General features: G+C 41.8%; 1 protein-coding gene across 2 annotated transcripts; it reads right to left on the reverse strand.

Annotated features, from left to right (window-relative positions):
• Positions 1–11,392: 11,392 nt before the first annotated feature.
• On the reverse strand, positions 11,393–465,681 carry PTPRT (protein tyrosine phosphatase receptor type T). 2 transcript variants are annotated; one of them, XM_037402825.1, is made up of 33 exons: positions 465,446–465,681; positions 338,368–338,493; positions 287,229–287,500; positions 281,183–281,264; positions 277,878–277,993; positions 276,136–276,310; positions 236,033–236,326; positions 166,159–166,455; positions 164,717–164,826; positions 129,740–129,941; positions 125,809–125,911; positions 107,139–107,412; positions 98,380–98,416; positions 83,673–83,808; positions 76,097–76,126; positions 68,394–68,441; positions 66,013–66,161; positions 59,948–59,983; positions 49,862–50,049; positions 43,759–43,846; positions 35,910–35,986; positions 34,987–35,023; positions 33,550–33,647; positions 31,680–31,796; positions 30,191–30,345; positions 27,593–27,728; positions 26,402–26,551; positions 23,242–23,415; positions 19,557–19,688; positions 16,131–16,256; positions 14,479–14,642; positions 13,806–13,941; positions 11,393–12,944 (listed from the first exon to the last, which is right to left on the reverse strand). In XM_037402825.1, the coding sequence occupies exons 1-33, from the start codon at positions 465,513–465,515 to the stop codon at positions 12,891–12,893; spliced, it is 4,389 nt and encodes a 1,462-aa protein (XP_037258722.1). In that variant the 5' UTR covers positions 465,516–465,681; the 3' UTR covers positions 11,393–12,890. The 2 variants fall into 2 exon arrangements, with proteins under 2 accessions (XP_037258722.1, XP_037258723.1); XM_037402826.1 differs by lacking the exon at positions 68,394–68,441.
• Between the last annotated feature and the right edge of the window lie 111,035 nt (positions 465,682–576,716).

The raw sequence follows: 576,716 nt of genomic DNA on the forward strand, positions 1-576,716 counted from the left end.
AAAGAAGGGGAGTGTTTTCCACAGACCAATGAATATAAAAATTTGACATTCTTCAACATGCTTTCAGACCAAAACCGGTTAGAACATCTGATACTGATGGGCATCCACTCTCTTTCAGCAAGCTGCTTTACATTTCCACAGTTTTAGTGTGTCTTTTTAGCCTGGTCCTATCATTTCCAAGCTGCAATTTGCAAAAATTAGTCTCCAGACTTGCAAAGCTGAATCACATAAGCAACAGCAGCAGCAGGAGTTTGTCAAAGAGAGTTATTTGCATGTTTAGAGACCAAACTAAGTTTTGACTTAATACTTGTTCATGGCATGATGAATGTTTTTGCAGCTATTCTGTTTAAAAAGGGATGTGAGGCTGGGGGAAGGGGCTATTTGCCTCGGACCCTGCACACTGTTTGAGGGTGGGAGGACAGCAAGAGGCTGCAGCTTGTCTGAGAGGTGGGGAAGGAGCTGGAGCAGGGGCAAAGCCCTCCCCACACTCACTTGTTTCTCATTTTCCAACCCTGAGCTCGGACCAAGTCACAGATTCACACTTCAGTCCTGACCCGACTGCAGGGCGGGCACATCTGCACTAAGAGGCATTTCGGTTCCTAGAGGTAAGGGGGGTAATTTTAACATCTGCTAGAACAAAAACATTTTTACACGGCGAAACCTGGAGTGAGCCAGATTAAAATAAAAGGGTCATATACCAGTAACGCAGCAAGTGGTGAACATATGTAACAGATCCCATTCATTATAAAACGCTTGCTGGCTCTAGACTTTACTGTAAAAATGCTACCAAAAAAAGAATAGCGGTACTTATTTCTTTCTTCATCTGGATAGAAACCAGCTCTGAACAACATTTCAGAGTTTTGTGCAAAGGTTGGGTTAAGGGATGCATGAAGGACCTCCATGACTGGAAGCAATAAAACCCTCCCCAAACACCAAAGAAACCTTTCTCCTACACCACCCGTATTTCTTAGTTTCTGTCTGTGGCAATGGAGAGTGCTACCTCTCCATAGAGTATGCAAAAACCTGGTCAGTGAAGACTGACGTAATTTCTACACACAACCCCTGAAAAACAAGCAATTTCATTAGGATCCAGAGTAGAAACAAAAGAAACTAAGTGCTTATTTTGGATTTTGGTATTAATTTTGACTCGAGCCACAGCTAATCCTTCATATCCCAACTGACGCAGGAACCAGCATCACATGTTGCGATGCCTCTTATTGTACAAATGAGCTGGAAACTGGCCGCTCACAAGTGGTGTATTCATACACTCCGCCGTGTGGTGTAATTATAATTCCACTGCATGTACACACAAGCACAGAGAACGGGGGTTGCTCGTTACTTCCTTTGTCAAAGCCTATTTTTCTTTGCAAGATAGTTCCTATGGCACCAGAATAAACAATAATTTTGGTTTTTCGCACATCACCAGTTCTTTCCCAGACAACTCATTCTTTCATTGTCAGCACTATGGACTGTAAAAATACTGCCAATAAAGCCTTCTAGTCGCTCTGGGTTTAGAGGTATATTTGTGCTCAGCTTTTAGGAGGAAGAGGAGGAGGTGACAGAAGACAAAGGCAAACATGCACACTCACACACACTTGTACACACACTTGCTTCCCTGCTTTGCGGATCAAACAGACACATTTGCAAAAGTGATGCACAAACCCAGACCACCTCTATCCTGAGTGGAGATTCTTGCTGTAGGTGCTCTTGGCATGCTCTGCCATTGGGTTAGAAGCCCTACACGGACCCTGTGGATGGATGAAGCCTGAGTCAGTTCAAGCACATCTCAGCACATTACTTGGAAGAAAGATCCATCTAGGTATCACCTAGATTCGTCAATCCCACACTCAGGCATTGGAATAGAGAAGGCCATTACAAACTTACCTTTTAAATATCAGCAACATAACTTTGCTGGTAACATGGTCAATCCACGGTGCAGCCGAGAGCTGGGCTGAGCGTTTCCTACACGACTGGCTCAGATGATAACTGGTGGCCTCTCCTTCCTTCTCAGCAGTCAGTCATGAAACAGAAGTGAAAGAATACTCCAGGAACACTTCTGGAAATGTCAAATAAAAGGATATTTAGTACAAGCTCTTCAGACTCTTGATCCTACATGGTCCAAGGCTCACATTCATCCTGTATGTGAGCCTACACCGCTCACATATTATTGCCAGAAACTTGAGGGTTTATCCATCTCAGGAATAAAGTTCTGCATGTTTCACTGACTTTTCTATGCAAACCAGGCTTTCACTCACTGTTGGTTTAGAGGGAATCATTTATATATGCAATAAAAAAAGCTATTTCACCACGTTGCTGAAAATTCCATCAGGTTACAGTTTATCTTAACAGTGTATCATTTACAATGTGTTAATAAAGGAGTACTAAATATTATATTGTTTTTGGCATAAAGTTTATACATTATAGGTGTTTATAAACACATCAGTAAACATTACAGACTTTTAAGTAACCCTACTGACATGTAGCATAAATGCTCTCTAGCTACTGATTCACAAAATATAAACACTTTATGAATTATGAACTTTACAAGCCATTTATAAATACAGTCTTTGTAAGAAATAAGACATACTACCAAAAAGACAAAGAAATAACTCACAAAAAACTAGATCATTTCAAGCAAGAGTACAAGTCTTTTTATTTGGTTTAGTTCCTGTAAATTAAAGCTATACCTCAGAGTGCAGAAGTAAAATTAACACAGAACAGCATTAAAAAATATATATAAATCTGCCATTGTTTTTCAAATGTGGAACTTGACAGAAGAGAGGACTTAAGACAGCCAAGCTAGATGGCTCAGAAGGAGAATTTCCAAGCGTAAGATGCAGCATTAAATCTGTTCCTTCTGTTTTCATGCCATTTCACTTATGACACAGGTCATTTTCTTGCAGGTATCTACTAGCAGGGGAATACATCTAACTGCAGCCATCTCAAAACCAGTTGCCCGAGTCAGTATTGGTCACCCAGCTAACTCAGTGGAGCAAAACGGGCACAGCCAGAGGACAACCCAACCCGTCTGCCTTAGACTGCTTTGTCCAAGGCACTCACCCTCTGGAGACACGCTGTTCTCACCACCAAGAGGCATCCACGTTCCCTCACCAGAGCCAGGCACATAGACAGCCATGCCTGAACTAGCCCCAGCTTTGAAGTCGGCTGCTAAACAACAGCTGTATAGTCAACTCAGTGTGAGATACAATATTTAAAGGTTTAACTTGTGAAATGGAGAGCTTCAGCTCAGGCAAAGCGTGTCTGTCAGACTTGACAGAGCTTGCAGCACTATTGGCATGATGATACTGGTTATCCTGGGTACAGCTGGGGAAGTAGCGGCTGATACTTAGAGGCAGCGACTGACCTGGATAACACATCGGCTGGATTCACACCTCGGCACGTGTCAGTCACAGCAGCAGGAACAGGGTGTGAAGCACTTTGAACCCCAGTGGTCTCAGACTTCTGCATCTGACCTCCCTCAGCAGCTTTAGCCCACTGCTATTCCCATGCTGGGCGGACAGGAGGACAGAAAGGTGAATTTGTGCCTGTTTCTCAGCGCTGGCACTTCAACGTGTGTCTTTATAAGACCATCTGGAATATAGCAGAGCTGTCTCTGCTGTTTGCCTTCCATAAATGCAACCAGTTGTTAATATCAAGTGTCAGCAAAAATATTTTGGATAAATCTGGATAAAGTGCCAAGATGAACTGTAATTAATCACTATGAATATACAACTGTGTCTGTTGAACAGCTAGGACTGTACAGGTAAAATTTCCTCTCTGTGTGATACGGTGGTGAGGAGCTTTCTTTGGCATCACCTTCTAACCATCTCCCTTGCATAACAGTAGCCGTGTAATTGAAGGGTGTTTTACACAGTCTAACCTCGTTATAATGAACGCTTTGAATAGAGAGTTGTTATAGCTGAGTGTTCGCCACAATTTACATGGGGAATTTGCTTCATCAGGCCAATGAAAAGCCACCCGTATTTGAGCCAAACACCGATATCCAGTGCAGTAAAAGAGCTGTTCATAGCAATGAAGAATTTAAACAAAGTCTTTTCAAAAGAAAATAGTGAATACATACAGAAAGGAATAGTAAAGTATGCTTCCAAGGTAGATTTACTATGCTTTAAGAAAAACAGGAGCTACATCATCCTTGTTAAGATGCCTTGTATTTTAATATTATTTTTTTTTAGTAAATCTAATTAACAATGTCAGCACGAGTAATTCTTACCATTTGGGCTGTATGAGCACAGCATGACTGAGCTCTCCTACTCTAACATTCTAAGCTGTGAATCTTGATGCACTCCTGCTCGTATTCTTGGAACGAAGTGGTCCTCAGAGCAAGGCAGCCTTCCCTGCCCCCGTGCCTGCAGCCTGCCCGGTGTACTCACCGAATCGGCTGGCACACGCTGCCTCACGTGTCCCTTCATGACCCAGCACCACAGACCAGAAGATGGCAGCCTGCTGGTACAGGTGTGACAACACTCGCTATTGGGATGCAACATCTGCACAGCAAAACCCTCGTGTGTCTGCCTCTAAAAAATACCAGAAAAATCTCAGTGACATACTACTAGCAATTGCTGTTCAGCACTGAATACCAAGGAAACAACACATTAATACCTGTTACAAAGAAAATGTCACAAACATGTGCTTTGCTCTAACCCATGCTGCTAAGACTGTAATTTTTTTCAAAAATACTTAGCTCACATACACAGGCGGAGAGGACTGACTCAAAATTTGCAGCTAGACTGAAGTGCCCAGTCAATTCTCTTTGCTGCTCTTGAGCTCCTCCTGAATGACAACCACGATGCAAAGCCAGCTGCCTTTCTCTGTGACAAGAACCTGGTCTCGTTTTTTTCCCATGCAATCACCCCACCATTTCTAGCAGGACTGGCTGCAATGCATTGTCCCCTCTAAGTGCAAAGAAAAGGCACAAGTACAAGAGTCTCTTAGTAAAACATTAATCTCAGATCACAGATTTATTTTATGGATTTGCAACACAGCCCATATTACAAACATTGTCTGGGAACATTTACAAGAATAAATAAGATGGACTCGCAGTTGTAAAAAAAAGATTACACTTCACTGTAATGTACAGTCAAAAAATATATCTGATATTCATTGACTTGACATTATTTACCTTCCTTCTTTTAAGCTAGAAAGAAAAGACACTGAATGCACAGTGTTGAGATTTTGTATTTATATTTTTTCCTTTTTTTTCATACGTGCTTTATCTATCAAACATCCAAACTGTACAAGTGAGTTTCACCAGTAATCGATAAAGGCCGAAGGGTGGGGGTGGGGAGATGGGGGCGGCATCGCAACAGCAGAGACTAGCTTTCATGCAGCACTCCTCCCTGCGGCAAAATGTATCCAGGGAGCTGGAATAGGACACTGCCGATCCAGCTGCAGCCACAGCATTGCTGTGTGAAGGAGTGACAAGTCTGGCAACAAGTGATGATAGTACATTTTAATTCCAACAGGATTGGTGGGGGGAGGGAGGAGATGACGGGGATTAAATCAATATGGAAATGAATTTTTTCAATGTGGTTAGTTAAAAGAGATGTTAAGGATACAGCTCAAACTTTTGGCATAGAAGTACAGCGTTTAAATGCTGGATATAAGAAAGGGCTACAGGGGTGATGTGGTAATGCCAGTCCGTTCCAGGTACATGAAAGTCTAGCACATGAAGTCTGGTTAGACTTTCAGTAATTCAAACAACTGACCATCATTTGTCCTGGGGAGTCTTGTTAAAGTATATAATTCATGAAAGCTTATGAAGTGCTAGCCACACTTCCCTTCCATCCCCCAAAATGCACTCCTTTCCATAATTTCACGCAAGTAAGATTTCCTGGAAGTCACTGCTGAAAGGTGATGTACTCACACAAGGAAATACATCTCCATAGTGCAACACATTTGAAGTATCTCACAGTGTCTCCCAAAGAGTAGCATTTCAGGGTATCGCATCTCCCAGTGAAAAATATTTCCACTGAAACGCTGTTCTGCGTCAGGCGCCTCCACTAAAGTAACCACTACGCTGTTGGAAACCTACATATAAAATATCAGGACTGGTCCCAAAGGGTGCACCTGGGGTGGACCTTCACCTTGCAGCAAGCAAGCCTTGCTCCAAACAAAGTGTTTGCGTGGGCTGACTTTATGTTTACGCTGCTTAGAAACAGCTCATGCTGCACTGAGTTGTGAGAAAAACAGTTTAGTTTGTTCTTTTCCCATTTCTTGCTTCTTTTATCTTTTTTTTTCTTTTTTTTTTTTTTTTCTTTTTTTTTTTCTTTTTTCCACTCACCAGGAAACACTATGGGAACACCAACATCTGTCATTCAGTCTGCTGCATTATTTTGTTTTTTTAAGGCTCAGGTTGAAAACAGAATAGTGGTGAAAAATCTGCTGCATGCACTGGGACAAGGATGGAAAGGCTAATTTAGATCTCATGTTTTTACCAACTGAAAAAGCTGCAAGGTTTTCACAATTAAGCTAGTCCAATGTGAAACTGTAGGATATTCTGAGTATAGTTTATTTTTTACAAGGGAGGCTTTTAAAATATTTTACCACAGCAAATAAAGATTGTAGACTAGAGGTCACTGGAAGTCAGTAATTTTTTTTCCTCTTTTCTTTCCATCACACTCAGTACCACCAGGATTTGATCTTGAGACATGAAAATGTGTGATTTTCTTGACAGTTACAGCAAATTGTACATTCTTCAAGTATGTATATGAGGGAGATGATTGATACCTTTTCCAAGTCAATGAACAGATAATACATGATAGATTTTCCTAGCAGTCCTTGCCAAAACTGCAGAAAGTGGGCTTGGCTTGCTATGCTGTTGGCTCACCCTCGATGAAAGAAGAGCTGTAGGTATTTTTGGGAACAGTGAAAGAAAGAGCACTTGCATTTAAATTGTATATTATGTATGTATGGCTATAGGAGACTGCAATCTAAATAAATAGGAATGCAGGAGGGTTAACAGAATCCTTATTACTCACTTCTGTCTCTCTGACTTTAATTAGCTGGCTCCCCTTGTTTCTACTCCTGTAAACGTTTATGCAGGGAAGATGCAGTAGTTTGCCCTACCATTTCACAGCCTCCTGGGAGGTAGAGGGAATTTTTGACCCAAAGGCAGTGGTTACACTGACGAACTTTTGCCACGTGGCCCCCTTTAGTTTTCTGTCAAACTGGGGTGGACTGAAGCTGGTACACTGAAGGCAAATGAAATTATCTCAAAGGAAAATACAGCAGGCTCGCACCACGTTCTTGAGACACACCTTGCACTGGCTGGAGATACCATAAAAGTTAACTGTGCTACCAGTGTCATGGAGCTGATTTTTTAAATTTATTACAGGACAATGAAGTTTTCCGAGTGGAACGTTCCCGCTGCATTACGTGTCCAGGACCGCGCCAGGACTGTGCGAGCTCTGCGAGGACTTGTTAAGAATTCTGTAAGTGTGACAGATGGAGGCACCTCGTATCTGAAGATTTCTCTCTCAAGCAAACCTCCTTTTATCTTTGTCCCTCCGGATTTATTCCCTCTGTTACACTCTGACGGCTCCGTCTCCACGGAGCTTCACAGCAGGAAGGTGGCACTACCTGTTTTTTATGATCTTGGCATGAACTCAGAAAAGTAAGAAAGATATAAGAGCAGTCGCGCAAGGAGGAGAGAAAGAAGAAGGTGCAAGCTTCCTACCTGTTTCAGGACTCCATTTAATCTGCCTTCTCTCCAATGTTTGGTTTCTCCCAAAGGAGATTTCTTCTCCTTTCCTTCTCTTCCAGATGGCAACTGGGTTAACTGCCTTCTGGATCACCTGCTGTGGGAGCCTCTCTCCTCTCTCTGACTCTACAGCGCACCAAGAGCAGCAACCAGCAATCCCTGGCTTGAGATTCCCAAAGGAAACCCCTCAAGCTACTTCTAAAGGGCCTGTGAAAAGTAAACGGAAAAACAAGCCTACCACCTGCAGGCTTAAATCTACTACTGAGGGGTCTACATTGCCACTGGGTTGGGTTTTTTTTTGTTTTTTGGTTTTTTTTTTTTTTACAGGGAGTCTACAAATCCAAAAAAAAAAAAGTTAGAAATTGCTGACACGCAAGTACATGCTGCTCTAGGCAAAAGTTCTTCTTTGGGATTCCCTCCTGTGCCCTACGGTTACGTGGACCTAACTGATTAGGGATGACAGCCATGTCCCAAAATCTCTTGCCTGCCTTTTAGGAGTTTCTTCAAATGTGTGTGCACATGGGCAGGGGCTGAACGGAGCAGAGGGGTACAGAAACCGCAGTTCGACTTGGCATCAAAGGCCACCAAATTCATATCTTTTCTGTGCATGTAGAAACTTTTCAATGCTGACTGCTTGTTACTGGTGGGCCAAAATGACAACTCTAGCTCACATAAATGGCTAAAATGTGAATAAATTAAGAGCGACCACCAGAGCATGTCAAAGGCAGACAATTCTGCGCAACCTAACAGAAGAATTTTAATCGCAAATTGAAAGGTCTCCTACTAAGCATAGCCCAGAGACTTCCCTGATCAGAGAATACCAATTATTTCAAACCGCAGACATAAATAAACCCACCAAATTCCCACTTGCTTGCTTGCTACCAGAGGTCCCGACTCAGTTACCTTCACATGTACACTGTACTCCTTTGCATGGTCTCTTTTCTTTATGTTAATTTGCAAGTACTTTAAGTCTATTTACAGATAGAGGTAAAACACCTTTTTCCTTACAGGTAGCTTGAAGAAGTTAAAAAAAAAAAAAAAAAAAAAGAGCCAGCATAAGACAGAGCTCTTTAAAAAAAAACAACAAACCCTCAAACCACCATCAACCCCCCCCCCGAAAACTAAAAAATAAAATAAAATAAAATAAAATAAAATAAAATAAAATAAAATAAAATTTGTTAAGACTTACTGTACCTTTTAGGGGTTTTGGTCTATCTCTTCCCTGCAGACAACTCAAGGTCTTCCTTCTCCAGCAGCCAGCCTAGATAGCTCTGGAACTCATTGCTTCAGTTACATTCCTTAACAATTTCAGATGTTCGTTGCTCCCTGTATGAGATAGTCACCCCTGAACCACCCTTCTTTATCTATTTCTAGTGCCCTGTATTTCAGATTAAACTTTAGACCAATACTACGCTATCAATAAAGAGTGCTCCCTCACCCTTGAGGGATTTCTGAATGGGAATAAATTAATCTTCGTTATGATCATTCAAATATTGTCAATATCATATTTTTTCAGCCTGAAATTCAGGAATTCACCTTTTCTACTGTAAATTTTTGCTTTCCATCCATGGCAGGGCATGCTTAAGTTGGAAAGCGCACCCTGACTATTAATCCTTTCAGGAGTGAGAAAGCCGCCTTTATCGCATCTCATAATTTCTCTCTTTCCCAGCGAAAACAAACCCATCACCCATAATCTTGCTTCAAACACATTACTTATTTTTGCTATAGGCTGTTCTGTAGCGTTTAAGTAACCTCAAGGTAATAAGGTTATTTAAAGTGAGCTTCTCTTCTTTTCCCATGCATTTCCCTTCTTCATTGATTCACATTCAGCATTATCTGAATTGCGCAGTAAGGAACAGCATAAAGATCCCTGAGCCAACACAGACCGGAGCTGGGTCAGTCCCCTGGAAGCAATGTAACTGCATGACACGGTAACAGTTTGGCAACGTAGCCTGTAGTGTTTGCTGAGCATCTTTCCACAAGGATTGTAGGCTGGACATTAGAAGGAGGTTGAGACACATGGCTGAGTTACCACATAATAAGCTGTGACTAACAGCTGGGCTGTGGTAACCTGCATTTGCATTAAACTCGTTCCTTGCAAAGAAAAGATAAAATTTAGCTTAAATATCTTTCCCTGTAGTTTACGCTAATGCCACTTGTCATTTGCAGAGGGCTAAAAGCACATGGTGAGTCACCACGGGTCAGCTGATACATGCACCTAAATGCACCTTCAGTACCATTTTGCATCCCATAAACACATTCAAACCTACCTCAACACCTTCACCACCACCACTGCGAGTGCTGTTCTGCCCTGCTCATCCAACACCACCTTCTCTCCATGCAAACATCCCTCCTATGGGCTTACGTCTGGCTTTTTAATCTAATTTCCTTCATGCTACTGTCAAGCCTTGAATTACCTCCCACACTTCACATCTCAGTCTTATTGCCATTTCTTTTACCTCTCTATTCCTTTTATCCTGGCCGTCACCCTCAGTGCTTGCACTAGTCTTTCAGTAAGTCATGAGGGGGACCTATCACTATGCTAGTTTCCATGTAAAATTAACAGAATGCTAAATACTAATTAATATTTCCTTAGTATCCACAGGGAGTGATTCCCTCTGGCTTTCTGCAGTTAGCAGAGTCACGAACACAGTTGTTGAAAAATGCCATTCTGGGATCAGGATTCCCTCTTCCCTATTCTTTGCTAATGGCTCCCAGTTCCTGACCTACACTGTTACAGCAAGCCACGTGTAATCAAAACACTAATATTACGCTTTTCTTCTCATTTTTATCTCATTGTTTTGCTTTATCTTCTATTTTTTTTCTGCAGAATTGTTTGTGTTGCTTAGTGACAAAAGGGAAAAAAAACCCCACAATTAAACCCAGTAGTTTCATGCGACACCAGACATCCACCTACAGCTCCGCTAGAAAGTAAAGGCAATTTCAGGTTTTCTTGCAGAGAGCAGAAAGGACCAACTAGAAACAGAGCAGAGGCACCTGTGAGGGGGTTCTCACCGATGCTTTATGGCATACCAACTACATCAGGGAGAACGTGGTTCAAGCTCATTTAAGACCTTTGTGACACTGAAACCAAGAATCCAAAGCCCCTTAGAATATGAGCTAGTGCTTCAGCGTTCTATGAAGCCCCTCCTCTGCTTAGCAGGAAGAGGATTATTGCTGTTCCGAGCATCCTTCCCTAGATTGTTGCAGGTCCTGGTAGAGATGATAACTACTTGCTTAGATACTGGTATGTTTGAGTCGAGAGCTGCTTTTATCGGATTTCATTTCCATCCTTCATTGTCAAGGCAAAGGTATGACTTATGACAAAAGAATGACCATGAAGCAGAGGTGCCTTCAGAATTTACACACAGAATTAGCAAAATGTTCTGACCTTCTGTCATGCTGTACGCCAGGCATTGACATGACAGAGTTCCCAGCACAGTCTTGAAGTATTTACCTGAGGGTGGAAAACTACAGGGTGGTAGAAAAGTGGAGTTTCCTTAAACTCTTTCCTTCAGTCTATCTTTTAGCAAGTCTGTATTTGAAGAAACCTACATCTCTCAGAATCTAGTTTATACACAGAGCAACCTCATATCCCTGCACCCCCAAGATAAATAAATGGCTAAATTGAAATACTGAAATATTGTAAGGCCTAGTTCATTTAGTTGTTTCTTTTTCCTCCAAGATTACCCTGCAGACCTCAATGATTAACTACTTAAACATACTCATTTAGAAAAGCAATTTCTTGGCTGCTAAGGAGTCAGAATGAGATCTAGAACCATGGCAAAACACAGCTGGTGTTTGTTTCAGCGAAGGAGAGTTGCACAGGCATTTCTGCAGAACAAAACAAAAGCTGTTTTGCTTAACAAGGGAAGTTGCTGTGCTGGTCTAACACTTATCTTAACACATGTCAGAATAGGTTTCTGTGTATGTACATCACCTTTACTACAGCTTGGATGGGTTACCATTTTGAAGCTTGCAGGGTCTGTAAACCTGAATAAATCACTCAACTACATCTGACTGTACAACGGTTTGGAAATAGGGAGGAAATCTTGACCAAACCCAATTTTAAGATTACCTTCAGATTTTAAGCTCTTGAACAGGAACCTTCTTTGTTTTCTGTTTGCACAGTGCCTAGTTCAGCAGGGTCCTGTCATGACTAGGGGTCCTAAGTTCTACAGCAATACAAATAATAAATAAAAAATAGCAATACATAGTATATGATCGATAATACCTACTTTATACCCTGTTTTTCAAAGAGACACTGCACCCCAGCAAATACTTGAAAAATGTGGTAACAAAGTTACCAAAGTTGCAAGACAAATGCAATTTGTTTGATGCAAATAGTTAACCTTAAGGTTCAAGTGGCTGGGAAACTCCTTAGTAGTATTGTTTCACCAGCACCAAAACGAACACAGACCAGAGAGATGTCACCGGTTCATGCACAGCCTTGAGAGTCCAGAGAAACTGGGAGGAAACATTTGCGTAGAAGCTGAGGCGGTGAAACCATAAACAGCTTCTCATCTTTACTACCTATTTTCATGCTAAAAGGGACTGGGTATAGGAAGAGAATTCCAGTAGGGTTTTTTGTTGGTTTTTTTTTTGGTGGTGGCTGTCTGTTGTTGGCCTTTTCATTTGGAAAAACAAGTAAAATGAAACAGATAAGGTAGACAAATCGTAATGAAACATTTCATATATCCCCTATGGCTATCTCATTTTTTCCCAAATGACTGCTGCATGAAATTAAAAAATTAAAGACTGGGATTTGAGAACAAAATTATAAATTAAAAAGAGACATTTAAAAGAGCATTTCCTAAGGGTTTCATTCCTTCCCCATTCTGCAGCAAGATGAGCAAAAATACAATCCAAAAGAGGAGAGAAGAAGTCAGAGGGGATTAGAAAGTCCAGTCTTTCAGCCTGTCTCCCATTTTGCTAATTTTTACAGTAGGTTATTTAAGAAGCGGTAGATGTTCTGATAGAAAGCAGGCAGCAGCAAACACAGGCATTGTCTCCTCCTTCCAGTGAGGTCTGTGCAATCTGAGTCTCTTGCTCCGGGAAGGAGAGGTTTATTCTTCCCACACTTGTTACTGCCTTCCAGTATGGGAGAGGGGAGAAGCATCTGCCAGAGATTGGGGTCTGGCATTTCAGAGGCTCCCCTTCCTCTGCTGGGCTAGAAGGAACTCAAGTATTCCAGTGCAACCTCGTATACAAATTTATACTGTTCCTGAAAGAGAGAACAGAAGTCAGTGGCATTAGGATATGGGTAAATTCTGCCGAGCTTCATTCTATAGGCTGCCAAAAATGCCTCCTCTCTCTTCCTTACACCATTTGGCAGGACCAGACAAACATTAATTGCCTTTCTACTTGATCCTGAACTAGCATTACTAAGAGATGGTATCGTCAATGCAAGAGAAAAACACTCAAAGAGACAGCCACAGTATGGACTACTCATTATTTGCTCCCAGCCCTCGTTGCACACATTGGTTGCAAGGAACAAATTCAGTGTGATCGATTGATGAGATTGGATTCAGGACAATTTAATCTCTTCAGCTGCAGGGAGCAAGGCCTGGGGTACAGTCCATTCTCCCTTCCTGGTTTCCAGGTGTAGGACAGCATTAAAACACCGGGCTGGGCTGTATGCATGCACAGGGGGGCAAATCCTACCCCCTCCCCACGGCCGTGGTGATGGGTATTTGGGTTTAACCTCCCGGAGGCAGCTCGGTGTGGGAGATAGTGTTCGTCACACGGCCAGGGCGGCTGTCCCCTCCGCTCAAGGACAGAAGCAGTGGAACCAGAAGATGCATTACACGTGCTAAAAGAGGTTTGATTTCAGTTCTGATGGCTTCATGTTATAATTTGTTTTGATTCATACTGGGCTAAGCCGTGACATTTTTTACCTACCCTAAATATAGACATATATTTTGCATAATAATATATATATTTATAACATATATTATTACAATTACAATTATATATTATTTAATTTAAATTATTTAAATGTATATTTTTGCATAAATATAGATAAATATAAATATATTTCTGCATACCCTGGGTGGGGTAAGGCAGAGGGAAAAAAAAAGCTTACCAGTGACTCCACCATGTTGGATTTGTTATTCCGTAATGTTTTCACTATGTGGAACACATCAATGATATTTTGCTGTTGAATCATTTCACACACGCTGCAGATGGCACAGAAGGTGCCGCTGCGTCCTCCGCCGTTCCTGGGTACAGAAGGAAAGAAGCGAAGGTGAAGCCAGGTGAGGCTGGGGCGGGGGGGAGAGCACATCGTCACCCCACTCACATACCACGGCCACTCAGGACTGGCTAAGGGCACTCAAGGGTCTGTGAAAGTGACGACCTGCAGGGCAGGGGACAGGGCTGGGAGGGCTACGCTGAGCCCTGCCGCGGTGGCCAGGGAAGCCCCAGGGACCGCAGCGCTGCTCTGCACGCCGGGGCTCACAGGAGCTCTGCGGTCAGAGCCGGGCACGTGGCAGCGCTGCTTCGGTTGTGCCTGGGCTCCAGCCATGAGACCCACCTACACAGCAGAAAGCAGATTTTTCAGCTGCTCCTCACCGCAATCAGTAAAATCTCTAGGCCAGGATACTATAATGTAGCACAATATTCAACCTGAAGTGTGTTATAAATGTAATTTAACTTCATTTCCCCCCCGAAGCCTGGCAAACCACCAAATCTCCAGATCCATAATAAGCGCTCTTCAGACAGCAGTTTGCGAGGTTACGTTTTTCAGCACTACTTACAGGCAGTGGACCACAGTCCGTCCGTCTCTCCCATCGTACTGTTCCTGCCACTTCTCCAACCTTCTGACCACCTTCAGGAGGGAACGTTTGGAGGGAGGGGTGTCCCTGTATGCTGGCCAGCCAATGTACTGAAGGTGCTGAACTATGCGATATCCGTCCTGAGGCTAAAACAAAGAGTATTTTCAAGATGTTAAATAGAAGGGGGTGGGGTGGGGCAGGAAACAGAGAGAGAGGGTAAAGCAAGGGGCACTGGCTGGATGGCATCTGCCCCTCTGGATTTGATATCATCGACGTTAACACCCTCCACTCTGAACACTGGATACAGTGGAGAAACAAGGACTTTCCAGTAATCTGGATAAAAATTATGACTTCAGATATTAAAGAACTAGACAGAAACTAGGTGCAAGGATCCATTGGTTTTTTTGTTTTTTTGGTTTTGTTTTGTTTTTTGGTTGTTTTTTTCTTTTTTTCCCAGTAGAGAATAAACTCTCATCAAACTGTGCGAAGAGATCAAACAGATCAATTATGTCTTTCCAGGTTGCCTGGGATCAAACAGATCAATTATGTCTTTCCTGGCTGCCTGGGCTGGAGATTAGTTGTGCTATAAGAACTAAAGGCAAGGAAGTTTCTCCAAAAAAAACCCCAGTTAAGGATTCCCATTAAGATTTTAGCAGAGGCCGTTGGTGTTGAACATAGATGGCTGCAGGGAGCTGCGTGTTCACAGCATCCACCCTGTCAGCTGCGGGCCAGTTTCATCCTGAGAGTCACAAAGCCTTAGTCTTAGCAGCAACACGGCCTCAAGGCTGTCCCTGCTTCAGAGGCAGCTGGCCTGGGATAGAGGAAGGTGAATACCTAACTGATTTATCAGTTTGTGCAGTTGGACCACAAGGTTCACTTTGCAATGCCACGACCGACTTGCTGCACAAGCTCTGACCACACAGAGAGTAGTGTGTTAAACAGCCTGGAAATGTGACTTGTGGCATCTGCTCCCATTTCTGATTAGAAAAAATGCAAAAGGAACAAAAAAGGAGACACAATCAACCTGGGAAACAACTAACAAGAGAAGAATCCTTTGCTGAAACCCTTTCCCGCAGCCATGAAATTGCATTGCCAGGGTCCAGTGTGCAGATAAACTTTGTTTATATAATTTTAGATATCCTTGGGCTGAGGGGTATAGACCAAGAGCTGCTTATAGAAATGGCAGTTGCTTATTTATAGGAAAAACAGTGGCAATTGGGAATCCCAGTCTAGCCAGTAAACGTTGCATCTGTCTTCAGAGAGACTGCATAGTAGCTGACAGATGGACAGCTGCTGACACTATCCCAGTATATTTCCTATGATACTGATGATTTTATATTGGCTAGTAAGTGATTAATTGTTCTTAAATATACATAGAAAAATGCTTTCCATTAAAATACAGATTTCCAGCTCCTATCATCCACTTTCTAATTTCAGCCATGAGTCTTTTACCAATACAGACTGATGCAATTAAATGTTAGTTAAAGGAAGTAGCTACTAAATTCTGCCATGGAATTTTGTCCCTAGGTGAGAGATACAGCATCTCAAAACTGTAAGTCTTGGTTCTGCCTCTTCCTCGTGCCACAGTATATTTTTAAGAATGAACAGGGAATCGGGTATTTCACTGATCTTACCCGGGCCATGTTGCAGATCCGGAATATCCGGTTGATGATATCTTCATCAATGTCCGCTGAAACAAACTCTACTTGAATGGGGCCATAACAACAGGACGTCTTCTCCGGCCAATACTGCATGCAGAGCTGGAGAAAATACCAAAAGAAACAGAAAGCACCTTAACTATTAACAGGGAAATACATGTTCGGTTTTCTTTCCTTTTGAATTTATAACTAGCCCCAAACCCATCACCAATCTTGCATTACATTTATTTGCTCAGACAAGACCCCCTTCTAGCTCAGTAGATTTTTTTTTATATCGCTTGGGTTTGTGTTTGTGTGTGTGTGTGTGTTTTTGTGTGTGTGTGTGCGTGCGTGTGCGTGTGAGAGAGAGAACACAGTTTGTAACTGATTCATTCCGGGGTCTGAAGGTACAGAAAAGGTGGTTGACAAATGAAGCTTCTGTAGGGGTACAGATTGAAAATGGGCATTAAAAGATTAGTGTCTGTAGGTAAATTTCATAGGAACCACCGAGGTTTGATGTTAATGAGGGAACAGTACATGCAGCAAGAAAATTAATCTTAATTCAAGCAAAATGGAACTTCTTTTTTTCTGTAAGATGAACTTTTTTAGCTTTCCAATTCCACCAGCGAGCAGAGGAGGGAGAATGAGTTTGCTCTGAGAGCAACAAGAACAACTCCAGTTTCAGGGTGAACCACCCCTGAATCTGTGAAGTTTGTGAAGCAGGTTGGAAGTCTTTTTTCTTATGCTGATATTACTGAATTGAAAGTGCAAAAAAAAAAATCCCATCCACACAAATTACAATCTTAAGTATTTCAATTCCATCTGGAAATAGATCATGGCGAGAAAATATTTTGCATGAGATCTCATTAGCAGTTTCTGCTGAGATTGTATTTCTTTCTGGGTTTTTTCTTCCTATTTTCAAGTGTAATTTTTTAAGTTTTGAAACACCCAGATGCTTATTTGAACTTGATCTCAAGGTTTTCAAGTTCAATCATTGCCAGTAATAACGTCAAGTGTGTGCATGCTACTGCATTAATTCTGCATTCCTGTTATTCCTTTGATCATATGGGATTGAAATTGGGTGGGATATTCGTGCAATCTTATGCATCTTTGCCCTTGTTAGTTTTTCAAGATTAAGCAAGCCAGCCAAGACCACATAAGCAACTCCTCCTTTGAAGGTTGTCTTTACTCTTCATTCAGACTTTCAAGCAGCCTACAGATCTCCTCTCAAAGCATCTGCCCAATAGGCAAGGAGATTTGAGCTGAGCAAGTACTTTAGGAAACAGGTGTACTGGAAAGAAGAAAAAGATTAAACCTTTCCTTAATATTGAAAATCTGCTTTTCATAAAGCAGGTCTGTGAATGGCCACCTATCCAGATATATATGTATATACCATGCTTAAAACAGTCTGTCATGTTCTCTGACCTCCAAATGGTTTTATTTGTACCTTTTCCCTGCATAGTGGATTAAAGGTTCACTTACCTATCCATTTTAGCTCTTTTCCTCTCTACAGATCAGGCACAGCTTTTATATAAGCAATTTTTGTGTTTGCGTTCTGCTCGTGGAGATGAGTAACGCACCCTGCTCATGCACTCAAATACAGTATCTGCAGGCAACTGTACACCAACAGTTTCATAGTGCTCAGGGTAACAGCGCTTGGATTAGGCAATGATGAACAGCTAGATAATTACAACATTGCCACAGAATGGCAGTGCAAGTGCAACATCATTAAGTTTCCTTTTCAGAAATCTCACTTTCACAACTGATCTGCTTAAGGGTGGGAAGGCTCTGAAGAGGGATCTGGACAGGCTGCCCATGGTAGTGGTTGAGTCACCACCCCCAGAGGTATCTAAAAGACATGTAGATGTGGCACTTAGGGACATGGTTTAGTGGGATTTGGCAGTGTTAGGTTTACAGTTGGACTTGATGACCTTAAGGGTCTTTTCCAACCTAAATGATTCTACAATATCAAACTGTCACACCTTGCCTTGAAAGCTCATAAGGTACGATCTTTAAAATCATCCTTAACTTCCAGTGCTAGCTGGATGTTTTTGGCATTGGCTGCAGACTTGAGCTGGTGACATCATGCTAAAGTAACTGTCAAAGTGACTTTATGCGTTGCCAAATCTCCCTTTCCATGCCTACAGACTCATAAAAACAAAATTTTGCTAGGAAAAAACCCAAAGCAGGGAAAGTCTAGTGCAGAAAGATAGTCACAAGAATAGCACTGGCTGAGGCTGATAGGTTTGTGTTTTCCAAGAACGAAGTGTAAGGAAGTGTGTCACTACCAGAAAAAGCAGTGCTTTTCTTTAAAGCATCAGAAAAAAAGGAAAAGATTATCTTTGCCTCTGGAGTCAATGCCAAGCTGCAGAATCAGGGAGGGAGAGCTGGACAGAAGGCAGCAAATGCACAGCACCTTGCACGGCGGTGGGACTCTGCAGGGTACCAAGAGTGCCCACTGCTAAGCCCAGCTCTTACTGGGGCTGGAAACTAAATCCCATGGAGTTCACCCTGCAAAGAGATCTTCTCAAGGAACAAGGTGATTGGTTTCTGCATTACTATCAAAGAAAGAGACCAATAATCTCGCCGCCTTCAAGTGTGGTAAGATTTTGAAGACAGAGAAGAGGCAAATGAAAAATTAATCCATGAAGTGCCAACTACTTGAGGGTTCCTCTCCTCTTGTTTAACAAGTGCTGTAATGGGTGAATTAGCCATGCCAAATGTACTCTTCACGTAAATTGCATGATTATGCCTTTTTGAAAGCTGTTATCTTCTGCCACTCATCAGCAAGGTGGCTGGAAATGCTAGTACAGGAGGAACTGAACGGCTGCTCCCCTGGAAAGCTCAACTCCTGAAAATAATGGTGCGTTCAGTAGCCAAGAAACCAACTTACATATGATACTAGAATGAAAAAAAACCAAACCAAACCAAAACACAGCACAACATGTTTCCCCAGAACCTGTGCAAACCACACTTCTCGGTGTTACAGAATTGCATCGGAGAGCTCAAGAAGATCCTTTGAATGATTTCAGCACCTCTTGTGGTTTTATTCTGGAAATCCCAAGTGAACAGACAAGCATGAAGCATGCTGGGGCTGTGGTACAAAACATTCTTCCAAACGAAAGACAGACAAATATACAAGAGGAAAGAAATTGGGTTTGGGAGGAAAATTCAGGCCCACAAACACAACATATTTAGATATCCCTGTTAAATGCATTAAGAATTAGCTGCCTTAGAAGGAGCCAAGCATGTAGACTTACTCTTTATTGTACGTCAAAACGTTACCTATTACTTTCCAGTTCCCCTTCATTTATTTATTGGGGTGGGGATGAGGCCCACAAGAAAATGGCAGCAGAAACACTCTTAAAACCATCTGGATTTGAGAAGAAAGTTACATGACAGAAACGATGAAAAATCACTGACCTGTGCTGCATCCATCTCATTCAGCATCACGACAGAGGAGCAGTTATAATCAAACACCAGCCTCCAGAAGTCTGCTATGGTGTTGGGCAAAGGGTGTTGGGTTACAATAAAGGCAGCAGGTTGCTTGTGGCTCTAACAAAAGAATAAGATTAGTTAAAAAAAAAATCAATCAACTTTTATTCAAACGAATATTATACCCAGGAGGCTATGGCTAGGCAATCTGAGCCATTTAACCAGATTATACAAATCACATATCCTTCTCCTTGTTATCGCTCTGCAATGAATGAATGTCTCATAATGGGATTCTTTTGCTCCCAATGAAGACATTTCATTAAAGAAGTGTCACAAGAGCAGAGATTACCCAAATCAATTATTTATATTTTGAGACTCAGCAAATAATACTAATTCTACTATTACTACTACTACTACTATCAGTAATATTAATAATTGGAAAGAAAACAGCTGGAAGCAAATGCTATCCTTTTTGTTGCAATGGACTCTAGGAAGTACAGAAGGATTACCCCTCCCGTCTCCTGTTGCTCCCTGGTGATGTAGTGCTGCAGAGGTGGCACATTTGGATCCCAGCCATCCTTTAAGAGCTTGTGGGGCAATATCCAGAGCCTGTGACACTGTGACATTTAATTTCTGATGCTATTCTTTCACCCCAAAAAAGCCCTCTGACCTCAATCTCCCTAACCACGAAGGGGAGGAACTGTGCTCCTAGCCTCTGCGGGGCTGTGTTAATGAATGTTTGCGAGGGACTTTGAGATGAAAGGGTACAAACTCAAAACTTTATCGCTTTCCAACCATGGCAGGCAGTGCCTAGATGAGCCTGCAAACTGCATGGTCCTTTGTGCTGTGCATCTGTGAAGCAGGCTTGAATCAAAAGGCACAACATTTCTGAGTAAAAAAAGCCAAACAAAAAAAACAACCAAAAAACCCCCAAACAGATGAAGATTTTAGACTTAAAGAAATAAATAAAACCCGACAGCATTAAGACAGTCATTGTGGGGGTTTGACTTTTCTCCTCCATATGAGTCAGAGGTGGGTGGCAGTGCTGAGCAAACCGTGCTGGGAGTGGGAGAAGGTGCTGTGCACGCTTTGCACCAGCCTGCAGGGCAGCTCTGCTGTGCTTCTGTGTGTGCAAGTATGAGAAGAGTGATGGGACATGAAGTAGAGAGAAGGAAAAGGAAACGATTTATTGGAAAATGTTCAGTCTGGAATGGATTTTCTTCTTTCTCCCTACTCTGTATTTCAAACCTAGGAGCACCAGCACGGGTCAAAAGCTATGTTGTACCAGGCCAATGGTGGCAAGAGAGTGGCAAATACAACGATGACTCTTATCTCTTAATTAGAGTTAAGAACATCATAATGTTTCTCTGCTTTTTCATTGTGCACCAATATAGCACATTGCATAATTTGGCTAAACTGTTGGCTGAAGGTAAGACATGTTTGTGGGTCTTGCCGTTAAGAGAAAAAAGAAAAATTCCCCAAGTGTTTTCTTTGCTACAGGTGAGGAACCAGGTTCACTGTCCTACTTCAAAGGGATGGTGACATGGAGTTAATTACTCATGTAAGAGAACATGTGTAGGAACTTGGGAGAATGACGACAAGAGGGACATGACATGGACTCATGCCTTTCTCCAAGCCCCATGCCTTAACTACAAACCTATTGCCACTTCTGTACGGATTGACTCAGAGAAGTGGCTAAAGTCTCTTTGCTTAAGGACCATGTTCAACTGATTTAGGGGAAGGTGAGGGATGGTATTTCTCCTTTCTTCTCAACAAACCATTTTGCAGATGCAAACATGGCTTTCCAGTGATTCTCATAGAAAAGCTCTACTTGAAGGAGACAGAGGTCACAGAGAGGAAACAACAGAGGTCTTGAAATCTCCTGAGGAGAGTTCCTCCCCTCCAGGGGCAACAGTAGCCCTTTTGCTGTATTCCCAAAAACTAACTCAAGGCAGAAGAGGCTGGGTTTTAATGTTTTGCAGTCATCAGACTGGGACAGTCTCCAGGACAGTTTTAGCTAGCAGCCCAGACCGAGGGCTTCACCCCCTGAGGGAAGGTTCAAATGGCATTCTGGATCTAAGGTTGATTTTGGTGGACACAGTCCAGAGCAGCCTGCCAGATTGCCCTTCTGCAATCCATGCTTCCAAACCCAGCTGTAACCCATGCCAGGCATGCCACCACCCCTGCCTGCTCTAGTGCTTCTGCCATCATAGCTTTCATGTAACACAGAGAGCCAACTGCAAGTCAAAAAAGGTTTGGGGAGAAGTTTTTTAGAAAAGAGGTGAACATGAGAAATCTGTAAATAAAACGATCAGCACTGGGACTGCATTGTCAAGTGTTCCCCAACACATGAAAGAACTAATGGTAGTTCAAGTCAACATGGGATGGATGAGTCCGTGCTTAGTACAAGAATGCAGACATGAAGCTACTAGAAAAGACAAAGAATTTGCAAGGACTGTCTTCAAGAGGGATGCCGATGAAAACGTGGGGTTTTGGCTCTTCCCCTCTGATTTTATTTTATTTTTTTACCTTCCCCAAAAGATACCTCCATGGAAGGATAAAGGAGAGCCAGGAACATCATAGTGACTGAATTACAATGATGGGTGAAAAAACCCTTTGCACAAAAAATTTTGATTAGCAGGAATTTTGGGGGGAAACACCATTATATTAGCAAAGTGATTTGAGGTAATGAGGGCTGAAATGTGCAAACACATTCCCAGTCCCTAAGAAACCAGATAAGACTAGATTGTGCTTCTGCAGATTTGCCAAAGCACAAAACACACTTTGAAGAAAAATAAAGTTTCCTTAGGCATATTTGCAGGAAAACATCACAATCTTTCTGAAAAAAAAAAAAAAAAGTAGTAAAATTAATTCTATGACCATTTGACTTAACCTCTTAAATGCAGTAGTAACACTCTTTACCAAAGATTGAAAGAAGCCAAAATTAAAAAAGACCAACCCCAACACAAAAAATAGTGACATTTCACCCTGGATCATATTTACCCATACTCCAACTGCAGTAATTAGTGGCTTTAAAGACGTCTCTGTCCAAAGGCAGTAAGGCACCACAGCAAAAAGAAACCATCAACATAATTCACCCTACACAAATGACCTGTGCTGTGAGATCCTAGCCTATAAACACAGCAAGGGAAAATGCCTTCAGACAGGCTTACATCAGCTTAACTCATGTCCTTCAGCCTTAAAGTATTTTGCACATCTGATCCCTGTACTCCTTAACCACAGAAGCTCAAATCAATCACTCGCTCCACACTTAAGTTATTCTTTTCAGAAAGCTGACCTGGCAAACATTTCTACATTTCTCTTCCAATATATATGGCAACCAATGTACAGGAGGAGTTGTCACAGCACTTCTTTGTCTGTCTGCCTTTCTACGATAAAACCTCAGGCTGCATGCTCATGAACTTCTTTGCCAAAAATGTTGCACCGCTGTGAGGCAGAACCACAACAGCAGTGTGCTAATCACAGCCTAGGTGCTGCATTCCTGTGAGGGAAAGAAAATTCATGTGCCTTTGTCCAGGTTGGAAATGTCAGACACAGAAACTACAGGTAAAACACTTTTTTGCTTTGGGTCCCTTTTTCCCAGAAAAGTATCCTGAGAATGAACGAACTCCATGCAGACTAGGAGCAGTGAGGACGGGACAGTGCTGCTTACGTCCATGAGTGCAGCATTGATGTAGTTACTCGATTCACCATCCACAGAGATGAGGAAAGGCAGGCACCGGTCCAAGGGCAACACATCCATGCAGCGGTTCTTGTCGTGGTTCCTTGGCAGAAGACCAATGCTGCAATCTTCTGGCCGAACACGTGGTGTCACAATATTGAGAGTCTGTGAAGCAGGGAGGGAAAAAGGGAAAGAAAGACAGAAGCAGGTTGAGTATCTTTGAATGTACTTCCACATGAAGGATGCCGTCTGCACACTACCTTTATTTTAAAGCTACTTAAACTAGTAGATCTCTGGGATCCCAGAGAAAGAAAAAAGAAGGAGCACTGAGGAGCTTGTTGCCGTTATAATACCTTGTGTTTTGCACATCGTCCCAAGGTGCTCTTCTGAAAACAGTGAGCTCCAGCAAAAATTGAGGGCACTATGCACCTTGCAACAATTTCCAGCTCTTAAAAGACTATGGCAGTTAGGTAACATTTCTGTTCTTTCCTAGAGGTTAGAAATAGCTGTCACAGGTACAAGTTGCAGCTTTGACCTGGTCATGGAGTGAAACCTCCTTGTGCTTCTACCATCCCTAGGGTGAAAGCACGTATCCTTCTTGCTCTTCAAATGGATCCTGTGCAGAAGTACCCTGAGTATCGACCTGGCTCGCCCAGAAGGTCAGGCTGAGTTCAAATCCTCCGGTGATTCCTCAGTCAAACTATTGATTTATCTTAACAGTAAAACCCTAAGATAACATGTTTGGTTTTGGTTTTGGTTTTTTTTTTTTGTTTGGTTGGTTTTATTTATTTATTTTTTTAACAGGAAAGACTATTTGTTTCATATGTTATTTAGATTGCTATTTTCCTTTGGAGTGACACATAGGATGCTTCATTTACATAGTCATACCTTATCTCTGAGGTCTTTCTGTCAGGTTTTACCATTATCTGCCTTTCCCACAGCTTGACAAACTGTATGTCTTTAAACCTAATTTTCTTTCGTATTATCTATTGCGGAGGTCTTCTTACAAACCAGTCCAGGTTGGTCAGCAGGGATTAAAAATAGCAAATCAAAGGGGACACATCTTAACACTGTCCTTAAGTTGTGGTAGATCAGTGGCTCTGATGTCATCCTTCTTTCCCTCGTTAAGTGTCTTCCTGAGCAAAGCCTGTGCAGCCAAACAGTGACCTCCTCTGCAGCCATCGGAGCAACACTAAATATTTATGGGTCAAGAATTCTTACCAAGCGCTTGACTTCTGCCACAGAAAGGTTATGAATGGGAAAAAGAGGAGGATCAAACAATTCAAGATAAAGGAATGAGTCAAAGTATAAAATCTGACATAATATAGTTGCTCTAAATTATGCAGGTTCTATATAACAGTCCCTTTGTCTAGAGATGGAAAGCAGCTGGTTCGGCTGGGGAAGCAACACAAAATCTCAGATCTCTGAGATAATTAAGCAGGTGACTTGTTAGTCATTTACTCCTGTCTATTCTATGCCATCCCCCTCTCTCCCTTGTCTCTGTACTTACTCAGTGGAAAAAAACTCTCTAGAATGAACTTTTGCATGTTCACACAACATGTAGTGCATGAGAAATACACCCAACCTTACATGAGGGCCAGTGGGATCTAAATAACACAAATTGCACCAGCAGATTTATAGTTAGATCAACCGGTTCATAAAAGATTGTAGCAAAAGATATCATCTTTTGCATTACATCCAGACAATTAGGACTGAAGAATGCTCTGAGCCAAAATCCTGTAAAAATAGATTCTACAGCTAGACAGAGAATGAACCTCTTATGCAAAGTACAGCGGAGCATTTCCGTCCCACAGGAGTTGCCAGCCCCTGGCAGCTCAAAAGAACAAGCACACAGGCGACAAATCTCATCTCATCTCATGACAAAATAAGCCCAGCAAGCAGTGACTTGGTTTTTTTAATAGCATTACAGCATTTGATGAAGTTAGGCTTTGGCTCTTTCATGCCAAGCATCCAGAACCAGAAACACTTTTACAGATCTGATATCACTTGATAAAACCAGATCTTTTTTTAATTGAACTGTCATCAGTTGGGATCCACATTCTTTATCTCACTATACCAACCCTGATGATTCCCTGTAAGGTTTCAGAAAAAAAACACACGTTCTCCCTTTGCACAGAGAGGGAGGAAAAGAGGCATCCGACTCCAACCGGCTCCAGAAAGACATTATCTTACTGCAAAAGATGCTTTGCTGGGAAAGGAGGTGGGCATTTCCTACAATTAAAGGAATCACCACCTTTTTATTGCTGACAAAGAAGAATGGAGTCTTAACAAACAGCAGAGGTTGGTCTCTCTTTCCCGTCAAACTCACCTTGCCCCATATTTCCCCACAATATTATGTTTTTTTCTGTACATAGGTGTTGGCTGAAAATCCTAAAGGGATTTACACATAAATGGGAAATAAGACTGGAAACTTTAGTTCAGCGTTCTGCAGGGTGAGTCCTCTGCAGTGCACAAGATACAACATCACGGGACTCATGGCTTTGTACCCCAAGCCCATTTATTAGGCAGGGATAAGCAACGACGATAGCAAAAGGTGGAGAGGTTCCCATTTCATTACTTGTTCCAGGCAAACTGCACTGCAGCAGTATTTTGCTTGTGTATTTGCTGTATGTCATTTCAGTTCTCATCACCATGTAGCTGGCAAAACATCTGTAGTGAACCGAGGGATTCAGTTCATTGAAAATTAGTAGTAGTGAAAGTAATGCTCGCCGAGCTCACATCCTCCTTTGTATGGAAGGACATCAGCAAGTTGATTGTCAAGACTCAGAAGCAGCATATGAACCACAAGAACGGATAATAAGGGACCTTAAGGCATAAATGTTTCTGCATAAATTACAGAAGAAAATAAACAACAAGATATTTGTTGAAATGAGAAGTACGACACTATGTATGAAAATTAGTACCCTCGCTCTACTGAAGGGGAATGTTTTTCCTTGCTGAGGGCTGAAAAATCCATCCTCAAAACCAAATCTCTGCTCTATCCAGTAGCAAAACAATAAAAATCAGCTGAAATCAGACCTTGGCTCAGTGTCCTCCTTCTCTGCTCTGTTGGATATTGTAAAATGACACACAGAAATTATTTAAACACTTTTAATACGGCAACTGCAATGATTGAGACATATGAAATTACCTGAAACTCATCTTTTATCTGGCTGGAATTCGTCTGTGGATCTAGTCTGCTGATATTGTAATATATGGATCTAAACTCACAAACTGGAATGGCCGTGTTGCCACAGAGACATGCCTCCAAAATGGCATCATGGACAAATACATACTGCTCCTGCACAGGGGAGGAGATAAAGATATTAAAACCATATTTTCAATACAGATCATGAATACAGATCATGAAATATCACAGGATTTTTTTGGTTTTTGGGTTTGGTTTTTTTATTTTTTTTTTCTTAAAGCATGCTCAATATGCATATTTGGCTCTGTTTCATGTGGAGACAAATTACAGTGTGCTATGTGACAGCTTTGTGAGCATATTTCATCCATCACTGAATGTGAGGTCTCATGTATTCATGTCAAATTTACAAGTAAAATGGGAAGTCACCACTCTCAGGAACACTGAGACAAGATGGGGGTGGACCAAGGAGGAAATCAGGGTGTGAAGTTTTTCTGTTCACAATCACGAGGCGGCGGTCAGGAACGGATTGCGCTTTGGACCTGTGATAACGCCAGAGAAACAACTGCGCTAACGTGTCTGCTCCATCTGTCTTTTCAAAACCTCTGGACTCTTGGTATCCCGGGTAAAGCTCGTTCCCTGAACTGAATAGGAGAAGTCCAACAAAGTTAAAAACGCTTCTCTGTTGCAGCCTATTGTCCTGTCCCTCAGGAGGGGAAGGCGTTGAAGCACACGCATACAACCTGTGCAGCAGAGTAACGTTCCACAGCAGTTTGCGCAGCTGCTAGACGCTACGTGATGGAGCAGCTTGCTTAATCAGCACCCAGAGCTTGATTCAAGGATGTTTCATTTGTTTAGCTTGCAATTGATATAAAGTAGGTGCTATTGAAGTCTGCAGTATACCTATGAATGAGTCATGAGAGGATTCAGGACCTAGCTTTTTTCTACTGTGAGAACGAAATTAATCAACAATGCTAAGAGAAAAACTTCAAGGCTTGCTCTTCTGTCTTGCAGGCCCTGAGTAGCTGCCAGTGAATGTGATTTGGTGCACATCTGGACATGTTTAGCTACAAAAAGTTCTGTATAATCACATCACAGAGCAAGCAAGTTTTGACTTAATGAATTGCTGGGCTCCTGTTGAGCAGAGAAGCTGACAGAAAAGCAGCACCTTGTCAGAGGAGACCTGCTGGCACCTACCTCCGTCTGTACCAAATTGACCCTTTGGGATCGCAGCTCTCGCACGCAGTTAAATATATCCACCACACCTTCATTCTCTGCCATGTCAAGCATGATGTCGATGGCAATAAAGCACCCTGTTCTCCCAGCCCCAGCGCTAAGAAAAAAAAAAAAAAAAAAGAAAAAAGAAAAAAACATGAGGGTCTGCATGATCAAGGGACCGTAGAGAGGCAGGGCTCTATGGCGGAGAAAAGAACTCTTATCACAGACACATCTGTCTTCTCTTGGAAGCTGCTTCCCTCTTCCTATTGGGATGATTCTTGTGTGTAGCTAAATTAGCTTAGGATTTCAGAGAATGAGGTGAAACAATCTTTCCTGAAAGGGGAATGGACCCAGGGAGCAGGAAAAAAAAAAATTGTGTTCTTATCAACAAAAAAAAATCCTCCATGAAAATAACCTTCATGATTGTACAGGTTGTTTCACCTGCACACTTCTCATCACACGGGATGTGGGAGAGCAGCCTCCAGGCTGCAAATAGACACAATTCCAGAAATTTTCTGCCATGGGACTCTTTAAAAGGCATGCACATGTTTACTCAAGTGGCCATGATGAAAGGGGCTCAGTCTTCCACTTCAAACGTTTCTTTTCCCTTTTTAATCCAGAGGATATTGGGTCCCAAGGAGGGTGATTTCTTGTTGTGGATTGTAAAATTACAGAGGAAGGAGCTCGAGGCTACTCAAAACTTTCAGTTTAGAGCCCCCCGCTGCTTGTGAGAATTGGACCATCTCCTGCAAAACTGTGTTGTCACTGTGCCCTCCTTCCCTCCTGGGAAATCATCCAAGTTGTTTAGGTGTGAAGGATAGAGAGAGGAGAACGTCTCTTCACATTACTCCAAAGGAAGAAGGAAAACTCAGCTCAGATCAGGGAAACTTCAGTTGCATGAAAACTCCAGCAGAGCCGAAAGCAAGGAGATATGAATGACCATAAATTAATGGACCAGATTAATCAACTGCTGAATAGAGGGAAGATATTTTTCATTTGTAGAATTTTAATGAATAAGTGGCATTTCCTCTCCCTTTATCTCACAGCTTTTCAGAATTTTAACAAATAGTTATAACATTTCTATATTTAGAGAATCCTGGCACTTCATAAATATCGAACAGCGATATTATCCAGCCAGGCATCGGTAGGGAGAATTTGGTAATTACCACTTAAAGCAAGTCATTAAAATTCAAAAGCAGATAAATAACGGAGAGGAAATGGCATTTATTCATTAAAATGTGAAGGATGAAAAATTTCTCCTTGCTTTCTTGGTGACAATGTATCAGGTTCGGACTCCTTCCAGGGCCAGACCCATGTCACTGCACCAAGGTAGCAAATTCAGGCCCTGAGCTCTAAATGAATTCCCTCCTGCCAGCTCCTCAGGCTTAGCTGCATTTTATTGTAAAACTGATTTACTACTTGCTAAAAAACAAAACAAAAAACACCCACCCACCCCAAAATCTGTTTGAAAAAGGTAAGACCTAATTGATTTTCCTTTCTAAAGTCTGTGTGGGATGTATTCTGTCCGTCTTCCTGATCACACAGCACGGCACTCAGCGGTGAGTGTCTGTGGATGTATTGGGGGTGAGTCTTTGGGACAGCTCGCTCTGCTCTCACAGCCCTGCTCCAGCCACGTCTCCGCCATAAGACACGTGCCCTGAGCACTGCAGAAGCAGCTGCAACAAACCCAAATTTGGGTTTTGTAGCAAAACCTTTCCTTGCAATTTTGCATCATTGCAAAACCTAACTGTGATGCCAGGCTGTGTGCGTGCCTGGTCTCCCACCCTCCACAGCGTGCCCGATCACACTTCACGCGATGAGTTCTTTGCCTCAAGGACACTTCTGCGTATCCATATAGCATCTTGCACAGTTGGGCTTTAAGCTCAGTGGAAAGAAAAGGGTGCAGAAGAGCCCTCACCAGTGACAGCAGCAGCCAGGGAGTTAGCACGCATGGGATTCAATATCTGAATTTTCACAACTGTAAACCAAGCAGCAAGGATTCCTCTGACATTCCCCTTTTATTTACTAGCTGGAAGGCACTGGGCAAATTTTTAAGTCTGACATTCCCCTTCCAGCTCCTGGGCTTTGAGGAGGCCAGGATGCACAACGGTTGGCATCCAGACCCAAGGCAGGCTAATGGCTCAGGTAAGGCTGCTGGTGCCGGGACAAAGCAGTGCATGTGGCTATGAAAAGCAAAGTTGCTTTAAAATTCCTTTTCTTTTTGTAGGCATTGTCCCTTCTGCCCCGTGAGGTCTGCTGTAGATAACAACTGGAATGACTGTCCCAGATATTTACTACTTTCCTGCTATGAACATCTAAGAGACTACAGGCCACCAGAGAGTCTTCTCCATTTGAATGACCCTCTCTGACCTCTTTATTTCATCTCCAATTCAGTTAGGCTCCAGAGCTGCCACTTTAGAAAAGAAAATCAAATTCCACTTTGTTTCCTGGTGAAGCCCACAAATTATACTCTTTAACAAACAAAACATAGTTGATTATTGCCAGATGAGAATAAAAAAATGAAAAAAAAGCTGAAAAAGCCGCTGCAGGAAAGGCTCAGACAAAGAGCTGGCATACCTGCAGTGTACCACAATGGGTCCTGCTTCTGGCGGGTTGAGAAACTTCACTTGGCGAACAAAGCCCAGGAGGCCTGTGGCATAGCAAGGAACCCCGTGGTCCGGCCAGCTGGTGAAGTGGAACTGCCGAATCTCTCGGATCTCATGGTAGCCTTTCTGAGGAGACAACACAGCCTCTTATTTTTCTTCTATCAGATGGCAATCAGTGTATTCTGCTCACTGCTCCTCTACCTCATGCAGAGGCTGAGCAAGCATCGAGCTCTCTCTCGTTCCACGTGGGATGTGCGCTATGCCGCTTCTCACGCCGAGAGATTTCAAGCTGAACTCCAATTACAAACGAAGTGGGTAACACACAGCTGAGGATTACAAAGCTGAATGCCAGCTCCCAATTCAAACCAGCAGTCTTACAATTCACACCCAGGAAATTAAACAACTTTAAAGGATGACTTCAGCCCTATCACACCACGGCTGCATTTATCCAGCCTCTTTTAGCGTTATGGCCATAAACCACCAAACTTAAACCCTTTCTGAGGCAATGAAGTAACAGCCTGGGGAATGAACACCTAGAGAGTGGGCACACCCCAGGCAATTGCAGACTTTCTGCCATCTCCTGCCAAAAAAAAAAAGCACTTTAAGAATACAGCTGGTGATGAAGAGGGCAGAAACTGGTACCCAGACCCAGCACTTTGCTTTTCTGGTGAGGCTGTTACTGGTACATGACAACTGACGCCACCTGTACATGCCCTGCAAAGGGCGACACAGAAGCATCAGCTGGCTGTGACATTTTATCATATGAGAAAGGTAGGTGGAATCCAGCAGCAGGTCCTCTAACTGTCAGATTCTGGCATTGGCATCTCTTACCAAGTTTTTCAGTGATTTAATGAAATATGGAGCTAATGTATTAGAAAACTGGAACAATATTCCCAGTGTGGCTGAAGTTCATTTAGCAGGAATTTTTGAAAAGCTTTAAAACCACTTACTGAGTGTTTGGAGAGTAATTTGGACAGACCTGGAATACTCTGACACTTAGAGTTCCAATTTCTAATTACAAGTAACAAAAGTCTTACAAATCCTGCCAATTTGGGGATAATTTTTACACTCCTCTCTTTATTATATTTTTATTTCTGTTGAAAGGGGACCCTACCTGGCATCAAGTTTAACTGACACCTTTTTTCATCTGTAATTTGCCACTGTGAAACATGACAGTTATTATTCCTGGCACACCGTCAACTGTCTGCCAGCTTTTGGATGCATTTAAACTTCATGCACTGTGGATTCTACTTTTGTGGCTACATCAAGATGTTCATGTAAAATCATTTGTCCAAAATTGGAACCTCTGTCAAAAATTTAGGTTTCTGAAGTGAAACCTGTCCAAATAGTAGCAGCTCTCATCTCCAAGAGCATTCTGCATATCTTTCCCAGAGCTCACATTTCTGAACATGGATTTTAAGTTTTGTATCAAAATTTCAGCTGACTGAAGATTTCCTTACCTTTTGTACAGTAAATGTGCGTATGACATACTCTGCCAATGGTTCTGTCTCAATTAATGTGACTTTAATATCTCCATAGACCTCTGTGTCATCTGGCCAGTACCGAACACACTTTACCTGAGGGGAAAAAAGGAAATATTGAGAGGAACTGGCTCCAGCTCAGTCAGAGCTGACCTACATTTTACACCGCTTACAAGCTGAAGCCAACACAAATTGGGCTTTCTTCTGATGTACAGACCTTATCAAAATTACCTGCATAAATTAGATCACAATTCTTTTACCACACATAGAAACCACAGGGAGGATTTTTTTCCCCCGTTTCCTCTGTTGTCAATACAAATGGAAGAGGATGCCTTTTGCACTTCTTCTTTAAAATAGCCTTCCTTAAATTTACATACATGCCCTGACCATCCATCAGGTTTACAGAATAGCTGGCCATCACTACCACCATCCCCTTTAAAAAAACTCCAGGGTCTTGCTATTGCTACTGTAACTCTCTCTGTTTAGCCAAAGAATTTCACTTCACAGGGACTGTGAGATACCTGTTGATACATTAAAATTGTTTGACTGTAAGCTTTCCTTATCAGATGAGGACACAAATTTGACATTTGACCAGCTGTCACAGATCTCAGCTAAGGCTTGAGAAAGAAATCTCCTGATCAAGTAAACATAACCCAAGCTTAGCCGCTTTTAGAAGCCATGTGCAAAACTAATAGTAGACATTACAGCCAAGGCTGTGAAGGTCTACAAGGGATATTTAGGCTAACAAACACTACCAAATTATTAAATGCTGTAGCATGAAAGAGTAGAACTGTACCTGTAAAAGCTGAAGCAATTAGCTACTGTGAACCAGGTTTCATGATCCAGTTCCAGTCATAACCAGAAGAGGGTTTATAAATATTAAAAAAAGATTAATGTAGGTTTGTTGGGCTTTTTACACAGAGGTGTTTATTTCAAACAGTGTCAGTAGAAGGTAAAATAGAATAACAATAAATGAACAGAACCAGCTGGCATCCAACCACGAGATCTAAAGGAAATGAAACCCAAAGCAGCTGAATTACTAATGGCTGTGAGTAAACTATAATTGAAATTTTTCTTAGTACCAAAGCAATGGAAGGTGATAAACATCAGGACAAAACTTTTAAGGGCTCCAGCTTCTGGCTGAGGACGCCTCTAAACCAAAGACCACCAGGAGTGGGAACAATATGCTGGGGAAAGTCACCCAGACATGCCTTTTTTTATAAAGTCTAGCCTACGTCATTTGAGTTATTCACATTTGCTCCCGTCATGGGCTTTAGCAACTGCCTTGTGCTGCAACAGGGACTTCTGGCTCATCTGAACCCAAGAGAGTGAGGCAGTGGGTGTTGAGGAGGCCAGTGCTGCTGGGTGGCCCCAGGATCCAGCTGTGCACAACCTCATACCACCACGGAACATCATCTTCTGAAGTGACTGGAAACACCGGGCTTTGAACTGTCATTTAAAGAGCTCTTTTGATAGTTTGAACACCAGTCACACATTCTGGCCCCTCCAGATTTTTGTGGGTAGAGATGTATTCAAATTACACAGATAAAGAATAATTATTACAAAGTACATTTTTCCTTCTGTGCTGAAAAAGGAGACAGCTTCTCAGCTAGAATAAATTTGTATAACTCTGCTAAAGCCAAGACTTACACCAGGAACACGATCCTTATTAGCCTAGAAGGGAAGCAGCTAAGTATTACAAAATCTAACATTTCAGAGGAAAACCCAGAGTGGCTTAATTCATTCCTTTACTACAGTAAGCAAAAGGCTTTTCACTGGCTGAGCTGCCCTGAACATCTTATACTCAGTGGTGGTTTGGTTTTATAGGTTGGGAAAGTGGTACCCTTACCCTGCCCACTTCCACCAAGTTGGTGACCATGACAACACTGGCAGAGTTTTCTTGCCAAATCATTCTCCAGAAATCCTTCACTGTCTCTTGCATCGGCCCTGGGGCAGGAGAAAAGACAAAAGGACATCTTAAGAGAGTGTATCGAATGCCAACAACTCTTTTTCAGCTGTTCCACAACCATTGCCCTGTACCCCCAGGATCCTACTCTCCCTTTCACAGCATTGCTCTGCGATTCGGGGTTACAGACACAAACAGCTTGGAGCTCTTTAAGAGATCAGTTACTTCCTTGCAGGGGTTGTTAAAGGTTCTAGCACACTGGGAACAAAGGTGATGGCTTCGCTGTAAGTATTCGAGATGGCTCCAGTAGATTATCATGTATAAGTGATGGGACATGGATGTACCCTGCAGTGACTCTGTAATTGAGGCTGTATCAAAATTTGTACCTCATGCACCACTAAAATTCCTCCACACACTTTATTTATTAATTACAAAGGAAGAAGGAAACATTGAGTCTGAAGTTCCCCTATAGAGAAATATTTCAGGTTCCAGCAGCCAAACAGCCAGTACTCACAAGAGGTTTGCTAGCCTACAGCCTCTCTCTGACCTTGTTTCCTTCCTCTCTTCTACAGTGTCAATGAGATCCTCCCATGGGTTCCTTCCACCCACTCTGCCCAGCCTCCACGTTCTCTGCCTTGCTGCATTCCCTTTACCTACACATCCTCAAATGCCAGTTCTACTCTAACATATTTCTTTACTCTTCTAAACAGGGACAAGCCAGCCACAAAGCAGAATTTAAGAATAGAGTCATGTGTGTGAACATCCCATGTGCAGGTAAGGTAGGCACAAAAAATGAGGACAAGTAATGGTAGAGGAAGCTGTCATGGCATAAGAGTTTGGCCAGTGATGCAGGAAAACAGCACCCTGTTGTAAAGAACAGGACTAAGGTGGTGTTTCATCTAACTCTCAGCATTGAATTGTGTTTTTTCTTTTTTTTTTCTTCTCCTCCCTGGCTTAAGAAACTCATCAACTACCTTACAGAAGGTGGTGTTCAAATGCATTTCCTACCAGTTCATAGTAACCGAAAGTTCATCAGTCACAGGTTTATTCATACCGCCCTCCTCAAGCAATTTCACTCCAGAAGGTAAATCCAAGATCCATAAAGTCCATTTTAGTCCTAATCTCATACTTGATGCACAAAGGACACATTCTAGATTGTACTGCCACCTCTAAGTCTGTAGCATTTTTTATTCCTGTAGCTGAGGTTTTGCATTTGAGTGCCTTAAAGATCTTGGAACATCCTGTACCCTTCCCTTCTTACCTCTTACCAAGTTTTCAGATGTTCCCCAAAATAGAAGACGTCACTTTATAAACAGCTCTTACCACAGTTTAAAACGGCAGTGGTTTTACAACTATAGAGACATACAAGAATGAACTTGCCTTGAGTTGCAATGTAATGGCGAGGCCGGTGGTAACCCTGGAAGAAAAGAAAATATGTGACACTGCGAGATCACAGTTGAGACAAAGCACACCATGTATTTTATACCCTCCGGGTACCAACAACTGCTGCACTCTTAACAGTGTACTAACACTGGTTATTGAATGAATGAAGACAGGCAACTATGTTGCCCGATGAGGTCTGAAGTGATGGTATCTCACTCAGGCTGAATGATAAGATCTCATTATGCCAAAGAGAAAACAGGATTAGGATAGTTATGATTTCTTCAGGAAAACACAATCCTATAACTAAGCTGTGGGCAACTCTGAAAGCTGCACTTTCTTGTCTGAAAAAAAAGGTATGCATGTGCATCTGTATGAAAATGCTGTGGATCAGTCTCATGTAACTTTATTAGGTGCATTTTTCATCATTTAACAAAACTCTTGTGAACATTGTCATGCCCGTAATGTTTCAAAGATGCATACAAGAAACACATGCTCATTTGATCATTCCCTGTGTAGAAGGGAGGCTGCTTTTAGAATGTTATTTTACAACACTAAAAAAAATAAATTTCAATCTATTTACACGCCTTCTGCACTACAACTTTGTAAGAAGTAGATAAGTCTCAGATATCTACTAATGCTATTGCAAAGGGCTGATATTGATTTCTGCATACATCGTTTAGCACACATTCCAGTTCTGTTGGTGGATCTGTCAAATACAGGAAATCTCCATCTGTCCAGATTGGTCAGACAGAATAAACTGAGACCGAGAACCTTCTCCCTGTCACAACACGGTGTTTATATAATGTTCAGCTGTCACTCATATCAGATCACCAGTCTGTCCATATGTCAGATGCACCAAATTCATAAGCAGACTTGTCAGCAGGAGTGTTTGTCATAGGGGGAATGTCCAGGAGCCTTACGTCTATGTAATTGGCGTTTATGTAGTCAGAGTGAGGGTCCCCATCCAGCAGTTGCAATCTCACTCTTGAATGATCATCTGAAAGAAGGAAAGAAAAAAAAGTGACAGTAACGATAAAGAGGAGTTTCCAAGTGTTTTATTTTATCTGGTGATTCCTGCAAGAGGGTAATTGAATACTTACAATAACAAAACAAAACAAAACAAACAAAAACACACAAAAAACTCCCAAAACAACAAAAAAAGGGATATCACAGGTATTCCTGTTCCTACAAGCCTTTTCTCTTGTGTTTAAGATATAACATTTAGATCCTTAGCTCAGTGTTCATTCATACTCTGTGTTCATTAAATTCTCAGCTGTCACCATAATCCTTATAGAGCTTTTAGACAGACCACAATTGTTGCTTGGTTTGGGGGTCTTGGGACAGATCTTTTCAGGATGTATATCCATGACAAAAGCCATCTTCATGCTTGGAAGTAACAGCCTCCCTGGCTTAATCTGGTCTATGGAAACTGAGGCAAGAGCTAAAACTGTCAAGATCAGGATAAAAATATGACAGAGGTATAGGAAATTAAAGGAGGGTAAACCAGCAAATTAAATCCTGCAAGTCAGAAATGGGGTGACCCAGAAATCTAAAAGGAAACACTGAAGGCAATCAAAGCACTGTTCCTTTACCCAGCCCACGGAACTCGGCAGCAAAACGGCATCGAGGCAGTGCTAAAAAAAAAAACAAACCCCAAAAAACCACAACACAAAAAAACCCTGAAACACCTTCCCCCCCAAATTAGAAACATTCATGTTTTTGAGGATGTTCAAAGTTACTTTAAATAAGGCAATAATATACTAGATATCAATCTTTTCATCTCCCAGCATGCTCTACAGCTCAATGCATAAAGGAACTACCCCAGCAGGCAGATTATGTCATGATGTTCCACCAAGGGAATATTTTGATCTTTCCCTGGAACAGCTGGTGCTGGGCTCTGTCACAGGAGATACGGCGCGAGCTGGGCTGTTGGTCTGATCTGGTCTGGCAATCCCAGCACTGGCGTGCAATTCATTGCAGAACTGCTACTTAAGGGCCAGTTGCTTGGCAAAGGCTACTGGGTTACAGAGGTCACTGCTGGCCATGCCGGGCTCATTTTTAAAGGATTTTTTAAAAGTAGTATAATATCGAGTCCATTAAATTTATTTCCCCTCTACCAGCTGTATAGACCATAGGCCTTGGTCAGTTAAACATTGATGTTTAGAAGCACTTAGTAAAATACGAGCCTAAGTATGTTTTACATTCAATTAAAAAGAATCGTAGCAATGAAACATAAAAATATGAGGTGTGATTCTGCAGTCAAAAAGGGGTTTAGTCATGACAATTAAATGCAGGAACAGATAATTGTAATGACAGATGTGCACACAGTTCTGAAATCCAAGATTTGGATATATATTAAACACTCATTGGGTTATGTAAAGGAATGATTCTCATATTCTTTGCATTCTTTGGGTGAGATTTTCACACACAAAAAATACAACCACATTGCTGCATTTATCAAATACTGTATTTGCATTCAGAAAAGGTTATGCAGGTGAATCAATCAAAAGCTCTGTTATATTTGTATTAATAAATATAACCTTTGTAGACGCAGTGGAAGTAGGTATATTTCTCAGAGCGCTGATGTCGTTCCCAGCTCTAGACAATTACCTGCGCTCAAGGCAACTGCACTAGGAGTTGCAGTAAATCATGTGGGTAGACAGACAACAAAAGAATTTATACTTAAAGCAATTCACAAAGACAGACAAAGAGCTGATTAAACCGGACACGTAGATGAAATACACAAAAACTCCTGCAGACAATTTCACACTTGAAATTCAAGGCAGCAAACTAAGCTAGTTAAGAATCACACAGACCAAAAGCAAAGAACCCCCCTCCCTAGAGCGAATGGTTGGGAAGGGAACATTTACTAACTCCTCTTGTGATGCCATGATATAATAACGTTATGAAGTCTTAACTTATTGCAACAATAGAACTAAAAAGCAGAAAGACCAAAAATGACCCTCATGACAAGTGAAAAGAATCTCAGGTTGATTTTTTAAGTGGGACAAAGACACTGTCTGTGCACAGAGTGTCGCTGAAGTGCTGTGACTAGCCCTCAAGGAAGAATCTGCCTCTCTTCATTTCATAGAACCAAACCCCCAAATTAAGTTTCAGCTCTTTGAGCCACGCTTTAGTTAAAAACTTAAAACAGACAGGCTGAACACCTCCTGAGGAAGCTAGATGGGAAAGACCTGAGAAGGAGATGGCAGGAGAGGTCTACAGATTTAAGACAATTACGGATAAAGAAAAGATGCTCTCTAGTTGTAAAAAGTGGTTTTGGTTGTTGGGGTTTTTTTTTGCTTTAAGTCAAATATGGTTATTCTATCTGTGAAAAACAATAAAGGATGAAGAAATGATCATTGGAAATGAAATATTTTTTTTAAAAAAGGAGACATTCAGGTTTAGGTCCAATTATATTTTGGGACTGAATAAAAAGTACTTTTAGCTGAACTTTGCTTCAGGAGGACAGAATTCAAAATATTTCATTGCATATTTTACAAAAATGAGATTAATTCCTGTGAAAGATGTATTTCTCTTATAAATGTGAACAGTGGAGCAGAAAAAAAAACCCCCACACATCTGTGTATATGGTAAACACACAAAATATTAACGATGCCTTAAAGGTGTCTTTAATTTTGTTCATAAGTTCACGAGCACAGTCTGGATAAAAGTTCATGAAGTAACTTACCTTATAAATCCCCCTTTTCCCTCCAAAAATTGGGATTTGGCTTTTTTTTTTTTTAATTGAGAGGGGGCAAAACCCAGTGCAATTTATTATGTTATTAGCAGTAACAATCTTGCACTTAAGTTTTTTTCATCTACAAATTTTAAATAACTTTTTAAAGAACAGCATGATATCTTCTCTCAATGGTTAACATTTATTTCCAATTCTGCACCCTATCCCCTGGACTACACTAGCCAAGGCAGCTACATATTCGGCACACTGAAATGAACGTGTTCCCCAACTCTTCTGTAGACCTATCAGACATCGTATCACCATGTGTTAGGAATGGATTATAAGAAACTAAAAATGGAGGGAGAAACAGAATGAAACTGTATGTCAGTAACATTCAGAACTGCAAAACATAGAAATATATTTTAATAAATGTATAAATGATTTTATTTCTCCTTGTTTACTATAGTCTGTATGTAAGTTAGCAGAACTCTGAATTGGTAATGAAGAGTACTTTGAATGAAAATTGGTCTTAAGACAGATTTCAAAAATGACAAGAATTTCACCAAAAAGTACTGTGCTTCCATTTTAGTGCAAAAATGTTATCATTTCAAACTTCTGTCAAAATTCCCATTAGTGATCATTTGAAATATCATTGCAATTTTTCCACATCTTATTTTGTCACCAGCACTGGATTAATCTCACAGAACTTTCGCCATCTAAATATTATGTAGCTAGTCTAAACTGGCTGTCAATGTTCCCCGCATAGTCAATGAAAAATCACAGACAACTTTTTAAAAGATTCAACCCAGTTCTGGTACAAAAGGATGATTTGCCTTTTCAAGGACCCACTGTCGTCCTCTTTCTATCCCCACTGATCATGGACTGTGCCTTGAAAACTGCTTAACAGCAAGGTGTGATATGTCCCATCACCTCAGGATCACATACTGTGGACTTTTCATAGACAAGCAAGAATTCTGGCACCACAGAAGAAACCATGGAACAAAACCACTTGGAAGATGAAAAGTCTTCTTTGCTAAATCCAATACTGACATGTGGGTTTTTTTAATTCTATGCGTTATCGCTGTCTGTGGCCAAGAAGTGCTCTCCACCTGTGCTTCAGCTGAAAGCTCCGTTAATCTCTCTCTGTTGTTCACCTTTTCCACCACAAAATTCTCTGATTAATTCGCAGCCTTCCAGCCCAAAGCATATGGTATTCAGAGCACAAAGGAAATGCAGCAGATTTCTTTACTGTCTTTTGTCATTAACTCAACAGTTTTTAATGGACCATTACAAGACTTTACAACCGTGGTGCATAAGTGGGAAGATGCTTCACTGCAGGTGGGGGATGTGTCCAAAGTAGTACCAGGATGAGCACTCCTGTCAGTGCTGACCTCCTCCTCTAATAATACACTCAGGAGGAGAAAAGAAAGGAAAAGAAAGTGCCCCTCTGCAAGGCAAAGCAAAACAACCCTTGTGTCTTTATGTCTCAGCTCTCATCTGGGAGTTTTTAGTCTTACAATGTAATGGGTCTAAATCCGGACAAGACGGGGAGAAATAGAATAGACACAAAGGTCCCATATAGCTTCTGGATGTTTTCTCTTCTCAGTAATGGGTTCAGCTCAACATTCCTCCCCTAACAACCACTTGCTGATGCACTTTGAAGACCTCAATATCTAGGCCCTAAAGCACATTAAATAATTTTGCTTCAGCACACAAATGGATTCACTACCTACCCTTTCCCCACAAAGAAAACCCTTGCATCTCCACAACTGTCCTTGTGTTTACAGCTTTTATACCCAAAGTGCAGGAGCAAAGCTCATGGACTCTGCCAATATAATAAAAAGTTTGAGTAGGGCAGCTTCCTCCAGCACAGCAAATCTGTGCAGTTGCAGGGCATCTTCCCACGCTCACCAGCGGATTTCTGTGCTCATACAGACCCTAAGCCCACTACTCAGTTTTGCCTTTTCTCCAAAAAATATACCTGTGTTGCAGATTGAAGGGAACCCTGAAAAGCTGGGATTTAAAGCATAGGAGAGGTTAGAGCTCTCCTTGCATCTCCTCTCTATGAACAGATCAGCTTCGTCTGCAGTTTTGGTTTGCAAATATAAGAACAACAGATGTTGGGGCTGGCAGTAAGATCTCGGTTTTCATACAGGCACGATGTTAATACAGCCCTGGGAAAGCAGTGAGCCGAGTAAAACAGTCCTGTAAGTGTACTATTACCCAGAAGGCCATAAAGACAAGATCTAATCTGCTGTGATTCACTGAGCAATGCTACTTATTGCAAGAGCTTACAAACCCATGTTTTAACAAAAGTCTCTGAAGCAGTTACAAAAGTTAGATCAAAACCTGACTTTTCAATTCACTCCCCAAAAGGCATGGGGTATCTTGTTCCAGGAGTGATGAAATGGCAACTGTGGTTAAATAAATCGGGTTAATTGCCATCTGCAGCCTTTTACAAAATAAACTGGTAGGAGCAATCAGTACATGCTCTGGATTTTACCAGCAATTACAATTCTAGCACAACAAAGCAGCTAAGGGTGTGATCGTTTTCCACCCCCCAACTCTGCTCAGGCTTTCGCACAGTTTGTGCCCACGGAGCACAATTCCTTTTCATGATCTGCCTAGAGGGAACTACTGCTATTCTCAGCTCTGCTATCAGTTCTTTACTCTGGATCCTGTTGTTGCCTTTACTCAGGAAAGTTGCCTGACGTTGCCCATCAGCAGGGTCTGGCTCAAGGCTTAGCCAGCGACACTACCGGTAATTTCCCAGTGGTTTTAGAAAATGTCTGATGAATGACATGCTCCTTCCTTAGGAATCCTCCCTTCCTTCTCCCTAGCCTCTTCAAAATGAAGCAAGGATTTAACTGCATTTTATCAGTCTTTATTGCTCATTACTAAATTCTCCTTGCTATCTCTTAGAAGAGCTGTTGTCTCCTCCTCAGAATCTTTGTTCTGATATATATCTGAAGTGAAGAAAACCCACTCAACTTTGTTATTTCTCTTCAACTCTTCTGCAACCTTCCTCTTTCACTACCTTTCTTTCTTAATCCATCCCTTCCCACTCTCTCAACTTCATTCTGAAATCTTTCCCAACAGTCCTCAAACTTGAGCTTCTTTTCTGATGTCTCATACCGTGCAGATAGCTCTTCCTTAGCTCTGATTACAATTTGCATTCCCCTTTTCAAGTGCATCTCCTCCTATCTGTTCTGCTACTGTATTTATATTTATAGCTAAAAGGCTAACATCACTCTTCGTTAGATAACAATTCATCTTTGTGAACACCTTCCCTTCACATAACTCCCCATTTATCTTCCTTGATTTTGCTTCCTTGATTTCTTCTCACATTTCACTTGGAATTCAATGTTTTCTTTGTGACCACCTTCAACAGAAATTACATGGTGTCCATTGCATAGTCTCGTCTCTTTTCATCTCCACTTTTACATTACACAAACTGCTTCCTCAAAATCACACAGAGGAACAAAGAGTCTTTCACATTTCCTTCTTTATATCATTCTATGGCACTTCCATCATTAATGTAGCGTGCATTTCTTATCCGGATGATTCATCTGACTTAGAGCAATTAATCAATTTAATCTAAGCTAATCGTATAAACAGGTAAATTGAACCCCAGTCTTGAGGTGTATCTCCGGCACTAGAATTCAGGAAAGCTACAGAAGTGGAGCTCATAGGCAGCTGAAGTTCAGGGAGACTATGTTCTCTCCAACTGTAAAACTCCAGTACTATCCTTTCCATTTTCTACATGGAGAAACAAAGACAGATAGAACTAGTGACCTGCTCACAACCAACACAGAAAGCCAGCAGTAGAAGTGGGATCAGATCAGGGCTCACAAAGTTCTGATCTTCATTTCCACATTTCTTCATCTTTACCGTATGGTCCCTGAACTGAGCTGTTCTATGCCGTTCCCCTCAAACTGGTACATGAATCATTTCTTTCAAGAATTAAAAGAAAGAGAGGAGTAGTTATGTGTGAGATGATCTTTCTTTGTGGCCAAGGTTTTTTTGTTTAATTCTTTAGTAACGTCTGTTCTCCAGGAAATACATATTTAACCTGAGAAAAAATGCAGTACTAAATGTATCACTCGGCGTGACTTAATTTTGCTCTTACAGAGTTCTATAGATTTACCCAGTCATGAAAATCTGTGGCACATTCATGTATATTCTTATTTCTTGTTCAGATGGTCTCAGGCCTGGCTTCTCCAACTTGACGCTGCTCAGCAGCCCTTAAAAAGAATTCCTTCTCACACCTCCTCTCCCCAGTCATCATAAGGAATAACGAAACAGTGGGGTAAGCTGCCTTGGAGAGCTTGCGGAAAGCTCAGCTTTGGAGATCGTTAGGAAAGGCTTCACAAATATCTGATAAAAGTGACAGAGGTGAATCTAGTCCTGACTTGGAGAATAAAGCTGACCTAAATGGTTTTATAAGAGTCCTTCACTGCCCTGCAGTTCTCTGATGCATCAATATTCCTATAACATCAACAGTAACTGGTTACTGAAAGAAGTAGAACTAAGAAGCTTTAGTCCAATTTCAGCTGCCTTATTGTGATTCTGAGGCAGAAGCTAAGCTTGTCCCTCACATCAAACCAGCTCTCTGGGGACAAGCAGCAACTGCTCCACTGGTTACTGACCACAAGGAAGGAGAAAATCTGATCTCTGATCCACGTCTAAAAATCGGATATAGCTGCACCTCCTTTTGTGCTCCCATTCGTGGCACTGAAAGCTCTGGATTATGTAGTAAAAATAGACAGAAAATGGGCATCATCACCCACTGCGAAAATCTGACAAAAGGATTTAGCCCTCAAATTACAAACACTAAGCACAAAGCTAGGCAGGTAGAAAATGTGTAAAAAAGAGTGAAGTCATGCAATGACTTTACGTAAAACAGTGAAAAAACCCATAAAATAATAATAAAAAAAAATCATAGAAACATAGCCTGTAACCAACAGATTGAACTACTGAATGATCAGCACTTTAAACCAACGTTTAGTGAGATTCTCAAACACACCCTTTTCCACAGGATACATATAAAATCTTACAGAAAGCTCAGTTTAATGTGAATTTACACCTACAGGAGATTATGTTTCCGTATCTGTTCTTATTGCGGTTTTCATCTTCCTTGGCCGTATCCCAGGATGCTGTCTGCCCCTCAGGTAGCGCCTGCAAAATAAACAATAGTGGAGTGTTTATAAAAACGTGGCCAATGCCTTCAGGTGGATTAAGAAGACTGAACAGGGCAAAAATAAAGATGCTGCATAATTCAGCAGTCAACCAAGCAAACAGCTGTTCTTGAGGAAAGGGCAACATCCACTAATGCAAAAAGCAGAGCTCGGTGCAGACCATTTGCATCTCTTGGCTTCTGCTAGTGAAGAATCATTTTCCTCCTGCCACTTCAGATCTAAAAGGATCAGGGGAATTTGGTCCTGGCTGCACAGTCACAGGTTAACCTCGTTTTCCCTGTAGAACAGGGTTTGTGGAGTTCCAGGTATATACACTCCTAAAAAACCCCAGATGGCTGAAACATACTGCTCAGTCTTGCATATTTAAGCTGAAAACAGATACAGTGTTTTCACCTATTTCTATATTAATAATGGGGTGATGCAATACAAATCACTAAGTGGTTTCCTTTGGGGAAAAGTAAAGCTCAGGGGTTTAGCTCATGTGTATGGAAAAGAGGCAAAAGGAGGCAAAACATGCTCCTGAAGCATGAAAATAAACAGTCATTTTCCTAAAATCTGCTCTTTTAGTTGAGAAAGGCTGGGATAAGGAAGCCGGCAGCACACGGTGGTACCCTGCCCCGCAGCCTGGCCCTCCTGCTGGGCTAAGCACACTCAGATGAGCCGCTTTCCCCTTGAGACACATCCAGGGAGGACCCTCAATGGCAGAGCCAGGAAAATGGCAGCTGGCAGGGGGTCCGGCTGGAGGAACCCCATGCCTTCCTCGGAAGGTGGCTTGGGTGCCTGTAAGCAGGACGATCCCCCTCCCTGTCTCAGGGGGGTCAGGGATGTCAGTGCAGGCAGCCCAAAGCAGCAGGCACAGCAGTGCTTTCTGCCAGCACAACAGCGGCACCAGCTTTCTGGGTACGGCCAGCACCACAGCGGGGCAGAAAGCCACCAGCGGCAAATGGGTGCCACCAGCTGCAGCCAGCCCAGCCTCGACCTGTGCTGAGAACCCAGCCAAGGAGAGCAGCAGCTCCCACCAGATTGCCTCTGTCCATCTGCCTCCCCCAAGATCTACTCCCTAACGTGATCCTACATTACGAAAAAACAATGGCAAAGTTGTAAATTGTATTATTTATAGTCCCTAGGGAATTATGGGGGTTTTATACTGCAATCATTGTAGAATCATATCTGCCTTAGCAAGCAGCAGGTACTTTGACACAGCTGTGCTAGAAAATGAATTTATATTCATCTTCACAAGCCATCCAGGTCTATTACAGTGCCTGAATGCAATAGCAGAGACACACAATTATGAGGATCTACAACACTGACATTACAATTAAACTTAATATGAGCAAACCCTCGGCAGACCCGATCGTTGTGCATTTCCCCCAAAGGGGTTCCAGGACAGAAAATGTCAGGCACTGCAGTACTGCCACGAGCATCGCCGACAAAAGACAGGGACAGCGAGTTCTGATTCAAAAGCCCAGGAGAAAGAGTAATAACTCTGTAATTGGTGAAGGCTTTGATCACACATATACTTCCTTTACAGACAGCTGTTTCCAAATAGCAGCTCATCTCCTGAGAAAAAAAACAAAACAAAACAAAACAAAAAACCAAACACAAACCCAACCAACAAACCCACACACAAAAAAAAAAAATCCCCAAGTAAAAGAAAAGAGGTAAGGAAGGTTCATTTTCATCTTCAAAGACTGAGGAAAAAGATGCCTTATTTTTCCACTAATGTAAGATTACATCAGATTGACCAGAGAATAGCAACAGTCATTAGACATCTAATCATAGCTATTTGAAAAGAAAAAAATAAAAATATGACTTCCATGTGGGAGACACTCTCTTGGCCAAAGAAAATACATTCAGGTCCAATAAATCCCTTTTCAACAAACCCTATCCTTTCATGTGATTTGAACATAAAATTCACTATTGAAATTGACGTTTTTATATTTGCCTGATATAGCCTCCAAAGATTTAGGAGTCCAGGGTTTTTTATCTCGTTCAATACCAAAGAAATCTCTGCTTTGCACAGAGCTATCCACCTCTGAATCAAGGAAGAACAGCTCGAGCTGGTGAGGAACACAAACTGCCTTTGCAGAGGTGTGCCTCATACCCCTACTTTTACATTACACCAGGTGAACAAATCAGAGTAACTGCATGTACATGGGTGGTACAGCATGAGTAGTTTTTCTGTGAGACCACTGAAAACGCGGCACCAAGAATAGAAACAGCATAAAAAATACAAAGGCAAAAATACCAATTATAATTTGGTTGCATAAGAGGAGCATAGCTAACATTTTGTTCCTTCAGGTTTTGTTTGTACAAGAAGTACCTCTATAGTAGTAAAAAGTGTTAATATTTCTGTTTCTCTCTGTATTATCAGCAATGGTAAATCAGGACAGATCATTGGTATTTGACCTGCATTCCACAGGAAACACTTGCCCGTCCGTCTTTGGTTTGTTAGCAGTAGTCAGTAGGTAGAAATTTTCAAAAATCTGGACATGATCTTTAGGCGTTCCTTACTTTTCTTCTTTTAGAGAAGTTTTGTACAATTTATGCTGAAATATCTTCCCAGTAGTGGAATTTATGTTACAATGACGCTTTTTAAACTAAATTGATCTACTGTTTATCTGAAATTACAAAGATAGATCTCTAAAAGGCAGCTTTGTCTCAATCAAGCTTTCTAAGCACCACGGCCCAAACATAACTAAATTGTTCACATTACACTGAGGCTTATTGCAAGCCAATTTAAATTTCCAATGGATGCATTTAGTTAGTTCAGTGTTTGTTTTTAATTTAAATACAAAAACTTGAATCATTCATCTGCACTGATCCACCCTGATGCTGCAGTACTGCTGCCAAAGGCAACAACATCAATTAAAAGCCTCGCCGCTCATCTCAAAGTGTATCGCAGAGCCCTGGCCCCCTCCCTGCAGTCACTGTCTTCTCAGCTGTGGTGGCAAAACTGTTTCCACAACTCTGCTGTGACCTAGGATTAAAAATTGCTTTGGCTAAAAAAACCTCAAAACACCTGAAAAGAAATACTCCATTCCATTCCGGTTCACAGCAAAGCCTTAAGCCAACACTGCCCAAGGACAGCATCCACAGCAACACCCTGCTTTCAACTGTTTTTCAATGTCACATCATAGCCTGAACCTATTTGTTCTGTTCTTTTGACCAGATAGATGTGTAGCCAGCCAGAAATGAAAGGGTTAAATCCAGGGGCAACTTCAATAAACTCAAGACCCTCACTACTGAGATACTTGAGGAAGGAGCCACAAAATCCAAAATAACTGACTGGTCTCAGTAATGCAGCAGGAGAACATACTTTAGCAACATCCTAAATCATAATGGAAATGAGTTTGGATACTTAAGCTTATGATCTCCGTAGCCAGTAATTGGTGCTCGCAGTAAGTCGACGGGACTAGACCCGCATCTCACAACAAATCAGGGCTGATATGTGCTGAAAAAGGAACAGGTGACATCTAAACGTGCCCCCTTAAATGTTTATGGCTACGCCTAATCCCCAGCACTGCCATCTACACCCAGTGCCAGTGACACACTTCTCCTTTGTGATCTACACGTTTTATTGCTAAACAGAAGCAGCAGCCCAAAAGTCCCGAGCCCCGCTCTGGCCTCAGGTGCAGCAGGCAGACCCAAAATAACACACACACAGCAAGTGCTGACAGGTTCCCACGTTCACACACGCACACTGTTATCATCCATTTCACACCAGCAGCGACACCACTTACTCAATCACATCCTGCTTTTCCTCTCAGGTGGGGTTACATGCGAGGTGCAAGCAGCAGAAACATTTTTTCTAGATGCCCTCAGTAAAATGTGCTGCCTGGGCTCTAACGGTCTAGGTGAAGCTCTACTTTAAACAAATATTGAACGTAATTTCCAGGTTACTCAGTGGAGATGAGAACGTACAGAGATAAAAGATTGTCACGTGTGACTGATACACTCTGTTCAAAGTGATTTTTCATGAGAGTAAAATTATTTGGTAACATGTCACTAAATAGACTGTAATTTATGCTATCAATTTGCAAAGTAGAAAATCAGCTCCTCAGAAGAAAAAACATATTTGGAGGTGACACTGATATTAGTGTATGAAAACACATTTTGAAAGAGACACCTAATTCTTTTTCAAGATTTTATCAACAATTCTGCAAAATGTTTTGCAAAGCCAGTTTTGCAGCTTTGTGAATTACCACCCAGCTTTGTGTTCCTCCAGATTCCAGTCTGAGACGCCACTCTCAGCCAGCTGAAACCTCCCACCTTCCAGGAGTTACAGCGCTCCTTGACATCCTTCCTGCCTTTGGTGGCTGAAAGCTATTTGGACCTGAAATGCTGCCTGCATCCCATGCTCTGGAAACCAAATTCCACCATGGAAAATGACTGCTACTTCAGGCAATTACCCCTGATTGAAGGGTAGAACAGCGCATGTGATTTGAGAGCTTGTGGCATTCTCTAGGCTATTTCTTGTAAAGAAAGGAATTATGCAAATCTATATAATGTCATCGTCATTATAGACGTATGTAGATAGCACTTTCTGGGAAAGGCAGAACTTGCGGAGCTGAAAGTTGCACTGACATTTTTCATGCTAATGTGCTATTTTGATAATTACCAATGCCAGTGCCAGAAAATTACATATATGCCAGCACCTGTTTTCTTCTTGAACATCAAGAACTAGATCTTAGGGCATCTGTAATTGAGCTGAATGTAGTTTTGGGTACTATTCTTGGAAAATTGAAGCCGGGGGTGGGGGGGGCTTAAGTACATCTCCTAAGAGAATTATTACTTTCTAAATATTAAACAGAGCTCTTTATATTGATAGTTTAATTAGTGTGCTCAATCATGGGGCATGACTGAGTAGACCTGGTTAACATACAGTTACCAAAAACATTTTTTATGACAATCTTTGATGCCATCTGAATAAAAAAATACTCCCTGGTGACAACCAGGAAAAGATTGCCTCTCAATTACAGCAAAACTCAGCATCAATGATATAAACCCCATGGACTCTTGCAGGGTGGAAAAGTGAGCTGTTTTCATTAAGTAACTTATTTTTCACAGCTGTTATGTTATTTTTAAGTAGTTTTAAGGCCACTATGCATATTAATTGCTTATTGCCTTCCCGCAAGCTTACTACATTCATTATAATTATCACTTGCTAGAGCAAAGTCTCACATATGTTTGATGCTATTTCCCTCTTCTGTTCTCTCTGCTGTAAATGCATATTCCTCTTCCAACTCCTCCCCAGTGTTGTGTTTCTTCTTATCATCTGGATTTCATTCCTGGTCATTCCAGCTTGGGGTGAAGAGGTGTTAAGGAAGAGGGCTGCTTTCATTTTTGCAGCTTACTCTTCACTTCTCATGGAGTTGAAAGCGTACATCAGCCTACCATATTCCGAGCCAGAGCTCTGAGCATACTAGAAAACCCTACCGTCACTTTAGCTACACAAGGTTCTTGCCTTTGCCTTTACAATTCTGCATTCAAGTCATTATGCTGCGATTTAATTTGATCAATTGTTACCTGGTATTTGGAGGTCCCAAAAAGCTCAAGCAAACCCCCTTCCTTCTCTTCAAGCCTGGCTTGCGCTAGTGTCAATGACAGCTTATCAATAAGTAAGGGACTGTGGCACTTCAAGTCCTGCATGGAGTCCAGCACCTGTTAAATATTTACTGTCTGCTCTCTATGGGAAAGAGGGCACATGCTAACGGATGAGCACAATGTCATTATCTTACTGATGTAGTAAACACCTTTTCTTTGGACTAGAGGGCCACCAAAGATTGCTAGCACTGTAAAACCTAGAGGGCCACCAAAGATTGCTAGCACTGTAAAATCCTACCCTCATAAACAGAAATGAGATGGAGAAAGGAAAGGATTAAGAGGGCAAGTGCATTAGGGAAAAGCTCTTAAAACCAGATATCCTCCCCTCCCAAGCATCTGTCCTTCGTGAGTGCAACTTCTCATTCATGTGAGCAAAGGTTCCTCTCACCTCATACTCCTCTTTAAATCCATAGCCCTGTCCTCGCTTCATCTGGGTGATGTGCTGCAGCAGGTCGGCCACTCGGATGGCTGGCTGGAACTGCCCCCGGGGGTAGGACATTTCCACCGGCTCGCAGCTCCGGTACGGATGGGTCTGGATAGTCAGGGTTGGCTGGGTCATCTCTCCATGGCTACTGTCTGTTTTAAAGACAGGGAGGCAAAACAAGCTTTCACCTATCTGGTATTTCCATTCTCATTCTTGCTCCGTTTGTTTCTTTGCTTCTCCACCACCCCATAGGTTGGTGCAGGCAAAAGGAAGTAAAGAAATAAGTAGGAATCACACACTTGTCTACGGCTGCCTAAAAGACTAAACGACACTCCAGTATTTTTTCGTGTCAAGGAGACAACCCCAATGAGATAGGAACAGAGCAAATAGCCAACCAGGCTAATGAGGATCCAGCACGTAGAGCTCAGTAGCACATTTAGTAAGGGTGAGCTCCGCATAACGACTCCAATCAATTTACATACCTTTCTTCATAAACCTGCAAAGAACATGACTGAAAGATACATACAGATGAGCAAGATAGTCAAGTGGGATTTGGGGTGTACAACATGAGATAACTGGAAGGGGCCCAAGTTAATAGCAAACAAATAATTAGCATTTCAAATCAGTCAGCCGGGATGTTGGAGGCAAATTAAACTGCTCTGCTAGTTCAGGCCTAAAATTTACAGGTCAATTACAATGATGTAATATTATCAGAAATAATAAACCAGCATATAGTTACCTTGCATGCGGAAATTTAAATTTCAGATACATAAACTTAACAGAAAAAGTTTCTTTTTGAAAGAAATTCATTTCAAAAAAATCTGTATTGCTATGCAGATAGAATTGTAACCTCTTCTATCCCCAGCAAAACTCTATATAGAAAACAAAATATTTCTGCTGAGCTCAATAACCAAACAGTTCACCATCATAATATTTAACAACAGAAATTCAGATTAAATGAATAGTTCAGTTTCTTACCTACCAGAGTTGACCAAATATAAATAGTTGGCCAGATAAACCATTGGTTTTTCCTATGATTACAGGCATCTGAGATCCTTGGGTTCTTTTGCACATACAAGCCTTTAACAGTCTGCATCAATTCTTTCTGCTCTTACCTCAAACCAATCTATTAGCCAACAGAAAACATATCTCCCTCACATTGTTCATAAAAAACCCTTAAGATTGCATACACAAGGCTTGTTTCTTATGGTAAGCTTACTGACAAAGAGCCTAAATACCATCCCTTGTCAGCAATACTACAGTCCTGGTTTTGAAGGGATAAAGAATAAATAAATCAAATTGCAATTTCAGGGTGAATTTTGTGAGGCAGAAATATGGCCAAAATGCTATTGTAAACATTGCTATCCTTGAGAAATCGCCGTGGAGTTTTGATCAGGAGCAGCCAGTCTCTCTGCTGTGTCCCTCATTGCGAAGGTGGGTAGGAGCAGACAGATGAGGGCATTAGACTGCCTTCTCAGCAGCTGGCAAAACAACAGCATGACAAAACACGACAAATAATGCTTTATCTGCTTTACTGTTACATTAGGGGAAAGATATCAAGACAGGCAAATGCTCTGTTTTGAAGCTCCACGACTAGGAGAAAGGACTGCCAGCAGCGGACACTGCTGCAGGGGAAAGTTGATCTCCAGTGTGAGATAAATAAGTCTGGTGGAAGAAATACCAGAGATGCTGAATGCGTCCTGCTTCCTCTGAAACAAATTAGTACAAAGCCATCATCTGCTCTGAAGATTAGGCTACAGAGTTTAAGGATTTCTGAATCCCAGGTGCTCATAAACACAGTCACATTCTCAGGACGCTCAGAGCTTTACAGAGCTATGGCCCTAGTGAAGCAATGTTCACATACAGAATGTGAATAAATTTGGGATTTAAGGAAGAGTAACATCCAAAGCATTTGTATAATCATCCCTAATGCTCCGACTAATGACAGTGTGAGAACTCTGAACAGAGGGAATTTCAAGGCTTATTAATTCCCCTAGCTGGATTCGCTTTCCCAGTGCATCTTTCCTCCCCTATTCCCTATTAACCTCCTGTAATGGAGAGGAGAAGATTTTTATCGCGGACCATTTCCGACAGACGTACTATGCTTAATTTTCCATCATTAGGTTTAATACAAACCCAATTTCACAATTGGCTTCTCTGAGGAACCTGCAAGTAATGTCACATTTTTATCAGCCCCAATTAAAAAACATTACGATATCCCTATTCGAGAGGGAGTCTTAAAACTAATGTGCGGTTCTAGTGCTAATAGGGTAAGGGCACATGCAGAGCACAGGCTACTTGTAAAACGTAGCTCAGATCAGTCAGCCCCTTAGTGGCAATTAGGAATTTCTCTCTTCATCAGATCTTTTAATTCTAATATACTTGGCTCTCTTCTCAGAGAGAAGTATCAGAGGGAGGGGTGAAAGGCAGGAAAGTGGTGTCCCCTCCTTTTCCAGAGTAACTTCCCTCAAGGTAGGCATCCATGTTATTAATCTGGAACTAGAAGAAGCTGCTCAGGAGCAAAGAGGGATCTGACTCTGGCCCTTGAGTTTATAGTGACAACTGTGCTTCTCGTCTCCTTGATCACACAGATAAAAAACAGTACAAAACCCACTGACTGGAGTAACAGCTCTTGCAGCATGGTCCATGGCAACACACCATTTGGGTGCCCCTTACCCAGCCAAGCATTTCTGCTTTAAAAAAAAAAAAAAAAAAAAAAGTATCACACAATCTGGGTCATCCTACTCTGAAGCTTATGACACACAGAGTTGGAACTAGGCAGACGATCTCCTCTGGACATCCATGACAAATGCATCCTGAATGGCCTTTGCGCTACCTGAAAGAAAACCCAATCCCGACACTTGCACCAGCTCAGGACGGCTGTCAGTTATACCCGTCAGCGTTTTATCTGTGCCAGGAAAACAGTAGAGAAAACAGTCTACGTAGGAAAACGTAGACAAATTGCTACACATGAGGCAAGCCTAGCGTTCATATGTCTGCTAGTAAAGCCTGACACAAAAAACATATTGTTCCTTCTCTGTCTAATCACACCATGAGTCTGAACCTGAGCATAGTTAATGAGGTGCTCACACAAGGCATGACGCCTTCTCTCAAGATGTGCTGTTTACAGCAATTTTGGGAACAATTCAAAATGCAGGTAGGAGGGGAGGTAGCAGCAAACTTATCTCTCACTAGGACAATCAACCAAAAGGGTCTTTGGAGGGCTTGCAAACAGGCTTTGCTTTTCCCCCAGGTTGCAGCTATAAACCCCATCTCATTCCTTTTGGCACCGTTGTTACTGGAAAGGAACAAAAATACCATCCCCTCAAGCAAAGTCAGACTTCTGCTTTAATTGTAGCACTAAAGGCAAGTCACAGCAATTTTCTGTAGTCCCTTCTCTCCATCCCCTTCTTGCAAACGTGCCTCCATTCCCTTGCAAATGAGGATGAATCTGTAAGACAAATTGGCCGAGACTTTCACTGAGGTTTCAGCACTGCTTCTAAAGCATGTGTGCCTTTTATGAGTTTTCAGTGAGAACAGCAAATGAAAAAAGGGATTATTTTTTTAAAGATGCTTGAAATAATTCACACTAATACTCAGAAACTTCTAAACATACAGAATCGTGCATCAGGGGTTTTTTGATTCTATTTCATATGCACATCTTATTTCTAGTCATATGTCCACATTTTTTTGATTGGAACACATACCACCATATTTCCCTGCATACCAAAGATGGGATACAGTTCCAAGAAATAATCCAAATTAAAACATTCCAAGAGATGGTGATTCCATTCTGACCCCAAAAGTTGTGGCAACGGTTAATTACCCTTGCTGTCTAAACATTTCTTAATTGCAATTTGATTTTTTGTAGCTTTCACTTGCAGGCACAGAATCTTATTATACCTTCTGTTAGATTAAAGAGCCCTCTGAGCATTTGAAAACTTGACCCATGCAGGCACTGATCAAATCACTTCTTCAGTTTCTCTTTGATAAAGTAAATCAATTGAGATCTTCTGAAGTCTCATTAGGGCAAGGTGTTCAGGGCTCTGGTTCCTTCCTAGAACTATTTCCAGTTTTCCACAGTTCTTTTTGTGCAGCTGTAAATAAAAAATGTGTTCTGCACATTGCTGGAGACTGGATCATTTCTAATATTAGCACCTTGCAATAGCAAAATATGTTGTCATCTTGTTAACCCTTTTTAGTGCAAGACTCTTACTCCGTATAATACAACATGCTTTGCCAGCACAGATATTTTGATTTCGGGAAGCTAGCACTTTCATTACTAGCCTAAGAGTACACAGAGTACCCTGAAATTTTGTATAAGACATTAAATCAATGATTCACTGTCTCCCACATAACTAGCCCGATCGGGAAATTCTTTAGGCATCTCAGCTTCTCTGTTTAATGTGTAACTGCAGATAATCACATTCAACAATGTTGACACCACTTTTAGTATCCACAAATTCACTGTGCTTATGAAATGGTGTGACACACCTGTGACACACTTCTTTGCTGGAGAAATAATCATGAACTCGCTGAAGTAAACGCTGAAGTCTTACTCTGCCCAGAGGAACGTAACAGAGTGCAGCGTGCAGGGAACACCTGAAGCAGGTGGTCACCTCCAGCTAGGAGATATCCTTCTCCATTTGAAGAGTAACCGCAAGGCTGAGATATTATTGCTTGCCTGGTGTTACAACACCTTGTATTATATACTTCTGTTGCTACCCAGATGAGTAAAATAAATATGTCTCCCTCCACAGAAAAACTGAGGAACTCCTCCATAGATGTCACAGATAAGATGAAGAGCAGCCAAGAAATTAGGTTCCCAGCCTGGAAGTGGCTCTGTATGATCAGACCCCCGTGCAACATCCCAGTAAGGCTGCTGGGAGCGGACCTGCTCATCCAGACCACCTTTGGGGATTAAAACTTTAGATCCTTTTACAGATGTAATCTTGTTTCATGAACAGTTTTGTTAGCCTGAGAGAGATATATCTGGACGCAGAGTATCCTGTTGCCTTCTGACCAGAAAACTAACCTGTGCCTCAAACAGCTAAAAGCAATGCTGCACTGGCACGTCATCTTTACATGCAGAGAAGTTTCTTTCAAAACTTTTGCTGTAATATCCACAAATTCCTTCTGTGTCTGAAATGACAAGCCTATCATCTCTGTTTATATTTTTATTCTCTTAGCCTTGACAAGTGTGTAACATAGTAAGACATCCTTTGCACAAAATAAATTCTATTTTTAGCAGTATTTGTGATAGATTTAATTACACACACATCCAGTCTCTCTACACTACAGTAAGGGCTGTCAATTATCTGACATCTTCCCAGGATGACTACAGCATGGCTAATGTCTCTTCCCCTTATACCAGGGATGTGGTGTAAGCTAGTAAAATTAATTTGCTTTTTTTTTTTTTGCAAGCATCAAGGCTTTATTGTATGATAAATATACAGCTATAATATGCTATATACAATACAAACAGCGGTATGGCAAACCAAAGGCAAAACATAATTTGTCTAATGATATCAACCGAGCTATAAAAAGGCTCATTCCTTAAGAAAAACCTTCTGACACCAGGTTTGACAGACTGGAGGATGCATCTTTCATTTCAAAGGCTATGAAGCAGCCTCATGTGCATAATTAAAAAAGCTGGAAAAAGTAACTTTCTCTAGATTCTAAAGAGATTTTTAAGAACTGCTTGGTAAACACCTTACGTAAGAGTATTCTAATCTTATATAAACTGTTGCATATGGGTTTTTCATCCGTTAGCATTGAAATAAAATCCTCTTAAAGATGTAAGGAAGATGCTTTGGTGAGGTCGGCCAAGACCTGGGACCGTTGGGTTCGTGTAACAGTGTGGCTCTTCAAACGCATGGACCTCACCAGGTGAAATCTCTCTTTGCCTGCTTGGTGAAAAGTGGCTGCCAGATCTGCCGACCTCACAGAGCACTTCAGTACTTACAGCTGAAAAGCTACTGGCAGCTTCAACATAGCACACAAAACTGGGAGCCACTAAAGACTGAAGGAGAGTTTTCCAAGCCACCTGATCATCTGCAGACAGAAAGAAATGTGAGACAAATTCAGCTCAAGTAGCAGCCTACAAGGGCACACACCTCCGCTGCCCATTCTGCTGCAGGCCAACATCAGCACAGCGAGCTGGTGTGAAAGCCTCTCCCACAGCTCCTTAGAGGCTGACGTGGCCTCGGAGGCTACAGATACAGCTGAACAGATCAAGCCATTAACGTTTAAGCTTCCATTGCATAAAAGTAACTCGTCCTGCGATTTAAAAAGCCAGTAATGGTGATACTCGCTAAAGCAGCACCATCAGCTGCCTAATACCTTTTTAGTTCTTCCAACTTAGGTTGTAGATATACCCACAGCAGATTGATTAGGCACAGGCAAAAGCCCACATGAGCTACAGAAGACTGAAATTCAGGGCAAAATTCTACGTCTTTCTTAAGCACAAGTCAGTTTTTGTGTGAGACTCCATGACAGTGAGCTTTCTCATTCTGCCCATCTGAAGAAACTACAAGGTGCTGTGGTCCTCACCCTCTCTGGAGGGCAGTGACTCTTGTTCTTAGGATCCTCTCGAGCAGTTGAAATGAGAAAAAGGGTAAATGTCCTTACATACTGCTGAGAGATGTTAATGGATGCAAGGGAAGGACATGCTGGTTCCCCTGAAAAGATTGCCCTGATGACATCTGCCAAACATCTTCGAGAGATACTGGCCGTGCATGATTTCTCCAAACCCAGCCTCCTCTTCATGCCTTACAGTACTGGTACCACATGGGCCTTACTGAAACATTAAAAATAGGGAAATCTCCCTTCTTTATTTCTTAGTATTATCTATTCACTTTCTTAATGAAGATGTGCAAAACATTTGATTCCAGAGCTGTCTACAACTGGAAGTGAAAATTATGGAACCAAAAACATCTGTTACAGAAAAAAGTATTAATCAAGCATGGGGTAGGGTACAGGCAAAACTAAAATCCCTTATATCTTACTACCAACAAATCATGTCACAGCCAAGCCTGGGGAGTCATCCACTCCTGCAGATACAGAGCATTTATTAGCAGAAGGCATAACAGATGGGAACAAATAGCACTGGACTGCAGGTGGTGTCCAGAGATGGATATTGGTAATGCGATAACTGATGCCCTTTTTAAGATCTCTTTATCTTTCCCAGGAATTAATATTAATAAATATCAAAAATTAAACTTATTTTGCTCATACAGCAACATCCAACGTCTGGTGAATCTATCTAAGACGCCAGAATGCCAAGGTTTTAATTTGTCTTCAAGTCACAAGACAAAAATTTCTTCAATGCCAAGGACTGTTTCACAGCACCTGTGGCTGTTAAAATCAGAGGGAACTGGGGGGTGTTGGGGTGTGTTTGTGTGACCAGTCTGTGTAAATCACGCCTCAAAAGTGCTCTGTATTTAACTTTCCAGGTGTAAACCAGGGATATTAATCTTTGCTCAGATATAACAGTAGAAGTTTAAAAGAGGTTTGAATACATAAGCACAAGGTAATTTGAATTCCTATTTCCTCTTTTTCCTCTTCAAAATTGAGGATTTCAAAAGTTTTGGGGGCTTTTTTGGCTTTTACTTCCCCATGAGAAGTCCAGATACAATCTGTCTATTGCTCCTTGAGCTTCAGATTATGAAGTTCACACCGTAATTCTCACTATCAGGACAGGGAGGGCAAAACAGCGCTCTCAAATGAGGGTCCAGCTTTCACAGGTGCCAAGTACCAGCCTCAAGAGTAGTTTGACATCTTCCAGCAAACTGCAACTCTGGGCCCTGTTCCTAAGGCAGAGCCAAGAGGTAAGTCTACCTTAAGACTTTTCTATTGACAACACTGACTTTCTGGGAAACAAGAACAAACTTCCTGGAAAAAGGACTCCCTTACTTCCCCACCTCATTAAAAGGGGGCTCAGTCATTGCCATCAGCATTTTGATAGATAGCAGGATGAATGTGTCTGTTGTGGTAGTCCCTCCAAGCCTCTATGTCCTGGTGGTTAGTCTGTAAGTCAAGGCACTTAAACAATCAATTGTAATTTCTCCCTATTCTAACTGTGCACCTTCAACAGGCTCAGAGTAATGTTTAAAGCAGCCATGGTAGATCAGTGTGTCTGGAAGCGATCATTTACTGTAGATAATCCTAAATGACAGGGCCGATAAATAGCACTGGTTAGATTCTGATCAAGAACACATCATCTTTCTAATTCATAGCAGAGGAATTATAGAATTAACAGAATCATAGACTGGCGTGGGTTGGAAGGGACCTTAGAGATCACCTAGTTCCAACCCCCGCCGTGGGCAGGGACACCTGCCACCAGCCCAGGCTGCTCCAAGCCCCGTCCAGCCTGGCCTTGGACACTGCCAGGGACGGGGCACCGCAGCTGCTCTGGGCAAACTGGTCCAGTGCCTCGCTACGCTCACAGTGAGGAATTTCTTCCGGACACGTAACCTAATCTCCCCTCTTTCAGCTTAAAGCCACCCCCTTGTCCTGGCACTACAGGCCCTTGTAAAAAGCCCCTCTCCAGCTTCCTTGCCAGCCCCGCTAGGCACTGGGAGCCGCTCTAAGGTCTCCCCAGAGCCTTCCCTTCTCCGGGCTGAGCCACCCCAACTCTCTCACCCTGTCTCCACAGCAGAGGTGCCCCAGCCCTCTGAGCATCTTCGTGGCCTCCTCTGGACTCACTCCAACAGGTCCGTGTCCTTCTGATGTCAGGGGCTCCAGAGCTGGATACAGCACGGCAGGGGGGAGCCAACTGCAGGGGGGGGGTCTCACCAGAGTGGAGCAGAGGGGGAGAACCACCTCCCTTGACCTGGTGGTCACGCTGTTTGTGCTGCAGCCCACAACTGCCTTCTTCAAATTCTACCGACAGGCAGCACCCTCCAGGGAGAGCCTGAAGTTGTAAGCTGTTATTACTCACTTTCAAGGGTACATACACCTCCAGTAAGTTTCTGTATAACTTCTTTTATCAGCTAACAGTTTCTGCCAATTTTGCTGTCCCTGTTAACTTACTGTAAAAATGTATTATTTGTAAAAATCCAAAAGCTAAGAGCCACACATTGGATTCTTTATTTATCATCTTAACAAGAAAAGCCAGTTTTCAGAGGTACTGAACACTAAAGTTACGTCTTTAGTTACCAGCAGCTGCAGAACAGCCTCTGCCTCTCAGAACCTGCCTTTTTCTTACTCTCTCAAATCTATACCAGGCTGCTTGAATATTTAGCATTTAACTCTTAGCAGGTGGGGCCACTTGCCAAAACCCAGCCTCTAATTTCTCTAAATAACCTTTATACTTGCACTGAGTCTAAACCTGTAATGTCCTACCTGCTTTGGACATGCAAACCCCCACTTATATCTGCAAGCCTGGAGGCACAGGTGGCTGAGCCTCACTCACAGGACAAGGGGTAATGGTTTTAAGCTGGAAGAGTGTAGATTCAGACTAGGTGGAAGGAAGATTTTATTTATTTTTTTTTTTTTTTTTTTTTTTTATGGGTGAAACACAGGAACAGGTTTCCCAGAGAGGTGGTAGATGCCCCATCCCCGGAAACATTCAAGGTCAGGTTGGATGTGGCTGAGTGACCTGATGTAGTTGAAGATGTCCCTGCTCACTGCAGGGGGGTGGGACTAGATGGCCTTTACAGATCCCTTCCAACCCAAACGGTCTATGATTCCACGCCAGCTGCATAGGCACAACCACATATGTGAATCAACACTAAGCCAAAGGCAAGGCAGCCTGTGGGAATTTGGCCCAGAATGTCAAATCCCATTCACAAAACGAAACAACAAGTACTTGATAGAACTCCTAAACCTTAATTTTTGAACCCTTATTTCCTTTTTAAAAATGAAAATAGCAATTAATAGCAATAATAAAGCATGAGTAAAACAAAAAGCTTTCCAAGTAACACATGACCACAGGATTACGATGCTGGAGCCCAGCCAATTAACGGTGCTCTCTCCGAGTTATTTTCAAGATACAATAAGTGTGTTTGCTCTCCAGTGAAGCGCAATACACCATACCTGTCTTCTTACCTAACAGCGTGGTCGATGGAACAGTGTCTGATGATACTTTGAGATGGAATTCCGTTCACCCACACGACACGGATCAATGGAAATCAACAGAAGATCAATAGGAAAAAAAAGTTACAGAAAATGAAAACAAGGTTAGCTGTGTCTCACACTCAGAAGATTCAGTCTACAGGTCATATTGGGAAAAGCACAAAAGCAAAGAAAACTTAGAAATGAAAGAAAAGTCTGGCACTAGTACCTGAGTAGTAGGAATTCAACAAAGATTTGCTCTGAAGGGTTTTGCTTTGGACAGAAAATGAACAAGGAGAGGGTGATGCTAGGTAGGAAAGACATAAGGAAAAGACTTTAGACATATATTAAGAGAGAGAAAGAGAACAGGGAGAATGTTCCTCAAAGAACACAGTAATATGGGATATATATAAGGCTTATCAAAATGAATTATATTTTTCATCTCAACATGCATATTACATTTATTACGTTGTCATCTTGATGGATTTTCTTTAATATAAGCACTCCAGACCCCAAATATAGTATTATAGTTATTGTAAATCAATGTGTTCCTACACAGGATACACATATAGGACTATACTCTAGATAACCTTTTTTTAACCAAAGTAACAAAGCTACGTTTTTGTCTCTAGGAGAAAGGTCCTTAAAAACGACCTCCAAAATACAAACTACAGAGAATCAAATGCAGTATTAACAGTAAAATAAGCCTGCTGAAACACAGTGTACGCTATTAGCACACAAACACACAGGTAGGGTAGCAATTTTTTTGTTAAAACAATACAAAATAACAAGGGACTTTTTATTCAACCCAGGACTGTTCATAGCAAATCCTATAATCCTTTCCCCTGTGAGTTGGGTTCTTTCAGCAGGACAAGCATCCCTGCCTTCTCCCATTAAAGCATTAGCTTTCTGTGGACAAGAATCCACAAATTATTTTCATATTAATCAAATAGTTATGGAAAGGAGGCAGGGCTCAGAATCTTCACAGTAGATTCTTTTCTTGATAGTAAATTTATGAGGCTGGTTTATATCTACAATAGCATACACATACGTTCTTACAGCAATCCATCATTTCTGAAGGCATATACTTTTGTTATCATTCCACATTCACTCTCAGAGTTACAGGCATTTATTTATATCTTCCTCAGAATATTGGGAAACAAGCTAATAGAAATCTCAGCACATCGGCAAGATGACAATAGATAATACAGGAAAAACTATTCCATAATCCAATAGAACTAGATAAAACTCAGTATACATCAAAGTAATTTCAGGAACAATTTTTGTGTCTCTAGAGCAAACACCACTTAAAATTTCCAAGTTATTCTATGGGGTGAACCAAAGAAGTCACTAGCCTAGGGAGTTTCATAAAGTCAGCAGAATTACCTCCTAAGCACTTTATAATCATCTAGTAAAGGAACATGCTCTCGTTCTGTATTCTCCTGCTATATTTTCAGAGTTACACCACTTGGAAACACATTGAAATAATCAAATTTCTCATAGCTTAGTCTGCTGGAGTTCTGCCCCAGCTGCCTTCAAGCCATAAAGCATCTCTCCTTCGGGACCTCTTACACTTTCTCCCCTGTGTTTTTCAGCCTAAACCAGACCCTCCTTTTACTGTACTTGGAACACGGCCACTTTTGCAGATATATAAAGCAAGGTCTAAAAAGAGTAATTTGTTTGCCCAGGGTCACAGAGCAAGTCAACAGTCAGAGTGTGGAGCAGGACTCAGATTTTCTGAAATTTGGAAGTATACAGGAACTCATTTGGCCATTCCTTTCCAGGAACTGCTAACAGTAAATTACTTGGGCTGCTGAAGATACACACCTTACATCAGTGAGTCTGATTAAAACTGTTACCAACCAAGGTTTATGTAATGAACTGTATTTGTGAAATAGGTGATTTCTAGATTCAAAGGAAAAAAGGCGAAAAAACCCCAACCTCACACCAAAAGACAAGTTTCCCAAAACTTTGGAGCATTCATTCCCAAAATGAGTCCGGTAGCGTCTGGTATAATGAGACATGTATGCAGTGCTGTTTCCTATCCAGAGGTTCTTACAAGCACATTCCAGAGATGATTTCATGTCAGGGTAGAGATTACGACTTCATTAAAAATTCTCTTTGTACTCCCTAGAGTGGCATGTCAGGCCACACAGATCCCTCTAGTCATGCAGAATGGTGAGGGCTCCTTTCTGTCTTCAAACTGTGCTCATGCCTGTAACACTAAAGTTGCCTGTGTAACATGTACCAGCCTCAGTCCGGAAGATTGTCTGGAAAGCAGACTCCTCCCAAACTGCAACATCACAAAAATTAAGCACACCCTAATAAATCAGTCTCTAGCATTTAGCTAGCAGCACTGGCTGCATTTTAAGAAATTAAATCCTCAGAATCAAACTGTTCCTTCCAGAAACCCCATAAGGATGTCAAGATGGCTATGCTGGTGATATGGCATTCCCCTGGGCAAGCCCAGCCCACGGCATTTTAGCATTGTGAAGCCAAAAGACCAGTTCCTTTGTGCAGGACATATCATATCATCGCTGAGATCATGCACTGCTGCTTCTCCAAACTGCGCACCATTTATGTGCAGTAACAACCCCTTGCACACCCTTCTGTCAGTGCAGATACTGGTGGATAACTGTAGCCCCACCTTGTCTCCAGTTTGCCATCCTCTTTCACAACAACCCTGCACCGAGTCAGTGCCTACCCGTGACGGTGCTGTGCCACTCGAAGGAAAGTGCCACTGCTTTCCAAACGCTCCTGCAAAAAGAGCAGCACGCTCAGACACTGCAAGTACCATTATCTGCCTTTAATGGATTTAGGATATATTTGTACTTTTTAAAAAGCAAGATATTTGAGAAAATGAACAACTACGATGAGCCTGCTTCACCTTCATATAATCCCTGGGTAAAACCAGACAAGCTTGACTAGCTATGGACTAATCTGTCTTTCAGCTAACACCTGTTCTGACTCCATATGGTGTTAGAGACAGCAGCTGAGTCCAAGAAATCTCTTCAGTTTAAACTCCCATATGTACCAGTAAGAATAGTGCCCGAGTAATGACTAACAGTGTAGAAAGGGAAGAGGGATGAGGGGCTTTGCTCCGGGCCAGGAAAGATAAACGTCCATTTCTCTTCCACTTTTCAGCAAGACCTGAGGCTTCCCTGTGCCAGCACGGAGACTGTAGTTCCTCCAGAATGTAATTTCATTTGACAACTAACACCTCTGTCAAATGACAGAATTCAAAACTACAAAGGCCCAAGAGGACCGTGTGCTCCTGAGCACTGTGCTGGCCTCGGCAAAGGGTTTCCGTGGCACCCAAAAAGCACGACTTTATGGGTGACGCCGTTCACATGGGTTTATACTGAAAATACAAGCATTTTCTCCTTAAACGTTGAGATAGAGTAGGTGAGGACCTCTGCGTTTTTACCAGCAGCAGAGGCAGGAGGACGGTAACTCTCCGTGGTGAAAGAATCGCCAACGCCTGTCTGCCTACACGTTGCAGTTGCCCGTAGGACGGTCAGGTCCATATGTCCTCAGAAAAGGAGAGGCTGATGAGCAGGAAGGCAACGTCTCATTTTTGCTGTTCTTCACGGCCCCTGGCAGCAGCCCTTCCAGTCGCTGGCACTGCCAGGTGGGAGCTCCCTGCAGGGTGACAGGGCGCTAAGGCACTGGGACAGGCAGCAGATGGGGGTCACCCAAGAACAGCAAAAGTCCTCCTGCAGCAGAAGCAGACCAGTGACCAAGCTGGAGAGACTATGGGGAGAAAAAATCTTCTATAGGGACTCCTTTAATTTGTTCTGTCTGAAAAGTCATTAAAATTATCAGGACAGCAAGGAAAAACTGGAGGCAAGGACACATGCCCTGCAAGGACACTGTCATCTGGAGATAAACTTGTTCACAAGTCATTCAATAAATGTGAGCTATCCTACTTAACAACTTGTCTTGTTTTATTTTATTGCTTTTCTGAGCTAGCAAGGTGATCTGGGGACTGAAAACACTTAGCTTCTCTTAGTGAACGTACTTCCAGGAGCAGGGTATTTCCACATCTCTGGTACAGCCAACTCAGGCTCCCATAACTGAGGGTGGGGGTGGGGAGGACGGCCGCCTCTCATGAGGTGGCTGTAAATGCTATTTGCTGTCAAGAGGCAAAAGGACAATTTAAGAAGGAATTTGACTGCTGCTTGAGACAGGCAGCTGATTTCAAAAGCTAAGATGGATAACCTCCTGTAAAACTCCATTATTTAGCAGGAGGGTTAAGAAGTAATCCTATTATGTTATTCAAAAGTTAGAGTAGGCCTATATAGAAACTCTCAAATATTAAACTCTATTATTAAGGCATTTTTTCTAAAAAGAAAGTCTTCTACCCAAAAAATTCCTAGATCAGCATGTGCACACTACTGCACGTAAGAGAACTTACCTCCAACACCTCAGCATCCCAGACTTGGCAGTAAAAAAATTGGAGAAATCATGAACACTTACTTGTAATTGTTTCTTACAGATATAAAAAGGAAAAAAAGATGAGAATAGGTCCATGGCTTGACTCAGGCTGTGTTACAGAGGGAAGTAGTGATCAAGTCTGCAGTGATGTCAGACAAGCAAAGGATTAACTGATTTAAAAATAAAAAACATAAAAAAATAAAACCTGGAGGGATGCTTTTTTACAAAATTAGATACAATGTATTTTCTATAGATGCCATTTCAAGTAAATGACTCAGCTGTTTTAATTAGTCTCTCAAAATACCAAAGGAAAAAAACAAATGAGGTTACATTTGAAGCTCGCCTCCTCTCTTATTTCTGCTTGGAAAAAAAAAAACCAACCCCAAACTTTTAAAAATTCAGATTCTAAAGAAAGCGTTAAAACCTTCATTTTCCCCATAAATTTTGAAGAAGCTACCTTTGCTGTTTCTAGGATGCCTGTCACAATGCTGTCCTTGGCTATCCTGTCTTTCAAAGTTACGAGCCACTGACAACTCGTGCTGTCTCTTTAGGAGGTATAGCTACTCAGCAGCTGAGTAAATCAGATCTCGACTCAAGTCAATTTAATATCAGAAAGAAATGTTTACTGCTAGCCTTGATGGTCCCAAACACCTATTTATCCATCTCACAGGTATGTTACACAGAGTGACAGCAGCAACATATGCAGATGGAATTTGTCATGACCTACAGATAGAGGGAAAAGAAGAATTCACTCAGCCTGTCCCACTCAATCTGAGATTACAAAGAAAGGTTTCAATGATAAAACACATTTTGTGCCATAAGCATTTCCATGTTAGTAATTAGGGGAAAACCCACTTCACTAAAGGTGTTTAAGAAAGACAAAAGTTTTAGTACATACTTGTGTTTCAGAACCGTTACCTGTTCAAACTAGCAGGCTAAAGTGTCAAAAGAAGGAGTGACATTCCCATAGTGTCTAAGTTAAAATTTATTTAATATGAAAAAGTTTACAGATCCACCATGCAATCCACCATGCACTCAATCTGGATCTAGGGAGTCTAAAGTACGACTTTGTGCCGTTTTACCCACAAAACTGTTCCAGCTACAGGTCTGAGTCTTTTACAAGTATTAACTAACATTAGTTTTACTGAACGCGTGTGAAGAATAAACCGAGGACACAGACAAAAGAAATCCTGTCTTTTCATTCCAGTTCTCTAACCAGAAGACCATGTTTGCTTTCACAACAGTTTCATAGAGAAAAATGTTATTTCATCCTACAAGCAGCTAAGTGATTTGATTCGACTTTTCTACTCACAAAGGAAAAAAATATTTCCAAAGAACAAATAAACGTGCCTTTTTGACTGTCTCATGTAGTTATTAGAACAGGCTTTATAAACTATTCTCAGCAGATTTAAGAGTCAGAAGGAATGCTCCCCACCTATCTGACAGTTCAAATTGGGGCAGTGTCAGAGACGTTTCAGACAACTGATTTCTATCAAGCTTTTGCAATGATCTCGGTCACTCTCACTCCTAGCCCCTCGATATTGTGCCCATAGGAATAGGTTCTTTCAAGAACCTAGAGCTCTCCAAGGGGGACATATCCATTGCAAGCAAGTTAAACTTACTGAATCCATTAACATCTTGGCAGCTGGAAGAAAAAGCTTCTTCATTGTGAACAGCACTCAGTTTGGTAGAGGTCTTGTCAGAAGTAGCCACGGGACCCATCTCCCTCTGCGTGCTGGTCTGAGTCTCCTTCTGCTTCTTGGCTAGCTTCCTTTAGGGTGTTTTGAAGAGGGGAGAAATCAAGGTCAGTTTTCTCTCATGAAAAACAAATCAATGACAAAATACTTTGAAAACCATGATTATCCCACTTGGTCAGACATGCAAGGCATGTGACAAACCGCATGAAAAGAAATGCCACAACTTTTTAATGTAACTGTTGTGGAGCACAATAAATCTAGTGATACCAGTCTTTGAGCTTAGCTGTCCCTCCCAGTAACTTATCTTGCACCAACCTGCATCACCCCAGCAGTAGGAGTGCTACGTCATCCTTGAAGAGGGTGGCATAGGGAAAGCCCCTGAAGTGGGTGTCAGCCACTACCTGGAGCCGCTCCAGAAAGAGTAGAGGATGAGGCCAACAATCTGAACCGCTCACTAGGAGGTAAACGGGACATCTGCATCCATCCCACGGGGCCACCTTGCACCGGTGATTTTCTTTGAGTGCTCCAGTGGAGAGTGCAACCTGAGTCTATGCGACCTGAGGGCTGGGGCAGGAGTCCTGCCCTGTCCCCAAGCAGAGCAAATGAGGACAGCAGCCTCTGCTGAATTTTGACACACACCCAAACTGCACTGAGGATCGACAATCAGTGAAGGGTGGTGCAAATTAAAGCCTTGACTTCTTTTAGAAGTGTCCAAATATGCCTCTGTTCTTATTCTTTTCTTATTTTGAGACATGAAAAATATTGGCAAAAGCAGAAATACCTCCTGCTTTGAAAACACTAACAAAGCCAAGAACATAAGAGGCTCCTTTTTTTGCAAGCACAGCTAATAATAAGAAAATGGAGAAAAGCAGGGAAAGTGAGCTGCTAAGCTTCCATTGACATTTGACTGCCCTGTGCTTCATTCGTATCAGAGAGCAAAACTGTTTAAAAATGAATGTGTGACATTCTACAATCCGTACCTTGAAAAAATATCACACAAATCCCTAGCACCGGCAAAGACCTTTGCTTACATGATTTCCGTAGGTAAGAAAACAAAACAAAATAAAATGGAGAAAAACAGATTACTGTAAGAAGGAGCTTTAGTTTTCTTTTTTCCTCCAACTCAAAGAAAAAAAAATCCTAACAAGCAAATAATTTTGCAAAGAGGTTTTTCTTCACTTAAATGACATGCTTATAGTAAGTACTACCCTTCTTTTAAATTTCATTAGATTCTTAAAAAGGTGTTCCTTGCAACATATTCCAACAGGCTTCATTTATTCACAGAACATGTCAGAGTGGCATTTACAAGCAAGTTCAAGCGCACAGCTGAGCCCCAGCCCTTCACAAGATGAGTAGTTAGGCCAGTTACACTCATTTGCAAAGAAGGGTCAAAGACAATTTAAACCTTTGCCTTGTCTGTGGGAAATGACTATTTTAAAGCAAGCTGATAATCCAGACCAGGAGAGCACAGATTTATGAAGAAACAGCCAGTGTTTGCTGCAAACTTTTGAGCAAACACATCTGTTTCATCGGCTCAACCAGTTGAGGTTCAGCCTTTTACAGTTAGTGGTTTCAATCCAAACCCATCACTAGTCAAACTGGGTACATAATTAGAGTGCATATTTAGATCTCACAAAATCTCCATGGTATATCCACTTCTGCAGATGAAGATGCAAACAGGGGAACCATCCTTGAGTGATGAAGCAAAAAGCTGGTGTTTAATGATGTTAAAAGCTTTACTTCCAGTGTTCAGCAATGTTAGCACAGTCAGATTTATTAACTATGAGCTGCAGACATGGGAGCCCCCTTTTTTTGTGCTGTGGTACCTGAGGTAACAACAACAGTCTTGAAGTGTATTAATTCTGCCGTGTGGTTATTTTAATCCTTTAGATGCGCTAATCATGCATGCCTATATGAATTCTTTGGCAACAGGAATTAAAATTTCTCAGTGGGAAACAGTAATCCCAAATGCAGAAGTCCTTAATAACAAGCACTCTGGACTGCTGGGGTGAGCCATTACAGATGACCACTACTGATGTTTAAAAATGGTGAGGCAAAAAGGTGACTTCCTTATTAAATCCAGATTAAATTATTTGTGGCAATAATTATCTGGAAGCCCCATTGCCTGGTATCTGTTTAGAAATGCTGACAAGCTACAAAGAGCTGGAATTGGCAAATTCTTTTCCTCTTTCAGTGAATGAGCAATAACATTTCTGCATGTGCTAGGCAGGAAAAAATCACCCCAAACCCAAGCCCATCAGTCCCCAAAGGCCTGCTGACAAAAGCCCTATGCAAAGCAGTTCTACCTGGTCCTGTAGAAGACAGAGAGGCCCCTAAAACATTGGCTTGAATGCCTAAAAAGAAAAGGTGACATGAGTTTAAAGTTCTCAATCTAACTCGCACACACAAACCGGCCGCCTCTGTGCAGGCTGCTTGCAGGCGGACCAGCTAACGCTTACGCATGTTCAGAGAGAAGCCACACGGAAAATTGTTCGGCATCTGAAAATGCTACAATTTTCTTTCAACAGTATGTTATCAGTTTCCACCTTTCTCCCTCTCTATTCCAAGAATGTAAAAATTCTTCATCTAAATTTAGAGGGAAAAGGAAGACGGATCTCTTTTGAGGATTTCAGAGCTAAGCTTGCCAGACACATCAAGGGGCTCTCAGTTTCTAAATGTTCCTTCTCTGCCTCTGTTACGTGTCTGGATAGAGTGGCAGCACAGGACTAAGCCTATTTGGTCCTTGCTATCATTATAATTCATAGAAAGGATTATAAAATCAAATGACTAGCACTTTCTAGACTGTTAGGGATGTGACTTAAACCCACAGCTAGGTAGAGTTTTATTTCCCAGCACGTCAAAATGCCTTTGGAATTGGAAAAGCATTTATCTAGAAATGCTGCTTCCAAAAATAGGGCACTTTGAGAGATCTCTGTGAATCACTGACAAGCCACATCAGTGACACGGCTCCTGCTCTCCTCACTGACCAGCCTCCCCTAAACACAACAACTGCAACACAGAGATGAAACTGCTATCAGTGCATTAGTGTCAATCACAGGCCGGCTGCAGGCTGCCGTCAGCATGTGCCCAGCACAGCCTGACACCAGCACTGAGCAGGCACTTCCATCTCATGCATTATGCAGCTGAAAAGGGGAAGAAATAAAGGACCGGGCAGATATCTGGAAGAAGAGTTTGATATAGTCAACACAGGGTGAAGAGACCAAAATGTCAAAATGTGTAAGGTGATATTAATGGCTGGTTTACATTTAAGTGTAAGGAAAATGTGCCAAGAAGAAAACAAGAGTCCATGGATGGGTTTTACTGGGTTGCCCTTTTCAGTTCAAGAGTTTGTAAATGAAGAAATGATGTTTACAAGCACTATACACACACAGGAGGGATGAGACAGATGCTTAAAGCAGAATAAAAAAAAATGAAACTAGCTGTATAATTAGGCAGTTGAAGCTGACTCAACTAAAGCAAGGGTAAAAACTATTGGCAGTGAACCTCAACTAAGTGGGAATTTTGAAAAAGAAAAAAAAAACACACCAAAAAACAAAATCCCCAAAAGATGGAGATTTGGTCCAGCTATTTTTTAAACTTTTACTGGAGAATAGATATAAAATGCTGAAGCACTATACAAAAATTGAGGGAGTTCCAGTTTAACAGTCAAGGAATGGAAACTTAGTATCAAGTACCAAGGCTTTACTGCCATGGACATTACTCAGAATGCTCAAGCACTATTGTCAGTTAGTAGTACTTGCAGGATCACCTTCCTAATTTGCAGAGGTTTTGATAAACGTCAGGGATTTTTTTTTAAAAGCAGCTTCAAACTCTGCTCTAACTTTTTATACCAATTTTACATGCATGAATTTTAAATTTCTAACTGCCGCTCCTAAAGAACTCTTGTACACGTACGTTGACAGATTTAATTTTAGATGTTTCACAAGGATGGATTATATACACTATAATGTAGATTTGCATGCACAGGTAATTTAGACATTAGGTATAGATCATGTAAGTTAAACATGAAATTTCCTCCTACAGACAAGGATTGCATATTGCCCTCATTTTCAATAAGCAATTTAAGAAAGCTACAAAATACAACTACTTTTAGATACTTGGGCACAGCAGCCTGCTAGGAGCACACATATTATTTATGGTTAAATCTGCACAAATTTAAGGCAGGCGGCGATCAGCCATGCAAATACCCAACAGGGAGCACTGGTTAAACACAGCAATTCTATTCAAAATGATCTCTGTCCCCTGAACCTGTAGCAGATCACAAACTCAATTGAAAGAACAGTTTCATGCTGGTGTAAAAATAAGGGAGGGATTATACATGGCACAGGTAATCCTTTTGCTCTGACTGAGGATGGGTAAGGCCTCTGCTGAATACTGCACTTCAAATAAGATGTGTGCCAAAGGGACACATACAAAGGCAGAACAAGAAAGGTAAATCTAGAAAACATGACCTACAAGCAAAGGCCAAAGGAAATATCGATCTTTAATTTAGAGAAAAGAAAATCAAATAGGGTTGATAGGACTTCAAACATATGAAAAGGCACCACAGGGAAGCTGTTCTTCCTCTCTATAGGGGCTGGGAAAAAAAGTAATAGGGTAAGCTATGGGAAAGGCAGCTCATTCTAAACTGGGAAAACTCCATGCGGTACAGCCTGCCCACCTCAAGCCGGCTGGGCACGTGGGCTGTGAAATCTCCTTCGCTAGAGGTTTTTAAACAGAGAGTCAGAGGAATGAGCAGTGAAAGCAGCACAGCCTCCTGGCAGCCTGATGTGTTGGGTATCTCCTCCCCATGCTCCGACAGCCCTGCTTGACACTGCCGTTGATCACACACTCCCCTTGTTCAGCCTGTAACCTCAGCAGAGCTGGGATTAAGTCCCTGGCCTAAGCACACAGGCAGCTTACTGCTCCTTATAGCTGCTATAAGGGCAAATATGCCACTTACAGGCAAGTGTGAAGGCAGCTTTATTTGCACCCTTTTAGAGCCTGTCATGGTGAAGCCAAACTCCACACAGGCTATCGCAGGAGCAGAGGGAATCCACCAGGGCAGAGGCAATGTGAAGACTGAGGACAAGCCGCACCACTTCTACTTAAAAAGCAAACATTACTTAACACGAGAAAGTGATGTAATGTAGACACAAGAAAAAAAGATGCTCTGAATATTTTGCACTGTGTGTAAACAAACACAGGATCTTGAAAAACATAGAGCTAGGGCTGTGCTCTCTAAGCTTTACTGGATCAAAGGAATGACTGCTTGTGGAGGACACTTGCTTACAAGCATATAAACTTTAGACAAGACAGGTGCTTACAAGAGCCTTACAGTATAAGTACGTGCTGGTATAGACAGCAAACACTGCCCTCTGCAAAGTTTAGGCTTGCAATCACCACACAGACATGTTCTAAATAAAATCTCAATTACTTACTTTCTGCATTTTAATGTGGGTGGTTCTGGTTTGTTGTTGTCGTCCCCCCCCCCTCCCCCCAATTGTTTTCATTATGCTGGCATAACCACTGATTCATGATTCTGTTTTTCCAGCATCTGATGAGAAAAACAGTTTTTTTCTTAAAATTCTGATTTAGCAAGCTGACCTGTGCAGGCAGATCCCACCATCCATTGAAATATATGGAGATATTTATGTATGTATGTGGTTATACAGTGCCTATAAATAAAATTGTTTTATTTCTTTTCAAATGTCCCACAGATGGTGGAAGTAAATTCAGCACAAACTCTACTATTTCAGAAAACGCAAGTACAAATTTAGCTGAATACCTTTGACAGAATCTCTCCCATGGAAAGAAACACCTGGCTGAAACCACTGCAATAATTAAAATTGGTATGAAATTACGATGGGAGTTGAAGGGGGTTCCTACATTGCAATCATGTCCTCACTCTGGTCAGTTCAGGAGAAAAGGAAAACAACATATTGGCCATTGAGTGCCCTTTTCTTATAAATAACATTAAACTGAGTGCTTGTAACACATACATGGATCTATGTATTTCCAGACATACCTCTCTTGTCTGATATCATTCTTGATTAAATTTCATTCTGCAACCATCACCCAGCCCAGGCAAAAGAAATAAAACAACACAAAACCAACCAAACCCCACACAGAAAATATTTCCATTCCTTTTCCTGGTGAGGGAATAATAAAGCCTTGATATGGGTTGTTGCAGCTGAAAGTACTGTTGCAAAGAGGTGTCTATCATTAAATGCAAACCCTCCTTTAAACCAGATGAATAGCTGTCTTTGTTTTACAGCTTCAGCTAGGAAAAAAAAATATCAAAAACTTTCAGATATGGATGGGTTGCTATCTTACATTGCACATCGTTATCTTACAATGCATTAAACCTCAGCACAATGTAACAGAGCTAACAATTCTGTACGAACCTGAGACAACGTCTGTATTGGTGTAAATACAGAGTAACTCCTCTGAAAAGGTTCATTCATCACCCTGGCGACAGTGATGCAAAAAGTGCACCAGCATGGGAACTTGTTATTCCTCGTCCCTCTCTTCCCATCACAAAACCAAACTCAGTCCAAGGATCTCAAATTGTAAGCAACTACCTTTTAATAATGAGTAAACTAATGTACACAAAATTATGTCAATCCTGCATGACGACTTAGCAAGTTAGGAACAGAAGCCTCCTGGGTTTCTGTTTCCACTTAAAGTGTAGTAAAGATTTCTACAGCCTTCTGTTTCAGCCACAATAACGTCCTTATATGTTGTAGGAAGTTTTTAATGAAGTGATGCTATACAAAATCCCACAACTATTTATCCATAACTATGTATTCACAGAATAGCTAAAAGAGCTGTTCCTGTAAATGAATATTTTTGACTGGTTTCACCAAAGCTGCAGGTTCTCAACCATCTTACAGAATCAGATTCTACAGTTCTGGGTTGCAGCAGAACACAAGACAGGCTGAAGGCAGAACTCCAGTCCAGAGTTTATCACCACTTATAGCTCATCTCCGTAAAACACTCATGAAACAAGCCTCCCTGACTTCAATAGACTTAGCAGTAAGAATTGTTTAGAAGGGTTCGGGATGGAGATTTTGGTCTCTAACAAGAAGAAACGCCAGTATAGCAGATGACAAAGGGTTGAGAGGAATTATCTGAAAGCAGACAAGAATTGCTTTAAGCAGCACAACTTTGAAGTCCAGAAACTGAAACTAAAAATAAAACGATGTAGTCCATATGGTCGTATTTAAAGGTCTGCCAGCAGATCTACTTGAGAAACTGCTTTTCAGTACTGGTAACTAATTAAACTGAATTTTGCTTCAGGACTAAAACACTCATACAAGGTCATAGCATGGAAACCAATTCTATTTTTGAAAAATCTATATATATACCTATTGATGCGCTTATATTCACAACATTTCAAATAAACTTAAATCAAATCTTTCTGCTTGTAAAAGGCTGTAGCAATTTCTATCAGCTATGGCTAAGAATTACAGAGTCCTTAGCAATTTAAGATTTTCATCTGCAGTCATAATGAAACATCCTATTTCATGCAAAAGTCAAAATGTGAATCTCAATAAAACTTCATCATATGTTCCTTGATGGATTGTTCTGCTTTCTTCCCTCACTACTGGAACATCCCTCAGATCTTGACTATTCAAGGGAAAAAAATCCCGAACAACCAACACAGCTTGCTTTTGCCAGATCAGGGATTAGGCCAAATGTCAATCTGAAACCAAAGTATTTATTGTGTGACAACTATTTATGGGTTACCTCTGCCATAGTGATGCTCCAGCCAGCAGAGCTAGCTTCATGAGGTACCTGGGACACCATAAGGACAGAGCTAAGAATGAGCGCTCTGCAAAAAAATCTTGTGTGCTGTACAAGGGAGATACATGATTTCTGCATCCTGAGCTCAGATCTCCACTGAATGCTTCAGTGGGCAGCTATGAAGGCAGAAGCTTGCCTGGTGATACCTCTGGCTTCTCTCTATTGTGATATGCTGCATGGTGTACATCTGCCTTATTAAATCTTATTAAAGCACTTGCTCCTGCTACTGCAGAAGCTCATTATGACCTCAGGGTTGGGTGACCTCAAGAGGTTTCTCTCTTCGCTTTTCCTGAGTCACTCTCCTGTTCCCTGAGAAAAAAGAGTTATAGTATATTGATCCACAGAAGCCATTACAAGACAGAGAAGGCTGCTTAATGATACCCTTGCTTTTCTCTAGCAGAGTAATCTTCAGCTGACTGCTTAAAGCAATGCTGCTGAGGAGCTGTAAGGAGTCACATAGGGCTCAGAAGATGATTCATCTTTTTAAATACGCAAATCTCAAACTAAAATAAAGCAAGGAACATTCTGACCACAACCTGCCTACTGGAAGAAGACAAAATTATAATGGAAAAGTGGGGACGGACCATGTTGCTGACCATGGTGCTGACCCGGCGCTGACCGTGGTGCTGACCGCTTGTAAGGAAACTGCAACAGCAGAGCAGTGCAGAGGGCACTTTCCTGACATTCCCGAGAAAGGGGCAGAAGACCAAAGGCTGTAGCCAGAAATGTAAAAAGCTAGGAGCACCTAGGTGTTAAAACTGCCCCCTAATTTAACACCTGGTGAAAATTCTCTTGAAATCTGATTGCTTAAGGTCAAATTCCATTCTTGGTGAACCAGTGTGAAGTCCAGAGGAACTGGAGTTACTCTGTATTTACCATTACAGAACCAGCCAAAGCCAAGGCTCATTATGGTGTCTCTAGGCTCCTCAGACACCTAGCAAGTGGGGAAAGCTCCTCTTTCCATCATTTTCAGATAGGTCATCAAGAAGCAGAATCATTCCAACAGGTGGTATGTAGGGATCCTCCTACTTAACTCCTTTGCCCTGTTCTTTGCATGTAAATCAGCTCGCATGGAAAACATGCCAGCCTCCACTGAGATGGTAGAACATTAACACGCTCATTTCGCTGACCTGCTAAACGCCTGCCAGGTGTGTCTGCAGGACAAAGTTGCAAGATTAAGGCAAAGATGAACTGTAGGAAGAGGCGAGAGAGGAGGTTGTCGGGGTGGCAGACTAGTAGGGGCGAGCAGAGCAGACGTGGCCCTTTTGACAGTTTTGTAGATGTCGGATATCGGGCAACTGGCAAGTTGCTGCTGTTGGGGGAAATGTTTAGGTCAGAAGTACAGCTGCTGTTTCTGAGAAATGGGGAGGGGAGATCTCTTTCTCTCAGCAGTAACAGATGCCTTCTCCATCCCTCCCAACCCTCTAATGGCAGCAAAGGCATCCAACTCAAATTTTCCAGAACTCGTTCCTCAGATCATTGATCCACTCCTCCTCCTCTTCCTGGATCCTCAGACAACTATTATCATGGCAGAAACAGCTTGGCCCTGATTATTTTCCAGCCCCTCAATCTTTAGACAACAGATGGCTCTGGAATTACCGATGTGTGAAGCATTTTCATGCGCCTTAACAACTGCCTTAATTATGCAGCATTGTCATTAGGACTGGACAGGTGATTTAGATCCGAGTATCTGAACCACTTCATCATGCAATGGTCTAAACTGACACTCAGAACCTGGCAACTCCAGGTATGGGAATATTTGCTGAGATAATGTCAAGTTCTAGTTGACAGAAACTTTACATTTTTAAAAAGCTTATATCTATGGCCGAGAAATTCCCAACAACTTTCAGGTGTGAATTTCCATGCTGCCTGGCTAAATACGACAGACAATTAAAAAAGGTGCAGTTGGGACCCTCTGTGTTTGTCCATTAGTATTTGAAGAACTGTAAACCATAACCAACATATTGATGGACATTTATGTCTTTATGTGTTTGCAGGCACAGTTATAGGTGCAATGGTAAAACAGGGAAAACAGTGTGAAACTGAGAAAATAAAACACACTCTGTTGGAAAGGCAAGAAGAATAAATGGAATGGTAGGGGGGGAAAAAAAAAAGTGGTAAAAGAAAAGAATGCAACAAAGCACAAAATTACCACAGGGCGAACACGCTCAAGAAACACCATCCCCAGCCAAGTACTTACAAGTAATAGGAGTAGGAATATGCATTTCTTCTAAATATGGACAGCCAGTCAGATGAAGAAAATATCCAAAAGGAGAAAAAAGAAAAACACATAATTAGATTTATATGAACTCTGCAATTTTTTTCAAGATGCAAAATATTTGTGCTGCCTCTTGTACTCAGCGACTATTCTCCTACGCTTTTTTTCAGGAACCATACATTGGTGAGGAATGGATACTGAACTGGAGACAGCAAACACAGGTTGTTTCCTCTTCTGCTGCTAACTTGTGTTGCCATTAGCAAATGCCCTCACCTCTTTCTTCCTTAACTTTGCCATGTCACTGACACAGGTAATGAAACTTACCTTTGCTTGTAAAGTGCTTTGGGATTTTTGTAACAGTAAGAAATATGTAAGAGCTATTAATATAAATAACAATAAATAGGAAAGTGACAATGTAAGAACACCACAATTTTGGAATATTTAGACAATGAGCAAATTGTGTAAAGATAAATCAAGCTTCATCAAACTCTAAAATGCAAATAGCTCATTACCATTTCAAGCATCAATACATATTTATAGATGATCACTGGGGATATGCATTAGCTTTCTGCGTCACAGTGATTAAGCATTTTCTATTAGAGTTTTTCAATAATACACTTCAGAACATTTTGATTTGTTTTTGAGCAGTGCTGGAAAACAAGCCTTGACAATCAGTTATAACTAAGGAGGTGATGCTGTTCCCTTTTATAATTGGAAAAGGGCTTCTCTGAAAAGGCTGTTTAACAACAAACGTAGCACGTGTTATTACAGATTTACAGCAAGGCACGAGGGTGCCTCGAAAGCAGCAGCTATGGTCAAAACAGGGAAAACCAACTAAACACAAACTTCTGCCTACTGCACAACTTTAACATCCCATCCTTGAAGGCACTGCAAATATTAGGAAGCACTTATATATTATAAATGCAGGGTTCAAGCATTCACTTTTCTGGTTGCTTTGAACACACCTTTCCCAAGCACACATGGAAACCAGATTGAGCGCAGTCACTGTCCATGCACACATTAGGCCAAGGACAGTGACTTACAGACTTACAGAGAAAAGAGTTCAAGAGGATCACTCTGAAATGGCATGCTTTGCCTGGTGGTGGCCCTTGCTATTCTGGACCTGAAATTGTGGTCAGATTCCTAATATACACCAAATTATTTGAAGGACACTGATTCCAAGGTACATCTGAAGGTATTTTTAATATAATGCTATTATGTCCCAAACCCCAGAAATTCTATGTGCCGTAGCAATGCACCAATTGAAGTGCAGTGATTGCCACTGAGCTTCACTGCAAAATTCAAAGTTCTCCTGAACCTCTAAACAAAGGGAAAATCACCAGGATGTGGAAAATGAAAGCCCACACAGCTGACCCCTCTACATCCCCAAAATTATTCCATTAAACCAACCCCTCCAATAGGCCAGTGCCAGGTTTCTCACAGCACTATCAACTGTAATTATTCTGCTGAACATCTTTGCTGTACTTTCATTTTTCTCATGTCTCAGCCAGCAGACATATGTGATCACATGAGACTCTTATTTCCCATTAAGAAGCTGTGTATCCCTCAAGGCTGCAGAGGAAACCTCAGAGATTTATTCCATAATGATAGAAAATAAAGGAAGACAAACCAAAGGAGGATTATATATGGAATTGGTCAGGCCATTTTGGCTCAAATTCTCCTGAAATACGCAACCTAAAATCAGGACTTCCTAAGGAATATTTCAAAACTGGTAAAATTCACCAGAGTTACAGTTACTAAAAACGTGACCATATCCTAGAATGTATCACACACCCTGAAACCCCTGCCTGCCACCCACCTTAAATATGGACACAGAAGGGACATGGGACACGGGTCACTAAATGTGCAAATATCCCTTTGTTAATTCTATTCTATATCTCAGGTATGTGCTTCTCAAGAGGCTTTTGGGGTTTGTTTAATTAAAGGTAACAACCTAAATCCTAATCCAGAACAAGGAGCTGAATCTTCATAGAAGGAACTAAACCTAGACCCTACATGGCCCCAAATCTCCTTTTTTGCTACCAACCACAGTTTAAAAAACATATTTACAGTGCACCCATGATAGGCTGTCTGATCCTATTTATTCAGTCTTATACTTAACAGGGTCAGTAGAGGCTTTGTCCGCTCAAATGCACAAGCCTGAGAAGTGTCACATTCTTCATTCCAGGGAAATGTAAGTCATGATTACACCGGAGTTAAAACTGTCCAAATGAAATCAGAACTGACCAAAATCTAATCCTTTTGGAGGAGGGCAAAGTCAGAGGCTATTTTCTTCCAGAAAAGCAGTTTACAAGTACCTTCTTTCTTGTTTCAACTAATTTTTACTAACTGATCCTATTTTCTCTATTACACAAAAATATTTAAATATTTAAGGGACAAACAAACAAGCTCCTTACAGAATTATCATTGTTTTGATACAATAAATATGAGATATTTCAAGGTATGTATCTATTAATGAAAGAGAGCGGTACTGCCTTATGCAGGCACTGATCATCACCTGTAAATTAACAGGCTGAATTATGTTGCAGCAATTTGTGTGTCCACATACATATGATGACACAAGAGCTGCAAACGTACCCAAAACCAAGAAAACAAGTTTTGTTAATAGTTTTCATTTTAGATACTGTAAGACAGTCATATTTTAAACAAATATATATATACACACAATTTTTACATAGATATACATATACTCTAGCAGTCTTTAGGCAAACCCAGGGCTCAACTAAAACTTTTAGATAAGAGATGTAAAGTCAAACCCTAATTTTCCACTGCATAAACATTCTGGCTGGCATGGCTGAGCTTCATACATCTGACTAAACCCTATAAAACACTGGTAGTCCCCAGAAATTTGCAAGTCACGAGAGTTTTTGCAATACCATGTATTGAAACCGTGAGCGACTTAGCAACGCTTGCTCACGCCTCATGTATGAAAGGTTCCAAAAATTATGCTGATTTGGTGCATCTCACAGAAACAAAAAGCAGCTTCTGATGATCTGCTTAATCCTAATCCTAAACCAGTGTCTGCCTTCTCTTAGTGTTTCTGTCTCTTCTAATCTCTCTCCTTCCTTTGCTCTTTGCACTGGTTAATAAAAATGCTTCATTCAGGAAATCCTTAACTGTGCCTATTACCAATGAACTATGATGCCCTGGACCATAAACAAATGTCACTGTGATATTTTCCAGCTCCATTTGAAGAAAATGCCTCTAAATTTGTCTAATTAAATTATCTTTCTGCTTTGTTGCCTTGCAAGACTACACTGCCTTGTACACTGAAGTATTAGCCTTAGCAGACTGGGAAGAGGAACTCTTTTTAAAGTAAGATTAATGCAAAAATCGAATGCAAGAGCTTAAGCTCCTAACATTTCTGTTTGTAAAATAAAAAAGAGAACTTTATTGTTAAACTGTTCTCTCAGACAAGTGCAAGCTTTCAGCTGTGCTCCTCCAGAAGTTTAAATCAACCTGCGGTCCAAAGCGGCCTTTCCTCTTATAAAAGCTGGTCCCAATCCACACTAGTTTACAAATGAAATTAGTCTGACAGGCTTAAGTTCATCTTCAGGGAACACTTGTCCATATGTAGCTCCAAGCCTCAATTGGACGTGACTGGTGGTGCCCGTTCAAGGGAGACCCAGAACCGATGCAATCAGCAGGTTTCTCAGCGATGCTGGAGGTGTGCTACACAGACCCAGGGAGAGCAAGCCTCCAAAACCTCTTTCTGCACTGTTATAGCTTCTAAATGGGAAAAGATTTTAAAGTCGATGAGCCAGTTTATTTCTTATAATAGTGTGTATTCCGGTGGGTAACCTTGCAAATGACAGCAAACAGGCAAAGAGAGATAGGACTGCAGTGAGTTTGCCTGTTTGCACAGGGGTGGGAACAACACAGAGGAAAATGTAATTTTCCAGCTCTAGAAATAAAAAAGGGGAGAATTTATATTTCTAATACTCCTGCTCGCCTCCTTTCTAATTTTAATTTTGAAGAAAGATGCCCATGTTAACAGAGCCTATGGCAAAGCCAGACATAGCAAAGTTCTGTCCATGGGACATCACATCCAAATTCAGTAAACGTTGCTGCTTTGGGGACCAGGCTAGTTCCACAGAAGAGCATGTGCACTGCGACAGGGGGGCAGCTCAGGTCAGCACGAGCTTGGGAATTTTTACGTCAAGCAAACAGGTCCTCGGTCTCTAGCCTTTGGAACTTGCTCTGCATTACAAGTATTTTTGATTCTGATTTTGTCTGTGTTCCTCTATGAGATATCAACTTATATGGCACCGGTCATGACAGCCAAAACACCAGAAGAATCAAATATTGGAAAAAGCTGGAACTTGATAGATCTCCCCATCATTTACTTACCTGAGTTAAATCAGAAAAAAAAAATCAAGCTAAAATCCATTGATTTTATATATCTTCTAACTAAACAATAATACAGTCTCTAAGTTTTCTCCTGCTCTTTGCACTGGTTAATAAAAACGCTTCATTCACTCTAATAGGAGTTTGACATATTATGCAGAAAATATGTAGAGTTCATTTAAAAACAAATAAAAGCAAAAAATCTGATAATCTGATAATCTAAATAAATTGTGAATTTTTACTTTTGCTTTGAAAGATTCCTACATATTGATAACTTAGCCTTTTGCTGGTTTTCCAGTGGGAGATGGAAGATCAAGCAAAGATGTTGCATCATTGATATGTATCATCATCTCTATATGAATGCATTCATCAGAATGAGAACAATGAAAATTTTCTCTGTAGTGTTTGGAGAAAAAAATTACTAGCCTGTAATTCTACCTCTGAGAAATTTCCTAACTGTTTTCAAATTTATACAAAAAATAGATTGGCAGCAATCACAGTGTTTAACAGCAAGAGTCCCACATTTACATTTCAAAAGATGTGGTAGACTGTTTGGGAATATGAGTTTGATGTGAAATCTGAAAATAGGGAAAAAAGGCCTTTAGTGAACAAAGCAGTGAGATATTCTACCAGACATACAACTGACTGAAAACACTAATTATGGAGCTTTATGGAAAATTCTAACCTACGGCATGTGATAGAGGGTGAGCATTGTGAAAATCCTGAAAATGGACCTACGACGTATGAGAAGGACATTTGACTTTTGGATTTCCATTTTGATCAGAATCTGTGGAAGACATCTCTCACATAGGAGCAACCATCATGTGTTTTACTGTCTTCCTTCATTGCCACTGAAGCGTTTGTAAGAGTGCATACATTGACAAACTGTCTAATTATCCAAGTTCCTCCCATTCTGTACTTTTAACTCATTATTTCAGTAAATACAGAGATTACGAATACTATCTCCTTAATATTAAAGTATATTGGTTCATAAGATTATACTTACCTCTCTGACTTAGCTGTTGGCAGGCTACACAGAAAAACTACCCTGAAATAAGGAATTTCTGGTCATCACAAATCATTGTTTTCTGCCCAGCAACATACATGGCTAATAATAATAATACATAATGGGACAGAAATGCTATCAAGTTTTTATAGCTTATGAAATACACCACAGATGTGGCACTGCTCTGATAGCTTTCCTTATAAGTTTTATCTCTCAAGCTTAGAATAAAAGTATTTCTTTGAGAGCTTTTAGGAAGTTAACAGGAATGTATGAGGGCCGTGCATTCACCAGACCAGAAATCCAGCTCAATTTTTGCTGAAACCCTTTCCCTGTTTTTCATTGGAGGCATCTGATTTTTTTTTCTGCTTATGAACTGAAAAGCTCCCAGGGGAGCGGAACCAGAGGCATCTGTGCTGTTTGGACTTAACATTGAACAAAAGTGCAGCAGATGTGATGCAAAACACATACACATTTGTTCACAAAATTTGATTTTTCTTACTTACAACAAAAATTGGATTAAAAATCTAGATTGCCCACCCCTTCAGTTAATTCAACAGGAATTCACAGTAGTACTACCTATGTGATCCTTTTTGTGGAATTACATTTGGAAAGGCTACTCAAAAAGGACTCCTAGTGCAAACTCCCATTTTACTTGCAGCAAGTCCCTCAGGGCATTGTCCAAGTCAAGTTTTTAATTTCTCCAGGGATGGAGATTCTCCACCTCCAAACCATCTTGGTAACCCTCCTCTGGATTTTCTCTAATATATCAATCAGTGCCTTTCTTGTACTGAGGATCCCCAAACTGCACAGAACAGGCCCAGAGCAACCTCACTGATGGCAAACAGAAGGGAATAATCACTTGCCTCAACCTGCTGGCTACACTCCTGCTAACACCGCCCTGGACACAGTAGACCTTCTTTGCTGCAAGGGCACATTGCTGAGTTATGTTTGCCACGGCCACCAAGACCTCCAGGGTCCTTCTCTGCAAACCTGCCAGTGCTGTAACATAGGTTACTCCATCCCAGATGCGGGACCTGGCCTTTGCTAAACGTCAGGAGGCTGCCATCAGCCCGCTCCTCCAGCCGCCCAACGTCCTTCTGAACAGCAGCCCTGCGCTCCAGCGCCTGCAGCACAGAGCTATGCCATTTGCATATGTGCTCTGGATTAACATAGAGATTATATCAAGATTTAACTGCTGCTTTTATTTTTGGGAAATGTGTGGCTGTTTGTCACAGAGATAACAGATCTCAAAGGAATGGAGCTTTGTTTTGAAAAGCTGCACTCCCGACAACAGACCGAGTAAAATCATCAAGGCTCTGACATGAAATGCTACCCACACCCTAGACAAGCGGTGCCAGGCTACCTAAGTCCTGTTTCATTTAGGATCAAATGACTCTTGCAAAGTAGGGTTCACCTCAGAAATGTGACTAATAAAAAAAAAAAAAATTACAAATTTTCTCAAGAAAACCTCTTGCTATAAAGGGTTTTCTGGATCAGTATATTACACTGCAAATGTGGATATCTTCAAATAGTAGCAACTACAATAGCCTACTTCAAAGTGTAAGTGCAAATGGTCCAAAGAAAATCACACAAAATGAACTGTTTGAACAAATTTCATTACATAAATGATTTTTCCAAGTTTCATTCCCTTGTAAACAAAAGCTAATTCGTGGAAAGATTCTAACCCTCAGCAAAATGTAATATTCCAGTTGAACAGTGGTTGCAAAGAAATTGCTGTGTGAAAATATGTCGCATCAAGACTCACTTGGGAACAAGACCCCTGATCGCATTATTGTAAGATATTATTTTTCTTGGCTGTTAGAGAAAGAATTCTTGTCTTCTATTAGACCACTGTTGTGCTTCCTGCCCATGCCCACTTCCACTGCCTCCTTATCACTTCGTACTTTTCCATGCTTTTTCATGAGCTACTCCTTCTCATTAATTATCAGATACTTATCCTTAACTCTTTACTTTGACAACAATTATTTTGTTGTTCATATACTATCTGCCAGAACACCCATCTTTTCTGGGGCTAGAACTACTGTAAAGAGTTGCGTATATTGGCATTGACTGCTGTCCTCTGTAACACAAATGGAATGTTTTCTCTCTACTAAATTTATTCTTCTTTTTGAAGTAGAAACCACTAGCCAGAAGGTTCAAGATGGAAGCAAAGCAGAAACTTACCTTCTCTTGATGGTAAGCATTGCTCCCAAGAGGATAATAACAAACATCAGGAGACCAGCTATAACTCCGGCCATTTTCACTGTGCTGTCAACTTGTTTTTCTGGTTCCACTGCATTGGAATTCTGGGTGGAAGCTCCTTAAAAGATGGAGGGAGAGGGAGAAGGATATAAAAAAGAGAATTTGTAGAAAAATCACTGAAGAATGTAGAAAAATATTCATTTGAAAGCCTAACAACATATTTGCAATTAAATTACAATAGACAATTGTCCATCTAACCAAATCTGCCTTTAATAAGGGCTGATAACAGGTAATTCAGAGCAGTAATAGGGCATAATACCCCAGTGTAATATAACCGACTCTAATATTTTACCACATTAAACTGCAATGGTGAATTTACTCTTCTGAAGCACTAGCATACACCCAGAAGCAGGAGAATTAATAGCAGTTATAATTTTCATCTCAAACAGTCGTTAATGAAATAATGCATATAAAAGTTTGCAGTAACATATCCAATAATACTACTGGCAGAAAGTTTTTTTTCTTCTAAAATCAGACCACATTTGTATTTCTCAACATACCGGAGGCCTGGCTTTTGTAAGCACATGGTTACAATTATGCATGTACCAAGCAGTAATCTAACACACTAAGCAACCTCCACATCTTCTAATGTATTCCATACACGAGTTCTTCTGCAGCCCAGGCAAAACAACATAATTTCTATTTGAAATTTTGGGGTTTTTATGAGTAAAGCCTACATGCTTAAAAATGAAGTATTTAGGAACATTATTTCCACACATTTATTCTTTTACTTCCTTGTCATGATCTGATTTTAAGGGTCTTCTGCCCTTTGCGTAACTGAGCAGAATGCAGAATGGTACTCTTTCCCCTGTTGCTGGGGCTACTTATATAGTGCTTATTCTATACCTTAGCTCTGCTGACTTCGCTACTTGCTGCACAGAATTTTCCCAGATGTAGCTTAAACCACTGACCTTGATTTAGAAAGCCCCACAAGATTTGAGTTGTGGCTACTCTAAAGACTAAATAAGCCTATCTTTATTACATTCCTGATATACTTAACTACTACTAAAAATATCATAATTGCATTTGATGAAGTTAAATGAATTCACATTACATGAGATCACAATCTTATTTGGGTTGGAGTCAGCCAAGTCTTCCTTTACAGCTTAAACACAGTAGGAAAAGGGAATCAAAGGTGAAAGTGTAGTGCTGTCATCAGAAGACCATAATGTTTTGCTCTTTTAACAACTCTGTTGCTGACCTTTAGGGAAACCTGAATCACTTCTGCTCATGAAGTCAGTTGCTTGGGGACATAATAATCAAGTCCGTACATGGCTGAGACAGCAGAAAGCCTCACTGGGTTATTCTTTCGCCTACTTGCCACACATAAAACTGTGTATGCTTTAAAAGATCTCTCTCTGCAAGGATGAGTCCAAACGCTCACCAAGATCAAATTGTATAACTGACCATAGGGTTTTCTGGTATGTTCTGAATAGGGCCTTAGCTGACAGTCTTCCAGCGATAAGGACCTGATCTTGAATAAAGTGTTATATTCTGCTCTCATCATATCTTGAAGAGTACACACAGAACAACGCAATAAATGTAAAACAAGAAAAATCACCACATGCAGCAATAAAAGTATGATTTCACTTTTCCTACAGCTAAACTGTTAATCTAGTTTGCCACAGCAAAATACAATATTTACCAAGCAAAAATGCTGGCCATTTGAAACATGTATGTAATTTTCAGCTTTTTGTCCCTTGACAACTCTATTGCTCTGCTGCATCCACCAATTTTCCCATTCAGTTAAGAGTTCACTGGTAACTTCTGCGCTTACATGTCTCAAATGCATTAATGGGACTCCTGAGCATGAAAGTAAAATAACATATTAGTTGCATATTACCTTCTTTATCTGACAACATCTCTTACAGTCTTGAAGCAAGTCTGTCCAAGAGGTGAGCTATATACCATCATACAGGCAATCCTGACACTCTTACACTACAAAGTGAATGATAAAGGTACAATTTTTTCCCTGAAAATTGCTAAATCTCTGTTTGTTTGAAGTGAAACTCAGAAGTACTCCAAATTATCCCTCACTTGAGTTGCAGTTACTCTTATGACCCTGAATAACAGGTGCTGGAGAACAGTTTTCTACCACAAACAGCACAGTCAGATGCCCCACGTCTTTGTATGATCTGAACATGCTCATGAATTGTAAGCCACAGAAAAAAAAAAGAAAAAAAAGAAAAAAAAAAAAAAAAGTGCTGTCAACTCCATCTTCTAATCCACTAGGTCGGTTTGCTTTTGCCAGGCTGTTGCTTGTTACTACAGGCAATGTGTGGTCAGTGTATTTTTATTTGATATTTCTCATCCCATTGTAGACTACTGCAGTTCTAGAAAGAGAATAATAAAGGCTTATTATCTGTCCTGACACCTACACACTGTGGTGACTGATTCACTTGAATCTTCTGTGTAACTCTTTCTATCTATCTTGGCAAAGGCCAACAATTCCTTTAGGCTACTAGTCCAACCATTTGTAAGTTGTCTCAGCTAATAGCTCCTAGGAATTGATAATATGACAGTGTCAGTAAATTCCTGGGTCTCAGATTCTTAAAGATTTGCAGTGAAACATTACTGCAAAAGTCCACTGTTTTCCTGCCATTCTGGTGTATCTTCCTTGTAGATGCCTACATCTGCTAAGGTTGTTTGTACCCCCACCTGCACACCACCACCTGTAGGTAAGCCAAGCCTATTTTATTCTGGCAGGAGGAGGTCTGTGAGCTGTTACTGTACTTGCAGAAGATGACTTCTGCTGCTCCTGACACTAATGCCTTTTTAGAATTCAGTTTTGTTTCTCTCATTTAAGGACATTCAGGAAGATCTGAAATCCTCTGAGCACACAAGCCCATAAAAACTGCTCAGATGGCCATCTCATACAAATGTCTTTAAATACACTTTGAAAGCTCTGCACCATTGTACTTGAGGGGCCACGCTTTTCTTTCTGAAAAACAATGTTTATATACTGTTGGCATTAAAAAAGGTGGTGGGGGGGGGGGGGGCGGGGAACTATAACCGTATTTTCTAGTGGTTACTTCCACCACATTTCCGGGAATAAATTGTTCCTTGCAGCTGAAACTCAATACTGGAATAATAGGATACAGAACAGGTCACCACTGTTATTACTGTTTGTATTTCAGTGGAATCCAGAGCTCCCACTCAGGTCAGGACCCCTTCACACTGTACTAACATGAAGTAAGACAATTTTGTGCCATGAGCTTACTTTCTTAATAAGGAAGGCAAATGATAGAAGACAGTGCCAGAAGAGTGAAGCCCGTAGGTCCCTGGACTCCAGGTCTGTGCATTACCTACTAGACCAGGCTACTACTTTCAGAGATACACATTTATGGACCGTGCAAAAACCGCACTGTCCCAGAACCTTGATCAGTGGCATGAAGCTGACTTTCACAGGCATTGGTATTCACCCAGCACTACATTTTACATTCGTAGCTGTTTCAAGGTTTCAGCCCTTTCCTACCAACCTAATTTTCTTTTTTCTTCCACCTCTTTCAAAATTCCCAGAGATGCAGCATCTTGCAGTGAGATGGAACATGTTACAAGCAGCACAGTCACAGCGGATACCATTCTGGTGATGCTTCAGAGATGCAAAGAGAGCAGAGCAGGGGCAAATGGGCTCTTTCCCAGAGTCAATCCACCTCATCAGCCCATGAGAGGTCAGGTTTATGGTTCATCAGTCATCAATTGTTTAATTAAGGTTTTGATTAAGGCCTAAACTGGTTATCCTGCCATGGATTCACAGATAATGAAAAAATCTCAGACTAGTTCAGACAGGTGCAACTACTGGCAGGATGGTTTCACATCTTGCCAGCTCCTTGTGGCTTTCAACTTTTTAAATTCCCCTTTGCTTCAGATCATGATTAAAGCTGGCTCTGCAGGGCTGACTGCTTAAGGACATAAATTTTGAAATTCAAAATTAATATCCGAACAGAGGGCTGCCATTTGTATTCCAGAGTAAAATGTTTCAGTACGTTTCTTAAGCTGAAAGTGTTTCTGTCCACAAAGAAAGAGAGATGACATGTTTAGCTACTTTAAGCTGGAAAATGGTTTGCAAGTGATTACAAAAACCTAAACTTAATTGTTGCAAGTCATAACCACAAAGGAGGAGGAGAACCTTCCCAAAATGCTAAGAAAGTGAAAAATCATCCACTTACCGGCAAGCGTTCATATGTAGCACTACGCACTCCTAGAGTGATATTCATATGTATTCTAAATCCTCCTAATGCTCGCGCAAGGTAAGTAATAAACTGTTATTTTCTTTATAGATCTGAAAGGATTAAGGATATGCCTTTGGCATCACAGGCACCCAGCAGCAGAGCCAAGGACTGACATTTCTGGACTGATACCCTGTGACGATTCCATCAGACAATACAAAGTCTCACAGATGGGGATGGGGGGACAGGAGACCCAGATGGAGAAACAGCAATGGCAGCAAGCGGAAGATATGCACAGATATGTTGTTTTATAACAATAAGCCACCAGATATAAAGCGACCTTCTCTGTGGCGCTGGCACACTGAAGAACTGATAATAGAAGTTTCTTCTCTAAAGCCTATTTCACAAACATTCTTTATTTTAAGCAGCAATTACAATATTGCATTAAAAAATGTAACTGACAGGAAAAAAAGAATCCGAAAGAGCCGTAGGCAGAAGGAAAAGGCAGGTATTTGTGTGAGATTTCCAACTGGCGAGGCGTAAAGAACAAAGTCCTGCGATGGCAGTGGTAGCGTCAGTAGCCGCGCTGCCGCACAGGAGAGAGAAGCATCCCATACTACAACAGGAGGAGAAGAGAAAGCAAACAAAATGGCTCTAGGGACAGCTGGGTAAATAGCCAGGGGCAAGAAAAAGGCAGTGCAAGTGTAAATGAGAGAGGGACAACATGAGAGAAGCAACGCAAGCAATGGGAGGTTTGGCCACAGCCAGATGACAGCAAAGACCCTGGAAGGCGACAGGTCAGTCTGGCAAAGGTTAGGTCTGGTTTCCAATTTGTAACACCTAAAAATACAATTCTTCAGATAGAAAGTCACTCTTGAAACAAAAAACATTTAGAAAAATTACTTTAAAGCATTATTTAAGCCAGAAAAATTAATGAAAAATAATGGGTTCAAAGTCATTATGAGTTAAAATGAGCTGCTCAATCGGTGTAATTTCTTTGTAGCACATAGTGGCCAGGCAGCATGCTGAATGCAAAATTCCCTAACAGACCTAGAGGCTTATTTTCAAAAGACAGTTATTCTCAAATCACTTGTAAACATGATTTCCTTTTCTTTTTTTTTTTCTTTTTTAATGGTGCTTTTTATGCGAATAGCCTACAAATGATTAAAGCCTCTCTGCATGTAGAAATGTTTTCCCTTATGCTTTCAGATCCTGATTATATCTGTATCTCTGAAACGTAGTCTCCAATATGGAAACGCAAGGGCAAACAAGTACCTGTAAGAATGATAATGATGAGGTAAAGGTGGCAGGGCACCGATTTACACCTTGATGCAGAATACCTGTTAGCCAGCACTACCCAGCGATGCCCTCAGCGTCAGCTGGCTGCACACACAGGTTGTAGAAGACAGACTAGTTTGCAACCTTCAGCAGCATATACCAGAGCACTGGGACTATAAAAAGCTGTGCACGATGCCAGCGCTTCTCTGTGTTGTAAGCCAAAGCGGAATAGCTCATGAAATCTGAAAGACAGATTCCACTTTGGCTATTTCTTTGTTGTAATTTATTAAAAAATTGAATACCACCAACAGTATCCCTACAGATAACATCACTACACCAATCTTCCGCCTCCAGTTATTGAGGACTGCAAATAGCGCAGGCTTAAGACAACAATGAGACATTCTCGTCTTGTGAAAAAAGCTCACAAGAAATGGAAAGAGTGATGAGAGCCACAAGCTTTCAGCCATATTCTAAGCAGAGAGCACAGCAAAACAAAGCAGTCCTGGAGAGAAAGACAGACCAGAATTTATATGAGGGATTATCAGGCATACAGGTTGAATCTGTAGGAGGATGAGCATAAACACACAGCGAGGAATCAAGATTAGCATTACTAAACTGAATGAGAATTAAAAAATAGCACTAAGAGAATAATTGATTTTGGAGATTCCAGGCAAATCCACCACAAAGGCTTTGCTTTTCTCCTCCTGCTTTTCTTTCTCTCTCTCCAGAACAGAAGCACTTAATTTGTGCTAAAGGCAGATATATGGCTCCCAAGAATGAGAAAGGTTATTACATTTACTTGAAAGAAGAGCTCAGATAAAGAGCAGCTGTTGTGATGCCTACAACTGATGCGGTGGCTCAGAGGGTGATAGGATGTATCCATTTTAACTCTCCACTTTTGCAAAGCTATTTAGAAACTAACTCGAAATTATAAAAATGGAAAACAAGTAAAATTGCCATTATGACAAGTTCAAATTTACAGAGGTGACAATTTGTGTATGGTCTTAAACATAGACAGGGAGATCCACCTTTTGACTGATACAGGCAAAAATTTTACTGTGCCTGACAATGCTATGGTTGTATAATAGACTTGTTGCACCCTGCAAACAAAAACTAATTAACCTTTGCACCAGCCGGTCCCCTCTGAGCAGTTGCTCTGCTCACATCATGGCTATCATTAAAAATCCACAGCCACACCAGCTGCAGAAACTACAAAACCAGTGAGCAAAGTGCAGAGGTGGGGATTACAATGAATACTAAAGGCCACCTTTTGAGCCCAGCTGTTCAAAGGTGCTTGAGGTACCACAGTGGCCTACAAATGCTGTGCCCAGTAAGATTTCACTCCCACGTTGACTGAGCAGTGTGCCGAGGATGCTCACCATTTTACAGGAAAAAGGGAGTCATACAGCCAATGCATTAGAGACTCTGTATACACGCTGTACGTGTGCTGTATAAAATACTGGGAAACTTTCTGTACTTTGCCAAGTTGAAGCAGCACTTTCAGACATGTCTTAAATTATTCTTCTTTTCCTCTGCAGTGGTATTATGAAATAGTTTCTTTCACACCTACCTCTCTTGTGACATTGTCACATATACTAACGCTATCATATAGTTTTTTAAATGTCCAGTTCCTGGAAGAAACTGAGAAGCTAATGCATTAATAACAACCCTGTTTCTGGACACTGGCTCATTGAAAAATCTGTTTAAGGAAACAGAGGCATAAGGTATTTGTAACAGCCTCAGGTTTGTCATGCCTTTGGAAGTGCTGTTTAAGGACATTGACAATGATAATCTGTTTATGAAAAACTTTTTAAGTGATCCACAGCACCTGGCCAGCGGCTGCTACGCTGCAGAAAGCATCTCCAGATGTCAAGAAACAGAGGAGAAATACTGACTACCCAAGGAAGTGGTTGTAAGCGTAAGGACATTAGGAACACGGAGCACTGCTCTCCTCTCAAACCTAACAGCCCTTCTGCTTCTGCGCCCACAGCTGCCCCCTCCTCTGCCCCAGCTCTCACCCCTGTGCAGAAGGCTTCAGGGGACATTCAGGCAGTTCTTCCTGCAAACCTTCAAGCAGAAGAGAGGAAAAAAAGCCTTTGTAAACGACTAATCATCCATTGGGCTCTGCATTAACACTGAAAAAATCAAACCCAAAACAAATCCTTTCTGATTTGACCTTCACTTGTGGCTGTAATGTCTGATTAGTGCTTTTTTCGGTTGTTTTTACCTCCTTTGCCTGGCTACCGGTTTATCTGCAAACAAACGTGTGATTGCACAACCCCCCAGCCAGGCCAAGAGCATCCTTTCACACCACGCGGGTGCTGAAAGGGCACGGCAGCCTCTGCAGCACTCCAGGTAAACCCTTCCTGCTATGATTCCAGGAGGACTTGGTTCACGCAGCAATAATCAACTTTATTCTGATTTTTTTGAAGACTCTGCTTTTCCAAAGCTACCCAGAGTATCCTAGCAGTGGATGCTTTGAATTATAGAGCTGATATTTTTACGGTCTACTGTTGCTAGCCCATCCCAAAATTTACCTTAAACACTGAACTTCTCCTACCCCTGCCCTCCCACTGCTTATTTTAACTGGGAGCCAAGGTCAGGGTCTGGCAGCGCAGCAGAGCTCTAGAGCAGACGATGTTCTCTAGAAACTGGGCTCAAGTTAGCAAACTCAGTTCACTTGTGGTCCCATCCAGGTCTGCACCAAGTTCTTCACTAATTCAAAGGTGGTTCATTAGCTCCCTGGGATAAGGAAGCCCCTAAAGCTGACATTTGAAATCCCTCTAAGTCTTGATACCAAATTTAGTGAAAATAAAGATGCTCACTGGGTTAAATGGGCATCCACATGTGAGGAAGTTTGATTTGTCTTCCCGGTGAGGAATATTTTTTTGTAAGAGTATAATGTTAAATGTGTCTGTTATTAACAACTAATTATGGTGATACAAAAAATTCTGTTAAAAAACTTTTAGAAGGCAGATGTTTGTTCAAGTGAAAAGAAAAAAATATTTTCATGCATTCAACTTAAAATGTGTGATAAACCCTTCTGAAATAAATAGCACAAAACAGAGCAAACCTGTCAAAGGAATAACATTCCAGTGTATCAGAAGACAAAATGCAATAACAAACAGATTTGAAGTGGGATTAGATCTGTTTAAAAAAGATGTTGTCTCTCTACAAAACCAGAATATATCTCAGAAAACAAAAGAGCCCTCTTAAACAAATTTGAGTGAGCAAGAGCTATCAAGCGAATAGTTCTCATGTGCAGCAAAACTGTGTGTGAACAGTAGGAATTTTTTTCCTCTTCATGTTCCATTGGTTTCTTGCAGTCTCCCCCGCCACGATTTCACCGGTCACCTTTCAGAGCCAGGTTCATTACTGAGGTCTCAAGATCATTAAGCACTCCTCTCCCAGGAAGTTCCCTTCTTCCAGTGCTGATGCACTACAAGAAAGTAGGGCCATTTCTCTCAATCTTAAAAGCATTTGAACTTCACAGTAATCCCAGCACCTTTTTGCCCCTGTATCATCACAGCTGCCCTGATGTGTAGTTGAAATAATTGTTGGGTGAGGAAGTCATAGCTAGACAGTAATAACCATGCAGCAATGGGAGAGGAATATTCCTATAAAATTTTAATCCATTTTAAACCCGAAAAAACCCAGCCCTCCTTTGCCCTCCCTTTCATATTAATCACAAGTTACTCTGTCACATCCCAGTAAGTCATTCTATGCACATCAGGCTAAAGCAGAAGAAACTATTTCCACAAGCTGATGGGATTTCCTCTGTATATTTAAATTTTCTGGAGTTAAATAATGGTGCTGCTCTCAGTGTTATGTATGATAAGGCACATTTATGAGACACAAACCTCCAAGTTCATTCTGATGGAAACTGCAAAACTCTTGAGAAATCCTGAACCTTCCTACTAGTGATCTGTGAATGACTCTACACGGTGCTGCTGAGGCTCAGTTCCGCAGCATCTCCAACTCCAGCAGAAGCTTCTGTACAGGGGGCTTACAGAATTAAGTTTTCACTCTCCTGTCATCATTTCTTCAACAGCAGGACTCAGCTGTCTAAGAATGTGCATAATAACCAGACCCAGAAAATGCTGTAGTTACTTTAATTTTAAAATTGCAAGATTATCTCCATGCATACTAAGGGAGGTATTCAGCCTCTGCAGAGGGCCAGCCAGGGATCCATGGGGCTCCTCAGTCATGCTCAAGTGCTGCTGTGAAGATGTGAGTGGTGCCGAGTCCTTCAGGTGGCCCTCTGCACAGGTATACACTCACCTTCAGCGCAACATGGGTGCTGTTAAGGAGCGCCCCTGTGCCCTGGGGTTAGCAGAACCGTAAAGGTCTTTTCCTGTGCAAACCAAATACAAAACAAGAAGTCATGAAGCTGCTCAGACTTCTGCAAGTTTGAACAGTTTTCCTTCTCCTGAACTGATAATCACCTGTGCTCAAGAGGCTGGGCGGGTTTCTTGTGGTCACCTGTTGCCTACCTATTAATGCTAAGAACAAGGAAAATTGTTCCCAGGCAGCATGCACAAGAAGAAAAAAACGGGGGGGGGGGGGGGGGGGGGGGGGCGGGGAGGGAAATGTACCTCGTAATGATTATAAAGTTCCATTCCTTCATTTGCAAGAACTTACATTTTAAAGAAAGAAGAAATGAGTATAGAGAGATAAGGAACCATTAATGATCCCTCTGCCTTGGTTTCAATTACACTGTGAAATTAATTTAATGCACTTTAAGAATACAAGAGGTAATCGCTCTTTCTTGGTAAGAGGTTACAATTTTCTCTAATAAAGTGTCAATATAAATATGTTGCTTTAAGACAGGGAGAACAAGTCAGTTAATTCAAAAAGAATGGGACATATTAAAATAAATGCTATCAAGGCAACCAAATGGTAAAACTAATAAATAAATGTCTGAATAGAAACTGTATGGCAGAGAGCTGGTAAATTGGGGTTTAATTAGGAACTTATTTTTTAAGGAGTGTTTTATGCTAATGATATGCACCTGAGTGACTAATGCTGTGAAAGACGACATTACTCCGGTAATGTAAAAAAAGAGGAGTAGCCCACGCGGGGAGATATGTTTATGGCTGGAAGTGGTAAGAAATCTGAGAGCAATGAATCTGAAAATAAATACATATGTACATACAAAAGGTTAATAACGCTTGTGGATGTAAAACATGCTGGCAAAATGTGAAATGGCTACACAGACTGGGCAGATGTAGCGAGCTTTCTGATGGACTGTCAAATGTCACCACAGCAAAGGCTGACAATGAGTCCCCGCCACCGGCATCAGCCAGCTCCTACCCTGGAGCCACTGGATGGGAGGCAACGAGCTCAGCAGGGCTGACCCAGCTGGGCATCTGTCAGCTCTGCTCTGGAGGGTGCACCACTGGTGTCATGACCCAGTGCTCTGGAATGCCAAACCCCACCCTGACAGTTAGTAACCCAATATACAAGATCTGAGAGGTCTTTCTTGCTGCCACAGCAATCAAGTTCATCAAAACAGGAGCAGCACGCAGCAAACCACACCAAGGAGCATACTGGCGGGAGAGGTGGGAAGCAGCTCTTGCACAAAGCTGAGCTGAACTGAAAAAGGGTCGAGCTGAACAGTCTATTTCTTGCTAAAAGGGGAGGAGAGAAAACTGGGAAAACTCCCAAACTCTCTTTAATGGACTGAAACACTTTTCAAAGAGTTGTCTACTTCCATTGCCTTGGTTTTGAGGCAACGGGACATACAGAGTGAATTGCCTCCCAGCCTGCTGAAGTAGCAGCAGTGGAACAGCCTCATGCATCTCTCAAGTAATTAAAGCTACTCAGCGCCTGAACAGGTGCCCTGCAGCAACACCCAAGATGTGTTATAATCCCCCAGTAACACACTGCCTAATACATTTTACTGCTAATTACTCCCACACTCACATTTAGTGCCCTTGTTAATGCAGTACTTCAAGACAATACTCATCTTGCTTTAACATGCCTGGATCCTAATCTTCCTGTCACTGGTGTAGATCAGAACTCATTTCACTGATGTTAACGGAGCTACTGCAGTGTCAGATGTCTAGGGATGGAAAACTTAGGCCTATATCCTAAAAGGAATGTTTAGTCTGGCACCAGTAGTATGTATTTATTTTCTTGCATCAAAACAAAATTTACTTCTTCTCTGGTACCAACTCAAAGCAGAACTTTTAAGTTGTCAATGCTGAGATTAGGCTTGATTCCAAAAAAGTGGTTCTTTTCCCCCCTTAGTCTTACCAAAGACACCACAGTGGTATCTCTACTAGCAGCTCTGATGATTTTTTTTCTACAGGTTTGCTCATTCTATCCTCAGAAAGAGAACAATGCAAACAAAGGCGAATACAGGGCAATGCCATTAAAGATAATCAATATAATGAGTAGACAGAAGACAGCACAGACACAGTAGGTCATCTAGAACATCCCAGCCATCAGCCTTTGATCAGTTCACAGTGTAATTATAGATCCGTGAGCATCTCTGTCCACCGCCACACAGCAGAGTGCAGCTGCGACACCTCCCTTCAGGGGCTGGGATGTGGAGTGTCTGAGTCCTTCTACTCATACGGAGCTATCGTACGGTGGGAATTCATCCTCATGACATGTGGAAACCTGAAACTATGGGAAAGCTGCAAACCACAGAAGCACATTGTTCAGCTATTGCTCAGCTGCTCATACTTCACAGATGCCAGCAATGGAAGATACTGTTATGTTATCAAGACTACAAATCCACTTGTGATGCTACCTTGCTGGTGAGCTGCAAGGCAATACTGTACCTTTGAAGAGCTAAAACTGCATAAAATTAGCCACAGTTGTGCATATTCCCGTGTCCTTGCTAATGGTCAGGCACTGACAAATACAACATGGCAATTCACAGAGCAAGGACAAGAGAAAAATAAGAAAGGAAAAAAAAACCAAAAACCAAACACCAAAGGAATTTCCACATCGCATGCACAGAAATCAGATATCTGCCTATAAATCAAAAGTCGTATCCATTGAGACAGTGAGAATAAACACGAGAACTACCATCATTTCTTGTCCTTCTCCATTTGTGTCAATCAAGAATAATCCTAAAAACTAAGATCACCAAAAAGCAGTGGCTCTAGGCACCCTCAAGCTCTACCCCTCTCTTTTATATCTCTTATGAAATTAATACTAGTAAGAGATCCTTTTTCAAAAAGAGACCACATTCAGAAACAACAGAATGAGGGGAGCTTATGGACTCTGCCTGGTGACCTAACTGGTAAATGAAGATTAAATCAGTTTGCAGAAGTCAATTCAAGGTCAAACACTTATGTGACACTCTTCTGAAGGACCCACATCAGACAAAGCAAATCAAAAGCTCATGCAAGAATGGGACTTTTCAAGCTGTATAGTTGGTGGGTTTTTATTTGAATAGTTACAGAGCAAATACCTTTCCTGCTAGCATGACAACATTCTTCCACCAACTCCAGAAAATGGAACAACTGAAATGGGAGAAACTACAGGTCTCCAAAAATGAATTAATACAGTTTCTATGATCTCTTGAAGAGACCTCTAGTCATATTCTGGGAAAATCCTGGGGATGCTCATTCCACCCAGACTCGCCAGTCCAGCTCTTTCCACCCCCAGAAAGCCAAAATAAAGAATTTGAAATGGTCACATCACTAGCAGCTGGAAAAACTCAGGGGGAAGGAGGGGAGACTAAGACACACAGATGTTTGTAAACCCAGAGGAATGAATTAAATAAAGATTTTATGAGGAACTTTTTAAAAGAAAAGCAACAAGAGAATATGGGGAGCAGCAGCATCTGTGGCTCTCACAGATGAAAAGGAGAAAGGGGAGAAATGGCTCATCCTCCTTGGCTTTCAGTGGTGACACAACTGCTTACAGACCCACCAGCTCGTGTATCAGGTCTCAGCGGTGAAACAGCTGCACAGGTGGGAACTTCATGCAGCACCTGCCACCCCAGCACGTGGCGCTCTGTAACAGACTGGGGATGTCTCCGTAAGAAGATGGAAAAAGTCATCTTCTGCCATCCAGCAACTGTTAGCTGGGGCAGCTTTGAGCCCTCTCAACTCCTCTGTAAGTGCAAATGCAGAGGTGATCAGGAGAAAGTACCTGGAAGTAACCGGCTTCTGGTACTGCACATGACAGAAAGGAGTGATAAGAATGGAAAAAATGGGATGGTGCCTCAAAGGAAACAGGAAAGTCATGGGTTCCTGCCAATTTAGTTTAACTCTTGGAAGACTCCACAGGCAGTAATGCAGTTATTTCACATTACAGCAGAGCAGTGAGAGCACAAGACAGCAACCCTAAGTTTTGGAAACTGAGAACTACCTGTAGCACAGCCACGGCAATTACCCGATCCTTCCCTTACAGCTCAGTTTGAGACTACAGCACGTATTGAGCAAGTCTTTTTACAGCTACTCCTCTGTGTTACAAGTAAATTGGTTTCTGACACCTCTGCTGGCAAAGGAGCCCCTGGGATAATTTTGAAGTCCTTAGAAGAGTTGTTAAAAGCAACTCTGAACTCCAAGGAACCCAGGCATTGTCACCATTGGTCCCTCAAGAGTTACACCTCGTGAAGCAACCTGGTCATCGGAGCACTGCATCTTAACAGGACTTGTCTCGGGTTTGCTCATTCTGGTCTATTTGACCTATCAGTTCGGTCTATTCTGAACTAACTGCAATGAAAATAAGGAACGTACAGTACTAGTTTGTTGAATTATACCATGAAAGTGGTGTGATACAAGAACTGTGTCCCACTGTCCTCAATGTTAGGCTTATGAGAGATCTCTTCTTTTCTGCTTTATACAGTTATGGAAAAAACAAATTTCGTAGGAAGTTAACGTTGCTTTTTCAGTGATGTTCTGCTGATAGCAAGAACAGTCCTCAGGACTGGAAAGCTGTCAACAGAACAAGGGAAAGGAGAAACCTCAGGGACAGATACCTTGTCTTTCAAAAAAATAACAGTCCACACATCTAGTAGAGTGGTTCTGGAAATTGTCATTTTGCCTTTGTAATCTTCCTTTAAAAAAATAAACCAAACAAAAAAACAAACAACAAGAGGAGGTGGGCAGAGAGTGGTGTTTGTTCTTTGACTACTAACTGTAATCAAATTGTGTCACCACTGCAGCTTTTACGTTACTGGCATTGTGCTTTGCAGGAGAGAGACACGCACATACCTTTTGTTGCCAGCCGGACGCAGTTGATTTTTGTTTCCTGAAAAATAAAATAAAAAAGAAAAGGAAAACATCAAGGTGTGTAATTTGCCCATCTACAATAAACATACATCCCTTTAAAAAGGTACTAAAACAAATAAGCATTTTTCTTACACTTCATCTCTGTAAATACCACCAACAGTTTTACTTGCATAAACCACTCCATACCAACGGACTTGCCTACAGCTGCTTCTCTAACTGCTGAGAAGTTGAGTGACAACATGTTTTTCCACACTCAATGTCTGAGTGATGGGTCCCACGTAACTGCCTGATTAACTAATAGCATTTACCAGTTAAATGACCTGTTCTATAACAGGCAGACAAGCCTTGGGTCAAAAGTACATGCAACTGTACATCTAATTTTCATGCACCATTACTGCAAATTTTGCAAATTGGGTATTTATTTAACACATGGCAAACAGATACTGAGGTAGTTATTCGAATATTTCATCTCTCTGATATGTATGTGAAGCAAAACAGCATGCTGTATGGCTAGCTCTGCCAAATGAGCTATTCAAATCCAACCCACACTACTGCAGCTTTTCATTGCAGAGCTGGGATGAAACCCAACACTTTTGTTCAATCCACCTCAGAGCCTGCAGATCTGCATAAACAGGAGTTTGGATCGGAACAGCAATGTTGTATTTGGCTTAACTAACAGCTCAAACTCAGCAGCCCTCTCAGGCCACCTCCGCTGAAAACACATCCTTTCTGGTATCCCCAGCTCCTCATTCTACAGCCCTTATTGGCATGGGCTGCTTCTGTCCAACGAATGACTGCCATCCAAATCTTAATGTGCTGCTTTGGTTAAAAAGCCCACTTTGTCAGACAGTAATCTGCTGCAGGGTTTTTGTAGTACTTTATGTCTTTACATGCTCCTGTACATGTCTCAAGTGTAATGAATACTGCATAAATTACCGTGTGTAACAATGCCACATTAATATGGATGCTGGCTGGGCTCTGGAAACAACAGCCTAGCAAACGCACTGCTGAGCATCTCATTCCATCCTCAAGCAGTAAGATGAACTCTGAAAGTCTGAATTTGCTCCTGCAGAAAAAACTGTTCCATCTGTGACAGAACTTCCCTGGTCTGAGCAGAAACACGCAGTCCCATCGTCGTGCCTTTCTCCTAACACTTACGCTGCACTTAGGAAGGGGGCAACGGCAGGATCCCCCCTGGGAAACACGAGAGCGATTCTCTCTGATCTCTATGCGTTCCCCAAGACACCAGTCAGCCACACCATCTGGATATAAGCAACCCTGTGTGTAGCCTAGAAATGATGAGATATTCAGAAGGACAAACTGTCCTTTTGATTTTTCCTTCAAACTCTCTTAAGGAACTTCTGGACCACCAAGTACATATCGTGTCTATTAAGGGCTTCCTTTCCGAGCCATACAGCCCTAGAGTGGAACTGGAGCGCTGTTTACCCCAGTAAACCAGAAGCACCTCTCTTTGGTGCATCAACCCTTCTCCCCCTCAATATTCAACTTGCTACACAACCTGTTCAGCTGTCGGCTCTGCAAAGTCAACATAGCCGTGCAACACAGCTCCCCATTCATCTCTGCCTTGTGTATAATCAGTGCCAATCGCCAGCTATTCTGGAAATCCAAAATCTTTATTGCTAGTGATGATATATGAAGCTGGGAAAACATAGCTTTACTTTCAGAGCACAGCCTCAGCACATAATGCTGGGAATTATAAGACAGACAGATCCTGTTGTAGTTTACAATCTATGAGAAGGTGACCTGGAAAATCAGCGATGAAAAATAAAAATAAAAAATCAGGCTAGTATTTTTTCAGTCTAAAAGTAGGTGGATACTTGCTCACATTTTGTTGAGGAAAATTTTTGTGTGTATGGATTGCTTTCTGCTAGCTTCAAAGTCTAACAAAAAGCTAGAGAAATCAGTCAATGCTGAGAAACGGTGAGAAAACAAAACCCAAAATCTTGTTAATGATGCTGTAACTGATCTTATTTAAGCATGTGCATATTCCTGCTCCCTGCCCTCCCACAGGGTAATTTGAGAAGACAGGATGCAGTGTGTTCTGTTTGCATCTACATCTACTAATTACTGCATTTAGCACAGACAATCATAGTTATTAGAAGACCATGATCTGGCACTGCCAAAAGCAAGGGCAATCAATCACTAGAAGAACAAGACATCTGGACTTGAGAACTTCATTTCAAATTACATCTTCTGAAAAGGAAAAGATAAAAGAAAGCTGTACAGACACAAGGTGTCTGGCTACTAGGGATGGTAAAGTTTAAAGACTTGAACTTAGTCCATATTCCTGATTAGGGCTGATTATTCCATGGATCACCTTGTTGATCACCAACTGCTCATCTCTTTGGTGTCTCATAAAAATGAGATATCTTGAAATTTACTCTATTGCTCTTTGATCGATGTTGAGAATTGTTTGTATGAACTTTTCTACCAAAACCCAAAAGAAATGCACATTTTTTCCAAAAATCAGCAAAACCATTTTGCCACAATCACACTTATTTTCTGAAAAATACTGCTTTCGATTCAGACAAGGTGCTTTCCTGTACATAGTAAAGCAAGATGCTTCTCGTTAGCCAAGAGAAAAGCAAGAACAAACAACACAGATAATTCTAAATTATCCATCCAGATGGCTTAAAGCAATTACAAGAAAAATAATGAAATAAAGGACACTAAAAACCATTTTAGAAAAACAAAAATAATTTCCCCATATTTCAGTCTCCGTGTTGTTTCTGAACGTTCTTTCAAAGGCTGCGATACCAACTTCTGATCTTATGACAGCACAGAAGTTTTACAAGGTCTTATACATCTGCAACATTCCTGACAATGACCCAAGATCCTCCATATTTGGCGTAAAGAGATCTGGTTTGTATTATGGCTGAAGTCACAGGAATAACTTATTTTTTAAGATCCCAGTAGCACTACTTCTACAGCTCTGTATCACCGCCAATATCTTATACCCAAATCATAACAGAAAAACATAGGCATATTTTAAGCAAGATTGTGGAGTGAGAAAACACTGCATGAAGACATCCTACAGCTCTTGATCCAACCTTCATTTTCCAACATGCTTTCTATCCAGAAAGCTTACCGCATATTAAGCCCATCTACGTGTTTATTAGAACATATTTACATAAGTTTGTCTTCCAGAACTTACTTCTATATGAATAAAACCTGATTACTGCGTACCTGCACTCAGGGTTGAACCCTGGCTAAATTTTTAAAGTCCCGTGAGGACTGGGTTTTGGAGTGCTGGCAGACTGTTCCTGGAGGGCAGACACGGAGCTGCAGGTAGGATGAGCTGGAAACCCTCTGGAGAGAGCCCAGATTGTGCCGAGGAGCGGGTCAAGCCCCCTCTGCCAACACAGCCCATGCACGCAGACTTGAAACCACACACCGTGAGCCTGTTATAGCATCCTTCTGAATTTTCAGATTTTTTGTTTTTTTAAACATTCTTTTAATATACTTTGTTCCTTTCTTTTTCAAAGCAAGAGAGCTGATGCTGTCTACTAATTACTTAGGTTCCGAAACATGCATCTCACTGAAGTACAGTGGATGATAAGAAGACAAGTTCTGTCTCTGTCTCTTCAGTGTTTGGATGGGAACAATTTTCTGCAGAAAAGGGCTAGGAGGGCAGCAGGACATATGTTTATGTGACAGCTGCGTCTTCACAACCTAAAAGGGCAAATGATTTTTTTTTCCCCTTTTCTTTTAAAATGACAGCTTGCTGTTTACAGACTACGAGCAACAACAAAAGAAGCAGAGCTTTTTCATCCATCTGTTTTCACACCCACCATTTTTTCTTTCCTTTACTATTATTATGACTCTGCCTTAGTTAAGCAATGCTTGCCTTGCCTGAAGAACCACCTGCCAGCAGCAGTGAGACCTGCTGTCCCCAGGCGCACCGTGCAGGGACCCCTGCACCAGGCACAGCTCCATCAGGCAGCTCAGATCAGGGACAGACAATTTGAACTTTTGCTGGTGCAGACAAGTAATTACCAACCTCCCACTTGGCCTCAGTTTCAGCTTTAGTTCCCCATGTCCCAGCTTTACACCCAGCATGTTTGCTGGCAACCTGCTCCGCACAGGATAGAAACGGTGGTTCTGTCCACTGAACATCTTAAGGAGTTATTTTTTTCCGTCCTTAACAGATTTTGCCCAAGTTCAGGGGAGCTCTACATCATGTGTCTCTTTTTTATCACACTGAAGCCTACTGTTTGCTGTCTTTAAAACTGATCATGTGCATATGTCTGTGCAAGATCAATGGACTCCCCTATAATTTCTATTGCCAGCTCAAGGAAACTGCTAGATGTCTGAGAGACTAAGCAAAAGTTAAGACTGCCTTTCCAATTACAAGCTGGTTTTAGTATCTGTGTCATTTGGAGAAGGGAGGTTTAACAAAGCAGTTAGGGCTTTTATTATTTACAATAGAAAGTTATTTCAATGTTTTACAGTCAATCATCGAATACCCGCAGCACAAACCTCTCAGACGTGAGGGAAACTGGGGGAAGATTATATTTGCTATCCAGAAAACTCTCAGGTCCACACACGCGCTGGCCCAAGATGGCCAACCAGGTGTGGGAACGGGGGCTTGCAAAGAGCAAAGTACTTCCACAGCTGCTTTATTTCTGCCCCAGCAACTCCAACGTGAGATTAAGAGGTTAATCTAAGTGAACAAAACTGTACACCCCAAACCCCACTGAACAGAGAGGTCTTCAGAGCTGTTTAATGGTTCACAGAAGCAATGCAGGTGGCCTTGGTGCCACTTCATTTTTCAGAGCATAGTTCATGCTGAACTGAAGCACCTCACTATATTTTTCCACAGGCACGAATGCCACCTCTCTGCTGGCAGCTCTATCCATACCTCCAAAACGTCCCAGAAGAAGAATGTTGTGTACTGTGAGTAGACTTGTCAGCATCTAGAAATCCAGCCTGAAGTCCCCCTGATAATAATGAACTGCCTGATTGTGCATGTAGTACAAGTCATTAGAGAGGGGAAAAAAATCAATAAGAATCTCTGTAGAGTCTATCATTCCCTCAAAAATAATATTCTCATTGATTCCTGTGGTGCTACTTTTCACAATTCTGGCCTGAAAACATCATTCACCTGTTGGAGCACCAAGCTGCAGGAGCAGCTGGCAGTGTCCCCACATCACCTCCAGCTGTGTCACGGAGCCTCCTGCCTCATCTCCCACTTAGAGGAAAAGTGGCCAAGAGTTATTGATTGCAACTGTGCCATTACAGATTTCATTTCAGCTCAATGAGGTAAAATGCAACTCCAGGAAGGATTTTTGGGAAGCTCTGGTTTCTGAGCTGCTCAAAAAATCCAGGCAGGTTTCACAGTGCAGCCGGAGAGTTCGCCCCATTTGAGCGTGTTGCTGGATCACTAACCAGAGACTGTCACCTACAATGACCCAGATAAAGAACCTGGGGACAATAAAACCTCCAACATTTAACTTTGATTATCATGTCAGTATAAGGATAAGAGAGGATAAGGAGTAACACAGTATTGCCACCCTGGCCTCAGCTTTCAGCGGGATAAGCACTGGAAGGGCTGGTGTTTTAAAGGAGCTGAGCTCAGGGAGGTTTTTCCGACAAGGAAAACTTCACGCTCTGTCAGGCAGCCATCTGTAGCAGGTGGCAGCAGGACAACTAGCAAATATCAGTTAACTACCTGGATGGCTGCGACAGCATGTGTGGAGACCCTGCCAGAGGAGAAAGAAGCCAGTTGTCCTTTATTCTCCCTGTGTCACCCCTTGGGCTAACTCCTTCTAACAATTAAGCAGTAACTAACAGCGCTTGTCACCCCCACAGTTACAAAGCCTGGAGCTCCTGTTTCCTCCCCCCCAACTTACTTCAAACTGACACATTTTGGCTCAGCATCTGGTTTTCAACAGTCCCTAGGAGAGAAACTCACACAATTTGGAAGCATTTTCTATAACAAAGCTGAAAACTATTCTGTTTCACACATGGTCTATTTAGACCCCTGTCTAGAAGCTGCACCACATTGACGAAACTTCATGCAACTGTCCACAGAAAAGAATTCAGCCAGCAACAGCGATCTCATTCAAACTCCCGAACAAGTACAACATTGCACAAGAGAAGGCAGAAAAGCTTGTGATCTGATTTTGTAGCAATTTGCCGTACTTGTTTTGCATCCAGCTGTTAATTATGTTCCTTTCACTGTAACAATCACGGCTAATGGTTGCAGAGCAGACAAGAACACCAAATGAGCACAACTCTCAATGAACAGAGGAGCTGAAACAATGCAGAACTCCTGTAACACTACTAACCTCCTCCTAATCAAGCTTTTTGACCAAATACAGAATGTTTCTTCAAATTAAGCTCTCCCTGGAGTCCTACATTTCCAAAGGAAGACGTTCTGGTTCACTGCATAAAGGTTTCTCTTTGCAGGTTCCAGGTGTGGAAAGAAGTTTCATCATTCCACAACTGTCAGTGATTAATTAAACTATAGAATACCCTAATTAAAAAATGAGCAGCAACACTCTGTTAAGTTTCTCGTGCAAGAAAACATAACGCTGTATTTTAATTGTGCAAAACTGTTACTGTTTCAGATATTTTTCAGGTGCCCGTTATAAAAAATGCCGCGTTGCAGCCACAGTTATTAATAGGCTTTAGGAAGACTGGTAAAAGCAGCTCAGGTTATAGTCGTAAGTAAAACCCCAGAACTCTCAAATCCAAATGATACCTGTAAACAATTCTGGGAAACAAACAAACCTTCTTATTTAAAGCTGCAAAAGACTGGATGCAAATCAGACCTGATTTTTGAGGTGTGGGGCTTAAGGATTTTAGCAAGAAACAAAAAGTATCACAGCTACTCCTCTGAAGATCCATATTCTATTCCCAGACATTCCCTCTATGTTTTTTTCCCATAGCACTGCACTTCAAGAATATATAAACATATACTGCACCAACATAAAGTATTCACACAAGAGGCAATTGCTTGCTCAAATAGGAATGTGCTGTGTCTGGCAAGGACGCTTCTCATGCTCTCATAGACTGTGTATTCTTGCATACAGACTCTTTTGATTAACTTATGCTTAAAAAGTCCTTTACAGTCTTGTGTTCTTATCAGAACAGCCCAAGCAAGTCATTCTTTTTTGAGCCTTTATCATCTTGTGTGTAGAGTGTGATGCAGCCTGCCAGCTACAGAGATCCAGAAAAGGCAGGAGGCTCACGTTAGCGCTGCTTTAATCCAGAATGCCAGGGGAAGCCTACGTTCCCATTCATATAACCCATTTACGGCAAATCGTATCGTATTTAAGCAAACAATTTTTTTTCTTCCCTGGGGATCCATTCTCTAGCAATTAACTGTCTTACAAGGGGGAACTAACTAGACACAGAGACACGCATATATCACAATTTCCTTTATAAAGGCAAATCCAAAATTGAATTAATTGAGTAGTGCTGGAAGGGAACTATATCAACTAGAAAGGAAACCAAGGTGAAAAACAGCACAGTATTGGAGAGATTTGTGCTTGTCAGCCATACAGGAGAAACTGCAGGAGAAAGGTGATAAATGAAGGCTGTAAAACACCAAGATATGTTGCGAACACTCATTGGCATTTCCAGCCTGTTAAACAGCGCACAGTCCTCTATGATGCGCAGCTGTGTTTTGGGTATAAAAGATACTACCCCAAGCGTAGACCAAAGCCTACATCATCCATCTTTGATTGATTTTTCTAATTTTGCTCTTTTGGAGGTGATGTCTTAAAGAATTTATTTATATTGAAGTTAGATTCACGAAAGCACTGCCAAATGTGCAATAACAGACTCTGCTATCCCACTTCTTGATGCCATGTTAATGCTGTCAGACTCTTCATCAGGCCAGAGCGTCAAACTGTATCACGTTATGTGATAATCAAGAGCAATTAGAGGAGTCAAAGGGGAGGAAGGTGAAGGAGGGCTTAGACTGGATCTAGCCTATACGCTTTAGCTGAACTGACCTGAAACGGCAGAGGTAAAGAGGAGATCAGAACTACCCTAGGCTGGAATAGGAGGATGGAAGATGGAAAAGGGGCCTTCCCTTTTCCTGTGACGGGATCTGCTGGGGTGTTTGAGCCTGAGAATAGGGCAGACTATGTTTTCTGTGCAGTCTCCATTTTAAACCTAATATCGCAGAGTAAGCATATGTAAAAATATAGTCCAGAGTATTCAAAAGGAGGAATGCAGATGTGCACACAGTCTCCCCTGCAGTACGACTTACTGAAGCTGAAACTCCCAACAGTAAGTGCTACATGACGATGTGATCAAATGCAAGCTACAAGGTCATCCAACGTCATAGCCTTTGGGCAGTTCTCATCTCACAATGTCCCCTCTAAATTCACAAGCACTGTGAACTGGAGACTATTGGTACATTGCAGTTACGTCTTTTAAAAGCACAATAGCCCCTACTCTGACGTGCATGCATATGCAAGGGGAAAGAAAATATCCACATTCTAAGCAATTTGTTTTCTAAATCACATGCCAGCATGTCCCTTTACAGAGACTGGCTCCCTAACAGGTTTTTCATCGGATCTAGGCATCAGAAAGAGACTGGAGTGAATGACAAGTAATGGCATGCTTAATTTTCATAAAATTTCTGTAAGAGGGTAATAAGGAGGTGTTAAACTGGCATCCAATAAAGAAGGAAGGAGGAAGATGAGGAGGATAGATAGAGATGGTCATATGTACAGATCCAGTTCATTTTTCTCTGCACTTACTCCATTTGCCTTGCTAAGAGCCTGGAAGTATATGCTGTAGCTTTTCAGAGGAGAAAGCGGAGCATTCCAGTAGCCATTGTAGGTTTTGTTGTCGCCCACCGTGAAAGGCTGTGTGACGGGCAGGTTGATGGGTTTCAGCTCGGCTGCAAAGTAGTGCGGTGAGTCAAGACTGGAGGCGTTCTTGTAGCTCACTGGGACAGAGAAGCATTCAACGATGTCTGCAGCTCTCCGTGCTTTCTGCAGCTTCTCCTCCTTGACAACAAGTTGATAGACACTAGGAGGGAGAGAGCAAGGTAAGATTAGAGCCTTAAAGAATACTTCCAACCATAAAAAGAAAAGAGTAAAGCAAAATAAGAAATACACAGCTAAGGCATCACAGCCAACACAGTTCCGTACAATGTTTTGTACTGGCACACCAGTAATAGTGGCAGCGGCCACTGAAAGTTACTATGTGGGTAAGATGCTGGTCACTTGCTCTGTTGATTTAGTTGAACATTATCAAGATAAACCTTGGTGAAATAGATTTCAATCCTGTCACTCTGAGGAAAGGAGTAACTAATAAAATACCCTGTTTATAATGGATTTTTTCATGTGCTGAATAGCAGAAAGCAGATGCTTTCTTCTGCAGCCACCAAGACGAAACAAGAACTGTTTGCTTGGATCAAACGGCGCTTGCGGAGCAGGTGAAAATGGTGACAGATCCCTTTTGAAACAGTTTCAGGGTGCAAGAACCAGTTTAAATCAAAAAGATTCTCACATCTTCTAAGAATGTAACTTTTTTTGGCCCTCCCTGACACCTCTTTTCGGGATATATTCTGGGCTATAGAGTTCCCTAATATTAATTCCTGATGGCAAGTGTTCTCCTACCTTCCATCACTAAAAGGCTAGCTTACATACTGAGCAGGTGGCTTTACAGGTCTCCCAATTCACTTTTGTTTCAGGAAACAACAACCCTTCATATTCTTTCCAACTCTGAAATGTTAATTATTTCCAATTTCTGCTGAGCTTTTGGCCTCTATGATATGTAATAGCAATCTTGGTATTTCTAGCTTACTATTTAAGGCTCAAAGAGGTTGCAAGGCATTCAAATATACTCTGCTGGGTTCCCCCCACCCCCCCAGGCAGTTAACAAAGCCCTTAAGTTCAATGCTGCTACAGCTGAAGCAGGTTTACTGTCTGCTTAACACCACTCACCCATTTGACAAAGAAAGATACGGCTGCAGTCATTTTACTTTTTGTCAGGATATTCACATACGCTGCCCTCACCTGTCTGTGAGACTGGTCCTTTGTTTAGTTAGACAGGGGAGATCGATTAAAAGATTGGAAATAGCCAGCAGTGTATCACTCCCCCGGCTTCCACAGGCTCATTGTTGCAGAAAGGCTGGTCTGAAAAATTTCTAGCAGAGCAATAGCTCATCAGCGCTTCTGTGGGAAGCGAAGTTCTGGCACCTCCAACAAGCAGGAGTGAAACAAAACCTAGCTCAGTCTTTTGAATTAACTGTTACTTCAGGTCTGTGGGTATCTGGCACACTCACTGTTAACAACAAGGCGGTCAGTGAATCACTTGGAAATCATTTGGCTCCCAGTGCTAGGCACAAAACCAACTAATCTTTACAAGTACGACCAATTCGTTAATTACTCGGTACTGTAGTTTTCCTTGCACAGGCTGCTACCAGCGTTTGCTAACGCAGCAGGAGCACCTACCAGACGTATGGACTGCAGTCTTTAATGATGTCCCACCAGCATTTTGGAAAACTTTCCTCAATTCCAGTTTGTTGGAGGCTTTAATATTTCAGACCTTCTCTGAGATTGATTTTATGATTTTTAAAAAGATAAACCGGTTTCCCAGCAACACTTCAAATATCGTTGAGGATCTAGTAGGAACTGTTAAGCAAAAACCTCTTTAACCTAAATCTTCTCATCAGCTTAGCAACAGAAACTTTTAGCTTGCCATTTTGGACACTGTTTACTAACAGACTATCTGCAGATTCTTACTCTGCTCCTTCTCTCTGACAATAATAAGCTATACTACTGGTAAAGTTTGCAATTTTGTTTGTCAGCAGTGTGCAAAACTGTAGCTGACATTTTTATGGGCATTTGACACATGCCTTCTGACATAAAAATGCTTGGTTTCTATTTTACCCCATTCCACATACTTGTATTTTCTGGTTATAGACAAAGTTTCCTTTATGTACATACATAAATATATATATGTATAAATATGTATTAGCCTCCTCTCAGCCTACACAGAGGCCAAGGGTTCCCTGTTCCTACCTCCCTGATACCTCCCCTAGCCCTACGCATTCTCTTGGTTGTCCCACTTGCTAGCAACAAAGTCTTGTAAATACACCGGTCTGTCTGCGGAGGAGGAGCTCCCAGCAACATCAATTGCCAGATAATGGAACTCTTTTCTCAAATGATTAGAGAACTTATTTTCCTTTGAAGACTTTCTCAGTTCCTCTCGCAGCAATTTTAATATATGCTCCACCAGTTCAGGCACTCTTTTTGTCACGAGCAAGACTTTTGATACATAGAACATAACAGATACTTTTGTCCGTATTCTTTCATATTTTCACTTTCCTACTTAGCCATTAATGTCGTCTTCCTTTCACAGGGATAACTCACTTTTTTAATGACCTGAAATTTTACCTTTAATGTTTATTCTTTGGAATAAATTGAGTTGCTCTGGAAGCACAACACTATGTTCATGAGCATTCAACTGAAATGTAATAGATGTCCCATTTGTGTTCAAGTCAAAACCCCGTTAATCTCCTGCTCAAACACTATCTCCTTTTCTATGAAACAATTACCTGAGCCAGCACTGCTGTCACTGTTCCCTCCACCTAAAAAACCGATGCTGGTGAAACTCAGCAGGGATGACTGACTGCTTGCTTGGCATGTTTCCCCTTCGTGCCCCAGCTCACAATGACGGACACTGCCTGCTCGTCTCTGTGTGCTCCTGCCCGGCTCATCACCGCCACCCTCCAGCCCCCTCTTCCCCCGAGTCTCCACGATTTTGCAGTGGTCAAGAGGCCACTCTCAAAGGAAGTGGTCAAGCAGCCAAGCACATGACTGATTTCAAAGATTACTCTGAACTGAAGATTATTACTCTGAGAAGATGTTTTCTTATCAAATGATTCTTCTGGGTCTCCCTTTCTGATATTTTGATCCCAGTAATTTGGCCTGTCTAGACCCTCCACAAGTGTAGGATTCACAGCTCACCCCTAGCTCGTACACAGACTAGCAAAGTCTCGTTTTCTTTTTTCTTCTTTTCTGCCATGTCTTTGTTTTTCAGGCTATGCTCTTTTCCTCCTGTTCTGTATTCACCTTGGAGTAGAATTTTGCTGACTGTCTTTAGGGCATTTTCAGAGACCAACTTCTCCATGTTAACCAGTGAACTGCTGAAAGGCACACCAAGTGCTCCCACACCCGCTACCATTAGCATTATGATGCTCTCATAACTGTTCGCCTTTTCATTGGGGCAAAAATCCAATGATCCTACGTCCGAATGACATTCCTGTGGGAATTCTGAGTCACAAGCATCCAATTACTCACCCTAAAGTTTGGCCAAACCATCTGCATTGCCACAACAATTCTCAAAAGAGAAAAGTAATTCAGCTTTGCTCAGAAGATGAAAACTTTCCGTGACACATTTATGACCCCTAAGATTGCAGCTGGGCACTAACTCACAACAAACCCCGTGAGCAGGAGCTGCCCTTTTGGCCCACAAAAGCACTTCAGTTGCAGTCACATCTCTGTTTCGGCGCTGAGCACGATCAACTATTTGCCACTTGTTACGACTGACAATTTTGTGATGCACAGCAGTGTGTTTACAACTAAGGGAAAGGAGGAGTAGTTTTCCAAAAAGAAGTGCTAGAGGGAAGGAAAAAGAAGCAGGCAAGGGAAATAAGGAGGAGATATCCAAACTAATATAATAGCTCTTATTCTGGCTATCAGGTAGGTAGTAACATGGATCTCCTGGGGCTCTCCCCATCTCAAGCTTCAAAGATACTGCTCCCAGCCAGCATCAGCTAACACTGCTTTCATAGCAGGAATCAATACATCCATTGCAAATGCTCAGCTGGATAAAAGAAAGTTTCAGTGTCGCACATTGAAATTATGTTAAAAAAGACAACAAAAGTGGAGCATTAAAACTCCCAATACTATATAACAACTTCAGTACCAATAAACTGAAAGATGACACAGTAAAACTAACTACTACATTTCAATTTTTAATATTCAGCCACGTTTGCAAACGCTGAAACCAAATCCACACATGTGCATGCTGCAGGGCAATAGAAGCAGAGGTCTTGCTTTCCAAGCACTAAGCTACTCCACGTCACCTCACTGCAGTCAAGTAACGCTGCTGTCCCTATAAACCACTGGAAAGGATGGGTTTCCAAATATCCATAAGCTCTGCTTTCCAGAGATTCTCAAATCTGGGCCACTAACCAAATGCCTGTCTTGCTAGAGGGCTGGGCAGCTGACTGCCCTGTGGTGCAGCTGCACGCTGCTATTAGAAAAGGAGGCCAAGGCTAGGCTCTTTGATAAATGTCACAGGTCCTAGATAGATAAATCCCCATTACTTTTAATAGAAGTTTTTAAAAAGCTTTTGACAGCTCCAGTCTAATTGACTGATAAAGGCACCAGCCATAATGGTTGCCACAGCACAAATGTTGTCTGCAGAAGAAGAAAATGTGCTCTTATCATCATCTGCAAGGTAATCTTTTAAATGATGAGTTGTCTATTCAGTGTGGAAGTACAAGTGTGAATAATCAACATTCCAAATCACAGCCTGTTTCTGTGCGACCGAGATCTCTCAGTGCTGTTCAGACTTCTCCTTCCCCTGCTCTTGGTTTCTCTTTGTGCAGCTTGCAGCACAGCGTGATGATGGACCGAGGAAGTGCCTGTCCGCAAATCTAACCAGCTATTTAGACCAGACCCAAGTCTGGGATGTAGGATGTGCTTGAAGGTGAAGAGGCAGAGCTGAGGCAGAGCTTTCCATAAAGCATTCAGCATCGGCTCAGTGCGCTTTGGTATCCTGGCATGGTACTTTATCAACGATGTGAAATCTTCACTATACCCCTGATAACAGTAGGGTATGAAAACAAATATAATTTCTTTGTAACCTTACAGTGACCCCCTCCCCTGACTTATTAAACCTTAAAAGAAACAATGCTTCTGCAGCTTAGTACTCCCTCTGGACCAATTTTGGTACTAAATTTTCTTCATCATATCATATAAAGATTTAATATATTTTCATTTAATTTTAATATTTAACACATAAATGTATTATCAGTCACATATTATTTTCAATAATATTTTCTCCTGGGGAACAGAAGTAAGTGACAATTAGTACAGCTTGATCTCGCAGTGCATTTTTTAGCAGACTATTGTGAACAGGTTTTGTAGTTCACCTTACAGAGCAGGGGAACTCCTCATTTGTAGCTCAGTTACTTCCAGCATACTGTTTGACAGGCTACAGGAAATAAGACGGTACCAAACCGCAGTGGTTTCCTTATTAATGGTTACCTTAATACAAAGAACGAAGGACAAAGAGGAGCAAATGAAGTAAGGATAGAAAAGATACCATCTTCCAACAGCTGTGCCATCCCAGACTGATGGCATGTGGGGTGTCGCAGCTGGCATGGAGCTGGACACTGAACTGCCGTTGTTGCACCTATTCTATGGAATTAACAGATTCAGCACTTCTGAAAAGGCCATCCAAACCCCATAAAAATAAAACCCAAATGCTATCTGACAATCCACAAGACTTAATGCTGCACAGAGGTGAATAGAAGGCATCGGGTCCATACAAACAGGGTCAAAGGTACAATAATTTGGGAGGCCAACAACCAACTCAGCTTCTTTTCTCTTATTTACAGCACAATTGTTTTTAAGAGGCAAGCTCTTAAGACCACTGGAGCGTTGTCAGCATACTAGTTCATACCCTCAGCAAGCATCGCACAGAAGCCCCAGACACTGAGTGCTGATTTCCTACTGCAGAGCTCTGCAACAAACTTCAGAAAATAAATATAACTTCAGTCATCAAACACCAGGCCTGCCTGCTGGAAATGTTCACTGGAAATACACCCTCAGACCAGTTTCTCTGGATGTTATTTAAATACAGCAGTCCTGACACAAGCCAGTTTTCTCTCTTCTTTAAGTTAACATTCAAGTCACAAAATCTAGGTTACAGATATGTAACACTGGCTTTTTTATCATCTGGTTTTCCATTTAACTTCTGATCCCATCAAATTTGGTTAAGCCAATGTGAATATATTTGTATATATCCATAAAGGTTCATTGCTTTTATTCTGACAGCATGGAGCCATCTCCCAGGATACTGGATTGGGAAAGGGTTTGATGTGTTGCCTGACACCCACATTTAGAATTCAGATTAGCTATTGCTTGTTTTACGGCCAAGTTGATTTCAGTGATGCAAACTGAGACAGAAGAGTAGCGTCAACATCTTTATTTTTTCTTTCATAAAGGTATTGAAATAAAAGCCTAAATTCTGCCACATAAACAATAAGAAATAAAATAATGGGAAATCTGAGGAAATATAATGGGGATGGAAGCTGGAAATATCCTATAAAAATCGATCAGTACTCTATAAAGCTTACTCTAAAAACCCTGTGAAATTAGACAGTAAATGAGATCCTTCTTACAGTGCGCCTGCAGCCCTCCCGTGAACGTGCATAGAAGGGGTTTTGTAAAAAATGCAACGAAAACCCACTAAACTCTAAAAAAGATTTATAGAACATAAATCCCATGAAAATTTACAGGAACTAAATGGGTAATTGCCATGAAGCTTGATGCTGAGACTTGCTGTTTGGAGCACACACTGAGTCTCACAGTACTGCTTCCCTTTGGCCATAATGGCCAGTATTCCCTCACCAGGCTCCTCCTGAACCCTGGAATCCAACATTCAGGCACTCGGAATAGACTCCACAGACAGTTTCCAAGTCCAGAAAGTTTTCTGGGTTCAAACAGCTGGCCATATATTCCTGAGAATTGAGTTACCTGCTTCACATGTTACAAAATGTCACCCTTAATATCTTCAATAGCACCTTTAATCAGAAGCTCTGAAACTAATCTACAAAACATAATGAACTGAGTTTCACAGCCACCTAGGACGTACATGCAGGACCCAGTGCACTGTTCTGCAATTTTCTGTCTATTTAAGAACTGATTCGAAACCCATTAAAATCAATTAAAGATTGCTACTATTCCCATTACACTTTGGAGCAGCTCCATGCAGAATACGATACGCTGAAGTTAAGATTAGCTTTCAATAAACACTTTTATGCAGAAAACAGGGGGGAAAAAAAAAAAAAAGAGATTGTTCTGCGATGTCATCTTCTAGAACATGCTTGGCTATGTCACAGATTCAAAAGCTAGCCTGATATGAACACTGGGCTGCACTGTCATCAATCAGCTTGTTCGCATCTGCAAAGCATTCACAAAAATAAAGCTTATAATAGTGATGCTACTCAAGGAAATAGTCTCTCATATTGCGAAGTTATTCACACCAGATCCTTCATTTCAAAGTTATTTTTGTGTGTTCTTTTAACGTTCATATAAATTAACTCTTCTACTCAGTCACTGAAGTTGAAGAATACCAACAAAATACCCAAATTCAGCCAAATTTGTAAAAATGGCATAGAAAGAAGAGATGGCAATTACTGCCATTGCTATGAAATAAACCTGCTGAGATAGAGCCAATAATAATGTCATCCATTTAATCAAGAAGGTTGGTAAGAGTCTCTTCACATTTTCTTCTAATCTCATGTTCCGTTCGGTAGTCTGGATTTACTACCAAGGCATGCTATACCCTGAAATTAATGAAACAAAGGGTAGCGATTTCACACGGCAATTCTTTTATCGGTAAAATTTCAAGCTTTGTTAAATTTCTATAGTGATTGAAATGGGCTCTAGAAAACGAAAGTTGAAAGGCTGCATCCTCCCTGTATGGAAAAGAGGTATGGTCTCATATTCCCCCAATCAGTATCAGTAACTGTGATGAGCTACCCGTGGGACAGGCGGTGGCATCTATTTAAGGAATTGTGCACTGTGTCAAGCTTAAGAAAAAAGAAAAGCAAACTCAAAATATTAGTATTTGTAGAAAAGCATCCTACCAGCATCACTATATGAAATGCAATCTCTGGTCGGAATACTTTGCCTGAAATTTCTTTGCAGTCATACTGCAGCAACACATAAAATTCCTAGAACTGACTAAAAATTGAAAAAGCTATTAGAAAGCAACAGAGTTTTTGGTTTTGTTATTGTTGTTTGGGGTTGTTTTTGGTTTTTTGTTCTTTTTTTTTTTTTTTTTTTTCTGGGGGGTGGAAAAAAAGTGATAATGTAATGTCAAATGTAATGTTACACAGCCTCAGACCCTAGGTGTGTAGACTTTCATCCCAACAGATGTATAAACAGTGGCATGCAGAAAGCGCGATGAGTGATTTGCCTGGCATCAGGCAGTATCAGTTGTATGTAAACAAATCCCCACATTCTTGCACAATATACCTAATTCCACCCACCAGCCAAGTATGTTCTGCCTAATGGAGTCTGGAGTTTCCAGCCTGAACATATGCTAATCCTACAGAGTCTTTCAAAAAGGCAAAATAACATAGAAAACGTCTTTGGGCATCACTAGAGATGTGACCTGCAGAGATGCAGGAGGAGCTGGGAAAAAGAGGTGTTCTGGAGACTGCCTCGTTCTTAAAACTGCACAACACAAAAGACTCAACAGGTTGTCAAACTTCCACAAACACCAGTAGTGACGCTGTGCTAATAAGCAGGTACAATGACGAGTTAAATAAACAGCTGTGTGCATGTGTGTGCATCTAAATACCCATGTGTGTGCATATGTGTGTGCATTGATACATAAATACATATATTAAAATCGGTGCTTCAAACCTCACAATGTTCCACTCACCATTACCCTTCTATGAGCGACTAATGACCACGTCTTTCCAAGGAAGGACAACTACTGAAAGAAATCTAAAAATGCAAATATTCCCTTCTGGTTCTGAGCAAGTCTAATCATGGCTGCAGTGTCTGCGCACAACAAAAAGAAACATGGCCACATGCACAAAATCTAAGTAGTTGTCAAAAAGACAACTGTATTGACAGTCAGCATTTACTGACCAAAAAGAAGGATTTGTGTGCTTAAAAGCCCATTTTTTCCCAGCTGTGTCAGTTGGTCTAATAAAAGGTGCTATCCATGCTCAAAAAATTACCTTCTTTCTAGCTCAAAAAATTACCTTCTTTCTATACCCAGACCACCAGAACACTGGTACTGCATCTATTTACTTGTATTATTTATGCATCATTATTTTAAATGCTTTAAATTCTCTCAGTTTAATCTTCTTGGAAATAAACATTTTAAAAAAGAAAGAAAGAGGGAAAAAAAAAATAACCAGAGGGCATTTCAAAGCTCTGTGCTCCACTATCTCAACCATCTCCCCATAAGCCCGACCTGGCTTGCAACACAGATTAGACATAATAGCTGCTGCTCCCCAGCAGAACAGTCCCAGCCCCTATCTCTCCAGTTCAATGTTATTTTGTGCTGGCAGATTAAAGATAATGAGTGCAGACAGATACGGCTTTCGCTGCAACAGGAGCTAATGTTAGTGGCTTTGGAGGTGTTTTTTCCCTCCTGAGCCACCTGCCATCTGTTTGATCTACTAAAAAAACCCACCCCCAAACCCTCTTTTTGTTAATGTCGCTTGGCATTAAACAGGCATTGCTGACTGCGGTCTTATCGCCATCCTCGGTGATCGCTAGTTTAAGACCAGAAGGAAAATTCAAGGACATGGAAGAGCCAAAGTGGTTCTTGAACGACCTGCGGGGCAAGGAGAGACTATGGCACGTGCTTACTGCGACTGGCCGATACCTTCTGCCATGTCCTTCATAAAAGTGGTGGTTTGGACGAGGGGATGGGTGTATTTGCATAGATTCTCAGTCAGAATTAATTTGGGTATTTCCAATGGCTTCCATGAAACTAGGTCCATTTGGACACAGAAATAACCTAGTTTGGATTTCAAAGCTTTCTCTCCCTTTTCCACAACCCTAGCTACCAGACCACAGAGGGAAAACCCACACATAAGAATCTGATGTCTTTTTTTAAGAGAGAATACTAGAAAAAATATTTTTGTTGGTTTCTTCCTATTTTTTTTTTTTTTTACTCCCAACTAGAAGGCTTAGAAAAGCACAAGACAAAAAGAGGGAATGTGCTCTGTTTCTAAGCTCAGGACACACTTCATTACCAGTCAAGGCTCTGATGGTCGGGTAACAGTCTGCTTGCCGTTACACCATCCCTGTACAATAGAAAAGATGAGATCTCCTGGGTAAGGGCAATATAGATTTTCAGCACCTGAAGCTGCAGGCGTATCAGCCACATTCTTTCTACCTTTTCTGGACACTATGCTTTCCAAAAAGTGCAACATCATCATGCTTCTGACGCCAGGGAGAGGTCTTAAATGGAACTTTCACTACCACCTCTCCCACCCGGAATGAAGGAAAATTGAGGATGGAGAAAAGCCAGATGGAAAATCCTAAGGGTAAGGGCTTCCCTACAGCAATTTGCAGCTACTCTGTCATAATCTGTAAACATCTCTTACCCTCCACCACCACAGCGGCAATGGGGCAGATTTAAACATTAGGAAGTTGCATCTAATAATCCTGTAGTTCGCCAGCTCCCTTCAAAACTAAGCATTTTTTTTTTTAAAAACAAGAGAAACCATTACATATAAGGTGTATCCTTTGGCAGAAAACTCCCTCAAGCTGCATCAACATCAGCTCCTACAGTTACTTGGGGAACTGTCAAGCTGGGCAGCGAGGGATGTTGGCATTGCCTCCTCTTCTGTTTTGCTGTTTGACCTTTCCACGGGAAATACCGTATGTACTGCCTCTCTCCTCACCTGCCTCTTTTGCACCATGACTACTTTTAATTAAACCAGTCCTATTTCCCCCCTCCTTTTGCACACTAAGCAAATCCCTCACTAACTCCTAGCTCTGCCTTTTGCTTTGGAAAAGCGCTGTGCAAGGAGAACTGAAATTATAGAGAGGCAGAATAGCATCATGGCTGCAGAGGTTTATTCTTCTGAATAGTCTGGCTGCATTTATGATAATCCCTTCATTCCATCTGCAGCCCACGCACCGGTGCAGCAACCCCCTTTTCTAGTTCCAAGAAATTATGCATTCATTATGGAGGAAATTAACACCTCAAAGCAAACTATAATTAGGAATTCTTCAATTCGGTTTATGCTTTTTCAATTAGGCCCTCTATAATTTTAATCACGGGAGCATTAACATGTTTCCGGAATTTATATACCTGTAGTATAATTAAATCCTGAAATGCCTTAGTCTGCAACAGCAAAGCAGAGCTTACTCATCTGCCCTTTTATCGTGTTTTTGTGCTATTAGAGGTGCATTGAGGGGGACTTGCTAGCATAAACGCTGCAAGCCACATGCAACAGAAAAGAGCCCACTTGCCCTCCGAACTCATCATCCTTTCTCCTGGTAGAGGGGACTGTTGTTTGGATAACACTTGTGTGCTGCTTCTGAGGGGCGGACGTTTGCCAGGGACTTGTGCCCAGACTCATCCCATCTCATTTTCAGTATCTTAAGGAGCTGCTTCAATTAGGTAAATCATTCTCTGTGGTCCACAAAAAGAGCCAAGCTCCTTCCCGTGGGCTGCTCTGACCCTGAGTAGCTGTGGTCAAGCTCCGTCCAGCCCATCGAAGGGTCCGATCCAAGGGCTTTCACAGGCAAAAGGAGGCTTGGCAGTATGCCTCAAGATTCAGAGTTTCTAATTTAAATATTTTTATTTTTTTTTACAGTTTGCTATTACCCTTTTATCCTGTGATAACAAGGAAGGGGCGTATTGGCCCTGGGAGCTATGAAGCAAAGAAATGTCTTGGAAAAAGAAACCTTCACACTGGTAACCATGGGTTTGTCCTCCTGGTCCCTCATCTTACCACCCAACAGCTTGATGTGACACAACAGCCATCCATTTGTGATTCTCATCTTAAAGTTCAGACTTCATTAACCTTTTGATTGCTGGAATTTAATCTGACAGTTTATGCGGTCAGCATAAAATATTTATGCAAAAACATTCACTCCCCACTCAGTATCCTCAGGCCTTCATAAAACTAAAAAGTGTTAGCAAAAGCTTCATTGTAGAGCTAATAAAATGCTGCTTGACACAAAAGAATTGGCTTTATGTGTAATTTGATTGTTAAAATATTATCATTAAAATATAAGCAGATTTTATGGATTTCCTCTCCCATTTCTGCCTACTGCCAAAGCTCCCTGTGAAACAGTTAGTAAGACACGGCAGGTCACCCAGGCTGACAGAAGGGCTGTGTTTCTGAGGGCTGGTAAACGGGCAAATGCAGTTTTAGGGCCTTTTAAGGGACAGTATTCTCAGACTAACATACGCTGATCCAGTAAAAAAACCCGCATTGTCCTGTACCAGATGAGACAATAGACCCCAAATGGCCTCGCTCCTCACTTTTTAGGGCCAACACCTGACTCTTCAGGGGGAACTAAAAAAGCCTAGAAACATCCATTCAGCTAATTACGCTGTACTACATAAAAGGCTAAATATTCTTTCCTGATAATTATGGTTGTCACCTTGCATCCTGCTGCATCGCTGTATCTCCATTCTGCTTCTCTCCTGATAACAGAAGGCAAAGCACTTCTAAGATTCAGAATAACATCAAGAACTGCTGAAGTTGTCATGCATGATGTAAAGCCACCCTGCAACAACTCCAGCTGAAACGGAAGCATGTGCTCAGGCTCTGGCGAGGCTCTGGGCAGCTCACCAGGGTTTGGACATGCTGAGGAGGACAAGCCTGGCAATGCTTACCATGCAACTCCGCTCCAGTCCTTCTCGGTATCAAAATCATCACGCTAATCTATGCAGCTGCCATGATTCCATGCCTCTCACCCAAGTTCTCATTCTCTCTCATTCACACATTGTTAAAGAAAAAGCAGATCTGGTTAATAGCTAAGAGGAAAGAAACTCACTCATTTACCTTCAAACTCTGGCCTAAATTAAAGGCAGAGTGCCATGCGGGAGAAACCCAGCTTGAGTGATTTCAGAACAATATCCCTGAGGTATATTATAGGAGATGTTAATTAATACAGATAATTAGGCTTATAATATCAGAGGCCTAGATTGATAATCTCATTCCTCATTAGATACTACAAAATGAAAAGATCTAATGTGATGACTGTTTGCCCTGTATTCAATCAACCAAGTCATGTGATGCATACATTTGAATGCATTTAGAAAAAGCAAGCCAGGAGTTTTATTTTCCAGGTATTTATAACATGCCTATCAAGGCAGCTGAACTTTCAGAATTACCAAGGGCACATTAATTTGTTATGCTTCCCATAGCTTTCAACATTAGAACCTTTTTTATCGTTTCGCTGATCCTTGACTCCAGTCTTTATTTTCAAACACAAGGTACACTGCGTGGGAGTTTTAAGAACAAGAAATTGCCACCCTTTCTTGGCATTAATGAATTAATTATCAACATAAATGCCCGAGGCAAGCTTACATGATGCCACTAAGAAGCTGCAAAGCAGCGAGCTGAACAGCATCGCTCCCTATATAGCTATGGAGATCTATACACCGAAGCCATCACCTGTAAAATAAAACAAAACCCCCAGCAGATATTGCAGGTTTATAGCTTCTTGTCTCATTCCTCCTCCACCACAGAACCAAGGTCACTAGGCTTGTAGACCACTCCTTCACAAGGATGGAAAGAACTATTGTACATTAAAAACAAAATCTAAAGAAGGATGCTAGCAAGAGGGATATAGGAAATGTAAGCTCAGGATGAACAGAGGATGCCTGAAAACATAAAACACAAACACACACAAAGAAGAATTATCTGGAGATTAAAGTTATAGCCTATGGCTCCAGAGATTTTCAATTTCTACTTCGTTGCAGACAAAATGGAAGGCAAGTTTTATCTAGTCAAAGTCTCAGTTCTCCAATATAAAATGGAAGCAATACCAGTCCAGAAAATTTTCATTTGTTACTATGTGTAGGAATTTATAAGTACACAGATACATCAAGTGGGATTGTTTGCTTGGAGAATAGCTTGGGCACAAAACCAGAAAAAACCATCGTTCTTAGGTGTTCTGTTAAATAACACTACAGCTGTTTTCTCTGCATTTGTTTAGCATCACGTAGACCAAAAATATTTCCTTTATTTCATGCTTGGAAGACAAAGAATCGGATGATAATACTCGAGTAACATGGGGCTTGGTTCATATAAATTAATTTCTCCTACTGGCTGGCTGTTGATGGCAAAATATTTGTTTCACCTTTACTCAGTACTTCTAAATATATTTAAAATACTTAAACTCCCATTCTCCTATTTAGATTTACCTATTTCCTTTAAGATGTACATTTAATAAACTAACCCTTCCTTCCTCACCACCAAAGTGATTACAGGCATCTGACCGTTGCATGCACAATAGATGACTCTTACCTGAATATATTTCTTCAGGATCACTTACACATGCTACTTACACTGCAAGCATATATATATATATTTTTTCCCCAACAACTTCTGTATGCATTAAGGAAGGTGCAAAGATTAAATACCTCTGTCCTAATAATACTGATATTTAGCACAGTACAGGGGTCAGGTGGCTAAACCTCAGAGAACGGCAGGAAGATAGGGAGATTAAATTCATCTTTTTTCCAACAAAAAAGTTCTCCACTGTCTGACAGCCCCCAAAACAATTGCAAACTCTTCTCTGAAGTCCTTCTACAGTGTCCTACAGCTCCCCTACACAGAGCAGCATATCGACAGGGCAATCACACCTAAGGTGAGCTTTTCTTTAAACTCTGAAATCCTCAAAACTAATACACGCTCTGGAAATTTGATGCTCTCCATAACAGTAATATAGGTAGATTGATAGAACCAACCACATGTTAATAAACCAGATGGACTTTCAAACAGCCAACACAGAAAAACCAGCCCAGTGGACATGTCACCGGGATAAAATCCCTCACAGTGGTATTTCCAAGCAGTGAATGGGATATAAATTCTCAAATAGAGGTCTAAAGATGTCATATGTGAATAATCTATGAAGGGCTGACTCAGCCCTCCCGACAATAACAGATTCAAAGGCAGAACTATCCTCAAAATCACATTGGAGATTTTCAGGGAAGAGTTGAAGAGTAAAGATTGAGAACACTTGCATTCTTCTTTCCTCTTCTGAATCTATTATAGATGAATGTCAGTCTCCAGCAAATCAATCATAGCACCATTCACAGGTTTTAGATTGATATGAGAACACCTAAAAGTTATTTTTAAAGGGCAACATGAAGTCAAGCTCTGCAGGTTATACCATGGAAAATAAAGGCAAGAATGAAATGCCTTCGCCACAAGGGAGAATATTTATGCCGGCAGAGGCTTCATCTTTATTTTGGCAATAGGCAAAATAGATCAAAGAAGATCTAAGTTTATATTATTCCTATTAGATCATATGAAAGTGTCTTCATTGTTATCTATAGATTGTTAATAATGCCGAGTTTGTGATCGTTAGTTTTATAAACAACTTAATTAAAGTTATTTATCATGAACACTGGGGAACATCAGAAATGTCTTAATGTTGAAAGTGACTTTGGCTTTGGTGTACATGCATTTCAGATGAATGGAAATCCAACGCCTCTTATTTTAAATATTCTACAATATTCCTCTAAAAATGCTCTTGCAGACCATACTCCATCTGTATGCTGCTCAGACTACAGCAGAACGAAAAGACACGAGACAAAGTCACATAACTATCTTACGTATAGATTCTAGTTTACAGTCACACCCCTACATGTACTCCAACTCACCATCCCTAGCATACAAGAGGAAATATTAAGAATAATTATTGTATAGTACTTTTTTTTCCATCTTCATTTTGGGAGGACTATAGTAAAAACACAGAGGCCCTGCACAGCAGGAACTGTCAGGTTGATGAGATGAGGGGTCAACCTATTCCTGCACAGTGAATATCAGAGGTTTTATAAAACGTTGTGAGGAAAAAAAAAAAAAACCCAACCTATTCCAGACTACTTTCAAGTATCTTTTCAAACCCATCTCAGGCAGGCTGGGATAGGAAAGGTCAGCATGAAAAGGGAAGGGATCTAGGAAAGCGTGGCCACATCTGGAAGGGAGGGCAGGAGATCAGCACACTGCACTGTGCGGGATCCCCCCGTCACCTCCACGCCACCTCGCTGCTCCCACCGAGCTTTCCCAGTCACTTGTCTCAAATCTGCATTTGCATTAATGCCTTCAGTAACTGAACAGAGCCCAGCATCACACTAAGAGGGGCTCTAAGTCACTTAAGTTTGTATCAGAATTTTAATGCGTTTTGAAAATCAATTGTATTATATTTAATTGAGAAGAATGGAAAATACTATACTTGTAAAGGAGAAATAAAACACATGCACCAAAAGTTAGAACAGCTAACCAGACAACAAGAAAGAGGATTCATTGGATCCCAACTAGAACACAAAAAAAACCACCGAGGAGGAAAAAACACCTAATTCTTGTGTGTTAAGAGTGTCACAAGCAGTTCACAGTATGTTTTCTCCTAATCTGATGAGTGCTGTTGAGGCCTCCAAGGGAATGCTACCTGCTTTTGGATATGGCATTTCCAGAGAATTTACGCAAATTGGAGAGTATGCAGAGCAGACTGAAAGGAAAGGGAAGAGGCTGGGAAAATCCAGAGCTGAAGTAACTGGATTTGTTGAGGCTAGACTTAAAACAATCTATATGGTTACACAGGGAAAGGTATTCACACATTCATAGTTAATAAAAAGCTAAAATTCTCACCAAGATGCCCTCCCCCTTGCCCTCCTCATCCATTCTGGTTTTCCTACCCACGTCTGTACATCAATGAAACAGCCGTCTAAAAAGAAGTAATCTTATCACTTAGATGTGGCATATAAATATTGCACACTCTGCAAATGTGTGTGTAACAGCCTACAATGCAATTAAAAGAAACCAGAGTGAAAATTTATAAAAATCTCTACCAAATCATCTACCAGATGCATTTGCTGGAAAAGACATTGTTCACTGAATGCAGTTAAAGTATAGTAAATGGACTTCGAGAAAAATCACAAGAGTTTTCAATAAAAAGACAAAATAGCAACACTTTTAAGACAGCAGGTGGTAAAACGAGATACAGGAATGTTCCCCCATATAAAGAAATAAAACAAAACAGAGCTGTGTGATTTTACTGCTCTTTTCCAGCAGAAAAACATCCCTAAAGGACTCAGCAAACAGGCTTCTAAATTTGCTCATATGGAGTAGCAGAGATTGAAAAGGAAACTTTAAAATACGTTACTCAGAAAAAAACAGAAAAGGATGGTGCTATGTCTTAAAGAGCAGATTTTTTTCCTTCAGAGTATCAATGCTTGTTGGGGGAACCCTGTGACACAGGGTGGGCCACCAACAAGATAGTCTGTTAGATCAGGCAGTTTACTGCCCCTGAATACCTAGTGGGGCATCCTTCAGAAGCACTAAGAACCTGTCAGTGGGGTGTAGAAACCCAGGTCCTTCTGAAGGAAGGGGCTACGGGTTTTTAAAATACCACCCACAGGAAAAACTTGAGGAGTCTCTTGTCAAAACTGGAGGTAGAAGCCTGAAGAGCCTACCAGGAGGCCACAGCTCCTGGATACCCCCGCAAAGCAGCAGCCACAATTTTTATCGTAAGCAATTCCAGTTCATGCTGTCAGCTGAGGAGGCTGCGGGATGAATGACCAGCTGGCACTCCTGCCACCGGCTGATAAGGCACCGCCAGCTCGGAAGGGAGGTCTGTTCGAGTGTGCTGCTGCTTTCGCCGTGTACAAACTCACCCGGACAGAAGACAGCAATGAAGTACAGACCTTACAGACCTCCGAGAGTCGTGTTTCCACAGTCAGGGAGAGATCTGCAGCTGTGTCCCATTCCAGCACCTCATCACTAAGAATGGGAGGCATCTCAGAGGCAGTCAGCAATGCTTTCTGCAAGGTCCCCACTCTATTCCACAGCTCCCTGCCCCTTAAACCTCTCCTCTGCCAGTGGAAACTGCTTACCTAAAGCTTGCGAAGCCTCGCTGAACCAGGGTGCATCTTTTCTGGACTAGATCACTGCTTCATTCCACACCCAGCCAGATTACAACGTGAAGATGTGGTGAGTGCGGTTAGATCCAGAATCTGAGCGAACGCATCCCGCAAGCATTAAAGATCATTGGGGCATTCGTACGATAGTTACAAAAAGACCTTGTACATCATGGAAGAGAGGGCAGGAGATGGAGACCTGAAGCCTCCACCTTTGGATGGCAATGCTCGGTGCACAGAGCAGCACGCACTGCTGTGCTGCCGCGCTGCAAAGGCTTCTGAAGTGATGCTGAAAGGGTAATAACCCCGTGCAATGCTATCAGCAATCCTTCCCGGAGGTCAACAGCAGGAGGCAAGTAGGTTGAGGCGTTTATAAAAGGGAACTGTGAAAGGCAGAATCAACAGCAGAGTTGGCCTTTTAGTCAGCGTTCACTTTCAGCAGCTGCATTATCAGATGAGAATGAGAGAGGCGTGAGTGAAGCCTGGGGAGGAAGGAGAGAGGAGAACTGTGAAAAGAGAAGACAAAACACCTACCTGACAGGTGCTCCCCGGGACTGAGCAGGCTTCAGCATAACCGTGATGGTAGTATCAGTCTCGTTCAGGGGGGAGTCCGTGTCGTATTCTGGCATCGATGGTGCTACAGCAGAACGAAGAGCAACATATTATTATACACCAGTTACTGCCTTTGGTAGTGATGGCAACGCAATAGGAACATTTCTTGGAGACCGTTTAACATCTCTCAAATGAAACATCAAAATACTTCCCAATGTTACGGCCAAAATTGTAAAAACCACTTAACTATTTGTACACTATTTTCCTATTAAAATTAAACAGGAATTGGATGCCCAAATCTTCAGACAGGCTTTGAAAATCCTGTCTTAAATTTTTAAGACCTAGTAATCCTTTGAGATGGGATCATTCCTTTAGTTTTAAAGGTGAAGAAAGAAAACTGCATGGACATTATAAAAAGACCACTCAGGATGAGTGAAATCAGTGGCAGAGCTAAGAACAGCACCCAGGAAACCTGGCTCTTGCTCACTGTTCTGGACATTGAATTAGACCTCTCACATCTCAGGGTTTTTAATACATAGACTTCAGCTGTCTCCCTGATAGGCTGGAGGGTGTGTTATAAAGCACGAAAGATGAAAAGAGAGAAGCACCAACTAGGCAGGTTATCTTAGCACTCGAATCCATGACATTTTACCCCAGTGCTTTAGTGATGCTGAATCAACATGCAGCGGGCTGGTACGGCTTCCAACAGTGTACTCGGGCATTACCCAGCCATGGTACCACCATCGCTTCGCTGAAGTGTTCCCCAAAGCAAAACAGAAAACACTGTATATTCACACTTAACCAAAGTCTACTTTCTGCTTCTGCTTTGTTATCTTCTGTTAGGATCATTTCATGAAAATAGGATAGCTTTCCTAAGCAAAAATATTTCACTTATTACTTCTTCTTTCCCCAATAGCAAACATCCGTTTGGGACAATTTTTACTGTAGAAAAACTGAAGAGATCATGAGATCAGAGCAGCATCAAATTTATTCCAAAGATGCAAGTTTTGTTGAAATATCTTTAAAGGATAAAGCAAACAGAAGAATTCACACAAATAGTTCATCTGTAACTCACAAGGACAAGCTGCATCACGGGGGACCCCATATTTAATCCTCTCACAGTGATTTCCACTGTAATCCTGTTTACAATCAGAATTTTTATCTAAATGCCTGAAAACCGCCAAGAATGGTGGTTGCTATTATCAGCTCAGCTACTGACTTCCCTGTCAATAAGCTGGCAATGAGTTCAGAATGAATGCCAATTCCTTAACGAGGATTTCTCTGAAAAAGGTGCTCTGCTTCAAGGGGAAGCAGTGTGAGTCATTTAAAGAAGATGCATGTCACCAGTGGTCTTCTATACCAGAGATCACCATATCTGCTGGAGATGCCACAGCAAGATAAGTGCCAGCCCTGACCAGAGCTACAGCACATGGCAGCACTACAAAAAGGTCGCAGGGCCAGTTCGGACACCAGGAACAGGCTGGGCTCTGCCTTTGTAGGCTCCATCATCCTTCTTAAAGCAGCTTCTTCTTGCCCAGTGGTGCTGCACTGGTGCCAATAAATTGTTTCTGATATGCTAGCTCGGGTGTCTAGAGGACTGGGGCACCTGTGCTGTGGAGACAGGGTGAGAGAGTTGGGGTGGCCCAGCCCGGAGAAGGGAAGGCTCTGGGGAGACCTTAGAGCGGCTCCCAGTGCCTAGCGGGGCTGGCAAGGAAGCTGGAGAGGGGCTTTTTACAAGGGCCTGTAGTGCCAGGACAAGGGGGTGGCTTTAAGCTGAAAGAGGGGAGATTAGGTTACATGTCCGGAAGAAATTCCTCACTGTGAGCGTAGCGAGGCACTGGACCAGTTTGCCCAGAGCAGCTGCGGTGCCCCGTCCCTGGCAGTGCCCAAGGCCAGGCTGGACGGGGCTTGGAGCAGCCTGGGCTGGTGGCAGGTGTCCCTGCCCACGGCGGGGGTTGGAACTAGGTGATCTCTAAGGTCCCTTCCAACCCACGCCAGTCTATGATTCTCTGTCTCCTGGCTGTGCATGAGACCTGTTTAGCTATCTCCTCTGTAAAACACTGCACCTGCCCCAGAGAATTTGCAATCTTACTTACAGACACCATATAGTCAAGAACTAAACGCAAGAAACATACATCTTGGCAGGACTAGCTAATGGTACTGCGTGTAATTTAGCAATCAGAGACTGTATTAGACACAAGACACTGAAATAAGATATAGTAGTTTTCTTGTGTTCTCAACATGGGACAGTTGTGTAGTACCTCAATAAAATGACAATTGGCAGCGATGTCTCTAAAACAGCAAGCATTGCTCATCAATTTAATGCCTGTTCTGCAAGATCCCGCTCCTGCCCAAAGAGAAATCCCTAGGAATTGTGCCATTTAATTATGACTAAGAGAAAAACAAGTGTGTCCATATAAACATATACACACACATTGCTACAGCACAGATGACTTTTCATATTAAAATCTTTATAGTCTTACAAGGACATTCCAGTCAATGCAAAAATCCTTCTTCTCTCTACTAACCTTGGGATTGCCTCTCAGAGCAAGTTTAACAGTAATTTCCAAATTACATGTGTAGGACTGACGGACTGACCATGCAATGAGATAATCGAATGTCAGAGACTACCCAAATGCCTGCATGGAGTCTGTGCCTACCTACTGTGAATCAGGTGTTTGGAAGGTGGAAAAAGAAAAAAGAAAAAAAAAGAAAAAAGGAAAAATGTACAATAAGCCAAGATTGGTGTGCATACAGCTAATAATCACACAGGCTTTAACACAATTTAAGCACTCACTGAATAATAAAATGCAAAGAAACTGAATCAGAGAGAAAAAGCACTGCCATTTACTGTGCTATTTTATTTCTCTGGTAACAAGTGAATACAGTGCACGCTGTGCCTTCCCTTAGCAGTAGGGCTGCATAAACCCTAACAGTCCACAGAGCTGTTAGGGCAGTTAATGGCTTTGCTTCAAGTGGCTGAGACACCAGCTTCTGCACTAAATGTTAATGGTCCAATCCCCGCTGATGCCTAGTGGAGGGAACGGATACCTTTTGCTTCCTTAAAATTCACACTGTCACTTACTACTAACAACTTATTTTATTAAACCGATTTTGAAATAGGGCAATGGAAAATATGCACTGTAGTGCACTCTTTTCCACGGCACCCAGCCATAATTTCAAGCATTACAAGTGTCCTGGATGTGCCAAACTTTTATTTTGGCTTTACTGAAAACACAGTTAAGGTATTCCAAAAACTGACAGTTTTAAACTGTTAGAGAACCTACTTTAGTGCTATCAATTAAATGTTGAAATTAAAATCTATATTTGTCTGCCCAATATCATCTCTACCATCCCTTTATCCATCTTTTTATTTTGATAGCTAGCCTAAGTTTCCTTTTTTTCCCTAGAGAAACTTGCACCTTCTCTTTGCCGTGCCTCCTGATTTTAGTGCCTTTCATACACTTGTCTACCTCAAGCCCTCACTCTGCCCTTAGAAAGAAAACATAAACCCAGCTTTTCTCCTTTAGTCTCCTTGCACTATTAATTCAATTACTTTGTTACATCCATTTTTGTGCATTGTGAAAATAAAAGTCACACTACTGAAGGAGCTTCCCCAGCCATGCAGAAAATACCAGCAATTATTATAGGGATAGTTCATTTGTAGAATTAACAAAGGCTCTCATTTTTAATGTTCCACAAAGGTGCTTGTGGATATTTTAAGACGCCCACAGATTAACCACTGCGTTTGTAACCCACACACGCAGCGATACAGGATTGTGGTCGTTTGAAAAAATTGCCCTATGAAACTATGAGACACTAAGCTAAAGACCTTTTTATCGTTTTATGCATCAGCTGCAGGGTCTAAAGAATGAATCCTTCTAAATTTATTTTCTCTTCTCCAAAGCAGTACCTGAAATCTTAGTTGCAATCCGTGTTGTGATGGGTGGCCCAAAGCCCTTGACTGTGCTGGCTTTGATGGTGAATGAATACGTAGTCCCTGGGTATAATCCTACAAAGAGGTGATGTGTTTCATTCCTTAGTTTGAAGACTTTCCCTCTTTGGCTGGACAGGTCAGCACTGGGATCCAGAGACCCAACGGCCTTGTATGTAATCTGCAAATGAAGAACAAGGACAAGGTGATAAGGGGCCTTCTGCACCTGGCCTTTCCCCGCTCCCCGATTTTGTCATCTCTTGAGGCTAGACACTGAAAATACCATGACAGATAGTATTTCAGTATCTCTGGTGACTGGTTCTGTATTTGGATGCTGTCAAACAAACATGACAATATTTTCCAAGGCTCTACTTAGGGAAAATACTAATTTCTTCTCGCCACTAAAACCTCAGCATGTGTCGGTTTAAAACAAAAGCTGCAAATAATTGCTTTTTGTTCCAAAACTCAGAACTTTTGCAGCCAAACCAGAGCACACACAGCACAACCAGCAGAATTTTCATGAGAATTTCCCATACAATCCCCCAGAGCATACAAAAACTTTTGGTGCAAACAGGCATACATTTTCTATCAAGTATTATATTTTTTTTCTTCTGGCAAATGGTCTTCTCATAAGGCTGCTGAAAACAATGGGAGCCTTTTACTGACAACAGAAATTTTGGAAGTCTTTTTCTGTGCTAAAGAGACCAGACCAAAATGAAATTGGATGTTTAAATGAAATAAGTATCACCAAGTCTTTAGACAAAAGCCCTTCTCTTCTTCTCCCCTGTGCCTGTAAGCCAGCTTTGGGTACCATTTCCCTCCCCCTGTTCCGCGCTTATGGCAGGTTCACACGTGGTCCCATGCCTGGGGAGGGGGGGGGGGGGGGGTTGGTTGGGACTGTGAGTCAGCAGGGTTACAGACCTGGAGAGCCGCTCGCGAATACACATGCAGCTGGTGCTAACACACCTCTAGAGGAATCTGAGCTGAAAGCACACCTTCGAAATGCTGCTCGAGCTGCATTACGCTTACCCATGGCATCCCTGCTCATATACAGATACCTGCGAGTAAAACTCATGACTTATTTACCAGCCAATTCCTTGCCTGCGTTCCAAATTCAATCCAAAAGGCAGCTCAATTTCAATGGAGCTGTCAATAAAATATAACGTGCTCCACTGCTCTCCTAACCTTTCCTGATATTATGGGATCCTCGCTTATTTGTAATGAAACACTATGAATAAATCAATGTATGTTAATACACGATGTCTTTAATTTTTTATGAGGGACTCCACAAGAATCTAATTCCCAGCTTTGCTGAAAGAGCCTTTGAAAACTTGTAAGTCACTTGCTTTATGACAGGAGGGAAAGGTTACATTCTGAGGAAAAATAAATATACAATGTTTAAAAAGGTGCAGTTTGATAATAACAGGATAAATAAGAGACAGAGACTGATGCTCTTGACATGAAAGAAGGGTGTGACTGTGTCAATCCTATTATTTGGACAGAGAAGAACAATTTAGAGCTGACACCCAAGACAAGGCAGTGTAATGGAGAAGGGCCATGAATTTAACTAGTCCTACAGGGCAGTAAGAAATTACAAAAGCAGAACTCTTAAAGGAATTATAACTAAGAAAGCTTGCATATGATTTTATTGAAAACCCACTAATTTCTCCAGGAATTACAACCAGTTTTTAAATTTTTATTACTTGCTAGAAACCTGAGAGAGATCCCACAATGGTCATCAAAACAAACAAAAAAAATTAAATACAGGGAGGAGAAATCTTTACACTCAGTCCTTTTCCTAAGGTGAGGTGAGGACCATCCAATGTGGCATGTTATAGGACAATATTTTAACAGTTTAAGAACTGTTTCTTAAACTGATGGTTGCATCAAGGTGCTTCAAGGCAAAGGAATCTGTAAAAGCACCATTTAGAGTTAGAGCAAGCAACAAACACATTAAATTAAGAGTCACGACCCAGTGATTGTCATACAAAAATCCAGAAAGAAAAATGCATTTAATCCAGTTGGTAGGAATGAACAGATGTAATCTGTGTGCTCTATTTGCAAATCAAGTGCTAAAGAAATAGCAATTCTATAAAATTCTGAGGGGGAACCAGCAAAAATAGGAGTTTGGGAAAAAGAAAGAGAATTTCCTACTGCTGGGCCACTGAAAACTGCACTCGCAGGATGTCCAGGTAGCAGTCTATGCAAATTCAGTGGTATTTCTTTTCAAGCACATTAAAGAGGAGGCTATAAATGTAAGTGGAAGACGCACTTCTCCTTGATCTCTGTATAAATAAAAGTATTCATCTACCTTCACCACTTCTAAAATCACTACAAAAACTTATTTTTCTTCATTAAAAGAACTATCGCCTGAAGGCAAATAGAGCCAGAAAAGCTTTCAAGAGGGGAAAAAAAAAAGTCACTGATTTAAAAAAGAAAAACAAAACAGTCTATTTCTTGTTGGCTATAGCAGAGAATATGAGTACACGGGACCGTAACACAACCTGGGTCAACCATGAGAAGTGGAGAAGGAGAAAACTGTTCTTGAGAGAGTGTGTCCATGATTTGAGATTGTAGAGTGGGTCAATTTTCAGAAAGACTGCTTTCTCAGAGCAGACTTCAGTATTTCCCAAATTTTTTTTTTTTCTTTTTTTTTTTTTTTTAGGATATATAAGCTACAGTAAAGAGAGACTCGTGGCATAGCCAAACTGTGAGATTACTGTTTCTGCAGTGGAGACTCTGTTCCAATAGATATGAACCCTGTTACACCAAGTAATGTGCAGACATTCAGAGAAAGCAATCCTTGTCCCCAAAACACAGCATTGTAATACGTGAACAGTACCTGGATGCAACACAAGAGAACAGAAAAACAACAGAACAAAATTGTGCGCATGGTCCCGTTTCATTCAGTCCATAAGCAGAAACATTCATGGGACTGTTGAGCATAACGGTGCCCTCAGATACAGCCAGTTACCAGCTTACGGCTCTCATCAGTCAGCATCGAGCTCTTCTCTGCTTTCTGCAAGAGCTCAGAATGATTGAAGTGGTGAGGAAGATATATACGGGCACTGCCAGGAGAGCCTACGGGCTGTGCGCCCACCTCTGCTGCCTTTTGTCATGGCCATGATAAGCTGACATTCTCTGCGTCTCCATTTTGCCATTTATAAAAAGAGGGCTATTACATTCCTCTATATATATATATTATTTTTTTTTTGTGTGGTTGAGGAATTAAACATTTGTGTGTGTGTGTGTGTGATTGAGGAATTCTATGGATTTCTGCAATTGCTGAGTGCTAATGGTTAAGCACCAAACCCACAGGTGAAACAGGTGAAGTAACCCTGAAAACAGAGCCCTCTGTTTGGAAAAGGAGGCAAACTCTCTTCCAGCTCAGGAAAAACAACTTATGTTTCTCTTCCAAGTGAGATATCTGTTGTCCCTTAGATATTAGTGCTACCCCAAAGTGTGGATTAACACCTGAGAGCTCTGTCTCTGTTCCTCTATGCCCCCCAGCACAGCCACAGCAGCTGTGACCAGCTGCAGTCCCCCTGCCCCCCCCCCCCCCCCCCCCCAGGCTCCCATCCAGCTCTGCAACGGTTCTTACAGCCAGCATCACCTCCATTGACTGAAGGTGTTCGTATTTCTTCACTGGAATAACTGGGAAGTGCTACGCCCTATGCATTCATGTGTATGCATGTCTCTGTGTCAGATTTCTCCTACAGAAAGAAAAAAGTGCTGTAATATATCACTTATAAGTTGGTTCTCAGCTATAAATGTATCAAATTATATCCAGGTGAAATGAAGACATGAAGTTGCCACTCTTCTTGATTGACTTTAACAAAAATCTCTGAAGCAAGAGAAATTTCAGGGAATCAAACACTGAAAAATTTTCAAGAAAAAACTATGGAAATTTCCAACTCTGGAGTAATTAATAAAGGCACAGAAATATGTCTGGAGAAGAACTATAGCACTTTCCCGGAATAAGAATGATGCTGAAAAAACCCACCTGGTCTCCTAGTTGGTATGCTATTTATCTTAATTACTTGTTCCAAGTATCAAACCATTTCATTACAAAACAAACAAGACATTCTAATCTAGAAAATGAGATGACTCAATCACTAGAAAGCAGCTGTTCTAAATTATTTTAAAATAATCTATTTTAAAGACAAGCCGTATCATATAATAATTCTGCATTCTGAAAAAAGAAAAACCAATAATATTAATTTAAATGTTTAAAAAACCTAGACAGAAAACAAAAAGGAAAATACTCAAAAATGTATTTAAGAATGTCACTCTGATTGAAAATATTGAAAATATTTGTTTTTATTCTGATGCAGAACAAATGCAAATAGAAAGATGAGGAAATTTCTCACAAGAGTGAAACTCTATGTTTTTTAACCAGCTTCCTGGTTATCTCCTACTCGGCAGGCAGCTGCTGTAAGCTGAAAGTTGTCTTTCCTCTGCAAACTGGAACGGCTATCTGGAGTTTGCATATGTAATGTAGAGTTTACATATTGGCTCCAGGGCAACTTGATGGTCCCAAGGAAAAGTTTAGTAGCCTGCTATGGTTCTAATCACAGCAAAAAACAGTGCAGGCTATAATACAGCAAAACCAAGAAGTACACGATAATAAAATCCTAAATCTTCCTTGGAACCTCCTTCACCGAGCTAACGAAATGTTTCTCAACCAGAAGCAACAACTGCAATACATTTGAAGTACTGAGAAAGTCAGATGGCAAAGGAACACAGAAGGATAAGGACTGGACACATTGCCACCAGAACAGGAGGGACAAAACACTGAGCCCAGCATCCACCCAGCTGGACAGGGATGACCTGCTCAGCAGGTGCACAAATGATTCAAGTCCCTGGTCAACTGTGAAAAAATTCAGCTATGTGAGTCCAAATTCTTTGTAAAATGTAAAACAGGTCAACAGTACAAGTTCATGTCTACTGGAAACTACCAGAAAAGGCTTTATATACTTCCTTTCCAAGTGTTCTGTGATATATAATTGCTGTGATAGACTATGGAGAATAAAGTAAGAACAGAGCAGGATAAGAAATGGGATGGTTCATGATTTCACTCGTTATTTAAGCAGACATCCAATCTCCACCAGTATACGCTCAGTCCCCAATAACCAGAAGCACCCCCTCATCTTCCACCCTCCCCTCTGTTTTTTACCCATTTGAAAAGTTTGGAATATTAACTCCTTGAAATCCCCAAACAAATTACTATGTTAACAACCATAAAGATGAAGATATAACATTGAGAGCATAAGCACAGCTCTTCTCTCCTTCACAGACTCCATTTTAACACAATTTTCTAGGGAAATGTGAATGCTTTGCTAACTGTCATCATTTGCGACTGTAAAACTTCTATTACAATATGAGGACTTATAAAACTTTCATTGTGAAGGGAAAGACCGTAGCAGAGGCATTAACTAAGGTAAGATGCACAAGGTTATTTTCCACTGCAAATCATTCTTCAGAAGAAAGCACAAAATTTTTTTAAAAAATCAACACACACACCTCCTTCACCCACTTGGATTTTCCCGTATTTGTATGGACAACTGTGTCCTCACAAGCAAAAGGAGACTGTGATACCATACATATTATGTACAATAATACATATTGTACATAAAATATGTACAATAATATATTATACATACACGCAGCTATGCTTCATCAGTTGTATCTGGAATATGTCTGTTCAGCCTGAGTTTCAGCCATGGACCAGAGCACCAAACTCTGCAAGGACTCCACAATTTTCTCATTAAGTTAAACGAACATCCAGCATTTGGCCCTTGACTTTAGCAGCTGCCCTGTGCCCAGGTGCCTGCTGACTCCCTACACTGTGCTTAGCAATACTGAGAATAACAGAAGTCTGGTGCGTTTTATTCCTTCTTTGCATGGTGAAGGCAGAGGGGGCTTTGTCCTATGCCTTCAGAAATAAAAATATCAGTAAGTGTAGTTGAAAACCGAAGGTTAAAAAAAGTATATTAAAATCCCTGTAGAAAAAAAGGGTACGTATTGTTAAAACTGTGGTAATTAAACAGTGAAACAAAGCGTCAAGCGATGTGATAAATTACCCTTCGGGATTAGACATTCCTTTGGAAGAATGTATTATGGCACAATCATGAGGCCCTAAGCTTAATACAAGAACAAATTGTGATAAAGATCTCATCACTTCGTTGTAATGGTCCTTCTTGCCCTCTGCTACTAAATCCTTCGGGAACCCTGGATAGCTGTTCAGATTCCCTTTAATCCTCTCAAATAAATAAATTAACAAGACAGAATATTCTGTTGAAATCACGGCTGATGTATCCATTTAGCCTTCCCATACGTTTGATACATTCGAGTAAGCTTTCACACTGATGAATAACTGAGTTGTCAGGATTTCATGTGTTCATAACCTTAAAACTGAGGGCAGCAAGCTCTAACGTCTCAGGATTGAGAGCTTGCCAGTCAAGGCAAAAAAAATACGCTCATACATTTCTTCCCACAGCAATTGATCCCAGTATACATGCCACTTTATCTTATATCTTTTGTCATATAGAATTAATCAACCACGGCCAGCAGAATTTTGCTCTCTACAGCCATATTCACCATCAAACATTAGGACTTTAAGCTTCCCCTCTGATTTTAGCAATTGCAGCCTGTTTCAATGCAAATGGTAAGTACTGCTGTTAAATCAAACACTACTTTGTAGATATATTATGCAACCTTACATCTATTTTCCATTTTAATGACAGCCTGCATAGCAGTTTAGGGAAGGCATTTGAAACTTATAAATCCATTACATTATCCCCTGCATTCCCATTGATGTTTTATGTCCTTGTCTTTATGAGGCAGCCCGTTCTGCCTCTCCATACCACACGCAGCCCCTAGCTTCTGGGGGTGCTTTGGAGCTGACAGGTAGCTGCAATGTATATACATATATATTATATTTTTGTCCCCATTTCAGTTAGCAATGCCTCAAGACTGAAACCATCTCTTGCTCTGGACAAGAGAGGAGCCAGAAGAAGGAACATTACATAGCCACTACCTGCATGACTGTCCCAAGGTCAGAAGCTGGGTCTCCAAGGACACCCTGGCCAGTGTCTCTCACTTCACTGAGCCAGAAGAAAAGGAGGCTTTTCCTGACTTATTGCTGTTTTTTGAACTCACTCCTGTCTTGTAAAGCAAGACCTGGAATCAAGATTTTTTTTTATCCATTGGTTGCTATCATACCACGCTGCATGCAGGGGCCCAGGGGGTGGGCTACCTGCAGAAGGGGCACTGGGAATAAGGATCCCTGGCAACTCTCACGGGTGGCATCTCCTCAGCAAGCAGGAGATGAGGGGGGCAGGCGGCTGTCGGACCAGAACAGCCCCACAGCTGCAGGGCACCCCGCGCCAGGGCTGGGCTCTCCCCTACCCCGCGGGACCTGCGTGCTGTCCCCATGTCGCAGCCAGCCCTGTCCAGCATCAGCACGTAGGAGAGGCAGGTATCAAACCCACTTAAGTAAGAAAATAAAGCTGCTGGCATCTCAGAAAAATGAAAACCACACAGCAGTCACAGCTTAATTCCTTCCTGTTTTAAAGGGGCCCCTCGTTTTGAAAACCACTTGACTAAAGAGACGTTGCTACTTCTTGGCTACATAATCCTCTCTCGAGCTGGAATAATTTCTATTTAACCAGAAGACAACAAGGCAGACTCAGTAGTGTACAAACCTGACTTACGAGGTGTTTAAGACCTACTTAGTGAAGCTTTAGAAAAGCTCAGTACTCTGCTGTCCGGAGCCCAGCACAAGTGCACCCCCCCCACACTCCATCACAAAGAACATCTGGCCCGCCAGGCTGTGGTCCTGCCTGCCCAGCACCCCCAGGCTACAGAAACCAGGAACTCCCCCCACGCTTTCCTATGCCCCTTGCTTCAATTCCATAACAGGGTCGGCACAAAACTTCACAAATAGATGAGAAAGAAGTTTGTCACAGGCAAAGCATTGTTTTCCAGGGCTAGAAATCATTATGGAATTCACAGGAGTGCAGAGATAAGGGAGCTGGGTGTCAGTGAGAGCGCTGGATGGTGTCACAGGCTTCAGCACCGCAGATGGAGGTGAGGGGGAACCATCCGAAAGGCTTCACCATTGGAAATACCTTGGAAAACAATAGCTATTTTGTTTAAAATCTTGCTTTGCACATTCCACTCCATGCTCTAATAAAGCTTACAAGAAAACTTCATTTCCTCCTCTCCCCCCCCCTCCCCCAACTTCCCAAAAATAAACATGAATAAACTGATGCATTAAAGTCTGACAGAAATATCCTTGAACTCAAAGTTATCCAAACATTTCCTTCGTTTCCCCAGTCGCTGCCTCAGGGAAGCAGTGTCTCCCAAACCAAGCGTTAAGAAGCCATGTACAATGTGAGTTAGCCATGCAAACGACTTTTTATGGCGGAAGGAAAACAGCTCTCGCTCATGGTGTCTCCTGGAAATGTTTGCTTTGAATTCAGAGGGTGTACAAGGTGATGGTGTTTTACTGACCATCTCACTTGCTACCATTTCAGGCACCACTGACCTTCTAGAAGTTTTGCAAGGCTTCTCCTCAGTTCATACTACATCTGGATTACTCTCACACAATCAATACTGAGTTTCCAAAACATATAGTTTTGAACCTGAGCATGTACCACTCAGAAGATAACCAACATGAAAAGCAGCTTCAGATTTCAGTGCAAACAGCAAGGAACCGCCATTCCCAACCACAGCCTTCCCTTCCTACCTTCTGGATCCGACAACAAAACCACCAGTAGGATGTTCTTAAAATTATGTACATATTCCTTACGCAGGTCAGCCCAGCACCACCAGTGAATGTGATCTGGTTTCTCCCTAGTCACTGCACACCAGGCTAAGCAATGAAGATTTCATTGCCCCCTCCTCTTCAGTGACATCTCTTAGGATCAAGTCTTAAGCTAAATAACGACAATTAGCACTGCTGAATTCAAACCTGACAATCCAACACCTTCTCCTAGCCTAAAACGTACTTAAGAATGAAAATCAGCTCTTTTCTTCCCCACAGCCTCTTGCTCAGGGTCATTCTCAGAACCACACTTCCACAGTAAAACACCGCTGCACAGACAACTACCAAAGGTTTTAAGAAGCTGATGCAATACAGGGAGTAAATTACAAAGTTATCACCACTGCCAGCTAAAACCCAAGAGCAAAGAGAAGTTACAGATTCACGAGACAGAGCCCAAACTTCTGTTATACTGCTTTTTCTGCAGAAATCTTTACCTTCTGGTATTAATTCTACATTTAATCTTCACAAAACTGCAGTTTCAGCAGACAATTAAAGCTCTTTTCATTTACTTTCCAAAGGTGAAACCTAATTGTTGTTTTGTGTAATTTTAAGTAGCTTATCTCCTCCTGGAGTAGGGATTCCGCTCCAGGTTCCCAGCCACATGAGAACTGGCACAGTCCCCACTCCTGTTTACAACATCAACGTCTGGTAACACCACTTACATTTCCAAGGCTGATACCAAGCTGAGTGCAAATCGTAAACAGCCAGGGCCCTGGCTGCGGGCTACACATATGATTTCAAGTTCAAAGCTGCGAGTGTTGGAGGTTGAGGACTCAGCTCTGCGCTGCTACATCAGAGCACGCAAATATTTTGGCTAGCTCACCTCCGCCCTCATATTCCAGTGCAAGTCTCGCTTGGGTATGAAAGATAAGACATGAAGAACATAAGGAACACCTTCCTTTCCACATATATTATCAACTAGATAAAACCTGTTTGTTTTCTTGAAGGGAATAGGAGAGAGGCACAATCCCTCTTTAACACCCCTCTGGTCATTGCTCATGTGCTTTTTAAAAGAGTACAATTATTAGAGGCTGTATTTCCCCAATTGCTTGAGGTGACGTCTGCTAATATGGTCAAATCAACCTGATAGCTATAGGCATTACAAGAAAGTAGATCTTTCCAGATGTAGGCTAAGGAAAGCAGGAGTGCAGGTTTTGGATGCATCCCACCTGCCCTGACTGCATGCTGCGATGGAAACAGAGGTGCATTTGTGGGCAGCAACCCCTGTACCACCCAGGGATGCTGGGGAACACGCTTGCTTCACCAGGTAGAAAAAATAACAAATGGTAAAAGCTTCGATTTATCTCATAAAACAGACTAAAGCATGAGCTTTTTTCATTGAATTACTGAAACAAGTTATCACATAGGAGGGGCAGAGGGGGAAAAGGTGCCAGATCAGCAAATTCAAATAAGGTACAGAGCACAGCTTCCACCAAACGGCCAGCCCTGCAGCAGACAGGAGATGACTAGCAGAAGCAAAAGCAGCTTGGACTGGTCAGATCACAGCTTAAACCCCAAACCAGGCCACATGAAAAGTCTTACAAAGGTTTTGATATTCATAAGGAATGAAAATCCTAAGCCTGGCTACAACCTGAATACACACCAGCAAGGTATGACCGTCACTAAGAATACGTTACACAGTACGCCAACTGGAAGAGCCCAAGCAAATGTTCTGAGCCCAGCAAACCACTCAAACACACATTTAGCTTCCTTTACTGCCAAAGGAATTTTAAGTGCATTTCTACATGCTCATCTCAAAGGCAGGTGATCACCGAATCAAGCCCAGAGCTGCATTCCTCTCCTAAGACCACCCTGGGAAAACTCACACAAAGAATTAAAACCTGATCTTTAACGAAGGAATCACAGAGCGCTAAGGATGAGAACTTAATTGTAAATCAGTTCTGACACAATCCAGAACCCAAATGTTTGGCCTATCCTTCAACTTTCTCGCAAGCATCCCTAAATCAAACTTTACTTTTATATGTTCATTTTATAGTCTTTCCTTTTTTTTTTTTTTTTTTTTTTTCCAGCTGAATCTTTCAATTTTCAGGCTTAGAGCAGAACTGAAAACACTGGCATCTCAGACACCAAATACCCACGAACGGTGTGTGAGAGTGGTCACGCATTGCTAACTGTCAAATAATCCAATTGCCTGCACCTCACCATGCTCTTCATGTGCTACTGTTCTTCTTGCTGCTGTAACGTGCCAGGAAGGCAGGACACGTTCCAATGGAAGGTACGACCATTTTTTGGCAGTATGTGTTAAAACAATGACTCTGGCTGCAGTTTTTACAGCTGTCTCTCAAGTTATGCGATCAAGTTGTCCCAGCTTTGGATTTTTCTCACCAGAAGGACTAAAAAGCAGCTGTATGGAATAAATGAAGGGTGGAAATAGGCTGTGCAATTTACATACTCATTTTTGTATTTTTAAATTAATACCTCCACCCTTCCTGTTAGCATAATTTCCCAAAAATACAGGCGGGCTAGTTTTAAAGACTTTGAAAACTGCTGCAAGTCTAATTCATTCATGCAAAACAGAAGGGAAGACAACCCAGCTACCCCACTAATGCACCTTTCATAAATAAGAGGGAAAGAAACTCTTCATGAAGCCAATGTAAAAATCCTTGGTTTAATGTTCTAAGTAATAGCAAATAAATCCACTTGAACTGCCACAGACAGCAAAAAAAGCCTACTTGCTTCTGCAATATTCTAGCAGAAAAATGGTCAGCTCTGCAGCTGGGTAACAGTGAAGAAAATAAATTTTGATATGCAAAATATTTGCTTGGAATTTAGTGGATAAGACACTGTCTTGCATATTAGTATTTATTGCAAGATGGAACATATTTTCCTGAGTAGCTTTGCAACGGTAGACAAGGTTGAAGTTCTCGTTAATATTACTTAGCTGTTCATGTAGCTGCAATTTGGAGCGTATACCTGCTGACCTGATATTGCTGTAACAGCACAATAAAACATTAAGGACCCAGGCCCATGGATTTGGGGAAGGGGAGGAGGGGAGGACAGGCCCTGGCAGAGCTGGTACCACACAGGGCTGCCCTGGGAACGCACCCCACTCTCTATGCAGGACCTTCACCCCCTGAAATGGAGGGAGCACCCCAAACAGAGGACACCTACAAGTTCAGCAGCTCATGATAGCGGCATTAGGAAGTCCTGCATGAAAAGATATATAGCCATGGCTGAGGCACCAATCCTCACCTGGGTGTGATGTGCCCCCACGTCTGCAAACGAGAGCTGCAACGCGGTGGGATGACCAGGCTGTGCCCACCACTGGCTTTGTGGAGGAGATGGGTACACACCACCCCGCTGCCACAGCGGCGAAAACCCTATCTTAGAGCTGTGCTGAAGCCGAGCTTCACAATCTTTCTACATCTCATCTGCACACATTTCATATCACCTAAACCTTAAAGGATTTGTCCTATGTTGTCATTCAAAAAACCCATTCAGTTACCCCAAACCCACAAATTCCTAATCATCACATAACATCCCCGCCCAGCCTTGCTGGAGAGTCCCTGCTCCTTTTCTCACTCAGGGGCATGTGACTTTATACTGTGATTTTGCTTTCCACCTTAATCAAAATATTTCATCAGAGGAATGAATCTTCTGCCTGATATACCAGAGCCTTTAAAGAGGCTTCACAGCCTTTATACCCAGAGGGCTTTCATTTGCACACAGACTGTTTATGGCTTTTGCTGAATAAAGTCACTGTTTCTGATTCCTCCTGAATAAATCCTGGACCTGATTTTCTAATGTCCTGGGGAGAGTCCAAAGTCAGAAGCGAGACGGAAATCCTCCATCACCTTGGAAAAACAACAGCCCTTGTTCCTCAGAACACAACTCCTTTAGAGCAAATACCTGAGACACAGTTTTTGCAGGCACGTTGGGTACCACTTGAATAAAGTCCTATTACTATTGCAGAAGAGGTCACCTCCAATCAGGTTTGCTGCAGTAAGTTTTCTGGTTTATTCACCTGAACTGTATTTTCACAAAAGCCAGAGGCTGTAAAATGCACAGTGTATAAAGCAAGTCAAAAATTCCTACCAAAAAAATGTTTCATTTTTTCTTAAGTGGCTTCCCACACAAAGGTGTCTCTGAGCTATCCATTAGCTGAAAGTGAGTTACATCTCATTGAACAACTACATACTCTTTGTAGAGAGAAAAAACATGTGGCAGCCTAAGTGCAGCAAATGTGTTCAGAAGTCTGAAGCTGAAGTGATGCTCCTCCCCAGCTCTTCAAAGTGCTGCCGTATCAGCGGGGGGACGTCACTCACCCTGTGCCCAGGATGCTGGGAAGAACTGGCCAGACAGGGCTGTTCAGAGGGTAACACCAAAACAGCAAGTGCCCACTAGCAAAATGACTGTGGGAAAAAAATTGTACCACGACACATCTCTCTATCTGATGTTCTATCGTAGCTGCTTTCTCTGAGCAGAAATGCCTCTGTTCCTTGTGCATCTCCATTCCCACCAGACAGTCAACAGAAAACCCATCATACGATGCCCAAATACTTCCCTCCCCATCCCAGATACCAGCCTGGCTCTCCTGAGGGCTGTTGCCTCACTCACCCACTCCGAGTTACTGACCGAGGAGCCTGGATGTATTCTGAAGCTTGATGCAGCCTCTGCTCATCATTGCACAAGGTGGGGGGCTCCAGTGAGAAACTTGAGCAGGGCAAACACAGAAGCAATTTATTTTCACAAACACTGAAGTCCTGTGTTCTTCAAATATAACTGCTGATCAAAAGAGAGCCATACGTGTCCGAATGAGCAAGTCTGGGAACCACATCAGCAGAGACCTAACAGGGAGTGCTCAGGTGGGGGCTGACCCGTTTTGTTCACACAAGGACAAACAAAAGCCAGCTTTAGACCTTTCTCCCCATGGTACGTTGATTTTTGTTCTTTATTCAGTTTGCGAAAATGTGGGCATTCAGTCAAACACTGACTAGCACAGAAATAACTCTATTATGTGCGTTATGGTATATTTTATGTTGTAAGGGTTTTTTTCAGCTATATTGTTTTGTTTCCTGAGCACACGTTGTGGACACCATATGAATGAAAAGTGAACTGTTAAGATCTCTAGATACCTCTTAACTCCAATTCTGGTTTTATGGTCCTGTAATCAACTTCCAATCCAAATGAAAACACTTTATTGCACTTTTAAAACGTTTTGCAAAACTCTTGGCATAATACACTTGCTGTACTCCATTACATTTGCCTGCTCTTGAGTTTAAAACAAGAGGGAGAAAAGACACATTTCTGTTCCTTTTTTCAATAATCTGTGGGATTTCCTTTTACTTCACCTGTAGGAATATGGTCAAACATAAATTGTGTCCATTGGATAATCATTAGTTTGGCTCTGTCTCCTTTTCTTTGCTCTCCATACTAGCAGTGATATATTCTGAGCAGTCTTCACTCCACCTCTCTTCTTTTATCATCAAATTCCTTGTGATGCTCCAAAGATTCTATGGATTGGTTTAGGTCACATTAAAAGGCATCACAGTTAAAAGCATCTTAAAAGATGAAGTCTAAAATAGTCCAATTTATTGTTCCAACTCCCCCTTTAGGATAATCTAGCTCTTTCCCTTTCACTAATGAACTGTAAAATCAAGCACCAAGCTGTCAGATGAGTCTGACTAGCTCCATCTCTGCTTTATAAATAAGAAGAAAAATCTCTAAAAACTGTACCTCAGCTCTTTGCACCTGTTAGAGCCCTCCACCTTGGCAAGGATCTCTCCTGGCCTCCACGGGCACTAGCGGGCACTTGCACTAGGTCTGTCCTATTTGGTGCGATTCTCTCCCTCCCCTCCCTACCCCTAGCTCTTGAAGTGTTTTGAGGGGGCAGAAGTAGAAGAAACCAGTTTGGCCGCTCAGGGACACTGTCACACAGTGCCAAGCAAAGCCATGCTGCCACCACCACTGCTGTGTCAACGTCTGGACACGGCGCTGGGGTGGGTGGTGGGCAGAGCAGTGGCATCTTGATGAGCAACCAGGGGAAGACAAGAATTTTTAACTTGTTGCGGTGAGGAGGTGAACAAGGTTAACTGTTGCAGACGTAGGCTCAAGTTTTGTGTGCTGGGAATCACAGAGTACAACTAAACTTGAAGGCTTCGGCACTTTTCAAAACATACTTCATCAGGTTTCAATTATAAAGCAAAATTAGAGGACCACAGAACAAGAAACAGTGGATATTTTCTCTGATGAAGAAGAAAATATTTTCTCCCTCTTCAAATGATTTCTTGTTGTACTTTCTCCCACACCGTCCCCTATTTCCGAACTGCAGCCCTGAGCCATGCCTCCTGCACTGCAAGGTGACTGCAGCGGGGCAATGCGAGCAACAGGCAGGAAAAACCCCTCAGGCACTGAATCCAGCAACCTCAGGCAAGGATGTAAAGGACACTTGGTCACAGTGATCCATGCAGCAGCTTGTTCTAATGTCACCCTCCCCTCTATCCATCCAGAGTACGCTTCCCAAATCCTAACATCATTTCCCCCTGATGCAGGCTATTGTAATGGTGACAAAGAAAAACAAGCCAGCCAGGATAGTTAAATTTGCTGTACAGCGGTCTGCACCCACATAAAAAAAAAAAAATAAAAAAATAAAAAAAAATGGTGAAGTAATACAGGGATTTCCACAAATCAAAAATGGGTAGAGTACGTACACATTCCTGTAGGACTCACAAAACAGGTTTCAAAAAACTAAATGACAACATATTTGCGGTAAAGCTTGAGTTATAACTTCCACCAAAAAGCCCTTGATTAGTGCAGGGCTATATTTTGTGATTGTCTTAAGTGATTCATGGTTTCAGCCTCCAAGCCTATAGTGGTTCAGCCCCAAAGATTGTATAAATAACTGCTTGCTATTGGACATATCAAAGCTGTGACTACAGTATTTTGTGCCAGGTTTCTCTAGCCCAGTTTCAAGATTTTACAAACCCCTTAGATGAGTTCTCCAAATCTAGTACGTCAGTTGAAGGATGGCAATAGGTTTCAAAGGAGAAGAGTAGAAACATCACATTTAGCCATACCTAAAAGGTAAATAAAATACCATCAGGTGGCTGCTGCCTAAAATTACCCTGAAAAAATATCAGGGTATTTTATTGAAGGAAAAAGATCCCATATTGACATTCTGAGTTTGCTACAAAGGATAATTCAAACAGACTTATCAGCTGGTCCTGGACTTACTGCAATTTTAGTGCCTTTTACCAACAAGCATTCAGAATCTGAATAGTAATAATGAGAATGCAAATTTGTATGAGGCTCAGCTTAGGCTCCTAAGTCTGAAACATGAGTACTGTAGCATCAAAATGTGCCAAATTAGAGTGCAGACACCTGGTCCTGGAAAGTCATGCGGAAAACTTAGTTTATACTGCTTCTTCTTGTTTCTTATTGAAATAATTTAGAGGCTTGAAAGTGAAACAGACTTATGAATTCACTAGGGAACTGGAGAGAGTCATCACACAGTAATGGAAAGGCAGATTTTTTTATTGATTCAAATTAAGGGTAATTTATTGAAAAAAAAAGCCATGATTTGCATGAAAGACGTTGCCTAAAGACGCAGCAGTCTAAGTGTGTTTTGATATATTTTACGCATACACACACACACAGACACTGCTCAGTGCAACTCGCCCCGCTGGCAGCTGCATTGGCGAGCGGTGCGGCGCTGCACTCAGCTCTGCAGCCTGTGATCGTCCAGCGAGATCAAACCGATTAATTGGTGCTAAGACTTCGCTCTGAGATAACTCCATCCTTAGGCACTTCAGGAGAAGCCCCTCCCCTTTTTAATCTATCAGAAGCAATTTGGTCATTCTTATCCACTCTGTGCCTCCCAGTCAATGAAACCTAATTGCCATCCAGCTTCAGAGGGTCCCTGGACGCCCCTGTCAGCTGTCTTTGACAGCTCTAGCCCTGGGAAACTTGGAGCAAAGCTGAACTACCCCTGGGAAATCAGGTTACCACAGAGGACATTTACATGTAGGTCTTAGTCCCCAGATTATTGGTGTTTTCTATATCAAAACCCTTTGCCAAGGGAAATCTACTGCTTCATGGGGAAACTTAAGCCTTCCAGGTTAGATTTGAACCTTCAGTGATAAACCCAGACAAACTGATGCTAGAGAAATTACAGCAGTCTTACAGAATCTCTGGGGCACTCGTGTGCCCCTCAACACATGAACAAGCCAAGGTTTCCTAACCTAGATGTTCCATCTCTTTTTCAGTGCCTGGTTCCCTATAGCCAGAGTTACAGGGCCACAAACTCCAGGATCCAACTAGAATACCACTAGGGCCAGATGGGCATAGAACTAGTGATGAAGACCAATATTTCTCCCCTCAGCTGTGGCAAGGAACAAGATTCCCAGGTGCTCCTACAACCAACTCCCCCTGCAATAGCGACTGGAACACCCAATTCCCTTCCCGGGCTCTTGAGACGACAAGAGCATCTTTTCCGGAGCTCCTCGCTACAAAGTATTCACGTTTATGGGAAAATTTGCTGTGAATAACTGAATGTAGAACACCAGAAGTACACCACATTTACCTGCCTTCACCACGTTACCTTGCTGTCATTACTGCTGTCAGACCAAAAGCAATTTAATCAGAAAATTAGTCTCCATGAACAGGCTATTTGTGCAGCATACAGGGCGTGCGTGCAAGTTATTGATCTCAGTAAGTTAAATTTTCACAAGGGACTTGAGCCAGTTTCCATTTGCGTGTACATGCTCTGAGCACTCGAGGATTTGATTGAAGCAATTACTCTGCCCCAGCCACGGAGCGGCTCATTTGAACAGGCTCCGAAGCCTGCATTTTTCCATTTGCATACACACAGTTTAATAGCAGAGGGGCACGTACGCAGAAGTGTTAGCGTTATGAAAATGTGACTTCTGGGGGCATTGCTCAGTGGAAAACAATAGTGAAAAGCAGGATCCAATGTAAATCTTACTGTGAAGGGGAAAAGTCCACTTACTACATGACTAGGAAAATGGCACGAAATGCTGAGGAGCCTCCTACAAAGGCAAACTGTCCCACGGCAGAGATGGCAAAGGGATCATTTACATTCTCAGTCCGTAAAAAGCAGTGATTAATACATCTAGGCAAAATGTAAAATTTAATGAGTAACTAAAGTGTTCAAAAAAACCGCCAGTTTAACAAAACTGAATGACAGGGCCAAAGTGTTGGGAATAAAATCCCAAGGTTCTGTTAGCAGAGAAAAAATTCACGGATCGAATGAAAAGAAGTAGTAGTGATTTAGCATCAAAGGAAATAATTACTCTTGAAATAAATACAAATTAGAATTAACATTTATATTGTCTTTTCTTCCCCTCTGAATGTCTCCAAAATTCAAATTTATTTTAGTTTACATACTTAGCTAATTAAACCTCTAAAAATAATATAATATTTTATGGGCCATTTCTGGAGAAAACTAGCATAACTTAAAACAGACCCAGGCACATTGATTATTTCATCAAGTTTATATTAGTTTTCACGGTGCAATAAATTTTTAAAAAATTGCCTCCTGCTGATCTAATTATGATCTTATTTTTAAGCAATTCTTAAAAATTAGAAATGTATTGCAGACTTTCATTCTTAATGACTTGAATTTAACAACAACAACAACAAAAAAATGCATTGAAGTTGGCAAAGAAAATACTTAACCAAATTCTCAGCTGATGTAAAGAGGAAAATCTTCCTGAAGCTGGAGCTGATGGAGTCGGGCTGTTTGCACGAGCTGGTTATTCTGGCTTCTGCAACCCAGAGCCCTCCATTTCTCCAGCTGCCAGCCTTACAAATCCACTTGTTCCTCTGAGTGCCAAACTGGGTCCAACTCTTCTCGTGCTAATGTTGGCTCTGCAGGGCAAATCTGGCACAGGAGTCTTGTTTCAAACCCAGTTTCTTTGAACTGAGTCACACAAACCCAACGTGACCAGTATATGATGAAGAGCCATGGGTAAGCACTGGTTGTGTAAGGCTAGCAAAAGTTTTAACTCATCAGAACATGAAGCTAAAATGCCCGTGAACAAGACGGGCCTACTCCCTCCAGAAATATTAGTTTACACAGACATTTCTCACAACTGTATCTACCTTCCCAGGCAACATCCACCTGCTATGTGCAGGCTACGTACTGCCATTAGTAGATCCATGGAGAGCTACTACTCATAACTTACATTCTACAGGTTCAAATATTCAGGTGACTATTACAAGGAGCCTGGTGAGACAGATGTAACCACAGCATGCCTAGGACCAGCATCATACACATCAAGATGCAACAGGAAAATGTTGCATCAAGGAAGCAGACTGACCCCAAAATGCCAACAATGTTAAAAGAAGCAAGACAAGCCAGAATTACTCTTTAGAAACTCTTTTGAAAGGTACCACTTTGCATTCATTCAGCATGTTATAACCTCAGGATACCTCCTATAATTAGGAGCTCCTATAATTAGGATACAGCTAAGCATTCTCATTCCAGATAGAGTACTCACTGTACCATACTTCTAACGTGATAAACCTAAGTGAGAGAAGTAACGCAAGCACAGGAGCATAAGCTACACTGACACAAAGTCATTATTTTATAGTCTCTGATGTCAGCATGACCTGCTGCTCACACAACTCATCTGCAGAGAGGGCACTCTTTCCCCTCCTGCAGCAGTGAGGACCTGCTTCATTTCAGACACTGGCAGGTGCGTGGGCTTTTTGGTCACCCTTTTTAAACTCTCAAGAACAGTACTTTTATTTTTACTATCGTATTGACAAAAATCAATGAACTGAGAACACAGCTGCTAGAAACACTTGTGTTAGAGGCATTTAGCTATACGATAAGGAACCCTCCATGCAGGTTCTCCCTTTGCAGTGTCTGTAACACCCAAAGGAGGCTAAAGAAACAGTAACATTCCCAAGGAATGGTGCTGGCCAGGGGCCACAGCTATAACCCAGGAAACAAGGTAAGAAAAGACAGGCTTGGTTAAGAGCCAAGCAAAAACCAATAATCAAACTCCAACTCTGCTGTTATTAGGTAAGACTATCTTCACCATAATTATTTAGAATTCTGATGCAGATGCACCCAGAAGCTCGATAGCCGAGGCTGTTCTTACAGTGTAGCTGTTCTGAATGAGAGTGATGACCCCAGAAATCTCTCTAGAAGTCAGACTCAAGTCAGATTTAAATAGACTTTTACAGAGACGCTTGCAAAGAGATTCCAGTTCTTGAGCTACAAAACTGTATCTAGCCATCAGCTGAGTTTCCAAATTTTTAAAAGGCAGCAGTAACCCACCAGCACTTGGGTGGTCACCTCTTGTCCTTTCCTCAAATGTAAAATTGGCTCCTTCATGCAGCATGTTATCAGCAGTAACATTAAACTTCATTTAAGAGCAGAAGACTGCAATGATACCTAACAATAGTCCCATCCACTGAAGCACATTTCTCTCTAGAGACTCTAGTGTGAAAAGGAAAAGCTGTTGAACAGAAGGCAACATGTCTTCCTCTTCATTTAAATCCAGGGACGTATCTGCTTGCAATGGCAAGAAGTAGAGAAAACAACTGCCACCCCAGAGAAGAGCTCTGTAACCTCATCTGTTACCTCCTTCAACAAAATAACGGCTCTCTGAGGGGCGGAGAAGGCTGAATGGGTTGTACCAGATTGCAGTGCGTTTAGCTGCTGGCAATATTTATGATCAGTAGTTTATATGCAGAAATATTTATAAACAGGGAATTTAGAGATTGACACGTTGCTGAAAGCTATACTATCCATGTCACAGAGTGCACTGCCCAAATCCTGCATCCCTTTAGGTGAGAAGAGGATGCAGAGAAAAGCATTCTTCCCATAAATTAATGCTTGTCCTTTTTCAGTATGAAGTCCCAGAAGCAGTTGCTCCTACATTCTCTGATGGTAACTAAATGAAAAATAAAATGCATCTCCATCTTCTGAAATGCCACCTTTCTCTTCCAACAGTTAATATAAAGCATGAAAATTAATTCAAAGCTGTCAACTTTTTTTACAATTATTTTATTTCACTCTGCTTATTTAAGGATAGAGGTAAGAGGTGCTCATTGCACGTGATGCAAACGCTTGAGCGCTCTGGGACAACATGTCTGCATTTTGCTGTAAAGACGTGCAGCAATCGGGTCGAATGAGATCAATATAGTACAACAATAACACTTTATCGGTTAAGAGTTTCTGTCGATTTTCTCACCTACGCTGACATAGCAAATTCAGAAAAGCCCTGTAACAGGCTGGTGAAAACTCTGAGAACCTCCTGACCAGATGGCAATTCAGCCAATCTAATCCAGGACTCTACCTGCAAACAGCCCTACACCACAGATAGATCAGCAAACAGAAAACACATTCCCCTAACCACCTACATAGAGACTGACACACAGCCTGTTTGGCAAGAGTGTAAAAACATTGCTGTCCTGGTCTGTACCATCAAAATATTATTATTCATGCAAGGAGGAGGCTTCCCCCCTGACTCACCCCAACCCCCGCAAAAAACCAAAAACCAAACAAAACAAAAAAAACACAACACACAAACCACCAAAAAAAAGAAAAAAAAAAAACCAAAAAAACCACACCAACCCAAAAACCAACAGATGCTGTCATTCTTAAAGGACCTGCTGTGCACAGCAACAATTGGCAGAGGATTTTATTTCCATTATTATCTGATTTGAGACAACACTGAAAATCCTATGTGGAACTGCAAACAAGTACAGATGCCTGCTCAGCTTCAGCATGTTTCAAATCACCTACCAAAACAGAGGAGCCACTGTTGGATTTATCTTTTTCTTAATTCATTAATCACAGGCAAGACTTCCACAAGCAGTGTGTGCCCCCAGCATATCATTAAGGATTATGTTCACAGATACTCTGTTTAGACAGCACGGTGTTAAATCCCAGCAAATAAGTTGGTCACTGAGATGTGCGTGGAGCCCTTTAGGAGTAAAGCTGCTAAAACAATTACGTAATGACATGAAAAAACAGTGGGTAAACTGCACATCTTGGTTCTTCCCAGGCATGAAAGCTTCACTAGGGCTTCCTCTTTATCTCAGATTTGTTTGGGAAAAAAAGAGCCATTGCTACCATGCTTCCCCTACTAGAAACGTCAAACACCCTGACATAATTTTCTTCTCATGCCACTGTGGAGCTCAGAGTAGCAAAGGAAAACACTGAGATCTCCATGCAGCAGACTGAGCTGCAGCTCATCAATACCATTTCTTCACATTACAGCTATTAACAAGCCACTGCAGCTGCAGGGAATTTCTCATGGTCCAGCCAGGCTGTTCCAAAGGTCCTTGGTGTCCACCATATTTCTTTAAACCTGTCAGTAAAGCAGCTAGAAAATAGATGTCCATCTGCTGCTGCTGAGATTACACAAGTTAAACTAGTAGCAGGTAACAAGGGATTTCCTCAAAACTCTTTCATAAGCAGCTTTCTTGGTGCTTATTACCATGACAGAGGAAACTGCGAGTCTAAGAAACTCAGCTGACAGCACAGCAGACCTTTGCCTCAGGCAAAGCAGAATGAATTCCCCTCCTTCCCAAGTCAATGTAATTTATAGCCCAGGGCTGTGTCTCATTACTCCTGCCCAAGCCAAGGTTGTTCGAACCTCAGTGGCAGCTGAGCAACAGCCTTGTCTTTTGCTGGCACTCCTCTGAAAGCAGGAGCCTGGGTTTTATTTAGCTGGAAATCTGGTCTACTGTACAGAGAAGTTTGGAAAGAGGAGAGAATGTTTCTGGAATAGTACAAGACAGATTTTATAAAACATAAGGAGAGAAAAAGATTACAGTACCCAGGAAAAGGATTGAGTTACATCTACAAAGCAGCGCTGTTTGCTCAGCGGCAGCATGGAAGAGTTCGCAAAGTTCAGCCTTAGTATAAGCGTCATCGGTAGGTGAGGAGGTAACTTTTGTCTGGATAACCTGAAGAATTTTTAATTTGTCTGTGTCCTAAATAAGAGAACACCAAGTCAATAATGCTGTGTACACATTATTTTGTTTTCCTCTAAAGTTAATACAAGTTCAACACTGTCACAGAGAAAGTCAAACAGCTCAGGAAAACCTTTTGGTTCACTGGCAAAAGGAACTTTATCAAGCACTAAAAGGAAAAATGTCCTAGACAGTAATAACGCAGGAGTTCTGTGCATGACTTGTGCTCATATATCTCTTTTCCAATAAACAAACTAATAATTATTCTGCAGCCACAAGCCCCGTTGTGGTCTGTGCAAAAGAAAAAAACAAAACAAAACAAAAAAACCAACCAAAACCAAAAGAACAAAAAAAAAACCCTGCATCACATTGCTCCGCTGCTGTGGGAAGCGCTGTGGGGTGCAGGCTGGAACATGACACACAGCTGGGAGTGGTCCTGCACCGGAGCTCAGGGAAGGGAGGAAAAGCCTGAACTTGCCCTGCAGTTTGGCAGACCACATTTCTGACTCTGGAAAAGTCACCAAAGTGAGCCTTAGAGAAAGATTGTTTATCCTAAAAGACAAAATAAATCTGGATAGAAGCATCTTTTGCTCTTTCTGCAGGATTTTTTGTTTCGGTTTCGGTTTTTGTTACATATTTTCTAGTTTATGTCCTCCTTAGAAGTTTCCATCCAAGATACGGGCCTTGTATGAACATTTTAAGGATGACAGAACAGCCTTGCTTTTCTTGATTCCTTCTTGTGAACTTTAGAGTCAGCCCATGAAAGCTCAAGGACTAATGAAGCACTTTCAGCAGAAGTGTTTCAGACTGCGGAGTGACCCTGAACTGGGAACATTTCAACACAAAATACAAAGATGTTGGAGATATTAGATCTGCCAGAGACAAGACCTGGGTTAAGAAGGAGCTCCCAGGATGTTCACTGGTGGGTTGATTCTGGATTTATTTTGAACGGTGTTCACTTATGTTGAAAGACCAAAATATTCCTGAAATGAGGGAGTTTAAAACGGGAATTGAATTCTATGAAGACAGGGCCAGACCTTCTGTGCAGATATATGATGAGGAATATTCTTCATTGCCTCAAGACTGTGTCCTCACAGCATCTACTTTTTTTGAGCTCCTGAAGAAGAAAGAAGCTGACTCCAATATCGAAGAGGACACTACATTAATGAGACGCTCGCTCAGCTCTCCGTTCTGTCAGACTTTTACAAGTCCGATAGCTCTTTGATTACCTGGTCAGCACCACCACTGGGTTTGTCATTCATCCAAGCTCCCTTGTATGCAGCCAACAGCCTGGGCATCTTTCTCCTAAATCACCACGCTTTTCACTGGATGATTAGGAAAACAGAACAGGGCTGGCTGATGCTGCTACGCTCTCAAATTCTGATTTCAAGGTGATTTGTGCTCCCTTCCTCCTTGGTTTGGGAGAATGGGAGGGGAAGCAAGAAAGCTGTCCTCTTTTGTGTGCTTGGAGCCAAATAAGGATTTAACTTGCCTGGCACAGTATCTGCTCTGAAGTGTACGGTACGTCAGGGGGACAATCAATTTCATGGCTGTATAAAGCTGATTGAAACATGATTACACAGCAAGCCATGGGCTCTTTTTTCTAAGACTCGCCAGCCGCCTGTGCTTCTTAGGAACAATTACTACTGCAGGTGACTTCGGATTGCGGCTGGGATGGACATTAGTTTCAATCTTATCAGGTAGTTTCAGACATTTGGGGTACAAGAATAAAGTTAATTGCACCAAGAGTTACACAAAAGGAATAATTTGAAGAAAGTTATCTTCTAATGAACAGGAACGAGTTAGTGAACAGGTTAGTGAACAATCCTCCAGTGTTGGACTTCAGAACTAAAGAATATATTTTATGACCAGATGACTGGGCACATTTTCCATCTTGAAACTCAGTTTAAGCCAGTCAGTTATTGCCACTTGCATCCCTCCACAGCCCACTAAATTTTACCTAGGAAATGGGAGGAAGCAAAGGCCTTTCATTTTTCCGTGCTTCTCTTCTTTCGGGAGAAGGTTAGGGGGGAGTTAAACAGCTTTTTTGCAAGTTATATTTAAGGCTGGCAACATGCAAAAGACTAAAAGCCCTGAAGAATAAAGTCCTTTAATTTAGTCACAGCACAAGCACAGCATGGCTGGTTCCAGTATAAAAAGCCATAGCACAGCTCTAGGAATGAATATGAATATTAACCTCGGGAGACTCCATGAATAAAAGTGGCCCGTTTGCTCCCTAGCCTGTTTACTGACAGTCACAGAAACATGGAGCCAATTAAACCCGAATGCAAACACAGACAACACATAGACAAGATGGGATATAACATGAGCCTACACCCAGCTTTTCTCTTGGCCAGGAACAGGCATAGCAGGGCTGGGAAGCCTCATCTGCTCTCCTTCCCCAGATGACTCCTTCCCATTCATTTTTCCTTGGGACTTTATTGCTTTTTGTTTTCTATAAATAAAACCAAGTTTAATGTCTATGAGAAAGGGAGGAAGAATGGAGTAGGTAACAAAGCAATTGGGAGCGCCTCAGTAATGTATTCAAGCCATTAAGGATTTCATTAGGTTTACTAAAAGGTCATTAATGATAAAATATCTTCTTTTATTTTACCTACTTTCTAAACATTATAGTCTATTCTGCCATTCAAGCTTGCACCCCACTGACATTAATTAGCATGCTATATATTAAGGAGAGTTTTTAATGAGCTGTTATTTCATATGATTTTATTGGAGAGCCTCATTGTTCAGTTTAATAGCAGAAAATGACAACTATAGAAATTGCTTTGATAGGACCACAGCACTGAGGCGGTTATTCAATCTCCATACTTGTTCCTCAGTTAGTTCTTGATGCTGAAAGCGCTGCTTAATATACCTCATAGCTGGCTTGCCATGCTACACTGGGGGTAGCGAGAGCTGTGAGCAGTGAACAAAACCCCGGGCCAACGCAACGGAGCACTAACAATATCGCGTACGGCTCCTGTTCCCTACACAGCATAAAGTCACAGAAGCAAGACCCATCTACGTATAAAATGGTTTTGCCACATTTAAGGATAAAGTACCATCCTGGTTATTATTGTAGCTGTTAATTGTAAGACCATATATTTTTAGTCACTTAACGCTGAAACTGTCCATTTGTTCTTCTTTTCCAAGTGTCTGCCTCACCCTCAGTCGATTCTCACAATTTCAGACAAAAGCAGTTGAATTAGAAGCAAAAGGCAGAGGACGTGCTCTCCTGGGCTGGAGCCTGGCAGCTGCCAGCAGCCTTCCGAAAGCTGTCCCACCCCTGCTGTCAGCAGCGCTACCTGGACAGCGGGGAGAACAGAAATCAGAAAAAAATAAATAACAAGCAGGGAGGGCAGAAGGAGAAGCAACAAGGGAGGCAAGGCGGCAGAGGCCGGTGGTGAGAGGAGGGCACAGCAAACCCAAACCCATCCCACTCACTGGATGGCAGGATGGCAGTTAAAGACCGGGTCTACTACACACGCACAAAGGACAGCAGTAAGATTAATTTCCCGAAAGGAACCATAATATTGGCATCTCCTCCTTTTAAAGGCGATGAGATCATTTTAACAGGCTTTTCCTCTTTTACACAGTCCCTCAGTTGCACCAATTAACAGGACAAAGCCACCACTTCTGAATTTCTCAATCCTATCTCCTATGTATTTCCTAAATTAAGCAATCCCTAAGATGACACGGGGAAAAAAACCCAACCACCTAGGAAGGAAGTACAAACACGTATCTGTAGTTTGCTTTCAAGTTAGTTAACTACTACATTTTGGCAAGCAAGATATTGTAAGATCTGAATATGGAACTGTTATAGAGCTTTACAGGTATTACCATAACTGCCCAGGTGTACTGGCACTTGAAAATATTAGATGGAAGAAACGGGACTAAGAATCAACTCTTTTCCTGGATAAGCAATACAGGGCAACAGCATGTCTGAAAGAAGAATAGAATAAAATTGTATATATTCTAGAAAAGAAAATAAAGCATTGGAAGGCAGAAAGACAAGATGTTCAAGTATCTACAAAAGGATTTTTTAAATTTGAACTTCATTATAAGCATTATAAGAAAGAGTAAGTTGGCTTGGGTTTGGGTGTTTTTCCCCAGTTCTTATCACTTAGTTTGGTCTCAAAAGAGTGCAAAACAATCACTGAAATAATTTTGTTTCTTTCTTTTGTTTGTTTGTTTTTTAAAAAAAGTTTTGTTGTAGCCAAATATCTTCTTATTTGCATGGGATTTATATGGCTGCAAGTCTATTGGCTTCAAAAGAACAATAAAAAGGTAATCAAAGAAATTGTTGTGCTCAAGGGACCGCATTATGCTTTTATTTCTGGAAAGCTTGATCAAGCAATTTTTTTAAACAGTTGATTCATACTATTTATAACACCAGTACGCTACTTACCTGGAGGTTGTCACACATTTAAAAAAACCCTGACATCTGAGTTTCTCAGAAGTCGTCTCATTTTTCTCATCAAGATGTTACTGAAAACCATAGGATTTGGAAGAGCATCATTAACAAATGCTTCCAAACTAAGTATATTTTGCAAGTAACAGTGAGTAGCGCACAATTAAGAATTCTGTATAATTTGAAGAAGTTTGTTCAAAAGCTATTTAAGGTGTTTATTCAGAAAAGTATCCCCAATTAGGGAGTCATTTAAACATTTCCTAAGTTTAAGGTAGTGTTTAACTGGGACAGGATGGAGAGAAACAGCCACAACAAAGACGCAGCAGGCTCTTCCCCAGGGGGTTTAGCACCCGAGGAGCAGGCAGCCTGCACCTGGGCATCCCCCGCTGCCACCCTCCTTCCCTGCAAGAAGCACCAAGGGCCAGCAGCCCCAGCCCTCAGACACCCCAGGCAGAGCACAGCCTAATTCCTCTTATCTCCCCACAACAGCCTTAAAGCAACCCAGCTCCAACCCACCGCAGTCCTGCCACAGCATTTCATGTTTCCAAACGCCATAGGGGAAGGAAAGCCACCCTGTTTCACCAGAACAGCAGCTTTATATCTTCTTTGTTATTGCACGCAGGTAAAGCAGGCTTCACTTGCAGCATCAGAGAAGACACCCTGGATGCCCTGTCTATGGCACGTGGGTGTCTCAAGCACATTCTAGGGCTGACGGGGAGCTTATAAGCCATATTACTTTACTAAAAAGCATGGAAGGGGAAAAGGGGCTTTATGTGAGATTCTGCTGATTGAAAAAAAAAAAATATTTCTTGTGACCTTGTGCTCCCCAAATGCCACTGGAAAGCTGTCTCACTGAGCTCTGCTTTTGCTAGAAACTGAATAACAGGGTCTGTGGCTGACACGGCATCCCAACCTGCTAAGAATGGGAGCAATATTCGGATTTATAGCTCTTCTTAATTGCCAAGAAAAGATAATAAATCAGCACAATCAGCACCATTCATTTTCTGCATTCTGGCCTGAATCCTTACCGAGTGGGGCCCAGACCATTGGCAGCGTCTAACCAACCTGTCCATCAAGCGCTCAGTAAATACTACAGTCAGCAACCATATAAGAAATAATTCTTGTTCAGCCAGCCCAGCCCTCTTCCAGTGCAAATCTGTACTAAGAGCCGTTAACTATTGAACTAATTTAGCTGGGTATATATGCACAGCTTTCCTTACATGTAACTGAAAGGATGACGTAGCCACCTTAGGGCTGACAAAGTTTCAAACTTGGAACAGATTACACATGGCCATACAGTTTCGTTGCTAGTTGAGGTTATTAAAGAATTCGAATTCAACATCGCCCAGATGCAGCAAAACATTCTGTGTAATTGACTTTCATGGACTCTGGACAAACAATGTACTGCAGTAGAAGACACTGTATAAATCCAGTGTCAAAGGAAAACAACATTAGTGCTGCAGATGAACGGAGAATAATCTGCAACTGTGTGAAGACTGCATTGTCAAATGCCCTTACAGATGAGTGATAAAGCTACCACTGGATATACAATCCATAACTGATCATTTCCTGGGTTTTGAGCACTTAACAGTGTCTCCTTAATGCTCTCTTAATGTTCAGCTAAATGCAGCAGCCAGCTGCGTTGTAGCATGGACTTCCTTCAGTGCACACTTAGTGAGCTTAAGTGAGAAAGCCGCGTCCCAGGAGTATCATGCATCCACAGAATACAACTGAGAAGCTGTAACATGATTGATTTTCATGGGAACATTCAAAGCCACTTCTCACTGAAGGCAATTTCCGAGAATTGTCATCTTTCTACTATTTCGACTGTAGAGCTTTATATAAATTGGTTGCAAGATTTCATGGTTGTTGCTTTCCTTCTTGTGGGAGCCATTTTTCACTCTTAGACAAAAAAAAAAAAAAAAAAAAAAAAAAAAAAAAAAAAGCCTTTAAATAAACAAATGACTAAACCAAGTTGACTTCCCAAGCCTTTCAGATTTTCCATGAAACTTTATTTTTGCTACACCTATTAGCAGGGAAGATTTTATCCTAAAAATGTCAGGTTTCCCAAGTAGCTTAAAAATGAGCTAAGAATAGAAATGCATGCATATCCATGCAGTGGCTGTAGCTATCACACCAGATAATCAGACTTTGTGTTATATAATAAGTATGCGCTTTCAGGGGTCAAAGGTGGAAGAAATTTATTTCCACCCTACTGTAAATGCAGGCAGTGCATCCCACAAATATTGACCTTATGCATGATCCTCTAAGAGGCAGTTCCCATGTAATGACCTCACCTGCAGAGAAAAAGTGACTGAAGTGATCGAGAAGAAATGGCATATTGGCAACTGGAGAGATGATGAAGTGCAGACTGCAATTTTACATGGCAACTAAGAGGATCTGTAAACTCTGAAGTGCAATTTAAACTCAAATCCACTGGGATTAGAGGAACTAGGCTCCAAACACCCCATTAAAGAGCTGGGATTGTGTATGAAAGTCCCTTACATTATTATTCCTGGCATCTAAACAGAGGCATTTCAAGAAACAGTGACTGAGAAAACTAGCTAGTCAGAAGGTGCAAATGCATCCTTATTTTTCCCAAGACTCATGTGCAACCCACATGGGATTTAATAGTTGTAAAGACGAGGACATAAGTGATTACAAGACTACACCTTACAACGTTGAAAAAGACAGCTTGCTGTTTAAACACTGCCTTCAGGCATGGCTCACTGAAAGGACTTCAGCAGGCTGAGAGTCATTTTTCCAGCCAAGGAGCTGAATATACTGTAGCCACCCTTTCCGTATTTCTAGGATCGCAATACCTTATAACAAGCCTTCCCCCAAGTAATGTGACAAATATTTTAGACAGGAATGCTAAGTGTCTGGGGGTTGTGGGTTTGTTTTTTTTTTTTTTCCCTTCTTTCCCTTTTAAAGGTAAAATATTCTAAAATCTAAGAATTCTGAAAAATAGGTTACACATGAAAAATATATTTACAAAGGTGAAAGGCAACATCATTTATTGAGTGTGCCCCCATAAGCTTCAGGCTCCCCAAACAAACAGGGAAATGAGATATAAATAAGTTTTGCTCATTTACATTTTCAAAATGCAATTTTGCACAAAATATCTGGGTCCACACTTGTATCCGAAACACTTCAATGTGGATTATAGAACAGACACTGGAGACAACCTCATGTCACCTAAAAGCAGAAGAATTTAAGTGCCAAAGCTGGTCCATACCTTAAATTAGGTTGCTTGTTCCTGCAGTGCAATGACAGCATAGGTCTTTCTGCTGTTTGATGGTGGTACACACTCAGGATAAAAAAAAAAAATATTTAAAATATTTAAAAAAAACCCCACCTAATCTTTGTTGCATGTCTTTGTACACAAAGGCTTTGAAGCTGAACTCCCACACAGTATAAGCACAATAAGTAGCATTTGATTATTAGGGATTTTAAAGCATAGCAGCTTTTCAGGACTAGTGGAAAAAAAAAAATATCAACAAGTTTTGGTGCTTTCAGTCTGCCAGGAGACTGAAGGGGGGACAGGACTTATTACAATATTATTAGATTCTGCCACTCACAGCTTGCTGTGAGAGACAGCTGTAATAACACCTCTTTCATGAGTGTCACATGCAAAAACATCTCTGTAGAGCCTTCCACTCAAACCAGTGCACCAGCAAAATCCATTATCGCTGTTTAGCTGTGTTTCTGAACACAGATTGATCTACTTGTCTCATGTAAGTGCCTACACACCTTGAAGCTACCTGGGGACATGACTACTAGAGCTCTCGAGCTTTCTCTCCATTGTGCTGCATCCTTGCAACAGCAGCCTGGGCATCTCCCAACGGCTGTCGTTGCTGGACAGATCAACTGACACCTGCTGACGTTATTAACTGCTTTGCTGTGCTCCCCTAACACCCCCGGCATGAACCGTTCCATTGCTTGCTTTCTACACAGCTCATACCCCCATCTTTTCAGCATACTGATTAACTGACTTGCAATTCCCGGAGCTTTCCAAGTTCCCTTGAACAAGAGGTTGCTGCTCCCTAGAAACAGACTGCAATTACATACTGATTTGGGGATCTGGAAGGTTCCTTTGTTTAAAAATCCAGCTGTGGCTGTACCCAGTGAAACAATTAATCCTCCAGCTGAACACAGGGGGTTTTTTTAAACCAGTTTTAAATGCGAGGCTATGGGCACCTTTATTAAAAGGCTACAATAGCATTTTGAAGGATAAATATCAATCAGAATAGACTTGCAGAAGTCAAAAAGGTTCATTAAGGTCCTTCCATTTTGTTTAGGCTCTTTAGAAGCATTCAGTCATTATGAAATTAGTGATTCCGGCTGCCAAATGACTTGCTGAAGGTTGTGCTGCTGAATTTCAGCCCAGTTGGCATGTAAGCAGCGCGCATGCAAACTGCAATGGCACTTTGTGTGATATGGAAGTCTGCCTGGCAGGGAACTGCAAAAATGGTTAGGGATCTGAGAAGAAAATCTGTCCCTAGGAAAAGCAAATGGGATGTAAGTAGAATAGACAGCGTGATTATTTGGAAGCATTTTAGAAACTTACATTTATTTTATTTTTTTTTAACAGAACTAGAGAGAAAATACAGTATCCAGATACAAGTCAGATCTTGATGGTGATGGTAAGGAGGGAACTATTATAGAGAAAGAGGGTTTTTGATTCAGTAGGAAGTTTTATGCCCAAGGGAGTTTGAGAGACCATCACTTGCACAAGACCTACATGTGAATCTAGCCAGCTACACGCTTCCAGGTGTAACGTAGAACCTGACACCACTAGCTCAAATTCATAAAGTCATATTTCTCGAACTGTACTTTGCAGGGAATCTTTCTTCAATAAATGTTGGTAGGCTTTTGGGTTTGTTTCTCCCTAACGACCGCAACACATTTGCAGTTTCTTGATAGCTGCAACTTTGCTAGCGCATCACTGAGCCTCCCAGCTTCTCCCAGTGGCAGAGCAGCACGGCTGGGAATGGGCTTCAGGAACCGTGCTCCCGACACACACCTCATTAGACTACTGCTGCACAAGTTCATAGTTTGACCTTTTTTTCTTCTGTTGTCATCAAAGCCTTCTGCTTCTACCTCGATCGGTATTGTAGGCCACAGGAAAGAACTGAAAACCTATCGGAGGCGAACCACTAGCCTTCCCCTCCCCCCCACCCCCTTTAACCAGTAGGCCAGCTGACCTCTGTCAAAGCAGTGTAAAGCTCTGCTGATACCGCAAAATGCCTGAACCCTGTCTAAAGCAACACTTAGGAGGTCATTGCTACTGAGGAATTACTTTGGTCCTGGACACATGGCACAAAATCTTAAAATAACACCAGTAGAGACAAAGGTGCAGGTTTAAGTATCTGTAGTAGGCTAGGGATCAAACAAGCAATACAGAAGATGCAATCAGCTGGACAATACTGGAAGATTCTCAGTATTTTTTACGAAGATTAAACTTCAGTTGCAGGTAGCAGGATGAGACGTTTCTGTGCAAAAACCTGTACTTCATTTACTAAGTGATTTTGAAACCAGGATCTCCCATGGCTTGAAATGGGCACTTATATTGGCTTGTGGTACAGACTGAAGAGCCTGACAGCTCCCCTGAGGATGCTGTGGCCAGCTCTCCCGGTTATATGGAACAGCTCATCTTTATTTTTATCTCCAGCTAATGAACTCATCTCAGGGTCTTATGGAGAATGGGAATGTTCTGTATGAATTTTTACATGTAAGAAGGGAGAGGAAAGGAAAACATTTCCATTCATGACATCCTTTGGGCACTCTGGTTCTCCTGGTATTTTTAACACTTGGATTTTCATCCCTTGGAGATGAGAGGGAGAAGGAAAAGGCGGAAGAGTTTGAATTCACCTTGACTTCTCTTTGGCTTCAGCTGCCAAATATGCATAGAATCATTATCAGAAAAGAAAAAATCATTTGTGCCCCTACTGAGACTTGAGCAATGATATGACTTGAGGGGCAAAGACACTGTCATGATGCATCACTACCCTGGAGGCATTAAAGTATCTCTATGCAGCTGCTCAGCCAGAAAAGCTACTCAGATTGCTGAAGTCCTTTCAATGAGCTGAGCCCAAGGCAATATTTTAGTAGGAAACTGCCTCTTTAAAAATTAAAAGGAGTTATTTTTGCATCATTTGACTTGGATTATTTTAAATGTGTTCTATTATAGGTCACCTGCGTTGCCAGAAAAAACAATGAATTTGCAACTGATTATATTCAGATTAATTCTTTAAAAATACAGACAGCTTTATTGCATAATTCCTCACATGGACACAGGATAGCCTGTAGTACACCCTTCAAAAAACATGAAATTGCAAGGGTTAGTTCTATTCTACTATAGAGAGTGGCATGTAACCTGCACAGATTTCCACAAATGTCTTAATAGTGACCAACCAAAAATGACTCCTTGCTTAGTTGGGGATTACCTCATGGCTGAAATGACACAAAATTAGCAAGAGGAACTTCTATTCATTTATTTAGTCTTACCGTAAAAAATTCAGTCTACCCTTTGTGAGCCAGCTGGAGAGATGACTTAAAAGGGCAGCTACATTTAAGCCCAGGAGAAAGTTGCTATCTCTTCCTCATGCTGTAGTGTAAGAACTCATTGACGCTAAACCCGCTTGATTTTTTTCCATTTGACCATGACTGTGATAGAGACAGCCAGTGTTAGCAAGGAGATCGAGGAGTGACATGTTACAAGACATGCTGTTCCAAACTGATAAGGTGGATGGGAAGAGGAAAGGAGCAGAACCTCACTGGTGATGGCAGAGCTGCTTCTTACACTCAAACCTTTTTACAAAGTATGTTTGTACATTCACCCAGCACAAAAGAGAAAGCAAAAAAGTGGTTCTTGCCCCTCTGTATTGGAAAATGCTACACAAGTCCACAGGGAGGATTTTTACATCACCATAAATGCAAAATTATTTTTCACTTTTTCTAATCTTACTGTGGTAAATGCTGAACTTATACACTGAAATATGCCCTGCCAGCAGTGGTGCACTACTTCCTACTATTTAATAAAAGTGCCTTTACCTTGTCTCATAGGATGGTCTCTCATTTCACGTGATCCTTTAAAGCAGTCCTATTATATTCCTTTTCCACATATTTAGGTGTACATGACATTATGGTAGTCTCACCAGAAGCAAGTAACAGTAATGCTTCCTTACCTTAACAAGAAATAACTCCTCTGATACACTCTAAAATCACATTTTTTTTTTTTTTTTCATCCAGCATAGGATGGTCAGTGATTATCCTATAACCTGATGTATATTTTGCTTGGTGGCAGGGAAAGTGCTTGGGCTGGATAGATGTATCGTTGAAAGATTCAATAAGAATGCTGTAAGACAAGACTTAATGGCTATATTTTGCTGAGATTGCCAGGAAGTGTTATGACTACTGCAAAGGCAGATAGAAATTAGTTGCAGTATTTAGGTACAAAACACAACAGAAATTTACTTCAGGAAAAAAACCACCAGAAAGGACACAGACCTTGGAGACACTGGAGAAGAAAAAAGGGTAGGAATTGAACACCTGAGGCACGGGGGAATGTATGGCTCTCATTTTGCCACAAATATTGGTAAAGAAATCTTTTTTTTCTTTTTTGAACTGGAAAACTTTTTCAGTGTTAGCAGCAGACTGTCTTGAAGCTTCTTATCTATTTTAATCAGGCTTCTTTTAGCACCTGCTGAAATGTTTCAGAGCTCAGGATTGGCTTAAACACGTATGAAGAGGGCCCTATGGCATGTATTCCTTGACAGCAATCTGTTCTCCTCACCTCATAGAGTGTAATGATGCCATTTGTCTCATTCGGAGGCTTCCACTGAACATAGATCTTCTCTTCAAAAGGTCCTCCCTGGATGGATTCCAAGGGAACGGGTCCAGGAACTACCGGGAAAAAACAAACAAACAGAAGCTAAACCCCCCTGTGTTAGAAGCTACCCCCAGCTGCAGCTGCACACACATGAGAAGGTACCAAAAGGCCACCAGACAGCAAGTTCAAAGCTGAACATTAAAAAGCCAGAAATAAAATAACAACTAAATAAAAAAAAAAATCCTTCAAGGCATTACCATTCCAGCCTTTGGTTCAAATAAGAATACCCTAACATAACCACCAAGTGATAAATAAAACCAGCATCCATGAAAACATGAAGCTAATTTTGGTACGTCCTTATTCCAGTACAGAACAGCAGCAGCAGGGAATTTAATTTGTCCTTCTCCGCCCACACAACAGCAAATCTCCATCCACCTAAACAGCCAGATTGCACCTTGGCATGAAGATGCTACTGGGCTGAACACCTTCATCGATACGAAAGATTGATTTCCTTAGTAAAGTAACAATGTAAGATTTATATTTCATTATGCCTACAAGGCCAGCTAAAAAAATCCACTGACTCAAGCAAAATTTTAATGCTGTGGATGATAACTAACTAACCGCATTCCCAAGTCTGATAAAAACCCTGCTCATTTTTCTGAAAGATCTGCCACCCCCTCATGTCCCCGTGTGTGAAATACTGGGCTGCAAGAGCCACTCTCAGCTGAGCGAAACTTCGGACAGCAGCTCCTTACAGCCCCAGCAGGGGAGGAACGTTCCTTTTTTAAGACATTAGACAGAACAGAGGCTTGTCGGCTATGTCAGTCCTTGGTCTGAAATAGCCCAGGTGGGATAATAATGCTTTAAAGCTGAAAAACCCGGGTCTTTGGTACCAAGAACAGAAGAGTTAACACCAAATGAATTTAGCTTCTGAGACACATACAAAGTGCTACATCCAGAAGGTCAGTATTAAGAAAAGCTACGTTTTGGAAAGAAGACATGATGCTTTCTTTTGAGATAGTCATGAGATAGCACAAAAAAAAAAAAAGAAAAAAAAAAAATCAACAAATGCCAGGATTACATTTGCCCGTATGACAAAGGAAGCTGCTCCATGGGTGCTGGGCAACTCAGAATGTGACTCTATAGAATTAAACCTGCCCGTGCTTGGTAACCGCTCAGGCTGGCGTTTGTCATTTGAAGCACTTCAGGGACCCTCGCCCTTTCAAGAATGCGGCTGTGAAATGGAAAATATTTACACCTACAAGTTTTGCTTGCATAACACACACACTGTCCAGCGAAGCCATTTATAAGTCTGATGGGACAGGGAGTTATGTTGCTATTTACAACTTGAAAGTATTATTCTTCTCCCAAAAAACAAGCCAGCGAGGAAACCCAACGTGACTTACCATCTTCCTCGGTCTGCACAACCAGCTCCTCACTTTCCATCTTGCCCTCCGGGTTAGAGAGGGCCAGCCTCAGATTGATGGTCATGAAGGGCCGCAGACCACGCAGGGTGTAGTGGGAAGATGTCTGGATGAGCTCCTCTGCCTCAAATTTTTGCTGGTTAAACACATACTGGTACTGGACCGTGAGATTGTAGCTGTGACAGCGGGTGACCGCGTAACCAAAGGGCTCCCACTGCAGCGTGAGCTGCCGGGAGCGAATATCAACAACTTCCACATTTTGCGGGCCATGGACAGGATCTGTGAAGCAAACAAATAAATAAATACAATATAATTTGACACTAAAAGAAGTCAGTGATCCATTAATGTGTTTCCTTAATATGTTTCCTTTCATGTTGTTAGAGCATCCAAGTACATCACCATGCTGAATGTTTTTGCCATTACCATGTATAAACAGGAGGGAAACGAACATCAGATCCACAAATGCGTTCTGGCTCCTGAGATTTCCCCGAAAATTCCTTGTCACGGAGCCCTGACCAGTGGTCGTGCTCCTGACTCCTGTGAAACCTCACTGATTCCAACAACGGCAGCATGATTCATTTCAGCAGGGAAGTGGTGTGAAAGTCCCACTTACCAAATAATAAAAAAAAAGGCAGCTGCTGGTCTCCTTGAAAGTACCCAAGTATCTTGGCGAGTCCAGCCCCAAGTGATGCAAATACCCAGGAAAGGGCTGCCAGAGAAGGCGTGAACTCAAGTTTCTCAGCTTTGCATTTAGCTACACAGCCCCTGCACCCTCCTGCCAACCCCACACCCATTCTGCTCAGAGATAAAGCACAAGGGTGTAAGAATCAAGACAAAGAGCCTGACTGTCAGACTTTCAACATCCCAGTGATACTGCCCCCTTGGGTTTTTTAAACTCTTGAATGTTTTGGCAGCGGGGGATACAAGCAGATCATGCCACTCCCCGAGTAAGTCTTCCGACTCATCTCAACCTTGTGCCAGTAAAACTTTTATTTCAGATCATACGGATGCCTTGGCCCCACCAAAGTTTCACTGCTCTGCATTATTCTTTTTACAGTATCTGACTGAGGTACAGTTTGAATATTCATGTGTAGGAATCATTTTCACCTGCTGTTCCTTAATTTATTTTTAACAGCATAACTCAAATGCTCTGACTACACACTGCCCTTTATATAAAATATAAATGCATGCACTGCTAGATATGCAGATATAAAAAATGAAGGATGAGTGAGTAAAGTCAGCGTTTGAGATATGTCAGATGGTAATAATACTACATGTCACAGTTTGTTTATCTGACATTTCTTCAACTAGTGTATCTCATTTGCTTTTTTGCTCAATATATATGTAAGCAAGGTAATTAGAAAATACATAATTTCACATAAAGTTTCTTGATTTATAGCACAATTTAGTGTTTCGCCCACTTCTCATGTTCTCTCACGATTTCAGCGTCTCAAAGGAACAGAACATTTTCATGGGAACAAAAAAAAAAATAAGTCACAAGGATTCCCAAATACTAGTTATGCTTTTTTTGGAAGATAATTAAAGTGGAGAAATAGCTTTGTAGTAATTCTAGAAGGTAAAGCACGAATCAGCCATTCTGACTTCAATCTGCTAATGCATAAGCAGAAAATACACTATAACCACCAGGATATTCTGTATTACTTCTAAAAAATCCCTAGTGACGGGCAATGGGAAAATAGCTATTTCTGAAATGAACACTATTCTGAATCTTTATATAGATACACACACAGAGCCACGACTGAAATAGGATGGATATTAAAGGACCAGGGGTCTAAAGCTAACAACTGGTTTAAGATTCCATATAAGTCACGTCAGTCCCTTAGCATCCAGAAAATACCTCTTAAATAAGATTCTTTAGTACTGTGGGTGTCAAAAAAATTGTAATTTAGAAATTACAGAGTTTGCATGTATAAATATACACACATATACTTAACATTAGGTGATAATAATTCAGTTACTATAAACCCATGAAAAGAACATTTCTGTAGATGAACTGTATAGATAAATCAGGTGAACAAAAAAATAGTTCTGAGAAATCTTTCAGCATCTGCAATGGTAAAGGTAAGCACAAGCCTCATTCCAAGTTGCACTGAAATGAAAGAAAAAACAAAACCACGTGCAGAGGCTTGTCCTGAAGCCTCCACACTACACCAAATGATCAACTCCAGACCCCAGCCCAGAATGTGGCTGAGACCTGGCAAAAATATTTCATGCCAAGACAACAATGCAGATGAACACGGCAATTAACCTCCATGTTAACACTATTATTATTTTTTTTTTTAAATTACAGTTATTTTCTTTAAGTCAGTCATGTTATGGAATGAATGGGCAATTATAGAGTGCTTGGTTTACTGACGTCAGATGCACTGACTTTATCAGTGGGCGATGAACAACTCTGATTCAGCATCATCTCACCAAGCCATACATCCAAAACCTGGACTACGGCAGATTACCTGCAGTTTTTAACTTGCTTTTCATCTTGTTTGCCTTTTAACCTTTCCTTTCTTACCCAAAACTGTAAGTCCTGGAAGCTGCTTTGTATCAACCAGTCTCCAATCCTACTCAAAATTTTACTGTAAATGCTCTGAGGCACACCTGGAGGCCCCTCCTTTGGGTTTGCAACACAATCTTTTCAATGGAGTTTCCAGCCTATTAACTTTGACTTACAAGCAAGAAGTTAAAATACAAACACAGTCCAGACCCAACTACACAATTATAGAACGTACCACATTCTCCCATGAACTATCGGTTCTCAGGCTGCTAGTCCTAAAACATTGAGATTTTTCAGTCCGGTGTAAAACTGAGATGAGATGCCAGTGCTGCACAGCTCGCCGTGGCAGCAGGAAGGGGTGCGGGTTTCATAAATATTCATAAACCTGAGAAGTCTCCAACTGCAGCTGTAGAGACTTGATTCCAGCTTATTGAGCACCAGCTTATTGAGCAAAGGGGAAATAAATAAGTAAAAACTATTTAAACTTTAGGTTCAGAGAGGAAGAAACCAAAGTGGAATTAAATCAACAAATAGAAGCTGGACCTGGAAAGCATTTTATTCTCTCTGGCTCCCTTCTTTCAGCTTCAATCTCTTTTTACTGAAACCCGAGACTACGTAATTTTGGAAATGCTTTCCTGTTGCCACATCGATTTCCTCTGCAGCATAAAATATTGAAACTCATTTTCAAAGGTGAGATTTTGTACTGGTGTTTTTAAAGGACAGTGGTCCTACTACCTTCTCCATTTAATTCCTTCCTCATTTTAGCTTTGTAAGTACACAATCTCAATAGGTCTGTATGTCCTATCCCTGGGACTCCACTATCTAACACCACCCATTTTTCATAATGTCATAATGACTTATTTTCCCCAAAAAGAAACAAGAAAACTAAAATTGTTTATAAGTGACCTACAGTCCTCTTATGGTAGTGAATATATTTGAAACTGGACAAAGTATTTCTGTATTCTTGGAATCAGAGCTTCCAAATAATGCAAGAAAAAACCCGAACATTTTTACACCTTGCACTTGGCTAGTGTAAGAAAAACTGCTAATATGTATCTCTGCTTCAGCTGTACAAAAATAAGTACCAAAGCAAGACAGAAGCAGACTGGCCCAGTTTGAATACTGGAGAGATCATATATGAAAAGACATCGATATAACCTGCATAAACCAAAGTAAATTTTTTTGTTTTCTGAGACTTTGGAAAACCTAAAGGAAACTCTTAAGAGTCATGAGCACCGAAACAGCTGCCACCAGTCTATTCTGTGTGCAGGATCGGGCCCCTCGCTCCGGGGGGGGCGGGGGGGGGGGCTGAGCGTGTCCAGGGACGGGCGGGGGCTGGGGCACAAGGCTGATGGGGGCGGCTGGGGGGGCTCAGGGGGGAGCTGATCGCTCCCTACAACCACCTGAAAGGGGCTGTGGGCAGGGGGGTCGGTCTCTGCTCCCAGGTAACAAGCGACAGGACCAGAGGAAACAGCCTCCAGTCGCTCCAGGGGAGGCTTAGACTGGATCCGAGGAAAAACTTCTTCACCAAAAGGGTGGCCAAGCACTGGCACAGGCTGCCCAGGGAGGTGGTGGAGCCCCCATCCCCCCAGCAGTGCCTGGGGACATGGGTCAGCGGTGGGCTTGGCAGTGCTGGGGTAACAGTTGGACCTGATGATCTTAAAGGTCTTTTCCAACCTGAATTATTCTATGATTCTATTAGAACTATTCTTGAGCCCATACAAAGAAAATAGTGTTGTCTGAGATTTCACTGTGCAAATGCTGTATTTCTATTTCAGCCTGCTTGAACCATTAATTACATTTTGAAAGTTCACATGGAAATCAAGGTCTGAACAATATTTTTTAATACCACATCTCCCACTGGTGCTTCAATACCCATCATTACTGTTAGAGTGCTGCAAACAGTCAGGGCCAGGAACCTTTCTGAAGCACTTGTGATGTACAAGCGGCCAGAATAAAACAAACTCTCCTGGTGATCCCTCAGCTGAGCTCTCAGTCCTTAGTCCAGGTAAGCAGATACTTTTGACCCAGCAGTGACCTGCAACGTCCAGGAACTGCATTTTCTGCTATCACAATTTTACAGAAAAGTTGACTTTTATGCCTGGCTTTGCTCTTTCCTTATTGAGTGTTACAGATCTCATTTTGTTCACTGTATTCATCTTGCTCAAGGTGATGTATCAAAAAGCAAAAGTTGATTTAGATTATTAATAACAGTTGTCTCTGCTTTATACACCTCCATCAAGAGAAGAGCAAAGAGGAAAGGAAGCAATGGTGAAACACTGGGGTTTGAACGTGAAGCTCAAGTTGAGCAGCGACATTATAGAGACAATCAGCTGCTGCCCCCAGATTAACTACCTGCTGCAGGAGCCTAATTGCAAGAAATTGTTGCTGTCAGTAAAGACATGACATCGAGCAGAAGATGTCCATACTTGTTGGAGGCCCCGTGCCCATGTCTCTTGACCCTGTGGAGAGCAGGAGGCAGAGTTTATTAGCAGTGCGGGCTTCCACTGATTAAATGCTGTTTCCCAGCAGGAGGTTACAGAGACTGAGACTGCGCAAAGGGAAGAAAAATGAGCATGACAGGTACAACAGCTTTCTGCGTCCTCAACTGATGATGCTTTCTGGTACAGAAAGAGAAGAAAAATAGGTGTGAGGTTGATTCCTGCCTTCCCCTCAACATACCCACACCTGAGCTCATCAGCCAACCACCCTGACCTCAGCAGGCCAACCAACATCTGGGCACCCCAGTAAGGTCTCCATCCCTTCCTCCTGGGAAGACTGGGGGGAAACAAGGAAAAGACTGGGAGAGCTGGTAGTTAGTAAGACCAAAACTTGTGTTGTCCCAACTACCAGCATGGTACAACCTCTTCTCTGTAGCCCAGAAAATATCTAAATTCATTTGCATTTTCAAAATATAGATTTGGTAGTATCACAGAATGATTGCGAACTGCATAGAATATTTCACTCTCACAATAAATTGAGACAGTGGCCATTTTTCATGCAACACCAACAAACTCCTAATGATGATACACTGACAGTTAGGATGGTCTTCAAAGATATTGGTTCTTGTTCTATAGATGAAAAAACAAACAGCAAAGTCGTGTGTCTGACAGTGGGTTTACTCCAGGTATTAGATTAGAGCTGAAGCCTTCTCTCTCTCACCTTTATTCCCTATTCCTCCTCCTCCTCCTTGAATTTCTACAGGCTGAAACAAGTCTAGGGAAACATACCCTCTATTAAAATACATAGCAAGATAAAGAAAGCAAAAGCATTCAAGCACTGTACCTGGAATGCACAATTCAAGTGTGTGTGATGTTTCAAGACAGAACAACCAACTCTGCAGTGTGTGCTCTTCATCTCTTCAAAGAGATCCTGACAGATGAATTGTTCCATAAACACCTTCCATATCAATGTCCTATACGTGGACATTTCAGAATGACGGACAAGTCTGTCCATCCCTGAAGTGCAGCACGTCTTTCTGTGACAGAGTTCCTTTGCTGAGCGTCACAACTCTCACAGCTGCTGCCCATCATATTTCAATGCCTTCTGAGCCTGAATGAGGTTTAAATGCCTTTTCAGACATGACAGATAAAAACACTGATGAAGCAGAGTTTGCTAGTCTTTCAATACTGTAAAAGTGTTTTGGCTTTGCCCTTTTCTGAAGAAAGAATATCTCCCTAATATTGGGTTCTGATTTTTTTTTCTTTTTTTTTTCTTTTTTTTTTTTCAAAACCGGGGCAGATATAATCACTGGTCTAAAGACCGTGTAGACAAAACTGAAAGCCAGCAACTATACAGCAAGGCATGTTCTGAAAGAAGACTTCAACAGAGAAAAGAGAAAAAAGGAATGAGACTGATGCAATAAAATCACCAGAGAACAACCAACCTGTTTGTTGAGATACCTACAATCAACTAAACCTGAAGTCATACACAAAGAAATAGGTGTCATTACAGCTTATGAACTAAAATTGGCTATTTTATGGCATTCTCTGAGCAATGAAGGAGGAGCCCTGCCACACAGCTGAATCTATTATAAAAGATGAAGTAAGTTAGATTGAGTATGTGCTTAGATAAGCCAGGGACTGAGTCCTCCCAGCAGTTAACACAATCATTTTACTTCAGTTCACAGCACATCATCTTCATTTTTTGATTAATCTGGTTTTGTTTCAGTTGCTTTGAATTCTGCACTGAAAGAAACACATGATTAAGGAAAAAAAAAAGGGAAAATAATTGATATGTTACAACTCCCATTAAATATCCTCCGACCTCATAGCACAACCTTGTAAAAAAAAAAAAAAAAAGGAAAAAAAAGAAAAAGCAAAACAGAAAAATCAAACCACATGCCTTTAAGCTGAGCCTAGATCTACGTAATGTTTGAGAAACTTGGCAGACCTTTCAATCTGTTACAAAACATACCTGTCGCTCTCACAGACCGAAAGCCCGCAGGCTGGCACATGCCCAAGGTCCAGCGAGCAGCAAAGCCTGCTGGAGCAGGGGCACACGGCAGCCTGCACTGCTACCTGTGCCCGCTCCAGCCTACAGCCAGAGCACAGCTGCCACTTGTAAACAACTTCAAGTTAATTAAGCACTACTTTTTCTCAAAAAAAAAAAAAAAAAAAAAAAAAAAGGTTTACTAGCATCTGTTTAAATGGATATTCCCCCCCCGCCCCCCCCTCCCCCGTTGTATTATGAAATGGTAAAATGAAAGCTTTCTCCCTCTTATATCTAAAAGTATTGTTCCCTAACAAACTTAAAAATAGTAATTTAAAACAACAATAAAGGGTAATTACTGGTTTTATTAAAAACATCTATCATGGATACACATAGCAGTGGTATTCCATGGCTGGGAACAAACCATACGTTTTTGAGCATTATGATGATTAAATACAAAAGCATAATTAAATATGCTAATAAAAGTGAGACTACAAAGACAGGTAAGTCACTTTTTTTTTGTCAAGGAAAAGGAAAATGTGTGGTTTTTAGAAATTTATTTTATGATGCATAAGTAAAATATTTATTTAAAATATTTGCTTTATTATCGTGCATGTGCATTTATTTTTATTACCTCTTCCTCTGTGTACTTCTGCTGTTATCTTCAAATGGAATAAGTAGAAGAGATTAGAATAATATATAAGCTGGTTCCTTACAAAACATAAATTACTGCCATAAAAATAAATAAGGTAATCAAAATAGTAGGTAAAAGAGAGGCTTCCTCTACACAGCCATGGGTCTGTCGAATTATTCTGCACAGCAGAGAAAAGCACTGCTCTTGCTGATAGGTTTTCTCTCATTTGTAACTGTGGCTTCCTTTTATGTCTGTGCAATCTGCAAGAAAAATTCTCTGTGGTCTTTCAGAATTCTGTCTTTCAAAAAAGAAAAATACCCCATTTCTACTTGTAGATCTAGCAGAAGGAGCTATGAGCTGATGAAACATTGGCTTTGTGGGCACTGTTGAAATATCCTAATTACTTACCCTAAACAACTTGAGGTTTGTACGGTTTTTTTCCCCTCAAGATTCAGGAGCAGCAGCAACTCCCTTTTTCACCAGCTATGGGTAAAAAGGAATCTCTCTGTGATGGGGACTAGCTGATTCCCTGTACTTGATGACATCTAAAGGGATTTTCTCCCTACAGCATGCCATATTGGCAGAAGAAAGAAAAAAAACCCTCAACCAACACCAAAATTTTCAGTTGCTAAGATCACTAAGATCGGATAATTACTTAGAGCAAAGTAGAATATGTCACAACCACAAAAATAAGGCTAGACCGATAGGGAATCCTTAAGAGAGGGTGGCTGGAAATTCAGCTCGTGGAAAAGAGGACAGAGACTGTAACTTTATGTCAACCAGGTTTTTTTTGCAGTTATTCCCTTACCTAGACTGAGACTTTCAAATTCCTGCAGCTGATGCTGATGGCAATGTATTCCAGAGAGAAGTTTTCAGAAAGGGTTTAGATACAATTTATGAGCAGCTGTTTAATTCTAATTTCATGCTCATGTCTTTCTTCCACTAGGGTGCTGAAGTCAACAATGCAATGCCATTAACGCCATGGATGGTTAGCTGTTATGTGAACGTACGTATTTGAACAAATGATCATTTCTAAATGCTATAGATGCTCTTTGGGATAGCAGAGGACAGACAAAAGTTTGCTCTGAACAACATAAATTCACTGCACTTAGCCCAATAATTGCCCTCTTCCTAGGATATGGTTGCACTTTTAGCTCAAACAAAAATAAAGCAGAGTAACTTTGTGCCACAGCATAGTGAGGAACGCAGAGTGTAAGGGGCAGGACCAGCACTTCTTTAAGACCATTTAGATCTGATCAGTGTGCCACTAAGAAAACAGTCCTCCAAGATTTCAATACAGGCATTACGTACACAAAAATACAGATAAACCAGCTCTTCAGAAACATTGTCAAGCCTATAAAGGAGTGTAGCTCTACAAAAGCTTCTAACACAGCTAGGACTCTTAGTGTAACCTGAACATAGAGGCCACAGGGGCAGGATTACAGCAGTCTTGTTTATGCCTCCAACACACATTTTTAAAAGTCTCATTGAAAGCCAGGTCTGTCTTTTAGCCCAAGTATAGCTTTTGAAACTCAGCAGCCTTTTTTTTTTTTTTTTTTTTTTTTTAAATGCAACTGAATTAATTGCCTGCTCAGAAAATGACTCAATTCAAAACGATTACAAATTGTTCTTAATACATACAATCTCCCTTCTGCCACATGGTCCCACTGTACAGCTACAGGTTTCTATTCTCAGACATGCTTGGGGTTCTTCAGTTTCATGCTGTGCACTGCAGGAGGCATGAACCTGCGGGAGCCAAGGTACTGCTCCTGCGGGAAGGGTGAGGAGTTGGTGAACTCCACTAGGCTCACAGCAGAGCTCATTTTATCCAGGAAAATCCCCCAGGGAAACTTCAGATCACTTGCTTCATAAACTTTGAGGAACCTCTTGTTTTGTTTAAAAAAAACCACAAACCAACCAAACAACAAAACCCAACCAACAAAAAGCCCTCCATACCTACAAACCAACCCCCAAAAGGTAGGACCATTCACCCAAAAATGTCAAATTGTTGCTGTTCTCTTTTGCTCAAGACTGTCTTCTGAAAGAAAGCTGTAACTTCCCATTCCCTAATCCCTATTTGCTGTGTAGGTCCGGACACAGCCTTTAAACCACTTCTCAGCTCATTTGCATAGCAAAGCAAGCGATTCGCAGCCAGCTACAGTTTTACAAGAGCATTAGCACAATTTCATTAACAGTCATGGAAGTGACTTGCAAGGGACCTCCTGGCCTGAACCTGGGAACATGGCCACACACACGCACACCTCCCACCACAGAGCCACCCTGCCTGAGGAACAGCTACAGGAGCTCAGAGCACGGAATTAGAGTCCACCTGGAGAAAACTTTCTGCAGTCTTCGGAAGGGAAAAAGGTGAAGGACGTAATGCACACTAATACCCATGCAAAGCATGTAGCTTCCCTACAAAGTCCTATACAGGCACATTTATCTTGGAACTAAAAAAAACAAGCTCTGGGTTAATGAGTACAGGAAGGTCAACCTTAATAGAACTAAAGATATAGGCATAGCCCTGGACCGTTCATGTGACAGAAAATGCTCGTGTCCTCATTTACAGGCACATGGAAATGTAGAGGCAGATTTACAGTTCTGCTTCCTCTCTTCATCTCAGATTCACCATAACCAAAGGGCTGTGTGTTACTACAGTGAACGGCTCTGACACAGACGTGCACCAGCCCACGGGAGATCTTGGACTGACCAACTGTTTGCACGTGGATCACAGCTGAGGTGAAGCTGGATTGCCAAGAGCCACATCTGGTTCTGGGGGCGCATCGCCCTCACCTTTGCGTTCTGAAACACAGACCGTAAAACAAGGTTTACGGCTCTACTTAAAACTGCAACGCTAATGAGCAAGTTAGTCATGCCCTAAAAGTTAGGGAAATGCTCATTTGTCCACATCAAGATCTTTATACTTTAGAATAGTTTTTTCTGGGTGAATTGAGTCTCTTGCACTGGCCATTTCATACTGCATATTAAAATAACAAAACAAAACAAACAAAAAAAAAAAACCTGAAGTGGAAATAAAGCAGTGTGTTTTGTTTTCGGCAACTATGGCTTGATTCTTTGCTGCCGTGGCTTTAACAACAAGGCTAGAAGGAAGTAGATGGGCATTCATGTGTGAAAAAAGCCTATGTTTTTAACAGAATTAGGCAGCTGAGCTCATTTCCACCCCATTAGGATCAGTCTATGAGACAGTGCTGCCAATGAAAGCACAAGAGATTAGTTTTCCCCTCACTACCTTAAGCAACGCTCTGGGCACCAAATACAGATCACGACACTTTTCAGGGATATTGCAAAGCTCGTGCAGGGAACTGATCCAGATCCTGCCTTTCAATTTCTCAGCAAAGCCATTTCCACACAAATGCACTACTGTGCCCTGAAAGAGTTTATTTTGAAATGGAGAGAGGAGAAAGGAGGTAGATGCTTATTGGAAATCCATTTGCTGAAAGTGTGTTAAGGAAAGCTAAGAGTTTCTAAGAAAAGATCTGTTAATATGTCAGTGAAACATTCCAATAACTACTGCCACAGCTTGGCACCACAGGTCTGCAAGTTGTAACAGCATTTACGGTGAGACACACTTTTTCTTCATTTAATATACCATTGCATTTATATAAAGAAAATACAGTGTTCCTAACTTCTTTTTCCTCTAACTTTCCTACCTAGAACAAGTGCTGAAAAAGTCAGTTTGATGGCTGGTTGTCCTCCAGCTATTAATGATTTCCTTCTGTTCAGAGCACAGGGCAAGAAAGAAGGACAGAGAAAAGATAGTTACTGCTTTGCTATTAAAATAACAAGAGTGCTACCGGAGATGTGTTATCATTTGCTCCCTTGATGGTTATAATTTATCTCAAGAAGCAGAAGACTAGAAACATCAGGGATCTCCAGCTGCCATCCATTCAGCTCCACTCTCTCAAGATTTACAGATACAACCACTTTCTTTTCCCTCTTATCTTCAGAAAATCACCTATGAAACTTCAAATGCAAGAGTGTTACAGCTACAAAGTGAAGCAATCAAATTTTGAGTCCAGTTAGAATTAAGGTTGCACGAACAATGGGTATTTTGTATTATTTGTACCTATGTACTGTGCCCAAGGACTTCGAGAGATTTTAAAGGGTCTACAGTATCAGGGGACTCAAAACAAGCCCATCTAAACCCTCCAGTATCCAGTGTCTTATGGCAGCCCAAGTCTCCCTTTAAGGGTAAAAATACGTGTTGGGCTTGACCATCACAGCACCCAGACATCTTCATGCCTCTCATCTATGAACTACTATAGTGGAATGGTGGGTTTCCCCACAGGAGTGCTGCCTCCCCCCAAGTGCACTAAACATCTTTAGTTGGCTGTGAAACCGCTGCAAGTGTTAACACAGCCTGTCAGTTCGGTGAACTCACTCATGGGCTGAGGAGCAGATCGCAGTAGACTGCAGCCGTTTATGTCTTCAGCTGTGCCAGCAGATAGTAAAAGAATCACAAGACTTAACTTTGGTTATGGTTGAGAATGTTTTCTACTGACCACCTGTCCTACTCCCTCCTCTTTCTTGCTCCATACCCTCCACTATCGCTGTTTCTGCCATCTACATCAGCCCAGTCTTTCCTCCACTCCAGCACTTATTCCATTCTCAAAGTCCTCAACTACAAAGGTGACAAGGGACTATCAAATATATGTTAAAGAATGCACATAAAACTTAAGAAAATAAAGAATAACAGATAAAAAAATAACATAAGATCCAAGATCACTGGAAACCACTGAAGAGAAAAGGATTACAAAGAACCAAAAATTTCTCTGTGCATCACAGCCAGGACACAAAACTGCTTGCCTAACAGCTGCCCACATTACTCCTGCAGCTAATGGAAGCACTAGCCCTTTGCTTTCATTACACTTCCCCAAAGAACACAAAAATAAAAAGACAGTAACTGGCTCTCAACACTCAATTAAGATTTAGGATGTCAATCCAAGGAGGTAAAAAGCTGTTCTTGTTTTGTGACACTCAGAGAGCATTTCTGCCTTATTCATTCTCTTACATTCTCCCAGCATAGACATCACTATCTGTATTAAAGAGTACAAGCCACCTAATGGAAACCTAACAGTTCGGGGAAGTGTTAGGTAGCAGTATACTCATCAAAATACATTCTCCTGTGAGAGCAATTTATTGATTTGTGTATTTGACTCTCTTTGGGATTATTGTTCAATTACTTTTATCCTCTGAGATGAAAGCATCTGAATGTAACATCAAAAGCAGATAAGAAAGTCACATGTTTCAAATTTTCTTTCAAATCTGCATAATATCCATTACAGATCCGATTTTCAAGAGAGCCCTCTGAGAGCAACAGTGTAGGGTAACTCTGTCAGACATACAGCTCTCATGTACCTTTGCTCTAATTATTCTGGCTGAACCCAGCATATTCCCTATAAAGCACATTATTTGTCCTTGAGCAAGTGACAGTCTGCAGAAGCTATCTGAGTGCATCTCCTTTTATCAGGTGAGCTGCTTGCTAATTGTTGATATGATTAGTAATGTATCACCACTTATAAATACAAACACAGCATATAATTTCCATGACTAACTTGTAGCACTGTTGAAGAGCTTAATGCATGGTGGTGGTCAAGAGACCATGAAAATGTCATTTTTCTGGTCTGCATTCATTCTTCACTACAAGCTTTTCATGCTCTGCTTGCAAGAAAAAAAAAAAAGATATTTTTAATTGCCAACCCTCTGTTTTCGCTGTGGGACACGGACTCACATAATTTTCATTTTGCTGCACACATCACAACCAATGTAGCATCTGGAATCAGAATCTTGCTGTCTTGTTTGAGAGGCACATGGAACAAGGAATGGACTGGTGCTCCTTGCCATTTGCATGAAGTGGGCTTTGCTGTGCAGCCATCAGACAAAACTGGCTTCAGTTCCCAAATATGTCCATAGACTCCATACTTAAAACTCCAGTAGGATTTTATAATGAATAGTGGACTAGCAGAATCACCCTCATGTTTTACGTGGCAGGGATGTTACCATAGTTCAGCTTGCAGGCGGTACCCTCAGTGATCACAACCCTCGATTTCAAAGCTCATCAAGCAGATGACCTTACGAGCAGTCAAGTACCCACTAGCGTGGGTCTGTATGGGCACGAATGAGAGTTTTATTCAGTGTAGATATGTTGTAATATGGTAAATTTAAATAAATACATGCACTTCGAATTTGCATTTTTGAGAAAGACCCATTTCCTCAGCTCTGAAGAGGAACTATCCCATTTTATAATACAAACGGTTCAGTAATGAGATCGGCTGGTTGATGGAATAGAATGTGTTGGTGGTGGTTTGATTTTGGGACACTTGAAGTGAGTGAGTTAAGGGTTAATTCAGGTTACAATCACTGTGTTCATCAGCTTCAGCAAATCCTTTTGTTTAGAAAAGGAACTTCACAAAAGTAGCTCCTCCATGGGATGGATGAGCCGATAGAAAGCTCATCACAGGCAACCAGCTCAGCAAAACAAGAGGAAAGGCAATTCTGACAGGGGGAGATTGCAACCACTGACTCAAAAAAAATCCCCCAGACCTGTAAGAAGTGGAGGCTGACCATGAGAACCAATTAACATAAGAAATGAGAGAATTATTTGACAAATAGGAAAATGACTACTAAGTGATGAAGGAGTTGGGTAACTTGTAACCAATGAGGGCTGATGTCTTTGTATGATAAACTGTATAAATAGTGTAAAGTTTTGACAATCAGGGAGCCAGGCATTTGTGGCTTACCACCTAGCTCCCTACTTTGCACAAACTGGAATAAACAAACAAGGAATGCCTCGACTCGGGGTGAATTGGTGCTGTGCTCACGGGACAGCAGCAGGGCAATTCAGCTGCACTGTCTTAGGGGGGCTGTACCCTTGTCTACACAGATGTGCACAAGACAGCTCTTTGAATTCGCAGCAGCATCAGGGTTAGCTATAGGCTGGACCAGAAAGCGGCTTTGAGACCAGGCAGAGATGGAGCACTGGAGTTCCAGACCATTGCAGCTGGATTTTTACTGCATTTGAGCTATTAATCTGCTCTGGCACTATTTCTGTCTTTTGCAATAGACTTGTAAAAAACTGGTCTTTGCAAAGCTCTTTCAGACAAGGCCAGCCTGTAAAGCACCTTGGTCTTCTTTTAGTGATACAATTACAAGGTGAAGGTAGTCATGAATATTACTGAACTTCAAAATGTTGTTTCTAAGGGCAACCTGAAGAGGTATTAGTGCTCTACCTTGACACTAAAAAAAAAAAAAAATAATCACTTTTAAACTTACAGCAACACATTTAAAGTCCATTAGTACGCATCTTCAAATGTCATGCTTTGAATGTGACAGTCAAATTCCTGAATCAATCAGCCAAACAAAATTATTTTACTCAGAAATTATGTGAAGAAAAAGCAGCAGAAAACAGTAAAAGGCAGAATAACTTTATGCTGTAACTTAAGCAACTAAATAGGCTTTTTGGTGAAATAAGAAATAACACACTACGTGTATCTGCTTCACGAGATGACGAATGCAGAATATTTTTGGGTTTTGTTTTTTTTCCTGTAGTAGAACAAGGTTTGGGATTTTAATCTGTGATCTGCCCACCAAATAGTGCCTGGGCTATTACCAGGCATGCCCAAGCAGCACCAGGTGCCTGAACACTAGCTTGCTGGCTGGGTACGCATCAGATACAAGGAGCAAATATGGCACGTGCCAACTGCCATCTATCTACAGGCATAGTTTGCATCCATATTTTTGACATTGAGCTCTTTCTCAGTGAAGTTTTCAACTATATGCATGAATCCATATGCAAAATGGGCAAACCCTAGTTTCTTCAGCTAGAAATTCTGCTCTGGAGCATCCTTGTACGCCAGTTTTACTCAAACAAACAGCATGGCAGATACTGTCCTAAGCGTTCAAGAAAATTAGAGCCTATGAATCCCTTCTGTCCTGGCTAACATCCCATTAACCCAACAAAGCATATTTAACATTCACGAGATGACTCACATTCATGGGAATAGTTTGCAAGTCCTGATGTATGGCAGCAGTGGCTTTCAGATACAAAAGTGAATGAACTCAGCAAGCTATCTCCAATAATTTACCATGAATCATACTGCTCTTCATCTCTGGTATGACATTGTGCTAATGTCTTCTGTTTGTTTTATCCTCCAGTAATTGCAGTCAGGAAACCTTTTTCAAAGGCAGAGATTAATGGTGGTACCGTCTATGTAAAAGACAGACAGTATACAAGATCAATCAGGATACATAAACTTAATTTCTTTCCCCAATACTCTCACTATTTTAGCTGTCTGATAGGCAACTAACTCAGAACAGCCACTGCTGGTGAAGCATCTTGCCTAAAAGTAGATGATGAATAATTTAGTGATCTGAATCTGGGGGAAGATGGCTGATGGATAGGGCAATAGTCATCTACCTTTATTTCCAGATTTCCATTGAAAAATAAGGGTCAGTAGTAACCAATACAATATAAAATGATAAGCTCTTGTATTTCCAAATGCCAGGAAAAATAACCTTCTGATTTAAGTGTAGATTTTTTAAAAAAAAAATAAAAATCTATTTAGGTTTTAAAGTAGACCTCAATAATTTTATGACAAAAATATTTTACATAAGAATAGGTAGAAACAGGTAATGAGATTTGGTAGTGGCAAAGACTGTTTCCAGTTACATGAATTGCACTGAAAATGTTAAAAAAAAACCTGAGAAAAAACCTTGAGGTTATATTTCATAGAAGACCCATGAGAGACAGCTCAGGCCTCTTCTGTGAACTAAGTTCTGATTTTTTTTTTTATTATTATTATTTCTTGTTCCACATTAGAATGCTGCATTTTATTATGTTTGCAGTGATTTGTAATACTTCTGGGTGAAAGGCACTGCAAAACTCAAAATTAAAACGTAAAGGTTCCCATCCCCATATCTACCAACAAAGAAACCACAGGTCCTAAGACACCTATTTTAAATGGGAACTGAAATTATATGTATTTTGCTCTGAAGATGACCTTTGCCATTATACTGACAGAAGAGGCTCAGGCTGAGTTTTGTTAAATAACTGTGCCAGGCAGCAACTCACTGGAGAAAAAACAAAGCATTACTTTCTCAAACAGTAACTATGGTGCCATTATAAATCTAAGAAAATGTGTGTTAAGTTGAATATATTTGCATCTGGGCTTAAGCTTAAAACTGAAATATCATGTATATAAATAAATAAAAGAAAATCACTGTGCCATCATTTCAGTTTTGCTGGACATCGTTCTGAATGTTTCTTACTCTCATACCACACTTCGTACCTACGAGTACACTGCCTGGGTGGGGTAAAGATGATTCCAGCGATGTGTATTTGATAGGAAGCCAGCTGGTCACAGAAGTGTTAATGAAGGAGACTAAAAAACCCTGAGAACGCTTTCTAAATGATAGATTACCCATACAGTACTAATCTCTTTATATACTTCCATGGCAACTGCTACAGAAGTACACCAGAAGAAAAGTTAATGTTATTACACAGGGAGTAGTGTAAGGAGATTTCTATACTAACTCATAGCAGTTTGAATTTGTAACTTCAATTTTTGTTAAAAGTACAACCGCATCAAGACTTGCAGTTGATTGGAATAGATTCATCAGAGCCAGCTTGACCAAGGCACCCCCACAGGCTGCCTCCCTGGAGGGAGTGCCCAGCTACACCCCCCGGGGCATCGCTGGAGGACAGAAGACAATGACCTTGCTGCTCTGCAGCATCTACCACCGAGCTCAGCTCCTCCACACCATCCGTGCCGGGGGCCACAGGCTGCACCTTGGTAAAACTAGGAACTTCCCAGCACCAAAAGATAAACCACCAGCCTTGCAAACTGAAGAGGTCATTGTGTCAGATGAGATACAAGAAATATTGCTGTTAAGTGCAAAATCCTCTTTTACATGCCCCTGCATAACATATTCCGATTAATGTTATATCTTAATCCATTTATATCTAAAGCAAAGCGGCATGAAAAGGAAGCAGGGATACGGCAACAGTCTTTGGTGGTGATCTGGAGAAACTACAAAGCAATGAAGAATTGCCTCACATCAGGAACCTCACAGCTGCGAGCTTATTTAGAGAGGTTCCTTCCTTTCTGTTCCTAGACAAAGGAGATGTTAATCTCCAGGAATAAGGGTGCAAAGCAATGTGCTTGTCACCTCTCCAGTATGCTTCCCTACTTACCGATACCAACCTAGCTGTACAACGCACCGACTGCACACCCTTAGCGGTGCAGCCACTGCAACGCCACATACGCTGCAAATGCTGCTGATTAAATTTGTTAAATATGGGGCTGTTTTCTCCTGTTGAATCCCATTCCCTTCTGGGATATGCTTCCAACAAGTAGTTTAACTTGAGAACATCTCCACAAGCAGTAGGTGATAGCATCAAAGACAAAAAAAAAAAAAAAAGAAAAAAAGAGAAAAAAAAAGTGCACTGTAAATGTCAGTCCATCAACCAGAAAATAAGTTATGTATGAGCAAAGCAGCAGCAGAAATGAAGAACCAGAAATTTTCAGCTACAGGGTTAATATTCTTGTGAAGATAATCCTCCTATCCAAGATGTGACAAATCCAACTTCCTAGGAGATGGCTTTGAGACGTGAAATAAAGCTGCATTCAGCTGCAGTGGACAGCACATGCCTGGCGTTTCTATTCTAAGCAGAAATTAATACCCAGGTAGAAATAACCATAAATCAGTCTTACTTAGCTCATCAGCTGAAATACCAGCCTTTACATAAGAATACATTTTTGGCATTTCCAATCCTACACTTTGTTGGGATAAAAACCAGACTTGTCATGTAATCCCGGTCTGCTAATCGGGCAGGGTGGGAAGTCGCACGGAGCTCCCAGCCATCGCCATCTTAAAGGCGGCAAGGAGAAGCAGCAGCGTACCCTGAATTATGTTTGAAAGCTTCTGAGATGCCAGTTCCAAAACTAAATCATCAATAAGGAGTAACCTGATCATGGAGCGGATCCGATGTGATGCTCAGCAGTGGAAGCCTCATTCAAGAACAGTATGGGTTTTCTTACGCAAGTAATCACTGTATATGCATAAAGATCTGCAGGATTCAGATAGAAAACAGATCAAACCTACTTCAGTATGTTAATATGATAAGAGTTTTCTTAGGAAAATAAAGGCAGACCCGTGTATTTTTTCCTACAATACACCGAGCCTGTTGCAAAAGGCACTAAGAAACTTGATGTCTGTGCTTTGAATAAAGGCATGTAAGATCTAACGTATTTGACAAAAAACCCATAACTGCCTTTTTTCCCCCTCTCATGTTGTGTCTAATGCTTCAAAAGAAGTAAAAAAGAACACACTGAATTAGCTGTACAGCATTGTACATAGAGAGATGTAGATGAAGGCTGCATGCTCAGAAGCTGATGCTCCAAAGAACAAATTTCATTCTCGCAACAGGAGTAAGGTAAAAATCCTCATTCTGGTTTGTTTTTTTGGCTGTTTCTTGGTTGTTTTTTTCTTCCCAGAACTTTTAAATAGAGTACTGAAAAATACTACACTATCTTAAGTCTGCTATCCATCAGGAGCCCTAAGTGAGCGTGACATGGGGAAAGGGAACATTTCAAATGGCCTCAGATTCCAATTTCTGCCTCTATCCAGTCGGAGAAAATATTCCTCAGGTTGAGCAGGAAAAAAGGCTTGGCCCTTTGATACAATAAATATTGTCATAATTGTATTAGAGGCAGCTATTCTACTTCACGCTTGGAAGCTTCCAACTTACCCTGACACTAAGACTGCTGTAACTTGGTGATATTTCTGTTTCATCTAAAATTCTTGTAAAAGGTCAGACAGTTTGGGAAAATCCTACTGCTGAATAAGAAGCAGTAGGAATATACACTGGTTATCTGTGGGGATCTGCTCCCCTTCCAGGCCCTGGACCATGTGAGAGCAGAGGATTCTGCTTCGGCTACTGGAGAACTCCAGTTTTAAAAATAAAGGCTCAGGGGTCAGCTCATGAATATTGCTAAAATTCGTTGTTACACAGAAGCAGCAGGAATGAAGTGGCCCTTACAAAAGAGCCACCACTGAGAAAGAACTTATGCTGTAAAAAGCTGTGTTCTGAAATGATTGAGCAAGTCTGGCCCAGTCATTGAATTTGTCGCTTAAGTATCAATGCTCATGAAGATCCACCTATAGCTACCCAGAGGTGGAGGGAAAAAGCAATCACTCACTAGCAATAATCTGCTTTTATCTCTAAACTTTCTTTCCCTACTCCAAAACTGCCATAGTAATCAAACGTGAATAGAAAGAGTTTTCTTTGATGAGCATGTCATGCTGACGAAAGGCAGCAGAAGCCCTCTATGTAGACGAGAGCCATACACATTAACAGCCGTTAATGTTTATGTAACTTCTCTGTGTTGTGTGTCAGTCCTCAAAAGGGTATTTTTATGAACGAAATTCTGTATAGGAAGTGAAGGTGCTGCTTAATTTCTGCCAGTGCTTCGTTGGAGCTCAGCCGCCATGGGCCAGCCCTCAGCAGGCATCCCAAGCTCCTGCCTTCTCCCTTGGTCCACGCTTGACCTACGTGGCAGCTGTGCCTGTGCCTCACGGATCGGGACCCAACCCTTTCTTGCCAATTTGGCTCTCTGGCGTGACCACAGGCCTGCCTCATCACTATGGACTTGGTGGCAATTCGGGCCATCTCCTGACCCCCATCACCATCACCAGACATGCTCGGCTCTCCTCGGCCAGGCGCCGTGGGACTGTGCCTTTGCCAGCGAGGGCACTGACTGCCCATGCCCTGTCCCCTCCCTTGGCTCCTGCCTCCTCCTTGCAGCACAGCCCCCCTCTTGCTACTCCCTGAAAATATCTGTATTTGTCATTGAATTCTGAGGTTAAGACAAGCCATAACATTTCTTTTATTAATATATCAGTAGTGTTTTCCTTTAGCATTTCTGTACTGTTTTTTACTCCCTTTGAATTTTAAGCAACCCTACTTTTGGTTTGTTTTCGTCATTTTTAATAGAAAGGTCTGAACTTCATATTCAGGTGTTATTTCATCCACAGCAGACAAAGCTTTTGCCAGCTGATAATCATAGACATTAGCGTGTTTCTATTGACCTATCTGAAATCTCAAATGGTTATAATAGAATGGGAAGCTTTTTAAAAGGCACTTCTCAGAAGCGTTATTCAAAAAGTATAATGGTCCCATTTGTCAAAAATGCAAGTCTGCCCTTTAGCACAGCCCTAATACATAAACCAGCCTTCAGACAAACCCCTTTCAATACAGCTGCTCTCAAGTTTTCAATAGCTGACACTGAAAACATGCTTCGCCCCTAGTTCAGAGGGCAACCATTTCAGTTTAGCCTGCTCAAGAAGAAATGAAAGTTGATGGTCTTCAGCTCCAGTAGCCCCATTGACCGCTCTTCAGATTTGAGCGTGTCCTTGAGGTGTCTTCAATCTTTACGGATTTTCATATGCAACGAGGAAGAGCAGGGCAGGACATCCTGAGGAAGGACATACCTGTGTGCGAGAAGAAGCTCTGAAGGATACGCTCCGAAGTGAGAGCCACTGTCAAGTTTCTGAGGTTTCCCACTGCTTACAAAATATCATAGATTGTGTTTTAGCATGACTGTTGCACAGGGTAGGTAACCTGGGAGATAAATTGTTCGTGAATCAGCAAATACTTGCGTGTGTTCCTAAGATTTTTCTGAAGTGAGATATTTACATCCTTATATAATCCTAAGAGGAAACAGGTGGCTCTTCAATGTACTCGTGGCTTTTTCAATTACATGCTTAGGCTCACAGAACAAGGGCTCCAGGGTGGGTGGTTAGTTGCTGTGTAATTGCCCTGCTACGGCAGGCAGTGTTACAAAAGCACTGAAATCTCCCTTACTAAACAGGAACGCATCGCTTTGCTTGTATGCAATTCGTAGTACGACATTTGTCTTGAATAGTTTCCTTTTGCATTTGAATGTAAACTGAACACATTTATTTCGATCTGCTTTCACAAGATACTCTTCAGTCAAATTGTAGGAACTTGTATGCACATTATGCTATAGACCAAACAACATGGAAAAGGCGTGTGTTGGAATACATAGTGCGACTAAAACACCAAACAGGTCTAAGGTTCTGGCTTTTTTCCCCAACAGAAAACTCTGTAGCCCACATGTACACTACACAGTACCAAGATCATTACACCAGACACATGACCAAAGAACAAAAACCTCAGGGTCAGGAAGCAACACATTCAAAATTATTTCATCATTAGTAGCTACTGACCTGTGATTGACCTTCAATGTGTGATCAATAGCGTAGACAGTACTAGAAGGGATAAGACTAAAGATGCAAATTCTGGAAAAGGTACCAATGAGATCAATTGCATCGAGTTTAGAAGTCCTCAAACCACACATTAGAACACATGAACTTTTAAACATAGCTTTGCCTTAACATTTTTTTTGGCCACTTGTAACCCAAAGGCTTCTAGCTCAAAAATTGCTCTAAATTGAACAAGCCTAAGTGTATAGTACACCTACACAACGAGGAAAGGCACATGCCATCATGCATTGCTCAAACTGTGTGTCACATCCACGTAAGAGGTTCAGAAACACAATCACTGTTCCTAAAGGAACAAGTTTTGACATCAAATTCTTCTAACTGGCTAGCTACTGGGTCTTGGACAGTAATAAATAGCAGAAAAGGTGACAAAACCATAAAACATTGGTCTTTTCCAAAGCATTGAACAAAGAAGTTTAACTTAGAAATGCCCCAGGACCACATTAAGACCATCTCCTCTGCCTTTGTAAAGCATACTGTAGGAAATGATCTGGCACTGTAATTTCCATTCTAAGCTTAAATGCCCCAGGCAAAGAGGTTACTAATTCTAATACGTTTCCTAAGACTGAGGCTTAATAGAATTAGTTTGCTTTTTTCTTTCTTAATCTCACTTCAGCTATTCATAGCTATATTCTTGGTATCATCCTACATTCTTCCCCCAAAGTGGTTACAAATGCCTAAAGTTCCCCCCCCACCCCTTACTTTCCACCTAACTGTTGCACAATAGAGGCACAACGTGTATGTCTAATTACCTCTTTACAGCCCACAGCATCTCCTTCTATTTCCCTGAGTGCTGAGTGCTATTATTTCAAATCCTTCCATTTTTTCAGCACCTCAAAGGTAACAAACGATTACTTCAACATGTTTGGGAACGTAGTTTCTCTCCTCCACCTCTCTTCATGCTTTGAACCAGAACATTAGATAAGCTTCCTAAGATTGGTAGGCTCAGAAGTTGTATCTGGAATATAATGTGAGTAAATGTGAAAAAACATTCTAAATGCAAGTGGCACACACACACACACACACACAAAAAAAAAAAAAAAAAAAGGAAACCAGCTGGCAAAAAAAATACACCCTTGCCAATTGCCAACATTTTAGTTATGTTAGGATCTGCAGTGTTCCCTAAGTGCTCTGCCTGCAAAGTAAAATGAATGCAACAAATGAAAGCATCCTACTTGGGGAAAAGTCAGAAAACAACTGAAGTGAAGTGACCAGTGGAAGCCTCAGCTCCTATGAAGCAATGTGTTTACTGTCTTTCAGGAAATTCCTGCACACAGGAGACACGTGTGCAAGGAAGATTCCTGGAGAAAACAAAGGAAGCTAGCAGGTACTCCATTAACACTGGGAAACAGGCATTTACAAACCTCTTTTTGCCCTCATTTTAAAATTCAGTATCACAAAATTCTCTGGGAAAAAAAAAAAAAGTAATTGAAGACAAATTGTAGTGCACAAATTTAGGCATTATTTTAAGTATATGAGTAAGCATAGAAAAATGTCACAAATAAATCAGTAGGAAATAAATTTAGAAATCAAGCACAGAGTGAGATGAACGTTAGGCAGAACATTGCAGAACCACAAGAGAAAGAGTAAGATGTTTGAAACACTGCAGGCAGAAACAGGGAGAGCTTGGACGACATTCTTTTTGAAAATGGCAAGGAAATTCTAATCTCTTCCTTTCAATCACTTACGCAAAACCCCTTCCAAAATTTGTTTATTCAAATGAAGCGGAACTTGGGCCAACATACAACCAAAGACATTTAGTGCATCCCAAATCTCAGTTCTAATTCTGAAACAGCAATTACATCTGTGCTGAGATATGCCAGTTTTGCATTAAAAGAAAGCGCGCAACTTAAGTTTCTGAATAAATTTGATTCAGCTCAAAACTTCTTGTGGTACTGTACATAATATCTTAGCTTCATTTCTCTCACTAATATTTAGCATAAAAAAAGAAGCACGCATCCTATCCTGGGAGCATGAAGTGAGCTTGCATGCTGTTGATCTTATTTCATCATCACTAAATACCAAGGCACATGACCCTTGTTTACTCCCATTTTATAATGTCTAATTATCATGTCATTGCAAGAGGTTAATAATCTACTTTCTTCCAATGAGATGCTTGTTTCACAGTCAAAAGTCAGCACATGCTACACGTCATTCATTAGAGCAATCGGAAGAAGAACACACTCCAGTCAATACAACGTATTAATGTCAACTGGAAGAGCAATTATATTTCATCCAACCAAAAATAAATAGACAGGCATCACATCTTTGTTGACAAGGCAAAACTATCAACTCTGTAGCTCTCATCAGGTCCCCACTGACACAAAATTGTGCATGGGTATTTGTGCTAGTCTAGGAATCCATTACATTGCAGTAATCAGAAAACAAAATTTTAGAGAGACATTGTGGGGATGCACATACGAGCAGAGGGAAATTAAGAACATAAATCTTGAATTAATGAAAAGGGGAAACCCCACCAAAACATATAATGGTATGATTTGTCAAAATATACTACATTGGCTTGATTTTCTCAGATTTCCTACATGCCTGTAAATCCAGGCTAACTCCATTAACGTTAGAGCTGTGGTGGAAAGCTGGATGCAAGAGAAAAGACTGATGTCTGTTGTTTTATGAAGTGAGCACATAGAATCACAAAGCTATTAAAAATTCAGCACTCTGCTTAATACCAAACCACACTATGCTTTATTGCCTAATGTTTATCTCAGAGCAGTACCCAGAGAATCCAGATCAAGTTAACACACCAACACGCGTGCAGAGCTCGGTGCAGTCACGGGGACTATCCAGTGACTTAAAATACTTTAAGAGAAGTCTTACAGAATTAAAGATGGAAATTGCAAGATGCATATGCATTCACCTACGTTTTGTTATTATATACAAGGAGCACATTATTAAGTGGAATATATACATAGTTGTGTGGGTTTTGAAAAAATGTGAAGAAAAGTACAAGAAGAGATTAACGGGAACCAGATGAAGAGGAGAAATATTTTTTACTTTTTTCAGTATTGTCAAAATGATTTATTCTACTGCCATCTGAGACTTTTAAAACCAGCATTGTCCCTTTAGATTATCTTCCTAAATTAGTACAATAAAGCCTGAAATGATCCTTTGATAGCATTCGGTATACCTAATGTTGCAAGAACCCTAAAGCTTTCAGCCATGCCTTAGCCACTTTGCATAAAATTCCCAATAAAACCACCTATTTTCCTTGGGTTTATGTACAAGTCTAGATTTAAACGGCAGCAGAACACTCTAGGCAGAAAATTTCTTGGTATTAATGAATTTCTCAGGTGGTTTAAGCCACTTAATCTTTGGCCTCATGCCTTACGGTACCACCCAAGGCAGGTTATAACCACCCAGAAATGCATTGCCTGATGTGCCTTTATTGCTTAATTATCAAGGTGAGATGCTCATATTTAATGGGGCATTTAATTATCAGCACACACATCTCTAAGCATTACTACCAAAAAAGTTCACTTAGCTAAAGAATATAATTTATCTTTGTTGTTGTTGTCGTCTCATTCTTGCATGATATTAAATTCAGAGCACAGTTTAATTTTGCCAAATGGATCTTCATGTATTAACGTCAAATTGCAGGGTCCTCCTCAAGCAGCTTTTCTGTGAAGTCAACTCATATCCAAAGCAAGGTTGTCAAATCCCCACCCGGCAGATTGAATCCCCATCCCTGAGGGTGCAAGAAGAAAATCCCTTTCTCTGAACTGCCTGCCCTGCTGTGCTCATCTCAGGTGTGCTGAAGAAAGTCACTTATCGAGCTGTGAGCTGCGCAGGGAAGATGTGGGTCTGTGCATCAGCTCCAAACAGGAGAGGCATGCCCTCCCAAGCCTGTCCCTCCTAGGATTTATTAGCATCTATAAAACTACTCACTTTGCAAAAGTACTATAATTTCGCTAATCAGCAGCCTGCAACTACCTATATGGCACGGTGTGAGAAGACATACAGAAAAACAAGACGAGAAAGAACCTAGATACATTATATAGACCATAATTATCTTTATCTGTGTCATTCCTGGCAAGCAGCTGGCTAAATTCTTCAATGACGTGACATCTGTACAACCTCCTTACACAATCCAGTCGAATGCTTCAATAGCCCTAACGTTAAAAAGTTTTTCTTAGAGCCTAAACTGAATCTTTCTTGCTGCTATTTAACCCGATTACTTCTATTCCTGTCCACTAAGACATGTGGAAGAGATTACTCTGCTCTTGCCTTTTACATTCTTGATGAATACTGTGTTCTTTATGTGCTGTCACCCAGACAGAACTGTTGTAATGATGAAATCTTGCCTTCCAGACCCCTGATTGTTCTTACTGCTTTCCTTTGGGCTCTTTCTATTGTTTGCCATGCCTGACTTTGCAATATCCAAAACTGGATTTGGTTCTTCAGTTGAAACCTTATTAAAGTCTTGCTACGGCCAAGAGATAACTATGTTAAGACAAACTCTGCTCAACAGCTCCCTGTCACAAAAAACAAAACCAAAAACAAACCCCCAAAACTTTGACAGAGGACAGAACAATCCAGCACACAGGTAGCTGGGAGCTGTTCAGACAGCCCTGCTGCTTGGAAAACAGGCAACAGCTTTTTATTGGGGAAAACGGGTGATGAGAGAAAGATAATTTCTCTTTCAGCATATTCCAAATTCACACCAAGACACATTGTACTGCAAGACTTCCACTGCCTCTTAAACGACTGCAGCATCCAAAGTTTGCCTTGAAGCAAGAGGTGACAGTAAGAGCGATACGGAGAGAGCCTTGCGGGAATACTTCCTCAATTTTTTTATATTTTTGTGTTGTTCCCAAAACACCTGCTGACCAGGTTTTCACATTGCACTTCAAGAGCGGGTCTACAGTGAGTAATGCTAGCTCTTTAGGATCTGCTTCAGCTGTTACACAAGTCTTGTATCTAGGCAGGAGAGAAACAATTGCTGCAAGAGCTCTAAGAGTCTGCTGTAGAAACCTGCCATAAAATACACGCAGCCAGAACTGTAGCCACCAGGTGCCAACTTCTGGCTTTTGGGGCTTCTCACTATGCTCATTTTCTTCCTTCCTGGTTAACAGCTTGCTCTCCTGACCAAGAGTTCCATTTGGTGGTTTTAGCATTTAAGCTATGGAATAACAAGCATATTCCAAGGACAGGTGTGCCCAGGTAACACAGCACAGAAGGAAGATTTGCATTTAGTGAATAGCTCATGAAAATATTTAACCAAAGATGGAGCCAGGCAGTCCCACAACACTGAATGAGTCAGAAGGGGCTGTTGCTTTGGTTGATTGTCAGGCAAAGCAGAAAGCACAGCAGAGCTTCAGCCTTCAGTTTGTGGTGGCAAAAATACTCATTATCCACTTTGGCATATTTGCAAGATTCAGGCTACATTTAGTGAAAAAGGAGGGGGTTTTAGCAACTCTGTAACTAAAAGAGAAACACAAATGTTTTGTGGCTCAAAAATATGGTAAGCTGATACATTTGGAAGGAAAAAAAAAAAAAACCAAACCACCAAATATCCTGTAGTGCTATATGAGGGGAAACAACTGCAAGCCACATTTTCACACACTAGACCAAACAGGAGCACTTTAAGGTGAAAGGAGATAAAACACGTTGGGTTTACCTAATCAGTGAAGATGCTATTGATCTACCCCTGACAGTAACACAGTTGTCCTGTACCATCCCTTTTTCTCTTTCCATGCCCCTATAACTACTACAGGTACAGTTTACACCAGAGAACACACTCTTCCTCTTCTTCAAGCTACCACTTCTCCACTAGACACCAGGAACCGTCATGGGGCACTTCCATGTCATGTATGATCTCATGCAACCACTCCCCAATAGATCATCTGAGGTTATTAGAAAGGATAACCTTCTCCATCTACACTTCAAGCTTCCATATTTACACATAACCAAATTGCCTAAAGCACAGCACAATGTTTTAACACCTTTCCTCTCTTCTCCCAGTATTTCAGGGCCCACACTTTCTACTGCAGAGGCAAAAGCCATTTTCATTTCAAAGTTTATGGCAAGTTGAAGTACAGAGTTGCAAATGAGACTGTTACTCTGGAAGGCAATAACTTTTACCTCAAACCAGCTACCGTGACATCTGTAGATTACCATTTTCTGTTTGTGTTTCATGTTGATTATTTTTTTTTTTGCCAACTGCATCAAGAGCCATCACATTTGTGTCAGAAAGAAAAACAGTACTATTTTATTAATTGTGTGACCACCAGCATTTTACATTAATAGCCCTCTGAACTTATCTCAGAAGTCAGGAACAGTCCCTAAACCCAAATGTATTGTCTCTGCCTGAAGTAGAAGTACCCACATGTATCTCTGAGCATCTGACCCTTCAGACTAATGGCAAAAGTAGATTACAGAGATTGCGTGAAGGCAGAGCAGAAAAACCACTGAACTTTAGTGCCACTTTACCAGCCCTGGACTCCCTCATGTAGTCGAGTTCCTAAACATTTTCCAGTGATACAGGTATAAGCTCCAGAACTTTGAGACATGAGGTCTAACAATGGCACCCCTTGGATTGCATATAGTATGAGTTTTGCATTTAAAATACAAACCTCCTTCCTAATTCTACCGCTCTCTTCCCAAAACATGTACTCACATCTTTTTTTTTTAACACACAATAGTAGAAAAAAATGTAATCTTGCGAAACACTTTTTTAAAAAGAGGTTTTCATTCAAAGCCCTGCAGTCAGCATGGAGGATAAAAAGGGAACTCTTTGAACTGCTCGGATGATTTACTTTGCCATATAGGACAGTGAGTTTGATCTCTCAGCAATCATACATGTAATCCTTGTATTGCTTTAGGATGTGTGATCTGTCGTCTTTGACCCAGTGGGCATTCTTTGAAACAGTACTTGACTGAACTGTATATTTTCCCTAAGAACTACCCTGAATTAGATTGAGTGTTGCGAGCATTGATAGGGATAGGCACTTTATATAGATAATAATGTTTCATTTCTAAAAGCACATTCCAGGACATTTGAGAAAGAGGAGACTAAAAACAGGATCCTGACAATAAACAACCTCCTCCAGGTCAAAGACAAAATGCATGAAAGTATTAAACAAAACAAACAAAAAAAAAGTACAATGTTGCTGCTGGGTCCTGCTATGGTTTTGGCCACTTCAGAAGCTGCCCAACGCAACAGAAAGACCCCTTCTGTAAGAGACTGCTGACTATATCACAAACAACAGGCAATAAAGTTCCCCATCCCCACCCCTTTCTTTAAATGAACACATATTCTCCAAACTTACCAAACCATGCAGCATAAAATTGGAGTCTAGAAGTTTTTTAACTGTAGTTTAATATTTATGTAATGTGACATAAACTTTTCCCATCCATATAGGCACAGAAATGCAGAATATACCCCTGCATGTGAAGCTACAGAGAAGTTTTAATCAGTCATAAGACCTGGAGATTCTAAAAGCCTGCAAAATTTGATTAGAATAGCATTTACTAGAAGTTTATGGATATATGTTAAAAAACAGGCAGTGCTTTCTCAGCACTGCATGCTACCCAAGATTTTACTCATGGTGTTCATGTACCAATGGCATAACCTAACCGCTACCAAGAGCCTTTTAAAAATCATACCAATTATCATGCCATTTATAATTAAATCATCATTTTCTAATGCAAGTATTCAGTTCCAACCACAGCTTGGGCACTTGTGGTCTCATCATCACCTCCTGCTCCTTCCACTTCACTGTGACTAGCTGTAAAAGCTGACTTTACCATCATAGTGATCACTCAGCGAAGTAAACACCAAAGTATAAAGCACAAAGTGAGAAAGCAAAGTACTGTGGCTTTAGGACAAAACTACTTCAGAGAAATCTTCATAAAAGCCACCAGACACACAACATTATCTTACCAAACTCCCTGCACCCTTCACTACAGACTGAGAGAGGCATAGAGACAGATTTTAGTTCCATGCTCTTTTGCATCCACACGCAAGTCCCCCACCCATGGTTCAAGGCATTCTTGTTTTAAGACCTCTCACTTCTAAGTCTTATGTCTCATGAGAACAAAACATTGCATGCATTTTTTTCTAGCAACGTATGGTGTAAGAAAGATGATTTTTCCCAAATTCAGTTTATATATCTAGATAATTGTGTTAGCTTCCTATCCCACCCAGACTGAAAAAAATCCATACAACAACGTTTCAGCAACATAATAATCTACTTTGGCTGATGATACTTCTCCACATACAGTCTGAACAGTACTGCTACTTTCAAAGTTGTGCTTCTGTCTTTGATAAGCAGCTCTAAAAATCAAGTATTTCATAATGTCACATACAGAAATTCCTCAGATTTGTTACATACTTACATATCATTCCTTTGCCTCTAGTTTTAGTAAGACAATCTCCCTATCAAGGCAAGTTTAGGAAGACAGATAAAAGGGGGCCATGCAAAGCCTAACAAAAGGGACTTGCTGCACACAAATGGTTATATCCACAGAAACCAAAGTTGCGAAGCCTACATGAAGTCTGATGACAGGGGATTCCTGCCCCCCACTATACCAGGACTGCCAAAATCCTTGGATGGAGGCAATGGGGATCCTCTCTGTCACTGCAGCCGTTTGGAGATGTCCCTTTGCAGGCAGCACCCCTGAAGTCTGGTGTTCTGCTTTGACCTACGTGCAAGAGAAAAGCTTCAAACCAGCAGGTAGCTTGTGCATTGATGTGAAGAACCACCTGCTCAAATGAGCATCAGCTGATAGGAGAACATTTCTCACCAATTCTCAGAAAGGTACTATAACACTTGTTTAATAGAAGCAGCACCGCACTGGACAGCGGAGGGACACACAGCAACGCTCCAACACATACCGGCTCATTTGGAAAGGTATTTCCCACTAATGTAGCTTGGCAGAAGGAACCAATCTCACCTAATCTTCTCTCTTTCTCCCAAACCAATCCCTTGTAAATACTCCCACATACTTCTGACCTAGTGGTCAAGAACATTTCTTTGCAAACTTTGAAAGCAATAAAATCCTCAGAGGACAGGAGAAAAGCTTTTTGAGGTGAGTCAGGGAAAAGGAAATAAGGTTTTCAATTCAGGCAGTGAGAAAGGTAACTAGATCAAGCATCTAATACGTTTTTAGCATTCGCATGAATGCCCGACAAAGGGACGCACGGTAATGGGCCCATCATGGATGATTGCAAGAGCAGAAGAGAAACAAACAATGCTTTCCATCTATCACACCTTCCTAACTCCATTAATGCCAAAGGAGAGGTGTTAAATGGATTGACCTGCTTCTGGGCAAGGTGTGTGTGGGGAAACATAAGAGGAATTTTCTCATTTGTAGTAGACATAAAACCAGTGGATCACTCCATGCTTTGCTTCTGTAGGCCAAGCTGGCAGGGACACTATGTGAGAGCCAGGAGCACAGCTTTGCAGGGTGCAGCTATTAAACTGGTATTTTACTGTCAAGTTGTCAAAGCTGTTCCTTTTCTTCTTTTCACTCTTTTATCAGTTTAACATCAACAACTTCCCCTGACACTGCCTATGTGGTGCTGGAGGCACAGAAACTTAAGCAATAGGCACAGAGACTGAAGCAATTTGAAAATTGAGAGAAACAAAAATTTCAACAGAAAGTATCTGAAGCTCAAGCAATGCAGGTTTCCTTTCAAGCATCCTGCTTTGGGGTGAGATTCTCCTGAGTGTAAGGCAGGGGTTCAGCAGGACTTCCCAGGTCAACCTGCCCAAGAGGTAGAGCTGCCAAAAGCACTGCGCAGTGCTTCATGTAAGCATCACTGGCTGATGTGCAGCACAGCCACAGCCCTCGATATAGGTATCAAACTAAAGCCTCTCAAGATGTCCTAATCAGGGTTCCAGAACAAAGGTTTTATCCACAAACATCTCATTTTGTTCTGTCCTCCCAGCCCCAGAATTCTCGAGGCACATGTAAATGCTAAAGGCTGTTTAGTTGCTCTCCAGCACAGAACAGTTAATATTGTTCAGTAACATGCAAAACTGTGTTACACCCTAAAAGGGAAATGGGTTTCCTTACACTGGTCATACCAGTGCTGAAGAGCTTTATTTTCCAGGAACATGATCAAATGATGGAAAATGATCAAATCCCCCCTTGCACCTCCAGCAGCCAAACAAAATGTAATGCAAAAGCTGCGGTTACTGCTGATGACATCCGAACCTCATTCCACGGTGGCACTCACGTATGTAGAAGGTCCCCATTGCATACAGCTCACAACTCCTACGAGTAGTGCCTAAAAGGGAGAGGACCTGTTGATCTACACTGAGAGAACAGATCCTCTATCAAACCTATATACATTTAGAATTTATTAAAGCATTTTCAATATGTTATTCCTCCAATGACGAAAATCTTTCAGACACAGACAGGAGGATTACAACGCAGTAGATACTCAGAAAACCATTTCCCTTGGCTGCTCTCCTGACTAAGCACGTTGAGTCTTCCCCTGTTTCCTAACAGATCGTAAAGGGTCTTTCAGGTTAAAAAAATTCAGGAACAGAGCTGCAGCAATATTTTTTTTTTTCTGCTCTGTCTTCAGGAAACAGAATCATATAAAAATAAAACTAGTATTATAATCAATAAATAACAGTAAGTGGCTGTTGCATAAAATACACAACTCACAAAACTAATAAAAAAAAAAAAAAGGCCAAGCCAATAACCCACCAAAAAAGCTCCTCTAATACCCAGCAGTTTAGCACACATCCGAAGATAAACATTTACATAAAATTGCATCAAAACATCATTTCTGCCCTTCCTTGAAGAAACAAATGTCTGTACTATTAACACCTCAGGTTCAATACCAGGGAATTCACTCTCTGCACTATACTGAGAAGAATCTTGCACTTGCCCCTACAAGATTGTTGTCCCCAACACAGAGATTCAGTTGGAGACACACTGCAGGAGTGGCAATATAAGGTCAGACTCACAGAGCTCGATTTGTTTTTTCAGTCTGAAAAGTCATAAAGGAGAAAACATTCATCATACAAAAAGGATATAACGTGCACGTCCTATTGGCATTAATATTAATCCTTAACTGCCCTGATACAGAAGGAAGGCTGTGGGAGACAAAGGAAAGATGGGGATGCAGGAGCTAGCGGTGGTTTTCCATGCTACTGGCAAACTGTACTGCACATGTCCAACTCATAGTAAGATACTCCTCTTTCTTCCTGTCCTCTCAGCAAAGCTATGCACACATCTCCTCCCACATGTTAACTGAAACTAGGAGCTAGAAGATTTAGCCAGCTAATAAGTACTACTACTATACATATAATACTGAACTATTTATTTATCATACACTCTCTATGTAACCATATTGACATATATAGTTTGATGACAAAATATTGTCATACTAAGAACAATAATAATAACCCAACTAGCCAATCTGATATTACAGTCCAAGGTTGCTAGCAATACCCACGACCGGTTCCGAGATGATAACCACTTGTTTCTTCCCAGTTTTGAGCAAGAAGGGTTGCTGGCTCTATTCCCAAACTTCTCAACAAAATCAGGGATTTAAGGAAGAAAGTTTGGCATAGTTTGGCAAAAGTACTGTTTTAGAATTGAGATGTAGAATTTTACCAAAAAAACTGTTGTTAAGTACTGCACATCCTTTCATGTTTGGGTGGCATCAAAATCAATAGTAAGGTGCCCAGTAGAGAGGATACATACAGCAGTTGAAACATTTCAATTTATGGGCAAGCTGATATACTCAAAGAAATCCTTTGATTTTCCTTGGACTGATCTTTGATGTTTATGCCACTGCAGGTTCCATTTGCTGTTTTTACATCTTCAAAGGCATCTAAAAACATATTCTCCAGCCACATTTTCCTCTAGCAATTTATTTGTTGAGAAAGGGAAGGAGAAAAAAAAAAAAAGATTGAAGGTTGCATGAAACACCAAGTTACTCCCTGCAAATGAGCATCATTCAAGTATATTTTTCCCAGTCTTGCGGGAAGGAGAAAGGAAAATAAAGTGAGCACCTTGGTTTCAAAGCTATGGCCACCTTCCCATATCTGAATGCCACTAGGCTGGCATGTTATTCATGCCTGGATTCTCTGCAGCAATACTCTTTCCATTTCAACGTTGTCACATAAGAGAACCAACAATATCAAACAGAATTTACAGAAACATACACCACTTTTGCCAAAGGTTACAGCTATAAAATACAGATATTCTGTCCACTTTTTATTGTTTGTTTAATTTTAAATATATATAGACCGATAAGTTTTAGTCCATCTATTCTAACATTATTAGAACTAGACACCAGATCAGGAAGCTCAACTAGATTTCTGTTCGAGCAGACAGACATCTAATGTCTGCAGCAGTACAGCATAAAGGTAAAAACATAAAACTGTGCAAGTCAATAAGGAATATGTCTTGGCTACGCTGCTAGCCATTTGTGTTTGGAGGCACTGTGTCAGTAGAAAGCTCAGCTATCTCCTAATTAGTCACAATGGGCAGACTGAATATTTACTTGTTGGCTGACCATAGCTTTATAAAATATTTACAGCTACACACACAGCCCAAACAAGATTTTTTTTCCCTTGTTTTTCTATTTTCTACTTCACAGTACAAGCCTAAATGTTAAAAATCTGGGTTTTGGTCAGAAGTTATTTTAAATCTAAAAGAACTACTTGAAATCTGCTACTAGTTCCATTTGAAATGCTGACCACTGAACGCTGCTGCTTTCATTTTCCAAGAAAAAAAAAAACAACAAAAAAAACCCCAAACAAACAAAAAAACCAAACACCACCAGAATCTGCAGATACCATAGCAATCTCATTTCTGATACAGTAGAAGGACAGGGTGCAGGAAGAAATTATTTATGTAACTTTAATGTAAAGTGAGGCAAACCTGAAATATCATTAAGATGCAGTCAATGGCACAAGGCCATTTGAAAACCCTTATGGTAACACACTATCATATTTAAACACATCAGCTTTAAAAAATAGATTTCAAAATAGGATCAAGTGATTTGGGAGATCTTGGACTAAAATACATCTCAACTACCACAATCATAATGGAATCCAAACAAAATAGAACATCAGTATGGCTGTGCTACAACGACACGCATGGATAAGAGGCACCTCTAAAAGTATGCACTTGCCTATGAAATTGTCTATTTTCTTCCCTTTATTTCTTCCTTTCTTATATGTCTCTCTTAAAGCATCAATTCAACTATTACATGCCATTGACATTTCTTTATATTGTAGCTCTAAAGAAACTTGAGTATTAGCTGCATTTATGGCAAGCAGAACTGAAAAAGGTCAGCTATCTGAAAAATGGGGGTTTTTTGTGCTAAATGCTTTATCAATGATTAAGTGTTTCAAGCTAGTAGCAAAAACATTTTGATAATTCCACGAAACAGTTGAAGAAACAAAAACCCTCTGGCTGGCAAATATTTGAGGGAGCTGCATGTTTAGAGTAAGGATCACTGAAAATGCAATTCTTTCAACATAGTACAGATCATGAGCTTAGATGTTGTTTATAACACACTTTCTGGGGATTTATGGAATTAGAGATGAAATAAAACTCATGGATGTAAGTGACAACCTGAAGAAGCACAGTTTGTGACCAGTAAGCCCTCAGAAAATAACCGACCAGTATTCTTCTCCACAAAGAATAATAACAGTGCATTTGCAATGTGGTTTTACACCTCTGCAGTCTGCGTGTTTCTGGTGATTTCAGTTATTATCTATCCTCAGGTCTGCCTGGGTGCAGTTGTGTGAAATACCAGTCACTGTTCTGCAACCGAATAAGGAACACCAGTAAAATTATTGAGGCTATGATTAAAATAAATAAATAAATAAATAAATCACCTCTATTTGATACTACAAAGTCTGGAGCCTGGCCTTTCCTCATTTCATATTCTGTATCGTTGATGTCTTCAGTCCCTCCGTGAAACACTGGAGCACTCTGACAACGGGTCTTTTCTGGGTGCAAATAGCATTCAGGGGACATTTTTCCCTGTCATTTTCTGCCGCTGAAACATTTATGTTATACTTTAGAACTGTGTATATTCCCAGGACTGTGGTATATTGTGATTTTCCCTTTGCAGAAAAGTTGTTACCCCTTTTATTCACTTTCAAATTTAATTTTGTATTGATTAAAGGTCCAGGCAGATTAGTGATATTTAGTTATCCCTTATGAGAAAGTACCTTACAAAATATTTAATTTTCTATTACATTCTATATGTAGTGTTTTCATATCGTTGTATAGAACCTAACACTGAATTTTATTCCTGCTATAGAATTTTATAGGGTAGTCTTAAAAATCTTCAGGAGTAGACATAATTCTTTATTAATTTCTAGGTTCTTAAAGTAATTCCTTTAGGACCTCTTTGCTTTCACCCTTAATAAATTCTTTGGGTACAGTTCACAAAGGTTCACTGAACACATATAGATGATATGGACCACAGTATCTTTCACACGCTTAATCTTTGAGGTAGGACAACTTGTGTTGAACTACTCAGGGTCACTTGAGTCTTTGTGTACTGACAAATAGGAAACTACACTGGTGTTAAGATCCAGCTTCTTTACCCACTATAAAACATGTGAAATCAGCTATTTATTTCAGAGGGAACATTATCTCCCCACCACTCAACTGGAGACACCACTTCCCATCGATAAGTGTTGAATACACAGTACTGACTCAACAAAACCCACCAAACTTTGTATGACAGTTATTTTACTCAGGAACAGTTCAGTTATTCTCATGTTCGATGCATTGAATTGTATCATTTTTGGGTCCTCTAAGAAATTGTACTACTTGTCCTACATTTTGTACTACATGAACAGTATGATCACAAGGCGCTAACTATCATCTTTCATGACAAATAACTGTTTTAAACCAGTATTATTGTGGCCAAAGGAAAACAAACAGTTATTTGAATTAAACACATTGCAGCACTAAAAAAGTTCTAGTTTTTACATCACTGGATTTCCAAACATTTGAAAAACATATTAAGCACTCAGTTTCTGTTTAGGAAGCAGAAGAGCCTTCAGCCAAAGAAAAAAAAAATTAAAAATTGACTATTTACAGGGTTTGTTGAGGGGCCACAAGGCCAGCAAGGAAGACCTAAAACTGTCAAACAGTGAACTTGTATCAAATCCTTTTCCCACCCAATGCCAGTTCCTTGAAAATGATTGATGTGCCCCTTTCATTTAAGTACAGTTTGAAATGCAACTGCTAGGAGAAACATTAAACAAGATATGGAAATAGACCACGACTGGCTGCATAATTTAATATACTACACTACAGGAAAAGGGAAACCTTGCTTAAAACTCAGCAATGACTTCCAGAGATGGATGGAAAAGAAGAAACAGTCTGTAACACTGACCTGCAAAGGCGATTAAATAACTGTTTAATGAAGTAAAAAGAACAAGGCAGTGCGTTTCAGTTGGACATGTTCATCAAAATACATTCAACTTCAGCCACCCTCAAAATCTAGGAAAACGTACTGCTAAATTTTATTTTAATAATGATCTTCAGTTACAGAGACAGGTTGATGTTGACAGGGTGGCCACCACCCAGCTCCCTGTCAGCACAGACTCACTCTTCAAATGTCTTTGTCATCAATGACATTTTGATTTTCTATACTGCAGGACTGGCGTGGAACCAAGTGCACAGAAAAAGGAAAGATTAACAATACAGGAAAGCAGTAAGCAGCCCAACATTACAGTAGTGGCCTGAGGGCAGACCCAAAGTATTTTCAAGCATTTCTCTGATGTATTTTTCAAGTATCTCACACTTCCAGAAGCCTATATGAAACACAGCCAACACTTTCACTATATTGCTGTGGTCACTGCCATAAAATGTGTTCTGGAAATACCCGAGAATGTTTTATTGCATGGCCTTAATAGGGAGTAGCCTAAAGGTTCATAGGCTTAATAGTGAAAAAGACCTCTGCTGTTTCCCAGCCTTGTTTTCCTGTGGATTCCCATTACCGACGGCTCCATCACTGCACTATATTAATGCTGCAATGTTGTACATTTGCCTGTACTGACACATTCAATTTATCCCTTCTGCCGTTTTTTTCTTCCTCTTTCACCTATCTCCATATCACCTTAGCACCGTATGTTCTTCCCATTAAAAACCCCATCCTGAACTTCAAAGAACAACCACAGATTCAGGGTCACTGATCCAGGATCATTGAGGGGTTTCTTTTCAAGAGAGAGGATAAGCTACTATTCTGTGTCTGGTTACGACAAAGCAGAGGCAATATTGCTGTTGAAGGGATTTCTATATTCTGCTCTGCTTCCTCTGCACTCTGAGATGCAAATATGGCCTAATTCTTTAAGCTATATGCATATGGGGACTTCAAAAAAGTCAAAGTTACTGGCTGCATCCAGGATACCACCTGGCGAGGGGGTTACAGGGCAATCTCGTTAGAACCAAAGAGTGTTTCTGAAGATGCCGTTTCCCCTTCTCCCCCAGCTGTAACCCACCGGGTGACCACACAAACTGCTCCCCCAGCGCCACTCCTACTGCTCCACACCCCCTACCTACACCATGCCCAGAGAAAACATGTGGCCTGACCTGCCAGGACACCTGCTGACCAAGTGTCACGAGGCAGCCTTCAGTCCCGTGCACCAGCTGACACCCCAGTTCAGAAAGGGGCAGCAGGTGGGGGGGCTGCCCCACAGCACCTTCATCTCAGCCTCTGTTTAATGCCCGGTCCAAGCAGACTTCAAATACCCAGTTCTGACATTAAAGTGAGTACAAAAAGGTCTCAATGTGGGTCTTTAACACTGCAGGTAAGTGTTATTGATGGAATTCATCAGCAGTGTGATGTGCATCAAAATGTGAAGGTGCACATGTGCTAAAAAACTGAGGGGAAGAGTCCTTCTCCCACAAAGAGTGGCAGGGCATGAGAGTGGGAGGGGGGGAGAGCCAAGAGCCCCATCTGCTCACCACGAGCTGCCTGCCTGTGCGCTGCTCCTGTCTTCCCGATGCTCAAGTTTCCCCGAAAGCTTTGTAAATTAACAAGTCCCTCCTTACAGTTTGACATGCAGATTACACACATACCCTTCCATCAACAGAACATCTACAACTACATAAATGAATCAAAATTCAAAATAGATAAATGTCAGATTATCTGCACCTTTATATTATCCGAGGTTCTTCCAGGAACTAAAACTTCATCTCTATGCAATTCCTCTTATCACTTAGTTCGCAATATTCTCTGAGCCAATCAAACACTCAGGGTTGGCTCTGCCAAGATCATCTATATTCCAAAATCTCTTTATAGCAATGCTTTCAAGTTTTAGAACATGGAACACCACCAAATCACAAAGTTATTTAAAGTGTGTCAGGTCACATTTACTACATGTCATTGCTTTTCATGTATATAAAATGAACTATTAAAGTCCACGTGAATGCATGCATGCACATGTGTGCCTGTCTGTGCATATGTCTGCCTGTTTTATTTCTTCAGTGAGCCATGCTTTACAAGAAGCCTTACTTCCTTAGGTTGTATGTTTTATTGCACATAAAATAAATCTTCACAGACCGCCCAAGCACCTAAGTTTTTTGTTTGGTTTTAAAAAAGAGAGCAAGCCTGTTCCTGTCATGTTTGCTCTATGCTAAGCTACAAAAATCAAACCAAGGACTGTTATTGCCTCAGATTTTTCTTCTGATCTGTGGAGGTGACATAAGAGGATTCAGTTCTGACTCTTGTGGAAACTGGTGTCAACAAAACAAGTACATGAGCAACAGTAGGCAGCAATCCTCCTCCGCACCTTGGTGGGATGCTTCAGCTTCCTCTGGATGCAGCTCTACTGGAAGGCACCTGCGACTTCAGCCTCAGGAATCTGTTCCTCACCGACCTTCCTGCTGTAGCAGCCAGTAAGTACACACATACTCAGGGGTCTTTAAACAATAATAGTATCAAGATCATGAAACTGATTTCATGCAGGGGAAAATTTGGGAGATAATTTTTCAGTATCTGCAAACTTGTGTGTTCATTGCTTTTTTTATAATATTTTAACTCTTTGGGACTTTTGGCTTGGTTGCTTTTTAGTTTAAATATATTTTCTTACAGGCTATTTAGTATTTCAAGCAGTACATATTTATTATATTTTAAATAAAGCTAAATTCCTGACCTGGAAGAAGTCCCCCATCACCTGGGGACAAGGTTGTTTGAAACTTCTAAAAAGAATAAGCTGCAGCCACTATTGCAGGCACCAAGAAGGTGTTGCAGTTATGTCACTTAGTTGGACAGCTTAGTCAAAGTTACATACCTGGGTATCAAGAATAGGAGAGAGGGGGGTGAAAAAACCACCCTCTAGCAGCTTTCCTTTGTGTACATGATAAACCAGAGGAAAAGTGCTCTTTCTGAACACTTGAATCTCCAAAACCAAATCAATATTATTTACTACAGCTAACAATTCCTCAAAAATCAGCCTTAAATGCAAACCTGGGTTTGTCTTCTGTACTCAGCTCTATTGTCTTTAACTTCAAACTAAGAACTGCCCACCCCCCCAACTCTAAAGTGTTGATTTTTGTATTTTTTAAGTTTCAGTTGAAAATATCAGTGCACATCTAAAATCACACTCACATAAACTGTAAATTCTAAAAATAAATCTTACAAATAAGAAAAGTAGCTTCTCCTTTTCTCAACCTCAAAACACAAAAACGTGGGAAGCCAATAAACTAAAATTAAGGTTTTCATCATGGCCTGATTCACAACCTAGGCACTGCATGTGGTTCAGAGAAACAGTTTGGTCTTGCAAACAGGCATCTCCACCCTCTTCCAGGGATAGCAGGACGTGCTGCAGACAAAGATACCACAAACGGGACCTGGTGGTAACAGCTCCTTGTATTACAGTACTTTTTACCTCTGCCAGTGGTACTTTTAAAGACAGAGCTACACAACCTTCACTCTGAATTGTTGCTGCTACCACTACACCAAGGGGCTGAGAAGTAGCAGAACAACAAACAACAGTGGTAGCGGCTCCCAGTATGGCCAGTTCTGTTATCCCTTCACTAGCTGGGAAGGCAGGTAGGTGCTCCCTTGGATCTTCCATGCCAGCCAGAGGGGAAGAAAGCTTCAAGTCGGCGCTTCAGTTTTGCTTTCCCTTCACATACCCCCCAGCAGCCTGAGTCAGAGCACATCGTTGTGTCTTTGGCCAGAAAGCTCAATAATAGTATTTAGAAAGGGAGAGATTTAAGTGGAGCATATTGCAAAATAAAGTAACATAAATACAATGTTAGACTACTAAGAAACCTCCTGGGCTCTTTAAATTTGTGCTTTTTATTTCTGACTCCTCAACAGAAAATTACAGATTTGCTTTGTCATTTAAATATCTAACACAGCAAAGATCAAAGTTTGGTGCTGAGGAGTTCGTACATCTGATGAGCTAATCAGCAGAGCTGGCTCAGGTTTTAGAGGTACACATCATGCAGGCAACAAAAGCAAAATGCAACTAAAAGCCACAGCCGTGCAAGGACCTTGTGACAACCGCATCATTTTAGGACACAACACAAAAGAGTATGATTTTCTACATAAAACAAGACGGCACTGTCAGAAGCAGTGCAATCCTTCCAGAGCTCTTCCATCTCTGGTTACTTCAGCACTGCTGTACCTGTAATAACTAACTGAGATTTCAGCCTTCATGAGCTCTTTTTCCTCATATGAGAGACAGGATAATGAACAGTCTCCCACATCCCTTGGTCACCTTCAATCTCACCTTCAATCACTTTCCCCAACAAAACTACCCCATCAGGCTCACTGCTAATATTTACATCCATAGCCACAAAAGGACATTCTTGTTTTGAGAAAGAAACCCTGCTGCCATCTCACTGCAGTTTGTGGCTGTGTCTACATAAATATACCTTCAGCTGAACTTGACCAGGTTACACACCTGGAAATGTGTAACCACTGCTCACATTCCTGCCCCGTTAAAGCCATCCAGACAGCAAATATTTGAGTATTAATAACTTCCCTCCCTTTCTTTTTCTGTCTACTCCACAAATGGCTAAAAACCCTTGCCAGCAGCCATTTATAAACAGCATAAAACTAGGTTTTACAATTTATTTTAAACCAAGAAGCTCCCAGAAAAAAAGGGTGCAGTGCTGTTATGGAAGATGGCTCAGATGATACAAATCCAACTCCTTGATGACTTCCCAGTCACTCCCTGAGACACTACACAGCCTACAAGCAGGACGTCCACAGGCATTTTAAACAGTGGAAGGTACTGACCAGTAAAAGCTATTAACTGACACTGGCACAGTCTGAATAACCACAAACTCTCCCTGTCACTGCTTGAATTTTGTACTCATTTCTTTGAGCTACCTAAACCATGAGCTGCCAGAGGTTTGGCAGGGTGCTGATCTACTGGGTGAAAGCTGAAGCTCCAGCTTGTGCCTGCATGCGAGCTAGAAAAAGGTGCATTCAGGCCTTTTTACATTTTAACTTGTAGTGTGAACACTAACAAAAAGCATATACCGGTAAACAGCTCAGTTCATATTTTTAATTCACAAATATCTTGCAATTGTCATTCCAGAATCCCCAAGCAGTTCATAAATGTAAGATTACAAAGCAATGCAAATATATATCAGAGCATCATACATATGTATAAGGACACTGCAGGACAAATTTGAAGATGGAAAAGCCAAAGCACATTTTGTACACAAAGTAAAACAGACCATCGATACAAACTGGTGTACGCTTAGAACTTTTTTTGCAAATGTACTATTGGGCCACGGCAATTTGTGCAGACACCAAAATACATTTTTGTGCAGCAATTTGCACGCACAGAAAGCTTCACATTGTTCAAGATCATACTGAACCAAAAGGCAGAAAAACTTATCCAGTACAAGTTTGGGTTGAAAATAACAAAACTCATTGATTCCAGTCTGACAGATAACACACACAAGAACTCTGGCTACCGCAATGATGTACTGAAAATCATTAAGGTTATAATAAAGCCAATGCAATAACAGCAGAATTGCACTTTAAACTTCCACAAGATACTGCTCATGCCTGCTCCCGAGTCCCAGCTTGTCTGGACAGCCTACCCTTCACGTTCAGTGTGTCGTGCACTAGACAGCGTGGCAGACAGACCTCCTCTCCCTCGGAGAGGCCCAAAGCAACAGATGGAGCAATTAGCTCCCTGCCCCACAATATTGCTGTTTTTTGAACTGAGGGTGCCAGGGAAGATAATTGCTTTCCCTGCTCTCCTGGAATATGCTGCATTGTTTGCTGACAAACTCTCTTACTCAAAACACACACCATAAAGCCCAGGGCAGTGCAGCATTTGTATGCCTCTGTAAACTTAGCTAACCACAAAAATTCATCCTCAGTGCAACATCCAGCATTGTGAGGTAAGTCTCTAGCCATGCTGGCTGATACAAAACACAGTTACGAGAGATATACCAAAATGTTGCCTTTTTCCAAACCACAATAGAGACTTAAGAGATGTTTCCACCTTATTTTAACCAAAATTACTGGTTGTTATACAATGTTCCTCAAGTAAAATGCCTACTATGTCTTAATCTCTCACTGGCCGCATTTCAACAGTAGGCAATTTAATTTATATTTGGCTTTGTGGCATGAAAAGCAAATCTGGAAACAAAATGATAATTAAGCATTTTGAATTAATTGTTATTATGGCCTTGACATTTAAACTTGTCAGTTCTCTATTAAAAAAAAAATACTGCTATAGCTGCTTCAACCTCTCCTTCCTTGCTTTTCCCCTTCCCTACTGCATTTTTTTTTCTAAAATTTAAGTAAAACATTTACAAACACTTCACAATCACGCATTTCTTCGTATATCACCGTACACAGCATGCTGCAGCACTGCACATATTTTGGTTTAAGATCATTACGGGCTAAGAACAACAGATTTTAAAAATACGGGGTCATGCCATACATCTGAATTGCCACTGAATTTATCCCTCTCAAAATAAGCCTTTATGCACAGCAAATCCAGGTTAAAGTGTTCGGCAGCACTTAAGGCAAATTCAGGGACACGTTATCCCATGTGAGGAGCCAGTGGGAGCTGGCAGCCGACTACACTGCGAGTGAATCATGGCTCTCAACAGACAACACAGGAGCCTACGAACATCTCTTGATGAAAGCACCTTTAACTAGTGTTGCCGCTATCTCCATACCTCAAACCAGGCAGTTCCACTAAGTAGAGTGTAGTATCAAATAGGGTTTTTTTTTTCCCTGACTGCTTTAACAAGCCATGTGTGATTGGTGAGGCACAGCACGGAAAGAGTATTTCCCAAGACATTTTATACTGGGTAGTTTCAATCTACTGCTTCGCAGCAAGGTAATGAGCATCACCTATGATATATTGTATGACTTGAAATTATTTCTAGGAGGCCCCAGAATTTGCTAAGTGTTATTCCTGAAGATTTGCAACTCAGACTTCAATGGGATCTGATCACGTAAGCCTGACTTGAACAGAAATCTATCGGCTTGGACAGGACTTGGTTCATGCCTAGTACACGCTCATGCCAATCTATTGAAGGACTGACACAAAGAGTAATACTTAATATGAAATAACATATTTTGTATACAGCACATTGCATCTGTTGCTGCTTCTCCCCAGTGACGCGGTCCTTCCTCGTACCACCCGTCACTTGTTTCTTTACTACCCGGTGAATCCCAGCCTCTATTCAGTATTCACTCCCTGGTTAAGTTCCAGTCTTTTAATTTTTCCAGAACCGAGTCTTTGTCAAACACAAGGTGGTCACTTGACTGTTGGGTTTTTTTCAATAAAGTAGGATAGACCACAGAAGAAAAGGAAGCAAAAACCAGCAGCTCCCAGGCATGCAATGCCCAAACCCATGCAGACATCATTTCTACCAGTCCAAACTGTCTCTACAGAAAAAGCTCTGTTGGACCAACAGTCTGTCAGCAGCGGGATCTCCTGCGCTATTGACACAATGACATGGAGGAAATGGGGCATTAGCTGTAGCAAGTGGCAAACCATTATTGGTTCATTTGCATTGCCTATAAAAACAAAATGAGCCATTATGACATTGAGAGGGCCACACTGAGCCACAGGCATTAAAACACGGCTGATTCTGCCATGGGGTTACAGCAACGTACGTGCACCCCTGTGCTGTACTGCCGAGTCAGCCATGGAAATATGTTCAAGCTAGAAGCACCTACCTACTCCAACCCAGCAGCTACTTGGAGAAGAAGTAAATTCCAGACTGGCTTATCCTTTTTTCAGCAGTAATTACTAGTTTGAAACACTCACTCAAGTCCAGAAGCTCAAACAAACTTCCTTAAACGTGATAAATGCTCTCAATTACAGTAAGGTACTACTGCCTCCTCCATGCCTGGTCTGTAATGATGGCCTCTACAGCACTGCTAAGGGTCAGTGCCCTACCACTCTGCTAAATATTAATGATGTTGGTTTCAGTTATAAAACATGAGGCTAATGAATCCTGGTCCATGTGCTTATGCAGACTGTACCTGCCTGCTCAGCAAACCTCATATTAGCCCATTAGAGATTTTTCTTTCATAATGGTAACATTATGAAATTCTGCAAGGTGATGGAAAAACTGTGTGGTTGGGGATTTTTTCCCCCATTATTATTTTTCACATCACTCTGCAGAGCTTTAAGTACATGATAAAAGTTCACCAAGAGTATCTCATCCCAGATTATACAATAGCTATTCACTCCTATGAATGTTTGCTGCAATGGATATAAAACCTTGTTTGGGGTTTTTTTTGGGGGGTGCTTTTTTTTTTTTTTTTCTCCCTCTGACAGGGATACCTTTCTTTTATTGTAATCTTTTATTAGCTTTCATTCTTAGTTGTCCACTTTGATTTAAGATTTACATCTTTCCTCTAGACTGACAAGGCAGCATGAAGCAGGCATATCAAAGCTAAAGAGTTATTTACTTGAAAAATGCTGTCTTTGAAGATCTTTTTTTTTTTTTTCCCCCTTAAATGGAGTCTTTCAAAGTCCCAGCATATGCAACTCCCCATTGAGTAAAATGACTGCACTCCTCATACAGCTGCTCTTAGGTAGTCTGTGATCCATCTGGTAGCTCAGGCAATTTATAAAGGCTGCATAATAGAGTTAACACAAAATGCCATTCCCTCAGAGTTAAAAACACATAGTGCAGGTTCATGAAGAACAGTGTAGAGGAAAATATTTGCATTAAGATATCCACGGCAGTCCTTCATGTAGTTTGGCCCTCCTCCTTCATAACACCTTTGGCAGAACGACTGGCTTTGGAGTAAAACAACACCCCCCTGACAGGATGACCATAAACTCCTGTTTTCTTCCCCAGTTCTCCCCAATCCCCGACTAAAAATCCTCAGGTCCTTGATTTAGTCTGCAGCTTCCTTGCTCATCATCCCACTCCAACACACACTAACAGCTGGTATTGCAACATTCAAAACCAAGGATGAGGGAACTCGGACTCCTGGTCAGAGGAGCAACCTTGTTGAGCAACAGGAACGGTGAATTAAAGATTCCTGTTAAAAGGAGGTGGCAATAACCTGCGATATACCCCACCAAAGGCCATGGCAAATAAGGAATAAAATCATTCACAGAATAATGCAAGGTTGGAAGAGTCATTTGCAAGTCATCTGGTCTAACTTCCCACCCCAAAGCACAGCTAACTTCGAAGTTACATTCAACTCTAAAATTCAAACAGGTCCATTTCTTCTGGCCCTCTCACTGCACATTTCCAAGATGATTTGGCTCCGTCCTCTTTATTATAACTAATATTCAGTCACTCACCTGCCTCACTCCCTCAGCACCTTACGTACCATGTTACAGTCACAGCAGCCAAAGCTGCACTAACTGTCAGAGTCCCAGACCATTTGTGAGTAGCAAGTACAACTGACAATCTCCTCTTTGGCTCACCCAGAACCTGCAACCTGAAATTATTCTTGCTACACTCCAAAAACCTCTTGGATTGCTTGCATCCTGCCACGCTGCCCTCCCAGCAGATGTTGGGGTGATTAAATTTATTCATGAAAACAGCATGTCCAAGAAGGTCCAGTAACCTACAGGCTTCCAGGAGACCCCACAAACAGATTTCACACCTTCCAGTCCACAGCTTAATGTTATCACTATGACCTGGAAGCCAGTTACAGAGACAGGCATTCCTCCCCATTAAAATTATGCAAACACAAAATTTAGCATATACAGTTTTCTTTTCACAGGCATGGATTTTTTTTGGGGGGGAAAGATGGTCTTTTTTTTTTTTTCTTTTCCTCCCCCAAACCCAAGAAAAAAGAAGTTGAACATATGTTGCTCATGATCTCAGAAAGGGGGAATCTCTCAACGCCCTCCTCATTCCCTGGTGTTTGCCAGGTTCTCCCTGTTCCCATTCACACTGGAGCTGTATTTTTTCTTTTTTTTTAGAACCAAAATTGACTATGAAGTTTTGACAGTCTTGACAGCATCATGTGTCTCCAAAGCTTTCCAGCATAAGCAAGAATGAAAAAAAAATAAAAAATTATTATTTCATTACTCACTAAGGGGCAATTTGTATGCAAGTCTGCACAATGGTTTGGTTAACTCATCAAAATTTTACATCAAAACAAAACTCCTAGGAGTCTAACCTTCTACTGTCCAAAAAGTAGAGATGATTCTTGCATCACCTTTGACAGCTCTCCCTTAAAAACTGAACCTGAACAGAGTCCTCTGGAAAACGTGCTGAAACACAAAGCAAGCTCACAACATTAATTTTGGAACCCTGTGAAGTGATTTTACATGGACAGGTTTTCCACGATCAGTGACCAACTGGGTGATGCCGAATTTTCCCAATCATCACAGGTCTCAGAAATGCAAACATGCTAGGTCAAATCCATTGCCAATATATTTGTCCACTGAAGTCCACAATACCACCCTGATGTACATCTGTAAAATATACACTGTCAAATCCTGGAAATGTAAAATGAATCTTGCCAGTTGAGTAAAAACATTAGGAAGACCAAGAGATAAGAAGCCTCTCCAGAAAACAGGAAATTAACTGATATTGATCAGAGGTTCAGGTGTTTCATCAATAATTTAGAGCATCGTTCCACTAATTCCTTTAACTTTTATATTTAACAATATACTCAACAATTGTCTACCATTAAACAACTCACAGAACCATACAGTATGCATTCTGGATGCCCAATTCTGCTTTCAGGCATGTACCAATAAGACTTTAGTACATTGGGCCAAAACATATCCAACAATGTTTAATCCTAATTTTCAGCGAAGGTCTAATCTCCAGTTAAGGTCACCTTTTCAGCTAATACCACAAGGGTTGATTTCTCAGAAGAAAAAAGAAAGAAAGAAAAACAAGGCCCCTTACATTAGTAGGTATGGATGACTGTGAAGAAATTCAATTGGAGAGAAGCATTTTTGACTAAGCAGCTCATCTTCTACAGGGCAAGAGCATCAGGAAGTACAGCAAAGTAAATGCTACACTCCCTGGTAAAATTACTTTTGTGGGAAGGTTTCTCCAGAAGTAACTGCCAACATTTTTATAAAGGGTCAAGCTGAAACGGAAGCTCAGCAAATATACAGTCCTGGACACACAAAGCTGGAGTTCCTACAGTTCTACGCACAAAGCACATACCCGAATGCCACCCCCCGAGTCTAAGCACACATCTGTAGGTATGAAAGCCTTATGCCAGTGCAGACCTCATGGAAAATGCTCACCCACGCAAGCAAGCCCCAGTGAAGAAGGGGAAAGTATGAATATTTTTAGCTTTTGTTTTAGGGGCAATTGTCAGATCTGGTCTTGCAAGCCCAGTTTTACCAACTTATCCAGTTTTGCCTTCAGCAAAATCTTGTCCTTCCTGATCTATGCCTAGGAAAAGGTTTCCATTACTATACAAAGGGCACAGAGACTTTGCAAGAAGGTTACAAAAAATCCAGTGAGATTATTGCTTGGATGTTAAGAGGACTTCCCTAAATCTTGAAGTTGCCTGTGTTAAGCTTCCAGAGATATGTAACTGCAGGTAAGAGTATTGCTAATAGTCGCAGGGGAATGAAGCCTGCTCCATTGACACATTCTGATCCCCTCCGTACACCTTCACATCTTGGGTAGCTACAGTCACAAGGATCGCAGGGGCCAGAAGAGAGTTCTGCCCTACATCTCCAGATTGTGAAGGACTGAAGCTAAAAATCAAGAAGCACAGCAAGGTCTGAAGGACAATTCTATGTCCAGGACATTAAGCCATGAGCAGCTCTGAACTCATCAAGGCCTGGTTAAGCACTGTGGTCAACAGAGGCACAACAACATTTAGGAAAGCCAACACAGGAAAAATTACTCCTTGCTGTGCAGCCATCGTTTACTTACAGGTAATTGCCTGTCCAGCTGGTTATTGCAAGGACGTGTGGATGTCCCAGAGTGCTGTGATATGCATCCTGCAACGTGCACAATAACATGTTTTCTTTGACCGCTGTATTTTGATAGACATAGTGTTACCATTTTCATATAGAAGGAGCATTCTCTGGCAAGGGTTTCTTTTGCCAGGGCTGCTGGCAAGCCCACTGTAGGTTCATTTACATTTCTAGGAATTTTAGTCTATTTTGTAAACCAGAAATACAGGTGCTTTTTGCAAGGTCCACGTTCACAACAAGAAACACAAGCAGTATCCATCATCAGCAAGCCTGAGGAGTTAGTTGCACCCTAGGCTTTACCATAGAGTGCTTTTGAATTCTTGACCCTAACGTATACTTAACCCTTGTCCTCACTGAAGGCAGTAAGCTCTCACATTGTTCCATACTGCAAAAGAAACCCACAAAAGACAGAGAGATCCTAGTCCCAGGGTGAGTGGCCATATTTCTCATCCTGTTGAAAAGATGGAGGGTGAAATGGGAATTGACTGACAGCGTGTCCAGGTCCCTGCTGCCTGGGGGTAGCAGCAGCGGGGCTGCTCCCTGACCCACATAAAACACAGCAGTTCCACTCAAACCAGTAAAGGCATCACCACAGCTGCGAGCACAATTTCACCCCTCTGGCCATCTCAGCTAAGAAGAAACTTTACAGGCATAGAAATACAAGCTGTAGTCCCTTCCCCGTGTGGGGATTCTAGTTTACAATGACTGAAAAATCTGTACCTCTGGGGTGGAGTGGGGGTAATCAATAGCTAGTGAGTCCCTCCAGATACCAACACAAAATTCATTATTAACCTAGCACGCTATGAAGATGTTTATACTCCACAGCGCTAAAGAAAGTAACCCATCAGGCAAAAACAACTCTGTATATCCTGCAAATCTTTCACAACTCAATGTATTTAATAATGGTACCTCACTTAAGTGAATAATACACGATAATGACTACACTAATACAATAATTAGTTTTTTGCTTCCCAACTATCTGCCACTACATAAACATAGAAGTCAGATCTATGCTTTTTTTTTTTTTTGACAATTACCATTTCTTTTGCTCTATTTAGAAACAAATGTAATTACTTCAACTAGAGAAGACAGAATTACTTCTGCAGCAGAGTCAAAACATGCATCAACACTCATTTTCCATAATTATTTCACAAGCAGCTCTGTCTGGCATCTTTCTCGAATGAAAGGAGTTTTCAAAAGGCCTTTGGCTACTTAATGAGCAGCACACAATTGCAGAAAAAAATAAAGGAAAAAAAAAGAAGAGGTTCTCACCATTCATTTAACCTTCTTTTATAGTGTCTGCCTTTAAACACAAAATAACTTCAGAGAACAAGATGAACCTCCTCATACCCTTGCTTTTCTGCTATACTTGACAGACAGAAAGAGTTGCCAACAGTCTCTTCCAGGACAGAGAAGTGCCATGGCTAGGATATAAATAAATACTGTCTATATCCATGTATCATTTCCTAGCAGTGTATTATCACAGTGTCTTGAAAAGAGCGTTGTGATTAACCTTTATTTTTTTAAAATTATCCTTTATTAGGGTTATAGCCTAGACATAAAAACCATACACATCTCCCATACCCCAGGTGAATTAACATATCACAGAGTTCTCACTCAGTTGTAGCATTCAACATCACTAGTAAAAACAAGTTGGCATGGAGCCACTATTACGAGAGACGAGTACATTGCTGCATTAGTTGAAAGCCAGCGGTACAACAGACAGTTAGCATCAGAGACTAGAAAAGCATGCGTGTATCATTGTCCGTGTGTCCTCCCATCCCTGTCCCCCCCCAGATGCTTCTGCCTGGATTAGCTGGAGCTTTGCCTCTTCTGTACTCTAAGGAACAGTGGAAGCTGAGGATCCAAGGAACAAAAAAAGACAGGCAAGAGGAGACAGGTTGCTCTTGACAGCCAGATTTCTCTCTGCTCTCATCAGTCTTAAACCAAAATAAAAATGTGACACGAGTATGACAAAAGGCTATTCCCCTTCCACAAGCTTCCTAAAGAAAAGAGGCACAGAAAGTCCTATGTATTCTTATAGCCTCCACACTCCCACACAAATTCATCACCCTTCTGACATCCAAAGCCTGACAACTCCTGCCATGAGCTTTTATGAATTAAAAAAGGAGATCTTTTAAATTCAAATACGGTGGCGCAGTTATTAAGTTATTTTTATGCTCTTCTGTTCTTCTAAGACAAACTTTGTGTCTCCTCACTTCCTAAATAGGTGCTTTTAAGGCACAGACAAATAAACAGGACCCTCTAGTTGCTCACACCATTCACTTACTGCAGACAGCGATTAGTACCACAGAATATATTAAACCAAAGGACTAAGGAGACAGGATGTGTCCAACCTGAAGACACACAAGTACCAAGAAAGTGCCTTAGCAGCGCAAAACTCTAAAAATAACAACAAAAATAATAAGTAAAAAGCAAAGAAGTAGCTTCAGGTTTAAGTAGTTTTAAACACAGTTCATAGTGAGATTAGTGTCAGTTTTGCAGGGGAAAAAATTAAACTTCTAAAGATAAATCTGTAGAATCACAGATTATTTGTAAAATGGTGTCAAACAGCTTGCCATAAATTTAAGGGATATTCAGTGCAGGGAACAATTGTAAGATCTCCAATCCAGATACCTAAGCAGAACAGAAATTTGGATGTTTCAAGAACCGAAGATGAATTTTAATGACTTAAGAGAAAATTGAGAAGGGAAATTGCCTTTCAAATCATCTTGCACAGCAGTTAATGCTTCAAACTGCCACCTACTACACAAGACAAAACCTCATTTTGTCTCATCTTGGGACGGCAGAACCAGTAACTAAGAATCCCGACGAGAACCTGCATTGCATTTTAAGTGTGATAGTTACTGCTTGGGCCAGGAGTCAGACAGAAATCCACATTTGCCGCAGATTTGACTTATTTCTTTATTTTTAGAACCTAAGCCAGGTTACTTAATTTCACTGAAACTACTTTCCCTCTTGTGTGCAGGCATAGGAAGGAAGTTGCTCAGTTTTCTAATTAGGCTTTAGAATCTGTTTAGTATTTAGCATGAATAAAGGCCACAGCCTGCTGACCCTGAGATGAGTTACCTCCAAAAAGCAAGAAAAGGGACTCTTCATTTCAATAAAGCACAACGCAAAGGGCTAAAGACTCACTGAACAGGCTACAGGTCAAAAAGAAATCAATCAATTAATAAAAGCAAAATGGCAATAAAGGCACCACTGCCAGATCCTGGGACTAAAGGATTGGGACGGTTATTTGAGTGCATACCCTTATCTTTGCTTTTACAGAGACCCTCCTCTGTCCCCTCCTGCCTGCCGAGCTGCTCCTTATGTCACTAAGCCCTTCTGGAAGGAGCCTCCCCAGTCACAGCAAGCTGAGATGGGCTGCTGAGCCCGCGCTATCCCCTGCTCATGCCTTCTGGGTCTGAGCCCAGCATCCAACCCCGTGTGATCTGCTCTTCAACCAGGGGCCCATGTCGCCATCTCTCATCTGGCAACGTGACCCAGCAACCGCTGATTAATACCGGCATGGCTTGCTGCATCTGCCTCGCCAGGGTGTTTCAATGACAAACTAGTCCCCTAAGGAAGATTTACCAAACTGAAATGCGATATATCACCAAATTTCTACAGTCAAAAGCAGTGACAAGTGTGTCCCAGAGTGCGGAGCGTTAGTTATATCAAACATCGAAGCAAACATGTTCTTACCCTCTCCATTTCCAAATGCGCCATAATATTTACAGCTACAATATCTTTCCCCATCAACCCTTTAACTATCTCCTATGGAGTCTAATTAAAATGAAGTATGTAACACAATCAACACTTGCACACCATTGATAGATACTTGCAGATGTTATTATAAAGAAAAGCGCTCCTCAGTACTGATTAACATAGAAAGCTTAACAGAAAGGTTCTATATTCTCCCCACTATAAGTTAAGCTTAACATTCCGACAATGGGGTTTTTCATTGTTTCTCCTCCATTTTAATTACTAACACTTCACACTGGAACATCAATGCTTAGAATCAGGCAAGGATTAGGAGATTCCTCCTCTTTCATCTGCTACTTCAGCCCCAGTCATACTGCAAACACTAGCAATCGCCAGATTTCTTTCTCCGTTTTAGACAGTGGTCTCAGCGTATAAATAAATAAATATTTATATAGTGTCTCTATAAATTTAACAGTGATTATCCGAGGAAGCAGGGAGGAGAAATGTCACTGAATTGTCTCATTTGGGATTGGACCCTGTCTCCCTTTCACAAAGGTAGTTGTGTGTTTGTGTACGCACATGCAGAACGGAAAAGGGGCAATAATGTACATTCATTGAGTTGCCAAATTTTAATGCAATGACATAACATTGATTTTACCACATTTTATGCCTTCCCTGTATTTATTAGCATGATAACAGGGCATATGAGCCCCAGGTAAAGATCAGGTTCACAGCACAAACACACAAGATGGCAGATTCTATTGAGCACTTCCATAGGTATGCACACACACACAGAGCAGGCATCCATTTCTCTATACAATATACTGCAGAAACAAAACATCCCCAACTTAGGTTACTATAAAGAACACATATAATATCAAATAATAAAATCTTCCCCAAACCTGCTTCTAACCAAGTGACACTGGTTAGATATTTGCCATACATTTTACTCAGAGGTTACTTCCCCCTCCCTAGAAACACACAACTTGTTGAGTTTAGGTCTTCAGACAGTTTGCACCCCCAGTTATGAAACTGTCTCTAAGGAACGTTATAGCGGTTGAATTATTATTTGAAAATGCCTTGCACACCATGCCATGCAAGTTCCTAAGTTTAGTTATAACCCAAAGGTCTTACACAGAGCACACAATCTGCAGGACAAACCCAAAAAAATCCCCACAAACTACTCCATAATGCCTCATCCTCTTAGGACAATACCTAGAATCTGAAGGCAGCAGGACTCACTACCCACTTAACGCACCAGTCAAAGCAAATAGGCACTCGAGAGCTGAAAGCTGGCACAGCACTTAAAGGAAACAGAGATCTAAGACTGTGCTTTGAGGGAGGAGAAGCTGAGCTCTTATTCCCACGAGGATGAAGCACCAGCTAGGCTCTGAAATTCGAATACATCTCTTTCACTAGAAGAAAGAGAGGTAATACAATTTTAAGAAAAGAAAGGAAACATAAGTGAGAGATGACAATGTAAAAAGTTGAACAGCACTCAGCGCAGCACTGCTATATCCACAGTGAACTCAACAGCATTCCAGACACCCACTGTACCTCCCCCCTAAATCAGACATACCATAATAGCTTTGCATTAAAAAAAAAAATAAAAATAAAAACAAAACCAACACAAAACCACACACTAAAGCCCCACTCCTCCTCCCACCAGAAAACCCCACCATACACAAAAAAACCTGGTACAATGCAACGTAAAGGCTGCTGTTCTGAAACTTCATGTCAAGCCTCCCCTTCTAAATGTCTCTCCAGCATGGTGCATCTTGACACCCATATGTTGTCTCCGCAACGTAGGACATGTAAAGCTTTGCTGATCACACCGACTGGCACAGTTCCTCAGGCTCCCACACTTCTCTCCAAGCAGACAACATACAACACTGAACAAGGCTCCCTAGATAGTCTGGGATAGTATTTTAGTGTAAGCAAAGCTAAAATTATTGCAAGCTTTGTAATTGGTGGGTACCTTTGTAAAAAACCCAGAAAACTCAAAGGACTCGTCTGAGCTAATTGCAATCAGTAGAGGCCACAGTGCCGGGTACTTGCGGTGGCAGCAAAGATGTCCTGGTGCTTTACCAGGGTGTCTGGAATGGGCACCAGATCTTCTGCCATCTCTCCTCCAGTACAGCAAAAGGAGCAAACGTGGGCAGTGAGGGGATCTGCTTTCTCAGCAGCTTTTTGAGGCTGGAGAGCAGCACTTCCAGCCAGGTTCTCAGCCAAACGCAAAGCCCCGGCTCCACATCCTACCATCTGTTGACTGCCTCAGGCTGGACACAAGGGCGAACAGGGAGCAGATCCAATCCAGTTGTTTTAGCAAACTACCCCCTACTTCACTCTTCTCACTCACAGAACTAGACATGCAGCACCACACAACTAAAATGAACTCCCCTTTTCCTCTGTCAGGCCATCACAGGGAAAGCTGTTGCCTTTGCCACTACAGAGAGGTTTTCCATCTTGAGGTGGAGGGATGGAGCAGAGAGAAGGACCACAGATGGCACCCTGGAAGCAGGGGTCAGTGCCTGCAGTTTTGCATGGAGAATGAATGAGTGATTTGTGACCGCCACATAGTTGTGAAAGGATAAGCAAAAGGAAGGTTTGAAAACAAACAAAAAACAGACCAAATTTAGTGAGTCTACTACTTATGGAGTAGGGAAAGAGATAGTTGGTTTCTGACTCAGGATTTTTGAGCTCTTTGGACAAACAGTACTGTAACTTGCATAAATATCACAAAAGCAAAGCATAAAGGATTTTTAAGGATAGACCTGTCAACACAATCTGGGAATTGCTCAGCTTTGCTGCCCAGAATATGACCATCTTGTTGTTATTTCTGTGCTCTGAATACACAACAAGGCAACCTGCAGTGGTGTGAAGGGTGCCCAGAGCATCTCACACTGTCCTCATGCTCTCAGGAGGGAACAGATGGAGTGCTGCAGGCTACAATTTGCTATTTCAGTCTGACTCCTTTAAGGAAGACAGATTTAAAGAAAATGCTGAAGGTGGTATACCAGTAGTACCCTGGTCCTTAGCCCTGGGGACAACCTAGGGTAGGATTTGTTTCATAAAGTCTTAAAGGTATTTGAGTTTAAAAGCATTCCTATCTGTCAACACATTCAAGTACATGAGCAAAGGCAATGCCATTTTGTGATTCCTGTGCAAATCTCATGCAGTGTGGCAGGTTTTGTCCTCCTGTGGTGAGCACAGGAGATTCTGCATGATGTTTATGAAGTCTGTAACTCAGGCAGCAATTTCATCTTGTCCTACTTTTTTTTTTTTTTTTGCCTAACCTCTGGAGGATAACCTGGGTTTAGTTATTTACCTGCAATAGGAAATACGTAGTCAGCAGACAAACGCATGGCTCTAGTTAGGCATGTCTGGGCTAAAAGAGTAACTGTTAAGATTTGCTGGCAAATGAGAATGTCCAAGCAATCCAATTGAAAGTGGTCAAATGGATAAAACTGATCGCGCCATGGAGGATGGTTAGCAAAGGACAGGTGCTACAGCAAGAGAGAAATACATCAGTGAGTGTGAAAAAGCGTTTTACGAGGACTGAAGGTTATAGATTTTAGTCACGTAGGAGAAAATGTGGACCCTGATTTCAGAACTTGGAGACAGCGGAAGAAAACCTCATTTGAAGGGCAGAGCTGAGTTAGCTGGAAGAGCCTCACATACAAAACCTCTTTAAGAATGAGGCGGAGACTGAGGAACCAAAAAACATACGTGGATGTCTAAGTCTTCGCGCTCTTTATAGCAGCAATCAGAAGCGATTTCATTTATGAAACCCTCTCCTACGCATTTTGAATGATGGGCCATTCCCAACACAAAAGCTGTACGCCCAGAGCTCCCCGAGATGAGCACTGGGAGAAATCACACAATTCAAATACCAGAGTGTCAAGGGCAGGGGGGGCAATTAGCATCAGGTACCGGGGGCAGCTGGACCCCCATCCTATTTCTGTGAGGCAGTTACACCGAACACCTGCCCCCCGGCTGCTAGACCCTGCTTCGCTGGGCTGTTTCTCTGGCTGGAAAAACTAAGACACAACTCTAGATCCCAGATGCAACTGCAGAAACCTCTGGTGCCTCCTCCCCAATAGGTTGTATAGCACTGTACTGCTTTGACATTATTCTTCCTATTGCTCATACAAGAAAAAATTATAATATTTCTGTAAAATGAATAGCATTGCACCTCATAATCCCCTTTTATTTCACTAAATTAAACTGTGATTTTGTAACTACTTCTGTAGAGGCTATCAGTGCCAGATCTGAAATTAGGTAATCAAGGACACACCACAGCAATCACAGACAAAGAAATGCTAAACTATTTGCAAGGTCCTTTTTCATACTGTGAATGAGGGAAGTGTATTTGAAAAAAAGAAAAACTCCCTACCCATTCTTTAAAATATTGCTCTTTCTGAAGCCTAAGTACTCTGAGGAATATTCAAATGGAGACCTGTCCCTTTCCCACCAACTTCACCCAGTGCTGGCCTCATGGCAAACGACATTTGGACAGAAAATTCAACCTTTTGCATATATGCAAATGAGCAGCACGACCATGCCGATAACAGGTCAAAAAGCCTTTGGTTATTTTTGCTAGACAAACAGGACATTTCACAGAACAGACACAGATTTTAACATTAATTCATTACACTGTAATCTGAAATTGAGATTCAGGTATATTCTGAGTTTCTACAGCTCTTCCCACCGCCCCTTAACTCGCATCATTTTGGAAAAACATGGCATCTTGTCGCTGGTGTGAACATTCTAGAATCAGCTACTAAGCAGAACAGATGCTGCAATACAGTTGTGGATGATGAGCCTTCAGACACCCAGCATGGAAAATAGAAGATAAGTTTTTGTCCCCTCATAAAAATAAAAAAGAGCATCTACTGTGCCAGGCACGCTATAGATTCTTCATGGCAGACGCTCTCCCCTAATGAGCTGGATAAATAAGACCAAGGGTGAATGCTTCCAAGCCATGTGCTGCACATGAGAGGCGGCCACAGGACCCGATTGCCATGGTTTAAGAGCTAATATAGGAGCAAAAGTGCCTTTATTTTTTATTACTGTTGTTAGATGAAACACACGCAGTTAAGGTGACAAAGTGCAAATATGAAAAAAAAAAGCCCCAACACTTTTCCTGAACAAAGAGTCTCAACAGCACTGAAGCAATTCAGAAGAGGAAACATACACCCCAGCAAACAGTGCATTGTTTGAAAACAATTTTTAGACTATTTTGTTACAGAATAAAAACATCCTACCACTCCTTCCTTTTTAGGTTCTTGCACTGTACTTTTAATAACATTACCTTTGCTTAACACATCTGCATCATAGGCAATGCTCTGCCTTCCTTTCCATCGATAAACACCACTTATTTTTAAAACATCTCAGTGTTTTACTGCCCAGGGACACCCCTGTGACAGAGAAAAGGCAGGAGTAACAAGCCGATAACGATTATGCCTTCAGCACACAGGTACGTTTCTACAGCCTAAAGAGTACTTTAACAAGATAATATTACTTTTAGCACAGGCCACCATGATGAGGCTTGGAGATTATTTCTTGGTACAAGCAAGAGTGTCTTACATTAAGACATATGTGGAGATAAATAAGGATAGACAAACTATCACTCATACTAATGAACCAAGTCTGATCACCCGGGAGCATCAACATTAACCTGCGAGCCTCAGCCCAACTGCGGCACCAGAAGCATAAGAAGCTTGGAAGATTCTATATAAATTCCTGATCAGCTGCAGCATAATGTACCGATATTATATGAAGCACCTGTTTGCACAGAGTGCAATTCCAACTCTTTTACACTGAGATATTTGCTTCTGTGTGAAAATAAGTAAATATTTGCTCTGCTGTGCCAGCTGGATCAGGGGAAAGCTATAAATTGCCTAAGCCTTTCATAGACAGTAGAAGGCTGGCAGAAGGTGCCTATCTGGAGTTCGCATGCACAACACTAATTGGAAGCAACAAATATTGAAAACAGATTCAGAGCATAAACAGGAACACCAGAAGTAGATACGAAATTCATTTTCACTGTGCAGATTTTGTGCCAGGTATTGCAAAGTTCATCTTTTAACTCTGTGGTTCCTGATTTCTTTAGAAGAGTAGGACAGAGACTGGAATCAAAACAGTTGAGTTTTCACAAAGGAAAAGGAAGTTACAACTGAAACTAGTACGAGTGCATTGCTGAGTGATTTCAAAGGAAAAGATAATATACGTGTTGAGATGTGATGGCAATCCGTGTTGACAAGAAGTTGAACTTATCACCCAAAACCCCTTCTGTCAACACAACACAAAGCAAATTATAGGATGCAACATGGTGATTTCTATACATTGTAGGATGCAATATGTAACACTTTACATGGGATTTTAATCTATTTCATGTATGGGACAACAACTCAAAGACATCTGGGCTCTTACAGCAGCAAGGGTATCCACTTTGTCTGAATTGGCACACCACAGTTTTAATTCTGTATGAAAGAAAAAAACATTGCAGTTGGAGACTTGCTTTCAAGGTACAGTTTCGTTAGTGACAATGAGATTCTTTCTACCCAGGAAAAAAGAACCATGTGGATCTTTCTAGAGAGGAATGTGTTATGAATATAAAAATAAACATTGTCAAAGTGAACTATAGAACAGCAGACAGAAAGATTTACTCCTAGAGTAGGTTAACAAATAATCCATCAGAGGAGAATAAACTGGGAAGAACTGGTTTTATACATACATACATATCTATCTCAGTAGTTCACAAGTAAGATTGACTTTGGTGCATATTTCTCCTCTTAATTTGGCATCCCACTCCTCTGCCTCACTCCCTCTGTTAAAGAAAGAAAATTTAACACCAACAGTTTATCTTCCTATTAAAAACATTATTCAATAAATGTATCACTCAAAGGCTTTATCTTCAAAGTGGCGGACTTCCTCGATATATAATCTAATCTTTCAAGCTCACCAAAGATTTTCATCAAACTCCATTAACTGACAAATCAGCTTCTGGAGCTTTGAATCTGTTTGCAAGCCCCACTTCCCTCCTGCCTCCTCTTTGTTCGCCAGTGAATGCCTGGAACCCTTCAAAGTGCCAGAGGGAGAAAACTCTGACGTTAAGGCTTTTTAGACTCTTATCTTGTGGGTTGCCGTCTTGTTTTAAACCCCCTTCCAATGGTCTCTGCACCAAGATTTTATTTTAATAATTTGAAGGTTTATTGGCAGCTAAAATAAGGATTTGCAGCTTTTGAGTGAAATACATTGTAATAACAGCTGTCAGTCTGATTTTGATGCTCAGGCCTGTATGCCTCTCCAGCAATATTTGAGTACTTTGATATGGTCACAGCTATGGTCTACTTGAATATTATTTCTAAAGTCATAAAATATTCCACTGCTTCCTATTTTCAAAAAGCTCAGCTTAAAAAAATATAATTTTTTCAGCTTATATAACTAAAAAGCAAAAAACAAGTTAAGAGGACTTTTTTTTCCTCACTATACTCAGTAGAATAACAATTAAGATATTGACTCAGTTTACAAACCCCGCCCCAGTCCCACAGCATGGCAATCATCTGGGTCACCGCCCAACGCCTGGAGAGACTGGGGGGTTTTTGCTTTTCCACCTGTGTAATGTGACCAAAGGCAGCCCTGCATCCCCCAAAGGGAGGTGAGATCTCTGCTTCTCTCTCGCTTTTGTGTGTTCAGATACTGTAACATAATGGGTCACAGAAATGTACATGGACAAAATAGGTAATTAAAAAAAAAATAATCCCATTTTCAAACTCTACCAGTTTGAAAATGCAATGTAATTGTGCACACAGATGTACACACCATCACAAAAAAGGTTTTGCACTCTCATACTCCATCTGCTGGTTCTGCAGGATTTAAGACATCAGCATAGTTTTTTGGTTTGTTGTTTTTTGGGGTTTTTTTTCAAAGCAGTGCAACACCCCTGCTCATCTTTTAAACGAGAAGTCATACCCATATCAATATTTCAGAGTCCACTGGGAAAAAATAAAAGGGTAAAATATTTATGACAATGTGTAAAAACAACTAAACACATAAGGAACAAGAGGGTTTCTAAATGCCTTAAAAATATCTCAGGGTTAAAAGCATTAACATGTGGTTAAAAATGTAGTGCGCTCTTCCATTTTGCCCTGCCTTGCTTTTGCGTTATATGTTAGAGCTTCCCAGAAAGCCAACCAATGTGCATTTTATTATGTGAAATGTTTAAAATTGGGCACTTTCAGTGTATAAACTCTAAAGGTCTCTTATTATTTGAGTGCTTTTTAACGCAGACTTGTGTACATTAAAAATAGATTTAAAAATGAAAGGCATTTATGTTTCAGCTGTCTGCAAAGGCAAAGAGAGAAACATAAGCAGGAAGCAGTTTGTCCCAGGACAAAGACAGGATCATGACTATGCAAATCCACAGAGCTTAATAAATGCTTTGCAAGGCTGGGTCTGTCATTTCGCTCCCAGGATGAGTTTTAGCATCTACTACACAGGGAAGGAAAACAGACACCTCCCTTTGGTGGCTCCTCAGTGGAAGCTCAATGCTTAACACATGCACTGCAAGAATACACACACAGAGCATTATCCTTTCCAGTTTCCTCCCACTAACTGGGCTTTTCACACTTGTATAAAGCGACATCTGGAAACGATCATCTCATCGCACTCTCAAAAAACTAACAGAAGCAGTAATAATATGGTAATAAGGGATGAAATTTTATGAAAGATGCCACTTAACTGAAGACTAAAAGACACCATGCAATTTAAATAAATTGCTTTTAGCAGGGGACTGAGTGACAATCAAGAAAAAAATGCTTGCCCCATTTTTGCAAATTGTGGGCCAGATTTTCAACGAGTACAAAATGCTGACTTTGGTAAAGCAGTGCCAGTTTTGCACAAGCCGAGGATATAGTCCTGTAAAGACACATTTTTAGGACCACCGCAGAGACACCTTTAAATTAAGGATGCTGAAATGAAGCTGCATAAGCAAAGTGGAAAAAAGCTATTAACACACCAAATACCTGCTTATTTTGCTCCCCTCCCTCTACAATTTATTTAAGAGAGCTGGAAAAGAAGAATCACACAATTCTCTGAATGCATACTAGAAAATTCAAACAACATTGTGCCACGCACAAAGATGAGAACTCAGCTCCCTGATTAACCTGGGGTGGTTTGGTAGGACGGTTGACATAATTTTGTTCTAGATTCTCTGTGCATCACTTGTGCCCAGGCTCCAGTCCAGAAGATCTGAAATCATCAATGTGGGCCTGACTGTCCTGTCAGTGCCCTTCTTCTACATTACTTTCATGTGTGCCCAGCATATTTCAAGTATAAAAATACAGCCTGGAAAAACTGTGACAAAAGGAAAATCAAACTGGTTTGTATTCACTTTAAATTTCATTCAAAACCACTTTTTGCTTAGAAAAGTACTGTGTACACATCAGATGTTTAGCTGCCTCCAATCTACAATACCACTAAGTCAACCAGTGCTCCGGAATTTCTCCAAGTTCAACAAAACAGAATGGAGTTTGTTGTTGTTTTGGGCTTTTTTTTGTGTTATTTTCCCCTCTCTCTCTTTTTGCCTCTTCAGATTAGGATACTCCAGCTGTTTGAGACGAAGCCTGGACAGAACTGAGGAGCCAAGAAATATTGAAAAGAATGGTGTCCTAAATTCAGCTGGTGTGAAACTAAGCGCTAGACAGGTTCACTTCTTTTGGAAGAAGTTGTGAGGTCCCGTCATCAGTGAGAACTGCTGTTCTTGGCATCAAAGCTGTCATCTTACTGACCAGCCTGGCCACTCACAATAATGCTATATTCAAACCATATTATAGAAAGCCATTAAATTAAACAGCAACAGCACCAAGCAGAAAGTGTGATGTGGAAATGAATGACTAGACTTCATCCTAATAAATAAAAATAAAATTAGAAAAAACATTTCCGGATAACAAACTGCCTTTGCAGATAAAAAGTAAATCCCTAGAATTTAAATCCATCACTAGCAAAATCCCTCTGGAAAAAAAAATCCAAACCAAAGCACTATTATGACTGCCTTTATATTCATAACTGTATTAATGCAGACTAAGATAAGGGCAATCAATCCACATGCCTCAGGACAAAGAGCCAATCTTCTGCAGGGATCAGGATAAAGAAAATTCCTCACCATATGTACCGTGGTTAAAGGAAACAAGGGACATGCTTTGCTAGACTTGGGATTTTTCAGGCATTGGCTACTGCTAGAAAGAAGTATCAGATTTATGGCATGCTAACATGCTCCAGCAGTAAATCCCAGCCTCTTCTCTGCACGTTGCTGCTTTCCAACAGACTGAATTTAGTGCCTGAACTTTGGATGGACCATGGCCTCACACCAAACCAAGTATCTTGTCAGTTCCGACAATCTGGCTTTTCAGGAGCCCTGTATTCAGTCACCCACCCAAAGCGCACCAGAACACTGCTTCCCCTTTCACCGTTTAATTACCTCCCCTTCCCCTCCCCAAATTCCTTCTGATGCATGTAGGTCGTCATTGTTGTTATATCCCAAACAACATAGCTGCTCTTTTCTCCAATTCTTTTCCAGTAACTAATTCACAGATCTAATCTATGCTCCATTCTTTGAAAGGGATCTTTCTGGTTTGACCCTATTTCTACAGCCAGTACATCCCTAACTTGGTCCAGACAGCTTCTCAGAAGGACATCTTTTGCCGAGAACACCCCTGTACATGCAACCAAGCATGCCTCTGCAACTTGAAGAGAAACCAGAAATACACTTTGCCTCCTGCAGAGCTCCTCAGTCTTAATTGAAGGATTGTCCATATGGTCCAAGAGGCCTGAAGGTTCACAGTGTGGGCTGGACAGAAGTGGAGACCTGACAAACGGAGATAAGAAAAGCGTACCACTCCAACACACTCATAGCCACAAAACACACATAATCAAGTAACACTTCACCTTTTCTTTCAGCTGTTTTTTAAAGGGTAGATACTGTCTTTCTACCCTGTCAAAAATTAAGTGAGGAGGGAGAGAGAGTAATGTAGAAATCAAGATACATTTCTTATCTATGTAATCGATTTGGCAGGGAAAAATCAACTTATGTGCAAAGGGACTTAAGCTGTTAGGATGTGATACAGATGAAGCTCCTACCTTTCAACAATGCTACCAGGCTGTTTCCAAGCTCAAATTGGGGATCAAGGATCAAAAAGAAGGAATATCGTATTTTTGTAACTTCACCCTTATGTCTCTAGCTGACATGCCAAAGGCTATTGAGGTGGAATGAAGACAGAGTTTCAATCATCAAGCTAAGCAGACAAAGCCCCTGGAATGGGTATAAGTCCCACAGGCTTTGCAGGATCCACAAACCGGAGCTCAGACACAAGATGCCGCCGTTCCCACCAGCTCACCTGCAGTGCTCCACGGCTCTCGGGAACAGGCACTACCAGGAGCAGAACAACTGCATTTTGTTGTGCTACACGAGCCTTTGTTTCGGGGAATTTGGCAAGAGAGCAAAAACCAAACACGAGCAGAACATGAACTGCAGTGGCTTGTCTTATCATAGCTGAGAAAAGTCCCTCACAGAATTTATCAATACAGAAAACAAGAAGGTAGTTTTCCTTCACTGCTAATATTCTATGGGAAGTGTTTCTCAACAGCAGGCAATCTCGCTGAAAAAACACCTATTTTCCCTGTTGTCTACATTTGAAATTATAGAAGACAGTGGAGCCAAGAATTAAAATTAAACTAATATTAATAGGGAAATGAATGTATGTTTGAGGACAAGGTCTAGAGTAACAGCAAGTTTTATCAGTCTGTGAGTCAGTGATTCTAAAAATACCTACACATCAGTCGCACAGAACTCTTTCAAATCACCTAATATGCTGTTTGTTTGCTGCTTTGACTCATACCAGATTTTTCTCAGGGTTTGGGTTTTTTTATTGTAAGCTTAGAAATAAAAAAAAAAATAAAAAAGGAAGACAAAAAAAAAAAAAGTAGCAGTATAGCAACCCAGAATCTTATTTTTCAACATTAACATGTGAATCTTTCCTATTTAACAGGAGCTATCGCCTGAACATGAAGTTAGAAAGAAATATTCTTGAACCTGTTGTAGCAACTCAGCACACCACAAAGTGACTCTCTGGTTACTCAGTTTGTGCATTTCATAACAGTACACACCTACCTCCTTTTTCTAATATTTGTAACAGAGCAACAGACAAAAACATTTCTATAAAATATGAAAGTGTAGGTTTACAGCAACAAAAAAAAATGACAAAACCTGCTTACTGCTGAACTTCGCAAGATTTCATGGCAACAAAGTGCCTTTTAATAATAACTAAAGGAAAAGGTTTTCCAACTACTTTGCAGTACCATATCAAACTCTGAATGTACAGATTATTTGCATTTATATCAGCTACTTTATCCTGACTATTTTTAAAAGGAGTATTGAATTCAGCCACATCATTCAAAACTAACTTATTTCCCTAGGCCAACAACAAAAATTGAGTATTGATCTTGACAACTGCTCCTTTCTCCAGGAGCTAAATCACAGCCTCCTGCTGAATAACCAAATCACTACCAGCTTATCCTAAGAGAGAGATGGCATGTGATCCCTGGGAGATTTTTCATGAAGACAAATCTCCTATTAGCATAAGCTTGTTCTATGAAGAATCATTGTCACACTTTTCTTGGGGGGGGGGGGGGGGGGGCGGGGCAGGGGGGGAGATTACAGGGTTTCTCAGCGCTTTTGCTCCCCATCCTATTCCTTACCAAGCAATTCCTCTGTCAGACTGGAAAGTTTCTTGCTTCCAAGCCTCAAGGTCACAAAACCCTCCTCACAAGTCACCTGCTGGCACCATCCACATCCAAAATGGCAGAGAAGCTAACATTCAAGACAGTGTTTTAACCAGGTCTAAATATTATTTTTAAACGAAGTCTTATTTCTGTCCCATTATTAATATTCATGTAAATGTTACTTTTTGGCCTTGCGTTTCATGCCAGTTCGTCCCACTAGAAGGGCCACACTTTTCAGATGTGGTTCCCCCCTCCAACAATAACCTCATTTGCAAGATATCGCCTTCTCTTTCCCATCCACCAGAGGAAAAAAGGACTTTTCCACTATTCTCCCTTTCTGCGGCAACTTTGGAAAGGAAAATAAGCAGAACAGTATGTAAGTAATAGTATATAAGGAATAGTAAATAAGCAGAGAGAAGAAAAGAAGCCCCAAGCTTCCCAAATCACAGCTTTTCCAAAGCGCACACTTTTCAATGAAGCCCACAAAACAAGGATTTTAAAGAGCTCTGTTTAACTATTGAGGATGGCTAAAAAACCCCACACTCGGAGGACCAGTGCTGAACCACCAGGCACTACTGGGAACAGTGTTCAAACAGATTATTCTGATCCTCTTATCTTCCTTATTATTCTGGGGGGAAAGAGTAATATTTTTTTATCTTCCTTTCCTTTAACCACCCCTCAGCCCTGTGTCTGGTGTTAACCTTAAGCAGTCTCACTTCTCCCCGTGCCCTACTGAGCCACTCTTCCCTCTGACTGACAGTTCACTGGTTTATGCCTCAAGGTCTTTTAATCTTCTCCTATCCCAAGTCACTACCTATCACAGTCGATGGAAAAAAAAAAAAAATCCAACAAAACAAAAGACCCTCAACACCAACGCCACTACAAAAGTTATTCATTTACAAAAGGCACATTTTTTTGTATTTTCTGGCAGCTGGCTTTTCCTGGAAGGTGGCAAGCTGGGACTTATTTTTCAGTACAATTTCTAAAGATCAAATATAAATGAAGTGTTGTAATACGGTCCTGGAGAAAACCAAAAGCATCACCAGTGGGACAACTGATGCCCAGACAGACAGTATTTATAGAAATTTAGATATTAACCATTTTATTAAAACTTCTTTGTGCTCATTTAGAGCAAGACCTTTCATAATTAGTTTTTACGGGGGTTTATATAATGAAAAACTTGTAAGAGTCCATGTAAACAAGTTCCATTTACTCTGATCAAAAATCTGAAAATAATGAATGATCTTGATAGGAGCTGTGTCATGGTGCAATGACTTTCTAAGCTCACGCTGAGAACATTGTGGTCATGCTTTTGCTCTGATATAAGGCTGACAGACAAGAAACTCACAGCAGACAACCATAAAATTAAAAATAGGAATTTCATTGCAAAGTATGCCTAAACTGAAGGCTATCCCAGCAGTTACTCCGACTCCCTAGCACACAAGTGTGCAATGGTTACGTGAAAAGACACTAAGATTATGCAGTAAAAGGAACATTGACTTCTTGCTGTTGGAAGGTTGCAGGCATCCTCTGTTTATGGCTACACTGATTTCTTGCAATTTAAGTAAATTACTCTTCTACAGTATAGGTGATATTCTCTACTATTACTTCTGCAGTCATTTGTGTTATCTTAATTAGCAGGCCTAAGAAACACAGTGCCAACACTAAACAGTCCAGTAAAACAGCACTACTCCAGTCATCTAGTGATTACATACCAATGTGTAAGAGTTTGGTACTTCCCTCTTGCTAAGAAAAAGTAATGATCAATGAAAAGAACCAAAAATTTCACTTGACAAAGAAAGCAGCATCACTTATCCCTCAACTATTAAAAAAAACCAAAAAAAACCCAAAACACAAAACAAAACAAAAACCCCTCAGTTTTCATTGATGTAATTCATTAGGCACTCTAAGAAAAATCAAGCAAATAATGCTGGTTTCTTGGTTCAGCACATTTTTTTTAAACCTTTACTGTGGAAGTTTTGTGTAATTATCCTCAAAATAGGTTAGTTTGAAGGAGCTCCATGACATATGGAAATTGGAATAATGAGCTGTATTTTCTTGTCTATCATTTCAGTTGGCATTTTCTGGAAGTTGTGCACCTTTAGATATTGGGCAAGTCCCTCCCTGCCTTCGTGTCCATGCTTAGATCAAGATCATTACAATTTCTCCCACCCAATACCCTAAACAAGACATAAATGCCATCACCATCAATCTCAACGAGCTCTGTATGACAACTAACATTAATAGAATGACCTTCTCCAGTTACATTTTCATTAGTAAATAGGACAGACAACAGTGAGCGGCTCAGCTTAGCCAATTTGAACACATTATCAACGTCATCCTTCACGATGTCAGTCGATACCTATGCTGAGCAAGGAAACTCAGCAATTTGGGATCCAGTACAAGATACCATTAAGCCAACATCCTTTTATTTTTTATTTTTTTTTTACCCTTGAATTAAACTAAAACAAGCATTCTTTACAGGTGATACAGAAAATTTTTCAAGTTTGACTGCTGCAGAGTGTGCCTGCGAAGTCACAGTGCATGAACTACAGACCAAATCTTAGCACATCACATTTCCATATGTAAATGCATAGTCCCAGGCCCAGCCTGCAGTTGTTTCTGCTGAGAGTTAGAGAATTTGACCATGCTAGTGAGAGGAAAGCCAAAAGATGTAATGTAATGAGTAAGTAATGGAGCACGCACCAATTTCCCAAATAAGCCAGGACATCATCCATATCACCTCACGCTTCCCGCCCAGTTGCAGAAAAGCCTCCAAACATCTGTCTTCTACCAATGGATGGGTACTGGATCTAGCAAACACCTCCACGCCAAATTCTCATGCTCAGATATTTTTTTTTAACCAATTCTTCTCAAAGAGACACTAAACATTCACTGCTTTAGAACTTGTATAGTAAAGGCAAGGCAGTAAGGATGTGCTCCCCTGCCCTGCAATGCACTCAGCCTGCCAGGCTTCCTCCCTTGGTGGAGGAAGAGGAGGATGCTGGGGTTGCTCACGCTGTGACAGTGGGTGAGGAACGTGAAGAGTGCACAGATTAATCCCATCCCAGGGTGGCATTTGGCTGTTCTTCATGCATTCTTCACACTTCAGATGTGCTAGTGGGTCAGAAAGAATAACTGGAACCAGAAAGCTTTTGTATAGGCTTTTCACCACTTAAATCCACTTGCTGTGAACCACTAATTTGTGGGGAGGGAAGGAAGGTTGTAGAAAAAGGAGAGGAGCCTTTTAGTCTCTGTCCTTTGTTCATACTGCAGTAAGGACCTTACAAAAATTACAAAAATGCAAACCCTGAGAAGACAGTTGTGCAGTAGGAAAAAAAAAACCTACTAGGTAGAAAACTGCTTTGTTCATCCCCTTGCAAGGCACAGAGCTTGATTTCCCTTAATGGGTAATGATTAATGTATGACAACAGGATGAACAGCCAATACGTCTGAAACATGAGGAACACGATCCTTCAGTTTTTTTCTGGGAAGGCCAATATTGGCTTGGAAAGAAGATAAGAGTTTTCCTGCCCCTGGATGAAAATTGGTATTTTCCAATATGAAAGACAAAGGGAAGATGCTGCACAGTGTTTGAACAGGTTTCTTTGTCAGAAGCAAGGAGAAGAATCAGTTCCATCAAACGGAATACAAAAACATATTGTAAAAATTAAATGCTTCCTGCTTCACCACACTGCACTCATAAATTGATAGCACAATCAATTTGTTAATAACCCATGCTGAATGATTACCCAAGAACACCACCTATTTTGTTATGCTTTTATAGGGTGAAAATTTTATAATAGGCTAGTCTTAAAAATAATTTGCCTACTGGAGAATTGGTTGGAAAACTCTCACCTGCTTGCCCATTTCAACAGAAAGCAGCCATACACTGTAGCAGAAAGTCTGGGAAATAGACTATGTGCATAAACCAACAGTTTCTTCAACACTTGCCTATGGAAGAAAAACTTAAATACTCCAGGATATATCAGAATTCATAACATCAGTTCAGACCACTGATGAAGCACTTCTACAATAAGGTTGCATGAAGGACCATTTGTTGGTATGTCAGCAAGTGAACCAAAGCTGCCGTGCTGTGTTAGGAAGCAGGAGAAACCCTACCTGCGCACTTTGTTCTTGTGGTGAGTGGTGGTCCAGGGGGTCCTGTGCCTCCTTCTCCAGGGCGAGTGAGCAGCACTCTGATCTCATACTCCACATCAGGATCCAAATGCCACAGTTTGTAATTAGGAGAGTCTACAATGTGTGTTTCCGCCCAGTTCCCGGTGGTCGTCCGGTACTCCACCTCTTTCAGTATGATAGGCCCATCTCCAATGATGGAGTTGGCATTGGGTTTGATCCACAGGTACGTGGCTCCGACAGCCAGCAGCTCAGGAGGGGCAATAGGAGTCGGGGGCTCTGTAGACAAAAAGAAATCATGAGACGCTTGAGACAATCCTGTCAAAAGGTTCACATTTTGGCTATGTATGTATAGCAAGGCTGTTCCAAAATCTCTTGTAACACAGGCACAGTTTCTCCTGTTATTTACCAAATCTTTCATAAGAATTTAATCTGTTACTGAAAAGAATGTGACTTTTTTTTTTTTTTTGCGTTAAAAATTCAGCCTTCTTACACTGGGAGCAGTATTACCAATGCAGAAACACCTGCGAAAATACACTAACCACAGAGCAACTCCCATTTAAAATAAAACATAAAAACCACTTTTAAAAGATCGGAAGGTTTGTACTTATTCCCTCCTTTAAGCATATGAGCAATAGCACTCAATATAATATTGGAGGGTGCTGGTAGCAGGGGAGAAATCTTAAATAAAGAGGACTGAGCGCACTTAGCCTGTACCATTTATAAAAAGGCTCCAGTACAACAGCCCTTCCTCTGTCCTGACGCAGCAGACTATCACCAGCACCGATCATGGTCCTGTGGTTCAGCCAACATGTAATGCTTAACATGATACCATCAGCAATGAGTAGAAAACTCAAATCACTTGCTCATTCTGTGATTTTACCAAGCAAAATAAAGGTTAAAATCAGGATACAGTTTTTAATCAAAGCACCAGCTCTGTGTCTGAGAAAATACGAGCAAATTTAAACACTAGGGGATCTTCCCATGGTCAATGATATCAGTAGTCAGGATACCGCTAGAATTGAGTATAAGCAGGGCTCCTGGTAGCTAAGAACTAAGAAAAACTCCAAGGCAACAGTAAATCAACACCTCCTGTCAGGTTTGATTGCAAAGTTTGCTTAACTTCATGAGCAGTGGTACTCAAGCAAAGTCTGCATGAGACTTGCCTGCATGTCTGAAAAGCATCATGAGGATGCAGGAACCTGGCTGCTGCATATCACCTCTGTGATAAAAAGAAAAGCAAGGCAATAAAAGACATCTCAGCAGCACCTTTGATGAAAGCTACAAAAAAAATCCACAGGGCTCTGGCTGCCTGCCTGATTTTCATATTTTTTTTCCCCCTCTCTGTCAGTGTAAAAATAACACTTGCATATTGGAAACCGCATGAATAGTGTATGCTTTGTGATTTTGAAAACCTGAGCTGAACTGTGCAAGATTATGAGCAATTTCTTTAATCTCATCTAGCTTTCCCTCTGTCACACTCTAATGGGGTTTGCACTCAGCCCAGAGGACACAAACTCTATTCTCTTGTGAAAATCAGGTGACAAAAAGGATATCTCTTGTCTCAGAAAAAGAAACCTATAAATGTTACAGCATGACATTAATTTTAGAGTTCTGTGGGAGTTATTCTAAACGCCTCTTAAATGTGATTCCCCAAAGAACCCAGAGAACTGGGAGAATCCAGGACCCACAAAAATGTGGAAGAAACGAGTCTGAGCACCACATGATGGGAAGAAAATGGGACTTTCCCCTCAGGAGAAGTCTTGCAGGTTAACACCTGCTCAGTGAAGAGAAACAAATGCACAGAAACCATTATTATACAAAATGATCAACTGAAATGTTACATAAATTATTTTCCACTGGATAACTAATTACAACAAACCATTGCTATCTCCTTCAGATTGACTGCAGTAGTTGCAAATTGTACCTCTGGAAAAAAAAAAGGCAATATGAATTGTAATTGCAGCAAGTATCCAACATGAACAAAAACTAGTGTCACGAGCTAAGATTTTTGTGGAATGATTGTTTCTGCTTTTATTTTGCACTGTTCCCCCAACTCCTGCCGGAATCTTTTTCTGCTATGAAACATCAGGCTGATTAGGTTCTGACTTAGGTTATTTCTCCAAGAAAATTGTTTTCAATAAATGCATGTAGATATATTTCCATTCAAAAACAACTTATTATAAATCACGAACAGTTTATTACTCGTTTATTGGTGCAAGACAATTAAAAGATAGACTTAGTGATTTTTATTCCCTATGCAAAAATGACATCTTACAAGTCACATCATAGTTGAAGACAAATGAAATATTAAACTCCATTCTCCTGGACTGTAGACTTCAACGGCAACATGATCCAGGTTACTTTGGGATTTGATTGCAAGTTAGAAGAGATTTATGGGACTGAAATTAATTGAGCAGTTTGCCCTGCTAAATAGACATGAAAGTCTCATCTAGCAAGTTTAGACACTAATACTGCCAAACAGATTTAAATTAAGATGACGCCCAGCTTTACTGTCGTCTGTATTTTAGGCCAAAACTAAACATTCCCCCATCAAAAACAAAAATGTGATGGTGGTTTTCCATTTTTCCCTACCTGTTAATTCTCCCTTTTCGAGGTTCAGTCCCACCTCACTGAAAATAATGGGCAATACTGGCACCAACTAGAGAAGAAGGATTTTTTTTTTTAATATCCCTCTGTGTCAAATTACTGCAAGTGATCTATAAAAAGTTACCCGTTATTTAGCAAAACTGGCACATAAATAAAGACTGGTTTTTGCCCTTTGCAACTAAACGCGCTTGTCAGTTACAGATGACCAGCCTGATGTTATGAGCTCACTATTTTAATTAAAATCTCGATGTGACCTTGATTAAATAAACATGGTGACAGATTGGCCTTGTACATGTGTAATTGTGATCAACCACATTTTAAGCCCCATTTGATCCAGACAGTATTTTATATCGCGAGCTTTGTCTAGCCTGTTGCACGCTTTCAGCCTTTCTCGCTCCTCCTCCAGGTGCAGAGGAGAAAGCCACAGGCTCCCCAGCAACGAGGACATCTGAACTGGACTGGGGCGACTGGAACAATACCTAGCCTGAATCCCAGCATGAGGAAGGACACAGAAAAATGTAGTTCCTGGGTGCCCTCTTTCAAGGAAACAAAAGACCTATGTAGTACAAGCTAAAAAAAAAATAATTACTGAACACTAGCACATTTTATTGTATGTGCAAAGCAGGTCCAGCTGTGCAGACACAAAGGGAGTTTGGGGTGTGCTTTTCTCCTCCTGTTAGAAGACGAAGTAATAGCTGTGTTCTAGAGCTGAGAAGGCTGAACTCTGTTTGGGCTTTAAAAGGACAGAAAATTTGGTCATGCAAAGACTGTGAGAAAACAAAACTAACATGAAGGACCAAAAAAGACCAAACAGAATCATAGACTATCTCGAGTTGGAAGGGACCCGTATGGATCATTGAGTCTAACTCGCTGCTCCTCACAGGACTACCTAAAACTAAATCATATGATTAAGAGCATTATCCAGACTCTCCTTGAACTCTGACAGGCTTGATACCATACTTCCCGTTGTGGAAAAGACACGTATTTTACTCTTTGGCAACTGCTCCTGAGTGTTTCTGCTCTACTACTGTAGTATTTCTCTATGTGATTTTCTAAGCAAGGCAATTCTAAGCAATTGTTAGATGATGGAAGAAAAATGGGCTCCATGAATCCTTCAGATGTAAGTGGGAAGACTTAAAAATAAGAGAAAAATCCCCAACAGCTGTTATCACTGTCTTCTGTGAAATAATCCATAAGAAAAAGCCATTATAGAAAATATAATCTTAAAACAGTTGAATAAACCTCTTAAGCTATGGATTTTATATCAATAAAACTTGGATTTTTCTGAAAATTCCTTCCACGTTCATAACCAGACCGCCTGATATGAGATACTGCCAAGGTGTCCATGAACTCCCATTTGCCTGTGATGGCCTATGGACGGGTTTAGACAAAAAGAGCCCGTAATGCTACAAACCACTAGTATATCACAAAGTTCAACAATTCTGTTTCGGAGGTGCTGACCTGCACCCTTATTTTGTTACCAAACAATCATGCTAAGGCATGAAACTCCTAACGTGACTCTCTCAAACAGCAAAATAAACTCTTAACTTCGAACTCAAGAGAATCAGAAAACAGAACCAGAGAGGGGACCCAGAAAAGACTGACAAGCCTGTACAACAGGAGAAGTAAAGCGGGTTTGTATCTGGCTGGGCCACCCAGCCCGCACCTTCCACACTACCTGATGACCCCGTAAGCCCTTCCGAAACATCAGCTGTGCATGCCCCCCACACAGCCAGCAGGGAGACAGCTGCAACGCACACAGCCCCCTTGTACTTTCTCACATGCCTATGACATACAGCACAGGTTCTAAAAATAAGATCACAAGAGACAGTGTTTTTTATTCTTTGGGGTTGAAGAGATGGGAATGGGAGCTGCTATCAAAAGACATTTGCCTGACAAGGAGGATCTGCATTTTCAAACAAGATACTGCTTATCCCCGCACCCCCCCCCCCCCCCCCCAATGGGAATTGTAAGCTTCTCTCACAGCATCCTATATAAGCAGCTGTGGACTGTGCTTGCCAAATGGGTAAGGGTGGGACTGGGAGGCAAAGAAACCAAATTCCAAGCTTCTTAGAACTTTTTAAAGCCAAAAAAATACAGAACAAAACATATGTGTATAGCTTTCTACCCAACAGCCGCAGACTGTTACAGTTTGAAAGCTATTGAGAACACAGGTACTTAAATTTGCATTAAAAAAGCATACAAAGCTGTTGTAAGAAAAAACCTTGCAATTATGTTAAAATGCTTTTGTTCTTATTTTTTGCCCCTCCATCCTTTAGGCAGAATCTGTCACCTTTGCACAACTGTTTTGCACACCTTATTGCTGGATATTAGAGATTCACCACGCTGTCAGAGCAGCATCCATGAGCACCCTGTCTAGTTTTACAGCACAGCAATAAGCAGTCTGAGCTCTGAACAACGGTATTTATATTGGCATTGCTTATTAGCACACTTCCTACTACTGTAATAAACACAACAGCTGATTTTTTCCTCAGTGATTGTCCAAACTTTCACTTCCATTTATGCACAAAGAAATGGCACAATTATTTTATAATACTTAGCATGAGACTACTTCACTGTGCTGACACTGTACTAATAGTTTTTCTGTCTGAAGGAGAGACATTCAGATCTGTCTCTCAGTAATGTAACAGGCTGACAGCAGTGGCACATGTCAGCAGTGCTGGAAGAGTGTGGCAGTGGCATTAATAAAGTGATTCATTAATTCACCTGGATGGGTAAATTGCACCAGCAAACAATATAGTCTGTCTACTCCCAAAGAAAAGTGCCCAGAACCCATTTTGAAATCAACAATTTTGAATACTTAATTAAAGGCAAAATCCAGGAAGGTGAGAGAAGAGTAAGATACAGGACTTCTACAGCCTATAGAACAAGTGACAATGGTTTCACAGGTGCAAAAGCCCTTACTGTCACATTTGCATCCGATTAATGAAACAGAATGGTCCCAGCTGGCAAACATCACCCTTACAAGGCGAAGTTTAACCTTTTGCCCTCCATGAGCATTCCCATACTATCTGATGCAGCCCTGTGGATATGCAGGTCACTTCTTGCCCCTGTTGAGGTCAACACTGCATTCATCCTTATGAAACATCAGCCACAGGACGCTTATGTGCTTAGTAATCAAAAACTGATAGACAAAAATAGAAATTTACCCTTTTAGCTTGTGGCAGGTTGGCTATTCAGCTAAAGAGCTAGGATGTTAGAGCAGTAAGGGGGGGGGGGGGCGGGGGCAGGGCTGCGTTGAGGCTCTTCTATTTTGTTCTATGCTAATCTATGGACTAGCAAATTTAGCGTCAGTACTCTCCATCTGATGCTTCTTCCCAACACAGAATTTACTAACACAGCGATAAGTGACTTTAGTAGTCTGTGATACAGCATACTCATTTGCCACTGTATACCATACACTTTTTTTTCTCCTTGTTTTTCCCTTAAGTGTTAACATTTCTGTCTACAAGGGACTCGCCATACGTTTCGCATACAAGAAGCAGGGAAGAAAATAGAAAAGATCCAGAAAGATGTGAAAGAATTGAGCAAAGTGGTCAAAGAATCGGCACCAAAGCAATGAAGAACAAGAGATGAGCAGATCTCAGGGGACAGCAATCAGTATCACCAAAGAAAACCAATGAAGCAAGAGACCAAATACTTGGCAGGATGCTTGCCTCCTGACATTCCCAAAAATTGAGAGCTGAAAGACTACAGAATTTACACCTCAAACCAGTGTAGGTGTAGCACTCGTATACAAAGGGAGAATTTGCTGCAGCTTGATAAAAATGAGGAATAAATATTCCATATGTATTTTCCCCTTAAGAAACTGGAAATGTTCCTTGGTGATTTGAATACATATAGTCTAAATTAAGCAACTTGGCTGTCTAGGTTTTAAGAGGAGAACACAGCAATGCTTACAGGAGTTACTATAAAGCAGTAGAAAACCTCCTAATAATTTTCTAAAAGCACTGCAATCACCACGCAAGAGAGCTGGAACAAACCCTGGTTGAAGAAAGCTCATCTGTATTAGTGTCATCTTATCAAACAAAAATATACGTCACCCTGAGACCAGGAAAAGTTGGTACAGGCCCACTGCCTCCTAACAACTCTTCTAATTGTGTTATAGGTTGAAAGAGAGGGGCAACCACTACCAAGTGGGAATTAAAGTAGCATACTATTTCATTAACATTTTGCACTATTTGTGGCTCAGAAGCTTAGCCCAAATCCCACCAGAGCCTCAGAGGATGCTTTCATTCTCTACTAAAGAAGAAAATAGCATTGGATTAGTTGAACAGTATCTCATTTCCCAGCGTAAATTAAGTGAATTAGATGGAAGACTCTGTGCTCTAATTGTAAAGCTTATTACAAGAACTCACATAGATTAGAACTGAATGCTTCCCTTTGAGTCATCATTTGTACTATAAAAGAGGAAAGAAAGGTGACTATGGTGACTGTAGACTCTCCAGTAGCTCCCTAATGGCCCCGTATCGATGTGTAGGACTCTCCATTACCACAGCAAAACACTTCACAAGCCTTGTGCACTGAGAACGCCGGAAGGCAACCTTTCTGCCACGGACTGGAGTGCTCCCCTGCACACTGCAGAGGCAGTCTCTGTAGGTGATCTCTGAGAATGACAAGCTCCCCAGGGCTGGAAATCATGGACAATTAACTCCCATTTTTGAAGCGCATGTCATTTCCTGAGGTTTTTGACTGCAAAATAACAACAAAAAGGCATCATGAACAAAAGCAGTAGTATGCTTCTTGTTGCTTATGGAATGAGACATCGTTTTGGAATGTCATTCTGTTTACAGAGATCTTTCATGAACCACGAAAGGCCCAACAGACTTTTGTGCTTTAAGAAGTTAGGCACCCATGAGCTGATCACAAATTCCCTGACTTTTATTATACAGCTTCTATATGTTCAAGCCTGTACTAGTGATCTTTATAGCCAATGGAGAGAAATAGACTCACCTTAAGGTACTTAGGGTATCTAAGACAAATAAAATTAAATGCCCCCTGATCCCCTCCTCTTTTGACTAATATTAAAATGTAGGTGAGATGCATTTTAGCTCCTTACTCTCATTTTCTCAGCGCCTGGCCTTCAGTGTGAAAGGCAGTGAGGTATCAGACCAATTAGTCTACTAAGCAAGCTGTGCAAAGAGCTGCTCAGCAAGAAAAAATACTGAGTACCTGTACACTCTCTGAATGCTCTCTGAATGCCTTCATTCAGGGTGGCAGAACTCAGGTGCTGCAGTCTAAAGCCATCACATGAAGATAAATGATTATGCTTTTCTCTGGAAAAGTTGAGCACAACTCACTTGCCTTTTATATATGCAGCCAGAGCAGGCACTGGTGACAGTGATGCCCTTTGATTTAATAATTTAATACTTAAAGCGCTTGTCAAAGAAAGAATTTCATTCTCTTGCTAAGGCTGTTCTGAGGCTGGAGCATCTTAGCCACATCTGTCGAGACTCCGTCACACACAAAAAAAAGGTTCAGTTTTCATTTGACCAAACCCCAGTAAAAATAAAAGAATCATGACTTTGTCTAGCCAGCATCTAACTGCTCCATTTTGCTTCTCCAGGAGCATGTCCAGCATGCTCAAACCAAGTCCTGTTCTCCAAACTCATTCTTGATATATTTTCCTTGTACAAAAACCAGTAATTTTTTTTTCCACTTCCCTCATTTCTTGGAACTTGCCCTTAATGATAGACACATCAGATATGTGCGGACTAACATTTTGTATTAGTCTTGAAATGAGCTGTGAAGAAAACTAAGTTAGGGTTTAACATAAGAACATACCTGAATACAGCAATTACAAAAATATCACAAAGTATGAGAACTAAGCATCACCTCTCCTTCAACAAGGGAGATTAAAATATTAGAGCTTTCCAGAAGCTCTGGTGAAAACATACTGATTTCTCCACCACAAACTGCTGCAACTGTGTATGCACCAACAGGCATTCAAGTTACAGGTTACTTGTGAACTCGTGTCTCAGCGCTCTCTTTCCCCCTCACGAGAAACCACAGGGTTACTATACACTGTGCACACGTACACTCTGCACTGCTTCCTTTAACAGCTAATCCTGCAACACTACAATTGGAAACATCGTTTCTTTCTTACGGCTCCACCAACTCTGTACAGAGATATGGAAAAGTGCATCCACTTCTTATCAAAAGGAAGGTCCCCCTCCACCAGGCAGTAGCCAGGGCCAGCTTTAGCATGCTCTCGTGTTTCTAACTCCATGGACTGTTTAAGCTCATACATCATGTGTTACTAAATCTGTTTCAGCTTTCTGCATGAACAAGCTGCTAATCTTCCATGGGGACTGGAAATGTAAACTCAACAAGCACCAAAAAAAAAAGTAGAAAGGAAGGAATAAACACATAAACCATGAAACATGTAATTTCAGGTCAACTCAAGTTCAAGCAGCTTCATCAGTTGCTATGCTACCAGCTTATGATGGTGGGAAAGGATGAAGGCAAAAAGATTTTATAGCTTCGTCTATAGCAGCTATTTAGCAACTTTTGCTTTCTGGCACATCTCCGTCTGTAGAATGAAGGATTGTTAGTCTCTAAGCTGCTGAAATGGCAAGTGACTGGAGGTATTGACTACTATGAAGCAGCATGGAATGGTTTGTCTGGATTGATTAAGTAGCTTAATCCATAGCAACCTGCTAGGTTTGCAGGAAAAGCCTGAGGCAGGATTCTTCATTTCATTTAAGGCAAAGTGGGGGATTAAACATCCCATTGCCCTTTCCCACCCTGTCCACCACCTGGAGGTGTGCAGAACAGATGAGGAGCAATAAGGAGGACTAAGGCAATAGCTGGGCTGGAGTTCAAACATGAGATACCACCGTGGCGGTAACTTGTAGACTCAACAACATCCATTCTACTGTTGCACCGCTAATACTGATCTCTCCTCTTGCAAATACATTATGTACCCAGAGCCGGGTCAGCTTAAAAAGTGAAGATACTGGTGTGCGCACACACGGTGTATTTCAAGGAACTGCTCACAGTTAATCCTCACAGCATACTGGTGAAGCAAGTACCAGTATGTTGTTTTGTAACTGTAAAGAACGATTAATGGATGGCTGTACGGCCAGAGACTGAATGTAGTCCTGTGTTCCAGCCTACAGACTTTATGACCCCCTACAAAAAAAGTGTATGCCAGACTTGACATACAAATTTAGGCTCTTTCAGCCCACAAAACAAAATGTTCTCATTTAAGCATTTATTTTCCCATGACAGATCTGTGAAAAAGTCACCACATCTGACCACGAGAAAGCAAGTAAAATCTGAAACAGTCTCTACAGAGCTGATGCTGTAATAGCACACAGCAAACGTGCCAACAGGGATCCAGGGGAACCACATCACTAAAGCAGCACCCTCAGGGTTTTTCCACCGATGCACCTGTATGATGTGAAGCAACATCAAATAAACATCCAGGCAACTAAGCCTCAGAGTGGCTGGCCACCTGAGTGCACGTTTTCTTGATATTAATCTGAGCAAGAATACCATTTATTTCTCAGTATTCATATGAAACTTGGATGAATCAGAATTGACTGATTTTAAAAAGAACTTTGCTGAGTGCCCATTTCAGGAAGTCACTCCTGACTTCACAGACTGAAATTAAATACTCGGGCACACTGTGAGGAACGCGGTTAGCACAAGGGAAGAGCAGGCTTTGTTGTTATCGCAGCTATGCTTCATCCAAATTTAAAGTTTTCTCTCTTCTTTCTCTGGGGGAAGCACAGATGTACACCCTAGGAAACCTAAAGAAGCTACCTGGATACCAATGATATTTGAATATTCCTTACACAGGTTCCAGAACATTCACAGTAATACCAACTACATAAAGTGTCCTATGGTTTACATCCAAAGCAGTACTTTTCATCCCAGAAATTCCACACAGAGATTAACCATCCTTCCACTTTTACTGACAACAAATATGCAACAAAGTGTGAAAAAAAGCCAAATTGCTGCCAGTAACTCCACATAGCTGCCAGTAACTTTTCTGCTGCCACTGTGGCCACACTGTTTACACAGCTATGTAAGCAATCTAACCATTTATTAAAATGTCAGTATGGCAAGAATCTCTGCCTCTGATGGCAAAAAAGAATCATGTCTAGCAAGATAACCATCAGAAAGAATGAGTTGAAGCACCACGACAATTTCTAGAAAGTAAAGGGATCTCTTCCACCTTTAAGTCATATGTCAGTCTCTCCAGCCAGTGTAAAATACGCACAAAAGAAGAAAGTCTGCCTGCTACACAGAGACATTCTCCCAGAACTGAACATTTATATTAATACTTCTGTATTCCAGCTGGTGGTTTGTTTGTTTTTTTTTCCTGAAAGAACAAACTTTCTAGTTCTGAATGTAACTGAAAGAGTACCTGACAGTCAACCCTAGTAACTATGCTACAACAATATGAGGATCTTTTTCAACAAATACTTTCTTTGCTTATTTCATTTTACCTTAACATAAGTTAAAGAGAGCTTTGGACCATGATCTTCACACTACTAAAATGTTACTGTTCAAAAATATCTGACATTACCTAGATATACCTAAAAGTCCTGCTAATTTAAAGACAATACAAATTACATTCAAATTGTGTTCCATCTCCTATTTCTTCTTACATTAATCACATTCATATCAAGAAAAAATAATAATTTCTTGAAGTATGGCTTGGTTTGGAACATGGGGATCCATGTGGATTGAACCCGTATGATACATGTACACTTTTAATGGTGCAGTGTACTTGCAGACAGTTGAGAAGTCTGGCTGTTGACATCACGAACTTCATGTCTGATGAAGCCCATTTTATTTCAAGAGTCTTAACCCTGTATCACAACCTTCCCTGTGAAACTAGATAGAAGAGACATTTCAAAACCTCTTTTGTGTACGAAAGAACCTATGTGTAGCCATTAAAGACGAGAGATTGAAGGCCTAAGACAGCAATCTGCAGTGGTGAACGATGAATGACATTTCTACTCATCTATTCTTAGAGCTACCAACTGGGTGAGCAGCCAATAGTAGAGAAATTACCGGGGATGGGAAGCAAGAGCTGGTAATTTCCCCAGCTGCAGCACAATGGAAAACATGTCCGAGCACAGGGAGCAATTCCCTAACCAAGAGGTCAGACCACTCCAATAAATTTAACAGCCCAGCGAAGGAAAAGCAAACGGGATGTTTCCTCTAGACTTGAAGGCCACCAGAGATCCAGGATTCTGAATTTTTTTTTTTTTTTTTTGCTGTTTTACTGTTTTTTCATAGGTCTCCCAATATTCCTAAAAACGTCTGCAGTTGGTTAAGGAATTCTTTTCTTACATACATATTGCCTGCTTGCTGTTGTGTTGCTCCTGACAGAGCTAATAAAAACAAGATCTCCTACCACCAGACAAATCTGGGAGACTATTTAGGCTTTGGATGAGCTGCAGCACAGCCTATGGAGTTTGCACTATAGAAATGAAGTGTTTTTAATGGGTCCTGTATCTGAAAACCAGTGTCAATCAACCTGGGTCCTGCACAGACAGGATCCTCCTGCATTTGAGGATTCGCAACAAACCGATTAATCTAGAGAAGAAGCTGTGTTTGATTCACGTTACGTCACGGTTTACACATATTCAACAAGACCTCAAATGAGTTTCCTTCAAAGAAAACCCATGTTATAAAACTTTATGTTCCAATGGCAGAAATGGTAGGTTAAAACATTTTATCGAGGAGCTAGCAGACAAGTTACTGTGCTACAAATCCTCCTAAAATAGAATCTGCAGATGTCCAAGCATTACCTGCATATATGACTAAGTAGACTACTAGTAGTTTCTTCATCGAAGCACACTTTTCTGACCAGAGTTTTCACCTCACAGTATATTATTACTTCCTCAACCAATGCAAATTGAACCTGGGCTTTCCTGAGAAGGTTCAGATTCGATTTGGATTTACTGATTTAATCAGCTGAGTGTTTCTTACGTAGTCTGCTCCCCTACAGGTATACATTTAGTAAGTTCCTGAGGTTCAGCATGTGCTGCAAAGGCTAAAACTATGGGGAAAGGAGGACAGGAAATCTACTAAGATACGGGAAAAACTTTTTTTAAAACAATATGAAGAATAGTACAAAGGATTCAGGTCATAATGGTCGGTCACTCTTTTGGGACAATGCATATCGAAGCTTTAATATACAATCTGCCAATTTATAATATCAGTATTCCCTAATTATGACTATCAAACAGGTCAAGGATCATCACGAAACAGCAATTCACCCATGCCTTCTGGCTGAAACAAGACCATCGGACTACTTAAACTTAAGGCAAAATCTGATTAAGCACTACACTACTGAAGAGTGGGGTTTGAGATCACTGCTGACAGAGAGGTGGATTATATGTGTTTATGTATGTACACACCTGCAGCATTTGTATTGCCATGATGTCTCTAACCTCGGGCTGATAAGCACTGTACAGTCTCTACGCCAAACAGCTCGTAACCCCGCACACATGGACAGCCAGAACACAGTGATGAGTCTCAGCCAGCGAGACAGGCTGCAATCTTTCTGCATTATCAGCCTGTTACTGGGAACTTTGTAGTCATAACAACAAAATTGAGAGATGTCAATTACCATAATAGCAAGCACATAATTAGCAGCAGCCTGAACAACATGTCATCCTGTAAAACTGAAGAATCAGCAACTGAAATGCAAAATGACCAACATGCTATTAGGTACAAAACTTTTCTTCCTACATTAGTGTTTCAAACCATGACTTGCAAAAATTATTTTTCGCCTTTGTAAGGAATGTTTATCACTTTGTAAAAGGACTGTACCTCCTAACTCAGCAGAGAAGTCATTATGTTCAATTCCATTTTTCTGTGATTTGAAGCATTGATGGATAAACAACTTCAGCAAGGAAATGCCACATAGTTTGGAAATCCAAGTTTTAAACTATACAGCTGCATCTTTCATGGTACAGCAAAATTTCAAAAGTTGATTTTCAGAGCATTTGCTACACACATAAAAATGTTAGGACACATGAGGGTTTATTTTTCTATTACTTTTTATATATGGAATTCCTGCTGATGCAGGTCAGCGGAAAAATCTTAAGCAGAGGACTCACTGTATAAGCTGTCACATACATCATCACGATTGTCTGTGTTAGTGATTTTATTGCTACATAATTAATAAGCATAGGGTCAAAATTCACCTTTACTACTGTCAGTAATTCCTGTCAGGTACCTGGCTAACGATTCTAAGACATCTCAACATGAAACAGTATTGTAGTGTTTCACTGAAACACAGAAATTGTAAGGAAGAACAGCAACTCAAAACATCTAGAAGAGTCTCACACAACTGTCTAAGAGGACCTGACCTGATTATGCGTAGTAAGGTATTCAGTTCTTCAATTTTTGTTTTATTTATTTTCTGTGTTTACAAGCAGAAACCTACACTGTCCAAATAAACTCCATGTAATACCTGATGAGATCTTTCTTCAGTTCCACAGAAAACTATTTACTGCCCAAACTTGTAAACATACATTCCCTCCTTGGAGCTCAAATAAAAATCACTAGAAGTGGATTGTTACACATAATCACAACCTTCTGGAGAGCTAAAGAAAAATATTCTATGTCAATTCTTACCTAAAATACTTGCACCAGAGAAGTCTACTGCTTGGTAAGGTTATTTAAACCAAATTCTTCTTGCTTCACTCAGAGTTTCTCTTTGCAAGGTATCCTTAAAAACAGTACAAGACCTCCTGAGTTGAAAGCAGGCAGATACAGATTACGGTGTAATTCTTGGCTTTAATGAATAGCTTCTGATCATTTCACTACCATTTGTTAACCATTCATCAGCTTAGCTCCTTGTAGATTTGCTTAATTATTTAAGAAATACAAAGATATTTTGGCTTTGTGCCTAATTCTTCTCCAGTTTATGCTGGTACAAATCCAAAATAAATTGAGTTACCACTGTGATGCAAATAAGCCAAGTTTCTGCTCTTTTGTTCCCCCGTAATCTAAAATGTTGATGATTTCTTATCCTTCGCAGGCAAGCTGATAAGAACCAGCACCAGAGGGAACTATTTTCTAACAGAATCTGTGCTGTGCCTGCTCTGAACCCATTTGTTGCTTAGTAGGACCCTGGCACAGCTCCACAGTGCAATGAACATGATTAAAAATGACTTGATGAATCTAGTCTATTGAACAGGTGGCTATAAAACAGTCTGGAGGGAGAGGAAAAACACTATCGGCTAGATAGAAATACTTTATGCTTTCTATAATCTTTTGAATGATGATGGGTCTATGGGCCTGAATACAGACAAATTTCAAGCATGCTAATTCCATTAATCAACAGCTGTCAAAAACTCTGCAACGACCAGGAGCCGAAACCTGGGGGCAAGGGAAAAGAAACCACTGCATGGCTGCCTATACTTCTCACCACAACATGAATATTTGATTAGATTCTGGGGTAATTGGAAATAGGAGATGATGAGAGTTAGTCAAGAAAGGACCCTACTCGGCAGACCCAGTCGTTGCAAGGCGGTGGAGCGAAGCCTGCACTTTCTAGGGATTTCCACTCCCTAGAAAATCCCGGGAAAAGCAGAGCCAGCAGCTCACAGACAATACAAGCAAGGCCAACTGGAGAAAAAGTGACTAGAGACAAATGACACTGCTGGGGAGCTAGTCATACTGACAGGCACACACTGACGATAACCAAAGCTGGACTCTGGGGCACAGATATAAAATAGAAGGGTTTTAAAAAGAATTGTCTGTAGATGGTTTGTTGTAAGATTTCATCTCCTTCTACAACAATACAACCTACTCCGTGGATGAGGGAGAGGCCGTGGATGGTGTCTGCCTGGGCCTTAGTAAAGCCTTTGGCACCAGCCCCCCCAGCACCCCCTGGAGAGCCCAGCTGCTCATGGTGGGGGCAGCTGCGTGGGGTGGGCCTGAGCGCAGCGGGGATGGAGTCACATCCTGCTGGTGCTGGGCACACAGCAGGTCCCCAGGGCTCAGTGCCAGGGCTGGTTCTGTATCATCATCGACAATCTAGACGAGGGGATCAAGAGCACCATCAGTATCACAGATGACATCAAGCTGAGGTGAGGCCGGCTGGGCAAGAACACCCCATGTGTCCAAGTGGCCAAGGAGGTCAACAACATCCTGGCTTGTGTCAGAAACAGCATGGCCAGCAGGGCCAGGGCAGTGCCCATCCCCCTGTGCTCGCACTGGTGCAGCTGCACCATGAAACCCTGTGTGCAGGATCGGGCCCCTCACTGCAGGGGGGACATGGAGGGGCTGGAGCGTGTCCAGGGATGGGCAGCGGGGCTGGAGGGGGGTGGCTGGGGGGGCTCAGCCTGGAGAGGAGGGGGCTCAGGGGGGAGCTGATCGTTCCCCACAACCACCTGAAAGGGTCTGTGGGCAGCGGGGGCAGTCTCTGCTCCCAGGTAACAAGCGAAAGGATGAGAGGACACGGCCTCACATTATGTCAGGGAGGTTTAGATCGGGTATTTGGAGCAAGTACCAAAAGGGTGGCCAAGCACTGGCACAGGCTGCCCAGGGAGGTGGTGGAGTCCCCATCCCTGGAGGTGTTTAAAAGATGGCACTCAGGGACAAGGTTAATGGTTGGACTTGATGATCTCAAAGGTCTTTGCTGACATAAACAATTCTATGATTCTACAAGATTACACAACACACACACACCTTTTTTTTTTAAAAAAAAAAAAAAAGATTTTAAGAAGTGTGCAATAATTTCATAAAAGGGAAGAACTGAGCTAAACCCAAACCCATCTGGATCTTCTGAACAACTAAGTAGTTGTGCATGTTGCTCATGCACAGACAGTATATACCGTAAGCAAAGCATGACAGGATTCCGTTTCCAGGAGAGCTAAAGTGATGAAATAACCAGAAAACGGTACGCTAGGACTAATGGAAGTGACACAGAACTAGTTGCAAAACTGTAACAAAACCCTCTGGAATCAGCTTCATTACAAGTGCTCTTGATTATTAAATGTGAGACAAGAAAAACAAACAATGGAAACAAATCTGATGCTTTCATCTAGCAAAATATATTTCAGACATTTTCCAGGAGCAGGCACCAGCTCTTTAATACGTTATATTACATGTATGCCTTCAACTCTGCTGCTGATCTTGACAGCTGCACTTTAATTTATTTGTGTAACTCTTATTGGAAGTTGAGTAAAATATGGAATACAGTGAGTCCACACAGTGATTTAGAGCCATTACATACACATCTGTCACAAACTGCCAGTTCGAACGTGATCTGCCGTGCAACTGGCAGGCATTCACTTCATTGTTAATAAAATCTGTGCCTATATTTTCTTGGGATCTACCAATATTCATTGCATAAAAGCAAACTGCCCTGGAACACAGACAGCAAAATTGAAATGAATTCACACAGAATGTACCAGCTTCAGCTGCAAAGATAACAGTGGTCCACTTATTCTGATATTATTGGAAATGCCTGAACTTTATCTAAGACTGTAATTCACTTTATATAAATTAAAAGTGTCTCCAAATGATACAAAGGGAAATTATAATCTAGAACTAAGATAATATACGTTACAGGGAGAAACAAGCAGTTCACACACACTTTTTTCTTTTTATAGGGTTCTTAGGAGCTCATTTGGAATTTACCGTGCATGTAAATGCCAAATGAATTTCAAGTACCGCGTTAGCTGCCAATCCATTACACAACCCCTTGCAATTTTAACTTATAACTCCTAACTGCCTGTGGCACCAGTTTTGGATCCTAGTCCTTATAGCCCATTGCTTAGTATTTAGGTGATCTTGTTATCCTGTGGAAATCGCTGCATGAACATTTCATACCACCTCCCAAATAAGGTGTGCCTATGATGGAACGTTGCCCAATGTTTTATAATGGAAACAAGAACACACAGGAGGCTACAAATAAGCTCTGTTCCACGGCAAAGGATTTCAATACCAAAATGACTTACGCCGGTAATTATTAAATTTAACCACAAGGCTTTAAGGTCCTTCTTCATGAGACATTACCACAGCAGGTAAGAGCGGGGGGAGGGGAAAAGAAAGACAACACTGCTGCCTCCTACATCTTATCTGCAGAACTGACTGGTAAAGCCTCATGATCCAGAAAGTGAACTACAACCACCGAAAGGATCAGCCCACAATGTCTTCTGCTACCCCTGCTACAGAGGCAAGTTATTTCTTTTGTTGGGAAATCCAGCACAATGTAGGAGCAGCAGTAACTGGACACTGTCCAGTAGTTCATGATCCTGAGAGGCAGGAACAAGAAATGAAGCAGGATTATAACCCTATAAATCAGGAAAGCAGACACTGGCCTGTTCAAGGTTCTGCTTGGAAAAATCCCGTGGGTTCTGGACAGAAGAGGGGTCCAAGAAATGGCTGATTTTCAAGGATCACTACAAGTCAAGTCAAAGCTCAACGCTAACTGGCTCATTCAGTTGTTACCGTTGACAACATACAACTACTGAAACTGGTTTCAAGATTCTGCAGAGCACACTCAGCTCAGAATGACGTATACAACTCCATGTCAAGAAAATGTTGGAGTTTCAGCAGTCTGCAACAGCTCAGGACTAGGAAAGAATGCTGTACCCAGTGAAGCCAGAGAAGGTTCAAAATCAGTTGTAGTTAGTTGCTGGTTGTTCCACAGACAGACTGTTAATTTTGTGCTTGCAGCGTACTAAAGATTTTAATCATCAGAAAGTCAAAATTTTCGTGGTTTTGTGTATGTGTTCATCAGAATTACTGCTATAATTTAGACTTAAATGTTTAAGCCTGTTTTCACCGCTGGCATAAACAAGGGGTTTGGTTTTTAAAGAGCTAGACTTTTAAAGATCTACCTGAAACACCTTCCAAAAGACACTTGCAAAAACTATGAGTGGGTCTCCAGCTTCTGAAAACGTTAAGATTTAAAAAAAAAAAAAAAACAACAAACACATTTCATTGCATTATTCAACTCAAGGAAACAAAAAATTTTGAGGAAGTAAAACTAGGCTGTAGCGCAGTTTGTCTTAACGTAAGGTAGGCAAAGACCTTCATTAAGCTTTAATCGTCTAAAGACGGTAGGCAATATAACAGGCCACAAAGGAAGCAGCACACAGCGTTCCCATGGCACACTGCTGCAGGTATCCAAACTTGTGCCTGTATTATTTGGCCAGAATACAATCCACAAGTTAATATCTAACTTGACCCACATGGCCTTTTCAAGTATCTTTTAAGTGCCTTTTACTTAAATTGAGTGTTACAAAACCCTTCATTTCTTTGACGCGTTATGTTCAATGCCTCCTTCACACATCTAGAAACAGCAGTATCTGGCTCTTTAATCAGTGGAATCTTTCAAAGGACCCAGGGTAACCACATGAAAGGAGCACAGGCGCATGGCAGTTGATATGTTTAAAATTTCATCTGATAAAGACTAATTACTTGGCTAGGTTCATTTACTACTGAACTGCACCCGATTCCTATCCTCAGAAATCATAGTACAGGCTTACAATTCTAAGCCTGTGAATCAACATTTTCTAAATGAGTCATAATAGGCAGACATCAAAGAGCCAGTGATGAAAATCTATACATCTAATACCTTCTTAGGACAAGCAGCTCCTGCAATTGAGCTCAGGTACGGCGGCAGCAGCACTATCAGCTTACTTGTCTCTGAGCAGCCTATCTTGCTTTCAGATTCATTGGAATTAAGAAAGAAAGATGTCCCAATGTGATGTCAGCTTCATCAGAATTATTCATTGTTCAATTAAAAGTGCCTGGATATCAAACTCTGTTGCATTTACAGGCAAGATTTTTTTCCAATGAAAAGTAATTTTTGTAGATAATAATAGCACATGACTCTCACAAGTAGTTGTGAAATAAATCTAAAAGCATCATTTTCTTATACGTAAACAAGAAAAAAAATGCTTAATAGCTGCATGTGATGAGTCGTCAATTGGCAGTCCTGGGATTGTGGTGTTCCTTGTTAAAAAACATCTTTCAGAATGTTGCTACAATTTATTCAGTAGAATTAACTACAGACTAGTGTAACACAGAAGGTAAATTCAATGACTCTAACACTTAAGACACCACAGCTCTCTTATACAGAGCTAATTTCAATGCAAACTTAAAAAAAGTCTTGTCTATAGAAGACTGAGAATCTAGGCGAAGGATGTACAAACACAGCAGCTGAATACAGTCATATCTAGCAAGGTATGGATATAATTTGACACATAAAAGAAGCTAAAGAATTGCAGGATGGTTCATACAGGGAAAACCGTCTTCTTATTACCTCTACCCCAAGATTACCTGTATTATGGGATTTGCAGGATACACTACTACTGCTTCATTTGTTGGAAAACAGCAGTGGAAAATGTGATCATGGATCATTTATGATTGTTCAAATGACAAGCCACTCAGGGAACAGTTGAGTTGCAAACTGAATATACAGCACACTTACAATCCCTTCTTTTCCCATCATCAGGATTCGATGCTACACTGCAATGCACAAAAACTCACTGTCAGTGGTAAATCCTGTGATGTGCTTTAGCCTAAAAAGACACAACAGTTAAGATGTACATTCTGCCATTCCTGCTTACCTGGTCTTTATAGTTTCTAGTTAATCCAAATCAGTGTGTCCAATTTACCTAGGAAGAGGGCAGTAGTACTTGCAGAGAGGAGGCTAGGATTGATCCTGAATGCTGAAAAATTATATTTATCTCCAAGTGGACATTGCTACCTCCTCCACACCACCGTATACCTCTGCAAAGGAGGAATTTCAGTATCTTGTAAATATACACAGAGACACGGGAGTGGCTGGGATTAGTAAAGCATCCCAGCTCCCCACTGCCAGCTTGTCCAGGTACAAATATCTCTTTCTGTAGTCATTACAATGTTACTGTGTAGGAGCAATTGCCCCAGATTAATTATGTTACAGGAGAGAAACTTGGTGACTTGGGTACATTTTGTACCTCATCTGTCCTTCGCTTCCTCTTGCTCCCAAAGCCTTTTCTAAACAATCCAGGGGGGAGGGGGGAGGATGGACGAAGGACGGGGGTGGGACGGGGACAGGGAGGGGGGACAGACACGACACAGGACCTTTTCCAAGTAAAACCATGGCTATGGAAAGGGATTCCAAGTAAAAAAAGCACCCATCAAAACACTCTGCTTTCCTATGCATTTCTTTAAAAGAGTCCTGCAAATGCCAATGGAAACGATGGGGCGTCTGATGTTTTGACAGAATCAAGAACATCATTAAGGTAAGAGCTGTCAGCAGGTATTTTATTTTCTCCCTGAAGAATAAGGCTACTGTTTGGGCATTACTTTTTTACTAATCTTTTTTCTTTTATTTCCATTCTATAATGCAATTCTGAAAGATGGCATACTTTATTTGCCTGTGAACTAGATAGATTAGAGAGTAATAGTGACAGCTTGTGAATAAAAGCACTAGAACCACGCATGACTCAAAGTTAGCGGCCAGCAGAGATGCACTAATTGACCTGCCACTGGGATAAGAGAGGAAAACTATTCCACATCCAGGTGCTTTCCTTATTAACACACCCAGGCAACAACTCTAAGATAAAATTATGTTATAAGCAAGATGGTACCCAAAATTTCACTGTTTCACACACAATAATGACATATATAGTTTTAATCAAAAAAGATGTGTTTCTAGAAGCTCATCAGACCCCAAATATCAGTTATTGTCATGGCATGACCAGCAACACACAGCCAGAGATTGGTGACATTAAGCACAATCATAGGGACCAAAGTATGGGCAACCCTGCCCAATGGATAGCACTAGGGTCTTTCATCTTAGCAGGTGGAAGATGAGAAATCAGGACCAAGGTACAACCTAGCTCACCAAGCAGGCTTAGAACACAGCCACAGGCTTCGGCACGGTCTACAGATGCTGCCAGCCTTACTGCGCCCAGCAACAAAGCTCAGAGGATGAGCACTACCATAATCCAAGCTGAATGGATTTCTTTGTTCATTAACTTAATAGGCCTTATCTACTGTAAAACCACTGGGAATTGAGGACCACCCACGAGCAAGTTCTTCACATCAACAAAGGGGAGGAAGCGCAAGACCAACAGCAACAGACTTTAGGAGACAACTGGTGATAAGAAACAAATAAAGGAATGAGATCAAGGAGCCAAAGCAGATGAACTGTAGAGGGAACCACACAGAACACTTCACCTGAGGCTTTCGGAAAGCCAACAGGTGCTGTTCAGAGGAATGATGCCTGGAGATGCACCATTGATATAAACAGGCCAGTCAACAGTTCTGAACACTGCTACTCGTAGGCTCCAACTGGAAGAATCTGAATCTAGCAGCTATGACATCCAACAGGAGCCACAGCTCTTGAGACACACACAGAATACTTAAGGTTCCCTCAGAGGAAATTCCTAGAAGGTACTCAGAAACTCAGTGATCCTTATTTAATCCACCACACACAATAAGAACTAAAATCCTTTCCCAGAAGTCCTACATGTCAGTTTGGTACGGAAAATTTGAGAGGTCAAGCAGATCTGCTAGCACAGATGACTCAGAACACATTTATCAATAAAAGAAAAGGTTGAACCAGAGAGTAGAAATACAGCATACTGCTTTATCAGGAATAATAAAATAGGCGTTTATGCTCTGTACTAATTTGTTTAATGGTACTTATTCAGAAATCCTTATTTAGTTATTAGAAAGACAAGTGGCATGTGAGTAAGTATTGTTAGATGCCTTGAATACTGAAGCAAAGGCATTTTCTATAGCAGAATAGCAGACATAACAGAGAATGAGTCAGATATTTATGTTCCCTATTTAAAATAAAATTAGCAAGCTTTTAGAAGAACACACTATTTCCAGATACATAAAAACATTCATGATTGTATCTGCAATTTCCAACCAATGCAGAAGTTTTACTTGCTGTAGTCAATACACAGATTTTGCTCTATTCATGTGGCATATAATAGCAATGAACACTACCTCTGAGAGCAAAAGACTTTCTGGAATCAAAGCTGTTTTACTTTCACAGTGAATATCCTAGGAAAGGGAGTGGACAGACACAAAACTGTGCATTATACATAGAAAATCTGTTTGGACAAATAAGCTCATTCAACATAGGTAGTATAGCAGGTTTGCAGCTATTTCCATACTTACTTTTAAGTTAAGAAGTATGTGTTAAGAAATGTGTGAGACACTGCATCTTCAAATCTCTAGATCATGCTCTCAAAACTTGCTAGCCATGTCTTCCCAAAGCATGGATCACACACACACACTGATTTGGTGCAGGCTCTTAGGGGAAAAAAACATCTCTTCAATGCAATCAAATCGACAAAAAAATTACAGCAAAAAATCTAAAATTACTAATTTTTAACTACTAAAAAATTCCATACAAGGCTTTTCAGCTTTTGCAAGGACGTTCACAGGCCAAAATTTCCTATGAAAAACAGATGGTGATGGTATTTACTATAGTTTCTTTTCCTCCAAAAATGCACAGAGAAAAAGCTGGTTTCAAGTTTCTTTTTAACCATTCAATAGTAAAGTGCCTTCCACTAAAATAAACCTTGTTACAACACTCAAACTGACTGTATTAAAAATGAACTAGCTTTAACCTGTGTGAAACCAACACTCCCTAAGGCCATCTTTAAAGAACAGGAAAGGCTTTTGCTGACTAAATTTGAAATCCCTTTTTTCAATTGTTAAGTAAAATACTACTTGGCTGTAACTGATGTGAACTTAAGATATCCCGGGCACTGTACCTACGGTCTGCCTGCCTTCCACTTGGGAAGGCTGAAGAACTCAAACTTTCTTTCAGCCCAGTAATATGAGCCTGTGGCTTGATGATACAGTGACTTCAACAAGCAGCAATATTCATCTAGAAAACATCACTTTTTAGCTCTCCCACTCCACAGAAACAGCATAGGACATCAGATAGGACTGATGCAAGTAAAAATACAATGTCTGGCTTTCACAAGAGTTGTGGCTGAGGACAGGAGAGGAACTTACTTTTCCTTTCATACAGTTCATAGTGTGACTACACAAAGACCCAGAGTGATTCCTTCCTAAGGGCATGAAGGACTCCAAGCTCCAAGTCTTATCCATTTATTTTCGAATGCACGCTAGAGACCCGTTTTCTAGCCAGAATACAGGAATACGAGCAAAGCAGAGTGAAGCAGGAAGAACTGGGCAAGAGGGGTGACATATAGTAGGACGCTAAGTAATGGAGAAAGCTCTGGTTCAGATAGATGTGCAACAGAATGCAGGAAGGGGTAGATTTAAGTGCATATATAGCCCTGCGCAGAGCTAGGGATGGCTGACACTTCTGCAGATGGTGGAAGTTGACCACTGTCAATTAAATTTGAGAAACTCGGACCAAGTCCTCTGACATCCATCTGTCTCATACCAAAACAACCCTCAGTGCAAAGGGACCAGAGATAACTAAATGAAAAAATAAATTTTCCTACTATTACGGGGGGTGCATCCATGTGGTGTGTGTCTTAGGAGCGTATTCAAACAAAAAGTCAATGTGTACACCTGCTATGCTGGGTTAACTTCTAGGATCACAGAGCAACGTGCAAAGATTTGAACAGCACAGTTGTCAGGATACATCCCTACAACATTTTGTTTTCCTTTTCTTCCTGGATTTGTATTTCATGCAATATTAACCACACCCCATCCTTCATGATTTTATTACTCTAATTAAGTTTGCATTTGTTAATTTTCCTGAAAATTGAACCCAGCGGGGTTTTACTGAGTGCTTCTTTTTTTTCCTTTCCAAGTGACGGATCCAAACAGGAATACAATAATATCTATAATGAAAAGCAGGCTGCAGACCCTACCAAGGTATATGACAAATCATTTAACATATAAATTGTTTGAGGTATTATTTCAGGTAAGCGACCCTAATGCACTGCCACATTTTATGCCATTAGCCTCAGGGCCCCAATCACAGTCATTTATTGAGATATCACATTAAGTCCCCTGGGTTCATTTTTTCAAGATGTTAACAAATACAGGCTTAGATTTGCGTTAAGTGCTTGCTTTCACGTATGGGATGCAGTGCATAGCAAGATCTGTACCTGTGCTTGTACTCCTGGATGACTGGATCCACTGTCCTAACTACATTGACTAATTTAAACTTACTGTGGTATACAGCTACAGCCACTTTAGAAATAATAAGAAATAATATGCACATTAAGCAATACCTAGTACAGCTATTTTGAGCATCCATTTTAATGGTCTAATGAAATGGCTTCAGAGAGCAAGTGCCTTAGTCACTTAGTTGAGAAAAGCAGATGCCTCAAGTTCTCGAGAGGAAGATCTGACCTGCTCAAGTTTAGGTACTTAGCTCTGGCAGATTGGTATTGTCAACTAGCAACCAAATTTGTGCTCAAAAGCTTCACAGAATTACAAACACCACCAGAATTACCACCTTTTAGTTTGTCTCCTCTCTCCATCTATTTACAAAGGTCTAGCAAATGCTCAATTTCATTCACTACTGTACACGCAGAATTGCTTTTGCCTTTAAAGCACAGGAGGTTCTTGTGCAGTGCATATACTACTGTGACACTGAAGCAATTTTTTAGTATTTGTAATCAGAGCTACTACCCAGGCCAGACAGGGAATGCTAAATATCAAAAAATACAGTTAAAAACAAACAAAAATGATCTGTCTCTCTAAGATTACATGCCTTTTTGCATAACAACCAAGGAATACCTGGGGATAAAACAGCAGAAAAGCTAAGTGTTCTGTTCCTTTACAAGTAGGTAACTCCACTGGCCAGTCTGCATACCACATAACCACATAGCCCAGATTTGGCAGGTATAGGTGACTTTTTTCCCCTAAAAGGAACTTCTAATATAAGCAAATGATGATGGAGTCTGCAATGGTCAGTGGGACAAGAACACACGGAGGTAATCAACAGCTGTGTTGCAAGCAAGAGTCTTTTGTGCTCTGTAATAATACAGCTTTGGTGTTTGTTTTGATTTTTTTGTTACTCAAATACATTTTGCCACAAAGCACTTCTGAATCATAGTTTGATCATAAAAGTTGACTCATTTCTCCCCATGGATATAAACACAGTATCTCATACATTCAGTAACAAGCTGAACTTCTTTTTACTCTCAATTTGTGGTACAACTGCCTAGAACATTACTTTGTTCAATAAGAACAAATGGTAAGAGAAAGAAGCATTAGAGACTGTAAGTTGTATGTATCTGACACCAAATTCTGCTTAGCAATGCCCAAGCAATTCTGTTTTAATGGGGAAACAAAAACAATACAAAAGCACAACATTTCACGTACAATATTCTCATTACTCATTTTGAAATAAACTAGCTTTCCTCTTCTGCTTTTTACAAGAACACATATAAAGCAATGGGTATCAATAATGCAGTGCCCATACAAGCGACTGCACTGCTGTAATTGTAAATAAGCCTCTAATATTTTGGAGTAACCCTAGCAACTCAAGTGTCTTACTGGCCAATTATTAGTTATTTTCTCCATTCACTTCTACCAGACTTACCTACTGTATTTTTCATTGTTCAGATTGGAAACAGGATAAATATGTTGCAGAAAACAGAGGGCCATCTGTTTGATCTTATTGAAAAAATTTTGATTGATATAAGGAAAATTATCACCTCACTTGCATCAAAATATTTTGATGTGGAGAGACATGTCATTCAGTGGATAACATTATGGCCTGTCACTTGATTTGCTGTCTCTAGAGAGCAGCTAATGAGAAAGAGAAGTAGCAGGTACATACAAAAATGTAAGAACTGACACAAAGATGTACAATGGTTCTACCTAGGACAGAAACCTCTCTCCTCACCCCCATTTTTTATTTTTTTTTAATAATTAGCAGGTAGTACAGCATATACCAGTGAATGCAGTAAGGATTGGAGGTTCCTAATTCAGTGTACAGAAGTCACTTGAAATAATTTTCATCTAGAGCACCTCACCAGCTGCACAGTATTAAACATCAGAAGGCTATTTCTTCATGCTCTCATATCATCTTCAGATCAAGCTTTGTGTCAGAGAATGTTTTCCTGGCAGCATCATCGCAGAAGCCCTCACCCAGGTCAGCAGCAAGTGCATCGTTGATGCATTTGCCTCTACATTATTTATTTTTCCCTGCTGACATCTCAGAGAAATCTGATCCATCACCACCATTCAACTACTGCTGCAGCACTTTTGAAGAGGAGATAAAATCCTCTGCCAAAACTCAGGAACAACCTCCACCCCAAAAAGCCCAGGAGCAAGGTGCAGGCTCCTAAGGTAAGTTCAGCTGTCACTGAATAAAGATGGTGCTGAGGTTGCTTAGAATTTATAGAATTAAGCAAATCATATGAGTACATTGCAAAAAAAATATTCTGGAGTGTTTTGCATGCTTTGGGAGGTCACAGACATTCCATGCTGTGCATATGCCAATTCATATGCTAGCTTGGATAGCGAGCACTAAGTTGTATTTTTCAAGTAAATACATCTGTTCAGTTCTTTCAGTTCTTCCCCCCCCCCCCCCCCCCCCCCCCCGGCCAGTTTCGCTCCATTTGACTATCTTGTAGCTATAAGGGCTAGGGAGGTTCTACCTCAACTACTCAACTAACAGCAAGTAGCATTACAAGCCACAGAAAAAAGCCTCATATTTAAGGTCAGGTTGTAGGTCTATGTATCTGAAAATTTCAAGTCAAACTTGAAAGAAAAAACCAAACCAGCTAAGGTTGCCAACCTACTAAGATTTGAGCAGCAAAAATAAAACTTAATTGACAAAAACAGAGCCTTTGCTAAGCGCCAGTAGGTTTTAGATTTAAAAAAATGTCTAGCCTTTAACTGTTATAGCAAGCAAGCAGCATCTTAAATGTTGGTATAAACTCAAAATTTTCCAAGACTAAGCCAAGGCTAGAATCTCCTTATCTTGCACATCACAGTGTCACCCTAATTAGTTAACAACTGAAGCCCTTTAGGCTTACTGTAAACCTTAATTAAGACTTTCTAACATATTTGTGCTCTAGTCAACCCCTTGTATTGGTTTGGACAGGTGAACGTTATCACACAATCTTTACTCCATCAGTGGGACCATTCAGTCAACACAGATCTCCTTACAACATCTGTGATAACCAGGAAGGCATCACTCTGGCTGAGGACCCTCCCTCTCTCTTCCTACCTCAAACGTTGGCTGTAGCAAACATCAGGATTTGTGCCTAAACCTCATCTGTATTAAGTGCAACAAAGAGCGTTATCACCACCGCTAGTAATCTAATGTCATGGGTGTAACAGGCAGACACACACCAGAAGTGTCTGCTAACCTGTTAAGTCATAGGAAAACCAGGTGAATCTTTCTTCACCACTCAATACTTTTTTATTATTATTATTATTTGAGGGTTTTAAGACCCTCAACGTAAAGTTTCAGATCACAACACTCCTTCCATCTTTCAACTCTCCTGGGCTGTGTATCTGCTTATTTTCAGTTAAAACTCAGCCTTGAAACATACTTCTTGATTTAGGTTGTTACCTATGAAAGACTCAAAGTATTACACTGAAAGATCAATTCTTTCTCTTTTCTCACAAAATGCATTTTGAGGCAGCAATAAATGCTAGAAATTCCAGTACACTGCATGGTGTGCTGATCACCATGAGAGGTGTAACGATGGGTGATAAGTCTCACAAAAAGTATCACAGACCCTGAGAGAAATTGGAGATTGAAACTACCACACAATACTCCTGCAGCAAAGGCAGCACCAAAAAAGATCCGAGCCTCATTCATTCCAGGAGCACATGCATTTCATTTTCCATTCTGACCAAACCGCCTAGTTGCTGATGACAGACTAGTTGCCAATGCTCACAAAGTACTCTGTTTTTTATTCCTATAGGGGTTAAAAATACAGGAGCACAAGGAATTCTGAAAAAAATTTGCTAAAATTCAACTAAAAATCTGGAAAATTTACCTCCTAGATGAATTACTGAAATCCATAGAACATGCTATGGAGCTGACAAATAAAGATGACGTTGGTGGAGTTCATAGCTATCGGAGCAAGGTGGCCACAGACAATATCACTTCATTTATCCTTTCACTCACATTTTTGCTAGCCAGTTCAAGGTTGATAAAACAGCACATGGCTTCTGAGGCACTATTCACTGATCCAAAGGCTAGGGATAGTAAGGGCAAGAGACCCCATATTCCCCCAAAATATCCAAAGCCCAGCATGGCAGGGAACACATCGTGATACAATGGAACAAGCTCAGCCCTCGTGGTGTGCAGGCCACGTTAGAAATGTGGTGCAAGTACACACACAAAAATACTTGCATGTCCCAGTTATAAAAGCTTTTCTGTGACTGGGTTTCAAATGGGGTAGAGTTCATCTTCTTCTTAGTAGCCGGTGCAGTGCTGTGTTCTGGATTTAGGATGAGAACAATGTCAATGACACGCTGATGTTTTAGTTCTTGCTAAGTCCTGCGTACTCTAAATGGAATTTTCAGTTTCCCACACTCTGCCCGCGAGCAGGGGCACGTGGAGCAGGAGGGAGCAGAGCCAGGACAGCTGCCCCGGCCTGGCCAGAGGCATGTCCCGTTGCACAGAGCATCGTGCTCAGGATGGAAACGGGGGGAGCTGGCTGGGACGGGCCGGTCACTGCTCGGGGACTGGCTGGGCATCGGCCAGCGGGGGGGAGCAGCTGCACGGTGCATCACTTGGGGTTTTTTCATTCCCTTGAGTTTTATTCCTCTCTCTCTCCCTTTCATTATAATTGTTATTATTATTAAATTTTATTTTATTTATTAAATTGCTCTCATCTCAACCCACAAGTTTTACCTTTTTTCTAATTCTCCTCCCCATCCCCCTGGAGGTGGGGGTAGCAAGCAAGCAGCTGCCTGGTACTTGGTTGTCAGTTGGAGTTAAACCACAACAGAGACATGGAAATGCCTTTTGGGTGCTTACAAGACATTTCTTTCTTCTTTTTGTGACTGACACCAAAAGGCTGTCTATTAAAAAAACCCAAATAAATAAATAAATAAATAATGTGAAGTTTTACCACACCTGAACTGAAAACCAACCATTTCCATCAAGTCTCCATGAGCCATTCTGTGAGGCATCTGGTACACTTTCTTATTAATAAATGTATTATCTGTTACTGTATTGATTCCAGTAGTTCACCACGTAGGCAATGACCAACTCATGTCAAATGAGACAATCTGAAGCATTCCATGTGGAAAAAGTGCTTTTTATTAAGCATGCAGTACATGTTTATAGTTCCTTTCTTTGTCACTGCTGAAGAGGTTTGTGTTAGAATTGGGAAAATGAAAAAATAAAAATCTATGTTCTTAAAAGTTTCCCATTCGATAGCAAGAAAGAGAACAAACATAGTACAGAGAAGTATTCATTTTGGAAACGAAAAATGAATGTTTCACAATTATATATGAAAGTCTAGTTTGAGATACTTCCCCCAGAACTGACAGTAGTACTTCAACAGAACAAGGGACCTTGCAAAGATGCTTAAGACATGTAGTTAACCAAACAAAGCCAAGACCATGGTCGATACAAGTTCCTACTCAACACAAAGCATACAGTACTTGAAGACTTGTTATATTTAGCAGAAAGATTTAAGATCTGTTAGATGCAAAACCAAGAAACATTTGACTGGAATAAGACCTAAAGATAATTAAGCATTTCAAGACCTTACCTAAGGCTGTTGAGATATTCTAAAATGTAAAAACTTTTAATCATTATCAACATCTTCTGAAAACTATTCTGCTTTATTCATATGGTATTGCATGTGATGCAAGAATGACTTGTAAATTCTATGGCTTACATATTGCAAAAGATCAAATTAGATTAAACATTTTTCCTTTCTGTTATTACAACTGTAAATGAGCAGAGATATATGAAAAAAAATAAAACTTCCTTACAAGTATAGTACTGCTACACCTGGGGCTGAGGCATGCAGAAAAATCAGATGCTCTATTTTGGAAGTAAATCTTGGAAGAGAGAATAGTCTAGTTCCTACAGAAACTATCACAACTTTAATGAAGAGTACTAAAATTCCCTTTTTGCTCAGGAAATACCAATAATCCTACTGCAAAGACTATAACATACTGCCATTCCAAGACGGCGACATAAAAAGGAATTATGGTGATCTGAGGATATTCTATGACAGAATGAGTTTCTTGGACTCCTTGACTAAACGCAGTCTTAACTAATGCTAAATTGTATCTAACTGGCAGTGCTTCAGAGAGGACCACACGTATGGGGAAAAGGTGGTACCTTGCAGACAAAGAGTGTATTTTTCTGAATTACCATGTGGCTCAGCAGGAGCCCAAACACTGCGGTGTTATCGCCACCCTGCCAGCCACAAGCCCAGCACTACCAGGGCTGCTATGGGGCACAGCCAGACCCAATACATACTGTCAGAGTGTAATTCAGTTCTAAATAGTGGAGTCAAGTCTAGTCTGCCTTCAACGTGTGTCATTTGACCTGTATAGTTTTTAAGGTAGTCCTGTCCTTTCTCAGTAGGCAGTAGAAAATACACAGAGCACTCCATTGTCAGAGGCCATTTACAAAACCAAGACCGATGCTCTCAGAGCTTTGAACACATATCATCGACATCAAGTGAACATCCCTCACTTTAAATCCTGAAAAAAGAAATTACTGGAAAAGTATTATGCTTAGAACTTCTCATATTTAGATATATAGAAATTTATAGAAAATGCTTGTTCACTACAAGATTCCAGTTCTCAAGACCGTATGGGTTTGTGACTACAACAATAATCATAACACTTTCCCGAAACTGGGCAATTGCCGCATTATCTGAATGGCCTAACCAAGAGGCAACAAACCCAACACACTGAGCTTCAGGTCAGCCTGAAAGTACCATATTGCTGACACAAGGCAAACAAAAGTAAATGATTTGCAAAACTTGTCAAGTGGAGCAAAGGTAGGCAACAGAGGTAAGCTTAAGTAAAAGGGTGATGGTAGAAAACAATGTAAAAGCAAGCACAAATGTGTTTTTATTTAAAGTTTCAGCCTCAAGATAATGGAAATACTGGCAAATCACTATTTAGTGAGCAATCTGAGTCAGAAGACTGATTAATACCATACTGCTGATGAAAAGGCAATATGATATGGTCATCAGCATTCACAAGGGTCAGTCAAAAACTTGTAAGCAGCAGCAACAAAAGAAGGATTTGCCATAATAAGAAGGAAAAAAAAAAGAAAAAAATAAGGAAGCAGGCGATCCAAACCTCCTCCATTTTAATTTGTGTCTGTATCCTGCTGAGGGAACAAACAATTTGTAAGTTGTAGTCTGTCATGTAATTCAGTATTAGCTGCAGGCTAATAAATAGGACAGTAAAGCATGTGCAAAGACTGATTTATAGGATCCAAAGAGAGATAGCCTAAGTCTTGCAGCTATTTGCATCTTCCTCACATACAAACAAGCACTGATGGAAAGTTTCCTGCTGAGAAAGAGAGGCAGGCAAGAGATGCATTGGAGAGAAACCTGGTTAAAAAAAAAATAAAGAATAAAAAGAAGAAAGAGGACTGGAATAACTTCTTCAGAGAGGGGTTTTTACATATTTATGCAGCGTAGCAGAGCACAATGCTGCAAATTCAAATCACTCATAATAAAAAGGAAGTTAAAAAAACCCAGCAACACTAGGAGAGGTCTGTGGAAAAGCCAAGCCAGAGGTTTACAGGGTTCACCTTGAAGGTGTTTGAGCATAGCTGTTCAGCAGGCAGTATGGACCATAGAGAGCCAGGAAATGTGGCTTTTTTTCTTCTTGAATTCATAGGCTAATTATTAAAATAGTTGCAAGACTTGCTGTAATTGTCCCCCTATTTAACTGCTGCTCAGCAGGTTTCTGCTCTTAGTTCTTAAGTGTTCTTTAAAAGTCACAGCTGGACAGGGGTACCATTGAGGGTGTGATCTGAACCAGTGTCCCAGCACAAGAGGAGAACAAGCGGTGGTATTTAACATGGCAGAAGATTAACACATCAGATGAAAGCTAAAAAACAACACACCAGATTTTAGGGTGGTGATTCGATGAGAAGTGTATTCCATCATCTCACAGCTAGAACAGATGCTGGGAAATTATTTGCTCAGAAAAATGAAACATTCTTCAACTGGGTAGAGATGGAGAAGGACTGCAAAATGTCAATTAATAACTGCAATTTTGGCTATTTTCTTGCCTCAGTCTCACAGTTGAGTGGGGAACTAACTTCAAACCGATCGTGCTTTCCTTAATGCAGAAACATGCTCTTTAATCGCTTCATTCAGATAGGGCAAATGCAAACATAACCAACACCCAGCTTCTCCCTGGAGCTTAGCCCTATACTGGCTTCGACAGCAGAGCAGTTTAGCTCCATCATTCAGAGGCAAATGCTATGCAAACTTCAAAAAATCCATTCACCAGAATACCTAACCCAAGCTTGCTGAATGGCCTCCATTCAGCACCACCAACAGACTTCAAAAGACTTTTGTCATCTCCTAACTTTCAAGCTAAAAAAAATTCTGGAACTGCCGTACTGCTAATATCCTTAGCTCTGAACTCAACGATGTTTACAAAGCTCCATCATTCTTTCCTCCAAAACTTGCAACCTTCTTTACCTGAGGATTAGAGCTTCAGCTTGTAAATGCCAACCTCCAAATCCAGCAGAGCAGATTAACAACTACCCACAGAGTCCATCGGTCGCAGCGTATGCAGCATTCTGCTGAAAGAAAAGGAGGCAGAAGGGTGTGTCTAACACACAGACCTGCAAGTCTGTAAGAAGGCTGAGTACAAGAGAGAGTGCTTAAGAAAGGATAAGACCCCAACGCAATCAAAAAAGCTGGTTCAAGATGTACAAAGGGAAAAAAAAGCCAAGTAAAATAAATCAACGTAAGGTAAGGAACCAGCAAATTGCTTTCAACTGGTTTATATCTAGCTTTGAAAATTTTGTTAAAACAATAAAAATAAAAGCTGGGTGCACATTTCACACATCCTAAGAAACCCAACCACGCACTCAGCAGATTTACAGTAGGCTGCCAACAAAGAGTAAAGCTTAAAGCAAGGCAAAGATGGCTGGGGAGTTCATTAGTACCTTGCTCAGGATATAAGTTGTCCTTTCCACAGGTGATTTTGAGCTTCTTGCTTCACCGGCCCTACAACAAATACAATACCTTTGCAGAAAGCCTATTAGCTGCAATTACTACTGCATTTCTGAAACAGAACAGCAGGAATGCTTCTTACACTGTGTCTAGCACTGCAGAATTTTCACAAGTTCCAATAATCACATGGTCTGAAGCATTTGCATATACAGAAAGTCTATTTCCTTCACTGAAAATTAATTTGGTTCTCCTATACAGATGGGATCTATGGGCCTCACTATGGTAAATACACTTTGTTTTGCTGCTTTATTCTTTGAGAATCTCATATCACTGATCACCCTTTCATACTAAGAAATCTGATGCATCTTGCCTGCATTTCATATGAAGCAAAGCACTACTTTGTTAGGTTGGTTTTTTCTGCTGTGACAGAAGTTAATATTTTGTTCTGAAAAGTATAACAGCTCATAGCCAACTATTCTCTCACAAGTGTCCAAGTACGCCTAAGTCATACCAGACTGTTCACCAACATCCAAGTATGGCAACAGATGATACCTCAAGAGACTTCTCTTGAATTAAAAGCATTTAACAGGATTGTAACCACTCAAACTCCTTCTGCTTCAAAAAGATTATTCCTTATTCTTTCTCCATTTATTATTGCATTTATATCTTGTATTTAATCAAGACCTTTACACATGAACAGCTACATCATACTTGGAAATATATACCTTACAAACAAATCCAAGCAAGTTCATCCCATGCCTACCCCTGCACCTGTCTCAGGTAAAATTTCAGTCAGAATAAGGCCAGAACTTTTGGACTTATATTTGCCTTGGGGAAAAAAAAGCAAACAAAAACCCGAAGACAAAACCCCACACGCCAATCATCCTCCAAGAAATTCCTGAAACCTAACTCAGAGGTGTGATAGGAAAGCCGTTATCATTTCCCAGGTGGCTACAAACAGGACAAAGTTTAAGACAGCAATCCCTGATTGTTTTACACAGAAACAGAAAGGCTGATGAAGAAAGAGATATTAAAAAATGGGGGAAAATGTTGACTGAATTGTCAATACACCATTAGTTTATGAACCTTCCTTGTAACCCAGCTCTAGCTTTATATTCTTTCTGGATACACTTATTATAATTTATACCCTGTTGACTAATATAAAGTAAGAAAGAAGGAATATGCATGCTGAAACATGATTGCAAGTCCACATAGCACTCAGTGCAATTCTAAAAATTGGATCCTGTATATAATGCATACATTAATCAGTTCTCAAGGAAATGGCTTCATTTCCAAGTTCCAATTTGGAGGTTATACATAAGGAGAAGGAAATGTTTCCTTTTGAAAGGACACAAATCATTCACACTAACTCCTAATTTCTATGAAACAATGGCTTTGCCTTCACACCTCTCCCATGCACTTCACAGACATAATGAGTTGGGCTGAAAGAGAAAGTGGAGTTAAAGCTCTCGGTGACAGTCTGTAATCTCTTTGCCTCCCCTCTTCTCACCACACATCCACTTAATGATTAAAACGGAGTTAAAGCAACTGCTATTGGACTACACCAAACAAGATGATTAAACAGAGCTATGACAAGTTCAAGTAATTACCAGCCAGATGCGAACACCAAGGAAGGAGTATTACATTCCTTACACCACTGTGACTACAAAGAAATAAAGGCATGTAAGTGGCTTTTTCAGGCACCCTACGATCATGAAGCCATTCACCCCTGTGCGGTAATTTCAAAGGCAGCATAACCTTCAGAAATGGTTTGCATGCACACACACACACAAAACCCATTCTGTGCCAGCTTCATGTTCAAAAGAGCAACATCATTACATGCTTTATCAAATCTATGCCTCTCATGGTATGCTACATGCAAATTCTGCAGACTGAATCTACTTGTGTAAACTGGAAAAAATAGAGAAAGAGATAGCACACAGCCTGAGGGCGACCCTCATTATCACAGCTCTACGGATACTGCTGGCAGCACCAGCGAGAGACTTTCTCTTGTTCGCAAGGTGATAACTTCGAGGACCCTGATTAACGTACATTACACAGGCAGATGAATTCAAACCTACCCAGCAACTTCTGCAATCTGGATGAGTCTGATAAGTAGCTGGAAGGCATGAAAATTCCTATCTGAACTTATGAATGCATACGAGACAAAATACTTTTTTTAACAGTAAAATCTAAACCACACATATACCACAGCTGAGCTTATCTCCTAAATGCTTCCAAAGGAGGGAATGGACTTGGTCTTCCAGCCATCCTGACAGCACACGAGGATACTTGCAGCACACTGTCTAATCTTCATACCAACTCCCCCAGCCTCCCGACTGAAACATGGGGATGGACTTGAGTACCACCATAGAAACAGTAGTTAAATCACCCCGTGATACCAAGAATATTATGTTAGTTTTAATGAGTACATTTGGCATTAATATCCTGGGGTACAGAACTTTCTATGCAAGAGGCATGAAAATATATTTTTAAAAAAACCAACAAACCAACAAACAAAAATTTTAAAGAATCTTTTTCAGACCCACCACTTCTCTTAGTAATTGCTTTATCTGAAGTGAAAGACTTTAGAGTTTGTGAGCATCCTGAACAATTACATTGAAGGCAATTATATTTTCATCCGAGGAACAAGCTGTACCCTAGAGCACACATGGAACACCCTGTTACACACTCTCATACCTGCACTGCACTTGTTTTATTAAGGCAACCTACCGAGGGCCTGATGGTGGCATTTCTAGGGCCAGCTCCAGTGCAAGATCAGGCCCAGCTGTAGAACGGAGCTGGTGTTGTATCTTACTACTTTAAAGTTCCAGAAAGCTCTTTCTACTAAGAGGACTTCTTGCTGTTTAATAATTACCTGAAACTATTCTGGACACAGCTCCAATAATAAATACTGAGATAGTCAAAATACCTGTATTTTGATGAGTCTGCCTTATAATTGTGAATCTGGAATTTGCACAGCATATTTAATATGGGAGAAGCTTAAATACATAGATTTAAATGTCTAATTATTCAGCATGCTTTTCACACTTAAGTATCTCTACTTGATAACTTGATGGGGGGGTTGTTGTGCTTTTTTGTGGGGTTTTTGGTTTGGGTTTGGTTTGGTTTTTTGTTTTGTGGTTTTGGTTTTTTTGTTGTGGTTGGTTTTGTTTGTTTGTTGTTGTGTTTTTTTTAAAAATTCCAGGGTCTACTTACTAGGAAAAGACTCAGATCCCTAGAGCAGTTTCCACTGCGTACCTGGTGAATTAATAAATAGATGGTGCAATTAGTGACACAAGCGTCACACCAGAAAAGACCTAAAGAAAAACAGTAAGCAACTCCAAAAAAAGAAATCACCTCTCCCCCGATCACCAAAGGCATTGGCTTCTCGCATCTAAAAACCTCAAGAAAAGAGTGACTGATAAAAGGCAAGCTGTCCCAAATATTACAAGGATGACAGAAAGCCACTCAGTTAAGAGACAGACTGGTTTTCATCTGTGTTGACTAAGGAACTACTTTGAAAATCAACTAAGAGAAAACTGAAGAGAACTAGAACATACCCTTGGAGGTCCTTAGAGGGGCTTTGTTAAGTTCTCCTACCCCGGCAGTATCAGAACAGACCCCCTCTAAGAAAATGTACGAGCCTTAAGAGAATTTGCATCAGGTAGCAACAACATAATTTTGATGGACTTCCTGGAGAGTCAAAATCTCAGAAAAATTGGCTCGTGAAAAATAGGTTACAGATGCTGTAATATTCCTTCTTTATCAGCTCTCCATGGATCCCCACCACATATTGAGTAATTAATTTAAGCATCCAGAATATCTGAAAGGGATCAGGAAAAAAACCAACAGATGTAAACAAACCTCCATACACACACAGAGATGTTACTCACAACCTCACATAATATGACAGGTGTCCTGCAAGGCCACTATCATTGATACAGACCTTAAATTATAAGATTCCAGCCAATTTCCACAGTATTTTAAACAATCTTTACACAAGCAAAACCTACATTCACTTAAGAAAATGAGTAACCGCCACACAGTTTTTACTTAAAAGAAAATTACAGACAAGCATTCCATTCATATGTGATCAGCATAGCAAGATGTAGAATCTCTGGGTTTTTTGAAAACTGCCCTGTACAAAATTGTATTAAATTACTACATGTGCAACAGTGAGAGATAAGAAAGAGAGAAGAGCTATTTCCACTGGAGCACCAAAGGATGGTAAGGTGTACAGATGGAAATGATAGGTTTCTTTAGCTTGACTATTATGATTCTAGAGTGCAAAAAGAAGAATAAATGTATTGTCATTTATACAAGCCCTGCAACAGAGTCAGAACTCTGAAAAGTATTAGCATATACAGCAAATAGCTGCCCACATAAAAGCATTTTCACAGTACTACAAAGGTAGCCCCTGCCACTAAATACACTTTAATACTTCGAAACTAATAAAGTTATGATCTTTTGTGTAAAATTTCCAGTAATTGCATTACAATAATACACTGTTCTTAGTAAAGATGTCCACATAGACAAGGGGAGGACTTGAGGGGTGGGCAGCAGAAGGTGGTGCATGTCTAATTCCATTGATCATTTTATTTGCTGAAATAGATATCTATTATTCCAATTCAGGGTGTAGAAGTACATGTATTTCAAAGCAAAACCTCTCTCTCTCCTTCTACCAAATACTATAATTCAATATTAAGAAACATAAATTACTCTTTCCTTTCTCAATAGTACAATAAAACATCTTACGCATAGGGAAGCAAACAGATCTTTACATTAAAAAGATACACAGATACACTTCTAAACCTTAAGCTTTGTTGCAAGAAATCCTTTATGATTTTATGTTCAGCTGATCAAGAGAAAGCACATGAGAAGCAGAGTATTAGCTTGGATTTAGTGGGTTTAGGGGCAGGACTATCAATTGAGCAAAACTTCAATTACAGACTAATTTAATGTATGCCCAAGTACATTATTGCAATTCAATAAACGTCTCTTCAGAATTAAACAATTCCAATTTGCCTTCATTTCAGCCTGTGTGCACGCATTACAAATTTGCTATTATCCACACTAAAATTAGTCAGACTGTTTGGAAGCACTCATCCATGCAATCTCAGCATCTCACAGTGCTGCATCAAACTAACCTCAAATGAAGCACTTGACCTTACCTGCTCACTAAACAGGAACACGGAGCAGAGGAGCGCACCTTCCCCTAAACAATATTACTCTGCTAAAATTTTTTCTACCTTGTTGTCTGCCTGAGTAATCCAGCAATGAATCTATCAATGTCTCTCTTGGTGGACATCCAACCATTTATGTTTATAACTTATCCTTCTATTTTTTCCTTTCTTCTATCAATAAACACGAAAGCATCAGGCACCTACTCAACTTTGCATATTCTGGTGTTTGGTTGCTCTGGAAGATTGCCTTCCCTCTATTTAGCTATGGTACAGTACTAGATATGCTACTCTTGGCAACTCAATTCCATTTTAATCATGAATTAATTCCTCCAGATTTGAACAAGATGCAAGATCACTGAGTGGGAATTAAAAGCACTTGGCATCTACTAGGAGCGTTCTCTTCCCAAACTGTATAGTCTGAATATCTGCACCTTGCAACGCTATATTTAAGGCATTGTAAAGGCATCAGTATAGTGATCAAAGGACAGAGTACGTTGGCAGACTGTAGTATAGCAGAAAAAAGTGATCTCTTGTCTACAGCAGCCCCCCATTTTCACAGGAGTCGGTGAGGATCCCTGCAGTGCAGATCAGGGTACATTTAAATAAATAAATAAATAAATGGGTAAATAAATAAGTGATAATTTAAAAAACCAACCAGCACACAAAAAAAGGCAGTGCAGTAAATAGCGCTCCACTGCATGCCTCATGAAGGCAAGATTAAGATACATCTTGCATGTGTCAGGCACAGTATCAGCTCTTGAGTCAAAGAAAATAACAGGCTAAAACCCCAGCATCCTTCAAGAACTACTGATGTTACTACTGCGTACTTCAGGACATCGGCAGAATCAATCCCGTCATTTACTCCCAGCAGCCCTGAGCAGACTCTTGTGACATGCAATGCTCCATCACAAGATTATTTATGCCTTATAAAATATTGTAAAGAAAGGCAGATGAAGCTGACAACCGAACTGTTTAGCTGACTACAGTGAAAGTACCCATAGCCATCACGCATTACTACAAAACCTCATGAAGAGGGCTGTATCCAGACAAAGTTTTGGTTCAAACATTTAAGAAAATGACTGAAATTCATGCCAGTTCTACAATTTTTTCCTTACTTAAGTTCAATATGAATGAAAGAAGAAAGTCCAATATGATGTCAAGCTTTGTAAATAGCTGCCATCTGCGAGGAAATACCCATCTTGAATAAACTTGCTGTTTTAATGCAACCTACCTTTCACTATTAATTCCGCATAATTCGAAACTCCAGAGCCACCATCTGAACGAATGACACATCGGTACTTGCTGATACTGCGTTGAGAGGTGTCAGCTACACTGACAGTAGCAGAAAAACGTCTATGGTTGACCACTCGAGTGACCATTAATGCTGTGTCCCTTCCGTTCCACTGCTGTAAAGGCAGACAAAAATAATGCAAGTTATGAAGACACAGGTATCATACATTCACATGTAATTCATTCTCTGCTATACTTCTTAACATTGCTCAGACCTTCATGTTCACATCACTAGGCTAGATCTTATACAAGCACCCATTTTCAAGAGAGGGCTGCTAGCCATACCCTTGAAAAATTTACAGGGTTGTATGAACTGAAATTTAAGGGCTTAAAAATCCTTGCACATATATTTAGGTTTTCACTTCTATTTGATTTTTAAAACATACTTGGGCATTTGATGTGTTTTATTTACTGAAAAGGCTAGAGAGTGACATCTCTGGCTGTGCAATTTTACACAGAATATTTAGAGGCCCAGCTACGATATGAAAATAAAACTGAATGGTTCGTGTAGACCTGGGAAAATGCTACAAATGAACAAATTTTATAAACTTGGCATTTTTAGATGTAAAACTTTGATTCTGGACCAATTTACAGAAATTGGTTGGATAGGGAGACATCCTTACATGTCCAACATTCCTCAATAAACCTCTCTATCAATGCCAGACTACATCTTCCCAACTGGAAAAGCAACAGATAAAGAATTAGTTAGTAATACAATGTCTCCACAGGCTAAACACCTGAACTTGCTCAATTGGTTGAGTTTATTGGGAGTTTCAAAGGAAAACACACTGCTGTTTTGCTGTTTTCCAGTAATCAGTTTTTGGGGTGTTTCGAAGGCTATTTTCATTAAATATTTCCATTTTAGAGAATGTATCAGAGCACTTCAAAGGGCAGAAGAAATAATTTTGTCCTTCAATGGGAAACACACGTTCCATATCTTCAGTTTGATATATATTCCGTTTCTAACTTTAGAACAGCAAATGAGTCCTTAAGGTTGTTACGACACCCACCTGAGTAGCACAACCCAGTCTTTCAAGTCCAGCCAGCAGGATGAGAATATAGACATTAAGAGAGGGAATCTTCTGGCCTTTTCATGAGAGACTAAAAGGTACAAGCTGCTATCAATGCAGCCAAAGAAAACTGGGAGGAAGAAATACAGTGGGTACAAACTGGTTTTGCATGTTTTCACCATCCAGGTAGTAATCTCAGACCTTAGAGTAGGTTTCCTTCTTAACACTTTCACTGACTCTGGGCTGAGGACATTTTTGGAGGGTGGCAGGAAAGACGACTGCCTAATAAAGCAGACGGGAAGGGCTATTTCACCTGTTTTGCCTCTTCTGTTTTACAACTGAGTCCTTACAGGTACATGGGCATTTATTTGAAACTAAAATTTTGAACGTCACTGGCCATTTTTTCCATCTTCTGTATCATTATCTTGTTCTTTGTCACCTTAAACTCTCACCTAGAAACAGTTTAAGTTCTCATAGGTTCCTGATGAAAAGATTTTTGCCCCACCACCCAGACTGCCCCTACCTACTTTATTCACTTGAAAGAGCAAACAAACCAAAATCAAACCAACCAAACAAAACAAAAAAAAAAAAAATCCACCATTAAAAAAAAAGCGCAAACCAAAACTAAACCAAAACAAAAAAACGCCCCAAACCAACAGAAGCAGCACATTACCTGGAGCCACAGTTTGTCGTGCTGGGACCACTTCCCCCCAGCGATGCACTGGAACGTCGCATTCTGCCCCACGTTAACCTCCACGTTCTGAAGTCGTAGGAAATGAGGTGCTTTTCCTAACAAAAGATGCAAAGTATTGCAAGGGTAGAGCAAGGCAGTACTTGACTGTGTTACACCAACAGAGACATAAACACTCAGCAAAGCATTAGTGCCTATCCGTGACAAAGTGATTTTGCAAAATAAAGCTGTGCCTCAGTATTTAACCATTCGCTGCAGAGCCAGGTGGGTGATCGATCTGACAGAGGATGGCCTGAGGGATCATACAGAGCTCTGGCACATCTAAAATCAGACACTTCGATCAAATCGCAACACAAGTTCACGGTCATCAGCACAATTTCTTACTGTTTGCTATAAAAAGTAATTGAGTAATTTCTTCAGAAAATTGTGTTTCTAAAAAGGTCAAAAAAAAAATCAAATGCTTCTGAGCTTGTCAAGCATGACTGAGTCAAACTGAATTTTCACAAGGGTATTTTTTCCCTTTTATTTTATTGACTATCGAATACATCTTAGACCTTTAGGATAAGAACGTGTCATTAATATGAAATCAGATAGTAAATGAAATATATAAAAGACAATATTGTATCACTGTATTAGGTTAAGATCACTGATATCAGTGTTTTGTTGATACTAAATTCAGTATTAATTCAATATTAAACTACTATTAAAATGCAGACATCACATTTGTTCACAGAGGAACTAGATCAGAGGATTATCTTTTTGACTAAATACCAGGCTCATTTACCTCTAAGTTAACGTACAAGAAAATAAAAAAGATTACAGTAGTGAATCGGACACTTTCAAATTAACTTAGTTCTTGCTGGGCCCCAGAAGAAAGTTTGCGCACCATTTGAAAACTTTTAGTAGGACACACTAAACAGCCTTGTAAGACTCTAAAGGTCAGAAGTTTTCAACTTGGTCTTTACATTTTTAATTCAATTAGACACCGGTGAAATACTTCTTTTCAGAGGACAGACCAACCCATCTTTTTCTACTGGAATCAAATAAATCCAAAGGGATGTGGGGTGGGCATCTGCATCTGTGTGTGCATGAAGCTTGATGTACAAGTATTTCTCTGCTGTAGACACTTGAACAGACAACACATGCCCATACACTCTGCCAAATGTTTTTTCTAGCCTCTGTATCCCATTCACCACACTCTCGGTTTGCTGACAGCTCCTGAAAGATAGCGACTCTGTACCATCCTGCTTTCTGGGGATCAGTAATTTGCATCAAATTTTACTGGAATACTACCTCTGGGTGACAGTCAGAATGTACTACATGATATTTGTGGGCTAATACTAGTAATTTCTGCCTGCAGTCTAAGGTGGGCAGACGTAAGCCAGCTCCACATACGAAGCGGCGCAGCCTGGGTGAGCGCAGTCACACCGGCCCCACGCGCCCTGTCCGCTGCCCTCTGGAGCACAGGGCTGCACTGTGATTGCACGTGCTCATGCACACGTAGCATAATGAGAATTGATACTCCAGTGCATTTCTTCGAGGGACAAAAAAAAAAAAAGGCAACACCAGCAAGCCAGTTATTTTTCTCCATTACTGTGTCATTAGGAACATTTCACTGTGGTTTTGCTGATACTTAGGTTTGTCTGCTATACTGTCATCTACAAAGGTAAGGCAGAAATGAAGAAATAACACCAATAATTTCAGTAACCTCCAGGGTCATCAGCAGCTTTGTGGTCCCTGTATTTTGAGTTATAACAATAGTAAAATGAATATGTGGGGCAAAGCCTGTACAAGTCAATGGAACACACTCCAATGACGTTTACCCTGGCAGTTGTCATTGCCCAACAGCAAAGCAACGCTGGGGATCTGACAGGACAAGCAATTACAAAGACGGCCAAGAACTTGCAGTTCTGTAGGCTGCCGATTCAAAACGGAACAGTTAACCATTCGAATCATTTCAGTTTTGAGTCACCTGGGACACCATTTGAAAGAGGGACCTCCATATACTTGGAGAAATGGATTTAAAATCAGTTTAAATACTTGATTAAGCAGGGATGTAACACAGCATCCCATCTCTTTTTTTTTTTTTTTTTTTTAATCCTGTAACTTTCTTGTCTAGGTTTCGCCCCAGTTTGTTCGGTGGCCTCTTTCCCAGTACAGGGATCAGCCATCACCCAGCATGCATGGAATGCACGCAGACCGTTTGGGGGATTTCCTTGGATGCTGCCATTATCAGCAACATCTGGCTAATACAGACTGTAAGTATTTCTTAATGAAGTAAATGCACCCAAAGGCCTGAGCAATGAGCACATGGTAAATACAAATATAATTTAGTTAAACAGCAATTAACCATACTGCAGTTATCAGAAATGTCCTGTTAAACTTGAGCAGAACCATGTCTATCACATTGAACGGCAGCTGTTCTTGGAAATTCTTATTGCAAGAAAACCAGCTGATATCACTCCATTGATATGATCCATGTTTTTTTGTGAGCAGCTACCACTGACTTAATGAAACTATGCGCAAGTGAGAGGGGCTATTAAAAAAATAATCAAAACAACTTCAGAAGAAACTGTATATTACATAGCCAATATAGACACACCAAGTCCTCAAGCCACAGTGTAGATGCATTGAGAAACCGAACAAGTTCAGACTCAAAGACTGAAGCTCAAGGTTTCTTTAAATAGGAAATAAATAAATGAATAAACCTAAGCTGATTATTATGGCTGAAATAGAAGAAACGCGGCACTAATATTTTTGAACAGCTTAATGAACCTGCATTAGTTTCTACTCCTGTGCAAGTGTATTGTCTGAATGCAATTTGTTTTTAATATCTTTACAGAGGAGCAGAGTGGGTTTAACGTTTGTTGAGAGAGACAGGCCTTTGGGATATGTCCTTTATCAAGGAAATTCTGAAACTGTTTGTTTGTTTATTCTTTTCTTAAGTTAACCACACAGGATATTATCAGAAGCTTTTAAGATTGTTTTCTACAGCAATGTGATTTTCAGAAATAATAAAACAACCAGCTTTATGTTCTTTATGTTCATAACAAGAGATGAAGAGGGCCTTCCACAGATGTCTGGGTGCTAACTATAGACTGAGCACAGTTTTCCCTTTTGCACAACTTGCAGAGTTCTGTGTTTATGCAAAGCTGATTGTCTTTAGGTGTCTCAGTGGGATACAAGAAGACATTTTAGTGCTGATCAAATTTGGTACAGCCCTCCTTTACGCTGTCAAGACCGGTATATAACACATTGATACAGTTATAAAAACAAAGAGTGCTCACTGCATGGATGGGCGAGAACTCTGACTTCATCCACAGCAATGTACCCTGGATGTCCTTTCAAAGAGACAGATTCAAATATCACCTGAAATATAAAATAAGAAAAAGTTCTTTTAAAAAGAACAGCCACACTAGTCATTTGGCCAGTCAGTTTTCTGGTTTTATTCCAATGCCAGAGTCATTTGAGTAATTTCATCATTAACAACGAAGGGATAATAAGGCAATTCAGTATATACACGCATACTAAGGATTGCAAATCTGTTTGATATGGAAAGCAAAAAGTTAGAACAACGTTCATTAGGATTAGAGACAACTGTGTGCTTCTTTCACTTGGGAGAGTAAAAAATACTCTGTGTATATACAAACCTATATTCACTTTAAGCACCAGTCCAAGAACATTAAGTGGATAATCATTTGACATCTTGTTTTTAGCATGCCTCAAAGTTGGAGAATGCTGTACGTGAGAGAAAATTCTCTTATTGAATCAATAACTCGGCATGGATTCTTCTGGAGGAAATCTCGATTCGGCACATATGCCATGGCAGTATTACAGAGCAAATTACAAACAGTGGATGACCCTGGATTCTCGTTACTGAATTGAAATAAAATTCTCCCAGATATAATGAACTTGTTTCTGCCTTTCTCTGGATTAAGCTAACAAGGTATGAGAATGAACATTTTTAAAAACTACATGCAGTATTTCTCTACAGTAATGGTACACTAACTAGCACTTTCTATTTTATTTATATATCCGGATAATGAAAGCGTTCCACTAATTTGGGTCTGAATAGACAGATATTAAATTACCAATGAAGAAAAAACTCATACATCCCTATGGCTTTGTGATTTTACTTGGAAAACTGCCCTGAAGTATCCTGTTACTAAAAACATACAGGCTATCCGTGGTGCAGGAAAAAAAAACAACCTACAACACTGACAGATCATTAAAACAGAGTTAACTACTGCCAAATAAGCTAACTAAAAAATCAGAAGACAGTGCTAGATATGGTGTATTTTGCTCAACAATTAAAGGATAGTAGGACATAATTTGTGGACTGTGCCCTCATCGCAGCCTGCAGCTTCCTCCTGGGGGCAGCGCAGGAGGAGGAGGAGGAGTGGGGTCTCCTCTCTGGTGACTCGCGAGAGGACACAGCGAAGCGGGATGAAGCTGTGTCAGGGTAAGTTCAGACTGGACACTGGGAAGAGGTTCTTCACTGGGGGGGTGCTCAGTTCCTGGAACAGGCTCCCCAGGGAAGTGGTCGTGGCACCAAGCCTGGCAGAGTTCAACAAGCATCCGGACAATGCTCTTGGTCATATGGCAGAGTTGTAGGTTAGTCCTGCAAGGAGCAGGGAGGAACTGGACTTGATGATCCTTACAGGTGCCTTCTGACTGGAGATACTCTGTGATTCCATGAGGAAAAAATGTTTAGAAATGTTAAATTGCAATAGGAAAAAAAAATGCAGACTGATTATTGAACATCTTGGTAATGCTGCCTCTCAAGATTGTGATTCTCTTCCCAAAGGAATGAAGCACTATCCTTCACGATTTAAAAATAAAAATAAAATTATGGGTGGAGATCTAATGAGCACTGTCCTCTGCATTTGAAAGGGATGTCCCCATTTTCATTCTCTCTCACTAATGTTCACACTGTATTAAATTGCTCATTTTTGCATGAGTATACAATGTTTTCAAGGACAGAGTTAATTAACATGTTCAGCTGGCACAGTTATTACTATTGTAACAGTATTCTAGTGCAGCTACTTGTTTCGTAGGAGAATATTTCAATAATGTTTAACCTCTAAAATTCATTACTAAAACTCCAAGTTAACACTTAAAGCCAGTTTTCCATTCTCTTATTTTCATTCTAAATAAAAGCTGGTGTTCCCAGTCTGTCCCTGTTTAGCCTCTTCATCTCCTTAATCAGAAGATTTAATACAGTAAATTAACTGTCCCAACGCTGATTGCTGCATGCCCTGGATATGGAAGTAGATTACTATGTCTTTTATAAGTACAGAACTGCTGTTAATCACTTTGCCATCACTGGCCTTCCAGAATGTCTTTTCTACTCATGCTTCCATGACTTCCTAAGATCTGCTTCCCCAATTCAAAACAAATCCAAATGTGAAATCTGAAATGCATCCATTACAAGACAGACATAGTAAAAACAGGTAGAACTCAAAACTTAACAGGCAAAGATATAAACTAAGAAAATTCAAATTGCTAACAGTACGTGGAAACCAAATTTCTACTCCAGAGGAGGGTAGACAAAAATTAGGCTGTCAAGGACCAATAGGAAGAAGCAAGTCTCTGAAAGAAAAAATAATCCCAAAAACATCAACACATGTTTTGTGTTATCAAGGTTCCCAAGAGGCTTTTTAGGTTCTGCATAAAATAAGAGTACAATACAAATCCTTAGTCTGGAAATTATAATTATTTTAGAAGTGAAATTTTATTCATGATGAAAGTCACACTAACTGGGAAGGTCATGCAAGGAACTACTGCAGCTCCCTTCAGACTTGAATTAAAGCAAAACATTACAGCTACAAAATCTTATTTTAGTTTTGCATTTGGGAGAAGATATAAACCACAATAAACTAATTCTCAATTTTCTGCAAGCCAGGAACTTGGAAAATTCTCCAAGGCATTTGCATTAGCTATTAATGCATGGCAAAATTAAGCACCAACACATAGAGAACTCTCTTTGCTAATAACTGACACGTACAGAGTCTTTAATACAGCACAATATAACTTAAGCCAGTAACAACGGAGTCACCCCTTAAAAAACCCATGCACACTGGTGCAGAATCCCCTGAAAAAGAGTGGAGGGATCTCTCAATTCACACAGTCTTGTTTTGACAGACTCTATTATCTGTTCTGCTTTACAGTCAGATATTCTTGTTCAGACTTCCGCACTGTTGTCTTTTTCTGTATTCTGCAGTGCCTCAGACCTATCAAAGCGAGAAGCACCCAGGTTTTCCTGAAACGTAATGGAGACCCAGCATAAGGAAAAAGCAGGTATAAATGCTTACAGGGCTTGTTCTGCAAACGTCACACTAAACATCTCTCGTGTCCTTTTAACTTCAGTCGGAAACATAGTATAAAGATTTAGACGTAGGCATTTAACAATGCTTCTATTTAAGGAGCTCCTCAGAAATTAATATAGGTGACAAAATGCAAAGCTTTACTCTTAAAAAACATTCTTAAATGCTGAGAATTGCAAACACTAAGTCATTTCATGTTTCCTTACCAATAAACAATCCTACCTTTCACTGCTGCTATGTACCAGCGTAGTCTGTGTCAGCAGCGTAGCCTGGCTCATCTGTTGCGGTACAACAGTTTTCTTCAGGCATGGATCAATAATGGTCCTTGCTATACATCAGGAAAACTCTTCCTGGCAGACTCTAGTGCTGCCCTTGGTGCATTCTGGGACTAAGTTCATCCTTATGCTGAGCAATAATTCAAGATTACATGTACTACCTTTCTCCAAGAACTATTATGGCTTTTTCACACTACACTAAAAACATTTGCAGGCTGGGAATCCAAGTACGAGTAACTCTAGGGTAGACATTATAAACCTCCACAATCCCCACATTTGTATCTCGACAGAGTGCTTTTGGATCCAGATGACTCCTATGACCCTTGCACGGAACTGCCAGACCTACCACACAAACTCTGGCCATAGGCTTGGTTACTATTTTTCCACTAGTCACATCTCCAGAACTCAAAGTACTTGTTGAACCCTCAGACCCAGGGCAAACAGTTTCAGATTTTTTGCCCAACTGAGTTTTTGATGCACACTGCAATCTAAGATGGTGTGCTTTCCATGCATTAAGATAATAATTCCCATTTTGCCTGACACAGACTTCATTATTTAGAAAAAATGCTATTTTTTTCCTGCGTTACCTGGTGCTTTTGAAATACAGAACATACTTTCAGGCCTTTTTGCATACAAAGAGCTCTCCAGGCATGCAATTTTGATTTAAAGCTGACAAATAACACTCCGATGGCACATCCAAGCTTGTAAGTGTGAAATGAGACACTCCCTAGGCAACAGCACACCCAAGCTTTTGTCATCCTGCCGCCTCCGGACTTCTTTAGCCAGCAGTGGTGCTTTAGTCAAAATTACTGTTATTTGCCAGCCTAAGTCCTTCAGTGTGCTCTCCTCTTCACTTTTGAAAGCTTAAAGTTTGGGTTTGGTTTGGTTTTTACGTTGGTTTTGTTTCTCTTTTAAAAACCTTGATTAAAAGTAGAAAGTCACAGGATTGCATCAACAGAAGCTGTTTCATAAAATTAGGGACTGATGATAAATTAGTGTATTAGATCCCACATAACAGTAGGACAGAACTCAGACTTTAAAAGCCACACTTAAGGAATAAGAATAAAATTATAAGCAGAAGGAAACATCACCCCTGTTCAACAAAAAGTAAAAAAGAAAACCCTTGTATTTTCTAGGAAGGAACAGTTACTGCTGGCTTCCAATCTGTTCATTTTTTGTACTGCAGTGAACAATTCTTGTTTGATTTAAAGGAGCTTTTGCTCTAGGAAAAGCAAACTTGACCTGCAAAAGACTTGCAAAAGAAGTAAGGCAGGCTCAGGAAGTCTACTATTGGTATATCTGAGAAAAGGTTCCCTCCAAGTGTGAGCTCAGGCTGTCTTTTCCACGTTTTTCAAGCACTGATTATCAGGGTGAAAGATCATTTCTGTTATCTCTGTGGAGCACCTACTATGAAGCAAGTTCCGGTTCATGATCAGGTTTATGTTAATATGAGTGAAGTACGAGCACTTTAATACAGTTTCAGAACAGGTGACAAGTTGTGCACATCTCTTAAAACACCACTTTCGACACATTTGCATCTCTTTATCCCTTCCTCTCACCCTGCATAGTGTGCTCTGTATTCTGCTGATATCCCCAACTCTTTTTCAGAGGCAGAACATTAAAGCATTCTACTTCAGCTCAGATTTTATAGACTTCCTACCCAGTTATTAGAAGAAAAAAAAAAAAAAAAAAAAGCAATTCTACCTGCTGTTTTCTATCCACAGACTATTTGCTGCCTTTTCACAGTTTATTCTATTGTGATTCTTTCTCACTCATGTCTTTTATTACTATCATATGTACATCAGCTTTTCCTGCAAAATTTAGGGTGCAATTACCTCCCAGGTTTTGTTGTTGTGGTGGTTTGGTTTTTGTTTGTTTGGTGGGGATTTTTTTCTTGAATATAAAACAAGATAAAAACATGCCTTCAACACCTAACAAGAACCATGGGAGTCCATTGTGTGCAACCTAATTAAAACAAAAAAAAAAATACTGTTAAGTTGCCACATGATGTTTGAAGTGGACAACTAAAAAGTAGCTGTAAAGTTAATATAACAAAAAACAACTTACCCATTACATTCCTTAACTTTGTGCCTGTTTAAAAAAAAAATATTTCCTAACAGAACAACTAAAAATATGTTACAAGCAGTGCTAAAAAGCGGAGGAACAGAGGAGCTAGTGAAGAGTATAGTCATGTTGATAACATGGTCCAAGATTTTTTTAGTACCTGATCTACTTACACCCTTCATACAGGCACAGGAAAAGTCCAGATGCAAAGCTGAGTGAACAAATGTCCCTCCCTATGGAACCAACTAAAGGCCAAAAATTGTTCAGGCAAATTTATGCAGAGATTCAATTACACACCTAGACACTCAGTTGTATTTACATTTACATAGCGCTATGGGTAGGGCCAATATGACTGTTTACATGCCAGTCTCATGATAAACAAGCGGGTTCTTAACTTGCCAATAATTTGCCTCCCAGCAGCCTATCCATTACTCTGTGATCTGACAGCAACTGAATAAAAACGGTGACGCAGGACGAGGTATGTCAGGAAGCCTATATAACCCTTATGCTATTGAACTGCTATATGTAAAGTCATTCTTATAGGAAAAAAAGTCGGAGGGTGGGGGGGATGGATTTAGTTTTCAGAACACCTATTGCTAATAAAAGCTTAGCTCACACATAGCCAAATGTTCAAAAGAAAAAAAGAGAAAAATATTACAAACTCGTACCTGATAAAAATGTGGCCAGAATGTACTGATGGCAAGTTCTGCCTTCACCCATCCTTCTGTAACAACCCCCGAGACGTTCCATATGGGATTGCCCTGCGGTCCTCCGTTCACCTTCACGTAGACATTCAGAGAGCCGGGACTCGAACGGTCTCTGCTGGACAAGTAATAGTGGAAGTCGATGCAATGCGTGTCATTCTCCTTCAGCGTAGGCAACAGCAAGTGAGCTTTCTGCCCGGACGCCCGCCCAGAGCTGTTGACCATCATGAAGGAGCCTATGGAGGAAAGCAAAAAGAGAAGAAAGAGTGGCTTTGCTTGGCTTTTTCCATAAATACAGCTCCATTTGAAAAGTCAGCGATTCCCTTAGAAGCCAGAAAACAAAACGTTCATCTGAAGAGCTCGAATTAGCTATTTTCAGCTTGTTATTGGGTAACAGAGAGAAGGGATTTTAAAATTGCAGGGTATATGCACAAGTAGGCTCAGTGCCAACTAGAACCACTTTAATTAGATAACTTCAAAATCAAAATAAAAATACTATTTTGCTGTTATAATTTTATAACCTCATGATACAACACTCACTCTAAACAACAGCATACTCACACCCTGAGCAGCACCCGGGCTCTCCTACTGCACGCAGTCCCCACAGGCACATTCAGTACAAGAACTGCAGCAGTGGGCCAAATGCTCAGTGGAGGTTTGCCTACGTGGCTGCTATCCACTGGGTGCCAGTCTGTACCTGTGAACCCTGCACCTTGGCACTATAAACATTTGAAGGTTTAATACGTTAAGAAAAACCCAGTTTTCAGAGCCCAGATGAATTAGGCTCGTAAGCATAACAGCAACATCTTGACTAGAAATAATGCAACAAGGACAATTATTCTTCTAGGAGGGAAGGACAGGCTGAATTTAGGGAGGAAAATATATACTAAGGCAATTTATGAGTTTGTTAACCTGGAAGCTTGCATCATATTAACCATGGCTCTTGATGTTGAACTCACATCTTGATTCATCAAGCAGTTAGTTTATAGCACATTGTGTCTCAACTCATCTCTTCACAGATGCATCAAGGTGACAAATGTTAGCAATAAGGTAAAACATTATGAGAGTTATTTGATTCAATTCTGTTTAAAGAAGCTTCTTTATGTGTGTACAGACACTCACGCTCAGAAAAAGCTGAACACCAAGACTGGGGCGGGAGGGAAATCTGTGTCAGCAGCCAGGCATGATAATTTTTAATCAGACACAGCCCTTCTGACACTCTCAGTTGCAATGCTGCTGCCAAGGCATGCTACAAACTTATTTCTCTGCTGGCCTCTTGCAGTTCACAGAAGATTGAGTTTGAAAAGCCCTGCCTCACTTCTAACCTACTGACTTTCCCTATTCCATGCTGTAGCAGTGTGACACCAGATAAACATTTTGATCAATTCTGTGCAGTGAACAGCCATACATTCTAAATTTATATCAACAGATACCCGCAACTTTCTCCCACAAACATATTTTTTCCCCTGTGTTTATATGATATATATGCATTTTGTAAAGGATTCAAAAGCACGGATGCAGATGAAGTCAATCTTTCAAAAAAATAAATAAAAATCACATACTCTAGAGACCTTGGAAAATTCAAACACAATGCAAGCACAGCAAGGGAAGAGGCTGTACTAAAAAATATGAAAATTTATAGGCAAGATGTTCTCTGGCAATCCTATCTTTCACTTTCATATGCTGCAAATCAAAAAAGCCTCAAATCAAGAAATTCAAGATTCACAGTGAGGGCTTTGAGAAACATAAAAGCTGAATCCAAACTCTTCAGTTTCCCTTTAATAATCCAAGTCCATAGGGTGGGATCCTGGCAAATGTTCGCTATCAATCTACTGCTCCCAATCAACCACAAGATCCCCTTCTCCAGCAAGTACCATATACATACTATTCTTAAAAATCCACCCAAACCCCCCTGATGTTTTAAGAAACTGAGATTTGGATTCTCTTTCTATGACCTCAGATAATTTATTATCATGAAGCACAATTGCCAACTGGCTTGAAGAGGCAGCCCAGGCTGACAGTTCAGGCATCAGGCTGGAAAGCCGGCAGCCTGGTTTTGAAGACTAAGACACTTCCACGATCTCTGTCAGCACACATAACCTGCCTTATCCTCCCTTACAAATAAAAGAAGAACAGTTGTAAGAACCCAGATTATCAGGAGAAAAGTGGAGGAAAGCCATTGTAAAACTGCTGAGTAACAGTAGTCTAGCACTGAGGAGTACAGCAGTTGCTGTGAAATGTGGCGCCTGCAGCATTTCAATGCCACGGTGCGAAAAAGTACAAGACACAATGAAGTGAAGTTCCACATTTGTCAGATCTCATACTTGAGCATGATGGCACAGCCAATTAAAACAGTAAAGAAAAGCAGAGCTGCTGTGCACCCACAAAGTTTTTTGACCAAGTACCTGCTACACCAGGTAGGAACCCAGGAAAACTGATTTTTGCAACATCATTGATTAGATCATAGGGTGCATCATCCCATTTCTGGGCATCTTACTCCCTCATTTATCTTTTTTTAATTTTATTTGGATAATACATGGATTGCTACCTTAAAGAACTATCTGAAGCTGTACTGCATCTAACATAATAGAGTCTTGAACTGCACTGGGGTAGGTGTTTCAATGACAGAAAAAGTTAGGGAGTATTTCACTTTTACAGATTAATATATAAAAATAACAAGCTTTCCTCTGGGAGAAAAACCATCGGCTTTTATAAAGAGTGCATAAGCAATAATTACAATTTTATTTTTTGCCACCCACAAAAAAAAATGAATCACAAGTTATTTGTGGTTTGACAATGGTCTTTTATGCAACTGCTGACAATTGTAGAGAGTATATGGAGCCTGAATCTAGTGACTGACAATATGAGCAAGTAAAATATCCATCCACTGAAAAGCACTTAGCAAAATAATTACTCCTAGTTACTAAAATAGCCTTACAAACAATTGTCTTATGCAAATTATTCATAGCTTCTTATTTATAGCTTATGATTATTTTTTTAATACAGTATGCCTAGCAATACAGGAGAAAAATACTATAAAACCACAACTGTCTCCAGTAAAATCCTGATAAGAGATATTATTTTATATGACAGTGGAAAAGATGAAAAATTTCCACTTATAGTGCCATCTCTGTCAGAGAAAAGTACTCACGCATTGTTTAAACCAGTCATCTACTAACTACACCACATCCCTTATTTCTGCAGAGACTTCGTGTGGCAGCTTCCACAACAAACCCTTTCCCTGGCTCGTCAAGGCACAGCGCACATTCACACCTGGCCATTATAGGGAGTGTAAACCTATAGTTTTCATCAAAACTACAATTGACATCAGACACAAGAACATGCTAATCTACAGAATTCAGTTGTGAATAAAGTATACCCTATATTCTATACACCCGCCTCCAAATACACCCCCCGGTACACTTTTTTACTTTTTTTAGAGTGTGAACTTGAACAGGTCCCCTGTCCCCTAGGACCTGCAAAAGGTGGCTCTGCATGCTCCAAGATCCACAGCTGGGATCCGCTCCCCTGTTATAAATGTCCATGCCCAGCGAAGCTTGTCAGGGCAGGACACATCACTCAGAGGTAAGTGAGAGATCAGGAAAATTGCTCCCACCAGAGAAAAAAGAAGGAATTAAAACCAAACTTTTAAGGACAAGTGTGGTTTTCCTTATTATTCTTCATAAAAAATGACATACTGTGATTCAGTCTGACAGCCTCATTTAGACTGAACACAGAACTGAAGTCGATGCGACTTATTCTCAATTTATAGGCCTGTATATGCAAATAAAATAGATACACCTGGCACCAACAAACCACTCGTCATATTCTCCACTCATACAAAGAACTAGGGAATGAATTAACATGTCACAAATGGAAATTATCGTTCAGTGGATGACTGAAAGCCACGTAAATGTCTCCAGGCAAGAATCCGAATAAAACAGAAGATACCTTAGAGAAACTCTTACTTAGACCATTGCATATCCAATTTTGAAAAAAAATAACAGTAGGAAAAAAAAATTTAAAAAATCATTTTGCCCCATTGTTTTGTTTACTTCCATCCAGAAAGTTCAAATGCCGTAAAGTCAACACTGAGCTGAAAAAATGAGGTTTGAGGAAAAAAATTTACCTAAATTTACCTACACTGTGGAAAAGTTTTTTCGTATTTATGTGACACAGAAGTATACACTTATTAAAGCAGACTGAATATCAGGTCAATTAAATTTAGTGCTCTTCAATCAACAGGTTAGATTAATTAATATCTTGCTGGTTTTGTCCTGAATAACCAAAAGTGAACATGTTATGTTCAGATCAGTCAGAAGCAGGAAGAGGGTAAATAAATTCATTTTTAAAAATCTGTTCAAACGACAGGAACATAAAACGGCACTCTCGCATAGTTATTAAACATACCACTGAAAATTGGGGTATTAAACCATGAAGTGCTCTCTAGCTGGCCATAAATTTCAATTTTTCCCCTGCTTGGTGCATAATGATGCCTCGATAAGCGTCCTATTATTGATGCATCTGCAACATATATCCTCTTTTTGGAGCTGAAATGCTACTCTGCAGCAGATGGTGGCTATTGTGTTTACACATCAGCACTTTATGATTGCATTTTCTCACGTCTGCAGTAAAAAGAAAGCCGTAATTGAGTTTTTAATGGCTTTGCACATTGTTCATTAAGATTACATGAGTGTGTTCTGACAAATGACAGCTGAAGAAATGAGCCACTGAGAACCCCTCATGATCGCCAGACAGACCTCAGTTGATGCTGTTTCACTGTTGGCTTTGAAGAACTGTGCTGTTTAAAAATGAAATTATAGCAACCATTAAAGACTGAATGTAAACTTGAAAAGAAAGCTGTCACAACGTTCAACTGCAAAATGAGCTTTCCAAAACCTTGAAAACCAGAATCAGGTACAGAATGTTCTTTCAAAGAGTAAATTCCTTCCCAAAATAAAGGAATGGGTTTTCCAGCAGCTCCATCAGGTGCATGAGCATGGTTTAGACACAGTTTTGCCTATTTCCAAAGAACAACTCTATCTCCAAAAATGTTTGACATCTATCCTCGTTACGGTAAAACAAAGCAACATGGAACAATCTGAGTTGGAGGAGCCTCAGGCCAAGCCCCTGCTCAAAGCTGGGTCAGCAATAAGGTCAGACCAGGTTTCTCAGAGCTTTTACCTACTGAGTCTTATAAACCTCCCAGGAGGACTGCCCATCCCCGACGGGAAACCCACTCCGGTGCTTGGCTGCCCTCATAGTTTTGCCTTGTATTCAGTTCAAAACCTCTTGTTTCAATGTACACTCGTTGTCTCTCATCCTCCAGATACTCGCTGCAGCAAAGATCCTAACTTTGTATCCTGAAAAACTCCTTGCAGGGACTTGGGGGCCACTGCTAGGTGCCCCCAAAGCCTTCCCTGCCCTAGGCTGAACAATCTCTGGGAACTCCTCAGCCTCTTCTTACAGGTTAAGTGCTCCAGCCCCACTGGTGGCTTTACCCCTAAATATATCAACCATTCCCCCCAGTTTGATGCCATCTGCAAACAAGAGCTACCAGCAACAGCTGCCATCCAAGCAGCTTTAACCCATCTAACCGCCACCTCCCACCCAGACCAGAACACCTTAACCTGGAAATGCATGAAGTCCTGCCTCTGATAGCCACGCAGGATTTATTCTGCAGTTCAACTACATACCAAGATAGCTTTGAAAACTTTAATCAAAACCACAAGGGAAATAAGCTTTTCCAACTGGCGACAAACCAAAAATGTTCTAAGGGTGCTTATTAGAATAGTAACCCACAGTATCTACCACAGTCATTTTAATCTATGTAAGTGAATGAGTGTACATCTTTGTGGTTTTACGTAACATACAAGAAGTCTGCTACTATGAATCCCCAATGCACAAGAAGCTGTCACAGACTACGCTTATGGCTGCCAAGACAGAGGACAGCTCATCACCGCAGACAATGACATGGCTCAGCCCATCACTAGGACACTGGCGGCTTCACTGGGGTGATTTCCCTCCATACTTTCCACCCTCCTTTCAAGGATATGCTGAGTACATTCCAGAGCACAGCATAGATCCTAGGGGGGCACCTCTGGCAGCCTCCCCTACTAACAGTTTACTGCTGGTCTTGTCTGTCCACGTTTGAGCACCTTGTCTCTTCTACTGCAGCCTCACTTCTTTCAAGGAAGAGTCCTTTTCTGGAAATCCATTGCAACTTTTTTGAAAGTCACTTGAACAATAAAATCCAGTTTAATAGCCTTTTTTTTTTTTTTTTCTTTTTAAACATCGGAGTATTTCAATAGATTTGTGAGGTGTTACTTTCCTTTGCAAGAATGCTTTCAGTCTTTCCCAGTGGACATGGATTAGGCTCAGAGCCAGTTCACTGTCTCATGTACTGACCTGGAAGTCCTTTATCACAGGTATTTTTAGAGAAGGACAGATCAAGCAAGAGGCACCCATGCCAGCCAGCTAAGCAAGTTCACATTCTTCCTGGTAAGGTTTCCACATCCCATGTTTTTCCGTATGTTTTGGAAAAGCACGTATTTATAATACTGTCGAGTCAATCTGAATGCCACAGAACAGACACTGAAAAGCATCTACACTAAGTATGAAAAACAAGTTTAAGGACAATATAAGAAAAAATCCATCTACCTCTGCACTTGTTTCCAGCAGTGACAAAGCGACCACTTTAAGCAGAACATAAGAATCAGGGTACCATAAAGCAGAACTTCCCATTTCAAGCTTCAAGATTGATCTTCCTCCCAGAATTTTTGTTAAAGTCAGTTAGGAATAGCATTATGTCAACAAGCTCTACAGTTTAATTACACATTGTGCTGGGGAAAATAAATATTCCCATGCATGTGCTTTATGCTACTGCCACTTAATTTGTAGGTTTTATTTTATGAAAAGTTATGAACACTTACCTGCTTCACACTTCTCACATTTTCATATCCCTGTTCTTCATACCCATGTGAAACAACTGAACAAGTCTCAGAAACCTCTTCCCTCTGACTAACGTACTACAGACAGCAGCGTTTGTAGAAATTCAAAATCAAACAAGGTGTATCTCATAGCTCCTATCCCCTTTTCAATTAGGACAAAATCAGACCCCTGGGGTTTATTTCTCAAACACGGGTCATAGCGAATTAATCTACTAGTGAAATAAAGAGAGTTTGATTCACAGATAAATATGAATAGAAACTGCAAGTTGAGTTCAGTATAATTCATGAGGACAATTCATTCACTTGGGAAATTGTTGGATAATAGGAAAGTATTTTTTTAAAGAAACACTACTTGTAAAGAGCTTTTCTTCAGCAAATTAATGTCACAAAAAGAATTAAGTTGCTGGGGAGGCAGGGGGTGTCATAAGAAAAATCTCTGAGAACAAGACTGATCCCATATTGCTTCAGTGACTGCAAACATTTGCTGTGATTATTTAAAGAAAGCAAAGATTGGTAAAGCATTTATGGTACAATCTTCCCTGAAAGACTAGGTGTAAAACAGAAGCGGGTCTGGTTTGCACGTTTCCAGACGTCCTTGGGAGGAAAGAAGTTTGCAAATCTCTTGCTTTATATTAAACCAAAGAAATATAGGAAAATGCTCAGAACTAGGGAAACCAGGATTCACACAGTTTCATAATTGCAAACCACAGACTTTTTCATTGATTTCACTGATTGAGCCATAAATGACTGCTGGCATTTTCAGTAGCATCCAGACACTGTTAACAGTAAATCACAGGTGTTATCAAACTACATGCCTTTTACAAATGTTTTCCAAGGTCTGAATAAAGGTGACCCACAGACACTGAAAGATGCTAACAACCCAGGAATGGCCTCCAGCCAAATGACAGCTTCCCTTTACTCACTCCCAAAGTAAATGCTGAAGTAAAGGACATCTACTGCAGGGGCTTTACCTTCCAAAATGGGAAACATTAAACTACCCCTGACAGAACAAACAAGATTAAAATAGATCATGGACTACAGAAAAGAAAAAAAAATAACCACGCTTTAGTGGCTTGCCTCTTTTACATGCTGGTGGATCAGTCAGCAAGCCCTCTTCAACTGTGAAATCCAGATGGAAAGAGATCAAATGACTGATGAAGCCAACGAGGGCCTAATTAGCAGAGGGCTTTAAGGTGGATAATGGGATTTCTGCAAGAGGCTGTTAAGCAGGGACTTGGAGATTAAATGTTTTGTCAAAAGTTTCAGAACCTCAGCCCTCTTAACAGCAGAGGGATTGTCTCATTAGGCAACAGGATCTCTGTGCAGTCCAGAAGCTCTGCGGTCTGCTCTGGGTTAAAGCTGTCCCAGCAACATATACTGAGATCCACCCAAAACTGGTTTGCCCATTTTTATTACTTCTGTATGCTGCTTTTTTCACTTCACAAACAGGGAAGGACCCTATTTGTTAAAGGGATGCACTTTTAACCTTACAAGCATATTAAAAAATCATCACATCAAAATAGCTTCTTCCCTGTTCTACTGTCTTTTTATAATCTAACATGGATGTATAGCTTTTGATTACATAATTCTGTGGCATTTTCCAGAGACAACCAATGATAGAGATTGACATATTTGCAATATAAAGCTAACATGCAGGTTTCAGGTTCTGACTGTAATTTCCTCAATAACAAATGGGGATTTTTTCATTGGCCCAAAGAAAATTAAACTGAAAAATTAAGGCAGAAGCTTATAAAAACAGGAATGAAAAGAATAACTTGGGAGAGTGATGGTATCCAGCACAGCAGAGGCAAGAGGAAATTTTTAAGTACAGGAGGGACCTCTCGTTATCTCAATTTCTCACATATGCATGATCACTGAGCTAGAAACCCTGGCACTGCAGGACAGCTGACTGTAACACTACAGAAATGACAAGGGAGGGGAAAAAAAAAAAAAAAAGAGGGGAAAAAAGCACCTTTTGTCTGTTGATAGTTTCTAGCCTCAGCTACAGGCCAGAGTGGTCTCTAGTAGCCTGTATTCCATACGGAAACCTGTTAGATTCAGCGTGGAAGATCAGCACATAAAGGTTAATTCACATCTGTATAGACAGAAACACAGCAGTGATACTAAACCACACTTCAGGGTGCCCCTAAAGCTTGATCTAAACGTTGGATCAGACAGTTCATGAAAGCACTAACATCTAACAGTTCTAGTCTGTAATAGGGACTGCCCAGTTTATCACAAAGAGTCATGACAAAATTTCTCACTTCAGTGGTGCAAGGTGATGTCCAGCATCGCTTCCCACCTGCCTTTCTAGAGCACAGCCCTTCCCTCCTTACACATCAGCTGAAGAACTTTTGCAACTGATGTGTGCTGGAACAGTATTAGTGGTCAAACCACCTTTTTTCCTCTACCAACAAACTCAGATTTTGATTTGCAAAGCAGAAATAATTGTTCACCAAACCTCAGAAAAGAGCCATTACTCTAAAGTCACATCTACCTGGCACCTGTTCTGCATGTTTCATGCTTATCTCTAGGCTCCACAGTTATTTCTAGAATTTTATTCCCAGACGTCATAGATGTTTCCCTAATAAAAGACCGATTGCCACAGTTGTGAGCCTAGGTTCACTGCCAAACAAAAAATGGTCTGTGCTGTAGAACCAGAAACAATTCTATAAATTCTCAACAGTGAAAAACTTTTGTAATAGATTCATTGCCAGCATTCAATGTTGCTAAGGTCACTGATGTAGTATTCTTCAAGAGTGTCCTTATTCCATTATTTATAAATCGTTTGGCAGAGCTACAAGAAAAAAAAAAGCTCCATTAGCAAGGGAGCTATACCAGTCTATCAAGTACAGGAACCTTGTAATAATAAACACATAATTGTCTACAAACAATAGACAAGAATTCTCTACAACTTTAATTGCACCTTCTTCATTACCTCATCATCTTGTAAAACTGATAAAAACGTTCACTAAACCCTGAAAACTGAACAGGTTTTGTTGCTTTTTAATGCCAGTAGCCTGACAGCTATTTAGCCTATCAATCACTACCTTAACAGTTTGGTAAAATGTAGGCAAATGATTTAATTGATAAAGTTTAGGTTTTTAAATGAGCAAATAAACAAAACAGAGGGAACGGCCATAATTCAACATAATATTTTCATTTAAAGACATTGCAAACTTTGTCCTTGGTACCCAAGGGCTTTGCTACAGCCGAGCCTTGGTTTCCCACAGGAACGCGCTGTAGGGACGTCGGACACGGTCTGCTCAAAGCCTCTTGCAGATATCCTTCAGGAGGGCTTGGGGTTCAGCAGGACACCAGACATTCCTCCTCCCCTGGTGTAACCTGTCCCATGGGTCACACCGGCCCCAGGCAGCTGCGGGTGGGGGCAGAGGGCTGGGAACTGCCTGGCGGGGAAGGGCCTGGGGGGGACTGCTGGGAATAAGCCCCCAGTGTGCCCAGGTGGTCCAGGAGGCCTAACAGCATCCTGGCTTGTGTCAGAAACAGTGTGGCCAGCAGGGCCAGGGCAGTGCCCATCCCCCTGTGCTCACACTGGTGCGGCCGCACCACCAGCCCTGTGTGCAGGATCGGGCCCCTCGCTCCAGGGGGGGGCGGGGGGGGGGGGCTGAGCGTGTCCAGGGACGGGCGGGGGCTGGGGCACAAGGCTGATGGGGGCGGCTGGGGGGGCTCAGGGGGGAGCTGATCGCTCCCTACAACCACCTGAAAGGGGCTGTGGGCAGGGGGGTCGGTCTCTGCTCCCAGGTAACAAGCGGCAGGACCAGAGGAAACAGCCTCCAGTCGCTCCAGGGGAGGCTTAGACTGGATCCGAGGAAAAACTTCTTCACCAAAAGGGTGGCCAAGCACTGGCACAGGCTGCCCAGGGAGGTGGTGGAGCCCCCATCCCCCCAGCAGTGCCTGGGGACATGGGTCAGCGGTGGGCTTGGCAGTGCTGGGGTAATGGTTGGACTCAATGATCGTAAAGGTCTTTTCCAACCTGAATGATTCTATGATTCTATAAACTGCTGCCTAATGCCCCCCTCCCATGGAAACGGCAGTATTTCAGTATACAGCCTCTATACACATCCTCTGGAAAAAAACTAATCAAATTTTTAAGTTTAAGACATACAGCTACTTGTGTAATGAGCATAATGTATAATTAGATGCTAAATAACTCTCTTAGGACAAAATACGAACAACAAAGGAGTTCAGAGGTAGTGGTCAGCAAAGACTTTTCTGAAAACATAATTGCCGTTATGCATGCCTCAGCTTTGTGTTCCAATATGGTACCTATTTTAAAAACAAAATTCTTTACATTGTTAAAACCCAACAGCTGAAAATAAAATGCTCTCATTAATGTAGATGCAGACTCAAGGAAAGGATGTTTTAGGTTAGTAACTACAACTAATTAAATAATTAAATCACTACATCACATCAGCTCTCTTTGGAGGGGGCAGGAAGACAAGGTCGAAAGTCTGCTGCCTCTCAGTATAAAAACCAGCAACAGAAACATGATTTGATATGCCTAAATGTGCATGACATGCACAAAATTATGATTAAAATTTCTGTTTTCAGAAGCTATCTTTCCCATTAACATCTGATGTATGTAGTGGTCAACAGACACCAAAACCCCCTAAAAACACACGATTATCCTCACAGACTACCCACTCTACATTGTCCAGGTACAATGGTTGATCAGTTAAGCCATTAAAAACTTAACAACAGTCCTTTTCTAAGGTACCATTTGTTCTCTACTTTTATTTTGTGTTGATCTTGTTTTCCAGTCCTGGTTTGCCTCTCAACATGTTTTTTCACTTTTGCCTAATTCTCTCCTCTAACATTTTAAAAGATGAAGAACACAAATTCCATTATGCCTTCTTCCCCCTTTCTCCAAGGATGCAACAGGTATCTGCGGGATGCAGCCTCATTTGTGACAGGTGTGTGGATGGACAACTCAAAGTTCATAATAAAGTTCAATTTAATTTGTTTTAATATGGCTACTCTAAACCACTGAGGTTAAGTGCTATCAGGTGGTTACCCTGGTGTCACCCAGGGTTCTCAGGCACTAGTTAATGTGTCGGCCAAAGCCTGCTGCATGCCTCCAGTGCTTCACGGGATCACCAGCGAGACAGCCGCGTCTGCAGCTTCCTGGTCTTTACAAGTTAATAAACCGCTCTTATCTTCTTGCTGTCATGTTTAATTAATACTGACATTAAATCTTACATTGCTGGACCCTAAAGGGTGACCCAACCACGACTTTCTGTAAGACACTCTAGAATCACCTTTGGCACCAGCAAGACAGCTGCCAAAAGTATTTTGGTGACAATATTACTTTACTGGGAAGTCCGGAACTCCATGTAATTCAAACACATATTTATTTTCAATATATTGGACTCTTCGTTTGCTTAATCATTAAAGACAAATAGCTGAGTATTTCGTATTACATAATTCTGGACTACCAGAAGTGGTTTACATGTCAGCCAGAATTAAATATCTCATTAGTCAGCATGCAACAACATTACTAGCCAGCATTTATGACCTCTGCAGCTTGTGTAAAATTTCCATATGTTTTGTATATGTAACATTTTATAAGAAACTGCAGAGAGATTATTACCTTTTGTATTTGTGACAGTAAACACATATTAAACGTAATGCCAAAAGGCAACTAGAGCGAATGATGTCTAAAGAGGAATTGTTTCTCAAGCAGTTTGTTTTTACATAACTGTGTTCTAACCATATGGTCACTTATGTGCACATTTAGGAAATTAACACTACAGCTCTAAACTCAGAATATGTTAAAGGTTATATGCTTAAGCTATTTTTGCACCAAATTTTCAACTTTGCTGAGCTCAGTTTCAATAAAACATTGGGTGCTGGTGAAGTCAGTGATGCTATTCTGGATGTACTGCAGTATACCCAAGGACAGAATTTGGCACAGTGAATTCAGATAATAATAAAGACCATCTCACAAGCCACCACACAGTATGGCAGCACAAGAATTTCTCAAAAAGAGCAGCTCAAATCTGCAAAAGCAGAGGCTGATGCAGACCACTGCAGAGGCGTATTGGCACCGGAGAAAGGAGCCTCAGTCATTCCAGCCCACATCTTCACCAGCTGTGATCGCTATCATTTGCCGAATCCCATGGGAACTAAATCAGACCAGATTTTTTCTTTCAAATGGGCAATGCTTGTTCTAACTCCTGTTATAATTACAGCAACCTAAACAGGGGAGTTACTATCAGCATCCTCTTTTTCCAAGTGTATCTTACTCTTTGGGTGGACACTTTCTAGCTGAATGTTACTGACTTGTATTTCAAGAAGAGAAAAGGAAATGCCACGCTGAAGCAATTCAGTTGCTGAAGGTAACTGGTACTAGCATTCAGAGAAAGTGCCCAAGCCTCCAAGATTAAATACTAATTCAATCCAAATAGGATATTCCTCCATAACATGAATAATTCTGTGACTGGCTCATGACACAAGATAGCATTTGTGCCCAAAATAATCCCAAACCATGCAGTTGCAATTCAAGACTATTAAACTAAACCCATTGTTACACAAAAGTTTAATCATCATTTAAGTAAACATCAGATTGTTACTGAAAAATGACAAATACAGTGTTGGTGGATGAGGGAAAAGCAACTAACATCATCTACCCGGACTTGTGCAAAATATTCGACACTGTCCTGCATGACAACCTTGTCTCTAAACTGGAGACACACGGATTTGATGGATGGAAAACTCAGTGGATAAGGAATTGGCCGGATGGTTGCACTCAAAGAGCTGCAGCAAACAGCTCAAAGTCCAAGCACAGAGCAGTGATGAGTGGTGCTTCTTAGGGGTCAGTACTGGGACCAGCACTGATCAACACCTTTGTCAGTGACAGGGAGACTGAACGTGCTCTCAGCAAGTTTGCCAACACCACCAAGCTGTGTGGTGTGGTTGACATGCTGGAGGAGCGGGATGCCATCCAGAGGGACCTTGACAGGCTTGAGAGCTGGGCCCATGCAAACCTCAGGTAGCTCGACAAGGCCGAGTGCAAGACCTTGCACGTAAGTCAGGGCAATCCCAAGCACAAATACAGGCTGGGCAGAGAACGGATTGACAGCAGCTCCGAAGAGAAAGACTAGGGACATTGGTGGACAAGAAGCTCCCCGTGAACCAGCAATGTGCACTTGCAGCCCAGAAAGCCAACCATATCCTGGGCTGCAGCACAAGCAGCGTGACAGCAGGTCAAGGGAGGCGATTCTTCTCCTCTGCTCCACTCTGGCGAGACCCCCCCCTGCAGTGCTGCATCCAGCTCCGGGGCCCCCAACATCAGAAGGACATGGACCATGGCAGGGGGGTTGGAACCAGATGATCTTTAAGGGCCCTTCCACCCCAGACGACTATGATTCTATGACATGCTTCTTGGTCTTTTTGCTCCTAGACAGCAACAGGATTACCAGTACCGACACAGATTATTATTCCCAGGTACCTTTTTGAGCCCGGCTGGATGCCTGTGTAAATAATCCTTATTAAATTGTCCAAAAGTACATATAGATTTATTTCATATGGACCGCAAATCATTTAGAACCTAACAGTGTTATATGCATGATTTTACATTTTTATTAGAAATTAATGGGATCTACCGAATCACATTTTCTGGTCAAGATTTTCCTGCTGAAAAAACCAACAGGGCTGCATACTACAACACCCATCCTGAGCTCTGCAGGCAATGGCAGACTGATTTGATATCACTGCTTGGATGGAAACTTCAAATATTGTACCTGGTGACTTCCTTGATCCAACCTAAATCCATCTTTTCTCCTACTACGTAACTTTTATGTAGTACTGGCCACACCAAAACGACTGATTCATATGGGTCATAAACATATTGAACTGACTAGGAGGATATCATATAAATAAAAGGTAAATATAAGCACATTACAAACATCGCACCAGCTCTTGGCACTTTGTTTAAATGGATAGAGCTAGAAATTACAGACAAGACTGAGTTTACACTGAGATTTTTAGTTTCTAGAGTAAACAGGGTTCCTAAAGTTACCCAGAAATCATAAGTTATACATGAGACACAGCCCCTTGCCTACCCAAGTATGCCAGCCGTTAGTCTGTTTTAAGTTCATCAGAGTTCTCAACGAATATTTCTGTCAGTGCCGCACTACTTATTTAATTGCTCATTTCCTCTTACAGAATGCAATTTAATATATTATTAGGAAAGACACTGGGCCCATCAGCTAACCTTCTGCCACATCTGACTATTTTCAGTCCCCACTAGTCTTCAAATCCCACATAGAATTTTGTTCCCTCTGAGGATTACTTTATATAATAAACTCTTAGGAGGTATTTCAAAAGATACAAAATCCCTGGTAAACCCAGTTTTAATCCATTATTACACTGCCACAGAAATAATTTCTGTACAGTAGAAAGTCATAGTTTTCCTCTGCAATTGTCCTGCTGATTAGTCTTCCTTGCTGGATTCACCTGTTCACTATTGTTCCAATCATTTTACCTCCAAGCTTTCTAGGATCAAACCTTTATATTTTCCTTGAAGAGAAGAAAAAGTCCCTGCTCTTCTTTTGAGTGGCCAATTAAACAGCTGTGGAAAAAAAAAAACCCCACACTAGCAAAACAACCACTTCACTCAAAAATTCCCTCAGATTACAAAAAGGACCTGTTGTTCCTCACCAAACCCAGGACCGGTCATTTGCCAGACGGTGCCTTTGCCTGGCATCCGTGCACAAAGTTCCAAAACAAGATACGATGTCTAAAATTAAGGTTAGTGCACAGTAGCCATTTAGACCATCCAAAGCATACATTTCTCACCAAGCTGCTAATTACTATTCTAGCTGACTCACCAGTTCTCTTTTCCTGCAAGTAGGAGACTTAATCAAACCTAATATCTCCTACTTTCTTATACTGAGTTGTCTCTTCACCTCAATTTAAGTGTCTACACTACAGTTTGAAATTATTCTTAGTAGGCTCCTTTTCATTTCTTCAAGTATCATGCCATTTTTATCCTCGATGGTTACATTTATTTGCTAGCCACGGCAGCCCCAGCAGGCGCTCTGTCAGTACTTCCAGCCTTCAAAGATGCCACTCCACCGATGCTACAGTTAGCAATGGTTGAGCAACTTGCTCCAGTCTATAAGCTACACCGCCTGACCTAAAGCACAAATGACAGTACAGTTTCCTGCGTACGGCCTCGTCTTAATTCCTCTATTGAAACCAATGGCAAGATATGAATGTACTTCAGTAAAAGGGCAGCTCTGAAACTTCCAATTCACTAATTACATTTATCAAAATTTTTGTAATTTAAGTAGGTATGAAACATTTGGGGAGGGGATTACACATTTCAGTCATTACCAAACAATGAATACTGGCAAATGTTCCCAGCATAAATAGGAATAAAAGTTAAAATTCTAAATTAAATGTCTTGGAACAATACGAAGTACTGAGGCTTGATTGGAGGGTTAAGCAATTACAGCACAGCATTTCAGACAGCCAAGAGGTAAAGCGAAAATTCAGTCATGTTTCAGAACCTGAATGCAATTTTCAGTACTAGCACGACTTCAAAAGGGAACGGAGATTTTTCCACAGGCAAGGCTTATCCCTACTATTCCACGGGTTTGCAGTTGAGACAGGTTGTAAATACCTTGGGTAGATGGCACTCAAATTAAAATATACTTGAGCAGCTCTTTCAGGTTCTGATCCTGTTCTAAATGAACCAGACAAATGAACCTCCCCCCTGAACTCAGCACGATCAGGATCAGTGCCAAATTATTAACAAACATTTCTCTCAGTAGGATTATCTATCTCTGAAAAATAATTACTCCTCAAGGCCTTGCAAACAAACGAGCCATTTATGTAGGATTTACATTGAGTTAACTAGAATTTTCACAAATTCATGCAAACGGGCTAACCTTCTAAGCATGCGGATGCAATTAAGCTTTCCAGTTTTCCCATTAATCCCTACTACAGAAATCTAGTCCAGAATTCCTCCTAATTTACTATCTCAAATTCTATCCTTACTGCAAGAGTTACTTGTGTTGTAGACAGCTCCAAGGGTCCACATTGTTCTGACATGGATTTGAGGACAGAGATTCCCACAGCCTGTCCATTTTCAGAACCCAGGTTAAACGGCCAGCTGAGTTTCTGGCAGACCATGATGATTCATTTGACTTTTCACTTCTGAATTCAAACCAAGAGTTGAAGGAACAGAATTCGGATCCCACCCTCCACATAGGCACAAAGAAATGCACACCCCCAGCTCTGGACACAAGCCTTTTCAATCCACTGACAATAATATTGCAATTCCAGGTGCACATTAGTTTTATCAAAATAATACACTGAGTGACAAATATTCACGGTACTTCTACCACTGCCAGAAGTGCTGCTTCGTGTCACTTACTCCCTTACTCCTTCAGCTGTCTTCACAATGCCAAGCCAAGGATTAAAGAGGTGCCTTGCTTGTAATGAAATAATTTAGCATATTCTCTTGAAAAATGTGTGTCTGTGCATGTCATACACTTACAAGCTGCTGATTTTTCCCTGAAGTGAGTAAAGCTTTCAGATGGCTTCACGCAAGAAAACTACCCATAAAGCTTTAACAGATACATCTCCCAAATCTTTAAAGTATTTGTCAAATAACTGTTCAGAACTATTTTCTGATCTGTGCAGGAGACAGGTAGTGCAAGAATCAGCAGGATACGTTATCCTGAACTGTCTTTGCTTAGGAAGGCAACTCAAAAAAAAAAGCCCAAATTGAATGCCACTTTTGTTTTCCAGATTGCTCTCAGCCAGACAGCTTTGGAGACAAAATCACAGCAGAAATACAAGAAAGTCTCAAAATGCATCATACAATAAGACCTCTTCCTCTAATAGGTGTATACAACATAAAACGTATCATTACAAAATCTTATTTATTACCATTACTGAAGCTTACAACACAGTCCAAAAAATAGGCAGCTACTTAAACAGGCCGAAGTGTTAGCAGTAAAAACATCCGATGGATCTTATGCAATTTCTCCCCCTCCAGAGGACACTTTCACTTTGACTACTACTAGTGTTAACTCCAAATGCACTAGAGCAGGGTCAACATACATAACTCTGTTCACAGGTACTAGAATGGCACTCCACTCACAGGTGAAGGCTAACAAAGACTAAATTAGAAAGTGTATACCTCTGAAAAACAAATGTTGACGTAATCTCAACATTTATGACAGGTACGCAACAGTATTTTGTACTTTGAAGGTTTTACTGACAATCAGAGTGACCTGTGTAACTTGCTCATGAATTTGTCATCCACGCAGAACTGCCATATTAAACTCATTGCGATGAGTAATCTCATGAAACCCATAACATTTTCCTTTAAATGACAATGTCTGTAACGGAAGCCTACTGTATTGCCAGGATAATCAATTTGTCAAGAACAATGGTATTGGATGCTGGATAGCTGAAGTATTTCTCAAGCTATCAAAATTTCTCAAAAAAACCAACAATACCCCAAAAACCAAGGGCTTTTAGATTACCTTCTCCAGTTACTTGGCAAAGCAGTGAGATGCACTGGGACACAGAACCTGAATGCTCTGTCCCTAATCCTTCGAGTTAGCATCTTATTTGTGTCAGTGATCTGCGATAACCCAGAGGACAGCAGTGCTGTAACCACCCACAGATAGCTTGGTGCTGCTCTGCACACAGAACTGTTCCCTTCCCAACTCTGGACTGTAATGCACAGAGAATATACTACATTAAAACAAACACCTTGTCTAAAAAATCATTAAAATATGTTAATAGCTTAAGATGTAGTGCCTCAACGTTCTGCTCAAAATGGCTCTGTGAACATACCGTTTTCAGTGGCTAAGGAATGCACCTGAGATGGACCACTGCCAACTGTCATACAAATGTAAAAACTACATTTTCAAAAAGCAAAGCTCTTCTCCATTTGTTTAGTCTTCTCTGTTACTTCTGGTATACAGAGCACCATGATGTGAGCCACCAGCGGAACAGAGCTCAAGCAGTCCTCCTGCCTGACAACCCCCTTTGCAGGTTTGCCTCCTTACACTGTAAGGAGAATCCAATTTCCAAACCTACAGGCAGCCCATTTAAAACATATCTTTCCATTCTGAACACACACCACTTGCAGCTTGTATTTTGAGGACACACAATTATGTTTCATCCTTGTGAGGCAGCGGCTCAGCATATTCCACTAAAAACTGGTAACATACTTTAGGTTTACATTTGCAACATAGATATCTTTATGAAACTTTGATTTCACAGTGTTGTAGATAACACATGCTAAGCATAAACCAACCAACAAACAAACAAACAAACAAAAAAAAACCAACAAAAAAACCCAAAACTAACTTTAAGAATCCCATCCTATTTTTCTTTTCTTCTAAAATAGTGGATCCAATATTGGACCATTTTCATTTTAAACAGTTCGAGACTTCTTTATTCAGTGTATTCATGACAATGCATAAACAAATTAACAAGACGTAAGATAATTTGCCCTATTTGGATCACCTTCTATTTTGTATTCACACAGCCTTTATGAAGGGGACCAATTGGGAAGAACAGCAGAGTGCAATTTTTTCCTGTTTGCAGATTCCGTTAGACTCAGCATGCAACCATTTCCCTATCTGTTTTCAAAAAGCTGTGTTTCCAAAGGGTATATCTTTAACCTTCCCGGAATTCCCTGGGTCATTATCATACTTACTTTTTTCTCTAATATATTTCCATATGCATCAGTGTAAAAGACTTTTAACAAGTTGCTATTTAGGAAACTATCAAACAAGTCCACTTCATACACAATGGTGATAGAAATCAAACATCAAGAAACATCTAAAGTTCCACATAGCACCAAGGTGCAAAATGTTTTTTGTTTTTCAGAAATGTAAAATACAAGTCTGCACAGCTGATTGCCACATGAAGAGCAGCACAACATGCTTCGAAGTACTTTGACCAACACTTTCACAGCGCTGAAAACTAATGTCACTGACCACAAACTGCAACAATGTCAATGAAAGCAAAACTGTAACTCCTTTTCAATACATCAGCCACACTCCCCACAGCTCCAGGCGCCTTTAAACTACATTTCATACTACAGGTACAATTTTCAAGCTTGTCTGTTTACTACATTTTGAAGCATGTACGCTCACTGCGTGGCAGGATTTCAGGAACTGGAGCACACAATTTTACAACAGAAGTCTCAAGCGTGCCTGTAGTATGCATTACAATCTGAAGCACTACAGATCTGCAACTTGGAAAGAAGCATGAATTTTAGTTACTCATCAAGCTTTGGAAGATGCTGTTATTAGTGCTTTGATGTCTAAGGTGTGCTACAGATAAGTCAAGCTACCACCTTCAGTTCTCCCTCCTGAGGAGCCTGCGCCCCAGCATCATGGACAGCACGCCGCGGGAGCACCCAGCCAAGGAAAGGCAGGGCTGGCCGCTGGGTCCCACAGGAGCTGCCGGGAAGTTAGCCAGCCTGCTCATCAAACACCCCCCAAGACACCAATGTATCCACAAACATTTAAACAAGACATTTGACACTGAGTTTACCTGGTTTCAGCTGCGATAGAATTAATTTTCTTCTTCGTAGCTGGTGCAGTGCTGTGTTTTGGATTTGGTGTGAGATCAACGTTGATAATGCACTGATGGTTTTAGTTGTTGCTGGGTGATGTTTATACTAAATCAAGGACTTTTTGGTTCCTTGGGCCCTGCCAGCAAGAGGGCATGGGAAACTGGGAGGGGACACAGCCAGGGCAGGTGACCTGAAATAGCCAAAGAGGTATTGCATACTGTGGGATGTTATGCTGAGTATAAACTGGGGGAAGAAGGAAGGGGGGGGACATTTGGCATTATGACGTTTGTCTTCCCAAGTCCCCGTTATGCATGCTGGAGTCCTGCTCTCCGAGGGATGGCCGAACACTTGCCTGCCCGTGGGAAGCAGAGAATTAATTCCTTGCTTTGCTTCGCTTGCATGCACAGCTTTTGCTTTACCTATTAAATTGTTCCTACCTCACCCCTCAAGTTTTACATTCCTTTCAGATTCTCCTCCCCATCACTCTGGGTGAGGGGGAGTGAGTGAGCAGCTAGGTGGTACTGGGTTGCTGGCCGGGGTCAAACCACAACATCTCAGCCGATACCGCTCAGACCATGCCCAGCACCTCGTCGGAACTCACAGCCCCCCCGTACGCGGGGCCGCAGCGAGGCCAGAGCCAAGGCACCGCGTGCCGAGGGGGCAGCAGCGGCAGGGCTGGGTTTCTCACTTCTCACTCCACAGCTGCTTAGTTATCACAGCCAGCAAGAACGCGCAAAGCGACCCTTACCTGGCCCAGGCTGACAAAACAGCCACGGTGGCCACAGGAGAAACCACAAACTGGTTTTGGCCTCAAGCCTATCAGCCCACAACCAGGAGTGGCTCCAAAGGCTACTGCAGGAGCGCAGCAGTGGAACCAGTTCTGCCGCTGCCTCCTCACGCAAATCTCCCACCAGCTCCTTAAAAATCACCCCCTCCCGAACAAACACCCGAGAGAACAGTTCGTCCTTCAAAGTAAAGACCAAGCAAAAATTAAGGTCAGCCTGAAATCAGTCCTACTAGTTTATATTTCAGCAGTGTGAGGCTCTGGGTTTTATGTCAGATAAAGAATATAGAAAATTACATACCACATTTGATAAGCAGCTAATTATTCTGGTATTTGCTCTTTAGAATTAACAAGCCTGTGATGCATTCAAATAAAACAGTACAAGAAATTTTACACCGAACAGCTGCAGAATAACACCTTTTACAGAAACTCTTCTAAGGATGGGTAATTAGTTATCAACCTTGAAACCTTCAAACTTAAGGTGTTATAGTTTATACAGGGAAAAAACACAAGAAAAATAAATTCTATCCAGCTACTGAGAATCACAGCAGATTTGCTGCTACTTGGAGATATGCTACCAGACAATTTATTGCTAGTTTTAAAATAAGCTAAGGATCTGGAAGACCACCTTCAGCATCAGAAAATTCAGAATTTCCTTTCTTTCACGGATCAGTAGAGACACTTTCTCGATGTTTTATTGTCCTGATATCTCAACTTCATTGGCGATTTGCCTCTTTCTGCCCTGCAAATGTTGCAAAATTGAAAGCGGATCAAGAACTGTGCAAGGAAAACAAGTCGTCGTCCTTCCTCAAAGCATCCAGCCAGCGCCGTTTCCATGACTAAAGGTAAATGCAACAGAATGTGCTGCCTAATTAATGGAGAGACATGTCCTTAGTGTTCTGAAATCAGAACTGCTCAAACGTGTTAGCCCACCACACAGCGCAGCAGCATAATTTAGTCCTTTATGACAGGCTTAGGGAAGAGTACATGCTTTTATAGTACTTGAAGTATGTGCTGATGCATATGTTTGTGAAGAAACATGGATTTATCTTGTTTTGTCTATATAGATTTTCTTCTATTTAATGAATAAGTCATTAGGATAACAATAGCCAAATCCTATTACATTCACAGCAAGGCCTTTCAAGGCTGATACTGTCTGATCTCAACATACAAACTCCTAACTTTTATTTGTGATTTTCTTTGGGGCTTTTGCCTCACAAGGCATCTAGATGCTGCAAATAACACCTTGTTAACACATACAGTGTACAAATATACATTGGTTTTCTAAGCTGAATACTGAAATAGAAAAGAAAAAAATCCAGAAAGCCTTTGTGTCTCACTTGAATCTTCATTCAAAGTGGCCACCAGTGTTATTTCCAGCAACTGTCTGACCTTGCTTTTTTACACTTGCTGGAAGAGCATCCCAGAGATTCCTTCAGAAATTAGGGTATACGAAGTGGTCAGTGTGCTCCAAATTCTGTGTTTATGTGCCTCTTCCCTACTTACTGGCATGTTCTATCACAGAGTTCAAGAAAGACTTAAAACACACTCATATCTGTTAAAAATCCAATCAGAAGTGTATTCCCCAGTACTGACATGCTACCAGAGCCTGCAGAGGATTTCAAAACCAAGGGTCAGGCTTAGAGCTTCAATTGTTAACACGCAAGCTAGTTTCAGGAGCTGGGCAAAACATTTCAGTGCACATTGTGTCAACCAGTTCAAAGAACCAAGTCTTTTTAATGAACTCTAATAAAATAATGAAAAAGAGGGTGATAATACATTAGAAATGACTCAAATATCTCAGGGGCCCAGCTGCTTCTGCCACTTACATGCCAGCTGCCTTCCTTGCCCCTTAAGGCCAGAGTATTTCTGCTTATTGCCGCAACGTCAAAACCCAAACAAACATGAAACAGTAACCCCCTGGGAGATTTAATCTCAGCAAGGGTGGTCCTGTGCTTGGCAAAATGAACAAATCACTGATATTCTTATACTTTCCTGGTAAATATCTCAGAGAGGAAAAAAAAAACCCACAGAAAAATGTTTAAGCATTAGAAACACTCAGCCCTTCACACCAGCATTCCGTGCTGGATCAGCTTTCCGTGCTGTACTGCTCTACAAAGTCTTGTCATGAATGTGACAGCAAATGCGTTGCATTACTCTTTTTCTGCTCATATAGAAGCTGGATCTTGGGGAAGTAATAGAAGTGGCCATCCTGGCACAAACTAGATTCTTTTCAGCCTGTTAGGCCACCTATTGAAGAAAAGATCATGGAAGCCCATGTCTCAGCTCCTGGTGAAATTCTGGCAGAAGGGCATAGATGCCAGCTGTGCTCCTGACACAGCTATTCAGTTAACAGAAACAAAACAGGTTGGTGTGGGGGCATGAGGACAATTACACAAGCTCATAAATCACCACTGTGAGAAGGGCTGAGCAAAACCTTGTACGAGTGGTTTAACCAGTAACATGGACACTTTTCTTATTTATGAATTATTCAGCAACCTAGCCTGACACCTATGGATTTGTTTGGGCTCTGTAATACTCTGAAGCCTGTCCGTGGCATTTTGGGCTGATGGGTTACTCACTGTTCATTTCTGCTCGTGACAATGTGTGCCTCTAAGCAACAAAAGCACTGTTTCTATTCCTGGATTGGATCACTGAGCTTTTTACAAGCAAGGAACAACTGCCTCCACAACAAATCGCAAATACCAGACAGATCTTTTCAGGCAGTCTCTGGAATTCTCCATAACAGCCATTTGCCCAAATCTCCCACCCCGCAAAAAAAACACCGACACTGTGACTAATTTCCCAATATTTCTCCTGCACTCTCTGATTCAACTTTTATTTTGCCTTGACCAAGAGAATAAGATGAGCATCCTGAGAAAACCACCACCCTAGGCAGGGTCCGGCAGGAGTGCCAGTGAGAACACGCAAGCAGGTGTTGAACGGACTGCAGCAGCTTTGGGAACCGGAGCAGTATTTGCAGAAAAGACCTGTTCTTCAAACTCCTGAACCAACTTTTTCCTTTGATAGCAGAAACACTAATATTATCTTAGTGATAGAATTAATCTGGAAAAAAACCCCAGACATATAATCATTGATGCACAGGGAAGACTGACACAGCAGCTGTATTCCAAACATACATGAACAGCAATGCTGTCAGAGAATTTTAATAAAAAACAAACTGTAATATAATGAATGGTTTATTTTGCTTTTAGATGTTTTGCATTTGGAGGATACACTACCAATCACCTTAAAAAAAGTATTTGTATTTTAATGGAATTGGGGTCTGATATACTGATAGCAAATCTTTAATTTAGTGCTTAATGCCAAACTTATTTCAAGGAACATTTTAGCCGGGGCCCCAAGCATACTGTTGAGCACACTGCTCGTCTCAAGTACTCCTGTAGCCTTTAATCCCATCCTGATGCTTTTGCACCAATGTAGCCCATGGCATCACTCAAAGGTGCACAAGTGTCCTGGCTGCTAAGACCTTCCATACTATTTCCCCCCCAAGAAGACGTGTCCTTCTCACTTACTGGAATATGAACAAAAAAGAAGCTTGCCCAGTACCATTGCAACGACACACAATAGCTTATTATTTCAGCTGAGATACGCTTGCAAGTCATCAAAAAGGTTATCTGTATTTCTACCAGAACTAACAGGGACAATCACAAGCGGCTGTGCCTTGCTACCCCGGGGGATTGTGGACAAGACCATGTCTGCATTGAAAGTGTCTCCACCATCACCATCTCAAATGACATAAAAGCATTTATGTTGTTAGCTCACAAAAGAGCAACCACACATGGAAACTCTTACAAAAGTTTTCTGTAATAGTGCCAGCATATATTGCAGATGCTGTTCTAAAACACGCATAAGTTGTTAATTCTAACATACTTCTAAGTAGCTGCTTAAATCTTAAGGGCTGTGATGTAGCCTGCACCCTCACCAGAGAACACAGCTAAAGAACAGTATAAAGACCAGTTCGGTATGTCACTCATCTGAGGTGATTTATTCCTAAAAATACCACAGATCCTGTCTACGCTTCAGACAAAAGCAAGAAGCTCTGTGCTTGTCTACATCTTTAAATCTTGCACTGTATCCCTTTTTACTTTTTTACATGGCTTAGAAAATTCAATTTCAGCTATAAAGTCACAAACAAATGCCTCTGGCAACCGAAGTCCTATTTCTGTAAAACACATAGGGATATCTGCCTCCTGTAATGTTCTGGTTTTCTGCTGTTTTGTTTTTCACTCAGCTTTAATTTTGCTTTTTAACTGCCATGGTTTGGATACCCAATAAAGTGAGTCCAAACAGCAGCAAGTGCATCCAACAGTGACAGAGTTCAAAAAACTCTATGAAAGCCCAGTTTGAGTGAAGCAAGCCATATAGCACATGTATGTGATAAATTGTGACCCTTTAAAGCGTCTTAATTCCTGCTGCTGTAAAAGAACTCAGCCTCTTCCATGGACTGAAGTCAGACCATGGCGATTAAGCCAGACCACACGCAGTATTTCTACCTTGAGTGCAAAACTGAACAAATGAACATAGCTTACACCAGAATGGCAGAAAAAGTCAAAAGTTAGATGAAAGCATTTTCACTGGAATGCAAAAATCCCGTACAACTCCCTACCGCTATCTTTTCTTTTCAAGAAAAAAAAATAAATCCTCAACTGTTGCAAACCAGCCAGGCTCCAAGAAAGCCAGGAGGGGTTAAGAGATACACTGAAACCATCATCTGAGAGTCTGGCCTGTTGGTTAAGACCTAAATTTGAGAATGAAAAAGGAAAAAAAAAAAAACCCAACAAAACCAAAAACAACCAAACCCCCCACAAATCAAAAACCACCATTCAACCAGAAAAGCTCCATTTAGTTTCAGCTCAGCATAAGCATGCAACACTGCCTTTGTTATTTGCAAAAATCATAAAGTAAGCACAAATCTTCAACATTTCTCAAGTGCAGGTTTTTTTTCCTTGCTAATGGCATTTGAGACCTTCTCCTAAGTGACAGACCTGAAATGGCAGAGCCAACAAAGTTTGTGATGAGACTGCCCTATGACTGCAAACAACCCACTCCCATCCCTAAAACTGATTCTGAAGGCTCACACTCTAAGTCCTGGTTTCACTAAAAGCCCACCAAAGCTGGGACTTCACCGATGACTGAGAGTGTCTGAGCGACCACCTGTCCCTGCCCTGGCAGCACCTTCTTAGTAGCAGAGGCAGGAGCCGAGGGTGACAAGCTCTCTGCGGGGCCAAGGTTGCAAACTGCTCCTCACAACACACCTTTGGGGAAGAGATGGAAACACATGGGAAGATTAAGAAGCATTCCCAAACTGAGAGGTTTCCCAAAATAAAACTAGGGTGGAAGCACTTTACTTGCCCCCCCAGGCAGGACCACAGCAAGCATACAAGCTCTTTTCAGAAGAGATACTCGTTCCGTGACCGAGCAGCACAAATCCCTGCAGCAGAACTGCTGTACATTAACGACACACCCTAGGTGACCGTAAGCATCCCTCACGTTTGCCAACAGTATTAAGGAAAAAAAAAATAAAATCACCTAATACAGGAAATTTAAAATTTCTTCCTGAAGTAGAACCACCTTGCAGACATGCAACTATTCCAAGAAACACTTATGTTGGGGATCGCGCAATGTTTGCTCAAGGAGAAGTCACCTTAATCTGTGAAAGTCACCTGTAAGAAATGATGGAATACTTGCCACTGGAGTCGTTTTGAAGGAATTGCTAAAATGTTCAAACATACACAGGTGATTCAAGACAAACTGATGGAAAATGAAGGACATTCCCACCACTAGTGTCCAACGAGCAGGGGCACGGGCAATGCTGGGTTTTCTCTGCTCTCAAATATCACCAGACAATTTTATGGTGCAGCAATTGCATTCCTGTGTACCAATGGCACAACCAGCCTGGGAATCTGAAGCACACCTTCTGCAAAAACCGACAGTTTCATGAACAAAAGTAATGCTTAAATGTTTACTTTTTGCCTGCAAGAATTGTTTTGCAAAATGGAAACGTTAAAAAGTAACATTGTTCTTTTATGAAAGGATCAATATTTATAACTTTGTTCTATTTACTACTTCTCAAGATACTTTGTTAATTCTTATCCAGCAAAACAAACAATTATCAATCCTTCAGGACAAAACAATGTCCTTCCAGCCTGAAAAAAAGCCATCTGTACAAGTGAAGTGTTGCAAAATTTGACATAAAAAACAATAAGCAACTAGACAAGCTAATGAGCGGAGTGTCTCTTGGTCAAATTAGCACCAAAAATTGACAAGACGCTCCTCCACAGCAGGAGGAACACAGGGACTGGCCCAGGTAACGTTTAGGAAATACAGAAGGTACCAAATGCGTTGTTTTGACTAGGACTGCAGCTTAAAAAGATGTTTATTATATAGTTAAGGCAATCAATTAAAAAGGTAACCAAACAAAAACACACAACAGTGTACATTCACTGAAAAAGGAAACTTTGTTTCGGTTCTCTGCCTTCAGCCCTACTATTACTTTTGTCACTACTACAGTGTTGCATATGGTAGTTCCTAACAAAGGGCTGGACAGGATAAATCTAGCTCAGCTCTGTAGTTGGCAAAGGCTGGGTACCACAGGGCTGCAGCCGTTCGCCACTGCCAAGGGACCCCATGGTCACCGAGGAGCTGGGACTGATGAGCAGGACAGCTGGAAATTAACTTCAGGCAATGAAGTTTCCATTTTAATCTAATTCATCTGAAATTAAAAGGATTATGTTCCTTTCGAAATTTTTATTCTACCAGAGAATGAATCCTTCTGTTGCCTTCTCAGACGGATCACATGCAGTTGTTGCAAAAGTCCAGCGCAAGGCTCAAACCATCCGGAATGTTTATAAAAGCTTATTTGTACCTTTTTGACTGGGATGCCACTGCCTTCGGAAAAGTTTTGACTAAGAAAATGTAAAGACTACTGCACCTCTAACCCTGCCACACGGAAAGATCCAGGGGGAAGGTCCACTTTAACCACAACACCAAAGTGATGCTCATTTTTCAGGGCAGCTTCAGAGTCCCTCTTCTTCCACTCTTCAGCCTGGGTTTTCAGTAATGATCCCAGTAGCCACATCAACCTTAAAATCTCCGCGCTCCAACAGCTAAGTGAGAAGAGTTTCGATGTACGTGACACATTTGCAAAGAAAGTCTGGGAAACTTTTATGGAGCAAAGGGCTGGTGGAAAGCCACTTCCCTCTTGTCCCCACGCCGAGGTACAGTTTAGCTAATGCTTTCAAAGTACTTAGAGCATTTACCCTACTCTTCTCCTTGAACGTCTCTATTTGATGTATTTCTCTTTATTCCAAGAAGCTGTGATTAATGTGCATAGCCCTCTCTCACTCCCAGTTCACAACACTTTGTTCTTAAATGTGTCACCAGCTCAGACAGTCCCTTTATGCATCCTCACCTCCTTTCCATCCGCCTTTCTGTACAGGGCAAGCTCCACTTAGCACAGTCACCCCAGCAGCCCTGCAGAGACAGCTAGAATTTCCACCCCTGCTCATTCACTCCAGAATTTGTTTGCTTTTTACTGTGCTTTTAATGCTGCTGAGCAATGTATTAAAGGCATCAGCTTTATCCTTTATAACCCTTTTTTCTATTACTGTCTTTTTTTTTTTTTTAAATTGTATGATTACTTATATTCCCCATGTTTTCAGCTTTCACAGTTTCATTGCCTCACATTTATCTAGAACTCCCAAATCATATATTGTCCTAACCTCTGGGCTAGAACAAGTCCTAATCTTGTTTATTCCTTTGATTATAAATAACCCTTATACAAAATCTTAACTCTGTATTTTCAGCATCTTGCTACAGGCTTCCTAGTCACATCCCTGTAAGAAATTTCCACACACCAATTCTAGGAGTTATCATTTTGACAATTTTCTATATAGCAATGGGCTAAAATACATACTTACATCCAGCTCACACACCAATATCAGATCTTCAGTGGACTCCTTCTCCATAAATATTTGTAATTAGGCTTTTTTTTGTGTAGACAAACTTCATTGCAGAGGATGATGCAATTCCTTCCCCTACTTCAGATTATGTTCATTATTCTTTTATCACCACTTCTACACAAGAAATACGTCACTTTTCACTTCTATTGCCTACTCAATCCAACTACATTCAAGAATAAATTCAGCAGCTGATTTCCTCTCCCATTTAGTATCTCACTTTACATCTGGATAAGGAGGACAGAATTTGGAAGAAGAGTAAAACATTTTCATAATTCCAACCTCCTGCTTTAAAATTTGGATCCACATATTCAAACATATTGATCCTGTTATCTAGTCATTGATTATGATATAGGAAACCTGTCAGTGGCCTCTTATGATCAGGAATTATAATAAAAATATGCACTATCTTATTGCACATGCTTAGAACAGTATGGCTTTATATGTAACATTCTCCAAAGTACTTAAGAGATACAAAGAATACCAATAGGACTTATATTTCAAAACATTGAGTCATCTATGAAAATGGGAATCAAGTTCCTGAATCCCTTAAGTGCTTATTGAAAGTTCTGTAAATTTCTGTTATGAGATCTTTAAACTTATAAAGAAAAAATTTTCATAACTGCCTCAAAATATTTAACAAAACTGCTCATTATATACAGCACATTCAGCACTGGAATGCAGGTTTAAAAATATATCAAATGCTTATAATCAGGCCTTTAGTAATTTCTGACATACGAGACAGGCTTCCACATCAGCTGAAAAGGAACTTTGTTCCCTCTTATTTATCATCTGCTCTTTCTCACCATCAATCAAAGCAAATGTTGGGTCTATGATTAAAAGAAATAATTAAGGGCGGAAGGTTGAAACAGGATTCTTCTATTTAGGATTTCTTTGAGTCAACATTTTTTTACAAGCATATAAATAACAATCAAGTGTACTTTGATATGTAAAGAAGAAATATATTTTATCTCCCTGATAGATAACATTTCTCAGAGATAGTAAAAACTCTCTGGAGCTGTAGCTACAAAAATTTGGGTTTGATGCCCAGGTTACTTCAGTGAATCAGAGTTCTGCTGCTCCTCAAAAGGAACAAGCTTAGATGAACTGCACAGACAAATCCTCTTATTTCAGGTGCTGCTTCCCCACCCCCTTTCTTTTTTTGCTCGACAGTGTTTCTTTCAGCCAGATACTGAAAGGAAGCTGAGGATACTCACCATCTTGAGTAATAAATGACAATGCTCACTTCAAATGTTCCCCTGCCAGATGTATGTCCCAAAAATTTCAGAGATTATTTCCTTGCATAGAAAAGAAACTCAATGCAGTCACCCCTAGCAATCAATGGAGATAGCGGAAGCTTTTCCTAGGAAGATTAAAAAACCCAGAGTGATCTGAATAGCAAACCTGGATCTACGCAACAGAACCCCCACTTCCTCAGACATCCCCAGAGTAACAGTCGCCTGGCATCACCCTGCTCTTCAGACACCTCAGGGCTTGGGCCATGATGTGAAAATGAAAGTGAGTTTACAAATCAGAAGGCATATAGAAAAATATCTGCTAGTTTAACAAACTGGGAAAGCCATCCTGAAGGTACCACAATGAAACAATCCTGATCACTTTACAGTCCAAATCCCAAACTGATCACAGAGCAACTACGAAAGGCAGAACAATTCCGTGGAGGCACCAACATTCTTCCACATTTTCCTGATTCAGTCAAGCCAACTTCCTTTGGTGCAGCGAAATTACAGAACACCCCAATATTTTTATATTTCAGAAACCAGTATTCACAGTTTTAAAATCCACATTATTCATCTCATTGATCAAATAAAGGTTTTCTTTTAAAACTCTACAAAATTAAAATAAAGTTGTTCTGCATCTTCAAATTTACTATGAAAACAGCATCTCCTATCTGAAGGATGGAGAGAGATCAAAGCTTTCTAATGGTCATTTTCAGAGCCTCTAGCTCCACAACCCATTTTCAATCTACTTCTTTTGGAGTTAAACTTGCAGGGAGCCTCGCCTGCCTTCTCACTTGTAATCTAGGTTATAGCTCTAAATGCAATTAAAAAAAAAAAAAAAAAAAAAAAGCTCCAAACCCAGACAAATATGGTATATAGCAAATAAAACATTTCAAGGGAAATAATATTGGTTTTCTGAATGGGAACACAGGTCATAGCATCTCCTGTTATGTACTGGACTGTTAACGCTCCATATAGATGAGAAGCAAGCCAAGTCCCTGCTGTACATCTGTGCCACCCTGCCATCCCCAGGAGGATTCCCTTGCCTTTCCAATATACAAGAAACAGTAAATTACTTCAGCAACCAGTTAAAAGCAAACAAGTCTTTAAATGTCAAATGACAGTAATCACAAGTGCTTTAAAAAACAACAAAAAAACCCTACCCCCCCCCAAAAAAAAAAAAAAAAAAACCCAAAAAAACCCCAACACAAAACAAAACAACTCAGAAAACTGGGTATAATGTAAATGAGAGACTAACTCAGGCTAATTGCCATCTGGTTTAACATTGGAGAGCTGTGCCTCCTGCATCCCAGAATCATGTTATTTTCAGGGGAGACATCTCATTTGGGCAAAAAAGAAAAACAACTGGGTGACAGTCACAACAGTTAACAGGGCTCAGGGGCTTTAAATGCTAGTAACAACCACTGGGATACAGCACTGAAGTGCTGAATTCAGAGTTTAATGGGTGTCCTAAGTAGTTCCAGATTTCTGGCACCATTTAAGGTGACACAGGCAATGCACAAGCTTGTAACAGAACGGAGAAGGATCCTCCACAAGAGGCAGAAGCACTAATTTCATTTTACTCCCTTCTGCCCTGTTTTTTCCCCTCAAGAAGAGCAGTCGAACCAAGTGAAAATGAAGCAAATTTACAACAGAGACAGCTTGCAAAGTACTGCAGGATAATTTCAACATCATCACAGAAACATCGAATCACATTACTTTTACAACAGTGAGAGAGGTTGACCTGGCACACAGTTATCAAGGGCAACTTCATTTAACACCTTGTTACTTCTAGTTCCTCTGCTCTTTTGTGTTGATTTTACCTAGAAAAAAAGTGTTTCAGAGGGGAGAAAAAGCAACCTAATTGTCAACTAGTTATTACTAGAGAAGCAACAATCCTGCAGTCTTGCTTATTCATTCCCAAATATAATTGGCTATAGGGAAACTATTTCAGCCTCAGTGAACCAGCCTCAGCAAGCATCATTTGTGATTTTTTTTCCATGTGCTGTCCAATCCTTTATTTTTTATTCAGGCTCTGATACGTTCTGTTTATCTACTGATATCTTTCAGAAACTTCTGTTGTGGTTTGCTACACACCCTGGAACTGGGCTGCTGCTGGCATCAGCAGGGTCCCTGCCTCATTGAATCCACAGGCTCATGGATCCAAATCTGCCAGTTCACTCGGGTCACAAATTTGACACATTTTCTGTTTCTGTGTGAAACTTAGAAATGCCTGAAGGAACCCACACGTCAGACACCGGTGTGAGCCTCCACTTCCACGACTCAACACACATTCAATATGGTTTTCTACCGAATTCAACAGAATCAAACATCTCGTTATAGAGATTAATTTAACAAGCTATTAACACACTGCCAGTAAGGATACACCAGAGTGCAGAGAAGGAAGATTGCAGAAACCAGTGCCCTGATTCAGCCCCTGCTCACGGGGTGCAGCTGCAGTCCCAGAACGGATTACCACCCTCTCCCCACCACCAGCCCAGGAGCACAGGGCTCTGCAACAAAAGGCCCATCCTTAGAGACACTAATTTCTCTTGTACACACAGAGGATTAGAGTCTCGTCACATACATCGTTTATTTCCTTTTTCATTTAATACTTGTGTACACCTTAGAAATGATACATTGATATTACAGGCTAATAGCTCATGCAGCTCAATAATACATCTGTAAAGTTCAAGAAAAAAAAAAGCTCCACCTTTTCAGATTTCATTCTCAGGATGTTGTGAGGAAACATGTGCTTAAGGTTCAGCAGAAGTAGCTTCTGACCCCACCTCTCACACAATTTTTTGTCAGGACACTGACAACTTGTAAAAAGCAAGTTACTTTATTTCTTACCTCAGTTACCAGCTACAACAGGAATGATGTATATTATGATGTATATTGCTCATTTACTTGCTTTTAACTGTCCTATATTAGCAATGGAATCATAAATGGAAAACTAACTCTTGTCTCTCAAAAACTTCATTTCAGTAAACTAAAATCATCATCCTAACATTTTATTCACTCTTAATTATTATGGGTGAAGCATTAGGAGACCCTCCTACTGTACCAAAAAGTTGCTTATCTTTATAGTCCACATGAATTTGCTTTTAGAATACCAAAAGAACAACAGCAGCAACAACAACAAAACAAAACAAAAAAAAAAAAAAAAAGGAAAAATCTTTCTAAATTCAATTGATAATTTTTAGTCTAAGTTACTAATAAGGAATAAACAGCAGGGATAATTGTTAAGTAGTCGGTCACAGCAGCTGTATTTCTGCTAAGAGATAGAGATGCATTTGAGCACACCTGGCAGCTCTGGTCCTCTAATCAAGGGCTCCCAGTTCTACTTCAGCAACAGAGGATTTGCTGGAGCATCCCACAGCTTCCTCTTGGTCTGGCTTCCTTCCCCCAGAAATAAAGAAATTGGTGGGAGTGCCCACTCTCATCTTGGTGTGTAGAACTGGGAAATACAGAGGCTCTGAGCCACAATGTAGAGAAAAACTTTGTGTGACAGTATCCCTTCATACCATCCTACCAAATAGGTGCTGGGATTAAAACCAGACTCTTGGTGCTCTTCCTCTGTGTAGGTGGTAAGCTGGACTTACTGAGCCGTCTCACAGGTAGTTTCCTGAGCTATGAAATGCATAACATTTAAATGTGAATGTAGTAAGTGTCAGAAGTACAAATGTATTTTGCATCAAAGCTAAAATAGCTTTAAAAAGATTCCTGAATGTCCTATCACATCTGCTCTCAGGGTTCTCCAACTCTGAGGCTTTCTCATTTTAAAATTTGTCTTGTAAAACTTAAGCCAGGTTCCCAGCTTTGAAGTGGGGGGTGGGGGTGAAGCTGCATTTACATCCATACAAAAGGACCGTTTCCCTTCAATGCTCATCACTGTACAATCCTTGATTTCAAGGTAAATACCTGCTTCTTTGCAGTCTGAGCCTATACACCTGTGAACAGACCACATATTGCCTCTAGCACAGGTCACTGCACAATGAAATTTCATGACACTAAAGAAATAAAGGACTGGGAGTGATCCCAGCAGCTGAGTGCTGCCCTACTAGGTGTATCTACTAGTTGCATGAGACTACAGAGTCTGAGTCTATTCATTCAGTTTGTGGGAGCCTGAGTTTTGCAAAGGCACCCATGTGGGGCAACATGCCAAACCTGCAGCAGTCCCTTTGTTCAACTGATGTAAATCACCTTTTTAATACGTCCTGCAGCTGAAGCCATGAGAGCATAGGTGCCAAGGAGGCTCCATCCCACTGCACCCACCAAGAGTACCACTTCCAACTACGTTCTGCTCTGCTGAAATCTCACTTAAGGTCTTCAGGACGTATTTTCATCTAAAGCACAAGGGTCACAGGGTAAACGGCTGCACTGGCTACAGGAGACAAATCTAGTGCCCATGAAAGAAAACAATTCTACTGCTAAAGAACTGTTGGTAGTATATTTATCCTAATCTCTCAACACAAAAATGTTTTCAGTGACTTGAGGCAGATCATTTTGCAGGTGAGAGATGCAAACTGTCGGGAAACAGCAAAAGGCAATTAGCAAATCACTCTCTCTTTTGTAATCACTGATGAAATTTCCATTTTTTTTATTCTGTACTGCTCATTCCCCCAAACAAGCAAGACATCACCTTGAAAATGAATGCAATTAATTATATTAGCTGAAGCTTTTAAAACAGAATGGGTTCTCATTTACATTCTTGGCAGAAATTCAATAAGATTGCAGTACTGTAACGTTGATTGACTGCTGTGGCAGTTATACCAGTATTCTGAAAAAAAAATATTTTAATGTTCATTATGGGATTTTTAGTGCTAAGTACTTTGAACTATTTTGAAGTAAAGCTGCAGTGAAAAGACAATGGAAAAGATGGTTCCAGCTTCAGTAAACACACAGTAAGCTGTTTCCTTCACTTCTGCACCAAGCTCTCCGTTTACTTTTAGCTAATCAAAAATCAGCTGAATTCTCTCACATGCCTGAACTAATTGCTAAAGACATCTACCAAACCTACAGTTTTCACCTACACATCCAAACACTTGCCCTCTCCTAGCGCAACCACAGCTCTCTTGGTACGAGTGATCACACAGCTTTTATTTGTGTCCAGGCATTTCCCGAGCTCACTTCAAACAGCGGTAGCAATACAATACAAATGTAGTATAGCCACAGCAATACTGTCCTACTGCCTCCACAACATAAGCTAAAGGTAACAAACACAACAAAAGTTGTTATACTGTCCTGGAGAGCAGTTTTTGTAGCAAACTTTCAGTTAGAAACAATAAACAAAGGCAACAGTGATTGTGCACGTTGTTTTGAAAATATAATCAGTTTCTAAAAACATTATTATTTACTGCGATGTAAACAGCAGGGTAAAAATGTAGACTGTTTTTTGGATTTCAGGTTGCAGAATGAGGTAATGGCAGAAAAAAATCTAATTGCAAATTGGGTACACCTTCTACAGCCCTATAGCCATAATCCTGCGGAATTACACTTGTACCACAGATGCCCAAGGTGGCTCGGCTGGGCTGAGTTTCCAGCAGTAAGTGTACGTAAACTGAATGAAAAGACTGAAGTCGCTACCCTAAACCACCTATTAAATAAAGCTCTAAGCTGATAGGTCTTATCACTTTCAGTTCAAGCAGCTGTACGGGAGTACGTGCATAAACCGCCCAGCGCAGTGCTCGTAGAAAACTTGCTGCAGCTCACTGAGCTCTATATAGGCTACTGCACCTTATAGTACCTTCACCACCCTGATGCATGCGTCACCGTTGTCATATCTGACCTTAATTTAAGAAAGCCTTAAATATATTTATCATTAAGGGAGATAATACTTATTGCCTTTACTTCTGGAATAATGAAAAAGTATTCAGGAAAAGCAGGTGGGAGGATTAAGTCTGCTATCTCAAAAGCTATGAAAAAAAATTTTTACAAAGGTGTATAGAGTTGTAGCATAGTGTTGTTCACATCCCTTTTAATTAAAAAGGTAGTAGGGGAAAAGAATCATTAGGCCGATTTCAATTTGAGCAAAGAGTTAATTTTGGATGAAAATGACAGCGGCTTCTCTTTTTCCACAGAAGATGGAGACTGAGTTGAGTCCATACGAAGGACTTGATGCAATGTGTTATTTTTAATACAGAAGGCATCAACTCTGTTTCAGAGGGAGGATGTCAGTGGTTCATCTGTTTCTTAAGTCTCTCTCAGACAAAGGGAAAAAGAGATCTAAAGAGACAGCTAATGGAGTAAGAAAGCCAAAATAATTCTCAGGGTATTACCTGTATTGGAAAGGCTCTCACAGAGCAGTGTCTGGATCCAAAAGAGAGTTTGTAAGCAGTTCACACTCATCTTTGAGCCAATACTAAGATTTTAGCTATATATTTTGATCTCTTTGCTTATAGAGATGTCTAAGGAGTCTAAATATAACCTAGAACCTGCAGGCATGTGGTGTATCAACTTTAGCAATGGGCCAGACGAGATGCAAAGCTGTAGTCTGGACCTGCACTTGCCAGGATCTCACAACAGGTGATGAGAAAATCAGTTATTTGACTTAAACCAGTTGCACGAAGCAATTTTAGTATATTTGAAATGATATAATGAAGAGAAAGTTAAGCTTTTTGTCCTAACAGACTGCAAATTTGCAAAAACGCCTGTGCACACTGAAGACAGTCTGGAATGCAGGGAGTGAGACAGACTGAAGTTACCAACTTCGTACGTTCATACCCTGCCACCTGGGTAAGCAGGTTTCGTGTCCTGCATGCTGTGTCCCCCACTCCACATTATCTCACAGCCTGATGCTTCTCAGCCTGTGTCGTATTTAGTTTGCTGTACAGGGCAGCAGTGAAGTCCCTCAAGCACTACGACACTGACACTTTTCTTGGAATGGTCACGGGCTTCTGCAGTACATCTGAGAATATAGCACTGAATTCCTGTAATTGAATGCTGGTTAGTTTTATTTTTCTGAAGACTGGCATGTCTCAATCAAACAGCCTGGACCACTACTACATGGAAGAAAATCAATACATGTAAAGAGACAGGACAGCCTGCTTATTCCACAGATGCTACCTTAGCTTGATGGAAGGTAAAAAGATAGTATTAAAAAAAAAAAAAAAAAAAAAAGCATAAAAGATGGTAATCACAACAAAGTTCCATTTTTTTTTCCAAAATAAGTATGACAAATTATTGTATATGGGTAAAACACATCTGCCAACACTACGCACCTTGTACCACATTTCTATAGATTTGATGGGAAGCCGAGTTGGGACAAGAGCAGGATGGCAAACCAGTTAGTGGGAGGTTTGGGCGGCAGAGACATTGCCTGCAGAACGGTGGCAGACTGCTGTAAAAGTGACAGACGTGAGACCATATCTTAACATACTGGCAAACTTGTTCCACCTGGAAATTGCAGTTTTAAGAATACAACAGATCCACCTCAGGGGAAGATTAGTTTTAAAGCCCTGAGGCTCTAAATTATGGTAGAGGTGTGTTTTGAGTGAGTTTGTCATGTCTAGAGGGAAATTCAATATGATTGCTGAAGCTCCGAGATGCTTCTTACCTTATGCGTTAGAAGTTCAAATATTTGGAGAGAAAAAGGCTTCCTCTTCAAAGACAGGATTGGAGCACACACTTTTTCCTCTTCTAGCAAACAACCAGCTTGAATAGAAGAGATTATGCTTGAAGTTTTAAAAGGAAATCAAATCAGACAGCAGTATTGCTATCTCACAAACCAGGCCAAGCACACATTCTCACAGTCCACCCTGCCCAAGCACTAAAGCATCAGGGACAGAGAACGCCCTATGTGTAACAGTTCCTACTTATTTTTCAGAGGGTTACAGCTCGTTTGGAGCAGCACGCTAATTAATACAACCAGAGGCAAAAGTTTCAGAAATCTCCCAACAGCACACATTAGCATATGCTGCCGAGAGAGACTTGATAAAGTTCAAAGCTTATCTTGTAGCCTGCACGCTCTGTGTTTGCTCAGAGCAGCAGCTGGCCAAGCGATCTCCCTTCTTCTCAAAGAGCAAAATTAAATTAGATTAGATCATCTTCTCTACCTTGTAGAATTAAGATCATGGTATGAAAACAAGCAAATTAGCTTTTGCAATCCTGTTTCTCCCTTAAAGGCTCTAAGGCTGAGGAATGCTTTCTGTAGGGACTCAGCCGAGCTGCGACAGAGCGTGCGTGTCCTGTTTCCCTGGCAATCAGAAGGAAACAGATTTACAGATCCACCTCCCACTGGACTCGAGGCTGCGAGTGACAGAGAATCCTGAGGGATGAGGCCAAAGAAGAAGAGAACGAAGGAAAAAAGGAAACAAACACTGTCTTGAGAAAAGACACCTGGAAATGGAAATGGAAAAGCTTCTTGGTTTGCTGCTATGTAAAAACCCTTTTGAGTAACAGGGGAAAACTTAGTTCCTAGACAAAGTAAGATAAGGAACGTGAATGTCACGTGAGACAAAAAGCTCAGAACACAAGGAAACAGAAGCAAATATGTAGGGAACAGGACTGTTTGGACTTCAGAATTGAAGAACAACAAACATTTATGGATGGTGAATGGGAGGGAGGGTGGAGAGTTTTGGTTCAGATATCACAGTGATGACAGATGCCGTATAGAAATCAAGCAAATACATAACAGTGAATGAAGTTCAAAGGGGGCCATCCAAATAAGATCTTATATTTAAACTCTAGTTTCTAGAACTGAATCACCGCACACCAAGCTGCGAGGTCAGTTGGCAGACACACTTAAACAAGCTTATAAAAATGTGTCCCCATTAAATTACCATGCTGCAGCAATTAGACACACTCCAGAAGACCATCCTATGCAATCTGTTCTAGATGAACAGCTAATGAGAACTAAAGTAAAACATTATTTTTTTTTTCAGGTTATGATTCCTCCATTGAATATTCCCATAGCAATGCTACTAAACAACTTAAATCTATAAAACTTAAAGGAGGAAAGGCATTTGTCTGCTGTGGACAGATGGAGTAGTAAAACTGGCCATGAGAATGCACAGCGATATTCATGGTACATCTTCACTCAGTCACCCTAGACTGCACCAAATTTAGCAAGAAGTTAATTTAGCTTGGAGTTTTGAGGGGGGGTTATGTTGTGTGCTTTGTTTGTTTGTCTGCTTAAATATTTTGAATATATCATAGTTAGGCTGGAGGTGATTTGAGCTTTATTGCCAAGGTTCTTCACAGCTTGATCTTCACTACTGTAACTGGAGCAGATGATAAGATGAAGATGGTATCGCCAGGAAAAAAAGCAATACAAAAAAAAGTCTCCTACACGTGGAAAACAAAGAGGGGGAGAGTAAAAAGGAGCTTTTGAAGGGTTTACATTTTCATATGCCATCTGAACGGCGAGTAGCTAAGCCTGAGTTTATGGGGCCGACTGGCTCGTGAGGAGGTGTCACGAGCAACTATCCTGTGAAAACGTTTATCACACTGCTTAAATGGTTACTAACTGGGGCATTGAAGATATGTGGTATAGAAGCACATTTAATAAATGGAAGCACTACATAAACTTTCAGTACATAAAATGTTTGTTCTAAAGCATCTTAAAATTAACCAGAGAAACAGCCCTGCTATGCCACGGCTCTGAACACGGCAGGCCACTCGCCGCCTCCAAGCCTGCCCTTTCGGCAGTGTGCAGCTTTGGCACATGGCTTATGCTGCCGCGCACACCGGCGCAGAGTGGGAATATCGAATAAAAAAATCCATTGAGATTACGGCCTGACTCAGCCAACAACCATACAAGGCAATAGGTGGTATTTTCAAAGATCAAAGGGATGTTGTCAGATCTTTAGTGTTAAGGATAGTCTTGTTTTAGAAGAATTAGATGAACCAAGGAGGCTCTTACACACCCGAGCTGTACAGCAGGTTTCCTATTCTGCTTCCCTTACAATATCCTTCTGATTGACACTGACATGTTACCCTCATGCTTGCACTGTAAGTAAAGGTGAGGTGGATGACCAGAGGAAAAAAAACCTGTTTATACAATTAGAAATATAAACCCTCTCTACAGCGACAGCGAAGCGTCTTTGTTCTTTTTGTACCAGGCTCACCCCAAAGCACCAAGTGCGAGCACTGCAAGTAAGGGCTTGACACCTCTCTGTATTTATAGACATTATACAGCTGAAAAGCCAAGCATTTCTCAAGGTAAATGAGGGCCCCAAAGGGCTTGTTTTACAACCTGAAATGCCTCGTTTTCCTGTGAATTCCCTGTGACTTGGCTGGTGCCATTTTTACTGCAGCTGCTCATCAATTGAGAGTTCACGTCATGAAACATGATAGCGAGAAAAAGAGCCAGTGAGAATTCATTGCATACAGCTTTTCATTTGAAAAGATTCTCAAACACATACAATTGCTTTATTTCACTTAATTTTCAACATTCATAAGCATAATTGCATTTATTTTTCTAGCCGATAGTGAAAACAAGTGATAATTTGTAATATTACAACTTTCATCTCAAAGGAATACAATCACAACAGTTTCCACTCCCTGCTAAAAGAGGTGAATGATATGGACAAGGCTGGATTGCCTATGCAGGAGATGCATACGTTATTTTCCCTATGCAAATATATTAATATTGTTACTATCAACTTCCATTTGTACATGTATAAATTACTTTTGCAAAATGGACTTATTTAAAGCCAGTATTTTTCATGTGCCAAATTACATGCAATAATAACTAATACCGGGAACAGCAAATGCTAATATTTCCTAAGCACAAAAAAACCTCTTCCCCCCCAAATTGTCAACAGCAACAGTTCTGAGTGGAACCAGTGAACAGAGGTTGTTATTACCATTCCATCCAAACAGTCTGCCTCCTTCTAACCAATCAGGGAATATTTGAAAATCTAGAGCAGGGACACTGCTCATTATGAATCTCCATCCTGTTTGTTTTGAAGCTGGTGGAAAGACTTCCAGTGATTTTACAGTACGCTATACTATGGTAAAGAAACAGCATTAAGTGACTTGTAACACTGGAATCCTAGATACTATACCATAGGTTTGTACACAGATGTTGCGTTAACACCCTGTTAAGTGGTGTGATGGTTTTGTGATAGAAATAATAAAAAAAAAAAAAAAAAGGAAAAAAAGTAAGACAGGAGAAGATGAGATTTGACTGGGGAAAAAAGTAGTGCATTAGCCAGAGAGTGCACTGCAGCAGCATCGAGCCGCTGCCACAGATTAGACCCAGTTCCCACCAATTTAAGGGACGTCAGGAGAATTTCACTGACTATGTTAAGCAACCACAAAAAGCTGAAAATTCATACAGACAGACTTAGCAAGGATCTGCTGTTAAAGCACGAGGGACTGAGCAACAACCTGAACTATTCTTTCTGCCTCTCTGTATTCTGCCCAGCCTCTGCTTTGGATGCCTATTTAATGCCTCCATTGCTTTCTTGGATCAATTCTGTGGAGTGGTTTTGCCTATGATTTCCTCAGTCTTTCCTTCTGTAAAGCCTGATCTGACACCGTTTGTCTGTTCATTCATAACCTTTCTCCTTCCTTTCTTCAGCTCTGCTCTGTCTTGGCTTTGGCCACCTGCCCAATGCAAACTTCTCAGGTCATTCTTCTCTTGGAACTTCTTTCTTGTTAGATTTTTCCATCCCTATCTTGCTAACCAACCTTCCAGGATAAAGAAATTCTCAATGCAGAGAAGGTTCACAGTTTGGAAAGAAAATAAATCAGAATTCTGTATACTTAAGAATTCACTCTTGAAAGGTTGCGACAAACACCTCTGCTCGCACTAGACCTGCAATAATCCCTGATCCTGTTGACTCCTTCAATACCACTAGATTCTACCTACTCCTTCTGAAACATTAGTTCCTACTTCAGTCCCTGCTTCTCCTCTGTTCCTTAATACCCACTAGCTTCACATTTAACAATTTCAGTATCCCTTCTTTGCCAGAAAGACCTTCCGTATCCCTCATTCTACCCACACACCTTGTTTACTCCTGTTCTTCCTTAGGCATCCTTCTCCTTTTGCTCTGAAGTTTCTAATATGAACAAGGGGTTATTAAATTATCAATCTGATCCTTGCTATAGAAGGAATTTCCACATAAATAAGTATTTAAAACAAAGTACCTTAGTCAAAGCTTGGTTTGCATTCTAGCCTTATTTCAATGAAACCATATTGATTTCAAGAGAATTTAAACTAGATTTCATCTTCTTGGAAGAAACCTCCTTTCCCTCTATCCCCAAACTCCTGAAGCTTTTGAAGTTTTTCACAAGAAAAATGGCCATACAATTCCCCAGTTTGGCTCTCAAACAAAAAACAGTTTTAACACACTTGGCATCTGGACAGCATGTCTTAACAGAACTCAAAATAATAGATGATGAAAACCGCAGCCTGCACGCTAAGATGCTGAAAGGCATCAGTTCCTGTGAGAGCCAACAGGTGCTGAGAAAAATTAATATGCTTCAGTACTGAAACCATGGAGGCAAACCACGGCAAACCACACACAACGATGGCTTTCTTGTCCCTCCTCCTAGCGTGATGCTGAATGATGTTTCAGCAGTGCTTTAAGAGTGTCACGGTCTCACTAATGGTGATAATGGAAAGGTCCTGACATTCACAAACAGCTCTCTTCCTGACAGCTTTCACAGGGAAGGATCAGAAATAGACTGACAACAGTTCAAATGTACCACTTAACACATCAAGGTGCAGTAACCACGTGTATTCCCCACGGACAGCAATCCCTTCAGGGTCATTAAAAGGCCTTTCTAGAAATCATTCTTTCAGATTCCTTTGATAATGTGCCTTTATACCGCAGATGTTCAGAGAGGGCTATACAGCCTTGCAAAGTTTGATTTCAGTACCAAAGCATCAACGTGGAAGTACGCTTCTGTAACCTCTCTCAATGGCACATAAGGAGAAATTCTATCTCACATTTACAATATGAACAAGTATTAAAATCCAAGGTGTAATTTCCCTTCAGCAGAAGGTCTCTAGAGGAGCAAGAATTCTTAATTAAATCAACTTTTGCATCTTACATCATGGAATAGCTAGCTACCTACTTAGCTTTTAAGTGCGATAGTCTTAATTTACAGGTTTGCAGTTTCACACGTACTTAGGTCAAATGGTCCCTCTCTGTTTCTATCCCATGCAAAACTAGTATGCTTAATCACAAAAGAGAAGTTCTAGTTGCTGTTAGAACACAGGAACACAAGATAGAAAGCAAATTATTTGGTAAGAATCACTCTTTGGACTAGTCGTTCGCTTTCTGCAATCAGTTCTGTGCAGAAGCAGCGATTGTTCATGGTCTTCGTTGCTGGCTTTCCCTGCCTGAAGAAGCAAAATTCTATCCTAATGCAGGTACAATTTAGTTACTGACAACCCACACCTGATATGTCAGTGTCAAAAAATAAGGGTGACAGTACATTCCTCGGAGGGACAGCTAAATCCTGATGCTGGGTTTGAACAGCCATCACAGAATCCATCACAGTAATGGCCTTTGGGGGCCTTACTGGATAGAGTAAGAGAGAGCAATTGAAGGCCATCGGGCAGAAAAACATCCCCTCTAGTTGCTTGCAAGGCTGCATTCCTCCCAAAGCCATATTCATAAACAGGCCGAACCAGCACCCTTTCCCGACAGTCTAAACATTCGCATGCACATCTGCTGAAATAAATCCAAGACAACAAACAAGCAGCCCCCAAAACTCTGGTTAGCTAAAATAGGCATCAAAGTCTGGAAAGGGGGAAGAACTATTTACTACTTCAACTATAAAGAACCCCAAAACACAGACATGAAGCTGCATAGTAAACAGCAAAATAAAAACGCACTGGGGAAAGCTTCCACAGTAATCCTTTTCTGCTTAGACCTTAAAAGCTGACAAATGACTTGGAGTTCACTACCTATCCCCAGACTAATCTATTTTCTTGTATGGAAAGAGTGGAGGAAAACATATTTGACTCAATCTTAGTAATTTCCCGTGCAAAAAAATTTTTTTTTTCTTTTTTAAAAAAAATTATATACAGACAGCTGAGCCAAATTTCTTTCTCCCTCTCAAAATTGGATCATGATTCATCATGCACACAGTTGAATCTTAATTTATTCCTTTAACAAGTTTGTGTATTTTCTTGTAAGCAAGGATTAATACACTCAGATACGGGAAAACGTTAAGGTTACTGTGTTGTCTTTCCAATTCACAAACATTGAGTCTAACCCCTGTTGGCATTCATTCTAGCCTGAAGAAAAGAAAGAAAAAAAAAAAAAGACCAACGATTGACCTATGCACAGAGGTCCTCTGTTCTTTGTAGAGGTTAACACACAGTTATCTTCTGAATGAAATTAAAGGACCCTGCCTGTCTTCAACATGGGCATAGAAGGACGGTTATCACCTTCCTCAAGGAAAGCTGTTCCATAATTATTCATTCACGCTGCAGCTCCGTGGTGCCACTCAACAGCAAGAGGAAGGTGACATCGGGAAGCATGTGGCCTATTAGGCAAACATAAAACTCCACTCAGTTCAGTGGAGACCAAGTAGAATTTAGCCATCTGGTATTCATATATACATCACCTCTATGATGTCTGCCTGCTAAATGAGTAGTTCACGAAGCAACACTAATGATGATAACCCTTCTGTTCTTTCAGCGAGAAGCTCTGAGAGGCCTCCAGTTACTGGAACAAAAGAACACACCCACTCCAATGTGGGAAGAGTCCCCATGCCTTATCTCCATTGCAAGAGAACAGAAAGAAATTCCGCTGCAAGTTCCCGGTGAGGCGGAGCAATGCATTCCAGGGAGCGGTGAGCTGCACACACTGAACAGCTCCTGACCTGTGTTCCCTTCATCGGGCCGTGCAATGCGCTCACGTAAGACAGCACTCGGAAGCCATTTGTGCCTTAACCTTGCCATCTACAAGCTCCAAATGGCCACCATCATCAACAGGATTCGGCACAGGCGGCTCCTCCAAGTCCATGAGGGGCAATTATGCAGCAAACGCTGACTGCGCCTCCGAGGGGTGAACCAGACCCACCAGCACTGCAAGTGCCACGCACACTAACGGTGTACTACGTTGCCTACAGGTGTAGTACACCTGCCACCGCCTTCTGCAGCACCACAACAGCTTGAATCCTTTAGCTCACCTGTGAGCTGAGGGAGCCCACAGACACTACGTGTGCACTTCTGAGCCACTGCTCCGGCACTACCTGTCTGCTACTGGATAATCTTTACAGAAACACACACACACAAAAATCCATAAAACTACGTATCAGTGGCATGTCCCACAACTACGTTGCATCTTCCAACCCATGAGGTAGACGTCACAACCAAGTTTGGCTCTTAGAAAGGTAAAAATGCATCAGTTCCTACCACAGAAATACTTTTGGTCTATAACAGGTCCTGCTTCTCTGCAGAAAACATTTGGACTCTCCATGGAATAAGTTAGCCAAGCGAGGCAATTTGCACTTGCTAAGTAACATGCAAGTGTTGTAATTCTGAACACTAAACTTTGTTCCAAACATTTTGTTTATCCCTAAATTCATAATATCTAAATCTCTGTTTCCTAGACAAACAGAATATCTACTTAGAAAGCAATTCAGCAAGAAACAGCAGTGATATGGAGCATGCATATAAATACATGTCTATGTATATATACACACGTATAAACAAAGTAAAGCAGCACTTACAATAAGAGTCAATTTACATACATGAAGGGAAGCAAGTAGTCGGGCAGATGGGGCCCAACCTTCAGCCCCTGTGCTGATTGCTGATCTGTAACTTGGAACGGGGAAACCTCACAAAAGCAAAATTGAGATCAACAGAACATCTCACACCAAGGAATGCTGCTGTAGAAAGGCACGTGGCACCATGGCTTTGTATTCAGAGTAGAATCGTATTTAATAAAATTAAAGTAATTACTTCCATCTAGTCAGCCCTGGTTAAGTCCCCGTTGGAGTTAATTAACAAATGATGGTAAAATACTTGGAACGTGCAAATGTTAAATGCTTCCATTATTATTCTTGCCACTGCTGCAAGAGCAGGCAATCCAGGGTCCTTGGAATACCGCAATGGTGTAGCGGGAAAAATCAGGCCACTGCTTTTGCCTGGCTCGTTTCAACACAACACGTGTCCCTTTGCACTAACCAAGTACCTGCCCCAAAACCACAGAACAGCTCAGGCCCTGCTCTGCCACCCAGGAAACAACTTCTGTGATCCAACATCCATCCTGCATCAACTCACAGCAGCACATAAAGACATAATATTTACAGAAAAAGGGAATGAAACTGCAAGATGTAAATAGAGAGAAGCAGGAGAAATCTGCTTGCTGTGCTTTGAACTTCTATAAGAGAATTAGTCATGTCCCCCACCAGCACTGTTACACAGACTATTGAATCCTCACTCGGTAACACAACTTCAGGTAAATAATCCAAAAAGGTAATCAAGCAGTGATTAAAGGCATAAGGTAGAGGGAAGGAAGCGAGACGCTGAATTAAGAAAGTTTAAAAGGCCTGGGTCATGTTTAGTCCTGCAAAACAAGGACTTAACTGCACGCAACTCTACAAAAGAAAGGAATAACTGATTATCCTCCCTAGTCGAAGATGGAACAAAAAAATAACGAGGTGAAGCCATAAAAGGTAAATGAAGACTGAGAACCTTTATAATTCAAAGAGTGGAACAAGCAGCCCAAAGGCTGGAGAATACTCATCACCGAGGGTACTCAGGCTTAAGTAAACACCCATCTGTTAAAGAACATTTTGTTATAATCGCTCCTGCTATTATGCAAGGAGGTGGAATGAGAGGCCCACCAAAGTCAGAGGATTGGGTACCTACCATTCATTTATTCGCCTTTTTGAAACATTTATTGAGAGCAACAAACATCTGGTTCTTAATCCTGCAATTAACACTGTTTCCAGCCCTAAGGAATTAATCATAGAATTCATGGAAAACAGTTTATTTGCTAGCAATGGAGTAAAACAAATTGCCTACAAACTTCTATATTGCTAATAGAGCAGTTTAATTGTTTTTTGTTTTTGTTTTTGTTTTTGTTTTTTTATTTTTTTAAATAAAGAATAGAAAGTTGTCCCTGGGCAGAGACCTTTGCAGCAGCATGTCAGCAGAGAATTACACAGCAATGTAGGCTCAGGCTCTCATTCATGCGACTGACCTCCTTTGAAGAGCACTCCGAGATCTAACGGTGAAAAATACTGTAAAAAGTGCTGGATATTAGCATTAGTATTCAGGAGGACTGAATTCTGTGGCTTGCTGGAATTCAAAGGGACCTGCTGGTACTTGTGAAAGCCAATACATTTCACAGAAGAGCACAGCTCTGACAGCAATGCTAATGCAGGGGGGCTGACCAGGGTGGGGGCCAGCCACGCTTCTCCCCAACGCCCCCCGGCAGGCTGCACTGCAGACTTAGTATCACTGAACCGACCTAACGCGCACTTTTTATTTTTACCATTTCCTCAATGTAGTATTTTAATCTATTTCCAGCTACTAAAATAAGATAGTATCTAAAATACCAGCCTGATAAAGAAAACCTTTTACTGCTTTTGTTCTCGGAGCCCTACGCATTCTGGTGGTCCTGTTGCCGCTTTTTGTGCTGAGCAGCTTTCCTGGCTATGGCTGGCCACCAGAAGATACTTATTCCATGAACACCTCTTTGTTACCACCTCTTACACCCTGCAGCTCAGTGGATTTACACCCTGCTGCCTTCAGCTGCTGTAGAGAAATTAAATGGAATAGAAAGTCAATCACCAAATGTTCTAGTACTCTGGTTTTAAAGATGTCCCTGCTTGTAGGAGTGGAACGTACTGTTCATCAGTTTATTCTCCTGGCTTTGCCACTAATGAATTTTAAGTAAACACCCCTTATTCTCACAAAACAGATTTTCAATGAGTAACCAATAGAAACAACATGCATTACGATTCTATCCAGCAATACAGACCCTCGATAACAGCTCTGAACATCTCTGCTAGCTTTGGGGAGTCTAATTGACCACAATAATTTACCTCAAGGTTAGCATGATTAAGACAGCTCTCGAAAACATGCTTTTGTTACTAGAGCCTTCTGTACACATTTGCTTTTGGTCAATCTTTTCCTACCTACCGATTCCACCTTTATTCTGTGTGAATACTAAGACATCAATTAGTAACATGAGGAACCGAGTCATTTCCCTTATACTCCTTAAAATCCCTTTAGATAATATTTTTTTATCAGCCCATTCCCAGTTGATGGCTGCTTTACCTTTGTTTCTTTCTACAACAAAGCTTTCTGCCTTTCTTATTTGATGTCTAACCTTCATAAAATTTGCTGGTGCTGTAACATATTCATATACTTATTAGTACTACTAGATATCATGGAATGATGTACTAAGGAGAAAAACACACAACTATTTAGTTTTAGAAGAAATAAGTCTGAAAGCCTTCTATTAATTTATATTTATATACATTAATTATATATATAAAATTATAAATTAAAAATTACATCACAGTGTTTTGGGGTTATCTTTATGGGTTTGTTTGGTTTTAGCAAGGGGGTATGGGTTTGGGGTTTTTTTAGTTTTCATTAGATTGCGTTTTGGGGCTTTTTTTACCATGCCATTCCAGACTGCTGTCTATTGATTTCTCCATGGTTCCAGCATACTTCAGCTGGCGATACACCTTCATAGGGAGACCAGGAAGATAGGTTTACCTTAACATTTAGAGTTGGCAACATACTGAACTCACGCACTGCAAGCCCTCCTAGTTATTTCTTGCTTTCCAAATTACACCAAAACTGCGTTTCACTTCATAGAATTTTGTAGGTTGGAAAAGATCTTTAAGGTCATCAAGTCCAACTATTACCCCAGGACTGTGAAGCCCATCACTAAACCATGCCTTTAAGCACCCAGTCAACATGGGGTTTTGAACACTTCCAAGGAGAGTGACTCCACCACCTCCCTAAGCAGCCTGTGCCAATGCTTGGCCACCCTTTCCATGAAGAATTTTTTCCTAATATCCAATCTAAACCTCCCTGGTGCAACTTGAGGCTGTTTCCTCTTGTCCTATTGCTTGATACCAAGGAGAAGAGACCGATCCCCATTCCTCTAGATCGCTCTGAGATCAGTTAATTCCAAGATCTATGCCTCTGTGGCTAGGTCTTTTCCAGAGGCAGGGAATAGGACGCAACAGGATAGAAGCTGAGGAACCACAGAGATAAAATTGTCATCTTTAAAAAAGCAACAACATCCAGAACTGATTAAATACATTCTTACAGAAAAGACCAGAGACCTGCACCTTTCACAATTAATGTATTTTGGGATGCCACAGCCAAATCAAGCTGTGCTAGCTGTTACATACTTGGAAAGCTCCTGTTCTGAACAATTTCCAGTAATGAAATAACCAACCCTTGGTGACAGAGAAGCCACAGCTAGGCTGGTATCTCATGCACTTATTTTCTACTGACTACAAGCACACAGGGATGGAGGCTGGGCTGCCCTCACGGCTACAGCAGGAGCTGTTGTTGTATCAGCTCTGCACGGTGTCCTTAACCGTGCTAGGCAGCTAGCAATTATAAGTGTCTTACCCCAATAATTACAGGCATAAGAATAGCTCTTGAACAACATTATATTCCGGTTCTGCCACGTAGCTCGTGCTTCTCAGAGTGCAATGCACTAACCAGAACAAATATTTCTTTCTTAGGACTGAAATCAAAGTCTTAACTGCCTGGTCAGGTGGGTCTGTTTGCCATCATGTCCGCTAAGCGGGCTTACACTGCTATTTTAGGTGGCAAGGAACATAAACTGATTTTTACAAAATGTTAGTGTGCTTTCTTAAAACCAAGTTATTTTTCAATGTGAACAAAGCATTCCACAGCACTTTTATTAAGTCTAGAGAACTTATTCCCATATATGACATAACAATAACTTCCAATGAAAAACAAAACTCTTGGAAATTACCATTACTGTGAGCTCTTCAGACAACGTTCCAAGTATCACACGGAACAGTGTGCCATTATTTGATGTCCCAAATATATGTTAGCAAATTAGATATTCTGGTAACTCTTACTGTTGGAAATGCTTTTCTTGCATACAAAAATGTCAGTTCCTGAAACCCCAGCCTAACCAAAGACTAGCTACTACGGCTAGTTCTTTAGGAATTTTCTTGTCTTTCTCAGAATTAGAATTTAAAGCAGTCAGTTAAGAGCTAAATTGATAACTGGGAACTCCAGTATTCCCAGACATTGCAAAGCTGTACTTTTTCTAGCCTCTCAAACCTGCATCTCCTCAGATAAAACAGCGCTGTGATCCTAAAACACACAAATAGCTGAGGCCAAACCTCAGAATATTGCATTTGAAACATTTCTTCTCTGTTAAATGCAGGAATAAAATAGAAATACAGAATGTAAAATGATTCAGCAAGCATGTCACATGGCAAACATTGTAAAAAGCCATTTCACATTTACAAATTCTGTTGTCAGATGATTTTGAACACAAAAGTTATCTTGTTATCACCAAATAAAACCTCACCCCCTTGCTGTGGGTACCCAAACCCAGTACACACCCACAGAGGGTAACAGCCCATTCTCTCAGAGCCATACCTCCCAGCTGCCGCTGAGGCTCCCTACTTACCAGTTGGGACAGCAGGATCCATTGTTGGCTTCTCCCAGGTATTGATCTGCTCCCAGGTAAATCCATTGGTCCCCAAGGCCACACTATAGCCACAATTACTGTAGTGCTCATCAAAGGAACAGCCACCTAAAAACAAGGAAAAAAAAAAAGAATATATTCCTGTATTAATTATTTTTGTCTCTTTACAGTAAATAAAACTGATTTTCTGCACATTAGATTTCAGATAGCAGAGAAGATATCCAGGAAATATTTTTGTACTTTGCACACTTTGTATCCATTGGAAGCCTTTTTTTTCTTCCCTCCATGCTACTGTTTCTTAGATCATTTCCTTTTATTTCAACCTATTGTCTTTACATTTTCAGGGACACATGATGTGCACACGCAGGAATATTTGTGTTTGGGTCCCAATAACCAATACTTCATCACATAAACCTCCAAGTCAAACATTAAAAAAAAGCAAGAAGGAAGGGAAATGGTAAACAAGCACAGCATCACTGTTCCTACAGTGAATCCTCACTCCTTTACACTTTTAAGCATTGAATTACACAAGGCTGGGTTACACCCACAGAAAATGTGACCATCTCTTACGCGTAACACCACAAAGCTCTGTATGGCATGATCATTCCCCAAGGTCTTTTGAGTAAATAGTTTTGAGTGCAGCCCTCTAGTTTCTCAACAAGAAGAGAATAACAAGAAGTGGATGGCAACTAGTGTTCACACCTTCCAGACTGTTGACTAAGTGATCCTTCCCACTGCAATTCCTGAAATACTTGGAAGCAGTTAACTACCATAAATAACCTGGCAGCTGCCTGAACACTTGCGAATTCTTGTGAGTTAAGGGAAACCCATGAAAGAAAATGAAATTTTGTATTCCAATGCAGATCTTCAAAGCTTGTGTCACACAGACAAACCAAGCTAGTTTATTCCCTGGTAGGACAGTCCTATACTGGTGTCCCTTACATTCCCTTAAGCACATTTCTCTTCACGACACCCAACATAGCCTGCCAAACATATTTCAGTACCTGATCCATCAGACAATGCCAACAGTGTCTCTGCAGTGCTTTGGTTCTCTCTCTTAGGGAAGCAAGGATAATTTTTCTCTGCAGATACTAGTCCTCCAAAGTCAACTGGACACATCTAACACTTCAGAGCTGCAAGGACCGAACAGTGCTCAAGGCAACCCTGACTCGCTCTGCCAGCCAAACTGCCAATTGCTCTTGACACTAATCAGGGTTACATGTGCAGAGATGCTCCTGACTCTTTACTCCTTCCCACAGGCTGCATTGCCTACATGCAGACAACAAATAGCTGGTACATGGGCGATCTGCAGCGCCTTTGCAAGAAGGATTATCCAGCACCAGGGACGCTGAGGCCTTCTTTAGTTTTCACCTATATTTTCTGTTTTCTGGTTCCCAAGAAAGCCTAAACTTGTCTCAGTTCCCATGGAACTCTTCATAGATGTCAAACACAGATATATTCCGTGTCAGTAATATTTTTTAATATAACCTAATTCATATATACTCATATACATTATAATAATATATTATATTAAAATATGTACTGTATCACATATATTATAAAACAAAGAACTGTTTGCTGGCAAAGGATGGGGTTCACCTGCATCAAAGGGGGGGGAAATTCTAGGTGAGGAGTTGAGGAGTTTGCAGAGCTTATCAAGACAGCTTTAAACTAGGTTTGAAGGGGAAAGGAATAAACCCAAGCTCACCAGAGATGAGCCTGGGGGTGGCACACCAGTGTCTGAGGTGAGATTGAGATCGATAGCACAGCTGAAACCCATCTATGCCAGCACCTGAAGCAGCATGGGCAACAAACAGGAGGAGCTGGAAGCCATCGTGCAGCAGGAGAACCGACACGGCCACCACCACAGAAACGTGGGGAGAGCACTTGTGTGGCTGGCATGCTGCAGTGGCTGGCTGCAAACTCTTCAGAAGGGACCAGCAAGGAGGGAGCGACAGCGGCGTAGCTCTGTGTGTCAGGGAGCACTTCAGCTGCCTGGAGCTGGATAATGGTGACAACCAGGTTGAGTGTCCACGGGGAAGGGCCAACAAGGCGAGTATCCTGGTAGGACTCTGGTACAGGCCACCCAGCCAGGATGAAGAGGCAGATGAAATGGAATCACCCTAGTCCAGGAGGAAAGAGTCAGTGACCTACTGCTCCACTTGGACACTGGTGTGGCTGCACCATGAGCTGTGTGCAGGATCGGGCCCCTTGCTCCAGGAGGGACATGGAGGGACTGGAGCGTGTCCAGGGGTGGGCAGTGGGGCTGTGGCACAAGGCTGATTGGGGGCGGCTGGGGGAACTGGGGGGGCTCAGCCTGGAGAGGAGAGGGCTCGTGGGGGGGAGCTGATTGCTCCCTACAACCACCTGAAAGGGGTTGTTGGTCTCTGCTCCCAGGTAACAAGAGACAGGGTGAAAGGACACGGCCTCAGGTTACGCCAGGGAAGGTTTAGATCAGGTATTAGGGAAAATCACTGAAAGGGTGGCCAAGCACTGGCACAGGCTGCCCAGGGAGGTGGAGTCCCCACCCCTGGGCGTGTTTAAAACACATGTTGATGCGGTGCTTGGGGACATGGGTCAGCGGTGGGCTTGGCAGTGCTGGGGTAACAGTGGGACTTGATGATCTCAAGGGTCTTTCCCAACCTAAATGATTCTTTGCACACTCCAACTGCAACTGTTTTGCTAAGCTGTTCTACAAAACTTCATGTATTATTTCTATTTAAGTATATACTAGAAGGATTTGTTGGGTAGAGCACCTAACATCCCAAATACTCTGTTCATAAAGAAAAGTGATCCTAAAGATCAAACTTATCCTAAAAAACCCCAACAATTTGATTTGGTATATTGCATATTTTCATCATAAATAGACCTGATTATAGCAGACTCCATGACCCTTGCAAGCTTGCCTGTCTCTTTCAGTAGAGTCCTTGCAAACGTTTCTGAAGTGTCATTATTTTACACTATTTCAATAATTCTTGCTTTGAAGTTACCGTACTTGTGAAGCTTTCCCAGCTGTCAAAACGAACAAGATTACATTTCAACTGTTTCGCTATTTTTTAAATTTAATTTAGGTGAAAAAGTTCAAATTTAAAGTATTAAATATGCTCATTAAAACATGTAAGGGAATATAAAGTATTCTGGATTGCATGGGAGTAATCCAACTGAAAGTCACCTTTCTCACAGCGAGCAGGTATGAGAGACGGTATCAAATACTCTGCTCTCAGTCTCCAAGTGGAGCATTCTACTTTTGATAGAGTCCCTTTAATAGCACAGCTTCAGACAGACACCATCACCACCCCACCTCTGTTCAGTATGCTCCAGGGCACAGGAACAGTGTTCTCTGAGCTATTCCTTTGAAGCGATCGTAAACAAATTCTCTGATCAAGCCAGAAAATTGTACGAGGCCCCACGTACACAAAGAAAATTGCACAGGTGCTGCTACAAAGTCCCAAAAGCAAAACAAGCGATAGCAAAATACAGGGTAGCAGTCCTCATTTAACAGGGAATGTTATTGTCAATGTCTTGGGATAATCGGCTCAATAGGTGATTTTATAAACGCTGAGGTAGGTAAAGTTGGAGGAAGAGCTGAAAAGGGATGCAGTGAGAACTTCTCTAAATTAATTGGGAGTTTCCACTGTTAAGAGGCAACACCTGAGGAAGCTTTAAAGTGCCTTGTCTGAAAGTCAAAGCTAACCTTGTAGTACAATTGGATAAGAAAGGAAAGGATAAATGGCGGAGAGTTTTAAACATATCAGCAAGACACCTACATTTTAAAGAACGAAAAGGTTAGTGGAGAAACCTCCAAATGCAGAGTGACAGGGCAATAAGCCAGAAGGATTAATTTACTAGAAGCAACAGAATTGGAATCCAGAGAGGTGAATTTGCAGGAAATGAGCACAAGGGGGGGGGGGGGGGGGAAGCAGCAGATTTTAAGAGCTCAGACAAGCAGGCTGGCTACAGGAACCTTGGGTACCAAGAGGAGGGAAGTCTTCATCGGTTTCTTGCTGTAGTGTGTTAAGAAAGCAGAATGAAGACCAAAGTAAAGACCCAGCTGGGACCCAGAGCCATGCTCACTTGTGAGCTGAAAAGCCAGCAGCTCCCCTGTTCACGCGTTACAGTGCATGTCATATGACGGAACGGGAAAGAAACTTCAGAGAGCAGAAGGAAAGAACCACAACGCCCAGAATATCACGGCTTTTAGGGTTACTCCAACAGTCACTGCAGCTTGCATCCCTGACCTGCCAAAGCAGCACATCACCGGCGGCCATAGGCCTGCCCTTTTTGCAAAACATGGCAGACGCAACATGAAAGCCTCAGTCACCAGCAGCCACGTTCAGAAGAGCAGCTGTAGAAATCCCACCCAACCTCACCTCAGGAATTCAAGACCCACCATGCTCTTCCTCCTTCACCGATGCTGCTGTCTGTAGGGTGGCTTCTGACGCAGCTCCTCTCCCCCTTTCCTGGCATTTTGCCCTTTCTTACCCATTTCCCAGAGGCATGGCCAGCATGGGGCTCAGCTGCCGCCAAGGCCACCCCCCAGCCCACCCCACGGCCAGTGCAGGGAGCACAAACACAGTCCTGCAAACAACAACATCCCCTTCTAAAGGCAAACCCAGCCCTGGGTCAAGCCAGGTGGTATCTCCACACCCTCCCCTGGAAGAGAAGCCGGACGGGCTGAGGGACACTCCGCAGTGCCATTGTCACATGGATCCACCTCAGCAACAGCTTTGCCACACCCCAGACAAACCATGTGGGCTCCCCATCCATCTTGTGGGTGCACAACCTGAGGCCAGTGTGAGATCAGGGGAACCTCAGGAACTCCCCACACTAAGGGGTCCCTCAGGTGGACCCTGCTGAACAGAGCACACCCCACAGGCTGTAGTCCCTGTGGAAGGAGGATAAAACGGGATGAGGAAGAAGAGTTTGAGAAAAAGCACGGCACAGTGCCCTTTCCATGGAATGTTGCTGGCCCAGGACATGAAAGCGCTGTTATGTCCGAGTGTGCATTCAGGACAACAAGCTCCTAAGGAAGCCAGCAAGGAAACACAGGGCAACAGTGCATCTCGTGTCCGACCGCACATGCACAGGTGCTCCTCATGCTCACCTCATCAGATCTAGCGATCCACTTTACTACACAAGTACCTAGCCACAAGATCCTCAGAAATTCAGTTAGTCCTCACTGATGAATTTCAGTTAAAAATCTACTAATGTATTTTTAAAGTGTCCACTTAAGTGGGGACAGTAACTCCAAAATGAGCCAACAGGCTAAAATGAGCAGATGTGTTATGTTCAATGATATCAGCATAAGCTTAACATTCAGCATTTCCCCAGACACACCACCTATGCAGGAATAAAAAGATACAACTCAAAAAATTTGCAAGTTACATCGTTCTAGCCACAGTATCACAAAGCTGTTCGAGAAAAAAGAAAACATCTACACCTTCACCAAAATGGGGTTCTACGTCTTCATAAAGCGTCAACAGGAAGAGGATTTTTAAGAAGCAAATTGGGATCCTGAAGCCTTTCCCCTCGTTGGCTGAAAATTAAACAGTGACAATTGCAGCTGCTAAGTGGAGCAAAAGAAAAAGAAATGGGGATAGACTTTGATGCTGTTAGGTAACGTGTGTGGGGTTGACCCCTTTTCACAAAATGAAGCCCAAGCAAGAAAGCAGCTTTTCCCTTCCTGAAGAGGGTCATATTGAAGCAAATAACGGCTCACGTATGAAGGATAAAATATCCCTTGTTTTACACTGCAGGCTTGTAACAATGCCACTGCTCATCTGAGTGATGCTAATTAATCTTGAACAGACCTATCATCAGTTACTGAGACTTGCCCCCGGATTAAATGTAAACCAGCCTTGCATAAATTGAATGCCTCCTTTGAATACATAATTGAATTTGCAGAAGTGTGTGCCAGGGGGGTGTTTAAATAAAGTGCACAAATATGATAAAAAAAACTTCACGCCATTATATCTAATTCAGTAAGCAAAAATAATGGCAGGGCACATTCCAATTAGCGTTTGATTTATTTATTTTAACAAATCCAATTAGTAGAATGCTTTATAAAGTCATCCAATGTCAAACTCTCATGGACTCACCAGATTAAAAAAAAAACCAATACTTCTAAAAAGGGATAAAGAAACATCCTGATGTGAGAAACATCAGTTATCCTGTGTTTCTAAACACACACAGAAAACAGCACAGCATCATACATAATTTGATCGTGCATTTACAGCTTCCCCAAAGTGGGGAGGGGATAGAGACAGCGAGAACATCTGTATCATTCATCCCATGCCAGGCCTTTCTTCTAGGGCATAAGTAGTTGGCTTTTACCCTCATTTATTTAAAAATAATAATAATAAAGCGGAGGGGCAGAAATTAAAACAGCATGCAATGGTTGGGTTTTTTTTTTTTTGAAACATCCCTTTTGAAACTCTCATGAGAGCTGAGATTTGTCCAACAATTTAGACCTTAGCCTCACAAGACATGAGGCAAGTAAAGGAAGAAACAAACGTTGCTGTGATGAGGTAGGACTTGTGAACTATAAAACTCCAGAAATCAACACACCCCTGTTCCTGACCATTCACTCTCATCTCTTCCAAAAACATTCTTGTTTAAAAGGGCTGTAGGAGACTTGTTTGGCTCATTCGAATAACTTCTATTATGGACTTTATTGTATAAAAATCCATTTATAACTTTTTTCAGGCCACAGACTTCACATAGTATATCTCTGAGAAATTTTATTACACATTCTAATAGAAGTAGGAGGGAGAGAACAAAACTATGCACGGAAAGCTTGTGTTGATTTAAGATTGCAAAAAGCAAGGATTATTGGGGTGAGTAGCTAGTGGTTTATGTGCTTTCTACTCCTTCCAGAAAGATTAAGACAGAAGACACCAGAAACATGCATACACACAACGCATAATGCTAAGCTGAACAAGAAAGCAGATCCAAACCCTGCCGAGCGGACCTACGCCTAAGGAGCGCTGCCCAACAGCCTCAGCTCTGCACAGGCCGCATGCCACAGAGAAGGACAAGTATGGTGGGACTGGAGGAGGACCCGTGTCACTTGGGATGCCATTAGTTCCAACTGTAACAGCCTAGCGTCGGGCATTGCCTGAGGTGTCTGCACAGCACGCGATGGGAAGCTTCAGAAGGGCTGAGAGTATCTGGGCATCTCGTTTGTCCAAAAATCATCCTTCAGACACCACGTTATCAACCTGATGCTGTAACTGGCCAACTTCAATCTGTAGTTTATTATTTTATTCAACTGTTTAGTCTTTATTCCCAGATTTTCAAGGAAACTTCCTTCTCTTTGCAAAAACCTTTATCTTTACTGAGTGAAAAGGCACCACATGTTCACAGTGTATTTAAACTCAGACTCCACAAGAGAAAGAAAAATGCTATTGCTCCTCAAACTACAAGGAAAGCTTTGATCAGTTTTTGTGCCTCATTAGTTAGTAGAAGAGCTACACTGGGAGAAACTGAGGAATACATTCCCCAGTGCATAATAAGGTATAAACTCCAGAAGTAAAGCATTAATAACACCTTTTTTTCTGATGGCAATTGTTTAAGAACTAAGCTTAGACCTAGCGTAAATTCAGATAAGTCACTCAACAGTGGAACACAAATCCACTAAAAACCAGCCTTCTCTACTTCGGGTGCTCACAAGAGTGCTTCTCTCAAGGTATCCAGATGTTCTGGGGTTTAGAAGTAAACATCAGTGACTCCCCTAGTGCCTCAAACACATTCCTGGTATGCGATTTGGTTTCTGCTACAAGTATCAGTCCTCATTGTCAAGGTGTGACTCCCCTGCCACAGGACAGCTCCGTTTCTTTTCTTTCCATATTACCCCTAACAGAGTACTACTAGATTTACACATAAAGCAGAGATGATCTTACCTACGCTCTAGATTGTGCTAATCCCTCTGAGATATTGGTAACAATTGCCTGGCTTAGGTACAGATAATTTTTGTTACATTTGACTAAATTTCATTCCTTTTGCACATTCTCTGTGCTGGCAATCAGATCTTTTGGATGGCAGGGAGAGGGAACAGGGCACGGTGTGCAGAAAGTGTGTGTTTGTTTCTAACTGCAGTGATGATAATCACTTTGGGATTAAAATATCTCTGTATAGGTTTGCGGTTTTTTTACTAAATCAAGTTAATCCTTGAAAAAACTGAATGCAGCTTAGAAAAGCTCTTCATTTCAACGGCAAACTGTAATGGCCTCAAAGTAGGCTCAAGATTGGAATTTTTTCTATCACAGTGATTTCAAGTGCTATCAACCTATTAAGGAAGACTGTCATTCTGCTGGTGTATGTTTTTTGAAAGTCCTTTCCAAATTCTACGTCAAATTGCTGCCTTTGCCGGTTCATCATTACACATCTATTTCCACACATGCGGAAGCAGCTCACGAACGCTGTTTCCACACGCACACAGCGCACACACGAATATAACCAGTGGTTGCGTGTCCATGGCATAGAAACCTTGCCATGATCAAAATAGTGCTGACTCTGCATAAGGTGTCACATACGGTCTTCATGATGAGTATTAGCAATAACATCTGTTATGAAAGGGATAGATCGAATAGGGCTGGCTTTGTCTAGTGAAACACCTAAAGACAAAGCGCCCTCTCAGTAATAAGAACTGTTTCCCCCCAACATTTCTCCGCAGAAATTATTGGTCCCAATTGTGCAGTCTGACAAAGTTTATTGGTTATCCTCCTAATCCCGTGGAAACACAGTGCTCAAAACAAGCACTGTGGCAGGACCTTCAATATATGTGGGAAAAGTATTTAAGCTGTATTTCCTGAACTTGTCAGGTTAAGCAAAGTTTTCATTCTTAAATTCATTATTACAGGTTTCTCTTTGCAAACGCTTGCCTACATGTCTCCATTTGAGCCCTATAGCAGTTCATACACTCATTACTAATTCTGTACTTCTTAATCCACCAAGGATCAGTGAAATTGCTTTGAAGTACCCTAGGAGTAAAACTAACACTAAATGTCATTTGTTTAAATTTGTATGTCCAAATCTAGGATGACTCGTCTAGCTTCACTTGCTGGAATATATGTCCTTTATTTAATACCAAGAATATCTTTTTGCTTTGACAGCTTAGCTATCACTATTTCAATAGCTCAATATTAACATTTTAGTGCTTTGCTCAAGCATAAGTATATACACATCTATAATCTCACTGGATTATTTCTTTTAAAGCTATAGAACAAAGTGCACCGCACCTTCCCAAAGAATCCTAACTTTGCAAGTTCAGTTTAGTTTCAGTCCACTGAAACACACCAAGATTTACATGAGAGGTTTTCAGACTTATGTATCCCAGTGTAAGGAAACTTGAAAAATTAATGCTGATTTTCAAAACTGCAGAAGATTCTTAAACAGACATTCCCCATCGTCTTTTCTTATAATTCTAGCTAATAATTCATCAGTTTACTGGTTTTCCACCCTTGAAGCAGGCTCCTGCTTTATTCATAGTATGATGAAATGAAGATTCCGTTTTAAAAATGCAAATTTGTGGCACTTACACACTTTTATTATTGTGGTCTAAATAAAAGATAAGCCATACTTAGCTTCAATTTAAGTTACAGGACCAAATTTTTTCCTATAATAATGCTGTTCTGGATTGCAGAACTCCAACTTAAGTTACCAGCCATGTTTGTTGAAGATGTGCTTACCTATATTTGTCAGTAAAACCCATTTGCAGGTATTCAGTGTTTCTGAAAAAAAAAGTCACACTGCTTTTCTTTCCTTCCAGCGTCTTAAAACCCTTGGGTCTAATTATGCAGCACATCAACAGGATTATCTAACGTTGCATTTATGGTGCTTTTCTGCATCAGCTGCTGCACTGGAGTCTTGATCAGTCAGAACTCGCTGTTGACTTACGTCATTTCAGCATTTTGTAGTGCCACATGGAATAACTATTCCAGCTGCACAGTCTAAATTATGTACTTATTTTACCATTCACCAAGGCAGCAAAAAACTGTCTGGAGATAGCCGTTTCTCATATTTTATATTCCATTAGTAAGCCCATCTTTCTCAATAAGCTTTTATACAAATGTCAAATTAATGTGTTTGAACTTTCAGCAAGAAGCAGTCATTGACTGCCTCATATTATCTTTGGTGATGAATAAAATATTGTCTCAAAAGATACAATTTCAGGAATTCCAGCACCATCGACAAGCCTTCTACTCTTTCTCCCTTCCCTGTACTGCTGTTCCTTTAGTGCTGCTGGGACTCCTCTTTTGAAGAAAGATCGCATAGCTGAGATGTTTTCTTTGAAGCTCATTGTCAGAAAACATAAAGATAAGCTTAAATAAGGGTAGGATGTCTGGTTTATTGCCACACTAGTGAACACAGCATAAAAAATAAACGCGATCTGGTTGCAATCAAACAGAACTAGAACAGACTTACATAATTTTTAAAGAAGAAATTAAGTGTTTATTGGGCTGGCATTTTCATAATCGTCCCATTAGCTCAACAGCCTTCCCAAAGGAAGCCAAAGGGAGCAAATTTAGTTAACATTGAGCTTCAGCAAGCCCCCTGATCCCTCTGGAAGTTCCCACTATTCTGTCTGCAATGCTGTTTGCAGCTGGGTGCTCTCAAAAGTCACTGTGGCAGTGGCACAGCCAGCCCCCCAGCAGCGCCCAGCACCCTGCGACTGCTCACATAAAACTACCCACTGCACGCGTAAGGACAGCAAAGTAGGTGTGTATACACATCCCTGCCACCCGTATTCTAAGTGGTTCCAAGAACAAATACCAATCATTTAAATGTTTTCTTGTAGAAGATTAATACAGTGGGTGGATTCTTGGTGAACAACACTGATATTTTAAATAGCTTCTGAAGAACACATGCAATTAAAGCTCTGACATTGTGCAGGTCTCAAAAGACTGCTCCTTGATATTTGAGCCAGCATACTTAACATACTAGCTCAACTATATACTGGTTAAATATCAGAATTTATCTAAAAAGATACGGTCTGTTACTGAGTATCAACAAATAAAATCTAATTGGCTAATACAATGGTAATAACTCGCAATGAACATTGCAATTGGTATATCTTGTTAAATTTAATAACGTGGTTATTGAAAGCTGCTCCTGTAACATGGTTATTGGAAGCTGCTCCTGGGGAGTGGCTGTATAAGTAATTTTATCGAGGTCTAATAATCCTTCTAGCTACAAGCCTGTACATTTCTGAGCCCAAGGTTTTCACTTACAAAATATCCTTTTACTTGTTGCTGACAATTACGGATTCAAATTGCACCATGAAGTGCAACATTCAAGGATATCCGAAGATAGGTATTTTAAATTGTTTTCAGTTAAACCATGATCTTCATTCCATGTGTCAGGAGCAAGCCAGCGCCAGCAATGACAGCATTAGCCAGCTGCTCTGCTTCAGGTGCCCCGGAGTCAGGCTGGGGGCACGAGGGCAAACGCTTGACTATGCAAGAGACCTTGCAAAGTTTGATCAGCTGGCTGATGGCTGAAACACTAACAATCTGCTGGAGGTTCAAATTCCAATAATCTGTTACCTGATTATTTTTATTATTTTGTTTATTCGATCTCTGCATTTTTCATGCACATTTTCTCCCTGGGTGTTCCTGGGTGCATATCGAGGATGCTTTTCAGAATTGCAGCAAAGTGGGGCAAACACCGAGCAGGGGAAGCCCTGCTGTCCTCTGCAGCACACTGTAAACATGGGAACGACGGGGAGATTTGCTCACTTTTAGCCTCCAGACTCCTCTGTGTAACTTCTTTGCCCAAAGAGCAAAACATATAGTAAATAAGCACCAGGAATAAACTGATGTCTGCCTAATAGCACATGTGCTTTCTTAAAAATCTATAGAGCTCCTTTTCCTTTTAACCACATATGCTACTACGGTATGTAAGCACATGTGTCAAAGCGCTTCTGTAATTACAGCCATGAATCTTCCGCTTATGATATCTGACCCAGAATGTGCATTTGGCAGAGCTGCAGCTGCCGTGCTCTAAACTCTGTATTAAAGAGGGACAGCAGGGGAAAGGAGAGGAAAATTTATGGCAACATTAATACAAATGCAGTTATCTCTAAAGACAGCTCAGATTTTGTAAACAAGGAGGCGGTCACAGCACATCTCACCCCTCAGTGTGTAACTGTGACACATCCTCAGCCACCTGCAGCCAGGGACAGGTCACAGGTGATCCCAAGAATCGACCCTCCACCAGTAAATGAGTCTGTAAAACAGACCCATTTCCAACATTTCAACAACTACGTGCTTGGTTTCCAAACTGTTTCAGGTTGTGCTGTCCTTGTCATATAAAATGTGGTAACAAACATACCACAGAACATCCCTATTCTGTTACCCAAGGCCATTTTCCTGTCTCTCGGATAGACCGTGTCCAGTTTGAGGCTGAATCTTAGAATAACATAATTCCAACAGAAAACGTTTTTAAAGAAAGATTTTCTGAATTCCCTAGTTCTTATTCCTTTAAAATAGCATCAAGCCTAAACTCTGCCAGGAAGCATTAAACGCTTAAAGCATTTCTTTCTAAGACTTGAAAGGCACTGGGTGAAGGAATCTAAATGCAATCACTTTTCATGATACTGAATGACCAGGTTCTAATAAGAAACCCTTTTCTGTCATATAAACCATGGCTTCAGTCATCGTTTAATCCTCGGTTCATTGAGACACGTGAACTAGGTATTCTGAGCCTTTTATCCCCGAGCTCCCCTGAACTTCATGTCTCAGTCCAAATGGATGTGCAGCTAACAGCCCAGGGAAGATCAGATTCTATACATCTAAATTTGAAACATGCTTTGAAACATTTTACTAAAAAAAAAAAAAACCAAAACATTGGTGTCCTGTCAGTTAAACTAGGAGGATTACCTTAACACCTTCTACATAAGTGTAAAACAAGACACTTTGGGAGGACTGTAGTCAAACTTCCCATTGCTGTTCCTACACTGAAACAGTCTGGGCTCCTAAGTGCAATTCAGATCCATGAAAAGCTCATTTACTGGACATTTTCTTCACAAAATAAGGTCTTACTAGTAATTTACAAAGATAATTGTCTTTGCTTAAAAGATTTCTCTTTAAACTAGAAACAGAATGACACTGTCTCCCTGAATTACAGAAATACCTTCTGCGTGCTATTGCTTTATCCCCATCCTCGTCAAGCCTTATAAAATACCTTTCCACTTGATTTTGGTAGACAGGAAGATGTCTGTGAGTATAGCTGCATACAGTATTTAACAGCAGAGGAAAACTCATTGAAATGTAATGTATTCCCAGACCCCTCCGGTGAAAGTGCAGATACTCAGAGGCAAAGATTTTTTAAAAAGTTTCCTTCTAAAAATTTCAGCTATACAGTTCAACTGAGCATAAATTTTCCAATAAATTCATTGTTCATTTTTATATAGGTCATTGTAATTTTAAGTTATCTGTGCAAGAATCTGATCCATTAAATATGTGATGCTTCAAGAGATTATGATATCAAGTATTTCAGAAATTAGAGTTCGTTTCTGACCAACTGAATTGGTATTAAATATCCTCACCCAATTAGAACCTTACTGCAGTTATATTGATACTTCAGTTAACTACACGTTAGGCACTGCAGTCAAAAATGTGAGAGATGGACTGAGAGCAATGTTTTCTTGGTGTTTGCCCTACGGTCTTTTTATTAAGCTAAGACAATCTAAAGTCTTTAACCCTTCAGGTGCACGTCTTAGCACATTGCATAAAGGAATGTAAAAAATAATAACAAACTAATCGGGCATCCCTATATGCTACCTGCACACTTGGTAGCCTGGTAGAACAATTACAGCATCAGAGCATCTTTTTTACCCCAGGGTCCCCTTACAATCACATTACCAGCACCTGGGACTGACAAGGGAAAAGACAGCACAGCACTTCACACGGCCAGCTTCGAAACAGACTTGCTGAGGCAAGTCGGACGTTTGCTTGGTATTGCTTAGAAAAGATGCAAGAGCAGGACAAGGACCCATTGAAACTTCCCTGAAACACCTTCTCAGCCTCCAGCAAGCCTCACCAACAGGGATTGCTCTTTCTCAATGGATCTGCCCAACCGTTTCCAGAATCTGCTCGTGCTTCTGGGCTCCATAAACTCCTGTGGCGACTTCTACACCTCAGCCAAACTGACAGCCTCTGGCTCTCACCTTCATGGGGACAGCTAGGAACGGAGAGGGCAGAGAGATTTTTTCCCGTACACAAGGCCATACAAACAGGGGACAGTGGCACTATGGCCACGTGCTGCTGTGACACTGCAGTGGGGAGGAAGGGGCTGCAGCACAACGTCTTCCCGTGGAGGTGACTGTGCCTCCAGGCTGTACCCAGGAGGCATAACTGCTTTAAATCACATTCTGCGTTTTGGGACAAGACAGACTTTACCCTAGGCTATCTAGGCTATCAACCAACAGGATTTTTTTTTGTTTGGTTGAGGTTTTTTTTCCTCCTTCTAAGGCACTGTTTCACCCAGGATATGTGGCGGGGTGGGGAATTGTGATACTTGCCTGTATTACAGCACTTCTAGCAGTTTAAGACTATTTTAAGATCAGATAATGAATAGAAACCTGACAATGAGGTCCCAGCTCTAATAAAGATGTTATTTTACTACACCAGAAAACACTCATCTGTGGCAAAAACTAATAGAATTTCCCAGAACAGAGACTACAATTAATATCGACTTTAAAAAAGTAATATTTAACCAACAGTTAAAGTTTTATTAGCACGAAGACTAAAAAGAATCAAGGTGAATTGACTTGGATTCAAATGTAAAAGATTATACCAGTTGCATAGGTGAGATTTTGTTGTAATAAAATCTTTCCCCTTTCCTCATCAGTCTCTCCTCAGAGAGAGTCTGTACAACCATAAATCACCTGCATTCAGCTGCACAACGGGTGTGAACACACATCTGACCTGACTTTCAGTTACACTACTAACTTTTAAAAGTTACACTTCAGTGATCCCACTCCTCACCATTCCACCGAAGCTTAGCGTAACCTCCGTGGTGAGATTTCTCATGTACGTAGAGCTAATTGCCACAATGCTTCTTTAATGGACTATTACCACAGACCTCAAATTTGATTACACTCAACTCTGAAAACAAGAAAATTAAAATGCGAGCTATTAAGAAGTGCCCTGCTTTTTACTTAGCGTGGACAGCGGCCCCTGGGAACACTGTACATGAGATGGCAACACAAGTTGTATTCCCAAAGTAAAAATTACAGCATTTACCAGTAGTCAGCTAAATTATCTGATTCTTCTTAACCTACATTCAATGATGAAGAAAATAGACATACTTGAGAGAGCTCTGACCAAGGACATGGCATCACTTGGTAACATGCCATTTTCTGGACAGTGTCAGCAGGGACCATCCTATCAAAGCTAGCTTTCTTGGGATTGCTGGAAGGTGAGGGCAGAACACTTTAAAAGTGAAACACTTTACTGCTGTTTAGGAAAAGAAAACACTTTGACTAAGGGGTTTGTTCAAGACAGTTTCACTTCAGCAAAAGTTTAGCTGTTTTAGAATTAGGTTCCCTCACTGAATAAAAATCTTGTTTAAAACAGAGTTGTGGAGATGGTCTCACAAGCCCATAACAGGCTGCTTTCTGCTGAACACAAGAGCTGGGGATGCAAGAAGGAAGCTTACACACACACACGCAACAACGGAGTCAAACGCTGAGCTGCCTCAGCCACGTGCCATGAAGGGTAAGCCGCTGCCTCTTGTTCCTGGGGGCACCCCCCTGTGCTACCTGTCCTTCTGACACTGAAGTCCTATGATGATATTTCTGGATCCTCATGGTCAGTGGAGAGATAGCCAATTCATTCTTTTTCTAACCCGGAGCGACTGGAGCATTCTGTGCTTTCCTTTCTTTACATCTACCTATTTTCACAAGGTGCACCTCCTCGCCTCTGTTTGCCTGGATTAAGCGAGACACACTTGCAGCCTCATCACAGGAAAAGTTCTCAGTTTTACCCATAATCCTTATAGCCCTTCTTTGCATCTGTGATGCGCTGAATTAATCTTCCTTCTGAAGAAGGGGTACCTGTGTTGTACAGAACGCTCCAGATGAAATAATTTTTTGATCTCTATAATAGCATTCTTATTTCACCATCTCACCTTAGAGAAACATTCTCTTTTCAGGAGCAGATCTCTGACACTCATCTCAAGCTCCTGGTATTAATGCTCCAACAGCTTCTTGTCATTTCCAACTGATTTTTAATCTTGAAGCAAAAAACTCATTAGTCTCGAGATGCATGACCTGGCACTCTGTAATGCTAAATTACATCCTACAGGTTTTTTTATTTCATCACATTTCAAAGTCCTAATTCCTCCAGTCTGATAATTTTATCCTCCTCCAACTAACTGTGCGATTGACTGCCTACAGTAGCACATTCCTTGGGTTTGTGTTGGGAGTATCAGGGAAAAAATTCTTAGAGATCTCAAGAATTATCCTTTAATTTTAATTAGCCTGCCTCCAGCCTGATAAAGTAGAAAGGTACAAAAAAAGATAATGCCCAGCTTGGTCTTAGACTCAGTTATTTAACATATTTTTTCTACAGTAATGTTATAAAACTCGAGTTAGATCGACTGCACTACCTTGTCTGTAGCGGTGCGTCCCTAGCATGGCATCACAAAACCACACATAATTTTTCAGTATCAACCAGTCAAACAGTATATCCATGTACTGACTCCCTTGTAAAGCCTATCTTTTAGGATCTATGTGAGTGCACTTCCAAAAACCTAGTCTTTAAGTTAAACCTCTTTAGCTTTAGCAATCAGCATTACAAGATTCGATAGTGAATAAAAAAATTTGTACTCACTTGCCCCAATACTCCATCCATCCGGTTCCATACTTTATGATATTAAAAGTATTGACTCTGAGATTTAATATATTAGGGAACATTCGTGGACTAGCACACTGGTACTGATTATATTGGCAATTAAATAGAATCTGATTTTCAGTACTGTCAAACTGATACGGCGTTTAGATAGGAAAGCGATGATGAGAAACATAAGAACAAGTATACTTACTCTAAAACCCTTCATTTAACAAGCTTCCATTGGACTTTCTCGAATGTGAAGTTTCTGTTTTGACATGAAGCATCAATGATCTAGAATTAGTAACTCATAAGTAGCTTTACTAGTTACTCCAAGCTTAGATTTTTTCCTCATTGAATCTTGGCGGAATTTCATGATATCACTGATGCACACTATGCATAGAAAGCGTGCTGGTTCTTACCCTGATATTGAAAGTTTATTTTTATATATATATATATTTAAAAGTAAGTATATTCATACATGTAGCTAGTAAAAGACATCCTCTCCTCTGTCAACTGTAAAATTCAGGAAATTGACGTACACGACACCTGGATCGGTAGTACCTGTCGCTTTTCCTTCGCAGTGTGAAAAACCATGTACACAAATTGCAGTCACTGCTCTGTTTTTCATGCCAGGCAGGCAATAGGTAACTTACTGAGGACATCAGGCGAGAGGGCTTGTTTAGGAAGCAAGCCACAAACTCATTGGAAACATTAGGTATACACCTTGTTTTATAGGACAATAATGTGGTACTATACGATCTTTGGGATAGGCTGTAACAGAACCAGTAAAGCTGACGAATAACTGAAGCCCTTCTTAGGGTTATTTTGCTAAATCCCAGTGGACCACACTATCATAATACCTTCTTTTCCCGCCCCCTGCTGCAACCCTTCACTACAGATCCACCCAAATTAACAGGTTATACTTAAATTCTTGAGAGAGAAGGCTGAGAACACTCAGCACTGGGAGCTGTGTTAGAGAAAGGAGCCACCTGCTCGAGGGCTGCACAATTGCTTCCCTCTGCTGGTCCACAGCACATCGATACTTGAGTGGTAGAGCTGCCTCTCCACGTAGCAATCTCCTGTAAGGTGGCTGGGGGAGGGGGGGGAACCCACACAAAACAAAACCAAAACCACACCAAACCCAGCCTCACATCATTTTTTAATTACCATCACATCATTTAAGAGATCTGCATGTATGACCATTAAGTGTGTCTGCCAGGGATTTGGTTTGTTTGTTTATTGTATGGTTTTTCAGTTAGCTTAGTGTATTTCTAGGCTCCTACAAAAGTCACATCATTCTATCCGTTAACGTGTGATTTCCTACGACAGCCCAAAAGCCTTCACCTATTTTTAATGAGCTTTGAGGCCTTCACAAACTCTTAAGCTACTATACATACTAAGCACTGCCTAGCACAGGAAGTGTTGAAAAGGTTGCCAGGAAATACACGGAACAGTTTACTAACTACCCATTCTTTAACTTTTTTTATTACTATTAAGGTTTTTTAATTACTTTCTTTTTCTGTATGACTTTTAAAGTAGCATGATCTGCTTGAAATCTCCCACACCACAGGCATGTAATAAGACATCATTAGATTATAAATGTTTATATTCTTATTTTAATCATTAAATTATTAAAAATCCTGCATTTCAGCACCAGCATTTCCAGACAAATTTAAAATCTTTTCCAATAGTCTTACATCTTTCTGGCTAGGTGATCAATCACAGGTCTTTTCCAAAAATGTCTCCTGGAATGGATATGCAATCCTTTTTCTTTTTGCCAGAGTTGAAAACTATACCCAGCTGAATATGCCATGTTCTATCTCCTTGTGTTATCATCGCACCCCAGAGACCCAAACAATGGCCAGAATCTGAACAGATTCGTGTTACTGTGCTAATAACCTCTTAATTTCTTTGGAGTTTATATTCCACTGTACAGCCCCACAGTGAGAATCGGGGATGGATTCCCTAGAGGAAGGAGATTCTGGCAATGTACTGGGAGTTCAGGATTAACTCCAGGAGTCCAAACATTAGTCTGAGACCTGTTGCCAGCCGTAACACTAACTCACCTGCTAAACCTTTTGCTTTCTGCGTCTGACCAGACGGCAGTGCAGGCAGCGCTCACGAGGAGGGTATGCTTTGGAGGGAAACATGAAGAACTCTAGACTACCTTACTTCTGGTATAGATGGCTTTTCTTAAACATGGTTTAGAAGCTGCACTGGCCAAAAATGACAGCCAGGTCATTTGAATGTACCACTGATTTCCCTTTCAGATTGCATTCCCGTCCTGGTGATACAGGCACCAGGGGATAAGCGATCTCTGGTAACCAGTCAGGCATTACGTACAAATGATAGACCATCTCTCCTCTACAGCTACACCCCAATATGTAACCCCAAAGTGTAATATTTCGGTTGGTGGAATACGTTCAGAGGAGTAATTCATACTATACTTTTAACAAAGCCCCTGGCTGGTACCTTAATTCCCCATTTCAGAATATCGGCCCACCAAGTTTATACCTTACTAGTGCCTAGACAAGTAAAAAAAGCCATTGCTATCGATCCACCCAATTTAAATTTACCCACCCACCAGCAAGCCATTCTCTTTCATGAGGGTGTCACAGTTTGGGATTTGGGTTTTTTTTAAATACCAGGCTCCAGGTGTTTGCTTTGATTACTTCTGACTTGAGTATTTCACAGCACAGGGAGGCAGACTGTAGACACTGACAACTCCAAATTAGGAAAAATAAAAAGTAATTCCACATCTTAAGACTTGTGTACGTCTTTCCCCCACATAGAACTACACAGACTTTGCCTAATTTAGATTGTTAAATATTTTAATTACTCTTCAAAACAGTCATGGTACTGCTCTCACCCAAACAACACACTCACTCTGCCCGAAATATGCAAAAGCCTTAAGAAAAGCTTGACTGACCCAGTTCATACCATCACCTTTACCCTTCCAGCTGTAAGGAGAGACAGGTTGTAGGAGTGATGTTCTACTTTCTGGGCTGCTACTCCTGGAAAACGATGAAGTAACAGATCACACTAACTTCCTCTGAGATCTCAAATGTTTACCACACAACAGCAAACAGATATTTTCAAGACAAATACTTCTTTTGAGAGAAGTGTTATTGTTTCCTCCCCCCTCCGAGGTATGGAACACTGTGTTCAAATAAATCAAATGCTATGCTCCTGTGTCCTTCATTTACTTTTACTTCAGACAGGTTCATTTGCACAAGAAAAGCCAGCCTAGCTTGCCAAACGTTCCCTTGTCCATTTCTGGGGTTTTGCAAGCTCAAAAGCTCCCTAGCAGTTAACCCACCAAACTTGTTTGATGCTTCTCTTGCTCTACAGCACAGCAGCAAGACGCCGATAACCCCAAGAACACACAGCTCTGCTCACACCTAATATACAAGTATTACTGCAGAATGTTGCAGTTTATTTTCTGATATAAAATTGTATTCACATGCACGCTCTGCTGTCATGTTTGCATTCACAAGTGAGCAAACTCTCGGTGCCTGTGGCTATAAAGCTTTCACTTGCAATTTAGGTTTAAATTTCCCTGAAAGGCAAACGATGTTGGAAACACTTCCATAATGTAGAATCCTGGGATAGACACGTCTACAGATGGTTCAAATGCATCCTTTAGTTGAGCATTGGAAAATCATGGCCAAGATCTATCAGTAGCAGGCCAGTCATTTCCCCTTCAAATTCTACATTTGAAAAGAAGCCTAAACAAACAACAATCAGATTGTTCTTCCAGAGGAAAAAGCAGCGTTTCTGGAAAAGGCAACCTGGGGGGGACAATACTTGCCATCAGTTCAGCTTATGGGAAAGAGTCTTCTATGTGTTGTTACTTTTTAGACCTTTTCACAGATTTAGCCAGCATTAAGGGTAATGCTGCAATAAAAGCAGTGCTTTTATGGAACTGTGAGAAACCTAAACACTGACTGACTTTTAATTTGGGCTTGTTTGCAGACCTCCCTAACACTACATACTAGAGAGAGTTAACTAGACAAATAGGTGAATAAAAGTAACCAAGGACATTAAGAGCAGGACATACACGTGGAAAGACAAGACAGTTTGAAGATCTCTCTTGACAACTGCTCAGTGTATTAGGAAAATGTGGTTTAGCTTCAGAACTGGCCTCTGACAGTGGATTTTCTGAAGAATGACTTTAATACAACTTCCTAAAACTCTGAGTTGAATTAATACTGCTTGAAGGTATTATCTACCACTGGAACAACCATATTGTCTCTCTTTTCCCTCTGTCATACTAAATTGACCACAGCCTATATCATATCTCTCCTCCTTTCACACATCACCAGCACTGACAGCTGCAGGTTTCACCTTCCAGACTCTTCCATGTTTTTTTCCCCCAATACTAACATTATCACACAGAATACAAATCAAGAAATAGTAGCAGGAAGCAATGTTTGTGTTCCCCCCACCCCCGACTTCCCCTTCTAACTGATAATCACATGTGGGGAAAAAAAACTATAAAATCAGGTCACTGCTTAAATTTAATTTACGGAGCTGAAAATTTCAGTTAAAAAGTCAACTATAGAATCAGGAATGGAAAAAAATTAGATTGAAATAACTTGCAGCTAGTGGCCTTACCACCACTGTAAATGAACAAATGTTCTCACTGTACAGACGCCTTAGTGAAAGCAAGTGTTTAATTGCATTTTTTCTGCAACACAAGTGGACATATTAAAACTATGCATGGGGAGAGAGGAGGGTTAATTTGATAAATCTTCTAGGGCTGTGGAAAGGACAGCTGGTATTTAAAAAGCAAAATATAGGCTACAGTGTGAGCTTCCCCTTTCCCTCCCTCCCTCTTTACTCTTATCAAGCATCCCAGGGCTCTTACCAGCTTTAACACCCTTCCCACCTACACTGCTGTTCCATTCAAGCGTTCATGTGGGCTTGTGCACGAACCCAAAAGCTCACTTGCTGCTCTTTCTTGTGCAGATCCTTCTGTTCTATTTCTTCTTTGATGAGCAAAGCGGGGGGGGGGGGGGGGGGGGGGGGGGCAACCAAAGCAAAATAAACCCAACAACAGTGATTTTTTCATGACTGTGTAAGAAAACAACCCCTGGTTCCCACTACTGTCTACAGCAGGTAGATAAGATACTGGGACTAGAATGTGGCATGGCATTGCCCCAGAGTTCCTGCAAGTCCCTGGCTTTAGCATACTTTCACAAGCAAAAGTGTCACTTAATCCCTTGGTAAATTACTTTTAAAAAAAAGTCTAAGTGCAAAGAGTTTTCCAGCATTATGAGTAAGATAGTAGACAATTGCCAACTCCATGAAACAGAACCCAGAAGTGCCAAACTCTACTTCATCCATACAGCCTCCTGGCGTTTTTATCCCTTTCCCGACTCTGGCGTGCAGTAAAGCGGCAATACTCTTCCACACAAACACAACCAGAATGGCAGAGCTCTTTTTAGTGCAAAAACCTGAACAGACTTGGAAAATTTTTGCTTGTGCACCTGCCCACAAGAGCTTACATTGACCCTACTCAGTAGTAACTTAAATACAAAGCAGCCACTAGGAACAGAGTAACTTCACAAGGATCTTTTTGCTATGCATTTAAGGACTGACTACAGCAACATTTGGGGCTACAGGGGAATATAACATAAAGATGAATTTCTTGAAGATGCCTTATGCTGCTGTCTCAGATGGAATCATCCTTTGTCAAATATACATTTGCTTAAAATTCCTATGCTCTTTTCTCCATGCCCCACCCACACTAAGCATCTAGAGGTGTGTGTACCCCCCCTTTTTTTCTTTTTTTTTTTAATAAACACATCTTAACTATCTGAAGATTCTTGAATTTAAAATAACAAAGGCCTCATAAAAATTTCAGCCAGCAGCTGCGGTTAGCAAGCCGCGCTCTGGAGACAGACCATCATGGAGTACTGGGAGGAAAAAACCCAGCATGACAGCAAAACATTCATTTGGTTTGTTGCAGTTTCCAGAGGAGCTTATCACACACCACCACCACCTGCAGCTTTGAGTGTCATCTGGAAAAGAGTGCTTTGTGGGGAAATAACCACAGTCATTCCCGCCTGGCACACTCTTCCCCTACATGCACAGAAGAACTGTGGCCATCAGGAACATGGATCATCTTCCCCTGTTATTTGAGCTGCAATTAGGAGAGCCAGGATTTCTTCTACCTTCATGCCATGCAGGAATACAAGCAGCTTTTGCTTTGCAAGGAATATCCTCAAACTCACTGCATTCAAGCAATGACTTCATCTTGTAATTCAAGAACTCCTCAGAGACTATTTGATTGTTCTTCAGGAATACAAGTGACTTTAAACTGTCTTCCAAATTAAACAGCATCAGTTCCTCCCAGAGGTTAAGATAGATGTGTCTGCTGTACATCACAGAAAGCAACTGCTGCAGCCATGATTTTCCCAGGCTGAAAGAAATTCCACAAGTAGTGCAAAAATGGATAAGTCTCCATCGTTCTCATGCTTCCCACAAATCAAAGCGCCATCATCTTGAAATGCAATGCTGTGTTCCATCTCAAAATCTCCAGCAAATCTACTTTTTCTGGTTTGTAGAGCCTGGGTCAATTCATCTAAGCTTATAGGATATGTAAATTCTGCTTTACAGCTAGCTAACCTGTCCCAGAGATCTGTAAGGCAACTTCAACTGTCTCTTGGAGCAAAGCTGCACAACACATCACCTGCAGAGACGTTTCTTTGCTCTTCCAGTGGTTAAGAAAAAACATGGTACTAGTACGGCAAGTTCTTCACAAGAGCTGCGGGGCAGGACAGACCCCTAACAGACAGTGAAGGGCCAGCGCTGGGCTGTCTTAGGAGAGGATGGGTTTATACCACACAAGGTCAGCCATCTCCAAGCAGCACACGCTGTCCCGACACACCACCGACTTGCGTCATTGTGACTTCAGCCCTTTCTCCAGCTGCTGAGATTGCCTGCACTAGAGACACATAGAATCTTCTAGGTTAGAAAAGGCCTTTAAAATAGAGTCCAATCACTAACCGAGCACCGCCAAGTCCATCACCCAACCATGTCCCTCAGTGCCACATCTACATGTCTTTTAAACACCTCCAGGGATGGTGACTCCACCACCCCCTTGGGCAGCCTGTGCCAGTGCTTGAACACCTTTCCGTCAAGAATTTTTTTCCCTATATCCAATCTAACCCCCCCGGTGCAACTTGAGATCATGTTACTATACAAACCAGCGACAGTGCAAGAAAGAAACAACCAGCAAACTGTAAATAATGCTGCTGAGTGCTCTGAGGTTTTTACACATTGAACTTTCTTTGACAATTTTGTACTCACAGCTGTGACCCTACACATGCTACAAACGGAAGTGCAGATCAATTCCTAATTCTCAGTGATTTTTACAAAGCCTTTAAGCCAGTAAAGCTTTGCTAAACTCAGGAGTCGCAAAATATATTGTTTCCCTACCCTGAAACACTTGCAGAATTTGTCAATATTCAGAAGATCATCACTCAGACCTCCCGCTGCTACAAGTAATTGGGAAACCAAAGTGAGGGAATTAGGATCAGCTGGTTCAGGTGCTGAATAAAAGTGACAATGAAAATATAATGGATTAGAAATCTGAAGTTTGTCTTAAATCACAAGGCAAAAACTATATGTTTTTGTAGGATTAACTCTTGGAAAGAGAGTGTTCTGGTGTTTATGACATTTGGGACTCCTATGTGTTCCTTTCCCACTGATAAGATGGGTGCTGCAAGCCTTAATATGAGAAAAGTGCTCTTACTGGAGGCACCAGATACATCTAGCAGCTCAAAAAATCCCTAGATTGTTACTTCAGATCCCTTTTCTGCTACGTAGCATTCTTTGTGAAGACAAACATGAAAAGAAGAAACAACCTCAGCTGAGCAAAGAAAATTAATTTCTCTTTCCTGTGAACTGTATTGTTCAGACATCCTTCACAGGAGAGGTTGTCTCATTAAAAGCCTCAGTCTTTCTAATTCAACAGTGCAACAACCACAGATCGGTATCATCAGCCATATTCCTGATCTGTTTTGCAAGCAGCAAACCAGACCCCAGGTCTTCAAGCTTTGCAGACCTGAACAGACCCGGAGGCACAGCCAGTAGGTAGGACAAAATTTCTTCCAACACTGTAGAAAATACAGACAACCCAAGTAACTTTGAATTCCAGGCTTAACTGACAACTGAATGGAGCAAAAGCACTGCTATCATTTGCACATCAAAAGCGATGCAGAAATTAGCACTGTTCATTTAGAGCATTTACGCAAAGCCAAACTCTTCCATGCCTCATCCATGTCACAAATTCAATTTCCTAACCACGTTACCAGCGGGCTAAGCAGAGACGTACAGGTTGACACAACACTGCTGTGATTTCGCACTGTTCAGCTCATCCAGATCTTCTCAGTTGCCCCATCACCTCCTCTGTAATAGCTACAACCAGGAGAGTTAGCTCCATGAAGTACATGCCTCATTTCAGGCAAATTATCCAGCTCCTGAAGCGATGAGGACAGAGGAGAGAATGCTTTTTCTTCTTTCTTCCATCCCTACCACTTGCCCAGAGTAAGAAGAAAGCATACTGCAGCCAGACCTCTGCTCTTCAGAGACAACAGGGCCTTTGGTTGGCGCACTGACTTGTTTGAAAAAAACCAGAAGTGAATAAAAAAATGTAAGGAGGCAATCTGGAACCAATAACTTAAAACTCCTGGGTCTGGCAGACATGGCTAAAGCAGTTTTCTGGTAAAGCCACTTAAACATTTACCTGCCAATTCGACACACAAGATCTTCAGACTTGTCTATCTAAACCATGAGAACTCGAGCAATCTGTACTCGAAGCAGCTGATACTGTGCTGATAGGGGCCTTAACAACAAAGGCGGCACAATCTAAATTTACAGAAACAAAACCAGTGCCACCAAGGCAACGAGTTAGCAAACAGCAAAAACTCTTTCTAAAACTGGGACACAATCTTGCCTCTAATCGCACTGATACCAGGTGTACCGTTCTTGAACGCAGTCATTTCTGGCACCGTCTTGCAAAAAAAGAACTCGTTAAGCTGTGTACAAATATTCGCTGGAAATGTGTTTACACACGCACACTGTCTTGCAATAAAAATTACATCTATAATACTGCCTGAGATTATTTTCATTCAGGTAGGAAATAATCAACTGTGTACAAATCTAGGATTGCAAATAAGCACAAGCTTTGAAAGAGATACACAGATTCTGAAGCAAAAACAGCGAGCACCGCAATGCCTGTAGACAATTCCAGCTCAAAAGGCAAAAGTAACAACAGGATTTGTTCCCAGGCTCCTGGCTGTTAAAGCAGAACCCCTCTCCACTCCCTTCAATGTCCCTAACCACAGACACCCAAAAATGCACAGGCAAAAGGCTACTGCGACCCAAACAACACTTGACACAACCTGGAATCCTTTCTTTGGGTTTTGTGGAGGTGAGACAGGAGCCTTGGGGGTTTGGGTTGTGGGGGTTTTAAAACAGAGCGTTATTAGAGGCTTGCACAGACAGGTGACGTGTCCAGCCACAGCTCAGAAACAAAGCAGCATGAGCAGTCCTGCCTTTGAACAAAGAGATACAAACCAGAAAAAATTACAAGAGCAGGTAAAAACAATTCTGCTCATGGCAGGGGTGGGGGTGGTGGTGGTAATCCCTTTGTAACAGTTCACTGAAGCCAGTGGAAAAATACCAACTTCAACCTGACTTCAGGTTGAAGACTGGAGTGGAACAGCACAGCATAACCCAAAGCAGAAGCCTGCGGTGACTGCCCTGCCTTTTCCTCCGTTTGGTTGAGGCCAAACACTAAGACAAGCCAAGTGGACTTCAGAGAACCAGCAGCTAGGAAAGATCCAGCCACAGCATCAGCTTTGATGACCTTCAGGAAGGAATTGCCTCAAGGCAAGCGTTACTTCATCAGGCAGCCAGAGGCGGGCTGGAGGTCTCCGCTGTTGGGGTGATTTCAAAAGCCCTCCAGCTATAAATCGCTGGTTCCACACACTTGCAACCCACAATTTCAGCCTGAAGTGTGCCTGCCAAAATGAACTTCTGGAGCAGTTATGCAGAAGCCCCCATGAGAATGGGCACACTCCGCTCAAACCCTCTCCACCGGTAAAGTCAAATATCTGCATTTTTAGCGTGGTCCAACTTAGCATTTAAATGCAGAGTTAAATTGAAAGGAACCGTAAAAGCAGTCTCGCAGCTAGGCTTACTCTTTTGGAGAGCAGCAGGGCAAATACCTTCCCGCTTCTTAGCCTGATACACATGCAGTGGTAGGAAAACGCAAAGGCACACCTATGGCTGCTGAACAAGGAGGCTGCTCCTCCAAAGGGGTCACGGGGAATGGGCTGTTAGAAATAATAGTCTGAAGCAAAGTTAATTATATTGGTGATTAACATCATAATTAAAACGTGCCAACAACAGGAATAACCAACCACCAAAAAAACCCCCAACAACGTGATATCCATCAGAAATGAGATCTCTGAAGTGTTGTCCCTTTTATCTCCTTAAATCCCCACAAGTTAATCACAGCATCTCCCCGGCAGCTCACGGCCCCCAGCCGCTGCAGCAGAACCCAGCAGGGCTGCGGACCAGCTCATCTGGTGCTCCTTCGCAGCACCCTCGCAACATTTTACTCAAGACTAACTCCCATTTGGAATTGTGCTGAAGTTGGTTATTTGCTCAAAAATTGTCAGGGAAAAGGAACATAGCAGCACTGGTAAGGGTAACTTGCCATGGGAGTGGCATTTCAGAATCCCAGGCTAAAAATGCTTTATGTTACTATTGTAGCCGTGCATCAGCATCAGCAGCTACATTGATAACATAGATATTACCCATGTAGGTGAGGACCTGTTCTTACTTGATGAGAAGTAGGTCACAAAAGATGACTGATCTGGCCAGCTAAAAAAAGTCTGTTCTCTAAAACCTGCAAAGGCACCTACCTGGAGCGCATGGCTCCCTGCCTGTTCTGCTCTCCTGGGGTGGGCATGCCATCTCCTCTCTTTACTGTAAGTACAAAACACGGGCATGGGTCTCACGGTCTTGTGATTTGGAATGAATGGAATTTTGAAGTGTGAAATTGCAAATTATTGCTACATCTTGCATCCCAAATACAAATACGTACAGGTCTCAAATTTTCTCTCCTGGACAACAGTTCTGTTGGAGGGTTTATAAGCTTCAAAAAGCACCACACTTCTGGTCACATAGCTGCCACTGTCCTGTGTGTAACACAGCATACTCATCCTCCTAGAAATACATCTGAAGAATTTTCTTCATGTGAACCGGGAGGAAAGAAAAACAGGGAAAACAGCCCGCCCTCTCTTCTCCTGATTCCCTGCAAGCCACTTCTCTTTCTCTCAAGACCTGAGAAAAATTACCTTCTACAGTTGTATTTTCCCACTTGTAATGAGTAGTTTCCTATTATAGAGACGTGGCTGATCGGGATTTCTATCGTAATGATGTTAAAAAACTCAAACTCTAAGCCAGTGCATCGACAGAAAGCGTTTGTTACACCTTGTGAACAATCTCAGGGTTTTTTTCTTTTGGCAGTTTGCACTTGGCAAAACAGTTAAGCATAGCTGTTTTATCATGCCATGCGACTGTCTCCTCTCTCTCTCTTTTTTTTTTTTTTTTTTTTTGAGACTTTAGTACAGAAAATAAAAACCAAAAGGATCATGCAGGGTTAATCTCCCTGTAACCAAAGAACTTGTAAGTTGCCACAGATACTGCTTCATAGTTACGGTTTTCATGACTTTTAAAATGTAAAAGCTTTTGCTACCCCTGCAGTAATTAACTGATGGCACTGCTGACATTCAGTAGGTGTAACTGCCCAAAGGAGGATCTCATTAAAACTACACTCCTGTATACCTACTAACAGTAGCCACACTTGTTGGTGCAGGATTTCAGCTTTCTTTCTCTTATCTGACACGAATCCAGAAGGTACAATTGTAAGCATGAACGTTCCACCCCTCCCCAAGTGACCAGGACTTTCACTCTTCCTCTGCCGTATGTTTTGCTCAATGAAGCTGTTGGATTAAGCAATTCCTTCTTTGTTCCCGCAAAATGTAATTCAAGTTTCCCCATCTAGCAGGAGTCTGTAACCTCTGCAACATCATCAGCTTCTCCTTCGTAATTTCCCATCTACCTGTTACAAGTTAGAACGTATTATTCCTTACAAGTCGACGTAGCCCCCACAGCCCGAGTGCTGCTGCTACGCCTGGAAGCGCCAGGCTCAGTCCCCACAGACAATACTTAAATTTCTGTGGCACATGGCACTTTGCATCATGCATTAGCATCAGCTATTTGATATTTCCCCCCTTTCCCTAGTAGTGGTTTTATGCATAGTGACGTTCTACTTGAAGTCTGCTCCAGGGGAGTGAATACTATGGGATAGATTTATAAACACAAGTTTCAGAAGTAGGTCAAAGGCAGGCACCAGCTCCAACCTTTAGCAGGCGATGCTGGCTCCCAGAGAGACACCGAGACCCACAGGGAGCTTCGCAGCATTTACAGTAAAGGTGTCATGGCCAACTTACAGGAAAAAAAAACTTTGCTGGTACCAGTGTACGTGCATATAAACCATCAAAGAGGTAGTTAGGTAGGCAACACACTCCTCTCCTGCTGTCACCGCCGGCAGAAGAGCTCGCTCCACCTATGGGGATACTGACAGCCACATCTCGCAGCCTTCTGCTTACCTGAGCCTCGTTAAGCTCCTCAGATGGCATGGTGACAATGGAGAAGGATGGGAGGCAGAGCACCGTTTTCTTTTGCATGTGCTTGAAGTAGAATTTTCACAAGAAAACACACACTTCTTTCCCCCAACAGTTGTCAAGGTCCATAGGGAATTTTTAGCTATTGTAGATGTTGCTCCTTCCATCAGAAGTAGGCTTCAGTATGCAGTTTCCTTCCCTCTGCCCAGGATGGGAGAGCACAAACAAGAGCACAGCCTGCTCCTGGGACAGCCATGGAATCCAAAGGGAAGAATTTGCAGAGTTCCTGGCAATCATGCCATCCAGACTGGAAAAGCACAAAGGTGGGGGGGCAATTTCCCAAAAGCTTTAATGCTAACGTACATTTTTGTTGTGGTGCTGAATATCTCCTGACCAAAATTAATTACAAGGTGCAGGAAGCAGAAGAGAGCAAGATCATATCTCCACCAAAATACATAGAGGGTCACAAAAATGCCATGGACCCAGTTACTTATTGGGAAGGACAAAACTACCCTGCTTCTAGGAAAGGGAGGACGTATCCCACCGCAGCTAAGAACCTGAGATAAGAACAGCAGAATTGCTCTGGAGAGCAAAGGAACTAGATTTTTTTAGCACAGTCTAAGACATCAGCCTTAGACAAAGCAGCTCGGTTAGGCCAGTCCACCAGGCTACAGTCTCATAAAGCTTTTAGACAGGCAGAATTTGCCAACAAGACATTTTCTTAATCCTCAATCTCCAATGCCATGAGGTGACCCAACCTTTTATTCTTTGTGATGCCTTTTTCTAAAGGCTGCCTATATATCCTTCATAACCCGTTCATCACACCTACAGAGAGGACAAAGCTTCACAGGCACCAAACCTCAACTGATCAGCCAGAATAGCCACGTTTGCTGCCCATGACCCAGATTAAAAAGCAGGAAAATTATGGGATGCCACCACAAAAGACCTGCAAACCTGCACCGCCAATGTTCCAACCCACTGCCGGAGCAGTGCCACCAGCCACGTAACCAAGGAAATCTGCACATATTGGATGACAGCAGGATACACATTTGCTTTTTGCTATCAGCTGCAAGCAAAGGAAACATGTACCTCAGCAGGTATTATGAAAACAGCTAAAAATGGAGAAGAATGGTGGCAGTTTTCCTCATTCTTAATGTGTTTGTGTCTTCAGCCATGTGGGTGGGTGAAGCAAGTTCTCATGCAACCATAGCTGTTCCTAAACAAAGCGTGTTTCTGTAAAGTAGAGGAATCTATTACAGAGCACAGAAAAATATTTTTACACGCACAGTCTAATAACATGGTTTGTCAATTAGCTCAGTCACCATTCAAAGGAGGCACAATCCTACCCTCTTCCCCTTCTTTCCTCCCTAGAAATAGAAAAAGCAGCAGTTTTAGAAGTAATTCTTCAACACAATTAGCATTTATTATAACTCCCTTGGTACAACCTACGCTTATCTCCCAACAGCATAAAGAGAGATCCCTTTGAGAGGTTATGATAAAAGTAGTCATTTCACAGCTGATCTCCGCACAGTGTTTTAACAATCCTGCCCATTTCTAGAAAATCCTGTCAACCCTATAATCTTCAGAAAGATTAAAGGTACATAACATAGCTTTAAAAACCCACGTTGCTTAAGGTCTCTTATTAGGCAGGTTTTCCCTAAACTTGCTGTTCATTATTTCTCAGCCAAGAATGGAAACGAAGCTCCTGTAATTCCACTAACACATCACTTAACAGGCAGCGACGGGCGCGCTTCCCAGCTGCTGGGAAATGAAAGAGCACGCTGGGACCGTTCCGTGATGGAAAAGGTGAAAACAGAGCTGAATACTGTGATCTTCTGAGGCAGTCTCAAGTCTACTTCATGTAACTTGCAGTTTTCTGCATCTACCCTTTCTGTGCCTCGAGAAGGAGAACTCTACACTCTTGAGAATAAGGATGTTCATCTTTAACCCAAAATCAAAGCTCCGAGCACTCTACAGCTTGCTGTATGCCCCCCAGGAAAGCGAGATATTAAGAGATGCTGCAATAATTAGAGAAGGATAACGTGTTCCCATTTTTTTCCTCTTCTTTGTGAAGTTGTAACATCTGCCTGAACCACTGTTTTCTCTCATCTCCCCCTCACCTTCTCACTACGGTTTTGTGAAGTGGCAGCCAAAACCGGAGGGCGTTCCTAAGCTGGAACATGACATTTAATTAGGTGCTCCCTTTCCCGTGAGGATGAGTAGAGAGAGACAGAAGGCACAAGTTCCTTCTGGAAGGAGCCCAACAAAATTAAACTGCAATTGGATCAAACAGAGTGAAATGTTCATTAAAGAAACCTGTGCTGGTAGCGGAGCAGGAGAGATGCTTCCAATCCCCCCGCTACTTGCAAGACATTCTCTCTCATTCATACTTGTTTGAACCCCTCTCTTCCGTTTGGGAAATCTAGCTCTGGGTGACAGTGGGCAAAGGCCACCAGTCATGCCATCCTCGCTTACCGCTCCTCAGGACTGAGCCACCTTCTAATTTTACCCCGTAGGTGGACGCACCACTCAAGCAGAAACCCGTTCTCCATATGCTGCTGCTGTTCAGGATTCGTTCTTTGAAGGGCAAATGGGTGCTGGACTCCAGCTGCAGGAGGAAAGTTTCCCCAAAGTTTATTGCTTAATGATACACCATCCCTCATCCAGATGCTCTGCAGTTTAGCAGAAATTATTCCCTAATCCAGGCAACTTTAACAGCTGTGGAAAAACGAGGAAAAGAGGGCAGCCCTGATTACACAGCCTGTTACAGCTCTGCTAACCATGTATCTCGTACAAGCACACTGTTATGCTGTTTGGGTTTGAGCAAAAAAAGAACCTGATGATGCAGGTTCTTTTGGACTGAAATCAACCATAAATATTTTTAACCCAGATGAGAAAACCACAGACAGTGCTTGGATAACTGCAGTGATAGGACCACCACTTTGTTGGAAGAGTAATATAAGCCATCACCAACTGTTGGTTTTTGTTGTTTAAAACAAAAACAAAAACAAACAAACTGGAAATAAGTATATTGGGAACTTTTTTTTTAATACACACAGAGAAAGGTAACTAGGAGGCTCTTTAGCTTTAACTCAACCAAATGAAGTGGAAGTGGTTGAGAATATGAAAACAGAATCCAGTCTGAATTACAGCAACCATGAATTGGTGCTGGAGTTTGCAGCTCGTGAAGGGAAAGCAGCCAAAAGAAAGGGCTTCTGAGAAAGCAGTTTTCAGTGGGTGCTGGTGACTGGCAGATCATTGGGAAAACTTGTGTGTTTTTTTAAAGAAACCTTTCATGGCCCAGAGAGCAGATAGCAGCAAGAAATGGAAAGTACAGAGTGTGGCCAAGCACGATGCTGCAAGCTTTGGAAGCCTCTGGAAGCACTTTAGAGTCAAGCAATGGCACCAGTTTCTCTGGGAAGGCTGGAAGGCTCCTGGATCTCCAGCACTGGAGTTTGTTTATTTATTTATTTTTTTGTCAGAGGCACTGATAAAAATGTCGTACTGAACTTCCAGCTTTAATTTCATGATCAATTAAAAAATTTTTATAAATTAATAAGTAACAGCTCCAGTACCCCCCTGTACAGGTGGCTAAATGAGGTAACAAGCAATTACATGATGAGTTCAAGGTTTTATCAGCAAAACCAAACACTAAATCCTCCTGCAATTCTGAGCACTCAGACTGGATTAATTTTTGGACTAATTTCTGCAGGGTAACGGGAACAAAAGAACATTTATTTACATCTGTGGCTGGAAGAAGAGGGCAAGTGGCTGGCACAGGACCTGATTCCATCTCTTTTCTACTCAGCAGGGAGAAATCATAGCCCTACTGATTCATTCGGCCAGCACTCTGACTTAGCTGAACGCTTGTTTCAGACCGAGTACCACATCCAGCCCCTCTGTTCTCACCCTCGTCTCAATGGCACGGGCAGAGTGAGAAGATCCAGAAGGATCATAATCACATCAGCTCTGCTCGACAGAACTCAGCTCCCAGCACCGTAGTTTCTATCCTGCCACTTCACCCAGAGGAGCCCTCCAGGTCTAGCAGAAATAAATCCTGCTCCGATGCCATGGTGAATAGATGGATGAACTGCTTCAGGAATCGTTTGTGGATGGATATTTTCCCGACCCATAGAACATATAAAACTATTCAAACTGGCAACTGTACCAAGTGATAAAAGTATTCCAAAAGGGGCTGAATAAAGAACCCTTGTTACATTTGCTTATAAAGTACATTTACATTTTGGTATTTTGAGACCTCTCAAGATTTTTCTGCTTCTGTCAAGCAGGTATGAACACAGAACACTCACATCTAAGCTTGTACCAAGCACCTTACAGCTCCAATATTATCCCCCCCCCGCCCCAAACATCGGCCTCTGCCTCCAGAATCTACCTAGAAGCAGAAATGGGTATGTCCAAATTCACCAGTTAGGGTTTTTCAGAGCATTTTCAGCCCTGCCATAGTATGGTGGTATCATACCCACTGACACTTCCAGACCAAGTCTGAAGAGATGGGTGGACATGAAGAATTTAAGCACTTACCTAAGAAATTTCTTAATTTCACCTATGACTTACAAAACCACGTTGCATTGGATAGCATATGGGAGGAGGCAAGCCCACGCTGCCGTCACCTAGCCAGCTTTTCCTGAATATCACAAACACCAGTTCATACATCACAGTTCACACATTCATAATACTGGATGTTGTACTGGGAGGAAAATCCATTTTTAATCCCTAGGTTTTATCATCTTACCTTTCCTCAGCAAGAAAACAGAGCATATCCTTTTGTACCAAACCAGCATTTGCTTTAGTGGCTATTTTAGACTTCATTCATTGCTACCAGTCGGGGAGGCACACTTAGCAAGACAGCCTTTTTCCCCCAGTTCCCCTCATTCAGCAATATGTCCAGTAGCAGGGAAATTATGTGGAGAGCAGAATACTACAATCATAGCGTAAACACAGTATAGCTCCTTACCGATACATGACTGGTAGGTTGTGGTGACGTAGAAACCCTTCTCTACACATAGATAAAGAAATCCCAAAGTCCTTTCTGCAACACAAGTCTACAGGCCTGATTTTACAGTCTAAAAAAACATTCCTTTTTGTCCAGTCTCACAATAAAAGCAACCATCAGGACATGGCTACACTGCTGAAACATTACGGAATGGGGGGTGGAAAAGGGAACCCAGCCTGACAGCACATCTCCCCACCGTCAGCCCAGGGCTGCGGGGACCGTTACAGCCATCCAAGCGCTGACAGTCGTGCTCATGGAAAGCTTTCCCTCTCCCCTTGGTACGACCGTCAGCAAGACACCTCACCAGCTGCCTGCAGAGACAGGATAAAGAAAAGCTTGTGGTTTTTTTCTTTCTTGACAGAGCGTATATAAAAACAGAACAGCACAGTTCTGACTTTACTTGCCCAGACTGTTTATTCCACTGGCAATCTATGGATCTCAATTATTTTGCCTAACTTTTATGCTTCTTAGCATCAAGAGATAATACACACTGGGTATTACTGCAGTTTATTAGGAACAATCTGGAGGACATAAGGTAACGAGGTGACCAGGCTTGCAACCACAGTAACTCACACTTAACGTGAAAGAGGAATGATTTCTTATAACGCCCCGCCACAACAGAGCTGTGTGCATGACAGCCAAGCTCGTGGCTCTCTGAGCCCTTCCGTGTGCCTAACTTATACTCCGAAACTGCAGTCCTGATAACTTCATTTCAGTTCCCAGCCTAAATCCTTCCCAGACAACAGGCTAATCGCCAGCTGCGCGGACCCACGGGAAGCAGCGGCAGAACATCGCTCCCAGGGAGCATCCTACAGACTCGGGCCAAATCCTCCTCTGGAGACCGTAGCTGAAGCATCCCCGGCAAAACTAAATGCCTTGGCCAACACCTGTTTCCCTGGATTTGCTGTGGGAGAGTTTGCCAGCCTGCAAAAATCCCTAGTTGCCATAGAAACAGAAATACCGTAGCAAAGCCAAGGGAAGAAATATTCAATTGTCAGCACAGAGAGATTGATTGTTTAGGTTTCTCCCCACACGTGTAAAACCAACACAGGGCTTTGTGTCATTTACTCCCAACCTAAATTCCTTCCCGCTGGTTTCATCTGATATTTATGAGGGCTGCGATCTAGTAACCTTCTTCCTTCTCACGGTGACAGCCTCCCCTTGCTGCAGCAACAAGCAGCCCAAAGTACCTCTGGAAGGGGGAGGGAGCCCTGTGCCACGTCTGTCTCCATCAAAATCATCACGTAGGCAAAGTGCTAAGGAAAGAGGGGAAGAGAAAGATAAAACGCCATAATTATTTTTTAAAAATTCCCTTTGGGTAGCACTCCTTGAATACCAATGGCCGCAGCGCAGCTCTTCGCTATGCAAGTGGCATAACTGTACAGAGTCTTTCCGAACGAAGCCAGTCCAAACTCCACCGTTCATCTGATATATTATTCCCGTGGGTTGTAAATCACTCACACTCCCTATTAATGAAAACCCTGAACAACTTTATGACCAGTTAATTGGTGTACTTAGGTAAACCAAGATTAACATATTGGATTAAAACAATGGAGCAGCTTGTCCAGTGCTGGGCCTCCAATGAGAGCTGGCTTTGGAGGAAGGTGTAAGTGACCAGCAAAAGATCATTCTAGGCACTAACAAGGCTCCTGGGGAGGAAGGCAGTGCCTAACCCCAGGCAATGAACGGCTGGCTGATGTCCTAAAGCAGGCAGCTTTATCTCTCTCCTAGAACTTCATCCTACATAATTTAACTGTGGATTTTCAAGCAAATGTCTAATCTTTTGCCAAGCCTGCTAAGTTATTTTCCTGAAATGCCTCAAGACAGAATGGCACAAGTAAAAAGCGTGCTCCTTTTTATCGGTTTTAGATATGCTACCTTCCAAATTTCTTGGATGTCCCTTTGTTCCCAACACTACAAGAGTGGCAAATAGCTACTAACAGAGAACTGCACAGATGTTGCTTTCTCTCTGATGGATTTTTGTGCTTTATAAGGAAGATGCACAAAAAAATAAGCATTACTGATTCGTATTTTTATTCTGGATTAGTTAATCAATTGAATGCACGGTGAAAAAAAAAAGTACAGAAGTCATTTTGGAAAGGGGAACTGACATGGGGAGGTTGTTTGGTCAACACCAGGAGCAAGTGGAGGTAGGCTGGGAGACCAACGTGCAGGAAGACTGGGATGCTGAAGAGAACTGAGTGTGGCAGGACACTTTGGAATCATCAAATAACATCAAGACAAAGCTCTTTTTCTGCGACTAGGAACAGGACCCAAAGACAATGAACAGCAGAACAGGTAATAAAATAATGCAAATATAACAGTTTGCAGGAAGCAACTGGAAATCTTCAGTTTGGTTATGAAGACAGTATTATAAGAAGGGATCGGAGTGCCAAGATCTTGTTACTGTTCAGGAGTTTGAAAAAGCTTGCTAACACTATCATCCACGAAAAAAACCACAAAATCTTGGCTTTTCCCCCCACATTTAGGTAATAGCAAACAATCTACTTAGAATGAATGTCCGAGACCTGATCCGTGCAAATTACTGTCAAGTACCTCCACATATATTCATCTTTTCTGCACTTACGCTCCAGCCTCAGTCAGTGACCTGCCCCACTCCTACATTTCTCAATTACATTTATAAACATTCGGTAGGCTTCACTATTTTCTGGTTACAGTGAGGCAAGTCCTGGCTACTAAAACCTTAATGACATGCAGTGCCCATCACAGCTAGGAGTCTCCCGCTGCTGTCTTGTGCACAGCTATTACACACATCTAGGAGAAATGGAAAAACATCCCACACACATAGAGCAGACCCTTGTTTCATGGTTAAGTTCACTTCCTTGACAAAGCTGCTTCAAAGTGAATGCAAACAATTAGGAGGCAGTTTTGGTTAAGCTGTACCAGAAACAGCACACAGTGGGGAAGAATTGGCCAGATCTTCAGCTGTGGGAGACCAAGAATGGGAGAAATTCCTGAAACCTAGAACTACAACTGGAATGCCTGTAACTTCTGTTTCATTTACAGGAAGAATTCAGAGATGGATTACAAGAAACATCCTCAGGAAAGAGCTTTTTCTTGCAAAGCCGAAGGGCAGCCTCTGTAGCTGCAGAGGACTGGGCAGAATTTCTGGTATTTGCAGAGCACTCCACCATTTTTATTTGCAGCATGTTCACTCCCTTTGAGTGCCAAGGAATAGGTGTGGTGCTCACCAAGCCTATTCCTCTGCAACAGCGAAGAACAGAGCATTCCCATTACATGCTTAGCATTAAGAGGTTTTACTTTTAATTAGAGTAAAAGGTTATAAATTCGAAAGGGGCACTCATTTACATTTACAAACCAATGCTATACCACAAAAACAGGGAAGTGACACTTGCTATAGCTACATACATTTTTTTGATTACCACTTCAGACTTGGCATACACAATGTTTCTATCTTCCTTTCCTTTATAAACAGCACTGATAGGTTTTTCAAGGCATTTAAAATTGCTAGAAAATGCACAGACAGCTTTCAAAATCAGCACTGCAAAGCCAAGTTGTTTCCTAATACAAATGTTACAAGAGGTAACTTCCAACAAGATAATACGTATAAAAATTCCTTTGTAGACCGGAGCAAATCACTTACGCATCCCCAGATATATGTTTAAAAGAAAACAAAACCAATGAAAATTCAATGCATTGTTTCACACAATTATTTGGACCCGATGCAAAATTCATTGACATCAACAACAACATTTGCAACAAACTTTGAGAGGATGCCCAGCATCCCATCAGACTGGGCTTGGTTTCAGGAAACCGAAGCGAAGGTCAACACATTTTCAAATATTAGTACCACCTCTGGCAGAGATGTTCCTTACAGCTTCAAACCAGTCACTTTGCAACCCAGTTCCCCCACCTGTAACATCAGAAGAGTTTTTCCATATTTTCCTGAAGCAATACAAAGGGATTTGGCAGAGAGTAACCTGGAACACATGCAAGGCACTTTGAATATGAACACATTATGTCTTGCTGAATAATTCCATTTGAAAAAGATGAGCCCCAAAACAATTCTGCAGAAAACCTGTTGCTGGTCCTCCAATTCAACCCCTTTCAACTCTGTCCTGTTTTATTTATGCACTATGGCTTCCTCAAGTTCTGCAAAATCCATGGATTTAAACTAATTTTAGCGTAAGAAACTAATTTCTGTGAATTAAAGTCTGCAATGCTCCAGGGTTTTCGGAAAAATGAAGCATTTTGTCCGCTGAAAGGAAAACTGGAGATAATCTCCTGGGAATAGCTAAAATTGCTCAGTTTCTCTGCTAATGCCCTGAGACACAGCAGTGGAGAGAAACAGATGTATACGCGCAGGGACAATGCAATCCACCCCACAAGGACAGCCCTGAGCTTCAGAATTTGCTTTCCTTCACTCTGGCTAGACCGAGAGCAGCTGCACGGGCTGAGCCCTGATGATCCGTCTGCTTGAACAGGGCAGGAGGGGCTGCGGGGAAGAAGAAGTTCTCCCCCAGCAGCTGATGACCATTGGTTGCATAAACGCAGACACAAAATGTATTCGATATAAGCATGTCGCAATTTAGCTGTACGAGTGCAGCAACCTTTCGCTGAACAGCAGAGATTTTAGAGGAAGACAGTTTACCCCAAAGAAGCTGTTAAGTGCATCCGGCATTCTTTGTGAGGTATGTAAATCCCAAAGGTTTAAGAGGAAGATTTGCAAAGGAGCTTAAAAGTTGACTCAGTGGTGCACCCCACTAAAATTTTAAGGATTGATTTAACTCAATCTCTTCTATTTTCTCCTGTTACATGCTCCACAACTTGGGGAAGAAATATCCACTTTTCTGAAATTCATACACGCACACTGTGCTTAGAAGAAAATGGAAAAGTTATCATCCACTTCCAGAGTTTTACAGAAGTCACTAATTCCCTTTCTTCTGTGATTCCTCCCAAGTGAAGGAGGAGAAAAACCCTGTCACTTGGTGTTAAAGGAGTGGTGCACAGAACTTTGCCTGGAGGAATTGCTTTTAAGCCAGCAAAACCAGAATTCAGCAGAAAAAGAATCCCCCTTTACCTCAATTAGGAGATGAAAGGGGCCCCCTCAGGTCCCTGGGAACCTGAAAGGATGGGGCAGGCAGAGCAGCGGGGGTAATAAAGCTTCTGATTTTACTTTAAATGTTGCAACTGCAATCAGTGAGAAGAAATGTTTTCAGTTTGCAAGACTTAAAATGTGACTAAGGGCATGGTTTGGGGCTCAGTAACATCAGTGTGAGCCTAGAGCCACCCCACTGACATCAGCCACCCTGCGCACATCCTCACCCCTGTGCACAGAGGTGACCTGGCAGCGGCGGGTCCTTCGCCAGCCTCATCAGTGCCGAGTTTCCAGTAGGGCGTTGTGATGAACATCTGTCCCTTGAGCTTTGGGTTTTCTTCTTCTCCTTGGACTGCATTACGTGCAGGACAGTATTTTGCTTTTATAGAAGAGAGCTAAAGAAGGTGAACGATGCCCATTTTAATGCAAGACTGTTACAATAAAAGATCAGAAGTCCCGTTGCTCAAGTTAACTCAACCTCAGCATCGAGGAGCAGACCACAAACAAACCCCGCGCTGGCTCAGGCTGCTCTGGTCTGTTGCTGCATTTACACCCGCAGCTAATGCAGAGGACTCAAGCAAGGGGAAAAACCAGCGAGAGTAATGGTAACTATAAATAGGATGGGTATCTCAAAGATATACAGTGTCTTCCACGTTTTAAACTCACAGAATATCGAATTCAAGGAATTTGTAATAAAAGAATGGCAACAACAGGCCCAGGCAAGAAAGAGATAATTGCGAGTCAAAAGCAAAAGGTAAGAGAATCGACCTGCGAGTCGCAGAGTTGTGCGATCTCCCTGGAAAAAGATCAAGGAGAAAAAACCAACCACCACCAAAAAAATGCAAGCTTTTCTTTAGTTAGCAGTAATGATACAACTTTTGTGTGTCTTGTGTATAACTCAAAGGCCAGGACAAACCCTCCATATTCCCTACTCCACTTAATGAGAGTGTTGCTATCCATCCAACACTTCCGTGTGTTCTTTGGTACAGAGAGAAGGAAGAGGATGATGACAACTTTTCATAGGGGACATTTCATTCATTAGCAATTCTCCACATCCACCTCGCTTTTGTCAGCCTCTTGTCCCCCATAACACAAAGGCATGGCACAACTCCCCTGCAGTTCTTTTCTCTCTGTGCCGATTCAATGTGACACGAACACACTTTGCTTTCCTCCTCTCAGCCGCCTCATGTCTGCTACATTGTCATGGGTGCACTGTCTGACACTTAATGAGAAATAAAAATCTACAGGAAATCTTAGAATGTCCACAGTCTTTTTAAAAGTCAACTGAATACTTAGTGAAAAATCATGTTCCTTTTCCAAGCTAGCTGCCTGACCCCAGCTCCACGTCATGGACATGAGGGAAATCCTACATCGCTCTGACCACCTAGATCTTCTCAGAACCTCTCTGCTTTAGGATACCACCAAGGTGTATATATACACCGTTCAGGCCTATAACCCAAATTGTTTCAAATCAAACCAAAGCGAACAAACTTAATCAAACTAACCTTACCAACAGACATACTGATACAGGCTGAGAAATATGAGGAAAAACACAGTCTAAGTTCTAGTTTTCACAAACTACATATAGAAATGCAAGACAACAACTTTATTCATATGAAAAAGCTTCTCTCATCTTAGCTCATGCTCTACACGTCAAATAAAATGAAGACATTTACTTAATGACTGCAGCTTTTCCAGCCTTGGCAGCCAGCAGGGAAGAGCCCCCACACCTGCAGGCAGCATAGGAAATACCTTGTCTTTCTGCTGCTGGAATTTTAATCTTGACCTGTTCAAGTTACATTGAACTTTTCAAAAAGGGATAATAGCAATGGTGTTTTTAAAAAAAGAACAGTCCTCCCACTCAACATAGACATTAATAATTCCTTTTGAGCACATTTTAGATACAGCACACTTTAGAGAATAGCCATGAGTTCATTTTCACATTTAATTCCCTCATCTGTGCACTGAAACCAGAGTCAAGCAACTTCTTGCCCAATGCACATGCATACCCCACAGCAAATAACTTTTGCACAAAGGTACTATGCAATATTTATTCCTAATTACCAAATACTGCATCTTTAACTTTGAATCCTGTTCCAAACTACAGTGCAAAAGTTTGAAAATTAACTTCTTCCTCCCTTGTTCCGTCATTGGAGTGTCGACATTCAAAGAGATTTATTTGCAATTTAATGTGCAAGTATCACTTCTGTAGGGTCATCAGACAGAGCAAATACTTCGCTCTCGGTCAGTCAGTTTAAAAGAACAGATGAATTTGATAGAGCAATAGTGAAGGGAAGGGGGAAGTATTCACTGAACACAACCCCTCCACTCCCACGAATATGACCCAGAAAAAAAAATCTTCAATTCAGTATCACCCCAAAAACACAGGAATAATTAAAATTCCCATTACAAAAGGCCTAGAATTTATTTTTTTCTATTCCATTCCAAATTGCAGAAGGGTGATGTGGTTAATCAAGGCACTTTTAAACACTTAAATTATTATTCAAGCTTTTAGTACTACATTTAGTATATCATCTGCTTTCAGCAAAATAAACTGAAAAAAAGTCAGTTAGTATTTTTGCTGGGCAAAGGATGAAAATAGGCAAATAAAGAACCACTATATAAAGTGGCTGAAGCCAGGAAGTCTTCATCTAAATCTTCATCTAAATATAGGTCAGCAACTACTGAAGAAAGTTTACTGTACTCCTAGACACAGTATCACATTAAGGTGCTTCACTCAGACTTGATGTTTCAAATTCTCAAATAGGCAGAAAAAGTCTCCTGCATTTACCGGAACAAAACACACCCTAAAATTGAGTTTACATAGTAACTACTTGTAGAAAACTAAACCGACATCATCATCATCCATAAACCAGTCTTCCACGTCCTTCCCAATCAGGACAGTGATTTTCTTTTAACTGATATATAAACTTCAGTTTCAAGTCCCCAGACATCTCAGCATCACGGGGAAGCTGCAAGCAGCAGTGCTGTTTGTTCCTCTTAAAATACTGAGCTCCTGCTTTTCCCGGTGTGAAAGGCCCTTTGTGCAGGTGACAAATCAAGACACAAATAACAAATCAATCATTTCATGTTATCTTGGCCCTTCATTCCTTTAGATACAGATATCCTGGAAATAACGGAAGAAAGGCAGAGAAAGCAAAGGACTACACCTCTGACTCCCTTGACAAAATGGGAGAAGTAGACTTTGCTATCAAGGCAAACACACAACACATCCCCAGGAGGATACCTGGATTTTGGAAAGTAACAGGGGAAAAAAAACCAACACCACATGCCCAAGATAGATAAAAAATGCAATGGTTTATTTTGTATGATCTTTGAGATAACGAGGTAGGTCACATAATGCAAGATATGCCTGATCCAATCACTCTTAACAGTGTCTAGTGAAGATGCAGGTTTTTTCTCAGCATCCTGATAGCAAGCCACTCCGAATGAGAGGACCCACTTAAGTCTCCTCTAAATCTAGAGCTGCGATTTTAATAGCATTAAAATTTTAAAGACGTCAAGTATTTCATTTCCTTCTTATTACTTTAAGTTGGGAAGCAGAGGTGAGACCGCAGACCAAGGACACAGGGAGGATGAATTTCATTATCACAGGTTCACTATCCAGCCATGTCTCCATTGTTTTCCTACTCTCTTCTGTTTCCAGTAAATAAAACAAGACCTGGAATGGGCTGATCCTCACAGCGTCTTTAGGACAGGAATATGCCCTCAAGAATGCTACACAAAATATATGCTCTCAAAAACAGAGACAAAGCGCTACCTCTAGAGCTGGCATACTTCTGAAATACTCAGACATGACCAAGTAGCACATATCACCAAATAGACATGAAAAAATGCACTGGCAAACAGGACACTTTACACCAGCAAAGGAACGAGCTATGCAATTAAACCAGAGAGACTTAAGTAGCACAGAATGGTACAGCTAATAAGGCTTTTTAAAAAAAAGAGATGCAAATATCCACCTTAATTAGGCACAAGGAGAAAATCACGTAAGTGGTATCTCTTAGTATTTGAGTCTCACTGCAATCCTAGAGGGGCAAATATTTGCCCTGTGTCCTGGGAGATAGGGCACACTGCGGTATAATAAAGGAAAGGGACTTAACGTGAGGTATGCACAGAACAGCAAACAAAATATTGACTTGGCAGGACAGAGAGGACATCATTTGGAGTAGTCTTCAGGTCAAATCTGATGTGGCAGTAGCTGAAAAAACAACTATTTGATGCTGAGGTTGCTGGGAAGAGGCAGGAAATTAAAAAAGGGAGATGCTGTGTCAACATTTACCATTATTTTTAACACACAATTTAGATTATGAATTCCAATAAGGCCACCAGCAGACAAACAAAGAACACTTATGCAAACTCTACTCTACCGATCTTGTTGATAATGCAATATGTGTGAGGAGAAGATAAGCAAGTGCATCAGATCAAAGCAAAATGTGAGGCCAGACTTCAGGTTACAGAAACACCGACAGCTCAGTCCCTAGACCTGGGGCTCAAAGAGCATGAGTTAGAAAAACGCCACTGGTCCAGAGGAACTCCTTTCCCGCATTGTGTGATACAGCCATGGGAAAGGACATGGACACGCTGTAGTAGACTGCTCTTAAGTCTCCAGGTGAGCTGTTAAGTGCTCTCCTCGCATGAGGATGGATTCTCTCCTTGGAGGAACATGAAAAGGCAGCAGCTACCTTCCGTATTTTCCCGGTTAGTTTTTGCTAAATGAGTACTTTGGAAGAAAACCGTAACATTTCAATATTTAAAATGTTTGAGCCTCTATCTGTTCAGTGCATAGAAACTGTACCCCAGAGGACACCATTCTGCTTTGTTACAGCAGCACAGATCCAGATGTCTTCATTTATTTTTTTAAGCAGTGATTCTACATCTGTACTAACGCATTTCAGAACAAGATTTGGCTCCAATGCATGCTGTCGGCAGCGATCCTCCCATGCCCATAATAATCAGAAGGGGTTTTCTTGCTAAAACAAGACACCACCTGGATGTCCCCTGTCTCCCCAGGGCCTACAGTCCCCAAAGCCACAAATCTAAAGCTCCCTGGAACACCTCCCTGCTAGAGAGCAAAGAGCAGAAGGCAGAGCCACAGCCTCAGCTGATGCGATCTGGATAAACTCAACGCAGCAGAGCTCTGCAGCGTTACTGCTCTCAGGATTAGGTCAGCAGCTGCCACTCTTGCACAGTGCTGCTTTTAAAGTGTGGCTGGTTATTCAATGAAGAGAAGTTCTGTCTGGTTCCTGAAATACTTTTGTCACTGCCTTTATTTATTTATTTATTGGTAGAATTGTAAACCATGAGGTTTTAGTGCTTTGGGAGAAAAAGGTGTGTAAAGGCAGCACCAAACAACTTGCAGAGGCTGTAACGAAACCTGGGTTTCACCAGCTCTGTTTACCACCCCATCCTCCTCAATAACTCCCATCCCTGCCCTGTGCCCTGCAGCAGAGGGTATATGGGGTTAGCCTGCAGCTCTGCACAGATGGAGTGGCCAGGCAGCAGCCACCTAGTACAGAACTGCTCAACATTACATTTTCTTGCAGCTACCCACAAATTTCAGTCTCTCTTCTCCCAGCTACTGACCAACAGTACTTGAGCTGACAAAAAAAAAAAAAAAAAAAAGAAAAAGAAAAAGGGCTTCTACTCTTCCACCGCAACAGATTTTACAAATCGCTTTCAAATGGTTCAGTTGACCAGGATATCCAGGATATCTAAAAACCATCAGGACAAAAAAGGAAAAGGCTGAGAAAACCAAACATAACTGTCTGTCATCTCACTCATTCCTTTCTAGTATGCAAACATAGTATTTCACTTGATGCGCCAAACTTCATAAGAAATTGGTTAAAGAGTGATCGCAGCAAGAGAACTCATAGACAAGACAATTCTGCCCACACCATTTGAGTCATCTTCGACTGATACCACTGTAGATGCAGTCGACAACAGAATAACTGTTTCCAGAACAAGTCGGAGAAAGTCAGCCAGCACACTAACGTTTCAGTCACAAAGCAGCAGCAAGGCAGAGAATATAAATACTGCACAGCTACATTTAAGGGAAGTATGAGAACTCCCTTGGAATTGGGGTTTTGCCCTTCTGCCAGCACAGGTTTGAAGCTTACTGTGCAGTAAAATTGTCCGATACCGTACAGGTCTCCTCCAAGTGAAAATATATCCTACGCAGCAAGCAATCACATATTCAATCGGGACAAGCAGCCCTGCAGTTCTCATTGCAATTGACAGTAAACCTGGCATAGTAACTACTAACAGGTAAAAGAACATTTGTACAAAACAGGGGAAAACTTCTAAGGCAGAAATTTTTTCCCCATCCGTAGCGAAGTTACAGCTTGCAGAGAATTCTTGTACACCAACACACAGCATCATTTGATGAGGGCACATCAACACAGAAGAGCATTTGCTTGACAACAGGAAAACCTTCACCTGTTGATGGCAACCCCGTGCCTCTGCCCTTGTGCTCCTCCCTCTGAGGTAACACAAAAGCAGCACCAGTTCATGACACCGTCTACAGCCAACATGCCCTCCGGCTATGCATTTCTGCTCTGAACACTGCAGGGCACAGATCATCTTCATGTTTGTATTCCGCATAGCAAGATTTACTTTTCCAACCACTGTTACGGAGGGATGCTCATCCAGATGTACGGTCCTGGCATTAGAGGACAGCTGTCCTGTTCATTAAACAGTAGGAAGTTACCGAAGGGCTGGGTAAAGAAGCCTTATGATTGATTTCTGGAACCTGTAAGTAAGCCTGAGTTATTAACTACCTATTTGTCAATGAAAGGGCAGAACTCCTCTGCTCCTTGCCATGCACAGCTACACCTGTGCCAGATGCTCATCACAAACGTGAAGATACCCGTGTCTGTGAATTGATAGTGATAGCGATGTACCTGTCTGAAAAACACGGCTGGCCTTCACATACTATTTTTCCTTCAGTGTATGCACACCAGCTTTATAAAGCGGCTGTCAGATATCTCTACAGGCTCCAAACTCATTAAGTGCTTGCATTCTGTGCAGTTTCGCAAAGTATAAAATACTCCACTTCAGCAGCCTTGCTTAAAATTTATGGGAAAGCATCTGCAATCCTAAGTCTTTGTATTTAAAATAAAAAAAGAAGGCACATAAATTTAGTTCCTGACCAGGAGCAGAGTTCACCAATAGATGACTTTTGTTTTATTTGAAAGTGTGCTGAAGCTCTACACTTATCCGGAAAGAAATAAAAACTGTAAGTCAGACAGAAATATGTATTTGGAAACTGCTCACAAGCCCCACTCCTCAGCTCTTTAAAAAGTCCCAACAGGTAAATCCATCAACTAATGTGAAGAGCCACTTTTCAACCTTCCCAAGCATTGAAGTAAAAGAAATCCAACTTTGCTACTGCTAGCAGAGAGCTAGCAGTTTTCATCCCAAGCGTGCAGGAATGAGCTCCCCGAGATGCGGGATCAGCTCCTCCTGCCAGCAATCGGTTCCCATTTGCTCGGTGGGCACCAGCTACAGAGGTCACTGCTTTCTGCCCTACAAAAGACACTCTGCGGCACTGGAAAGGGACAAGTGGGGAAACAGAAGAAATGCTGTCTTCAAGGACAGCCCTTTGAGATAAGCCGACCAAAATCACAGGGAGAAACAAGGTAAGGAGCTGGCAGAAGCAGCTGTCTGAAGTGGCTATAAAAACAGCACATAGATTTGCTGCTCAGCTGTAATACTGCTTGACTTCTCAGACTTAATGTGGTGTGAAAGCTGGGTTTGCGTGATATAGATAAACATAATTATCTTGTGCTCATAGAGAGCATTATTTAAAAGAAGTTTTACGTATTCACAATTCACTAGGATAAAGAGGATTTGTGGCGATCAGGAGGCCAGCAGAAGTGAAAAATATGGGAATTAAGTAAAAATTTGGAGTGTGGATTCATCCAAAAGAATGTTTTAAAGATGCCTAGTAAAGTATTACAGCTTGCTAGGGAAAAGATTACTAACTTGTCAACGAATTTGAAAGGCAAATAGCCCTGGATCTTAGAGCATGATAGAATTCCTCAACTCAGAGTAATGATTTGCACCCATCTGGGCAGGACTGTCACTAGCACAGGAATCCTCAGCCCCCTGCTCACCCATTTCTGCATGCCTTGCCCTTCCTGCCCCCTCTTCCAGGTCAAAGCCACCGTGCGAGCAGCCTCCTCATTTCTTGTAAGTCATACTCAAATTTAAGTGAAGTCTCTGCGTGGCTCCTATTACATCTATTTCAACTTTATATTAATAGTTACTTTAATAAATCAATTATCATGTAAATCATTATTAGAAACTTATTTTCTTCTTCTGCAGACAGTATGTTTAAGAATTTTATGTATCTAATAGTCTTGAAACACCATTCTTTTTTGCCAATTTAAATTCAAATACACATAGACAAATCGAAAGTAACAACCAAACATAATGAAAACAACACACAATTCACCCACTGACAGAACCACACAGAAAACCAAGGACCCATAACCATGTTAATTTCTAAACCTGCTTAAATAAGTGCTTATATCTACATTGCAGTAGAAAACCTGAAAACCTCAGCTCTAAGAACATATCCCGCATTAACCTTTAAATGGATTTACCATCCATTGATAATCTTACCTGGGAGAATAACCAGGTCAAAAAGCAAAGCATCCTGCTTGCCAGTTTACAATTGCGATTACAAATCGCAGCGTTAAATTAAAATGTAAAGATCACGCCACTCCATCACTGGTTGAGCCCAAGCACTTTAGACATGACAGGTTTGAAGAGCACCCTGCTGCAGTTTTACCACGGCCAACCCTTGCAGCGTGGAGTTGCTAGAGTATTCTTCGCTAGCTTACGTTCGCTCTAAATGATGCCAGGGAGACTTTCACCACCGACCCTGACAGCAGTAAACCCAGGGCACTGCGGAGCATGATTTTAAAGATCTTAACCCCCACTAGTATTGCCACGCAGTCCTATGCCTGCCTGCAGTCACCAAGGATGCTACAGTTTTATCCTAGTTTCTGTCCTCTGTTCCACCGCCTATCAAAGTGGTATTTCAGCTTTAATTGACACAAAAAGAGCAATAATAAAATGCTGCAACTCTACCATTTCAAGAATTGAAGACACTTTCTTACATGACTTATAAGCAGGAACACATTTAAGTAGTTGGTCATATTCATGCTTTCCTTTCCAAGCAGGTTTATCTTTTTAGTGTGTATCCAGGTGTCATCAGGGAAATCAGCTGTGTCTGGCTGGGATGCTATGAGGAAGACTGACACCTGCACAAGCAACTGTCCTAAGTGATTTCACTAGAGAAGAGCCTTCTGTTGTAGTGACAGCAAATTACACATTGACAGGCCATGTGTTCCTTGGAAGAGGAAATTGCATCATTTTCAGCACTGCTTAAGTCCCTACTGGAATACCTGGAACTCTGAAAACAAAGAAACACTAAAAGAAAAAAAACAACTTATCTCCTCTTAGTTGTTCCTATCACGTTGCCTATCAAGCCACTGCCACCTACACAAAACAGTCTTTTTTTTCTGCCTCCCATTGGCAAACAGATGAAGGATATTGATTTGACTGGCAGAAAAATAAAAACAGAGATTCAGCTTCACTGAACTTTAATATAACATAATTTGAAGTTAAACGCATTATGGACTGGTATCCAATAAAACAGCACTTCCAAATCTGAAAAGACCAAAATATTTTGTTTCAATGCCAGAGGTAGATCTTTCATGTAAAAGCAAAATGCAAATAGATTGCATCTCACACCAATGCCTAAAGAAAGATCCTCTCAGCTCATAACCAATATTGAGTTTCTCTGACACTCACAATGTGTTTGCATAAAAGCCACACACCTGCTCCATGATCTTAGGAGGACAACACGAAATCAGACTCAGCATATACAGATAATCAGTGACTATTCCAATATAGACATAACATAAGCATTAAAAAGAAGGGATAAACTTAATCGCTATTCCTCTAATCCCATCCTTTCCAAAGCTACGGGAAGCACAGTGAGATTACAGTGATGCAGAACACAGTCTGTTAAGTACCCTGTAAGAAAATGAAATTAATTCAAGCATTCCCTCCCCTCTCTATTTCCTCTGTGTCAACTGTAGTTCTCTGGAACGTCCTCTGCCCCAGTGTTTTAGGCTTACAGGACATTGCTCCAGAGGCAAGGAAGACAAAACCTTGGTTTTTCATACAAAACTCAGCTTTCAAATAAAAGACAAAAATCTTTCTGGTGTTGCTGAGAAAACCAAGTGCCTAAAGTTATGAGCACTGAACTGCTTATGATCAAGTGCTGTTCAGAGGATTAGTTTAAGTGTATAGTTCATGATTCCACAGAACTCAAGAGCCTAACAATTCTTCACACACTCACCCTTTTCGTTATTGTGAAACGAAGAAACATTATCCCTATGAGTGAGAAGCTGTGATATAAAGACCACAGGACATGCTTTTAGATGTAGTAATGTACCTAAAGCTATAAGATGGTCATTAGCGAGTTTCAAAGCAGCAGCACAGCCAAGCATATAACTCCTGTTGAAAACCAGTGGGAACTAATAACTTAACACCTTTCTACAACTGGCATTAAGATCCTACATACCCCCCGTTTCCTTAACGCCTTTGAAATTTCAATAAAGTTTGCACAAAACCTCTGGAGGACATCAAAGAACTGAATCCAGATACCCAACATCCAGGCTCCCATATCTACCTGCCACCAGCTCTTTTGTTCTTTTCCCAGAAAGCACGGAGAAGGCAAAAGGTGGTGAGCGCTGGATTGTAACTTCAACACCCAGCTGGACAAGAGCGATCCAACAACTGAGCACGCACTAGTGTCCTGGTACAAACACTCAGCATCTCTGTGCCGCTGAACCAAAAGCTCTGAAGAAGCGTGCAGAGGTTAGCTTAAGAAGAAATTAATTTGAAGTAGAAAACATAAGAGTAGCAAAGGCACTATTTCTCAAGCAGTACAATTCTGGGACCAGAACCATATTTCAGTTTCTCAGCGTGTTTCTACACTCATCAGAACAGACCCAAATTGTAGAAGGGTTGTTAAAGGACAGAGGACATATGTTACCATTGTCTGGGTTGGACAACCCAGGCCTGTTGAAGCTGCAGAGCAACTTTAAATAGTCCCTGGAACAAGCAGGGTGAGAAAGAAAACAGGCTATGCACAAACAAGAAGCCAGGTGCAGAGCGAGTCCTGGGAACCGCGAAACCAACACACTCTCATCGGCACACTCGGATCCAGCGCCTGCAGCGTGCCCACCACTCAGCGGCACAGACGCCCGCGTGACCAGAAACCTTTATCCAATCACCTGTGTGTAAAGTCGTGTGAGCAGTCGGTTTAAGTTATAAGTATGACCTGTTTGTTTAATAAAGGGAGCACGGCATTTAGCCGTATTGGTGTGATTGTCGTGACTTGGCCGACTCTCCGCGGGGGACCCTCTTCGCCAAATGACTGCACCACCACCTCGAGTACCTCAGCACGGTGTTGACAGGCAAGTGGAGAGCACAGCGCTTGCCCTAAGGAGCCTGCAGTGCCAGCGACACTGTCCTTTCATCGGGTTTAGGCTGTGCTGAAGCAGTCTGTGCCCCCATTAAAAAATAAATAAATAAATAAACCATAATAACCCAACAACAAAACACAAACCCCTTAGTATCTAACACTTTGCAAAAGTAGAACTAAGCACCACAATGGTTAACACATCTGCAAACAAAAAGCTGTGTCTTGCCCTTTGCACCAGCTCCGGACTCATGTCCCCTCACCCCCTTCTGCTCTCCCCCTTGGTTTTTTTCCAAGCAGTCACACCGCTGACAGACCTCTGGGGCTCACTTTTTTTTTTCCTCCTGACAAGTTCAGACACTGTTCACATCTCTCATAACCACCCGAAAGCTACTCGGCCGCTCTCCTCTAGAAGCGGCTTTGCTGCACCAGAGGCTCTTTCGGGCATCTCACAAACCCAGGTGGAGACAACACGTAACCTTTGGGCACAAATCCTCTATTCTGCCTCCAAATACATGTGTCTCAGTAAATAACAGGCTCTTTGAGTGCCACCAAAACTCTTATTTATGAAAAGCAATATAGAGCAGCACAAACATACTTGAAGCAAATTTGAGAGTAACAAAAGATAGTTTTTAAAAAACCCAAACAAAACAAACAACAAAAAACCTAACAAAAAAATAAAACAGCAGCCTTGAGTTGAAGCACAAGCCAGTACTTTTATTTTCTAGGATCGGCAAATGCTTGCAACGTTTGCCCAAATCTTATTGCTATTTCTGTCCAAGGAATTTTTTCCCCTCTCTCTCTAGGACAGCACACAGAACGCACGGTCAGAGGGGATACAGGGATGGAAGGTGAAGAACGCAGCAAATGCACATTTACAATAATACCCTAAAGCACAATAAATCTACTGCGTGCCTACCTGGATACCAATACTTTAGCCCATTTCTTAAAAAAAGTCAAAGTTGCATATATGAAACCAGTACAAAAGTGGGGTGTCCTTTATAATACAAACTCTCTCCTTGCAGGCTTGTAAAATCTTGGCAACCCGAGTAGTCCACAGATGTTAAATGCTATTAGATCACTTCAGGGAAAGATCATGAAACACTGCTCTGTCAGATTCACAGCTGCTGTTCCATGGAATTTCAGAAAATCTCAAATTAGAAACAAGGGACACATTTTTAACAGTAAGGGTGATTAACCACTACTGTAAACTGCAAAGGGACAGGCTGTATCCTCCACACCTTGGTATTTGAGATTAAAAGTTTCCAAAAGACACGTAAGCCAAAATATAAGGTATGCTTTGGTAACAGTTACAGCTCATTCCTTGGCTCCAAGGGAGAGAAAATAGCCTGACTAAAAGAAGATGTGGTACTAATAGCTGGTCCCACCTGTGCCTAATTCCTGTGAACCTCAGTTTTACTGACTGTTCTTGCACATGATTTTGCAAACATCTGAACTTTCTATACCTCAACAGAACAAAAAGAAACTGCTGAGACCAAGAAGTCCTGGGGTAATCCTACTCATAATCCTAACGTAAACTCCTTTGGGTTAAAAATAGCAGACTGGAAGCAAGTAGTAAGTTTGCTGTCTTGCTGAAAATGGAGAAGCCAAACAGCCTGGGAAAGACCTTCAATAAAAATCAAGGCAGTCACTCATACAGGAAGATACTTACTGAAGTCTATTGGTTACATGAAGGGTTTTAAAATTCAAGGCAGAAGCTCAGTAAAAATTAACAAGCAAGCAGTAGAGCAAAGGAAAGGAGCAAGACACAGACTAGTAATTCTTCAGATTACTATAATGGGGAAAAAACCCAACTCTGATTTAAAGAAACAGGTAAAAGGGAAATCCCAAAGATTTAACAAGCAGGCTTAAAAAGATCTTCTAGTGAAGTCGCTCCTGAAGACATAACCTTACTACCGAGAATAAATACAGCCATTGTTGGGAGTAATCTAGGCAAAACATATATAATATTATTTATGTGCTAGCATGCTGGGGTTTTTTTCTAGAGGAAAACTACCCAAAACCCTATCGATTCCATCACATTGCTGCTCCTGTTACTTCCTTTGTACTGTTGGAGTAACAGCAACATAACTGCAGGAGCAAGAAGAGATAGCCTTGGAACAATGGCCAGAGCTGACAAAAAGGATGCTCTACCCCTGGAGTACGGTCAAAGTTTCCAAGAAAAGTCAGCTGGAAAAAACAGGTGTTGACAATAATATTCTCTCCAGGTCTGTGACCTAGATGCAGTTTTTAAGCATACCACAGGACTGAAAAAGTTAATAGAGAATTTAAAAAATCAACAACACAAAACAAAAACACAATAGTAATTTCAGATACGCCCACATAAAACCTGTGATGCTGGGGAAACTCTTTCATACTCTTATCAGAGATGCCCAATTTACTGTTATTTTGTATTTTCAGGGTAGATCCACTCATGAGCTCTAGCGCTGAATTCGTATCGGGGCAAAGAATACACGTACACAGGACAAAAGGGAGAAGTGAGGAAGGGAAACGTGCAGGTGGCAAAGCTGAAAATATCCCACCACCACCCCACTAAAACAAACAGTAAGTACAAATCTGGCAGCATGGATTTGTAACAGCTGGACGGATACCCCCCTAGAAATGTCAGGTCCAAAATGTTTGACGTCGCGTAATCTGTAATGTACTTCACAAGGGTCTCCTCGGGATGGTGACATGCTTCAGCGGACCAAAAGAGCATCCACTTTTGAGAGCGCTGAAACAAGACCCAATTTTTAGTGATCTTATGGATTTTGTGAGAGAGAATCTTAAGGCAATAACTTGAGATTTCAAGCCTACCGAGCCACAGGATGTTAGAATAGTCTTATTTCAGATAACATAATTCTTTCTTTCTTAACAAGCATTTTCTTATCATAGCACAATAAGCCATAGCTTGAGTTTGAACTATTCCTTTGTTTCAAACAAAAGTAGCTGCTATGGCTTGAGCATGAAAGCAAAAAGGATTCAATAAACTAGATAATCTGCTCCGTCTTCTGTACAGCAGTTCAAATATCCTGAGCTGCAAGGACTTCACTCAGCCAAAAGCTGAGGGTGTGGGTGGGTGATGAGGGAGAGAACCATTTCCATCTTGGAGCACTGGCTTCACCACCACCCAGGACAAGAGTCTCACCTCCAATTCCCCCAGCCTTGCAGGCTGATATTTCTAACCCAGCCCACCTGCCCGGGCTTCCTTGAGAAAACCAGCTTGTAGGCACAGCTGCACTAAGTTCAGAAAAACACACCTGGCAACACTGATCCCTGCACAGGGCACTATACATTTGAAGAGATTAAAAAAACATGAATGAAAACATTTGGCTAGAGAGAACTATTTCAGGTTTATTTCGACAAATACTTTGGAACTTTTTTATTATTAGGTACAGAAAAATGGTGATTTTGGTTTAGAAGCATGTTTTACTGTTATTTCTTTAAAGAAAAAAGTGATTTCGCAATTACCTTCCTACGCAATCAGAAAAATCTTCCTAGTACACAGCTAAAATACTCTGTTGCTTAGCAGTCTTCATCTCTTAAAATGGGAACGTGCATGAAGGGACTTACTGTGGTCTCAAAAGCTAAGAATGCATTATTTCAGCATGCTTTCAGAAACAACCTTGTCTTTCCAGTGCTAAGCTTCACAGTTCATGGATCTGTGCAACTGGATGTTTTCACGGCTCTTACAGGATCTCTAGTCAATTCCCTTTTCATATATTCCTTCTGTTCTTTCACAATAACGTGTCACATACACAAAAATCCTTAAAACTTGATGCTACGTGAAGCTTCACACAGAAGCACAAACACACCTTAAGCTTCAGGCTCAAAGTCATTCACATGCTCAGATGTTATGGATGCAAATAATAATCTTGAAGCCTTAATACAAATTACACTCTTAAATCAAAACAAAATATTTGTAGCAGTAAAGTTTCAGGTAATTAATCCCTTAATATTAGGACGATTTTTTTTTCACCCCAAAATACCACAACAAAAACTATACACAGTAAAGGCTAGTTGCACCTAGATAAATGATAGTTTGAATTACTGTCAACTATTTAGTGATTAATTTATATTCAGGTAAGATAGATCAACAGTTTTGATAGAGGCACAGTGAGAGCGAAGGAAGCACGTCTGAACAGGGTCCCTTTAGAGCCTCAATGTCTCCTTCTCTGAACCGCCTTCATTTCAGTGGGATGCAGCACAGCAGTGCTCGCTGCAAAGCAAATTGTGGAAGATCTCATGATTCTGCCTCTTCCATTACTCCCATGCTGGTGATGCTGTATGACTTTGCAGTTCTAACAACATTATTTTCCTAAACTTTAGAACTAAGTCGCAAAAATTCATCATTTTCTGGCAGCTCTGCTTTACCTTGGAGTGATCAATTCTGTGAACTATGGCAAAATCTGTGGTTTAATTCCAAATCTTTAAAATTATACTGATATTCATTTACGTAATTGGAAGCACTGTTCTGAATCAGGAGTCAAGCAATGCCTGTGTGTGTTTGACAGGATAAAGGGTTTTACCTCTCACAACACTGCTCTCTGCTAGAGCCTACTCAAATAACTAAACTAAACAAAAACCCCAACTTAATCAGTATCAGAAAGCCAAAACCTCTACCACAAATGCCAAAGCCAACATTGATTTTTAGTGCAATATTATCCCCAAAAGTTCTGACATTTTGAACTACAAGAGAACCAGGTGTTGTATCTGTTTATTCTCTGAAATACACAAATCCCAAACCCAAACCCATCCCACGAGGCACAAACATTCAACAGGGCTCTGCATGACCTGATGCGACACGTCTGTGACTCGTGTTGGGGGTCAGGGTACAGCAGTAACAGCAGTGAAAAAAAGTGACAGTGATTTTATGGAATAAAAGTAGAAAATGAATCTTTGTGAAGAAATTTAACAGAAAACAACTGATAATATTGCTTTCAAGCAACACTTCCCAAGCCTACAATCTTCACTTATGTGGACAGATATTACACAAATTTACAAGACTCCACAGTAACAGCAATCACAACTTGACTTTATAAAGCAGTCGAAAAGGCATGAGCAAGAAAAACATAGGCACATCTTTACAAATGCAGAAAGGCACCCAAAACTACATATGGAACTGTCATGCCACCTAAGTTTTAATTCATACATGCAATAAATAAAGGGATTATTTGCTTTTTATCTTAGATTTTAATCTAAAGCCACCTTCAGGTTCTCACCTCTTTTTGAGCAGGACAGATTAGCTTAATGACTCTTTGAATGAAACACACTAATGTAAAAAGATACAGAAACTATTATCTCCCCTCCCCATTATCTCCCCTCCCCAGCCTTTCTCATGATTTATTAAATTGGAGTCAACACCCTGCTACCGATTCATCAGAGGATTAGGTACCAACCTTGGGTACTGAAAAAGCCCTAATCCCACCAGACTGAACGTCAATAAATAAGCAAACAAATCTTAGCTAAGGCATATTAACTGTCTGCCTCTTTCTAGCTGAAGTAGGAAAAAGAGCATCCCTAAGAGTTACATGATGACGACTCCTGCGATGCACCCCATGACAGATATTCTCAGGAGAAAACAAGCAGACTGGGCAGACCCTTGGTCTGGAAGGGGTACTCAGCAAATTATTCCCTGTCAAATCCAAATGGAAAATAAAATGCCATTGTAGTTTTTTCCCCCTCAACAGCCCCACCCCATCAAAAAAACATCCAAAAGCCTTTAAAAAAAAAAAAAAAATGAAATTAAGTATAGGTACTACTTATTATTCAGGCACAGCAATTTTTTATCCGATTTATAGATTCTGCTGCATCTCTCACTATATAAACCAAAACTGTATGAGTGATAAATTACAGGGATACATGAAATTACAGACTAGAGGGGACATATTGTCAGAGATGCCAAAGGAAGGCACAATATATAAATGTTCACAACAACCAGGGAAAAGGAATTTGTCTCTTTGCATGGGAACTTCCTAGATGAATTAATTCCCTCCAGCTGCTGATTTGAGTTGGGAGATTTTAGGGAAGCAGAGGAGAAAAGGGAATACTCACTGTGAGCTCCCACACAGACTCTGGGGTTCAGACAGGCACCAGTAACGTTTGAAGCTTATCTCCTGGCACACTCCAGCAGGCCCCTTTGCCGAGTACTCCTCAGTTACACACACCGAGGAACTGCTCCCCTTCATCATCCACGGCATTGCACGTTGACCTGCATCCTGCCCACTCTTCACCTGCAAGGGAAGCTGCCTATATGGCATAGCCATTTATTCTCTCCTCCTTCCCCCAACCCTTCTGCGCTTGCCAAAAGCTACGTGCACCAAGCCCAAGCGCCGAGCTGAGAGGCAGGACATACGTGCTCAGCTCAAGCTTTCCCTTGGTGTATAACCTGAGCTCCTCCAAAGACTGAAGGAATTGTCAATGTCATTAACACAGGAGGTACAGGACAATGCCACCAAATCCTGCTTCTTCACAAGATACAGGTTGGAAGTTACCACGAAAGCCATGCCACAGCACTTCCATAGGTCAGGCTGATGAGACAGGGGGAAGAAAATTACAGACTGCTCTATCATGCAAGAAAATTCACACAAAAAACCTTGTAAGATTCAGAAGAGCAAGTCTATGCCTTTAAGATCAAATCTATTCCTGACTGCACACCCTCTGTATGACACATCCTCCCTCTCACTGATTGACACTCTCAGACCAAACACCAACAGAAAATTAGTGCTTTCCCCAGACAGTGGGGTTGTCACACCCGGCAGCCTGGGCAGGTGGAACACACACCCCATAGATAGAGATTTCAAGACTGCCTCAAATGTCATCCATCTATCTGTCATCCAGTTCCTAGGAAATAACAGCCGCTTACGAGATGTCCTCCCCACCAGGCGCAAAGGACCAAGGTGCCAGTGGCACGTAGTAAAAGGGAGAACTTGGCTTAATTTTTAAGTCCATTTCAGTTCCCTAAGTGTCAAAATAGCACTATGAAAACAGAGATAGGACTCTTTTGGAAATGCTGAGATATACCTAACCGCCCAAAAAAACCCCAAAGTTTCTACATTAAAGCTGTGACTCGGGGGGGGGGGGGGGACGACACCCAACCAAAAAAAACCCCAACAACAACAAAAAAAACCACCAAACCAACCAACCAACCAACCACACAACACTGAAATTAGGTGAAGTCGCCTCACTTCTCCGAACACGATCTCAACCATCCACCTCAGCAGCAGTAACAGTTGCTTGTCTAAGATCAGCTTGTGGCATCAGCCTCCGTTCTAGTGCTCCAGCGCCCGGTGCCTGGACACTTGCTGCCCCCACGGGCTGGGGCCGAAGGGCTCCACCAGCCCCCTGCCTCCAACGGGGCTGCCCCACGGCACAGCCCCATGGCACTCACTCTGGACAGACAGCAGGCTGCAGTTTCCAGAGTCGTTAACCTGCCCCTTTTCAAGAACACTGAACACGTTTAGAACTAAATGGAAAAGCAGCAGCTCAGGATTATCCCTCTGTAAACACTTGGTGGGCTGCGCAGCCAGCCAGCCCGCGCTGCACATACAGGTGTTTTGCTGTGAGCAGACCGTGGCTCTGCAGCATCATTAGGAAAATGCTGCTGAGCTTTCCAGCTCATTTGGCTGGGGCGATGGAGGCTGGTAACTAGCGCCTACAACGCCTCAGTTGAGTGAAAGACTGTACAACTGTGGGACTCTTCCAAGGCTGTCTTTGCTTTCCAAATTTGAAGGGGTATGTTCCCTTGTTGATGCTGCATGCCTGGAGACCAAAAGCCTGCATTCTCCTCTGGGGTTCAAAGGCTCTCACACATCTTTCAGAGATGAAAAATCCACCTAATAAATATGGAAAAAACATTCTCACAAAGCTATCACAAAGCACAAGAGGAGTTAGAGAAAGTACTGGAGGGACAGAGGTAGATTTTCAACATTTTTTTCATTTCTTTCTTCCATAATAATGACCAAAATTTACACAATAGTAAAAGTCTCACATGCAAATGCAAACATCACTATAATCCCTGTTAACAAAGCACACTGAGAAATTAAAGCAAGCTTAACTAAGCAGTGTTTGTGAATATTAATGAACCTAAAACCTAAATCCAAGCTTTAAAAATTTGAAGTAAGAAGAGGATTGTTTTCAGACTAATTTGTATTTAAACTGAATGCTTTGCATGTGAAACGCAAGGAAGAGAATGAACTATGTTGCCCCAGAAAAGCATTAAAATGAGTATAAGAAAGTAAGATCTTTGAAAATACTCAATATCTGGATATATTCAGCTTTAAACTGATACACTGAGCTATACTCAAATATCACCGGACAGTGGCTCATTCCAAATCTCCACATTATGTGTTATTGCAGAGATCAAAAGAATACATACATATTTTTCTTGCTGTCATAGTACCCAACAGTAATGGTTTTCCACCTTAGGAGTAAAAAGCAATGCATTCACCGCCCACGGAAGTTTAGGACGAATGTGGAACAGCTTTCACATCTCACACAGGCAGTTCAAGCTTGATTTTGTAAATGTTGAACATCCCTTGCATCAAACTGAATGCTTTCAAATCCTACCAACTTCAGAGAGGAACAGAAAGTACATCAGGTGGGATTTATCTAAATTTTAGATGTTTATAACAGACACCCGTAACATCTCTGCTCTCTTAACAGTTAGCAAAGAGAAACTGGTACTTTTATGCTGAATGTCATCTCATCCTCATGTAGGTGTCTAGGTGAGATGTATCATCCTTGAGAACCACCTATTCTCTCCACTGCCTCTTTTAGAGGGAGCTGAAGACTCACTCCAGTGCAGCTGTCTACATTGCAGACATCTAAACGTAAGCAAGATGAATCTCACCCTTCACGTCTCATGGTTCAGAAGCCAAACATACCCCATCCATCCTCTGAAATTTGACAAAGGCATTAAAAGTACCAGCTCAATCCTTAAAACAGTTGCGTTCTCCCACGACCAGACTCACTTCGCTCGGCCGCCCTGTGGGCTTCAGTGCTTTCTCTTTGGCTGGTTTTTTAAACAAAGTATCTAAACCCCACATGAGTTTAGTTTGTAACCATACCAGTTTCAATGCTTCTCATTGAACTGGCAGGAGAGCCCAAGCCACCTAGTACCCTAACAAAAATATCTGCCTGCTCTATTTCATGCCTGGAAACCTACAGTCCATAAGGCATAGTCTGTATACTGTTTAATATTGATGAGTGAAAAGCAGATGACAATTGCAGTAATCTGTGGAAAAAAGTTACAGCATCAGAAGATGGCGATTCTGTTTGCCAGACACCACACCAGGCATTCCCAGGAGTGCCCGAGGGGCAGGGAGCATCCAGGCTGAGGCAGGGGAGCTCAGATCCTTCACCTATCCATGTAGGCACTGCCAGAGTTTCGAGGGAAAACATAAAAGCAGTCACCAGGCAGCCTCAACTATATTCTAATATCTGTTTATAAATACACTCCAAGCCCAAAGGAAACAAATTCATTTTGTAGGGGCAAAGGACCCACACAGCACCCTCCTGTTCTACTTCTTTCTGCTTCAATGGAAGGCAGCAATCCTAAAGAATGAGCTACTGGTAGAAGAAAATAAATAATAATTTGTAAAAATCTCAGGCCACTTCCCTTCTGTGACCTTGCCTACTCCTCCTTTCCCTCCCCCCCCCCCCCCCTTCCCCCATCCTATCACTACCCCTTGTGCACCGATCGCTGGAGCACGGGCAGCTGCAGTTGCGTCATTCAGCTCAAACCGAGATCAGTGGTTACGGGAGATCAAACGGTTCATTAGCTTCTTCTGCTTGGACCCTGGAGATAAGAATCCACTGTCTGGAGCAGAAATGTATTATTTTATGATTTTGTTTTGTTGCTTTCATACATGATGAAGGGAGCAAAGCAGTACTTCCCCACATACACACTCTTCCGTCAAAACCCTAAACAAAGGGGAATTCCCATCCTTCCCCTGCAGAAATGAACGTAGGGAAGAACTGTGACCTTCAGGCTTAAAGCCAGAATTCACCTCTTGCATTCATGCACAAACAGGCTAATAGTTTGGATCCCAGTCAGAACCACAGATGTGTGTATCCTAAAACACAACTGCTAACATGTTTGGCAGCCTGTGCAGCATTGGTGCGAATCAGGCTTCCCTGCCAATTGGTCTCCAGTGCAACCCAAACGTGCACAATAAAACACACTCCAAAGTTGCTCAAGTCGTGTATTCCTGCTCCGTGGGAGAGGAGCAGGATTTAAGAGCAGCAGCTTTGTCAAAGCTTCGCTACCTCCCCCAGTAGCGTACGGCATCCAGTGACATGACATCCAGTGCTTAAAGTTACACGAGCCCAAAGCCAGCTCATTTATTTCACTCCTGACAAAAGCAGTGACATTTGCCAAAGTTTAATTCATCCTAGGCTTAAAAGCCCTATTCCCTAGAGGTAAATATTGCTGTCTAATGAGGAACAGTCATGCACAATTACGCTGCAAGGCAGCAAATGGCTGAGGATCTTGAGAAAGCTGATTCGTTAGACTAATTGCTGGGGGTAAGGACTTGGGTAAGTGATGGCTCGAAATGCAATCTCAATGCTTCCTAAGGGAATGCTACAGCAGGATCCTTGGATCTTCTTTGAGATGAAAAATGTACAAAATAGGAACTGGGTGAGAAACTAAAATGAGTTATCTCATTTCTTTACCTATGAAAATCTTCACCCAAGAAAGGAGGTTTATTTGAAATGTGCATTTGCTGAGTTGCAGCAGGAGCTCGCCTCCAACAGCTGATCTGACCAAGCACCATACCTCTCCTGCTCTCAGCTACTTCCGAGGCTGCACTCAGCTGAGCCCCAGTGCCAGGCATCTACAGATGGCAAGCAAGAAGCTGGCGGTTAAGGTGAGGCTTTGGTCTAGGTCTACAGGGCTGCAGGTTTACCTTCCAGAGCAGCATCATACCTGCCTCTCCTGCCCTACAAAGCCAGAGCAGCTTTCCACTCCGGCTGCTGCAGTATGGGCCCAGCTGCAGCTCCGAATGCACATTGTTATTTCTCATAAGGGTCATCTAGCACACAGGTAGGACAAAGCCAAAATACAGCCACACAGATTTGTATTCTATAGCAAAGACAGTCTGGAAAATAACAGACATCACTGAAGCAGGATACGCAGCATCTCTGCCCCCAAGAACAGCTCTCCTTCCCCAAGGTACTCTCCTCACCTGCATCTCACCCCGTTCCTCCTCCACCTTCAAAATGCCAATGAGGAACTGTCTGGCCCTTGAACTAAACCTACCTGGGTCTCACTTTAATGTTACAGAGCTTCTGGATGTTCTGCCTTACACCTATTAAGAAATATTCCAGTTCAAGAGCACCTTTTGGAAGGGTGAACAGGGAAGAGAGAGAAAGGGAACAAGAAACCCCCTTAGCAAACCCAGCAGCACAGACTTCTGTAATTGATCCAGGAGGGAGATGAAACCATAATTAATCCATCTGGGAGATGGGGATGTCTCAAACACACTTTTTTGGGAAGGGGAGGGGGAAGAGCACCTGGTCACGTTCATGTTACAAACAAGCAAAAGTTAATTGCTTCAGAGTGCCAGACAAAATGCCACCTGCAGCAGGACTGCGCTGCTCTGAATTACAGCCAAGATCAAAGAGCATCTGTGCACAGCATTATTGTATACCCTCCCCTCCTCTCTTTGCTCCGCAAGACAGGTTTGTATTTCTGATCACTCAGTCAGCTAAATTACTACTTTTAATTGCGAGACATTCCCACTTCTCACCTTCCTCCTCACACATCACAGGGATGCAAAGCGCAACATATCCGTCACGGTTTTCGGCGAGGGAAGTGTGACAGCCTCAAAGCGGCAGCTCGTCGCAGGACTGGCTCTGGCAGAGCGGCTGCTGCCAGGTAGCTTCTCTGTCAGTGCCCAGGCCAGCATCTGCAATTCATACACTTGCCGATTCCCTCTTGCTACTGCTAATAAGGAGCAGGTTAGGTGTAGAACAGCATTAATTAGTTATAAATTGAAATTAATTACCGTAATAATGAAAGGATGTATAAGTATAAAGATTGCTGCTTTTGCAGTGGTATTTACAAAAGATAGATTAGTAATTTGTGTTAGATTTTTCACTAACAAACCCATGAGAAATTCAGAACACAGTGCAAGGGAACAGCTACTCAGAGGCACTAATTATGAGACCACACCAAACCTAACACTTTCAGGAGAATGGAAACACTTCCGAGAACCAATTGTCATAAAGCAACAGTTATGGAATACCATGCGTCATGTCTGTTTGGCACATGCTCAAAGTCACCTGCTTTGACCCCCTTTCATTGATTTAAAGTACATCTGCATTGTTGGAAGTTGAATTTGCATGGCAGCTGGCAGACCATGCTGCCCGCAGGCACAGACGGCGCAGCGACAGGTTCCAGTACCCAGGACCCTGGGTGCCTTCCCGGGCAGCCCAGCCCCATCAAAACCGGGGCCAAAGCATTGGTAGCCACTGACCACACTTCAGAGCCTCATCTCTAACTCTGTCTCTGTAGGTATCTATTTACCAGAAGCTGTAGCAGAAAAATAGCTCTCAAAATTATCAGCTGTAAAACACAGCTGAGCACCATGCAGAAAGACATCCTGTGCCTTGGAGGACAGACTGCTTTCTCCACATCTCTGGTGGGTTTAAGGTAAAAGAAACTCTTTGGCGGTTGGTCAGTGTGTGACTTCTGTAAGTCAAACACTTCCAGATGACTGGCTGGAAATGAGCTGTTGTTCCTACCACTTACCGAGCTCACTGACCACACTCCGTTTTACCAGGCTTTGCAACTGATCCTCTGCCACCAAAACACTCAGCACAGCAGTGGGTGGCAGCAGTGGCAGAGATGAACCCAGCATTTCAATCGGCAGCAATTAACACAGCAGGACTGTAACCAACGCGTAGCTGCCCCTGCTGCCTGCGTGAGCCTGACCGCACACTCCCGCAGCACTGTGCATCCCACACCTAAGCCGGCTCCAACCGCAGCCCTGCGCAGGAGTGTGTCTGCTCAGACAAGGCAGACAACAGTCATTGAGCTGGGAAGCTTCGGTTATGATTGCAGCAGCTGAAATCAAGACACTTCTGTGGGCAGATCTAACTTGGTGCTGAGGAAAGGCTCACAACACTGGCGTAACACAAAGGGTTGGCAATTAAGCATAGAAAGAAGCAACTTGTTAGAGATACCTGGACTTGCACTCACATCTAAGGTTCTCTCTGAAAAACTATTTGTTCTACGCTAGGAATCCACTGGAATTAAGTCGCAGGCTCTTTCTAAGACCTTTCACTAGATCCCTTCAGCACGGTAACAAAACACACACATTGTGAGCCAGAAACACTGTCACACCACAGGTGACAGCAGTCAGGACACTGAAGCAGGGTAGCACATCTGCAGTAACACTTTTAGAGATGAAGCTCTGGCTTTCACTTGGTTCAGCTGACAGTTTACGGACAGCAAACTCCCTTCCTAGAATATCCACTTTATTGGATAGGGGAACAAGTCTGGTCTTTTACAGTGATAAAAGGAATGGATGCAAATAATGCCAAGGAGGGGGGAAGATGTTTTAGTTGGTGCTTATCTGACCAAGGAAGATGTACCTGTATATCACCTGCAAGGGACAAGCCAGGCCTGCAGACATAACGGGCCGTGCAAAGCAAGCGTAACTTCCCATCAATTCTGGAGAAGGCCTTTTAGTGCTGTAAGTGAAAGTTTGTATATACTTCATTCATTTAACAGCACTAGTGGGTTTTGTATTAAATTAAATGTTTATACAGAACTCTGAAGATATAAAGGACTGAAAGTGGCAAATACTTTCACTAGACATCAGAGAGCTAACTATAGCTTCTAGAGGATAAGTGGATCCATCAGCTGAAATAATTGGTTGCATCTCATGCTATGACAAAGTAGAATGATATAAATATCATCCTCCCCCCAGCATATAGACAGGAAAGTACAGAATCACACTCACATTCTCTCTTGGAGGAAGCAGATGACAACAGAATTATTTTACCGAAACGATTACCTTGTTTGTTGGGAGCACTGCCTTTCTCTTAAGGATCAAGTGTTGGACATGGCTGGAAACAAGACACTAAAGATGACAGATAACTGCTATAAACCATTATGGCAAATACACTGTCTTCGATTTACACCTATTTTACCAAAGCTAGGCTCTGCTGACTTTGCTGTTCTAGACTCTAGAAGCATACAGGTTAGGTACAGCTGAGACAGTGCCTGGAAAATATTAAGACAACAGGCAATGGGCATGGTTTACAGAGTCACAGCTTCAATGTTTCTTTAGTATCCATATAAAATATGAATGTTTTTCTGCAGTGGAAATATGCCCTGGATTACTGATACTTTAGATTTCAATATAACATTCAAACTTATTTTGGATATATTTTTTTTCCTTCCATCATGTTATTCTGAGATTCTTGAAGATTCCCATTTTACCAGACTTCATCAAAATAGTTGGTATCGCCTCCTACAGCCAACTGTACTGAAGTAAGGGACCCATTACTTTTCCCGTATCTGTACTACGGCCTCTAAATGGCAAGCCAGGAGAGAGGAGAGGAAAAAAAAAAAACCAGGCAGAAGATTAGCACTGCCATCACTAATTAAGCTAAAAATACACCACGGTGGAAATAAAGGGGGGGGGGCGGGGGGGCGGGGAAAGCAGTAGGAAAAATATGGACATAGCCGCCGCAGCAAGGCACTCCAGCTGTTCGGGCACATCTGGTCAATAAAGATGATGCTGCCACCAACTTATCTATCCCAGTGAAGGACAGGAGACCAGAAGCTGACTTTGCAGGAAGCAGCTATTATAATGCATGGCCAGGGATCCAAAGACGTGTGTTGCTTCTGTCATTTGTGGACATTTTCTCAGGTTAAATCTGGCAGGTCAGAGCAGTGAACCTTCTGCAGTTCTGAACTTCACCTGCTGCAATTAACAATCCTAGCCCTCTGACTTGCCAGGGACAGCAAGAGTTAATACTCCTTTCTCAGATGCTTTGGATATGCTGTGAAATGCAAGAAAACAGTTGTCTTACACCTTGTAATGAAAATAGGGATTGGAGAGCTTTTTTCCCCCTTACTAATCCTAAACAGCTATTTTACTTACTAATCCTTCTTTAAATATGCCCACATATTTTGACTAAGGGGTTGGAACTCTAATTTATTTATATTAGTTGGATTTTGCATCCTCATCCTAACTCTCCCCTCACGAACTGAAACTGCATCACTGGGAATCTGCGCACTCTGCTGATAACAGCTCAAAGGTTACCAAGATAACGCACCCAAATCTCGTAAGTAATATCACAGCTCTAAAATACTCAGGTTTATTTAGACAGTGTTTTTAAAGGAGATAAAGATTTAAATTTTGATTATTTAAAATGCATTTTTAATCATTTTATATAAACACTAATAAGAAAACGCAGGAAATATCTTGAGGAAGGGCAGAGAAGATAAAGCAGGCATTGTTCCGTGGGAACTCTCTCCTATCTCCCTGAAGCACGAGCTTTAGTATCACAACCACTCTGATTACTGTTACCATGCTTAAACAGCCTTTGATTCACACTATAAATTGGTTCACTGTTTTCATCTAGGTGTGACAGTGATCCTCAGACACCTACTCTAACTTGGTAGCAGCATGCCAATTACCATACATTTACCTAAATCTTTTCAGATTTGACCACCAATTTTACAGAATTCATGGCTTATACAGCATGTCTGCAAGACAGAAAATTAAGCCAAGGAATGAGGCAATAACCACCAGGACCAAGCTGCAAGAACACCACAGCATGAAGGGTTTTAGGCGATTTTACTGACCCACAGACAAACTACCGGAGCAGCCCTACAGACTGTGTGTGCCAGTGCAAAGTGATATGGGTCCTGCAGCCCTCAGGGGGTTCAGGCAGCCAAAGAGCCAAGGAAAGCAGCAAACACACACAATGGAGATACAGGAGTCCCTTTTCAGCCCCATGCCAACAAGAGGGTAAAAGAAATCAGAGATCAGCTAGTGGCAAGAGAAAGCCTGATAACCGGGTTTGGGTTGTTTTTTTTTTCACTTATCTGTTGTCACATTCACAGGGTTAGGCAGCACAGCAAGAAGGGATGAAGACACCGTGATGTTCTGCTAAAGGGACTGTGGCAAGGAGCAGCTTCAGGAATGTGTTGTTACCAGGTACAACGGCTCCAGCTGACCCACACATAGGATACAATAAAGACGATGGAGGCAGACCCTGCACACTGGTGTCCAGTGGAAGGACAAGATGAAATAGTGTGAATTCCACTTAAACGTAAGAATTACTTTCTTTTTATCGTAAGGTTGATTGAACACTAAAACAAGTTGCCCAGAAAAGCTATGGAGTTTCCATCTTTGGAGATCCTTAAAACTAGACAAGGCACAGAGCAAGCAGCTCTCATCGACCCTACTTCGAGGAGGGTGGGTAGGCTGAAGGAACTCAAGAAACACCTTTTAACCTCAACAATTCTGTTATTCAACACCACCTGGAAAGTAAGGGAGAGGACCGCAGACCCCTCAGGAAGCAGCTCTTTCCCCAGCTCAATCTCTCAAAATCAGAAGGATGGACTCAGGATGCCTTTAAGACTTAGGAGGCTCCAAATATGAAGTCTACTTCTCTTTCACTCTAACCCCAAGCTCCTCTCCATCTCTCAGAACCCCATCCTTTTGATACCAAATTCTTTCTTGTCAGATATGGGGGCATTATAGCCACAGAACTACATTTTTTTTCATCATCTGCATTTTCAATATCACCTTTGCAAATCCACAGTGAATGTCACATGTTAATGAAATAACCCTCCAGAGAATGAAAGCCACATTGCAAACATGAACTTCTTTATCAAGCATAATTTTTGTTTCAGGAAAATTTCTCTCAGGGGAAAAACCATGGTTTAATGGCTCCAAATTTAGCTCACTAGTGTCTCCTCAACTTTAAAAGCTTCTAGCCAGTCTACATAAGCATATGGACTTGATAATGCCCATGGTGGCCATTCAAAGGGAGGTTCTTAGAACTGCACGTAGAATACAGAGCAGGCATGCCCTGTATCCAAAACTTGAATTTTCACAATGGCAGCTGGCAAGATGCTGGTGATGTAGCGCAGTGGGGAGTTCGGCATGTGACAAAACTCTCAAGGAAGCCCAAGGTTGTACCGGGCTCTTCTCCTCCTGCAGGGAATTGGGAGCTCAGAAGTTGCTGCACGTAGAAGCGACTGGCCGAGTCCTCTTCCAAATAATGCATAAGGAAAGTTACGAACTGAAAATTGCAACCAGAAGCTTCCTACAGTGCATTGCAGACATATTTCAGCTTCACACCACTTGAGCTATGTGCACAGCGGAGTTCAGGCTACGGGGTTTGTTCAGCCTACGACTTCTTTCCTGAGACTGATGATCTCTGCTAGCTGTTAGGGCACGGCTACTGGCTTGCGTTAGGTTTCCATACAGAAGGAAAAAAAAAAAATAATGCCTTTCTCACCGCTTGATCTGACGTCTGTTTTACCTGAAGGAAAAGCAACAACAAAAAGTCATCTGAAACTCCCCGGACAGAGCTTTAATAGACTTTCACCTGCTGTGCAGCAGGCACAGAAGGCAACCCAAGGCACATACTTCCAAGAGGTTAAAAAAAGCGTAGCGTGCCCGAGACTGAAAACAGCCATCCATCTGTAGCAACAGGAACAAGAGAAAATTAAGGTGGAACACATACTTGAAAAAGTAGAGAACCCATATGTAGAGGTAAAATCACAGGTCAGCTCTGCACTGAATGCAAACCAGAATAGCACTGCACTAAACAGGTGCATTTATTTTTAAAGCAGCATAGAAGAGCAGTCAATAAATCATTTCCACATGGGCCACAAGAGAGCTGTCAGATGGCCATGACTTTCAGAGGTTACCAATTCAGCCTGGGATCAAAACTGCAACTTTGAATTTAAGAGACAAAAGCCTGTACTTCCCATCCGGAGCGATGCCGCCCATAAAGCGGCTGCAGAGGCAGGAGCACAGCAGCATGCTTTTAATTTACATTCTTTATGATCCATATCAGTCACTTCGAAGAGACGGGGCTAATTAGCAAGTTTTTTCTAACCTTCCTAATAAAGGCCTTATCCCAAACTTTATTATACCCAGCAAGGTGCAGCATCACAAGGTGCAGGCAGAGCAGAGAGCATCCCAGTCATTGCTACTTCTAGCATTTTATCCATCTCTCCGCTGATCTCATCAAGTACAAATCTCACAAATTCCTGTTAACTCAGGGACTCTGAGAAAACTGTCTGGGCCAGCTTTCTCATCTACCTTGCATCAACTGCATGAAGTACAATGTTGCTACCAGTTCAATGAATATTCTATCAGGTGCTAAAATGCGCAGACAGCAATCTCCTGACCTACACCGACATTCCCCGGTTACTTTCTGCCCAAATCAGACCCAAAATATTGGGGAAATATTTTTTTTTAATCTACTACTACATAATGCTACTCGAAACACTGAAAGAAAACTAGTTTCTATTTTTTACTCAGTAAATACCATTTTTTTTCTTACGTAACTAGAGAAACTTGGAGTGGGAGATTTTTAACAAGCAAAGTTCAGTTCCAGTTGTGATGAGGCTGGCACGAGTACTGCTACAGGCTTACATGGGGGAATAAAAACTAAGACCATGTCAAGTACTTCTTAAATTCCACCCTAAACTGACAGGCTTAAGGAAAACAAGATGAAATCTGGCTTTGCGCATTACTATCTTTTCTATTTCTATGATAGAAGCTAATGTCTGCCGAGAGATTAGCGCATTAAGCATTCTTGGGAGTCAAGTACTATTGCTCGCACTTCATAAATGACGAAAGAAGCGATTTGCCCAAAAGCCATAAGACAGACAAGGGCTCAACTGAACACACAGCCCACAGCCTCTCCATCTGGTGCTTTTCTGCCTGCTAAACAACAATACTCTTTCAGGCTACTACCAGTGAAAGAATAATGCAATCTGGATTTTTTTATTATTTTTTTTTTGTCTTGCTACTTTTTCAAAGAGGAAATAGATCTATATTGGAAAACACTCACATTGATTGTTTGCTCCGAGTCCCATATTAAATGAAGAATTTCTCATTTGGATAAACCAAAATGAAATTCTCTTTTTAATTCAACATTTCTCTGTAACGAACAGAAGGATCAAATATACAGGAGACTTTTGCCAGCCTGTAATAGCAGTTGAAGTAAATTCAAAATTTCTGGCTCAGGAAAAATTCAAACATGAAAACATTTCTTTGCATCCCAAATCAGAGTAAGGAGATGATTTTATTTTTTTTAACCTCTAAAATAGGACTTTGCCAAACTCTGTTTTGATATTCCCCTATGTCTTCAATGACATATTTTGGTAATTCTGAAACTGCTTTCCATTCTCAAAGCTGCAAGCCAGCCCAATACCAAGCGATGCTTTCCTACTACAAGACAGAGCTCAGGTCTCCTTACGGGCTGGCAGAGCCACCTCTCCGCCAGCACCCCGGGGATCCTGCAGAAGTCCAGAACAGTCTTGCAGGAGACGAAGCTCAAGCCTTTTATCTGCACACCAAGCTCCTGGCAGCTTCGCAAGTCCTAGACAGTCAGGAGTTCATAGCAAAATAAAGCTACAGACAATTCTTCCTCTTCTAAAGGAAAACAAGGGAAAAAAAGTTCACACACTTTGGTCCGAGTCCCAGTATTTTTGTACTGACTGTGAAAAAAGTATTCTTGTTTTTCTTTTCTTTAAAGGGGAAAGGGAAAGAGTTGCTTGCTTCAGTTCAAGGCTCCAGGCTTGAGACTTTGACAGGGAAACTGGCTTTTAAGATATTGCACTTTCTACCATAAAACAATTGTGATGAATAATTCCCAAACAGGTTTTATGCAAAACTGTAAATTAACTCATGTTTGAACTGTTCATTGCGGCTTCTCTTCCCCTTAGTGTTCCCTCAGGGCTGGGAACTGGTTAATGGGTCACAAGCACTCCCTGCAATTAATTCCAATTGTCATTAATCTTCCAATTGCCTTTTTTGTCTTTTCTATCTGTTCTGAAGCAGCCAGCAACAACATGGGAGGAAGCTACAAACACCAACAAACAATGCCAGAACAGAGAAAACAGGGTTTGAAAATTCAGCAAGCTTAGATATTCATGTAACACCTAGGGGAGCTGCTTTTCTTCACTTTTTCTATTGTATCAGGAGAAAAGCTCAAATTCATTTAGATATAGAGAGGAAGCTTCCAGAATGAACATGAAACACTTGCAGTCACTGAAGGTTTGGTATTTAGCACAATGCTACATACAGCATGGGATTGAGAAAAGGCTGCCTAGCATCTCCAGCCATTAACTACCATCCACTTCTCTCTCTCAAACAGATCCAAAGGCAATATTTTAATTTTTCTATTTCTTGTGGCAACCACCTTCTTCGTCCCTTTTCACCCCCAACAGTACACTCTTAATCTGAGCATCCATTACCCTTGAAGGAAGATGTACTGACGAACACCACGCTCCAGCAGGCAGTACTGGCAGCTCCTGTGCCCTAACACCTAACTAAAGGAAGCTGGTTAGCACCACATTCAAAGTCAAGGAAAGAAAAGTAAAACACAGAGATCACCTTTTCTTCTCTCCGATTGTTACAGCAGGGGATGTGATCAGACGCAGTAACGTTTGTAACAAGCAGAAATGGTCACGGGGCTGGGGATGAATGCTTTGGGCTTTACTAAGGGGGAGCAACATGGGACAGAAGATGCGTCTTTTGATCCCCACTTTGCAAAATCCCATGCTTCAGTCACACTGATCAGCTTGGCAATAAGCAACTACAACAATCTACTGGCAAACAAATGGCAAGGTGGGCAATCTTTATGCGGGCACCAAAACCCCTTTGGTTTAAAAGATGAGTTGTAAACATGCACCCAGTTACCAGGACAAGGAAGAATTTAAGCAAAATAGACCAGTGGCAGTCAGCACTGCTCAAAATCTCATTTGCTTTTATGTCTCAGTTCACACATGTTTTACTTTATATGCCAGAAGTTGTTGACAGCAGCCGTTGTCCAAAGCTGGAGGATACTTTGACAATATAACTGCTTGAGATGCTTCCCACAAAGCAGCAGTGGGAATCAATCCTCAGGTCTTTACACTGCTTCTCTACCGCAGCAAAAACACCACAAATGATCCACGACTAATTCTTGTGAGTAAATGAAGACAGAATTAAATCTATCCTGTTCTTACTTACCACTTACAGGTCAACCCATCGCTCAGGTGCCTTTTTGTAGAAGCCAGCCCGGCCGGCCACAGGAGCAAGGGGCAGAGGATGCTGTTGCCCAGCTCCGGAAGGCAGATGTCCAACGAGCAGCCACACGCGGTGCCGAGGGAGCAGCCAAGCAGCCAGAAGCACCCTGGGCTGCGGTCCCATTTCTTCCCAACCTACCACTCCGAGCTCCTCACATACCCCTCATTTCTTCCTTAATTACTACAAGTAATTTTATTAATATGCTTTGCAGCACCATTAACTATTACCTGAGGCTTAAAATTAAAAATGATGAGGCAATATAATCTTAATGGTATTAATTAATACTACCATGACTTTAAAATTTCCCAAATCCAGCCAACAAAGCAGGTAAAGTGAGTTTTAGGACTTTTTTTTAGAGTTTGTTTTGTTTTGAAGCAATACTCCTGACAAACAGGAGCAGAAAGGTAGAGCTCTATAAAAGCAGAGAGCTAAATGAAAACCAAAATAACTCCCCCTAAGCATCATCATTATGAAACGTGGCAGTTTGTCCGAGCCATTCTCGTGATTTTCTCTATGAAGGCAACAACACAAAGACACATGAGCCACTGCAAAGACAGCAGCAAGGTGCCATTTGTTTGGGATTTTTTTTTTTGCCTCCCTCCTTTCTTGTGCTGTAAGCACAAAAGCAACAAGCAAGTTATCGCTTGACATCACACTGATGGCCAAAGGCCAATGGCCACTAGTGAGACGGGGGTGTAAAGTCTTCACGAGCTGCCAACCTGGCCACTGTTGCCCTCAGAAACACAGGGTGGGACAGCAGAACAGAGAGAGGGAGTCTTGTTCCTTCAGTGACACATTTAAAATTTAATCTGCACAGCACATCATGTCAGAACAGAAAGGCTAAAATTGTGTGTCCTCAGCAGAGGATTTACCAGTGTTCCAATTTATGACTTCCATGACTAAACTGTCAAAAAATCTGGCACCAAGAGTTCACACAGGAGATTCCTGCTTCTGGATTTCTCCTTCTTTCTCTCTCAGATGGAGCAAGGAGGTTTACAAAAAAATAAGTTTACTTTAATCCCAACTCTTGGAATTCAATAGCTCATCAATCAGAGTGATAAGTACATAAACTGTAAGTATTGCTGGTGTGATTTCCAGGGGCACTGAGCTAACAGCTCCAGTCACAGCTCCGAGATCCACAGCTGCTCAGCACCACTGCAAAAATCATTCTTGTAACAGTAACTAAGTACAGCAGTCAAATGGCTCAATAGATGTTATTAATTATATTGTCAACTGAAGACAGATATATTTACTCTGCAGTGATACTGTAATTGTCAAGACAGTGCCCTGCCTTTGCCTGGTAAGTGCTGTGTGCAGTAATTAATTTCGCTTTGCGTACAGATGTTTGATAGTATTATGTAAATCACAAGGTATTTACTACCTATATTAAAAAATAAGAAGATATTCAGTCACACATCTTAAAACAACATTAAAGACTCACATGATCGCAGAAATACAATGTCCTTGTTAGATGTCTTTGGATCAGGCTTTAGGAAAAAAGTCTGCTAGAGCTGACAAACGCTTTGAAACTGCAGCCCTGGGTTTCCAGTGGCTTTATCCCCAATAACCTCTCAACACCCACGCACTCAGGCACAGGTAAGCACCGGTTGTCCTGGGAAACTTGTGTCTGAGCTCCCCACAGACCCACTGCACCCTGGCACAGGTGGTACCACCGAGACCACCACAGCTTTCTGCTGCAGCCACGCAGAAGCTGGGGAGCAGTCCCGCTGCCAGGCACAGCTCCGTGCCGCTCTCCCTGAAGCACAGGGTTCAATCTCGCGTCCTCCCACCCCAGGACCAGCTCAGGGTTTGCCTTAGCAAGAGCCATTTTCCCACTTCCTTGCAAGATATTAGCTTCTTGGCTTTACCATTCCTAGATATGGACCAAAAGCTACAGGTTTATGTGAAATACCCATCGATGGGAGTCAAAGCAGCTCTATATCCGGAGGGGAACGGTAATATATCATTACCTGGTATTGCAAACCTACTCAGTTTAAGCATAACGCTTTCTGCTGGAGACCCAGTGTCATCCCTTACTCTTCCCCCCTCCGCTAACCCTTAACCTTGAACAATGCAAAGGTCAAAGTTCTCCTGCATCATACAGATGTGTAACTAACTCCTACAGTCACCCACTTCAGCTATAGAGATCAGCAATAAAAATATTTCAAAAGTGATTTTCTCAGCTCCCACATTTGCAATGTAAATGGCAGGTTGAGGTAAAAAAAAAAAAAAAAACCCAAAAAAAAAACCCCACACAACACACAATGAACAAATGAACTGAAATTCTGAAATAACGCACAGTAGCATCACACCCAAGGGCAAGCCCTGGCCCTAAAACCCACCCTTCAGTCTGTCCTTACAACACATAAGCATCACTTCTGCACGATTTCCAGCAAGAAGAAAACCTGTATCATGACCACACGGTTGCAATGACTATCCACTGATGCAGCTCGCTTAGCGGTGGTGAAATTCTCTCCAAAAAGTTAAATAAAGCCTAAATACACTATTGTCTTTTGCATCCCCTTTTTTAAGTGTTCCCCATTTGAATTTTCAGGCCAAAATGCTCTAATAGTCACATGAGGGCTTTGTCTTCATCTGTGACTGGCTTCTGCAAGGGCAATCTTGTATTTCTTACTCTTGGAGTAGAACTTGATCTTACAGAAAACCTGTTCTAAGTTTGCTTCAATAAAGGCTGCAGGAGGCTTCCATTGGGGATTTATTCAACTAGAAGAGGAAGTTATTTTTCAGGAAGGAAAAAAAAAAAAAGGAAAACCATGAAACTTCCCCCACGTTTCCCAACATACAGCTTAACTGGAAATACAGAATAAATTAGGACAAAAAAGCCCAGGGATGTTTAAGGCAAAAAGTCTTTAGGAGCTTTGCATGCTTGAGTATGAAGCACAGACAAATTAACTGATAATCTTTTTCACCAAATATATACAGAAGTTATTTTACAGAATATTGTCTAGAGTGGTCTTTAAAAGAAAAAAAAAGTTAGCATTTTATCTAACCAAAATTATTTCCTGCTTAAATGATCACAACTATCCATCTCAGCTCTAGATATTCTTTTTATGGTGATCTACAGAGCATGTCTGCTATAGGTACTGTACAGTACTCGCAAGATCTAAAGAACTTAAAGGTATGCTGTAAATGCTTGATAAAAAATTTTTACTGTGTTTGCCATTTGACAAAATTGGGTAAGAAGCATAATAAATAGATGTACTGGACATTAATATTACAAAAAATTTTCTATATCTTTCTCTCCATCCTCCTTGTTCTGCATGGGGCATGAGATTCTGGCTTCAGAAGAAAAAAAAATAGATCAAGTTATCTTCTGTTTACTACTCTCCTAGAAATGCCAACTGTTAAAAAAAAAAAAAAAAAAAAAAAGAAAAAACAGCCAACAAAAACGCACCCATACGGCCATCCCAGCACACGAGGGCTATAACCTTCCTTATCTTTTCTATCCTAAAGACCATAAAAACATTTTTAAAACAAGATATTCCCCACAATTCCCCACTTCAGAGAGTCATCATAGTTTTTTGGGGGTTTTTTTTTGGGGGGGGGGTTGTTGGTTTTGGGTTTTTTTTTGCAAGACACTGGCACCCAACTCCCCAGGCTCCCCAGGGAAAGCCTTCCCCAGCAGTGTGGGGCTGGCCAAGGAGCTACTTCCACGAAAGCAACCACTTGCCCACCTACCCTTGTGTCACTGAACGTTTTTATAAAGTGCTTCCACTCGAGACTTACAGAATCCCTCGTGGAAGAGCTTGCAGAGTGGGCTCCGTCCTTGCACAGCAGCTGTGAGGGGCAGCCTCTGCCTCGGCACCTCCTGGCATGCCCCCCACACAGGCCACCCCCAAGAGAACCACCACAATCATGCCAGAAAAAGGGAGAAGGGGGAGAAAAAGAAAAAAAAAAAAAAAGAGAGACCATAGTCACTTGATTACTTTTTAAGGAGAAATTAGTAGTATTACAGACTTATCCTCTTGTGACAGCATTGCTGGGAGCTGAACCGGAGAGATGGAACTCTTAAAATCCAAGCCCAGGACTCAACTGGAAACACCGTAGTTCACCCACCCGCCTTGTGAGAGGTGACCAGGGTTTGTTCCCCCTTCCGAGCTCTCCCCAGAACAGCTTTGCTTCCCAACAAGACACATTCAGACAACACAAGTCCCTTTGATGTGTCAGGATCCGTGGAATGTTAATAACCTGATTACAGCGGAGAAATCTCTTTATAAAATTCCCCTAAAACAGACAGATTTTCTCCTTCAGAAGTATTTACTTCCATTCCATCCCCTATCTCAGCCAGGAGATGCCTTGCTGTATCTGGGAAAATCCCAGTTCCTGGAATGCTCTCTGCTGAGTAACCCTGAGGAGCAGCCTTCCTCACCCCCTTCTTCTCCTCCTCCAACTTGCTGACCCACCAGAAGCGGATCCTGGCCATGGCCCAACGCTCAGTTTTGGAAAACATCACTTTCCACAGCAACCTGAGGGCAAAGTCAGGCTCCTCTGCCCCAGGCAGCCCCCAGGGGACACGGGGGTTGCCACGTGCTTGTCAATACAGCGATCCATAACGCTTCCCCTTTATTCCTTTTGCTCCTGCACCTTTGGCGGAGCTGGTCACCTTTTTCTATTACCCATTTCCAGTTTGCTGGCTGATGCTAAATTGAATAGCTGATGCTAGCTTTGCTTTTGTCACAAGGTTGCTATAGACCTTGACTTTTCTTACTAAAGAAAATGACTTTATGTCATCTTTTAGCGGTTGTTTATTATGAGGACTTCATACTGCCTCCCCATATGGTTGTCTTTGATTCTGAAAGCAAAATCAAAACAAGCACTTGTCGTGTTCTGCGAATGAGGGCAGTGGTGAGGGAGCACAAAAGGACTACGTCACTAAGTTACTTTGGCTACAAACTCAGCAGAGCCCAATCTCAACATTAAGATGGAAACAGACCATAATAAAGTTCAAGCTTAAAAGCATACAAGATTAACTGTTCACGAGCTCAAGCCTCAGCTATGAATTCCTCTTTTTCACAGCTCTTTCACAGTTCCCAAATTTCCCAGGTGTAAAACCAGGGACTGCATGAGTCAGCTAGAAAGAAACCACCCCCAGCTGCCCCACTTGCCAGTTCTTCTGGAGCTCCACCGAGGAGCAAACAGAGGGTACAGCCACACAACGGTGTACTCTTCTGCTCACAGCCAAGATCCCAGAGAAAACCTTTTGGGCTTCTGGTCTCCCTGCAAGCTCTCCTGGCTTCCAAAGCTTCCCTCCTTGTCTCAGCATATTCTGAATATATTTTCTTTTCTTATTTTAGTTGCCCCCAGAAATAAACTGAAAGAGCACCACAGTGTTCCCGCAGCGGGAGGTAGGGCAGCACCCCAACGCCCAGACTGCAGAAGCAGCCCCTTCACCCAAGGGCATGGCACACACTGTCCGGCCCTTCACAGGCAAAGGGGCACCACTTAAAGCACAAGTTTTGATGCTGTCATTGGTTTAACGCTGTTTAATGCTGAGCTTGCATTCAGTGACCACAGTTATACAGAGAAACCATAAAAAATTGAAAGGATGGCAGGAGCTCTCTTTATTAGTACACAAGGTAAACCCACGTTTCTGAGGTAGAAAATCTCCTTTGAGTAATTCAGCTGCCTTGTGGTGATGAGCACGTAGATATGCAGCTACACACCCCACATGCAAAAAGAAGTATAAATAGTACTTGCTATAGAGAACAGTTTTGGAAGTAGTTTAGGGGGTTTGAGTCTATACGTATATAAATAAAAGATTAACTCAAACTTTAAACCAGAGATTAAAAGTACATTCTGCACCATTACCATAACATTTACAAATCTATAATCGGGGAAAAAACAGATTATAATTGCTTTATTATGTTTATATTTTGTATGAAAGAGGATTTTTTGATACTACTAACACAAAAAGCAAGGTTGGGAGGTTTTAAGGCAAGAGGAAAGGAAACAACTCCCTGCCAAATGGCCATAAGCAAACACAGGGTGAATTTAAACCTTGTAACACCCATGTTGCATCTGATCAGAATGGGTACATACACCTACAACAGCACGTGGAAACTGCGCAGGCAGCCCCTGAAGCACCGAATGAGCTCCAGCTGTGTGCACGAGCCTGGAAGGAGCCCCCCAGGCTTCCTCCCAGCCCCGGAGGGTTTCCTGTGGCACCCCACCACCACGCCACCCCTGCCAGCGCCGTGCCACACAATCCCAGTATTCACCGCCCGGAGCTGGAAACACAGTGCGACTGTCCGGGCAGCGCGGCCGGGAAACACTGGGGCTCTCAGGCCGCCCTGCATCCCACCCCGCACCGATCCAGGCTCAGCTCCAAGCCAGACAACTGCAGGCTAAAGGTTACCGGGCCGCAGTTACGCACTGCAGCATCAGCATGCCGCAGTTCTTTGAGGACACCTTTTCTTTAAATTGCCTGGGCTCAAGACATTGGATTTTGCAGCAATTATGCTTTCTTTGATATTAAAAAAAAAACAAACAACACACCACCAAACACCAACATTCAACATTTACTGCTTTGTTGCCCTGGAACTTATTATGCCTTAAAATAGGAGTTTCTGCTATAAGTGAGCAGACTGAGATACACATGCACACAAGTTGTGCAGGTTATAGATATCAGTCACACAGGTCATTTCCCCACCCCGCTCAGCTACCCACACTGAGTGCTGTGGCCTATTCCAGCACACAGGGAATGTCTCCAGTACAAGAACAGGGACGCAGACACCCAGAGCTGCTGCAAATGCAGATCCTGAGCCTCCCCTTGACTGCTGCATATGGCAGCATAAACAGAGACTCCATATCTCAAAGTATAAGAAAAAGCTGAAACTCAGAGATTAAGCTGCTGCTGCAGAGGTCAAGTGCATCAGAAGCCAGGGGATCGGACTGATTTTCTTTTAGTTTTGGTTGGGGTATTTTTCCCCCTTCAAAATAATCTGGTGGTGGTATATTTATATTGTGGTAGTTGAGAAAAGGCTGCAGTATCTTGCTCCCTGTACTAGGCAGCATGCAAACACAGATGTACCTGCCCTAAAGATCTTACAACATCAAAGAGCCTGCTTTACTGAAGAGAAAGCAATTGTACGCTTGAAAATTCTGTTTTAGAAACCTTAGGGTTCAGGATGCCAAATGTAATAACATCAGTAGACAATTTCACAAAAAAACACAGTGAAAAAGATTTGAAGGGGGGAAACCCCTCAAAACCCCATAACCAAATATTTTTATTTCTACACTAACTGACAGTTTCAAATGTGAATCCGAGATGACATCTTCAGCCCACCCTGAACAGCCTCCACTGGGTCTTCTCTGCAATGGCTTTTTCTACCAGTCTCACAACATATGTTCTAGATAATATCTGAGATTGAAAAAAGTACCGAATTTTCCATGTTAGTGGCTATGCAGCACATCATCCAGAGTTATGGGACAGTACTTTTTAAAGATGACATTTCAAGGAGACAAAAAAAGTGCTACTCAGTCTCTTCTCAGGAATTCCAGTAAGAGATTTATTCTTACGGGCAGCCCATGACAAACAAACTTAATCATTTTTATTCCATCGAAAGAAGTCGTTGCATTTATATTCAGGAGATCTATATTCATTTTTGCTAATTGTGCAATAGCACAATGTTTTCTTGAACCGTTTAGAAAGCTGTATGATAAAGGGCTGAGAAAAAGCAGGAATTTTCTGGTAACATTGGCAGCAACAAAAAGATAGCAGAGGGTCATTTGCTACTGGTATTGTGGTTGCATCCAAAGTAGATCAAGGGTGCTGAATACAAATTTAGAAAAGGGCAATACCCAACTGGTTTACAGACACTCAGGAGAGGCTGTAAGGGCAATGCGATGGTGCTACAATCTTCTCGATACTACTGCAAACAAGTCAGGCTTGAGGTCAACCTCAGCTGCTTACTGTCATCAGAAATGTACCCCGCTGCTTGTCATAGTTGCTAGAGGTGGCAATGTAAGCTGGCTGTGTGAGCTGGAAAATCCTAACTAAGGAGAGATCCAGTGTTTTTTAAAGGCATAATATGCTCATATTTTCATTCCTTAAACAAATAAGCCAGCCAGAAATTTGCCATCATTACAGCCTAATTTCCAGCTTTTTCAATTGTCCTGGACACCAGTTGTGCACACTGAGGACTGTGCCACAGGGGTAAAGGCTAAATTGTGCATGAGGACTTGGCTCCACCCTACTGGGCTCAACGATATGAAAAAAACCTGCAGCTTTATCAGCAGAATCTATATCGCAGTTATACTGTACAGATAGGGATTGCCTTGGTCTCTGCAGGAGCGTCCGCAGGTATGTGGTGCTCATCAGTAAAACATTCGTTAGCCCTTGTTCTCATGGGGGACTTCAGCTTAGCAGACGTCCACTGGAAACACAACAGGCAGAGAGGGACCAGTCCGCGAGGTCCCTGGTGTGTGTGGAAGGGAACGTCTGACACAGCTGGGGAGGGAGCCAGCGAGGGAAGGCGCCCATGGGACCTCGTTTGGAGCAGGGAAGGACTGGTGAGTGCTGTGACGGCTGGAGGCCATCTTGGGCACAACGACCACGAGTCGATAGAGTTTTTGACTCTCAGAGAAGTTAGGAGAGGGGTCAGCAGAACCACCACCTTGGACTTCCAGAGGGTTGACCTTGGCCAGTTCATGAGCCTGGCTGACAAAGTCCTTGGGGATAGGCACAAAGGGCCAAGGGGACCAGGAAGGCTGGGCATTCTTCAAGAAGGGAATCTAAAGGCACAGAAGCTGGAAGACAGGGACAGGGAGCAGAATGAAGCCCCCATAATCCAAAGGGAAGTGGCTGGTGACCTGCTGCACCACTTAGACACACACAAGCCCATGGAGCCAGATGGGATCCACCCCAGGGCACAGAGGGAACTGCCTCTTAAGGGTCTTTTCCAACCTGAAAGACTACCAATCCTTCCATCAACAGAAAAAGCTGAAATAAAGAGTGCTAACAGTTGTCCTCCTAGGGCTAGAAAAAGCCCTTACACCGAGGGTGCTTAACAGGTAGAAATGGCACACTCAGGAGTTGGACATCACCTGCTATGTCTCAGAAACAGAGAACTTACATTTAAACAAGCTCCCACCAACCCCCTGCACCACCTGCCATTACAGCAAACATCCTCAGGGCCCCGTAACAGAACACGTGCAAAAATTAAAAATAAATAAAAAAAAAAAATGCCCAACCTGAATATGATCAACTGACACACAGGCCACTCATATAAGAAAGTTAACACTTGGAAAGAACAATCAATGTAATTTCCATTAGTTGTCTCTGCAGATTTATCATTTAGGCTTTTCCTTAGCAGCCTTGAGGAGAAAATGAGATGTGTGTGACCACACAGGAACTAAGAAGAGTCTCTTAAAGGCATTTAGAGCTATTATTATAATAATTTCCTTTCAACAGATGAATGAACTGAAGATGTTAGACAAGAAGAGAACTTTTTTTCTATAGGATGCTACCTATAGATTACGTTACAGCTGGATGGCTTATCTCTGGAGCTGTACAAACTGCCCAAAAGCCTTCAAGAGAAGTTTCCACACCAGAGCTGGTGGCATCTCACCCTGTTGATGGATATTCTCCATCCCTGACAAGGGCCAGGTCTGACGCCTGGTTTCAGCCATACGTCTGCTTTGGCCACAACCCAGAGTGCAAAGGCAGGATCCCTTGCTCAAGCTGAAGCTGCCTGCTGCTGCTGGCTCCTGCATCTTCCCTCCTCGCTCCGATAAACACCGCAACCAACTTTGCAAATCCCAGCCACAAAAGGGGTTTCACTCACAGCTCATACCACCAAAAAAATTGGCAATCCATTCTCCTCCAAGTAACACTCTTACAAAGACAGGAAAGCAGCATTGGTAGAAAACCTCAATAATACAAACAGATAAAAATCATAACTCAAAGCCTTCAGCAAAGTTAAGATACCGGTTTGGATTAAGGAACCACTGACTTGAAACACACAACGCAGCTGCTGGAGCACAGGGTGCTACTAGAGCACAGCCCCAGCGCCCGAAGCTGGCAGCATCACCTCCGTAGATCCCAGCGTATGATCCAGGATCTGTTCAGAAGCTCTGTCTGACCAGGCAATGCTCACACACAGCTCATGCCCTACAGCCTACAGCCAATAACACACATCTCTCAGACCACCACTTAATTCTGGAAAAACGTTGCAGAAAGTGTTTAACCTATGCTGTCAGGAACACTGCGTGTATACTCTTCACCAACACAGAGTCAGAGAAGTATCTAACAATATCGGAAAATACCCACTAGTTTTCATTTTTGCCCCCTAACTCTTCCTTGACAAATGATAAAAGCCTCTAAAACTATGCCTGCTAAACACAATATACGTAATATCTAACCATAGTAAACCTGTGCTGTCATGAAGATGGACTTCTCCTGTGGCTCTGAGATCCCAGGTTCTAATTACAGAGTCTAGCAAAGGCTTCCAAAAAAACTGTAATTGCTGCATAACTGAAGGGAGCTTGTCTCGAACATGAAGGCAGAGCCTGCCGTAGGAAATGGTCAAAAGGGTACTGAAACAGAAAGAGAGAATTAACTTTAATAATGGCAGTTACCTGGAATTACTTCTTGATGCTTAGAATGCTCAAAATATATTCCAAAAGACTGAATTTCTTTAGTGCATGCAGAATTTCTTTAATACATGCAACACAATTTATGTATGCACACTCACAGCCTGTATTTCCCTGTAAACCCAATAATCTCCCTGAGCGATGGTACACAGGCATTCAATTCCACTGGCACCAGCAGAGCTGTGACAGCTCACACCAGCAGTGCTCTTAGGTCAAATCATCACATCCAGACCCAGGGTTAAAATCAATTTATAAATCTAAACTAGTATCACAAAGCTAAGTCTCTAAAGGTTAGAGAACTGAAATGCTTTGAAAGACGAATAAGACACATGCTATAGATCAGAATTAAGCTAACACAGTATAGATCTACATTACTTTAGTGCAGACCAGGGATCATTTCTCCATAGTAAAAAGAGCAGAGCTATGAAGCTAAATAAGCCTCATGAAAGTCAAGCCCTATTATCTTTTCTTTCACCCGTTTAGGTTTTGTTTTGAACAGCTAGTTTCCTTTAACATTCTTCAAGACAAAGCAGCATCACAGAGTGTAGGGAAAGAACAAAGTGGTTTATTTTATCTGCCTTTCTATCTGAGCAAATACTGCATCATTGTTCTCCCTAGGAAACAACTTTCATCTTTGTTTTAAGGATGTGGGTGAGCTGATGTAGTTGTGAGAACCCATCAGCCTTTTACATCCGAGAACTAGAACTCCGAGGGCATCCTCTTTCCATAAAATAAAAGCATGTGCAAAGATTTCCCTGTCATCTTTGCCCACCACTCTGGCGTTGCTCACCAGAGGTCAGCTCACTCAAGGCTTCTGGCTGCTGAGGGCAGCATGCTAAACTTCCCACCACCACCACCCCCCCCTAAAAAAAAAAAAAAAAAAAAAAAAAAAACACCAACAAAAAAAAACCCCACACAGAACAGCATCAAAAACAGCTTACAGAAAATCAAAGCATGCATGTGGCTAGGTGCCATCTGTTACCCTTTCCAGAAAAGGTGTCATGATATTTATATCCCCTGAGAGTATCCATATTAGCTGCGGATAAAGACTCTATTCCTTATATACGACTCTGCACAGAAACATAACGGCTGCAGAACAGATGGGGAAAAAACAGTAGAAGGATATTTTTAGGACAAACCCGTATTACATAGAACAGTTCCATTCCTTATATAGTTACACAAAGGTAGGGAGTGAGCTGTAGAAGTATACTGCAGGTTCTAGAAATTTAAAAGTGACATGGAATAGATCTTAAGTATCCTTCACAATAAAACAGCAGCAGCATTTACACTCAAAACATTCTATATCCAACGTGGATGAAAAGGAAAAGGGAATACAGTAAACTACCAGTAGTTTTTGTGGCCTTTTTCCAAGAGTTACTCCATCACTGTACAACAGGGTCATGGAATGGAGAGATGTGCCCGTTCTGATGGCAGCCTCTCTTGCTGCAGAAGTGCAGCCACGGACTGATGCCCCTGCCTGCCTTGGTTCTTTCATGCCAAATGCTTAAACCAAAGCACTATTACCTCTTCAGCTCCTAGCTTATCATAGGAGAGATACCCACATGTCCTTCAACCTCTTTCATCATCAGATGCGTTAATCACAGATGCTCTTAAAAAGAAATGTTTGTTTTGTCCTCAAGGTGATTTCCAACATCCCCTCTGCCACAAAAACATACGCCTTCTGCTCAGTCCTCTGTTTCAAGGTTCTACCACCCAACTGTTGCAATCAACATTGGTAAAAATCTAGTCCCCAGGAGCCAAAAAAACAGCCACCATCCACCTCTACAAGCAAGACTTAGTTCTCCACAGAGAAGAAGGTTCTGACATATTAAAGCTATCGCCTAATTTCTGTCAGTGTGAAATATAAAATGTACAAAACAAAACACTATTTCAGAAGTTTAATCTACAGCTTAAGGTCAGTGTAAATTGTACTTCTATAAAAATTGCCATCTTAATGTACTGACTGCACTTTTTTATTTTTTTACTGCAGGCATGTATATGTTTATATAGATCCTTTGATCCAAAGCTCTTTTTTCTTTGTTATAGCTCGTGTAGTGGAATCACTGTTACAAAGTCCGTTGCTAGTGAATATGCAGACAACACAATTTAACAAGACAACCTATTAAGTGAAATAAGTATTTTCTTGCCTAACAATGTTTAGCCGTATTGCAACACATACACACTCTAGACAAACAGCCAGCTGTGTTTAATGGCAGAATCCTAAGAAAAGGAGGTTAAAATATGCAAACTAGGTTAGAACACTACCTACCTCTTACCCATGGCCATGCTGTCACTGCAGAGCGGACACAACATAGCCCAAAAGCAGAAGAGCTATTATTAATATTCAGGACACTTGCCAGTTTACTGTTCTTTGTATTAGTCTACATTAACAGAGGGAAGATGTGCAGGAAGTGAAGGGGAAGAATCACCCACGCCCCTTTCTGGGTGGCTGTTGCCTTACCTGGCTGCCACACAGTAGTGATGCGCGTGAACGCTCTCCACTCCCGGCAAGCAGGTTGATACAGCCTGGCTTAAGGGTCTGCCATGGGACAGACATACCGCAGCATCCTGGATTTGCTACGAGTCAACCCCCACAGCCAGCACACACTAACTGAACAGGTATCAGACCTCAAATTAACTGCACAGACTGTAGATGACTTTTGGAGATCTGTTAACACTGCTCCAAAGAGTGACGAAAGCAGGCAGCCCCCTGGTAGCCATACCCCTTCCTTCCCATCTTGAGTTTAGTAGCTCCCCCTCCACGTACCCCTGCCCTTCCAATATTTCTTCACATCCATGTTCTACGAACCACACTTTAATTCTGCTGCTATATTGTGATAGCAAGGCAGATCCTGGATGCAGTTCCTATCTGCAATTGCATTAAGGGAACAACTCCACACTAGAGTCAACCCAGATGCTGAGGCATTTGCTAAGCCTAGGGAATTTCTTTTCTTTCATCAGTTCCCATTCTATAAAAAGAAAAATATTAGATATATTCCCCAGTCTAAGACTGAGAAATGTAACAGCCCACCTTCACTAGTCATCAGCAGCTTTCAAATTATTCATGCAGAAAATTACTTAAAACCCCTCCCCCCACCACATATAAATGCATCTTTCTGATTTAAAACAAATTTCTATTTCCATTTTTTAAAAAGCTTTTATCTTAAGGAAATATGGAGGCTTCAAAGTTCTGTAATTTGCAGTTCATTTGAACATTAATGGAAAGAAACGTTCTTCCACTTCAAACTATTTCCTCAGTCAATTAGACAAATCCTCTAAGTGGAGTTTGTGAAGCAGTTCGTGTCCAGGAACTTAATTAGTACCAAACTCCAGAACTTCCATCCACCTTACCCACACTAACAACTACGTATGGGCCACACGGACCGCAAGACCATGCAGGAACGGCCCCTGTGGGAGAGCAGCCGTGGGACAGCTGGGGACACCAGAGCCCTGTTCAGCTGACATGCGGCAGCCAGCATGGACAGAGCGTTACAAGAGGCAGACATCAATCAGAAGGGAACAGCTAATTAAAAATGGATGAAGGACTCAGCAGAGGTCCGGACTGCCTATGGTCATTGAGAACACTCCTACGGCAATTTTTAAGAGTAATACTTTTCCCCAATGCCCTTGTGGAGTTTCTCATTGACATTTGCAAACTATTCCTGCGACACTCCCCTGCAGTTTCAATTACACTGTCACTTGCACATTTGTTTGTGCTAGTTAGCTGCTCTGTTCTTAACTGTGGTTCATGGCACTCCTAATTAGGATTGCTAACGCAATACCTTCCAACATCAGAAGGAACAACCCAGAGCTGCTGGCTTACCAGCCTGAAGCCAGCGGGAACAAGTACCAAAGCTGAGCAGCTCTGTACCGACAGAGCAAGAACCTCATTTCACTCTCTGGGTAGCCGCACTTCCACGGTAAAGGTAGTGCAGAAAATACTGAGCAATTGCTAAAAATAACCCAGGTCTTTTGGAAAGAAAGGACTTTGAACAATATTTATAGAGAAACTGTGCTAAGGGAAAAAAAAGGAGCAGCCCCTATTGCCTGAGCAGTCCCTTTAAGTCCTTATGATAGTATAGCTCCAATGTTGTGATGTATTCCGATTATAGCAGAAACTAAGTAAACTTCTTATTAAATGGTTTCTCTAAAGCCAGTTTGGCTCCTCTGACAGGGGCTCATCCCAGCTTCCCCACAAGCATCACCACAGCCAGCACATGGTGCATGTGTGTTACCAGTGGACCTCAGGGCCACAGGCCAGACTAGAAGGTCATCCCCTCAGCTGTTCTGGTAAGGAATTTTCTTTGGCTTGGCTTTTTTCCCCCTTTTGATTTCAGCATCGACACACACCAAAAAAAAAAAAATTAAAAAGATAGAGTCTGTTGGAAAAAACATCAACAGAAGTGAGCATAGCCTTTGGTGCAGTAGTAAGACTTACTCACCAGCACACCTGGCAGATAAATATGCTGTATTCCCTGGTCTGCTCTGTAGCAGCTTTACATTTTTAAAGGACAGTGCACTCTCACTTTTGATTTTTTGGAGTTTCTTCGTAAGTCAGGCATTACATATGTAAGCAAAACACAAGAGCCCACACTCATGCACGTACAGAGCTAACACTTCATACTCCTCCCCACCTCTGCCTTGCGGACAGTAGTAGTCTAGCAGAGGACGTTTCCTCTTCCTCCTAACCTTCAGGCAAGTGTAACAGTCTTGAAAGCAAGTGATAATTATGATCTTAAGTTAACAGAAAGCATTTCTGTAAGTTCCATTAAAGGCAGATTTTCTGTCAGATAAAATGAAAAAAAGAGAATACTGGTTTTGAACTCTCCTTTCACACGCTCATGTATTTGAGCAAACTGCTTTTTAGGTCACACACTTAAGATGGCCCATAGGCAAATTGAGAGGAATCACTTGAGCAGGTTTATTCCACACCACCCTTACTCCTTGCACCCAATTTAACACTCTCACATGGGTATTCAAAGATACTGACATCACTGAAACTTCCAAACACCAGTCCTCAGAGTCGCCTCAGACTGGATACTGTCTGGGGTAGGAAACACATGTATTACCTGGTGTATAGCCACTTACCAACAGCAAGTTACATCTACATTAATTATGTAGTCCCCCACAACCACAGCACCTGTACACATCCAAGTCTTTTTATTAATTACATTAGATCCTTGGACACAAAAGAACTTTTATTCCAATAGTACACCTGTAAATAAATCACAGGAACCACAGCTCAGATTTGTCAACATAAGCAGGTCCCTAAACACAGAGAGCCTTTGCAGGCATTTCTGACAGCTCTAAGAGTCTTCTGTTATCCAAGATCAGGCAACAAGCTTGTGAAGAAAAGGCAAGTGAACCTGGTCCACAGTTCAGCCTCACATCATTAAACATCCTCTCCATACACAGAGGCAGGATACACGCAACCCAGGGAAGAGCCCAGAGCAAAAACACACGACAGAAGTGCTTGCTCTTGCAATGCAATGAACTATTCACTTCAAGTCTATGCAATCTGCAGACTCTTCTCATGCTGCTGTACCATTTTATCCGGGGGAAAAACCTGAAGTCAGCATCCAGCCCTGTCTATCCCTTCACCCATTAGTTTCCTTTGAGGGTCCTGGGCAGCTGCCTGCCCTTGCACAGCCTGCGAGCAGCTCTAATGACAAATGAGGAGCTGTGACGAGCAGGAGCATCCATCTCACACAAGGCAACCAAACGGGAAGAAAGAAATGAACCCAAGAACAGTCTCAGGGGTGGCAGTGTCAAGAATCAAGGGTAAAACGTGATTAAGGAATGTAACAACTGAAACAAGCCCAAAAGCATCCACTAATTTTTTTTTTTTTTTTTTGGGGGGGTGGGGGGAAGAGCTCATATTTCTGTTTTGTTTATTATCAGAAAGGAATACAATATATTTCTTATCCCATAAAATACACATATAATTTTTGTGGTAATAAGACCCAGGAGAGGCATAAATATTCCCAAGGGTTCCTGCAGTTCAGAAGAACACTGTAAAACAGTTTGATAACTTGGAGATTACATTTCCCTCTATTCACCACACACACACACTCACTCAGACACACATATAAAAGCCTGCCAAGGAGAACATTATTGATGCTTTATAACTACAAGCCAATAAGCCTCATGAATTTCATTTATTTCAAGACTGCAATAGAAGCAGAAAGATAAGTAGCATCCTTAAATTTGGGATCATTAATTTAATCCCCACCCCCAATACATACCATCCAGCTTTCTACATTAAAATCTTTTCATGGTTCTTTTACCAAGAGCAAGCAAACCCACTAAATGGCATTTGGGAAGGAACATTACAAGCCCACTCAGCAGAGTATCCCTCCTGAGTTATCCATAGCAAATAGTGATGTGATGTTTCTTCTGGCAGAGCTTTTGTTCTACTCCCAACAATAATTAAAGGCTGGGATAGAAAGGGGAGCAGTCTTTGCCCCTGAGCAGCTGAAACCAGAAACTCCATCCATCTGTCCCAACCTGCTCACCCATGCACACCAGAGCCTCCCTCCTGAAGGTTCTGCTCAGCTTGCAGGTCTCCTTTCCTCCACTTCACCCACTGGAGAGGAACCAGCAACTCCTCTTGGTGATGTCTGGCACACAGCACGAGGCTTGGGGCGGGGGGTGGGGGGGTGCAGACCAAAGTCAGGGCTGGCAAAGGGTTACAGCAAGGGATTCTCCTCCCCTCCCCAAGGGAGCTACAAAGCTCACACCAGAGGATTCCTAGCAGCAGCATGCCCAAGACAGTCTGCTTAAACACTACAAGATCATCCAACCTGCTATTACAGAGTAGTGTTTCTGAAGATGTTCTTACCAAATATGACCCACCACAGCCACCCATGCCTTGCATCAGCTGGCTTAGTTGAGGCATTTGGCACCATCACTCCTATTTGCAAGGCCACAGAGAGCATCAGCTGTGCCTGCTTTGAATTGCGATGTAATTGCTCTACATGGAAAGAAAAGGTAGATCAAATCCTTAGACCACTGAAGGCTTCAACAGAGAAGAAATAAGGTGCTGTGAAGCGGGGATTGCCAAGAATCCATCAAACGCAGGTTAGTATCTTGTCAGTGGTGCTAAATAGGTATAAATGGACATGTTCATTCAGGCAGAGACAGCACTGTGGGAAGCTCAATGAGGGAGAAGGAGGAGTGAGGCAGCTCCCCTCCCAGATGGGATAAATCAGCATCTGCTTTGTTCTCAGCTTTGAACGCCTAAATGCATCTTAAAAAAAAAGTCACAAAGGCAGAGGACCCCAAGACTGAAAGGCAGGGGGGCCAAATTCAGGCAGCACACATTCCAGACATCTCAGACAGGAAAGGGCTGGTGATCCTTCACAACCTGGGCAACATCGCTTGTTTCATCCTTGCACATTTTGAGTGCAAACCCTTATTTTATAAAAGCAACTGCTTAGTTACAGTTTACAAGAAATTTGTATCTCTACTTAATAAGGGTGCTAAATTTAATAAACCCCTTTACTCCCCTTATTTCTGCTTTAAGAATTCCAAGCAACATTTCTATTCCATGAATCACCCAATGATCTGCCCTGCCCAGCAAAATAATAATTTAAAAAAAAAAAAAAAAAAGTGACAGCTGCTCCATCTGAAGCATCCCCATCTCACAGCTGCCGCTCAGCTCACGTTCCAGAGCCAAGCACGAGAAGCCCTGCTCAGCCGAGCGGCCACCGTGCAGCAGAGGGGAAACTCCGCAACCAAAGTTCATTTCCACCTAGAATTCTCCCCCAGAACCTGACTCTGTTCCTGCTGCAGACCAAACGCACAAGCAGCAGTTACAAAGATCACAAAAGACACTTACCTGTACAAAAATTGGTTCAGAAAGCTATTTAGTTTGGGAGTTAAACACCTCCCATCCTACAAAAGCTAACCACAAGCACTGACTGTGCACCACCCAAAAATCCCAGAGCGCAGGAGAATTCATTCCAGGAAACAGCAATTTTAAATCTGACTAGCTGCCTGGATTCCGCTGCTCTGGCTTTGGGTGCAGCTTTCAGATGACCTGCACTCTGCCCCTCCCAAATACACCACCACCACCAAAAAATGACAGGAAAAATACTACTGTATTTAAAAACACATCTTTAAAAAAAACATACAAAAACCACACCAAGATTTCACACAAGTGTTTGACACAGAAGTGTCTCAAACCAGAAAAAAAACACCACCACTATCCTTAAGGCTACTAATATTAACAGCCACACACAGAGCCCGTCTCCCCCAAAAGCAGATTCCCAGGGCAGCCAAGCACCCGCCGGAGCCGCTGCAGTGGGAGAACAGCCCACGATGACTTTTGGATGCATGCGTGGCTGGAGAGCCCTCAGCCACCCACCCCAGCCTGGGAGGTCACATCAGCCGGGCCAAATGGTTACACCAGGGACTCAAGTCTGACACTGTGTGTAGGTACCCGTGCTATGCTTCCTTCCTTGAATGCCCGTGTCTGAAAACAAGCTTGGCTAATAAATATGCAAGAGAAATAAATTAAGCCGTTTAGCAGAGCCAGCACTGCATTACCTGACATGGATAAAACCCTAACGTTTCCTTTAATTCTTTAAAAAAAATCCAAGGGATTTATGATTATTATTTGAGTAAATAAGAAAAGGACTAAAGTTATACATTTGTAATAGACAAAATTATGCCTTATTCTGAAAATAAATTATTCAGTAGTTTAAGCTAGCACCTATTCAAATGTATTTCCTTGAGGCAAAAGTCTCTTCCCCGGTACCATCATTCTCTTTGAAAGCAGCATTCATCTTATTTGCCCATTTTGGAAGGGAGGTTTGATAAGCCAGAACAGATCTGAAGAAGTACTCATTTAACTTCCTGACTCTATGCCGTTCCTCAGCCTTGCCCTACACATCACCTTGTGGCTCAGTCCAGGAAACACCACGGAATTTATAGGCGCTGCCAGCTGGGTACAGCCACGCGGTGTCTGCGGTCACTTGCTTAGCTCCAACGGGAAGACGACAGCTTACGGCCAGAGTGGACTTCCCTTTGCCTGCGAGGTTCCTATAGTGCAGAAGAGCCATTTATGCCTTTGAACTCCTATTTTCCAATTCATATTGGCTGCCAACTTCAATCGTTACTAGCACTAATTATTCTTTCCCTTAAGCTGAGAAAGAAGGGGTAGGAAACAAAACGCATCGTGGGCACCATGATACAAACCCCACCAAAACTACAGACATGTCAAGCTGACACCCAGCGTCACCTTCATCTCCCCAGGGATAACGGGGTGTTGCAGCCGGTATACCACTTTTGGACCAACCAAGCACAATATAAGCATAAGGCTGTGACATGTGAATCTATGAAAACTAGTTTTCCTTAATACAGATTTAAATGCCCTAAAATGAATAAAAGCTGGCATTTTATGAAAAAAGATCAGAAAGACAGACAGACAAGGCTAACCTCGGAGGAAACCAGTGACCAAGCCCATCTTCTAGCTACATTCACGGAAATAAAATAGAATTGCTCTCGAACATTCCTGAAACATAATGGAAGTGCCAGATAAAAGACTGAGACATCTCACAGCAATGCTGGAGGGGAAAATATTGGAAGATTTATACATGTCTGGAGGTAAGTGGTGGAAAACAGTCTGCAGAAGGCACAAATTTCATCTTTCCAGCTATTCATCACCTTAAAAGACACTTGCTTTGGGCAGAGAGACATATTACAAATTTGTTACTGATTCCTCTTGAAAAACATTGAGAGTATTTCATTTTCCAAAACCAAAGTAAATAAAAGCAGTGTTGCTATCTGCACACCAATGCAGAATGCATGTTACACGTGCACCTCGTGGCTTGTGTATGTATTTAAAAAGTAAAAAGTAAAACATGACAGGAGCTTTTTTTTTTTTAAAAAAAAAAAAAGGGCAAAAACCAAATCATCAGCTTTCAACTATCTGCTTCCATAGCCTTGCCAGAAACTTCTGCTATTTCAGTTTCCATTCATTTGCTTGTAGGATGACCAACATTCTAGTTTACAACAATACTTGCAACTCAGTTTCTTCAGAGAGCTTGCATGGATTAAGTTCCTCCTAAAATTAGTAGGAGCTGCAATGAAGAAACTGAGAAGCAAAGATGAGCCAAATTTATCATTACCTTAATATTTATCACAAATCACAAAACCACAAAAGAAATGAAAAAAATCTTTGAGCAAACTACAGCAAATACTAGATTTTCTACATGTATGGAGAGGAAACAACTCATTTTGGTCACTCGGGTTTTTACACCCATCACCAAGGAAAGCATCTTGTTGACCCTCAAAACTGAGAGATAATCTGGATGGTAACCCAGATATTTTTTTTTTTAAAATCACAGATCGTTCTGCCAAAAACAACGCAGAGGAGCAGACTACTGCACACCTGTATGTCTGCTTTTTACCATTCCTGATCACACAAAATTAAGTCTTGTCTAAAGCAGAGGCAGCAAGCAGGCTTTTGCTGCTTTTCCCTCTAGGTCTCATAGAGCACAAACCAAAGCCCAGACCACACCATCACCACCTTCTCTCCAAAAAAAAAAAAAAGGCGGCAATAGAGCCAGCAGGCTCACTATGGCCCCTATGACTGTTCCATTTACACCCGAGTTGGTTAGGTGTGGTGATGCTTCTGGCAGTCCTAGCTAGATGCCTGCTGCCCTGCAAACCCTTAGAGAGCTTGACCTGCTGGCTACAGCCACCCAGCAGCAGTGAGAGCACCCAAGGAGGAGCAAGCAGACCCCAGAAAAGAGCAGGTTTATGGTCATCTTGAACCTGCTATGTTAATAGAGAAAATGCCGAGATCCACAACTATTTTGCCAATTCTCAATTAAAGATCGCTTCCCCAGAGTGAGTCTATAAGATCTTTTAGGACGTTTAGGAATGTCCTAAAATTTCAGCCACAAGACGACGAAGTCTGCAGCATCCCCGGCCCTCACGCCGCTCCCCTAGGGCATGCTTGGTGGAGAAGGTGCTCCAAAAAGCAGCCAGGATGCAGCAAGTGCTTGAAATGGCACAAAGCACACTAACAGCCATAAAATTCTCCTCTAAACTGCATCTACACAAAATCAGCCAAAATTTGGGAATGCCTATGGTATTTAAGGCCAGTCATACATGACCCAGAGAAGAACAGAGAATAGCCACCCTGTTAGCCCTTTTATTCACAAGGTAGGCTCTGCAGTGGCTTCATGGTCAGAAGAGATTTATTTGTGACTAGTCAGAAAGAAAAAATATAATAAATGGCTTCAGAAATTAAGAGTTTCCTGGATTTTTATTTAATAAATAGTTTTCTTAGATCAAGCAAGTTTCCTGGCTCTTTCAGGCCACTGTTCCAGTACACTTAAAGACCCAGTGATTTTGTTTGCTATGTAACAATAGAAACATTCTTATTTCAAGCTCTTTTAAATCCGCTCCTTCACTGAAGTTTGGAATGTAGTCTCCAAATTAAAAGCATTAGTTCATCTTCAGCTTATTTTAACATATCTTGAAACAAACAAAAAAAAAAGCTTAGAGGAAGCCCAGGTTTGATGCCTCAGAGAACACGTAAGTGATACTGATGCCCAGCCAGTGTCTTTTTATTTTTACATCATAACAGCTGCATTAACAAACTTCTCTGTGCCTGCACAGCCACTGCCTGAAGGACTAATTGGGGTCACATTTGCTTTCTTCATCCCAAGGTACAACCCCTCAACTCCTTCCTACGCTAATTGGACAGCCATACCTCAAGGTGCATCCCAGATCTTTGAGCTGCCATCGCTCCCTGCCACTGAACCAAAACAATAGGTTAACAGGTAAAAAGTGACTGTGTTGGATGGCAATTACAGATCTGTGGATTACCGCCTCAGGATTTATCACAACTCTTCTGGCTGTAAAGTGGGCAGTGATGAGTACTGCCGAGTGCTAAATGAAAAAGGCAAACAGCATTTACCCCAGTGAGTAAACAAAGATGGAGCACAGGCTGGTGAAATCCCCGTATTAAAAGCAAAACCCCCAGTCCTGCTGCCATCCAGGTCAGGTTGACAAGCTGCCTACAATGATGCAGGTTCAATTAGAGAACTGCTCCGTCCAAAGCATTTGATAACACACAGTTTTGGCTGGGCTCACTGACACAGTGACCGTCGCTTTACCTGCGCGCTGCAAATCAGTCCAGGGACTCCGAGGAACAGGGTGCTCCGTCCTGGAAATAAGTCCACGTTAACCTAGAAACAGCTGAAAAAAAATTCAGCTGCATGGTTCAGGCATTTGTTCTGACCTAATTATTTCTAAATGAGCCTCGAGGGGGCTGGGGTATTTCCCCCCTCCCCTCTCTCCAGGTAATACTGGAGATTCTTAACTACATTTCTAACCCAGTGATTTTGATAAAGCTTCTCAAAACATTATTAACAGATAAAAGGAGGGGTGGGATGGTAAGCGTCTTTAAGTGCTCTCTGAAAATTTTTTTAAGAACTGATTTCAGATGACAAACACTGATGACTGGAGACCTCCAATGTCAGTGCACAGATGGGTCCATCTGCAAGGTACATCCCCACGGCACAGCGAGTCCCGAGGACCAGAAGTGACAGAGGCAGGCAAAAACACTCCGTCAGGCATTTTATCCGTTCGTAGAATGCCTTAACTGACACACCGATTCACAGGGGGATTCTAATGAGGTTTTATTTGATTCAGGAACAAAACTGTTCTTAATATTTAAATTACTTCCCTTGTTCTTACTCTAAAAATAGCTACTGTGAATGCTCAGCTTTTTTCAGGAGTTTTAACACTTCCTGAAGGTATCAGGTGAGCCTCTCAAGCCCCTTTCAGAGCTGGTACTATCTTTGGGTTGTTTTTTTTAATCCAGGTCAAACCTGCCTCTTCCCAAAAGTCAGAGTTCAAGAAACATAAAATTAACAAACTTGCACTTTTTATTAATTTCCAGCTATTGCTTGTAAAAACATCTTGTTAACCAACTGGCTGGTCCTGCTGCAGGGCCAGATCCTGCTCAGGAGGACCAGCTATGGCAAGGTAACACAAAGGGGATTTCCTTCCCCTCAAATGTATCAAGAAACAATAAAGATTTCTTTATAGCCATCATAATAGATTTTTCACTTGGCCAAGTTTTACAACAGTTTTATTTTATAGAGGAGAGAAGGGGCGGAAGGGAGGAAAGCAGATGGTGGTCATATTCTGACTTCAGCTGGGAGGGGAAAAAAGTGATTTTTAAGAACAAGCAGGTTTAATAAATGGTACGAAGTGTTAATCATATTTCAACATGACTGGAAAGCACTTTGCTAACTGCAGCCAAAGAAGAAAATAAAGAGGAACGTGAAAGGAAACAGATTCTGGATTTATACATACATAAAGGTGACACATTCAAAATCCTTTCCCTGCACAGGAGGATACCTACTGCTTACCATCACCCCTGCAAATGGGGAAACAGAAGCAGCTTAGCTCTAGAACACATGAAGTTCGGAAATACCCCTTGTGTGTTTCTGGGGGGAGAGAAAAAGAAACGATGTGATTTATGTAGCGAGTAAAAAGCAAAAACTATGACTTGCCTAGAGGAGATGTGCAGTGGAAAGTTTTTTTTATTGATATGGTTTTAAAGGACAAATTAAATGACCTGAACAAGTATAGACTTGTCAGCTTGGCATCAGTCCCAGGTAAAATATTAATTGAATTCTGTATCAGCTGGTCAATTAAAGAACTAAAGAAAACTAATAAAATTAATCCATAAACCCACGTTCATTGAAATACAAGGCCTTGACAGATTAACATGATCTCTTCCATAAAAACGTACTAAATACCAGTAAGGGTAAGTGGTGACAGATACTTCAGACTGCATTTCACCTGGCACGGTCTGACACCTGGCTCCAGTAAGCAGCCTGCCATGAGAACACGGCGCACACCGACCAAGCCAGAACCGGTGGTGCACCGTCCCCACACCTACTACGTGGTGAAGATACCCTCTTAATCTCTAAAATTTAGGAGCCAGAGCCAGAGCCAGCCTGGATGCTTTCCAGGCCTCCTTCAGGATCACTGGCACAAAACATTTCCTTGGTACAGTTAATAAGTTGTAAATAAAAGTAGCTGGAGACAGCTAAGACTGAGGTGCAGCTCCTTTTGCCCCACTTTGCTGGCGAAGCTAAACCAGCACGTTTAAGGCATTGGAGATCTATGGACAACTTAACGGACTAGGAAAGTCATAGAAGCAAGAGCTGGCTGCAGATGGGAGCAGGCAGAGGATGCAGGAGATGAAGGAGGAAGAAACATGAGCTAGTTCTGGTAAAGAGCTTGGGAAAGGTAAGCACTTGCCAAGGAAAGGAAAAAAGCCACAAACATTTCAATATGTAGGACACTTTTGGAAAAGGATGTTTTCTTCTTTTCCAAATTTAATTTAAACTATCCGACACTTTGGGGCTTCTTAGATTCCCATTGCTGCTCCCAGCGTCCCACCTTTCCAGAGCACCGAGCCCTGGAGCAGCAGAGTGGGGTCAGGAGGCAGAACCGGCTGCCCCACGGCAGCACCCCGCACACATCGGGACCTCAGGGGCTCGAGCCTTTCGAGGGCTTGGAAGTCAATTTTATTCCTTTCCATTTCCCTCACCACCCGCCAACCTTTGCAGCTTAATTATAAATCTTTTCTCCCACAAAAAGAACAACTAATATTACCAATCTCATATCAAATCTGTGGTAAACTCCATGGCATCTTTTATTTCCAAATGTATTTGCCTTATTAAAAAGTAATGAGCTATTAATTAACTTTGCACTCATACAAAGCTGTTTAATTCTCAATCCAATTAACAGCAATCTGCTGAAGGATTCTAATGATTATTTTAAATTTGCTAAGAGAAACATCTCTGAGCCTTTCATAATAAGTTATTTATAAAACGGCTTGGGCTGGATCTTGCTCGCATCTTAATTCAATAACATTTTTATAACACTTCAGCATCTATCTACAACATTGTCTTTGACAACGTAACATCTTGATGAAAAGCAAGGCTGAATTACTAAAGCTGCTTATCTTGGAAATTGTTTTGGAGGGATTATTTTTATAACTTTCCCAATCGTATCAACACAGGCATAGAGGGTTCCAAACCCTCAAGAACAGTTTCTCCTCAGGTCAGTCTGACGGATTCCCCCAGGTGTTTGCCGTGCCCAGGCTGCAGCAATAGGCTGTTACCACCTTCCCGAGGTGTTTGGAAGCCTCCTTCGATGCCCAGGGAGCCCATCAAGCAGCCCAACCTGGGGCTTATCTACTTAACTGATAACCATGACCGTGCTTACACCTTGTATCACTTCCAAACCTAAATATGGGCTGGTCTTACACAGACAAGAAAAATTGTCCCCATGTGATTGTGGTGTCTGGAGTTGGTTTTTTTTCGCCTCCCTCTAATACACAGATGTACCAGAACATACTCCTGGCGTGGCGTACACGCCTGCAGGCGTTGCCCAGCTCACCTTGTACCTTTTCTGACAAAATAAAAACCTCCTGATATCTGCCCTTTAAAGGCCAGTCATTCTCTCCACTGTCACAAAGACATCTGACAATCAGAAAGTTGCAGTTTTTAAATCTCACCAATATTATAAAGTTTCCCAAAAGCAAGTGAAGAACACACCCTGCTCAGAAACCAGATGACTAGTCAGGATGCGAAACCCCCATTTTCCAAAACCACAAATGAAAGACAAAAAAAACCTTAAAGACTACACATCACAACTGCATGTATGGTTCTTAGTTGTTAGTTATCACTGCCCACCTGAAATTAAAACTGCCAGAACTCCTGCAGATCAATATTAAATTCTGAGCAATCCTGCAGCGTGCCATATCCCAATTTCAGTTGTGTGTTCAAAGCAGGAAATTTATAAAGGCAGTTCATAACTTACCTTTGCACATGTTAACCCACATCACACAAACCCCGTCTAGTTTAGCTTGAGCTGTACCCAAACCTGAAGCAGTATAACCTATGACATGTTAAAACAGATATGCTTACCTACTAACATAGCAATGGCTGAAGTTACAGTGGTACAAGGATGCGAGGAAGGGTCACTGAAGTGCCAGAGAACACAGGCAGGGGGTTATTTTTTTAATACTACAGTTCTTCTAAGACTAACATTAGTTAATGCCAACATCTTGTTCTCATCCAGACACAGAGGTTTGCTGCTGTTCACTACAGGCATGTTATTTATGCCTTACCTATTCCTGCAGTCCTTTTGGATTTCCCCACTTCATACGCTGCTAACAGTGGGATCATATGCAACATCTGTCCCCATAAACTGGTACCCATCTAGGGAGCAGAGGCTAGGAAAGGGTGCACCGCCTAGCTGTAAACAGAATCAAGTCTAAGAACAGAACAGACAAAATTCTGGTACGTCAATGAGTCCCAGTTAAAGTCAGCTCTTCTCTCTGTGTATCTATGTTGGCAAGAAGCGGGATACATCAGGAGAGAAAGCTGAGTTTTCCCGATTAATATATTGACACAGTTCCCAAAACAGTTGTCTGAATTTGCTTGCTAAAGTTTAAGATGTCCACGGTCACAAACCAAATTAGATGCTGCTTTTTGCTTTGCTATGATCCTTTAGCACTTTTAATTCTCCCGTGGCATCGTGCAGGACAATTGTACAATGTGGAGTAAGGACCGTGCATCTTCCTAATGGATGAATATCATATCTTTGGATTTTATTTTCTCTCTCTCATAGACACATCATTCTGCATAGCTCCAGTGCTCCTTTGCACACTTCATAGCCTCCTGCTTCAGACAGGACACATGCTACTGTTCAATGATTTACTCTCTGCCTTTGATTGAGGCTGAGGGCTTTTCACATTATTTTATTATCTAATGCATCGTATTTTAACTGCTGCATCCATACTCTTATTTTACAAATCAATGCTGTGCCTCTCTCTGAATCAGAAGAGCCATCTGAAACTATTGATCTGTTCATATTTCTTTTTCTATTGAGCATGTCATCTACAGCACCATCAAGTTTCCTTCGGCACAGAGTATGTTCACATTATGCAGTTTTCCATGTTCAGTGTACAACTGCTATTAACTTGCCTCAAAGTAATAGAAGTCAAACTTCTTGAATATTCTGTGCACAAACCTCTGGAACACCCACGTTCCCACACACACGAATCTCTTAGCGCAGCCTCTGCCCATTTGGGCTGGACAAACCGCTGCAGTTGACAAGATTTCCCTAAGCTCATAGCGTGGCCAGTGAGCCCCGTCCCAAGCACAGCAAGGAGTAGCTAGCATGCACATTCCAGGATCTGAAAGACCAATACGAGGGCAGTTCACGCTTTTACAAAGCCCAGAGACAGCTTTAAGAACCATGTACACATCTTGCTTAACCAAAGACAACCTCAATTTGAAAACAACTCTTGTTAAACTGCTCAACTATTTTCAGGGACATAAATAAAAACCACTCCCCCCTCTAGCTTCTTCCACAAGAACTACTTACACATAAGAATTATTATAGAAATTATTGTTATGAAATTTTATTATATAGAAGTTATTTACTATAGAAGTGCACAGCAGTAATTAAATAGGTTCTTAATGTATTAATGAATGAATACTTGTAATGCAACATCAGTGCCCTTACACATCCCTTATACAAGAGGGGAAACTGTGCACTGTGATGCAGTTGAGCTTATACACCAGTTCTCAGGCACCAAAAATGCATTATTCCTTAGAAAAGTGTATTTTAATGCGTTCTTTCTTCCTTGACAGAATTCAGCTCTGCCTTGACTGCACAAAGACGCTGGAAGTATGGCCCCTTGCAAAACTCTCCTGGCAACAGTAGCGCAGGTTTTCTGGAAGCCAGTGTTATGCAGCTCACAGAAGAGTGGGGCAAATATGCCCTGACCCAGGCTGTGCCATGCACAAACAGTACGGCCAAAGCACCACAAGTATACTGTGTGGGCTGTGCATGGGCACGAGACTCAAACAGCACCTTTGCTTCACGTTTAACATCACCAAGCTCTAGGTAACACTCGTTTTGTGTGTATAATACGTGTGATCAAAACGTCTTGCAACTCAGTGAAAGCTAATGATCTGGCCAGTCTGCAGAGCACCTGTAAATAGCCAGATTATGCCCAAATAACCTCAAATTCTTCCACAGGCAGGAGCTCCAGATGAATGAATGAACCATTTGCTAAATACTACTTTCTTTGCCTAGAATTCATATATTCAAGTTCACTCCTGTTGAAGTCAAGCAGGCTGATCTTATTACAAGCTAAACTACCTTAAAATTGAGATCAGGATCAAAACACAGCTATACAGCAGAGCAAATGATCTCTGAAATAACAGTACAATGTAGATGCAAGGGTGTTAGGCTAGAAAGTCTGCAATAGAAACCTCTTCCCCTCCCCCCCCCCCCCCTTAATTTTTAAACCATGGTAATTACTATGTTACAGAATCTCTAATAGTTTATTTACATGTATGTACCCGATTTAGATAAGCAACAGAAACACTGCAGAATAAACACTGACAGCTAAGGTTGTAGTGCAGCACAGAAAAGGATTTTACTAGATTCAAGTCACTGTCAAATTACGATACCGTAACTTTTGTATTTAATTTTTTTTATTCACCCCAAGAAGAGGTTTATAAAATTGAAGGTGTTACACTGCACTAAAATGCAGGTGGACAGTGGTGAGCCAGTCGCTAACACTGCTCAGCGTCAATTTGGAGCAAGGACTGAAAGAAAACCCAGACAGATCCACCTGAAAGAACTAAATGCAAATTGGTACAATAACACTGTTCAGCTCTCCCTCCCTGGGAGAGTCAAGAGAAAGCAGCACTTTCTTGTTTTTAGAAACAAATTTTATTTGGTAGAAAATTGGGCACAGAGGGTTCATGGAAGTGAAGGATTGTTACAAATTAAATGATTACTGATGCATGAAATACAACATTGCTGGAATCAGGTAAACAAAGCAGTAAGACAGGAGAAATCTGTCGTAGCATAGGCACCTTGCACCTGTAACTTTCTGAGAACTTGGGGCTTTTTTTCAGTGTAAAATGCTGTCAGTTATAAAATGAGCAATCTGTTCTCCTCAACACAAAGGAAAACCCAAGGTCCAATTCGTGCAGCTTCAGCTTTTCCACATTGGAAGACAATTCAAAATGATCTCAGCAGCAGCTTGAATTCACATACTTAAAACCTGAGGATGCCATCTGCAGCCCTCCGTTTACATTTAACATTAATCTGTGCTTCTGGCAAACTTCATACTCAGCCTACAAAGCCTCAGCCTCTTACTCCAGCAGCTCTTCCAACATCCACATGTTAAACTCCTAAACTGAAAGGACATCTGCTCTTGAACACTCAACGGAAAATGTGCCATCAAAATTAGATGCATCACACAATGCTTGCTGTCATAACACAAGATCTACAGCGGTGGTGAGCACACTAGTCGTGCAAGGGGACTCTAAAAACACCCTCACTGTTGTCACCACAGTTTTCTCTACAACTCCTTTTTTCCTGCAGTACAGTGCACGGACACATAGAAACACAAACACCACCTTTGTTTCAAAGTCACACAGCCACAGCTCTCTCTTTTTCAGAGCCCAAGCAGCAGTTTGATGCTGCCTGTTGCAGCTCCGATACGGACCAAAGTGCTGAAGCAATCGTTGTTTTCAAGCAAAGCTTGAAATATTTGAAATAACAAAATTAAGGTCGTTGTGGGCTGGGTAAATCTACAGTCAATGCCGGGAACAGGCTGCCTTCACAACCACCACTAAAATCACCCCACAGTCTTGAAAAAATCACTCGTGTCTATCAGCATCTACTACTGATGTGTCTACTGTTTATAAACTAATTCTTTTAATCTTAGCTTTAAGTCTTGAGGATGCATAATTTGCACACAGAACAGCTTATTATAAATCTTTTCACAAACAAGGACAACTACAAAGTCACTTTGTACAACTTTCAAAGTTGAACAGATTTAAACCAGCCAGAAACGGAGTTACTTGCAGCACAACATCCCATTACTCAGTACAGAGGCACTCTCCCACCGCTATTACGTGGTTCACACAGTGCATAGGCATTTTTGCATCAATATGGGTCGGTCCACACGATGTGTAACCGATTTTCCACAGTCTACTTTAATCAAACAACTTAAGGCCTCAATAAGTATTTTAACAGATCGAAAAAGAATACAAATGAGTAAAATCATTCTGATGTTTGTTACCACTTTCAGTTTAGAAGCTTTCAGGACACATATGTTTTATTAGAGAGAGTTGATTAGGATCACAGCCCAGAGATTATTTATTGACATGTGCACAGAGGGATGGAAACAGAATGGGATAATTGGTTCCTTGCCAGAGTAGCTGGCAATCGTTATTGACCATTTTTTGTTCTTGGACATCGGCCCAAATATGATACTGTAGGTGCCAGATAAGCTTTACATTTGGCAAAAGTGGAACTGTGTGCATAACTTCACATATATGATTAATCCTTTTATTACCGGGCCAAGCTACTCCCAAAACCTCACGGTTAGTCAGGGCCTCCATCTGCATATGTAACAAAGTAGTTACACACATGCATTGTTTTCAGCAATCCAAGCAGAAAAACAAGTTGGCATTAAAAAAAAAAAAAAAAGACACAACACAGCAGTTAGATGCATTTTGGGCACTTGGGATGAAGCAGTAATCACCACCTTTCTCTCACAGCCCAATATTGAAACAAGGGAAGAGCAAATGTTTGCTTTTCTCAGAAAGGCAATATTCCAACAGATGAGAAGTAGAGCCACCAAATATTGACAGTGTGAGGATTCGCAATCGAAGCAGCACAAGGCCTCTGTCCCTGCTGGGACTTGAGCTAAGCACCTTCACCTCCCAGAAGTGCTTGGTCTGACAGCTGAACGGTTGGTAATAACGGTCACAAAATGGTTTGGAAGAGACCTTCTAAGATCACCTAGTTCCAACAACCAGCCATGGGCAGAGGCATCTTCTACCAGACCAGGTTGCTCCAAGCCCCGTCCAGCCTGACCTTGGGCACTGCCAGGGATGGGGCAACCACAGCTGCTCTGGGCAAACTGGTCCCGCACCTTACCACCCCCTTAGTGAAGGATTTCCTCCTGATGTCCAATCTAAACCAGCCGTCTTTCAGTTTAAAACCATTTCCCCTTGTTCTGCCACTACAGGCCTTGGTACAGAGTCTCTTGCTGTCCTTATAAGACCCCCATTAGGCAGTGGGAGGTGCTGCAAGGTCTCCCTGGAGCCTTCTCTTCTCCAGGCTGAGCAACCCCAACCCTCCCAGGTTGTCTGCATAGGAAACATGCTCCATCCCTCTGACAGTTTCCTTGGCCCTCCTCTGGATCCGCCCCAACAGCTCTGTGTCTGTCTTGCACTGAGGACCCCACAGCTGGATGCAGTGCTCCAGCAGAGAGATGCTTACAAGAGACGTTCACAAGCAAATGGCTTAAAATTGCTGGGACTCATCTGTTTCATGCAAGCAGGGAATGGTTGTGGGTTGGCTCCAACAAGTTAACAGGAGCTTTCCCACATATCTTGATGGGCATGGAAGCAGACCCTTGAGAACAGCAGCTCAGTTGTTAATACGAAAACCTTTAAATAAATTCAAAGAATGCCTTCATGTCTCCTCTATATGGCTGAAGTCATCCAAAATTCAGCTGCTTATGTTTTATCTGTGAGCAGCATCGATGAAAGCAAGAAAGATCAGAAACACAGATTATTTTTTTTTTTTTGGGGGGGGGGGGGGGAAGTATCTAAAAATTAATTTACCAACTCTTCCGCCCCAAAGCCTTTTCTTAGCATCCTTCTTGCTTTACTGGAAATTACCATGATTTACTGGAAATTACCTGAAAAGACACTTTGGCCCACATATCCAAACTACAATCTTTCCACAGACTCTTTTTTAGCACTGTACTTAACCTTTAATAATTAATAGCAAAGCAATTCAAAACAAAGTCACAGCATTTACTTACGAGATTGCTAATCAACTTTCCAGCTTCTTTAGAATTAACAGAACTCTTTTCAAGACCTCTCCAGAAGCGTCTGTCCCCTCTTCTGCATTGGGCTATGTGTACAAATGTATATACACACACCTTGGAACCTTTCCAGTCGCGAAATGAAGATACAGAAAACCCTGCAGTGTTAAGAGTAAAAATACAAGAGTGCAGACTGTTTGAACTACCAACAGCTACATTATTTTAAGTTTCAAACCCTAAAAACAGGGGGGGAAACATGAAAATCAACCCCAAACCCAAAAACTTGCTCACATAGTTTCTTATTTTCAGGTAGTAAAAACACATATTTGCATAGACCACATGGCTGCATGGGAACAGGGGTTTGTTCCCAGCTTGGTTCGCTCAGCAGGGATCACTAACTTGTGTGGAGAGGTTTTGTACAGATTAATATCCTTTAATTCAGAGAGAAACCCCAAGAGCATCATTTGACACAACCTCTGATTTAGGAAAAAGTTTACAACTTTGTACTTTTCACCACAGTAGAAAATACACATGGCAGGGACAGGATGCATATGTAGCAGAGAAACACGACAAAACCGACTTTCAAAGTTCATCAGATTCCCAAAGCCAGCAGACCTTCACAAAAGCACTTCTCTTACTATAAAATTCAGAAATATTTCTGCATATGCAAACAGACACCCATCAGTAACTCTGACATGAAGTCCCTGCATATCTACAGCTAAGCACAGACATTTTGAGATTAGGAGGAAGGTGCTGGGGGACAAAAAAAAAAAAAAAAAAAAAAAAAAAAAAAAAGTAGTTAGCTGTATATGCAAGGCTTTATCTGTATGGCAAAACAGCACTAAGAGAAAGCAATTTAGAAGCCGACATTAATTTCCTTACTTTAACACCTGTTTCCTTACTTTAACACTTCCAAGTTAAAAATCAATAGATTTTAATTGTTCAGCGCAGAGTAACATTTTGTTCTGAATTAAAGCAAAAAGTTTCCACTAAGCTCTTCAAGAAATATTTATTGAGGATTGATCAAGATTTTTTCTCATCAGTAAAACAAACTCAATTTCAATTTCAACATCCTATAATAAGAAAAAAGTTTCCAACAAGAAAATCAAGCAATGCTCCAAGTACACAGTGAAAACTATCAGTTTTTCCCATCTTCCCAGACCCTCCAAAAAGTTATTAGTTTATTAACTTTATCATCCCTACAACCACGTGTCTAAGCAAATACAGTTCTGACCAAGAGCTCCTGGTCAGCTGTTCAGATTCTTCAAAGCAGACAAGAAAAAAAAAGAAGAATGTGCTTATTTAACAGTCATTTTAAAAATATACTTAGTTAAAAATTCAGTAGTGGGAAATTACAATAGAGGCATTAAACAAGGCAATGCACCTCCAGATTCCTTATTAAAAAGAAAAAATAAAAGCATTTTAAGGGGGTTTGCAATTTTAACCCCGAAACACCAACTCAGGAGAAAACAAATTACAGCCTTTTGTAATTACAGCTCCTTTTAAGTGCTAGCTTTCAAGAATACTGTCAGAATGAGATTCCATCATCTCACTGGACAGAAATAGTTGCATGGCTGAGGTTGCATATAACACAGCTGCACGGCTGATGTCCCAGGCATAGCTTTGGCTCTTATGCCCCAAGACCCTCCAAGGGCTGAGGAACATGAGCAAGAGCCTGCATCCATCTGACAGAGCAGGCAAGAGAAGCCAGCAGATTCACCATCCTGACAAGGACCCATCCTAACTAGGTCGGAGGTTACAGGGATGGACCAGAGGACCGGGGGAAACGAGCCCAGCAGAGGGCCCTCAGGATGGTCAGGACTGGAGCACTTGCCCCATGAATAGAGGCCAAGGGAATTGGGCTCACTTCAAATAACTCAGAACACCCAGAATCACAGAAGAGGCAGGAATAAAAATTACGAGTTCTTGGCTAGCCCAAAACATCCCCCACACTCTGTTTTCCTCTCATTTGTATCCCACTCCTGTCATTTTTACAACCCCCCAAGTTTTCCTTCTGCTTCCTTCCCCTTACAACCATCAGATTTAAGGGCTCCCTGAAGTGGCTTTACAAGGTAATTCAGTCTCGGGCCGTGCTCAGAACGGAAGGTACAGAACCAGGGCAGCTTCCAACACGCATTCAGAAAAGAGACCTACTCAGCACTACCTTTGCTTCCCCTCCCAGCTGCCACGGAGGAAAGGAATATTCTTTCAAGTCTGGAAAAAATTGCTTCTTGCAGTGTAAGTCTTTGCAGGCAGAAGGCTTAAATCATCTGAGGAACAGCAAGTCACCAGGCAGACCAACGGCAGCCCAGGTCCTCCCATGGTTTCTTAGGGATTAAGAAATCCTCGCCTTCCTCCAGCTGGTAACAAGGTCTTTGAGGAAGGAAGCAGAGGATGCTTTGAAGGAGGCACGTGGCCCCTTTTTTACACCCCCTTGCACAGCGCCCGAGCTCAGCACAGCCTGTTTCTCTCCCGCCACTCACTTTGCTCGCTCCTTCCTCCTCCTGAGCTTCTCATGTTCCCTCGCACTTTACAATGTGTACTTCTTTGCTGCTCTCCTTCCCTTTCATCACTCCTCGAACAAGACTAATAGCCAATATCACCAGTAATTTAATGCGAGGAAAACATTACGACACATTTGCAGGTTTTTCTTACACAAAAGGAAACTCACTCAGCCTACAGCCCGAACCAAAGACGGGTCACTCCATCCACGAGTCATGTCTGAAGTGCTACATGTATGTTAGCAGGCTGCCCAGCTCTGGATTTTGCAACACAGCCAGCTCTCTGGTGCCGACGGCCAGCTGAACACCCTGCCCTCCACCATGCCATCAGGGTCAAGCACAAGCATGTTCAGCTATCACCCTGCCAAAGATCGGTGCTATAAAAGCCACCCAGGCTTCAGGCACGAGGCGTGCTGCCTGCGCCAGTAGTCCTATATGGATGGGCTACCTGCTTCCCGAGATAGGTGTGTGGTGGGCCACGAGGAAGGAGCAAGGTGTAGGCACATTTACAGACCCTGACACTAGCCAGGATCACACTGACACGGGAGGTTTGTTCCCTTCTCTGCCAGGGTGGTAGGAAGTCCCCAGGGTTGGGACTGACGGTGTGGAGTTCTCCAGTTTTGATTAAAAAATGGGACAATATTACCAGGGAACATCCATCACTTAGGAAGACTCACACCTGCCAAAGGCACCACTGAAGTTGACTCTGCTCTGGTGGTGTCTGTGACCTTGTGAGCACTCAGATAGTAACCAAAGCCTCCCCACAGCCAGAGAGCCCATACAACCTTGGCAATCAGCTGATCCAGAGAAGAATAACCCTCAACCAGGAGTTCATTCAGACTCAGGGGTGGAAAAAAAAAAAAAAAAAAAAAGAGAAAAAAATTTTTAAAAATGAAGTCGCACTATTAATCTTGTGTTACACATACCAGTCTACATAAACACCTGTGTCTTTCCTCTCTAAAGCAGCGAGAGCTGGGAGCAGAGGTTTGCCCTGCCCTGAGGGGCTTTCTATTACATGCTTAATACATGCATTTAAAATACTATTAAATGTGTTTCCAAGACTACTTGTAGTGCTTGCAGTTTACAGACTACTGCAAGCAGGTAGTCAGAGCCATATTTTGCAAATCATTAAATTTAATGAGATCGGGCAGAGCAGCAGCACTATCAATCCTGTAACGGGAACCACAAGTGCCACTGGAGCCATGCACAAACATGCCGGAGTGAACCACTGCAGGCTGAGTTACACCGAGACGGGGCTTGAGCAGGTAGCCCATATGCACAGTACAAAGCAAAAATCTACTTCCACAGAGTTTTCTTTAGTCAAGTTTAAATCCATCAATGAAAAAGCCCTCCTCTTTTTCCTACAAAGACTGCTATGCTATTTTAAGATGTGAACAAATGCAAAAATAAGTTTAAAATACAGTGTTGGCAGAAAAAGGATTTTGGAGATATCAAATATGCAACACTACACTTTGTACCACCACTCGCGGTAAAAGGGTTTAGTGAATAAGTTAAACCAGGAACAAGCCCAACTCATTCAACATACCATAAGAGAGAATAAATTAACTTTGGGGTTTTTTTTTCAATTTACAGAATTCCAACACACTCTAAGTTTAGTTCTGCAAAGCCAAGCCAGCTGGACAGCAGGGATACCTCCATCCCCTAAGGAGGTCCAAGCACTAGAAGCCTTTCCAGGTCTCCAAAAGAACTAAATAGTCTTTTAATAAGTCACAGCTTCTAGCAAAAGCATTCTAGATAAATTAGTATTTCGCCAACAGATCTCTCCCCTCTTGTATATTTGTCTGAAAAAAATTAGTATGTTTTCCCTTAAATGAAAATACAGCGGCACCGACACGCTGATTATTACCTTTCTGTACCTAGTGGACAGCACTGTGACAGTGAAATAAGGATGAGCTAACATAACATACCAATTTATTCAGCAAAGCCAAGTATTTGATGAAGCACACACTGAAATTTGATCAAACACAAACCACCTGGGAAATCCTGCCCTATGCATCCAGCTATCTCCAAAAGAAATCCTAAAACATATGCGTAAAAAGACACAGACAGACAAAAGGCGTAAATCCAAACAGGTTTTGCATTAGTTGCATTGATCTGTGCTGAGGGCTAAAACATGCACCTGTGCGTGTGCACACGCAGATGCAAGTGTTACAGGACAGACACAGATGTACTGGTGCAAAGTACCAGATGTACCCAGCAAAGGGCCATGAAGATTATTAAGGGACTGGAGCATCCGACACATGAGGAGCTGGGATAGCTCAGCCTTGAGAAGGCTCCTGTGGATCTTTCAGTGTCTATAAATACCTGATGGGAAGGACTAAAGAAGACTGACCCAGACTCCTCTCAGTGGCACCCAGTGAAAGGACAGGAGGCAAAGGGAATGACTTGAAATACAAGAAAATCCATTTAAATACGAAAATAAAATGCTGTTCCACCATGAAGGTGGTCAAGCACTGGAGCAGGTTGCCCAGACAGGCTGTGGGTCTCCATCTTTAGACATAGTCAAAACCCATCTGGACTCGGCTCTGAGCAACCTGCTGGAGGTGGTGATCCTGTGCCAAGCAGGGGGTCAGACCAGACCATCTCCAGACGTCCCGTTCACAATGCAGTTCCAGTACCAGTGCCATTGAACATAAATTGCGCAGGTCTCTACATAGACTTGAGCAACTACAGATCAAGGAGGGTGGAATTTAAAAGATTTTAAACTGGAGGTTATCTGCACTGTTCACATAAAACACACATGATAAAGGCATGAGGAACCACAAATTGCTGATTTGGGGTCGGGGGGTGGGGAGGGAGGTGGAGAGAGAGGTCCAGAAGTCAGATTAAATGCTTTGTTTACTGAGGAGGAAAAACCAACAGCATATCTGAATACCTTTGTGCTTCACCACTCACAAATGTGTCACTACATGACAAAATTGAAAGAATGACCTGGGTCCATTACAAGTGCCCCCAATGTCCAAAAGAAACGCATTAAACTGTCCCTTTACTACAACACAGACTTAAATCAGTCACAAATGAAAAAAGATGGTCTCATCTCAAAATCCATTCCTAACGACCTCTCAAATGAAAAACAAAACCTCTTTCACTTCCCAGCATTTGTGTATTTACTATCAGTCTTTTAAAAAAACACTGATTAAAAAAATATTTGTCAGCTGCGTGAAAATCAACGTCTGCCCTGCCTCAACACATCTGTCAGCTGCCACAGCCCCTTCTGAAAAGCCAGGTTCCAGAATCCACTTACGATGGAGACATCCTCAAGCACCTGCCTTGAAGCAACACGACTGTGCTCCACCATTCATTTCAGGCACTACTCTGATATACAAGGCCATTTACAACACGAGTCTGACTCCCTGGAAGGAGAAAAGCAGCATGAGCATAGACATGGGCATGCACTTGGGTGAGGGGACTTGGCTTTTCCCTGAGGAAGCACAAAACCCATTCTAGGGGAGCGAGACATCCATACCCTCCAGTAAACCTCTTCAATTCCTTTTGTTAAAGGGGCCACGCACAACCTAACAGAGCTCCCCAGATAATGATAACCATCCTCTCCCAACAATCCCAAGCTAAACCATAAAATCTGACCTATCTCCCACACAGGTCTCTACAAAGAAAGTACCGCTTCACTTCTAACCCTGACCTCAGGCACAAAAGGCAAAAGAGTTTAAGGTACAGAACTGCCACACTCTAGAACAAATTCTGGAAGACATAAGGCCCAGTATACAAGTTCTGACAGATTTTTTGTTTTTAAATGTGTTTTTTCTTTCCAGACAGCAGTGGGACCACCAGTTCTCATTTCAACTGGTTAGTAGAGGACTGGTATCACTTCCTGTAAGGACTACCTGCACACCACTCTGTGTTCATAAGAGAATTTTGGAAGGTAAAAAATAAGTAGCTCTAGTGATTTCATTCAAAGCATGTTCATGGATGACAGTCAAGATCTTATCAAACCTTCCAGAGAAGGTACTGTTTGATAACACTGGGAGTGAAAGGGATGCCGGCCTGAAAACACGCTGCACTCATACTGCCTTTCATCAGGTGAAATACTTCAAGATCTCACGTGTTAATTAAGTTTCCCCAGACTCCTGGTAGATAGAAAAGAAACACATATGCTATTTACAGTAGACTTAATAGAGACATGGAAAAATTAACTTGCCCAGGGTCGTAAAACAAGACAGAGACAGAGCTTGGAACAGAAGATTGAGCCTCCAGCTCCCTGATCCAAGCAGCACACTACAAAATATCCATCCAGTCACTGCCCGAGTGTCCCACAATGCAGAAATTCCTGCACGTGTAAGATGTGCTATGCAGGGAGCACGCTTCTAATACAATTTGTACAATTTCAGTACAATATTCAATAAGCTGCTTTGTCAGCAAGGAAAGCTGAAGATAGCTAAAAATGGCAAGGTTTCATTTTCACCTGTGGAGATAACAAAACACAAGGATGGTGAGTCAGAGCTTTCGATTCTCCTGGAAAACCAGTAGCAGAGAGTGCAGAGGGCTGCCACGTACTGACTTCCAGAAGAATTAACAGTGAGGTATCACAAAGGACTGGGGGAGGGAAAGACCTTGATTCGTGTTCATCTTAGAATACATTTTCTTTAAATCCTTTTCCTTGGGGAATTATATGTATATTAGAGATAATGTTCTTGTACTCCATTCGTCTTGCTATAAAATGGCAACATAAACATTCTCCTCCTCTTTAATATCTTTGGAATCAAAATTATCTGAGAAGAGGTATCCAGGGGAACAGTATTCAATACAACAAATAATTCCACAACTGTATTTACTTTCTTTTAAAAACATTAAAGTGGAAGGAAGGGAGCAGAAACAGTCAAGGTCAAGCCCTACATAAGTATCATCTTGAAGATGTGATTTGTGCTCCCATTACCTTGTGCCATTCCTTACTGTGTTCTGTGGACACCAACTATCAAAAACCTGCAGTTTCAGTTTCCAGGCTTCTATTTTGTCCTGAGTTCCCATAAAAGAAAAACTGTTAAGAGCCATCTATTTGTGAACAATTAAGTCACTGTTCTGACATGGACAGATTCTAAAAAACTACCACCTTTCCCTCCTGTGTGAATTAGATGCCAGCAGAATTGAAACCTGTGACAGTAAAAAATAATTATTAATCCCACCATGCTTCTCCCAAGTTTTTGTGACCTGTTACAAGCTTATTCCAGAACACAGAATCATAGAATCATTCAGGTTGGAAAAGACCCTTGAGATCATCGAGTCCAGCCATTACCCCAGCACTGCCAGGCCCACCGCTGACCCATGTCCCCAGGCACCGCATCAGCGCGTGCTTTAAACACCCCCAGGGGTGGGGACTCCACCACCTCCCTGGGCAGCCCGTGCCAGTGCTTGGCCACCCTTTTGGTGAAACTTCTCCCTATCTAAGCCTCCTCTGGAGCAACTTGAGGCCGTGTCCTCTCATCTTGTCACTCGTTACCTGGGACTGGAGACAGACCCCCTGCCCACAGCCCCTTTCAGGTGGTTGCAGGGAGCAATAAGGTCCCGCCGAGTCTCCTCTCCAACCCCACCCCCAGCTCCCCCAGCCACCCCCCATCAGCCTTGTGCCCCAGCCCCTTTGCCCAGCTCTGGACATGCTCCAGCCCCTCAGTGTCTGCCCTCTCTTAAGGGGCCCGATCCTGCACACAGGGTTCACAGTGCAGCCTCACCAGTGCTGAGCACAGGGGATGGGCACTGCCCTGGCCCTGCTGGCCACGTTATCTCTGATATTTTTAGATATTCCAATACACCAATGGGGGTGTGTTCTCTGCAGAAGATACTTTAACATGCAGCAGTAGCTGGCAGGCCGGTGATGCACTCATGCCTGATTGGGATGAGCTTAAGAACCAGCCTTGGGAAAACAAAACCCAAGAGCTGACAGCAGCTCAGTGACACCAGAAGATCCCAACACCACTAGAAGATGCCCTTTGCTAGGGCTTCCCTCCTCACACCGAGAGCATGGCATAAAGTCACCACAGTGCTGTCTTCCCTCTATCAAACACATGTGACATTTAACTTTTAAGACAGAAGACTGTAAGAAAATTTTTCTTGGGAAAAGCTCTGCTAAAACATTTTTAATCGATTAATTTTTCTTACTATTTTTACTCGTCTTAGCAGGGTTGTTGCAGTGAAGAGGAGAGGATTCCTAAATAAATCCATTCACCTTTAAAGCCTCAGAACAAGAGCCAATCTGTATATTTATTAAGCATACATTGTGAGCACACACCCTGTTGCACCACAATAAATTCCTAGAACATCACCTAACCCCACCGATGAGCAGTACAGGAGACACTAGCCAGAAGAGGAACAAACAGCCACTATATACAGCTTGTAAAAGGAAAGAACAGAGTAAGGAAAATTAATTGGAAGCCTGAGGGTATAAAGGAGGAGGAGAAAGTTTGGAAGAAACTCATTATTTGTTCTCTTTAACACTACAATAATGTAAATACCAAAAACAGTAACAAAAGAATAGAATTGAGGTTAGTTTTCAGAAGACATGAATTCCTTCAAGTTGACTGATAAATAAGTCTATCTTCTCACCTCCTTTTTTCTTTAATGGGATTCAAATCATTATTCAATTTAATTGCAACAGTACTGGTTTCCCCACCCAGCTGTCTCCTACTTCAGTTAAAGCAAACAAAGCACAGGATGACCTTAATTGCATGCATGGTGCTGATTTTCATTCAAACAAGTAGAAGTGCACCATAAAGCATCAGGTAGTAAACATTTATAAACAATCATAAAACCTCAAAATCCAATTCATTATAGTCCAACTGTCTGCTTGCAGGTCAAGCCTAAGCCACGACACAATTCCTCACAACCCTCCACAATCACCCAACAGAGGAGTTGTTTGCGCAGCTCACTGCCCAAGGATCCAAACTTTTGCTTGTATGCTTACTTGATCAATTCTGGGTGAGACTGTACCAAAACAAAACAAACAAAAAAAAAAAAAGGAAAAGAGAAAAGGCAGGGTATTACACATTGCACAGTTACACACAGACCAGCTCATGACTGCAAAGCAGCAGAAGCCCCCTCTAGGACACTGAGGCAGTCAAAAAGAGAAGCCCCCAAACTACTGCCCAGCTCTTACTGGTGATGGGCTTCCCTATCACAAAGGGAGACTACAGAAAAAGTAGTATTGTTAGCATCAGTACATGTCAAGCTTTCTGAAGGCTATTAATGACCCTAGCAGAAAGTTGTCCACAAAACCCTCTATCAATCCTCTTCTAGATTTGACTTTACAAAAATATTACCTGATCACGTTCTCTTTTCTGCCACAGGATCTTTTGTTGTTCTATGCAAGAGATGGATGGTACTTACTGAATGAGCAGCTATTCAATATTTTGTTTTATTCTTATTGTTAGCTCCATGCCCCCATGCATTATTAACTGCGTGCTATGCAAACTGATCTCCACAGAGAGAATTATTAATTTCCTCTCAGATTTCTCCACAGCTGTAGAATTTCTGTTCCTTCACAAACATTCACAGATGCACACACCACCCCGAGCACTGCATTCAAACCTTCCCGTATTAGGGACTCGAAAGCAGATTAAAGGAAGACACCCATGTTAACTCCATGTTCCCCATTTGAAGCCCCCAGGGATTTTCAGGGTCCTCAGGAATCTGCATCAATCCCACATTGAAACACAGCAGCACCAACGTAAGCTGCAGATGTGAGTTCCAAAAGCCCTTTTCAGCCCTTTGGCCTCAGCTCAGTCCCCCCAGGGTAACTGTAGTGCTCACCTGCCAAAACTTGGCTTCAACAACTCGCCCAGAATCATTTGGGAACTTTGATGCAGAAATAAGACATCACTTGTTTAACATTACTCCTCTCTCCCATATTCTGTGCTGCTTTAGTGCCTACAAATCAAACGTGGCACTTACAGTTGGGTGTTTGGTTGTTTGTTTTGTTTTGTTTCAGGGTTTTATAGTGAGGTTTGTTTTGGTTTTTTTCTTTTTAAATACTGCACTTCCTACTTGCCCCCAGTTAGATCAAGTCTGAATACAGATTTGGAGGGGGACATAAGGCAATCACACAGCCCTGGCCTCACCATAACACTGCTGCTGTTTAACAGGTAATTAGATGAATCAAGAACACCGCTGAGAAGCATTAGTATTTATTAACATCACTTACACTTGTTATATACTGAATCACAGAATTGTTTAGGTTGGAAAAGAACTCTAAGGTCAGAGATCCATTACCCCAGCACTGCCAAGCCCATGTCCCCAAGCGCCACATCTACACCTCCAGGGATGGTGACTCCGCCACCTCCCTGGGCAGCCTGTGCCAGTGCTTGGCCACCCTTGCTGTGAAGGATTTTTTCCTAATATCCAAGCTAAGCTTTCCCAGCATCCTCTTGTTTTTCTCACTCTACCTCCTCCTCTTTTCCCCTCTTCAACAGCATTATAAGAAAGTTAAAAAGTTAGAGAAAAAAAGCCGGCAGTGGATTATTCCATTTGTTTTTTCCTGCAGTGCGGTACTACTTTCCCCTCTACAGATTAGCCAATTATTTTGTCCCATCTAAATGACTCCATCAAGAGAGTTTCCACCATTCCCTTTGGGACACAACTCTATAACCTCATGGATCTGCAATAAGATTTTCCTAATGCTCAAAGTAAATTATTCTCTTTTTTAACCTCATTGTACTATCCTTAGCTCACATTAAGTATGTCTCCCTTCTTCCCCCCCTCCTCCTGAGGTGCTCCTCCTTTCACAGCTCCATTCTGTTACAGGTGCAGAAGCCAAATGTGTTTAAAGATTGTAAATCTTTGTTCAAAAGTGAAGAAACTGCTGTCACCTGTAGATATTCTCAATACTTTAATTTGTCACTCTCAGGAGTAAGATGATGTTCAGGGCTGAGAGGAATATTCCAGACAAAAAAAAAAACCACCTAGACATATAGTTTTTTATAAACTACATACACAGCAGGTGGCATATTCTGCCTTCACTGTACTTGCTTCTTTTCAATTTCATATTTAGCTGCATGCAAATATGCTGTCAATTGTCAGTCCTCTCAAAATCTCAACATTAATCACTCCAATTTCTCCCATCCACTCAAAATAACTTTGTATACATTTACTCTGGAACTATATGGCAATACTTCCCAAGACTGGGGCTAAATTTCTGCCTGCGATTCTTAACTCTGACATTATCTCTCCAATTTGCAATTCTTTAAAGTTCACCTGCACCAAGACAAACTTACAAAGGAACAACTACTAAGTTTCTCCCAAGCTTCAATGAAAATTGTATCTGAAGTCAGATCCTGCAGAGTCATCTTTCTGCCACTCCCTATACTATGAGGAAGCACGTTATGGATAAATTGTTATGTACAGTATATAAACCAAGCACTCATTCTATACTACCTTAGAAATTTTGACACAAATTACACTTGGTGAGCAGAATGCACCCCAGACCCATCTCCCGTATCGATAATGCTTCTGTTGCTTCCTGCATGTGCTGGTTTCCAACGTCTGCAAGTCGCCCTGAAGTCAGTAACCGCAGGGATTTACACCAAGGAAATTTCGCACCACTTTCCATGAACCTTTCTCATTTTTTTCACATTCTGTTAGCAATAAAAGCTCATCAGCAGAGAGCTTTTGGGGAAGGTGGAAGGAAATAACACTCTTCTGCTTTCTTGCCTTGAGAGCTCTTTATACCAACAAGGGCATAGGAACCACTGGAAGGACAAGAAAGCCCCTTTACATAAAAAAAAAAAAACAAACCAACACACAAAAAACCACAACAACCACACAACTAAACCCACACAAAAAATAACCAGGAGTGATTTAATTTAGACAGCTGCCAAGTAACCTTCAAACACCACCAAGACTTTGTTCCAAAACATTACTTCTCAGCCATTTTGAGAAATAATTTTGTGTTATTGCTAGAAAAGCATCAAAGTGCAAAAGCAAAACAGATGTCCAACACAGCTATACTCCATATGCTAATTCTTTACACTAAACACGTACAGAAGTGTTAACAAGCACATTATAGAACATTAAAAACTTTGGCACATGGAAAAGCTTTATAATAAGAGATGCAAAGTTGCAAGTTTACTTTAAAAGGGTTATTTTTGCTTGGTAGGTTCATTTAAGGACAACTATACTTTCTTATTTTTGCAGGCTCTGGCCTTGGCAGTCTCCAGGGTTATCCCTGTGCCAACAGAGACAGCGTGTTTATATCCAAGCTTTCCACTTCTCTGATTATTGCTACCATGCGCTGATATCTGTTAGCACATACACCATGGCTCCCATTTTTTAATCATAAAAATCTATTTTTACTGTTTGTCTAGGAGACCTTATTGCTAACAAAAATAATTTATTCAGGAAGCTGGAGCAGTGTTTTGACCATCATTTTCATAGTAGAAATCCCTTTAAAAAGTACACCTAAGCCTCCCCTACAAGACTTTATTGAAACCTATTATTTTGTACTAGATTATACAGTGATGGGGGTTCCCCCCCCCCCCCCCCCCCAGTTCATGCTGGAATTGTTTGAATCTCAAGAACTGCAGGGGAACTGCTTGCTTTAGAACAGCTGTTTTCCTACAAATCAATTTTTAGATCGCATTTGTGGAAACTTTTCAACAGATCCTAGACTTAGTGAAAGCTGGTGGGGTGGGGGTTTTTTCATCCCCTGCGCCCGCAAGAAATTAAATAACAGATCCAATTCAACTCAGCAGCATCCAAACTGTCAGCAGCAGCATCCCTGGCAGTAACTATATGCACGTGTTTGCATGCAGGAGTGACATAAAAGAACTGTCTGGATCGGTGGCCAGCAAGCCAGCCATCCCAGCCTCTTCAGCGTGCCTCAGAGATCCACTTGCCCTAGAGGCAATGAGTCAGTGCTGGCAAGGAACAGCCAGACCACAGGAGCAGGGAGCTGGAAGCCACAATCTGAAAGTCAAATTTATCAGGTTAAGTCATGTTGAGCCAGAGCCAACAGTGCAACAAGAAGAGGTCTGCCTCAAACAGACATCGAAGGTCAATTTTTTTCTTGAAGAAGCAAAGATGAGCAATTTGCTTTAGCTTGCTGACAGACATAATGACTGCTTGACTTTTAATTCTGTTTGGCCACTGCACACAACTGTGCATCACATCTGGGCTGCCTAACACAGGCTCTGAACCAGCCCCAGCGATGCTCTAAGGGACCCAGACATAGCTGCCATCCTGATGAGCCACTCTGGGATGGAGAGCAGGGTCTTTCAGAAGGCAAACGTATCGGAGTCTTTTCCTTTTGCATGCTTATTCTTTTTCATTACTGAAAAAAACAGTGTGGAACTCTAGTACAAACATGGGAACAGATCTCTGAAATACCCGTTGAGCTAGAACAACAGGTGGGAAAACTGCTTCTACTAAGTTTTAGGCTCTTAAAATATTAGTGACCAGCAAATTTAACATAGAAGTCTCTCATGCTTTTCTAAGCAAACCTAGAAAGGGCTGTTCGCAAAATTGAAATAGTCATACCCATCTGGTTTGTGAAGAGATATGTTCAACCACTCTGAGAAAACGTCACTGTAGAATTAAAGGAGGACAATAACAAGGTGCTGCAGCCCATGTTTTCGGCTAAGGACCAAAATCTCCAGCAACGAGCTACCTAGCAATAGCTTTTACTGACAGTTAACTCACAGGACGGGAGATGGAGATGCTGGCAGTGCCAGCCATCCTCCCAGCCTGCAAGCAAGCATCAGGAGCAGCAGCCAGTTTCTGAGCTTTATTTTATGTCTGCTTCCTCACTGTTTCCAGCTTGTCAAGCTCCTCTTACCTTTCATGTTTCTTTTCATACTTGCTCCTTTCCTCTTCCTACTCCTATCATCTCATCATACTTGCCTTCCCATCCCCTTCTCCATAACTAACCCCCCCACCCAAACACGCCAGCATCTTGTCAGCTGCCACCCTTGCTGCTTGGCTGTGACGCTGCTCCCGTTTCTTCTATTGTTTCTCTCTTGTACAACTGCAAGATGAAAATGTTCTTCAGGGTACGAGAATGAGTCATTTGTGCCTCTGAAGCGTTTAACACAGTTGACTCTTCAGATGTTTCAAAGTTACTATACAATAAAGCAATCACATCAGGTTTAATAAATAAAGAGGAAAAAAGGGACACTCTATTAAAGATGCTCACTAGGAGAGAGGACTTAATAGGCAATTGTCAGTTTGTAACAGTATCAAGTCCAAAACAAGAAGGGAGGTAACATGCTCTTCTGCTCAGCCAGCTTACAAGCACACGCAAGCTAAAGCCTAGAGCAAGCAGGTCACCTGCTAGAACACAAGCGCAGGTACACACACCTCTTGCAAACGTGTAGGCTTGCACAGAAAACACTAGATACAGCTTGTGAATCCTTATATTGGGGCCTTTCAGTTCTTCGGAACAAAGACAGAGAACAAGGTAGTAAAAATCCTTGACGCCAACCCAATGCAGTCAAATACGGAATTATGTATTCACAGCCTCTTGGGCTTAGTTTTGTGGGTTTGGGGTTTTGTTCAGGGCTTTTTTGTTTGTTTTATATACCTCTTTCAGCCACACACCTCAAAATATCTAAACATGAAATATTTCCATGAGAACTGATTGTGGTGGAAATACGTTACACTTTACAGTGTCATCAACAACCGTTTCTATTAAAGCACTGAATTCACACCTAGAAATGGAGAATAAAATTTGGACTGCCAGCAGATAAATGGGTATACACTGACAGAAAATACCTATTCTGGAGAAATGAACCATCAAGCGCAGCAGCTTCCCATCTTGCTGACAGAAGTGCTCTTCTGCTTATCCAGCAAATGCTGCTGCAATTTCCAGTAAGTGTATTTCTACAGGAAGACCGACCCATCTATATAGCAGTCAAAATGCTTTAATTCCCTTCTTCCTCAGCCGCTTCATCTTCATGCCCACCAGGTGGTCACAACCACACATGCTTTCTGCCAAGCAATAGTTCTACGAATCTTCATTATCGTCTTAAATAAAGAAAACCACATAGCACCAATACCATTCTCAACCCCGCTCCTTTTCATTTAAAAAAAAAAAAAAACTGAAAGCACACTGCATGCAATTGTATTTGCCTGTTGAGGGCTTCCCACACACACACACACACTGTTACTGAGGGGCTGACACCTTTGAGTAGATACTAAGGGAATGAAGGTTGACGCACACGCAGATTAAGGCTGTTCCAGTAACAGCAACAAATTCAGTAGTGCTGAGGTCAAAAGCACACCACCTCAAGAATATCATCCCCCGGTACAGCTCGAAGCCCTACTCCTGCTCCAGCAGATAATGATATTTCCCTCAATTCAAAGAGAGAAGGATTGATCCCCAACACAGAAATGGATCAACTCTGGATTAAGTTGTAATACTCTTGATATTGTTGTTCTTTACAACATTGCAGAGGGCAAGTAGTGAAACAGTCCCCCTTTGCTCAACGTACAGCTCAATTAGCAGCCAAGAGCTGCTTCCCAGTGATTTAACATAGTCACTACCCAGGAACAAAGCTGAGATTGATAAGGATGTAGGTGAAAAAAAAAATAATAATGTGGTAATAGCCATTTCCTCTGTTACGTCAGATCAGAAGACATTTCAGCTAAAAAACTATGAGATACGGGATACTTTGAGCATTTCCAGTACAAAGGAAACAGCAGAGCTGAGTAAAGAGGTTTGCATAACTGCAGGTTGCTCAGGCTGCAGCACTGATCTGTGCCCACACAACATCATCAGCTGTCAAACGCCACAGCCTTTCTGCAAGATGAACTCAAAAATATCAAGCAATAAAAGCCAGGTCCCATCCTTTCAAAATTCATAAGCACCTCAATCATTCTTGAACTACATGAGCTGCACCAATTCAAACCACAGCAAGACTCATCAGGTTAGCTCGAATCCCCAAGCCTGCAGTCCCAGAGATTTAGCTGGAGAAAAGAAGAAGAAATCAAGCAGCTGGCCTGGGATTGATTTACAAGCAGTAGTTAAAAGAAAACAAGAAACCCAGAGGAGATCAAGCACTAAGTAGGTTCCCTGTTCCTGGTGTTTCTTGTCCCATTTACCAGGTCTTGGTTCACAGGTGGATATGCTTCCATTTCCCAGAATCACATCACCTTTAACTGTGGCATTAAACAACACTTACAAGTCAGTCATCTTTGGAGAAAGTCCTTTTTTGTCCTTAACTGACTTATCAGCATTTTCTTCCGGAACATGCAATGCCCTGCCACCCAGCTTGCAAAGCACCTGACATCTCTGAACTGTGGTATGATAGATGAGATGTATTTATCTGATATTAGAAAAAACAAGTGGGTCCAATTACATGATGTATAGTCTGATTAAGACATATAGTAATTGTCACCTCTACCATGAAGATATATGATCTTTAGGAGCTTGCAGTAACAAACGCTAGAAGCAATTGCTTGTTACCTAATTACAAGTGTACAGTAAGACAAGGCCAGGCTGTAAGAAGCCCTTACCGATGCCATCAACAATATTCACCTTTATTATGTGTCTGCTTTGGGGTGTGTAGGATTGCTTTTTTCCTCTGGGTTTGCCTGGAAAGAGCAGGGCGGTAGGAGGCAAGCAGCGTTGGAAAGAGGCAACATAGGGCCAGGAAGGCAACAGGTCATGAGATGGGCAAGGACTTCCCCAAAAAAGCATATATCATTGCATTTAGATGATACTAAGTAGTGCTAGCTAGCACAAACTTGGAGAGCGCCATCAGAGAAAAAATTAGAGAACTAGGAAACACGAGTGGTACCAGAAAAAGCGACTGTTGGCTTAAATGAGTAAAATAATACTGCTCCATAAGATGTTCAAGAAATACCATAAAGGCTGAGTATACCATATTCTTCTCAAGAATGAGAACACACAGCCAAGAAATGTCAACACACAAGCCGTTCTTTGTGGCAGTGGAGCCCTCTGGTACCAAGGCAGTGGGAGGCACAGGAGGTTTCTTGCATCACAGCAGGAAACCTGGACTACAGCTTGGGTCAGTTTGTAACAACAGGTGACCTCTATATGCTGCCACTGTTCAAAATACCTGCAAGGAAAGCCTCATCAATGAATGCACCTACAAGCACATTTTCAAAGCTTCATTGCATATTTTATCTATGCATTACAAGACACCGAGGAAACAGACCGAAGCAGTTTCCATAAAAAATTAAGAAATCTCTCTCTAAAGGACATATGCTTTATATAGCAATACACACACGCACCCCTGCTGCTCGTCACCCAAACATCAGAAGAGTTTTTATGACTGTTAACTAGGCTTCAGTATTTCTATGGCAAAACAGATAAGCATTACTGCTCTTATTACTTACATTAGTGAGCAAACCCATACATACCTCTATCAGATTTTGGTAGGTGGATTTCCAATGACATTGCCTCTTTTTTTTTATTAGGGCCACGTTAGTCGCAGATTTGCTCATTACCAAAATATTTAAGCTCCAGTGCTAACACTGCACACCTCTCCATTCTACATTCAGCACTTTCCATTCAAGCAAAGAACAATACCTGCCAATACACATTTGTTTACCTCATTTATAAAATTACAGTGAAAATTACCAGAAACATAAAACAACTATTGTGATAAATAACAAGCTTTAAAAACCCTATACACATACAGAGAAAGAATTGAACACACTGATCCTTCTACGCTGAATCTTACTCTAAAGAAGGATTGCCAGTGCAATGCTGAACAGATCAATTTATTTCCCTTTCTTCTCTCCACTTAACTGGGTTTTATATACAAAAGTAATTGTTCCTATAAGAAACAACCCTTGTCCATATCTTTCGAGGCTCAGAACCTCAGACCTACATCTTTACCAGTATTCAGGTTTCCATGGTAACAGATGACAGTGCCTTCTAAAAAAATATAATATTCTACAGTAAGTGTCCCAAATCATTCCCATAATATTAATGAAAACTAGAGCACGTGGGCTGCACATAAAGCATAACAGACTAAAACAGTACAATTAAACAAGAAAAGCAGAGCTGAGGGACTTTTGAAAAGGCTGGATGGTAAAAAAGGGCTCTGCATTTGTAAAAGAGAAGGATTATCACTCATTCACAAATGCCTTTATACACAGAGTGACCTTTTGTCACCACAGGCAGTTTTACAACATCACCTTTTTAATATTAATTGTTTATGTATTAGAAAACAAGCCAGCTAGGAATGAAAAATAAAGTTGAATTGTAGAGCTAACAGCTCCCCAAAGGGAGTGAAAAGTGATTATTGAGTTAAATGGCTGCATTGTTAACAATTGCCACACAGAGTAGCTTGCTCAAAGATCCGTTTTTCATTGCCAATTTACTGACAGCAAAATCTGTGAGTAAATTAACTCCTAGTAAATTAATCAATCTTCCCAAAAATATTCCTTGCATTTCCTTCCTTGCCCCCTCCCCTCATTTCATCTTCCCTGGACAAACCATGAGTAAAAAAATATCGGTTGTCTTAACTTTTATGATGTAGCAGCAGTCTTTGAAAGCAGCCAGCTACACATAGAAACATTTGGGAGCTCTGCCATAGCAAAACAAGGAGCACTAGAGGGAAAAAAAAATAAAGCAAACACTGACATCAGAAGAAAAACAAGTGTCAAGGCAATCTAGTGTTCAGGTGAGCGGTCCCAATGTAAACCCACTGTCCTACTTTCCCCCTAAATACTTTTTCACAGCTGCAAGTAACTTTAATCTCTTTATTCTCCACTCGGTTCTGCTAAAAATGCACACGAAAAAGACCATAGCAAAGTGCACAGCAACTGCAAGAACACTCCACATATTTGGTGGGATAAAAGTCAAACACATGCTTTAAAGGAAACAAAACTTCCCCACAAGCAAAGTTCCTTAATTTCTGAAATCCTCAAAGAACTGGCAATTCCTAGAATTACCTGGTGTTACTTCCATCTCTTCTATGGGAAAGTAGAGGAATTAAATTACTAGCTGACCCTAAAGCTAACAAAAAAAAAAAGTCTAGAACCCCAAAAGCATATCTCCAATTATAAATAAATACGGAGACTGCAGGCAACTGAAAGTAATTGCCAAGGAGAAGAGTTATAAGTAGAGCAATACAGAAATTACATAAAGAAATAAGTGTTAACCAGCTCCTCCAATATGAAACTACGTATTCCAAGAAGAAGCCATCAGCATTCTGCTGTTGCTTTGTAGTATTCTTAATTTTATATGTTATGGATTATGCAAAGAAACAGCAGCAGCTGTGCAAGTTGGCTGGGAATTGAATACCATTTTGTCTTGACACATGTCTTTCCTACTCCTGATCCCAACTATCACATAAGAAAAATAAATAAAATTAAAAAAAAACTCAGCCAACTTCTTGCACAGTAATTTTTGGGGATGTTTAACAAAAGCCTGCTGAATAAACGCATTAGGCTTGGAAAAATAATCGAATCGGAAAAAGACAGAAGGTATTTGCATCCTAATAGTTATGGAGACAGCACCACCTGATGGAAGATGCGAAAACGCACCGATGGTGTGAACAGGAGGCTCCCCAACCCCCCCGACATTTTTAGAGACAAAGTGCACCTGAAAAAAACTTTGCTTTTTTCCCATAAAAATGTCAGCTACATGGACATAGTCCAGCCCACCACACTTCACGCCAGACATGCAGTCTAAGGGGAGAAAACTTTTCTTTTAACTTCCATAACAGAAGCAGCTCAGAAAACATTGTGTGTTTAAGTCAACTCCTCTTGCTTTGAATGCGAAGAAGCATACTATAATAGGAGGTGAAAGGTGACGCTAATTATTAGAAAGTGTCATGGTCACTATTCCCACTGAACTGATGATTAAAACAAAGCATTTCATGGCTTTATTAAAAAAAAAAAAAAAACCACAAAACACACACATCTGGTTAATCCCTAAATTTGCACGTATGTAGCTCAAGTTACATTGTTATTTCCTTCAAATACCAAGTGCTTTCTGCCCCCTTCAAAGTTTGCTATTTTCACAGAACACTCTTCTTTCTAAGCATCTGGCTAAAATGATTCATCAAAAGCCGAGATCTCAACTGATACATACGACAAGTGTCAAGAGCACAAAAACACTGTTGGAAGAGAGAGGAAAAAGAAAACAAAACAAAAAAATAACTCCACATATTTCTAACTCAATGAAGAAGCTATTTAACTAGGTTAGATTTCCCAGCCTTTCTAATAAATCTGCAGATGTGTGCAGTTGCCTAGCAGTGTAAACAAGATACCACGGTGGTGTCAAACCGTGCGGGACTGATGACAACATCTACTTGAGGGAGCTGACCAGGCTCTGCTGTGCCCGCCTGGCCCTTGGCACCCAAACTCCTTGCCAAGCACCCTGCCCTGGGCAGCTGAAGGTCCAGTCAGCACCCACACTGCCCTGCATCCCCCCACCCTGCGCTATGCCCACTGTCAAGGGTCGAGACAAAGTCTTTCAGGCTCTAGGTCTTACCTAGGAAGGATCTTCCACTGTTCGAGATGAACTAAACTCAGGCGTGTTGGAGGTACGAAACCAAGTCCCAAGCACTGGGATTTATCCCTACAGTAAGCAATGCTGCATAGGGGTTTTTTACTTGTTTTAAATATACAGATAGGTGAAGAAATTATTTTACAAATCCACCGACTTAGAAAGCTACATGAAGTCAGGCGAGAAGAAAGTTACAAATGTTTGGGTTTTTAGTATAAAGAAAAACTGCTGTGAGACAATTAGTGTGGTATTATGAGATCCAAGAGAAAAACAGGACCACACATACCTTTAGTTTACCTATGAAATAGCGCAAGAGGAGAAAGCTTTCTCCCAGCTCTATAAGCACCTGTCATCTTCAAGTAATTCAAACTATGCCCGAAGGAACTTGGGGGGGGGGGGGGGGGGGGGGGGAATAGCTGGCTGCTATTACTGTACACATGCCAGGGAGCGAAGTATTCCTTAACATCTGAGCGACAGAGAGAGTGACAACTGGGAAGGAGCCAGTCCGAGTAGCTGCCCCCGCGAAAGTTCCCGGAGCTGCGAGACCCGCGGGGCGAGCGGGCTGCCCCAGGCTCCTGGGCACAACCCAGCGCCCCTCGCCCGGCTGGGGGAGACAGGCGGCTCCCCAGCCAGCTCCTGCCCTGCGCCCGGAGAGGCTCGTACTACAGAAAGGGCTCAAATGTCGTGAATCTAAGAATAAAGGCGATGCTTCCATCTCCTACCGCACGCAACTTTCCGAGGAGCGAGCCTCCCCGGTCCGAAAGGCAGCCCGGGCAGGGGGCTGCGGGCCCACGGTAAAGCCTCCCCCAGCCCAGCGCGGGCACCGCGGCAGCACCGGGGCTCGGCCCCGCGCCCACCTCGCCGGAAAAAAACGACTTTCAACAAAACTGCTCTTCCCCCGCCGAGCAGCCGCCTTCCCGGGGACGCCTCCATCCCTGCCCGCTCCCGGGTTTCGCACGGGGAGCGAGGCCGAGGGGCTGGAAAAGGAGGGTTGGGGGGGGTCTGCCTGCCCCGGGGCTCGCCGCCCCGCAGCAGGGGCACGCCCGGGGGGCCGGGGAGGGAAGCGGCGGGCGCGGAGAGCCGCGGTGCGGGGAGCGGCGGGCTGCGGGCGGCACTCACCTGCGAAGACCTGTCCCTCCGCCTTGGGCAAGAGCTGCAGGAGAAAGACGATCGCGGCGACGCCGAGCATCCTTCCCCGGAGTTCACCTGCCCTCCCCGCTGCCGCGGTGCCGCTGCCTCCCTGCCGGTATCCCCCGCATTGGTGGCTCGGCGCGGCGGCGGCCCCGGCAGCCGGAGCCGCGGTGCTGCTCGGAGGAGCCGCCGAAGTGGCGGCGGGAGGCTCGGGGAGCGGGCGGGGGGCGGGCGGGAGGCTCCCCCCGAGCCCAGCGCCGGCCGCGCCCGCGCAGAGCCGGCCCCGCTGCCCCGCCGCGGCGGGGGGCAGCCCCCCGCGTCCCCCCTCCCACGGAGCGGGCGGCTTCCTCAGCGGGGTGGGGGCTGGGCTGGGGGCTGTGCGTTGGGGTTTGGGGTTGTTTTATTTTTTATTTTTTTATGTATTTGTAATCCCTCTTCCAGCCTAGCTGCGCACACACGCCGATCTGCTACCGGTAGCGGCTGGAGCGCAGCACCGCGGCAGCCGAGCCGCCTCTCCCGCCCCTGCCCGGCTCCAGCGGACGGCGGGCACACGCAGCGCGGTGCGCTAAGCTCCGGGCTGGGCGAGCTGTGAACCGCGGCTCGCCCAGGGTCCCTTGTTACAGCGGCTCTTACACACAGCGCGCAGGCATTTGCGGCTGAAAATTTGTATTTTTCCACTATTATTCACTTTATTTTCGAGAGAGTTAACTGCTAAATACCGAATCGCACTGCTGCGCTCGCGGGCTGCATACACAGGCAGAGACACAATCCTGAACAAAATTCTAAAAATTGCTTTCCACTGGCAACCTCTCTACCGAAAAAGCGTGCCTTTCAAGCGAATGGGGGGAAGGAAAAAAAAGAAAAAGAAAAAAAAAAAAGGCGCGAAACATGGAGACATCCGGACAGCGACCAGCCACCCCAGCTGCAATTTGCACAGGGAAAGCAAAGCGCTGCCCACCCGCATAAAGCGCCGGCTTAACGGCCAGCACGACGGGGGCACCCCAGGCACCCGCCCAACTTTCCGAAGCCGCCCCGGCGGCGCCGGGCACGCCGGCAGTACGGCGCTGTGCGAGAGCAGCCGGCGCCCCCGCTAGACCCCCCACCGCCGCCGTGCGCCCCCCGCCCCGGCCCGGCGGTGCCAGCGGCGGCTCCGCCCCTAGGGGGCGGTATTGCACCGGCTGCGGCTGCGCTGCCCCGCGCCCGCAGAGGGCCCTGGCACGGCCCGAAAGCGCTCGCAGGGCCCCGGGCCCGCACCGGCTCTTTAGCGGCAGCAAGAGCTCTCGCCCGTGCTGCCGTTCTGTTACCTCGGCCCTGCACTAAACTAGCGGAGAAACACCACCATTGACACCAGCTTGCGTTTACAACTTGTTTTGTAGTTCGTGTGAAATACTCGAGAGCTCCAGAGACTCAGAAGTCACCCACAAAGATGATTTGCCTTTAAGGCCATGGATGTCCTCTGGCACCATCCTGACACACTGTCCTGCCTGGGACAGACTGTGGCCCTTGCAAAGGCTCCTGGGTGGCGAGTGGGCAGGTGAGGCCATGCCACAGGCCCCGTGAGCCATGGCAGGCCCTGCAGCGTGCCCAGAGTTGGCAGGCGAGGCTGGGCCGCAGGCCCTGTGAGCCATGGCAGGCCATGTGGGGAGCCCTGTGTGGGCAGGCGAGGCTGGGCCATGAGCCCTGAGAGCAGGGGCAGGCCATGTGGGGGGCAGGCAAGGCCTTGCCATGGGCCCTAGGGGCAGAGGCAGGCCCTGCGGTGGGCCCTGCATCCCATGGTGCTGGGAGCAGCAGCAGGCTGCTTGCTTGCGAACACAGGGCACAGGCCTCGCTGCCCCCAACCATCTCATCTTCAACGAAGAGAAAACACCAAAGAAGTTGTGGTGTTTGTCAGGCAGGTCTGTGGTTTTAGCACTGAAAGGCCAAAGCCTGACATTTTGAAGTCACTGTTGAAGAATTTCACATTGCTACACTTGTCTGGTCAAGTGAGAGTGCTACCCTGCTAGCCAACGGAGACAACATCAGTTTGCAGCTGATACTCTTCCCAAAGCAGTATTCAGCATCCCTACCCAGAGCGGAGTTTGAGAGACTTGCAAAAAAATAAATGAAAGGAAAAAAACACCAAACCCCACACACAGAGTCTCCAAAAATAGCCTTCCCCAACCAATGAAGTATGGTCATCAGCATCACTTCAAGAAGCATGGCATGCCACTGTCTTTTGTCAAGTATAAGGACAATCATAAACAAGTATGCGATTGGAGATAAAAGGGAAAGCAGAGAACAGAACAGCAAGGAGAAAGAAAACATCACTAAGTAGTTTGCTGGGTAGTAGAAAGGATCCAATCAGCACAGTAGGCATAGTCAGAAACTGCTGGAATAATTCTTGTATCGATGCAAGTTGCTTGGACAAAAAGAACAGGGAGTCTTGAAACAGAGATGGTGCTGGTAAGAAATGAAGAAAACTGTAGCAAACAACAAGCTGTAAAAATAAAAAAACCCTAAATCAAATGATCACCTGTTGTTTTCAAATAAATTAAAGGGAAGAAATGAGCAAGTCTAGCATTTGTGTTCAGAGTGACAAAGATCTGATAAGCTTTTCTGCTTTCCACTGCTTAAGCTCCTAGGACCTCAGTAAATCACCTAGTTTAATACTTCAAGTGAAGGTGCCAACCTAAGGAAAAAAAAATCTGCATCATAAGCAAGGTGAAGAAGGGTAGAAGAGAGAAGATCCTTACCTCTAACTCGATAAAGCAAAAAGAGGTTAGAAATAAACTATCTACAAGAATCTGGAAAAAGGACTGATCAGAAGAGACAACTATGTCTTAGGCATCAAACAGTGTAAAGTGAAACATTAGGCTGAACTAAATCAGCTGAAACTGTATAAAGAATTGTCTGAACTTAAAAACTTTAAGGAAAACAAAGAACAAGAGAAGAAGCAGGATGACTGCAGTGAGGACAGGATAAACTAAAGTTGGGCAAATAATAGCAGAAAAAACCCAAACCCTGAAGTGAAGGTCTAACAATGGCAACACTGAGCTGGTAATAATCCAACTGCTGAACAACAAGCACAGTATCAACACAGGAGCCTCTTATTTTTCCACAGTGTACAAGGTCTTTGGTAGAAACAACTATGAAGGAATACAGTTGTAGAGCTAAACAAAAAAAAATAAGTTTAAGATATAACATGGATATTCAAATGGAAATTAGGCAGATCCAACCTTTAAAAAAAAATAAAAACAGAACCCCATGACACAGGTAATTTTGTAAATGAAACAAATATGATCAGGTCACGTCTATCACTGTTTTACCAGAACATCTAGTTGAACAGCACATAGGAAAATAAACAGTATTACAGAAAATATACGCCACAAGGAACAGACTTGAAAGAGAAAGGCGGCAAGACTGGGCTTCAAGCAGAGATCACAGGCACATGAGGTTAACAGGCAGGAAAGTCCTGTTAAAGTTTAATTTTTACATTAGAAGCCAGCCAGTGGTTATTAATGGAATATACTGATGACAAAGTCAATAGATATCTGCAACATAAAAGGACCGAAACAGTCTTTCAGACAGCAACATTGTTTTTGAGGCCTGGGTGTATAGTGGTAGGATGTAATCCAACTATTAAAAATAAGTTTATCACTGAAGGGCGGCAATGAGAAAACATGCTGCAGATCAGGAATGTGCAAGTTAAAAACAAAACGGGGATGCCAACAGCCAAGGGAACCACCGAAACTCAAACAAGGCCATGATACTGGTCCAGTCATAAACCATCAAGCAAGACAGGGAGAAGCTATGCTCCAAAATCCTGACATTAACGAAGGAACAACACACATGACCATGCTTTTGTATAATCTGCAGCTTTTGAGCTAGCACAAAGAACTAAAACCCCTACAAAATGGTCTTGCTAGATCCATACTTTTCTGGGCTAGTGTGTCCTGTACAACATTTTGTAAAAATGGCAAAAGCTAAGTTCTAAGTCTGATCCCATCCTATTGTATATAATCATAGCTTGTTTTGCTGTTAGTAATAACTCAAGCAAGGTCTCAAGTGGCTTAAAAAAAAAGCATTAACCCAAGTTCTGAAGTCTCCTTGAGCCTATTGCTTGAGGCTTCTTGACTCCATAAAACTGCTCCTTCACTGTGTCAGATGAGGGAAGAAAATTTAATTCTTACCCACAAATGATACGGCTTGCCCCTGGAAAACAAAGAACTAAACAACTGAAAGCAAATAGATGCATTTAACAAAGACTACATATAATTTTTTTTAAAAAAAAAAAGTCAACTCATGGACTTGAATCAATATGTATGGTTTTGAAGTATTTAACAAGCAAGTTAGTCTGTAAATATCCAAGCCTGCTACCGGGCCAGCATAGAAACATGGAACTCATCCAATCCACTTTAAATGCATACGTCTGTCATACCTCCAGCAGAACGCAGCTCACAGGCAGTAGCCAGGCTACTACTGCCCCTACAGACAACACAGTTCTTCCTAAGAATAAGATGAATACTCCGCAACACGTGCACTTTTTTAAAGGATGAGAAAACATCTTTTTGCAGTTCTATGGACTGCTTTGGTGGTACAGAGGTCACCAAAACAGGACTGCCACTCAGCTATCTGGGCATAGACAAGTTCTTAGAGATACAGGAGAGACTTTGTTCCATGTGCACGGACCCAATGGGTCCATAAAAAGAACCTCATCTTTGACAAGTTCAGTACACATGAAGATCAGTCCGATCCATTATGGTAAACTATTTTGTTCTCCAAAAGCAAGCAGTATGTATATGCTTACAAATAAACACAAAAAACAAATGCAGCTTTCACTGCAGAACAACCTATTATGCATTATCTTTTCTGCAAATTAGTCAGCAGGATTTGTGAGTGAAAGCTTCAGGAAAAGTTCAAAGGTTGGATTAAGTCTACTTACTTACATTGTGCACTGTGAATTTGGGTCTAGAATGTGATCTGTTAAGTTCTAGTTGTCACTGGTGGGCAGAGGGGGGTTAAAGAAACTTAACACATTGTGCCGTTCTCCTGATATCACTTGCAACTCCACCAATTTGTCTTCCCAGTTCCAATTTTTATTATAAGAAATAAAAACATGTCTCCAGCATTGGCTTCAGTTCTCCATATAGGCACAGCTTCACCCGTATTTACATATGTACACATGTATGTACAGACACTCCATCCCTACAGGAAAAAAAGAAACCAATACCACAGCTGGGCATCACCTTAAATACTGCGGGGTTAATAGCGGGCCAGCTCAGTGAACATCAGGGAGAAGACCTCTGCCTAGTTGCCTGTACCCTTTAAGTGCCAACTTGTCTCTTTTTCCACTCCCACCAAGTTATCAGCACATTTGCAGATAACTATGTGTGCAAATACAGATACCAGCTGCTGCTTTTAATCTGGTTACATGATGAAATCATTAATTGATGTCAGACACATTGGCATTGATCTCTCATGCATCATCCTCCTTAATAAGTTTCTTCCATTCTGAAGATAAAAAAAACACCACTAACTACCAGCCATCAATTATTTCAGAAATACAAGTTCACCTTTATACATGAACACAATGACACTTCCCAGGAAACGCCAAAAAGGCCTGGATCTAGCAGCTTATCTCAACAACGCTGTATCATGAAAAAGCAATATATTAATACCATGGGCAGACACAAGCAAGTAGGAAGGTACAGCAAGGTGACAACATTGAAGTAGTCCGAAAATGTCAAACAGCCCAACAATTCTTCTCTATTAGCAGTGAATTTTGAACTTAAACTCTTTGAGTTCCTACATAATAGAATAAGGGTCAGAGAACTCTGATAAATGCCTTCCTAAAATAAAACACTATTTCTCACAGTTGTAACTCAATTTATAGATAAAAATTAATGAAACCGCAGACACAGCTGTAATACACAACATAAAGTTTACCTGTCTGTGCCTTACTGTACACTGTACTTCTTTCAAAAAGCTGAACAGCAGAAGAGGCAGCAGCTGGCTCTTCATGCTGGCTGCTGGCTCAAGGTGGTTGAAACCCTGCACTGGGAGAGGGGATATTCCCTTCGGAAAACACCTGAACATGCTCAGGGGAGAAAGCTCCTCATATGCAGGTTGAGATGACATGGGGGCGGGTGGGATGGGTGGGGCTGGGGAATCAGATCCAGCTAAAAGGGATCAGCAGCACAGCTAGGGAGACTGCACAGAGCAGGAACAGATACACAGCCGGGCCTTGGAGGGAACAGAGAGGCTTTTCCTAAGCACCCAAGAACAGATGCTGCAGCCTTTGCGGGAAGCCACTGCATTGCTTGATGAAAGCAAGCCTGAATGACAAGGCTGACCCTAGAACGAGAGCGGGCAGGGGAAGACTTGCTTAGCCAACTTTTGAGTTTTTATTCAGTATTTTCCTTTTAATTTTTTTATTTTATAAATTAGCCTTTTAACTGTTTTAGAAAGTTCCCATTCTGACAGTGCTACCTGGAACTTATTTTTCAAGGTAAAAAACAAAAGGCAAGGAATGTTTGTGTCATTACTACCATCTTCTGACTCAGTAGTACCTTGAGTGCGTCTTCTGCACGGAATGTTTTTCCTCTCATTCTATTATTTTTAGCTGTTTCCAAAGCACCAAACAGGTATAAACTTATGTTTTACCTGGGTTTCATCACTTTTGTGTATCATAATAAACTCCAAGCACTAGTCCTTGACACTGCTTGCTTTCCTTATTAAAAGCTTCTGTGAAATTTTGCTCAGAATAAAGTTTTCTTGATTTAACACTACAAAATGGGGCTGTGGATTACATATGTATTATCAAGCAGGTGGTTACACATGTTCTGCACAGCTACACGGAGGATGCTGCCATTAAATAGGGAAGCAGACGCCTTTTCATTAGTCACAAGAAACGACAGCTCAGCCAGGTAGGGGACGTAAATTTGTTGCCATCTACCTCAGGGAACTCACATATTCTGATTGCAATAGGAGACCTCAGAAAAACTTCTAAAAGTGATATTATATCATTGTAGATGTCAATCTATTGGGATTCAGAAATAGCCATCTAATCTGTCAGCTGTAAAGGGAGGCCAAGTTACAGTTGCATTCCACTTAGACCACTCCAAGCCCAGTTTCTGGGGCAGGCATTAGCAAGAGCTCTACTTTAATGAATATTTCTAAAAATTTGTGGTCAAGACTTCAGGGTCACTTACACTCAGGAAAACAAAGAATTCCAAATGCAACTTTCACAGCTTTTGGTACTTTCCCCCACCTCCAGTCATAATGACAGAGCACACTTACTGTGGCAACAGAAGGAAGTGATGGAACAAGGGTGACTGGGCTAGCACCTCTAGATGAAAGTCATTCCTCCCCTTCCATCGATGTCATCCAGTGTTCCCCACCCCATATATTATTTACCTCATGTCAAGAATCTTTTTGAGGAAAGTAGAAACTCAGCCCAGACTTTTTGCTTTGGCTTCACATTTGAACATGGGAAGAAGTCATCCCTCTACCAGTATGTTCTGCCTGTAAATAAGGGGAAGAATAAGCCATGCTCACACACTTAACTGTTAGAGACCACAAATACCCAATTCAAAGAAGAGAAGTCAGCAGAGGTACCTCAGAAAACAAACAAAAAGCCTCAATTATTTGGAGCCCTTTCTAGAATTTCAACCCAATTTCTTTTCCCCAACTCTGTTCCTTTCATTTCCTTTACTCCTCCACAGCATTTCAATACATGTTCTTCTGCCTTCTCCAACCTCCTCTCCCCCCTCCTTTTTTCCTTATCTCAAGCCAATTCATTTAAAATAAGGGAACTCTCACCTACTTATTGCTATCTTACAGTTCACTCTTACCAGGGCTCACCCCAGTGCAAGCAACTGAATTAAGAGCCTTGTTGCTCCATACTAACTGGAGAGGTGGTGAAAATAGAAGTACCCACAGGGTATGATTTTGATCTTAGAGCCAACCGATTTGTCCCGTGGAAGAGCCTCTCCCTCTCTTTACCAACTGCACATGGAACCTTGGAGTTTCAGTCCCCTGATGACATCCGAGTTAGGCATGAGGAGATCGGCTGGGTTAAACCAAACCACAACACCCGTTACACGTACCTGCCCTGGAAATTGAAACCTCTTGGGCACAGAGACCCCACATATACGATGCCTAGAGCAACAGGACCATCAGAAATTACTATAATAAATGTGATGAATAATTAAACAGTAAAGCCTGTCAGAAGGTGACAGGGCAGCATAATCAACATAAGGCTCTTATGTCCTGAATTTACTGGGCATTCACTTTAGCAGGCCTATGTCACACCTTGCCACACCAATAATGCCAAAAAGCTCCTCTTTACAAGCCAAGTAATTGATTAGTGAGAATATTATTATGTACTTTTGCAGCCAAAGCTTATTTGGAAGCAAGAGAGGCTCAGGCAGAAATATGAAGCATGATCGTAAGACTACTTGGCTTACTGCATCACACCAAACTTACTATCAGTTTAACTTGTGACTGAAGGAATTGTTGATCTTCAGTGTACACGTATATTTTCCAGATATCTTCATACAAATTCTGCTTCTACGGTATCTTTTCCTCCTTATCTTCCCTTCATTTTCAGAGGTAGAAGGAAGAATGAACAACTATGGCAAGTTCAACTCTTGCTAACACATCTGTAAGTCATTTTTTTTCCTCCCAATACATCAAACTCTGTATGAAAAACCACCGCCACTTCTTTCACTACCTCACTCTGTCTTCCCTCCAAGAAATTGTAGAATCCTAATTTTAAAGTTAAGATTTGTCAAAGCACGTTTCGCAAGTTCCCAACTGAGATTAAAGCAAAGTTAAATATATATATATAAACACACCAGTAAAGGCCATTTAAGTTAATCAGCAAAGAACAGAGTTCAGCAAAGAGTGCTCTCAACAGCTCTAACTTGCCAAGTTTACAAAAGCAGAGTTTGTCAAAAAAGAAAAGCAAGAAACTTTCAGCACTGCATGCATGTGAACCCACAGCACGTTTTTCACTCCCATTTTGCAGATAAAAGCAGCATCTGTCACTGTGTGCATGTACCCCAGAAGTGATCAATATAAGGAGTTGTCTAGGAGGAGAAAGAGGCCTAAAACATTAGTGAAAGGTAGAATTTTAAAAATAAGAAAATTATGACAATGTGTGTTAGCTCACAGTTAACCATAAAACATTCACTTATTCTCATGAGTTGCACCTGAGGGATTTGAGCCCACATGAAGAAAGCAGGTTCTGTAAGCTTTTCATCCTGCTCAGCATGTTAAATGCCAGCCCCAGCAACATGCCAATGAATTGTGACTAGTCACATCCATTACACACTCATTCAGGAAAGCAGTGTAGAGAAAACTTGCAAATTCTAGAGCAAAACTCTAGATTTTAAATGGATCGTTCATGAAGCTCATCTAATAGAATCTACAGAAATTTGTAAGCCAACATAATGATAAAAAAATATTTCCTGTTAGGAATTTACTATGGCACCACCTTTAAGTACAAACTTTACCAAGTATTTGGAAAAATACAGAGCAGCATTAGAAAAAAACAAAGAGAATTACTTTGTCTTTACTCTTCCCTCCTCAAAAAGTATCACTTAATCCCTTTCTAAGACATACAGATTCATCAGGGTTTGTTAAGGCTATATTTTTCTCTCAGTGCTACAGCACTGTGTCATTAGCAGTCATTAGCAGAAGAGGCAGGAACACAGTATCACACAACAGAGCTTTATTAGCTTGGGAAACAAAGGAACAATTTCTTCTACATGCCAATACGGTGCTAGAGACAAAAGACCTGCAGGAAACTCAAAACCTCCTCCCACCCTCTTCTTCACTACTTAGTTCAACTCTGCCTCCTCCTTTGGCCATCCCATCCCTTGGCACAATCCATCTAAAGCTATTTAGATGAACACAACCAACCATTGCAGATGAACCCTCAAGACAAGTACAAGGATGCAAGCACTCGTCTCCCTCCACTTTCCACATTACAGTTCTTAGGCTCCCCCATCCAGGGGGCTGAAACCCTCCATAACAACCACATTTACTAAAACACCCTGGTGGCCTTGCTGCCTTGGTGGCCAACTCTGGCCACTTGGACGAAAATAGACACCCAAGACTTGAAGGACGCAGGCAAGGACTGTTCTCACTTATTTTTCTCCTCAGTGTTCTTCTGCAGGCTGTAATCTGGGTTTCCCCACAGTCAGCGCCACCAGCAGATGCAAGATATCCTACAGCAAGGACTTGCCTTCCTGGGAAGGTTTCTAGTTCCCACTGAATTCCTATATCTATTCTAAATTAGCTTTTAAAAATAGAGCTAAATAGCTGTATACAGCTAGGCAAAGTCAAGGCACATCCCTTCACATAGCAGACCAGTGAATATGGACTGCCGTCAGATAATGCACCCAGTCCAATAGTACATTTTTTATATTTTGAGACTAGACTTTTATAAAACTCTTGAGAGCTGCCCATTTCAGATAAGTGTCATGTGACTAAGTCTGGCTTTGCAGCTTCCTAAATCATCAAATAAAGTGTCTTTGCCTTAGTAAGTGCTTGTAAAGCAATCGAGAACTGACACGATAACCAAATGTTTCCCTAATAGTAATTATGATTCTTTGAAAAAAAACATTCCTCTAACACTAATTTATTTTCTACTTGAAAGCCAGTCTTGCTAGTTATTAGATATTCTCCTTGCTATCACCATCAGTAAATTATTAAACAGCTGACCAGGCTTTGTTTTAAAATGATTCTCTTATGAAGCTCCCTGATATATTTACCATGAATACTGAATGATTTTCAGGCCTCTAAGGACCCATGAATGATTTCTATTTACTACCTTTAGCAAAAAGCCTGTGTAATTAGCAGCAGGAATTTCACTTGAATCACAGCTACTGGTGATATTTCCAGCTCAATTACAAAGGGTCTATAAAAAAAAAAAAAAAACACAACTAAAAAACAACTAACAACGCAAAAGCTCTAAGCTTTTGATGGAAGAAAACATTTTAGCCTAGGAATTTACTAAGTGGCTATGCACTCAGAGATGTGTGAAAAATCAGTCCCCTACCGGGAACATGGCAAGGATCTCCGTAGCCAAAAAGCATCAGCTTTATCACCCAATAGAAAAGAGAATTGTACAGAGTTCTCTCTAAACTCATCTAACCTCATTCTCAGCCCTCCTGCTATGACACTGTGGCTATCATACTCCCACTCTTAAACCAAGAGCACAGATTCTTCTGGTTATATACATAACACATAGGCATACCTAAACTTTTTTTAAGCTTTGTTTTCAGCTAGCATCCTTATATGCATTCAAGTACCTACCCATATAATAACCCTGCTTAATAGTGTCATCGTTATCTCCATTTTAGAGAGGGAAAACAGACAAGGAGGTCAACTTGTCACAACACACTGAAGAGGTACATAGCAGAACTAGGATTAAAACCTGTGATTATTACAGTGTTATCAGTGTTCTTATGGCCCACAGCAGTCAAACAAAAAGCCAAGAACTGAAAACATAGCAAACCATCAGAGCTTCTTCCTAGAAGCCCAGCTTTCAGTAAAAAATAGATGAAAATGTTTCAATTATTTGTTTAAACCAGCTGCAGATAGACTTCCCACACAATTGACTCATTTGATAGAGCAATGGATGCATACAGCAGCCCCACCACCTTCTGAAAACAGCTTGTTGCAAGGGTTTGGTACTTTGAGTTCCTGCTACTGCTGGTGGTGGACTTCAAACCACACAGACCACCTGGTGCCTGCAGTTGGCAGAGTTGGGCTGTGTAACAGGTTGGAGTGCCAAAACTTGGTTTCTATTAACACTGAGCAGGAATTTCATTAAAGCATATATGCTGAAATAGGCACACACGATTTAAACATCTCACAAAACAAGTAAATCCATGAAACCCCCATGGAACAGTGAGATCAGAGGCAAGAACTCTTCACAAAAGCATTTAGGAAGGAAGATTTGCAAATTTATCCAGCATTTGTTGCACTGTTTCTATTCCTGTGAGTAATTGTAGGCCACACTGCAGTTGGAACCACTAAGAGTAGTGTGTGCCCAGGAAGCTGACAGGCGCATTGCCATTGATTTTGGTGAATTCAAATTAGACACCAAAACAGGGAACAATACCCTCACCTGAGCTTTCATCTCCCCTTTGATTTTAAGAACTAGTCTACCACAAAGTCTCCAGCTAGCCATCATACATTAAAAAAAAAAAAAGATAAGATGACATGCTGCTGTACCAAAATAAATATCTTAAAAAAAAACCCCATACTAAATAAACCAAAGAACCCCCAAAAAACACTAACAAAAAAATTCACGCAACCACATAACACCATGCCAACAAAACCCGCCCTGACATGCATTAAGCCTCAAACCATGGTTTTGTTTTTGCAGGGTTAGGGTTTGGGGTTTTTTTGTTTGATTTTTAAAAATCAAACTACTACAAATCAAATTAATCTTGGTATAACACCACCAAATTCTGCTTTACCAGGAGGAAAAAAAAAAAGTGGTTCAGAAACTATGAAGCTGAATATTCTAGTTCAATACACAACATTTTGGTAGCTGCAGTAATTGCTTTCTGCTGGAGCCAGAAATAAACCTGTTAAGTCTGCAGTAAAAGCAATGCCTTAACGAGTGAAATTGTAAAAGCACAACTTCCGAAATCTATATAATCAGAGAAAACTCACATGGGAACATTTTGCTAACTAGTTGTAATACATGTACAAGTGGCTTCCAGTTAGAAAGTATTTCACCAAGCTCTTGCTGCTTCAGCCAGCAGAGATGGATTTCCTGTTTTTTAGGTCTCTGAACAGACCTGCCACTGGGAAAAGGAAAAATAAAGTAAAATAGAACAGAGGTTATATAGACCAACACTTTCACTGACATGACACTCCCCCATTACATTATCCCAAAGTACTAGTTAATAGTATTCAAACTTTCCCTTACATGACAGGTGAACTATTTTTAGCCTTAAGGCTAGGCAAGCCAAAGATTAAATTTCACTGTCCGTGTCATACAATAACAGCAACAAAACAGCTCATGGAAGGCAGAAATCTTCAGTTCCACTTCCCTCTGCAGATAAACAGACACAATTTCATCTGAACTTGAGGGCACAACCACAACACAAAGTTTATAAAAATCCAGTTCGCTCAGTAATAACATCAGATTAAGTACTCCCAACGATCACAAACCGGTACAGCTTTGGTCCTCTGCAAAATCTAATATCTCTTCCCCCTAAATAAATACACCCCTGAAAACAAGAAGCACATAACATCAAGCCTAGAGCATGGTCCAGTTCCATCTTGCACATTTTGTGCTCAGTGTGGTTAAGTGATATACAACTGGCTGTTCAACACCAAAAAGCAATAGTTTGCAAGAGCAGGTTGTTACAATTCTTAAAGTGATACCAGTCAGTTTCTCATAAAAAATAAAATAATTATTAAAAAAAAAATCAACAGCACTTAAGCATACATCCATGACATTTAAAAAAAAGAAATTATGCTGGGACTTTAGAGAGACTCAAAGGTAGCATTAAGTTTCCAATGAATCCCAGGAAAGTTAAAAAAATTCCCCTTAGGTGACACTAAAAAAGAAGTTTCTTAAAAGTTAATTTGCTCTAAGATAGTCTTCAATTACTAAATAACACTTGTCTATCGTGTTTAACTCCATCCCAGATGATGCTGCCAGGACACACATAAAATAGGTCAATTGCACCCAGCGTTACACCAATGCCAGTTGTCATCTTTCATTCCGATCTGAGTTATCATTATCACCTCTGATATGGTTATCAAGGAGCCAACATTCCTCCCAGCAAGAAATGGGAAACTGGAAGACAAAAAATCCATCCTGCTTCAGCTAAAAACTGAAGATATCAGTTTCAAAATTAAAAAAAAAATTCTCATTAATAGGGGGCAGTCAATACACATGGAGAGACTATAAGATGTAGAATAACTGATAGCAAAGTCAAAAAACACTAGGGAAAATCCACAGCAGAAGGGCTAAGTGTGATAAAAAGGAGTAGTTTTAAAGTGTAATGAGATTGTTATCATTGGCATAGGCCCATTACTGCATATAAAGGGTAAAGTTATTAATAATGACTACAAAAGTTCAGTAAATATTTCTGGTTTACATTTTGAAAGAAGCAGGAAGATATGCTTGTATCACTTGAGAAAGATGAAGTACTTCATACTGCAGCTGCAATCAAGAGCAACTCAGAAAGGGCAAGAACAGGAACTCACGGAAAACACCCTGGGACATGTTTGACACGCTGGTACTAATTTTAATACATCTCTGAAGACAAATAACATCATACCAATATCGAAGTAAGGCAAGTGAAATAGCTTTACAAAAACTGGTTAGCCCTGGGCTAAGTCTTGGGCAAAAAGGAAAAATGGGCCCAACTATTCAACTGGAGAAGAATTACGGGACAGGAATTTGTAGGCAGTTGGCTTGATCCCCATTTGTAAAGTTGACCTTGACAGATGTGAGATATTTCAAGGTCTTTGATTTAATGATGCACATCGTTCCCTAATATTGATTCTCTAATTGATACTATAAGGAAAATGTAACAGAGTAAACAGTAGGAAGTTGATTGCTCCACAGCAGCGGTTGTCATCAAGGAGCTGTAATCAGACAGTTTTGTCCCGAGCTCTCCAGAGAGAGACAATAAATACATCAAATAGCATCATGTTTATCAATAATCTGGGGTAAACAAACACATTGGCTACAAGTGTTTTGATTGCTGGTAAGTGATCAGAAAGGCCAGTCACATCCAGCAGTCTGGAGGGCTTCAAAACAGACACATCCAAACCCACGAGAAGTATGTCAGTACAACTTCATGCTAAGTGCCAGTTCTAGAAAGGGTGAGAACTTCTGGAATGGGAGATTTGGGTTAGGAAAGAAGTCAAGAGGGATTAACAGATCACACTGGTCAGTGACTAAACCAGTAATAAAGCACTAATTACCCAAGCAATTTTCAAGCAGTAAGGCTTTCCAGGATGTATGAAACACAGGAACAGCAGTTACTCCTACCACTGCATATGGCAGAGCAGAGACTGTTTCTGGAATGGCTGAAACTCATATTCACATTCAGGGATGATGCGGGGCGGGGGGTGGTGCGGAATCAAGATGCTATGAAAAACATCAGAATATTTCTTTTAAGGCCAGAGGAGAAAGCATTTCACAATGGATAGTAAAAGAGAGATCAGTGGGGTTTTTTATTGAAAAGATTGAAAGGGACTTGATTACAGGTGTGTAATCTTGGGGATAAGATAGCAGCTATTAAAGAGCTTCTTAATGTAACAAGAAAACAACATAACAAGAAGCAATGTCTGCAAGGCCAAATCAGACAAGTTTAAGATCTCTGCAATTTTTTTTTGCTTGCCCAACCACCGGGGGGGGGGGGGGGGCGGGCAGGCACGGGGGGAGCCACAGCACAACAAACCACAAAACCCCAGCAACATTATTTTCAACCCCTTCCACCCTTAATAAGAGTTACACCCACCTTGTGAAGCAGTATGAAATGGTCATTAGGGATGTAGAATTTATTTGGAAACCAAACTGACAGCTTAACTCTTACATACGGCACATTGAAACAGAAATGGGTATCGCTCTAAAGTTAGCAATGTTAGGTCTACTGAAACTGCCACAAAAGTGACAGTATGGTAACTCCTTGATGAACAAAACTGGTTTTCAGGACAAGCTTTTCTATTAAGAAGCTAAAATTATACACAGAACAATTCACAATGATCCTGTTAGTGTATTTTCTGCCTGCAGTTTGTAAACACACACTACTTTGTCTTACTTTGCCCAGCATGCAGTGCTTTTTAGGAAGCAAAACAAAAAGGAGACTATGACACATTTCAACACCTTCATGAAGATGTATTTTATACAGTTAATACCAACCCAGTGGGAAGACTCAATAGAAATGACAAATAATCAAGAGCAATCACAACATAAAAGCTTACTCCTCAACTTCAAAGTTCACCTACGCTCGCCACAAAGCACCTGCTGAGTTACGCTTTCCATGGCCCATCCGCCCCCAAAGCCCCAGTCAAGTCAGCCTTCTGTGAGCCGAGGAGCTGTCCTAGAGGCTTCAACTAAGCACATTAATAAGCTATGTCTGGTCTATATACATGGTCTCTTCAAAGCAGGTCTTTTTTATTTTACATGGTATTTTGACTCTTTCATAGCATCTTTCATCTGAAAGGGTCAAGGTAAACTGCCAGCCGTGATGAAGCACAGAGACATACATTCGCATACCTCCATTCTCCACACTCCCTATCCAAAACAGGACTGAGGAAGACTACTGCAATGTTGTGAACACATTTCAGTAGACTACAAGGTACTCTTACCTGAACTTTTGGTCAATCATTCCTTCCTTTCTCTCAGCCTTCAACTGTGATGTTGCACAAGCTGAGTTCTAGGCATAAGCAAATCATTAATGTCAGGGCAAGATCCTACAGTCTGCATTGTTGGAGAAATAGTTTATAACATGGCAGTACTGACCTGCAAGACTTTTCTAATTCCTAAAGGCACTTCAACCACAGAGTAAACACACCCAAGCCCGTACCTGTAGGGACACATGTTTTCACTGGAGCTGGAATCCACCAGTGATGAACAGAATCCATAGGGTATCACGTACAGGGATTTCCAACTGGTGGTTTGTAGAGCTCTCTAGATCCCAAGTGTATTTCTAATGCATGTCTAAAGCACAACTTAAGGTGCCTGTTATCACAGGCACTGCCACTACAAGAGTTTCCAGAATATACAAGTCAAAATAAATGGCAAATTAGTGACAAATAGATGAGAATTCTCCCTGGGGCAGCTCAGCCACTTAGAGACTTGAACACAATATACTTAAGTGGGTAGTAAAGAAGAAAGAATTTTTTACTCTTTTTTAAAAATAAGTATTTCTGAACTCTTTAGTCCCCCATAAATACTCAATAGCTACTCATCTTACCTCCCACACCTCACCAGGGGTACAAGAAGTTCTGCTTGCCATTACCCATTTAAGTCACTCAAATTAAGACTTGACTTAGAATCTAGGAGCAAACCTACACCGTGTTCAGTACATGACTGATCCCATTTCCTCTGAAAGTTTGCATTTCAGACATGCTTGCTACTCCCAGCATGCAGAGCAAAGCATCTCTTTGAATGAAAGCACTAGCTTCAAATCTTCTTGTACCCACAGCTGTACATGAGGTAAACAAAAGGGGCACTTCTTTAAAACATCTTATGTTGTGCTGAAACTTGAAAGATGCTTTGTAGGCTATTGGATTAGATAAGGATGAGATGGGCAATTCCTCTTCAATAAGCCACAGGCACCCTAACTTTTGCTGACTTCCTGAACTTCCACTGGAGATGAAGCTAAGGTGGTACACTCTGCAGTGATGGATTCACCCAGTCCTCCCGATGAGGGCAAACAAGGACCTTCCAAGACAGTAATTCTTGGATCAAGTAGTTCCTTCGGGAAACCCAGTAATGGGCACTACACACAAGAATTTGCTTCTCCCAGGTCACCCTTAAACTAATAAAGAAACAGTCAGCAGTAAGAGACACATGCCTTTCATGCACCTTGAAAGCGTGCAGTAGAAAAATGGCAATGCTGGAACAAATCCAAGGAGCAAGGAGACAAACCTGTGGAATGCAGATGAGATCCTGTGGGTGCACAGCAGAATGGCTCTGTAGTCAGCCAATGAATTGGTTTGCTGCTGTATCTTTAATTAGTTTCTTCATATAAAAAGCAGCAAGGTAAGTCACCAGTTAAACTGGTAGAGCTTATAAGAGCAAAAGTAGATTGAAATATAAATTATAAAGGACAATGAAAATATATAGTGCATGCTATGGAACCATCCTGCATCCTTAGGAAAAAAAAAAACCAAACCAAAAAAACCCACACACACAACACCACTAAGTAAGCATCAAGACCACTGAAGAGCTAGAATTCAATACAATCCATAAACAGCCATTAAGCTAGTTGTGCTTACAGTCTGTGAAGAAAGCAGTTAAAATTTCCAGGCTCTTCTCCAGCACAAACAACACTGCCCTATAGACTATTTTCACCTGCATCTATAGTCTCTTTCCTTACCAACAAAGGTAACATAGAAGAAAATGGTCAGTTAATTTATTATTTAAAGGAGACACTGAATTTACTTGAAACAGATAAACCAAATTAGCATGAGGATTTTTAAAAGGTTATAGGGAAATTGGATTTGATTTGAGGGAAAAAAACCCCCACTCATTAGAAAGTGTTGATATTTTAAGACATTAGATTTAGAAATGCAAGAAAATTAAAAGGAAAAACCAAAGGCTGCCTTAAAGCAACAAAGAAAGAGCATGCAGCAGGCTGTCACTTAGACTTGCAAGTCCCTTTTATCAGAGACACACACATGAGCACAGCCAAGCAGCCCTTTGCCGTGCAATGTGAATGGAGGCATCCCACACACATTTGAAGGACACTCATAGACAGGCAGCAACTGCAGGATGGCTATTCGACTTAATACTATACAATTTAACTATGTAACTAATGAAGTTGATACATCACATGATACGCAAACTGTGACCCAATTGAGATAACTTAGCTATATTGGCATATATTCAGCATGCATATGCATTAAAGACACAGAACAAAGAAATCTGTAGCCAGTTCTCCGATATGCAAGATATTATGTCCACAAGACTGTTGGTTCATATGTACTAACAGGGAATACAGCTACAAGAACTATGCAAGCTGTCCATCAGTGCCATGGCTCCAGGCTAAATTACACTTGCAATGGCATTTGCGATATTAAAGCACTAAAGGAATACTTACATCTTCTGCTTTAATTTTTGCCTTGCCTGACTTCAGAAGATGCAAAGAAGAATAATCCAGCAGCACAGTACAGCCTGCATTAGTCAGGGTCCGGGCAATTAGCATCCTTAATAAAAACTGCTTGAGGATAAGGTATATTTGGAGGCAAAAAAAATTTAAATTATCTAATTTTGATATGCTAAGGATTCAAAGCAAAGCTTCTTGCTGTCTTCAAAGCATCACTGAATGTCAGTAAGAGGAGAAAAGTATCACTATGTCTCTTGTTACAACATTCATTTATTACCATCTACTCACTAATAAATGTCAATGTTATTTCACTCTCCCGTTCCTCCTCCTCCCATTTACCCTCCCCCACCAAAAAAAACCACAGCCTTGCCTAATTATTAATCTGATTGTATGACTTTTCTACTGCTGGAGACTTAAGTAAGGCAGCCCTGTGTAGTCCCACAGTGCAATGGAAAAGCGCGCTCTAGTATGTATGCACATATTATATAAAACAGCATGTGTAATAAAGAAGTCTTTATGGGCATTAGATTTATTCTATTATGATATAAAAGCAAAAAAAATTGCATTGTATTTCTAACAGATAGCACCACTTACACCTGGTAATGTAAATCACACTACCATGGAACGACATTACAGAACTGCACAGGGTCTCTTGCTTTACACAACTGTCAATAGTTACAATGCCAGGAGTCCAGCAGCAGATGAGCGTGTAATGTATTCTGAGCTACAGGGCTTGGAAAATTTACTGAATCTATTCCAGCTATTGAATTGTCATAAAGAGCTCTGTCAGACTGATGACATTCATCAGATCAGCCTGATCTAGCAAATTTATACATTATCCTTCCCTTTTCTTCTTTCTGCTAGCAAAGGACCATTATTTGGGATGGAGACCATACACATGCACAAATGGGCACACTTACTCCTGAACTCCTCTCTCCATTCCTCTAACCCTACCCAGCACCACAGGATCAAAAGCAAAAGTAATAAACAACAGTAAAAGTAATGCAATAGAAATTTGAGCACGTTCCAGCAAGGCATCCCCAAATGCTGGCCTTGGACAAGAATCTTGCTTTCTAGGAAGGGCAGGAAGGAACAAGTGTTACAACAGATCCCAACAGGGCTAAGATCGTGCCTTACTCATTCTTCCTCCCTTCTGATCTTTGGCCAGGTTCATTACAAAAGATACCTGTTGATTAGCCATGCTAATTGGAACTACAATAAATTACATGAAGACAGACCATTTTTAAGGGCACAAGAAGCCAAGTAACCTACCCATTGGCAAAGGGAAAGCAACTAATGAGTTTAAAGGAATGTAAAAGCCTACAGGTTCTGGCTCATAACGCCTGCGAATACCACAGTACCATACACACACCTGTAACACAATGAAGCAGCACCTTCTCTCAGGCTAGGGCCCCATCTGAAGGGTTGAGGGCTCCTCTGTCCCACGTACCACTTCCTTCCCCAAAGCACTGTCAAGTTGGAACAACTCAATGAAAAACACACTCGGGGACTGAGTGGAGGGGGAGGATCACAACAGGATGATGAGGAAGATGAGCTGGGCAAACATCCTTATTTATCAGAAAACTACGTCAATGAAGTAGTAGGTGTATTTCAGCACCCAAACAGTTCTTTAGCAGAAAAATGTGCCAGCAAAATAATTTATATATACAAGTATCTGCATGTGCCATTTGCAAACAAGCAAGACCTTGTTTTTCCATGCAAACAACTGCATATTTTTTGTGCATACACAACTATGGCTTACCTGGCCTGTGGGTGTTCATAAACCCCAAGTCTTGCTCCACTGTATACAACCAGTTTTTGAGAGAGACAGAAGTCATTGGCACGCTACTCAGACCCCTGGGAAGTAGCACCTATGCACATTTTCAGTTTGGCTCTAAGGATTTTCCACAGAGCAGAAATCCCAAGCAAGGGAGTTTTTAAACAAACATTTTTGATAATTGCATACACGGCAGAAGAAGATAAGAAAGGAGCATGAAAGCTGACTGCATTTATCTGAAAGGATGAAACAGTTAGTTTGAAATGTTTCCAATTATGGAAGTTCTACTTTAAGAACTTTTTCATTTCAATTTTTCTTGTTCACTGTGTGGTGCTCCACAGTTCTATGAATTCTTATCTCTTCAGCCCAATGCCACTGGCTACAGGTCTGGAATGTAGCCCAGTTCCTATTTCAGTCATAAAAGAAAAGGAGGGGAAATAATTAAAAAAAAACAACTCTCAAGTCATAGCAAAGGTGAGCACTGCCAGTTCCACCCCAAAGGCTCTGCAGGATCTTCTGGTTCACTAAGCAAATGTGAATCTGAGGGGCATCTCCTAGCGTGGCTGCCGCTTCTTCCTCCATCACCACTGCTTCCTCCATCACCACTGCTGTTTTATTTGTCTGAGGAACACCAGCTGAGGAACAGGATAGTAGCACAGCAAGTTGCTGGCTGCCAACCAGAGAAAAACAGCTCCACGGCTGACAAAAGCCCAGGGTCTGTCTCTTGTTCCTCCAGAATAATCCATTTCTGGCTGGCTGACAAAAGCAAGCAAGACTCTTCCATCACAAAAGCACATCCTTTCCTAGCACACTGGTGGTGACTCACACACCAAATTGGCTGCCCTTGTGTTAGCTGCTTGGTCAAGTGGTCTAATTTTCAAATAGCCAGCCTTGGTGGAGCTACAAGTTCAAATCTCAACAGGATCTGCTTGGCACCATTCCCTATTAAGGCAGAATAATAAAATGTTGTACCATTTTATAGCCTAAAATTGTAATGAGTTCCTCTGGGGCCTTCAAATGAGCACGCACACACACGGTTTCCTGGCTACAGCACTGGGTTGGACTGGTCACACACAGCCTCCCTTACGGCTGTCAGGGTGCTGTTGTCTGTGCTACCAGCACCCTGATGCATGGAGTAAGAACAATCATTTCTTCAATACTTGATCAAGCTCTGGAGATCTTAGTGTAATTTTATTCTTGTAAAGACATTTTGTAAGTGTCCATAGCCAAAGGTTTTCATCCCTTTACAGTTTGCTACATACCAATTGTTACACTTCACTCACACAGTTCACATCATCTCAGTGGCATCCTCTGAAAAGGAGCTACAGCGCTGACTTATTTCCAGTAGAAGTGAAACAAAATATCGAGGGGAGAGAAGGAAAGAGCTAAACAAAGTAAGAGTCCTTGTAACGCCACAAAGTTACTGTCTTACTCTTCAGTCTATCTTCTGTCTATGCTCCTAGGGACAGTGGAAGAAAAGAAAATAATTGAATAAGTGTCCTTCATAGGATGCTAGTAGCACAACAACAAGCCACGCTTTTAATGGCTTGGTTAACCCACGTGCATGCCAGGTATTTCAAACCCATCCAATTCATAGCAGCACTACACAATTAGAAGTCAGGCCCACTCCTGGTACAAAAGCTCAGATTCAGGTTACAGACTAATTTGTACCCTTCTACACTATAACTTCAGGGAGCCGCCACTACAGCATGCATAACAAGAAGAGGATCCATGCACATGCAGGTGAGGAACTCTCCTTTCAGTCAGTGCGAAGCTAATGATTTTCCTAGGAACCAATAGCACTTCAGATTTTCCTTGACATTTTCTTTTTCTTGTTACATGCAGACAATGCCACCTCTTTAGGGCTACAGAGAAAATATATACAGTACATCAGAGCCTATTTATGTAGGATGCTTTAGCACTGTAGCAATCATTACACTTTAGGGCATACTGTCAAGCAGCTTAATACCCCACACGTTATTCATCCTCTGCTTCTCACAACCGTTCCAGTGCAAGACCACATGTAGTGTTTACTGGCTAATGGGTCCCTCTGGGATGCTTACGGATTTCTCCACAGCACTGAGGTTTTCCCTCATCAGTGCAGCCCTTCCTTCGCACGGCTTACGCTACGCTATGGCTGCCAGCTTCCTCTTCTCCTCGGAGGTGCCATCCCTCCTCCCTGGTGGGCGACCACTCTTTCATGTTTGCACAGATTTCTGCCACTTTGTCCAATTTGTTCACTTGTGAAGGAACACTTTTGCCCTAGCCTCCATGAGGGTCATTCCCTCAGCAGCCTGACACAAAGTCTATTGCATGATGTATTGGCCTTCAGTCCTACTCCTCTCCTCATATGCTTTAATAATTCTACATTAGGTAGAAGTGGCAATATAATCCTTGGGCTGATTTTACCATTACTATATTGAAAGTCAGTAAAGCTTTTTTTAAAGCTTGTCCAGTGTTTCAAGGACCAGATACAATACTTGCTCTTCATAGCATCTCTACAGTCTAGTTTATTGTTAACTAGCATTGTACTAAATTAAATTAGAATATAAAATTAGTTAGGCAATCAGGTGTTTGCATGTCAGGAAATTGGGGGGGGGTATCTGTGTGTAGTTTGTTTCTTGGTTTGGGGGTTGTTTTTTATTATTACGAATATCAGCTTACCCAATACTTGCAGAAGGAGAGACGTTTCAGAAGGCCTGTGCTACCTGTAGGCAAAGGAAGGGTTGAGTTTTTTGCATTATACCACAGCTCTGATCTTTTCTTAACCAAAGCTGCACACCATTGCGGGCTTCATTTCTGCACAAAGCAGCCAGGCCTGCCGAGCCCCTGGCCACCACACTCCACATTTCTAGTTCTCTAAACACAGCCGCAGTGACTCAATGTGAAATTCAGTCTGCAGCTATGAATGTGGCACCATTGACAATCACACCATATACTTCAAAATACTAAACACAGGTATAAAAAAAGGAACAAAAGCATTTATTCAAGCTCCTAGGATGTTCCAGGATAAATACATTTACCCAACATCTCTTCAGGCAGCTTTAGACATAACTCAAGAGCAGCACAACTTTGAGTCCCAAGGTTTAAACAAGGCGAGAGGCTTTCCCAGGACTGGATTAGTCAGCATTGCTGCCCACTGCAAGGCTCTTTAGATGCTCAGCATCTGTCATCACCTGATGCATTAACCCAGTTAAGTGCTCAGTGTCTTTTCTAGGGTTTATGCCATTTCTGTTTGGTCCCCACTGGCAACTGTCCTATGGCTTAACTTCCCATGCATCATCCACCAAGGAACAAACTCCTCTGTCTCTCTCCATTCTATCCTCACAAAAAGTATGTGCCAAGAGATGCAGCAGTACCTTGGTGCTACTTAGAAGATTCCTCAAACGAGGGTCATGGCCTTTTAAACCCAGATACCACCTCCAATTTACACCCCACTGTATGCTGAAAATACCCATCAACAAGACACAACTACCTGATGAACGAATTTTGAGAGCAAAGGCAAAACAAAAAAGCTGCAAGAGAGGAAAAAGAAAGTAGCACTGATAGAGCTGAGAAATAACTGGTCACAGAGAAGTGCAAGACTTGGATCAGGGATTATCTCACTGATTCTTAACAAAGACTAAAGAGAATAAAGACCCCCACTGTGGCCAGAAGGTGTGGAAGGTGTGTGTTTCAGAGTGCAGACAACACTAGCGGTTCACCAGTGGCTGGTGTAATTGAAGTTACGCTTCAGACCGACGATAACTCCGTTCCTGGGCTGCACTTCCAATCGGCCTGCCATTTGAAGAGAGGTCTCCCAGATTTAATACTGAGCTGGGAGATTACCGAGCACATCCTGGCTCATCTGTAATAAAAGAAGCTTCTGCTGCTATGTCTTGCTTCTCCCTGCGGTGATTATAAGCCAGCACGTAATCTTTGTTACGGGGGGGCGGGGGTGGGGGCAGGGATCTGCTTGGTTCAAGGGATATTTTTGCGTCATGAAGCTTAGGGAATATGGTAATGACAGCACATTTATACCAGTTCTTTCTTATTTATCAATGTTTAAGAGGTGACTTGGAAAGACAACAAAAAAGTGTTTAAACGTAAAAAAAAAAAAAAAAAATCCCCAAAGACAAAACATCCCATTTCAAGGTCCAGAATTCCTCCTACAGCTGAAACGATCAACAGCTATATCCAAGAAACACTGAAGCGCTGCCAAGTGTACATTTTCACTGAAAAATAGATTGAGACAACATTTTGTATTCAGTACTGTCTCCTCCCGCTCCTCCATGCATCAGACTGATGCTCCTTCATACAGAGTAACCAGGTGCTCAGACGTGCAGCACAACAGCTCTATGGATACGAATACAACATATTTATATGACTGTTAATTAACAGTTAAGAACAAGGACACTCTATTCAGCTGTAATGACATAAGGAACAACACAGAAAGGCAACTCTCTGATCAGGCTGGGCGAGGGCAACGTTTAAGCTTGACCCTTGGTATCGGTAAGCACTGCGCCATTATTTTCCTGCCAGAGCCTGGCAGAGACACCAGCACCTGTTGGGAATTGCTGTTTCACTAACCTCATCTCTAACTTCATCTTGCAGGTCCTTCTGCTCAGACATGCAGAGGCTGCCTGACCGCTCAAGACAAACCAACAGCCCTCCTGGGTCACCTCGGAGGTGCTGGGATGGGTGGGTCAGACCTTTCAAAGCATCAGCACAAACAGATTAATTTCTTCCCTGTCCCCCATATCCACTTGGCACCAGGACATGCCTTTTGAATTATTTTCTTCCTCCCACTTTAACTCCAATCCACAACACAACATCGCAGCAGCCTGCTACAAATAACAACTTCCCTGTTTTCAGGCCACCACCGCACTCTCCCGTTGTCAGCACAAGGGCATATGTGCTCTTCAGCTTCCTCAAGCAAGCTATTCTGAGTCCTGCTAAGAAAAATCTATGACTTTACACCCTGTCTGAGCCCCAGCAGCAATCACTAACACTCTACGTTTTCAAATTTAATCTCATTTCTGATTAAACTTTTCTCTCTCCCATTTGTAATCTTACTTGGCGGTGTGATTTGTGCAGCTCAGTATAAATATGTGCTTTAGTATTAAACTGGTTCAGCAATTTTGACAATGATTTCTCAGCAATTAAGCCTGAACAATTTGTTTGGCTGAAGTAGAATCATTTGAAACATCTATGATAGAAAGGCTATGAAGTACTTTGTAGTGTAGCACACTAACAAATATTAACAATGGAGATCTCATCTATGCCTGGTTGCAAGGGTGTTAGAAAGAGGCTAGTGACAATGTGGTGCTCTGACCAAATACAGAAGCAACATTTTTTGCTTAAAAATATAAAATAACTTCAAAGCAAAGGACTACACACAGGTGGCAAGTGTCGTCTCTCCCCAGGGAATAACCTGATTAATAACAGCAGTTTAAAATGGGACCGAACAACCCATTCAACAACCTGAAGACCAGGGTCAGTGTCTCAAGAATAATGACCCCAACTTCATGCTGTCCTACTGCTCAGCACAAGGACATTGGACAACTGTTCTAGGCCACGTGAAAAATACAATATTTTTTTTAATGCAGTCTGAAAACTTTGGGCATTTTCCTCCAGCAGCTCCAAAGTCCACAAGAGCAGAAAAGGACACAAGCAGCCTCAGCCATCCAGCCGCTCCTGCCCCGCCCCCCCCCCAGCAGGGCTTCCCCGGGAAGCTCCAACACACAGCCAAGCACCCAGGAGCCGCGGTGCAGAGCTCTGCATCATCCCCCACCAGGGACTGCAACACATAGGTCCCCAAGAGACTCATCAGCCTGGAAACACACAGAATTCTTCACTCACATGGGAAATATTACACACACAATTAAAGCTTCCTAAAATTCTTGCCAAATAATGTCTTTCTAGGTCCTAAGCCTTCCTCTTGCTAGATCTTGTCTTTGCATGGTATTTATAGTAACTGCTTCCTCAGCCTCACAACTGCTTTATTTTGTACTAATTCCTTTAGTCAACCCTCCTTATTTTTAGTTCTTTAGCAATGTTTGACTCCCCCCCCCCCCCAACCACACACCCATCTTCCTTACACACTTTTAAACCCCCATTCTATCTTCTCCCTGAAAATCTCCTGTTCCTTAGCCCTTGAAAAGTCTGCTCTTCCTGTTCTGTTTCTTCTTTACAGCCTTTTACTGCTACATCTTCTCAGTCACCCCCAGACATTACTCTGGTGGCCTGACCCTATCACATCCTGACTCATCTTAGAATTAAAAAAAAAAACACACAAAAACAAAATCTCCACCACTTCAGCATTTACTCATTTTTACATCATGCAGTCTACAGTACAGCAACTCCCCAAATCAACATCTTTTCTCTGTAGTATTTCAGAGTTCATCACCAAACATTTAATATCCACCTCCATTAACCATCATTCATCCAAGATTAGTTTTTCCATATGAATTAACACTGAAGGGTCAGAGGAATTAATTCAAGGACCTAAGAAAGGCACCGGGTACATACGCAGGGGCAGTATATGTGCCATGAAGGATGGAAAAGGAGCAGCAGGATGAGTGGATGCTTTCACTCTTCTGCAAGTTGCCAGCAGCTTCACCTGGGAGGCTCAATGTCCAATGTTAATCTCAGTGTGAGCATTCCTGATTTTTTTTCCCAAACACCTACATGCTTGTTGCACTCACTTGTGGTTAAAGGAAGGAGAAAAAAAAACAACAAACGGGGCAATAGCTGGGCATTCACTGTAGCAGATGGGCAACAACGATCCACTCCCCAAAACAGCTCTTGGAAAACCAGCTTAATCTCTGGTTGATGATCCTAAAGGTCCTCCTCCCCCCTCCCTATCCTTCTAGTAACATGCCCATTCTGAACATGCAGAACAACATACTGCAGAAGACCCTACACATCTCCTCCCCAACTCAGCTGCAGTACTGATGCAAAGGTGGTCTGCTCAGCAAAAAAAAAAATCAGTCATGCACATACAGGAACCCTCATCGCCACTTTTCAGGTCTTTAAATAGGAATAAATCTTCAGATCTGCTGAAAATAACTTACTTACAATGTCTGTTTACAAACTGCCGCTGCCCTGTAAACTTTTACACACACTAAACCATTAACAGCTTTAGACTGAGGACTTTTCTCCCATGCTATTCAGGGCTGAGTTTCCACTCTGGAATAACACCTCTAAAAACTAAAGAAAGATGTACTACTAATGAATGTCCAAATGCTCAGATTTTAATTCTCCACTATTATGTTTGCTACGGTGGTCTACTGATCTAGATATTTAGCAATTTCTTCTAGTGTGGCAAGATTGCCATTTATCTTCCCCAGAATTAATCCAAGCTGCTGCTGGACAAAGGGACTAATTTAACCCTAGCTGAAATTTCTCCAAAATCAGTAGTAACATGCTTACAACAACGTTGAACCAACATTACTGCCTTTTTCCAAGGGTTCTCCCTCCCCCCAGTAATACTACTGAATTACTTCTTTACTTGCTTTTAGAGAGAAACATAGTATGATAAGCAAATCTTGGCATTTTGTTGTAGTAACTGTTTTCATATGCAGCAAAAAGAATAAAATTGAATTGAAAAATAGCTACAGAATGCAGCCATTCTCAAGTAGCTGAGCCAGTGTAAAGCCCAGTTATAATACTCACACCTTCACACAAGAACAGCTAAACCAGCCATTCTGTCTTTCCACATCTTTGTAAGTACACCTCCAAAGTTCCCCTGTTTAACCGTGTACTTTTACTGCAGGCACGAGTATGTATTTTTATAATTATGTGAAGCAGCAGGAGAGACCATGACAGGGCCAATGTGCTAAGGAACATGTAGGAGGCAGCAACAACAAACTGACATGAAGAAACAAGGTTGTAGTTAGCACAAACAGAGTTAGGTGGAAAAGTTAGGGGGTTTTCTCTCTAATCTAAATGCCTTCCCACCCACCACTAGACCTAGATACGCATTATATCCCACTGATGTGACAGAGCGGCCCTGTGCAAAGGAGGCTTGTATCTGGGTTACCAATGCTCTTCCAAAAAGTGCTTGTATTCTTCAGAAAGCACAAACAAGACCTTGTTTCCAGCTGGAAGGAATTACCCAGGATGAAGCTAGTTTTTGTACTGCCATTATCCCAGTGTTCTCTCACTTGTCATCCTGAGTTTTGAAGTGGTGCAAAACATTCACTGGTGTCTGTGTGAATAAATTCAGGTATGGCTTATGCAATGGCAACACCTTTCTTCTAGCTCTTCACCACAAGGCCAGATTTCTGTAGTTCATCTGTAACACCTCATCTAAGGCTTGGGAAGCTTTTGGCTAGCTGAGCAGAAGCAGCAAGCAAAGAGCAGCGAGGCTGCAAACATAACCAAGCAGACACTCAATTCAGAAAGACAACAGGTACACTTTTGGTGTCCATAAATTCATGGGTGCACACAGCAGACCGTGTGGATATAGAAAGCCAAACTAAAACAATCTAGTTTGTTTCTCAGTATTCAATCTAACAGCAGCTTGAATTCCCATAGCTCAGGTAGTCATTAGCCTGCGCCTGCTTTAGGCACACAGAACACATCATCCCTTTAGGAAACAGTCTGGCTATCTCATCTACTTGATGTTATTTAAGATTGTTTGATCTGTATCTCAGTTTATTTCTCAGCGTCTCAGATCCACACTGCACAATGAACAGAGCTGGGCTTTGAAAAGTGTTAACTTATTTAGTGTTATCGAAAACTTTGCCTTGTGCTTCCCTTCCTCCTGTGCCATATGGTCTAGGGTTCACTTAAAGCTCGTATGTAGCTTGCATTCAAAGACTAACATCAGCTCAGGATTAGATGTACTTAACAATGCGTCCCTGCCCTTATTTGTGTGCTGTACTTGGCTCCAGTGCTGTACTGCCCTGGGCACAGCAGCACAGATCCTGCGACCGGCTGCAGAACAGTGAGGAGTGGGGTGCAGCAGCCAGCACTTGCCTGCCCCTCCTAGATAGAGACTGATAACCAAAGGGTGCAGGCGCCTACGTTACACACCTGCGAATGAAACAGCAACATTTCCAGTTCCCCACGTGAGTCTAAACCCCTCTTATATTATGTTTAATCAGAGAACAACAGAGACAAGGATACTTTTATAGAAAAGTAAGGTAAATACCTCAGCTTTCACAGCTGGCAGACAGCTATCTCCGTGTGCAGCACTCAGGACTTTTGTTTAGCAATTGATTTTTAAATAACATTTCCCATCCTGGATGCACAGAACAGCTCCCTGTAAATCTTCTCACCGATGTCTTACTGAGGCAGTCAACAGCCTGAACCAATAGCACTACCAGGGCTGTGACCTTCTCCATCCATCTTAATTAGGTGTTAACTTCAAAAACCTTTTTGCTACATGTTACCTGCCAGCATCAAACAAAAAGACAAACACCAGCCTTGAGTCATCAAAAATGTAATTACAGGGTCTCTTGGAGAGGTGGCTCTGCCTGCTTCCTTGGTTTTGACTCTAGGAATTTATAACATAGAAACAGCACTTTAATGATACTTTGAAGAGCCCTACAATGAGAAAATACAGAGAGACACTTGCACAAAGCACAATCTTATCTCAAACAGCCCGGAGTAGCACAGACACTCACATTGCTTATTTAGTGCTCTCCCACCTAGCTTTTCAGAAGACACACTTCCCCCACCCCCTTTTTTCTTTAGAACAGGTATTGCCAGCACATGCAGACTTCACAGTCCAATCTGTTGGCACCCATCAATCCATTTAATTACACAATCTGGAATGAAGCAAACTATTCAGGAGAAAACGGGTTACTAGACAATATAAAGTTACTAATGCACTCAAGAGCACGAGTTGCATTTGCTGCAGGGCTTCCTCATGCGCTGCCAACACAGTACCTGCACCTTTCACATCAGAAAGGCAAAGTAGCAGCAAATGCCAAAACGTAGCGAGGAGTTCTGTCCAAACCTGTAGCACCAAAGGGACCTTAACCCACATATAAGCTCACATACTTTGCACACTGTCTTATGAAAACTGTCAATAAATGTTAAAAAACAATTAAGCTGAGAGAAGTCATACTAAGCACACTCTGCAAACACGGTTTAGTTCACCCATAGGCTGCTGTGACAATATCATCATCCTATTCCTGCAGACATAGACATTAAAAAAAAAAAAAAAAAGAAAAAACCCAACACAGAACAGTAACATTTAAAAAGCTGGACTGGGGGATGCCTCCTAATACACCACACCTCAGCTAGGAGAGTATCTAAGCATGACTGCAGAGAGGAGGCCAACCAGCTGCTCAGGAAACATCTCAGCATTTATGGATGTTCAGAGCCAAATTCTTGGGAAGGGAACATTGTAGCTGGGGAGTTGGGAATAACCAGCTGATCACACTGCCAGCCCTATGATCCTTTGTGACTTGATGGAGCATAAGAGGAGAACACAAAACTATTTTCCAGTCCATCCAGCCCAATAGCTCACCAGCATAATATTTTTCTGATGTGACAACTCCCTTTTTTCTTGCCACAGGCTTCTTGAATCTGAGCAGTAATCAAGGCACCAAGGACACCAGCATTCACCAGTTTTCCTACTGTTATGACAAAGCTAAGTAACTACCCTTACTGAGAAGGCTCTTGGTCTGGATTACATCAACATCCCTCCACATTTTACCCGCAGGAGCTCAAGCACATGCGTAACATTGCTGCATAAAATTACTGTTTTCCAAAAAACAGAGTTAGGGCTACACAATGCACTGCTAACCCATACAACAGAACATTGAAATTTATGCTTACAACTGAGAAATAGCTGTATTTTACAGAGGAGACATCAGGATTAAGAAGCTTCCAAAATCATACATATCCTTGCTTTAAACCTCTTAGCTTTTCCTATGTTAATACTTTAAACCAAAGTTCCTTAAGAAATGGTATGAAACAGATTACAATGGGAGTTGCAAGAAGACCCAATTTTTCTTTCATCCAGTGACTTCAAGAAATGAACTTATGTCATTAAAAGAGCAATAAAAAATAGCATTGGAACTGGGCAGTTTATTATTGTAACAGTGTTGAACCATAAGCTTCCCCCATACCTGTTTGTTCCTCTCTTCATTTTAAGAGACTTTGTGCTATTTTGTACAAGTTATTTTGAAGCTATGTCTGTTTATTCTTCTGCCAAGTGGTTGAAATACTTCTCACAGAGACAACAAAAGGAAACAAATTATTTCACAGAAAACAGAATAAGATAATTTAGTGCTATAGCGAAGGCCAAATCAGCTGCTTTAAAAATAAATCTTTAATCCACTGAAAATGTTCTGTTACAATAGCAGCACGTTGAAGCAAACAAACAATGCAGATCCATTTATCTGTCAGTGCAGAAGAACCACCACCTTTCATTTCTTACACAATGACCATAACTTTGCGTTCCAAATGGGCAGGCATAAAGCAAACACAACTAGAGCTGCAGGAACATCACCTGCAACTATCAGGTGATGCAAGGTTAAGGGTGCTTGCTACTGAAGATGTGTTGTGTTTGCAGTTGTAAATATAACTGAGTTCGCGTAGATCATACGCACTCCAAAGCCTTAAAGCTAGGGAATGCCAGGGTTCAAGGGCTTAGTGCACTATGTATGCTCTACCATGGGAAAACTTCACCCAGCACAGTAAGTCACAGCTGGCTACGGTGCTACTGTTACTTAAACCTACTCCCTCACCCTCCAGAGGCAAAAGTATTCTGCAGCACAGAGTGTAGCTCATCTCAGTGCTTTGAAAACTGTGCAACTCTCCATGGGCTCAAAAGTTATTCTACATTTCTCCCTTTTCCTGCAGCACCCTTCAGGAGCCAAGAGCTTCTTCAACCTTAACCTGGTGCTTTCTGCAAACATACTCCAAGTGCCTTGCTGCTGCATGTGCGTACCCCGAGCCACCACCCCTCTTCCCTCAGTTCCACGTGTGTCACCCAGCTTCTCCCAGAGGTTACAACCCCAGAATCTGGGTCCAAAAATGCTAAATCTACATAAGATCCCTCCTAAGAAAGAGTTATGTCCACTTTCCTGCTAACTGGGCTGGGCAAGAAACAGTTTTGCCATGCCTGAGTTTAAAATGCCTGGAGTCCTCAGCGGTGTCAGGAGACAAACTTCTTCAAGTTTTGTGGGGTTCTTTCAAATCCCCAACTTGGATTTAATAAGTTGTAGAGGTATTACTATCATTCAGCTAACTGTTCAGCAATTCTTGTCAAAATCCTAGTCTCCAGTGATGATAGTGATCAGCTTCACAGGTAAAAGCAAAACATAGGGATCTGGGGTTTTTGGAAAGACAGTCTCACCTCTTAGAGGTGGGATCAGGAAGGGGTCAGGTCACCAGATCTATCCTTATGTGTTGCACAGGGAGATGTTCTTCTGTTTCAAACATTCTCAGAAACACAGGTGAACTGGTTACTGTAGTTTTTCAGCCAAGACATCAAAAGGGCTTTTAGTGCCAAGTGGAGCCAAACATATGCAAAGAAAAAAGCCTAGCTCACCGAGAGCCTGCAAAAGATGAATTTTTCAGTCTGCAGCAAACACTACTTTATTTTACTTGACCATTTTCAACAAACCAAATCAATATCTCAGAGTGGAGACATCAATCAATGCACAAAACTTTTTCAATCACTGCACTAAAGGAAGAGAAAGCCTTCATTTGCTCAGAGCCGCACCAGGGTGTGCCACGATGAGTACGTGCCATACACACAAAGCATGTGAAGGACACTGCAACACTCTACACAGCTATAACGTGCAACTTCCTAGTACAACCATATTTCCAGTACCAGGGTGACAGGAAAACATGAACATCATCTCCTGCAAGTCATATCTGTGGGAATACCGTACCAAGCATATTAAAAATATTGGAGATAGGCTATACCTGGTTATGCTCTTCAGCTGTACACCTTCTCATCTCGGATGTTCTCCAACTCCTCAGCCCACACTGAAGGTCCCCGTTACAGGTCCATAATGGTAGCCCTCTGCTTGCTGAGGGAGCTGCAGCTGCCATCTTAACGTTTCGGGTCCCTTCGCGCTGCTTAGGTGTTGTAATCTCATCTATTTAATTTCACAGGCCACAGGATTTTGAGCTTGGTGGTGTTTTGTAGTGTTTGTTGGGTTGTGTTTTTTTTAAAAAAAATAGCACTTTGATTTTTTCATGCATTTTTAAGAAACTTTTTTTTAAAAAAACATACTTGTTGAAGCTGATCTTTGTTATCCACGTATTTCCTCCCCACTGCCCCAGAGCACCCTCAAGGAAAAGCAGATGGGCACGTATCCTGTTAAGTTATGGAAGTGTCTTGTCATTCTCAATATAACCTGCTGTCTTGATGTGGCCTAAACCCAGAAAACACACAAGACAAGACTGCTTTAGCACCTTCCTCCTCAAATAGAAAACAATCAAAACCCAAGTACTGTAGCATGATCATATGCTTCCTGGAAATTCCTTCACCACTCCTTGAAGGAAAATACCTGATGACAAGCCATGGAGGAAAGGACGTACCTTCCCGGCTCTTTGGGTCACAGCTCTCCATTTCATTTACTTCAATGATAAACAAAGAGAAACTCTGTTGACTTAAAGATTAAATAGAAGCAGTCCCCACTGCATGCAAAGCTCCTGAGAACTGTCGATCTCCCTCCCTCATCCATTCTACTGCATTTATAGGCAGCCTTGAAGTTAAACAGAGCCCTTTTCTCATAAAAAAAGTACCTCCTCACAGCTACAAGGTCTCTCCTCAGGGAGAGGACATACTTCTTGGTCTGCAGACCTGCTGTTACTCTAAATCCCTTTCTTGCAGCAAAGACATCCTCTACTCCTCCTTCATATGGTCATTACCTCAAGGAGAAAACTCTAGAACTTTCTTATCTTTCCACAGAATAACTTAATCTGGATAATGACTTATGACCGTCGTCACTTCAACACTAGGACGGAAGTCCTCTCTCCTCAAGAAGAGTACCAAAAGCCACATTCATTCACAGACACTGAAACTCTGAGCACACACTCCATGTTTAGCAAGGTATTTGTGGGTTTGCTTGCCAAAGTGTCAGCTCCCTGACTTGTGAATCTCCCCATCTTGGTCTGAATTAATTTGGAAATTACTATCAAAACTTAGGTCCCTATAGTCTTCTGTTTAAAAAACACACACAAATGAAAACACACAAACCCAAAACTAAAAAAAAAAACAAAACCCAGGAGACATGGATTCAGCTTTGATTTTAACTGCCAATACTCATCTTTCCTTCTTAGGGAAGGAAAGCAATAAACCCCCACCCAAAACTAACGAGTCTTTCAGCGAGAACTTCATCTTCCCTATGGTCTCCAGCTGTTAAAGCCAGACTCTGGGAAGGTGCACGGTGATACGAGGAGCAGTCTCTGGGAAGGTGCATGGTGATACGAGGAGCAGTCATGGACACAAGCTGCAATAGGGGAATGTCCAATTAGATGTTGGGGAAATATAAATATATACATGCTAAAATTCCACAGTGGCAGTCAAAAATTGCCAGAGGCTCACAAGACCATTATGAGATCTCCATTCATAGATATTTCCTAAACTTAATTGGAATAAGGCCCTCAGCAACATACTAACGCATAAGGTGACCCTGGTTTAGGCAACAGGGTTTGTACTCAATCACCTTCAGAGGTCTCTTCTGACCTACGTTTTTCCTGCAGTAAAAGTGGATTCAAAGGTCTGACGCTTGCTCAGGTCTCTGCACTCCACAGGGAAAACGTCTGTTGTTGGTAGGGAAAAGCATTCATACCTTTGCATTCATTTAAAAGCCCTGCAGCTGGACCCGAGAGCTGTCAGAAGAATAAAAAGCTTTCCAAACAAATATTACTGACATATAAATTAAAACAAAAGAAAAAATCATTTTCTTTCTAGAGCTGGAGAAATCCTGTTCCTCTGTGGGTGGTGACCTTGATGGATATATAGTAGACTGTTTGCCAATAACCTCTACTTTCAGAGGGAAAAAGGCAACTGCTTCACATGAGATCTTACCTGGCATTATTTCGATGCTGGCAAAGAACAACAGTTCCAGGGACCTTAAGAATTTCAGCCTTTTGGAAAACCCTCTCTTTGCTGAATGCACATGCCACCTCCCAGCAGGTGATAGATGTTCAGCATTTTGAAAACAGAGCAGAAAGCTGCAAGAGTAGTGTAGCTCATCTAACACGCCTGTAGGGCATTCGCCTTCAGAGAGCAATGTGTCTGCTAGGCATCGGTCTCTTACCAAGTGCATCCTTCCCCCACCTCAAGTGTTTCACATCTGGCTCCAGGAGGAAAAGGAGCAAGAACATGTTTGTTGTCATCTTTAAACCACCTTTTCCAACACTGACAAATGTTCAGATTCCTTTCTCTCAGTATGGAAAGCCTGTCAATCCTCACTGCAAAATGTGTCTTTCAACATATGTTCCTTGTCTCAGAAAGCTCCAGGCTTCCCCTGGGAAAAGCCTCCTTATTTATAGCATTTAACCTTGATGATACCTTGTCCAGTAGGGCACACGTGAAGTGTTAACCTGTCAGTTTTGTTCCTGCAGCCACACAGACAGTAACGCATGGCGCCAGCACTGACTCACAAGTTTGCAGAACAGACTAACCACCGAATCAGGAGACTTCATCCATAATAATTTTAGAATCTCTACATGCCAACAGTCATGTCTATCAATCATCTGTGCTGGTCCATTCAGAAAATTGTTCTGCTAAGATGCTGTCCTCATTTTCAGACATGTTTAAGTTGCTTAGCACTCTCTCTGAAGATATGCAGTAGTCCTGCCTCTTAGTATTTTTGGCTTGAACCCCCCATATGGATATGTATCTCAACCACAAAGTTTGCTAAATACAGGAAACCTCTTTTATAAATGGCCAGCTGAAAGTCAAGTGTTCCTAGAGCCCTGGCATTTGGCTACCAGCTATTTGTAAAGCTTTCCCCAAATGTAGTTTTAGTTTCTTGCAGCTAGACTCTGTCGTTGGCCCAGGATCATTAGACTCGGCAATTTATTTCTTTTCTCACTCCACTATCCTCTCGACAGGGACCAGCTTGTGGCTTATCCCCTGTCAGCATGCGTGGCCAGTTCTGTGTTCACCAGGGTATTTACATTTTGCTCTGCAGTGCTGGAAGTGTGTTACTTCATTTCAACAAGGGAAGCCCGTATACCAACACTTTATGAATAACTTTCCCCATTGCTTCACAGGAGTTCACCTTTTTTTCCAAGGCAAAACTCCTTTGTTTTCTTCTCACTTCCAGATTATTTGCATGAGTTTGTAAAAGCCAAAACTCTTCGCATTTTCACGCGTCCAGTTTTGAGGCATTTATAACACTGGGCTACTTGAAATTTCAATAGGTGGGTGGAAGATGAGAATGAAAACCTTATCACACTGCTGGGGAGCCTGAGCACCTTCAGTTTATTAAATACCTGCTGCCTATGCATAAGCCTTGCACACATTTTTGGCTTCTGTTGCAGTTCTGAAGCACACCAAGTTGCTTTCTGCTAGCAGTCACCTGTGAATTCACATTATTAATGCCACAGACTGGTCTATCCTGCAGCACACACCTTAATGAGCTGTGTGCTGCTGCTCTCTTTAAATAGGCTCTCCTACACACAGGGGCACAGTTCCACCTTGCCTCCTCACCTGCTACCAAACTTGAAATGATTTCCAGTGCAGCCTGTCTGCGGCAGGTACTGCTCTCTTAAGATCCTTCACAGCTCTGTGCTTTCATCTTCTGATTTCTGGGGTTGCTAGACTTCTGAGAAGGGAATAGCTTTTATTTCCAGATATACTGAGGATGGATTGATTTCCGTTTGTCATTAGTCCCTTCTCAAGAAACCCGAGAGCGAGGCCATTGCCCACCCCTGCATACCATTCCACCAAGGATACATTAAGCTCATGACTTTCCCATAGCTGTATTTTCCTCATTACTAGCAGGTTCATTTGGCTACTTATTATACTACATACCCTGTTTTATGAAAGCAAACAAGACAGTGTTCTCCTTTCCTCCACTCCCTACCTTTTCCAGACCATACGGCATCACTGAAGTTCCCTGCCTGCCCTTCAGTTCTTGTCCATGGAACCCTTCAATTCCCATCCAAAAAATGACTTTGTCCTCAAAATACTCCTCAGAATTAGCTGCTTTATTATAATCAAACTGGAAGGACTGCTGATGAGCAAACAAAGGAAGGGGCAGTGCGGCTTGGTAATCAAGTTAGCAAAGCATGCAGAGTTGCCAGTAGCATCGCAAAGATAAAAAGAACCATTTCAAGCATCACATCCTCACCTCAAAAGTAAGCAACAAAAAAAAAAAAAAAAAAGCAGCAGTAGTACAGCTCCTCAGACTAAGTTGATTATAAATCAAGCGCATTCATAGACCCAGGTGACATTTGGGCTCAGTCAATTAGTTCATTAATAAGGAAAGATTAAACAAAGAGCAGCATTTCCTTTTTATGGCAGCAGAGTCAAAAAAACAGCTCCCAAGGCTTTTACTTGGGTACAGATCCCTGATAAAAGGCATCTATTCAGATCCTGTCTGCTTTCAAATGATACTGAAAGATATTTCATCTTTTCTAAATCAGTTTTAAAAAACTATCTTAGTTTTAACCACAATATCACAAAGTCAAATAAATTTTCAAATAATGAACAAGAGTTTACTTGAATAACCAGTAGATTATTGTATGTTCTGTATTACACTCAAGTTCAGAATAGACTTCAACCTCAAAATTATTGTCTTAAAAAAAGATGTCATCACTGAACCACAGTACCAGAAAGCAGCTCTTTTAAACGTGGTAATTCTGAGAAGCATTTCAGTTTTGATTACCAGGAAGACAGAAATAGGGAGAGAGGTATCAGGATAGCAGCTTAAGGGCATCCAGTCTACAGAAACAAGACAGACTTCTCTAGGAAGTCTCGCCATTATCCCTAAGAAAGTACATTTCAACCTCCCTGGAGTCTTATTCATCCTCCTCACATCTGTCTTAGAAGTCCAAGTATAGAATTAGTGCCAATGGTAAATGAGATTTCCCCTATGCCAGTTCTCCCCAAACAGTTACATAAATCTAACAAGAAAGAGATGCTGCTTCCCCCTTCCATCCCCCGCCTTCCCAGTGTTTTAGAGCTGCACAAAAAAAAAAACAAACCCAAAAAAAACCGAACAAGAGGCTGCTGAAAGATATTAAAATATAAAAGCTTACTCCACTCTCCCTAAACAGTTGGTGGATATAATTTCAGGCAAACCACAGGATTTAAAGGGCACTTTCCATTTTATAACCATTTCCAAAACAATTCAATTGCGTCTACAGAAAGCTCTCAAAGGAAGGAAAGAACAACGTACAAAGGCCAGAATAAGGTTTAATGAGAAATAGATTTCAGCCACCTTATTCTTCTATTTTTAAAGTATTTTTTAAATAATGGAAGAGTTGCTACTTAAAAAGTTCCAGTATGCCATTCACAATGTAGCATTTGCCTTTCTGTTTGAATACATTTTTCTTCTAGGCTTCCAAGCCCAAGAGTAAACACATCTCTGCCTATATGCAATGTCTCCAATGCAACATCTCCATTTATTTCCTTATCTGAAGAACAGTCTGGGCTTGTATTTTTTTCAGTAGAGATGGGAGAGCAAATCTAGCAGCACGTGACTCCACCTGCACTGACTACAGTAGAGCCAAGGGGGGAGGAAAAAAAAAAAAAGTGTGACAGCACATCTCACAGTAGACCACCACTAGAGCTCTAGCCTGAGTTCGGAAACATTTTTACAAATTATAAAATATGAGTAATTCTAAACTCTTTTCTTATTTCTATTTTTGTGGCATAAATCCCTTCTCTGCCAGCATTCAGAAATTACTTTCAAGAAGCACCAGGAGTTAACAGGTCACACAGAACAGGACTGGTTACAAGAGGACTGGCCTTGATTGGTTGCCTGTGTCTCTCAGTTCACGGGGAGAAGAAAAAAGGGCTCCCTGTACAGGTGTGAAGTAGAAGACAACACGTGCACAGGACCCACCCATCTACTGCAGACTGGGTGGAAACACCAAACTGGTTTCACACAGGTGACTGCACAGCTACCGAATTAAACTTGCCACTTCTCCATCAGCCTTGGAGAAGCTTAGATTGATAATCCAAAGAGAGATTTTGTTTGACTGATAGGAATGAGACAATACAGTTTCAAAAGACAAAAAAGTTACCAGACCAGTCAAGTTGCTAATGCTTAGCTGTTACACCAGGTTCTGAAAACGGGTTGAAACCTAGTTGATTCATGACTCCTTCTAGTACGATACACAATAATTTTTTTTAAAAAAATAAACACTAGGAAATTTAGAGTGACACACTGGCAAACACACACTGATATATTTGAGGATACATCTCTTCATATGCAAGGAAGGGAGATTTCTTGCTCTTCTTTCCTACGGAGGAACCTCACACCTTTGCTGCAAGTTGCCCTTTCAGTAATCCCCAGTATATCAGAACTGGCCCACAGGTAATTATCTCAGACTTCACACAGCCCAAAAGCTAGACAGGTTTGTCAAAGTCATTTTTACTCCTATGGTTTATTATCTTGTTGTGAAGAATTTTATGAGAAAAAGATTAAATCACTGTCCCGATGTGTGCATTTCATTAAGCTTCTAATGCTTAAAGAGTCACTAATGCAACTAGCCATTGAAAAGCATTAAATCATAGTTCAGTCATATTGACCAAAATAATCTCCTAATTATTTCAGAATGGAGTGGAGCACAGGAGCCGTGCTGTAAATTACACCTCAGAATTCTTTTAGGCTGACACACAAAACAAAATTAATAGAAAGGCAACTTTGATTACTTTTGGTATGCGTGAACGTGGGAAGGTAAGAGACTCACCTCTGCTAAGCAACATGTTCAGAGCAGGTGGGATTTTAAGGTCCCTGTGGGTGCAGTGGTCATGGTTTGGGTGGGCTGGGGCATGTCTTTGCAGTTGCAGCTGATCAGCCACCAGTTTCAGGAAGAGAACTAAAACGAGCAAACAAATTTCAGATTGAATTTACTAATAATTCAGCACCTACTTCTGAAGAACACACCCAAAAAGCACATCCAGTCCATAATAAAAACAACCTACTTCTGAAGAACACACCCAAAAAGCACATCCAGTCCATAATAAAAACAAACTGCCACACAGCTGATGATGGACCAGATGTTATTTAGAAGTCTTTTTGCTTTTGGTTTGGTAACCATAAGGGTATCTGGGGGCATGGGCAAAGGGCATCATTTTTAAGGGCTGGATCTCGTTTTTGCCTTCATCCCCTTCAGACAGGCACAGAGCAGACCTGCTCCCACTAGCAGACCCCAGCACACACACATCATTTTTCAGTCCTTGTCTGTCAGGAGATGACATCTGCAGTTTCCAGAAGGTTTTTCCCTGGCAGTGTCCCGCACTCAGATATACTTGCTGAAGCCTCAAGAACAGGTAGCAGCTATCACAACTATACGCAGAGTAATCCACTAAGGAAAGCCATGACTGATACAGCTTTTGTATTCAGTGTAAAATTTACTATACCCTATGTGACCACAGCCATAAATCTTTCAAGAAGAGCTTGCCTTTTAAAACATGATTTTGAATATAATATTTGCAATTTAAATACCCAATAGACCAATAATAATTCACTGTCAACATTTAAAAACCCTTTTGAATAACTTGCATTCTCATTACTATAAAGATCATCAGAAAGAAAAAACCACAAACACGCTTAGAAGCAAGTTGAAATCCCTCAAGTCAGTACATCAGTTCACAGGGTAACTTCTACATTTTTGTATTTTTATTAACTCTCCGTTTTATCATGGCAAACAAGGTGCAGAATCACCTTCCCAACCCAATAGGTGTGGTAGGATTCAGGGTGAGCCACAGCTTCCAGTAGATGTATCTAGACCTGCTGAGAGCATTGAAGTTTAAAAAACACTTCCTTTGAACTGACACCAAACAGATAGTTTTAAGATACAGGGGAAAAAAACCAAAAAACAGTGAAACTAAATGTTTTTTTTAAAAAGAGAAGCCTGCTCCCTACCCCTTATATCCATACACAAAAAGTCTTTTCAGGTTTGCTTTTCATCCAGTCAAACAAACGCCTGCATTGCTGTCGACTCCACACAGCCCCCACGTCATTTTTTTGAGCCTCGTCTCAGCCACGTCCCTCAGACCACCCTCAACCCTTGGCCAGGTCTCCCCAGTCTGGAACCTTCCCCACCCACCTCCCAGTGCAACCTCCCGTTATCCCCAAGGCCTTTCCTCCGTGTTAAAAGCAACATGGATGCCCCTTCTCCCACACGCCCCCATCTCACAGCACCACAAAACAAGGCAAAGAAACACCGCCTGTCACAGCAGGCTTCAAACATCTGAACTTCCACAGAAGGTACCAGCGTTTGTTAATGGTGTTGGACAGGGAGGGATTTGGCTTTAAGAATGGGAACTCTGCAACGATCAAAAGCATGTTATTTTTAAATATATTTTTATCCTTCCTTGTTCTCCATGCTTTAGACCATACTGGACTTTGCTGCAGGCTGGATTTTCTATTTAATTAAACAAGCTGACCTGGAATAAGTTAGATTTCTACATAATTTCCTTCCAGCATTCTTTCTTTTTGCTAAAATTAAATACATTTAAGAGCAAATACTGCTGGGTACTAGCCCACGAGCGTACATCAAGGGTAGAGTGGGCTATACAGGATCATGAACCAGGGGGCTTTGAGGCAAACTTGCCTAGAACCTTCCCCTTAACATCAGCCACCACAAATGAGTAAAGCAGCTTCTGAGCAGAAAGTCAGGTTTTAGCAGAACTATAAGCAAGGCTAATTAACTTTCTACAACAGCAACAAAAGCACAAAATTCCAAAGACAAAACAAAAATTTAAGAATTTTTAAAACTTCCTCTGCCAACTTACCCCAGCCATATGTGTCCTCCTCCAAAGGCTTCCCCTGCAGCTCTGAGGGGTTTCCTGCACTACAGCAGACTTGGTACAGCTGCATGTCTGGGCATTTAATCTTTCCAGATTACAAACACCTGGCTGTCTTACTCACACCTGCCTCTGGTCTTCTGCCCCCTTCTTCGTACCCTGCAAACTGCCTCCCCCAGCCCCACACAGCTGGTGCCTATAGCCCTCCCTCCACACGGACTCACCTGTCCTGGTCATTCCTTTAAATACAAGCAAGCGAGATAATATTGGGGGGAGGGTTGCGCACCAGTCAGAGAAATGTGCTGAAAACCTAGAAACAGTAGGAGCAGATTTTGTCTTTTGTATATCCCTGTGTATTTGAAACCACAGTTAAAAGTTTCTTAGCTTCTCTACTCCAACTGGGGAAAATTAGTAGATTAACTGTAGACCACAAGAAGCACAAGATTGTTGCAACCAGACCTTTATCAAACCATTTTGGTGAAACTCAGATTTTTAACATGGGCAGAAAATACCCAAAATGCTCTTTGGGTAACAGAAGCCCTATAAGAGTCTCTCCCAGTTACACCCTGGAATGATGCCTCACCCTGAAAACCTCTGTACTTAATTAATATCTCACCAGGCTTTTTTTCCAAAAGTGTATTAATTGGCACATAGATAGATAATAGAAGATGTTACTTCTGTCCACAAAGCTTTGCCCTCACCCACAGCTTGCCTGTTCTTGGGCAGATCTTCCAGAGGATGGCCAGCCTGCGAGGTCTCCTCCTCTTCTGGCTCTGGAGCCTGGCAAGCTGGGTGTCTTCCAGTTCTCCGCTGCCTCCCTGGTCAGCCTCATGATGCTGCAGGGTTCTCCTGACTGAATTTTTAATTGTTTTTTGAATGGAACGGACAAACATACTATCATTTTTAAAAAAGAGGCTTGATCACAGCCAGCAGCCTGCCTGTATTTTGCAGCCCAAACGTGTCTGTGCCTGCACCTGTGAGTCTCCACAGTGGGGACCTTGCTAGGGAGGGTGAATTACAGGTGCTGCACGCAGCTGGCCCAAATTTGCTCATTCTCCATTAAAATTCTCTTGCTCAAGCACCTACCTGCAGACTGAAGAGACTTTACCCAGAGAATTTAGATATTAACAGGTAGCTAAAAGGCTGTTCACCATGCTTCATTTAGCTTGCTAAGAGCTCTCCTATCAAATGTAAGTGATTAAAATATGGTGCAGAATGTGATTTATTCTCATCATGCAAGTCACAAAAGTAGCACACAAATGCCAGCCAACACACTGTAGCACTGAAATAATTGATTTTGCAGCCTGATGCATTTATAGAGTCAACTCTCCATGTTCCACAGGTATATTAAAAGAGAAGGTCAGTCAAAATACCCAGTGTTCTCTCAAAGGCCTTTCACAGCCAGTTTTGGGGGTTTCTAGACAGTAGTTCAGCATTATTTTCTAGTTTGTCTATCAGCTGGCAAGAATGTCACTTCTTTGTCTCAAAATCGAGTGTATCCAACAAGATAGTGACTGAACTCTCTTGCTCTGTTTCTAGTAATGCCGTACTCAGTGCATTAGCTAAGTGCAAGAACGTGCCAGTGCAGGTCATATACCATCAGGGGGGTTTTTTTATTATTTTTTTCCTTATGCCTTTTATTTCCTCAGGCTTGTCAAATCACGGTTGCGTTATTAAGTTGTTCGTTATTACAGCTTCTGCACTTGAGCCTTCTGAAATGAGTGATAAGCCTCCCATTCGTATCCACGAGCCTTGCACTGCAGGAATATACTGGCCCTCAGCCGCCGTGGCCATGCTATTGCAAATTGTAGCTCTGGCCCACAGCGTAGGTAGCCCTCATGATTTTTCCAGAAGCTTCTGTAGCCAGCTGCTCTCCATCAGCACTGAGTGGGATGGGCTTGCATCCATGCGGTTAAGAAGCCCAGGGCAAAACCCCCTTTCCTGTTGGGGGGCAGCTCTGCAGGCAGGGTTGCTCACAGATTGCTAGTTGGTAGCCAAAGGGCTGGCGGGGCGAGTGTTGCAGGAGCGGCTAACCTACTCCCCATGCAAACGGAGAAAATGATTTCTCATTTAGCACAGATTCAATATGCTTTTTACCACTTTGTAGAAGAAAATCCAGTTTCATAAAAGTTCAAGTTTAATATCAGCTGCAGGCCTTCAGGAGCTATTAGCTGATAATTCTCTGAGCTTTTGCTGCAGACTGCCTTACCAGCAGCACTGAAATTATCAAATTACAACAATATGATGGAGAACCTTTGCTGCAGCAATCAATTTGTCTCCCAACGGAGTTGGACACAGTTACTTACCTTCAGTATTCACATGTGTATTAGAGATCCTATCGTACAAACAAAGGGCCTGAGTCTTTTTTTTTTTTTTTTAAATACTCTTACAGAATAACCAACCTTGAGAGACCAACAATCATTAGGACTCTTCAAAATTTAACATTTCTTAAAAAAAAAAAAAAACACAAAACACTTTATTTTTATGCATGTATTTTTGTTATGTACCCTGTGTTTTGATTTCCAAACTCAGTGGCTGTTGCCAGCTGGAGGTTTGATGTGTTAGGACCCCTCCTTGGCATTCTGTGTCTATGCGCTGGAGTCTTCTGAACTAAAAACTAAGGTAACGTGCTTCTCTGTCGTGCTCCAAATGCTGCTAAACCATCACAGCAGACTCGCCCATGCTAGGGCAGGGTGATTTGGAAAGGTGTTACTGCCAGAACAGCAGAAAACTATAAAAAGTTTTTCCTCAATTAAAAAAAGGAAAAAGGCCATTGCTAGAAGTGCCGACCTTCATGTTGCTCAGGGAGACCGGGCTCACCTTCGCCTGGCCTGGCTCGCAAGCCTTTTCCCTGACCATTTGATCCCAGGGTAGGGGGGATTTGCTCGCCCCTCTCCGGCTGCCGAGCACCCATTTGGGAGACCTTAAGGCAAGGCGATGGCTAACGGAGGGGCAAGGGGCTGCTGATCCACACCCATGGCAAATTCTCTCTAAGTGCTATTTGCCGCACAAAGTCTTGATAAGGCAAGCGAGAGAGCCTCACCCGGCACCGGGAGCTGAAGTTCAGAGATGATTGCAACGCTCTGAACAGCCAGGAAGATGCTCTCTTCAAAACGGGGGTCACCCACCAGGGGCGCGTTAGGAGGATGCCTTGTGCTCCCCCTCTAAGGATAACTCATTATGCTGTGGGAATCTTTTCATTATTTCCTTCACGTATTTTCAGTTTCTGGGAGGGATCTAACTGTGTGCTGGAAAATTTCAGGGGTACCTTGACTAGCAGGAGCTTGTTTTCACTCAGTCGTGCTTCCTGTAACTTTATAAAATCTTTAAATAGCAGAGGCTGTGCTTCCACAGGGCGAGGCACTGCCTTGATCTTACTTGATCTTAACTGTCTTGTTGGTCCCTGCTTTACTTTTCAGGATTGAAAATATGTAACCTTTTTTACCGAGATGTTTATATAAAGACAAATCCTTTAAAAAAAAAATTAAAATGCCTCTAATAAAAGTTGAAGAAATTATTTCATGGAAATAATTTCTTTATTGGCCCTATGCAGATGGATTAATTTACAGAGTTTTACCAAAACAAAGAAAGAGCATCAGTGAAAAGTGGGTAAATTGTGTAGGATGAAATTAGTTCAAATGCTTTTCAGTCTAAAAGCTTAAATTAAATGGTACCCCAGATTTTCCAGCTAGGCAACCTTCAGGAATTTTCCAGGCTCAAATAATGAAGTATCAAGACTATGTTTAGACAGAGAGGAGCAAAAGTGTAAGTTAAGCAAGAAAAGCAAGCAGTTACTGGTTTCTCTCCATCCTCCAAGATGTTAAAAATATGTTTTCCCTTCTTAATTTTGAGATGCAATCCTTGGGAGCTCTGAAAACTGTAAATCGAATTTCCAGTATTATTTCTGCAGGCATTCAAACAAACTCTCATGGCCCTTGCCGAGTGTTTATTAGCAGTAGCCTGGCGGCCCCGCCGGCCGGTTGAAGGAGCATGGGCTGACAGACCAGCTGCCATAGCGGTGGGTTGGCAAGGGGGGGCTTTCAGGGGACCAGGCAGCCGGGCAGGTACTGAAGGCTGGGCTGAAGAAAGCAGTCCTGAGGCTGGAAGGTGTAGCTGTGAAGCATGCAATTAGAAAATAAAACAAGTGGCTAATTGCACAAGCTGAGGGCAGTTCAGTGAGACGTGTTCTAAGGCTGTTTTCCAGCCTGGTCCCATCCGATGTTGGGACTGTGGATGGGCAGAGCTAAATAGCCCGGACCCAGCGAGCAGGCAGCGTGGCCCGCAGTGCCGGAGCTGCAGCACGGCGCTTTCCCTGTCCACAGATCCATTTTATTCTCCCTGTGGGCATGCAGCAAAAGTTCTCAGTGAAGTAAGTGCTGTTTTGTAGTGATTGTTCAGCATATTTGGGGTTAAGATGATTGGTTCCTTGTTACTATTTCTATACATTTTCATGTGCTTCCTGAACAGATTTTATGCACTGCTGCAATGCCAAGGCTTTACTGAAATAAAAACCCTTGCTAAGTTTTGTACTGAGCAAGAGATTCCCGCACACATGAAATCCTGTATTTTCAACATGGAAGAGACTCTGTGGAAAAAGTATTACTCAGTGCACTGCAATTTTCTGAAATATACTTTATAATAAAATGTTCTGCTTTGCAGTAGCCTCAATAAATACATGTGTCTATGATAACAAGGGGGTTTTCTTGGTTGTGGGGTGGTCTTTTTTGTTTGTTTGTTTGTCTTTTATGGGGAGGAAGGAGGTTTCTGGGGCCGAAAGAAGGAGGAGCTGTGAAAAGGAAAGCGAACAGTGAATGCTGTTTCTCTCCTGCCAGCACGCTCCTTTGGGTGCCCTTTGCCAGGGTGGCACAAGGAGAGCCCGATGACAGCCAGCCCTCAGGCAGGGAGGGCTCGCCAAAGCTGCCACCCCTGCACTGTTATCCCTCCGGAATGGCTGGTTGGAAGCCAGTTAAGGCTGTTTGAGCCCCGTTAATGAGCGCATTTACCAGTTGCAAGTGGAGACTAGCTCTGTGGCAGAGATAATTCACACTGACACATACACGCTAAGCCCAGAGCCGGGTGGCCACCAGCCCAGCACCCCTCGCCCAGCAGCACGGGCTTTGGCCAGCTATAGGCACATAGCTGGTCATCTGTCAGCTCCATCAGAGCAGGTCATACCGAGATCCATGCTGGATGAGGGATGGCACCTCATTCAGTACAAAACCTGCCTGTACAAAGGTTAACTTGTTAAAAAAACAGCATAGAAAGACCCCGTCCCAGAGGCTGGTGTCGGGAGAGAGGAGCTCTGCTTTATTCCAGAGCTGCTCATCAGCCCTTGAAATACCACTGAGGATAGCATCCGTTCTGCGCGAGCAACAGCTCCATCCTCAAACGAGGTAAAGCAATCTTCAAATTAGTATGAAGGCCAACAATTCACCCTGAGCAAGTCTGAAACAGATAAGATTGATGTGGGGAGCAAGAGAACATTTTCTGGGTCTAAGTTCCCTACCTTTTTTTATGGACCTACCCAGAGGTACCATCCTCAAATTTACACCCTACCTCCCTCACTGCTTCTCTCCACTCTTTAGACTAACACCGTACCTCTACAGCGATCTCTACTTATATAGAAACCAGCTCCTGCAGCACAAACAGGAGAGTTACATTCATTTATTTTGCAATGTATATAAATCTATAGATGTAGATATGACTGATAACAACAAAACAAAAAAACATCAAACTTACTCATAAATTACAACAGTGCTGCCAACTACCAGCATTTAAGAGTCACGAGTCAGCCCTCACAAAAACATGAGGTATTATCTTTCAGAAAAATAATACATGTTGAGTTATTTATCTTCTGCTTTTCTGAATCTTGAAAATGCATTTAAATCATATTTTCAAGCCTTTGTTCTTTATCGTGAAGTAAAAACTTTTTTGGGGGGTTGGGGGGGGGGGGAGGTTGAATTTCTCACACTGGCATAACTCCAGGAAGCAGGACTTTAAGGGAAAAAGCCCAAACAAATACAACATGCGAACCATATTAAAACTGTGAGAGTTGGCAACACTTTGTCATAATAGAGTATTTTTATGCCAAAACAACTGCGTGTGACAGGGATAAGCTTGGCCACCATCACATTCCATTTCCCATCTCCCATTAACCCTTTGCTGAGGCACCAGCCTGCAGTGCCAGCCCCCACCTTTCCACAGTGCTTTGTAGACAGATTTTCTGAGGAAGAAACTGCCGGAGCACTCAGGGTCAAAATCTGCCCTTGAGCAATGTCTGCAGTCGTATTTACAGATGGTACTAACTAGATATCAAAGCTCCAACACCAGAGATAGCTGAAAGTAATATGAAAAAAGAAGTCTCTTGCTAAAAGAAAACTAATGTAGAAGGGCAGAGGGAAAATTCATTAGCTGGTAGTGAAAAGAATAATGGGCTTTGAGGCTGATTTTTTAGGCTTTTTCCAACATCAGCAGCTTCAGTAAATGGAAGTTGCAATATTTAGGGAAGAGTAATTCTACTGGGAAATGTTTCCCAGCTTTCAAATCTGCACATCAGTAGCTGCACGCAGCTGCCTCCAGGTGCAATCCCTGCCTCCTTCCATCAGGATATGGGATTTGATCTCACCGGAGTCCCTTGAGTGTAATTAAAATTCTGAATTCCTGATCCTGCCGCAGCTCAGTAAATTCAGGTTATATATCTGGAGTGAGGAACACACTCCTCAAGAAGGACTTAGAAATGATGAAAGCGAGTATGACCACACCATATCGTTTTATTTACTCACACACCACTTATCATTTGGTGAGATGCCCCTGACCATCAGAGGGCAGGCAGCGTTAGTGTCCTTCACCATCACCACTTTTTCTGTCTCTAGTCCTGCTGCTGCACCTCTGCACCAAACTGAGGACCGTGAGCGGAGCCAGCTGAGTGCTGCCTGCGCTGGGTTTCGGGCGTTTTATTCCTTTTATTTGGAGTTTCTGTTCTTTGAGGTGATCGCAAAGCCCTGCTTTCACTCAAAGAGTCCTAGCCTGACAGCATCCAAATGATAGAGTGTTTTCAATGGGCTGAGGCTCAAAACAGAGAGCAAATAAAAGCATGAAAATATAGTGTAAAAACTGACTTTCTAAAAATCAGTCCCGGGTAGTCTGGTTTCATAACTTCTAATGGGTGTGTGGTTGATAATATGCTATCATGGGGGTTTTTCACAGAGAAAGGATAAGCAGCAAGTAAAGAAACTTGTAGCAGCCTCCTCAAAGCACCAGCTAAGGTTTACTCTTTTAAAATAAGCTAATGCAGTGAAACAAAGGCAAAAACCCTATTTGGTCAAATAATCCCCTTGGCTGCAGCACAATCTTTTTTAAGAAAATCCAATGCTGTAAATAACCAGAGTAATTTCTCAGGAGATTAAAGAAAATAAGCTCACTTTCTTTCCTGAAAGAAAATAAGCTAAAATATCATTGACAGATGGCAGTCTGAGGCTCGAATACTTTATTACGGGCTGATGACACCATTTTCTCTCTCATATTTACAAGGATGGCGGGGTACCTTTCATATGGCTGAATGGAAAGAGCCTGTTTAGCTGAGTGCTGTTGCTTGGCTTGTTCTCCCCCTTCTCAGACAAGAGAAAAATACTCTTTGTAATGTCACAATAAATCTGGTATTTATGAAAATGAGACCGAGAGCCCCAGCCAGGCCAGGCACAGCCTCTGCCAACGAAATGCACTCTTCCTGCACATCCATCTCAGGCGTGCGCGCCGACGCTGAGCTGAGAGGCGCGGGCCCGCAGCAGTGCCCTGCAGCCCCTGGCCCAGCCCAGCCTGCCACGGTCCTGCTGGCGCGTTGGCTGCCCTGAGTAAGTATCTCTTGAGATACTTACGTTTTTGATAAACCTCTTTTTGATAGTGACCTGAGCAGCAGCTGGAGCTGGGCTGTGGGGACAGCAGAGAACCACGCTGGCTCACAGCACTGCGTGGCTACAGAAATCTTCCAATGACATGTTTCATTCTTTCTACTCGTTTTAGCTCTGAAGGCTGTCGTAGCTATATTACAGACAGAAGAGCAATCAGAATGAAAGGGAGAAAAGCTTGTTGTCAGCAGAACTTCTTAAGCTAAGCAAACAAGCTCCTGTGATCCTTTTGTCCAACAGGGAGTCCCCCCTCTCCCCTACTCCCAATCTTTCAAGATCTTTGACCATTTCATCCTAATGCATCAAGCTTCCAAGGTATTAGTTCCTGAAGCATCCATTAAAACTGGGAGCCAGGTTTAGGAAACGCATCCTGTCAGCAGCTCTGCTAAGGCTGAAGCATCTTGAGATCATTTCCTACCAGGCTCCAGGGAATGCGCATGGGAGGAGCCTCAGGCTGCCCCTCTGAGCCACCAAAGCTGGTACGAGGCCAGGCTGCCCTCGTTGCCCTGCTCACAAACCCAGTCGCCAGCCCAGGGACTGGAGGGGCCAGGGCTGCAGGGACACTGGAACACCTGTGTGATTGGTGGGGCACCGAGAAAAAACCATCTTGCTTTTCAACTTAAAAAAAAAAAAGGAAAAAAATAATTTTAAAGTATTAATGATAGCGCAGGTGGTAAATGACTCTCATTGTGAAGAAGCAGCAGGTCCCTGCGTACATTGGATACATGCCCCCTCCTGCAACTAGTTCAGCTCCAATCCTGTGGGAGTTTCTGCAGACAGTTCTGACTATCTGGCTGGAAGGGAGACAGTTGTATTAGTAAGCACAGCTTTATACCCAAGTAGTTAAAGTCTCAGTTAAACCAGCGGAGAACTCCTGGCTTTGTGGGATTTTACCTCCTTGGGTTTGTTACCATCCTTAGGCACAGCCATCCTTGGGTGCCGTGGCACTCCCAGGCATACCGAGGAGTGCTGTCCAGGAGATGTTCACAGCTGGAGATAATAGTGAGCAATTGAGGGCAAAAGTAGGGAGGTATACATAGAAAAAAGGAGTTACTGCTGCTCTTAACTGAGCAGACAGAAAAGCCTGGGAGGAAAGAGGGCAAGTCATTAAATCCAAATCTTGGCTGATAGAGGAAGATAGCTGTATCTTTTCCTGCAGGATTTGTGAAGAAGGAAATAAGTCAGTAAAGCACATTTTCAGCACTTTTGCTGTGCACCATCATGGCAATTATTTAGCAAAGAAGTAGCCTAAATAAATACTGTACTAACTTTGATAATGGTTCTTTTATTTTGTGTAGGTTCGACAGCGCACTAAGGGCTATGGGAACAATTATTTTCAAAGAACAGATTCTCTTTCATGAGACCATATACAGGATTTCTTTTGCTTTCGTCGAAAGGATAATAGAAAATAGCAGAAGCTTGACATCATAATAGAGTTCAAGTGCCTTAGCAGTATATCTGCTCTCAAAGAATTATAAAAAAGCTGAAGCTAATGTACTTTTCTGTGTTCATGGCACAGGCAGGCCATTTTATAGCTTTTGCAAATAAACAGACTGTTGCCTCTCTTGTTCATCAATTGAGGCAGCTTTCGCGATGATATAATGCTGTTGATTCAAATCCGATCAGCTGCTATTGCCTAATTATACAAGCAAAACAAATCCAGACTGTTTAAGGTAGAAGGGGGAGATGGGAGGGGGAACTGCCATAAAACACTGAGGGAGAACTGTCTTCTCTTTTCAAACATGGTAAAACCAAAGAGTTGTTTTCCCCTTAAACAGGAATACTGCGGCCATGATTCCACAGACCTATTTACTTTTCTTTTCATAATGTGTCAGTCTGTATGCAATAAAACTGTCAGGCACAACTCAAGAGCAATAAATACAGGGAAAACTGTTATTTAACAGGCCAAGAATCATCTGTACAGTGTCACTATGTATTCAGAGCAGTGCTCTGGTAAAAAGTGATTTTGTAAAATGACAATTTGTGTTGCATCTATTTTCATCTCTCCTCTCGTTCCCGTTCACTTGATTTTCTCAGCAGCAGTAGGGAGATTCCTCCATCGCTGCTCTGCTGCTGCGAGCCACGGCTAATGAAGCAGGCACCGAGGCTGCCCGGTGCACTGACACAGAGGGAAGAAAAGGAAAGGGCAGAAAGCTGTAGGGCTGTGAAGAGAGCAGGGGAAGAAAGTTACTCTATTTTACCGGTCTCAGAGGAGATACATAAACCAAAAGATCACATCTATTCGTAGGCAAAGAGAACGAAAGGCAAAGCCCCGGTGTGCAAGGATCTGAATGTGTATCTGCTTCAGCTACAACTCACAGAGTGTTGGATACAGTGGTCCCAGCCTGAAAGAGATGGAGTCTAAAACCTGGGTCTTTTTTACCCCACCACCACCACCGAGGTCTGTATGCTCAAGCACTTACCGGCTCTTCAGGCCAAAGAACTGAACACAGTCTTTAAGATATACATCAGGCCCATCAAAAGCATCACCGAAATACATGATTCTTATTTTAAACAACTCCTCTGAAAACACACCTTTCCAAAATGTTCATTTCACAGCTCTGAGAGCCAGAACTGTTCAAAGCAAGTCTCGTGTAACGACCTGTCTTCAGATGCTGGGGCTCCATGTGGAGTGCAGCGTGCTGAGGCTCGTGGTGAAGATTGCAAGGGGTGCTGGTGACCCAGCAAAGGTCACCCCTAGCCAAAAGACCTCAAGGAAGAGGAGTAGTGACCAGAAGAATGTACAAAAGAAATGAACCTGGGGACTTAACCAAGAGTCAAGCCACCAAATGTGATGTAAAATCAAGAGGCATCAGCTCTGATGTCCTGCCTATATGGTACCCTGGCCGTGTCCTGCCACCAGAATCTTCCCACGTAGGGACAGATGGATAAGGTTTTCTTTACTTTTACTTTCACTTAATGAAATCTATGGCCTGTGTTGGGCAGGAGGTCAGACTCAAGGATATAACAGTCCTTCTGGGGTTGCTATCCAGTGTGTTCATGCACTGTTGTTCTCAAAATGGCTGTTTATCAGTAGGTGGTTACATGATCCCTAAGTTCCTGTGGGCAACTTGGTCACATTTATGATGAGTTTTGAAATAACCATTCTCAATACTGGGTACCAGATGAAAAAAGATATTTAGAATTTAACAAACATCATTCTCAGGGGGTCTTGCAGCCAATGAGGAGAGGAAAGGCAGCTCCTGGAAGGAGAAAGTACTTCTAGAGTGAGAGTACACAATGGATGTTCTCCCGTTGGAAGAAGCTGCTGCCAGGCCTCCTGTCCAGCTAATAATATCACTGCTGACATACCATCCTGGAAGCCTTTTAGCCCCCAGAGGAGCATAATAGCACAGTGTACCTACAGTGCAGAACTGCACTTACCCTAAACCCTGCTATCCATCTTCTCAAAATACCGCTGCTGCCATAGTGGGCAGGGGTTTGTCGAAAGAAATAGGAAAAAAACAATTATTGAGCTTCGATCTTCTGTCATGCTCCCAATACCGTGTGATTTGCTCTTTTGAGCATCTACAGAAGGTTAAAGCTCAGTGCAGTGTCTGGCCAACCCCCTTTCACGAAAAGAAATGGATTCCTGAAAAATCCTGATGAGCAATATTAGGTTTAACAATGATGTACGTGAGAAACAGCCAGGCAGCATATAGATCTGAAAATAACCATCACCATTACTTGGTTCAGGAATCATATTTATTTATGTACTATGATTACCAAGAGATGCAATTACTGGATAGATTGTGTTGTATCTGCAGTCACAGCCAGGCAGCTGCCTAGATGAGCTGGAGATACATGGCATTTCATTCAGGACTTTTGTAGCCACTTGGCAGGCCTGTTTTGTTGTGGCAGCATCAGCAGCCCTATAAATAAGTTATTGATTTTAATTTGGGGACAGAATATTGTTTAATCTCTGCAAACTGCCTCCTGTTCCATGGTATAAAGTCAGCAGAAGGAAAAAAAAGTATCAAATATCTGCTAAATTGCACTGAGTTCAAAATCTGCCATTGGTGACATTTTACCCTTCAAAAGCAATAGCTGCTTGCTACATCCCGTTCCCCCCAAACTGGCTTGCTTCTAATGGTGACAGTCGCCTCCTCCGCAGAATCTCCCTAGAATGCCTGTGGGATTTAAATGCTACTTAATAAACCAGACAATCAGTTTTAGCTTAACTGTGGCTCATCTTGAGACTTTTTGTGGGGGTGTGGGGCAGCAGACGAGCTCTCCATCAGTGTCAGTGGTCCCTGGAGCTTGGGGCTGGGGGTCGGAGGAACCAGCCAGGTTCTGCTCAGAGGAATCTGTCGGGACAAGGGCTCTCTCTTCCTGGTGGTTTTTTTTTTGACTCCCCTGATGCTACACAGTAAATTCCTAAAACACTGCGTCTTAAGAGTCCAATGACCTGCCAGCCCCAGAGGACAGCTCTCCAGAAAATGCCACAAATTCACCTCGACACAAACACAGAATTTTAACTCAGCCACGCTCACACCTGATTTTGCTTCCTATTTGCAGTTTTACCATTAACAGCCGGCCTGGGGGAGCCGAAATGGCTTGTGACGGAGCTGCGTCACTGCAGTGCCTGGGGACGGCCATCCCCTCGGGGCTGTGCGCCGCTGCCCTTCCTGCTGCACTTGGCAGCTCCCTGCCATTGCCGCTCGCCCTGCTCCCTGCAGCGGGCAGGGCTCACCACAGCCCCTTATTCACGAGCTCAGAAGCCACATAAACCAGGCACCGAACCCACCCTGTGTGGGGCTAACACCCTCAGCCACTTTATTCTACTCAGCTCTTAAAAGTCTTCTTAGCAGAAACCAGCAGTTTGGACCTGGGCATCTGGCCTATACATCAGCGTGGTATACAGGGAATAGAATGAATCTATCACATCTACTTTATTGCATTTATTTATTATTGCATTTTACTTGGAGTCAAGCTGGAATTGAATGCTGATACCTGGAAATGAAAGACTGGTGTATTCCCACTGCAACATCCAGCCCGCTTTTTCCAGCCATAGTACCAGCTATTACAATACCATGTTTTCCAGTAACCTCGCAATTCAAAAAAGTTCTGTCAAGAAAAGCATTTTCAAATTAACCTTTGAAGTTATGGCTGCTCACAGCCTTTCCCCAACTTGACTCATGGAGCAAAGCCCGTCTCCCCTGAAATTCTATTAAAAATGCTAGCAAAATAAACCCATTACAGCTGTAACAGCTCAAATTAATGTCAACATGTCAGGACATATGTCTAATTTCAGTTTGGAGACTTGAAGATTGGAATCCTCATTACAGGCACCATCAGCTGTTTCCAAACAGCCTTCAGGTCTAGAGAGATTCATTTTAAATGAGGAACATCAAGGCAGGGTACACAGAACCGCTCAGATTCTGCATTAATTTCAGTCAGTTTGCTAAAGCTACGATTGTCGTCACTGTGGATTCAATAATTCTCTCCAATTTGCTACTGAAGCAGTTTTGCTGGCCTTGCCACATGTCTGTCTTCTCCACGGGAGACAGCAAGGGAAAACACAGCCTTCAGGTGGGATGGGTGGGGGTGGGGGCTCAGCTGCACACAACAAGGTGCCCGCGCCCCCCACCCGGCCAGGCAGGAGCTCCCAGGGCCCCATCCCCACCTCGTCAGCTCAGCACGACGGGGCCGCTGGCAGCGACTGCCGCGCCGAGATGGGGCTGAGAATCGAACAGAGCATATTAAGCCGCTCAAATTGTATGTATTTTAGTGAAAAAACGGAAGGCTAATCTATATGCATATTGACTCTGGTACATAGAAAAGGAGGGTTGAACTTGTATTACAGTAGTATTCAGAAACTCCAGTCGGTATTGAAACCCTTTGCGTTGGATGAAATACCAGCGCAAGGCAGCAGACAGGTCTTTTCACAGATTTCCTGCCATTTAGCTTCAACTGACACAAAGGAAGGGAACAAACAGGAGGGGAGATGGATAGGAGTGATGTGAGATCACAGAGCTATGCATAACCTAAGCATATGCACGACCTGATTCTTCAGACAGCATGCTTATAATCACTGCTTAATCTTTCCTCTTCTGTCTGTTCTGAATTTTATAAGTATTTTTTGCCAATTTCTCCCTCTTGATATGCAACCTCCAAAAAAGAAAAAAAATTATATTTAAATTCTCACTCGTCCTCTGATCCCATTGTCACTCACTGCTTTCAGGAGAGGCCTTGTTTTCTCCAAGGTTATACACATCTGATGCTTCTGAATGTAGGTTTCCAAATTTCTTACTGCTGAGCCTCTATATTCTCAAACAAAATAGTGCTGCTCTGTTTTGTTTTGTCAACTTCAAAAATGGAAAAAAAAACCCACTAATGACCTTTTGACACAACTGGGACATGAGGGCAGAATCCAGGGTTTGCAAAACTTCTGGGACTTTATCAAAACTGAAATGTCTTGTTCTCAGCAACATTTCAGTGGTTGAATGCAAACCTGAGAAATGCTGATGAGCACAAAATGAATCTCAGCTGAAACTTCTTGCAGTGAAGGAAAGCTTCTCTACAAATTCTGGAATAAAGACCATCAAGACTCTGTCTGAACACATGCTTCAGGGAAAAATGATGTACTGTATGCCAGGAAACAAGAGACTACCCAAAGCCTTCGTCTAGCCCATTAATTGTACTGGAAAACTGCTTAGATATGGACATAGGTAGAGATTGCTTGAGAGTAGAGCAACAGATCCCCACCAAAGCTGGGAAAACACCAGGACCAGCTCCAAGCACTCAAGAAGCTCTGCAGTGTGTGCACGTCCGCACGCACACATCTGTACACATCTGCATATGTATATGAGAATGCCAAGGGTCAGTGGGAGATGAATTCCCTGTCCATTTAAGTCTAAATTTTCTCCATTGCACTTATGGGATTATTTGGCTCAAGCTCTGCAGCGCCGGCGGCTGCTGTTTCCCGCGGGATGGTCCGTGGCGAGGGGAACAGACAGGTTGACCTGCACGCCATGCGCCTGCCGCGGCGGGTCTGTGGGCGATGGATGGAGCAGGCTCAGGGGGTTTAATTGGCATTTAAGGAGAAATTACCCAGAACATCTGGCCTGAGAAACCTTTTCTGAAGCAGCTCCAAAGGTTTCTTAAGAGCAAGCCATCAGAGACAAATTAATGGATTAAGCTTCACATGAGATGATCAAAGTACATGAGAAATGCAATTAATAAGGCACTAGATTAGATTTTCACATTCAATCCTGGACAGCAGATAAAGTGGGAAACTGTTTTTCGGTGCTGGGAGCAGACCAGCAAACAAGTGGCAGTCGCAATGCTTTCCTCCACCCTGCTCCGGGAGACAAGCCAAGGACCATGACCTTTCGCTGGAGGTACTGTCGGCTGCCCCTCACACCAGCCCAGCTCTCTCGGCAGTGGCTTGGGAGGAAACTGTAGTCCAGCCTCCTCCTGCATTTCTCCAAGCCTTTTCCACTTTCCCAGGAAGTCCTCCACGGCTAGAGGAAGCAAAACAACGTGGGGAAATCCCTGTTCTTCCCACCCACGGTCTGGGCCACGCTGTCACAAACCTGAACCTCTCAAAAGCTTTTCCCTTCTGGGACTTTTTCTTCCCATTACTTTTTTCTTCGCAGATATTACTAAACCTAGCAGAAATAATATCAACTGAATATAACCTAAAGCAGGATGATTATATTTATTACAATTAGCAAATACTTGTAAGTATTTGCTATTATATTAATATTATATTATATATATTATAATATTGTAAGGTGAAAAGCAGGCTGAGGAGGAAAAGTAGGTGTGGAGGGGTAAGAGTGAAAGTAGGCTGGAAGTGAAAAAATGGGCCATCTGCCCCATTTTGTATTTTATGCAAGATAACCAGGAGTTTTGCATGTATTGTACATGCTCAGGGTAAGAAGAGTTGTGCTGAATCCAGCGCTGCCCTGACCCCTTCGGCTACGTGCAGACGTAGCTGTTCTCATCGCAGTATTGCCGAGATTTGGTGGGGGACAAGCGGAGCACAGGCAGGGTCTCCGCCGGGGGGATTTACAAGCCAAAGCCCCATGTGCTTACGCTGGCAGAACCAGTGCCTGCTGGAGAGTGGGCAGTTCACATCACAGACAGCTTTGGGAGCCCTCTGTCTGCCCTTCATTAATATCTGAAGCACAAATATACTTTCCATGGTTCAGCATGAAATACAATCTTGCAAACAGCACTTCAAATCTGAATTCAAAAACGTACCAACATTTCAAAGCTCGTGAAAGTCACTGTAGTGTTTTGATGGATCCCTGTAAACACTGTGGCCATTTCACAGTTACCTCAGGCTATCTTTTCATCTCCCACACGCTTCAGCCCTTTAAGGTAATATTTAGACCAATTTTGTTATTAGATTTTCCCCGGATGAAAGGATCTATAAACGTAAATGCCAGTTGCTAATTCTTGGTAGTACAAAATAATAGTATTAGTACATCACACAATAAGAAAAAAATTAAGCTGGTAATTTATACTGCTGAATTAGATACACTAACAAAAGAGAGCGGCAATTATATACCACAGTAAAATCTTCAGTGCACAGACTTAAGCATTCCTCAGCCTTTAGTGTTCAATTAGGATGAAATTTACTTTCAATACAAGACATAATGCCAAGGGCTCTCATGCCCTCAGTAAAAATACAGGATTTCATCTCATCTGCCTCCATGCAAAGTCTCTTTTATTCTGGCAAAGCTCAAGGTTTAGCTCTAAAGAACAATTTGGTTTGCATTACACACCGTGCTAACAGGCTGCAGCGCAGATTTATCTGCCGAATGAACATATTCTAATAGGTCTGATGATCTGTCTTTATAGTGCCATTTGATTAACAACAAATTTATTCACTTGGCAGCTGTATTCCTTAATCAGGTATTCATTAAGCAATAGCATATAAATATGTATAAACGTCAGATTTATGGATCAGAGACTACAATAATTTCATTTGAAGAAGGGTGGATTGTCTATATTTCTAATTAGTTTCCCTTTAAATAGGCTCATCATACGTACACGTTTGTACATGGCTAGGCCTGATTTTCAGAGCCAAGGGTGCGTGTCCAATCGGGCAGCATTCCCTTCCTCCGGAGCCCAACTGGAGTCCTGTGCCAAGTCCTTTCAGCCCTATTTCTGGATTCTGTTGGATACTACACAAGCATCTCCCTATATTAGATCACTTTATAGGGGTTTCATTTCCAAGACTGAGTAATTCACGTATTTGCATGTACACAAGCTTTGCACCCATCCACTCTCTGCTTGCCATTCCATAACCTGGACACACAAAACCCATACATGCACTGGCAAATGGCAGAAAAAAGAAATTACTAAAGAGACTATCTTCAGTTAAATGGATCCTGGTTGTGCTAATAATGAAAAATGATCATAATTACCAGGGAAAAATATTCTGTCTGTGGAATTCAACCCTTCTGAGGCTTTTAAGGTAGGTTATAGACTATGTTGACAGAAGATTTTTACCTTTCTTTTTTGAGCGGATTCTCTAGCAGCCACTTTTACACTTTCATGGGAGGCTGGAAGAAAAAAAAGAAAGGGGGGGTTTGAAATAACCCTTGGTTTATCTGGGATAAGTACTGTTATTTTGATATCTGTACAGGAGGTAACAGGACTGGAGCTGTCAGACCCAAATTAAAGTAACAACTGAACTGGCTGTGAAGACAGAGGCAGCTTGAAGGGTATTAGTGGCCTCTACCATGGTGCAGGACGGGTGTCCAGGCTGAAACAGGCTGAAACCTGGTGGCTGGATGGGAGCATCAGCCCTAGGAAGCCCTTCTGCGGTGCGGGGCAGGCTGGCAGCCGCTCCGCCGGCACGTGCAAGCCCCTTCTCTAACCAAACAGCCCAGTGACACCTCTCGGCTCTTCAGGAGGTCACTGGGAAACAGGGCACATAGGAACGGAAGGCAGGGGAAGGGCAGACAGGAACGCCTCGCTCTCGGAGGTGTGCTCGCTGCCAGGCAGGTTTTGTTTCCCCGAGACCCGATCGAAGCCATCAGCAGCTGCTTTCAGCCCTGCACAGAGGTGGAGGCGACAGGCTGACAGAAAGCATGACAGATTTATGCCACGTATTTTATTTTAATGAAGTGCTAGACACACAAAAAAAGGTAAGAACAAAGATCCTTCCCTACTGCTTTAAAGCCTCGCTGGAGAGTGCTAAACCCCTAACTTTGTAGGTTGTAAACACTGCGTATGCTGAAGCCACATCTTTGCATTTTAATTCAGTGAGCGCTCCCTGTAACGTATCCTTTTAGTACAGCGTGTCACACATGTCGTGTTTCTTTACACATCACCTGTGCCACGGCATGGATTGGGATGAACCTGCAGCAAGTCTCCGCAAGCAAAAGGAGTTTGAGCACCAGCAACATCCTCACTGTAACTCCATACAGAACTGCCCGGTGGTTTTGGAGCAGAATGATTAAAGGTCTAGTGCAGATTGCCCGACTGTGCTGGTCCAGACATTACAGGTGAAGACCATGTAATCCTGCTTTCATTTCTAGGTGGAATAATTTCAATAAAATACATGCAAGCTCAGAGATCTTGACCACGCTCCTGCGCCATTCTGGTATATCCAGCTGTGGCTGTGTTGCAACCATGGAGGGGAAGAAACTTTTGCTACACAGAAGGAATGTGTAAGTAAATGAATAGCTAAAAATCATCCTTCATGCAGTTTCAGTTGAATAGAAATGTAGACTGCCTATTTTATTTTTTTAATGAAGTTACTGATCTATTGTCTTTCAAAAATGTAACAAGCACAGGAAGACTGATCCATCGCCACTTAATATGCGCATACAGTTGTATGTTGGGATGGATATGCGAGCAATAGTTCCTTGCAATATTTAAGTCTACTGAGCCCTGCTGATCTCCTCTTCTAATATCACTTGATTTATTAAATCTGATTTGGGACTTATAACCTATAGAGAGAGTGTTCTCAAATTCCTAATCAACCTGCCAACAAGTATTTCCTCTGCTTTACTATTTCATCATCCTTACTCACTGATCTGAAGGGTTGGAGGTTTGAACTCATTTAGCAAGGACAAAAAAAAAAAATGTATTGTAAGTTTTTACAATTATATATGTTCTGATCCAGAAAGTAAATAAAACGTGAGTGCCTATTTTGCAGTGCCACTAGATGTAGGCTACCAAACTGATGACCTGAGATGGGAGATGTACAAGATTTGCCGCTGAGTATACAGAATTGGAACCAGTTTGTCAGTCACCATGAAAATAAGAGTTTCCAGTGGTAATTACTGGGCAACTGAAATGGCACATTTCTAATAGTTAAAGTTTTGCTGAGGCATCCCCCTTCCTAGGGACAAGTCATAGTATGGTGCTGAAAAGGGCAACTGTCTCCTTTACCCAAATTACAAATACAAAACAAAAAGTACCAGGACCTTTATTTCTCACTCAGAGGCAAATTGTGCAAATTTAATTTAACAGAAAATGATCAGCTTTATGACTAGCTGTGTTACAAATAAACTGACAACCTTTATACAATACAATTACTTTACTTTATGTGATATTATTATTATCTGAGCCATCTGACACTTTTATGGCTCACATAAAAATTCCTATTTTAGTGTAACTCTGTGCTTAAATAGATCTTTTTGTACTACCTGAAATAACCCGCTCCTCTCACCTTAGCATGTACAGGCTCCAAAATATACAGATCCCTCCTCCTCAAACAGCTGGATTTGATATCTTGGTCAAAGGAGAGCTTTGGATGCTACTGGAGCATCCCAAAAGTGTACCTATGGAAATAACTCAGCCCCACAGGACTGGAAGGAAGGCTTTCCTTAAGCTAACTGACATTTTTGACAAAAAAAAAAAAAAAAAAAAAAGGTACGTGGAATCATGGTAACTCAGCTATTTTGCTTTTGTTCCCTAAATAAATTCATTCAAGTGGCTGGCACTGAGTGGTAGAGTGCCGGGCCAGGCAGATATACCCATTCATTACAATCTTCCCTCACTACATGCCACATATTTAATTCTTCTGATCCTTCCTCTGAAATCTCTCCTCATCCCTGGGATCCTGTTAGCAGCTCTTTCCCTTGTTCAGTACAAATCCCTCAAGAAAACAGTCAGGTAACTGCTATTATGTTTTACAATTACTTAAAAGCAAGAAAATTTTACCTGCTGTGTTAATTCACTCTTTGCCACTTGGCAAAAGACAGTCTCTCCCTCCCTCTCGCTGCCCTGCAGCCCATGATTTGAGCACAGCCGAAGGGGGCAAGGTTGGCTTTGATTTAACACAGCACAAGGTATACAAGGGGCTTCAATTTCCAGCACCTCCCCATGGCAGCATCCTCGCTCGCCGCGTGCAGCCAGAGCACGGAGCTGGCGCTCTCTGCAGCTGTAATCCACTGAGAGCAGGGCTTGCAGATAAAGATACTTTTATACTCTGGCTTCTTTTATCTTTACTCTGATAATGAATCATTCAAAGCATGAGGTAACGAGGCAGGCAGAGTCAAACAAGTTGCATTCAATCAAGCATCCAGATTCGGTGGCACAATTCCCGGCACAAGGATCACATGCATCTGCTTTGAAGGACCTGCACTGGTTTTCTCATCACCGCTGCTGATGTTGCCATACAAGGAAACACATCCCCGTAGCTGACCATCTTCCAAGCAGGCAGGGAAGACGTGTGTCATCTGTCACTCCAATTTAGCTCTTCCACCCCAGCACCACCTCCACGTGCCCCACGGTCTAACCTGGCACTGGATGTAAAGTCAGAAAACACAGATCAGGTGACAGCTGCCACCTCCAAGAAACGTGGTGGGGTCTGGGGGAGGCACCAGGGGGCTGAGCCCCCCACAGGGGCTCCTGCCAGTGCTTGGGGGAAGAAACCCAACCCCATTATTGATGTTGCCTCGACAGGGCTGTGGCTAACGCAGCCCTTCCCCACGGTGCAGCATGCGTCAGGAGGCGCCGGCGCCTGTTGTCTTCTGCATTAGCAGGACTGAAAATCCCGATGTTCTTTACAGCATTTATCTCTTCCCGGCGGCTTCCAGGGTGTGATCCAAATCATTCAGCTGTGTATCTAAACCCTATTTTCTCCTGTGAGTGTGTGGAAAACCTTTTGCTTTTTTTGGCAATAAGTGCATGGCTGCTGTAAACAAGATTTTTCTGAGCTCTATTTAATGAAGATAATTAAGAATACATTATAAAACAGATTATTAGTAGTAAGCACCAAGTAGTAAACTCCATCTACATAATGTCACAATATTATTAAGTTTCTTCTACTAGAACTGCAGACACCTGCCCTGGCCATTCCCTTAACACCATGAATTCTTGATACTTGGTCACAATTCTTTAAATCATGCTATGCACAGGTCTATGATCTAAGAACAATAATTGCTATTCACTCTTAAATACAACAGGATGAAAACGTAAACAAACATTTGTCAATATCTAGTGTGCTAAATAGCAAAAACGAGGGGGGGGGGGGGAAGACCCAAAAAACCTCTGCAAGCCATCAACATTTGGGGATCTCTAAAAAAAAAAATATTAAAAAATAAAAATAAAGGGAAGATGTTTGAGCACTGTGACACTGGACAGAAAGATGTGAGGAGGAAGGACTGTGTTTACCATAACAGCAAATCTTACTATTTCCTGGATCACTGGTTCCCTTGCAATTCCATGTGATCCTGAAAAGCATCTTGGCTGATTCAGAGAAATTACATCTCTGTCTCAAATCTATGACTAAAACCTGAATCCACCCTCAGGAGAGCTGTGGTTCTTGCTATCACCACTTGCCATATGTCTCCTCTTTCTTCCTCCACCTTCTTAGCCTCATTTACTATGGAAACAAGGCTAGTGCGGTCCCTCTGTCTTTCTCGTTCCCTTCACCTCACACACAACTTCTAAGCCCACAGGTCTCTTGATCAGATTTGACAGAGCAGTAGAAAGCTCAAAGACAACTGGATCCTTATAAGTCTTGGAAGGACAGGCAGCTGGGAGAAGGGGAAAGATAAACAGAAACACATTAATGCCCCCTAAAAACGCCCTGCATGGGGAGAAGGGCTGTATTATCAGCTAACGCTGCTGGATGTAAGACAGTCACTGCCAGGTAAGGGTCTGAAACATGACAGGCTTTCCACTGTAGCCTTCTTGGTCAGAAAATTCAGTCGGCTACTGGACACACACCCACAGGAAACAAGGCTGCTTCAATTTTTAGTCTTCACGGATCTACTTGTATTTTCTATTTTTTTTCTATTTTTTTCTTCTACAAGAACAAAAAAAAAAAAAGACAGCATCAGCCAGGCAAGGCTCCCCTATCTCTTCTGCAGCACTGCTGTGTTTGCTACTGGAAATGAAGCTAAACGCAGCCCTCGGTATCGCCCATCAGTGCCGGAGAGGCTGATCACATCACAGGCTCTCGGCTTCTCTGCTAGTACCACTGTCAGGAAAAAACTGTCCCACAAAAGACAGAGGGTCTTTTAATTTTTTCTTTGCTAATGCTCCTGTTGTGTCTTTTGTTTGTTTTCTTTTTGGGTTGTTTTTTTGTTTGTTTGTTTTTTTGTTATCCCATCCCCACCCCCCTCCGACGTGGAATTAGATTTCAACAGGAACAATAGCAGCAGCAGCTCCCTTATCTCTAACTGCTCCTTTCTCCCAAATATGTTTTTATCGCACCACCTGAAAGTCTCCAAACCTGGGTTTTCCTTAGAAAAAGCCTTCTCAATAGCTAAAGGAAAAGGGATTAAGGGACATTGTTAAAATTAAAGCCCTGCTTAATACCCAACATCTTCAATTCTTTAACTATTTTTCCTTTTCCTATATCTCTAATGAAAGGTTAAAGAGATCTTTAGGGATGATTGTTGCCATGGGATTAAGCAGCCTGGAGTCTATTAATTCAACTCCCAACAGTTTGTTTAACTAGTTAATGTACACTAGCAGGGTCATGCTGACATCCTTATTTCAGCCCTCTGTTCAAGTAAAATAATTGGGCTACTCCTGATTATTTACAATTAAATGTAAGCTGAAGTTCACAAGCAAAAATTTTGTCTATTTACTTGTGTCAAGAAGCTTGGTGTTCTGAATCCTACAAACTGAAAATCAAAGAGAAATATGAAAAGTGTGCGTCATGATTACGTCAGACTTCTGCTGATTTGGGGTATTTTTTTAACGCTGAAGATTGATGTTATTCCTTCACGTGGGTGGTGGGGTAAGGTGGAGCAAGGCCCGTGTTTGCGCTGGGTCTGGAATTCCATCATACTTTCCTTCTTACTTTAAATGCTTTCAAACTTTTCTGAAACTATGACCGACTCTGAGCCTATTTAAGTACCTTTCCCCTTTTGAATGACAACTTCTACCTTTTCAAGGTATGTCTTGATATGCTGGCTCCACCAATGATCTCCTGAGGAGACTTAAGTGTTAAATTTGATAAACTGTCAGATGATAGATAAATGCAGTCTTGTATACCAACTGCGCTTCACTCACGCTAAAAACTGTCTCCCTGTGTGGATCTACTCTGTGCTACCACAACTGACATCAAAAGAAACTGCCTTTAGGTAAAGGATGAAATATTGGACATCTTATACAGGGTAGATGTGCACAGCAGGCACATATAGGCACATGGAATTGCAAAACTTTTAACATAGGTCTTTATTTGATTTGTAACTGTTGGGCTGGAAGGTTATTCTAAAGTCTAAATTGGGGCTGTTGGGGAAACGGGTTACTTGTTTGGTTTTAATCTTCCGCAGTAGTTCAACCTTTGCCATTTAGAAAAATTCACAAGTATCATAAATATTTCATACAAACTGTGTGTGTACACATACTGTATGCAAACCATGTGGCAAACAATTATAGTTAACTCTGCCCTTGTAAATAACTCATGAAAATAAAGTTAAATACATGTCGCTGTCAACAACTGCATAACCACAAACAAAGCAATGCAATCTTTCATTTAGAAAATTATTGTAAATGTCAACCATGGAAAAATAAGGCACAATAAAGGATACTAGAATCCAGCAATGCTGAACTTCATGACATTGAAAAACTTAAATGGAAACTCCCAGTTTGAATGAGTCAATGGAGTCAACAGCTGTGAGCTGAGCTGAGCTTCCAGCCTCCCCATAGCGCTCCCTGCTCCGCAGAGGGTTCTCCTACAAATGTATTAAGCCATTAACTCCCATTCTAAACCAAACGAGAATAGGCAGAATTTCAGTCAGGATCCTCCACAGCAGACGTCCCCTGTGTGATTAATGAAGTATTGAGGAAGATGAATGCCCATAAGCTCAGTCTGAGTAAAGCAAGCACCACCTTGGAGAAAGCTTTTGATGAGAGGAAATTGCTCTGTATTAAGAGCTCTCTGGAGCCAAGGCAGAGACAAAAGTTCTCTGTAAATGAGTTCTGCTCTCTGTCTTCACAACTTTAACTAAACTGAAGAAAATGGTTGAACAGGAAGGCTTGGTTGCTCTTGAGATTCCATAATTCGCTCTATGAATGCTTTAAAAAGAGATGGGCTAGAAAAGAAGATCATTGAATTTAAGCAAAATATAGTGGTCACATCACTTCTGGTATCAAGAGGCAAGGCACATGATTCAAAGATGAGAAAGGAGCTCAGCTGTAAAGGTAGGAAGCTGGAATAAGAATGAGCAAACGTTTCGTGAGGAACATAGTCTTCGGCACAGAAAGAATACTACCTGTCTCAGGAGAGCAAGAAAGAATTCAAGTATTGTTCATTAGATGGCAAATTGCATCAGATATTTGCAAGGCAAGAGGAAGAAATTAAGATGAATAGTCTTACTCAAGGCAGGGGATGTGATGATGAAAAATGCTCCATTTGGTGCAACAGCCCTTCGATCAAGAGCCTGCGGCAGGGCTCACGGTTCCTTCCTTTCCTTGCCATGCTAAGGTTTAGCTCCCCGAATTCCCAGTCCCTCCCCTCTCCTCTATCTGGAAATGTCTAAATCTTGTACGCTAGCTCAGCGCTCCTCCTGGCATCAGTGTCAAGAGTCAGAGTCCTCTGTTCCTTTCTGAAGCCCAGCAAATGAGGGAGGTGCTGGCTTATGAGAAAAAGGAAATTTCTTGGAGTGCCTTCCAGCACTCAACCTCCACAGGGAATTTTGTGCCACCCAGCATCCAGGACAGTTTTGCTGCATGTGGCAGAGCACAGCAGTAACCCGTGGAAGCAATCTTTGCAACTCCTGTTTGGGAATTAACACTGCACCTTTTTTTGCCTTTAGTTCTGTTTTTAATCAAGCTTGAAATTTTCTGACTTTAAAGCAGCCATTAAAATCTTCTCATTTTCTCTGGATAACACATTGTTATGCTCTAAGAAAAGGACTATTTTCTGTCACTTGGAAACCTACGCCTCATTTTGAACTGAAATAAACCCACTAATAAAATTAATCAGAAGCACGATTCCTCTGGAGAGAGGCAGGGAAAATATGATGGGTTATAAACTGAACCGCAGGTTCCAATACCGCCGTGCAGTCAGTACTGAGGAACCAGACCTCCGCGAGCTGGGACACAGCACACCTCAGCAGAAGGCCGAGAAATTACTGCGGGAAAACAGCACGGATAAGGACGATATAGAAGTGGACGCCAAATAATAAAAAAAATTGTAAGCACATTGAAATTCTTGCAGAGGATCTGCAAGGATCCCTAACATCCTTGTCTATTGTTCAGGACTGACGCTTCAGGTTTTAAATGAGTGAGAATTGCCAGCGCGTGCCCCTCCTTCTGGAGCGCCCAGCTAGCGGTGCCTGGTTTCCAGAAGAATAAAGTGCACACACGCCCTGTTAGAGCCGATTATTTAACAGCAGGGAAATTCAGGCTGAAGTGTTGGGAGCGCAGCTAACAAGACACCTAAATTACCAGCCCTGAACAAAAATTGGGGTATCACTTCTGAGTCTCCTTTCAAGCTTTTCTGTAAAATGGAGATAGTTATGGCAATTTCCTAAGCGTGAAAGGAGGCTCGGGTAAGTGTTAGCGAGGTATTTCAGATTTGTAAAAGACTGTCTGTGCCAAAAAGTTAATGTCAGGTGCCCGCAATGAGAGTGCAGGGCATGTCTAATGGAAGGAATATTAGACAACAGACAGTGGACTTTGTTTTATAATTTTTATGACTGAGAGGTGAACTGGCAGGAGCTGACAGTGATGAAGCCAAGGCACTGCTCTGGGAGTCGGCCAGCCCTGTAGTGCTATCGACAGAAAGGCAGCAGGCGCAGGACTGACGCAACCAGCCGTGAGGAAGCGCAGCCTGCGCATACAGGGAGACACCAATGCTCGTTTAACCTCTGCCAGCACGCAGAAAATCACAAAATATTAAGCTACAGAAGGAGGCTTCGTGATGATATTAAACTAATGTTTACCAAGTAACTAGTGTTAGTTTCTGCTATGAATTCCACTCCACTTTGATGGACGTGTGTGTGTGTGTGCACATATGCACGCACACGCTGTTAACCCAGCTATGAACAGCTGGGAACACTGTAACAAGCCTGGCAGGACTGGTGCTGTTGGGAACCCTTTGCAAATCTATGATACATGCCATTAAAAAAAACAAAACAAAAAAAACCCCAAAAAAACAAAAAAACCCCAGAGCTTATGACTTCCTATTCCACAGGGCTGTTTCTTTCTGCTTTGTCTGACTGAGCCTCAGTCCCCGACACTCCAGCAGCTCTGAGTCCATCCAACAAGAGGGCACGTCCATGCTGTTCAGGGTGACATGATTTACCTGGCACCCCAAGGGCGTTACAAGGTCTCTCGCTCAATGTTTTCCATCAGGGATGCTACAGGAGTGCCAAGCACTGAGCCACCCGGGGCTGGATGCTGGAAGACACTCTCAAGAAATTTCCTTTTTATCACAAGCCAACACCTTCTTCATTTGCTAGGCCTGAGAAAGAAAAGGAGGACTTTGTTATTTGTCTGATGACTTTTGACACTGCTGATTTCCTGACGACTTTACTGATTTTAGCTACTTATTTTTACTTTCCAGTGGGTGATACCTGTATGTGGGCACCCAGGCTGGGTTTATAACACAGCCTCAACCACAGGAACTGTGGAATTTTCCTTTATTCATTTTTTCTTCTACTGATTGGTGCCCATCTGCTACATGTTTCTTTGCTGTCTTGCTGCAAGCCCCAACTGCTGGTTTTCTGTCAAGGCCCAGAAGCACTGCAAGCTCCTAAGTGCCGCGTTTCCACCCTGGGTGCACTGCCATGCTCTCACAGCCTAAGTACCAACCAAGGTCTTGAGGGATATAGGTGCTTCATTTTTATTTCCTGTGTTAACATAGATTTCAAGTAGCTTCCTTTAAAAGCCCTGTCAAAAGCTTGAAGAATTGGACCATACAATACAAATAATCTTCATTTATTTATAGAGCCAAGGCTGTGAAGGAGAACAGGCTGAGATGTTCAGCTTACCTGTGGAATGGGGCTAGGATTCATGGAGGGCTGAAAAGCAGGTGGTGCAGTTACATTAAAGAGGATGTGCTTTCTCTCCAGCAGAGTTGTAAAAGGATGTCTATTAAATCATTGCACATTCAGGAAGGAAATCTGTGACTACACCTTTTGATCTTGTTTGCACTCCATGACACAAACGTCACTGAAGTTAACAGAACAAAACTATTTATTTTTTACTTTCCCTTTATGACACCTTTATCTGGGCATCCAGACTGTGTTTGTAACATGGCCTTGCCTGCATGAGTTTTCCTTTCTTCATCTGTCCTTCTGCTGGTTGGTGGCCAACTGGTACGTATTTATTTGGTGCTTTGCTTCATGCCCAATGTCCTCCTTCAGCATCTGCCCCAACTGACCAAAGATACCCGTGTCTATTTCATTCAAGACAATTTGTTACAACCACAACTCAGTGTATTTATCTGACTTCCCCCAATACCATTATTGTCGCTGTGGCTCTGGGAACACTAACCTCCCAGTGGGACATCAGCACCTTAGAAGAGTCCTGGGCTCTTCCAAGGCCACATCCCATCAGTCTTTTCCCTGTACATCTCCTTTGACGGGCAGAAATTCTCTTGTTGTGTTCCTTAGAGACCACAACCCAATTCCAAGTATGAGGTGGCATTTGCCTCCCCACAGGTTCACTTATGTTGAACTCTCTGCCATAGCAACTGAGCTAACAAATCAGACCATAAACTACTTGAGGTATCAAGTCATATATTTTTCTAAGCAGGATCCTGATACTTAAACACAATGACTAAAATACTGCAGTGATTTCAGCTTTGCCATTGCTGTGAGTGCATTAAAAGACTCCTGTCTGGTGCATTTCTTGATAGCTCAGCTCTGGCAGAGGAAGAATTAAGTACAAAAATCCTTAATATTTTTTTTTTTTAATCTTGTGGCTTATGGAGAAAAAGATGCAAAAGGACATAACTTGAAGTTATACATAGCAGGTTGCTTGGTTTTTTTAATCTACAAGAACAGTTTTTAAAAGCTTAAGAATGAGAAAGACAACCGAAGAAAACTAAGGAGTTAGTGAAATATCTGGACTGTATTTAATGTTAGCAAGAATTTGTGTACTATATTACTACTGTGGCTTTTATTATTTTAGTAGTTGCTTTATTCTAACAACACAGTTCGGAATTACTTTCAATAGCATGTAAGAAAACCTTTTGAATCACAACCTAGGCAGAGGACAATGTGGTGGGGTTTTTTGGAGGTTTGTGTGTGTTTGGCTGGGGTTTTTTTGTTTTGTTTTAAGCTTGGCCAACAGAAGCACACGAACTACAGAACAGAAGGATGGATAAGACTAAGCACATCCCGACAACCAGAGCAAACCTCTAAATTCCAGCATGAGGCAGTTCTGGCCAACAATAAACATGGAAACTCCAGCTTGCGTGTCATATACTGTTTTTTTCATTTGCTCCTGGTGAGCTCTTTGTAGGTGTGCCTAAGTAAAATGATGACCAAGAACATGGAACCTTCCACATAGTATTCCCCTGCAGTGAGTTGGTACCATGCTGTAACTCAGTGTCCTGACCCGCATTAGACCTCCCAAAGCTTTCCCCAAGAGTCCTCTGGGTTTGACACTGACTTTAAGCCATCATCTCCACCCTCACTCATTTCTGCTTGATACTGATACAGAAACATTGCTACATGGGTCAGAGCCACAGGATCAATAAAGCAGAGGAGGAAAGAGCCGCATTCCCATCTGCATCGTCCATCACTGGCAAACCTGGCAGCTGAGTTCTGCTGCCTGAATTCCATTTTTTCACTTGACAAAAAGCCTCTCTTGGAGCCTGCTCATGGAGAGGCCTAAAACCTTATATACATTAAGGCAACTGAATTGATACCCTGTCAGATGAAGAGTATCTCTCTTTATCTGGTGAGAGTTAATGATGATTTATTAGGCAGAACAGACAGGTCCCAGGACATATTTGCAAGGACTTGTCAATCAGAAAAAAATTCCTCCAGAGATTTGGACTAAGCTTATTTCATACTTTTTATTTGGAAGACATGAGAGGACAATGAGACTTCAGTTTGAAGTACTTCTCAGATAACATGAAGCTTTAGGAAGATAAAAGGCTAGATGAAAAAGGACCTCTGAAAACCCAAGTACAATCCCATGTTATCACAGAAATGCCACTAAGGAAACAGGTATAAGCGAACAGAATTTGGGGGATGGTAAAATAAACACGAGAGCCTGTAGGGAGGATTCCTGATGAAAAAGAAAGTCTGAAATTAAATCAATGCAAAGCATACTGCCTTAGACCTCTATATACAAGAAAACACCTTCAAATCACTGAATTCGTGATCTCACCGTGTAAATTTCTAACACTCACAGAGCAGACTCGTGGGTCTGTTGACCCATCAGGGTAGGACTCTTTGCCCAAAAGTAGATGTCTCCATTTCAGTGAGTCAGCCTGGACTGCCTTTGAAGTCAAAGGAGAGAAATAAGTATGTTTAGGGTGTGCTGCTCACTTGTGTTAGCACAGCAGTCAGGTGAACCACCCTGTAAAAGCATCCACTGCTCTAGGGAGCCAAGGGTCACTCATCCAGAAACACGTCTGCACCATGGACCTCTAAAGCTCAGAGGGATGAATCCTCCTCAAACGACCATCCCACTATCTGCAAAAAGTTAGTTCAAAAGGAGGTGGGAGTGATTTAATAAGCCCCTTCGGTTTTTTAAAACTGTCTTGCCTGTATCAGCTTTCATCTTTCTAGACCCTTAGCTGTTGCTAAAGGGAGGTTGGACGGACAGAGGAGCAGTACTAGAGTCATCCTCCTGCAAAACAGGGTTTGAAGGAAGCAGGTGCTGTCTGAGACATGCTTCAGGATGTGCAGCAGATATAATAATGAAAAACTAGCTCCATTTAGACTTTGATAAGAAAGCACATAGAGTTAGGACCATCTTCTTTGTGTCCAGACTAACAGTTGAGGAAGCCCAACAGAGCCTGGCAGACCACAGGTGTGTGGGAAATGCTTCCCACATCCAGTAACCTCACTTATGGATCACTTCTCATATTCATTTGGAGCGATCCCTATCTACAGAGAAGGATGCGGCAGAAGGGTAGACAAAGCAGTCTGCCTCCAGCAGCAGCATTTAAAGCTCTTAGCTAATAGTTTAATAGTCTCAGCAGGAGAAGAAACCACCAGCTATTTAACTCTGACACACACGCCGCACACCTCCAGCTCTTACCAGGCTGCAGTAGCACGGCTGCTCAAGCTCTGATGGCCGGGAAGTTGCTCGCCCTGTGCTCTCTCAGGAGACTTTTCTCCAGCTCCCATATATCCCTTCCTTTGAAACGAGCCATGCAGGCAGCGAGCATGTGGCTGCTTGGGGTGTGGAAGAGCAACATTAATCACCTTTAAAAAACCCTCTTATATTCTCGTGACAATGATCTGTACAGAACCAGAGCTGAGGCTGCATCATCCCTGTTTTCCGAGATTTATAGCAGAGCAGCAGGAGCCTGCGTTGGACTGCTGCAAGGCCTCTCTCACACAGTGCTTTTAGTTTATAAAAGCAGAACAGAATCTACCTTCCCTGCTTGAATTATAAATATAAGCTTTCTCTCTGTACTCCCTTAAAATGAAAGTGAACTTCACAGAAGAGAGCCAACATTTGCGAGTCTTTTTCACTCCAAAAAGATAGAGGTGGTGAACCCTACCTTGGCAAGAGACCCACATTACAGGACTTGAAGTGAATAGAAAAAAGCAGGGTGTCCTACCCAAGGCACTGTCTGTGCTCTGCAGCCATCCAAGATCTATCTCTCTCAGCAGCAAGACAGGATCTAACTCCCAGAACAGCCCAAGCCATAAGAGAAAACTGTTTGACATTGATTCAGTTTCCCTCGCAGGGATGAGTCTTCCCCTCAGTGCCGCCTCCCAGGCAGCCCTGCGCTGGCAGCGGCTGTGATCTTCCCTGCAGCCTTCCCTTGCGCTGGCGCACGCTCCCTTCGTGAGAGGTTATGGCAGTGCCATCACTGCCTCTGGGCGTCAAGTGGCAACCACCAGCCCTTGGACCAAGCTCCTCTAAAACTAGAAAGAGCTCATTTGTACCCAAACCACAGCCCTGACGTATCCACACTATGCTACCAGGCAATAAAAACCCCTGGAAAATCGGCAAAGGATGAAACGAGGCACGTTTCCTCCATGGCGTGTTGGACAGAGGTATTCTGCTGTGTATATCTCTTCTCTAAATGGATTTACTTGTGCAACCTTAATATTTTTAATATCATTTTTGTGTCTGCAATAGAGATTTTCTTCTGTCCTTGCTCCTTGCAGTTACACAGCCCATTTCTCTTTGTCACTTGAGCAGAACCATACCTCCATGGAAAGTTTATCATGAGAGAAAGTGAAAGGCGGGGAGGAGAAACACTGGCTTCAAACTAATGGCTCAGTTGATTGATGCCAGAATGTAGCATCAGCTTAGTTTGGTTGCCCCAGTATTTGCTGCCACTGGGCAAAAGTTTCCCTGCTCCAAAAAGCTGCCTAATAAATACACGGTTCTTCCGCCCACCACTCTGTGGGCATTAAGGGGTCCTCACTGGAACACTAGCCATAGAATGTCAAAGCATAAAAGCAATCTGTTCATGTCTGTCTACTCTGTGACCACCAAAGGTGACACCAAGCTACAAGAAAACAACCCTCATTACATTTGGGCCACATCTATTTCCCTGCATTGCCTGTAGTTAATGTCTATTATTTATATTGCTCCTGGCCACACTATCAGCTAACGGCACCTTGTGGGAAAATCCCTACCAAGCTCAACCATTTTTATAGAACACCAATGCCTATTTGAAGGGAAATCTATAGGGGAGAAATCCCACTCCAGCCAGCCTCTGACCGATGCTGTGGATGGCCCCATACATGCAAGAAGGGGAATTGCAGTGAACCAGCCTTGAGGGAGCAGTTTAAGAGCTGGTCAGCTTTGCTGAACCTGCCCAGCCTGTGTTGATGGGAAGGGGAGCAAAGGAATTGCCTTACTCTGAGACATGCATGCTGCTCCCAAGCTGGGGTTAACAGGGAAGCCAAAGACATGCCAAAGGCTGTTTTAGCCTTTACACCTGCACTTCAAATCTTAGGCAGTCCAACAAGGCCCCAGGTGGCCTTCCCACCAGGTTGTCAAAAAATTAAAATAACCCCCCTTTAGCTCATAGTCCAAAACCAGCACTGCATCTCCTGAAAGCCCAGTGAAACACACGGGAAGCCTTGCAACAGAAACTTTCATTCTTTCTATGTCATCTCCCAAATAACTTAAACACCATCTAGAAAGAAAATTACCATGTATAGGTGACATCATATGGACCATAGCATCTGCTCCCATATGTTTAGTCACTCCAGGGGAAAATAAATTAGGCCCCGTGATAGCATTACATAGGATAATCCTTCCAAAGAAGGAGCTCCACACTACCGCATCTTAAAAGTCTACAAGATTGTAAAACAGCAACAAAAATTATGGAAGAGCCTGTATATCTTCCATAAAGAAGATACTGCTGCTGATACAGGTACAATAAAACAGCCTCCTCCTTGCCTGGCTGGATCTGGTCTGTTACTTTTTACTTAATGCTTTTTTTATTTTTATTTTAGATTTAGTGCATGTTATAAATGCCTTGCAAAGAACGGATGTGCGAGTACTGTGATTTAACGCCATTGGTGCTACAGCAGCTCTGCCGCGCAAGAGTGGAAAGTGACAAAGTCATGTATTGTACAGCACATTTGCTTTTCTCTCCCTTTTTGTTTAAATTAAACTCTTTGTATAAATAGTCATTCTGTCTGATTATATAATCTCCCACATTTAGATCGTCTGTGTTGCAACCATGGCAACTCCCAGAGCCGAATGCATTCGGTTCAAATTTCTTTCTAAATTTGCTGATAAGGGTGAAGAAACAGCTTTGGGAACCCTTCTCAGACAACCTACATTTGTTCTTTGCCTGTAGAGCTCAGTCCAGCTTGGATTGACAGGACCCAACACCCTAAACAGGTTAGGAGCAAGTGGCCATCCCATTCCAGTCTAACTGATTGCATCTCTGATACTACCTAAGGACAGCAGCAACATCATCAACAAAAATAAGTATCTATGTTTTGCTTAAGTAAAATTAAGTAGAAGAATTAAGCAGCGGTGGAGCTGGAGAATGACATCTCCGATGCACAGAACCGGCAGCACCCACAGTAGCTGTGCAGATTTTCTCGCCTTCCCTCACCAGCATGCTTCATCTTTGCTTGGGAAAAGCAATTCTGTAGCTAAAAGGTTCCAAAATTATTTTCCTATGTGACTAATAAACCATCCGAGGGCAACGCTGGTTGAGTGCTGGAACTTGGTCCCCTTTTCCCACCTGCAGAATGTGACTCAGTGGTCAGGTGAAGGGGAACAGCTCAGCCACGGGACTGGGGAGGCTTCGGCCAAACTGCACCACCATGGCAGTAACCCACCCATACGGTCTGACACCGACCCTCGGAGGCTGCCGGCCCCCGCCTCTTCCCACTGCTCTGCACCGAATTTGCAAAGGGAAAGTAAAGCAAGGCCCCATGGTGTGTGCAAAGGGGGGAAAGCATAAGCAGGTTTTAAATAACAAGTTTAAAAAACAAAGTTCAAGTAGGTAACTTTCCTAATTAACCATCATGATCACCTAGTGTATTTTTTTTCTATTTATATTATAATTCTTGGCATTTTCTTCAACAGGATGAATCATTACAAATGGGTCTTTTATTTTCCTTATGGCATAAGAGCCCCACGTGCAACACGTTGTCAGATTTTCAAGCGACATGTCTCTGAGAACGCCCTGGGCTGGTCACAGCTGCCAACCGATGCCGCACGGGAAGGGGCAGACCATGATTTTGCACTCGCGGCGCTCCCCGGCTCCCCGGGACTGTCACCCTGCTGGGCTGGGCTGCATGAACCCTGGGGTCAAACTGCAGAATTTATACAAATTGTTCAACCGTGCACATGCAGCTGCCCATCTGTCTTGCAGAACTGGCTGCTTCTGCACCAGGCCAGGCTGGGGCACTGCCAGGTACGACCCGGGAGGCTGCGGACCCGTTCCTGGTCTGGTTAGAAATCTGCCTGGCAGCCTTGAGACCGTTATCCTCGTACAGAACTAATCTAATCCAGGAAATGTAAAAATATTCCTCCATACTCTGTTTAAATCTTCACAGCAACAAATAAAAGCAAGGGTGTCACGCTTATTTCAGAAATTTTAGAGCTGGTACAGAATTTAATCTCTTGCTTTAGTGGGATATTTACAACAATAAGAGGCCCAGCCATGCACAGACAATTCATGCTATAGTCACAAAAAGGCAAGTGGCAATCAATACCTCACACAGACACTGATTTTGATTATGCTTAATCAATGGCAATGCTAATAACTTACATCAATTAATTTATTTCCAATTACATCTTAATTACTAATCTGGCTATACCAAAGAGGACCAGAAATTGTACAACAAGAACTCGGGTTTTTTTGCCTTATGTTGACATGAGCTTTGACATCAGTAAGTACTGGTATGCAAGCTGCAGGCTGGAGGGAGAGCAGGGCTTTAATAAAATAATTATGTGCATTTGAAATTGAATAGGAGAAAACCATAAAAAATTAAGGTTGCTGAGCTTATACATTAACAGTAGCTTGTTGTATTAATTTGGTTTCTCAATGATGCTTTCTAATTCCTTTTTCATTACATGGGGAGAAGGGATGTATTTTGCCAGAGTTAATGCTTTTGTGGTGATGCTGGACTCATTTTAAATGTGTCTATTCTCCTACCTGTAGACGATGGATCTCTTTGTTATCTTCTTCCTTGGCCAATAATCCCATGGAGTATTGAAGAACTGAGACATTCAAGGGAATAACAGTAGCAATGTTAGCCTGACATATTCACAAACCCACCAGGACACAGTATAAGGTGGGGAAGGTGTTTAAATAAGCAAATAAAAAGCCACCTGAGCCTCCTTTGCCAAATGATGTAGCAGGAGCTTATCTGGGAACCGAGTAAACAAATGAATTAATAGAAGTCTTAGCCTCTCTTGGGTATTATTCACGCTTCTTTATTAGGTTGCTCCCTAGAAACCTAGATAAACTTTGACTGTGACTTTCTTTTTGATCTTCTCTGCCCAAATTGCTTGCTTTAATGTAATCCTGGAAACCTTTCAAGAAGTCTGCATTCACAGACTGGTCCATACTTATTTCCATTTGAAAGGGCAGCTGGCACAAATCATGGCTGGAGCAGCTTTGTAGGGTGGCCACAGCTGATTTGAGCTGTGATCATGAAAGGGCAGAAAAGAAAGAGATAGGAGGGCTTCTGTTAAACTAAAAATGCACACCAGCTATCCAGACTCATGAGTCAGGAGAAAGAGCTGAGATAACCCTCTCCCACCTGAGTTTTGCCCCCTGGCACTGCTTAGCCCTGCCCGGTTTGCCATGGCTCACAGGGGGAAAACTTCAGCACTGCCCTAGAGCCCTGCTTTGCTGCTCCAATATTAGGAAGTAAATCCTGCAGAGTTTAGGGACATTTGCTGGTAATGCATTTAGTAGAAATTAGGCAATATAAAATCACTTTTCCCTGTTGCTGATGGCTTTTTCTGGTTGCATTTTCACGCCTGTCTCCTTCTCCCTGTACCCTGCATGCAAAGGATTTGCCAACCACAAACAGATCCAGGGGTGTTTGAAGGCAGTTAGTAACAACATCTGTCTACGAGTGCTCTGAATTTAGGTCTACGGCATTTGTTTAGCCAAGCCACAGTAACTATTCTAACCTTTTTACATAAATGCAATCTCTCCAGTTTCACTTCTTTTACTTTGCCTTGAACCCCCCTAGTCTGACACCTTCCCTTTTTTGGAGAAATTCAATTATAAGATAGTATTGTAATGGTGCTTCTGATATTCCTGTTATTTCCTTCACTTTTTCTTGCTGCATGCGCACTTTGCTATTGCATGACCAGTGCCGCCTTACTGCGAGCCTCTGTGAACCAGGTTACTTTATACAGTGCATTTGTCATCTGGTCTACTGAGGTGAATATAGAGGGAAGTAGTCTGCATCAGCCTGAGCATCCAAACTTAATGCAGTCTTTTGGCAACATCTATATTTTTCTATACTCATGTCAAAGCGATCTTATGAATAGCTGCAGAAGAACACGCTCATTAGCGTCCTTCAGGAAACTGCCCTGCATTTCAATATGAGACAGCTTACTTCTCTTAACAACTTCACCAGGAAATAATATTTCACTATTAAATATTCCAGTGATGCTGCATTTTGCTGTCTGAATTTGGATCACTTTCGATTGCCTCAGAGGCGCTGGCAAAGATTCCCGAGCGAAGGCAGCTCAGGTGGAGCCTGAGAGCAAACCGCTCCGGGGAGGCAGGCAAGGCGATGCGGCAGGGCTTAGCATTAGCTCAGTGCCGTGACAGAGGAATCACATCACCAAAATCCAGCTAAACACAAAATAAGAAATGAAATATAAATAAAAGAGGTGTCTGTTGCCATCAGGAGCTGAACATTTTTTGTGGTAATCAGCGTGGTGGAGAAAATACTGAACGATTCCCCTACATTACCCCTGCATTCCCCTCCTGTATTCACTGTGGAAGTGGGAACAGAACAAACGAATACGATTACTATGGTAATTTCCTATTTTCTAACTACATAGAGGCCATTTGGATATCCCGGTATCATAATAGTTGGTAGTTGCTGAGTTCTTAATAGCTGCTGTAACGTTGGCCCAATAACGCTGCAAAAATAAGCAGGCAAAGAGCATCGCTGTTTAGACATCCATTGCTATTATGAGTGGACCTTACAAAAGGAATTAGTTTATGTAACTCATATTTCATGAAGCCAAATGAGATCTCAAATGTCTTATAATTATAATAATTATTTCTGCTAGATGTTTAATTACTCCACCTAATGAGCCAGCAGTACTATAATGGACAGGTAAAGCTCTGATGAAATTGTCTTTCTCTGGTAATTTGGTTTCTAAAGGAGGACAGAGGTTTCGGTGTTTACAGCAGCCCATGATTAAATAATGTCACAGTTTCCATGATTTCCAAAATGTGATTAGTTGTGGCTATCCCACTTCTTCAAATCACTACTTATGTCCCAGAAATGTGAGCTGGACTGTGCACTAAACTCTTATTCCTGAAAGTACTTCTGTTGATGTTGATTATAGCACAAACAAATGATCACTAATGTGTGAGCAAGGTGACGCTAATGAGAGGTCTGGGAAAAAAAAGGAACACTCCATTAAGATCATCTGGAGACCGCACTTAAAACAAAATGTATGAGTGGTTTAAATTAAACAAAATACATTGTTTTGATTTTGGGTAGTTTAAAAAGTGAGGGATTCATGGAAGTAGAGCGGTGGATCTGGAAAAGGACTTTGCCACTGTTTACAAAACTGTAGGGGATGTAGGATACAACTTTTCTAGTCTTACATACCAAGTGCTAAAGGACTCATCCAAAATGATGGGAATTCACATTCAAATCCTTCATTGCACTGACTTAGGGCAGAAATCTGACCCAAATGCTCCTGGTTTTTATGAGAGTATCCCAGTCACAAGACTTGCAAACCTTCTGCCGCAGCTCGGTGCCCCTTGCTGTCCGGCTCTGCAGCCTGGGGGCTGGGCACCCCCTACGGAGCAGTGGGCTTCAGTTCCATCTCTGTTCAAATAACAAACATCTAACTCAGCTGCCATCTCCAGGCCAATGTGTCCAGTCATGGTCATAACCCCACCCTAAGACATAAGCTGAGATTGATGATGGATTCCTGACTCCCCACCCTGATATTGTCGTTAAAGGAAAGCTTAGGTAATGTGTAACAGACCTGCCTGTTACCACATGGGAGCAACTCTGTTAGTAACTGCGCAAAATCCTCATTCTGGGCAGCTGAGGATGTGCACAAGCACCAAGATTCCTAAAGCAAAAACTGACACTGGAGGACTGTAGATGTTGGTTTGTTGTGATCATATTTTAAAATGAAAGAGAAACAAAGCGTAGGAGTTCCAGGGTTGGAGAGCATGAGGGTTAAGAGTCAGAGGAAGCAACAGCAAAAGCAGAGTATCCCTCAGATTTTCTGTTCTCACACTGGGGAAGACCATAAGGCTCATTAACACATAGCAAATGAGTCTGGTGATACTTGCAAAATGCCATATATTGCAGCCCAATGTCAATAACTAGTGTGGTATGTACGTCTTTGCTTCAAAAGTCTGTCCTGAAGCCCACTGAGCTGTAGAAGGACCATACTGCTGACATGAACAGGGAAGACACTCTCCATGCGCTCCAGTATTTGAGAAACTATTGCTTACAAAAAAAATAAATAGACTCTATTCAAGGCCTGCTGCTCAGTTGCCCAGATCTGGGAGGAAACAACCTGCTTATGCAGAATTTATCCTTGCAACCGGCTGGTATTTTAGCAATACAAGACTCTATAATTTTAATACCATCAGAATTCTCCCAGGCTGCAGGTGAATCTAAGCTGCAGAAATGGAGCCAGGTTTCATTTTAGTTTGAAGTATCAAAACTGCTGACAATTAAACTTAATTGTATGAATAAGCTCCTTAACAGAATGCACCACTGGGCTTTCATCCAGCCTAGTGCTGGCAGGAAAAGAGAAATCTATATGCAGAGAGCCTGTCAGTGTCCCATAACCTGGGAGAACAGGGCTTCATCACAGTTTAATAGAAACATATAAGAACCCTGATATCCCTGCCTTTCCAAGAAAACTTCATTTTTCTTTTTCATAAAGTGTTGCATTAATAGTCCTTATCCTCAACAACCTGCTTCTCCCTTGCCACATTTTCTTGAAGGTAAATTTCTAGGAAAAGGATTAAATCTTCTCGTGAGTTTTAATTATTGGCTTTGGCTCTACCTGCCCTAACAACAGACATGAAAATTCTGAACAAAAGAAGCCAAATATCTTTTCTCTGGAGATATCCATTATGAAATTTATGACTGTTTTGTTCCTTCTAGGGTGGCATCTTTATTTGCTTTTTCTTATGCAGCGGGTTTGTTACTGTATCTGCCTCGCAACCAGGATTGCAGGAGGCAAAGATCTTCTTGGGGCCCAGGGGTCAGCTGTTTTCTATTTTGTTTCTCTTTGGTTTCATTGTGACTTATTTTCCCTTATTCTTTCACTTCTGGAGATCTGAAGGCAACTGCTCAAGTAGAATAAATCTAAATACCATTAACAATAATTGGATGTAGCCTTAGCATGGACTTCTGTAACGTTATAAACTCACCTATTTCCACGCTACATCCAGTTGGCTTACGGAAGGGACAGCTGACCAACACGGCACTGTGAAGCTCAGAATTTTTGTCCTATGAATCAACAGATTTTGTCTCCATGTTTTTTCATATGCTGTGATGTTGTCACATTCTTATAATTACTAACGGGACAAGTCCAAACCCCAGACCAAATGCCACAAGACTATGCAAGACTTCAGCAGCAGATTCTTGTGTTAATCAGTGATTTGTTTCTAACCCTTGTGGTGATAAATGTCAAAAATATCTATTTAACATCTGTGAACTGTGGCAGAACTGTATCCCTTCCCACCCCAATGAAGCATGACCCTACAAGATAGAGATCTTGATTGGAATGTGGGGCAAAATATGGTCCAGACAAGAGTTTGTGGATCCAAGAGAGGGCTGGGATACTTTGGGTGCGATAGAGAGCATTAAATACTCCAGAAAGAAGACACGAAGGGGAAAACATTCCAAAGCAAAACAAAAGCCACAAAGCTGGAAATGGAAGCCTTTCACCCAGGACACAGAGCAGTCGGTGACCAAGCACATGAAAACCGAAGCCAGCTGAGGAGGGTCTAGAGGCAAATAGTTCCACTGGTCCTTCAGTGGAGCAAAACGACTATTACAGGATGTTCACAGGAGCAGAAGCCAAAACCAAAAGAGCAACAGATTAAAACAGATTTTAAAAAATGCTGTCACAGCACCTGTACCTGAGCAGCGAGCCAGCCCGCTCCTGTTCTGGGGAGCCCAGGACCGAGTACCTCGTGCTCAGAAGAATCATGCTCCTCATCTTCAATCTAACTCCACCACTGCACAGCTATCCTAGGGTGGGTTTATCTTTCCTTTGCACTGGAGGGTATTATCTGGTATTTTAGTAAGCCTTCAACTTTATTTAAATGTGTTTTAGAACAAATCAAAACCCCTAAATTGATTAATGAGGATTTATGGCATTTTAATTACGGAGTGTGTTTTTGAATGATTTAAAGGCTGATAAGAGCTCGAAGCAGCCCTAGATTCTGCAAGGAAATGAGAAACATGACATTTTGAAAAGGAAACCAATTTTCCTCAACTTAAACTGTTGCTCACATAAACCAAATTATAAATACACTCTGTGACTGTAATGCTGCAGAGGACTGCTTACGAAAATATGATTAGTAGTGCAATTTTCTAAGGTTTCAGCTGCTTTCTTTTCTTCGCTGGCTTTAATGCAGGAAAAATCAACATCCTTCCTCCTCACCCACCCATCTTTCTCAATGAAAATAATAAACCCACAAATAAAATTTTGCAGGATAGCTTGGGGGTATCCTGGTAAAACTCTGCTGTACAAAGAGAACTCAGGACAATGGTGGGGTGTAGAAGAAAATGTATCTACACAAAGTGTAAAGAAATTGGAACATGGCTGTGATCCCAAGATTATGCCTCATCTAGTGCCATGGTTTGGCTTGCATTGACATCCACGGTTCCGAAGAGAAATAAAGACTGAGAGATGTGGCAACATGATCTAGTTTTTCTGCTCCAGGCCACCCCTCCATAACTTGGCAGTCAGAGGGGCATCAAACGTGGCAAACGTGGAAGACACCAAGAGCTTACTTTTTACTACCTTCTGGCAGGTCAGGCACATTATCAATGAAAGCAGCAATTAAAAGGCCACCAATAAAACCTACCTTGAGCTGCAGAATACTTAGCTCCCCATCAATACATTAGGTTGTATTGGGACCGTGTGGGGTTTGCAGGACACCTGATCTCTTTGTAGCACTTCTTTACATCAGTGATCTACTCCAAAAGCTTTGTAGTTTTGGTGTTAGAAAACTCAGCACTGCTAAATTTCAGGTTAAAAATAGAAAAATAACCTGGCTTGTCCCACCTAGATATTAAAGGTCTGGCACTACCTCTACTGAGATATTGGGGTTTATTCTTGTGCAAGTAAAGGAAAAAAGAATTCATTCATTTACATTCTTCTTGCACAAATGACATATATAGCACTTCGCAAAGGCACCAGATGAAAGTAAGATTATTTGATTTATCAGTAATGATGGGAAGGAAAATGCAAGAGAAGTACTTGCTTGGAAGTGTGTGGTAAACATGACACTGCCTGTGTAGTAGCAGCGTCTTGGAGTTTGGTAGGCATTTATTACAAAACTACCTTTTTCTGAGTGCTGTTTCCAACAAAACATGACCATCAGTGGCATTTATAAGGGTGCTGGAAAGCTGAGACTTTGGAAGCTCATTTGCAAGGACCTCCATTAAGATTAATTAGAACCAGTTCCTGCACGTGCAATGAAGATGATAGACCTAACTCTCCTACCAGCGTACTGCATGTTGTCCTTGACTTTGTGTCTTAACAGAAAACCACCTAGTGCTGAGCGCAGCAAGGAGACCCAAGATATAGAGCAGCAATATCCTTTTAAGTCTTTTTTTAAACATTTCTGCTTGCTGCTTCTTCTCTTTCATAGTGCAGTCCAGGAGAAACAACAGTATAACTTCCCTCATGCTTAGTTTCTAATGTGTATTTGATTTCTCTGCATTCAAATGGTAATAGATGGTTAAACGTATACCTTCACCAACAGGTGCCGGGTGTATAATACCTCTTCATTACACCAGTGAGTGAACTGCATCTAGTTTTTTTTAATATTAATCTCTTTAGCTTTTCAAAAGCAGTGGCACACATTGTAATTTTCACCTCCCAGCTAACGACTCATTCTATTACTCCCAAGCCCATGCAGAGCAAGGCAAGAGACTGTCTAGCTCTATGGCTCTGCTAGGTAAAATGCCGTGTTGCACCAGAGCTTGGTGGGCATGCAGAGGAGGAAGCTATTGCCAGCGATGAAGTTTCATCAAGGCAAAAAGGCAGCAGCTAAAATGGAACGAATGATAAGTCTCTGCTCCCTCCTGGCTTCTACCTGGATTCACCTGCCTCTGGCATCTAGGTACTGCTGGCTCCCAGTGCACAGGTACTGATAGTAGGGTGTAAATAATTTGGGTTTCATCCCAGGATCTCAAATTGGATTAACTGGCATAGCCGTGTTGACAACGATTCTCTGTATTTGCCCTTGCAGAGCCGTGTAGCTCTGCAGAGAGGTTGCAGGGAGCAAAGCAAAGCTGCCCCTCACTGGAAGCTGCAGCGGGGAGGAGGCACACGGCAGCTGTGCCAGGAGCCCTGGTCCAGTGCACTCCAGTGGTCACTAGCACTTCCCACTGCTTGCCAAGTGTCACACCTACCCGGCTTGTCACAGGGATCACAGACAAGCCCAGGGAAGCTGCTGATGACCTGCAGCTCACCTGGACCACGGCAGCTCAGAAGGGCAGGAATGCAATGGAGCTTCACCAGCTTTGCCCCACCATGGCCGGCAGCTGCCCAGCTCCTGCTGGAAGTGTCACACGCAGTTCAGCATGACGCACAGCTGACCTGTGTAGCTATACATATACATATACATATGCATATAAACTGCGTTGTTCTCATTGGCTCGGTGAACCCCTATAGATGAAGGGAAGAGGCACCACCCTGTGCTTGACAAATCCCGACCTGCTCTGATATGACCCTGAGACTAAAGAATTTTACAGCTTTTTGTTACCCCCAGGAGCCCCTTAAAAAAAAGTCCCCAACATAAAAATGGAGAAAGAAAATTAATAAAAGCGATAACTACAGTATTGGGGACTGTAACTAAGAAAGGGTTCTCAGGAACAGGGATTTTGAGCGTGAAATGCTGAAGAAATTCATGCTCATTTAAACAGAAGCAGTTGCAAGTGTGAGACTGCATATAGACGACATGTTTCAAGTGTTTTGGACCCTGAGAGATTATTGAATACTGCTCACCACCAGGTGTGAAAAGAAATTAAAGAAAATATCCCAAATGGTGGAAGACAGGAGCAGCAGAAATGTTCCTGCAGAGCTGAAATTATCTGAAAATATGGAAGACAACTAGAAGGGATTTATGGAGCACTTGGTAAGTGCAAGCAATGCTGTCAATGGAAGGGAAGGCAGACTAGATACATTTTTGACAGGAACGGGTCCTTACCAACTCCAAGTGTCAGAGTTGCCCGTTGTCTCCTTCCAGTTGTTTTCAGCTGTAAATGAAAACTTAAAGCTTTGAGAACCAGAAAAGTTGTAAAGGAACTCAAAACTCATCCTACGCTCCACATGTGTGAAGTACATGTGGTAACACAGGACAGATTACTTCCATCCCTTTTCCTTTAACAAATCAGCCTTTTTTTTCTTTTGTTTTCTTTTTTTTAAAATAAATGAAAATTATATATATTTATATTTTTGGACACATTTGCTTGGAAACCCTGATCCAGGCTTACTGATTGCTAAAACACAAAGCATGAAGAGGAAACAGGGAACTTGAATGTTTAAAGCTTTAAAGTCTGAAGAAAAAAGAGGGAATTTGTAGAAGCGCAGAAAGACACACAACACTGTTACTGTTCAAAGAGCTTCCACATCTCAATTGGTTACAATTACTTAGAACTTTGAGTTTAATCATTTTTTGTTTGTTAAACTAAGTTCTGGCTGGGAAAAGGAAGATATGTTATTAGGCTTCTTCATTGAAGAGGTTCGGTTTCCAGAATACTAGCAGTACGAAGAGACTTCCAAAGACAAATTTCAGTTAGGCACAGACAATTAAAACTGCATGACAGGATAAAAAGTCTCTTTCAATCATTTTTGGCCCTGGTGGCAGGTGAACAGTATATCATTAGCATCAAGCTGGCAACTTTCCTTAGAACATTTGACAGCTACAGAAAAGCGCTCCTGCCGTGATCTCTTTTCCCAGCCGAAGCCTGCTCTGCCCATTCCTGGTTCCCCAGGTTCTTGTAGAAGCCCAAAGAGTGTCTAAAAAAAAAAAAAAAAAAATGCAACCTACCTCCGAAACACGTAACTCCTGCTCACCCAGGCAGCAGTGCATGGCTAATCTCTCCATAAAGCTGTGCATTATGCAGCTGCCTGTGAGCGTTCACTTATGGCTCTTGGCTAGTAATCAGCTATGCAAAATGACAATCATCTATCACTTTGTGCCTGTCGTCAGCAAAGAACTGAGAAAAAACATGATCTTCGGTATTTTGGTAAAGAAACCACACGATAAACAAAATCTCTGAGGCTGCATGCAGCACAACCTGGCAGCAGAAACTGTGTATACCAGACCCCAAACTTCATCTGGAGAAGCCTGCATTCTGAAAACAAATTTGGAGAGAGTTACTATATACTGGAACATCCCCAAAAACCCAGAAACAGAGTGAAGTTACCAGGAAAATATCTGTTTTGCTTTCTTCAAAACTGGGCATAATGTAAGACATACAGTATTGCAGCACTTTCAACCAGTAAGAAGAGGAATGGATGAATGCAGAATTATCTCCCTAAGCTTCGAATGGTGAAAACATACATATTTTAAAATAGATTTTTCCAATAACACTGCAGCCAGTATATATTTTTGTAGTGCTCTTGTCACAAATCATTTCCAAAGGGAAAATTATAATGTGACAAACTGGATTTCTGGTATTGGAATGAATCTGGCTGGAAGAAATGGGTAGATCAATATAACTAGCAAAACTCCTGTGTGCGAATAGCCAGAAATTGCCTACAGAAAAGCACTCTTGGATGTGCTTGTTCCCTCAGTAGTCCAGTCACCATGGCAGCTTCCAATTTACAATACTGGAGGTGAGGGGTGGGAAGGGTTATGTGTGTAAAGAAGTTACTGCAGTATGCGCTGGGACGTGAATTTACAGCATGCTGTCTTCTCCATAGTAACTTAAGAGTCTGCCTGCACACAGGCTCTAATCCCACAGTTTTGTCTGAAGTAATTTCAGACGTCTTACTCAACAGTTAAAAAAAAAAAAAAAAAAGGGGGGTGAGCTACATGGCATTTATCAGGAGGTTAAAAGCAGGTACAAGGGCACTTATAACAGAGTAGCTAACAAATTGCAGGTCCCCACCCTTGCTTATCCACAGTGACACCTCCAGGTGCTCAGCCTCCCTTTAAAAGAATGAATCGTTTCCCTTAAGTACATCGCTAATGGCAGTAATTGGAAGATGCCATCCTGAACGCTGAACTAGCAAAAGCCCTGAGATGGCCACATGAGCATCCCCTAATGTTCAATTAAGATAAGGCTTAGTATATTGTTCAGGCTGCAATGGGCGATTTTTTTCTTTTGCTGGATTGGAGCTTTTGAGATCAATATAAAATGAAAAAAAAAATTAATATAGCACATCATTTCAGTGACACTGGAGCCCGATTAAACATCTGCTCTTCACTCAGCCCTTGTGCCTAATTGCTGTCTGTCCAAGCACGTCATTTCTTAAAACCCTTTTATCCTGTTTCATTTCTCCTTAACGTTGTTGACTGGAAGAGTCTGTTTGACACTTGGCCCATGAGACTGGCGTGCCAGCTGGGAGCGTGGGGCAGCACATGGCTCGCCAGGCCGTGGAGGTTGGGCTGCGTTGGGCTGCATGCCGCAGGAGGGGACCCCCAGCCCGGTGGGGACAGTGGGGACTGTGCCATGGCAGGGACTGAACTGGGCAAGGCTTTGAGACAGCCACCACCAGGCACTGGGCTGGGGATGTTGCTTACAGGTGCTCCCTCCGATACCCTGAAACTTACCATGAATTTGAGTTTTATTTGGGAAAAATGGCCATAATAAAAATAAACCAAAAGCAAGGTAAACCAATCTGAGCATGCTAGATCAGTTAGATATTTGTAGCGGCAAGTTTAGCTTTATTTTAGCATATGCTCAAAGCAACATTTAATCTCCAGATGTATTTCAATTTGATTTCAAAATATGAAAGGAAACTTGTCATTTCAGTGACTCCTGCAGCCCCAAGCGATGGCTTTCTCTCTGCTTTCACTCACCGAAAACACAGGCCTACCGTTTATCCCGGTTTCCCCCGAGATGGTTATTCTTTTCCACTTGGCAAACCTGGCCAGGCAATCAGCTACACCTACGCTTCCCTTCTTCCAAGGCCTCAGAGCATCCCACGGGCAGAGCCGTCTCGGCTGCTCACCGCACCGCACTGCACCACGCAGGGATGCGCACAGCCTGCGGACACGGGGGGCTGCTGAGCGCCCCGGGCACCGGCAAGCGCCCCAGCAGGAGGTGGCAGTGTGTCCCTGCTGGCCTCCTGTGGCCATGCCCTGGCCCGGGAGCCGCTCTGGCGCTTCCCTAAAAACCCCTCTGCCCTTCCGTGAAGGCTGCTGGCACCATGCTCCCCACCTGGGCTGTTTTCTCAGCTCCAAGGTGGTTGCATTTACCAAGACAATTGGTGCTTTTATGTGGAGGGAGCACGGATACATTTCTAGATCATAAATTTTAATCCGAAATCTCTCAGATACCCAAGGATTAATATTTAATGGCTGTTCTATAATGTAATTTCTACAGGCCAGTCTTTCATCTTCAAAACTTTATCATCATAGACCTACAAAAGCTAGACTTCAATATGATAACAATACTTTATGAACACAGTGATTCCTGAATTCCCTGTCTGTCTCCTACAGGCGATGATGATGATTCTGTGAGTCTTAAAAAATGAGGTAACACTTTTAATTGTCTATTATCTGTTCAACTTACATCCAGTACTGTTGAACTTCAAGTGTGAAATGCTAAGAGGAGCCAGAAGATGACAAGTGATACCTTTGCAATTGAGGTCATCATCCAGAGATTAAAAGGGGACTGCGATCTAATTCCATCTGTTGGGGGTCTTGGGACTCCATGTCTAATACAGGAGAATGCTTAGGATATCCTTATAATAGGAATTTTTGAAAGATCTTCAAAAAATATATCAACTTTTCCATTGGTTAATGACTTTCTGAATAATTATTTATTTATTTTCAGAAAGTCGGCCAAATACTTCAAGTGCTTTGTGTCTAAGACTGACTGGATTTTCCCTCATGCTTTACAGCTGCTGTGATTTCTATTTCCCCACAAAGCACGAGTTCCTTTTCTCCTTCCTGCCTTTATCAGTAAAGGAAGGGGGGACATGAGTCTTCCAGGCTGCCCAGAGAAAAAAAGGACAAAATGCTAAACTGACTCAGCGTGAACATTTCCCATTGCCCCTGGTGCAACAGTCCCCTTGAGAAGCCCAGTGGGAAGGAGCCATCTCCAGACTTTGGCCAGTTCTGCCCGGAGGAAGGCAGCAGCCAGTACCGCTCTCCGTGATGGTGAGTGCTCCAGGGACTGAGCGTGCTCCATCTACAGCTTCCTTTCTGGTCTCTCGACATAATGCAAGTTAAAATCTTGCACCACAAGGTGTGAAGAGCTGCCTAAAGGTCAAGGTTCTGGTCACAAATCCAGTTTGGCACCAGTTTGTGTTTCCTAGGTAAAGATTTGATTACTTTTTAATAGTAGTTACTCCTCCCTTGCTAGCAAGTAAACCCATTCCTCACCCCTGAGATGAGACATTCCAGGTGCCCAAAAATTCTGAAAAGCCCCGTTTTGCTTGAATTTACAGCAGGAATGTTTCCACCAGTTTTGAATAAACAAACCTTGTAGGTAGCAAGTGTTAGTACTGAGGGCTCATTTCTAATCCAGAGTGAGATTACGAATAAATCCAGCTAGTAGGGGATAAAGCTGCTTATCCACTGCCTTGTAGTCACATACCTGCTGCAATCATCTGAAAAAATAAATCCCAGCAGAGCCAAGAGTCAGGTCCTGTTGCCTGTAGCAACTCACCTTCCTTGAACTGAGCGTATTCACATGAGCATTTTGGTCCCCATGATCTATTAGGTCCACAGAAATGTATGTGCCTTATTTGTGCCTTCTGGGAAGGCTTTTCTTGGGAGGTTGATTGAGCAGGCACGTACCAGTGATCCTCAGGTTTCCCTGGAGGTGCAGAACACAAGCCTGTGTGGAATAGTCCTACCCACGCCAGGTGCTGAGCTCCGCAGCTTATGCTGATTTTCAGTACGAGCCTGACTAGGCTTTGGGAACGATGTTTGTCTCTCCCCAGCCTGTTCCACTGACTGCTGTGGAAACCTACAGCATTTAAGCTTGCTTGGCAAAAGCTAGGCCATGAAGGTGTGAGTCCTTGGCTGCCACACAAGGTCAGAGTTAGACAGAGGCATTGGCCACTTTTACCCAGACCAGACTACTGACAGATGGGAAAGCCCCTGACATTTCATTCCAGAGTGTATCTGCGACGCACAGTTTTCCTAATACAGTAGCATAAAATAGCTGCTTCCCCTGCGTGTTATCAAGGTTGTTTGAACAAAGCAGCAACCTTACTCTTAAAAACGTTATGATGACAAAAGGTGAGTTACATTTGTTTAAATTACAGTTCTGCAGCTTTCTAGGTTAATTGCCAGGTAGGAGCAATATTTTGGCTAACTGTTCTTCGCACAAAAGGTAGCACATCTTAAATGAAATCCCAGCTGCAAGTACTGGCAGCGATCCTCCAGGACCATAGGTTGCATGTAAAATAATCCTGTCTTTAACAGCCACGTTCACTAGCTCCTTGTTTCTCAGATAGCTGTGAACATGGGTTTGCCCTAGGAGCCTGAAGGCATTACCAAAACCCACAGGCTTTATCTGTTGCTGGAGCATTATCTCTACCAGCTGCTTCCCTCGCTGAGGAGGGACCACAGGACCAGCACAGGCACGTGCCGAGTTCCCCAGCCTGCCTTTGAACGATCACATGCTGGTTGTGCAGTCACCTCCTTTTCAGTACTCGAGGTTTGAGAGTCCCAATACAAGATGAAGAAGTCTATTCTATCTCTTGGAGGACCTGAAGAGCTCTTGGAGAGGGAAAGCGGAGCGAGGTAAGGGATAGGATCTGTTTGTACCTCCCAGGAGGGCTGATCCTCAGGACTTCACAAAGAGAAGGTGAGACGACAGAATAAAGAAACGCCTCTCAACACACACTTGAGGAAATTCCTCATCCTTTTTGGTACGTTTCTGTGAGAATCGTGTCCCAGAGTCAATGACAATTTCATCAAAACCACTCTGCATGAGCACAAGCGGGGCCAGGTGCTCATCTAGTGATTCCCCCTTTTGTTTGTGCAGATTTCTTTGGGACGTGTTTTTCTGTAACATCTATGCCTGATGTTATTTTTTTTCCTGTGTGCATAATAGTCTTTTCATCCCCCCAAATTTAATTTTCTCACTTGTTGGCTTTATCACTTAAAATTTTAGTAGAGGATTTGGGTGTGCTGCTGACAAAATAATAATTTATATTGCATCAGTCAGTATCACTCCATTGTCTTAATCTTTCATAATGGTTTTTCTGCAGCTTCCAATTTTCCTCAGAATAAAACAAATTACTTAGCAAGTAGAATATCTTCTTGTCATAATAATTTAATATTAAAATGTCAATAAGATTTGGTACACACAGCAGAGGGCACAGAGGTACAGAGACAGAGCAGAAATGAAGTAAACTTAATAAAGTGAGTGAGAAGGTACAGTAGGGATTGAGCCTGGCTTCTGCACTTGATATGAAAGAACCTTTTTATCCTGCAGTGCAGCACAATCATTGTGTAAGCAATAATGTGGTCGCAGGAGCACTTATACCTGCTGCCTGCCCACTTACAGTCAGCTGAAGTCTAGCAGCACTTTTCACCCCCGGGGCTGTGCATCTTCACCAGGGCAGGGACGAAGGAGCACTGAGTAGTGACAGCACGCAGCACGTGGTGGCAGATGGGGTGAAACACAGTGGGGAAGGAGGGGGCAGCCAGAGACGAGTGATACACCCTCACCTCTGCCTGGCACCCTCAGGGAGGACTCATAAAGCAGTTCCCCAGATTTTGTGGCTGGTAGGTGGGTGAAGGCACCAGCCTGTGGTTCAGCATCCTGATCCAGGCATCGGGTAAGCATTCGTGCTGGGGAGTCTGAGCCATGCATGCATCAGATCGGACCGTAGCACTCCGTTTCATTTCCATGCAGTCCTGGAAGGCCAATTCTCCTGATTCAAACTTACAGGCTGCAATGGCAGATGGATGTCAAATGCTGTGGATTTATCTGGAACATAATGAGTTTCCTAAAAACATCTAGAAGTCTCAGGAGCAGGTATGTCCTTTCCCTCAGTACAAGATGGTCAGCAGGACATGGTTTGGGAAAAGTCCTGCTCTTCCTTGGGCAAGTCCACGTGACTTTGCAAAATGAAAGGGTAGAATAACAACCACAAACACAGAAAAATTCAGATTGAGAGAGCCTTCAGAGGTCATCTGGTCCAACCTGCTGCTGAGAGCCTGGCTAACTTCAAAGTAGCATAAAATCAAAAAGGAAGCACATTTGCATGAGCTTCAGGAGCTTATTATCTGGCGCTGTTATGTTCCAGACTATAGGAAAGCCATTCCTATATCTAACCACTCTTTTCTCTCCTGCAGCCATAGAAATGGGTGTTCATTCATTAACTGACTCTTCCCACCCAAATATATCACCGTTTGAAGTTCCCATTTTCAACACCTAATGCCTACCTCTGCAGAAACGGGGCATAGGGCTTGCTTTAAATGCTCATTCTTTTCACAGTCCTTGGGAGGGAACAAAACAGAGAGCTAGAGAAACCAAAAGGCTTCGCTTGTCTCGTTTCTCCTTTTTCACAAAGGAATATCTTGTGCTATAGTTTTTGCCCTGCAAAGCAAGCAGGCAACAATTTTATGTTATTTCAACCACAAGTTAGCCAGGAGTTAGCTGAAGTATGTCTCGTGCTCCTAGAGCTTTCCACAGCCACGCAGGCGGGTGCCTGGGCCATGCAGGAGGGCAGCAGGGCACAAGGGAGCTGCAGAAAGGTTCCCCCCAGCCCAGAGCATCCAAAAGCTTGGTGGAGTCTTCTTTTGCTCAGAATTTTTACAAGGAATGAATAAAGAAGGTCCTTCACCCACTCCATGAGGCTTTTCCTTATTAACTGCTGCCCTCCTATGTGTAAAAATAAAAATGGTAAACAGCAAAGTCCTTCTAACAGTCACAGTATTGAATGTCAGGATGACTTCACTGTCAGGAGCTATAAACAAAACTGCTAGAAAAGGAGGATTTTTTTGAAGCCTTGTGCCAGTGGAAGGCTGTTTTCTGCTGTATGGTTTGTTTCCCATTTCTCAGTCTGTACCATTTTAAAACCACTCAGCACTTTTCTTGAGAGCTCATTCAACAGGACTAATTGCTCTGATAATAGGAAGCTGACGCTGACGTTCAGCCAATATTTTCCTATCCTCCCTAGTGGGCACTTTCTGGCTACCACCAAGAATCCCTGCCTCTTTTTCTATCTACATGTTAATGCATGTATCTACATTTTAAATACCTGTTGATGCTCACTATATTTCTCCCTCCTCCTTTCAAATTTTAGCTCAGCAAACTGCCACAACAGAGCTTTTATTTATCAGATAACTCCGTCACTCCTTCTTTCCCAATCGCTTTTCATTTGTTAGTTTCTTTTGAGTGTTGAAATGTTCATAACTGAATGCAATTATTCTGCACGTGCCCAGCTGCTGTTTTATGGACAATATTCACACCCTTTCTCCCTTGCCATGCCTCTGCTCATGCAGACCTGACTGTATGAAGACTGACTTGCAGCCACGCTGCATTGCCAAAAGCATATTCTCAAATGTCAGCCATCTCGGCCTTTCCATATCGCCTCTTCCTGCTGAGTGTATCCCACCTACAAAGACGAATCAATACCACCTAGGAATCCATCCATCCCTGGGTTTCATCTAATGGTGTCTTGCCTCATTTCTTTTCTCTCTTGGTCCATCAGTGTTTTTTCCAGCATGGTTTCCCCATTGTTATTTGCTATGCCTTCCAATTTAGGGATCATCTGGGAATTTAATTAATGTGCTTTTTACCTGCTTTTCCAGGTCATTAATGGTGTTTTGAGCGAGACTGGACATAATAAAAGTCCCTGAGGTAATCCTAACACAGCTTCCCCTAACTAGACATTGCACGCTGATGCCTATTGTGTACAGCTAACAGCTTTCTAGATAGTTCTCTATCCATGTGAAATGGCTTACCTCCAAGGCAATTAAAGTGAGCTGGTTTTCGAGTGAGGATTTTTGAGCCACTGTAGAAACTTATTTACTAGAATACAAAGTGACCACATACTGTAAAGGTTTGAAGCACCTGAATTTTCAAATTTAATAAAACAACTAACCCAGCAAGTTCCTTTTAGTAAGAAACAACACCCACCCTTCCTTCTATATCCATGAGATTTGTACGGGTCCACTCATCTATTGTCTAACACCATTAACCCGTACGTTAGCGTCCTGCTGGGGCTTTTTAAGATTTGTCATTCCTGTGTGCATCCTGCCCTGCCAGGTCCTGTCTGGGAGCAACAGCACTGTTGGCTAAAGGGCAATGATGGGTTTTTCCTTTGGATCTATCACCACTATCCTCTAGTACCCGTGATCGCAGCACATGGTATGCTAAACACGCCCCGACGGTCCCTTGTGCATCCACACCAGCCTCCCCCCAGGCAGCTTTGGTTCAGGCATGTGGCTGTGTTCAATAAAACCAAACACAGAACGAACCTTACAGCCCGGTCCCCAGCAAACTGCCCATTAACAAGACAGGTTTTCAGAATTTAAATGTTACCTATACAGAACCTTGCCTAAAACCTCTCTATCGTACACGTTGCACTATGTAGTACTGTTTATTTTCAAAGAATTGCCCTATATATGAATAAATGTCCCTTAGTGACTCACTCCTTCCTCAAAGAACTCAGAAAAAAACCACCCCAAAATTATTCGTAGGGTTATTTAGCAAAATACTTTCAAGATATGAAGGGAGCGGAAAAAGTCTTAAAAGCTCTACAGGGCAAGATTTTTAAATAAAGTATAAATTATGCACTATTATGCACCTATCACACAGAGCGGTGTTGCATCGTACAGGGTACTGCATGCTCATTGATGGCCAAGGACTGCATATAGATACAGCTATCACCAATTTATAGCAAAATCCAATGAAGCAGGTTTTGGAAAGCGCTTAGGACTTTCAATTAGAAGAATTACTTTTCATTATTTTTCATATTATAACACTTAGGGCCCCCCAAAAAAAGCCAGTCTGGTAACCAATTGCAGAACAATTAAATCCAAGTATGAGTCCACACAGAAACAATAGAAGAGGGTGATTACACATTGCTGACAGGAGGATCGTGCGCCCGAGATGCTGCACAACTGCCTCGCCTCCGTGGCAATCCCAAACAGCATTCAGAAAACATTTCAAGGGGATCAAAGCTGCCTCACGGGCGCTATACAAATTCACCATCATAAACACTGAATAATACATTACACTAATCTGATTGCTATTGACTGTTACAGTTGCATGTGTGACCTTGGGCATACATTAATCAAAGGGAGCTGTTCGTATTTCCATCCTGTATCCTGCAGCGATGAGCAAAACTCATCTCAAATATCTTCTTGTCCCTGTATCTCTTTCTGTTCTGTCTGATGTCACTTGGAAAGGGAGGCTGGTATTTGGAGGGAAATGGCTTTTTCTATCCTCCCCTCTGTCTGAACACACACAAATGCTCCGACATAGAATAATAAAAACATGCACCTTTTTGTCCACCCACTGCTCTTTGAACCCAATTTAGCAAGTGTCGCAATCTCAAAGAGCATTCAAACTTTAGAGTAATTGGTTTCTCGGCAGAGACTATAACTTATCTGAGACGGTCTTTGGAATTTCACCAAATGTGCTTATTATTTACCCTAAGAAACAAGGCATTGTCAAAATGAAATATCCCATTGCTGTCATGGACCCAGCACAATGCAGCGTGTATAACACTTTGCTCACATGAGGTGCATCAAGCCCTAAACCAGGGAAACCAATCTCTCATCAGCTCTTTTTCCCTTTGTCGTTAACAGAAGACAGTGAATACAAGCAAGAGCTGACAATGTGTTGAAAACAAATTGAATAGGCATTGCTTTGCCTGCATTGATTCTCTTATCCTTCCCCCAAGGCTATGAGATGATGTTTAGCGTATTATATTCCAAAAATCTCACGCACGTGCTGCCTGGCATGCTGCCACCTGCCCCAGGTTGGTCTTTGAGTATGAAGAGCCTTCCCCCGAGGCACGTTTAATCCCAGCAGCGGGGTGCTCTCAAAACTTGGTGTAAAAACTATAAAATCAGACAAAACTTCAGAATCATCTAATGAGCTGGGTTTGATTTGGTTCCAGACCACTGGCATGCAAATACAGTTCTTTAACAGCCTTATTCCGTTACCTGAGAGCTAAACGTGACAGTCTATAATTTAAGGTGAAGGATTTGCAGAGGCTGGGATTATTCCCCGAGCAAGTGTCATAAACACAGACCATTATATTTAAGATAAAATCTAAACTTTATGGTAATATGAATACTATATGAATAATTGGCTCTATGACCACAGGTACCTGCTTTTAAAATGTTTGATTTAAGAATAAATAAATTTCTAAAAACCTCGCAATGCTTTTACAAAAAGCTCTCTCTGAGCCTTGTCAGAGAGCCAAGAGGGAGGTGCTGAAGAATACCTGGGCACGAAGGAGAAATAAAGAGGAGCAGGCTATAGTTTACTCCTGACAGTCAAGTAGTCTTCCCTCCTGGCAATGCAAAAAAACACAGAACTTAATTAAGAGGGCCCATTTGGTCTGCAAAGCCTTTTATAGTCCATGGCCTTTGCTCAGATACACTTACTTTTTCCATCAGTCACATCAGTACCTCTGGGTTGCTGCAGAGCGTTGCCAGGGGACCCCCTGGAAGCTTTCTCCTTTATAAATTTTTCACACCAGTTCTATTACCTAGAGTGGACTTCCACTTCGTAAGAATACAGCCTGATTCCCCCGACCTTTATCAGCCTCGGTGCATACGCCACGACGGAGAAAAATAGTGCACGTAGAGCACTCTGCCTCCTGTTTTCATTACACAGCAGCTCTTCGGCACAGAAGAGAGAGTTTCAGGACAAACTGAGGGATATTTTAGGACATCGGAAGAGCGGCTTTAGAAAGATACACCAGATTTTATAAGGAGAATCACAAGGCCATATTAATCCCTTGGATACGGCGATGAACAGCCATTAAAGTTGGAGGAGAAATGTTAGTTGTTGGGCCTGGAAATTAAAATGGATTACTGAGTTCTGATGTCTTTGTGGGCGCTTATCCAAATGACTCAACGTAAAATGGTCACACATTGGAAATCACACTGCAAAAGTATTTTTCTTGTCCCTACTAACTTTCCCCCTCAGATCCCACAAGGAAAACTTAATTCAGCCCCCACATGGAAACCCAAAAGGGAGGATTGCTGGCTACGGCAGATAGGATGTTTCAAGGGGAAAAACTAACTCTAGGAGAGGGAATCCAGGAATTCGTTCTCGTGAAATCCAGGCTCAAGGAAGAATTTAAAGGAATGGCTGAAGGCTGCATCCTGCAATGCCTGGCTATTTTATACTCCTGTGAGTCAGATAGCCCATCTTTTTAAAATGTGCTCTCCCCTCTCACCAGGAGAGGCTGGCGCTGAGGAACCTCAATCTCACTTACCCGAGTTTAAAGCCAGCACAACTTCTAACTCTTGTGGGTGTTACTTTTGATTTATACTCATGACGCTGAGAAGAAAATCAGATCAAGGGAGTATAAATCAAACAGAGATCAATACTGAGCATCAAGGTACTAATTCTATCTCCTGAAACAGCCCTTACAAGCTGCAGGAGGCCGGGAGACAATTCCCCCAGGTCAGGCAGAGCAGATTTATGTGGAGTGTTGGTCCTGGTGCAGGGGAGGTGTTGGGGGTGGAAGGGGATGGGTCTGCACCGTGTGCTATTAAGAATCTGTGTCTGTCTGGGCTGTCAAACAGTCTGTAGGCAGCTCTGGGAGGTTGTCATAAATCAGCGCACCCTTGCATTGGGGATGGTTGATGAGAGCCAAGTTGGTCTGTAATTATCTTTCACTGTGTTTTGCATTCAGGAACCGCTACAGAACTTCAGCCTCATGCTTCTGCCGGTGGAAGGACCACAGGGTCGGGACCAGTAGGTGGCTGAGAGCTCTTCCCCAAAACCAAACTCTCCCAAATGGCAGAGCAACGTTTTCTTCATCTTCCTCCAGCACCACAACACAGTAAAGCTGGCCGTTAAAGTGTGCTGAATTATTTCATGACTTGGGCAAATGTGCGGTGGCTGGGGAGGGCTGAGCCACACTGGTGGGAGGACACCAGCCACCGGCTCAGCGCGTTCCCTAAGTAGCCCACAGAGTGCCAGGCAGATGTTCACACGAGCCAACAGCTTGTCTGGTGGAGTCTTAATTTGTTTTTAGAGGACATAGTAAAGAAGGATGAGGCGATTTGGCTGCTTTACGCCAGCACCAGTAAAAGTGACTACATATATTATAAAAGTCTGAAATCAAAGGGCTCTGAAGTGGAAGAGTGGGAGAAGCATAGAAAACGGGCAAGTATTTTGTACGTTAAAAAAATTTACAACTTATTGATCAAAGCACAAATTCTTCAGTTCCTTGCTTTGTAGAAATATGCAGAGAAGTGGGATTGAAAGGGGACATTTGTTTGGGGGTGTATGGGGGGCTGGTAGGGAGAGATTGATGGCACGATAAATTGCATTAGCTGATAGTATAATTGATTAATAAAACTCTCCAAGTAGTAATTACAGGACATGTCAAACAGACTTACAAGGCAGGAGGCCAAAGGCCAAGTGATTAACCATCTGAGAAGTGTAACAATTCCCTGGAAATGCCTAGCCCAGAGTGCTGCTGCCGCGGTGAAATATAATTTAATAAACGCCACAGAGGAGGACCAGCTTCACATTTCAGCTGTGAGCCGATGGCAGTGCCTCCCATCAGTCTCCCAGTCTACATGAAAAAGAGCCAGGGGAGCTGCCAGGCCCCTCATTACCAGGCTGAGCACACGATTCCTTACTCCATGCCTTGAAGCCCAGCCTGCCCGTGACACCTCCTCGGAGCTGGGCTGTGGTACCTGGGGTGATGACATCTCACCCATCCCAGCAGCTGCTGAGGCTGGCGCACGCTGAGCCCTTTGGTTTGGCTCCGGGCAGGACTGGGAGCGCTCAGGCAGCTGAAGAGGAAGAGGAGGAATGTTTCAGAAATGTTCTTCATCGTCTTGTACCAATTGCAAGCTTCCTAGCAAAGGTGTGGTATCTCACTTGAATGTGCCTAAGGTATCTACTGAAACAGGCACTGAGGGTAATTCCTGTAGCTGTAGAGCTCACACAGAGAAGTTTCTACTTCATTAGTTCCAAAGAAATAAAGGGAAAAAACCCGATCTCTATCTCGGTACAGAGATACATAAAATTGCATTTTCCTCTGAAAGTCATTCTGTCTGCGGCTTCAGGAGCAGAGGCAGTAAATCTATTAATGAACTAAGATGCCCTATAATCATTCAGATGTCAAGAACTCGTGGTTGAGCTCAGGACCGTGATGTATTTTACCCATTATAGGTTAGCACTCCTGCTGTGCGCTTGGACACTCTTTATACGGATGCCAGCCTTCTGTTCAGCATTGCTACCCTGCTGCCAAGTATACATAAAAGGTCTAAACTAGTTACTATTTAATTTCATTTTATGTGCCTCCTGCTCAAGGAATAGGAGTTCTTGACTTACCTTCTTTAAACACTTGCTATTTTTTATATATCTCTATCATCACCCCTTATTCCTCTAATGTCTAAGATATATAGTTCTAATCTTTTAATCTCTCCACACACTGCAGCTTTCTATTCCCTTAATCATTTTCACTGCCTTCCCCAGACCTTTTATATTTCTGCCCTATCCTTCTGTAAGATTGGAGAGCAAAGCTGAGCAAAGTATCCATGCTGAGGTGTCACTTCATATTAAAGATATGTAATAATTTTATGCTTTCATCTAGCTTTTTCTTAATGGAAACGAACATTTTGTTTGCTTTTCTGGACACTTTCTTATTGAATAGATGTCTTGTTCGCAACAATACCTTGTTCCTCTCCTGACTACCTACTGTTAATATAACACCAACTCTACATGCGAGTAATTTAAATTGCTTTCTTTTTCCTTTCAGTATGCTTCACCTTATGCTTACTTAAACTGAGCTGATCCCTGAACTGTAGTCCACCTAGCTCTATAAGAGAACCCTGAAATGGTTTACAGTTCACTGATGCTTTTGGCAATCTAAATCATTATGTTGCTCAAGGGTAGGGCTGGTCCTGGAGCATCACACCACTGGCCTTATCCTAACACAGTTATTGCTCTTCCCTTCATCAGAGCACCAATGCCCATGCAGCTGCTTGCCCTCCCAATAAATACTTGTAGGACACTGCTAAAACTTTGTTGCAGATGGAAATTTTTGAAAGCTACTGCCTTTTCTGCTCTCCTGCAGGAACTCGAAGAAGTGTAATAGACTGGAGAGAATTTTTTGTTTCTACAGAACAGTACAGTTTTGTCCATGCAATAACATCAAGCAGCATTTTATGACTACCATATTTTTAGCTCGTTTATTTGAATAAAGTGAGTATCATTTGTCTTTGCTTTCCAGATGTTTCCTAATATGACAAATCTGCACATTATGTACCTGACACTCCTTCAGCATACTATGCACCTGATACTGCGGTAAGCGAGCCCGCATGTTTGCCAGTGGCTTACAGCACAACCTCAGAGAAGTAGCACACTTTGGCTCCATTTCCATATTTGATTAATGCAGATGATGATATCAACCTTTTTTTAAGCACATTGAACCCATTCACAGCCATTATATTATAAAGATATTTTCCTCTAACCATGTGCTACATGCAAGTGCTACCACATCTTTCTATTTTTCCATAAAATCCACTCTTAAAGCACCATAATACCAATTTTCCATTAACCCTACTGACTGTAAACAAACACTGGTGAAAGAAGGACATATATTTTTCCCTGCTATTTGAAAACATTCATAAACACAGCGTTATGAGCATCCAGGGAGGCTGTGTAGGCACCGGAGCCTGCCTATAGACTTCCCCACGCGCAGAGTTCCAGGTACCTGGCATCTGAGGCTGCTTGCTCTGAGACCTGGATCTCATTTCTGGAGTCTTACTGAACACGTTAACAGTAAAAAATCACCAGCTACATAAATAAGTCAAATGTCCTACTAATTGCAATGACAAAATTAACTCCTCACTTCAACAGGTAATAAAAATGCCTTGCCTTCCCCTCCCTTCACCCACGCTCCTCCTCGGGCCCAGTTATGAATCGCTGCGTCGCTCCAGCGCAGTGGCAGAGGAATGCCACTTACCATGCATAAGGAACCTTCTCTTTCCCTCTTCTCCCTCAGGTCTCATCAAATGCAGTGGTTCCCAGTCCCCTGCTGTGGGCGAGGCTGGTGGGGGTGGCAGAGATGCTCCACCTGCTCCAGCAAAGAGGTTCGTGGCAGAGCCGATGGCTGAGAAAAGGCGACGGCTATTCCTGGAAGAGCAGAGGGAAGGAAGCGTGGCAGTACTTACCTCTGTCAAGGTAATTCTTTATGTGAGAATGAGAAAGGGATTCTTTCATAATGCAAAAATTAAAGAAACTCCAAGTATTATCATTATTGACTGCTAATAACCTTACAACACACCTTTTATGAAGTGTGTGGGTATATCATGTTTCCAGATATGTTTCCTTAAAAACAGAAGCATAAACACCATTAAATGGAAACTTAATCATTTAATGCTATTTAATGGCTAGTTTTATGTTTTGGTTGGGTATTAAGCAATGTTCCTGAATAGCCTGTCTTTGCAAATACTGAAAAAATTAAGTTATTAAATCTATTTCACAAATGTTTACTGTGTAAACATGACAAAAAGTCTGCAAATACAGGAAATTTATTACGGAGAGCAAGTGCTTCACGTGTATGGTGGACACCCTAAACACCCACTTAAGCCTCAAACCTGTATTTTAGGAGGCGCTTTCCCAAAGAGGGCAGTTTGCTGAGCTGCATGCCAACAACCAGGCAAACAGGCAACCCAAAATACAATGCAAAAGCTTGTTGAAAAAAATTTTCAGCTCTAGACCTGGTGGTAAGATGAAAATGGCATTTAGTGGAAATAGGCTTCAAAGTTCAGCAATTCTTTGTTGTTAAGGACATTGAGACTTTCTGGCTGTTTTCCTCTTTTCTCTTTCCAAGCACAGAGACAGTGTGTAACCCTGTACTCCTGGCAGTTAGGAAGCTCCACCTGGTAGTTTTGGTTTCTGGGAAGTGGTGAACTGTTCAGAGCAAAGTGGAGTTTTGAAAAGCCAGATTTTCCTATTTTCCTCTGAAATGGCAATTTCAGGTACACTGGCTGGCTGTATCGAGTACTTGGTTACTGGCTATTACAGTCTAAGTGCTCCCCCGTGTGTTTGCTCTCCTCTTGCTACAATTTTGGCTAGAAATTCCCTGCCAACTTAACAAAAATGCCAAAGAAGCTGGGGGGAAAATCAGCAGATTTCAGCAAAACTTCTAGCTCATCTCTATTAACTTCCAAACGTCTCTCAGAAAAAAGAACCCTAGATATTTAGGATTCTTAGTCATGGTCACACTTCTGTCTCTCTGGTCTTTTAGGAATCAGTCTCTGAATTGCTCCATGGGTTGATGGAAGCAGTTTAATTGCACAACCAGGTCTGTGTGGGATGGGAGAGGTGCTAGTGGGGTTGTCATCTCCAGCTCCAATCCTCCAGGATTCCCTGGTGGCTGGAAATAGCCCAGACGAGTGAGGAGGCAAGGAAGCATTTTTGCCTTGTCTTGGGGCTCGGAGAGGCTCTCCAGAATGACTGTGAAGAACAAAACCCATCCTGCCAAGAACCTGGTCCGGCACGCTGAGCAGCAAAGAAAGCATCGTAAATCGCTCACGCCAGTCATTTGTGCCACAACCAGAGCTCTCAGTAATCCATCAGAAATTAAGCTGTAGCTGATTTGTTTTGTTTTGTCTTTTTTGCTGCTCATTATTAATTATGGCTTCAGAGGAGCCCACATGCATTTGGATAACAGGAGTGGGAAGATTTCGGATTCTGATGTCGTGTCTGTTCTGGAGGAACAGAAGCGGTTTACACATGCAGGGTAAAGCTCACGCTGCAAGTTGCCTGACACAGCTGTAGGTGAAAGGTATATATTTTGGAATATTTTTTTTTTGCTGATGTTCTCTATTGATTTTTCTGAGATAGCCAAGGCAAATAATTTAAACTCAGTGCCTAAGTTTGCTCAGCCTTCGATGAGCAATGTGTGATATAAAGTGACTGCCTCTCACAGACCCCACGAGTCTTTAATTAATGTTTGTAAGGTGTCTTGAGCTGTTCCACTCGAGAGTCTGTAACCACAAGACGTTACTAATAATTCAAAAGCAACAAGTGGCATGAATGATCCCTGTACTTGTGGATAAACATTTAGATTTATAACAAACATTTTTCTCATATGAAAATAAAAGTAAAGTTTGCAATTTCAGGTCCTTTTACCTTGGAGAAGTCTTCCACGGGCTATCCTACCTGGGCATTACAAGTTCTGTTTCTGTCCTGCAGGCTCCAGCTTCCCATTCCTGAACACAGCTTTGTAGTGACTAATCCTTTCCCTCTGCATGGCATTACACGGATAATTGTGCAGATACCATACGTCTTTTAGCAGACTTACTGGAATATCTTGCACTACTGTACAGCAGATCTCTTTTATTTAAAAACTTCAGATGGTGTATTTAACATTCATTTTTTTTAACATTCTTCAATTGATTCACTTAGGCAAATTCCTAAGCAGATGCAAGAATACATTTTAGTTGAATTTCAGGGGATACTTATTGCATGTTAAATACCACTAGGCAATTATTTAATGAGGTTTAACAAGTATGTAATAGATAGATTACTTATGACCTAGATGTGAAACCTCAATGAATATGTTTAATCAATTGGCATTCAATTAACATACATTAGGCTTTTTTCTGCAGCACGGTGCTTTATTTTAGCTGTCTGGCTAGCACACCAGGCTTGCATACTTTTTAACTACTTGCTGTCCATAACTTTAAGTCCAATATTGTACCTGTAATAACAAAATTAATTGCAAAGCTGCTCTTGGTGAGTTTATTGGGCTGTAATTACCCATTTTGAAGTGTGAGTCCCATTTGGTGCATCAGTTCACTCAATTATCTTCTCTGTATTCCCAACTGTAGGGACCTTTCCGTGCCCCAGGCAGTTATGTCCATACCTTTTTTTCTGATTTGGCAAAAAAAACTAGGTAGACCCTTCTTTTCAATGTCAAGATTTTCACTGGTTATGAAATGGTAATATGGGGTTAAAGTGGAATATAAATGAGCATTGCTGTTGGATGTACTAGGATGGAATTAGTCTCTTGAAACATCACAAACAATCCAGGAACTCCTCTGCATCTCTGTAGTGCTACAGTTTAATTAAAGCCTAATAAGGATCAACAAACTTATATGGGTCTTTGTCCAGTTATATTCATTACGTGTAACTGGTGCTTTTTGTTCTCAGCAGCAGTAGAAAAATTGTCTCTCTCCAAAAACCATCGGAAATACATAAAGCACTGCTAAATAATGTTGAAAGCAAGCTCAGCCAGGAGAACTGATGAGAAAGGAATTAATTTCCAGCACCACTCTAGAAGTGCTACAGAGGCTGTGTAGTGTGTGGTGTCTCCTGCTTCCTGTAGACTTGGGAACATCCTTGTACCTCCATGAGTACAAGCAGCTAAACTGTTTGCTTCACATGGTTGAGAAGAGCAAAGAAAGGCAAAAAACATGGCTAATGCGAAATAATATTTTTTGTAAACTGGTTAATTTTGCTACAGAAACCTGTATCTACAGTTTACTCCACCCAGGCTGATACATAAAGCTCCACAATATTGTTTCTAAACTCTGTCCTTTGACCCCAGTCCAGTTCCCCGCCTGACTTTACAGGCTTCACACCACCATGTGCTGCACAAGCAACAAGGCAGAAATTTTGGCAAAGGGAAAATGGTTTTTTGAAGACAGAAGCCGCGGTGGGAGAAGTGAGAAGACAACCCAAATCTTGGCATACTTCTAACTGGCTTAAGAATACATAAAATACCAATTTCAGTTCAATTCCCCATCTTTCAACCAGAAGCAGCCTCGGTGCACTCTGAGCAAAGAGCTGGAGTAGAGGTTAAAATATTGCAGAGTCCTCACACATACTTTCTGCACATCAACTAAGACAGACCATGTGCCAGAAGAATAGCTGCGTGCCTTTGTCCAATTTTAATTCATACCTTTGTCTTGGAGCAGGTTTCTCTTTGGAAATGCTGCGACTCCGGCTAATTTGCCACGTTCTGTACTTACAAGCACTGCTTTCTAGCACCAAACTTCATAGTTCCAGGCAAACATGTCAAGATCTGGAGGGCTGCAAAGCAAGAAGATATGTTTTGTTCTTTTCTTCTACAGAAAGGACACCCTGCAAGATTAAAGTAACTGGATTTTGATCAGCATTTCCCATTTGCACTGGGCTCTTTACGAATTGAAATGTAAAAGGTCAAAGCTCCAAAAGCATTTTTCATTTCTAAAGAGGTTTGTTCACCACTGTAATTTAATAGCCATGCCAAAGCTAAGATTTTGGAATCTGTCCATGGCGTGTATTGATGTCACAGGTCAAAAATAAAGGCTTCAGTATAATTTATTTCTCCAAGCACAGTGAAGATAATAACTCAAGCACAGAGCAATATGTTAAAACTAAATTATATTCAATAAAGATGACTTATGCCAGTCTTCTAAAAACTAAATACACTTGGCTCAAATTTGAATGTGCTCATTACTGTGGTACGGTGGCCACCAAGATGTACTTCGGCATCGCACAGTGGCCAACGTATAGTTCTGGATCTAGGCTGTGAGGTTTGAGAGCACTGCAAGAGTGGGGTGGAAGTTGTTCCTCCTTTCTCTGTGGAAAAGCTGACTTGAGGGAGCATTTTCCTGCACCAGCTTCTCCTTCTGTTTTGCTTTCTGCTGGATGGAATGATGCACAAGAAGAAAAATTTGTTCCTGCTATAAATAGAGCCCGTGCTTATGATACAAGGGGGAGGAGAGCAGATGCTGCACACACAGCTTCGACTGGAATGTCATGCTTTAATGCACAGTTAGGGATGGGGGAAGGGGGCATTTTCAAAACACTGGGAAAGAAATTGTCAACAGAATAGGTACAGCAGAGGCAGCCAGGTATAGTGTTTCCTCTGGTACCCAAACTGTAATTTAAAGCATCTAACATTGAGGTTCAGCAGTTGGTCCACTCTTAGCCTTTCATCCAGTGATCCAAAGGGGGAGGCTGACAGGGATGCTGTTTTCCCATGTGGGTATTTATGGGATGCAGGAAATCCAACTTTGTCACCAGTGAAGTGTTCAACTTCACCCTTACAGCAAAACAGAAATCAGCAAGTTTCAGTACCAACCCTGACATATCTTTTAGCTGTCACCTTGTTTTATAACTACTTTAACACTTTAACACATTGCTTCTGCTTGTAGGAATTTCATTACGTGACCAAGAGTTTCTGTGCATGCCTCTTATCTGAGGCAATGAGACTTGATCTAGGCTACTTACTTCTGACTGGGTGCCACTGGATTATTTTAGGCAGTCACTTTTCCTGAGAGTCTGTAAAGTCATAAAACAGTTGTATCTGATTTCGGAGAATCTTGTAGGTTTATGCATCAGGCTACGGGTTCAGTTCATGAGACTTGTGAGAGCTGAAGAGACAGACGACACCTCCCAGCCACAGGGCTCTGGGGCTGCCCGAGCACTGGAGTCACCACTGAGGAGAACATGGGCTGCTCTGCTCGTAGCTTGGTTGAGACATATCCAGGGGGAGGCAGCAACCCTATGATCCCAATACGCAGGCAAATACCAAGGATGCTGGACTGGATAAACCTGTAGGATCTATGATGAGCCCTAGGATCCATAAAACAAGGTAACATCAGCTGGTGAGCTTCTCCGGATCTGCACTGCTAGCAGCAGTCCTGCTGGGAGGAGCAATACTTTTGTACAAGTTTGCACTGAGTTTGAAATCTTTAGGTTATGTGGATGAATTAGGTTTTAAAACAGTGTCTAAACAACTAATACTTTTCAATAATTTGTGTGTCAGACGCATCGCTTATACACCAGTATCCAGTTAGCTATTTATCTGGCATCACACACCTGCAAAGAGCTACAGGAACGAGAGGGTCAGGTCTGCAGTTGTCTCCAGGCTCTAATGAAAATCCAGGCATGACTTCCTGTAAACAATGGGAGATTTCAGCTGAGAAAAATTGACCACTGTGAGGAAAAGCAATCAAATAGCAGTCTTGATTATGAAAATCAAAATGGTGAAGGATTGGTGACATCTACCCTGCTATCACAGCTGCAGTTCCAGAATGACCACTGGTACAGACTGAATGAGACTAGAAGGAGTTATGATTTGCATGGAAAGGTTTAGCATTTAACTAAAAAACAAATAAAATCCTGATTCATTAACAAAATTGACAGTGAAAGGCTGTAAGATAAGCACAGAATCAATTTCAATTTGAACTGAAGAATAAATCAGGCACTACAAGGCTTTGATTTACAGGTCACACATCTTCCTGCAGGATGCTATCAACCGGTGACAACACTGCCAGTCCAAGGCAAGTAAACCTAACGTCAGGGTAGGCGAGGGCATCTGGAGTGTGTGTGGAAGAGCTGGAACAGCAGCATCAGCTTCTCCAAAACAGCCTCACAAAGCAGCAGTCCATATGCGAGTCCATAACACAAAGAACAATGCTGGAAAAAGCCACGTGAATCAAGACAAGAGGAAGAACTGCAGCATGAAGCCAAAGTAGCTTCTCATAGAAGTGACGGGAAAACACTTCATCCTCTCGGTAAGGTTCTTACTGTCAGGTTACAGCAGCTGGAGCCCCTCTTAGAGATTAACAAAGAAACATCATTCACAGCAAAAAGCAAAATATGAAGTGGCCAAACCATTTTTTAAAAGCACCAAACAGGCAGAAACTACATTACTCTATTGCCTTTGACAAATAAAGTTCCAGCATTAAGAAAAAAAACCCAGTGAAACACTACACAGAAACCTCAACAGTAGTTTTCTCAAAGCTGAAGTCCATCAGCGTTACTGAAACGGTGACAATTTGCTGGGCTGGAGAAAAATAAGTGGCTGCTCTGCAAAACCTGGGGCCAGCAAAGTTCTGCAAGGAGACAGCAAAACGGCTTGATGGTCACAATGGGAAAGAAATGACATCTGGTAAACTGGGAAGGTCTTCTGCGGTGTCCTTCTCAGCAAAATTGTTGGTTATGGTAAGTCCTGCAGGAGGTGCATCCTAGTTTGACCCAGAGGACTGTATGTTACCATATGAACAAATTGAAACAGCACTGATGGTAATAAAAAAAACCCAATAGCCAACAGACCAGTCTCTAGGCTGAGGGAAGCATCATCATACAATTTCTAGATTGCCAAAAGCTTTCAATCGACAGTGTCCATTGCAAGTGCATCTGGGATGCCTGGAGGTGTAACACAATGCGAACGAAGACGTGCCCTCTGTCAGGTGCCACCCCCAGGTCAGGGCAAAGGCAGCAGCAGGCAATTTGATGATGCTACAGCAATGCTGGAGTCAAAGGGGAGCTCTCCCACACCTATCACGTGGCATTGCCAAGCCACCAACTTCACTGCGAGAAATAGGACAAGTTTCCTTATGAAATATAAAACGTGCTTTCAACGATAGCTATACTAACAAAAAAAAAAAAAATTGTAATGACAGCATCACTCTTGTACATGACAGCTTAGCCAACACTGAAGTGACGACCAGAAGGCTATGCAGAACTGTGGGGAAAATACTGATAATGCTCACATTGAAAACAAGCTTAGCAATCACTGCAGTAGTTTCAAATTCAAGAACAGCTTTGGAAGGTAGAGATGACGATCAACAATTTTCTTTGCATATGGTGGCAGCAGCAGTCTCTTGTGCCCTGGAGATTTCAAGAAGTAAATAATGGTGTGAATTAGAAGATGGCCATTGTCTGCACCACCTTAAAAGATATTTGGTTGTTGAAACTCTGCAGCTTAGCATCAAAAAGGGCATTTTTGTTTTTTTCATTTTCCAAGTTAACATATGGATGTGAAAACTGAAAATCCACAGCAGATACAGGCAGATGTGAAATGCCTTTGAGAGCAAATGATGTAGGAAACTTGATAGCAAATAAAATTCATATCTAAAAAATCAGGGTATTATCAGATCTCAGTAATCATGCTTTCTGAAGTTACTCAAAAGAGACAGTCTGATGTACCTGCTAAGGAGAAAGAAGGTCATCACATCTGCCTCCATCTGGATGGCAGAAAGAACATGTGAGGGCTGTGTCTGAAAGGTCCCCTCCTAACTCTACTCACCCATTATTCAGAGGAGATTCAATACATGTAACAATATAAGCTACACGCAAAGGTAGGCTGGACGTAGGATGTCTTTTAAAAATTGCTGGGGAGGCCTGGAATCAGTGCAGTGGTGTGAGAAAAAAAAATTGTGGTGGTGAGCTTAAAAATAAATGGATGGGTAGGAGGGGTGGATAGAGCAGGAAGCATCTAGAAGTAACAGGAGAAGGGAAACAGTCCATGAAAGAAGCATAAAGGGAAAGCTGACGGTAACAAAGGGCCTGGAAAAGGGCAAATGTGAAGGGAAGAAATTTGGGAAGAAACACTAGGAAAACCAGATAAATAGGAAACAAGGGAGGGGGGTGGCAGAGCCATGATGCCCTGCGGGAGGGGGCGGCTGGGGCAGGTGGGCAGCGCTGCTCCGTGGGCACCGTGCCATGCGTGTGGCACGCCAGGCATCAAGTCTACCCGTCACCAGAGGTGTCCAGGTCGCCTTGGTCTGGGTCATTCTAGCAGGACACTCTAGGAAAAATACTGAGAGTGGTAGCTCTGGCTCTGGCGTGCACAGCGGGGCCGTCTCACGCCCTTCCTCAAGGTCAGGAGGCAGCAGTTCAGATCCCATTCCCGTTACTAATGCCCACAGAGCCTTCGGGCTGGCTGCCTACATCCGAGGTGAGTGATCTGTAGGTAGACCGCAGCGACAGGTTTCTCTGGTTTACCTGTTGATATTACAAATGTTTTGCCTCTCCTGCGAGCCCCCCGGGATGAAGCACCGTGTGAGGGATGCAGGGATGCAGGCTGGCTCACAGGAGCGGCTCCAGCCACAAGTTAGTATAAAATTTCTATTAACTCAGCCTACTTCTAATAAAAAAATAACAGCAGCATTACTGGGTCAGGCCAACTGTCCATCCAGCCTAGTTTTCTATAAAGAAAGAGGTTTTAAAAAGCTAATTGGTAGAGTTCCTTGGCACAAGGCGAGTAGAGGTGGGTGAACACATTCAGTTAAACTTCACAGGTTTCAAGCCATTTCCTTGAGGGCCCAACAGATTTCTGCTGCCTGTTGCGT

The sequence above is a fragment of the Falco rusticolus genome, chromosome 10, assembly GCF_015220075.1.
Source record: "Falco rusticolus isolate bFalRus1 chromosome 10, bFalRus1.pri, whole genome shotgun sequence".
Taxonomy (NCBI): domain Eukaryota; kingdom Metazoa; phylum Chordata; class Aves; order Falconiformes; family Falconidae; genus Falco; species Falco rusticolus.

Coding starts and splice junctions, on each gene's coding strand:
- PTPRT (XM_037402825.1), bottom strand. CDS start 465,515: ATGCTCGGCGTCGCCGCGATCGTCTTTCTCCTGCAGCTCTTGCCCAAG. Junction 50,050..59,947: donor TCCATCGACCACGCTGTTAG/GTAAGAAGACAG, acceptor TCTTTAAAACAG/ACAGTAGCCATGGAGAGATG. Junction 19,689..23,241: donor TCAATGCTGCACTCATGGAC/GTAAGCAGCACT, acceptor TTCTTTTGTTAG/AGCCACAAGCAACCTGCTGC.